The sequence below is a fragment of the Triturus cristatus genome, chromosome 8 (genome assembly GCF_964204655.1).
Source record: "Triturus cristatus chromosome 8, aTriCri1.1, whole genome shotgun sequence".
In the NCBI taxonomy this organism is placed as follows: Eukaryota; Metazoa; Chordata; class Amphibia; order Caudata; family Salamandridae; genus Triturus; species Triturus cristatus.
Genome location: NC_140591.1, coordinates 190,748,824 through 191,325,539, shown reverse-complemented (window position 1 = coordinate 191,325,539; position 576,716 = coordinate 190,748,824). Strand labels below are relative to the sequence as shown.

Sequence of the window (576,716 nt, the reverse complement as noted above, 5' to 3'; positions counted from 1 at the left end):
GACTGTAAACATTCGAATCGGTCGAAATCAGAAAGTATCGGCCGCCATTTTCTGTCTCTCGCACTGAAAAACAAAGGTTGATAACATGAAAAGGGGGCAACGAAGAGAGTTGCAGACCCCCTAGCGTTCGTCAGGGGGTTCACGAAGGACCAAAAAGTATGAAAAATAAATTTAATAATTTTTTTTAAAAAATCGCGGAGTGCGCGTACGGTAAGCTTACCGTACGCGTACGGTAAAAAAAAAAAAAAAAAAAAATAGAATTAACAATCACATTTAATATATAAATCTAAGGACCCCCAAGGGAGAAAAAAACAATTGATATTTTGTAAAAAATGGAGAGGCGTGCACGGTACGAAATGCGCAACGTGGGTGCTCGGTGCGCGAAGCGCTCCGAGTGCCCACAGCGCGCGCACGGTGCGCGAAGCGCACCGTGAGCGCAAAAATTAAAAATAAATACATAACTTAGCATTTAAAAAACCGTACAAATTCACTGAAAAAACCATAGGTTTCACACACGTTATAGTTAGGAATTAGCATTTAAAAAACCTTGCAAATTCACTTAAAAAACCATAGGTTTCACACAAGTTATAGTTAGCTGTACATTTCACTCGTAAAAAACCAATGAAATTCCACGTTATAGTTAGATCAGGTAACTATAACTTGCGCGACCGCAATGCACAATGTGTCATTTCAGATGTCATCATTGATGTCATGAGTGATGTCACTGACCATGTCATAAGTGATGTAATATGTGACGTCATCAGCAGTGCATTGCGGTTGCGCAAGTTATAGTTACCTGATCTAACTATAACGTGGAATTTCATTGGTTTTTTACGAGTGAAATGTACAGCTAACTATAACTTGTGTGAAACCTATGGTTTTTTAAGTGAATATATATATGTATATATATATATATCTGCAGCAACTCGCCTTCACTTTTCCTCTTGAAAAACAAACGAGCGCAGACCCAGCAATTTTGTGATTAATTTATTTTAGCCGTTGTCCGCCATTACGCGTTTCGGGCGATCCCGCCCTTGATCACATGATATATATGGGGACATGTGGCAAACTGTGGCTGATTTACATGAAGAAGTGGAGACAGGGGTGGAAAGGGCGACCTCTGCCTCCAGAAGATCTGCGAGCAAGACAAAGAATGATATACATATATATATATATATTCCTTGTCTATACTCGCTAATCTACTGGGGCAGAGGGGCCCTTCCCACCTCACTTCTTCATCCCCTGTGCCCTGGGGCCTGGCACCTTATCAGGGACAACACTTCCCTGGTGCTAAATATAATATTAATGCGGGGATGGCTCTGCCCCCCCCAGCAGCCCCGGGGACCACCACCTCCCTGGGACTAAAACAAATAAGGGGGGCTGTGTCTCCCCCCCCCCCCTCCTGGAGCCTTGGATGGCTCGGGGGACCACCACCCCCCAGGGCCGGCTCCAGCAATGTCCTGGGGTGCGACATTGTAGTTTGATATAGCTTGGTGGGAGCATAGCAAACAGCGCTCTGCTTTCAGCAAGTGAGAGCAGAAAATGCTCTCGCTTGCTGAATGTGAAGCATGTCTGTTATCCCTGCCCGCTGTCAAGTGAGCAGGGAAACAGACAAATTGCTTTGAGATCCAGGGAGCTGCATGTTAGCACCTCCCTGGGTCTCAAAGCAATGCCGGTTCCTGAAGGAGGCAGGGACCATAGGTGCCTTCAGGCTCTCCCTGCAGTCCCCAATGTTTAAAATGTGGGTGCCCTGGGTGTGACCAGGGCACCCACACTACAGTCTGGACCCCATGGGATGGGGTCTACGGAGCCAAAATCAGCAGGGGTGCATGACCCCCCTCTTTTAAAAAACAAATTATAATATAAAAAAAGGGGCAGGCCCAGGGGAATGCTCTGCCCCCTCCCTATAAATATACATTTGTTTTAAAAGGAAAAGGCTGGGTCCCGGGGGTGGGATCCCAGGGGCCAAAAATGGCCTAGGGAAGGAGGACCACCTTCCTTTATTTAAAAAAAAAAATACAATACACAAAAAAAATAAAGTCTGGGTCCCGGGGCCATCCCTTTGAAAAATAAAAAAACAAAAAAATCCCGCCAACTCGCCGAAGGCACAGCCGCCCTTTATCCACCATTCTGCAAAATATGCTTCCTGGTGCGCTGCTGGTTGGGGGATAAGGTCCCCTTGGCTGCTGAGTGTCCGTAGGGGCCAACAAGACCACCTGTTAACTCCAGTAAGTCCTACACAGTGAGATCGCTGCGAGGTGGTTGAAGGCCATGCTCCCTTTCTCCACCAGTCTGCAAACACACTTCTCGGTGCACTGCTGTTGTGGGAATGGGGTCCCCTTGCCTCCTGACAGCCTCACGACTTCTTCCCCCTAGCAGCAGTGCGCGAAGAGATGCATTTGCAAAGTGGTGGAGAAAGGGGGTGTGGCCTCTGACGAACTCTCAGCAATCCAGCTGTGTGGGTCTTACTGGATGTAACAGGAGGGCCTCTCACCCACCCACACAGACACTCATACATGTGCTCAGACAACCAATCACTCACCCATACAGCCACTCACGCACCCACTCATACACCCATACAACCACTTAGACACCAACTGATACAGATATTCACACAACCAGTCACTCACCCATACATTCACTGAGACACCTAATGACTCACTTATACAGTCACACCCACTGATTCACCAATACACATAGGTTACAGGGACGTTATAGTTAGGGTCAGATTTTATCCTCACAAAACCAGAGAAATTCAGCCGTTATAGTTAGCTGAGTTAACTATAGTTCCCACCCCCAATGCACTGCTTATGACCTCACATATTACATCACAAATTACATGGTCAGTGACATCACTGATGACATCTCAAATGACATCAGTGACTGTGAGTGTTTTTAATAAGTTTATGACAGTTAAATATATATACCAAGGTGTATTGGTGAATCAATGGGTGTATGAGTGACTGTACGGATGACTGAGTGGGTGTGCGACTGACTGTATTAGTGAGTGATTAGGTGTATCAGTGAATGCATGGGTGAGTGACTGGTTGTGTGAATGGGTGTACTCCCGCCGAAAAAGACAAAAAATAAAATTCTTTTTTTGGCCCTGGGGGTCCCTGTGGGACCCACTGAACAGGCTTAGTGTTCAGGGTGATTCTACCCTGCCCCCTTTTCTTTTTTTAAACATTTTTGCTTGGGACTCGGTTCAACTGAGTCACAAGATGGCTGCCAAAAATTCATGGTTTGAAGGGTTGGCAGCCAATCAGATCTCAGGCACGAGATCTGGGAGAGTTTGCATCCACCGTGGTCACAGTTGTATATCTGAGAAATCTTTACATTTCTCAGGAACTACTGAATGGATTTATACCATTTAACAAAAAAAGAGTGCTTTCTGGACCAAGAGATAAATTTCTGCCAAATTTGGTGTAATTCCGTTCAGCAGTTCGTGCTGTAGACGTGTCTAAAGTTACCTATGGAAATTAACATGGAGAAAAAGCGTTTTGGACTCCCCCCATTTTTGAGATGTCATTGACCATGTCATGAGTGATGTAATATGTCAGGTTATAAGCAGTGCATTGCGGAGGCACGAGCCATAGTTAGCTCAGCTATTTAGAACTGCTAAATTTCTCTGCCTTTGTATGAGCAAAACCTGAGCCTAACTATAATGTCTCTGTAACCTTTGTTTTTTTCAGGGAATATATATATATATATATATATTATCTACTGGCAGTCGCCAGTAGATAGTTATAGTTAGGACCGTGTTTCCATAGGAAATCCGCAACGTTCTATTTGGAATAACTTTGCCGCCGATTGACGAATCCTCGCGAATTTTTCAAAATAGGTGGGGCGCTCCGCTCCGCTCCTACCCTGAAAGTCTCGGGGGGATTCGTCAAGCGGGGGCTGAGAAAAAAGGGGGGTCCCAAAACGCGTTTTTCCCATGCAATTTTCCATAGGGACCTTTAGTCCAAGGTACAGCCCAAACGGCTGAACAGAATTTCTTGAAATTTGGCAGAGAGGTAGTCCTCAGGTGAGGGATGTGCCTTTTGGATATCTGGAGTCAATCTGTTCAGTAGTTCCTGAGAAAATTGCAGTTAAAAGTACATATATACCTATAAACGCGCACCGTGCGCGTACGGTAAGCATACCGTACGCACACGCTGCCGTGCGCGAGCGCAATTCTGATTGGTTGTTAGATGTCAGTAAACATTCGAATCGGTCGAAATCAGGAAGTGTCGGCCGCCATTTTATCTCTCGCAGTCTGAGGCAGTGAAAAACAAAGGTGGAAAACGTGAAAAGGGGGCAGGATGGACAGTTCCTGACCCCCTAGCCTTTGTCAGGGGGTCACTGAAGGACCCCAAGGGTAAAAAAAACAATATTTTTATTTTCGAAAATTCGCGGAGTGCGCGCACCGTACACGCACGGCACGCACAACGCACCGTGGGCACTTGGTGCGCGAAGCGCACCAAGCGCCCACAGAGCACGCAATGTGCGCCACGCGCAGCGTGCGCGCACGGTGAAAAACCTGAAAAAATAAATAAAATATTAATAAATACATAACTTAGCATTTAAAAAACCGTACAAATTCACTTAAAAAACCATAGGTTTCACACGTTATAGTTAGCTGGACATTTCCCTCGTAAAAAACCATTGACATTCCCCCGTTATAGTTAGCGCAGGCAACTATAACTCACGCGACCGCAATCCTCTGCTGATGACGTCAGATATTACATCACTGATTACATATGTGTCTTTCTGAAAAATAAATATTTGTAATATATGTATAGCTAAAGATTAATGGAAGAAGACATGGGTAAATAGGTGTCTAATTACAGTGATGTAATATCTGACGTCATCAGCAGAGGATTGCGGTCGCGTGAGTTATAGTTGCCTGCGCTAACTATAACGGGGGAATTTCAATGGTTTTTTACGAGGGAAATGTCCAGCTAACTATAACATGTGTGAAACCTATGGTTTTTTAAGTGAATATATATATATATATATATATATATATATATATATTACCTACTGGCAGTCGCCAGTAGGTAGTTATAGTTAGGACCGTGTTTCCATAGGAAATCTCAAAATTCTATTTTGAATAACTTTGGCGCCGGTTGACGAATCCTCGCGAAATTTTCAAAACTAATGGGGCGCTCCGCTCAGCTCCTACCCTGAAAGTTTCGGGGGGATTCGTGAAGCGGGGGCTGAGAAAAAAGGGGGGTCCCAAAACGCGTTTTCACCATGCATTTTCCCATAGGGACTTTAGTCGCAGCTACAGCCCGAACGGCTGAACAGAATTATGTGAAATTTGGCAGAGAGGTAGCCATAAGGTCCATGAAGTGCCTTTTGCAGGTTTGGTGTAAATCTGTTCAGTATTTCCTGAGAAATTAGCATTTAAATCAATATATATATCTGTACGCGCGCAGCGTGCGCGCACTGAGCAAGTACTGTGCGCGCACCTTGCCGTGCGCGAGCGCACTTCTGATTGGTTGTTAGATGTCAGTAAACATTCGAATCGGTGGAAATCAGGAAGCAGCGGCCGCCATTTTGTCTCTCACATAAAGAGGGGGTGATAAACAAAGGGGGAGAACTTGAAAAGGGGGCAGAGTGGGGAGATATTGACCCACTAGGCATTGTAAGGGGGTCACAGTAGGACCTTGTAGGGCAAAAAAAAAGATTTATATTTTGAAAAAAAATATCGCCGAGTGCGCGCACCCAGCGCGCACCCAGCGCGCACCCGAAAAAAAACTTTTTTAAAAAAATAATAAAAAATCGCATTTAAGTGTTTAGATATAAGGTGGCTCTAAAAAGAGCCCTTGTGTTTATTGTTTGTTTTTTGGTACCTACAAGTAAGTACCGATGCAGAGTCTAAAGTTCAAGAGGAAGACTCTGTTCCCTTCATCAGTGAAGTGTACACCATCTCCTCTATAAATGTCTTGCATGTTGTAACGCAAGTTTTTGTGGTATATAGATGCCATACCATAGTCTCTGAGGAAAGCAGAAATAGATTTGTTGACGTGCTTCCTTGCTTTGTCAATCTGCGGACAAAATTGGTTGGACCAGTTCCACTTTTGCCTTTGGCATATGTTAGAATATACAAAGGCAGTTTGTGGAAAAAGCGCCATCAATTGCACAAAGGTGTCCTTCATAAGCATTTCCAGACCTACCCCAGTTAAAGTGCCTAGGTCATTACCACCACAGTGCACAATAATAAGGTTAGGCTGTGGGAGCTGTACAAAGGTTTTCACCAAAGGCATTAATTGGTGCCACTTTAACCCTCTCTGACCAATCCATTTAATATCTACATTTGGCAAAGCAATGTCTCTCACCATACCTCTTTTTTCTGCAAATTTGTCACTCCAGAAGACATAGCTGTGACCTACAATCCACACTGTGAACATCTTCAAAGGAGATCTGGATGCACTCAGGAGGTGTCTTTCAGTAGAATGGCAATATGAAATGAAAGACAGTTGAAAAATTGGGGCACACATACTTTTTTATATAAAAAGAACTCATTGGCTGTTTCAAACCATTCTACACTAAAAACTAGGCTGTATGTTTAAATGTTAAAAAGCATGTTTTGTATTGGTACAGAAAAATGTGTTACCAAAGAACATTACTATGGATTGGCTGTTAGGTTTGAAAAGTCAAGCACTCTTGCTCTTTGGATATGAAACATTGTCTGCTGAACTTCTGACCTCTCTCTTCACAGCAGTGTTCAATGACCTGTTGCTATGGTAGCAGGCAGAAGTCAAGTTGGGGGAAGGGTACATTTGGAAAGGGGTTGAAGTTTTCATCCAATAGAAATGTGTGATTTCATTTGAAAAAATGTGGGAAGCACTGAGATTTGAAATTAACATGTATATGTGGGAAAAAAGAGAGGGAAACTGTGCCATTAACTGGTTCTGCTGAGAGGAGAGAGGTGTTCAGCTCAGAGATTCTGGTGTGATAAACTGCTGTGTGACTGCCACATTTCTTTCACAACTAACTAATTTTAAAGGTGAGTTATGAGTTTGAGAGGGGGTGTTTGTGTTTAATTTAGATATAAAAAAAAGAATTGTGAATATTTGTTTAAAGTTGTGATTTACATTTTCTGTTTTGGGAGATATTTAACTGTTTTGAATATGTAAAATATTATGGAGTATGTTTTCACCCTAAGTTAATGTGTACTGGTAACAATGAGGAATACTGTTTTGTGCCTACCATCAAACCATGAGTCTGTGTGCAGAGAAGAATTGTTGACAGAGATTTAATTTGTGTTGCTGTTGAAAAGTAAGACTTGCAGTTGAAAGAAAAGGACAGCTTCTTTTTAATTGTGATGGTTAGCATTTAGCAGAAATCACTTTGAAAGAAAAGAGAGGAAAATGGCAGCACATTTGAAAAAAGCATTAGTTCTGTAAGAATTGATAACCCAGGAAAGGGGCAGCCTGTGTTTTGTGCCTATCAACACAGCATGAATCTGTGTGTATATAGGAATTGTTGTCTGAGATTTAATTTGTGAAGTTGTTGTTCAGTAAGAAATGCAGTCCTAGGAAAGGGGCAGCCTGTGTTATGTGCTTAAAATGATGGCATGAGTCTGTGTGCACACTGGAATTGTGGGCAGAGATTTAATTTGTGAAGATGTTGTTCAGTAAGAAATGCAGTCCCAGGAAAGGGGCAGCCTGTGTTATGTGCCTAAAATGATGGCATGACTCTGTGTGCACACAGGAAATGTGGGCAGAGATTTAATTTATGAAGTTGTAGTTCAGTAAGAAATGCAGTCCCAGGAAAAGGGCAGCCTGTGTTATGTGCGTAAAATGATGGCATGAGTCTGTGTGCGCACAGGAATTGAGGGCAGAGACTTAATTTGTGAAGATGTTGTTCAGTAAGAATTGCAGTCCCAGGAAAGGGGCAGCCTGTTGTGTTTACACAAATTATCCCTTAGCATACATGCACTGTTACGTACATCCCTGCAGTCTTCATGCAGTTCTGGAAGTCTCTTTGCTCATCTGTCTTGCACCAGACAATACACAATCTTCAGAAACACACTCTTGGCACACACGCAGCAGCTTCTCCAACACTCTCATGTGTAGTACTCAGCTCTGTGTGCTGTTTCAGATAGCAATGTGTAATGCAAACACATTCAACGTCACCAAGGCCTCATTTAAATTGATCTAGTCTAATCACTCACCCTGTAACATATGGTCATGGTCTTAAGGAGCAGTTAGGACATGTGCTCTTTTTTGCTTCTGTAAATGATAAGGGAAATGTGTCAGGCTGTAACAGTAATTTGGTACTATTCAGGGACACTGTTTTGTTCCAAAAAACATAGCATGAGTCTGTGTGCGCACAGGAATTGTTGTCTGAGATTTAATTTGTGAAGATGTTGTTCAGTAAGAAATGCAGTCCCAGGAAAGGGGCAGCCTGTTGTGTTTACACAAATTATCCCTTAGCACACATGCAATGTTACATACATCCCTGCAGTCTTCATGCAGTTCTGGAAGTCTCTTTGCTCATCTGTCTTGCACCAGACAATAAACAGTCTTCAGAAACACACTCTTGGCACACACGCAGCTTCTCCAACACTCTCATGTGTAGTACACAGCTCTGTGTGCTGTTTCAGATAGCAATGTGTAATGCAAACACATTGAACGTCACCAAGGCCTCATTTACATTGATCTAGTCTAATCACTCACCCTGTAACACATGGTCATGGTCTTAAGGAGCTGTTAGGACATGTGCTGTTTTCTGGTTCTGTAAATGATATGGGAAATGTGTCAGGCAGTAACAGTAATTTGGTACTATTCAGGGACACTGTTTTGTTCCAAAAAACATAACATGAGTCTGTGTGCGCACTGGAATTGTGGGCAGAGTTTTAATTTGTGAAGATGTTGTTCAGTTTGTAATGCAGTCCCAGGAAAGGGGCTGCCTGTGTTATGTGCGTAAAATGATGGCATGAGTCTGTGTGCACACAGGAATTGTGGGCAGAGATTTAATTTGTGAAGATGTTGTTCAGTAAGAAATGCAGTCCCAGGAAAGGGGCAGCCTGTGTTATGTGTGTAAAATGATGGCATGAGTCTGTGTGCGCACAGGAATTGTGGGCAGAGATTTAATTTGTGAAGATGTTGTTCAGTAAGAAATGCAGTCCCAGGAAAGGGGCAGCCTGTTGTGTTTACACAAATTATCCCTTAGCAAACATGCACTGTTACATACATCCCTGCAGTCTTCATGCAGTTCTGGAAGTCTCTTTGCTCATCTGTCTTGCACCAGACAATACACAGTCTTCAGAAACACACTCTTGGCACCCACGCAGCAGCTTCTCCAACACTCTCATGTGTAGTACTCGGCTCTGTGTGCTGTTTCAGATAGCTATGTGTAATGCAAACCCATTCAACGTCACCAAGGCCTCATTTAAATTGATCTAGTCTAATCACTCACCCTGTAACACATGGTCATGGTCTTAAGGAGCTGTTAGGACATGTGCTCTTTTTTGCTTCTGTAAATAAGGGAAATGTGTCAGGCTGTAACAGTAATTTGGTACTATTCAGGGACACTGTTTTGTTCCAAAAAACATAGCATGGGTCTGTGTGTGCACAGGAATTGTGGGCAGAGATTTAGTTTGTGAAGTTGTTGTTCAGTAAGAATTGCAGTCCCAGGAAAGGGGCAGCCTGTTGTGTTTACACAAATTATCCCTTAGCACACATGCACTGTTACGTACATCCCTGCAGTCTTCATGCAGTTCTGGAAGTCTCTTTGCTCATCTGTCTTGCACCAGACAATACACAGTCTTCAGAAACACACTCTTGGCACACACGCAGCAGCTTCTCCAACACTCTCATGTGTAGTACTCAGCTCTGTGTGCTGTTTCAGATAGCAATGTGTAATGCAAATACATTCAACGTCACCAAGGCCTCATTTAAATTGATCTAGTCTAATCACTCACCCTGTAACACATGGTCATGGTCTTAAGGAGCTGTTAGGACATGTGCTGTTTTCTGCTTCTGTAAATGATAAGGGAAATGTGTCAGGCTGTAACAGTAATTTAGTACTATTCAGGGACACTGTTTTGTTCCAAAAAACATAGCATGAGTCTGTGTGCACACAGGAATTGTGGGCAGAGATTTAGTTTGTGAAGTTGTTGTTCAGTAAGAATTGCAGTCCCAGGAAAGGGGCAGCCTGTGGCAGCCTGTGCTTTGTGCCTCCCAACACAGCATGAGTCTGTGTGCATATAGGAATTGTGGCCAGAGATGTATTTTGTGTTGCAGTTGTTTTGTAAAACATGCACTTGCAGGAAAGGGACAGCTTGTTTTCTTCAAATGTGGTGGTTAGCACTCAGCAGAAATCACTTAATCGCAAATTGGAGGTAAAAGCTAAAAAATTTGAAACCAACAGAGTAGATTTCCCTTTCATAATAGCAAAGGCACATGTAGATGCCATATGTTCAAAACTGAAAATAACCCTTAGCACACATGCACTGTTACATACATCCCTGCAGTCTTCATGCAGTTCTGGAAGTCTCTTTGCTCATCTGTCTTGCACCAGACAATACACAGTCTTCAGAAACACACTCTTGGCACACACGCAGCAGCTTCTCCAACACTCTCATGTGTAGTACTCAGCTCTGTGTGCTGTTTCAGATAGCACTGTGTAATGCAAACACATTCAACGTCACCAAGGCCTCATTTTCTTTGCTCTACTCTAAACACTCACCCAGGTTGCAGATACTTATGGTATGAAGTAGCTGTTAGGAAATGTGCTCTTTTCTGCCTCTGTGATCTACAAGGAAAATGTGTAAGGCTGTAACAGCAATTATCACTTGATCTACCAGAGTAGTAAATGTGCTTTGAATTTGCAAATCAAATTCTGTTTTCTGGTTAGAAGCACAACATGAGGCTGTGTGCGCACAGGAATTCTGGCCACAGATATAATTTGTGTTGCAGTTGTTCTGTAAAACATGCACTTGCAGGAAAGGGGCAGCTTGTTTTTTTTCAACTGTGGTGGTTAGCACTGTGCACTAATTAGTAAATCACAAATGAGAGGCAAATGGTAAAACATTTGAAATTAATGAAAAGCTTAAAAAATATTTTAATGAATTATAATTACAAAAAGGATTTTTTTTTAAGTTCCTTGCAAGTATTGCTGAGCAACAGTTAAAAATAAAAAAAATGCCTTTAAGGACAAGAAAGAGGAAAGAAAAGCAACAACAAGTATATCTGGACAAAACTGGGAAAAAAAAATAGCAGGAGAAGCTGGTGATGGCAAAAAGAAAAAGTCTACTGGTAAGCAGGGCAGAGATTTCTTAAAAAAGATTTTCAAAAAACAAAAAAATGGCAAAAATAACTGTAAAACAAAGAGTTTTATGTACAAAGCAACAACACAGTCAACAGCAAAAAAAAAAAGCTAATGTACAATCAGAAGTATGTCAAAGTGATTTAACACGAAAATTAGATTTTAAAAATATTCGTCGAAAAATGTTTCATAGAAGAGTGATGTTAAATTTGCTAAAGGATGTGAAAAAATATAAGAAGAAAACAAAATTTTATAAGAAAAAGAAATTTATTGAAAGTATTGTTATGAAGGCTTTGGAAATAAAAAGAAAACTTTTTATTCTAATTTTGAATAGGATGCGTAGATTAGATAAATTAGTCAATGCAATGAAGTCACAAAGCAAAAGGAAAAGAGAAGTGAAAAAAAGTAACTTTTGTAAAGTGTTCTTGGGAGAATGGAAACACAGTTCAAGTACTGAACCATTTTTTAATGAAGAGAGTTATCTTCAAAGTAATAGTTTGTTGCATGCAGTTGACACCAATGGTAGAGCATATGAAGTTAAGGATGGTTGTGTGATGGAAAAAGAGAAAATGGTCCCAAGAAATGAGGAAGAAGTAATGGCTGCTGAGGCTATGGGGAGACGTCCAAAAGCCCCAGTGTACACTTGGAACTGTAGTAGTATTTGTACTGTGCGTCAGGAATCTATTGATAAATTACGTGACTTTCTAAGAGAATATAGTAAAAAGAGTGTAAAACAGAAGATGAAGGTGCTTCAAACACTAGATCCATGCAGAGTGAGAGAAAATACTGGTTTGCAGCGACATTCTCTGGCTTGTCTATCTAGAAAAGTGTGTAAAAGTGTTTTTCATCATTTTAGGATGCTGGCTGTTCATCATACTGAAATGAGAAAGTTTGTGAGAACATTGTATTTTGCTAAAAGTCCAGCAGTAAAGTTGAATGAGTTGAATAATGCTCTGTTCCGTGGATCTGTATCAGATGTAGTGAAGGTTACTGATGAGATTCAGTTTTGTTACTTTGGTCCAGAAGAAGAAAGTGCAGAAAAGGACACAGTAAATGAGGCAAATGAGGAACAGAATGTAGAACTCATTATTACTAAAAATTTTGAGGATGAAATGACAAAATGTACTATCACCTCTAATGAAAGACCAAATATTACTTGTATTTGTTGCCGCAGAAGTCATTATAAAATTCAAACAAGGAATGTTGATCTGTATAAAAAAAGTGAAAATGAAGATAATTATAAGTGGAAGGATTTTGCTACATATATATTTCTTGAAAATTGTTTTGAATTGGGTGAAGATCAGTGTATTTGTAAATACTGTTATAATAAGTTAGAAGAAAATAGAATGCCGACCAGAGCTGTACATAATAATTTAGAATTGGATGCTATTCCTGCCGAACTTTCTGAATTAAATACATATGAGTCTATACTCATTCAATGTGTTCCTCCGTTCCAGACCATAGTACGTATGGAGCCCAAAACTGGTATATTACCTCCTTCTGATTTACTGAGAGGTTTAAAAGGAAGAGTGGTGTATTTGCCCTTGGATTTGAAAAAAAATATGGAAACTATTGATGCAGATACTTTGGAAACTGAACCATTAGTAATTCTGGTTAATGGTGTACCTACAAAGAATAAGAAGATTTGGCAGGAGCTGGTGGATGTACGAAAAGTACAAAGAGCAAATTTGTATTTGAAAAAAAATAATAAATGGTATGAATCAATTTATATAGAAGAAGAAGAAGAAGATTTACAAGAAGACACAGAAACACCAACTGGTCAAATTGAAAAAGTGGACAAGTCAAAGGAAGAAGAAATTTATGAACATTTTAGCATACATACTCTTCATTCAAAAGAAGTTATGGGAGACACTATTGATCTGTTTCAGATGAAGAAAGCAAAAGGAACTCCCGTGAGTGTATGGGAGGAGAGCTTGGAAGCTCGATGTTTTCCCCAGCTGTTTCCTACAGGAAAAGGAGGACGATACGATGAACGTCCAGAACAGATTCCAGCTTCTGAGTATCGGACTACAAGACTATATGCAGAAGATCCAAGATTTCGTCAAAGTATTCCTTATTTGTTCCATCTTTTATTTGAAAGCGACTTGTCTGCATTATCTTATGCAGTAAATCACATTTTAAAAAGTGGAGTACATTTACAAAATGTGTCTGCTAAGGATTTTATGGAGAAAGTGCAGCACCGAGATGATCATTTGGAAACACAACTGATCAATCTGATGGCTTGTCAGCGTGGGACAAATGAATATTGGTACCGACGCCATGGTGAATTAAAATGCATGTTACGGAATTTAGGAACTCCTACATGGTTTCTAACCCTAAGCTGTGCCGAGTACGCTTGGGATGATTTACTGGATTTTCTAAGAGAGGAAAATTCAAACATTAAAAACATTGAATACAAGACAGCTGGAGAACTGTGCTCATTGGATCCAGTTAATGTTTGCAGATATTTCAATCATAGATTTGAGGCTATGATGTCCTTCATCTGTAATAAAAAAAATCCACCTCTTGGAGAAGTAGTGGATTTCTTTTGGAGAAAAGAGTACCAGGCAAGAGGTGCTCCTCATATTCATATGCTGTTGTGGATCAAGGATGCCCCAAAGTTTGGAACAGATACTGATGAAGCAGTGTTATCTTTCATTGAAGAATATGCAACATGTGCTATACCTAAAAGCACAGAAGAGAAAAAGTTAAAAGAGCAAGTTTTACATTTCCAAAGTCATCGGTGTGGAAAATACTGTCGACGGAAGTACAAGACGAAAGATAAATTCTACACAAAGTGTCGATTTGGATTTCCTAGACCTGTTCTTTCAAAAGGAAGAGTCAACAGTTTTATGTCAGCTGTGCGACATACTATAACCAGAAAATCTCCCAAAAATACCTACAACCTAAAAAGAAATGAAGAGTCAAAATTTATAAATGACTTCAACCCAGTCATTTTATCCATGTGGAATGCTAACATGGATATTCAGTATGTGGCAGACAATTCGATTGCTGTTGCTCGGTATGTGACATCTTACATCACTAAATCTGAGAAAACAGAATTGAAGGAAATGTGGGAAGAGATTTCTCACGAGAAGACTGTCAGTAAGAAGCTGTACAGTTTCAGTTTAGAGATGTTATCGCATCGAGAAATTGGATCCTACGAATGCTCAGATAGGTTATCATCTGCAAGTCTTTACTCGAAATCCAGAAGAATAATTTGGGTAAGCTTAGGCCTTGCAGGAATGAGAAATCGGGTACTGAAATCTGTTGGAGAAATTGAATATTTGGCCGAGAATGACCCAGAAAGTACAGATATTTTGAAATCAAACATGTTGGACACATATTACCCAAAGAGAAGTCATCATCTTGAGAACATGTGTCTCTATGAAGTGCTGCAGAACTACATTTATTCACGGAAAGCCACAGAAGACATCAACAATGGAAAATACAAAGTCATTGGTGAGGAAGGATGTTTGGTGAAGCAAAGAAAAGGAAGTTTGATAAATCACAGGAAGCTCAGTTGCGAAACTACTGACAAAAAGGTATTTTACTACTTGGCTCTTTTACAGCTGTTTAAACCATGGCGTTCAGAGGACGAACTACTTGGAGATTTTCAGAGCTATGAAGATTCCTTTAATGCTTGCAAAGACAGCATAGAATGCAATACTTTCATAACTTATGTCCAAATGTTAAATGAAGAAAATGAACAGGAAGCAAAAATTGCAGCTGAAGTAGCTAGAGACAGTTCTCAAGACAGCCAAAGTTCAGGAACACTTAGTCAAGATCCCCTAGGACAACCAATCATAGAAAATGAAGCTGCAGTAGCCATGACTTAAGTAGAAACGGCTATGAATCAAGCACAGGAAGATTCAATCGACTTACAAAATCTGGAACAACAACTGAATGAAGAACAAAAAGAAATTTATGAAGAAGTCATAAAAAAAATTGATCATGGATTACTACATGAAAAGAAAGAGTGCTCATGCACATCATTTGAACCAATCAGGATGTATGTGAGTGGACACGCTGGAACTGGTAAAAGTTTCTTAATAAAAGTCATCAGAAGCTATCTACAGCAAAAAACAGCTTCAAATTTGTCTTCTGTGGTAACTGCTCCAACTGGGTTAGCAGCCTATAACATAAAAGGAATTACCTTACATCGCTTGCTAATGTTACCAGTGGAGCATGAGAACAAAATAGAATACCACAAGCTAACTGGAGAAGCATGCCTCGAAGTTTCAAGAGTGTTGAAGAAGATGCAAGTTCTCATTATTGATGAGGTGAGCATGGTTTCAAATTTAATGCTTGCCTTTGTGCATTTAAGAATGCAACAAATTCTTAAGAGAGACTATGACGTGTTATTTGGAGGAAAACACGTCATAGTTTTTGGGGATCTTCTGCAGCTCACTCCAGTTAAAGGACAACCAGTGTTTAATACTGTGACACATGAAGACACGAAGAAGTCATTAGGAAGCATTGGTAATGCGAATATTTGGTCGTTCTTTGAGTACAAAGAACTCACTACCAATATGAGACAAGCAAACGACGAAGATTATGCAAGTATTCTGAAAGATATCAGAATTGGACTACTCACTGAATTTGGCAAAAAAGCATTACAGAGTCGGTTGCTACATAATTTATTTCCAAATGAAGAAATAGTTGCAGAGAAAATATACCAGAACTTGCAGAAAAAAATACTGTAATCTGCTTAATGCCAACACTACGTGAGTGCTCAATATTCAATGAGGAACTTTTGAAATTGGAAAAGGAAGAGATTAAGAAAATGGAAGCAGAGGACAAAATTCAGCATGAAAGAATTACTTTTACATTAACAGGCAAACTGAAAAATAAATTGGATTCACTAGAGAAGAACATTCCCAAAACAGCTGGATTAGAAAAAAATCTATATGTTTGCATGAATTGTCGAGTGATTTTAAGGAGAAATTTGGATGTAGAAAAAGGTTTAGTGAATGGAGCTATGGGAAGAGTTGTAGGTTTTATTAACCCCTTCGCTGCTAGGCCTTTTCCCCTCCTGTGCTAAGCCCTTTTTGGGCTATTTGAGGTAGTGCGCGCTTAGGCCCCTGTAACTTTTTGACCACATTAGGTATCCACGCCAAATTTGCGTCCTTTTCTTCCAACATCTTGGGGATTCTAAAGGTACCCAGGGTTTGTGGATTCTCCTAGAGGGTTCCCAGAAATTAGTCAAAATACAGCAATTTTTTTTTTTTTGTGTGAAAAATGTGAAAAACGGGCTGCAAATGAAAGCTTCTGGGTTTTTCTCTGCAAATGGTATCAAAAAAGGGTTTGTGGGGCTGAAATCACAATTTCTCCAGCTTTTAGGGAATGACAGAATTTTGTTAGAAAACCAACATTTTTTACACAGTTTTGGCATTTTTCTGGGACATACCCTATTTTTGCTATTTTTTGTGCTTTCAACCTCCTTCCAGTTAACGGTAGAAAAGGGTAACAAAACAATAATGGATCCTGGAAAGCTATACATTTTTGAAAAGCAGACAAAATTCTGAATTCAGCAAGGGGTCATTTGTGTAGATCCATCAAGGTTTCTTTATAGAAATTTACAGGCAAATATAGGAAAAATTAAAAATTTGTTGAAAAAAGCAGCCTTTTGAGTCAACGTTTTTACCTGTAACTTCTTCGAATTATGACATCTCTTTGAAAGCAATGTACCGTTACATCCGGTAGACCTTCCTGGTTGTGGGGACATATAGGACTTGTAGGTTCACCAAGAGCCCAACGAACCCAGAGTAGAAAAATGAGCAGCATTTTGTAATGTTTTTTTTTTTTGGTCCGGGTATATAGCAATTATTGTGGGAAAAAGTATACATGGAAAAATCGGTATGAAAGTCACCTATGTATTTCTGAAATTGGAACAAATTACAGAGTTCAGAAACAGTGCATATTTGCACATTTTCGAAATTGGGAATACTCATATTTGCATGACAATTATTGGTCATTTTTCAAAATGACTTTTTTTTTTACACAATGTCTTTCATTTGGAAGGGAGAAATGCATCGAAAATCAATAGGTAATAACAGTTGCTTTACAAATTTGAACTACCCTAAGTCTCCCGAGAAAAATGGTACCTCACTTGTGTGGGTAGGCATAGTGCCCACGACAGGAAGTGGCTCAAAACCTAAGGTGAACACACCACATTTTCACACTGAAAATTTACACTTTTTTTGCAAAGAGTCTAGCTGTAGTTTTTGAACCCTAGCCCTGCCGGCACCTAGGGAAACCTAGCAAACCTATACATTTTTGAAAACTAGACACCCAGGGGAATCCAGGATGGGGTGACTTGAGTGCGTCCCACCATGGTCTGTTACCCAGAATCCCTTGCAAACGTAAAAAATTGACAAAAAAAACACATTTTCCCCACATTTCTGTGATGGAAAGTTCTGGAATCTGCGTGGATCCACAAATTTCCACCCACCCCGCGTTCCCCAAAGTCCTACGAGAAAAATGGTACCTCACTTGTGCGGGTCGGCCTAGTGCCCGCGACAGGAAACGGCGCAAAACGCAACGTGGTTTTGCAGTGAAAAATGACCCTTTTTTTGGCAAAGTGACTAGCTGTAGATTTTGTACCCTAGCCCTGCCGGCACCTAGGGAAACCTAGCAAACCTATACATTTCTGAAAACTAGACACCCAGGGGAATCCAGGATGGGGTGACTTGACTGCCTCCCACCATGGTCTGTTACCCAGAATCCCTTGCAAACGTAAAAAATTGACAAAAAAAACACATTTTCCCCACATTTCTGTGATGGAAAGTTCTGGAACCTGCGTGGATCCACAAATTTCCACCCACCCCGCGTTCCCCAAAGTCCTAGGAGAAAAATGGTACCTCACTTGTGCGGGTCGGCCTAGTGCCCGCGACAGGAAACAGCGCAAAACGCAACGTGGTTTTGGAGTGAAAAATGACCCTTTTTTTGGCAAAGTGACTAGCTGTAGATTTTGTACCCTAGCCCTGCCGGCACCTAGGGAAACCTAGCAAACCTATACATTTCTGAAAACTAGACACCCAGGGGAATCCAGGATGGGGTGACTTGACTGCCTCCCACCATGGTCTGTTACCCAGAATCCCTTGCAAACGTAAAAAATTGACAAAAAAAACACATTTTCCCCACATTTCTGTGATGGAAAGTTCTGGAACCTGCGTGGATCCACAAATTTCCACCCACCCCGCGTTCCCCAAAGTCCTACGAGAAAAATGGTACCTCACTTGTGCGGGTCGGCCTAGTGCCCGCGACAGGAAACGGCGCAAAACGCAACGTGGTTTTGGAGTGAAAAATGACCCTTTTTTTGGCAAAGTGACTAGCTGTAGATTTTGTACCCTAGCCCTGCCGGCACCTAGGGAAACCTAGCAAACCTATACATTTTTGAAAACTAGACACCCAGGGGAATCCAGGATGGGGTGACTTGACTGCCTCCCACCATGGTCTGTTACCCAGAATCCCTTGCAAACGTAAAAAATTGACAAAAAAAACACATTTTCCCCACATTTCTGTGATGGAAAGTTCTGGAATCTGCGTGGATCCACAAATTTCCACCCACCCCGCGTTCCCCAAAGTCCTACGAGAAAAATGGTACCTCACTTGTGCGGGTCGGCCTAGTGCCCGCGACAGGAAACGGCGCAAAACGCAATGTGGTTTTGGAGTGAAAAATGACCCTTTTTTGGCAAAGTGACTAGCTGTAGATTTTGTACCCTAGCCCTGCCGGAACCTAGGGAAACCTAGCAAACCTATACATTTCTGAAAACTAGACACCCAGGGGAATCCAGGATGGGGTGACTTGACTGCCTCCCACCATGGTCTGTTACCCAGAATCCCTTGCAAACGTAAAAAATTGACAAAAAAAACACATTTTCCCCACATTTCTGTGATGGAAAGTTCTGGAATCTGCGTGGATCCACAAATTTCCACCCACCCCGCGTTCCCCAAAGTCCTACGAGAAAAATGGTACCTCACTTGTGCGGGTCGGCCTAGTGCCCGCGACAGGAAACGGCGCAAAACGCAACGTGGTTTTGCAGTGAAAAATGACCCTTTTTTTGGCAAAGTGACTAGCTGTAGATTTTGTACCCTAGCCCTGCCGGCACCTAGGGAAACCTAGCAAACCTATACATTTCTGAAGACTAGACACCCAGGGGAATCCAGGATGGGGTGACTTGACTGCCTCCCACCATGGTCTGTTACCCAGAATCCCTTGCAAACGTAAAAAATTGACAAAAAAAACACATTTTCCCCACATTTCTGTGATGGAAAGTTCTGGAATCTGCGTGGATCCACAAATTTCCACCCACCCCGCGTTCCCCAAAGTCCTACGAGAAAAATGGTACCTCACTTGTGCGGGTCGGCCTAGTGCCCGCGACAGGAAACGGCGCAAAACGCAATGTGGTTTTGGAGTGAAAAATGACCCTTTTTTTGGCAAAGTGACTAGCTGTAGATTTTGTACCCTAGCCCTGCCGGAACCTAGGGAAACCTAGCAAACCTATACATTTCTGAAAACTAGACACCCAGGGGAATCCAGGATGGGGTGACTTGACTGCCTCCCACCATGGTCTGTTACCCAGAATCCCTTGCAAACGTAAAAAATTGACAAAAAAAACACATTTTCCCCACATTTCTGTGATGGAAAGTTCTGGAATCTGCGTGGATCCACAAATTTCCACCCACCCCGCGTTCCCCAAAGTCCTACGAGAAAAATGGTACCTCACTTGTGCGGGTCGGCCTAGTGCCCGCGACAGGAAACGGCGCAAAACGCAACGTGGTTTTGCAGTGAAAAATGACCCTTTTTTTGGCAAAGTGACTAGCTGTAGATTTTGTACCCTAGCCCTGCCGGCACCTAGGGAAACCTAGCAAACCTATACATTTCTGAAAACTAGACACCCAGGGGAATCCAGGATGGGGTGACTTGACTGCCTCCCACCATGGTCTGTTACCCAGAATCCCTTGCAAACGTAAACAATTGACAAAAAAAACACATTTTCCCCACATTTCTGTGATGGAAAGTTCTGGAATCTGCGTGGATCCACAAATTTCCACCCACCCCGCATTCCCCAAAGTCCTACGAGAAAAATGGTACCTCACTTGTGCGGGTCGACCTAGTGCCCGCGACAGGAAACGGCGCAAAACGCAACGTGGTTTTGGAGTGAAAAATGACCCTTTTTTTGGCAAAGTGACTAGCTGTAGATTTTGTACCCTAGCCCTGCCGGCACCTAGGGAAACCTAGCAAACCTATACATTTTTGAAAACTAGACACCCAGGGGAATCCAGGATGGGGTGACTTGACTGCCTCCCACCATGGTCTGTTACCCAGAATCCCTTGCAAACGTAAAAAATTGAAGAAAAAAAACACATTTTCCCCACATTTCTGTGATGGAAAGTTCTGGAACCTGCGTGGATCCACAAATTTCCACGCACCCTGCGTTCCCCAAAGTCCTACGAGAAAAATGGTACCTCACTTGTGCGGGTCGGCCTAGTGCCCGCGACAGGAAACGGCGCAAAACGCAACGTGGTTTTGCAGTGAAAAATGTCCCTTTTTTTGGCAAAGTGACTAGCGGTAGATTTTGTACCCTAGCCCTGCCGGCACCTAGGGAAACCTAGCAAACCTATACATTTTTGAAAACTAGACACCCAGGGGAATCCAGGATGGGGTGACTTGACTGCCTCCCACCATGGTCTGTTACCCAGAATCCCTTGCAAACGTAAAAAATTGAAAAAAAAAACACATTTTCCCCACATTTCTGTGATGGAAAGTTCTGGAACCTGCGTGGATCCACAAATTTCCACCCACCCCGCATTCCCCAAAGTCCTACGAGAAAAATGGTACCTCACTTGTGCGGGTCGGCCTAGTGCCCGCGACAGGAAACGGCGCAAAACGCAACGTGGTTTTGCAGTGAAAAAGGACCCTTTTTTGGCAAAGTGACTAGCTGTAGATTTTGTACCCTAGCCCTGCCGGCACCTAGGGAAACCTAGCAAACCTATACATTTCTGAAAACTAGACACCCAGGGGAATCCAGGATGGGGTGACTTGACTGCCTCCCACCATGGTCTGTTACCCAGAATCCCTTGCAAACGTAAAAAATTGACAAAAAAAACACATTTTCCCCACATTTCTGTGATGGAAAGTTCTGGAATCTGCGTGGATCCACAAATTTCCACCCACCCCGCGTTCCCCAAAGTCCTACGAGAAAAATGGTACCTCACTTGTGCGGGTCGGCCTAGTGCCCGCGACAGGAAACTGCGCAAAACGCAACGTGGTTTTGCAGTGAAAAATGACCCTTTTTTTGGCAAAGTGACTAGCTGTAGATTTTGTACCCTAGCCCTGCCGGCACCTAGGGAAACCTAGCAAACCTATACATTTCTGAAAACTAGACACCCAGGGGAATCCAGGATGGGGTGACTTGACTGCCTCCCACCATGGTCTGTTACCCAGAATCCCTTGCAAACGTAAAAAATTGACAAAAAAAACACATTTTCCCCACACTTCTGTGATGGAAAGTTCTGGAACCTGCGTGGATCCACAAATTTCCACCCACCCCGCGTTCCCCAAAGTCCTACGAGAAAAATGGTACCTCACTTGTGCGGGTCGGCCTAGTGCCCGCGACAGGAAACAGCGCAAAACGCAACGTGGTTTTGGAGTGAAAAATGACCCTTTTTTTGGCAAAGTGACTAGCTGTAGATTTTGTACCCTAGCCCTGCCGGCACCTAGGGAAACCTAGCAAACCTATACATTTTTGAAAACTAGACACCCAGGGGAATCCAGGATGGGGTGACTTGACTGCCTCCCACCATGGTCTGTTACCCAGAATCCCTTGCAAACGTAAAAAATTGACAAAAAAAACACATTTTCCCCACATTTCTGTGATGGAAAGTTCTGGAATCTGCGTGGATCCACAAATTTCCACCCACCCCGCGTTCCCCAAAGTCCTACGAGAAAAATGGTACCTCACTTGTGCGGGTCGGCCTAGTGCCCGCGACAGGAAACTGCGCAAAACGCAACGTGGTTTTGCAGTGAAAAATGACCCTTTTTTTGGCAAAGTGACTAGCTGTAGATTTTGTACCCTAGCCCTGCCGGCACCTAGGGAAACCTAGCAAACCTATACATTTCTGAAAACTAGACACCCAGGGGAATCCAGGATGGGGTGACTTGACTGCCTCCCACCATGGTCTGTTACCCAGAATCCCTTGCAAACGTAAAAAATTGACAAAAAAAACACATTTTCCCCACATTTCTGTGATGGAAAGTTCTGGAATCTGCGTGGATCCACAAATTTCCACCCACCCCGCGTTCCCCAAAGTCCTACAAGAAAAATGGTACCTCACTTGTGCGGGTCGGCCTAGTGCCCGCGACAGGAAACTGCGCAAAACGCAACGTGGTTTTGCAGTGAAAAATGACCCTTTTTTTGGCAAAGTGACTAGCTGTAGATTTTGTACCCTAGCCCTGCCGGCACCTAGGGAAACCTAGCAAACCTATACATTTCTGAAAACTAGACACCCAGGGGAATCCAGGATGGGGTGACTTGACTGCCTCCCACCATGGTCTGTTACCCAGAATCCCTTGCAAACGTAAAAAATTGACAAAAAAAACACATTTTCCCACATTTCTGTGATGGAAAGTTCTGGAACCTGCGTGGATCCACAAATTTCCACCCACCCCGCGTTCCCCAAAGTCCTACGAGAAAAATGGTACCTCACTTGTGCGGGTCGGCCTAGTGCCCGCGACAGGAAACGGCGCAAAACGCAACGTGGTTTTGGAGTGAAAAATGACCCTTTTTTTGGCAAAGTGACTAGCTGTAGATTTTGTACCCTAGCCCTGCCGGCACCTAGGGAAACCTAGCAAACCTATACATTTTTGAAAACTAGACACCCAGGGGAATCCAGGATGGGGTGACTTGACTGCCTCCCACCATGGTCTGTTACCCAGAATCCCTTGCAAACGTAACAAATTGACAAAAAAAACACATTTTCCCCACATTTCTGTGATGGAAAGTTCTGGAATCTGCGTGGATCCACAAATTTCCACCCACCCCGCGTTCCCCATAGTCCTACGAGAAAAATGGTACCTCACTTGTGCGGGTCGGCCTAGTGCCCGCGACAGGAAACGGCGCAAAACGCAACGTGGTTTTGCAGTGAAAAATGTCCCTTTTTTTGGCAAAGTGACTAGCTGTAGATTTTGTACCCTAGCCCTGCCGGCACCTAGGGAAACCTAGCAAACCTATACATTTTTGAAAACTAGACACCCAGGGGAATCCAGGATGGGGTGACTTGACTGCCTCCCACCATGGTCTGTTACCCAGAATCCCTTGCAAACGTAAAACATTGAAAAAAAAAACACATTTTCCCCACATTTCTGTGATGGAAAGTTCTGGAACCTGCGTGGATCCACAAATTTCCACCCACCCCGCGTTCCCCAAAGTCCTACGAGAAAAATGGTACCTCACTTGTGCGGGTCGGCCTAGTGCCCGCCACAGGAAACGGCGCAAAACGCAACGTGGTTTTGCAGTGAAAAATGACCCTTTTTTGGCAAAGTGACTAGCTGTAGATTTTGTACCCTAGCCCTGCCGGCACCTAGGGAAACCTAGCAAACCTATACATTTCTGAAAACTAGACACCCAGGGGAATCCAGGATGGGGTGACTTGACTGCCTCCCACCATGGTCTGTTACCCAGAATCCCTTGCAAACGTAAAAAATTGACAAAAAAAACACATTTTCCCCACATTTCTGTGATGGAAAGTTCTGGAATCTGCGTGGATCCACAAATTTCCACCCACCCTGCGTTCCCCAAAGTCCTACGAGAAAAATGGTACCTCACTTGTGCGGGTCGGCCTAGTGCCCGCGACAGGAAACGGCGCAAAACGCAACGTGGTTTTGCAGCGAAAAATGACCCTTTTTTTGGCAAAGTGACTAGCTGTAGATTTTGTACCCTAGCCCTGCCGGCACCTAGGGAAACCTAGCAAACCCACGCATTTCTGAAAACTAGACACCCGGCGGCTTCCAGGGAGGTATGGCTTGCGTGGATCCCCCAACGTTTCCTTACCCAGAATCCCCTGCAAACCTCATTTTTTGCTCATAAAATCACTTTTTTCACACATTTTGGGGTGGGAAAGTAGTGGCATCACCGGGCTCACACAAATTTACCACCACCCAGCGTTCCTCCAGGTCTCCCGGTAAAAATGGTGCCTCACTTGTGTTGGAGGCCCAAGTACCCGCGGCAGGCAAGGGCCCCAAACGTAGTGAGGCGACATCAAGATGGCCTATCGCCAAACCACCTGGTTTTGCAAGGGGGGTCACTTTGGTTTTTGGCCCGGTGCGCGGCGGCCATCTAGGGAAACCTACCAAACCCAGGCATTTTTGAAAACTAGACACCCGGCGGCTTCCAGGGAGGTATGGCTTGCGTGGATCCCCCAACGTTTCCTTACCCTGAATCCCCTGCAAACCTCAATTTTTGCTCAAAAAATCACTTTTTTCACACATTTTGGCGTGGGAAAGTAGTGGCATCACCGGGCTCACACAAATTTACCACCACCCAGCGTTCCCCCAGGTCTCCCGGTAAAAATTGTGCCTCACTTGTGTGGGAGGGCCAAGTACCCGCGGCAGGCAAGGGCCTCAAACGTAGTTAGGCGACATCAAAATGGCCTATAGCCAAACCACCTGGTTTTGCAAGGGGGGTCACTTTGGTTTTTGGCCCGGTGCGCGGCGGCCATTTAGGGAAACCTACCAAACCCAGGCATTTTTGAAAACTAGACACCCGGCGGCTTCCAGGGAGGTATGGCTTGCGTGGATCCCCCAACGTTTCCTTACCCAGAATCCCCTGCAAACCTCAATTTTTGCTCAAAAAATCACTTTTTTCACACATTTTGGGGTGGGAAAGTAGTGGCATCACCGGGCTCACACAAATTTACCACCACCCAGCGTTCCCCCAGGTCTCCCGGTAAAAATGGTGCCTCACTTGTGTGGGAGGCCCAAGTACCCGCGGCAGGCAAGGGCCCCAAACGTAGTGAGGCAACATCAAAATGGCCTATCGCCAAACCACCTGGTTTTGCAAGGGGGGTCACTTTGGTTTTTGGCCCGGTGCGCGGCGGCCATCTAGGGAAACCTACCAAACCCAGGCATTTTTGAAAACTAGACACCCGGCGGCTTCCAGGGAGGTATGGCTTGCGTGGATTCCCCAACGTTTCCTTACCCAGAATCCCCTGCAAACCTCATTTTTTGCTCAAAAAATCACTTTTTTCACACATTTTGGGGTGGGAAAGTAGTGGCATCACCGGGCTCACACAAATTTACCACCACCCAGCTTTCCCCCAGGTCTCCCGGTAAAAATGGTGCCTCACTTGTGTGGGAGGCCCAAGTACCCGCGGCAGGCAAGGGCCCCAAACGTAGTGAGGCAACATCAAAATGGCCTATCGCCAAACCACCTGGTTTTGCAAGGGGGGTCACTTTGGTTTTTGGCCCGGTGCGCGGCGGCCATCTAGGGAAACCTACCAAACCCAGGCATTTTTGAAAACTAGACACCCGGCGGCTTCCAGGGAGGTATGGCTTGCGTGGATCCCCCAACGTTTCCTTACCCAGAATCCCCTGCAAACCTCATTTTTTGCTCAAAAAATCACTTTTTTCACACATTTTGGGGTGGGAAAGTAGTGGCATCACCGGGCTCACACAAATTTACCACCACCCAGCGTTCCCCCAGGTCTCCCGGTAAAAATGGTGCCTCACTTGTGTGGGAGGCCCAAGTACCCGCGGCAGGCAAGGACAACAAACGTAGTGAGGCGATGTTGCCTCACTACGTTTGTTGTCCTTGCCTGCCGCGGGTACTTGGGCCTCCCACACAAGTGAGGCACCATTTTTACCGGGAGACCTGGGGGAACGCTGGGTGGTGGTAAATTTGTGTGAGCCCGGTGATGCCACTACTTTCCCACCCCAAAATGTGTGAAAAAAAGTGATTTTTTGAGCAAAAAATGAGGTTTGCAGGGGATTCTGGGTAAGGAAACGTTGGGGGATCCACGCAAGCCATACCTCCCTGGAAGCCGCCGGGTGTCTAGTTTTCAAAAATGCCTGGGTTTGGTAGGTTTCCCTAGATGGCCGCCGCGCACCGGGCCAAAAACCAAAGTGACCCCCCTTGCAAAACCAGGTGGTTTGGCGATAGGCCATCTTGATGTCGCCTCACTACGTTTGGGGCCCTTGCCTGCCGCGGGTACTTGGGCCTCCCACACAAGTGAGGCACCATTTTTACCGGGAGACCTGGGGGAACGCTGGGTGGTGGTAAATTTGTGTGAGCCCGGTGATGCCACTACTTTCCCACCCCAAAATGTGTGAAAAAAGTGATTTTTTGAGCAAAAATTGAGGTTTGCAGGGGATTCTGGGTAAGGAAACGTTGGGGGATCCACGCAAGCCATACCTCCCTGGAAGCCGCCGGGTGTCTAGTTTTCAAAAATGCCTGGGTTTGGTAGGTATCCCTAGATGGCCGCCGCGCACCGGGCCAAAAACCAAAGTGACCCCCCTTGCAAAACCAGGTGGTTTGGCGATAGGCCATCTTGATGTCGCCTCACTACGTTTGGGGCCCTTGCCTGCCGCGGGTACTTGGGCCTCCCACACAAGTGAGGCACCATTTTTACCGGGAGACCTGGGGGAACGCTGGGTGGTGGTAAATTTGTGTGAGCCCGGTGATGCCACTACTTTCCCACCCCAAAATGTGTGAAAAAAGTGATTTTTTGAGCAAAAATTGAGGTTTGCAGGGGATTCTGGGTAAGGAAACGTTGGGGTATCCACGCAAGCCATACCTCCCTGGAAGCCGCCGGGTGTCTAGTTTTCAAAAATGCCTGGGTTTGGTAGGTTTCCCTAGATGGCCGCCGCGCACCGGGCCAAAAACCAAAGTGACCCCCCTTGCAAAACCAGGTGGTTTGGCGATAGGCCATTTTGATGTTGCCTCACTACGTTTGGGGCCCTTGCCTGCCGCGGGTACTTGGGCCTCCCACACAAGTGAGGCACCATTTTTACCGGGAGACCTGGGGGAACGCTGGGTGGTGGTAAATTTGTGTGAGCCCGGTGATGCCACTACTTTCCCACCCCAAAATGTGTGAAAAAAGTGATTTTTTGAGCAAAAAATGAGGTTTGCAGGGGATTCTGGGTAAGGAAACGTTGGGGGATCCACGCAAGCCATACCTCCCTGGAAGCCGCCGGGTGTCTAGTTTTCAAAAATGCCTGGGTTTGGTAGGTTTCCCTAGATGGCCGCCGCGCACCGGGCCAAAAACCAAAGTGACCCCCCTTGCAAAACCAGGTGGTTTGGCGATAGGCCATCTTGATGTCGCCTCACTACGTTTGGGGCCCTTGCCTGCCGCGGGTACTTGGGCCTCCCACACAAGTGAGGCACCATTTTTACCGGGAGACCTGGGGGAACGCTGGGTGGTGGTAAATTTGTGTGAGCCCGGTGATGCCACTACTTTCCCACCCCAAAATGTGTGAAAAAAGTGATTTTTTGAGCAAAAATTGAGGTTTGCAGGGGATTCTGGGTAAGGAAACGTTGGGGTATCCACGCAAGCCATACCTCCCTGGAAGCCGCCGGGTGTCTAGTTTTCAAAAATGCCTGGGTTTGGTAGGTTTCCCTAGATGGCCGCCGCGCACCGGGCCAAAAACCAAAGTGACCCCCCTTGCAAAACCAGGTGGTTTGGCGATAGGCCATCTTGATGTCGCCTCACTACGTTTGGGGCCCTTGCCTGCCGCGGGTACTTGGGCCTCCCACACAAGTGAGGCACCATTTTTACCGGGAGACCTGGGGGAACGCTGGGTGGTGGTAAATTTGTGTGAGCCCGGTGATGCCACTACTTTCCCACCCCAAAATGTGTGAAAAAAGTGATTTTTTGAGCAAAAATTGAGGTTTGCAGGGGATTCTGGGTAAGGAAACGTTGGGGGATCCACGCAAGCCATACCTCCCTGGAAGCCGCCGGGTGTCTAGTTTTCAAAAATGCCTGGGTTTGGTAGGTTTCCCTAGATGGCCGCCGCGCACCGGGCCAAAAACCAAAGTGACCCCCCTTGCAAAACCAGGTGGTTTGGCGATAGGCCATCTTGATGTCGCCTCACTACGTTTGGGGCCCTTGCCTGCCGCGGGTACTTGGGCCTCCCACACAAGTGAGGCACCATTTTTACCGGGAGACCTGGGGGAACGCTGGGTGGTGGTAAATTTGTGTGAGCCCGGTGATGCCACTACTTTCCCACCCCAAAATGTGTGAAAAAAGTGATTTTTTGAGCAAAAATTGAGGTTTGCAGGGGATTCTGGGTAAGGAAACGTTGGGGTATCCACGCAAGCCATACCTCCCTGGAAGCCGCCGGGTGTCTAGTTTTTAAAAATGCCTGGGTTTGGTAGGTTTCCCTAGATGGCCGCCGCGCACCGGGCCAAAAACCAAAGTGACCCCCCTTGCAAAACCAGGTGGTTTGGCGATAGGCCATTTTGATGTTGCCTCACTACGTTTGGGGCCCTTGCCTGCCGCGGGTACTTGGGCCTCCCACACAAGTGAGGCACCATTTTTACCGGGAGACCTGGGGGAACGCTGGGTGGTGGTAAATTTGTGTGAGCCCGGTGATGCCACTACTTTCCCACCCCAAAATGTGTGAAAAAAGTGATTTTTTGAGCAAAAAATGAGGTTTGCAGGGGATTCTGGGTAAGGAAACGTTGGGGGATCCACGCAAGCCATACCTCCCTGGAAGCCGCCGGGTGTCTAGTTTTCAAAAATGCCTGGGTTTGGTAGGTTTCCCTAGATGGCCGCCGCGCACCGGGCCAAAAACCAAAGTGACCCCCCTTGCAAAACCAGGTGGTTTGGCAATAGGCCATCTTGATGTCGCCTCACTACGTTTGGGGCCCTTGCCTGCCGCGGGTACTTGGGCCTCCCACACAAGTGAGGCACCATTTTTACCGGGAGACCTGGGGGAACGCTGGGTGGTGGTAAATTTGTGTGAGCCCGGTGATGCCACTACTTTCCCACCCCAAAATGTGTGAAAAAAGTGATTTTTTGAGCAAAAAATGAGGTTTGCAGGGGATTCTGGGTAAGGAAACGTTGGGGGATCCACGCAAGCCATACCTCCCTGGAAGCCGCCGGGTGTCTAGTTTTCAAAAATGCCTGGGTTTGGTAGGTTTCCCTAGATGGCCGCCGCGCACCGGGCCAAAAACCAAAGTGACCCCCCTTGCAAAACCAGGTGGTTTGGCGATAGGCCATCTTGATGTCGCCTCACTACGTTTGGGGCCCTTGCCTGCCGCGGGTACTTGGGCCTCCCACACAAGTGAGGCACCATTTTTACCGGGAGACCTGGGGGAACGCTGGGTGGTGGTAAATTTGTGTGAGCCCGGTGATGCCACTACTTTCCCACCCCAAAATGTGTGAAAAAAGTGATTTTTTGGGCAAAAAATGAGGATTGCAGGGGATTCTGGGTAAGGAAACGTTGGGGGATCCACGCAAGCCATACCTCCCTGGAAGCCGCCGGGTGTCTAGTTTTCAGAAATGCGTGGGTTTGAAAGGTTTCCCTAGATGGCCGCCGAGCCCTGGGCAAAAAACCAAAGTAACCCCCCTTGCAAAACCAGATTACCTATTGTTACTACAGCGTGAGAATTTAGGAATAATACTGCAAAGAAAATGTGGCAGACAATTTGAGGTTTACAGGACAATGGGGATAAAAAATATTTTTCAAATCACTAGAGAGACATCACCATGAACTCCCAAGGGTTTTCGACAATAGCTACAGTTGGTGGGTTATTCTTACATGGAAAGTGTACCTTGGCAGAGAAACAAAAGACAAAGATTCCTGCACAACCATCTATTCCTCAAACACACACACATACTGGTTGGATTTGGCACGAGGGCTATTCATGGTTCAGTGTATTAAATTTTATTAACAAGAGATTTCACAAAAATGAAATGCACTGTCAATAATTAAATTCACAAAAAACCAAACCAATGACTTGCAGCTCGTGAGCTGTAAAGCCACGTCAAGGCACCAACCACTTTACAGGCCATTCACACACCTTTCATACGTGATACAAACAAGACCATTCGCACCACCAGGTACAAAAGCAACACAGTACAAAAATCACCAAAAAGGGACAAGGTACACCCTGCTTCAGAAAGACAAATATTACTGCACAGTCATCTAACCCGCAAGCACACACACATACTGGTTGGATTTGGCACGAGGGTGAGTGATGGTTCAGTAGATAAAATTGTATTACCAAGTGATTTCACAAAACATGAAATGCACTGGTAATAATTGAAAGGGCAAGAAACTGAACCATTGACTCACAGCTCGTGAGCTGTAAAGCCACGACAAGGCACCAACCTCTTTACAGGCCATTCATACACCTTTCATACGTGTGAGACATACAAAACCATTCACACCGCCAGCCGCGGGCCCATCACATAACAAAACTCACACCAGCACACAGCGCCATTCAAGGGCCCATCACTTTCACACGCCCACAATCCAGACACAGCAACTACACAGGCTGAAGGATTGCGTGGAGTGGCACTCAGCTAGCAGTGTGTATAGTGACCAGCAGAAAGTCACTACTCACACACAGCCAGCCAAGCACCAGTCGACACACACCGCTAGCCAAACGCCAGTCCACGCACACCGCTAGCCAAGCGCCAGTCCAGGCACACCGCCATCCAATCGCCAGTCCAGGCACACCGGCAGCCAATCGCCAATCCACCTACACCGCCAGCCAAGCTCCAGTCCACGGACACCACCAGACAAGCACCATTCCACGCACACCGCCAGCCAAGCTCCAGTCCACACACACCACCAGACAAGCTCCAGTCCACGGACACCACCAGCCAAGCTCCAGTCCACGGACACCACCAGCCAAACACCAGTCCGCACACACCACCAGTCCACACACACCGCCAGCCAAGTACCAGTCCACGCACACCGCCAGCCAAGCACCATTCCACGCACACCACCAGCCAAGCACCATTCCACGCACACCGCCAGCCAAGCACCATTCCACGCACACCACCAGCCACGCACCAGTCCACGCACACCGCCAGTCCATGCACACCGCCAGTCCACGCACACCGTCAGCCAAGCACCATTCCACGCACACCACCAACCAAGTGCCAGTCCACACACACCAACAGCCAAGCGCAAGCCTACACACACCGCCATCACATTTTGGATTTTTTTAGAAAAAAATAAAAACACAAACAAATTGCAAATAGATACAAATCTTCTAACAGAAAATCAGCAACTAAATACATTGCACTAACACCAACCTTGAAACAGAATCATATTTTCCAGAGAATACAGACCAGGCAGTTCACTTTACCACTCATGAATCTTCCCAGAAGTTTTTACGCGTGTGGTACGCTCGGAAACAAGCAGAGAGACACAGTGCAGGATGAGAGGGACAATCGGGGCAGTACATACGACTCTCCTTCCGCAAACCTCTTCACCAACAGACTCTACATCTCCTACTGGGAAAATCTTTTGCGGGTGTGGGAGGAATGTGATCTGGAAAGTGGCGTTCTTTCAATCTAGCAACATCCTCCACCAGTCCAACTCTAGGAACACTTGCCTGTTCCACTACAACAAGGCTGCCTATTACAGACTCCTGAAACTTAGCAAAAGTCATCTTTGACTCAGGGCAAGAATCCTGGAACACAACAAAAGCATTAAACATTGCCAAGTGGAAAAGATGGATAGCCAACTTCTTGTACCAAATGTAAGCCTTACGAAGAGCAGTGTAAGGTTCCAACCTCTGATCTACTCTGTCAACACCACCCATGTGCCTATTATAGTCTAAAACACATACAGGTTTGCGCGCTTCAGCGACCTGACCCCAAACAGTCACAGGTGCAGTGCTTTCATCATGGATGGAAGTCAGCATGTAGACATCTCTCCTGTCTGTAAACTTCACAGCAAGAAGCTCCTGGCAACGCAACGCACTGCACTGTCCCCGCACAAGCTTTTGACAAACAAGTTCTTTCGGAAAACCTTTACGGTTACAGCGGACTGTGCCACAAGCAAAAGTGTCCACTTTGGCCAATTCCCTGAACAACCGCACACCAGTGTAGAAGTTATCTACATATAAATGGTGGCCTTTGTTAAAAAATCCTCTACCAAGTTCCCAAACAATTTTCTCAGTCACTCCAAAAGTGGACGGACAACCAGGGAGGTTAAACCTAGATTCCTTACCGGTGTACACCCTGAAATTAGAGACATATCCAGTCCTACTGTCACACAGCATATACAGCTTTATTCCATAGCGTGCCCTCTTACTAGGAATGTATTGCCTAAAAACCAAGCGGCCCTTGAACAACACCAAAGACTCATCCACTGCAATTTCTCTACCAGGGGCATAAATCTCAGAAAATCGATCAACAAAGTGATCAAGGACAGGCCTAATCTTAAAAAGACGGTCACAATCAGGGTGATCTCGTGGCAACGCTAAACCATTATCAACAAAGTGCATCATCCGAAGCAGAAGCAAATACCGGTCACGAGTCATGACTGCCGGAAAAATAGACGTTGCCATCAAGGGACTGCTAGACCAATATGAAGCCAATGATGGCTTCCTTAGCAAGCCCATCAAAAAAGTTAAACCCAAGAACTTCTTCATCTCTTCAACATTTGTGGGAGTCCACCGGGTAGCTCTAGAGTGTGGCTTAAGACTGGCACTGTTGTCCCTCAAAAACTGTTCGGCATACAAATTAGTCTGCTCAACAATCTCTGCCAAAAACACATCGTCCATAAACAACTGAAAAAAATTTACAGGCAAAAAGTTCTCAATATTCACTCTAGACCCTGGAACACCAGTAAACTCTGGAAATTCCGGCTGCACCATGCCAGGGGCAACCCAGAGGTCATCACTTTCAACGGGAAGACTTGCAGCCCCAGCCTGCAGCCCAGATGTCTCTTGCCGCACTACACCAACGGAAAGGCTTGCAGCCCCAGCCTGCAGCCCAGATGCCTCTTGCCGCACTACACCAACGGGAAGCCTTGCAGTCCCAGCCTGCAGCCCAGATGTCTCTTGCCGCACTACACCAACGGGAAGCCTTGCAGCCGCAGGCTGCAGCCCAGATGCCTCTTGCCGCACTATCGGCACATCAGTCTCCTCCTCTAACACAGGCACTTCATCCGCACTAAGAGTATCTTCATCATCCGATGACCCCATACGGAGAGAAAACTCACTGCCAGAATCGTCCCCTGCCCCCTCTCCCTCAGAAGCAGAGTCAGTCTCTGACCCAATATCAGAGGAAGACTCAAACAGCAAACCAACAACCTGCTGAGCAGTCATCCTGCGGCTAGCCATTATACCTACTAAGATAGAAGACTGCACAAACAAGTCAACAACAACCAACAATGTGCAAACCAAGTAAGTAAAGAAATGTGTACCTTATATCAATAAGATCAATGTACTCAAAAACTATACAATCCAAAATCAAAAGAGACAGCTGCACTCACCAGAAACAAACTCTGCAGTGACACAGCAAAGACCAACGATATCAAACTAGAAAGAAGAAAAAAAAACAAATTACTCACAAGACAACAAAATACACATCGAGCACCAATGCAAAAAGTTTTTGAAACTCAAAAACCAAACATACTGCTATTATTACACCATTTGCAAAAAAAAACAGGCAGAGAAATCAAACACATTTGCATTGTACAAAAAAACAGTCTCTTACCAAACTACACAAACAGCAAAACCACCAGAACCAAAACGTCAACGTGAACAGAAGAAAAGCCTTCACCTAGAACAAAAAAGTAAACAAAAAAAACATTACAATTGGAAATCACAAAAAATATAACAATAAACATTATAACATGCCATGTCACTACCCAAATGGTCAATCGGTTTGTGTGCCAGGTCAGGCAGAAAACAGCAGGAAAAAAAAGGCTATTCAGTCCCGGGGCAGGTGAGCCAAATACATATAACAAATTGCACCCTGGAAGCGAGGGGTCACTTCTATTTCTAATTGAACTAATTCCCTGGTGTCTAGTGGGCTTTTCTGCCCCCAATGGGAGCAGAAACGGCAAAAAAATAAAACCGATCTGCCCACAGAGGGGGCAGAAAAGTCTTCAAAACATTTAGGGGCCCAAGGAAGCGACCCTTGCCCAAGGGGTCGCTTCCTACAATAATATTTATATCCCTGGTGTCTAGTGGGCTTTTCTGCCCCCCCCCTAGGAGCAGAAACGGACAGAAAGACGACCAATCTGCCCCCAGGGGGGGCAGAAAAGTATTCTAAATAATTAGGCCGCAAAGGAAGCGACCCTTGCCCAAGGGGTCGCTTCCTACATAAAGAAAAAGACATCCCTGGTGTCTAGTGGGCTTTTCTGCCCCCCCTGGGGGCAGAAACGGGCAGAAAGACGACCGATCTGCCCCCAGGGGGGGCAGAAAAGTCTTCTAATCACTTTACCACCCTAGGAAGTGACCCTTGCCCAAGGGGTCGCTTCCTACATAACGAAATAGACATCCCTGGTGTCTAGTGAGCTTTTCTGCCCCCCCTGGGGGCAGAAACGGGCAGAAAGAAGACCGATCTGCCCCCAGGGGGGGCGGAAAAGTCTTCAAATTATTGGGCCCCCCAAGGAAGCGACCCTTGCCTAAGGGGTCGCTTCCTACATAGTAAAAACGACATCCCTGGTGTCTAGTGGGCTTTTCTGCCCCCCCTGGGGGCAGAAACGCGCAGAAAGCGGACCGATCTGCCCCCAGGGGGGGCAGAAAAGACTTCGCCAAATTTTTACCCCCAAGGAAGCGACCCTTGCCTAAGGGGTCGCTTCCCAAATTCGAAATAACAAATCCCTGGTGTCTAGTGGGGCATCCCTACTCCACGATCGCGACGCTGTGCGCGATCGTGGAGCAGGAATGCCCTGTATTGAGACATCGGGGGAGAGGAAATACTCTTTCCTCTCCCCCGATGCCTCAATACTACAAATTTCACCGCCGCGGCCCCCACCGGACTACAAAAACCTACCTCTGCTCCCTTGGACGCGCTGGAAGAAATGGATTCCAGCGCGTCCAACGCTTCCTGATGACCCCGGCGCGCGCTGTGCGCGCTGACGTCATCAGAAAGCGTGGGGGGGCTCGGGGGGGCTCGGGGGTGGCAGCGGAAGCTCTTCCGCTGCCACCCCCGTTAAGGGGGTGAAGATCGCTGCACAAGGGGGGGGAGCGCCAGCGCTTCCCCCGGGGGCTGTCCTCATTACGGAACGGTTCCGTCATGAGCACAGCCCAACCGATGCTCATGACGGAACCGTTCCGTCATGAGCATCGAAGTGGTTAATTATCAGAAAAAAGAAGGAATTGAATGTTTAAAAATAAAATTTGATCAGATCGAAGAAGTTAAAGACATTTGTCGTTGTTCAGTTTGTTTCATGCTTGTGAAAGACATATGTACGTAGGAAGCAGTTTCCGTTTTCTCTAGCATATGCTGTAACTATTCACAAGTCTCAAGGATTGACTGTAGATAGTGCTTTTGTAAACATTGGTTCTACTGTGTTCAAAGAAGGTATGGCATATGTTGCTTTGTCACGAGTGAAAACATTATCTGGTTTATTTATGATAGACTTTGATGACTCAAAAGTTAGTGCTGATACAAACTGTGTAAAGGAGTATAATAGATTAAGAAGAACCTATGCTCCTCATTTAGGTCAGTATCCTGTGATTGAAAAACATGTTGCTTCTCGGAAAAGGAGATTTGAAAATATCTGTAATGTGGATGAACAGAACAAAAAAAAAAAAAGGACAGTGATGTGATAGCAAGGAAAAAGAAAAAGGACAGTGTTGAAGAGGTTGTTGGTTGCCATTTTGAAAATAGCTCTGGTGTCAACTGCTATGCAAATGTAGTGCTGAATGTTGTATTTTATCTTGAAAAGTTGCTAGAACAGATAATAGTAAATCATGGAAAAAGATTGTGTTCTCTGCTGAGTCTCCTTTTTGAGAAGCTGAGTACTCCTAAAACTGAAATTGAAAGTGCTACTGATGTTAGAAATCTTTTAGATGTATGTTGTGGTTCAACACAGTTTAAAGAAAATGTCCAGCAAGATGCACAGGAATTTTTAATATATATTTTGAGTGTACTTGAAGATGAAGGAGTAGAAGTAGAAAACTTATTTGGTGTCTCTTACAAATGGGAACATTGCTGTGAAAATTGTATGAACACATGTAGTAGTCATGTTGATTCAGAAAGGTTCATATTTTTACCATTACCAGAGAGTGAATCAGTGACTTTTAGTAAATTAGTTAAAGATGCCAATCACAACATGGAATGTTCTGAATGCAAATCTGACATGTTTTCCACGTTATTTTTACAGAAATATGGTCAGTATGTAATTTTAATGATGCAACGTTGTAGAGCTGATGGTTCAAAATTGGATACTTTAATAAAGAAGTTTACAGGACAACAATTATCAATTTCTGGAAAAACTTTTGTTACAGTTGCAATAATTTTTCATGAAGGACCTACTGTAACTTCTGGACATTACACAGTTTATCTTAAATGTGAAAAAGGCTGGACACTGTGTAATGATTCCCAATTGATTTTCAAGCAACGTTTGCCTTATGATTTACCCAATTCTTATTTAATTTTTCTGAAACCTAAATTTTGAAAACTAAAAACTGCATCTGAAGAAAGCATTTTTTGTAATTTTAAAGGATTATAATTGAAGATATCACTTAAAAAGGATTTTGAGATTACTATTTGGCCTAAAGGAAAAGTAATAAAAACAATTGTGGACTCCTTTGACAGAAATTATTTTGGCATGTGTGCTTTTGCGACAAGGTTTAAAGACGGTTTGTCTAGAAAATTTTTATTCATCTAGAAAAGTACTTGTAATATATATGTAATATTTCTAACAAGGTATATTTTAGTGAGGAAAGTTTTAGGGCTTTTTTTAAACAATCTTTCAGATTGTTTTTTTTTTGCCCGCTGTTAAATGATGAATACAATTGTTTTCACTATTTTAAGTGAAAAATAAAAAATTCTGAAAACAGCAAAAAAAGGGCAAAAAATTGCTTTGTAAAATATGTAAAAACATGTAATGCTTTTTGTAATGTATGATTGAATATTAATACTTTTTTTCTTTTTTTGCAGAACTGGAAAGAAAAAAAAAAAAAAAAATTCTGTTCCCTTGCAAAATACTTTACAAAAATTTTTTTAGAATTTTTTTTATTTTTTTAAAAAAATAAGTGAAAAATATTAGTATTACTCAATCCTCCCTTTTCATGCTTCCATTTCTTCACCTTTTTGTACATACATTTTTTTTTTAATTTTTTAAAAAACCTTGGGTGCGCGCAGGGTGCGCGCACCTCAAAAAAAAAATTTGAAAAAATCCCTCAAAAATTTTTTTGGGGGGTTTAGTTTATAAGTGGCTCTTAAAAGAGCCCTTGAGTTAATGGAGGGAAACAGGAAGAGAAAAACGAAAAAAAAGAAAAAACATCTATGGCCTACTGCACTCATGGGCATCAAATTTTCTCTGAATGAGATGAAGACTGGTCTCACCCACAGAAATAAGTTTACCGCAATCAGTGCAGCGTGTGGACAACCTAGCAAAACAAGGTGGTCCAAAACGAGGTGAAGAAGAAGGCAAAGGCACCACTGCAGCTGAAGTGCTCGCCTGAGCTGCCGAAGATGTGCTCGGCTGAGCTGCTGCAGATGTCGTCGGTAGAGCAGGTGGAGGGTTTGCTCCAGAAGCTCGACGAAAAGTCACTGGATGCATTTTGTCAACATGCCTCAACATAGTGTGAATGCTAAAAGAATATTTCTTGTTAGGATTCCCACGTGACAAGACTTTTTGACAAAGTACACATGTAACTTTAGGTGCATTTACCTTCTTAAGTCCCTCTGGAAAAGTGAAAAACTGCCATATGAAGCGGTCTTTCTGCTTCCTGCTCCTCTGCCTCTCAAGAGTGTCCTGGTCACTGTCTGAAGATGGTTGCTGTTCAGCCATTGTCTCTCAACAACAGAATAGCTCCTTCTCCAAAGGAATCAGAACTAATAATGAGGGGAGTAGGTGTGGTTTGGGAAGAATCTAGAACTGAAAGTACTTCAAACCAATCAAAAGTGATAAATCATGATCACATGACTTGCCATGAGGGGTTTGGGTGTGGTGTTGAAACAATCAGAAACTGAAAGTAATGTTAACCAATAAGAAGTGTTCTTTTATTAAGCATATAACCCGAGGTGCGCGCACTGCGCAAGCTCCGAGCGCGCACCTAGTGATTACGCATGCGCGAACGCGTCGGAGCGCATGTACATACGTCATATGCGCGCACGTAACGCGTATACGTTGAACACGCGTATACGCGAACGTTATTGCGCGTAAATTAAGCGTATGCGGAAGTAAACCGCGTGGAGCGCGTACGACGCACGCACGCATGCGTACGTACATTTACGTACCGGGTGCACGCTCCCAGCGCGCACTATAACGTATGTATGCGTACGTAAATAACGTACGACGGTATTCGCAAAAACTTGCGAAAACGTACTAGGAGCGCGCTCAGAGTGCGCACCTCAAGAATTTTTTAAAAAAAAAAAAAGGTGAAAAATTCATTGCAAAAATTAAATAAACTGTTCAACTTTATCCTAATTGAAATTTTAAAAAAAGAGCAAAAACAAATAAAAGGATACAGATAATATATAAATGAATACCTAGTAATTTTATTGATATTATAAAAATAAAAAAATATTTTAAAAAATCAAAAATTAGCATTTAAAAAACCGTACAAATTCACTGAAAAAACCAAAGGTTTCACACACGTTATAGTTAGGAATTAGCATTTAAAAAACCTTGCAAATTCACTGAAAAAACCATAGGTTTCACACATGTTATAGTTAGCTGGACATTTCTCTCATACAAAACCAATGAAATTCCCCCGTTATAGTTAGTTCAGCTAACTATAACTCGCGTGCCCGCAATGCACTGCTGATGACGTCACATATTACATCACTCATGACATGGTCAGTGGCATCGCTCATGACATCACTGATGACATCTCAAATGACATCACTGATGACATCATCCTTGTGATAGAGTGGCACACCTCCTCTCACTCTAATATAACCTTTGATACACACATTCAAAAATAGAGACTAAAATTTAAAAAACAATGGACATACCAATACCAGTTACAACAACCTACTCAGTAATTCTAAGATCCACATACACATCCACTCATTTTCCAACAGTCCTATACAGTCACTCTTACATGTACTCACTCATCATATGTACTCATACACCTATACATCCTATTACACAATGCCACACATCCATAGAGTTACTCACACACATAGTCACTCATACTAATAAAGAATCAAACATACATTTACTTGCATATACAATTATACACACACCACCACACTTACTTCTACGGAAACTTACACATACATAATCTTTTTAACAATCACTTATAGAAACACATACTTATTCATACAGGAACTCTTTCAATCTCTCACTCTCACATATACTCACTTATATACACCAATAGTCACATATACTAGTTTAAAGCATATGTAGTTACTCATAGAGACACTATTCAGACAGTCATTCACTCACAAACACACCCATGCACACACTCATCCACCCATACAGTCCTGCACACATGCTGTCTTCTACACATACAAACAGTGAGTCACTCATTCATGCACCTATGCACTATGTAATACCCCCCAACGAACCATACAGACATCAGACACTTATACTGATACTCCAAAAACCAACTAATAACCTATATAGACACTCATGTAGCTACTCACCAACCCATGCAGCCACTTATACACAAAGTGAGAGACTGATACAGATATTTACATATTTCAACATTACTCACTAAGCCATGTATTCACTATGATACACTTAATCAGTCAGTTACACAATCAATTTATCAATAACAAATCATCCATTTAGACACTTATATACCTATTTATTCTTCCATCGACCTTGAGATATACATATATAAAACATATTTAATTATCAGAAATACACACATTCACTGGATGATGTCATCAGTGATGTCATCAGTGATGTCATTTGAGATGTCATCAGTGATGTCATGAGTGATGTCACTGACCATGTCATGAGTGATGTAATATGTGACGTCATCAGCAGTGCATTGCGGGCACGCGAGTTATAGTTAGCTGAACTAACTATAACGGGGGAATTTCATTGGTTTTGTATGAGAGAAATGTCCAGCTAACTATAACATGTGTGAAACCTATGGTTTTTTCAGTGAATTTGCAAGGTTTTTTAAATGCTAATTCCTAACTATAACGTGTGTGAAACCTTTGGTTTTTTCAGTGATATAGATATAGATATATAGATATATATATATGCCTACGGTATGGTTTCCGAGCAGCTTTTAAAATGAGTTGCTTTGGAGCATGATTGTATGCTGACATTGACTATACTGAAATAAATAATTTTTAACAAAACAAAAGGCACTACCCACTGAAGGGTTTGAAAACGCTACTGTTAAATGAACCACATGTACCAGCATGCCGTATAATGATAACTGCGCCCACTGGAGGGACGGAAACTATGAAAGGAGGCAATTGATGTGAGGACTTTAACAGCGTCAAACAGTGCGTGGCTTACCTTTGAGAAAGGTCACCTTGGACCGAAACGCGTCAGGACTGCCACCATTATTGTCAAATAAAAGGATTTGTCAGCCAATCGTGAGAGTGCGACTCCATTTCTCTACGTGTTGGAGAGTTGGGATGATATATATATATAGATATATATATATATATATATATATAGATCAAAAAGATTCCCCAATTCCTTTCACGGCAGAGATGGAAGAAAGCGGCACCACGATCAGGTAGGGTTTCTTCAATCCTTTATTTTCTCTTTTTCATATCCAACAGTGCAAAAAAGTGCGGAATAGACACCAACACGTTTCGGCATTTCTCGCCTTCTACTGGACCATATATATGTAATATATATATATATAGAGTTTGTATATATGGATTGGGAGCAGTGTTAAGAGAGGCACCTATATATACAATGGTGCAGAGGACAGGAGAGTATTTAAACATCTTCCACTTCAGGAGGTTTACAAGAATATTTGAGGCGGACATGCTTCTGTTGCTAAAGCTGACTGAGGATTGCATTGAGTGACAGAAAGAGTGATTGTGTGCAGTTACTATCGTTTTAATTGTAGGGCTCCGTGTGGTGCTGCTTCATCTCTGTTCCACTCGTGCCTGTTAAATTGTTTTTAAAATTGTAAGTGTTCCTATTTTTCGCCATATACATCGCCTGCCTCACTTATCCGCACTGTAAAAGAATTGTACACACGCTGCTTTAGCGTGACGACTCCCTGCTCGTCCCGGCACCGCCATCTTGGGCGTGTAAACCGGCTTTGGTGCCACTATTAGTCGCCATCTTTAGAAGGCGCTCTAGCGGTTGGGGAAGTCAGCGGTCACCTATTTAAGACGCCCAATGCAAGCGCGCAGCCTAATGACTGAGGATTGCATTGAGTGACAGAAAGAGTGATTGTGTGCAGTTACTATCGTTTTAATTGTAGGGCTCCGTGTGGTGCTGCTTCATCTCTGTTCCACTCGTGCCTGTTAAATTGTTTTTAAAATTGTAAGTGTTCCTATATTTCGCGATATACATCGCCTGCCTCACTTACCCGCACTGTAAAAGAATTGTACACACGCTGCTTTAGCGTGACGACTCCCTGCTCGTCCCGGCACCGCCATCTTGGGCGTGTAAACCGGCTTTGGTGCCACTATTAGTCGCCATCTTTAGAAGGCGCTCTAGCGGTTGGGGAAGTCAGCGGTCACCTATTTAAGACGCCCAATGCAAGCGCGCAGCCTAATGACTGAGGATTGCATTGAGTGACAGAAAGAGTGATTGTGTGCAGTTACTATCGTTTTAATTGTAGGGCTCCGTGCGGAGGCATGCCAGAGGCAAGCCCGTCTGCGCCCGTCCGCGCCCCGGTCGCCCCCAGCGCCAGCAATGCTGTTCGGCCGAACTGCCAGCCAGAACGAGTGACATACAGCAGAGCACAACTTGTACAGCTAAATCCATCAAGGGGACATAAGCCAGCAAGTGCTAGTCTTTCTTGCGGCTTAATAAATAGCCGCTCACTTGTTAAGCATTCCTCTGAAGTATTCAGCCTTCTGGAAGACATGGATTTAGACGCTCTTTTCATAACAGAAACATGGGCCACTACTGAGTCCACTGTTAGTCTGAGTGGGGCCTGTCCTAGTGGATTTAAAATCCTTCATAAGCCTCGTAGCTCGGGCAGAGGGGGAGGAGTGGGCCTGATTTTCAGGGATACCTTGGACTTCAGACCATATCAGATTGATGAGGTTGGCGGGATAGAAATTATGGGCTTTTCACTTCAATCTCCTAGTGGGAACCTACTCACGGGGATGCTCTGTTACAGGCCACCGGGCGCAGCCACACAATTCCACCTTCTAGCAGATACTATCACCAATCTAAAAATTACTCACACCAACATGGCTGTATTAGGTGATTTTAACCTCAGTGAGGACGGAGGCCTCTGCAGTCAACTGAGGGACCTCCTGTACACCTGCTCCAACTTGAACCTCCATCAACTGGTGGCTAGCCCCACCCATCAGAAGGGACACATTTTGGACCTGATCTTTGCCAATCCAGCTACAACAGAAGTATTCAATATAATGCCCCTGAATTGGACCGATCATTTTCTTATCCACCTAAGTATGGCGTTGCCTTGTCAGAAGAATCTGCCTAGTCAGCAGACCCTTTACAGGTTGGACAGAGAATGGGCCAAACTGGCAAAAGCTGACCCTCCAACTATATCTTTTGATACCAGTTCTTTTTCTCCTAATAAGTCAGTGGAGGAAAATTATAGGTCTTTCACGGAACACATAACTAAGCAATTGGACCGCACTATTCCCATAAAGCCACTAAAGAAGGCCAGCAAAAGATCAGCGCCTTGGTATAACGAGAAGCTGCATCAATTTAGACTCTCTCGCAGACAAGCGGAGAGGAAATGGAGGAGAAACTACTCTGAGGAAGATAAAGAAGAACTAAGACAAATACAACTGGAATATAAAACCCTCATTCTGAGATCCAAGGCAGATTTCTATGCCAACTCCATTACTCAGGCTCCCAATGGGTCCAAAGCTCTTTTTAAGATCGTCCGTGACCTTTTTAACCCGGAGTGTTTGAGCAATAGATTAGCCCCCTCACAAACTCTATGTAATGAAATCGCCTCCTTCTTCCAGGAGAAAATTTCTAACATTGTAAATAATCTGCAGGTCAGTATCCAGGAGGGTCTTGAGGAAATAACTAGCCCGAATGACGGAGATCTACAAGCGACCGCTGTTTTGGACAGCTTTCAGCCACTTTCCCAGGAAGCTTTTGATAATCGGACGGAAAGTGTGTCGTCTGGCTCTCCCCTAGACCCTCTCCCCCATAGAATATGGAAGCGCTATGGCCGTGACACCTTTCCTTGGTTAAGGATGATCTGCAACCAGTCCCTGACGGCGGGATCTGTCCCAGACTGCTGGAAATTAGCAGTTGTTACCCCTCTGAAAAAAAAAAACCGAATCTGGACCCTTTGGTGCCAGCTAACTTCAGGCCCATCTCTCTTTTGCCTTACCCGGTAAAAATACTTGAAAAATCTGTTAGCAAGACTCTGTCCCAGTTTCTGGAGGAGAACTTCTTGCTTGATAGGGACCAGTTCGGATTCAGTCCTGGCCACGGACCCGAAACAGCTCTTACTACCATGCTGGACCACCTTCGTTTGCGAGCCGACAACGGGAATGCCATGATTTTAGTGCTTCTCGATATGTCGGCAGCCTTTGATACGGTGAGCCACCCGGTCCTGCTGGAAAGGCTGAGGCAAATAGGAGTAAAAGGTAAAGTGCTGCAGTGGTTTCAATCCTACCTAGAAGGTAGGCAACAGGTAGTCACTATGGCACCCTTCTCCTCTTGCAGGTCCCAAGTTGCGCACGGGGTGCCGCAGGGATCTGCAATAAGCCCTATTCTTTTCAACATCTACCTGCGCCCCCTGTTTCCGTTAATTAAATCCTTCGGCGTCAGCTTGGTGAACTACGCTGACGATACACAGTTGGCCTTCTCTTTAGAAGGGGATGAAGCACTCTCCATGGACCGTTTCCATCAATGCATGCGCCAGACTTCGGAGTGGCTAAGAAGGAACTCTCTCCAGTTTAACAGCGGTAAAACTGAGGTGGTCTTCTGCTCACCATTTAGGATCCTTAAACATCTGCCCTCCGAATTCTGCCTTGCACCGGAGGAAGTACCGATTACACCGGTCAGGAAGGTTCGCAATCTTGGGGTGATTATAGACGATGACCTCCAGATGGTATCTCAGGCCAGCAAGACCGCCAATGTCTGCTTTGCCTTGTTGCGGCTGCTTCGTAGCATTCTACCTCTGCTCCCTAGGGAGTCACGAGCTACAGTGGTACGCAACACGGTATTAAGCAGGCTTGACTATTGCAATTCCCTATATCTGGGGGCCCCGCAGTATATCCTCCAAGGATTGCAGAGGATTCAGTCAGCCACAGCCAAATTAGTGCTTGATAGGCGTCGCTGTGCCTCGGCTACCGAAGCACTGCGGGATCTGCACTGGCTTCCGATGAGGGAAAGGGTCTTCTTTAAGTCCCTCTGCATGACTTTCAGAGCAGTACATGGACTGGGACCTGTCCCCTTGCAGGATAAGTTTGCACGCCACTTACCAAGCAGGCAACTTCGCTCTTCAACAGCTGGTCTACTGGTGGTTCCGAGATTCAAGCGCGCCAGGGTAGGAGGAAGAGCCTTCAGCATAGTAGCGTCTGGCATGTGGAACAAGCTCCCTGCAAACCTGAGACATTGTAAATCCCTATCTGAATTTCGCAAGGGACTTAAGACCTGGCTATATCCTATAGCCTAATCCAGGCTGGCCCCATGATCCTCCTCTGTCACCTTCTAACGCCGATCTTTAGTCATAAGCGCCAGGATGCCCGTAGGGCGACAGCCGCGCTATACAAGTTTCACATCAATCAATCAATCAATCATGTATGTTTCAATAAAAAAGAATGTAGTATTGGAAAGACACATTTTTTTCAAACAGCATAAATATTGGGACAGATAGTTGAGAGCTCAAGAGAGGCACCACATGACTTGCTGCCACATGCAACTATATGCATTTTTAGGTTGAAATGCTTTGTGATCACTTTATAGTAAAGCAAGTAAAAGAAGGTACAGGGGACGTGAGATCAGATCTGGATTCCACATTAGTGCAAGTAGTAAAGATATAGGCGCTGTGAAACCAGGTGCATCAGGGAGTGGTTATAGTGGGCAAATAGAAACACAAATGGGCTGAAGAAACAGGGACTGAACAGGCTGAGAACTAAGAAATAGGAGGTTGAGATCATTGCAGGTATGCAACAGGCGCAATGCAACCAATGAAAGGAGTACAGTAGCAGTGAAGTGGATGAGTAGCAGTTTGTAGTAGTAGACTAGTGTGATGGATCATATTGTAAGGTGTGTTTGGTTGAGATTCAATTAATCATGATGCCTTATGTTGATTTGCCCACCACACTCACTCAGTGTGCATTTTGGAAATTTGCTCACAAGGATTTGTAAAGCCACAAGGTTAGTTGTGAATGGGTTTTTGCACGGGTGTGCGGATTTAGGAATCATAAATTCCTTAATTTGGATGGAAAGTCACCTGCTATGGAATATACATGAAATGCTGACTTTGCTAGACAGTGCAGACATTTTCACTAGTATAGGTTTATTTTACAGATACTATCAGATCTCAGTGCACCAAGATTCCAAGAGTTTGACTTCATTTATGACACGGGAGGTGGCATTTCCTGTCAGGCATCTACCATTCTGATTAGCTGCAGTCTCTGCAGCGTCCCTGCATTGGATGCATATCTTGTTTAAGGGTTTGACAGGGATGGTGAAATTCCCAGGTGCACAGCAGAGAGCATCATCCACTTCTGAAGACCGTCTCAGAAGTTTTTAAGGTGAACAGGTTAACCTTTAGGATGGATTAAATGGGAGCTCAAAGTCAGTCAAGTTGACTATGTTGGACATCTATATCCAAAGAAGGGGTGCATCTAAAAGAGTGCTTAGTTAAGAATGTGTAATATATATCAAGTTCGGAAAACAATAAGCAATTAAAGCATTTTTGGGGTCTTACAGATTATTACTTGAAGTCTGTACCACACTAGCAGATAAGACTTAAGTCATGAGAGAATTGTTGAAAAAAATATGTGGTTAAATTGGAGCGTGGAATGTGAACGACCGTTTGAGATGATTAAAGAAGAGTTACTGGATCCAGTATCTTAAGTCTTGGAAGACTCACGGTCAATGTGCAATTGTGACAGATACCAACAGAGAGGGCTTGGGGTGGTTTATGTTGCATACCTGCTAAACAACAGAAACAAAGTAGTAGACAATGGCATGTTGGTGGGGTATCAATCATTTTATAATGCATTTATGAGGCATGTAATTTAATGACTGCACTGGTTTTAAGCTACTGGTAGATTTCTTTACAAGAAAGGGTAAAGGGAGGCCTCAAGAATTGCTAAATGGAAGCATATTTGTGGGAATTTCAATGTAAGGGGACATATGTACATGGTGTAAAAAATATGACAGAATATGTATTTTGTTGCCAATGGCAAGAGAATGTGAAAGTGTACAGTGGGTGCAAAGGACAAAGAAGAGTTGGAATGGTGATGGATGGTGCATTGATAAAGGAGGGGTTCAGAATATGGAGCCGGGTAAAGAACGTGCCAGTTTGGCTTGCCACCAGAAACCTAAGGAGACTAGAAAGTAAGTCTGAGGACCATGTTAGACATGACTCATAAATGACAGAGATGAGTATAATGTAGCATAACCTATGTACTTATTTCTGGTGGCCATATATGGATACAGCAGTGGGGTTAAATGTTAGTGTTAGAAATAGGGGTCTCTAGTTGGCAATGGTTTGCACCATTGTCCAAGTAGGGACCCTTTTTCCTAGTCAAGGGGATACACTTCTAAAATAACCCCTGCTCACCCCCTTGGTAGCTTGGCATGAGCAGACAGGCTTATCTCAGAGGCAGTGTGTCAAAGATTTATGCACACATACAGTAATACAGTGAAAACACTACAAATGGACACCACAACAGTTTAGAAAAATAAGTAATCTTTATCTAAACCAAAAATCCACAATACAGTTATCAAAATACGCTTCTTAGAATGTAAAAACTGTTCTGTCCATAGCAAACTATAGATATGACACTTTCAACACACAGTACTTGGGATGCGTCAAAATCAAAAGCAAGAACAGCCACAGGGAAGGTGATACGACGGTTCCTTACACGCAGGGAAGGTGATGCGTTGGTTCCTTACTCCAGGGGAGGTGAGGAGTCGGTTCCTTACTGCCATGCAGGGGAGGTGATGCGTTGGTTCCTTACAGAAGGGGAGGTGATCCGTCGGCTTCTTACAGTGCAGGGAGACGATGCGTTGGTTCTTACTGCGGCCCCAGTGTCCTTATAGACTTGGCGGCCCGGTGTGATGCGTGAGAATCGGGGATGCGTAGATTGTCGATGCAGTGGGGGTAACATCGCTGCACTGGTTTCTTCAGCTGCAGTCCCACAATGAGTTGGTTCTTGCAGCCGCACTGCAGGGCCTGAGTCAGAATCGGTGCGGTGATCTCAGACTCCATAGATCGGTGCACTCGATGCAGTGTGCAGCGATTTCTCCAGCCACGGGCAGGCAATGCGCCGGTTTTTTTCGGCAATACGTCGGAAATGGGTGCGGATGCGTCGCGCTTCTCGGCTACAGGCACTTCTTGGCAGTTCAGAACTCCCAGCAAGGAAGTTCAGGGGAGCTGGGGTGAAGTCTTTGTATCCCTGAGACTTCAAAACAGGAGGCAAGCTCTACTTCAAACCCTTGGAGATCTTCCTCAAGCAGGGGACACAACACACAGCAAAGTCCTTATCCTTTCCTTGGCTGAAACAGCCATTGCAGGCCAACCCCGGACAGCACACAGCAACGGGGCAGTACTTCTCAGTTTATCCAGCTCTTCTTCTTGGCAAAGGTTCCTCTTGAATTCCAGAAGTAATCTAAAAGTCCTGCTCTGGGGGGCGTGGCCTGCCATCGGCCAAGATGGCAGCATAGTTTGCCTGCTTCAACAGGCCCTTAATAAAGCCCATATTGTCCGGTATTGCGCCGACAGCTAGAGGTTGGAGGTGGCCGGCGCTGGTACCCCGGCAGTGTCCTGAATAGAGGGATGCGTTTCTGACCCCCAATGATGCAGCGGCCCGTGTGCGGAGAAGAAGGGCCTGTCTGAGAGCGGTAACGAGATCCGTAGAGAAAAGGAGCGGAGTCGCGTACTTTCATGGCATGCTCCCCGAGCGCGCAGCTCAGGATCTCGTACAATCAAGATCCGCTGGTGGGGCTTGCGGTGGGCGCTGGACTTCGTGCCCGTGTTGCAGCTCCCGGGGCCCGTGCAGATCGTGTGTCGTCGGCGGAGAGCTCCCTGCAGCCTGCCATCTGCTGAGGTGAGCCCACTGGCGACTACAGTGTTACGCCGGTGCAGCCTGAGGAGGAAAGGCTGGGTGTGAAGCAAACGGCGGGAGGGCCTTCCCTGGCCGGTCTGGAGGAGTGCGGAAGAGCACCGACGGGACCTTTATTTTATTGGCGCTAACGCGGGGCCAGTGATTGGTGCAAGCCAGCACTATCAGCAGGAAGTGAAGAGCGGCTCCTGCAGGGACTCAGCCGTGGTAGTGGGAGGCTGCGGCGATATACCTGTGCGGTGAGGCACCCCTGGACGCGACAAACTGAGCCTTCCCCTGCACGACCCTTTGTCGAGGTACACTTGGGAAGTGGAGTGACCTGCGGTCTAGGTGGGTCAGGAGTGAGAGGGACCTGGGGCACTATTTACGACTGCCCTGAGATTTTTCTACACTGCCTTCTACTCTGTGGGACGCGAACTGCAGGCAAGACGCTCTGGCACTCCTTGAGGCACGAAAAAGGTGGCTATAGTTCAACCGAAGTGCGCTCCTGCATTATTTCGAGGTCATCGGCTGGCCACGGTGGTGGCACGGAGTAGGCCTGACCGGTGGTGAAGTGCATCTGTGAACTCAAACAGCGTGAACCCAATCATGACTAAACCAAAGGGGGCCCCTGCTGCTGTGCAATCTAATAAACTGGACAAATATGCTGTCCCGCGCCAACTGGCGTCCGAGGATGGGGTGCTTGGCCGGAGAGGAGCCCTCCCAGGGATCAATTAGGCTGGCAATTCAATCCTTAAGTACGACCCTGGAGACAAAGATTGACAAGGTTACAATTGAAATGAACCTGATGAGAGCGGACATGCGCAAAACCTCAGAGTGGGTCACATCGACTGAGGAGAACATGGGGGAGCTCAAATATGTGACGCGAAAACTGGAAGAACGCGTACAAAAGTTGGCGCACCAACATAAGCTGATGGCCTTGAGGTTGGATAATCAGGAAGGGAGGGCCCGCTGCAATACCACCAGGGTGGTGGGAGTGCCAGAAGGGGCGTAGGGCCCCAGTATGGACCTCTTCATTGAAGACCTTATTTTGAACCATATTAAGCCTAAGAGACTGTCCACCTTGTTTACGGTGGAGAGAGCACATAGGGCTCCGATCCCTAAGCCGAAACTGCCCCCCCCCCCCGCCCCTCGGATGATCATAGTTTGAATCCTGAACTTCAGAGATCGGGACGCCATTTTGCAGTCGGCTAGAGTACGAGGCGATCTCCCCTACTAGAGCCCGACCGTACGGTTTTTCCCGGATTTCACTTCAAAAGTGCAGCAGGATAGGCGCATTTGACGGGGTGAACTGCTCTCTTAGAGAGAAGGGGATAAAATATATGATGCTCTTGCAGGCCAAGCTCAAGGTGCTCAACAACGATAAATCCTTGTTTTTTACTCCACCGGCAGAGGTTCAACAGTGGCTGGATGTGGGGCTTCCCTGAACACACAGGTGTCGTGAAGAAGTGGACTGGCGTGGGAGTCGCTACCACAATCTCGTGTCTCCAATCCAACACAGAGAGGGAGAGAGGTCAGAATCAAGATCCAAGAGCTCCTGTTCTGGAAGCCCAACGAGCAAAGCAATGTACCCTGGAAAGTAAGGGACATGGCTCTCTTCTGTGAACTGCTGCATGGTCTCTGAGGGAATTAAGGTACTGACCTAAATTTACTGATAATGTGAAGTGATAAGACTCCAGAGACAATAAGGTTCGGGACACTGCCAGATGAGACGATGTCACGTATGCTCCAGCTGTAATATACGTTGTGGGTTGGAATCGTGGACCCGGGAGAAGGCGCTTTCAGGTGGTGGTGCCAGTCAGCCCTATACTAGTTATTTGTTTAATTGGGCGACAGGCGCTCTGCTATTTGGGATGTGGGTAGTTCTAGACCGACAAGGCATGGTTGCAGGGTGGGTGGGCACTCAAGGATTTTTGTATTCTTATCTATTTTTTTTTTTTTTAACGGAGTTTTATATAGCACAAACTTGACCCAGTATCGGGTATCAGAGCGCTTTACATAGCACCAGTTGCGTTACATGAGGACACACATTCATTTTTGTAAGGCACAGGGAGATTAAGTGATTTGCCCAGAATCACAGGATGTTCAGCGTCATTGCCGAGACTTGTACAGGCTCCCCCAGATTGGAGGTCGACTGCCCTAGCCGTTAGGCCAACTCCTCTCCCCTGTTATTTCTTTGTTGGTTCTTGCTTCAGGACAGACGCTTCAACAATTGTGGCTTGAGATTTGTGTCCACGGGTCGGGTACTGCTGCGCTAAAGGGGTGGATCTATGATTGCTGGGGGGGGGGGGGGGATGTCAGAGGCTAGCTACATGGCCACACGACCTATTAGAAAGTGGACAATCGTTTCTTGGAATAATAATGGCCAGGGGGACACAATTAAACGCACTATGGTTCTTCAGTATTTGCATAGACACTCACCAGACATTGTCCTACTTAAAGAGACACGCCTCAAAGGCAATAACTATTTAGCCCTTAATAGATATGGGTATACACTACAGGCACACACTGGTTTCACGTCAGGGTCCAGGGGCACGGCCATACTGTGATACAGAGCCCATGGTGTGACCACTTGGGACATTATGTGGCCCGGTCAGGAACTTGGGAGGGACAGGTTGTGAATCTGTGCTCTGTGTATATTCCCCCACGACTGCATGAGATTACATTCCCGGACCTTAGCAAGCTCATACTGGAATTCTCACAGAGAAATTTGCTTCTGGGGGGTTGACATGAATGGTACGATGACACCGGAAGTGGATAGGGAAGTTCTCCCGCTCGTGGTACAAGGGCACGACCACTGTACACGTTTGCCGAGCACTGGGACTGGTGGACCTTTGGAGGTGCCACAACCCCAGGTCCAGACATTACACTCATATTTCTGCAGCACATGGCAGTGGAGCACGATTGGATTATATTTTAACGCACACTACATTGGCGGGTCTCTTCCAGGGAGGGTGCCACAAGGCGCAAGGGATATCAGATCACTCACCGGTTGTGATACAGCTGCATGGGCCGGATCGCGACTGGTCTCTTCCTCTGAAACGGGATCCTTTTATGTTTCGGGATCAGAAATTTCGAGAGCGCTTTGAGTAGCGCACGGAACAATACTTTGCCAAAAAGGCCGGCTCTGTAAGCTCTGCCTTATTTTCTGGGAAGCATACAAGGTGGTGGCGAGGGGCTTTGTACAGGCGGCGAGTGGTGCTCAACGCAAAGAAAAATGAGCCCAGTGTGAGGAGTTTGAGCAGGAGATATTAGCTTTTGAACATGAAGCGCTGGCCCTTAGGCGACGGCGGGCGCAAGCACACACTCAAACTCAGGGAACGATCCTTTCGAGACGCAGCTCCGGCTCACGCGATCGCCGCACAAAGGAAAGTTTATAATCTGGGCAATAAGGCCAACATACTGATCGCATGGCTGGAAAGGAGGGACAGGAGTCGCAACTGGGTTTCCGAGATTCGGTACGTAGAGGGAACACAGGGTGGTACAGGGGCGGCCCTGACAGAAATCTTTGTAAACTACTATGAAAACATTTATAATTCCCAATCCACGTGGGGAGAGTTGGACTGTATTGAATTCCTACATGACATCTCCCTACAGACTCTTGGTTCGGTGGACAGGGAAGCGCTGGATTCTGATTTTCATCTGGAAGAAGTAGATAATGCCATGCAAGACCTGCAATCAGGGAAAGCGGCGGGCCCGACTGGGCTCCCCTCAGAGTTGTTTGAAGGGCAAACCGCATGACCTCTGTAGCTCCTACAGACTTATTTCCCTTCTGAATTTTGAGGCCAAGGTTCTAGCCAAGATTATCGCAAACCGTTTGAGCCCTGTCATACAATCCCTGATCCACCCAGATCAATCTGGCTTTATGCCGCATATGAGAACCAGGCTCAATTTGAGACGCTTATATGGAGTCATGCACACGACTCAAATGCAGCCAGACATCCCGGCCGCCCTTCTCTCACTAGATGCAAGGCTGGCGTTCAACCGCATCGAATGGTCCTACCTCTTTGCTGTGCTGGAGAAGGTGGGCATTGGCCCGAATCTGCAAAAGTGGATCCAGTTGCTATACACTGCTCCGATGGCATGCGTCAGGGTCAACGGGGTCGTTTTCAGAGCTTTTACGTTACAGAGGGGGATGCGTCAGGGGTGTCCACTGTCACCGATCCTATTCGCGCTGGCGCTGGACCCACTATCAGCGTGGATCAGAAAAGACCCAGTAGTGAGGGGCATTAATATGGGGGGGGGGGGGCAGGGAAGAGCGCATGCCCTTGTTATCGGACGATATCCTTCTCGATGCGCACAGGCCCCGACAAACATTCCATAGGCTCATTCACATAAAACGGTCTTTTGGTTCCTACTCTGGGTACCGCATCAACTAGGATAAATCCTTGGTTTTCTCACTGGCGGGTGACCCTCCAGTCTTGACTTCGGCATGCTCAGAGCTGATACTGCAAGATAGGTTTAAGTACTTGGGCATCTGGATAACCAAGTCTGTGGAGGAGTTCACACAATTGAATCTGCAGGTGCAACTTAACTGATTACAGGACGATGCAGTGCACAAGAGGGGGCTCCAGATCTCCCTTATGGGCAGGGCCGCCCTCTTTAAGATGATGGCCCTCCCACGCTGACTCTACGCCGTCCAGAACACCCCTTATCGGATCCACGAAATGTTCTTTCAAGCGATCGAGTCCGAGCTCCGCAAGTTGTTATGGGGGGGTCCCAGAATTGCGCTAAAGAAGCTACAGAATGAGGTGTATGAAGGGGGGCTGGCAGTTCTGGATATTAGGAAATACTATTGGGCCGCTCACCTCATCAATGTCAACAGATGGGTCTTCTCCCCACTTGAGGAACCAGCTTATAGGGTGGACAGACAGGCCTTGGGCAATTGAAGTCATCTGGCTGAACTGTACCCCAGGGGTAGTGGTTCTGTACATCTGCCAAAACACACAAAGACGGTCATTGACATTTGGCATAAGGCAACTAAAATGACGGGGTGGGAGTCGAAACTCACAGAGCAGACTCCAGTATGGAAGGGAGATTTTTTTTTAAAGAAGTGCAACGGCTTCAAGGTTTCCAGCAGTTGAACCTTATTGGCATTGACATACTCGGGACGTCTGGAAGGGTGGCAAAATGGTGACATTTGATACCCCAAGGGAGGGCCTTCAAATGGGAGGAGGTGAATTCCTTAGATACAGACAGCTGCGTTCGCCACTTCATTGTCATTTGAAAGAAGGGACTGTGATACCAGAATATTCCCCCTGGAGGATAGACTCCTCTTAGATCCCATGATTGAGAAAGCAGTGTCTCTTACTTACAAAAAACTGCTAAACAACTCCCCGGACTGCCTGGGTTCCCTGAAGGGGGCCTGGGAATCTGATGTGGGACTTTTGGAGGATGACGACTGGGCGGAGGCCCTTCAGAGCCCCAGAGGCATCGCCATCAGAATGCGCTTTAGCCTTGTTCAACTCCACATCCTTCACAGGTCTTATGCCTCAAGAATGGTACAGGTCCATATTAATGGTTGTGGATCCGAGCTATGTGCCAGGGGGTGTGGTGAGAAGGGGTCTTTCGTCCATATATTGTGGTCCTGTCCCAGGATTCAGAAGTACTGGAGGGGCCTAACCCGCATAATGGAAGCAGTAGTGGGTGAGCAGATTCCAATGAAGTCCAGATGGTACATCCTGGGCATCACGGGAGAGATCACATGGCCACAGTGGGCCAAGCTGTGGCTAGCTTTAGCGGGGGGGGGGGTGAGAGGAAAATCGCCATTCATGGGGGGCAGTGAAGCTGCCGACAGGGGCAGCATGGCTGTGCGATTTGGACTGGTGTCATAATGCAGAGCAGGTGGTCTATCAAAGTTGTGGATGCCCTCGTAAGTGGGAGAAAATATGGGGGGCATGGACACTGTATAGAGGTCTGTGAGGAGGGCCGCGAGGTGGTTTGTATAAGCTTTCCTACGAGAGTTAAGAGAAAAATTCAATCTAGTACTGTGCACAATTGCGTAACATGTACTTGCGTGCTGCAGTATTCTGTAACTGCTGTGTCATCGACAAACTGTATATGTATGTTGGGATTTACTTTGTATCTGAAGCTTGTTCTTTTGTGTAATAAAAACAATTTTAAAAAAAAGCCTGGGTCTGGGCCCCACTTTTTATAGCACAAAATCCTTTGTTCTCTGGTGGCAGAGAAGCTCTTTGCCCTGCAAAACCAGTTCTATCCTCTCTGGTGCAGCTGCCCGGCAGGAGGTGGAATCAGCTTTGTGTAAGGCCGACCAAGACCATTCAGGTGAAAGTAAATCTCCTCCCCCTGCTCTAAATGCAGCCCAGGTGTATTCAGCCGAGAATGACTCATCCAGGAAAGGCAGGACACCTCAAATCCCCCCCCCCCCACCACTGGCAGTCTACAGTGAATGCACATCCCCAGCCACAATCACGTAAAAACCAGACAGTCAATACACAATCTAGCAGAGGCATACAGGATGGCTAAGCAAGAAAATACCTACTTTCTAAAAGTGATATTTTCTAACACAAAATGTAAAAGTCATCCTCACTAAAAGATGCATCTTTATATTCTGAGTTCAGGCATACTAAACTTTACCTTCCTATCTTGTCCCAATGGGAAGTCATATCTATAAGATGTTATAAATGAACTCCCATTCTATCCTATAGGACAGATAGCCTTTCAATAGTGAAAAACGAAATTAGCAGTATTTCACTATGAGGACATGCCACACACATCAGGGCATGTCCTAGTTTTCACATACACTGTACCCTGCCCACAGGGGTTACTTGGGCATACCTGAGGGGTGACTAACATGTAAGAAAAGGGAAGGTTAGGGCCTGGCAAGTGGGTGCACTTGCCAGGTCGACATGGCAGTACCAAACTGCGCACAGACACTGCAGTGGCAGGTATGAGTTACATTTACCAGCTGTTCATGTGGTTGGCACAATCAGTGCTGCAGGCCCACTAGCAGCATTGAGTTTACAGGACTGGGCACATACAGTGCACTGTACTAGGGACTTTAAAGTAAACCAAATAAACCAATTATGGAAACACCAATCCATGACAACAATTTACAGAGGGAGCACTTTGGCACTGAACAGCAGTGATACAGTGCCCAAAGCATCGAGACCAGCAAAAACGAAATCCAACACACAGTAAAAACACAGGAGGAAAGGGCAAAAATACAGGGTAAACCCACACCAATGATGCTAGCTCCATCAGTTAGAGATTGTGTGATGTTTGCTATAGTCACAAGTCCCAAAAGACAGTACTTCGTTATATTTCTCAGGTCCAGCATCCCTCCCAAGGATATACTAACTTGGCCCTGGACATAGCAAGCTTGTTAGCTGTTTTGTCTCATGGATTATTATTCAACAATGCTAGCAGCGGGGTTAGTTGATATGGTAGCTACACTGTTCTGGTGGAACAGCAGAGAGATTTGTTTGGAAGGGTAGGATACTCAAAGAAAATTGTTATTGTAGTTCATCTGGGTGGAGATGAAGGTTTTTTATTTTTAATCAGTAGGGGGATAAACCACATCAGAACTTCCTGGTAACACCTCCACAGTAATGATATGGTGAAAAGCTTCAAGAGGGTATTAAGGATAACACAATTGTGAATCAGGGATGAGAGAACAGAACGAAAGTGGGTATGGTGGCTGTAAAAGGTGTGAAGTTTGAGGTATGGACATGCTTGTGGGATAGGGATACATCTGATGAGGACACGTAGTGGTTGAAAGTATGCACACTCTGCTGGTGGTAAGACCAATCATAAGTGTTCATTTTCTGTTAAGGAGAATTCAAGACCTGCTTGTGTTAGATAAATGGTGTGTCATTTAATAAAACGTTTTAAAGTGCCAAGCGAAGACTCAGGAAATTTAACATCATTACCACAAACAGAAAGGAGAAGAATATATTACCCACTAAAAATCATATTTCTTGTGTTGCTGTTAAGTTTTTACGTATTTCATAAATGTTAACAAAGGCTATTAAATGGGAAACATAAGACAACTAAGTTTTATAACTTTCGCAAATCAATATTTTCCATTCTCAACAATAAACAATGTACAAGCTTCATGTAAATAAACATCTCTAGCCCTAATTTTTAAATGTAAGTATTCCTTACAATAGATAGAGTCTTGAGATGAAAGTTCGACTTTGCATTGAAACACTGAACATTGAGATGTCCTGGATACAGAAAAGAATTCTGGGATCTTTCTGGCCTTCTTCAACGGAGCTCACCGATAGGGCTGTGACCATGTTCTGCTGGTGCTCCTCATCCACCCAAGCTTCAGAAACATTTTTCACATAAAAAGGCAAGTCGAGCATGTTTTACTTGGTTTTCTCTTTCTGGTCCGAAGAATTAACTGAGGCTTGGAGCCACAGTAAGAGAGCTTAACGTGTTCAGGAATCGTGTAGTGCCACAAATCAGGTATAAGGTGGAGGTATCAATGGTTTTTTATCAGTTTCCTTGTCCAGATTGAGTATAAACATACCTATCTTGGACATGTTTGGGCAACAAAAAAAAGGCAAAGATATGAGTCGTGCCACAGGAGAAACCATCAGTTGCCCATAATCATGTTGAGATTCATCTGCCATAAAAGTAAATGGCCTATTTAAGGAGGCGTTGCCTTGTCTGAATTGACAGGGCTTGGAAACGCTTTTACAAGGACTTCAAAATCTCACGTACTTTACATCATCAGTTGCAGTTTGTTGTCTGTATTGTGTTCCTGGTCCCTAAGGAGACATCCTCAGATTCTTGAACACAGACAGCCTTGGTATAGCATTGCAAGACAAGCTGGGCGGGTGCTGGCATGTATGAATTTACAAATTCTTGATCAATGTCATGCAATATGCTTGGAGTGAACATAATGATCAGAAACGTTGTCCATGTTGCTGACCCCCACAAAAAGTGTGACAGCTAGTATTGGGGAACAGGATGCTTAGGGAGTCAGGTGAATGTCTGCTGGTACCATTTGAGCTCTGGAAGGAAACTGAAAAGGTGAGTGTCACAACTTTCGAGGCATGATTAGGCTGGTGTGTACCAATGGCCACTGACCACTAAAAGTGGTCAAATGAGACGGTGTTAGGAATGACCCAGCCACAGCCTCACGTCACCATACTGTGCTTCTTCCCAGACAGGCTGTGTCTCACAGAGCCAAGGATTTTGGACTAAAAATAAATGTTCTGTGTTGTCATTCAACCAGTTTGTCCTGAGCACTGCCTGTATGCATGTTAAGTCCACAACAATCTTCTATGGGTTACCAAGCCAGTTTCACAGGATACTGGCTTTGCTCAAACAAAATCACAGCATGCTCAACCTATTCGGTCAAGACTAGCACCTCCCCCATAGCCTCTTCCACCAGGTCAGGGCTAACAGCGTGTGAAGACTAAACAATCTGCTGCATGATGGCACATTTTCCATTTCGATTGATAAAACAAAAATATTCTTGTACAGAAGCATTTATCATTTTATTGTCTTCAGATAAGACAAAAATAAATATTTAAACAAGAGATAAAAACTTTAGAAGAGTTTAGACTGCATACTTCAGATGACGTAAATTCGTTTAGGATAGAAAAATGCATTCGTTTAAGTTACATTTAAAATACATTAGTTTAGAAAAAGTCAAAGTCTTAGTCCGTAGCAGCCTTCAAACTCTCCAGAATTTCTCTTGAACCTTGAAGAATGCTTAGATCTTCTAATCTCAATGCTTCGACCAACCCCAGCTGGTCCTCCAAACCCAACTTATCACTTTTCAAATGGGAAATCTGTAAAAGGAAAAAAATGTTACATCGAAAGGTATAAATAAAAATATAACACCGACGTGCATTGTGACTGATGTATCATATCGATGTTGCCTTATAATAGTGTTTTTTATTTCTTTCGAATCAATGAAGGTAAAGTGTGGGCCAAACAAGGTGTACATGCGGCCCTACTTCTATGTGTAAAGAAGGGCCAACATCCACGTCGATCTGTTCCTATACAAGCTGGGAAAACAGTTTCCCACAAAGAAACCTCTTTTTTCAGCTCAATGAAAGGGAAGTCTGTACTTTATATTGATGGTCAAAGGGGCACGGAAATATAAAATCCTCAACTCTGCCCATGAAATGTTCTTTTTTCAAGCTCCTAAACTTGGAGCTCAGCAGAAAAGTAGAAATCGTCCTTGAGGCACAGTACAAGATGAACTTCAATGTTAGCTGCAGAGCAGGGACTTGGATGAAATGGGGGCAGGATGTGCCCAGCCCCCATGCCACCCCAATTATTTAAATATTCAGTTCTTTCATGAGCAGCTGTGAGCATCTTGCTATATGGTCTGTGTGAAGGTTCAGCACATTATTAAGTCCTTGTAGCCACTGGACTCATTAGGGTAGGTAGGTGTCAGACCACTAAATGCTGCCAACCACAGTTTCTGACCGATGGGCATCCACTTCAAATTCAATGAAGTTGTTTTGAGTGCTGAAGGGATAATCACAGGCAGAGGCGAACTGACCTGAAGGAAAAAGAGATCTCTGAGTAACCCGGTGCCTCAGAACCAGCGATAGTGCAGAGTTGCTCACATGCCTGACATGAACTGACTGTTTCTGCCAGGCACTCACAAGTCTACAATGAAATCAATTTCCATATGGGTCAGTCGACCTCCAAAAGGTCTCAAGACCAGAGCGCTTGGCAATGCTTGTGGGTCATAGTCAAGCCAATGAGGAGTTAATGTATTGCATTGTACCGTATTATGTTGTGTTGCATTGAACTGCTCGTGTCTTCAGCAGAGGGAAAGGCATGCATGCCTAGTTAGAGCCAGAGATCACTAAACAGGCCGGCGCCTTTGAAAGACAGACAGGGCTGCGGATGGTTCACTGATGTACGTGACTAAAAAACGGAATAGTGGGAATTCAGAAGGAACAAAACTCTCATTCATGCTCGCTGTAGTTTGCCCTTTAAAAATATTAAGAGACGCCAGATGTACACAGCATAGCCAGCAATAAAATATACATTCTGACAAATATGTATACTATGTGTTACAATGTTGTTGTTTGGCAAGCATGGCACTGGCAACTTATCATGTACCTAGATGAGATTTAGATTTGAAATTGAGCCCAGTCTTTGAATGCACAACTGTCTCACTCTGTGTGAGATGGTATTTGTACTCACTTCTCAGCAATCTATGATGAAGCGCACCATGTAGTATTTAGAAATGAGGAGGAGGAGAAAGGAGTAGTGTACTATGGAGGCAAACCTCTGCAAAACAATATTATTTTCCTCTATGTCCCATGTTTTTATTTGGTGTGACACAAGTGTCAGGTTGTGGGGTGCACCTTGTGTGTCATCACACATCCTGGGAGTCTTGTGATTGCACTGTCACAAGTGCAAGGAGCATCTGAGGTTCCAGAAGTGATGTTACCAATACAGCATAAAGAGCTCCTGGGATGCAGAATAAGTGCAATAGAATTCACAAGATAAATTTGTTTTTATGTTTGTTATCTCGCTAACAGGTACCTTAGGCTGTCTACTCAACACCGGATTGCATAGAATACCACATGTGTGAGTTCTGAGAAGGGTTTCTTGTTCATCTCATTCCCCTACTTGATTTGATGGCTTTCCTCCTTATTCTTGTGTTAGCCCTACCCCCTCTTTGCTCTTGCTTTTGACTAAATGAGTTATATCCTTCACCTGTTGACATCATGGTTCTTTTGTTTGCACTTTAAACTTTCATTTCCAGTTCTGCCATCCATGGGTGTGCATGTCCTGATCCTTTCTCTCACTTGCTTCCAGGCACCATACATAGAGCACGCTTTTGTTCATTCCCTCTCTTCTCCAAATACCCAGTCTGTTTACCCCCCCCCACTGTACCTTCAAGTTGTGAACACTAAGCACTGCTGCAGCTCGGTGTCATGCTTTCCCTCGCTCTCCCTCCGCTGCCTCTCTGCAGCCGCCCTGGCTTTCGCTCCCTCCTGCTCCACCAATGTCCTGTCCTATGCTGGCTGCCACTATTGGCTTTGCCAATGCCGGGAGATTTAAAAATTGCGCTGGCACAGCCAACAGAGATGATAGGATTTCTAGAAAAATAATTCTGCTATATGTTTAAGATGGCTACCACCTTGAGTGGTGCAATGGGGCAGCAAAGTTAAAATGATAGAAGTAGTATTTTCTAAACCCTAAAGATTGCAGCCACATTGAAGAAAGATGCAGCTTAGTGGCCTTCTTGAGAGCATAAAAGGAATATGCTACTTACCAGTATGCATCTGTTCTTGGCATGTAGAGCTGCAGTTCTACACACTGGGCATAGATCGCCATCTGGTGTTGGGCCCATATGTTGCAGTTGTTTTTCTCTTGGAAAGTCTTTGGAAGTCACGAGGTATGCGACTCCTCCTTTGGATCATATTGCGCATGGGCTTCGGCTCCTTCCTCAGATTGTTTTTCGCCAGTGGGAAAATAATGGAGCTTTGTAAGAAACAGGAAAGATGCCCATGTGTGCTGTATCTAAATAAGATAAAACTGGAACAGATTAAGGTAGCCAGGGAGGCAGGTGGGCGTGTGTATATCTGCAGCTCTACATGCCAAGAACAGATGCATACTGGTAAGTAGCATATTCCGTTCTGTGCATAGATTGTGTAGCAGTACCCCCTCCTAGCGGCGACCACTAGTATCTGTTGCAGTTGTTTGAAACAGTGTTTTGAGGACAGCCTGGCCCACACTAGCCTGTTGCTCAGTTTCCCCATCTACACAATAGTGTTTAGTGAAAGTGTGCGGTGTAGACCATGTAGCTGCTTTGCAGATATCATCTAAGGGGATGTTCCCTAAAAATGCCATGGAAGCCCCTATCTTACATGTAGAGTGGGCTTTAGGGGGAACAGATAGCGTTCGTTTTGCTTTGTGGTAGCAAATCTGTATGCATTTAACAATCCACCTAGCTATCCCAGATTTGGAGATGGGGTTGCCTTTATGTGGTGGTGAGAAAGACACGAATAGTTGTTTGGTCTTGCGAAAAGGTTGTGTTCTTTCGATGTAGTAGAGTAAAGCTCTTTTGACGTCTAGGGTGTGTAGAGCTCTTTTTGCAATGGTTTGTGGCTGCAAGAAGAATAAGGGCAGTTCCACAGATTGATTGAGGTGAAAGGGAGAAATGACTTTAGGAAGGAATTTTGGATTAGTGCGGAGAACAACCTTATTATGATGCATTTGCAGAAAAGGTTCTTGAATGGTGAGTGCTTGTATCTCACTGACCCTTCTGAGGAAAGTAATGGCTACAAGGAAAGCTGTTTTCCATGTTAAAAATTGAAGCTCACATTTATGTAGAGGTTCAAATGGAGGCCCAATTAGTCTTGTGAGAACGATGTTTAGGTTCCACACCGGTGAGGGTGGAACTCTAAGGGGAATTATTCTCTTAAGGCCTTCCATGAAGGCTTTTATGGCAGGTACTCTGAAGAGTGATAAATGCTGTCTATTTTGCAGATACGCTGCTATGGCAGCAAGGTGTAGTCCAATAGACATGCAGGCTAGGTTGCTTGTTTGTAGGTGTAATAAGTAGACTATGATGTGTTTAATAGACACATCTAAGGGATTGACATTATTGTTGTGACAATAAATCACAAAACATTTCTACTTGGCTGCGTAGCAAGCTCTAGTGGTAGGTCGTCTAGCTTCTTTAATGACGTTCATACAGTCAGGGGGAAGATTAAGGTAACCAAATTCTAGGATTTCAGGAGCCAGATCGCAAGGTTGAGCTGAGCTGGGTCCGGGTGTCTGATCTCTCCATGGTTCTGGGTTAAGAGGCGTGGCGAGAGGTGTAATTTTTGGTGCGGAACTACGGAGAGTTCCAGCAATGTGGTGTACCACGGTTGTCTGGCCCAAGTTGGAGCAGCTAGGATGAGAGTTAGGGAATGTTGCTGTAGTTTGCGCACCACTAATGGAATGAGTGGGAGAGGCGGAAAAGCGTACGCAAATCTGCCTGACCAGTTCATCCATATCGCATTGCCTTTGGACAATGAGTGTGGATATCAGACAGCGAAGCTTGGGCATTTGGCGTTTTCGTGGGTGGCGAAGAGGTCTATCTGTGGTTGCCCCCACGTTTGAAAGAATGGTTGAAGAACTTGTGGATGAAGTTCCCACTTGTGGATTTGCTGAGTTTGATGGCTCAACAGATCTGCAATGGTGTTTTGGACTCCTGGGACATGTTGTGCTAGGAGAAAAATGTTCTGAGGTATGGCCCACCTCCATATGGTCTGTGCTAGCTGAGAGAGCTATAGAGAGTGTGTGCCGCCCTGTTTTTGGATGTAGTACATTGCTGTCATGTTGTCTGTGCGGACTAAGACAGCCTTGCCTGAGACGTGTGTTTGAAAGGCTTTTAGGGCTAGAAATATGGCGAGTAACTCCAGGTGGTTGATGTGGAGTAACTTTTGTTGAGGTGTCCACCTGCCCTGCATGGTGTGATGTAGTAGATGAGCTCCCCAGCCGGAGAGCGATGCGTCCGCAGTTAGAACTATTTGAGGAACCGGCTCTAGGAACGGTCGCCCTTTGGAAAGGTTTTTGGTGGTCCACCACTGCAGAGAGCGATGGGCACGACCGTCTACCAACACTAGATCTGTTAGCTGACCTTGAGCCTGGTTCCATTGGCGTGCTAGGCACTCTTGGAGAGGACGCATCTGGAGTCTTGCATGAGGTACTATGAATATGCAAGAGACAATCATCCCTATAAGCTGCATAAACACTCTGGCTGGAAGAGTGTGTTGTGGTCGAAATTGGGTGGAGAAGTGTGGCTCACTGGTTAGAGTAGGCAGACCTGGAAGCAGAGATCAACCCGGGACCAGGGTTCAATTCCCGGCTTGGCTGGGTCTTAAGTCCATAAATTGTCCATGGACTCGATAATTCTCGCTCCAGTGCATACTCGATTCATGTGTTCACACTCTGCGACTCTGGGCAATAGCTTGCTTAATCTCCACAATGGCCCCTCGCGGCGGGATGCCTGGCTTTCACCTTGTGGATGCCCTGCTGGGTTATCTCACAGGGGAATACCAGGACGGGTTCCCTAAGCAAGCGCTTAGAGACCGGTTGGTGATTTGCGCTATATAAATATCTGCACATTTACATTTACAAGAGCTTGTATGCTTGCTATCCTGGCAGGGCTGGGGTAGGCCAACGCTTTTGAGGTGTTTATGGTGGCACCAAGGTATTGTTGTACGTGGGAGGGATGCAGATGGGACTTGGCGTAGTTTACTGTGAAGCCCAGGCGGTGAAGTAGTTGGATAGTGGCGTGAGTGTGTTGCACACACTGGTTGTATGAGCTGGCTTTTATGAGCCAGTCGTCTAGATATGGGAAGACGTGGATGTGTTGTCTTCTCAGGTGTGCTGCTACTACTGCTAGGCACTTGGTAAACACTCGCAGCGCTGTGATGACTCCGAAGGGGAGTACTTTGAAATGGTAGTGGTGACCGTCCACTACGAATCTGAGAAACTTCCTGTGAGCGGTCTGAACGGGAATGTGGAAATAGGCGTCCTTGAGGTCTATGGTGGTTAGGAAGTCGTTTTGGGAGAGCAGAGGAAGCACCTGCTGGAGTGTGACCATGTGAAAGTGGTCTGAGTGTATGTATTGGTTTAGGGGTCTGAGGTCCAGAATGGGCCTGAGAGAGCCGTCTTTCTTTGGTATGAGAAAATATAGGGAGTAAACTCCCTTGTTTTGTTGGTGGGCAAGAACTGGTTCTATTGCATTTTTTTGTAGGAGGGAGATTACCTCTTGCTTTAAAAGTGACAAATGTTCCTGTGACATTAGGTGCTGTTTGGGTGGAATGGTTGGGGGGGTAGATGTTAGCTCTAGACAGTAGCCTGATTGGATTATTTTTTGCACCCATCTGTCTGAGGTGATGGTAGCCCACACAGGAAGGAAATTGTGGAGTCTGCCCCCGACTGGAGTGAAATAGTCTGGGGGAAGTGGAGGGAAGCCAATGGGTGGGGGTGGGGGTGGAGGCAGAGCGGGAGGTGTTAGTTTTGCCTCTGCCTTTGTTGTTGTTACCTCTGTAACTGACTCTTCTAAAGGAGGAACGGCAAAAGGAGCGCCCGGGAGCTTGCGACTGCAAGGCTCCCATAGATTTTGCCGTGTCTGTGTCCTTCTTCATTTTTTCGAGGGCTATATCGACATTAGGGCCAAACAGATGTTTCTCATCAAAGGGGTGGTTGAGGATGGAACTTTGAACCTCAGGTTTGAAACCTGAGATGCTTAGCCAGGCATGCCTACGCAGAAGGGTGCTGGTATTTATTGCCCTGGAGGCGGTGTCAGCTGCATCGAGGGCACAACGGATGGAAGTGTTTGTGATGGCTTTACCCTCTTGAATCAATTTGTTGGCCCTATGTTTATATTTGTCAGGGAGGTGTTGCATTATTGACTCCAGCTCATCATAATGTGCCCTGTCATATCTGGCTAGGAGCGCTTGGGTGTTGGCCGCCTGGGACACTGTCCGTTTGCCAGAGGCATCTAGGAGTTTAGACTCCTTATCTGGCGGTGGAGCCTCACCTGATGCCTGGGAATTGGCACGTTTCCTCGCATTGGAGACTACCAGGGAGTCTAGTGGTGCAGGGCCTTTAATATAGGGTGGATTTGTTGGGGGGCTTTATATTTTTTCTCAATGCGTGGGTTAATGACCCTGGGCCTAACCTGGTCTTTAAAAACCTCTGGTGCGTGCTTAATAACCCCCTTAAGCATCGGCAGAATTGAGGTGGACCTCTGTGCAGTGTCAAATGTATCTAAGAGGAAGTCCTCCTCTATGGGGTCTGTGTGGAGATCAACCCCGTGGTAGTGGGCAGCCCTATGGAGTAGCTGGTTAAAGCCCATGGTGTCCTCTGAGGCTTGGGGGGGCGGGGTGGGAGGGTCTAGAAGGGTAAAGATTGTCCTGCAGGACGTTAGGGACATCTGAGATGTTGTAGTCATCCCATGGGTCTGGAGAGCCTGTAGGAGTAGGGTCCCCTGTTGGTTGGTTGGCTGCCCCGTCCCCTGTGTCGTAGATAATGTCATCATCATCATCCTCATCTGGAGATGGTGTGGGAGAATGATGGGGTGGGGAGGAGTAGGAGGAGGAGGAGGAGGTGAAGGAATCCTCAAAGGGGAGGTGGCAAAGTCTCTTTTATGGTGGTGAAGCTGGTGCAGGCTTGTCCAGTGATCTTTTTTTTTGGTGCTAAGCGACAAATGCTCAGTCTTTGGATCCTTTACGAGAGTTTTTTGGTAAGGATCGAGTCGAAACAGTTCGTCTGTAAGGGGCAGATCCTTCGGTGCCGATGGTGTCGGAGCCGTGGGTTTTTTAGGCGTCGATTCGGCACTGGTTCTTGGTTTCGAACCTTGGGGTTTAGAAGTGTCTTTTGACTTCCTCGGTTCCGAGGTGGCTTTCGGCTTCGAGGTGTGGGAGTCGAGGCTTTTCAGCTTCTTGCTTGGCTCCGAGGATGTTATCGGTGCCGAGGAGCCGGTGTCAGTTTTCGGCGCCGAGAGCTTCGGAAAGGGGCGTTTTCTTTTTCGGTGTCCGTGCCAATGAGATTTTTTGGGCACATAGAGTAGGCTGGCTCGAGCCCTAGCTGCCTGAAGGCTCGGTGGGCTTCTTAACCGGCGAAGGCGTGACTGAAGCCTCAATGGCGTGGAGGGGGGTTTAGGGTCGGGGTCGACGTCTGTACTCACGCCCCTCTGTGCTGGAGTGATGTCCTCAACGTCGGAGTCGTCCGCTTCGGAGGCGCTGACGAGGCCTTCTGAGGTGTGCTGCTGTTCCGCAACATCGACGCCTTCTTTGAAGATGTCGTCGGGGATCGAAGTCGACGAGTGAGCCATTGTTCTCCTTGCTTGTCGGTCCCGGATCGTCTTCTTCGATCTGAAGGAGGTGCAAGCTGGACAGTCCCTTGCCTCGTGTTCTGGAGAGAGGCAGAGGTTGCACACCTCATGGAGATCGGTGTGGGGAAACTTCGACCCACATCGAGGACACTTCTTAATTGGCGTCCTTTCCATCAGCCAGGACCGAAGGCCTTCGTCGACGACCGGAATCGAAGATTTAGATTGTTGAGAGTCGCGTCAAGTGTGAAGAACGCGATCGAGACAATACCGTCGAAGGGGGAGGATTGCACGCCGAACAGGAAAACTGGAACGATTCTGAACTGGAGAGCGAAGAACACATCCGAGCCAGATGGCGGAAAAAAACTATCTAAGGATAAAGCCGAAGCCCATGCGCAATATGATCCAAAGGAGGAGTCACATACCTCGTGACTTCCAAAGACTTTCCAAGAGAAAAACAACTGCAACATCCGGGCCCAACACCAGATGGCGATCTATGCACAGTGTGTAATCTGCAGCTCATATGCCTCCAACACGTTATTTTCTATGCTTTCATGATGGCTGCCATTGTGTCACCCATCTTAGCGGTCATCTTGAAAGTAAATGAAATACACTTTCAAAATGGCTAGTGGCAACTACTGGACATGCAAGCACATGGGCACTGAATTACCCCTCTCTGTATTGTCAGTGAAAAGAGGATCTCCCATTCTCTTCCACGAAGGGAAGACTAAAGACAATAGCATCATATTTTAAATGCGACAGTGAACTTAAGCAAGAAGATGAGGGAATCATCCTTGCTTAGTCCAGAACTCAAAGTCATGTCATTGCCTCATTCATCACCCCTAAGATCTAAATCTTAGTAGGGTGCTGCAGAGCACAGCGAATGTCCACATAATGTTGGAGCCCAACAATCCAGTGTCTAGACAGCTGCAACCAAAGACAGAAAAACCAGAGCAGTGAGAGAGTCAAAGACCTTTCTTCCACCCTCTGGGTTTCAGTGGAGAGACACCAACATTCAGCTGTGCAGTAGGAACTTTACTTCAGCAAGTGGAGCCTACAGAGTGAGTGAGTCATGGCTTATCAAAATTCTGAAGATCAGTGAGCACTAATCATTAATATTTCTCGGGGCTTGAATATTCTGCTGAATTGGACCCAGACACTGCAGATAAATGTGAGGCATGTGACTGGACATGGAATTCTCACTGGCAAAGGACACGTGGTATATGGGACACCTGCAAGCGTAGGGTAAGGTGAACGGCAGAATATGTGAGGGTGACAAAGCACCCCCACATGGATTTGTATATGCCTCTGGGTTGTGGGACATGTCATGAGCCGATCTTCCGGCATCCGTCTGCAGAAGCGGGAGTGCTACTCTGTTGCCTTTTGCATACTTGCAAACACTGCTAGCAGTCCTTTCTGGAATGTGATTCTCACACTCATTAGTAGGCATATTGAAATGAGGCAGTTAGCCATAAAATAGAGACAAGTATTTACTTTTTGGCCATACGTGGGACAGGTGCAGTTGCTATAATGTTTTATATAAAATCAGCACGCTTCTTCATAGGGCAGAGGTCTTCAAACTTTAGGGCACACCTCCCTGGGGGTACGTGGCTGTATTCCCAGCGACGGCGCAATTCCCTCTGCAGACTTGCAAATGTAGATGGTCTGGAAGTGCGCTCTTGTTTATTTGTTGGTTTCCAGGCGGCCTTCATTTACAAGCAGCATTCGAACTGCATAAGAAAAGCATGGGAACTGTGAGACTAAGGTCTGTATTTGGAGTACAGCGGTGCTGGAGCCACCATACTCATGGTGGTGCTCCGACCACTGCCACCCTTGCAGGTCCACCCGCTGTATTCAGAGGGTGGCAGTCAGACTGCCGCAGCTGCCGGGATCCAGGATCCCGCGGTGGTGGCAGCGTGGAAAGGGACAGGAATATGCTGGCAGTGATGGTACGGCATGGCAGTGATGGTACGGCATGGCCGATTATATTCCAGCTTGCATATCCACTACCCACCATGCTCGCCATGAAAAGGGTGGCGGGGATGCAGGCGTTAGGGCTGAGAGCAAAGTTGTTGTGATAAGGGGGACAACACTTTGAAGAATTTTATTTTCTGAAAAGGACAGAGAGCCTGATGCAAGATTGGCATAATGGCAAAGGGGTGAAAGGTGTATTGTACTGGAGCTCAGGATTGTGAGGGGCTCATAACATCCCAGTTATGGGAAGCAGTGTTTTTGGTCATTTTCCAATGTCCCATTGTTTTTGTTCTATTGTTTTTGTCTGATGCATTTCTAGGTCTCACATTTGGTGTGGATTATGAGCTACAGAAAAAGTACCCCTGAACTGATATCATAAGCGACCTGCCCAGCCCTGACTCTCCCGACCCTCATCATAAAGTTTTGAAAGGGGCCTGTGTTACAAACCTTTTTCTTAGTGGGGATTAGACCAAAAATATTCGAAGACCTCCACCACAAGGGCAAATTGAGATCATGAAGATTTAAAGAATGGAAAGAAGCCATTCCTCGAAACAAAATAACAGGTGTTAATGGAAACACACAAAGAGGAAGAAGGACAGACGTTTTGGCTACCAGAGGACCTAAGCATATGTGAGAAGGAGAACAGCGTGCCGAAAGACACTCTTCACCAGCCCGTGACCCAATAACAGAGGTACTAGGGAGAAAGGAATCCTCCACCGCAAGACCAGAAAACATTTTAAACGAATTGAACAATAAAGTTCTGTAATGCCAAACATGAACATGCAAGGAAAAGTCAAGGTTCTAATAGGAGGAAAACAGTTGTGTACAACATGGGACTACAACTAAAAAGTCTGATAAAGGAGAAAAGGCACTTGCTGTGCTTAAATTTAACATACAGAACTGGACAGGGGATAATCAGATTCTAGTGCCAAGCAAAACAGATGAGCAGAGGGAGCTGAACCCATATATTTTGTCATCAGTGACCTCCTCCTCTTCCCAAATAACAAATGCTATGAAAGTAAAATGTTGAGAAGTAAATTTGAAGAAAAAGAAGGGAGGACGTGTTTTTATAACGTTACCTTGTATAAGGATTAAACAAAAGGGATCCTCCTTCTCAACACTCTTGTATTTTGGTATCAATAAAATACATTATACAGAGGGAGATTAAAAAGTGTCAGAGAGGCCCTGCCCCGGCATGAAGTCCAGTGAAGCAAGCACAGCACACCTCTCTCATTAGTTTCAATACTTTCCCATTCCCGATTCTAATGGCTGCAGGTAATGAGTTCTAAAAGTTGCTCCAGAAAGTCGGATGCAGAGTTCAAGTTAATGCACAAATCCATAAGCAAGAAGTAGATTTAAAATTTGCAGTGTACTTGACACAGTCATGGCATACTGTAATCCCCACGGCCCTTACCTTCTCAATGGCAGCGCAGGTCTCTTCAATCAGCTGAATGCAGATTTGTGTTGCAACCTCCAGAGCCTTTTTTTCATTTCTGTCCGAAACGCTCTCACCAATCAGGACTTTTTTCCAGCACATGCTAGAAACAAATCCAAAAAAGCACATGTAAACTCAGAACTAGAAGTTATCAGCTCAGGGCAGAAAATTCTAATCATCAAGTGAATAGGATGATGAGAAAAAGAAATCTTAGTCAAACATTCGATCTTGGTCAATTATAATTTAAAAATTTCTACAGTTGGGTATGGAGGAACATAGATAAAATACCTAAAAGAGACAAAAGTGGGTGAAGAGTGAAAGGCATATTGCACCAAGATTTAGCTCACAAGGAAGGCAACCAAGTGGGGCCACCAAAAGTCGGGTATGAAGGGGACATGTGGGAGTTGCACAAATGAATCTTGCTAGTCCTGTACGTCTGCTTACCAGAACTATAGGCTGTTAGCAACCCTTTTAATTAATCGATAAGGAAAATGCTACTTACCAGCATGCATCTGTTCTTGGCATGTAGAGCTGCAGAGTTGTACACTGTGCATAGTTCGCCATCTGGTGTTGGGCTCGCATGTTTGCACCTTGTTGTTGTCTTTGTAGTCACAAAATAGGTGACTCCTCCCTTGGACAATAGTGCGCATGGGCATCGACTCCATCCTCAGATTGTTTTTCGCCATGATGGGAAATAATGGAGTTAGTAAGAAATAAAGAGATGTCCATGTGAATGTATCTAATTAAGATAGTACTGGAACAGATACAAGTTCCGGGGAGGCGGGTGGGTGTCTACAACTCTGCAGCTCTACATGCCAAGATTAGATGCATACTGGTAAGTAGCATTTTCCGTTTGAGGCATATGAGCTGCAGATTGTACACTATGCATAGACTGTATAGCAGTGGCTTCCCTAGCAGTGGTCACCTGTATCTGTTGCAGTGGTTTGAAAAAGTGTTTTAAGAACAGCTTGGCCTACAGAAGCCTGTTGCTTAGCCTGCACGTCAACACAATAGTGTTTGGTGAAGGTGTGTGGTGTAGACCATGTTGCTGCTTTACAGATGTCATCAAAGGGAATGTTCCCTAAGAATGTCATAGAAGCCCCTAGTTTGCGTATTAAGTGCGCTCTAGAGGGAATTTTTAATGTGCCTTTTGGTAGTATATTTGAATGCATTTGACCATCCACCTAGCGATCCCAGCTTTGGAGATGGGGTTACTTTTATGAGGTGGTGAGAAGGCTACAAACAGTTGTTTTGTCTTTCTAAAGGGCTTAGTCCTGTCAATGTAATAAAGTAGGGCTCTTTTGACATCCAGTGTGTGAAGAGCTCTCTCTGCTACAGGGTCCGGGTTTTGAAAAAACACTGGTAACTCCACTGATTGGTTAAGGTGAAAAACAGAGATTACTTTGAGAAGAAATTTTGGATTTGTTCTAAGAACCACCTTGTTACGATATATTTGTAATAAAGGTTCTTGTATGGTTAAAGCCTGGATCTCACTTACTCTCCTGAGAGGGGTAATTGCGACAAGGAAAGCTACTTTCCATGTGAAGCACTGTAGTTCACATTTGTGTAGAGGTTCAAATGGGGGACCCATGAGCCTGGTAAGAGCAATGTTTAAATTCCACACTGGAGAGGGCGGCAGCCTGGGGGGAATTATCCTTTTAAGGCCCTCCATAAAGGCTTTTTATTGGAGGTACTCTAAATAATGACAAGTGTTGTCTGTTTCGTAAATAAGCGGCAAGTGCTGCTAGATGTAATCTTATGGATGAATATGCTAAATTACACCTTTGTAAGTGTATCAGATAGCAAATGATATCCTGGATTGAAGCATCCAGTGGATCAATTTTATTGTTATTGAAGTAGATGACGAATCTTTTCCACTTTGCTGCACAGCAAGCTATAGTAGTAGGGCGTCTGGCTTCTTTAATGATGTTCATACAGTCCGGCGGGAGGTTAAGGTAACCGAACTCTAGGACTTCAGGTGCCAGCTCGCTAGATTCAGTTGTTCTGGATCGGGGTGCCTTATCTCTCCATGGTTCTGCGTTAGCAACGTTGGGGAGGGACGTAGTTTTTGGTGTTGAACTACAAAAAAGTTCCAGGAGTGTTGTGAACCACGGTTGCCGTGCTCATGTGGGAGCTACTAGGATCATCTTGAGAGACTGTTGTCTGAGCTTGCGTACTACTAGGGGAATCAGTGGGAGTGGCGGACAAGCGTACGCAAATCTGCCTGACCAGTTCATCCATATCGCATTGCCCTTGGACAATGGGTGTGGAAACCTGGCGGCGAAGGTCGGGCATTTTGCATTTGCGTGTGGCGAACAAATCTATGTCTGGTTGACCCCACACTTGGAAAAATGGTTGAAGAACTTGGGGATGAAGTTCCCATTCGTGTATGGACTTAGCAGATCTGCAATCTGATTGTGAACTCCTGGAAGGTGTTCTGCTAGAAGATATATATTTTGTGGAATGGCCCATCTCCATATGCTTTGCGCCAGTTGAGAGAGCTGCAAAGAATGTGTTTTTGTATGTAATACATAGCTGTCATATTGTCCGGCCAGACTAGGACAGTCTTGTGGTGTAGATGTACTTGGAATGATTTTTATGCTAGAAATATTGCCAGTAATTCCAGGTGATTGATGTGGAGCACTCTTTGTTGAGTGGTCCACTTGCCTTGAATTGTGTGGTTTAGGAGATGGGCTCCCCAGCCGGTGAGTGATGCGTCTGCTGTTAGCACTATGTGTGGAACTGGCTCTAGGAACAGCTGCCCTTTGGAAAGGTTTCGTATGTTCAACCACTGCAGAGAGCGATGTGTGCGGCAGTCCACCAACACCAGATCTGTAAGTTGTCCTTGAGCCTGGTTCCACTGACGTGCTAGTCCTTCTTGTAAGGGGCGCATCTGAAGTCTTGCATGAGGTACGATGAAAATGCAAGAGGCCATCATTCATATGAGTTGCATGAATACCCTGGCTGGGAGGAAATGCTATGGTTGGAATTTTGTGATTAGGGTTTGTATACTGGCTATTCTGGCTGGATTGGGCTATGCCGGAGCTCTGGAGGTGTCTAATATGGACCCTAGATACTGATGTATGACGGAGGGCTGCAGATGTGATTTGGTGTAGTTTACTGTAAATACCAAGTTGTGTAGAAGCTGGATGGTTTGATGAGCATAATGAACACACTGGTTGAATGACTTGGCTTTTATGAGCCAGTCGTCGAGGTATGGAAAGACATGGATTTGTTGTCTTTTTAAGTGTGCTGCTACTACTGCAAGGCACTTTGTGAACACCCTGGGTCCGTCTACTATGAATCTTAGGTATTTCCTGTGAGCAGGTTGTATGGGAATGTGGAAGTAGACGTCCTTGAGATCTAGTGTGGCAAGGAAGTTGCCTTGTTGAAGTAGTGGGAGGACCTGTTGAAGAGTGATCATATGAAAATGATCTGACTGTATGTAGAGATTGAGAGGTCTGAGGTCGAGTATTGGCCTTAGGGTGCCGTCCTTTTTGGGGATTAGGAAGCACAGCGAGTAAACCCCTGTTCCTGGATGCTGTAGGGGAACTAGTTCTATTGCTTGCTTTTGAAGCAGTGAGAGAACCTCCTGTTTTAAGAGCGTGGGATGTTCCGTGGACATTGGACGCTGTTTGGGTGGTAAGGTGGGTGGGGTTGTTGTAAGTTGCAGGCAGTAACCATACTGGATAATTTGTCTTACCCACTTGTCTGTGGTGATGGAAGTCCAGACAGGTAAGAACTGTGATAGTCTCCCTCCGACCGGGGTGGAAAGGTCTGGAAGGAGTGGAGGGAAGTCACTGCTTATTAGTGGGGGAGGTGCTTGTGTTGTTACCTCGGCCTCTCCCTTTTATATTATTTCTCCTGTATCTGCCTCTAAAATATCCCCTGATGGGGGATGTTTGTGTGGTGTTCTTGTAGGAAGAAGAGGCAGTGTCTATTCCAATGTTTTTTTGATGCTCCTCTATAGAAGGAGCGACGAAAGGAACCACGTGTGGATGGAGACTAATGCCCCCATGGATTTAGCAGCCTCCGTGTCCTTTTTCATTTTTTCTAGAGTGGTGTCTACAGCCGGTCCAAAGAGTTGTTCTTGATTGAACTGCTGATTGAGGATAGTTGTTTGTACCTTCTGTTTGAAGCCAGAGATGCGTAGCCAGGCATGTCGTCTGAGTAACACGCTAGTGTTAATGGACCTAGAGGCGATGTCAGCTGTGTCAAGGGCACACTTGATTGATGCATTAGTTATTAATTTGCCCTCCTGAATTAAATCATTGATCATGGTCTTATATTGATCAGGTAAATGTTGCAATAGGGTTTCCAGTTGGTCATAGTGAGCCCTATCGTACCTAGCAAGTAATGCCTGAGTGTTGGCTATCCGCAAGTGATTAGCTGCTTGGGCAGCGACTCTCTTGCCAGAAGCATCTAACAACTTAGACTCTTTATCCGGAGGTGGCGCATCACCGGAGGTCTGAGAGTTGGCACGTTTCCTAGCATTAGTTACCACTAGTGAATCTAAAGGCAGTTGACCCTTGATGTAGGTGGGATCATCGGGAGTGAGTTTATTTTTTTTGTCAAATCCGGCGATTGTGAATTCTAGCCCTAACAGGGTCCTTGAATATGTCGGGGGTATGTTTAATAACACCCTTTAACATTGGCAGGGTCAGTAAAAGGGTTATTGTTGCCTCCCCCATCCCCTAAATCATCCGCACGTGTGGTAGTGGTGAGTTTGAAGGAAGTATAGGAGAATGTGGAGGAGAGACAGGCTTAGGAGGAAGAACTTGAGAAGAGGGGCATATAGGTGAAATGGCACAGTCATTTTTCTTCACAGGCACTACAGGAATGCCTGGGGTGTCCAGTTTCATCTTCTTGTGTGGAACAGTAGCCACATGTCCTGTTTTGGGGTGTATGTGGAGAGTTTTTTGTTTCGGATCGATAGGATCCGGTCGAAAAAGTTCTTCCTCTTCGGTAACCGCTTTGGGCGCCGATTTCTTCAGGTCCAAGCGAGGTTTGAATTTCTGCTCCGTGCCCTTGGGAGGTGGTTCGGGGTCCTTCGGCTTGGATGTGGAGGCAGAAATCTTTTTCGGTTCCGAATGTTTTGGTTTAGGATCCGATGCCTTTTGTTTCGGCGTCGAGGTTTTCGGTGCCAATGTATTTTTGGGAGTAGGCTGCACGCCCAGCTTCAGTGCCTGCGGAACACTGAGATGCGGTTTGCTCGGTCCCGAACTACCGGAAGGCTTGTTCCTTATCTTCGGAGCCGGGCCCGGGGACGGGGCTTCTGAAGCATGTTTTCGGTCGCGACTGGGGTCAGCAGGCGAAGTCTTGACCAGGGCCTTCTTTGTTTTAGGTGGGGTTGGGGTAGGGGCAATTGTACTCACTCGTTGACCAGGAGTGATGTGGTCGTCTGAGTCGGAGTCGTCTGCTTCGGACACGATTTCCAGGCCTTCATAATCCTCCTACGGGACATCAGGTCCTTCATCGAAGATTTCCACCGGTACCAGAGCTGCTTGCTGCGCCATGATGTGTCGTCGGGCCCGGCAATCACTGATGGTCTTTTTGGATCGAAAAGCGGCGCAGGCCTGGCTATTGTTCTCGTTGTGCTCGGGCGAGAGACACAGGTTACAGACCTTGTGGTGGTCACTGTGTGGGAATTTAGCTACACCCTGGGGGCATTTTTTAAATGGAGTCCTTTCCATGAGCTGTAGGCCCGAACGGCGTCGATAGGCCCAGCGGAACCGCTTCGACAACCGGAATCGAGTAGATGAGGTGCGCGTTGAAGTTCACGCGATCGAAAACAATACCGTCGAGTTTTAGATAGTTTGCTCGTCGAAAAGGTTTGGAGAATATGGTGCCAAACCGGAGCGCAGAAGTTACATCCGAACCCGATGGCGGAAAAAAACAATCTGAGGATGGAGTCGATGCCCATGCGCACTATCGCCCAAGGAAGGAGTCACCTATCTCGTGACTACAAAGACTCTTCCAAGACAACAACAAGGTGCGAGCATCCGAGCCCAACACCAGATGGCGATCTATGCACAGTGTACAATCTGCAGCTCACATGCCTCGAACCATTAGTTACTCTACTCTAGATACACAAACATATTAATTTGTCTCACAATTAGGAAAGGTTATTCTACAGAAAGGAGGCAAAAAAAAACACCTTGGCCAGTTCCCTCTAACTGCGTAACTTATTTCTTGTCGACAACATTGGTCTCTCATTCAACAATGCAAATGTTTTTACTTTCTATGTATCACACGGTTGGTTGTATTTGGGCATGTTAACTTCCTAATTGTTTAATATTTACGCCTTTACCTTCTTATCGTATTTGCTTCTTTGTACAGCGCTCTGATACCCTTACGGATGACCCGTATATATAAAAGTTTTCAAATAAATAAATCCACTCAGCTCTGAAGAAACATGCAAATTAGAAAAATGTGTGGATTTTCCAGAGAGCAAGACCAAAACTCTATGCTAACCCCATTCTGATTCCAAAAACGGGGAATCAGTTAATAAAACAAAGTGCGACTGTGCCGCTGCGGTATATGGATTGTCCCAGTAACTTCAGAATAAGGGGATTAGGGGGTTAGAGATCTGCATGGGTTGGAGAGGGTTCAGCGAGACCCGTGGGGATGCTGAAAGTTTTCTTACAATAGTTTTCAATCAGTCTAAAGTTTAATGATGGTTCCCAAATAAAGGCATGCTGGCCCATTGTGACTGACATGTATTGAATGTGAATTGAACAAGTCTATGAGTGTACTATTGTATTGTGTGCTTCTTTGTGCTGTCATTAAACAAAAAATAAAATGCCTTTTGACTTATTCAATGCTTGTTAAACAAAGATGCCGCTATAGCAACAGGACACGCTTATGTGACATTGTTGTGCTCATTTGTTTAAAGGTTTTTCAAACTTGCTGCATTTCAAACACTTCAGGTCAATCTGAAAAAGGAGCACCTCAAACAAGCTCCTGCACAGAAATTGTTATAAAATATATATAAAATATCTACAATAAGGCGCAACCTGTGTAAAAATGCCTGACATTCTGAAGCAATGGCACAGCATTTTGAACGTTCAACCAATCGAATAACAGATATTTCAAATGACAATCTTACTTTACTGCTGCATTATAAGTTTTCTAAAAATATATTTAAAATACCAACTCTCATCTCATTTTGTAATCTCCTATCTGGAGCGGCATCCTCTCCTCTCCTGCGCTCCCTTCATTGGTTACTGGTACGAAAGAGAATTATTTTTAAAACCTGCTGCTTAACACACATCTCCCTGACAGGGAAAGATCCCAGCTGCCTATCCTCTAAGCTCACTTTCTATCGCTCAGCCAGACTTCTTAAGATCCAGTGATAAAGCTTTGTTGACGGTCCCACAGATCAGAAGGACCCCCACAGGGGGCAGGTCTTTTTCTTACCTAGCCCCTCTGTATCTGAACAGGCTACCCCTCCATGTGCACTGAACATCTCCAATCTAGAAAACTACTTAAGACAGTGCTTTTTTAAATTCTGCAGCTTCACTTTCGCCTGTGTTAGCTCTTCACCGAAATACCCCTCCCCGGGTGACTCGTGCGTGATATATATTAGATTAACATAACATAACGCATGTACTTGCAACTCCAATAAAATAAAAGAATTAAAAAATAGTCCAAGATTAATACAACTTTATGAACAACAACATAAAACTTACAATTCTTCGGTTGCTAGGCAAAGCAACCTGAGAGCCACTAGGAACTTCCACGAAGGACCATCCAAACCAAAGGTTAGGTTGCTGAAAACCAAAACGGAAGTAAATAAAGTGAAGCTGTTAGCACAAATGTGCACAGAAAATAGTAAAAGAACAACAAACATACTGGTTTCTGTCATGAGAGTTCAGAACTGAAAATTGCAATTAGTTACTCAGAGATTTCACAATTAGCTATAAGTTTACTATATAAAAACCTTGGCATATGACTTATGTACCCAAAGCCGATGAGCTGGACGTGTAAATAAACTGAATCTGGCCTAAAATATATCTTGAACATATTTATGTTTTTGGCAAACGTCCACACAGTAAAACATACGAGAGAATGGATGGGATAAGTGAAGGGGCATTGAATGTGTGTTAACCCAAGCGAAGTGTCTCAAGAAAAGTAGTATACCCTGTGGATCAAATCACCCCCACAAGACCTCTACTCAATACTCAGCTCCATGCTGCAAAAAAGATGGCAACCAGCTGGTCGAGGTGCACAATAAAGAGGGAGTGAACCAGCCCCAGGGTGGAAGGCAGCAAAGAATGAAGAGCTGTCCCTTCCATGCATCAGAGAGCCAGAACTGTTCATCAACCTAGTGTGGTGGGGGCGTGGCCTGGATGTGCACCAAGTTGGTCGCATGTCTCTGAAGCTCCGGAGCCGCCGCTCTTATTTCACGACCCTATCGCTCAAGGCCGGGACTCATGGCAAGACCAGTGGAGTGAGAGGACTCCCGGCCCCCTGGTGACCCCTGAGGGCTGATGGCAGGCTGCTTGCATGCCTCCTTGTGCAGAAAGCTGAAAGGACAGCAACCCGATGCGGCACTTGGAAGCCCCACGGTGATGAGGGCGAGCCGGAGGACGGGGTTGCCGGCATCAACAATACCTGCGGCCGACGCGCCCCGACCCGGGGGCCTCATCACCACCAGGCTGCAGGAGACCTGAGGCACGGACCCCCAGGGCCGGCTTTAGCGATGGTGGTGCCCGGTGCGACAATCACCGTTGGCGCCCCCTCGTTCCATGACCGCCTCCTTGTATTCTCTCCCTACCACCTGCAAAAGTGCCCCTCATCTCTCCTATCATAAGATATTGCTAAACACAGCACCCCCCTGAGGTCAGAGCACCCCCCTTCACACGTCAGCGCCCAGTGCGGCCACACCAGTCGCACTACCCTAAAGCCGGCCCTGCGGACCCCTTCTGCTGCCTCCTGGCCCTGGGCCACGACAGTGAGCTCTCTATGGCGGCCTCCATTTGCCTTGCCTGGTTCCCGATGGGCTGGGCCTGAATCCTGGTGCAGCCTGTGATGCTGCGAGAAACGTGGTATGCCCCGGGTGGCTTCCTGGCACTGCGCACTGTGGTGGCATTGCGTACCGTGGGGGCCTAAATAAGTGAGCGCGGATCCTTCTGCTGATTCCGGGCACAGAGCTGTGGCCTGTGCCTGCCGCATCGAGCTCTCGGCGGGCTAGGCCTTCGTCCTGGTACAGCCTACAGCGCCCAGGCTGCTGCTGTGTCTCCCGAGCCTGCGGACGTTGGTGCACCATGCCGGCAGCAGTGGGGCCTCGGGTGTGACAAACCGATGGCTGCTGGTGCTGAGCTGCTGCTAGGGGCCTGGTTGGGGCCGCTGGTGCGGCTGTTCTTCTTGGTGCCCCCCCCCCTTCTTTTGGCAGACTGAGGCCTGAGCTGCATTGAGGACTTGAGCCCCCTTTGAAGCGCATAGGTGAAAATCGGCTGCCCCACGCTACACCTGCTGCACTGCAGAATTGTGTTAGCTGACGGTCATATCGGCAGGTAGCAGGGACATCAGCCACACAGAGCCCTGCATGGATATGTGCCCAGGTGGACCCCTTGCTTAGACACACCACTGCACTCCTCTATGATACTATCCCCAAAGCTACCATTGCACTTATTTGGTATCAACAAATAAACCCACCCCCCCCCTACCGGCTTGAAGAACCTGGACTGCCCTGCCTAAACGCAATACTGGTCTCTGTTGCACTATGGGGACGGGAGACCCGAAACAGCGGCAAATCTCATTTGAGTCCACAAGGACCCCCAGGCGCGAGGAAGATGCAGGCTCACCGAACGAGGGCCCCCAGGTACAGGCCTCAGTCTGGCGGCACTGCGGCTATTATGGGAGAGCTAAGTGCCGGCTTCAAGGCCATCGACACGCGCCTTGACACACTGGTCATCAGGCTCGATGATGTGCGAAGCCTCATAGACCAAGAGGACACCCGCCTTGAAGCGGCGGAGTTAGAGAATGCGCAGCGAGCCATGGCTAAACGACTAGAGCGTACAGAATGACGACTTAAAATTGTTGCCGCCAAAGCTGAGGATTTAGAGACGCGATCGCACGGAAACAATATCCACATAGCGGGAGTGGCGGAGACCATCAACATAGGCCCCCTGAATGAGTAGGTCTAACGTCTACTAAAAGAGCTGTTTTGGAATGATGCATTCTCATCTACATTTGCAGTCGAACGGGCTCATCAATCGCTGGACCCTTGAGCTGCTCCCTGGGCCCCTCCCCATCTGATCATCGCCCTTAACTACCATTACCAATTAACCAGATCATGCCCGAACTCCCAGCAGCGGCAATACTATTAGATGCTGAAAAAGCATTTGACTCCTTGGAGCGGTCCTTTCTTTATGCCACCCTGCGGAAACTCGGCATTCCCCAACATTTTCTGAGCCTTGTCCGCCTATTGTACACAAATTCCGTTGCCCGACTCCATATGAATGGTGGCTTCTCGGATCAACTTGAGTTGTCTCGGGGGACCAGACAGGGCTGTCCATTGTCACCACTACTTTTTATTATCGCAATTGAGCCCCTGGTTCGACACCTGCAGCATGGGTTTCGCTTCCATTGGGGCCCCGTGCTGGCGTCCTTATTTGCAGACGATGTCATACTATTCGTTCGCGATCCTGAGACTAATCTCCAGAAATTTGTGTGTTTTGGGTTTTTTTCTGGGCTTGTTATCAACTGGGCCAAATCTGAAATATTTCCACTGATGGAAGCCACGGCCCGGTTTGCTCTAGAGTGCCCTCTTCGGTGGTGCAATTACCCCTCCCCCTCCTCCCCCAAATATCTTGGAGTTTACTTGCACCAAAGTGCAGCAGAAGTGATTTGGCTTAATTAGGATCCTACAGTCGAACACTTGTCGAAGAAAAGCAACAGATGGATCAAACTTCCCCTGTCTATGGCCGGAAGGATTACCATTTTTTAAATAGTGGTTGTCCCTTGATTTCTTTACTACTTTCTTTAATATTCCCATGCCACTCAACTCTAGATTCTTTGATACATTGCATGGTATGCTCATCAGCGGATTTGGGGTCCCGGACTTTTACCAATACTTTCAGGTAACGAAAGCGCACTATGCATATTACTGGTACCATCCCGACCCTCGACAGCAATACTTGAAAGCAGAATGGGGCCAGGCCAGACCAGGCCCCACTCACTTTATGCTCTTATACCTCACGGAATATCCAGAACACCCTCTGAAATACACTCCAAACAACATTCTGGGCCTGGACAAGACTATGCCGGCTTCTTCATTTACTACCCACATATACCCCCGATAGGCAACCCATGGCTCTCCCAGACTATGGAGACTCTGACCAAAAGGACTTTGGCTCAGTGTGAGTTGCACATGTTTGGACAGCTTTTTCAGAGCGCCCAGGTGCGTATTGTCCCAGGCCTTACTGGGGCACGTGATGTGTCCTATAAGGACAGCTTTCTGGTGAACCGAATACGCACTTCGTTGATAGCTGCACTGCAAGCATCCACTGCAGAGCCGGTAAACATCCTACCACTTATTCGTTATTACCTTTGCTTCTGGTGCCCATTTAGTTTCTAGGCTTTATCATCTGGCTCTTACACTTAGACCACAGGTGGGCACAGGGGCACGAACGGCTTGGGAAAATGATCTGGGCCACCCCCTACCAGATAAAACATGGACCTACTGTTGCGAACAGACCCGGTATGTTTCCTTTAATCATCGCCATAAGATTCTACACTTCAAATATATACATAGAGAATACATTACACCCAAATTATTGTGTAACGGAGGCTCCAGACGTCTCCCATATGACATGGAACTGCACGCCAGTGCTGGCATATTGGAATGAAGTCTTCCGCTATCTAGCCAAGATGATGGAGACTGAATTGACCTCCTCCTCGTTAATGCAATTGCTGGGATATGTGAAGCCCCTCAATCCTGGCGTACGCCGCTTTTCAGCTATTGCCCTACTGCTAGCCAAACAGAAGGTTTCGAGACACTGGAACAGCTCTGTGGTCCCAGCGATTAAGGCCTGGGTGAAGGACCTAATATATTGTGACACTCCCAGTGATATATACGCCTCCATGCAACTACTTGCCTCTAGACCCAAAAATAACCGGCAACAACTCCGATCCTACCTGCTTTTACATCCTGAAGAGGTAGATTGAATGTAAATCAAGGTGTATCATAGAATGACCCCGAATATGGAAGTGGTGAAGACTCTGCCTCCTCTGAAGCATAAATGAACAGTGCTTGTATTAGTAATGATCTCAACTGTAATGAATACGACTTTGTTAATCCTATCGCCAACTAACGATGCATAATATATCCCTGTATGTTTAAGTTTGTTTTGAAATTGACATCTTTTCTTTTGTATTTCTGAAAATGCAATAAACAAAATTAAAAAAATAAATCCAACAACCTAGTGTGGCAAACCACTCTCTGTCTGTGAAGGTGGCTGTAGTGTTTGAGGATCTGGCTTTGCGCATGCAGCCACAGGTGGAGTGACTCTCAGGAGTGAAGGCCAACCCAGCTGAAAGGCCTGGGTTGCCTTCGAGGGCCTGAGCCTTGCTGTCGTTTTGGCACTTGTAAGGGAGAAAGTTGGATTCTTGTTAGCTCATCAGTGGCGCTTCTACCGTGTATGTAGCTCAGTTTCAAGGTCTTTTTACTGCTTTCTCATAAGAACGAGTGACATCTGCTCCAGCTATTATTATCAGTAGTTTCACTCTCTGTGATGAGACCTTTTCCTTTGCCTATATGAAGAACATGTAAAAAAAAGTGATGAGATTTAAAGGTTTGCTAGTATTATAATCTCAATACCTGTGCTAAATTAGCTAGTTTGTGATTACTAACTTGTTTGCTTTTTGTTAATAAACATATTCCAGACGTCGTGTAAGCTTAGATAGTGAATTTTTTATTTCACAGTTTAAAGTTAGGAGCACAGGGTCAGCTGCAAAAAGGGGAATCAGTTCGTAAATAACTTGTTGACCTTTTCTGAGTAGGCCAACACCTTATTTGAAAGAACAGCAAAACATGGAGCTCACACAGCAGCCAGCAGATAATTGACTTCTCTGAAATTCCCCACCTAAAAGAACATTCCCATTCTAACTTTCTGATAACAGCTAGTTCAAGTTACAACACATCCACTATATTTATAAAACAAGTAAACACAGAAATTAAAAATCAACACAAAGATAAAATAGAAAAAAAAAATATGATAATTTAAAAAACAAAATACTAGATGAGAAATAAGAAAACACAAACTTCAATTACTATAAAAAAGAAAATCTACATAGTAATGTAATGTAATTTTAAACGATGACACAAATCCTGAGGAGGAAAAAAAAACTACCTTACATATTCATGTAAATATTCAGGGGGACTCCGAAATCTTGGTGCTCTTTCTCCCCCACAAATGTCCAGCGTGACATCCTGCATCAGCACCACTTGTTCCCTGTTGTCTCCTCCTGTTACAACTTCTCTCGGAGCCATTCCAGATTCACTCTTTCTCCTTCCCAAAACATCATCACTCATTCACAAAAAACTACCGTGCTTCTTGTTTTCATCATCGCAGGGTCTACCAGTCTTACGATATAAAGTCATTCTTCTTCAGTTCTATTTTTCACCATTTTCTAATACAACAAAGAATTCATGCACATCTCTAAATTTGTATGGTCCCCAAAACTTCATGAGACCACCTTACACTCATCCAGATTTCACCTTCACCAAATCTCCAACTTTAATATTACTTTCCCCACACTTTCTCAGCAATAGAAACCACTCCTTCACCCTGCACTAAGGATGGCATCCAAACAGGAAATGTATTTGCTATAGCCTTTGTTTCGCTCATAAGATCAAAATGCCATCATTCCTGTGACACCATTTTTTGTGGTACAATAAGCTCAAATCAAATGCATAACTATTGTAAACAAATCTTTTCTACTATTCAAGGCGGTCTGAATGGCACCCTTCACCATATGATTGATTCTCTCAACCATCCCACTTGCCTGTGGGTTGTAAAAGGATGTGCAAGAATTTTACAAAACGCTTCATCTCTGCCGACACCAATTGTGTCCCATTGTCTGTTATAAGCCTTAAAGGAAATCGCTAGTCTTTAAAAATATCCTCCAAAGCCTTTATGGTTGTTCTGGTAGTAATCTCCTTGAGAAATGTTACTATCAACCATTTTGAATGACTATCACAGGCAGCGCAAATTTTATTTCCACACCAACACCACTTAAAGGACCAATAAAATCCATGCATGTACTGTGCCACACCTTCCCATGATCCGATATCCCACCCAAAATGGTCCGCTTCTGCGCCTTCAACCTTTTCTCTCCTTCTTTACAATCTACACATCTCTCTACATCACCAGCCAAGCCAGGCCACCAAACTTTTTCTCTCAGTCTCCTCTAGGTCAACGTCTGACCCAAATAACCTTTATGCGCCTGTTTGAACAACTTAAATTTAAGATTTTCCGAAGGAACACATTTTCCCTATCTCATCATTATATTCTAAACAACCACAGACAATTCCTCCAATATTTTCACAAATGGTTGTACAGGACGACTCACTGCACTCTCTCTCCTGCCACCTCTTGAAATCAACATCATTACCTCTTTCAAAAGAATACAATTCCCCCATTCCTCTACACCATTCTTCCTCTCGCACTGCACCTTGAGTACACTTCATCACATCATCAACACTGGCAACAGCCTCTTCCTTTCTAAACATCTGCACATGTTCTCTATCTACATCTTGCTCCTGCAAAGGTAATCACGTTCTCTATCTACATCTTGTAATCAAGACAAACAATCTGACTAAATATTGCGCCAACCCGCAATGTATTCAATGCAGTATTGATATTCTTGCAAACGAGAAGCTAACTGGGCCAATTTCTCTTACCCTTTGTCCCCACCGCAGTAAAAGTAATTTCATCAATGGTTTGTGATCGGTGCAGAGTATTATCTTGCGGCCCCAAATATAATTCCTAAAATACTCAACAGCCCAAACTGCTGCCAATGTCTCCCTCTCAATAACTGAATAATTTCTTTTAGAATGTGTTAATGATCAGGAAGCAAATGTGGCTGTTTTTTCGCCACCCTCCTGGGCTTGAGATAAAACCCAATCGAACTTGCATCCACTGTAATAATACTTTTGCATGTGACATCAACTGGAACCATGCATAGAAGACCACCTGCCTTGGGTTATTCAATCCTAACATAGGCAGGTCCACTTTCTGCCAGATTTTCACAGGGCATCCTTTGAAGCTGGGGTTTTTACCAAGGTGAATTTGGTTTATGGCCTGTGCTCTTTCTTTCATTGTGATCTGGGACGCGGTTGGGTTTCTCTGCTTGAGACAATTGTCATACCTCGATAATGCCATACACCATTTCACAACTGAGCTATATCCTGTGATTAACTATCAATTTTGGAATGCATCAAATCTTTCAAACCAATCAAATCATATTTTGATCATTTCTGTGTCTAGGAGAAAAATGTTATCCAGCCCAGAAAACCAAGTGCAAGGTCCCATAAAGAAGAAATACACCTAGTCACCCAGGTGTCTCACTTCCTCATGCATCATTAAAATAGAATGCACCCATGAATGCAGCAGGGTTGGTCGGGCTCCTTTGCTGCCACTCAACTACCTTGGTCTGCGCCCATCACATCATTAACGTCTCTGTCAAGAACACACAGCAAGCAGGCATCTGGACTATCGGGATTAGGAACTTTTGAAGGATGTCCGTTGATAGGAGGTGGATGACTAATCACTCCACAGCATTTCCTTGGACCAATCCGCACTTAACCCTCAAAGGGAAATACCATCCCTACCAACCTGTCACTTCCCCGCAGTGAGTGAAGATAATCGATGTTGCTCCAGTAACTGGCTTTTGGCTCTTGATGAAACTGCACACAACCTTACCACCGCATAATCCAATCATCCAGCCCGCCATGAGCCCCCCAAAACAAAACAGTATCTTCGAGTTACAACTATGTGGACAACACGTAAATCATCCTCAAACTAAGCAAATGCCTCCAAGATATGAATCAAGAAGTGGCACACAGCCACCTTAAGCTCAACTGCAAAACCTAGAACGTGACCAGTGGAAACTGGGCATAATTTGACCCCAGAAACATTAACCATCTCCTACCATTTCAGCAGATGAAAGAAATCTAGACATGATCATGGATTGCAGCTTTAACAAATGGTAAATCAAATAAAGCAACTTCTTCGCCACAAGAGCCCTAGGCCACATCTTCATTCATATAGGATTTCTGCATGTCATGTCTTTGTACTGTTGCATCTAGACTGCAGCTGTGGTTATACCTTGAAGCCCCACTCTACCTACTAAAAAATAATTTCACATCATTTCAGCCCCGGAAGCTTCCATTGGCTGCCTGTGGCAAAATACACGTCATTCAAAGACCTGTGCATTCCCACCAAGGTCATCCATACAGAGGAATCGACATTCAAGTATAGTGTGAGACTTAAGTATACTGCTTTTGAAAAAGCCTGGCACAAAGTGAATGGGGATTTGAGTTGCTTTTGTGATCTAAGGGGGTTAGGTGTGATTGAGAATGAGGATATCAATAAAGAAGCTTTTTCTTAGTTCCACCAAGATGGGGTACTTTTATCCTTTGTGGGGAATAAGTTCTTTTTATTGGAGATATAGGTGGAGTTGGTGAAAAACTTGGCAGTCAGAAGGTGGTAGTAGTTAGTGGTGGGGATGTTGGGGCAACAGCCTCACGGATTTGTTTGGCGGCTGTTGGGTGACTGCTTGTTTCTCTTCAGAGTGACAGAAACAGGTGTTGGAGAGACATCCTGTTGTTTCCCACATGGAACAAGACAATATAAGGGGGGTGCCACGAAAACGCCTGTTCGGGGATGTTCCTGAGTGGGAGACAAGCAGAGCACTCGCGCTCTAGCAGGAAGGGTTGGGACCTTGTCAGTGGGGGAGAGTTCTGGGGGGGTGGGGTTGGAGAGTGACGCTTGAGTATGGTACAAAAAGGACGGCAAATGGAATGAAAGGGGGAGCGTTCTCAACGTTGGGAGCTTTTGTTGGGGGTTGGGGAGGTTTTACAGTGGGAGGGGACATGTTCACTTAATGTATTAGTTAGGCAGTGGTTGTTCATTTTTTTTTATTTTTTATGTTGATGAAGTTTATCTGCATACCTGTCCTAATAAAGCGGCATTTTGCTCTCACATGGGCCTGTCCTTTCTGCACCATCTCGCTCAAAGTAGGAATGGTGGCCACCTCGCATTATGTACTTAAAACCATGCAGCGTGCACTGGAAAGCCACTGAGGAAAGGGACAACCTGCAAAAGCACCCGCTCTGGGTAGCTGGCTGAATAAAATGGAAGCTCTTGATGGGACAGAGAGAACATGCACAGGAGGCAGTGTTAGTGGTTTCAGAGATGACCTGTGCGTTTCACCCAGCACGTGACCTAGGCGGCCACCTGCGGAGCCAGGAGACGGCGCGTTCGAATCTCGGGTTGGGCACTTAGATGCAATCAGGTGATTCTGGCGAACTCTTTTAACCTTGTTGAGCATAAAATTCTATATATGTAACATGTAATGCAACTGTATGTTTCTTATGAGTGCAACATCAATATTTAAATCCTAAATTGATGTATAGTATATGTTGTCCTCTCCAAACATCCATGGTTTTGTGTACGACGTTTCACATACCCCTAGGATTTTAGAAGCCGATTCCACTAGCGTCCACAAGGTGGCAGCGTACTCCTGTGTTAAAAACAAAAAAGGCGCTAGCCATACATCCGAGAGCAGGGCTGACCTTTACTTGATTAGTTTGCACAAGTAATTCGTAGTCAAAATTACCTGTCAGGACAGTCCAGAGTTTTACAGTGAGAGCCCACAACGACAGTATAGAGTATACCGCGAGAAGTTAAAAAAGATAAAACTGCTTCTAACCAACCCGCGTTGAAGAAATAGATACTTTTTTTTTTTTTTTTTAATCTACGACCGGCTATTAAACATGCGCTGTTAAACGGATTATTTGTGCAGCGGTCACCATGCAAAACTTCACAGAGCTCATGTCCCAAATGTCGCTTTGAAAGGAAAATATATAAAATAATCACAATAAAAACATATTCACCCACTATGAAAAGCCATGCTCCTTCAACAGGGAAAGCTTTGTATGTTTCTGTTTATCTGTATTAGGGAAATGTTGAAGTAGAATATCTGCAAAATAAAAAGGGATTTTAAACAAGTGTTAAGAATTGGAGCATCACAGATAAAATATCTATAGCTTTCCACTGAATCACCAGGTGAGTATCTACCTATAAACCCCAAAAATGTATATTAAATTAAATTTTGGCAGCTCTTAGTATGACACAATATCCCACACTGGTCTTTAAGACCCATGTACCAATGCATAAAATAATCAGATGTCATAACATATATACACCTCATCTCAGCAGGCAAAGGCACAGGCGCACAACATTCACCCTAGAAAGGTGCCAATCACACAGACACTTGGCAATGAAAGACGTGGTTGCAGCAAAGACAAAATAAACACAACCGCTGTAGGCTACAGAATGTCTACTTATTGCTCCCACAAAAGCAACCAAATCATAAAGCTTCAGTAATAGGGAGCTCGATCTGGGAAAGGCAGTCATGTACTGGTGGTAAGACACCTCCCTCTGCAACCACTCAAGGGTTACCACTAGCGACAAAATTATTGCTGGCAGTAAATGCATTACCGCAGGCTTTCCCCATTCACAAAAATAAAATCGTCCAATTGCGATTGTAGATAACTAGGTGTTCTGCTGGTGGTACATTTTTACCAAATGATAATGCATGGAAGCTAGCAGTAATAGGGAATTTCAAAACCACAGACATTACTGCCCAGCAGAGTGGTAGGGATGGCAACCTGGTCAATTACCAACAACAGAGTTTCATCTGAAATAGTGTCCCCGATATTTTGCAATTCAGTGCATTATCCTGGCAGCTCCAGATTTAAGAATGAGGTTCATTCCCATCATTGCATGCACTGAGATTTCACCAGCCTAAAGCAGAGATTCCAACTGTAGTTCCATGAGGGCCAATCCAGGACAGATTTTAAGAATATGTGCATACAATGAATCTAAAGCAAAATCATTTACAAAGTGGTACTCCAGAAAGCTTGGCATGAACTCAGCCTTCCCGAACATACAAAGGGCTCAACAGCTCAAAGGATGCACTGGCAGGCAGCCACTTGTGAGTTTCACCCATCACACTGTAAAGTATCTCAGAAACCCTATGTTATTCCAAGTTTACATATTCACAGCTCTTTAAACAATCTTATCATTCTTCACTGAATCGTTCCTCACTGGATGCCTGTACATGCTACCCTTATATACACCTTCTCCATAAAACCTATTAAACAACCAGCCACTCTGACATTCAAGCGAGCAGACAACTGTTCCAATAGATTTCACGCAGATCAATGCATGCGGAGATTCATTAGTTCAACTTTTCAGAAGTGGCACGATCACTGGATTACTCCCAGAAAAAGTTAGTAAGATTAAAGCTGCTAGCCATTTGTTGCAAGCCCTTCTTCAGGACTATTCCACGTAAAGGAAATATTCAACCATGTCAAAAAACGTCATGTTCACAACTATTTAGATACATCAATGTCATCACAATAGAGCTACCTTCACACCTGTAGGGATGTAAACTGTGCTGTGTGGATTTTGAACAGCGGCAAACCCATATTCAAGTAGCAGCCGCTGGTTATCGTGCGGTCCATAGCAAATGAAGACTTGCTCATATCTTCGATAGCTTGAGCATGCTCTAATTTCATAGCATCTGCTTTCTGGATTGAAGGCAGCTTCCACCTGAAAAGAACAAAGAACTGGATGGACACATCTCTATCTGTGAAGTGACACATCAGACGAAGTCTAGTAGCATCAAGATAGCTACAGAACGATACACACAAAGGCCCCTCTGCTTGGCTTTGGCTGATGTGAAGTTAAAGCCTGTTCATTTCCTGCTTAGGGGTGAATGGAAGCTAAAGAGAAGGATCTGCAAAGATGCACAGTTATCACGCTTCTGAAACGCAATGACATTTTCTGAAGTGACAAGAAAAAAATATATAAGTGCAATAAAAATATTTTTGACATAGCAGCTCATTCCAGGTTAGCTGTAATTAAGTTTCGGCTGGATAAAACAATGAGAACATTTGACCTTCAACACAAAACAAATCAACTAATTAAAAGTAAAATTACTTGCCAAAAATCCTCGAAACTCAAACACTTATTCAAATTGTGCAAATGTCTAAACAAAAATAAGGTTACAATTTTGATGGTCAAGATGTTTATTATGGCTGTGATATAGGACCATGGGAAATGGGAGCACAATTCCCAAAAACCCTGCCAACGGGGTTACTTACGATCGAAATAATTGACTTTATATTCGGAATTCCCTAATCCTGATGTCAATAATCAGGACATGGGAACATTTCTGACATGAGGTTGCACTTGCCAGGATGATGGATATTCCACTGTCGTCACTTAAATAAACCTGTAGAAAAATCAATGTTCCCAGGGGATGGTCAGGTTGTGATGGGGCACCCACAAAATGTGGCCCTTATAGATATTCAGACACTACACGATCCCAGTCTTTAATAAACATGAATCTAGTTCAAAATTGTTGGAGTGTACGTTCAGGTGGAAAAGTGATCCAAGCCACCACATTTTTAAGCCAGTGCAGGGAATGGATCCCTCCACATGAAACAAAAGTATTTTCAAAATGGAGAAAAGGAAACCACAGTATTGTAGCTGCTTGTGACTCCTGTGCTAATCGTTGCACACAAAATTACTTCTCACACAACAAGAACAGGTCACAGTTATTGGCAATTAGCATTTATATAGCATAGAAATAAGGACACATGCCAACAGCACACTAGAAACTGAAGACGGACCGATCGACACCAGGGGCAGAGACAAAGAGAGTAACTTAGAGAACATGAAGTGGCGCATTAGGCAAGCCACACAGGCAAAGCCTGCATATGAAGCTCCTAGCAGTATAAGTACGGTCAAAGGTCATGGACTAGTCCTGTAGAATGCATGAAAAGACCTGTGGAATCTTGCTGGCAAGCGGAAGGCCCAATTGCAGGCTCTAACAGCCAGCTCAACCACCCTTAAGCACTAATCAGACAAGTCTGTGAAGACCAGAGGCTTCTGCCACACGTCACAGCTTAATGGAGATCTCTAACACAGTACCCCCTGCCATACAGTCACATACTCTGAGCACTGACATCCTAATGTAAATGCTAATGGTAAAAAGAATAAAGGACACAGTGTGTCTTGGAAAACCATCTTCCTAGGCGGCCTGTAAGGGCAATCATATAAAGGAGAACTGTAGCACAGTCTACCTTTGCTCTTTCTCTACACCTGTTAACCACCCGAATCCGTTTCAGCCATAAAATCTCAGACTGGACGACCGCCTGCAACAACGGACATAGAGAATTAACTTGAGAACATAAATAAATGATCGACACAAAAAAAGGAGCCTGTGGAGTGGATCAAAGCTGCCAGCCAAGTGCTGATAACTGCAGCTCGCTCTTCATCACGCACGGCATGGAAAACACTTCCCACACACGCTCAAAACTAATAGAACACACTTCCAGCACACACTCAAACACTGTAGTGTGCTGTTCGTGTGGATCAGCACTGTCGCATCCCAAATACACTGCAGTGCACTGTTGCAGTTCTGAATGCTAAGCTAGACTCAGAAAACGGACCCACTAGAATGTAGGCGTCTGTCGCTGGATCTGCAAATCTGGAGCCTTGGTTCCACTTGAACTTGGCTCAAGTAAAAAGTGAGCACACTGTGGGCACATGCATTTTATAAAACTATATTCCCAGCCTGTATAATGAGGACCAAGCCTTTATCAGACGGTGCATTATAAAGTGCTGTGCTGTAGATTCAGTATTCTGTGCAGGCTTGATTCACAACCTTTCATCTCAATAATACAGAAAGGGAAACGTTGCTTACCTTGTAACTATCTGTTTGTAGCTGGGAGTGCTGTAGATTCACATGCTTTGCACACTTCTGCCACCTAGTGTTAGTCGTGGATGTTGGAAGTTGTTTAACTTCAAAGTACGAATTTCAGGTTTCAGGTGGCTCATGATCCCTCCTTGAGACCCACAATACACCAGGACAAAGACACCACCTCAGACAATGATTTCCCCCATTGGCTTCACACGTACAATCATTGCCTGCAAGCGTGAAGGCGCAACAGGCTCCTTTTCTTATTAAACTAATAGGTCTGAACACTGTGCAGATCTTTCACTTTGTAAATGGTTTTCACAGACATTTATAAAACTGAAGACCTATGGTTGCTGCGCTTTCACTAATCTATAAATAATACAGGTAAGTCCACATCAACAAGTACACTGTGTTGTATAATAGGGCATTTTTGATATACTTACAAATTTATACACACTTCCTCCCTCAAAACTTAAAATCAACTATATTTAATGTAGTATTTACATGGATGGTCTGACTGTTGTGATAATTAGCTCACAAAATTGAGTCGCTGCCACAATCCTGCTATTACTTTTCACAGAAGATTCCATGCTTCCCACTTTTTAAGTCCGTGTTTTGACCGCGTAGGTATCAAACAAACTGCTTGCTAAACAATATACGTATAGTAGGCTTTGGGCTGCCCCTTTCAATCATTGGCTATTTTCAAAGTCACTTTTTGGGTCAGCCCAAAGGAGTATTCATCCATCATTTAATGCCACTGGCTGTCTAGATGTACCCTCCTACTTCCACTAAACATTTTGTATTGATTTGCATATGGGGCTCCTTTAGAACTGCAGCCCTCTCTAACCACTCTTGAATACACCACCCATGTGTCTCACTCTAATGCGCGAATCATGAACGCGTAGAACATTAAACCCAGACCAGTGCTTTGCCAGGGCTGGTCTGGCGTGGAATCCCTCTCAATCACAGAGACAGCTTTTCTAACATACACGAACGGACAGCACAATACGCCTACTTAAATGTACAAAAACCTCACCATTTCAGGCATCAGCTCCTCTCTTTGGAAGGAATTTACGAAGTCCATACAGCATAAAACTCTAAAACAATCCTTATAAAGAAATGGTCTTATATCCTACAGATCTCTTGTACTTGAGTCTGTGTCAGCAGTAAAACATTTCCCTGGTGATGGCACCTGATATTAATGCATACCACTAAATTGAATCTTGAAGATGTTCAGGACCGCTTTGTGTACTAATAGATACATGTTCTACAACAGATTATAGAGGACACTATTCCATCCAAGCATGATAGAATGATATGGTTTTCATACCCAATGTGTACCTATGGCTTGATGATAAATCTATATTACAGGGTGCAGTAGAGCACATATAAATTCACTAGATATACTTCATAATGGATAAATGAAGACACAGTCTCAGAATGTTTTTTGGATTAAAAAGAAACCTCCAATTCAACAGCAATGAAACACCTGAAGCGTTCTAATCTCTGCTAAACAAACACATAAGTAAGTAAATATATAGGGAGCACACGTTCTTACTTGAACTTTAGGGCTGTGGTTTAGCAGATCCAGGAATGGAGCTAGGGCGTACGCGTCCACTCCTCTGGTAAAGCAGTCTCTCTGTGGATGCTTCATATACACTGTCCGAGTATTGACCGTGCACCAGGCCCAACGCAGAGCTTCATAGGTTAAAATATTCTCCACACTCTCTCGAAACAAGGACTGCAGAGAGGCGAAGAAGGAGGCTGCAGAAGAGTACAGTTCTCGGAGAGAGGTTATTTGTTCCTGGGCCTTTCCCCTCAGAGGCTCAGGAAGAAGACTCACAGTAGACTCTTCCCAAAAAACAGGACAGGAGTAGGACTTTGGCAAGACATCTAGGTAAGGCTTCCACTGAGACTCATCTCCAGCGTATATTTCGACCATCAAGAACGTACACAGTGCAAGCAACGGGGATACTGGAGGCTTCCATCTGCAGCCCAAAATAAGCGACAGAGATATTAGATTAATTGAAGCAAGAACACATAAAATACTGGATTAAATAAAAAACATCTTAATGAATGAATGGGCTTAATGCACTAATGTACAGATTTTCTACTTTAAGTGAGGTTTTTGTCACTTTTTTTTACCTTATCCCATGCCTGTCTGTTATTATGCACTTTACGAAGAGCTCCAAAGAGTTCCATTCTCCTAGTAAGCGATAAGGAAAATGCTACTTACCCAGTATGCATCTGTTCTTGGCATGTAGAGCTGTAGATTCACATGTTTTGCATAAGTCTTCCATCTAGTGTTGGGTCCGGATGTTTGCACTTTGTTTTCCTTCGAAGAAGTCTTTTCCAGTCACGAGGTAGGTGACTCCTTCTTTCGGTGATAGTGCGCATGGGCATCGACTCGATTGTTAGATTGTTTTCCCGCAGAGGGTGAGAATGGAGTTAGTAAGGGTAGAATAGAGATGTCCATGTATAAGTATCTAAGTAAGATAGTACTGGAAAAGGTACAGGTGCCCCGGGAGGTGGGTGGGCGCATGTGAATCTACAGCTCTACATGCTAACAACAGATGCATAATGGGTAAGTAGCATTTTCCGTTCAAGGCAGGTGAGGCCATTTCAGGAGGGATATGGCTTACTACTTGAGACCGGACCGCCGTTTCTCAGGCGAGCTTACAACTGATTTGTTTACAGTTAGTCAGTTAGTCTCTGTCTTTACTGGCGCAGATAAGCTAATAAGATAGAATGAAATGCACCCACAGTAATACTAGTAGATTACTTCTAATCACTTATTTCCACATATTGCCTTCGCTATTTAGAAGATGGACCAGTAACAACGCCACAAACTGAAAACTAATTGGGTAGAAAAGCCTGCACCAGCATTGCCTGATCCCTGCCCCCACTGAACAGAAAATGGTGTCAATATAAGGAAACAACCTGGTCATAGAGGAGAGGAGGATAATGCTCGGCACAAGCATCTAAGCTTCCACATTTGAATTCAGTTTTGTACGGTGCAAGGTTCCCATCCAGTACCAAGACATTTCCAATTAGGATATAGGAGGACAGACTACCAGTACAGAGATGAGAAAATAAAAGTTTTTTGCAAATTGTGTCTGAACTTACTTTCTAATATAGTCACCCAAGTAACTTTCAAGTACTGCTCCAGTGGTGAGAAGGCACCTCTCAGGCAAGGCAATAATCAGCTCTCCAGCCTTTGAAAATAAAGTTGAGAATAAAAATGACATTGCTCCTCGAACCAAAGTATATAAAAAGGGCTACATTAGCACGTTAATCGCCAATATTACTATTTCATTGATGGTGCATTTATCACTATCACTCAACAGTTCCAATGTCAAACTATAACTGCCACAAGTCACAGGTTCATAAACACCTGGACACAATTGACTCAAACAAGAGCACACAATCCTTAAAAAAGGCAAACGAGATGTATATCCCGGCAGTGAAAATAAATGTGGCCCAATAACACAAGCTATTTAGAGCAAATGTACTAATAAACACACAGTCACTCTTTTTTTTTACCACAGTACAAAGGTCAAATTCGAGTTTATAACCACAGTACAGCAAACCTGACATGAGAAAAGTACTTTTAATGCCATTCACATTGTAAATTACATGTACTTTACGTGGAAAATCATTTCTCCTAATAGTTACGAGGTCTTTTCAAAGTGATTTTACTATACTGCATAAATCCAATTATTTCTGTCCTATAATGGTCTTTTGTTACAACAAGTACACATGGAATAAACATGACATGAACTGTATATGCAGATGTGCAAACTATGATATGCTATTTCTTACCAATGTTTAATGAAGTGGAGGGGCATCGTGCCTCACCCAAGACTTCACCTCTTGCGAGACATGGCCCCTCCCCACACACAACTGTCACAAATAGCATATTGCACTCTGCACTTGTGCATATATAACACGGTGGCAGTCGCCACTGTGCAGTTATAGTTAGGATCAGGTTTCCATCGCAAATTGATTCTTTGGTTTAAAAATAACTTTGGCCCCATCTGATGAATCTTCATGAAACCTCCCAAACAAAAGGTTCACCTACCTTCGCTTCTTCCTGTAATGTTTTGTAGTGATCCATCTGGCAAGGCCAGAGAAAAAGGTGTTATATGGTTCCTACAAATTTAGTAGGACTGTGTATTAGATCAACAAAACTTCACAATATAGAGAATGAGTCTACTCAGATTATCACTAAATGTTGGTTCGGCTAGCTCACAGTACTGTATCTCAACTTCTAACACTCCAAAATTACAGATGCTCTCAGCAACCTCAAACTTGACCACACTGATACCCAAGGAATTCATGGAAACCGATCTAACCCTTTCGTTTGTCACTTTTGCAAAAAAAAAAGAAGCACTGATATATTTTCAAATGTTTATTGAAAAGGTCTAAACCTTGTAAGTAAAACATGAACTGCGATTATTAGACAGATGAAACACCTCTTTGTTATAAGCATTATTAGAATGGTGAAAAATACAAATAATTCAACCATGTTAATTGTTCCTAATGTTGCTCTATCTATCGATAATACCTTTAACTCTATCAAGAGGATGATGGGAGTACCCTTCTGCCGGGCCCTGTCGGAATGATCTAACCCCATACTTTGGTGTAATGTCTCAGGAAGCCGGTCTGCGTTCATTAACGAATGCACCCCGTCTTAATGTGCAAGCGTGCACACATCTCTGCTTTCGCAGCCAACTTCCTTCTTAAGATGAATGTCGGGTTCCTTGCGGGGCTGTATCTCATTCGCAGCTCTCTACAGCATTCATGATAGCTCCGGTTCTGTAACCTAGCCAAATCAAAATTTACTAATGATACTCAGGCTCTTTATGGTTAAGTTTTGTTGACCTAATACACAGTCCTACTAAATTTGTGGGACCGTATGACAAAGGTGGAGTCCCAAGATACATTTAACCCATGCAATTTCCCATAGAAAAATTAGATACAGCCAAAACTCCTGAACGAAATCATACCAATCCGGGCAGAAAGCTAGACCTTTACTCAGAAAGTGTGCTTTGGTATAAAGCGGTTTAGTAGTTTATGAGAAACTGAGGCTAAACACATATAGATATTTAGAGGTACCTAGGCCTTGGGGTGGGGAGGGGAGGGTCCCATAGGGATTTTCTACCATGGCCTGGGCCACAATCAACAACAACAACAAAAAAAATATTAGTACCTCAGCAAAATATGAAGAAAGAAAAAAAAGGGTCAGCCCATGCCTTTTTAAATTAGGTTCCCCATGCAAGTGCTAGGGCCCAGGGGTGTGGAGGGCAGCGCATAATTAAGGGAACGGGCGGTTGACGAACTGTTTCACGGCCCCAGGCACCCTATCCCCTTGGGCCTGGATCATTGGTTTTATTTTGGAAGGGATATGCAGCCCCTTCTGCAAAAAGCCATACCCGAGCCATTTAATTTTCCCGGGGAACCCATCCCTCAGGATTCTCTGTTGTTCTCTGGCTGCAAGTGCGCAGGCAGGGAACACAAACCTAACTTCCTACCTGCGCTCTCATGAGCAGAGAACATAAGCTTGCTCCAACCAGGCAGGAGTAGAAACATAAGCTGCTCCCGCCAAGCGGGAGCAAAGCTGTGGACCCAGCTCTCATCGACACCCAGGAAGGGTGCTGGCAGGGGAGCCAGCAGGGGCAAGGAGGCCATGGACCTCCCACCCATGGTCCCCAATGCTGTAAAGTTGTGGGTGGCGCAGGAGGGACAAGGGCACCAACCTAATAACACTTTAAAAAAAAAAAAAAATAGCACAGCAAAATACAAAGAAAAACAAGGTGCAGTAGTGTGGGAGCGGCCTCCCTGAGCTGCCAGAAAAGAAAAGGAAAAAAGATAAACCTTGGCTGTGGGTGCCCTGGGTGGGACCGGAGCACACACAATAAGAAACAATACAAAAAGAACACTAGTGACAACTCACCCCTTCAATAGTGAAGTGGCGAGGCCGCTCATTTAGTATTCACTGGTCGCTCCCAGGAGCGCCCCATTACGCCACGTATGAGCTTTGTTTTTAAATATCCTAGTTGAAGTGGTGGTCCAAGGAGGGGCAGGGGCTCCATCAACTATAATTGGAGGTATTGTGGGGGCTGTAGGGAGCACATCAGCCCCCAGGAATGCTAAAGAAAAAACAAAATCACAGTACGTCCCATGGGTCACTGAATGCATGACCCCAGGAGAGATCCCTATGGTTGTCAAAGCAATCCAAGCTGGAGCTGTATGTTCTGTTGCTGGAGTGCAGGGGCTCCTTGTGGTTGGTTCTATTGCTGTATTTCGTGGCCTGATAAATGTTAAAGAAACTCTCAAACATGTGTATGGTTATCTATGTGACAATTATTATTTATTGCCATGTGTTTATTTATAAGGAATTCATTATATTATGGTTATTAATAAAATATTGTTTTGACTTTTTGACAAAGTCAATAGGTCACCTTCATATATAGTAATGTGCGGACTGATCCCCTGGTAAAGCCAATAGGTCTCTCTTTTATATTTTGTTGTTCAGATCCTATGACAAAGCCAGTAGGTCTGCCTGAATTACAATTACAGTGCTCTATCTTGTTACTCCAAGTTAAAAAAAACACTGAAATTCACTAGAAAAAAAACAAAAGGTTAAAATGACAGTTAGTTCTGGTAATACCTTACTGTACATTAAAACTTCCACTGATATTTACTGGAAAAAACCAAAGGTTTAAGTGATGTTATGGTTATATGGAAATAACAGTTACAAGATACTATTGTAAACTCAAAAAACACTGAAATTCACCAGTTATAGTTAACTGAAGTAACTATAGCTTACTGTCTGAAGCAGCATTGCCGGCTTCCAGTGTGCTCATGCTGGGGTTCAGAAGTGGGCTGTGCTGGAATTTACAGAGCCATTAATTCCAGGCTCACAGACACTTGTAACTGCGGGTGGTGGAAATCAACCAGCGTTGTCATTACAGGTGGAATTCTGTTCTAATTTCTATGACAGCTGAGGAAATGGCTCCTCATACAAGTACATTTAAGGTCCCAGATCAACTGTAACTGCAGGCCGGTGAAAAGAAATCTTCATTTATGAGGGTGCTATTTTCCATCAAGGCAGGAAGGTAACCCCAAAACAATTACTACAAAACTACAAATTGTCACATCAAATGCCTCAAAATTAGCACAATAACTTCTAGCAGCCAGCAACTACCCCATAACATAAAGTATTAGTTTCAATCAAAAAAGTTAATTGGACAAATCAATATGTCCTTTCAGAAGAAAATAGTCTTTGCTATGAAAGCAGCACTGTACTTACCCAAACAGCACTACCGCCAATTAGGAATTGAGTGTCCATCATCCACAGAGTAAAACAGTGAAACAGCACAATAACATGCATATACCAGTGACACAATTCTCCCATATCAGTAAAGTTATTATTTCCATACACTGCAACCTTCAAACGTTGCTTTGAACTCCCAGGGTAAACTGCAGAACTTGAGGTGATTGTTGGTGCTCCTTTTTTGATAAATCTTGTCAATTTACACACTACAAAACTCTAGATATTCTTATTTTTACCTACATTTAGGATTTAACCTACGAACAGCATATGGCTCGGTTAATAGAGGCCTTCTTATGGCAGATATGTTTTCACCCAGACGACTTGCCAACATCATGGAAATCTGCCCTTTTCATACTACGTTTTCCCAGCATCCATCTCCACAGAAAGTGACACTTATGGGTTCCTGCCACAACCATCATTAAAAGAGCAAGCTAGAAAACAGACATCAGACACGTTTTTCTCCACATAGCATGTCACCCAACCAACATAGCCCCAGGAAGATCCCTTGATTTGGTTTTTTGACATCACCATCATCCAATGCAAACTTTCCATCCCCTTGGACAGGACCAATCATCACACCATCCCCATCAGCTTGCTCAGCTTCCAAGCAACACACCTATGCAAAAGAGAACACGCCTTTTGATGATTCAAAGACGTATTTGACAACCTAAAGCTTGAACTCATCCTTCGACCAGCCACCTAAATGTCAACACCCTTCTGAACAACTTCAGTGGTTTTATAGAAAACTAAGTGAACCGCCACACCCAACAAAACATTATTCAGAGATCTCACTGACAACAAAAGCCCCAATCATAGACAGAAAAAGAAAATGGAAGAAAAGCAAAAGCTCCAATGCCCTCACAGTACTGAAGTCCCTCTGCACAACAAGAAGACAACTCATCCCATCAGCAAAAGCCAATTACTACACAAACACCATGAATGAAGCTGCCAACGGCAGTAAAACACTCTTCAAGACAATCAATAAATCAGTACCCTTCCTGATATTCATATCCCACACTCCACAGACAAGTACAATGTAATCTACCTTCTTCCCTCCTTACACCCATTCTGACGCACAGCATATCCCAAAGATCATCTTTCAAACCAGTCTCTGATAGCTCAAGACATCCTCAACGCCCTCAAAGCCACCTCTAATGAAGATGACTTATGAAGATGTCTTATTCTAGTCATTTATCAAACCCAAAGCTCCAGAGAAGCTTTCTCAGTCCTTCTTACCATCAGTGATGACTCCCTCACTCACAGCATCTTCCGTAAGGTTCTCAAGACGGGCCACATGCTACGACTCCTTAAGAAACCCCCTGTAGTTCATTAGGAGTTTGCCAAATATTAGTCCATCACTCACTTCTCCTTTATCAGCCAGGTCAATGAAAAATGCAGTCTACACACAACACCAAGATCACATCAACACCAACTATCTACTGCAGGACTACTAATCCAACTTCAGGTCCTGCTGTAGCATGGAGACAGCTACCTTACAAATTGTACACAAATTGTACACAACGCTCTCCTGACCACAGATGGAGATGACCCACTCCTCCTGATGTTGCTGGTCCTCAGAACCACCTTCAACCCATCCCAACTTCATAAACACCCTGAATAATACAATTAGAATTCCTGGACACATGCTTTGCTGGTTTTCTTCCTGCATGTCTAACAGACACCGGTTTGTTCACATGGATCCCAAAGCTCCTTTTCACCCGGGACATCCACAAAGGTTCAATTTTCAACTTCCATAAATAGCCATTTGGCACTGTACTCACTGGTAACTGCATCAATATTCACCAATACACTGATGACACACACTACTTGAAAGTCTTTTTCACTCCACACATCAAATGCCTCAAACACTGCCCGCACCTCATCCAGAGCTGGATGCCCAGCACCTATCTGAAGCTGAACCACAGAAAAACAGGATTTGTGCTATCTGTCCAGAAAAACAAGCAAGCCCAAGTCCAGGCCTGACTCAACAGCATGAACCTGAATGTATTCCAACATCCAACCTCAAGTCACTGAGATTCACCGTGGATACAGACCTCAACCTCCAGGAATGAAGAAAACGTAGATAGTACCCTGTCTCTACTACTGAAACGTACTGCATGAAAGTGACTTCATTAATTTTGTTCAACCCTTCATACTCTTGTATATTGATGGCAGCAATGCCCTGCTTCACAACCTCTCAGATTCCACACTGCTCGATCTGGTGACTCAGTTGACGAATGCATCCTCTCCAGGGGTTTGAGTCCGACCGTGTGGTACAAGGTTCGAATCCCAGAGGGTCCACTCAGTCTTTTATGCTTCAAGGTCAATAAAATGAGTATCACTGAGTTGGCTAACAAACACATTTTATTTCAGGGTCAAGAGACCAAAGGGTGAATGTGTGCTTTACAAATACTCATTATGTTTTGTCACACTGGGCCCCTTAAGGGTATCCTGCAAGCCACTGCATGAACCAATCAACAGTCTTTAGAAATATGATCAGATGACCCCCACCCAGATGGCGCGCGCCTGGCCCCCAATGCTGCCCGTTTAAAAATCAGTTACACCATCTACAAAGCCAACCCAACCAGTACCAAAAACTGTTTGGCGAACAAGCTCGCGATCTGCATTGGCTCTGGTCAAATATGTAGCCAGGACACCATCGGAAGTGCAAAAAGCAGAAGAAAAGCTAACAAGCTTTTTCTATCGATGCACCATCGAACTGAAATAACGCCCCTATATCAATTAGGACTGCCCCAGTCCTGCTCCAATTCAGTAACGAGCTGAAGACACGCCTCTTTAAATAACACTAGACCGCGACACAATAACAGTTTGTTTTCACTCTAAGAACTGGCCCCCTCACCAATCACCCACTGACTTTATTGCTGCTTTTGACGAAGTGCAGCACTTTGTTGCTTTTTTGGCTAGGTTTGTGCTGTACAAATACCACATAAACATGGGATGGAAACTAACAAAAGTTGGAGTTTGCTTAGCAATGAACAGAATTAACTGACCTGGAGAGATTTCGTGCTCATCAGTCCTCTTCCTGTACCTAAACGTAAGATATGCATAAAAATTAAAATATGTTATTTCACTTTTACCCAACGGAATTTTCTAACAGTATTCTTTCTCTACAAGTGAGGGGGAAAAAAAGACTACTGCAAGAAAATTTCAAAGATTTAGAAATGAGAAACGATTTGTAAATAGAAGAGAACAGCGTGTTTTCTAAATTCAGACAGTCCTATGCCAGAGGTGTGAGAAAACAAGGAGGCTCATTTAGAGAAGGGGACAAGGGGAAATCTGCAAAAGATGTGGATTTACCGATTGCCTCTCCAGAAGCAAATCAACCCAATTTTTCTGTATGGAAAATATGCAGTAAGCTTCTCGTGCTCCACTAGTGTTCTGAGGTTAGTTTTGCCAAAATGATGGTGGATCACTCACATAATCTAGAATAAATGGTGGATCACTCACATAATCTAGAATAAATGGTGGCTCACCCACATAATCTAGAATAAATGATGCACCATCATGTCCGGCGGTGTTACCTCTCTGAAAGTCTACTTCATGAAGGATTGCTGTCTCCCGAGTTGCAGCGTAACAAACTTCGCAAAAGGGAAGCGGTCTTCTTGCGGAAAAAAAAGTTTACTGTGCAGTAGGCAGCGGTGGTCCAGGGACTAATTTCAACTCGCAAATTTTAAAATAATTATAACCATTTATTTCTTTTTTTTTTAATGCAGACCTGTTTCCTTTGAAGAATAAAGGGTGCAATATACTTTTTTTCTTTATTACAATGTGATCACAGACATGGTGGTCTGCTGACTCCATCAATCACGCCCGATCCCTTTAATGGCATTTAATCGGAGTGACTCTGAAATCCCAACCTACCTCATGAATATTGATGATGTCGGAATGGAACCCACTATGATTCGAACTTTTGTGAACCGAACTATTAGTACGAAGGTTGTTTGGCAAAATACTTTTCATTTGCAAAATGTCAGTGCGCAATTTGTGACCAATTTTGTCAACGGAAATATTGCACATCAGGCCATAGGTGCCCATTTTAAAAGAGAAATCTGGCAGGGACTGCCAGGCGAATCATCAGATAAATTTTGTCCACAGACTCTAATACTTTGTTATTTCAGCAGGTACAGTTATTATCATTTCTGCAAAAGGCGTATGCGTTTTATTGTTATTTTATATGTACAGTGGAGAAATAATGTAAGACTGTTGATGGATTTTAGGAAAGGAGGACAGGGAGTCCTATCCCAACACACCAGTGTCAAAATCATGTTTATCCATAGGCATTTCTTTTAGCAAACACTCAACAGTAGTAAGTGTAGCGCCGTTACTCAACTAAACTTAACAAACTGTGCTTATAAAACACACAGATGGCGGTGACAGAAAAGTAGCAGAGAATAAGGAATGTTATCCGAGTCAAAGCAGAAACAAGGCTATGGGTATGCGCTTGGCCCATGGCACCATCAGGGCGGTGCTTATGGGAGGATTGAAGGTCTGTGAAAGGCAGTGAGTGGCCACAGGGGGCAGCAATTACTAGCTAAAGAAGGGTAGACTTACTAAAGTTTCCGTAGAATACAGTGTTGATTTCCTCTTCCTTTCTGGGTTTTAGCCTCCACACCTACCTTTGGGTACAGCCCCCTTTCCCTCCCATGTACACCCTCTAGATTAAATACACAACCCCGATTGGAGGTGAGAATTGATCATGTGACCTGACGTCAACAAGTCCAGGCCTACTCTAAAGCTTTCCAAACCCTGTGTACCTCTCCAACCACAGCATCCACCAAGGGCGTTCAAGTGAATGGCCCAAGTTTAGGGGCATCCTTCTTATTTAGACCTGTCAGATTGTAGTGCCAAGGACAGAACACTCCAGTTTCACTGCCATTCAGACTTTGTTATGTTGTTATGTTATTTCTATTTGTAGGGCTCGCACATCACCCAGGAGGGTATCTTGGCACCTATGAAACGGAGGGTGATAACTGGCCTTTCTGGGGCCTATAGGAAAAGCCACGTTTTTAGTTTCTTCCGTCATTCAATGACCGAGAAGGCAGCTCTAAAGTGGGTGGAGATCATTCCAGGCTTTGTTGGTGAGCTAGGCAAAAACTCGACCTTCGGCTCTGGTCCTGCGGATGCGCTGGATGTGGGCGAGGTGGAGGGAGGCCGAGAGGAGGTGTGTGATAGGGGTGTGGTAGAGGTTCAAGTATGATGGACTTTGGCTGCGTAGGGCTTTGTAGGTGGGCGTGAGGAGCTTGAAAAGGGACTGCTTGAAGATTGGGAGCCAGTGGAGGTCTTTGAAGTTTTTACACATGTACATGTGGAGTGGGAGTTTGAGTGCAAGTTTTGAGGCTGTGCTCTGTATAACTTGCATCCTTTTAGGGAGTTGGGCAACGATGCCAACATAGAGGCCATTGCCGTAGTCAAGCCAGTGGGAATGAGGGCTTCACTGACTGAGCTACGGGTGTCCAAAGGGAGCCATTTGAAGATTTTCCTGAGTAGTAGGAAGGTGTGAAAGCAGGTGGAGGCGACGGTGTTGACATGATTCATTATGGACAATCTGCTGTCGATCACAATACCCAGGTTATTGGCCACATTGGATGGGAGGGGAGTTGGTCCTTTCTCAGTGGGCCACCAACCCAGAGAGCAAAGTGCGCTGTTTTCGATGAAGAGGAGCACTTTTGTTTTGTTGCTATTGCGCTTGAAGCAATTCTTTTTCATCCAGTCTGCTACCAAGGGCATGTATCTGACGAGTTTGGCTTGGGAGGTGGAGGTATCTTCTGATAGGGGGCTGATGAGCTGCGTGTCATCAGCATAGGAGATGATGCTAATTCTTTGGAAGCAAATGATTCTCGTGAGGGACATTATGTAAATGTTAAAGAGAGTGGGGCTCAAGGATAAAACTTGTGGGCCGCCACAGATGCACTGGAATAGCATGGGGGCAAGGCTGGCTCTCTGGTATGTCCTGAGAAGGCGCTGATCGTAGCGCTGGGCCCAGAAATCTAGCCTCGTTGAGGTGCTGGGGGAGGAGGATGGTGTGGGAGCGATCTGGCAGGATGAGTGCTGCTGTGTCCCCTTTGTCCATGATGAGGAGGATGTCATCGGTGACAGGAATGAGTGTTGTGTCTGTGCTGTGGTTGGATCTGAATCTTAACTAGCAAGGGTCCTGGAGGTGGTTCGCATTGAGGTACTCAGTCAGCCGGTGTTGATGGGTTTCTCCAAGAATTTGGCTGGATAGGGGAGGAGGGAGATGGTCTGTAGTTGGTCAAGGTCAGGTGGTCCGCTGAAGGTTTCACGACGAGTGCATGTCAGTGGCATGTTTTGAGGAGTCTGAGAAAGTAGCGGAAAAGAGGGATGAGTTGAGAATGGGTATAAAGGCTGTGTGGATGGTTCAAATGGTGTTGGGAGATTAAGTTGTGGTGCTGGGTGGCCAGCAGGTCAGCCTGCCTTCTGGGGTGTTTTTGTGATTGGAGTGGAAGACTTTGAGGGTGGAAAGGTCCGGTTGGGGGTGAGTGGGTCTACATTGTTGCAGATGGTGTTAATTTTGATTGTGAAGTAGTGGGGCAGTTGTCTTCAGAGTTCCTAGGATGGGATGATGACCGTGGAGCAGGAGGGTGAGGACATCAGTTTCTTTACAATGGTAAAGATTTGTTTGGAGGTGTTGGAGCTGTTTTGCATTCTTTTGGAGAAAGCTAGGCACTTGGTGGTTTTGAGGCACTGGCCATAGGTCCAGAAGGCTGATGTGTAGGAGTCTGTTGGTGTTATCGTGAGAGTTGTGTCTCCGTCCTTCTAGCTGCTTGTAGTGACGCTTCAGGAGCCAGAGATCCTCAATGAACCAGCTAGCTTGCTGCTTGGATCGAGGTGTGGGAGTGGTTATCGAAGGAGTCAGGAAATCTGTGCAGGTGGTGATACACGTTTCAAAGTTTTTGATTGATCACTCTAGGTTGTCGGGTGGGTGCGAGCAACAGGGACGTGAGGTCAGAGGTCTACAAGTCCTTGGGGATTTTATTCCATTGGCATCAGACAGCTTGAGTGTAGGCGGTTCTGGGCTGGTTGGGCAGGTGCAGCCCCAAGCATGTGAGGAAGCGTCCAGTCCAAGTGAACGGAGTGGGGTTCCCTACCATAATGTTTGAGGTTACTTAATTAAAGGTGACTATTTTAGTGATGTTGATTTGGACTTTGTATCCATGTCCAGCACATTGCATGATTGATGTATATAGATTTATATTTTACATTCTGGAGGTCGCCGCTATGTTAATATTTAGGTCAGAGTTAACATTGGAAAAGCATTTTTTGTTTCTCTAATAACTTGGCACCATTTTACGAATCTTCACAGAACTTTCCCCGAAAAAAAGTTCATCCTCCTCTGCTCCTTCCTGGAATGTTTCGGGATGATCTGTCAAGCTGGGGTCAAGACAAAGAGGGGATCCCAAAACACTGAATTCCTAAGTAAATTTCCATAGGAACGTTTGAGAGGCAGCACAAAAAAATGGCTGAACAGAATTACACAACATTTTTACTTAAAGAGCATGCTTATCGTTATATGGGGCAAATCAGTTCTGCCATTTTCGAGAATTTTGTGTTTAAAGAGGTGGTCATGAAAGGGGTAAAATAGTGGTCTCTGGACTGTTGGGGTCCAAATATGCTCTAACTGGCCAATTTGAAGGGGCTAGTCAATACTGTCTGGTTGTGGCCTTTATCCACTGGAAATAACCTTCAACCTAGAGCTGCCCTCAGTGATTCTAAGTAAGATGGCTGTTCCAATTATATATTGTAGGAATATGGAGAAACGCCGTAATCGAAGGTTGTTGACCCAGAGGCATCTCTAGCACTCCTGTTAGGGAGTCATAGGGAGCATTTTGAGTTGTGGCTGAGCGATCATTCAGATACCACAAGCCTAATGAGAGCTTGTCTGAAATTTGTAAGAAGGCAATGGAGTTACTAATAGTGCCTCGCAGCGCCGTGCCTTTAGTTGCAAGAAGTGGTTTAATCTAGTATGCTCCCAAGCACAAAGCAGTTTGCTGTCAGCACTCAAACATTCCCCCAGGGACATGGAGACGATTAGGGCACTGAGAAAACACTATAATAAAACTGTGGAGACAAGGAAAGAGGAGGTCAGAATGGAGGCCTGGGAGCAACTAGCCGTTGTTTGTGCCAGGAATGATGCAACCCAGTTCTGGGAGATCGTGAAGACCCCGTTTTTCATGAATTATCCCTCCACTAAAATTGATGCAACCATAACTGAAAATGCTTGGGTGAAGCACTTTTCTACGGTCTAGGATTCCCAAAAGTTAGACAGCAACGTTCATTCTACCCTTACTGTGATCTGAGAAATAAGGGCAAAGAGTGACTAAAATCTCGCCCAAGGACATCAAGGACATTATGTCTGCTATTGAAAGGTGCCTGTGCAATAAAGCACCGGTAATAGTTGGTGTTCCCATCAATCAATTCAAAAGTAATCTGGCATTTGGGCCCCAATTTTGGTGAATCTTCTACAAAGCGCGATTAGCATTGACCCTCCGAAATCATTGTCTAAAGCAATAATTGTACCGATCTTTAAAAAAGGCGACTGGGGTGACCCCCAATGCTACCGACCAATATCCTTAATAGATTCCACAGCTAAGGTATTGGGCAGGGTACTATTAGATCAACTGGAGATTTGGGCAACTGAGGAGGGCATCTTAGTAACGGCCCAATTATGGCTTCAGACAGGGTCTTGGTACAACTGATCAGTGCCTAAACCTTCATCTATTAGTTAATAAACATGTGCTTGTCAAAGATGGAGGTCTGTTTCTAGCATTTATGGACCTCAGCGCAGCCTTCGATAATGTTGTAAGGGAAGGCTGTGGGACACGCTAGTAAAGAAGGGCGCCGAATTGGAGATTGTACATCTGCTTGCACAACTTCATGAGGATGTGGAGGCCAGTAAAAGGGGTCAGACAGGGCTGTGTTCTGGCACCCTTTCTTTTAATTTTTATATTAATGGGCTTGTGGATTATTTGGCTGAGGTTGAAGTAGATTCCCCGCAGGCAGGCTCAAATCCCTTGCCTGTGTTAATGTATACTGATGATTGTGTTTTATTGGCCAGAACAGGCCGGGGGCTCCAGAAGCTTTTAGACATGTTTGTTGTTTTTATGTCCGATCTGAGGCTCTCTACTAATAAAGGCAAATCTTATACTGTGGTCTGCAGCCGACCTCGAAGCAAGATCCCTCTTTTTGATATTAATGGCACTGCACTTCAGTGTGTACCCACTTTCACTTATCTTGGGGTTCCCTTTGATAAGGTTGGCTCCTGGAAACACCTGATGGATGTTTGGACAGTGCAACTGGAGAAATCCATAGCCTCATTGTTTAAATTTGCTACGAAATTAGAGTCAATACCACTTGAAGCTGCTATCACCATTTATAAAGCCAAATCGGTATCGGTAACTTCCTGAGGTGCAGAGGTATGGGGGTATTCTGACTGTTCTCACCTCCCGGTTACTGAGAACAGCTTTTAGCAAACGCTTCTGTCGCTTTCTAAAAGTACATTATACAGAATGAAAGGGAGGTAGAGGGTTTACAACTAGGTCCGTCCTCCTTAATTTAATGCTCAAAATGAAAACCCGAGATCACGTGTTTAAGGACCAAGTCGAAGGAAGAGACTCCCAATCGATATGATCAGAGATTGCCTTCAGGAAAGAAAAATTTCTTTGAGTCCCCTCACTCACCAGGGTTTCCCCACGGTGACATTGGGGCCATCCCCGTTCTCTATGAACTGGGGCGTGCTGCGACTTGCGGAGAGTACGTAGGAGCACTTCTAGTGGAAGACTATGTGTAGTGCACAGTGTAGTGGAGTGGGATAAAGTGATTAAAAATACCTTGCTAGTGGGCTTAAATACTTTATTATCGCTCCTATGTTGGTATATCTAAAAGGGGGTGTTACACGGAGAAAACCTAACTATAATGGGTAGAAGTTCAGTGTAAGATCAACATGTTTCGAGCCTACCCCTAGCTCTTCATCAGAACCAAACAGGGACCAGCCCTGTGTTTGCCACTCCTATTAAACCTAAATATGGAAATGAATTATTAATTCAAGAAAACGCTGCAACTAATAAAGCATGCGTGGTTTATACATACGATCACTATGTCACGTAGTGTATTTTGTTCTAAGCAGAGCTATGCTTCATGGACTCGCGGGGGCGGCGTTTCCCTGAGAAATTATTTCAAGTTAGGGAAAACCGCACCAGGACACCTATTCGTCTCCCCGCCGGACCGCATCTTGTAACTTGAAAGGACGTGGCGTCCCGCTCCAAGACCGCCAAACTAGTAATCAGGGCCTTAGCTTGGTGAGTGCATACTACATGTCTAGTGAAAGTGAACGTTATAAATGGAAATGGAAACCAATACGGAAAAAACTGTTGTGATTTTGTAACGTATACAGAAAAGTCATAAAACAGACTTGTACATGCAAAAAAAGAAAAAAAACATTTATTTCCCAGTTTTCTCATCTATTCACAAGACCTACATTCCTGTAGTAAATTGAACAGTACTGTGCATGTGAAAAGTGACTGCGACATAAGGATGCAAGGAATATCATCAAAGCTATATGTTTAATGCACTACCTGAAAAGAAAGCAGTCTGTAAATTGGGGTCTTCAAAGCCTCTGGTTTTCAGCCATTTCCTCAGTTGAATGTATTCAGGTTCATGACTGTGATTAACTGTAAAGAAGAGATTGGTAAATATACAATACAGCGTAAATGTCTTCTTTTATAATTAACAAATAAACAATTAATTCTGCATCTATTATGCAGAAAGAATGTAGAATCGCTTCTCAATACATGAGCTCAATAAAACATTCAAAGACTCCACCTCGAAGAGATAAGGCACACTGCTGTATACAATGACAGCAATTAGACAGCACAATGAACAATGACTATCTATATTGCTACTTTACAGTAGTTTATTTTGAAACCTAAGGACCCGACATTTGTACTAACGTGACAATTAAAATCAACTGAAAATATATATTTTTGTAGCCAAATAGAAGCAATACGGAGCAAACAAAAAATCTTGTCCCAAAATCTACATTATGATTATATTTTAAAGCATTATTTCCGAGCAATGTTTTCAACTGGAAACAAAGTCTGGTGAAAAACTCTGTTCCTTTCAAGATGACAGTTAATGAACCAGACCCTCTTCAGTCTCTTTAATGTAGATCTGGGAGGAACTCACGGAGTCACAAAAATACTCTGAGATTCTGCAGAATTATGATGTGATTTATAGGCCTGGGCTAAAATTTCGTTCCGTTCGCGGAAATTGCGATAATTTGACATTTTCGCGTTCTGTGGAAAGCGCGAAAATGTAATAATTTCCGCATTCCGCAGCTTTGCGATAATTTGGTTCTTGCTCGCGCTGTAAAATAATACATTCTCGTGCGCGCGCGATCGCCTTACCTGAATCTCTGCGTTCGCCGACAAGTTTTCTTGATCCGGTCGCGTTCTCCATGAGATGTTGTATTGTTTTTAGCCATTTGTGCTGTCTCGCGACAGTTCGCGCCCGCAGTGACGTCATGCGTCGCGCGATCACGTCTTTCTCCTCGTGATCATGCACCTGAAAACAAGATGGCCGCGCCCGCGAGCAACCGTATGGGTAAGTTGGCGAGCCGCAACCATGCAGAAAATCTCGCGAACATGCGGGAAAAAAACTTCCGCATCTTCGCGATATTTCCGCGTGTTTGCGATAATTTTTAACATTTTCGCGATAATTTGCGAAAGTGGATTTCGCAAATTCCACCCACCCCTAGTGATTTAGCGCCGGAGCTCGGCGCAAACAGCACCGTGCGGCACGGCAGAGGGCGCAGCTCCTTTCGTTTGATTTTGCTACAGCTTAAGTAGATTTTCCACCTGAGTGGCAGCTTTCTGACCGTCCGCATTGGAGAAATCTTGCCGGGTGCCCTCCTAGTGAACGTAAATTGTGCTGGGGACGCAAATCTCTCTCACACTCACCAACTTACTGTTTTGAGACGCGGGTGAGAAAAAACACAGCGTGGCGGTTGGCAGAATCTGGCCTGATTCAGCCAAAATTGGAGCGGAATATACCGCCCACCCCTACTTAAATGCAGAGAAATTTAACTTACTAGCAGTGACTGAGCAGCTTTAGTAACATGTTTGAAAACTTCATGATATGTTGCTTTGAGCTCTATGATTTTTAAACTTCCCAAAAATCTTTGCTCCCAAATGGTACATTTATATACAAGATCAAACCTGGGGCGTAATGGAGTTAAATATCACATTACGCACATCACATAAATGGTGTTTGCAATAATGCTGGCAAACATGTTTAACTGCCACTGGATACACTGTATTACGCAGAGGCTCGTTGCTTCAGAATCCACAAGTAAATACTATGGCGAGGCATTTAAATTCTGCCCGCAGGATTTCTGCGGGTGAAGGTGACAAAATGACTATTATAGGCCATGCTCAGTAGACTCTAGAGGCAGGGAAACAGGAACAGGCTCTGTAGTCAAGATTCCACTGGGCATTGCTAAAGCTTTTTCGCGAAACCTTAGAATTAGGAGGGACATAGCACAGCTCGTGACCAAAAGCCACACCCTGGATAGAGTCCACTGAGCTTAGCCCTCGGCTGTGTCATGTGGGTTGTGGGGACAGGAGCCAGAGGCCACATCCTGTGCCCAGAGCTTACCCAGCAGGTTTTGGGGCAGGGGGGATGGGCACATTGCATGGTAAAAAGATAAACCATTTGGCCAGAGTCTGCTGGGCATAGTCAAAGGCCCCACTAAGCACCTATAAGACCAAGGAGACAAGGCACATGACGTTGAGATCAGCTAGACGCTGTGCACATTGACAAAGGCCAACCGAGCAGGCTCCAGGGCTAGGGGTGCTCTCAGAAGACTTTGACTTTAGCTGAGTTGCACATTCAGTGGAAATGCCGCTGCCCGCGTCCCACGCAGTGGGACATCAGCAGGGCAGCTCTCTAGTGGCCGCCCGTCGCAGCCTTCCCCCTCCCCCTTCTTCTGCCTCGCGCGCGAGGCCGCGCCCAGGGAGGAGATCTCCCAATGAGTGTGTAGGTGGAGGCGGGCCGTTAGGGGGGAGAGGCTAGCCCCCCCCCTACATAGGCGTCCCTCTCGCCCAGTTCCTCCTCTGCTTCCTGCGCGCCGCTCCTGCCCGGACACGCGTATTCCTCGCCACGTCGCCGTTTTTGGGCGTCTGGGTCGTTTTGGTCGTCCTGGTCTGGCGTCGGGTTTTGCGCCCCTCCTGTTGTCCCGGTGAGTGTTGGTTTCGACCTGTCCCCGGCCCCACTGGCCTGGATGTTGCCTGGTGGTGGGGCTCGGGAGGTGGGCGGAGGGGAGCGAGACTTGTGCTGAGCGGCGGGGTGGGGTGCGGGGGGGTGCCGAGTGTGGGTGCGGGGCCGGGGCCTTTGTGGTGCAGGGCTCTTGTGCCGCTGGTCTCTTGTGCCGCGCGGGTTCCTGTGCACGTCGGTCGCACGGTTGTGCCCCTGGTCTGGCGTTGTTTTCCTTGGGGAGTGCAGGGCAGTGCCGCCTCCCGTCTTTCCCCGATGCTGTGTGACTCTGGGCCCCGGTTTTGGCGGTGTGTTCGGTTCGTCCCACTGTTTTGCCACACATTGTATTTGGCCACTGGGGGTGTGCTCTCCCGGTCTCTGGGTGGGAGCGCGCACTTCTTCCACGGAGGTGATCGGTGCAGAGCCGATCGGTCTCGGTGTCCTTCATGGCTAGGATTCGGATCAGATGTGCCATTTGTCTTTTCGGGGGCCCTGTCCGTATGGTGGGACAGAGCGCGCGGGAGGGCACAGGACGGTGGATTCCCAGTCTGGAATTTGCAGTGAGTGTGTGGGTCATTGATTGCATACGTCACTTTCCACGTGTCGGGAATTGGGAGCAGTGCAGCACAGACTGGGTTCGAGACGGGGAGGAATCAACAAGGTCAAGGAAGGGTGTGGGGTGCTGGCCTGCGGGTCCGGTGTCGTTGGGTGGCAGTTGTTGGTCCCTGGGTATCGTTGAGTGGCAGGTGTTGGTCCCTGGATGAGCTGGTGCACAGATGATGGGTCGAGGGCCACGCATGTGCCACGGGGTATGCGTGATCCTGTTCATGTGGTGTTCGAGCAATATTTGAATAGCAGTTTTCACTTCTGCCACTAGGTGATAGAGTTCCCTTAGGTTGGGAACAATAGAGAAAGACCTAAAATGTCGCGCCCCGGGTGCTGGAGATCAGTGTGCTTGGGAGATGAATGGACGAGGGGCCCTTTGCAGAGAATCAGAGTGCAGTCACTAATCTACCAGAAATTATGTTGTTTAGTAACTAATGATACATCCAAGCAAAGCTTTGTGTGGTTCGTTCCCTGTGATTTTATTTTAACCCTGCATTTCATACTGCTTGCTGATTTTAATTGGTGTCTATACCCTGGCTCTTAGTTGTTTGCTATGTCCCTTACCTCCTAATCTTTGTTTACGGGGGGATTTATCAAGGGTGTCACTTGCTCGTTTCCGGGCCCGCTCTGTGGCGGTTCAGAATCGCGCTTTATGTATGACGATCGGATCGGATGAGTCGGGGAGGGGATGTGGCGCTGCGGTTAGCCGGCCGACTTTGGGGCTGAGTGCCGGAGTCCGAGTCTTGGGGTCGCTTCCGCTTCCCGGGATTCTGGGGCGTGTCGCTTGGTCTCTCCGTGCCTGCTGGTGTAATGTAAATATGGTGCTCGTGGGAAGCGCTCCGCTGCCTTCGGGTCGAGTTCGCGCTATATGGGTTCGAGTCTCGGGAATGACGCTGAGCATCCTGTGATTCTGCAAATCACCTTATCTACCCCTGCCTAACAGGGGCTGGCATTCCCCTCATCTACATGGTAATAATTGCAATGCAATCGGTCTCCCTTTTCTCCGGAGCCGGCGGCAAATTGGCGCCTGGAGGCCCTGACGCGTGATTGTTCGGGCTTTACAGGTGTGGTTTCTTGTTTGGAAAGCCGGCAGCTAAAACAGCCCCGTGGGTTGATGCAAACATTCCCACTATCTGTGTGTGAAAACCGAAGGTCAAAGGTTCGATCCTAGTTGGTGCATTGGGTAAAAGTAGCATGGGTTACATTTTGTGCGTGTCGCCGCTACACGGGGGCGGTTTGCCTCGGTTGTTGTGCCCAGTTGTCTGCACACCGTCTCGCCGGCAGCCACGTGGCCATAAGCCATTGAGGGGGGGCTCACAGTCGGTGCTTGGGTGCTGGCCGGGCGTGCTTGAGGCCCCGGGTGCCCCCCCCCCTGCCTCTGGATTTGCATGCGGGGCTTTGAACCGCTTCGCGCAGGCGCCAGCCTCGCGGCGTGGGGGACATGGGTGCCGCCGCGACTTCGGGCGGCCGCCGCTGGCGTGCACGGGTGTCGGGCTTCTGGAACTGGTGATGGGTTCCGCCGCCGTGGGGCGCTGCTTCGTGCTGGTGCAACCGGCGGAGCTCGGGCCAGCCCCCGCCATTGCGTGAATGCTGCCATGCCCCGCCCCTCCCCCCCCCCCACCCCCGTTTGGGACCGGGCGCGATGTCATGGACGGCACTACCTGTGTGTCTGCATTGTACTATGGAAATGTGGAGGTGCGCTTGCAATGTCCGCCGGAGGACTCCTCTGAGTCTCTTGTTTGCTGAAAGACGGTTTGCACTGGTTTTTGTCGTACATACACATTTTGGTGCTTCTAGATTACACGTACTGGAATGGTTGCCTTTTGCTGCCCAACACGCAGAGGCGGGATATGTTGGTGTCTTTAATGTTGATCTAGATACTGCTTTGAAGCACCTGATGCTGCGTTTCTTTCCGCGGCAATTCCAGGCCCCACATAAATGTCAGGATAACTCGTGTGATTCGTTACCTTCCTGGAGAAAGATCAAGAATTTGTATAGTGGAGGTTTTGACTTCAGTGTAGTAGTGCAGAGGGTTAAATATGCCCGCTGCAAAGAACGTGTGCCAAGTAGATTTTCAGAGTGCGTATGATGTATAGAGGTCAGCAGGTTACTGTGTTCAAAGGAGGCACCCTTTTGTCACTTGCAATGTATATCTTACAGCCCTAATAGTCAACAGTGAGCTACGAACGCTCATCCTAGAGCTGCATACACACCACTAAGCAGACATCATTAGAACATTAATTAGTGTTGCAAAGAGGGTTAATTTGGCTGACTCGACCGAGCTTGTGCTTCTCCACTCCAAGCAGCCTTAAACTATACTGCCTGCCAGTGGGGAAGGCCATGAATCGCCTACACTTTGAGTCCTTTGGCTCAGGTCACCTTTCCTATACACTGATTCATATGCATATGATTGATTGGCTCGGCGGATTTTGTGTGAGATGCAAAGTCGCGGACACCCTACACTGGTAGGAGTGGCGCTATATAACTAATTAAATGCATCTGAGAGTGTGGTCATGGAAACGTCGTCATCAGTAACTTCTGGTATTTCATGCCCGGCGCAATTGAGTTAATTTCTCTCCAGTTCCCTGGGAAAGGTTTGGGGGGCCAGGGTGATCTATGACGAGTCTGTACTCATTACGGTTTATGGTAAGCGTTTTGAGAAACATATGGTATAGTTTTTTACTAGTTTAGCTTTTGGCCAATGGTAGTTTTCGTCAGCCAGATTCGGAATAGCTGGTATTGCAGGACACTAGAGGCGGTTGTGTGTATGTCCAAGTTGGGGAATGGCATGCTTTGCAGATTAATTGATTAAATGAATAAAGTCGCATGTTCTAGCTCGAACAGAGCAACTGTTACTAATCGCAATGACATGGGTTCCCACGCACTCGAGAGCCCCCCTTGGCATTTATTCCCTGGTATCTTTGTCCCAAAATGCAGCATTTATTAGGATTATCCGGTACTAGGGGGGAATCTCGTTGGCATTAGTTCCATGCCGGTGGGTACGAAGGGACGAAGTTGTGTCCCAAGTGGTGCAACAGGATAAGGGCAGGTATATAGGTAGATATATGTTCCCTGGCAGCAGGTGTACAAATATGTCAAGGTTCAGCCTAAATCCCAGTCTCAACCATGATGCAATGGTCAGCTTGTGGAAAGGTGTAACACAGAAATTGAGCGACCAATGTTATTATTGTAAGTTCAACGCTTGAGTCTGGAGATGCTGCTGTCTCTCATCTTTGCCTTGTTATTAAAAAACAGCTGGGGTAAGGTTTCTCTCAAATTAGTCATAGTGGCAGCTTAGCGTATATAGAAAAGTCAGCGGCCTGTGCTGTGTTGAGGCAAGTTGTGGGCTTGGGTTTGTGTATCATACATAACATCTTGAAGGTATTGTGTAGTTCCACGCTTAAGTCAAGAGATGCGGCTGCCTTTCATCTTTAGCCTTGCTATTAGGAAACAGCTGGTGTGATATTTTCTGCAACTCAGTCATAGTGGCAGCTTAGTCTATATAGGAAAGGCAGCAGCATGAGCTGTTTTGAGACAGGCGGAAGGCCTGGGTTTGTCTATCATACTTAACATCTTTGAGGTTATTCTCCCTGTTCCACAGGGAGGCCAGGGAAAGCACAGAGTGACATGGTTGACCGAGACTTAGCCTGGCTTGCCGCTTCTGCGACCTTGTGAGGTTTGTTTATGTATTGTATGAAGGTGACAGAGGCTGTCACTGTGGTTTGATAGGCGCCAGGGCCAGATGACATTTAAGTGCATTGTGTGCTGGAAACTAAGGAGCGGGTCCATTTAGTAAGCACAAGGAGCACGGGGGGGCGTTCCTAGCTCTAAAAGGAAAGTTGAGACAACCAAGTTAAGTTTCAGTGCAAGGCCACATTTGGGGGGGCAATTCCAGGCGAAAAGCATTAAGCCAGACAGCCCTGGGAATTAGGCAGGCGTACGATTAGCTAAGATTTTGTTCAAACTGAGGGAGAGCATATCGACCACAAATAATTGTGGAACCAGAAAAAGCTTTACAAAGCAATGCTGTAGATTTCCGGTAGAATGCTGTATGGATAGGCTTCAGGGATAAGGCCATGACCTTTCTGGAAGGGGCATTCTTCTTCGACCTGTGTCAAACTGGGAAAGGAAGTAAGGGGGGCTGGATAACTCTTTATTCTACCTGCGTTGGCACATCTTGCCAGGAGTGATGGTCAAAGGTTTTGCCTTCAGCCAGCCTAGGTTAACGCCCATCCACTCCAAGCTAATTGTTCATGGTGGTATTGGGCCGCATTTACACAGCCCAGTATTTGGCCCCTGGGGTTGTCAGTGTCGTGAATTACTAAATTTCACTGAACTGGAGGTGTGGCCGGGTTTTACACGAGCAGAAGTTTGGGAGTGCAAGCCTCCACCTAGGGGGTGGCTGGCTGAATCTGATGAACTACTTCAAACGGTTCACAGCACTGCACGTGGGAGAGTGTCAATGACCTGTGCATACTTCAACCAGACACCCGTGTATGGCATGCCCTCAGCTACATAGTAATAATTGAGAGAGCAGAGAGCGACCATGAGCATGACCAGAGATGTGCTGCTCTCCACAGACATTTGACAGGTTAATGGGCAAGGCTAGCGGAAAAGCCAGATGTAATGTCGTCATTTAAGGCGGACGTGACCCAGGTATTGGCAAGATAGAGACACTGTCAACTATGAAGATATGAACGAAATCATAACTGGGGCTCACAACAAATCATTTGATAAAATAAGACGTTTCATTTTCAAGCCACTATGGCGGTGCCACGAATTACCTATAGCACAGCAACACCGGTATAACAAGGACTGTAGGCAAACCTATTGACCCTTTCCAGCAGCAATAAAGTCCGAAAGCTAGCTTCTATTCAACAAGCGAGGCAATTGGATACGCTGTCCCAGTGGAGAGCAAGAAAAGATTGGGATGGACAGCGGGACTAGTATAAGACTCTATCGTCCAATTTAATGTAGCTTAATTTGCAAGTAGAAAGGCAAAAACGAGGAGATGTTGCTAAGATATGGGTCAGTTTGCAGTAAAACAATAGGATAATACCATGTGAAAGGAAGCAAATTTATATACCCGTGACGTCAGCTTGTGTTTATATACGTAGGTAAAGTGGCTGACTCACACGCTACCTTCACCCTGCTTGTTGTGCTGTAGCTGTTGGGAACACAATTACAAGCCAGGAAGGCACTTAATTTGGCCAATTGAAAAATCTTAATAGGATTGCAGGTCCATAAGTGCCTAATTCACCTATGCCTTGTTACCAATGCCATATTTCCCAGCCTGAGAAACAGATTTAGGTGTTGCTCTTCTCGCTCAGCCTTTCTTGGAGCCAGGGAGTTGGGAAACATTCACAAATTTGGGTCCCCGAGCTGAGAGATGTATTCTTCGGCAGCTCAGTCAGTCATATTGGCTTTATCCGGAGTCATGATAAAGGCGTCCGATTAGCAGTTGCGTTAAAAATGTTTTGCCCAGCCGAGAAATCATGCAATCCTCGTAGTAGCCCCAGCAACTCAGGAACCATGACGCTATCAATACATCACCTTTGTAGATAGAGTGGAAATTAAAACCTTCGTGCTAGGATATGAAGGGAATCGATGGATTGAAGAATTCAGCTATGGTTCAGTTCTGGCTCCATATGCAGGTGCTAGATCTTCCCATAATTACATTAGGATGATCTGATGTGGCATCGCTTAGAAGGTTAGGAACACCAGTCACGTCTAAGCTTACGGCAGTGGGGCCAAAAGACATCCTTTGTTCGTCTGCCCTGGGCTTCTGAGTAATGTTGCAAATTAATGCCGTCTTTTACGGGTTACAGAACAGGGCCCCTACTTTAGCCCATTATAAGCTGGCTCGCAGGGGCAGGGCACATATAACAGCAAAGGGAGGAAGGGGGGGCTCTGGCAGCGACGGTAGCCTCCCCAGAGCTGTGGCGGAGTTACAGGGCGATCTGGAGGCAGACGGGTACAGTAAGGGTACCTCTGCGACAGGCGGTACAGTAAGGGTACCCCTGTCCGGCACAGTAAGGGTGCCCGAGCCAAGGTCCACGAGCCGAAGGGGGTTCTGGGAAGACCGCGACGGCGCCCCGTTAGTCCTTCGGGCGGTTGGGGGGCCTGACCAACCGGGGGTGTGCCACAACACGCACCGCCCCTGTCAGAAGGGGCGGGAGTAGGAGACAGATCACGTGACCCAGTGGATGATCTGAAAATAAATATGTGCCGCACTGCCGGGCATCGACCCACCGTGCGTGCCGGCTCACCAGGCGGGCGGAGCAGCGAGGGGCTGCTTGCCCTGGATCGCCCGTAAGATAACCCATTTATCGTCATACTTATGTTGTATGAAATAAACCTGCAGCAGTTCTTCACCCACAATGAAATTGTCAGTGTAATCCTTGGGTGACGTCTGTGCATGCGTGTTGAATGAAGCGGATGACGGTGTGGTCACTATGCCGCTGCCCGCGTCCCACGCAGTGGGACATCAGCAGGGCAGCTCTCTAGTGGCCGCCCGTCGCAGCCTTCCCCCTCCCCCTTCTTCTGCCTCGCGCGCGAGGCCGCGCCCAAGGAGGAGATCTCCCAATGAGTGTGTAGGTGGAGGCGGGCCGTTAGGGGGGAGAGGCTAGCCTCCCCCTACATATGCGTCCCTCTCGCCCAGTTCCTCCTCTGCTTCCTGCGCGCCGCTCCTGCCCGGACACGCGTATTCCCACCCTTTCCGCTTACCCTGCGTGGCAGAGACAGCGCGTTATTGGAATGCTTTAATGTTTTTCTTTTGCGTTGCAGGCGGAGTTACAGGGCGATCTGGAGGCAGACGGGTACAGTAAGGGTACCTCTGCGACAGGCGGTACAGTAAGGGTACCCCTGTCCGGCACAGTAAGGGTGCCCGAGCCAAGGTCCACGAGCCGAAGGGGGTTCTGGGAAGACCGCGACGGCGCCCCGTTAGTCCTTCGGGCGGTTGGGGGGCCTGACCAACCGGGGGTGTGCCACAACACGCTCCGCCCCTGTCAGAAGGGGCGGGAGTAGGAGACAGATCACGTGACCCAGTGGATGATCTGAAAATAAATATGTGCCGCACTGCCGGGCATCGACCCACCGTGCGTGCCGGCTCACCAGGCGGGCGGAGCAGCGAGGGGCTGCTTGCCCTGGATCGCCCGTAAGATAACCCATTTATCGTCATACTTATGTTGTATGAAATAAACCTGCAGCAGTTCTTCACCCACAATGAAATTGTCAGTGTAATCCTTGGGTGACGTCTGTGCATGCGTGTTGAATGAAGCGGATGACGGTGTGGTCACTATGCCCAGACACGGGTCCTTTGCTCAGTGAGCGATAGAACTCCAGTTGCACCCCACTGATGAGCCCAAGTAGAGCGAAATTGGTTGGCTGACTTAACGGTAACGAATCCCCACGGTCAAGATCAAGGGGGTGAAAATGCCGGGAGTCAGTTAATGAATATCGATGCGGCTGAACGCTCTCATCCGGACCTGGCTGGTGCCACAGGGTGCATTCTGGGACCAGTAGTTGTATCTGACCGAGTGGAGGAGGCCGCTGGTGATATGCTGAAGACTGGTATTGCACAAGGGGGTGCAGCTTGTGGTAAGGCAGGGTCCAATCCAGACAATGACCTAGTAGATAAAAATGTTTCCCTGTCAGACGCATCCACGACTTCTGATGATGATGATGATATCACCAGCAGGGATTGGGCTGAGTATGAGGCCGGATCAGTCAGTCAAGGAGAGATTGATGACTGTGCAGGGGGGTATATGAATTTGGCTCCCTCGGGTGGTACAGTTCGGAAAAGTAAGACTTTAAGTAGACAATTGACCTCTATGGGCTCCGCTCTAGCCGAGAATATCTCTGACCCCCAGGTAGAGAATTTGCTCTGGGATTACTCATTTTCTGCTGCACAGCCTTCTGTCCTTGGTAACGCTGACGGACAAGGGATTCTCACCACAGGTAATCCACCCGATTCTGTGAAACCAATAACTTTAGAGATGATCTATGACACGATGTTGTCACACAGGGCTGAGACCAGGCTTGAGAACGCTAGAACACAGGGGGCTTGTCGCAAACTACAAAACGCTATTAGATGCCTAAATAAGAAAAGTGCCGAGACTGGTACCCGAGTAAGCGAGACAGAAAATCGCATATCTATCTTGGAAGATGAGTTATCGACACAGAAAGGAATGGTTGACGAACTCAAGAAACAGAAAGATGACGCCTCCTGGAAATGAGCCGAACTTGAAAATCAGATGCGGCGTAATAATTTACAAGTTTTGGGCATTCCGGAGGGGGCAGAGCAGGCTGATACGAGACAATTTATCATCCAATTATTTGGATAGGCATTTCCGGAGCTTCCTCAATGGAAGTGGGAGATTGAAATACAGAGAGCCCATAGATTTCCTCTCCACAGTAAGCAGCAAGCAACCCGTTCTGGACATGAGCCTGCCCTTCCTCGCGCTATTCTGATCTCAATTAATAACTTTCTAGCGAAAAAGCTGTTTATGATTTGGCCAGGCCGAATCAAAAGAGATTTGCTAAGGGAGTTCATTTTTTTGTTAGACCCGACTTTTGCCATGAAACAGTTGTTCGTAGATGGCAGCTTCGACAGCTGATACCTTTGTTCCAAGCTAAGGGGGGGCAGGCGTTCTTACTTAATCCTGCAAAGCTAAAGGTTGTATATATGGGTCAGAATAAGTTTTTCGTCTCTGAGATACAGGCTAAAGAATATTTAAATCAATTGGGCTCCGGGCGCTGAAAAAGCGGTGTGGTATATGTAGATATGTTGATTCGTTGATTAGTTTATGATCTATTTTCACTAAGGGGGGGGTGTACCGCGGGAAGGGTCTCACCCGCTTCCCATCGTTAGGGACCTAGGTCCTATTGCCTCAATATTGGGAGGGCATGGTGGGGGGCGGTTGGGTGGAGGGGGGGTGCTAGGAGGGTGGGCAAGGTTTGGGAAGAGGGGTGGATGAGGAAGGGGTGGGATCCGGAGGGGTATAAAAAAAAAAGGAAAAGTATGTTCCACAAATTGAGTTTGGACTTCTATTTTTTTATTGCTGTGTTAGGTCTGTTTTGTTTTTGTCGAATGTTATACATGATCGAGATTTTTCTTGAGTGGTATTTCAACTTGCGAAGTTAATGGCTAACTTGAAACTAAAAATTGGTACGTATAATGTCTGTGGCCTCAATAATATTGATAAACGGAAGAAAATGCAGGCTGAATTAAAAATCATTAATCCTGATATTTTGTGTATTCAGGAAACACACATTTCTTGGTCCCATAGGCAAAAATTAGCTGATTTAGGATATGTTTTATTGGCTGCCTCTAAACAATTGGATACGACAAGGGGAGTGGCGATATTAGCTCGACCCTCTTTAGTTAAATCAGATCGATCTTTGGTAGATATACATGGTCGTTGGGCTATTTTAGAATGCTTAGTGGGAGAGATACGGTTTACTTTATGTACCGTGTATGGATCTAATTCAGATGAGGCAAATATTTTTGACTATCTGAATGGGGAGCTCGCCTTATGGCCCTCACCACTAATATTTTGTGGAGATCTTAATATTCATTTGGAGGGTGGTTGGGCGAGCTCCTCTTTTCAGATATATAAGGGTCGTAAGCCTAGGGTTTTCCGGGCATTAAGGAATTTGGTTAGCGTCCATGGGTTGGTTGATGTTTGGAATTCCGTATGCCCGCAGGATCCTGGGCACACGTTTTACTCCTCACCTCATAATAAACTATTTCGTCTGGATTATTTTTTTACTCCTGCAGATTGGGCCTTTGCTAGTCAAATTCAAGTTTTTCCTAGATTATTGTCTGATCATGCTCCGGTTGTTATTTCTCTCTCCAACATTGCTATCACTAGACATATTAAGGCTTTTTCTTTTGACAGGAAGCTCTTGTTTGATACCCTTTTTTTGAGCCACATGAAAAAATGGATCCCAGACTTTTTTCAACTTAATCAAGGTACAGCTGAGTCTTCCGTAGTCTGGGATTCTTTTAAGGCATGTTTCAGGGGAGAGGTTCTTAGTTATGGCCTCCATGCACAAAAATTATGTAAACAGAATATGTTGCGGTTGTTTACTCTATTGAGGTATGCGGAGCTAGATCTTTCAGCCCAACTTCGGGTAGTGGCTGATCCCAAGGATAGTTTGGATAAGTTAGCTTGTTGCAAGGCGGACATTAATAGAGTATGGGCCCAAGAGATTGCGCTTAAGCATCCTCTTTATAGGAGGCAGCTACATGAGTTTGGGGAGTCATCAGGGAGATATTTAGCCCAAAGAATACGTGCAAAAAATCATTCATCAAAAATTGATTCTATTTATAATGACCAAAACACATTAGTTCACGAGCCGCAGGCTATTATGAAAGTATTCCAACATTTTTATTCGGATTTATATAGCCAGCCTGATATTGGTGATCTTCCTTTTGATCTTAGGCTACCTCCATTAGAATGGGATAAGCTCGATCCTGTAGATGCGGAGAGATTAGATACCCCATTTTCTATTGAAGAAATTGAGCAAGCACTTTTTAAACTGCTTTCTGGTAAGGCGACAGGACCAGACTCCCTCCCGACGGAGATTTACAAGGTCTTTCTTGCGGAACTCCGGGAGGAACTGCTGAATACTTTCCAGGCAGCTAAGATGGGATTCTCGCCCCGATCACGGGATCAAGCACATGTAGTCATATTCCCTAAGAAAGGAAAGCCTCCTGACCGGCCAGGATCTTATCGACCGATATCTTTGGTCAATTGCGATGGCAAACTTTTGGCCAATCGAATGGCTCCGCTGGTTGCGGGATTAGTATCTCCGCAGCAGCATGGTTTTGTACCAGGGCGGGGGACAGTTGTCCATATTAATAGGGTCATTGCACTTCTCGACGTCGCGCAGGTCGAATCCAGATTTCTGGGTCTCGTCCTGCTTGACCGGGTCTCATGGGGTTTCCTATGGGATATAATGGCACGGTCGGGATTTGGCTCTGGATTTATTCGTGCCTTGCAGGTTTTTTACCAGACTCCTACGGCAAAGATATGCGCAATGGGTATCAAATCGGAGGAGGTTCAGATTAGCAGGTGGACACATCAGGGCTGCCCCTGCTCCCCGCTTCTCTTTGCCTTTTATATTAACCCAATCATTAAAATGCTTGAACTTGACTTACAAATTCCCCCTTTTGTAGCCCAGGATATACCGTATAGTGTTCTCGCCTATGCGGATGATATAGCTGTGGTTACGTCCAATCTAAATTTTGCTTTACCCGCTATAGAACAACTAGCGATGTGTTTTGGCAGATATTCTGGATATAAGCTTAATAATACTAAGACACAATGTTTATGTACTGACCGATCTATAGCTTCCGACTCTAGGATAGTGGAGGAACTAGTGTATTTAGGTATCAAGATCAGGCCCAACTTGGATGATATAATCCTGGTTAATTGGCAGGAGATTTTGGATAAAACTAAATCTGCTTTGGATTCGTGGCAGAGTCTACATCTTACCTTGGTAGGCAGGTCTAATTTGTTAAAAATGATTATTCTACCCAGAGTTCTTTATTTTTTTCGAGCCGTTCCTCTTTTGGTCTCTAAACCTCAGATCTGCCAACTACAGTCGTTATGTGAAAAATATCTTTGGGCCCCAGGAAGGACTCGCAGAGCCTCTCGGTTGATGACGTTACCTTTTGCCCGAGGAGGGTGGGGAATCCCGGATTTTGCACTATATCAGATTTCTTGCTTGCTCCGTAATATGCGTATTTTGTTAACGGGTGAGGCAGTTGCTAATGTGGCAATAGCTCCATCGATTTATCAAATAGCGCTTGGTACATTTGCTAAAAAATGTTTAATATCTGAGATTGATGGTAGTTATTACAAACGCACTCGGTTTAAAATTATTATTTCTGCTTTCAATGTTTGGAAATCCGTCAAAAGAATGTGTAATATCCGCAAATATACAGTATATACTCCTCTTACTGCACCACATCTTTTACCTTCCATTTTTGGAGATTCAGTTATGCGATTTTGGTATTCTAAAGGGATCACAAGTCTAGGGGATTTCATTTCTAAGGAGGGTGTCTGTTTTTCTTTTGACGCACTCAGACAGAAATTTGACTTACCTAATAATCAATTTTTTAAATCTCTTCAGATTCGTGATTTTCTTAATAAGCGCACTACTCAGTTGACACCTATCGGTATTATTGATGTTGTCAGATCTCAATCACGTACAGGATTTATTTATCAGGCGCTTTTAGAAGTCAGATCTGATGATATCGATAAAATAAACGAGAAGTGGAGATGTAGGCTTTCATCCTCGTCTATAAGTATTCAAGATTCTATTAAGACTGCCCATTTGGTTTTTTATTCCGAGTCATTAAAGGCTCAACATTATAAAACTATCTGTAATTTATACCGCACTCCGGCGGTGATGATGCAATGGGGCAGTTTGTCTCAATATTCTAATTCTGGGGAATGTTTTCGTTGTGGTGCATGTAAGGCTGATATAGTACATATTTTTTTCTCCTGTCCCTCTTTGTCATCCCTTTTTAATCAAATTACAAGCTTTCTGATTTATGTTCTGGATAAACCTGTCTCATTGTCATCGAGTTTGATCCTATTAGGGATAGGGGGAGAGTTTACCCGTGGCCATCCTCTGTTTGAATTTCGTTATTTTCTTTTTATTATAGCCGCTGTAACACGATTATCAATAGCGACAGCTTGGCTTCAACCACAGGCACCGAGCTTTGATTTATGGCGCACCAAGTTATTTAATTTGTATAATCTGGAAACTAGTATGTATTTGCTTAAAAAACCTCGTAAAAGGAAATTTGGCCTTACCATTTGGCGCCCACTAAAAGTTTATTTAAAGGATTAATAACTGTGTTTTGCTTTGATTTATATGGTAAGGGGGGGAAATCTCTGTTTTGTACTGTCATGATATGTTTTTTTTGTCAACTACTTGTTATTATTGATAACGTGAATTTCTTTTTTCTTTTTGTGGAACATTAATAAAAAAATTTAAAAAAAGAAAAAGAAAAGAAGTCTCAACATAGCAATGTTTAGAAAAACTAAGCACTATTCAACTACTAACCAACCTCTTAATGTTATACATCATAAAGTGCCAATTTAAACACTCCATCCTGATAACAATTCCTACCTCCGCAAGCAAGTGAGCTTCCAACTAGTTTCCTCCTCCTCCTGATTCGACAAGTTCGACCTCTGCTTCGTATCATCTTGGAAAAGTGATCTACCGATTCTTTGCATCTACAAAGATTAGATGAATAGAACATTATGTTCTTTTCAAATATTTTGCACAATACACAATTTCAAGTCACAACTGTACTCATATAAATCAGTCAACAGTTCTTATGATTTCCTGGAATTCATGACTACAACTAACAGGTTGGTAACATGACTTCTTTCACATATATTTATATATATTTTAATTGCATCATAATGTATATAAATTGACTTTTGGACCGAGCATACAAAGCAGAACATTACTCGAGTGTCAACGTATTTCTTGTTGAGTCAACAAGTTGATCACATCTAGTCATCTAGTTTTTTTTAAAAAAAGACAACCATCTGCATTTAATCTAGATAAACCAGCAGGTTCTCAAGATGTTCATAAACAGCCTAAGATTTATAATAATAACCAATATCTTCATCGTAGATAGCCTCAAAAATCTCTGAATGGTCTGAAGATTAATTCCCTTTGCATTATAATGCTGTCATTGCAGTTTAAATACCAGGAAACGCCACTATGCAGAATGTTCAATAAATGCTGTGAAGAAATCGGACCCCTACACAGAAACCATGTAAAACAGACAACCCTAGAGTTGTCACAGAACATGTCACGAGTGATTTAATATGCAAGGTCATAAGCAGTACGTTGCGGAGGCGCAAGTTATAGTTAGCTCTGGTGAATTTCCGTGTTTTTTATTTTAGTTCATTTCATTATGGTCACTGACATATTCACCTAACTATAATGTTACTTTAACCTTTGGTTTGTTTCAGTGAATTTTTAAGGGTTTTTTCTTTTTACATAAAGTAATATTTTATTACCATACGTGGCCACAGGACCTTCTGTATTTTAAAGGGGAGTGGGGCCACCTGGCCCCCATCCTCAAGCCTTATTAGGCCCTGGGGACTCCATCCCCCAGGGACTATGTTTCATCGAAGGGGAGCGGGAACGCGTGGCCCCTCTCCTCGAGCCTTATTAGGTCCTGGGGAGCCCATTCTCCAGGGCCACTAATAAAGTTAAAGGGGAGAAGGACCGCGCGACCCCCTCGCCGAGCGTTTTCTGGCCCCGGGGACCCTATTTCCTGGAGCCGCACTATTAAAGCTGGGTGCCCAGGTGCCCACCAAGGGCACCCTCCATACACTTGTTGGGGGATGCCAGGAGAGTCCTAGAGCTCCCACGACCCAAGCCGACGCCCCGCATGGTGTGGGAGCCGGCATTTCTCCTGCCGCAGGGAGCAGCTCCTAATGCTTCTACCTCCGGGCAGGAGCAATCATTTTGATTGGTTTCCCTGCCCAAATTAGTGCAGGCCGGGAAACAGATCAAAAGTCTGCTCCCAGCCGGCAAGAGTATTTTTAAAGCTTCCGGTGGCTGGAAGCAGACTTTGGGTTTGCTTGGCAGGAGATAAAAAAATGCTGAGTGCTGGGATGTGAGGTAGTGTGTGCCCACCCTCCTTTTTGTTTGAAAAGGCTCCCTTGAGCTAATAAGCTGACGAGCTCTGGTTGATGCATCTGCACCCTGTGAATTCTACAGCGACCTGAGAAGACTTTGGGCAGCATTTCCACCACCCCCAAAAAGACTTGCTGCGCTCTACTGATGAAGGACTAAATCTTGTCTAGAGATATACAGCACTGGCTGCACCAACAAGGGTGAAAAACTAAAGACTACCACTGAAGAAAGGGTTATCATGCACTGCATTTACCACAACACATTGGGGCAAAATGAGTGCTGGGTCGTGAGGCAGTGTGTATCCACCCTCCTTTCGATTGAAAAGAACCATATTTCTTGTTGAGATACTTTTTGCAATTACACATATCTAAAAAGAGTGCAACTTATTTTACAGTCTCTCTAGGGAGAAAATGTATGAACTATGCAGTTTGCTTGGCTGTAAAAAAAGATCTACTGAATGACAACCAGCAGCCTTTACACCAAGTTCTCCCTCAAAATGCTGGTCTCTCTTGGTAAACAAAAGATTTTCAGCTACAGTTATTGGCAGAATGATTACTGCATTACAATCAGATGCATGCCGTGTATGTAGGAAGCTCTGACGCAGCTCAAAACAAACCTTAGAGTGCAGCTTAGAAGAAACTTAAGTGTAGAAGTACTCCTTTATTAAGGGACGTACAAAATACACGTAGTAGGGCAGAGTAGATAGAGTGGTACATTCACCACAAAGAGCAAATGCTGTCAATCGTAAGTGAGAACTTATGGCAAAGAAAAAAAGAGTCACTCCAGGAGCACCATGCCCCCTGGGACCGCTAATATGTGCTGCTGGACCACAGGTAATGCATGAACCGCAATACTCATGGGGCTGGAGGGCTCCCCTATAAGAAAGGCTGTACCAGTGTTCACCCACAGCACTGCCTCCTCTCCCACAGCCCAAACCATACAAGACTCATACACCTCAGTGAATGGATATTGTGTGTGCTCCTGAGCAGGTTGTCCTTGCTAGGAGGTGAAATATGTACGTCATTTAATCATTCCTATTTTTACCACCTGGGCACACTGAGCAAGAGATAGCAACGTGGACACAAGGTCATTTTGAATGAAAGATGGGATAGTGTGCTATAAATGAAATTAAGAGGTGCAGTCTTAAAGTGTGGGTGAGGGGGAGGGAAGGGGATTGTGGGAGGCGGGGGGTGAGGTTTGGAGATCCTGGAAGTCTACACCAGCATTGTAAAGCTCACTTGATCTGCACTAGTGAGGATGGAGTTTGTCTGCTGCACCATATGCTGGCTTGGCATACGCTGGCCAGCAGGGGACAGGCGAACCGGAGCTATTATTGTTGCTCGTGGGACTTGCCTGGAGGCCGCTTTTTACAGGCAACTTGTTATGTCTCGCCTGGCTATCGCATAAGCGATCGCTCAGCGAGACTTATGTAGGGGCTTCAGAAAATGCTCCCAAAGGCTTCCTAGGCGGATCGGGTGGTGGTTACGCGCACAACCACGCGCATTCCATTTGCCACCAGCTACTTCCTGCGCGTGCGCCGCCTCGCGCATTCAGAGAGATTTAGTAAGGGGCACTAGACCTTAGGAATGCGGTTTATGGCCAGTGCATGTGAGGCATTCAAGCGAGAAGCTGGCATCTGGCTTCAGACTTGAAAGCAGCAGACTGCTTTCGCCAGTGCGCGCTCGGCCTCACTTCCTGCATCCCCTCTTACAACAATTAACTTTCGTTATAACTCACACCCCATATGCACGTTCCCTCCCATCCTTCCTTTGATGTCCGCTTTTCTTGTTGTTTACAAACCACGCCGCACACTGCTGCACGCCGCACACTGCTGCACGCCGCACACTGCTGCACGCCGCACACTGCTGCACACCGCACACTACCGCACGCCTCACACTGCTACACGAAACACTGCTGCACGCCTCACACTGCTGCACGCCACACACTGCTGCACGCCACACACTGCTGCACGCCAAACACTGCTGCACGCCAAACACTGCTGCACGCCACAAACTGCTGCACGCCTCACACTGCTGCACGCCTCACACTGCTGCACGCCTCACACTGCTGCACGCCTCACACTGCTGCACACCACACAATGCTACACGAAACACTGCTGCACGCCACACACTGCTGCATGCCACACACTGCTGCACGCCACACACTGCTGCATTACTCACTGCTGCATGCTGCACGACACTGCTGCACGCAGCACACTGCTGCATGCCGCACACTGCTGCACGCGGCACACTGCTGCACGCTGCTGCACGCCACACAGTGCTGCATGCCTCACACTGCTAAACATAAATAAAAGGCATTGTAATTTTGCAATGCCAATAGCTCAAACTCTTATAAATGCGAGACCTATTGCATTGCAAATACTTGTTTTGGTGAAGGCTTAGTCCGCGCACCCCCAGATTCCCCCACCGCCTGCTCCTATATTACAGAGACAGGATCTTCTTGAGAAATTGTTGTCCAGGCAGACGCACAAACACATAGGTGCAGGTTTAGATCTGGGCATACAGCTAATGGGTCTGCCAGGGGGACGGAGTAAATTAGTTTGCCCCCAAGGTGGGGAGGCCATCCACCTAATTTATAATTGACCACCAAGCAGGCTGTCATTTATAAAGTCATTTGCTCGAACCACCGTCACTGCATTTTACTGTTTTCTACAGGAGTACGTTGAAAGGACGCAGCTCTGTAGCAAAAAGTATTCATTTTTTTTTTCCAAAAAGAAAATCCTGAAAGGGAATTTCCTTTTTTTTTTTTAAACACAAAAAAGTAATGCTCCCCTCGCTATGGGAGGCTTCTCTCCCATGGTGGGGGGGAGCACTATAATGGTTTTACTGTTCCTTACTGCTAGTTTATACTTGGCAATAAGAAAAACAGTAAAGAAAAGGACTATATGTACGCCCATCTAAATTGGGCAGACATACATATAGCCATTTCGCCGATGGCCCTTACTCCCCAGAAGTGTCGGAGAAGTTAGGCAGTATAGTTTCCGCTGTGGCCAAACTAAAGGTCCGGCCGCAAGCAAATTTGGCGGGCACACCTATATATTGGCGGGGAGGGAACTCTGTCCCTGTTACGACAGAGTACCCTCTACGCCAATGTGTATATCAGGCCCATAGTTTTAAAGTGATGTGGACTGAAAGACGAGACAAGAGTCGATTTTCAGAAAAACGCAGGTGGTAAGTGGCTTTCTTTTCACATTACTTCACCACAAAAGGCAATAAATGGATGTATAGGACAGGGGAGAGGAGCCATGAAGTGTAGGAAGGGCATATGGATAATTCGAGATTTGACAAGGTGAGGTAAAAGAGATAGACAAAAAGTTTTTATGACGACTGCTCTGGCAAATTGAAGCCAGAGGCTGGAAACTTAAAATCAACCAGAGGGCATCGCACGGCAGTGCAGAGAAAAAAAAGCCCAATTTTTTGTTTTAAATAAGCATTTACACAAACATGACTCTCAGAACTCCTTTCAGAGGGCCACAGGACATGCAGGATTTCCTTGGCCCAACCGTTTTGGTCGAGGCCCTTTAATACTGATGTCCCACGGCCCAATCTACCATGGTGTACCCCTTCTGCACTTGACACTGAGAGGTAGCTATGGACTAGCAGTCCAAGGCTCCCTCGGGTGAGGGGGGGAGGCGAGTGTGGATACAGTTTAGTGAACATGGCTCATAACTCAAAGAGCACACATCAATGTCAATAAATGAATGTTCAGTCAAACACTTTTTTTCATATTAACAAACAGTATTTTATTTCTAACTCTATGCAATCAAGGAAGCATTACAACATTCATAAGCAAAAACATAATCCCCTTGATGTCGGGGCTCTAGTGTTTCATTGCTAAATCCCTGTCCCACGTGTTTCTTGTAATGTGTTTGGGGTTATTCCCCATTCACTGATGGTCGCATTCCAGGGACTGCTCAATAGTAAGCCTTACTCAAGAGTCCACTCAGGCTCTTAGAAAGTAGTGAAAAGAGTCTTTGGTGCCATAGCACTTGTAGCAGCGAGTCCCCTGGGGTTTGGTAGGGCTGTAACAAGTCTTACCTGCTCCAGCAGAAACTAGGCATTCAGCGTGTCAGCAGGTACCCTGACCGTGGGCACCCACAATGCTCAAGTCCTGCTCGGTCGAGTCGGGCTGTATGAAGATGCGAGACAGTACCCAGCAGCTGCAGATTCTCCTACAGCAATCAGAGGTGCTCCTGGGTATTCCATTGGCTATGCAAGTTCAGCGGGGAGAGGGGGACGAGTCGGGGTGTATCCTGGCACTCCCGTTCTGGTCCCAGCAATGTGGCGATGCACACTTGGCATCCTCCTCAGTCCCCGGGACAGGTCTGTGGCAGTCTTGATGCTTTTTTCGACCAACGGCCTGTGGCTACTCAGTTTTCTAGGCGGCGGCCTGGACTTCACAGCTCACATGGTCCCAGCAGCCCCTCCTGGCTTGCTGCAGTACCTGATAATAAGGCGACGGTCTCCTCTGTACAGCCGTCTATACAACGGTGACCCCTCCTGGCTTTCGGGGTCACCAGTCTTGGCACTTGTCGGCAGCAATAACTTCCATAGCTGCGTCTCCTGGCATACGAAGGTCGATGCAATGAATCTGTACAGGTTTCACTCTCCCCGCACAGCATACAGTTCATAGCTCTCTTCATGGTGACCACCCTCTCATGGCATACGGGGTCGCTGACCTGATACTGCACACAGGCAATGACCTGCTTGGTGCAGCAGCCATCTCCTCACACCGGGAGTCCTCTCGACAGGGCTCCCCAATGGACCTCACTTTCCTCTTCCTCACAGGGCACACTGATCTTGGCAAGCAAGCAGGCATTGGTGCTCCAGGCTCCGGGGCAGGTGGTCTGGTTAACCTGCGTGATGTCCCTCACCCAGACCTAGGCCCCCATTCCTAGTCACAGGCAGAAGCCTTACAAAGCTTCCCCTCCTCACACAGAATGTCTGGCTGCTTGGCAGATAACAAATTTTAGGGGTCTCAACCTCCCCTTCTTATAGTTAATTTCCGAACACCTAATGTGATTTAGGGTATGGGTCTTTGACGTTTTACGTTGGTGTTCTGCTTCTTTTGAAGCATACACTTTTCTTCACCATTTGAATGGCTGTCTGTCACAGCAGGTCGGACTAGAAAAGCTGATAGTCCCACAACGCAGGCCATGGGAGTGACTAGAGTTCACACCCTGATTTCCTCCGCAGTGATATGTGCATCAAAAGGTTAATCCCAGGCTTCGAGCCCTACTCTTTATGATTCCGTTATCAGCCCAAACTCCTTCCTGAAAATATGTCAAAGCCCTTACCTTGTGATCTCTCAATGAATCAAAGAGCACCCTTTGAAGTGTACAGGGCAAGTCGCTCTTTCCCTTCTCCAGTGTGTCCCACCCAGCTCATAGTAATGCAGCAAGACACAAATCTGTCTGTGGGGACTAAACTCCTCATGTCTTCAACATGCAGGCCTGCCTCTCCCAAAATGGAAACCAAGGTCCCCCAGATCTTGTACCATTGTAAGCACACTCACACTCAGTGTACATAGCAGGGCTCGAAAAATTCACTCGACCGCTTGCATTTGCAAGTCAGATTAATTCAGGACAAGCTATTTTTAGGTCCTACTCGCCCTTACTGGCGAGTAGGAATACAAACTGACACTTGAACTGTGCCTCTGAAAACAGGGGAAATGTGACAAGATAGCAAGATTTAAAGGCATCTTTATTGCTCACAAAGTAAATGAGCAATAAAAATGCTTTAAAATCTTGTTAACAGGTCATGTGTACTGATCACAACAAAGTTTGGTGCCACCACAGCACTCGTGCTGTAGCCTTCCACCATGATGAGCGTAGTGCTTTGGGTGCCCCTCCCGGTCCACAAGACCGCAAACCGTGAGACATGCCTATGTCATGGCGCACACACATTTTTGCCTCTGGCAATAAAAATCAGCATTAAGGATACAGACAACAGTACAGTTGGGCCCACAGGGCAGGGGTACACGTCCATTACCACGCAGAGGTCTTTTCTATCCTAACAGAAAATGGCCACAGCTACGAGGTGAAGTGCAACCAGTCCTCTCTGAAACCTTCACCCATGTGTGACAGGTTTGCTATCACAGGTGTTGCTGGGTCAAGATCTTTCTCTTGACAATCACCTTGAAAATGTCCCACTGTGTGGCACTTAATGTAAGTCACCACCTTGAACGTGGAAGGGCTTCCTTGCCTTCCCTTTGACTGATGCTCCGTTCCGGATACGCCATTACCATTTGCATGGTTCCTAGGCACTACACGAATCCCCTGAGAATTAAGCTGACCCTCCCTCTCCAGTTTGTGCAGAGTTCTTCTCCCCCTTTGGCTTAGAACTGTGCTGCTCTAGCCCTTTGTGAGCCCTGTTAGCTAACCACTTTTCAGCTAACACTGTACGTTTTGTTGGATCCCTCTCTGTCAGATCCGACAGGCATTGACTAAGTGGATTAGAGCACTCCTCTGTGAGTCGCTCTGTCACCATCTACTGGTTAAGGGACTGAAAATCCTTGGCATCCACCCCTCTTACCCACTCATTACAATCATGCAATACACAATGAATCCAATTATTAAATGGCATACCATCCGCTCTCTTGTGCGCACGGAATCTTTGCAGCTATTGAACTGGCTTCAGCCCAAACCCCCCGATGAGAGCTTCTTTCATTCATTCATAAATCCTCTGCTCTATTCTCCCAATGACAGCTGTCGCTTAGCTGAAATTACATTTTTAAAACATAGGCGTTTACACAAACATAACCAGCATTTGATTTTGAACTAGGAACCATGTACTCAATTCTCTGGAGTTTCAAAAAAAGCATCATGAGACAGTAAGGAAAAACAAAGGTTGACACCTTTGAAGAAGACATGCAGAAACTTTAAGAAGTGAGCTTCACGGGTTACTCTTGTGAGTGTACGTACCTGGGTCTGAAGGACTCTTGTGAGTAAACTTAGTGTGAGAACAGTGGACTGGAATTGAGGATACAGGGTGATAGAGGTTGGCTGCATGCAGGGGAACATAACCTGAGTGACTATGACAAACTACTTTTGAGTGAGGGTAGTGTGAGGATAGGTTGCCTACGAGTAAGAATAGTAAACGTGTGTATTTATGAGGTACTTCCACAGAACAAACCCAGCCAAAAGGTGGCGGAGCACTGCACAGGGTCGAAGTCCAGCACAATGTAAAGAAGTGTCAGCAGAGGCAGCTTCTCTATGAGCTGTTAATGCATTATAATGCACTGTGTGGGTGAATTGCCTTTGGGTAAGGATGGCATGAGGGCAATTGAGTGGGTGCCTGACAGTAGCGTAAGTTCGACTGCAAGTGAGTGGGATGGGGATAATAGTGAGGACAGTGAGGGTGAGTGAAGTGTATTGCCTGCAATTGAGAATCATGTGAGGATGAAACGGGTAGGTTATTTGTGAGGTTGGTGTTAGAATGAGCACAAGTACTGCTTGTTAGCGAGGAAAATCTTAAATTGTTGCCTGTGAGTGAGGAGAGTACTAGTGATAGAGATCCGCTGTCTGTGAGTGAAGATTGTAAAGAAGAAGGGTCTGCAGGAAATACAAATGCAAAGAGGCACTCAATTTGGAGATAGCTTTATTCCATGTTGTCAGGTCAGAACCAATACAAGAATGCCCAACGGCATCACAATCCTAACTCCCCAAAGCTTCCATACATTTGAAAAATGCCACAAGGCAAGGAACGAAATGACACGCGGCACAGAGCGAGACAGTCACGAGCTGTGACGGGAATCACACTCGTGACGGCCACGCTCCGAGCACTCAACAAAGATGGAGGGTGAAAGAGGTGGATATGATGCATATGAGTGAAAAATAGTGAAGGGGTGAGAGGGTAGGCTTCCTCTCAGTAGGAATGGTGTGAGGGTGAGTTCAGTGTCCACCTGCGAGTAAAGATGATGTGAGGATAAGTGGGGTGGTCTTGTGACCGAGCGTAGTGTAAGCGGGATGGGTTCCCATGATAATAGTGTAAACGGTTGGGCAGGGGTGCCAGGACTGATAGGTGTGCTAACGCGGAGTGAGTCTGTGCTTGAGGCCAGTTTAGGGGTTAGAGAGAGACCTACTTCTGAAGGAGAACAGTGTGAGGGGAAGATGGGTGAGATGCCTGTTAGTGGGGCTAGTGAATGGAGATTTCTGGTTAGAGGTCTATTATTGAGAATAAAGTAAGGGTAGGCTGGACATACCTGCCTGTAGATGAGTGAAATGTAAGCATGTGCGGAATCAGCTGGCAATCAGCGAGAAGAGTGTGAAGGTATATGGTGGGACACATTTGAGCAAGTATATTATGAGGGGGACTCGCTGCAAGTTGGGGGTGGTTGGTTGTCTGTGACAGAGTAGCATCTAGGAGAATGGGGTTGATGCTGCACACTTGGATAGTGCGAGTGTAAGAAGGATGGGCTGCTGAGTTAGGGTTAGAAGGGCTGGCTGTGAGTGGCAGAAGTGTCAGGGTGAATATGGTACCTGCCCACGTAAAAGTGTGAAAGCCTCCTGCACTGCCTGTAAGAATGAGAAGAGGGATTAATCTGTGACTGGCGCTAATATGAAATGGAGTAGGTGACCCATCTACAGGAGCGGGTAGAAAAGTGAACTTTCTACGCATGAGGGTGGGCCAAGGGTGAGCGCATTGGTGCCTGTGTGATGGTATAGTGTGATCTGGGATGTAAACACAGATGGTGTGAAGGAAAGTGGATGTGCTACATGTCCCTAATGAACGAACCCTGGCTGAAGGAGTGACTTAGCCCACCCCACTTTCCTTCCAAAACCTGCTTGTCGCCTGTGGGTCCTGAACCAGGCAGGGGGACCCTTTAACAGCTGGCACCCTCTAGCTGGTAGAGCACGGCCACTCTGCTCACTCTCGCATATGGAACCCACCTGTGTACCACTGGACACATCGGAGATTCGCACACAGCATTTTTGGACCCCTTCAACTCAAATACAAAGAACACTCACACTCTATACAGTGCACACCAAGTATCCAAATAAACCCATCATTCACCAGCCCATTGCTTGGGTAAAAATAGATCAACACTGTTTTGCATTTGAGAATACAGCTTACATGCAGTTCCTCATGCAGTCCCTCAATCCAAACATCAAGTTCAAAATCTGGGTGTCCTAATCGACGATCAATTGTCTATGAAGCAGCAAGCAGGGAGAGTAGCCTCTACCTGCTTCACTATCCTTAGATGGCAAAAAAAAATTAATGGATGTTACCTTCTTCCGCCCAACGTACAGTGGTCCAGGCACTTATCACCTCAAGGCTGGACTATAGTAACATCATGTACTTGGGTGCCTCTAAGGAAGTGTTACGTAAGCTGCAGTTAGTACAGAACGCCGCAGCACGGCTGCTTTGTAAGATCCCCAAAACTGCGTCTATTTCAGGCTCAATTCGAGAACTTCATTGGCTCAGAATCGAATGCTGCATTAAGTTTAAGGCTTTGAGTCTTATGTTTAAGATAAAACCTGGTAAGGCTCCTCCCTACTTGATGACTCTTGTTCACCCTTATGTTCCTTCCCGGACACTTCGATCAGCTACTCAGGCGAAGTTTGTCATTCCTAGGATGAAACTAGTGCGTATGGGCGATCGCTCTTTTTCCCACCTGGGTCCTTCTTTATGGAACTCCCTTCCGCAGTTCTCCGTAGTGAATCTTCTTATGAGATCTTCCGGAGAGGTATAAAAACTTGCCTATTTAATATGTAGTTCTCTTTCTTTTCTTTGTGCACTTTTCAGGTGGCACCGGGAAACCCTAGGGTAGCTGTGCACCTTATAAAATTACAATAACAATAACAATGCACTCCAGAGGATTCTGATATAGATTTGAGGACAAATCGAAGAACTTTCCATTGGTAATGTTTCTGAATCTTGAAACTCTGATAATGACTGCATAAGAACATGGAGGCAAAGTGGCAGCAGGGGATTCAGCGCATGGTCTAAAGATGTTGGCACTTGAAGCAATCCTGAAAACAAATTGACGTGGTGGTGAGTTAATCTGCTGCAATCGAGGCACATGTGAGAGTCTAAGAAGGCAATGCGGTGGCTTCATTGATTGGAGCATCAAGTGGAATTAAAGTCTTGTTGGCAATGCTGATGCCAGATACAAAAAATAAGATGCGCTGGAACATTTGCAACGGTTGCAAATATTCATAATAAAAATTCCCTGGGATGTTCGGGGCCTGGCTGTGGTCGGACAAACATGGTGTCCCGGTGATGAGCTCCGGCAACAGGTCTCCCCTTCCGACCCCGTGGTGGGCTCCTGCAGATGTCCATGAGAAAAGGCAGGGAATCGCTGGCGCCATGACTCATTGGTGCTTGTGGGACGGCCCCAGAGATGCCACGGAGGCCCCCGAGCATGACACTGGTCTGCGAGGAGGAGAGAGATGGATGTGATTGATCGCGGCCTCTAGGAGGGCCACCAAGTCTTAAACTGAGGCTGACCTTGCATCAATCGTGGGCTTAGCGAGGGCCAGGCCACCCCCACGATCCTGGGTGTTGCCATGTCGATGCTAGAAGGAAAGACGATTTCTCAATGAGAATCCCTGACCACCGGGAGATTATTGGCAAGGCAATGAATATGCTGGTGGCTTGCAGGGCCGGACTGGCCGTAGCGGGCACCGGGCAATACCCCGGTGCGACGCACGGGTGGGGACCGGTTTTGGGCCCCTGGGGGCCGTTTTTGCAGCATAGCTGCAAAATCGGCCCTGTAACAAAATCGGCCGTAAACCGGCCCTGGCAAAGAGCTCGGCAGCACCCCCAACCCCCTGCGTGGTTGGGCGGCAGAGCACTTTGCCAGGGCCGGTTTTGGTTCCCAGTCCGGACCTGGTGGCTTGAGGGGTACTGGGACTCAGCCTGACTGACAGCTGTCCCGAGAGGGTTATCTAAGCCCTGGTCGCTCCAACCAGCCCAAACATTCACTCAGCGTTTCCATGGGACCTGAGGTACTGGACAGCTGTAGCTCCATCTGTGTATGCCAGGCCTTAGGTCTGCAAGCCTATGCAGTGTTGGGAAGAGCATGGGCCCCCCGATTCGACTCCCCAGAATGCAAGGCTTGCGAAGTTCAATCGTTCCACCCATGTCCCCCTACCTCCGCCCATGAACAAGAGTTAGCACAGGCAAAGAAAACTTTCTGACTGTTGGGGAGGGGGGGGGGGGCTTTGGGCACAACTTCAATGTCTAAGTGGCTAGTGGGGTGCCTTAAATCGCCAATATCAGATTCACCCTGGCCAGGATCAGCGACAGCCTCCAAGAAGAGTGAGGGCTGACACACAATTACTAAGGGAGACCTGTAGTCTTGCCTGGGAGACTATGCCAAAATCTCGAACATGGTGACTACCCAGATGCAAGCCTAGAAAGCGGACCTGGCTTGGGGCTTGGTGGACGTTACCAGGGAGGACTGTGTGGCCACCACTGAAGCAGATATTGCCGCCATGAGCCAAGAATACAAGAAACTTTCAAAACTGGAAACTGAAGGCAGAATGCTGTGGGAGAAGTGCACAGACCTGGAAGGCAGATCCAGGCGAGATAATGTCTGCATCGGGAATGTGAAGGAGAAAGAGGAGGGCGACTGTGATCCAATTCTGCAGGTCTCTGTTTCGCTTTATCCTCGAAGAGAGTGAAACTTACGAGAGCCCTATTATAAATCTAGAAAATGGGAAGGCAACCAGAGTCTCAAATTATCTTTTCAAATTCCCAAAACAAGTTACAAAGATACAAAACAGATGGTCAGAAGTCATTTAATAAACCAGTTTGTGGCACAAAGTTTAATCTCTGGGCACAGGAACTTTTCAAAATTTTTATTCATATCTTGCAATTTCTCCAAACCGTGTTACAAAACAAATAGCCCACAAACTGTTTTACTGAATGACTCGTGACCCTCAGTTTTGGATCTTTGTAACTTGTTCTCAGAATTTGAGACTCTGGTTACCTTCCTATTTTCTAGATTTGTCATTTCATCTGGTTTGAGGTTTGTTGGCAGTCAGACCTCAGGGCGGTGCAGTAGGACCACAACTGCTGATCAACTGGAGGAATCCGGAGATCCCTATTATACCAGCACACAGAGATAACACACCCAGATCCTCACCGGGTGCCAGTCCGAGAGACATTATTGGACTCCTCCCTGCTGAAAGACAGCATAATGAGAGACGCTAGGAAAGTCAACCAACTTACTTACATTGTTCAACAGATTGATCTCTTCAAGGGTATATCTCAAGCCACCCTTGACAAGCAGCGTTCGTTGGCTCAGGTGAAAGTATAATTGTGCAGGTGACAAATTTGCTTCAGATGGGCCTTCCCCTTCGCCCTGTAACTCCAGATTGATTTAAAGTTCCACACAATACACACAACGGAAGAAGCTGAGGATATCTTGGGACAAGTGCAGGAGCACCCTTAATCGCCTGCAATGGAGGACAACAATCAACAAAGGCAGACCAGGTATAAATGGGAGAAACCAAGACCGCCCTGGCGAACAACATGCAGGTGACGATGATCTTGGTGTTTTCAGCTCTTCATGAAGATACTAAAGATTCTAAGATTACTTCAGATACTTATTTTTGATCCAGCCACGCGTACCATACCTCATAGACCCAGACCAATCTCACTTTTTCACACACAGGCAAGTCGCAGCTATCAGACATGTCCTACACATTATAGAAAAATGTCACCATAGGTGCATTCTTTTGGCGATCCAGTTGCTCTACGCTGAAAAGGACTTGACAGGGTCAGCTGGCCCTTCATGGTCCAGGTCTTGGAAAGGACTGGACTTGAACCTGGAATACCGATCTGGGTGCTGGCTAGCTACCAATCTCCAACAGTGCAGCTTCTAGTTCATAGGAAACAGTCGGAAGAGATCCCTTTTGTCAAGGGACCCTCGACGGGGCTGCCCTCTCTTTCCCCTTCTATTTGCTTTGGCCATTGACACCTTGGCAGCTACTATCACATAACACAAGGACATTGGCAGCTACTATCAGGCAACAAATAGACAATGGAGGGATGGCCTTCATGGGGGACCAACACACCATCCATCTGTTCGCTGGTGATATCCTCCTCACACTGACTAACCTGATACACTCCGTTCCCCACATTATGAAGGTATTGGAATCATATGGAAGGGTGTAGGGCTTTAAGGTAAACCTCGATTAATCCAAAATGCTCAGTGTGTTCTCTTTCAGACATAAAAAGCACCCTCGCCAGCATGCTCCAGATCCGCTGTGCTCCCAAAAGTAACCTTGAATACCTGGGGTTCTACATTACACCACAGCACAGCCAGCTCTACGGCACTAATTAACTGTGACTTCTACGTCAAACCGGACCTCCATGGATGGAAGAATTTGTATATATGTCTGAGTAGTGTAGCAGCAATAAAGCAACACATTCTGCCTAGGCTTCTATACCTCTTCCAAGAGCTGCTGGTCAAACCCCCTGAAAGCGACACGAAAACACTCAAGCAATATGCCTCTTTATCTGGGGCAGAAGGTGGGTTAGGATATCAAGGAACATGCTGCAGGCTTTTAGACATTCTGGGTGGCTGGGTCTCCCATACATTCGAAAATACTATAATCTGGGTGGCTGGGTCTCCCATACATTTGAAAAATACTATCAGGCAGCTCAACGACAAGTCCTCTTCGAATGGTCCATATATAAAAGAGAATGCCACTGGATTCACATGGACGCAGCAGTACTAGGTGGTGCCCCGTGGCTCATAACATGGCTTCTCAGATAAGCTAGACCCCAAGCCTGCTATGTATCCAACATCCTTAAGATGACTGCAGAGGTCAGGTATTGCTTGATTAGAGGGCAACGCTTAACCACCTTCCCTTCCTCTTTACCCCCTTACAGGGTAATGTAGACTTTTCACCAGGACTTACACCAGGTGACTTTGCTCATTGGTGCGATGGCAACTGTAGAATGCTGCAAGACTTCTTCCAGAGTACCCTTATTAAAGATTTCATCCAATGCAAACAAGAATTTAATCTACAGGAACTCAACTGCATGAGATCTCTCCAATTACGCCCTTGGGCCCTGCACCCCATAAATCACTCAGCAGCCACCAGAGTTCTCACCCCCTGGTAGAAACTATTCATGGTTTATACTGGTCCCAAGAGATTCATATTAAATATTTATGCTATTCTCGCTGATGTAGGGATATATATGAACTGGCAATACAAAGATGGTCAAGACTACTAAGAAAACCTTTTTATACGTCACAGTGGCAGAAACTCTGGAACAATATACCCTCCCTATGTAGAAGTGTTCAAAACAGGGAGACCATGTAGAACCTCATGGCACGTCACACCTGATAAACAGATGTACGACTCCCCAGCAGGTGGTCTGTGCTGGAGGGGGTGGAAACCGGGAGGGGGCTCAATGCACCTTTGGTGGTCCTTCCTCTCCAAGATTGTAGGCCTTTTTGAAGGAAATCCTGGCCCACTTTAGGGAGGTGGTGGGATATCCGCTGAAGCCCGATTCCGCCACTAACATACTAGAACTCAGGCAGTTTGAGATTGCTGTTTTACCGACAGTCGATTGGAGACGGATTACTAATATTATTCTGGCAGCAAAGCAACTTTTGGCACTGAAATGGAAGTCTCCAACGGTGCCAACACTGCAAGGATGGGTGGGAAAGCTTTGGATGTTAATGGCAATGGAGAAACTGTCCTAGGAGCTAAGAGGTCTCCCCCATAATTTTGAGAGCCAGTAGCAAGTGCTGTTGGACTGCTTTACGGACAAGGGAATGGTGTTTAACTTACCGGATCTCTGAGATCCCTCTACCTAATGACTTAGATAATACATGTGTATTCTGAACAAATGAAGCATAAGGTATAGTGCTGTATCATTCTAGACGGCCTGAAAAATGTGAAGACAGCAATCTCCCTTTATTTTTAGGTCTCACCCAGGCAGAGCATTCACTGTCTCTTCGAGACATGCTGTATCTTCTCTGTGGGCTTCGAGCATGCCCATCAATTTCCATTCATTATTCTGTGTGCCATTCTGAAATGCTGGCTTTTCATTGGTGCATTGGTTGAATTTGTCCCTCCTTTGTGTGCTTGGTTCCCTCCCATGGCGTCTGGCCCCATTACATGTACTCATTCTCCCTGTGGATTTATGCTCATTGCAGTGCACTATTAGGCCATGCCTAGGCAGTGCTTGTGCTGTCTCTAGGTATGGATTTGAAGCTCCACCCGTTTTCCGTCAATGTTTTCAATTGGCTCCTATTACTGTCCTTTCTAAATGGTTGCTTATTTATTCTTGAATAGGCTTAGTAGTCCTTCCTTAGTACTGCCTTTTCAAATCCTTTTGTAGCCTCCCATGAGGACTGGCCCTCTTAAGTGTGTTGTTACTCGGTATGTTTTATTTACACTCTGTGAGCACTATTTTCTTAAATGATTTTCTGCTATTGCATGCACGACATGCTTTCCTGCAACGGTGCTCACTTTTGCACTCTCTGCTGACAGTCTGCTCCTCATAGCCATCATGCCCCCGGGCGCCGAGCTTTAGATTTTAGCACAGCGCCCGCTTTCATATTAACAACATGGGCACCACGCTTAAGATTTTAGCCCACTTTTTTTGTACATTAGTATTCTTTTTTTTTTACAGTACTGCGCAACGCCGCACGTAATCTTCACCAATGGCCACTGTGCGACTTGCCCAACTCTATTTGAACATCTGTATATGTTTTTTTTTTAGGCACCACAACACGCCTAATCAGCAACAATGGTGGCCATGCCTTTCTTTTTTTCAGGCCGGCTTGCACAACTTCCTTCGTTCCTTCCACCCCCACAAAACTATTATTATTATCTCTTGGGTGGCTGGCTTACAATCTCCGACCGCCCTCACAGAACAGTTCTGCCTGTAGTTTAATATGGTTTGACTCTTAAGAAAGAAGCAAGATGGCAGTGGTAGTACCAGGCTGTCAGCAACTCTGTTAAGTATGTTGTAATAATAGGTAAGGTGTGCTCAAACGAATAGACACTATGCCATCATAATAGTGAACATTAATATATGGAAAATAAGAACTTCCATATATATCCAAATATTTTACAATTCAGAGCACAACGATAATAGTGTAATTTTGATCAGTCACTATTGCAGATCCAGTTTTAATTTATAAAACGCTCCAAAAACAGCACAAATTCATCCAAAAGTCCATATATAAACAGTATTGATAGCCGGAATGTCTGTTGACACGCAGGTCGATAGATAACGCACACAGCCGACACGTGTTTCCCCATGTAGACAACTTTTTCAAGGCTTTAAATCGTTATGAACCCTGTTCGACCTTTTCAAATCGAGGATTTCGACCTCAATACCCCCTTTCGTTAGAGAGGAGTGTACGATAAGTCCAATCCCTAGAGGGCTCGTAACTTGGGTGAACCGAATATCAAAATTAGTTGCAACCTCCCGTAGAGAATCTGATGCTCACAAGTGTCTATGTCGCACCTCTTAGTTTAAAGTGAACAAAGGTTCAAGACACAGCGTGGGCGTTTGTCAGCCCATTGTCCAATAAAGGGATATTCGCATATAGTGTATGCCTGACTCTGACACAAGAGTAAGTAATGCTCTAATCCGTCGCGTCGACATTGCACAATTGCACATTTACTTCACAACATAGTTCAACTAATACTGTACGAACCATTTTATTTGACATATTCTGGTGGTAAGACACTGCTGCTTATGTAATAACCCATGTATACTTTAGAAACGAACCCGTTTCTTGTGAATGTAACTGCTAACCATGAATGTATTTCTTGAATATCTATCCTTAAATGCCCTAGCACTTCAGGGGTTATATCTCTCTGGGTTGCATGAGCTTGCTAGCCTGCAAGTCACCCAGTCGGATTGTTTGGCCTTGTGTTGGGTCACTCAGTGTCAATTTTACTGCTTGCAGTCAGTAATCGTTTGGACATCAGTTCTTTGTTGTGTAGAGCTTAAAAGGATAGGTTACATCAGGCTCCTGCTGGCTCTGACTCTGTCTGAATTCAACAGGGGATAGACGGTAAGGAGCGCTTACCTGAGTCTGCTATCTTTTCGAATGTTCCCTTCAGAGACTTGTGGTATGGACAGGAGCACCGGTCAGCATGATTTACTCCTCGTGCTATAATCGAGTGACCCGGGACAGCGCACTATGAGAAGTTCATATTATTCCAAGGTTCTTTGGGTCCTAATACAAGCAAGTAAACCTGCTTGTTTAGGAACAGAAATACAACCTTAAGGGATGCGGAGGGCCAATGCACCATCTATCATACCCAAATGCACAATATAGCTATTAACAGCCATAGTATGCATTTATTTCTTTTCATTCACTGAGTAAAGCAAAATGTACATTCCCGCCATGGTCGGGTGTTTTTGTTGTTGACTAAAGAGGGCTATGTTAATCGTGTGTATCCTCTGTTAGTAAACAAACATTATTTGTTTTGAGCTATAAACTTATTTTGAGCGTATCAGCCAACACTAATTGAAGCTGCATTATTAAATACATTTACTGTTTAAAAATACTCCAACTGAGTTTGTGTTGCCTTCTTAGTCATCCCCCTAAATCTGCGTACTTCTATTCAGCCTAGATACAAGCCTCTGGTTGTCCATGTTTTGCTCTGTTGATTTCAGGTTTGCAATCTCTTTCTATGGGAAAGTAGGTTAATCCCTAAATCTGCACCCTCATTCGCTACTAGTATGTTTCTGCAAGCTATACAACTGCCTGCACTCGCAGTCACTGTTTTCATAGGATTGGCTTAGATAGGAATGGTGCACTCAAATTCTTACCTCGTTGATTGCAGGCCAGATCTGAAACTGGCTGTGTGCTTCCTTCAGAAAAAAAACAATCAAGTGTGCCAGCCTCAACGTGCTTCAGGATTGTTAGTTCACATAACAGGCAATCAGTATCGGCTTTTAGAAGTAAATTTTATGCCTTTTGGAATAAGTTGCAGAATAAAAATGTGACCTTTTCCTGGTTTGAATTTTATATCAAAATTGGATCCCCTAAGCCAGTCTTGGTGTCATTTCTTCCATTGATACATGTTAATTGTATTTTATGCAGGATTCTGATGTATTTATATGCTTCATGGTTTAATCCTTTTCGAGTTTCTTTTACATGCTTTCATTGCCAGTTCTTGTCCTTTTTAGGCCAAGCATATCATACAACTCAAGCTGTCTGGTTATAAAACACTTATTGTGGATTTATAAAGAATTTAAAAAGGGCTTACATCCACCCCTATTGATGGCAGTTGATTCGCTTTATTGCCATTCTCATTTGCTTCTTATTAAATGGCTTTCCTTGTCCCAGCTTGTCCATCTTTTGTTTGTCCCTGGCCTGCAGCATTGCCTCTTTACTATTTCTCTGGTTGGATGGCTTCTCTCCTTCCACTGCTCACTTTTTGGAAATAACTTTTTTTCTCCTTTACTTAAACCCTATATCAGAGTGCATGTGTTTTCCGGATCTCTCCCTGGTGTGCCTTCCCCTTCACTAAATATGTGCACCTGTGCTCTGTATTGCTGTCTCTCATTTTGCAACACTCTTGTGTGGTTCTTACCCTGCCAAACTTCCTGCCTCTGCTCCATGTGCTTCTCCCGGCACCCTGTATTGCTCTCCTTCATGTTCTGCATTTCCCCTCTCCTATCCATTCTCTGTTGCTCTCCCCACCTCTCCTCCATTTTTGCAGAAGTCCACAGTGTTGCATAGTTTGCAACAGAATACACCATACATATTTTGTGGTACTGTACGTTTCAGTACACATATATGCACTGGTGGGCGTGAGTTGCATTAGCACACAATTTTTTTTATTTATTAATGGGTGATGCCTGCAGCAGTCAGTGAGCGTCACATCAACGTTATAGTACATTGTTTCCCTTTCACGCACCAAGTATCTATTCCTGAATCAGATCACAAGACCCTGTGTGTAGTGTATGTATAGTTCTTCAATCCGTAACGGCACAGCACCCAGGATAATGTAATGCATGGCTAAACACTTAAGGTCCAAAAGGCGTGACCTATTGGCTATGCCAATACTTGTTTCCCTTTCATGTGACCTAGCATGGTTTGGAGGATGTGAGGTGTGGATGGGGCATAGATGTGTGTGGGGGAGGAGGGTTCTTTCTTCTAAAATGTGGCATACCCAGAGATTCCAAGACCTGAGAAAGAGAGATGAATTTGGCTCTTTTTACGTCTTGTCTAGGCAGCACATGCGCTGTCTCTTCAAGACATGCTGTATTCAAACTATGGGTTTTAAGCTCTGTTCATCTGTTGCCCATGTATTGAATTGGCTCCTTTGACAGTCTTTTGGAAATGCTTCTTTTTCATTGGTTAATTTGTTTAGTAGTCTCTCCTTAGTACCCCCTTATCTCCTGTTGTGACCTCCCATGAGAACTGCCCCAGTTACATGTGTTCTTACTGTGTATGTTTTAATCACAGATTTTGAGCACTCTTTTGTTAATGACTTTTTCTTAGCTGGTGTTGCAGGCACAAACCCCCATCCTAATGATCAATTTCATCTTGCTTAATATCGCTGTACTCCGGTCTGTGCATAAATCCCAAAGTCACTTCGGACTTGACACAAACCAAGCCCTGCTAACCCCACTCTGGGTGACAAGAAGCTGACGAGACTCAGACATACACACTCCACAGCCAATTAGCACCTTTAGAATTCTGTTCAGCGCACTACAGTTGGCTGAGGAGTATGCGGTTATCCAATCCTAGACCACTGTGTGCGTTTTATGCTGCAAACAGCACCCAGGAGGTTTTCCTTCTTGCCCTAGGGCCCACTACACACCGGCCATTATATTGCACTGTTATTTTGGTGCACATTACTTCGGTCTGCGAAGAAAGTGATCTAAGAGCTGCAGATTAAATTAAATTGAACTACCTCTGTAGCGGGTTTTCAAAAATGTACATGTGAGGTTGGAATCTAGTAGAAGTTGCTGCATGATGGAGAGATTGGTCAGGGTGCTGTGCCCTCTCTACCTAAAGTACCTGGTATAGTTCAGTGACAGCCTCTTCAGCTTTGTTGTTAGTGCAGTGACGTGTCTTTGTGGCTGTTATAGTTGTCACCCAGTCCTACCTGCAGCAAGGCAGCATGCTCTCACTAAGTATCCGGTGCACATCAGTGACAGCAGCACATAAAACTTAAGCATAACAGTTTTTATCCTTGAGTGAATTGCAAGATGTCTGGGAATAGCAACAACTCTGTTTTTGCCTGTCTTTACATTACATACATGTGTGTCAGATAATGGTGAACTTAATAAAGAACTCCAAAGAAAGCAGCAAGGTCTGTGAATACAGCAGTTGTGCCGCACCACAGTGTACCACTTAAATACCTGTTAAATAATGCTCATTGGTTGTGCAGTACCAGCTCTTGCATCCCTTTGTATGGGCACAAACTTGGCTATGTTTATACTGAGTGTGTGTATGTACCCGTCTGACATACACACTTCTGGCCAGAAACTCGGGAGAGGGAGGTCAGCTGATGCTGACTGTGCCCCGCACTCTGCTGGCTTATGGAGATAACAAGCATTCAACTCCACATAATTCAACACACCACCACACAATTAATTGCCATGCAATTCCACAACACACAAAAGCACACCACATAATGCCACAACACATTTAAACATCTCATAATTCTACACCACACAATTCAAAATCATTCTACTACATGCCAAATAATAACAATCCATCAAATTCAACTTCACAAATTTCCACTCCGCTCATGCCCCATCATTCCACTTCACATAATACCACACCATGCAACATAATTTCATTAAACTCCACCAAACATAATTCAACTCCAGATAATTCCACTACACATAATTCAACTCCAAACTACATATTTACACTTCACAACACATAATTACACTCCACATATATCCACTCAGCTCCAGAACACACAATTACACTAAACGAAATTCTACTCAACATGCCCCATATTTCCACTCATAATTCCACACCATGCCACACAGTTCAACACCACACAATTCCATACCACACAACAAAATTACATGTCACTCCATACCACATAATTACACTCCACATAAGACTACTCCATGTCACATAGCAACACTATACACCATGGCACATAATTCCCCTCAACATAATTTAACTCACTGCAAGACAATTCCATTCCAGTTCACAAAATTCCACTTCACAACACATAATTTCACTACACACCGCATACATCCAATCCATAACAGACAATTCCACATCATGCCACATGTTCAACACCATGTCACATAATTCCATTCAATACATGCCGCTCCTAAACACACAATATACCATTACTTTTTATTGATTTTATACCGCTCTCACCCCATCTATTCACCATACCACATATTTCCAATACACAAATACACTACACACCACACAATCCCACCCCACACAATTCCACAACTAACAGTTCCAATTCAAATCACATAAGTCAGCTACAAACATCTTACATCCACTCCACTACAAACAAATAAACATAAGTTAACAAAACAATATAATTTACAACGCACGTAGCTCTAACTTTCACCAATGTGAAACCAATTGTATTGCAAATGCTTGTTAGTTTGCGTCAGTGGAACAAATGTGGCATGGGGAACACAGCTCGTGCTTGGAGTTAAATTCCAAGATACTGTTATCAACACAAAGTGGAATCAATTGTGATACTTGGGAGACCCCTATCGAAATGCGAAAGGAATTCTTTTAGGCATTTTAAGGAATAAACATGAATGAAAGGTCTGCCTGACATCAGGAATCACTGTGCCGCCCTGTCAAGCTTCCCAGGTCCATGCTCTAGACCAGAGTTTTGCTTTGAATTCTTGGACTAGTCGACTAGTTTATTCCATTATAAAACACGACTATAATCCCCAGAAATCAAAGTGTAAAAAAAAATGACTGAAGCAGCACATCACGTATGGACCTAGGAATCTTGGCAGATCGACAGCCTTTTTCTCGTACAACTGGAGCAGAAAGACACGTTGTAGAAAACTTTACGCCGAGTTTAAAGTCCCTTGTCAGATGCCTTCTTTACGTGTTTATGTGAAGGCACAATCTGATGGTAAGGAGGCTTACCTCTGTGATCGGTGTGTGCTGTAACTTCCCCTGCCTGCACCGGGAGAAGCTCTGCAGCAACACAGACAGCACAACGACGCATACCATACACAGCACCCCCTTCGAGATCCCACAAAATCCTCACAGCATGGTATGCAGGATGTTCAATTTCAAAGCACTAGTAGTATTTTTTCCATTTCCATTGCAAGGTTAGCCTTTCTTTTTTTCAACATTCTTTATTTAGAACAACTACGTGAACAGTCCCTGGACCCAGGGACATAGGTGAGCCGCCCTGACAGGGCTACCCAAAGAACCGGTTGACGGACCCCGTTGTTGATTCCTACGATCTGCACAATAATATGCTCCTCCGGTTCGGTTGTGGCGAAAGACAAAGAACTGAAATAGACGATGCAGCCAGGGCTACAACTATCTTCCCCATGTGAAGTACAATTGTCAACTTTATTTTCCTGTTGTCCCACTCTCAAAAACGTTTTCGGTTACTGATCTAAACTGTTCTTTAAAAAAACAAACATATGTTATGTTGCGATTAAAGCAGTCGGCAGATATTTTGTCTGGAATCGTGGCACTCACTATATGCAGTGCAACTGCTGTGCAGTGAGTGTTCCTCATTAAACTAAGTAAGGTGTTTATTGTGCCCTTTTCTGAAACAGAAACCATATTATGTTTTTAAGGATAATCGCCAGGTTCACATCGACCGCGACTGGGAGTTTAGTGCGTCCTTCAGATTCCTGTAAAGGGCATGTTCTTAAACACAGACCCCGTTTCGTATTATCATAAAAAAGTGTATTTGTAAAGCGCACGTGTCACCCGAGGGCAGGGATCTTCGAAATGAGGGCAGCCCCCTAGGAGCACCTCAAGTGATCAGCACTATGCCGATAACAGTGCTTTGTTTCGAGTGGAAACAAGCGGCAGTAAGCCGCTCTGTAATGCGCCATCACTGTAACATCTATTGTCATTTCTATCCTAGCTGGGAGTATGTGTGCGAAGGGACTCTAAATATTCTTCAACACCCCCATTTCTATTAATCACACTATTACGATTGAAAGATACTCCTTATCAAACATTTTGCATTTTTACCAACCTCTAGCATTATTTCTTCAACTCACTCTTAACTCTCAACTCATATGCCAAGGCGCCTGAAAGGAGTCTGTCCCCTCTCTCATCTCAAGCCCATGCCCTAGTTTCACCAAACAAGGTGACAACTGCAGGGATAGCTTCCATGTATGTCTGAGCAACAGGTTTTAAATCTAACCTTTATGCCTGTGAAGCTATAGTTGCCAAGTTTTGTAATTACTTATGTGTGACATTTCCATGGGTTCCGTGTGCTTATGTGTAGTATCCTTGATGCCTTGTTTGTGGCACTGAGTGGTGATTTCTTTCAATAGGAGGACACCAGTAGTGCTATTCCAGTGATCTCAAATTCACAAATTAATCAATGCAGTGTTAATAGTATAAAAAATGCCTTAAAATAGTGCAATTCTATTACAGGACAGGAGGCTTCGGATTACTGCTTCTCTTCCTTTACTGTTTAACTCACAGCAGCCAATGATAACGTTTTATACACAAAATATACTACATTTCCCATGATGCTCTCACATTCCATCATATCCTGTCCGACCCTATAAGAGTCACCATTTCCTTCCCCTGAGCCTCTTTCTTTGCTGCTCAAGCAGAGATAAGTGCATGACTTATTATATATATATATATATATATATATATATACATATATACAGGTTATTGCATGATCGTTGTTCCTCAAGCATGTACTTGAGAGATTGATGATTGATTGTTGTGTTGCGTTCACAACCGATTATTGGTTATTTTGTTGTCACTGTGTGTGCGCGCGCATTGGCAGCGCTTTCTGGAGTGTTTTGTCCGATCGGGCAAGTAATGAGGAGGCTCCCGCTGGGAGCATGAGTACCGCGCTGTTTACTGCAGCAATTTATGTTGCTGTTGGGACCGCGTGCTTTGCAGTAGTGAGTCAGCATCGCTCTGACGTGCGTAGCCCAATTGGGATATTTTGGGGCGTTTTTTGGGCTACGCACGTTGTATGCACCCCCTGCTCGTTCCAAGGCTCAGAAGCCTGGAAGTTTTCACGGAGCAGTTCGTTTTTGGGGGTGCCTGACCGGCTGCAATTATCAGTCAGGCCCTGGAGTGAGCACACACTCCTTATACTCATAATTATTGGCTCTTATGCCTTGCTTGGTCTGCAATAATCTAGACTACAGCAACTGCTGAGGAACTAGGTACTCTTTTACCATTAATTTGTGTGCATGTGGGTTGGCTCCCCCTGACTCCTCCAGTATTAACTTGCATTGCATTACATTAATTAGAATACAGTAAGGGTGTGCAATGGAAGAGTGGGTGAGATATGAGGAGGATGAGCCCTATCATGAGGAACAACAGGAATCTATCCTGGAGGATAATATTGTTGACACTCTGGACGCTTCCGTCCAGCAGTCCGTCAACAGGGCCATAGAGAAGCCAATCCTTAGTACTGTGCAGCAAGCCTTAGCAGCCGCTTTAAAGCTTATTACCAAAGAACTAGAAAGATTTGCGAAGCACCATGGGTTTCAAACCCCACCTGATCCTCAAACTGATGACACCACAGGCAAATCAAAGTCAGGGCCATGACCCTACACTGACGCGCTAGCAAACCTGCCCAAGGTGAATGCTCCTGATCATGGTTATTCCGCTCCCTCTAGCACCGGAGGTGAAAAAGCAAAACGCAAATAGAAAGTGCACACAGACACTGACACCACTGGTACAGACACGACTGATGAGGAGGATCCTCCAAAGAAAAGATCTTGAAAGTCAGTAGATTGGACGTCCGACATGACACCGCAAAATCCACACACCCCCTTCACTTTCAATCCGGCAGATATCGTGCATACTTGTTCGTCAGATTGGGCTCCAGCCCCGGAGGTGGCAGACTATCTGCATGATAATCTTAGTAAGGGATTCGACAAGGAAGTGCGCAACAGGCCGCGCTCCAAGTGTCCCCGGCCTGACATCCCGGAAAAGGTGGCGGAAACACCTGATATTGACGCTAGTCTCCTTACTTTCCTTAAAAAGTACGCAAAGGACCCCAAAAAAGGGATCGACCGCGCCTGGCGGGGCTGCCAGGACAAACTCTTAGATGTAGCTGGGCTTTTGGCCAAAATTCTAGAGATGGCCCTAGTAGCAAAGGAATCAGCCACACCTTTGGATCCAGACGTATTAGCAGGCTGGACGGAGAGAGCGATATACCTTTTAAGAAACACCAACTGCGCCATCTCTACTGAGAGACACAAATCTCTGTTGATGCGGATGGACTCAAATTTGACTGAACTAGCATCGGCCAAACCTGGCCCACTTGTGGAGGGTAACCTCTTGGGAGAAAGATTCGTCAAAGACATTTCTAAGTATGTGGGCACATTTACATCATTGGACAAAGCCCAATATGGAACAAAAAGGGTCTTTCAGGCGGTCTTTTTTAACAGGGCTGGGCGAGGCAGGGGACTCTCACCAGGCCGCCAACACTACCAAGGTCCCCCCAGAGGAGACTACGGACGTGGTCGAGGTGACTGGGATTCCACCAGAGGGGGAACTTTCTACCTCACGAGACAAAGATACAACAGGCGACGCTTCAACAGGGGTGGGCACCGAGTCGGGTTCCAAGTCCAAAATTCTTCAGGTAAGAGTTATCCCAATGTCTCATTTACCCTTGGGGAGTCGACCCAATTTTTCAGTCACAATTGGAGAATGTTGTCACATGATACATGGATTTTGCAGACTATTCAGGGGTTTCAACTAGAATTTTACCAAACCTCATTCCAAGACATTCAACCGAGACAACTCAGTTTTTCCAAACAAGAGTGTGCTTTTATAGATGCAGAAATGGAAGAATTGCTGCAGAAGCACGCAATTGCGTATAGCGACAACGGACCTCGCAGCTTCTGCAGCAATGTCTTCTTCATGCAGAAGAAGGGTGGTGGTCACAGGTTAGTATTAAACCTGAGAGAGTTCAACCAATTCATGACCTACAAACATTTTAAGATGGAGGGCATCCATCTTTAGGCAGATTTACTAAAGAAAGGAGATTGGGTGGTCAGGTTAGACTTGAAGGATGCCTATCTGACGATTCATATTTTCCTCCCCCCATCGTCGTTTCCTGCAACTCCGATGGCGGAACAGATGGTTGGAGTATTTGTCCCTTCCTTTCGGGCTTTCCTCAGCTCCCTGGTGCTTCGCCAAGGTAATGAAACCAGTGATTGCTCATCTACGAGAACAGGGCATCCGCATGATTGTATATCTGGACGATATACTCATTATGGCACAGACACAATCCTTAGCCCTTCAACACTTACAGATGTCCATGTCCCTTCTACAAAATTTGGGATTTGTGATCAACAAACCCTCAGACGGTGGACTTTCTGGGGTTTGTCATAAATTCTTAGACAGGTCAATTGAGCCTTCCACGCTCGAAGTTGCGGGATCTCAAGAAGAATCTCACAACGGTACTATCCCAACAGACAGTCTCCTTAAGGACAATTGCCAGAATAGTGGGGCTAATAGCGTATTCCATACAGGCGATCTTCCCAGGTCCTCTCCATTACCGGGCCCTTCAGAGACTAAACATCCAACATCTTCAGAAAGGTCTGTCTTACACAGATCTGGTTCCTCTGTCTTCGCTCAACTGTTGATAGTTGAAAAAAACAGAATAAGATGCAAGGAACAGCAATTCTTTTTCTGCAGTTGAGTGAGAGGTCGCTAACACCATGGAGTATTTCAGTAATCTCCAGAGAAGAATCATCCAAAGTGTCCTAAAAATATGAAAAAACATGAAGTCTAGACTTTTCAGCAGTAGTAAGTATATGCTATACAAAGACTAGTGGTACCTTACAAAATTTCTAATAGATTGTGGCGATTCTAGGCACATTAACGTCCAAGCAACAGAGACAAACTCCATAAGAAATGATGCTTCACAGATTAATGGCAGCAGCAGTGACGTGGATTGTTGCATGAAGGTGAGCATCTTGTAGAGGCGGTTCATATTATTTGAAGTAGTGCACCATGCTTAGAAAAACCACAACCTCAGCCATATTGCTTTACAAACACAAATGTTCTAACCACACATAGGGGCATATTTACAAGGTAAGTGGCGTAGTGAGGCATTAGCCTTCCTGGCTTAACGCTTCACTCCACCACTTCAGAAATGCAGAGCTGCACCATATTTACAAGAATATGATGTAGCCCTGCATTTCCCCCTGCGCTGGCGCTACACTTAGCAGCCTAGCGCCAATGCAGACACCCTTGCACCATCGTGCAAGGGTGTCTGCATGCATGGGAAGATTGTTAATGTACAGGAAGGTCCCCCTTTGTGACTTCTATATGTACTGCTTAATGCAGCACACATAGAAATTGCAAAACTGCATTTAAAAAAAAAAATTGTGTATGCGCAGGAAGAGGGATCTTTCTGTACATAAACAGTTATTTGCCTTTTGCTGTTTTCATGTGTGCTTCGCAACGCAGCACACATGAAAACCGCAAAAACGAGGTGAAATGAAACATTTCTTTTTGGTGCACCAGGGTAAGACCAGGTTTTCCCTGGACTCAATTCTGGCGCCGCCTCCTATTCATGCCTCCCTTGTAGATGAGGGTCAGCGTCAGAATCAATGGGTGTTGCGGTGGAACGCACACAGCAACATCCATTACCTTCCCCTTTCACGCTAAGCATAGCGTGAAAGGGGGCCTTATTTACAAGGCAGCGCTAGGCCACATTCTGTGGCGTAACACTGCCTTGTAATTCAGGCAAAGCCCCTATCGCCACAGGAGCGTCGTAAAAAGTGACGTTCCTGTGGCGATAGGGGCTTGTAAATATGCCCCATAATACAAAAGTACCACCTGGACTGCTGAACCTAAACAACTCAGCCTACCTTTGACTGATTCCATGTCTATATTTCCCTATATTAGGAATCTTCAAAACTACACAGAGCTCTATTGATTTAACTTTTTTGGAATGCACCACTCAATTTCTGGCCTTATAGTAATCTTCCATTTTGATAGAATATAAGTGCTTAATAACTGCAAACTGCCCCTCTCCACTTCAGCCTGCCTAGGAGCAGGGTGACTAATTCTTCCTGATTCTCCGTCTCTTTGCATTCAACATCTCCCCCAAGAGCATAGGATTGCTCTTGTTCCCAGAAAAATATACCAGCGATTTGTTCATGTTTTAAGATTTTGTAAAGTCCCAGACATGATACAGGACCTTACATAAAATTGCCCATATTAATTTATAACTTGGATTCTCTGTCTTTATTTACTTTAATTATCAGTCAGATATAATTAATTCAGGCAGCTCTAGAACACATTTTAAAGTGCTTTCTACTTATAATTGCTGTTTTAAGAATGTTCTGATAAGGAGAAAAAACTAGCTTTAGGTGATTTTCCTAATTTGTGTACCAGATTGGACATTAAAATACTGATCATGCCAGTAAAAACGGTCAGGTGGCGTCTCTATTAGCAAAACACCCCTGTATCAATGCTTTCCTCCTAATTGCAATAGAACCATATCCGATCTCCGCGCTCAGTTCAAAATTCTAATTGTTCGTTTTACAAACCATCAACACCTGCCTTCTATGGAACTATGACGATGCCCCATGGGCTGAAACTATAACTGTTTCTACTTCCGTGGAGCCCGAGTACCCTTGACCGCTGCCCGGTGGAGCTGTCCTATGCGGAGTCTGGCTCTGGCTCACCCCCTCAGCCGTCACCTACCCAGCCGGACATCGGACATTGTTTTGCACGGTTCTTCACGGTTTTATCTGTCTCTCTCTTCAACTGCTTTGTTTCCCCTGGAGTACCTTCCCCCTTCAGATAACTGCAACTGTAACTGATGTAACAATGTTCTGAAACAATGTCCTATCTCATGTAAAGCTCTCTGATACTGCCGGGTTTAGCCAGCGCTATATGACACTTTTCAAATAAATAAATAAACAGGAAGTGCGAGAAGAAATACAGTGGTGGTTGGACGACGTAGAAGCGTGGAACGGCAGAGCCATCTTCATTTCCCAACCACAGGTTATTATAGAGTCAGACGCCAGCCATTGGGGAGATATCTCCACAGGAGGAGGATGATCCCTTCGGAATTTAGATCTGCACATCAATTGCATGGAGTTATTAGCAGGGTTGTTTGTGATTCGGACACTCTCCCCCAAACAAGTCTAGTTTTGCATCCTTCTCAGGATGGACAATATTTCAGCAGTGAGATATATCAACAAGTTGGGAGGTACGAGGTCATCACTACTAGTGGAGATAGCGAAGGACTTTTGGCACTCTTGCCTGAGTCATCAGATCTCAGTCATTGCGGAATACATTCCGGGACAGTCGAACACTGTGGCAGAGTGGAATTCCAAATATCTCAAAAACTAAAGCGATTGGCAACTCTAACCCCAGATATTCCGTTGGTTGCAGGCAATATGGGGCCCTTGCCAGATAGATCTTTTTGCGTCCAGACTGAATCGACAATTTCAGATGTTTTTCAGCTGGAGACAGGATCCGTTAGGGAAAGCGACGGATGCCTTTTCTCAGGACTGGCCAGTGGGCCTGAATTATCCCTTTCCCCCCTTCATCTTGATTCCCAGGGTGGCAACACAGGTAGCCCGTCAACTAGCAGAGATGATATTGGTGACCCTCATGTGGAAGTCACAACCCTGGTTCCCAGTACTGTTGGAAATGAGCTTCAACTTTCCCAGGATGATTCAGTGGTCATTGACGATGCTCCTGGGCCCTCATGGAGAACTGCATCCGATGGTGATATCGGAGCAGTTATCCCTGATGACATGGAGGCTTTCCGGGAACAATGGGAAATGCCGGGATTTTCGGACAAGGCTTCTGCATTCATTAGGCAAGCCAGGGCCCCCTCCACAAGAAAATGTACTCTTCAGCCTGGAAAGGCTGGGTTTGTTGGTGTTTGGAACGACACATGGATCCCGTGGGGGCAGACCTATCCCATGTTGTAAACTTCTTGTCACACAAAGCGTCGGAGGGTTTAGCATACCGTTCAGTCAATAACTTCAGATCTGCCATTTCAGCTGGTCATACTCAGGTGGATGGCAAACCAGTGGGTATGCATCCAGTCGTTTGTAAGTTGCTAAAAGGAAACCGAGTATCTAATCCTCCTAAACCAAAACACTCCTCCTTGTGGGATGTTTCGCTAGTCCTTTCGTTATTTGACATGTGGCCGGCTAACAATCTGTTATCCAGAAAACAGTTGACAGCCAAATTAGCTATGCTGTTATGTTTATCTGCCTGCAGACGCTCCTCGGATGTGAGAGCCTTGGATCTTACAGGTAGAGTATTTAGTCCGGAAGGTGTTTACTTTAATATTACTGGCAGGACGAAAACTTTATCACATAGTTATTGAGTATCATGCTTTTCCCAGTAATGCAAAGTTATGTGTGGTTCAGTGTCTTAAAGCCTATGAAGAAAGTACTCGGTCTTTGCGACTAGAAGGCTCAACACAATTATTGATTGCTTTACAGAAACCGTTCAAACCAGTGTCAGCGGCTACGATAGCCAGGTGATTAAGGTCAATCATGCAAGAAGCTGGTATTGATACCTAGATTTTTGGGGCACATTCTGTTCGTGATGCCATGGCATCCTAAACCTTTATGTTGGGTTCAACTGTTCAAGATATTATGAGATCTGCTGACTGGTCATCAGAGTCTATGTTTAAGCAATTTTATTATAAACCGCTGGGTGATATATCTACAGTAGTTTTTGATGAGCGTTAAAAGAGCAATAATCCAAAGCCTCCGGTCCTGTAATAGAATAAAAAATTTGCCAACATTCGCGCCAAGAATTTTCAATTCTGTTAAGGACACAGGGGCGAGGATTATCCCACCCTGTTATATTTCAATGCGTGTAATGAATGCCCTCCCGATTGTATGTTATATTCTGTTTTAGCAGAAGTTACGGGTTTTTCCTATGTCTCATTTATTTCAGTTTCAGAAAAGAAGACGGAATAGATGTTCTTCTGGTTGAAGAAAATATATAACGATCCAGTTTAGGTTATGGTTCTTCCACGTTGGAGGATGACTGTAGGAGAGTAGGATCTGCAACTTATGTTGCCCCCACTTTTTTTCTGATGTTTACACTGGTTTCTGGCTATAGTCTGGCTGGGATCCTGCTAATCAGGGCCCCAGCCTCTCTGTTCTCTCTAAACAACTTGGAGTGCATATTAGATGCACTGGTGATTGGATACTGTGGTACCTTATGAGCCCCTAGTAAATGGTACCTTAGGTACCAAGGGCATAGGTGCTTCACAGGCCTACCAGGGGCTGAAGCATGTATTATGCCACCCCTGGGAAGCAGACTAAATCTGACACCACAGGCCTGCTACTGCAGCCTGGGCGAGGTAGTGTTGGCACTCCTCACTGAGATATAGGTTCACTATATCTCTACCTGCACACACATATAAACCTATCAGTCACCCCTAAGGCAGGCCCTATCAATCCTGAGGGCAGGGTGCTTGGTTTCCATGTGAGGGGGTGCCTCTGCCTGAGCAGGGCCCCTCTGCAGCTCTCAGAGTCTATTCTCTGGGGCTGTTTGTGAATGCGGTCAAACCATTTACTCTTAAGTGCATTATAACCTCGCTGTAAATGCTAACTCTGGGATGGCTGCATCAAAACATGTCGTGTTTGCTGTCAAACACTTTGGAATCATACCCCCACACCAGTAACTGGTGTGGGAGTATGATCCCACCCTTCTAGAGGGATAGACATGTACCCACTGTGGAAACACAGTAGAATCCTGAAGAGCCCTGGCATCACAAAATGGATGCCACCAGTCACAGACACTGGGCTGCCCTCCTGCTGATGACCGAAACTCGCAGTGGAGGAGGCCCAACAATAGGCATCCTGTCACAGGGAGGTGTAGTCACCTCCCAGACAGGATTTAGTCTATTGGGGCTGGGTGGGTGCACTCCTAGAGTGCTTTGAAGTCCTGCACTGGGGAAGCAGTAGGCTCCTCTGTGCATATGCCAGCTCAAACCGGTTCAGGGGCTACCTGCCCCTGCTCTGGCGCGAAACTGGACAAAGGGAAGTGGGTGTAGCCACCCACTCCCCTGACCCTCCCATAGGTGGGGTCATAGAGCTAGTCCCTCCCTTCCTTCTAGTATAAGTTAGGGAACCCTTGCCATTGCTAACTAGATATCCCTGGACGAAGCTCTGAAGAAGAATCCTGGACCTTCGACGTTCCACTACCTCTGGAAGACTGAAGAATCTCCCTTGGAGTCAAGGAGTGACTCCCCTGCTTGGCAGGCACCCAATCTTGCAATCAACGGTTTCAAACTTTCCCCGTGGATCACCTGAAATCACCCGACGACTGTGGGCATCCATCTTCCTTTCCCAGGGTCACTGCCAAGTGACTTTGAACACTGTTCACTCTGCTTTCAGGTCTTCCTTCTTCTGAATCCAGCCTTGGATTCCACGGACACTTCTCCTGTCTTCACAAGCAGCAAGTCTACCTCTGGAAGACTGAAAAATCTCCCTTGGAGTCAAGGAGTGACTCCCCTGCTTGGCAGGCACCCAATCTTGCAATCGACAGTCGCAAACTTTCCCGCTCCCGCCGGAGTTCGAAGTCCCTGCATCCTAGGAAGAGGATTTCCTGATTTCTCCAAGGCCATCGTGAGTCCCCAGCGACGCTGAGGCAAGTAGACCCCACGAGTGACGAGGAACCGCAATCCCTGGGTACCGTGTACTATTTTTGAGTGTAACCCCTTCACGACGTTCTACGAACTTGTGCATTGGACCACGTGTGGTCCAAGCCTCCAGCAGGATTTCCACCGAAGATCAGAGGCCTACCCCGTCCCGAGTGACCGTGGGCCCCTGTTGAGTGAATCCTCCCGAGGCGTCTTCGCGATCCCTTGCCGGTTGGCTTGTGGATCCCCAGAAGACTTTTCTACAAAACCAAAGGGCTCCCCTGGTTGCTCCAGGCCTGCCCAGACTTACCCTCGCTGGGTGAGTCCCACAGACCTAGCTGGTCTGCACCGCTGACTTTTTACACTTTCCACGAGACTTGCTGTTGCCAAGGCTTGTTGGCCCCAATCTGGTCGCCGACACCGCAGTAAGCTGCATACTTCGTGGGACACGCCGAATCCAGCTCCTGGTCGTCGTCGACGCCTCTAGGACCTCGTGGCTGAAGAGTCAAGACACCAGTGGATCACCTGAAATCACCCGACGACTGTGGGCATCCATCTTCCCTCTTCAAAAGACACCTATGCACCCGGCTTCCCTGGGTGAGGTAACTCCAGCACTACGGTGCTCATGTGGGTGTTGTCTCTAGAACTACTTACCCTGTAAGTGACTTGCTTGTAGACTCTCCCGAAGTATCCTAAAACTCTAAATTTCCAATCGCGACTTGCTCCATTGAAATCAATTGGGATCCGCGGCTGTGTTCTCACACTGCATGCGTCTCTCGTGGGTCCTTTACTTACCTGCCTTGGGTGGATTAGTGAGTCCCCAGTGCTTCTGAAGGCCCTAGGCCTTGTCCCTTCTCAAGTCGTTATTCTTAAGTCTCTTTTTTAGTATATGGTCTGGTACGCCCCTAGGGCCCCAGCCATATTTGTGCTTAACTTGTTGTGAAATGTTGATTTGTGCATATGGTCCTGACTTCTAATCTCATAAAGAGATTAGTAGAGTGTGTCTAGTAATAAATACATATATATTTTATATATATATATATATACCTGTGTGGTGTCCTTTCATTTAGTGGTTCAAGAGATTATAAGGTAAAACAAGCTGCTTTACATTCCTCTAAAGACTTAGCCTGAAAGCTGCTCTCCACAGCTTCCACTAGGATAGCTTTCTTTAAAAGGTTGTGTTAAACCTACTACCATAAGAGTCGAATTGTACTGGTGCAAGGTGTCCACTTTAGCTAGTGAACAGCATATACCAGGCCAACTGCTCACATTGGTGGGCAGCGTGTGGGATTACAGCTTGCCATTATTTTACCAGAAAATCTCTATTTGAATTACTAACTGAAAACCACTATAGGTACTCAAGGTACATATAAAGTCAAGCTTAGTATCAATAAGTTCTACTGAACTTAGAGCTGTGTGTCAAGGGATAGCACACCCTTTCTACAGCTCAAGCTTAGGATCAGTAGGCAACTAATTAGTGTAGGTAGTACAACACTGCACCACACTAGAATGTCCTTAAGGGTTGGAACCAGTGGGTCCACCCAGCCTCAGTATAAGGACATGACTTTCTTTGACTTGAAAGCCATGTGTGCTGCAAGGCATCTGAGGATAGGACAGAGTCCCTCCACACTTCACCTGATAAATCTGCTGACAGCAGATGCTCTTAGATTATCTCTAGGAGCTAAGGGGTCTGAATCAGGGGGTGGGTCAATTACAGTGTCTGGGTCAGATGATGAAAATCAAGATGACCTGGACTCTGAGGTTGAAGGGCCAGACCCACAAGGGTCTGAAAAGGACAGAGGAATTCTCCCTAAGAGAACTGACAGAGTGGAGGAGAGGCCTAGGTCCCTTTCTAGGGAATCTGACCACTACTATCACTCTGGCAGAGAATCTGTCCAGCAGAGGAACTCCTACCTTCCTAGAAGGGAGACATCCTCTGACAGAATGTACAAACTGCTGCAGTATGAGGAAGCAAGATTTGCCCTCAAAGCCAAGCAGTTGGCATTAGATAGAGAAGCCTTTGAGCTCCAGAGAGCTTCAAGAAGAGAGGGGTTAGAAACCCCTGGTGGCAGCAACAGTGTCCCTAGAGCCAGAGAATATATTCCTGACCATAGGAACCTGTCCAAGGTTGTTCCTCCCTACCAGTGTGGGGATGATATCCACAAATGGATAACTGCTATGGAAAGGGCCTGTAGAGTACAACAGGTCCCCCAGAAGCAGTGGGCAGCAATCTTGTGGCTCTCCTTTTCAGAAAAAAGCAGAGACAAGGTCCTCACTGTTAGAGAAGAGGATGCTAATGACTATGAAGTCCTGAAGAGTACACTGATAGATGGGTTTGGCTTAACCACTGAGCAGTACATGTGTAAGTTCAGAGACACCCAGAAAGCACAGACTCAGGACTGGACTGACTTTGTAGATTGTGCAACCAAGGCTCTGGAGGGTTGGCTGGTTGGCAGTAGGGTTACTGATTTCAAGGGATTGTATAATCTAATGATGAGAGAACAGAACCTTAATAATTGCCAGAACCAGTTCTTGCATCAGTACCTGGTAGACTCTGATCTGACCTCTTCCCAAGAATTGGAAAAGAATGCAGACAAATGGGTCAGAACCAGGGTGAGGCAGAAAACCCAGAACCAAGGGGGTGACACTAAGAAGAAGGATTCTAAGGGCTCTGAGAAAGGTGGGGATAAGTCAAAAGACCAGAAGTCCTCACAAGGGCCCCAAAAATCTGCATCTGGTGGGGATTCACAGTCCAACAAGGGAAAAGACCAAAAGAAGCCCTGGTGCAAATTCTGTAAACAGAAAGGGCACTGGACTTCTGACTGTAACAAGTCCAAAGACCAAACCACCACCACTCCTGCCCCTAAGGCAACTGTTCCCCCTAGTACAGCTACTGGTGGAGGTGGTACTCAGAATACGGGTGTAGTAGGCTCTGAAGTGGACTCTGGCATAGTCAGAGTACCCACTCAGGCATTGCTGATTTGTGATGGAGACATTGATATGTCCTTCCTAGTGAGCCCCAGTAATCTGGGCAAATACAAACAGCAGCCTGTAATAAATGGCAAACAGGCTTTGGCATTCAGGGACACAGGTGCTAGTGTCACCATGGTGACAGAGGATCTTGTGGACCCTGGGCAGATCAATCTGGGTGAAATGTACCAGGTTACCAATGCAAGCAACGTCAGGACCAACCATAGTCTGGCAGTTGTGAATTTCTCCTGGGGAGGGGTAACTGGCCTCAAGAAAGTAGTAGTCAGTGCAGACCTCCCTGTCGAATGTCTATTGGGCAATGATCTAGAGACTTCAGCCTGGTCTGAAGTAGAGTTATGGGCTCATGCTGAGATGTTGGGCATCCCTGCAGAGGTATTTGCTATGACCAGGTCACAGGCGAAAATGCATAACATTGAACCAGCTCTGGATCCTGAAATTATGGACCAGGTGCTTCCCAAGAAGAGGAGCAGTAGGGTTAAGGCAGTGCCTTCCCCTCTGTCTCAGTTCACAGATTCACCTCTTGAGGGAGGAGAAGCAGGTCCTGAAGAAGGAACTGCCCCAAAGGGACTTGAGCCCGATCAGGTTGAGTTCTTGGGGGCAGGGGGCCCTTCTAGGGAAGATCTGAGTAAGGAGCAACAGTGCTGCCCCTCTCTTGAACCCCTCAGACAGCAGACTGCTGCTGAGGCTGCTGGGAGTGCTAGTGGGTCCCATAAAGTTTATTGAGATGAGGGACTCCTATATTCTGAGGGTAGAGATCCAACCCCTGGAGCCACCAGGAGGTTGGTAATACCTCAGAAGTTTAGGGGGTTCCTCTTGACCCTAGCACATGATATCCCTTTAGCAGGTCACTTGGGCCAAAACAAGACCTGGGACAGGCTTGTTCCACATTTTCATTGGCCACATATGTCAGAGGACACCAAGGAGTTTTGTCGCTCCTGTGTCACTTGCCAAGCCAGTGGCAAGTCTGGTGGCACAACAAAGACCCCCTGATACCACTACCTGTGGTGGGGGTACCCTTTGAAATGGTAGAGATTGACATTGTTGGTCCCCTTGACCCTCTGGGCACAGATTTATCCTAGTGGTAGTGGATCATGCCGCCAGGTACCCAGAGGCAATTCCCCTGAGGACCACCACAGCCCCTATGGTGGCAAGAGCCCTCATTGGAGTTTTCTCCACAGTGGGTTTCCCAAAGGAGGTCATATCTGACAGAGGTACCAACTTCATGTCAGGATATCTAAAAGCAATGTGGAAGGAGTGTGGTGTAACTTATAAATTTACGACTCCCTATCACCCACAATGCAATGTGTTAGTTGAACGTTTCAACAAAACCCTAAAGGGAATGATTAAAGGCCTCCCAGAAAAGGTTAGGCGAAAATCGGACCTTCTTCTTCCCTGCCTTCTGTTTGCATACAGAGAGGTTCCACAGAAGGGGGTTGGCTCCAGCCCATTTGAACTTCTGTTTGGGCACCCTGTAAGAGGTCTATTATGTTTGGTGAAGGAGGGCTGGGAGTTACCTCTCAAACCCCCAAAACAGGACGTGATGGACTATGTACTTGGTCTCCGCTCCAGGATGGCCGAATACATGAAGAAGGCAACTAAAAACCTGGAGGCCAGCCAAGAATTACAAAAAACTTGGCATGACCAAAAGGCTGTGCTGACTGTGTACCAGCCAGGACAGAAAGTGTGGGTGTTGGAGCCTGTGGCCCCAGCAGCTCTCCAAGACAAGTGGAGTGGCCCCCATACCATTGTTGAGCAAAAGGGAGAAGTCACCTATCTGGTGAATCTTGGAACTCCCAGGAGCCCCCTGAGGGTGCTCCATGTCAACAGATTGAAACCATATGTTGACCGGGCTATATGTTGACCGGGCTGACATGGGCTTGCTCATGGCAACTGATGAGGAACAGGAGGAGGAGAGTGACCCTCTCCCTGACCTGCTCTCTCAGAACCCTGATGATGGGTCAGTAGATGGTGTTGCTTTGGCAAGCAGCCTCACTGACCATCAGCAAACTTAATGCAGACAAGTTCTGCAACAGTACAGACATATGTTTAGCCTGACCCCTAGTCAGAATTCCTGGTGCACCCATGAGGTGGACACTGGAGACAGTCTGCCTGTCAAGAGTAAAATCTACAGGCAACCTGACCATGTCTGGGACTGTATCAGGACTGAAGTCCAGAAAATGTTGGTGTTAGGTGTGATTGAGCCTTCAGATAGCCCTTGGGCTAGTCCAGTAGTCTTAGTATCCAAACCTCATACCCAGGGTGGTAAGAAAGAAATTAGGTTTTGTGTAGACTACAGAGGCCTCAATGCAGTCACCAGGACTGATGCCTATCCAATACCAAGGGCAGATGACCTGATTGATACTTTGGCCTCAGCCAAGTATCTTAGTACATTTGACCTAACAGCTGGCTACTGGCAGATAAGGTTAGCTGATGATGCAAAAGCCAAAACAGCATTTTCAACCCCTGGTGGGCACTACCACTTTGTGGTGATGCCCTTTGGATTGAAAAATGCACCTGCCACTTTTCAGAGGTTGGTGAACAAAGATCTGGCACGGGTGGAAACATATTGCTCAGCTTATCTTGATGATATTGCTGTCTTTAGTTCCTCCTGGCAGGATCACCTGGTCCACCTCAGAAAATATTTTGGAGGCCCTGCAGAAAGCAGGCCTCACTATCAAGGCCACTAAGTGCCAGATAGGGCAGAGTCAGGTTGTGTACCTGGGCCACCTTGTAGGTGGAGGCCAGGTTCAGCCTTTACAGAGTAAAATCCAAACCATCATGGAATGGGTTGCTCCAACCACCCAGACACAGGTGAGAGCCTTTTTGGGCCTGACTGGATACTATAGGAGGTTTGTTAAGGGATATGGATCTATAGTGACCCCCTTGAATGATCTTACCTCAAAGAAAATGCCCAAAAAGGTTCAGTGGACAGCTAACTGTCAGAAGGCATTTGAAGACCTAAAGCAGGCCATGTGCACTGCCCCCATCTTACAGAGTCCAGACTACACCAAAACGTTAATTGTCCAAACAGATGCTTCTGAGCTGGGTGTGGGAGCTGTACTGTCTCAACTGAATGATGATGGTCAAGACCAGCCATTAGCAGAAGGCTGACCCCTAGAGAGAAACGTTGGTCAGCTATAGAGAGGGAGGCCTTTACTGTGGTGTGGGCCCTGAAGAAGCTGAGGCCATACTTGTTTGGCACTCACTTCATAGTTCAGACTGACCACAAGCCCCTCCTATGGCTCAAACAGATGAAAGGTGAAAACCCGAAACTTTTAAGGTGGTCCATTTCCCTACAGGGGATGGACATACAGTGGAACATAGACCTGGCACCCAACATGCCAATGCAGATGGACTCTCAAGGTATTTCCACTTAGAACACGAAGACTCAACTGGTCAAGGTTAGTTTAGTGTCCCTGCGTTTGTGGGGGGTGTTGTGTAGGAGAGTAGGATCTGCATCTTATGTTGCCCCCACTTTGTTTCTGATGTTTACACTGGTTTCTGGCTATAGTCTGGCTGGGACCCTGCTAATCAGGTCCCCAGCCTCTCTGTTCTCTCTAAACAACTTGGAGTGCATATTAGGTGCACTAGTGATTGGATACTGTGGTACCTTATGAAGTCCTTGTATATGGTACCTTAAGTACCAAGGGCATAGGTACTTCACAGGCTTACCAGGGGCTGAAGCATGTATTATGCCACCCCTGGGAAGCAGACTAAATCTGACACCACAGGCCTGCTACTGCAGCCTGGATGAGGTAGTGTTAGCACTCCTCACTGAGATATAGGTTCACTATATCTCTACCTGCACACACATATAAACCTATCAGTCACCCCTAAGGCACGCCATATCAATCCTGAGGGCAGGGTGCTTGGTTTCCATGTGAGGGGGTGCCTCTGCCTGTGCAGGGCCCCTCTGCTGCTCTCAGAGTCTATTCTCTGGGGCTGTTTGTGAATACTGTCAAACCATACACTCTTAAGTGCATTATAACCTCGCGGTATATGCTAACTCTGGGACGGCTGCATCAAAACATGTTGTGTTTGGTTTCAAACGCTTTGGAATCATACCCCCACACCAGTAACTGGTGTGGGAGTATGATCCCACCCTTCTAGAGGGATAGACATGTACCCACTATGGAAACACGGTAGAATCCTGAAGAGCTCTGGCATCACAAAATGGATGCCACCAGTCACAGACACTGGGCTGCCCTCCTGCTGATGACCGAAACTCGCAGTGGAGGAGGCCCAACAATAGGCATCCTGTCACAGGGAGGTGTGGTCACCTCCCAGACAGGATTTAGTGTATTGGGGCAGGGTGGGTGCACTCCTAGAGTGCTTTGAAATCCTGCACTGGGGGAGCAGTAGCCTCCTCTGTGCATATGCCAGCTCAAACCGGTTCAGGGGCTACCTGCCCCTGCTCTGGCGTGAAATTGGACAAAGGGAAGTGGGTGTAGCCACCCACTCCCCTGACCCTCCCATAGGTGGGGTCATAGAGCTTGTTCCTCCCTTCCTTCTAGTATAAGTTAGGGAACCCTTGCCATTGCAAACTTGATATCCCTGGACGATGCTCTGAAGAAGAATCCTGGAGCTTCGACGTTCCACTACCTCTGGAAGACTGAAGAATCTCCCTTGGAGTCAAGGAGTGACTCCCCTGCTTGGCAGGCACCCAATCTTGCAATCAACGGTTTCAAACTTTCCCTGTGGATCACCTGAAATCACCCGACGACTGTGGGCATCCATCTTCCTTGCCCAGGGTCACTGCCAAGTGACTTTGAACACTGTTCACTCTGCTTTCAGGTCTTCCTTCTTCTGAATCCAGCCTTGGATTCCACGGACACTTCTCCTGTCTTCACAAGCAGCAAGTCTTCTTTGGCTCCCATTGAAAACGACGCCGCGACCCGACATCAAAAGACACCTATGCACCCGGCTTCCCTGGGTGAGGTAACTCCAGCACTACGGTGCTCATGTGGGTGTTGGCTCTAGAACTACTTACCCTGTAAGTGACTTGCTTGTAGACTCTCCCGAAGTATCCTAAAACTCTAAATTTCCAATCGCGACTTGCTCCATTGAAGTCAATTGGGATCCGCGGCTGTGTTCTCACACTGCATGCGTCTCCCGTGGGTCCTTTACTTACCTGCCTTGGGTGGATTAGTGAGGCCCCAGCGCTTCTAAAGGCCCTAGGCCTTGGCTCTTCTCAAGTCATTATTCTTAAGTCTAGGGCCCCAGTCATATTTGTGCTTAACTTGTTGTGAAATGTTGATTTGTGCATATGTTCCTGACTTCTAATCTCATAAAGAGATTAGTAGAGTGTGTCTAGTAATAAATACAAATATATTTTATATATATATACCTGTGTGGTGTCCTTTCATTTAGTGGTTCAAGAGATTATAAGGTAAAACAAGCTGCTTTACATTCGAATTGCAGTCGAATTATACTTGTGCAAGGTGTCCACTTTAACTAGTGAACAGCATATACCAGGCCAACTTCTCACATTTGTGGGCAGCGTGTGGGATTACAGCTTGCCATTGTTTTACCAGAAAATCTCTCTTTTAATTACTAACTGAAAACCACTATAGGTACTCAAGGTACATATAAAGTCAAGCTTAGTATCAATAAGTTCTACTGAATTTAGAGCTGTGTGTCAATGGATAGCACACCCTTTCTACAGCTCAAGCTTAGGATCAGTAGGCCACAAATTAGTGTAGGTAGTACAACACTGTACAACACTAGAATGTCCTTAAGGGTTGGAACCAGTGGGTCCACCCAGCCTCAGTATAAGGACATGACTTTCTTTGACTTGAAAGCCATGTGTACTGCAAGGCACCTGAGGATAGGACAGAGTCCCTCCACACTTCACCTGATAAATCTGCTGACAGCAGATGATCTTAGATTAGCTCTCTTTTTTAGTATATGGTCTGGTACGCCCCTAGGGCCCCAGTCATATTTGTGCTTAACTTGTTGTGAAATATTGATTTGTGCATATGTTCCTGACTTCTAATCTCATAAAGAGATTAGTAGAGTGTGTCTAGTAATAAGTACATATATATTTTATATATATACCTGTGTGGTGTCCTTTCATTTAGTGATTCAAGAGTTTATAAGGTAAAACAAGCTGCTTTACATTCCTCTAAAGACTTAGCCTGAAGGCTGCTCTCCACAGCTACCACTAGGATAGCTTTCTTTAAAAGGTTGTCTTAAACCTACTACCATAAGAGTCGAATTGTACTGGTGCAAGGTGTCCACTTTAACTAGTTAACAACATATACCAGGCCAACTTCTCACAATGACAATTTGGATTTGAATTTAATGTTAACTCGAGCAAGAAAGAGGCTCAGGGGAAGGAAATGGTGACTCTTATAGGGTCGGACAGGATATGATGGAATGTGAGAGCATTATGGGAAATGTAGTTTATTTTATGTATAAAACATTTTCATTAGCTGCTGTGTGTTAAACAGTAAAGGAAGAGAAGCAATAATCCTCGCCTCCGTGTCCTTAATAGAATTGAAAATTCTTGGCACGAATGCTAGCAAATGTTTTACTCTCGTGGGGTACTTATGCAAAGGCAGTGTAGCACCCTAATAACCAAGATATAGGCCGGGTTGGGTGTATAGTTTCTGGAGCTTGTATGTTATACCAGATATATACTTTGGCTACACCACCAGACACAAGTGGGAAAACCTGTGCCACTTTTTCAAGGGACTGACATCAGATACTGGTAGCACAGGGAAACTTTGACACACAGAGCAGGAAACCCATATATCCGTGCAAAGTATATTTGTGGTATGCAGTGTGGAAATGTGGCATTTATGAGAGCCCTGGCCAAGCTGCATTCTTGCACTCCAAGTCTTGTAGGCCTCTTGTTTATCGGTCCATCTTCTCAGTCGTGCTCCAGCACTAGGACAAGGGAATGTTCCCTACCTGATTTGGAAACGGGTTCTCTTTCTGTTCATTTTTCTGAGCTGAAGTGCTGCTCCCTGTGTAATTACAGGTAAGGGAGCTGCCCCATTTCTTGTCCGTGATCTTCCTGAAAAACCATGTAAGAGTCGTATCCAAGGCAACCACACCTATCCTCAACTCAGGTCTTTCCTTCTAGCCCCAAGCTGACTATTCGCTCTATGGTGATAGCATTTATTTTACACCACCACTCTCAGAGCACCTCCAGCAATCCACGAAGAGATGAAAGGAGCTCTAAATGAGTGATCTTCTGTTTCACTTCGACAAGCACTGAAGTATGTCAATGTAATCCGAGATGCGTAGCACTTGGCAGGGCTGGGTAGCAGGCATAACCCTAACATGCTGAGATGCAACAGTGACTTCAGCCCCGATGTTATAAGGAGAGCCCCAAATCTTATTGACCCCAGGCAAATCCAGAGAGCGTGCAAGATTTTCAAACTGCTGTACAACATGGCTAAAAGACATTGGCATAGCCAATCGCTCTCCCATAGGCGAGATCTATTGACTTTGCCAATGCTTGTTGAAACAGGGACTTGTGGGTCTGCACATTAGAATTAAGCCTGGGTGGAACTCAAGTAGTTTAACTCTGCCGAATTTGGCAGAGTTACAAAAAAACTCTGCGAGATTACACAGAATTTTGCCAACGGGCGAAAATAGGCACGTTGTGCTGCCCGTGCTGTTACTTAGCGCCAGGAGCTTGTTCCACGCTGTAAAAATCAGCACAAACTGCACCACGCAACAGGCCAGAGGGCACAGCTTCTCGAGTTGATTTTGCTGCTGCTTGAGTAGATTTTCTACTTGAGCGGCAGCTTTCTGATTGAACGATCGTGACCTCCAGTGAGTGCCCATGTTGGAGAAATGCCTGCTTAGAGACCGAATAATGCACTCGCGTTCACCAACTTACAGTTTGCAAGCTGCGTGCGATAAAAAACTCCGCCACGCGGCCGTTGGCAGAATTTGGCCAGAACTCTGCGTAATTAGCGTAATGCGGAGTGTTCAAAACTTCGCGGAGCGGAATATATCACCCACCCCTAATTAAAATATGAAATATACTATTTTCAAAAGCAGGGCCAGAAATTAATTATTTTGCAGACTATTTCAGTGTTTCAGTATTGTTCAAGCTTCACAGCAGAGAGGGGAAAACCTGCATCCGTAGCAACACTTAGCCAAGGCCAAGACTCTCCAGACATCATTCTGAACCATTATAGCACGTGAAGTGAGAGGGGTTATTTAATTAAAACATTATTTTGCACCATTTTCCGTTGACATGTAACAGAAATTTGCAAAATTGTAATGCTATATTAAATTTAAAATAAGGAGCCTGCATTTAAAAAAAAGTCATACTGTAGGAAATTCAAATACTTATTTTCATGGATCCATACACATCTAGCTGCCACATTCTCCTTTCTCCCTCACGTGCACATATCGATGCTAACCCATACCTGATTTTATACTTAGTTTTTGGTACTTGTAGTTCTGTCGTGTGTTATCCAGAGTGCATAGAAAATCATAAAGAAAGAACTTCACTAGATCAATATTTTCCTTGGGCCATACGAAGCTTTCTGCAGTAGACCAAAAGGCACAACTTCTAAAAAAAAAAATGTAAAAAAAATCTTATGGTGTGTTTATCGTACATGCAGATTGTCTTATCGGTCTGTGGGATGTGTTAGTTTAGTCAGGGCCGGACTGGGAACCGAAACCGGCCCTGGCAAACTTCTCGGCCGGCCCCAGGAGGGGAGGGGGTGTGCGGCCTAGCTGTTTACTAAGGCCGGTTTTGGCCGATTTTGTTACAGGGGGGCGATATTGCCGGCCTCCGGTAACCAAAACCGCCCCCCAGGGGCCCAAACCCATCCCCCACCCTGGTGGCCCACAGGGTAAACGCCCGGTTCCCGCTACTGCCAGTCCGGCCCTGAGGTTAGTACTTTTAATTCGTGGTCAGTAGCAACATGTAGGCCAAGCTTTATGTCTATTGCCTGTCCCATTAATTTTTGGGATTGGAAATCTGGTCATTCTTTTGAAAAACCAGCTTTGAAAGGTCTTCAACAGAACACAGGCAGATGACGTTTCATTATATAATAAAAATTGGGATTTACATCTTAGAAAGGCACATTCAAGAGCCGAAACTGGGATATGAACTCTGTTTAATTAGATGTAAAATTTTAACCAGTAGACCATGCCCTGGGCCACCGGAATTATGCGGCAGAGGAGGTCCAAATTATGTGGCACGGTTAAATTATGCGTCAAGAAAAGGCAAAGAATACAGCATAATGCAGCACATTTTCAGTTAATATTACTTTTTTATTTAGTCATTTTTACACCTGGTAACCTTATCAGGAAAAAGAGTTCACTTTATTAGTAACAAATTAACACCCAAATACATCAATAAGCAAATAGAAGATCACCAGTCAAACTTTGCGAAAAATGTTCTGGTGCCCCAGGTACCGAGACACCATATTTTTGGTAACCGTTTGAACTAGAAACAAAATTATTTTTTAGTTAAAATCTGCAGATTATGGCTTATGTGGGAATGAGACAAATCCCTAATTATGCGAAATTCGCCAAGGCCTCAGAATCGCACAATTCCAGTGACCCTGACCAGGCCCCACCGCATATTGCCTTAAACTACCACTTGTTTCTACATCAGAAAAATAAGTCACTTCCTCAATTATCAAGCAGGGATTCACAATTTAAAAATGGGTTCCATGTCTGTATAATTCATTTCATGTACTTAGGCATATGAATCATAAGTGATGTGCCTAGAATCACACAATCTAGGCGAGTGCCGCAGCTAGAATTAGAACCCAGTTTATTAGAATTCACATCTAGCATCTTAATCGTTAGGCCACAGACCACGTCTATCGCACTTTGAGATTTAGGTGCCGATTACGATCCGGTAAAAACCGGGTACGAACCGTCAGTCGGAGCGTTTTCCCCGTCCGACTCGTACCCGGTCGTAAAACTTTACAAACATGGAATTACGATTCGCACGGAAACACCATTTCCGTACGAATCGTAAAAAACACCGACCGACGAAAACATACATACGAATGTGATCCGGGAATGCTGCGACGTGACGTCGGGACGCTTTCAGGCAGCGTTTCACGACCCAGGAATTACGATTCGAACCGACAGCAGTCCGGACGGCAATATTTTCACGGCACCCAAAAAGTGCCGGAAAAGTGAAGTACGGCGCGAATCGACCAGAGTAGGTGGCCCGGTACGCACCGTACCCCCCCCAGCCCCCGTACGTACGCGCCGATCCCCCCCCCAGCCCCCGTACGTACGCGCCGACCCCCCCCAGCCCCCGTATGTACGCGCCGACCCCCCGTGTATGTACACCCGTGTACGTGTCGAACCCCCCGTGTACGTTCGAGTCGAACCCCCGTGTACGTTCGAGTCGAACCCCCCCCCCCCCGTGTACGTTCGAGGTTCGACTCGAACGTACACGGGGGGGTTCGACTCGAACGTACACGGGTGTACATACAGGGGGTTCGACTCGAACGTACACGGGGGGGTTCGACTCGAACGTACGCGGGGGGTTCGACTCGAACGTACACGGGGGGGGTTCGACTCGAACGTACACGGGGGGTTCGACTCGAACATACACGGGGGTTCGACTCGAACGTACACGGGTGTACATACAGGGGGGTTCGACTCGAACGTACACGGGGGGGTTCGACTCGAACGTACACGGGGGGTTCGACTCGAACGTACACGGGGGGGTTCGACTCGAACGTACACGGGGGGTTCGACTCGAACATACACGGGGGGGTTCGACTCGAACGTACACGGGGGGGGTTCGACTCGAACGTACACGGGGGGGTTCGACTCGAACGTACACGGGGGGGTTCGACTCGAACGTACACGGGTGTACATACACGGGGGGTCGGCGCGTACATACGGGGGCTGGGGGGGGTCGGCCCGTACGTACGGGGGCTGGGGGGGTCGGCGCGTACGTACGGGGGCTGGGGGGGGGTCGGCGCGTACGTACGGGCGCTGGGGGGGGGGGGTCGGCGCGTATGCGGGCACGTCTCCATGGTTGCTATGGGAGTTCGGTGCAGATGGTGTTTTTTCCATCCGGTTGTAACCTCGGACGCACGGGATGGATCGTGATTCCTCGGTCGGACTTCACCTTTCACATTTGTACGGTAAATCGTACGAGGACGTGTCGGACACATTTTCCGACCCGAGGACGTGTGGGGAATGATTCCCAATGCGGTTCGTATGGACTTTTTACCATGCGAATCGTGATTGCCAGTTCGTACGGCACTTGTACGATTCGTACGGTAAAAAGACCGGATACGAGTCGCACGGGGAAATTTTTTACCGGATCGTAATCGGCACCTTAATTCCTAAATTTCCATTCTGTTTTTCTATTGAGAAATTAGTAATTTGTGTCCCTTTTCGTGACACATTCCACAATCTTTGTTTCACACTGCCATTTAACTGTGTAAGAAATTGGATGATTATTTGGGGTGGGTGACTACATACCTCACGGAACAGTCACAACCATTGTCAGGGTGAGTCGTCAAAGTCACTAAATTAACCTGAGCTCAAGCCTTGGTAGCTATGGCACAGAGCATACAGGCTTAATTTAGGGCAAGGTTTAAAGTATTTATGTAGTATACCAAAACAGTAATAAAGTTAAAAAAAAGAAATCCTGAACCAAATTAGAACAATGCAGTAAAATTTAATAAATCAAAATGACGAAAAACAAAAAGGAGGAACAGGAGATCTGAATTTTTTAAACTTTTAAGTAGAAATACAGCCAAAGGCACAGCATGCCAATGATAGTCACTGGTCAAAGTAGAACGCGCCTAGGTGCAATTTGAGGCTGACCACGATGGAGGACTGTTAGGGTAGGTTTGTCCTGGTCAAAGATTTTCATTCTGATTTAGTCTTTCCAGTCCCAATCCTCCACGGAAGTACACTTCCAAAGTCCCCCTAGACCTCAAGGGAGGCACTTAGAGGCTCTCAGATAGGGCCAGCAGCAAGATGATGTCCCAGTCCAGTTGCCAGTGGTCAACTGGGTACTTCCAAGAAAAGACCTCTTGAAGATTGACTTCCTCTGTGTCTTACAGTAGCAACACAGGAAGTCAGTCAACTAACCTTTGGAGTCCACTTATTTGTACTGGCTACAAGAGGGAGCAGTTCCACTCCTTCGGGAATCCTCTCATGTCACAGACAGCAGGACCATTCATCTTCTGATCTTCCTCCGGTCTAGAAAGTGGCCTGAAGTCAGTGCCTGGAGGTGGCACATTTATACCTGACACTAGGTAGTGGGTGGAAATGACTCCTGGCATGACCTATCCCAGTGCCAACCCTACCGACTATGGGCACTTTCAACATAGCAAATGTCTTCAGCCCCACTGTACTTTGGGTCTGAGGGCTGAGAGTGTGAGTGAGTAGTGTACTATGTTAATCCTTGTATTCTGACACATTGTCACTGAAATCTAGTTTGAGGCAGCCACTGCACCCACAACAAATCCAGAGACAGAAGACTAGTAAGACAAAAGCATTATCCTTAAGCAACCAGTAGTGAATCCACAAGAATCAACTTGGAATCTTTTTCTCTCTCATTTGAAGTGTGCCCTAAGGGTTATAAGTACACCCATAGACAGAAGAATGGTAGGACAAAAGCAGAGCCCTGCAGTAACCAGGCAGTGGATCCAGAAAGATTGCCTTGGCATCCTCTTCTCTTCCCTATCAAATATGCCCCAGGTGTTCTATGTGAACACAGCAGACCTGTCAAGCAGAATTTGACACTGAAGCAGGACTTGAAACTGTACTGTCAAAAGGATGCCCACAGCCCCCTCCCTGCATATTCTGTAGATTTCAGAGGAGTCATCTCTGCACATACAGGCCAGCCTATTGTTTCCTCCTGGGAGGCATTTTTTACCTATTTAAGGTGAATTACTGGCTGGGGGAAGCTGGAAGGCCAATGCAAAGTATCCTCCAGGAACTTTAGGCAGGGAAAAGAAAACTTTCTCAAATCGACTTTTCCTTAATATTTGTTAGAAATCCAATTTCACCATTGGTTTTCTACATAGGACAGCTAGGCACACCACAGTGAAAATAGCTGTTGGGTGCTAGTCACTGTAAGGACATGTCAACATCAAATTTACAGCATGTCCTACTTTTAAATACCATGCACCCTGCCTTCTGTGCTACAAGGCCTACAAAGGGGCGACTTACTAACATTTGAAACAAAGGTTTTTATTCACGTCAAAATAGGCTTATTTTGACAGATGACAGTGCATGTTTTGCATGGTTACAGTTAGGCTACAGAAGTAGTTGATTCAGCGGTGGGCAGGACGGGAGCCTTAGGTGCATCGGCGGTGCATTTACTTTGACAAATGTTTGACTATAAGACAGCACCGAACCTCCTGACCCGCATGGTGCTTAGTAGCGTTACCCAGTAGAAATACTACTGGAAGACCAAAAAAACAGGTGAGTGCACTAGGCCTCATAGTTGCATGTAATAAGTGCGATATTTTAAAAAGCAGGGATACTTAAGAGTAGAGATTCCAGCCCTGAAGAAGGCCCCAGACCCGTTAGGACTCTAGTTGAGGGCCGAAACATGTTGGCATTCTGGAGCGGGTATAATTGAATGAATAATGTTTAAAAAAAAAAACTTTACTTTTGTATCACATTTTTTATCTAGTACCCCAGGTACCCTATGAATAAACATAAGGTTTGGGTATACCTGTAGGAATTTTTAACGTCACTCATCTGGTTCCCTGCATGGCCAGTCAACATTTTAGATAAGAACTCCCATAACATCCTTTGGTTGAGTCCGCCAAGGTAGTACCATCTTACCTGGGTGTGGAAAGACGCCTATGATGAAGCATGTCACAAGAAGTGAGTGAGGCGTCTTCTCCAATATCTTTGGATATCCCTTCACCCTAAGATAGTTCGAGGATTAATATTCAACCAAAGTGGGACCCTTTACTTTTTTCCTTCCTCTCTTTCCTTTTGTGGTCTGAATATCCATAACGGATGTACAGACACCAGCTGTTGCCTTTTGTGATGTGATTGTATCTGGGAGATTACAACTGATCTGCTTCTCTCACTCTCTCTTGTGAATAAGAAAAAAAGGCTACAGAAGTAGTCCTGACGCCATGTTTGCACTGCCACTATAGTGGATGGCACAGAAGGTACTGTGCTCCACTAGTTACATCTAACTTTCACATCTTTGAATACATTTTGTGCCATATACTAGGTACTTATGGGAAAATTAAATATACCAATTAGGAGTATGCCAATTGGACCATCTTAAAAGGGGGAGCACAGGCACTTTGCTTCTGGTTAGCAGGGATAAAGTGCACAAAGTTCTAGAGCCAGCAAAAACATAGGGTCCAGCAGAAGGAGAAAATCTGCAGTGACCACAGAGAAAAGGCAGCTTTCTTACAAAGTGTATTTTAAAGTACATCCATGACTTTCAGTGCTGGATTGTCATGTTGATCTTCAGGTCTATAATCATAGAATTGGGATGTACTGCATTGATTGTGTTTACCGGTGCCATTATGCCAGTGCACTGCATACCCCTCTGCCACACGTTTATATGTAACACATATTTTAGCACATGCATGCCCCAAGCTTTAATAGCGAAATGAAATACTCAAACATCCATCAAAAGAAGTTGAAAGAAAGCTGACCACAGTAAGGGTGCACTGTTAAGTTTCCGGACAGGAAAGGACCGAAGGGATGCTCACTTTGCTTACTGTCCATGGTACCTGCTTTTCTCAGGAGGTTTCAAATGTGAGAACTTCCTCAGGTCATTCCCTGTGCCATCACAGGATCAAAGGTCGTGTGATGCCAGTTCTGGTGATGTCGCTGCAGTCATAAATCTGGTTCCCTGACTCTCACTATCCAAACTGTTTTGAAAGGTTAATAGGTATGTTCAACGATCACTGCTCCTTTTACCAGCAGGACCTGGTAAAATGCTGAGTCGTTTTACTGTGTTTATAATGAATTCCAGGGCTGGGGGCTCTGTCTGAATATAGTCTTTCATTCACCTTCAGGTAACCCTGACCGGTTCGTTTTACTCTACAGACAGGTGCGTTATTGTCTGATCTCCTGATCACACCATACTTGTATTTCATACCACAACTGATTTACTTTAGTTACTCTTTAATGCTTTTGGCACCGTGCATATTGTCCCTATTGCTGTGAATACTGCATTTAAAAAATCTAATTTCTTGAATGTATTGTATTCCCCCACATTTAATGTATTTTGTGTGTATGTCTCTCTGTATGTTTATATGTGCTGTTTGTATAGCTCAACTCTAGCCAAATACAGCTGAGTTCTATTGATGCAAAATGGCAAATATATAGTCAGCATTGGATCTTAGAGTTAGCTGGTTTGTGATATGTTACACGTCATGATATACTGTTCTTTAAAGAGGTGCATCATTGTATTCTTTATACCCTGGATGAGATGTGACGTGTAGGTTGCCCTTTGGCCAATGTGGAGCAGGACAGTTTCACCATCCACATGTTTGAGTACATAGCCTAAACAGCAGTTCTGAAGTCAGATTCTGAGTAGGGGTTTCACCATCCTTAGTAGAGAAAGCTGCTATCAAGCTATCTTTAGTTTCTTGGCAATGTTTTCCATTATGGTAAAGTTGGTATCCATCGTGATTCCAAGTGACTTGACATTGGGTGAAAGGTGGGGTTTAAATCATCTAGGTTGATGGCATTGTACCAGGTGTGCACTATTTCTTGCTTGTTGTTTTTGGCAAATTAAAGGAATTCTGCCTTGTTGGGTAGAGTTTTATGTAGGTGCTGGACATCCAAGTCAGCAAGAGGTGCAGGCAGTGCATGAGAAGTTGGGTTTCTGGAGTGAAGGAGACTTTCAAATAGAGGTGTGTATCTTTGCAATAATGGTCAAATTGAAACTGTGATCAGTTAGCGGAGGTCCTTGGGGCTCTATGTACAGGATGAAGATGACAGGGACTGCATAAAAACATGGGGTACACTGCAAGTGATAGGGATCTTCTGGGGCCTGGAGGCTCTCATGTGAATGAACTGGTGGTGTTTCGAAAGGCAGGAGGAGAACCACTGAAGGACCTTACGAGTGAATCCCATTTGTGACTCTCTCTTTCATTGAATTGACTGTGCCTTGGTTGCAGGCTGTCACCACTGACACTCAGTTTTGGGGGCCGAGACACATTTGCATCATCAGACTTGGACCCTGAGCATAGAAAGAAGTTAAAAGAAGAAATAAGGAGGGAGAGAAAGACGGAAAAACACAAAAAGAAAGCAGGGCTGAAAAAGAATCTGAAAAACTGAGATAAAGAGATAGGAAGTCCAGGGTGGGTGAAAAAGAGGCAGCTGGAACATTTGTTAGCCCAGCAATTCTGTAGCACAGAGGAACTTCTAAAAAAGCTTTGGACGCCTCCACTTATTTTTGTTTAAAGTAAGTACTTGTTATTCTCTTTCTTTAAGTGCATTACATCCTTCAGACGATTGTTCACCACTTCCTCCTTTAGTGCATTTTGTCCCCACTTGCTTCTTTCACTAAACTGGTAAGGAAACTTGTATTATAATTGGATTTATATAGCGCTTACTATCCTTAACGAGGCATTGAAGCATTTTACTTGGAGCTTTGAATTTCTAGTTATGTACTTACTACTGTGAAAGATGCAGAAATCACCTTTTCCTTCAGCGTTCTGTGTAACCCTTGTAAATATTGAGAGATTTTGTTTTACACAGAAAAATTAAAGATTGGGGTAAGCGTAAAATGATAATTCTTATTTAGTGAGGGTTCTTTAGTTATTAGAACTCTGCAACATGGTCCTGTGGCTCTGTTCCTGAGTACAGTATATCTATACCGATAAGTCCTTTTCTAAATCTGGACAATCGAAATCTATGAGGTATTGTGTTTCTAAGCATTGTTCTGAGGATGGTGTTGCATATTAACTATGCGAGAGACCAAAACTCCATTGGTTTCTTGTGTGAAATCAGTTTTGCTTGTGTCAGCTTGCAAACAACTTTCTCATCTATGGATTTGGTCCCTGGTGACTTAACGTCTTGTAAGAGTGAATAAAAAGTACTTGTTATGTGTCATTAGGCTGTTGGATCCTGGAATTTGTGTAATCCCTAATTTTAAATTGTGATTTAGTCTGTAATATTTTTTGACTTTTGAGTAAAAAATATTTTTACCTGTATACGAATTATCTTCTTGTCACTTTGTCGCTCAGTGTTTGTAAACCTTCTGTTGGATGCAAATACACATGATCAACTGTATTCACCATCTTATGAGTCCAGTATTAAATGATCCCCTTGTGAGCCCTTTGTTATTTTGTTCATATTTATCCAAGCTCCCACGGGGCTACTGAGCTGCCCTTCTTTACTGTGACTTTCTAAAAAGTGGCATTTTCCAAATTGTGAACAAGACGCGACTGTCACAGGAAGTGACCTGTGGAAGTTCTGAGATTTGAAAAACTGACTTTACCATTAAAGATGATTTTAAATTACAATTCCTCAGACACCAAATATGACTTTCCTACCTGCTCTCGATCAAAAGTTATCACTTATTAAATGTAATAAGGTAATCCAATGTTATCTTAATAGACAGGCAGGCCTTGCAATAGTGAAAAATGAATTTAGGAATTTTTCACTACCAGGACATGTAAAACCTAAATGTGCATGTGCAATGTTTTCTACACAATGCACCATGCCTTAAGGGCTACTTAGGCCTTAGGGGTGACTTATATGTATTAAAAAGGAAGGTTTGGCCATGTCAACAGGTTTATTTTGCCAGATCGAAATGTTAGTTTAATACTGCACACTCAGGCTGCAATGGCAGGCCTGAGATGTTTAAAAAGGGTACTTAAGTGGTGGCACAATGAGTGCTGCAGGCCCACTAGTAGAATTTCATTTACAGGCATTGGGTACCTGTAATACCACTTTACTAGGGACATGCAAGTAAATTAAATGTGCCAATTAGGTGAAAGCTAATTTCACCATGTTTAAAAGAGAAAGTGCAATCACTTTTGCACTGGTTAGCAGTGGTAAAGTGTGCAGAGTCCAAAAACCAACAAAAAACAAATTCAGAAAACAGGCAGTATAAAGTCAAAATGTTTAGGGGTGACCCTGCAGAGAGGACCAAGTTCAAAACAACCCCCCAGCCAAAAGCCAGGGTAAACTAATCAATACCTCGATGGGCTTCCCTGCTTAGGTGATTGAAGTGGACAAAGGCCCTCTTATGTAGTGGCCCTTGACAGTTCTTTGTCTCTCTGAACTTAGTTGGATCCCTCTGTCTACACTCTCCTGCGCCACTGAACTGACCCCTGGGGGATCCCTCCCCTCATCTGTTGAGCCCATCTGTGCAGCCCCTGACCTTAACTTGCTCACAGATGCACCCCAGTAGGCAGACAGTACCACCATGGCCAACAAAGTGATGTGGCCCATTCTGCCCCTTGAATTAGACTTCTATCCCCAACTCAAGAAAAAGTTTGCCCATAAGGACAGAACCCAACAGAGTCCACTGACAGCTGTCGGTGTCAAGAGCCAGGACCCGGGCCATCCACTTTCATGTGGACGCTCCAAGCAGGGACCCTGTACAGTCCTCACTTCCAGCTTTGGGACTGTCAAGGGTTTCCCTAAGGGCTCCAGAGAGTTGTCTAACCTCTCATGTTTCTTAGAGTGGGGAGCAACAGTCAGGTACCCTACTTCCACTTTCCTTCCCACAAGTACAGGTGTGATAGGCTAAGTCTGGCCCCTCAACCCAGGGTCTGTATCCTGAGGCTGAACAGGTGCCTGGAAGTTGTGACTTCCATAAAGACCACCATCCCCCTCAAGTGTGACTCACTCTGCCTGTGTCATGCAGGGGTTCACCTGGTGCAGGTCTCCAGCCCACTATCTCTGTGAGGGTGAGGGAGCTCCTCCAGGTCAGAAGTGGCCTCACCAGGGTCAGTCTTGCAGTGCTCTGTTCTCAGAGCTGGCAACTCCTGATCCACTGGTCCTCCCACTGTGGACTCTCTTCACCTCCTGCCCCTCCATCTGGGCCTTTGTACTCTCCCTGCGAGAGTTGTACCCCCAGAAACCAGAGTTTTTTGGGTGCCCTGGGCGGCCAACCATCCCAGCTCATCTACTACCTGTGGTATATAATTTCCAAGAATGCAGTCAATGGGCATCTGGGGACAAACTATGACCCTCCTCGGGGCCACTTCCCCACCCCATTCTAGGGGTATCAGAGCCATGTGGTGGACAAACGCCTTCCCAAGGGCCTGACTCAATCTTAAACCCTGTCTGGAGTACAGAGTTGGGGAAATCAGTCTTTCCATTACAAAGGTCTCGCTGGCACTGATATCCCTCAGAGCACTGACCGGGATCCCATTCACTTTCCCCTGGTGAAAGTGATGACTCCCTCCTTCAGGGATCACAAGTCTACTCTGTGAGACAACTTCCCAGCTAAGGGGGATTTTGGCGAGTTCTAAAACCTGCCCCTGGTGACTACTTACCCCTATGACTGCATTTGCTTCCCCTGTAGAGTTCCTGCCAGTGTGTGGTTTCTTAAGACAGAGTCCCCCTGTTTGTGCCCTGACTGAGAACAATCAAAGCCCTGGGGTTGGAAATAGGGCATCCTGGGCCACCGCCCACCTAATCCTCCGCCCTGTTTCTCAGAAGGGGTGTGAGAACTCTTTCTCCCACTTCACTCTGGGATCTGTCTGTGTCTCCCCCGACAGTCTCCTCACTCTGCTGGGAGAAGCTGAACCACCCTTCTTGGGGTCACTCCCTGGTACTTTCATATGAACGCTGGTGCCAAACCAGAGGTCTGCCTACTTAGCAAGCTCCATGGGGCAAGTGAGCTTATTATCAACTAGGTGTTGGCGCAGCTCTGGAAAACAGTTACTGAACATGTGCTCCCTTGCAAACAAATTGTACAGCCCCTTGTAATCACGTACATCACTGCCCTTCACAAAACCATTTAGTGGCTTGCAAAAGTGATCTACAAAATCCACCCAGGACTGTCGGGCATCTTCCGTCTGACGTTAAACTTTTGCATATACTTCTGTGGGGTAAGGTAATGCTTCCTGGTGTCCTTCATGAGGGGTTACCTCATTCTGTCCCCTTTCCCTTGGGTTAACAGTGCATCCCTCCCTTCGCCACTACAGAGACTGGCCCCCAGTTCTCCTCAGGTACACTGTGCATTTCTAGGACAACCTCATAGGCCTTAAACCATTTATCTATGTCGTCCCCCACAACAAAGTTAACCACCAGATCCTTGGAGACATGGGCCCTTCTGTTTCCAGTGAACTTCTTGGCTCTGATGTCCAGCTCCCTTAGGCTCCTCTTATGAGGCATCCCCTTTTCTTCCAGCGCCAGCCTCTTTTCTTCTAGAGCCAGCTTCAACATTTTAAATTTGGCCAGCTGTAACCTGAACTCCCTTTCAGCCCTCCTGTCTGCCAATTCTTCAGGGGACAGGCTGTGGGAGGACACACGGCTCCTTGCGTCAGCAGGGGGCTCCTCTCCTGTAGATAAGTTGTCCTCCTCTGCAGCAAGTTGCAGATCTGGGTCTATGGCCAGACTCTCCACCTCCTCAAGTCCACATCCTCAGTGTTTTCATACTCTGTCTCCCCTGGGTTCGACTGCATCTTCTTGACCTCATGATAGGCACGGAGGGCTATCTGGAGGTCCATCTTTTTGGGGCCCTCTTCCCTGCAATTAGCCTCCTCTACTTACAGAGTTTCTGAAGCCAAGCCCTGCTGAGATTATCAATGTTGTTTCCAATGCATGCTACTGCTTCATTCCTCATTTCTTTTTATTCATGAAAATGATACCCCTGACCTAGTTAACATCATGCATTTACGCGGGAGTGAACCAGAACACCCCATTTTTAGCATGTCATATATTTTGACAAGTTCCCACCATTGGCAACTAGTGTGTTATGTCCAGCTCCCATCTTTGTTATGTTATTTTATGTCAATGATCATTTGTAGCTCACACCTTTAGCAGACCATTTCTTACTCTCATTTTATGCTATGCATTGCTCTTTTTTTATACTATTTCTTTTGGCATTTTGCTTTCTCTTTAGTGCTTGGAAGTCCAAATATGGCCAACAGCAAAGTAGCAGTGGTGACTGGAGCTAATAAAGGCATCGGACTGGCAATTGTGCGGGCTCTCTGCAAGCGGTTCAAAGGGGACGTGTACCTGACAGCCCGAGACCCCAAGCTGGGGGAAGCGTCTGTGAAAAAGCTTAAAGAGGAGGAGGGCTTGACATCTCATTTCCACCAGCTGGACATCACCAACCTGCAGAGTATCACCAGGCTGAGAGACTTCTTGAAGAAAGAGTTTGGTGGATTAGACATTCTTATCAATAATGCAGGAATTGCTTTCAAAGGTAAATTGTAGTTGATTAAGTCTGTACTTATTTGCTTGTCCTCTAGACCAATGATCAGAGAATGGGACTGCATTGCTTATTTTTGCTATAAACATTTCACTTCCATGTCAGTGTTAATATCATGATCTTTGTACACTAAAGGGTTTTCTCAGGACAAATGGCAACGGCCCACAGAAAACCCCTTTACCTAGCTGGTGAGCATTGGAAGCTAACTGAAAAGCCCAACGGCCAAACTGAGGTGGCAACAGCCAGCAAACCTGATGTGAAGGATGTTTAAGGGCAGTGGTTCTCGGGCGTGCTTGAATTTAGGCGTAATAATGTGGCTGCCCCTTCGAACACAACAATGCGGCGCTTTGACAAGACCCGGCTACTTGGCAGAGCAAACATACTGCTACATTGTTATTTCTTTTTTTGCAGCGTTGAGAAGCTCTGCTCCCCATCACGCTCCCTGCTATTGTTCAGAGCTGGCTCGGGGAGGACGCTCCGTATCATGAGTAGGAAGAGGGAGGCTGCATCGCAAACCTCTTCCTACTACTATGATCTCCCAATAAACACTTTCTAGACTCTTCCCTTTTCTATCCCCACATTATCCTTTTCAATCCAGCTAACAGATTCACATGTCCACCGCTCAGATTCATATTTGCCTATAATGATTCACTACTGATCCTTTTGGGTTCCGGAGTAGCGTGCTTAGGGGTAGTAAGCGCTATATAAATACAATTACAATCAATTTTCAGGAATTACGTGGAAACCTTGATTGAACAGGTTGTTGAGTCTGCCCTTAAGGAGCCACAAGCATAAAGGGCGAGAGCCAACTCTGATGATGAAAAAGTCTCTGGCCCAAAGGGAAGATATATCCAGAGTTCAGAGCTATAGGAAATATTGGAACACATAAGGGAAGTCTTAGATTTTGAGCTGACCCCGTATAAGGAGAAGGATTTTTATGCAAAATATATCACTCCACTGTCAGACAATTTGCCAATATATGATGTCATTAAAACATTAATTAAAAAAGTTTTATAAACGAGGAATTTGCTTGAAACTTTTGATCAGGACTTTTCCCTAATTCGTAACGATAACACTATCATATTCTCCTTGGCTTCTTCATCCTCACTTGCCTCAGAGGATGCCACCCTGCCTGAGATTGTTGACAGACAGGTCAAGGGCTCACTTAAGACAGCCTATGCGACTGAAGTTCTTCTAAAGGGTTTCCAGTCACTATTTGATTGTTTACAGAGCGGGTCTGATCATAACCCATTGGTGGCTAGCATGGAACTGCTCTCCCAGTTTCACTCAGACGTATCGTTCGACTCCCTGTGGTCCACTGCCACAGCTGTAGGGGCAGATGTTCAGGGAAGAAGACTCCTCTGGACAAAACCTTGAAATGTTCAACACAGGCAGTGTTCTGAGGCAGACAGAAATTTTGGTAGACCCCTTTTGGCAGGGAAATCCATGATTCTCCAGGATAATGCAGTATAAAGTTGAGACTTCATTTCATCTTCCCCTGCATCCCGACTCTTCAATTTGCAAGACTGCTACACAAATCATTCTGGCACCTAGCCTTCCCACCTTGGAAACAAAGGGATTTAGTAAAGCAATTGGGTTGTTCTAGATATGTAACACTGGAAATCCAAGCTTCAAGGAAGCCATCTACGCAAGCTTCGTACAGCAAGCATTGGCAGTCATTCAATCTTAGTGTATGGACACGGCCTCAGATCCCAAAGATTTAGATACTTTTAGGATACTGCATTTCTTGCATGAGGGTTTCCTGAAAGGATTGGCTAAAGTTACACTGTCATCCCAGTGGGCAGCGATTAAGGCATTTGAAGTCCCTTGGAAGACTTGTCAGCAATTGTTCCTCTAGCCGGTCATCTTCCTAAAAGTTTTAAGCTTAGAATACCATTAGTTATCAATCCTATTCCAACCTGAGATTTGACTGTGTTACCTATGCTCCTTTGGTTGTCTTCAAAAGTGGCATTCTTAATAGTCATTTCCTCGCAACAAGACTGGGGGAGTTAAATTATTTGATGGTATCCTATCCTTATTTGATATTTTTCCTGGACAGGGTGATTCTCAGACCAGACACCATGTTTGTACTGAAGAATAACTCACCAGTCTCAGGAGATAGTTCTCCCAGGATTTGCGTCAGACACACACTTCGTAAGCCTTTATCCCTAGATATCAGGTGGTCTCTCTTAATCTACCTCGTTCGGACAAAGCCATTTAGGTAGTCCAATGCTTGGTTTATTTCATTTAGCTCAGCCAACAATTGTAAAAAGTTTCAACTTCAGCGCTCTGTAAGGGGGTGAAATTTGTGATCATTCAGGCATATAGATCAGTAAAAGTGGAACCTCCAGAGAATATCCAGGGACTCTCTTCCAGGTCCGTTTCAACCGGTGGAGGTTTCTTGAAAGAAATCTGTAGAGCAGCCACCTGGTCGACCTCACAAATGATCGTAAAACATTACAGATCGGACCTAGCACATGCTTCAGGGAAGAATTTTTGATCAGGTGTTTTTGAATCAGAAGGTAATCGACTGTTGCAATCATTAATAATTGTATGCGGTATTTGCACAAAACAATAGTCAGTGCTCATTAGTTCACTTAGAAAGTCCTCAAATAGACAGGATCAGGATTGGGGCAAGGAGGACGGATGATAGGTAATGAAGAAATTACTTACATGTAATGTTCGTTACCTGAATCATAGTTCTTTTCATCCCAGTCCAAGTTCCACCCCTGGCCCCCCTTCCCTTTGCATGTCCTCGTGGGCTCTGTATACCTGTTATAAACAGGAAGGGAGGGAAAGAGGGACATCTTGTGCTGCTTTCAGGAAGTAGTAATAGAAAGGGGACTTTTAACCATTGGTATGGACCTGTATTGATGATAGGATGCCTCAAATAGTGAGGACTATGATTCAGGGTTGTGAAGATTACCGGTAAGTAATTTGTTCATCACTGCAGTTGTATATGACATTTGGAGCTCTGGACAGAAACACTAAAAGGACTTAAAATGATTGGAGGAGGGCAGATAAGAGCAGTCTGAATAATCTGACAGAAAGAGCAAAAGATAATGAAGAAAAGATGAGAAATAGAGGGGGTGGAAAGAGGAACTAGAAAAGTGGTGAAAGCAAACAAGAGAGAGAGAAAGAGCAAGGGAAAGTTAAGGCTGAACAAAGAAATAAAGGTCCCTGATTCGACTCAGGAAGTTGGCAGCAGGAAGGATGACGGCGAGGGTGGAGTCTGAAATTGTGATAACCAGTGATGCTGCGAGCGGAAGAGAACGTAGAATAAAAACTGTGCAAAAGCCAAGTGCGCTTACCAGAAAACATTTGTACGATAAAATTAATCTTTCATTAAGGCGAGTTCGGAGATTAGAGCTGGACAGGCTGAGGTTACAGCCTCTATAAACTCTAGATCCTAAAGATGGACCTTCCAGTGTAGACCCATAACATAATAAAGGAAATCATATATGACCACCAGAGACATGATCCCTGAAAACCTTGAGCTGTCTATCAAGCGGGTTGATCATTCGAATACTGATAATCTAGTACTACTGTCTGAAAAGCAGTCAAATCAACATCTCCAACCCAGTCTGTCGAAAGATCATGCTCACACTCTCCCCACTAAAGAAGAAACTGGATTAGCTGGACCTCTGACTGCTACAAGAGAATTATTCGAAAGCCATCCCAAGGAAAGCCCTCAACATGTTTCACCTCACGTCCATACAGTTATTTGTGTAAAGTCCCTGTCTATTATTTAGAAGTGCTCTCAGCCATATAATTCCCTGGTTACATTGCCATCACTAATTTTATAGTCTGCTGAGTCGTGTTAGTTTCCCTGCATTACCTTTCTGTGCTGCTGGGAGTTCAGTCAGAAACAGATCTTCCAGCATGTCCTCCTCAGCATCTGGTCCATGTGCCCAACCCCTCCCTTTCTGGATGGTCTTCATGCCATCGATTCCATATGGAAAGGGGAGGGGCACCCCAACTCAGCTCATTTGTTGCTACACAATGCACCTTTACAGAAGCACACAGAAGGATACGATGTACCAACTTTGGCTCCTCCCAAGGAGATTTTGCACAAATGTCGGTCAAGCAGAGCACGCAGCCCAGAGAGACAGAAAATTATTTATCTGCCTTCCTATGTGAACACGATCAAAATGTAGTTTCAAAAATAAGTCAAGTATTGTCAAAGGCAGTCGATCTGACATTTGCTGCCAGTCTTTTGGCTTTGTCAGTGCTTGTTTTGCCATGTTTCTTTTCATAAAACGTTGTGGGAGCTGCAGACCTTCTGCAACACTAACCAAAAAATAAAATTTGGAAAAAATGTAAAAAGCATTTTATAATACCTGACTCTGATGGAAACTCCATTGTGTACGTCGTGCTCCTTGTGAAAGGGCAGAATGCCATCAATCACAATGAAATTAACTAATGGCTAAATTGCGCTGACCCATTGGTCCACGCTGAAGGCAGCAGCAGGTGGAAGAAGCAGCTGGAAGTAAAATGTCAATGAGACAGCAACAGACCAATAGATGGAGAGGCCTGGCTTAAAGCCCTTATAAGTAAGTATATTATAGATAGATGGATAGATAGATAGATAGATAGATAGATAGATAGATAGATAGATAGATAGATAGATAGATAGATAGATAGATAGATAGCATTACTGACAGAGCTGCTAACTTTGGAACTGGTGAACCAGGTTCGGGTCCCGCCATCAGCTAACCGTCCTGTGATTCTGTGATTCTGGCCAAATCCGTTATTCTCCCCGCGCCTTAAAAAATAAAAAAGCGTTGTTAATAGGTTTTACCTATGTGATTAATTATAAGCTGTTTTTAGTTGTCAGTTGTAGCTTGCTGAATAGTTGTACAATATAAGTTATTGAAAGTTTGTTTAAGTGTTATGACTTGTTTAGGTACAAAAAAAGTCAATATATTGTGCTGTTACAAGTGGTATATTGGGGGTAAGTAATAGCAACATTTTCGAAAATGAAATGAAAGAGGGAAATAATAGAATTAATTGATGTAATAGCAATATTATGTGTTTAGAGGAGTTCTGACAACTTTTGGGCACGGTGCCACTGCACCTGCAGCACCATTCAAATCAGGCCCCTTAGTGCCTGCAAGATAACTGCATTTGTGACTGCCTGTTTAATAGTAAAATACAGTAATAATAGGTCTTTAGTTAAGTTATGACAACTTTTCACTGCCTGCACCATTTAAATCAAGCTCCTTTCAACTGCATGGTAACTGCAATTGTGACTGCTTGTTTAGTGGTAAAATATAGCAATATTAGGTGTTTAGAGGAGTTCTGACAACTTTTGGGCCCGGTACCTCTGCATCTGCTGCACCATTCAAATCATGACCCTGTTGTCTGCAATGTAAGTGCACCTGTGACTGCCTCTTTAGTAGTAAATTATACCAATATTAGGTGTTTAGTGGAGTGCCTAGAGAATGTTCTCCTGGTGTCACTGCACATGCTTCACCATTGAAATCATAACCCTGCTGTCCATAAGGTAACTGCACTTGTGACTGCCTGTTTAGTTTTACATTTTTGCAATAATCTTGATTTATGGGTCCCTAGAGCTTTTGGCCCCGATGCCACTGCACCTGCTGCACCATTCAAATCAAGTCCCTTTTAACTGCAAAGTAACTACAATTGTGACTGCCTGTTTATTAGTCAAATATAGCAATATTATGTGTTTAGAGGAGTCCTGACAACTTATGGGCCCAGTGCTACTGCACCTGCTGCACCATTCAAATCATGACCCTGCTGTCTGCAAGGTAACTGCTCTTCTGTCTGTTTAGTACTAAAATATAGCATAGCCCTTGTATATTAGCTTTATTTTTAACATACAATGTTTATTACAACATTTAGAATGTGATCATAATGACCAAATAGATTAGGATGAAAAAATTAATCCGGTAATGCCTACAAAGTGCAAAAAAGGTACTGAGGCATGAATAGGAGATGCCACAAATGTTCTAAGGATAAAGCATCTGCTTTACACAACTAAGCAATACAAAGCAAGCATTCCAGCCTACTGTTAGAAGCTGTCTGCCTTTTCCATGGGAAGAGATCTTATCTTGACAGTGAATGGGGCGTAAACAGTGTGAACAGCTTTAGTAGAAGTATCGTAAATGTGTTCAGCCAGAGGAAGTTAACAAAAAGAAAGTTCCTTACAAAAGCAAATTAACACAGCAATTCGGCTCTGGGAACTGATAAGAGCCCCCTTTTAAGATATATTAAATGCAAGAGATATCACAAGCACAGCAGAAGCGCTGTGCTGGCGAAACCCAAAAATGAATCTGACCTTGTGTATTGTAAATTGTTGCTCATGTAAAATGCACCTTGAGTTCAGCTATATAATACTCAAAAACATGTTACTAAAACCAAAAGGTCTGTGCTAATGCCAAACCTAAACATGGTAAGCGTGTCTGTCCGTCTGTCTGTCTCTCTCTCTATTGATTGATTGTAAGTAAAGGAAACATTTTGTGGAAGAATTAGTGCTCATGAATTATAGTAGTTAGTATTTTTTATGTACCTCAAGTTTACAGCAACTATTTACTTTTGGTTAAATTGGTTTCCAGAACCAATATAATCAATGGATGGCTCCATAATCTGTGTTCTGTGCACCATAAACAATGCAGTAAATTATTAACTGTGTAAAGCAGCCCTCTGTAAGAACTTAAACAATGTTTTCTTGTTTTCCTTATCATGACAAATCAAGAAGGTGTTGATCAGACTCCATTTCACACTCAAGCAGAAGTGACATTGAAAACCAACTTCTTTGCTACCAGGGATGTCTGCACAGCGATGTTACCTCTAATGAAGCCACATGGTAAGCACTAAGCTTCTAATATTGTACATCTATATGGATGACTGTTTCCTATTCCAAGTGCTGATGTCTGCAACAGACATGTGACACCCGACCCCCCCCCCCAGTCAGCTGTGTGCAAACTGTAGGATTGTGAGTGACTGCGGACGTGCTGTAGGACATGCACTCAACTAGATGTAACAGTGAGAGGTTGATATTGGCTGTTCAGGCACTCCACCCATGTAAACATACTAGATGGCATTGGATTGCTTGCTGGCATGTTTCATCTATCAGCTAAACCACCCTCTCCCTCTGTGTCGACAAAGAGACGCTGTGCTCCCATAAATGTAGCCAGAGGCTTGCAGACTCCTCATGTACCAACAGTGACTATTCTGAGGCTTCATTGCCCAAGTGGGAAAACGTTAATGGAATTTATCAGAAGCTGAAAAGGTTTCCAGTAATCTAATCAGAGGGGACATTCTGTCTGTTAGTTTGTTGTTTCAACTGTTCTGCAGTGATGCAAACCAAGACAAGTTCTTCAACAAGACGCAGTACTAATATCCAGCCCTTGTTGACCATTCACTAATAGTTGGTGGTGTGGGCGGATGTGGGCTCCTTGCATGATGAACTCAGTGTGGTAAATGTCACAAGACAAGAGGTCAACCATTGAAGAAACATATGATCAGCATAGTGAATATAGCAAAATATGAACAAACTGATGCATTTTTCCAGACAAGTGCTATGCTGACTCTATGGCCCTGATTCGGAGTGGCCTGTTTTTTCCGATCGGGATTGGAATCACAGGCTCAGCAGTAATTGCTGCATCCCCACAATTTCCCAAGGTGAATTTCAGCAGATCAAACCTACTGACAATTACCAGGGGAAAATATTTGGCAAATAACTCTACAAGCAGACTGTGGTGAGTAAAGCACCAAAATCCACTTGCTATTACCAATTTGGATGGGAAAAACTAGTGTTTGCAGTAATCGGCCCGATAAATACTGAGCCCTATGGCATTATTTTTTATAGTGGAATATATAACCCATCCCCCAATAGGTCACTCATATTGAGACTGAGAGTCTAAGTACGCCTTTAGTATAATAATAAGGCTGAGCTGTGCCAGAACTCAATGTCTACGTCCACCCATTACACAAGACTTATCTACTCCTGTACTTCAAACAACCTTGATGGTCTTCCCTGCCAACTTGCATTTGGGAGACTTCCATGAGCTCTGCGGTCCATGGGATGTATTTGGCCCTGCATGTCCAGACATTGGCAGAGCTGGGGAAGAGCTCATAGATGAAGCTGAATAGAAAGTTAGGCTTGGTGGGATGTGGGTGAGACTTGTAAAACTCATAAGAGGAGAGACCACAGTGAGGAGAAGAGGCACGGAATGAACAGCAAGGGTGTAATAAAAGAGGGGCATTCAGTGCAAGCTGAACATGGAACGCTCATGGTATTGAGCGTGGGGCAGATGTGGTAAGTTGGGCAGATCATGAACGATGGCAGGTTGAAAGCAAAAAGTGGAACGAGGACAGATGTTAGGGAGTCGTCGTGGTTCAGCGCAGAGAGGGCATATTCTAGTGAGGACAGAGTGAGGAGGCAAGGGCAGGTGAGCAGGGAGGCCGGGAGTGGGCACTCTGAGGAACACAGATTGGACTTGAGGAAAGACTCTATTTCCAGTTCAGAAAAACATTGTATACAGTTCAGAATTGTATCTTTTTTTTACTACAACTGAAGTCCTCTTTCAAAGGTCTTGAGTCCTTTATCCCTGGTATGTGATGACGATTTTGGAAATAAATGAATTTGAATATAAGGGATTTATATTTCAGATTTTGGTATTCAATATTTTTTTTGTTAATGAATTTCCTAAAATTAACATAAGAGTTCCTTTCTTCACACAGGGAGGGTTGTGAATGTGTCCAGCATTCTTAGTCAACACGCTTTGGCCTCTTGCAGCAAAGATCTCCAAGAGATGTTCCGCAGTGACACCATCACAGAAGACGAGCTGGTAACACTCATGGAAAAGTTTGTTGAAGATACCAAGAAAGGAATTCACAGCCAGGAGGGCTGGCCCGACTCAGCGTATGGAGTTTCCAAAATTGGAGTCACCGTCCTGTCCATGATTCAAGCCAAGAAGTTGAACGAAGAAAGGGGGGCTGATGGAATACTTCTTAACACCTGCTGTCCTGGATGGATCAGGACAGACATGGGCGGTGACAGGGCCCCAAAATCTCCCGACCAGGGAGCCGAAACACCTGTTTATTTAGCACTCTTACCCAGTGATGCAGAGGGACCCCATGGTCAATTTGTTTGTGGAAAAAAGGTGGTAAAGTGGTAGAAAACACTATTGCCTTATGAAAAGGTGAAGGGAAGTTGAAAGGAGGATCCTTATTTGTACTTCTTCTCCAAATCTCTTCCCTTCACTTAAAAACTACCATTACTGCTGTAAATGTTAATATGTCATTTTCTCTCATTTGAATTCAGTGTTACCACATGCTTTATAAGTACATTTAAATGCATGAGATCTAAAATTGCAAATGTCATGTTGCACTGAGGAAAATAGAGGGTTCCAATTGTATACAAATATATTTTCAATAAATTAATTTTGGGCATATCTTGGTAATTACCATTGCCTGACTTAACTGTTGCTATGCAATTGAACTCATTTTCAGTGTAGGGTGTATACCTTTGTTCTTTTTAACAAAAATGTCTTGAATTTATATGCTGTGAACCAGTGTTATCTATTGCAGTTTCAAATGAGCTAGGCCCAGCATTATTCATAAAGCAGATTTAATGGCTTATCTATGAAAATGGAGTTCAAGTCACCATGTCAAATATTTCATAGGTAGGTTAAGAAGCACTGGCAAAAAATAGGCCTTGGCTGTAAACAGAGATACAGCTGCTGACTGTTGAGATGCGAACTCTATTAGGAGGGAGGGGGAGGGACAGACAGAAGCAACTGGGTTGCCACACACACAGGAACGAGGTAGGAGTGAGGGAGCTCTGATATACAGACACAGGTAGGGAAAAAGAGAAAGGCTATGGACCCCCATCAAGTGCTAAAATTGAAATGATACGGAAACATGCAAAAGGAAAAAGAGTTCTCTGTCGTCAACTTTGGCAAAATACAACTGATCAAATCTGAGCACTGGGAGAACAAATTGTTCCTGAGTGAACAAAAACAAGGAAAATGGTCTTTAACCACTTCTTTGGTTTTAGTATCTGTCCCTATTACGAGGGAGAGGGCTTTAACAAGCAGCATAGCCTGAGGCAGAAGGGCTATAAGGCTATTAGAACAGTCCCCCTGACCGGACCCCCACTGGAGTTGCTCATCTAAAGTGAATCCAAGCGACTGCATTATAACTTGCCCAAACATTTTAGGAAACATTTTTCTGAGCGTCAAATGCATTGCAAATACTTGATTTACTATACCTTGTAAATTTTATATCCCCGGAACCCTCTGGTGGATCTTTTTTATTGTGGCGTCTAAATTAAAATACATAAAATACAGTCTATTTTTATAAATTGGTGTTGGTTTTTTTTGGTGGCTTGTTGATTTCTTCTTCTATTGTTTTCTTGCTGTTTAAATGCTTTACACTTGTTCCTTTGTGTACGCTTTGCTGCTTAAAGGAATAGCTACCCAGGACTGAGCTGAAGGTTTTACAAACAAAAAGAAAAGGGTCCTAAAGGGGTTGGTAATTGTATAACACAGAGACATTGCACAACCCCACTATATGATGCACCCCATTTCCTCACAAGTGGGTCATGTGGGCGTTGTGGAGAAAGAACATTGCTAATCCTGTTCTTCTGCTTACCAGTACTGTAGTCAATCCCTGTGATTAATTAATAACATTGAATACTCTAGTTACACAAATAAATTCATTTGGTCTCACACTTCGAGAAGTCAGTGAAGAAATAAAAAACTCTGCCCCAACTTGGCCAATTTCCTTTACTGCATTACCAATTCTCTCTCAACTCACCACTAAATGCTCTGTGTTTTGGATGTTATAAATGTGAAAGTAGGTACAAACAATGTAGCCCCTATGCAAATCATGGGAAAGCACATTGGAAATATGTGATTTTTCTAGAGGGTAAGCCTGAAACTGTATGTTAACCCCATTGCAGCAGGGAAAATTGAGTAAAACCACCCAGGAAAACACACATATATATATATATATATGTGTGTGTGTATATATATGTGTGTGTGTGTGTGTGTGCGTGTGTATATATATATATATATCTATATATTTATATCTATATAGTCAGAATAAGGGTATTAAAGTGCAGAGATCTGTATGGGGGTGCAGGGGTCCAGTGAGTCCAGGCAAATGTTTAATGATGGGTTCCTAATAAAGAAATGATGTCCCACCTTCCCCAGCCTGTTTCATTTATTAATACATACCAGTTAAAACCAGGGCTGAGTCACTGCTCTAAAGAAGCACACCGCATAGTCATAAACTGCCAAGATGACATCAGACGGCACCGCCTCCTCCTGCCGAGGACTGAAGTGTTGGGAGTAGTAAAATCATCCACTTCTGCTGCTCTATTCAATTTCAAAAGACTTTATTTCGGACAAAATGACCTAAAAAGTACATCACAGAGCAAACATTTTACATCTAAAATTTTATCATATAGTCAGTCATAGATAGAAGAAAAAAACAGTAATAATTATACACACATTTTCAATTTAGGAATACATTAAGTTTTGAGATATAGGATTTGGACGGGGGTTACACAATTGACTTTGAAAAGTGCATGGTGCAATAAATACATAAATTAGCTAAAAAAGAACCTCTGTATAAAAAGGAGCAAAAAGCTTTTATATATAAAACTATACATGAAACAGCAAGGAGGTTAGTGAATTTACTGTACTATCACATTTGCTACAGGGCAATTGGTACATTATTACGAGATCTCAAATAAACCCTTCTTGTGCACCACATTGAAATCAAAAAACCAGCCACCGAGTATACTATTGGAATGCTTGAGTCAGATTTCAGTATCCTGAATGCTTCAAGGCAGCGCCTACTGCCAAGATTCCTACAAATCTGAACCAACCAACGTCTCCTTGCCTTCTAGTAGCCAGAACAACTGAAAAAGGCATGGAGCTCTGTTTCCTCAGGGTGGTCACATGCCGGACACTGGATCGTTTGTTGGTCTCTCCACTTGGATGTAAAGCAGCGAAGTGGAAGCACCCCATATCTATATTGTAAATAGAACTTCCTAGCCGCTGGTGGAGTAATGAGATCTATTGCCGACTCAAAGCAAGAAAAATCTTTTATTTCTAAAAAACCACTACTACATTTCCCAATCCCAGAAAAGGTATGAAGTTGGGTCAGTTTGTATTCTTTATAACATGCCTTCAAATGACCCTTAGATATTAGCAGACAGGCTGACTCAGGTTCAAACCAGCAATCCCCTAAACCCATACTGGTTAACAGAAATTTTATATGATCAAGCCACAGGATTTTTACAGCACCCCGTGACCTCAATACCTCTAATAATTCCTCCCTATAAGATATAAGTTCGGGGGAGGTCCAAAGGCGACGCCAGTACATTATGGGCTTAAGACTCGCTACTTCAGCTATTGGTGTTATACCTGTGTCCAGACGTAGCGGGACCAACGGGGTACTGCGAGGTAATCTAAGTATTGGTTCTCCACCTGTGGTAGTTTTTTCAAATTTAGGTGGCCCCATAACTCTGCGCCATATAAAGCCCCACCTCTTGCTTGAGCCCTGTAAATTTCAATTGCTGGACTAACAATTCTTTTACTGGACTTATTAAAGACCTTCATGATGCCACCTGAAGATTGTGCTAGTTTTAGCGTGGATTTTGTGATATGTGCCCCCCATTCCATAGACTCGGTGATTGTAATGCCTAAATACACAAAGGATGACACTCTCTCAAGGGGTTTACCATTTAAAGACGGGTTAGGGCGTGTACTTTTTGGGCAATTAAATGCCATAAATTTGGTTTTCTGTAGGTTAACTTCTAAGCCTCTGTCTCTACAAAACATCTCAAATTTATCCAAAACCCTTTGTATCCCCATAGGTGATTTGGCAACCAATAGGGTATCATCGGCAAACATCATTGCCGAGATTCTACGGGAGGCTAGCTTGGGGGCATCCAGATCTTTTTCTGCAAGCAAGGCATCAATCAGGCCATTAATATAGAGGCTAAATAAAGTTGGCGCGAGCACGCACCCCTGACGAACACCACGGTTGATGGGTATGGGGGCTGTAAGATTACCGTCCTTCCCATACCTAATTTGCGCATAGTTGCATTCATGTAAGCGCTTAAAAAGTCGAATTAAATAAACTGGGACACCCATGTCAGCCAAAACCAACCATAATTTCTCCCTTGGTACTAAATCAAAAGCAGATCTCAAATCTACAAAAATTAAGAAGAGACTACCCCCCTGCAGACATACGGTCTTCCAATACAGCAGTTGTAATCTTAGTACTTGGTCCAGGGTCGACAACTTTGCCCTGAACCCGGCCTGGAGGCGGACAAAACATTCCTCTCTTCTATCCATGACTGCAGTCTAAGAAGCAAGACTCGCGCAAACATTTTTTGAGAAATATCTATTAGACTCATAGGTCTATAGTTGGTTGGGAGGAGTGGGGAGCCCTTTTTAAAAATCGGAATTATTTCCGCACCAAGCCAGTTTGGAGGAATCTTCATGCCTTGCATAATTGAATTAAAAAGCATCCAGAGATATGGAGCCCAAATAACAGGTTCACTCTTAAAGAGGTCTCCAGGTATCTTGTCCAAACCTGGAGCTTTGCCCGGAGCTATTCTTGCTAGTGCGACCTTTATTTCTTTTATGGTTATGCTCAGGCCCACATCGCCATCAGACGGGGGCATTGAATCCAAAATACCCACAGGACAAGGAACTATTGGTTCACAACCAAGAACAGATTCATCACCGGGCTCCTTAGCATATAAGGTTTCAAAGTGCCCCGCCAGGTCTGTTCGTCTAAGTTTGGCTCGACCGCGCTTCTGCTGCTCTATTCCAATGTAACCTGCGTGCTCTGCAGGGGTGCTCCTAAGGCGTAACAGAGACACTTGTGCAACCTATGCCGAGCACACTGCTGGATACCCCTATGGCCACGGTCCAGGAGAAAGCAGTGGCTCTAAGTTTCTGCCCCTGGTAGGCAACGCGGCGCATTGCTTTCCATGCCTATTTACTGCAGCTAAAGTGCGTGCTAAATTAAAAATAGAGAGAGCGTTGCTGATCCTCGCTTGTAATACCTCTTTTAAAACTGAAAGGGCACGCACTTTTAGAGTCTGTTTTTGTTCTACATTTTTCACAGCATAGGGTTGTCTAGGGGCATTAGTAAAGCTCAAAGGTCTCATAAACGTCCCAAACGTACACCTCTCTGCTGTCACTACTGCAATCGGTTTATGTATGGAGCAGGTTTAATTTTTACAGCATAAGCCAATAGGTCTCGCCTATGGGACCTTATAAGTGTTTAGTTATCCAGCACAATATCCTTGGTGCAACAACATCAACTGTTGCATGGCTAAACACTTATAATGTCCCAAAGGCGAGACCTATTGGCTATGCCAATGCTTGTTTTTATTGGGAGACCAAGGGAAATGCTGGGTGTTAGGAAATGTATGTGGGGCGGTGATCCCACACAGAAGCGTGAAGAAAACCTGATTGTTTAGCTGAATCTGAGGTTTGCAGGTGACTCCGTTGGGGGATCCATGCAAACCACACCTCCATGTACTCCCCTGGGTGTCTTGTTTTCAGCAATGTCCGGGTTTAGTAGGTTTCCATAAAAGGCTGCCGAGCCAGGGCCCATAAACGCAGGTGACCCACTTGCAAAACCAAGCCGTTTTGTGATAGATAATTTGGATGTCTCCACAATAAGTTTTGGGCCCTTACCTATTGCAGGCACTTTGCCTTCCACACAAGTGAGGTAGCATTTTTATCGGAAGACCTGGGGGAACGCTGGGTGGTAGAAAATGTGTGCCAGTTCAGTGATCCCATAACTTTCCCACATAGAAAGGTGAGGAAAATTTGCATTTGTTTGCTAAATTTGAGGTTTGCAGGGGATTCTGGGTAAGAAAACGTTGGGGGATCCATGCAAGCCACACCTCCCTGGACTCCCCCAGGTGTCCAGTTTTCAGAAATGTCTTGGTTTGGTAGGTTTCCCTAGATGGCCGCCAAGCCCGGGACCAAAAAGCAGGTGACATCCTTGCAAAACCAGGTCATTTTGTGATCGATAATTTTGATGCTTCCACAAATCGTTTTGTGCCCTTCCCTCTCGCGGGCACTTGGCCCACCCACACAAGTGAGGTCCCACTTTTATCAGGAGACCTGGGGAACCCTAGGTGGTAGGAAAATCAGTGCTGGCCTAGTGATCCCACACAGAAATGTGAGGAAACAATATTTTTTTGTCAGTTAATCACATTCACAAGGGCTTCTGGGTAAGTAAACCTTGTGGGATTCACACAAAAGATACCACATATTATTCCCTTAGTGACCAGTTTCCAAAACGTTCTGAGGCCAGAAGGTGTTCACTACTTTGCACTACATGCATTGACAGTAAAAAGCACAAAAACAAGAAAACATTATTGCACATCCATCCACTAGTCAATCACAGGCATACTGGTTCGATTTGGCACGTGGGTTAGTACAGGGTTCATTAAAAGAAATTAATTCAGCAGTGACTTTAGGAAACAAAATACACAAAAGTCATTATTAATGATTTAAACATTAGATCAAAGAACCACTGACTTACAGCTTGTGAGCTGTAAAGCCATGTCAAGGCATCAACCACTTTACAATCCATTCACATGCCTTTAATGCGACAGACACAAAAAAAAATCATACTGCCAGCTGCAGGCCTAACACAATACACTTACATTTACAAACAGCGCTATTCAAGGGCCCATCAGTCTCATACGCCGATAGAACTAACACACCAATCACACCACCAAGCACACAAACAACTGGCAAACACACCTCAAGCAAGTCAATACGCATACCGGCTACCAGCCACCAACACATCGCTAGTCCACGCACACCGCCAGTCAAGTGGCAGTCTAAACACACCGCCCGCCAAGCTACAGTCCACGTACACCACCAACCAAGCATGATACTACACACCTCCAGCAAAATGCCAGTCCACATGCACCGCCAGCTAAGCGCTAGTCCATATGCACCACCAGCCAACCGCTAGTTCACATGCACCACCAGCCAAGCGCCAGTCCACTTGGACCATTAAATGCCAGTCCACAAGCATCACCAGCCAATCGCTAGTCCACATGCGCAGCTAGCCAAGTGCCAGTCTACACACACCACCAGCTAAATGCCAGTACAAGCAGCCCATCAGCTGAACTCCAGTTCACACACACACAGAAGCGTTCCCTGGTGTCTCGTGGTTTTCTCTCCCCCTAAGGGGCAGATGGCCTACAAATATGGCTGATCTGCCCCAAGGAGGGGGGGGGGGGCAGAAAATGGCCACAATATTGCCCCCATATTGGGGAGTGCCCATGCCTAAAGGCCGCTCCCCAACATATAAATATATTGAATCCCTGGTGCCTAGTGGCATTCTGTCCCATGTGGGAGCAGATGGGTCTAAAAATAAGGCCAATCTGCCCCACGGGGCAGCAGAAAATGGCCAAAACAGTGCCCAAATAATTGGGGAGGAACAATTGCCCAAGGGGCCGCTCCCCTACTCTAGAAAATGCTGAAATCTAATCCCTGGTGCTAGTGGCTGCGTTCCTGCTGTGTGATCGCCGCCCCACCCGCGATCGCATAGCAGGAATGCACTGCAAAGAGACAACGGGAGAAAGGGAAAATTCCTTCCTTCTCCCCTGTGTCTCTTTGCCATCCCTGCTCCCTTCCAGGAGGAAAAACTCACCTTTCCTCCAACGCTGGAAGCAATGGCTTCTACTGCGTCCCCGGCCTGCTCCTATGATGTTGGTGCGTGGTGTGCGCGCCAAAGTTACCAGATCACCGAGAGGGGATTGGGGGTGACAGCGGAAACTGGTCCCCTGGTGGGGCCGTAGATGGTGTAGAGAGCCACTGGGGCTCTTCACTACAGTGTTGCCACTTACATGCATCCCCACACCCCTCGGGCGGGCTCGACCTGAGGGGATAAATAAACGGCCGGAGACCGTTCGGGGTCTTCCGGCCACGATAGTGAAAGTTACTGTCTCGTGTATTTCATTTAGCGTAGCTGAGGCCTAATCACTCCCAGGCCCCGCCGTGCTACATTGGTGATGAGGCTGGTCGCACCCCACGCGTGCCCGCTCACCTGTTCGGCTCCTGCTGAGAGTGCGCGGTGCTTACCCGCGTGTTCCTGCTCCGCTCTGCTGCCGAGTTTGATTCCTGCAGGGAGCTCGCGCAGCTCCGTCCTGGCCAGCGCCTGCCGCCTTCTGGCCCTGTGATCTCCGCGGCCGCACTGTCGAGACCGCCTCTCTACTCGTGCCCGCCCACGCGTCTCCTTGCCCAAACGTGAGCGCGTTCAGCTGGCGGCGCTCATGGAGGCTGCCTGCATCCTGGGGTAAGTGCCTGTTGCCCCGCCCACCTGGAGCGCATCCTGCGGCCATGTCCGCTCCTGCTGCCTGCCCTGTAATGAATCCACCGGCTCTTCGAGGACAAGGCCCCCTTTTCCTTGGGCTTTCCTATGTACTGCCTGCCCCACCAGGACTGAGCCTGCAGAACTAAGGACAATAGAGGGAAACAACCTCTCCCTGTGCAGCAGGCCTGCAGAATGGAACTATGGTGAGGTGAAAGCACCTGTTGGCATGCTCTTGGCCCCTGAGTCTCTGGACACACATAAGAAAAAAAAAACAAGGGGGGGGCACAACAGAAGAGTGGAGGGGAGGTCGCACACCTGGAAGGACATTAACATAAATAATAAGTGAAAGGGGCAATAGTGGACATCAGGGCACACAGACGCCTGCTACACCCTCACCTCTCTTTCACCACGGTACTGCGCCAGAGGGCACGTTGCCTCCCACACACGCACGTGTTGCCACAAGTCAGCCAGTGGCATGTGGTCACGCGCCAACACGAGCACCCAGCCACCAAGGTTGATGTCCAGGCCCCTGACTCGCGCCAGGACCCCAGCGCACAACCACCATGAGCAACCCGCCGGCAGCTGCCGCTGCTGCTCAGCAGGATGGAGCGAATAATCCACGTTGGGGTGCCAATATGCCTCTCCCAGGACACAGCCACATGGCAGTTGCACCTCTACCCCCCTTCAGTGAAGCCTCAGATCCTGCCTCTGCCATGCCGAGATGGAAAGCGTGGGTCGGACGGCTCAACCACTACTTCAAGGGGACAAGGGAAAAGGACGGCACCGTTAAACACTCACTCCTCATCTACTATGGAGGTGCGGAGATATATGACCTCTTTGAGACGCTCTCCAACATGGGCAATGACGACGACTACGACCCGGCGGTCACTGCACTTAACAGGCACTTCGACCCGCAACTCAACCCTGATTATGACAAGTTCAAGTTCAGAAGGGCGTGGCAGTTGGACTCAGAGTCAGTCGACATGTTCTAAGCACGGCTGCGCCGGCTGGCCAGCACGTGCACATTCACGGATCATAGGGAGGAGATAAGAGACCAAATCATCCTAGGATGCAGTTCTAAACTCCTGAGGAAGCTGATCCTCCGGCAACCTGGAATCTCGCTGGATGAGATCTTGGTCCTAGCTCGCTCCCATGAACTGTCGGACGTCCGAGCGCAGGAGATGGAGGCCGCTTTACACACGCCGGTCGCCGCTTCGTCTGCATCCTGACATCCGCTGATCAAAGAGGAAAAAGTTGAAGCCATCCAACAACGCCCCTCGGCGGCTCGCCAATCGCCTAGACCGCAACCGGCACCAGGGGCACCGTGTGGATATTGCGGAGAGGACCACCCCGAGACGGCTGTCTGTGGGGCAAAAGAAAAGACATGCTCCCGGTGCGGAAGGCTAAACCACTATGCCAAAGTATGCCACGGTGGGCGTTTCAGGCAAACGTCGTCAAGGTCCGGGGCATGGCACAACGCGACCGCCAGATCTCTCTTGACGAGCCGCCAACGGTCGCGGACAATCAGCCACTGGGGCGACGGCCCATGTACGAAGACGAAGATGACGAGGTGTTTGTAGTGTCGTATATTGACAGAACGGATCGTCAGCGGCGGCCACCTCCCATGTGCTCAGTCGCCGTCGAAAGGGCACAGAAGTACGAGCCCTCATCGACACCGGAGCGTCTGTCAATGTGATGGACTCAACACAATACGACTGTCACCTCGTCCCCCGCTAACACCCTCTACAGCCCGTATATACGCATTTGGAGGGACTGACCCGCTTCCTCTCCATGGGGTCATGCAAGCAAAACGGTACAAAAGGGGGTGGTGATAGACGGAGCATCAGAACCAATCAAACACTCACACCCAGTCAACAGATCTGGGTTTGATCCATCACCGTTCTTTAGCAAAAGTCATGAGCGGGAACAACTCAACGGAAACCCGGTTCTACATCACGGAGGGACGAAAAGGGACCCTGCTGAGCTGCCACACGGCAGAAGATCTAGGACTCGTATTCTTTGCGAATCAAGTCCTTGACTCGCACGCTGAAGCAATACTGCAGGAGTTCCCGGCTCTCTTTAAAGGACTAGGAAAACTCAAAGGTAAAAGGTTTAAACTACACATTGACCCCTCGGGCAGACCAGTAGCCCTCAGACATAGGAGAGTGCCATTCAACCTTCGCCCGCAGGTCGAGGAAGAACTAAAGAAACTCGAGGAACTGGATGTAATCGAAAAGGTTTCTGGCCCAACCCCCTGGGTGTCTCCGCTGGTCGTAGCACCTAAGCCCAAGCAACCCGGAGCCATCCGGCTCTGCGTCGATATGAGGCTGCCAAACACCGCCGTGAAGAGAGAACGCCATATCACGCCCACAATGGACGACATAGTGGCTGATTTGAATGGAGCCAAGTGGTTCTCCATGTTAGATCTCAAAGCTGGCTACCATCAGCTGAAACTGGAGCTGGAAAGCCGGAATATCACGACCTTTTCGACCCACATAGGACTCTGAAGATATAAACGGCTCAGTTTTGGGGTGTCGTCGGCAGCTGAAGTCTCTCAAAACGCCATCAGGGAAACACTGTCCGGGTTACAGGGAGTAATCAACCTGAGTAATGACATTTTGGTGTTTTCCAGCACCCTGGAAGACCATCACCTTCACATCCGAGCTACTCTTCAGAGACTCACAGACTGTGGCCTGACCCTGCACAAGTCCAAATGCTCATACTATCAAGAGACAGTTGACTTCTTTGGGTACATATTCACCCGGGATGGATTGCTCGTAGACCTCAAGAAGGCCGCGGCCATCCGTGCCGCCAGCACCCCGAAGAATCCAACGGAGGTGAGGAGTTTTCTCGGTATGGCCACGTACTGTGGGCGGTTCATCCCGAACCTTGCTGCCATATCAGAACCACTTCGGACCCTCATACGTCAAGATCACAAATGGGAGTGGACGGTAGCTGCCAACAAGGCGCTCAACGCCATCAAGGCAGGATTACTTGACAAGACGGTAATGGCCTACTTCCACCCTCAGCAGCGCACGGATCTAGTCGACGACGCAAGTCCGGTCGGACTAGGGGCGTTCCTCCTGCAAGAACATGGTTCGCGGATCTGGAAGCCAGTTGCCTACGCAAGTAAGGCTCTCACCGACGCAGAGACCAGGTACGCTCAAATAGAAAGGGAGGCATTGGCCATCAAGTGGGCGCGCCATCACTTCCATCTGTATCTGTGTGGGCAGGAGTTTCAGGTTGTGACCGACCACAAGCCGCTGCTACCGCTGTTCGCAGGCTCATCTCGGCTGGCGCCCACGAGGATAGAACGGTGGGCGGTGCAGCTGCAATCATACAACTTTAAAGTAATCTACCGTCCCGGCGCTCATAATCCGGCTGACTACCTGTCTCGTCATCCGGAGCTCCCAAGGGCGTCAGACCTGTCGGAAGATGCGTGTCACACAAAGACCTTTGTGAATATGGTGTCTCAAGGGGCGTGCCCGTCGGCCATGGCGCTGGAAGAAATCGGCAGGGCAACCCAGGAGGATCACACACTGTCCCGGGTAAAGGAGGCACTTGAGAACAACGGATGGACACACTTCATGGATGGAGCCCACATCCTCCGGCTGGAAGTCAGTCACGCCCGACAGCAGCTGTGGCAAATACGCCACAAACACAGTGTGGGTGAGCAAGGAGTGGTTCTGAGAGGTCACCTCATAGTGGTCCCGGAGGGTTTACAGAAGATCCTCGCGCTGGCACATGTTGGCCACCAAGGAAGGGCGAAAACGAAAGCCAGGCTGAGGGCCAAGGTCTGGGTACCGGCAATGGACTCTATGGTGGATGAAATGGTAAGGCAGTGCCATGCCTGCACGATCACTGGAGGCGATCCCGCACCGGCACCAGTGATCACAGAAAAAGAGCCGAGCACGGCCCCCTGGACTTAAATCAGTCTCGACTTTGGGAGCTTCCCGGATGGACGTCACATGCTGGTCATCGTCGACTCCTTCTCGAAGTTTCCCATAGTGGAAATAGTTGCATCAACGGCATTTCCACAAGTAAAGAGGGTCCTCGACAGAACTTTTGCAATGATGGGGCTACCGGAGGAAGTCAAGTCCGAAAATGGACCCCCATTTCAGGGCCGAGACTTTCAGGAGAACCTTGAAAACAAAGCAATACAGCACCGGAAGATCACCCCGCTATGGCCCCAAGCAAATGGGGAAGTAGAACACCTAATGCGGACTCTCAACCAAGCACTGCGCATCGCTGTGGATGGGGGAGAAGATGCCGAAACGGCTCTCGATCAATTTCTGGGAGCGTATCGACAGACCCCACACAGTACGACCAAGTGCGCGCCGGCTCATCTATTGTTCAAAAGGGCACCACGAGACAGCATCCCGTCTGACCCGACGTGGATACCCATGGAACGGGAAAACAACGCAGTCCAAACAAAGAGAGAAACAACCAATCGAAAGGCCAGCGAAGCCCGAAGGGCACAGGAACATCATTTGAGAGTAGGAGATCGAGTGGTGATTAAAGACCGACACCCCGGTTGGAAGTTCCGGACGCCCTATGAGCCGGAAGCATGGGTCGTTGTAGGCATTCAAGGGACCATGGTTACCGCTCGAAGGGGGCAGCACTCTGTCACGAGAAATGTGTCCAGCTTTAAAAAGTTGTTCGAGAGGGAGCTGGACCAAGAAGCATCTGACCATCAGGACACCCTTCTGAGTTTCTCCCCACCTGGTTCTCCCAGCATGGGGAGCCCACCATCTGAGACACCACGGCAAGGTAGCCAAGGGTCTAGTGACGCTGCCAGGTCGACTGGTCAAAGCACAGCAACTGAGTCATCCGAGAGTATCCGGTCCAGTGCTCAGGCCGGTCCTAGTTCCCGGAGCCAGAAGTATGGTCTCCGGCCAAATCCTGTGCCAAGTAAGAGACTGAAAGACTTTGGATATATGTCTCCGTGAACTGAGAGGACTTGATGGTCTAGAACCGAAAGAAAGGAGGGATTTAGAGAGCCACTCGGGCTCTTCACTACAGTGTTTCCACTTACACGCATCCCCACACCCCTCGGGCGGGCTCGACCCATGGGGATAAATAAACGGCCGGAGACCGCTCGGGGTCTTCCGGCCACGATAGTGAAAGTTACTGTCTCGTGTATTTCATTTAGCGTAGCTGAGGCCTAATCACTCCCAGGCCCCGCCGCGCTACAGATTGGTGGACCATGGAGAGAGCGCCAGCCCTTCCCCCATGGGTGGGTGCGAGGATGGAACAGTTCCTTCATCCGCACACGCCCACCGCAGCAGTTTACTTGCATCACTATTATGTTCCTGTGCAACATGTTTCACCACTCAGTATGTGAAATCACAAGACGTGAAAGCCCTTTTATGTTGCCAGATATGTTGCTCTACTTTTAATTTAGCGCCTCTGACATATTTTTTTTGCAGGAGCACTCCAATAGATACACCTCATAACTCGTATGGCAAGTTATAAACTTCTACATTTGAAAGTTCATTTTGCTATAAGGCACTGATATTTCTCTGCAGTTATTGAGTGCTTGCCAGCTTTAGATTTTTTTTATTAACTGAATGTTATTGATTTTAAAACACATATCATATTGTAACGTCAACACTAGCCACGATAAGGTAAGGAACCACACATTGCACAAACTTTCACTGCATATTTTCATACATATCAAAGCATCCCACGAAATGGCAACCATTTCCCCCAACTTTCTCATGCTTTTTGGGGCATTCTTTGGATATATATATATATATATATATATATATTTTCAAACGCAAGAGAGTTGCCCTCATGAAGATGCCACACACATCGGGGTCAAACACAAATCACCGCAGGCAGCAGTGTAGTCAGCGGGCTGCAAGCATTTCGTGGGCCATACGCGTTTCGAGCTGCATCCAGCTCTTGATCACTGGCGGCAATGAAGCAGGATTTATAGCAGTACAATGGACTATCAGTACCAGCATGCTCCTGTTGTGACGCCCATTAGGGCGGGACTCTAATTCAAATAAATGTGTAGTTCTTACGAGCCCGCTTCCTGCTTCATTGCCGCCAGTGATCAAGAGCTGGATGCAGCTCGAAACGCGTATGGCCCACGAAATGCTTGCAGCCCGCTGACTACACTGCTGCCTGCGGTGATTTGTGTTTGACCCCGATGTGTGTGGCATCTTCATGAGGGCAACTCTCTTGCGTTTGAATATATATATATATATTTATATATATATATATATATATATATATATATATATATATACACACACCGCTCTCTCCTGAGTGGCACAACCATCCATTGCCTGCTTCCAAAGAGCCACCTGGGGAGGGGAGGGGAGGGGAGGGAAGGCTGAACGCCACCACATAACAGTGTCTCTCTTTGCCATTGACACTCCAATCCCCACCAAAGTCTGATCCCCAATGGTGTCGCTGACCCTCTCCAGAACTCCCAGCATATGACCACTTGCGAGCTATCTATAGGTCTCCCAAGCACCCCAGAGAGCATATCAATGACCGTATGCCAGAACCCACTCATCACTTTACATTCCAATACCATGTGGTAGAAGTGGGCAGACCGCTCCGAACAGCGCCAGCATGCTGGCGTCACCAGCACCCCAGCTCACCAAAACTGTACTGGCATCCTGTAGGTCATGTGCAAGTAGTTGAATTGGATGATCCGAAGCTTCGAGGAAATTACCTGTACCATAGAGACCAACCGGGCGTCCCTCCAGTCAGAGTCATCCAGGAATCCCACCCATTGTTTTGATCGGACTCTAAGAGGCAGAAATTGATCCGGGAGTGAATTCTGCGGGATTTCTTAATCCGCAAAACCCCTTTCTTCATAATGGGTCCCTTAAGGACCTATGAATCCAAGGGGCTATATTCGGGGACATTCCTAAGGGAGCCTCGATGCTGCCCCAGGGTGTGGTGCCGCTGAAGGTATTTAAAGAAATTTAGACCTGTGCAGGTCAAAATCCTCCTGCAACATCTGATAGGACTTGAGATTTGCCCTCTGCCAGACATGTCCCACCATGGAAACCTCATCTTGTCCCAGCCACCGAACCCAGACAAAGAGAAGCCATGACCTAGCCATGTGCCCCCCCCATAGGGGAGTCACTAGCATGACCCTCCTGTCCCATCCAGTCCACCGTAATGCCAACCGTCAGGTCAAGAAATTCACTATAGTGGGTTCAAGGAGATGTAAGGGGATAGGATTACCATACAGCAACCCCCCCAATCTCATCCAGGTCTGGGGTCTTCCCCGAGTTCATGTGTCAGAGGGCTAGGGCGATTTTCTCCAGTGTAAGGGTACAATCCAGGTCTGCCCTATTTCTCTCAGATAATACGGACATTGAGATGTCTAACACCAGCGGGCTACCTACCTCCCTTGGAGGCCAGTATCTGGTGGCATATAGGTCAATGTAATAGGCTGCAAACATGGCTGCTACCTCAGCAGCCGTCTCCGCCACAACCCCCACCCGTTCTCAATAGAGGGAACTATCCAGGAGGCCGACTCCCACATCGTAAGCCAATAAAGGAACTTACCGGACTTGTGCCCCCACTCATGCCCCCTCGCATTGAGACCATCCAACTAGGGGGGCTCCTCAAGTGTCAGTTGCCAAAGCGATCACCTCTTCAAGGCCAGATGTTGTGGCTCAGTCATTCTTGTTAGCATAACCTTTGTGTCCCAACTCAAAGATAAAGGACTCTCTCAGGTATGATTTTGCTAATCCTCACATTGCTGCCTTACTGGCCATCCACAAAGAGCTCTGGGAATCCACGGTTCAAAGTATTGGCTAAGTTCCTAAGCAAGGAAATCCCAGAAGAACTCCTGTTGCTGTAGAACCCAGGCATTGAGTCTCCAAATTGGGTGAGGGCCAATGGGTTGCCTACCAAAGGTGAGAGTCATATGGGCACGGTCCAAAATACTTCTGGGCAGTATATGTGAAACCATGGTACAGGGGCGATCAGATGCCAGAAGGAGGATTAAATCAATGCGGGAGAGGGATTTGTGAGATGCTGAGTGGTGGAAACAGTCATTACATCGCATGCGTTACAACGCATGCAATTACAACACGGTCGTTACAACGACTGCATTGTTACATCGCAGTACATTACAACGCAAGTCGTTACATCAACTTGCTGTAGGGGTCCCGCTAACCTAAGGAAGAGTATAATTTACTATTCCAACACCTTCCCTACTGTTGCGCACACTATAATTGGAATAGTAAATTATACTATTCCTAAATCCAGCGCAACCCCTACAGCAAGTCGATGTAACGACTTGCGTTGTAATGTACTGCGATGTAACAATGCAGTCATTGTAACGACCGCGTTGTAATCGCATGTTTTGTTTGTAAACGCATGCGATGTAAGGAGCTATATTCCTGAGTGGTGGGTGTATGTTGAGGTCCTGGGGTTCCACACACCCCCAGGTGTCACAGGGACTCAGTTTTTCTGATCAGTTGTATAATCCTTTTCCTTCTCTGCCCCTGGTGGTGCCCAGCCGTAAGGAGTCCACCCCGGGAGCCATGATTTCATTGAAATCTCCTCAAATTATGTTTATCCCCTGAGGTAATCGGAGAACCTGCATCCATAGATCATCCATGGTGCGCAGTACCAAGGTAGAGACAGATATATATGCTAATAATATGGTGTATATGCCCATGTAATGTGCTTTCCACCACAACACACCATCCCAGGTGATCCAGGTGGACCTGCAAGACCAACTGTGCTACTGTTTTAGGTAGGAGCACCTCTGTTACTCTAGAAACCCAGTGTATCCGGCATGATAAATCCTGCCAAACCCATATCTAGCCTGGAAGGAACAGTTGGTGCCCAGCAGGTGAGTACCCTGTAAGAGCGAAACCGCTTTACCATGCCAGTCGGCGAAGCAGAGCACCACCCCCAGTTTAACACTATAATTAAGACTGTTGATGTTCCACGCCATCAACTTGTGCAGGGCCATCGCCTAGGGAAGAGGCATATGCGACAAGCATCAACCTTGGTGTGTGCATGCTTGGGTAGTGATGACCTAAGCCCGATGTGGGAATAGCAGGTGCAAAGTGCACCTGTGGTACACCCCATTTTAACAAACAGAATACAAAACAATCTAAACAGTAATACAGGAAACTCCACGACAATGGCTGCATCAAACAGCCCCCACATAACAACTCCTGCACCACACACTTCCCCCAGAAGCATCTGTCACCATCTCGCTGGAACCAGATCTGAAACTTAGTTAGAAGTCTGGGAGCTTGCTTCCTGCTAGGATCCGCACCAACCCATCATAATTGAAAGAGATTTTGTTGCTGACATAGTGTAACCAAGAAGAGTCAGGAAGGCCTCATGCCCGGTCTATATAGTCTCCAGACAAATCTCGGGCTGTGGATTGTCTGGGCAGCTTCTGCGTTGGTAGTCTCTGGGAGCCACAGAGCCCCGATCATGAGCCAGGATCTCCTGTCTACGAGCCAGAGTCTGCTGTTGTTCCCCAGCGACTCCTCTGTGACGTCTGGCAATGATGTCTGGAGTGTTGTACCAACCCCTCCAGGGGCCTCTCAGGCAAGCGGGTCCACTCATCCCAGTATCAGGTTCCTCATCAGGGCCCGTTGCTCTGTTGCCCACCCCAAGGCTGATTCCAGGGTCTCTAAAAAGACAGTCTTGGAGTTATGAATGACCCGGAGGTGTGCCGTAAACATCTGCATGTACCTCCAGTTCAGAGCGTGGAGTTTTGCCCTGACTTGGTTGTATGATTTCCGAGTCAACTACACCTGACAAGTGTAGCCTGGGAATAATATGTTTCTATGTGTGTCATCGGCAGTGTTCCTTGACAGATAGGCTTCCTGCAGGATGTGGTACCAATCTCTGTAATTGAGAATTTTGGCAATGATAGGGTGAGGTGGAGCTCCCGGGGGGCGGCTTGGGTGTCAGGGACCCATGGGCCAGTTTGATCTCAAAGCAGGAGGACAACAGGGAGGCACACAAAAGGCGATCCACTTTTCCAGAAAGCGCTCTCGAGAGAATCCCTTCTATGCACTCCAGGAAGCCCACAGAGTGAAGGTTACAGTGCCAGACTCTATTCACCACATCTTCGACACGCATCTCTAGGTGGTGCATAGCGCCATCCAACCTTTAGACTGTGTCCTGTAGCTTGCCCAGCATGTCTTCCACAGTGGAAACTCTTCCTTTGACTTCTGTCATCCTGTCCCCTACCTCTCGCAAATCCTTCTGCAAGAGGGACACCTCCACCCCAACCTCTGCCAATTGGGATATCTGAATCGCCAGCAGGATGGCCCCGGTGTCCTTCATTGGGGAAGGGGGCCTAGGGATAGGTGCCGTCTCTCAGGCAGTTGTTGAAGGGACCATAAACTGTTCAATTTTGGACTGGCCCTTCGTCCCTGCTGGCTTGACACAGCCCATGGCAAAGCGAGTCTGTCTAGGCTGCCCAGCAAGGGCAAGGTTGTAAATCCAGGGGTTGTTAGATACAGGTTCTCAGGGGCAGAGGGGTCCCCCACTCCACAGCCTGTTTGCACCACCCGTCCTCCAGGTGGGCAACATGAGCATCCAGAGTCTGCCTCTGATACTGGTCCACCTCCTCGTGCTCAGGATGTTCAATGCACTGCCTGGGTCCCTGGTTACTCAGATCCGGGCAGGGCCTCAGCAGTCTTGCCAGCACCACCTCTGGGGCTAAAGCAAAGGGGGAGTAATGGAAGTCCCCCAGCGCTCATAGAGGCCCTTCTCGGTCCCCTCACAGTGCCGCCAGCACTTCTATGGCAGTGCTGGTGCTCCCCAGTGGCACGCCACCACACCTTCGGGGTCCCGGACCTTTGCAAGTCATCAGTATTCCACATGGGGGATGCGACCCCATGGTAGGCAGGACAGGCATCAACTCTCTCCATCAGCGGGCCCAGTCCTGTGCCGCACCCTGTTAACGGCCCCCCACCAGTTAAGGCAATCACTTGGTGGGGAGTTGGGGCCTAGCTTCCCAATCCTTCTCAGCCACAGGGACAGATTTCAGTCTGCGGATGGGCTGCTCTAGATTCATGGCTCTCCGGGCCTCTGGTTCAGGCCCGCCGACCCGCAGCTGTTATCTTGGGCCCAGTAGACAGGGCACTCTCGCCCCTTGTCACTGCCTTGCTTTAGCCTTTGGGGCCGCAGCCTCACTACGCCAGCAACTATGCCACCCATCCCCACAGCAGTGAGGCACTGGGAGCCCCTATGGGAGCCATCAGCACCAGGACACCGCTGAATTAGGAGCAGCCAGAGTGACCACCATCTTGGACCGTCAGGCCATGCCCCCAAGCTTTACAATTTTTACAAGGAAGAAAGCCCTTCGACATAGTTTTTTCTTGATGTGAGTCATCCAATAAATGTCTGTGCACCAAATCATCATTTAATGATTTTGATTTTCTATATGTGATTCTAGGGTGTAGATTGATAGACTCCTTAAGAATATTCCGTTAATAACACATTCTACTATTTTCTTAAAGGTTTTTTTATTTTCTATGCATCATTGCTGTAGTCCAAAATAATTTGAAGAGGCTCTCTTTCCTCCAAGATAGTCTCCTTTTTTTGGTTGAAACTAATATTTTAGCTCTATCCAGGACTGGCTACGTATATCCACGGTCTAGGAATCTTTGGTCCCATACTTCTGTCCATCTTCAAAATTACTTTCCAAACTGCAGTTTCTTTTAATTCTTAAAAGCTTTCCATATGGAATGCCTTCCACTAATCTTTAAGGATGTGCACTGCTGGCATGTAGTACCCTGTTTCCAGGTGTTTCTTTTCTATTTATCTGAGTTTCCAATTTTTCATTGAAAACTTTGTTCTCCAAATTCAGAAAACTTACATTGGTTTTGTGAATAGGACCTGTGAAATTCAATTGTAAATCATTATTGTTACACCTGTGAATCAGTTTGATTGCTTCATCTTTGGAGTCCAAACAAATTATAAATAAGTCATCTATATATTAATGCTGGGTGACTACATGGGTCATAAGATCTTAATATTCCTCACTGCCGAAAATTCTCTCTTCCCACCATCCTAGGTGGAGATTTGCATAACTAGGAGCTAATTTGGTACCCATCACAGTACCGCAAATTTGTCTGAACATCTTGTTCTGAAACATAATAATTTTATTGTTTATTCACCATTGCAACATTTCCAAAATCATATAGCTACGCTTCTGATATTGAATTGGATGTCTACTAAGACAAAAATCTTGATGCTCTTAATCCTTATTTGTATCTCATAGAAGTATTCAAGGATGTCACATCCATAGTTATCATCCAATAGTCAGTTTGCCAAGGTATATTACTGGTCTTCTGTAACAAATCTGAACTATCTGTTAAGAAACAAGGTTACAATTTCACGTATGGTTGTAAAAAAGGGTCTACAAATTCAGATATTGCCTGCAGGAAACTCCCTATTGAGTCTACTATAAGTATATCATGGGAGTTACTTGTTGTTCACATTTCAAATGCTGGTATTCATCGTCATTAATGAGGCCCTGATATTTCCAATCAAGAAGTTTCTCTTGATATTTCTTTATTTGCATTTTATAATTTACTTGTTCATACGGTTCATAACATTACGGATTTTCTAGTTGGAACTTGTGATATTGATTCATTAATATACATTTCCTAAGTCATTAGCACTATAGCTCCTCCTTTGTTTGAGTGTTCAATAATTAGTTCAGGATCATCTTTCAGGCTCCGTAGTGCTTCCTGCATTTCTTTCTGAGAATCATTCGGAGGTTTATATTTTCTTCACATGACGATATAGTTAGGTGAAAATTTCAGTGACAATGCAACATTTTAAACAAAAATGACCTAAAAAATAACGTCATTTCAGATGTTGAAGTGATGTTATCAATGATGTTATAGAACAGTGATGTAATATGTGGGGTAATTAGCTGTGCATGGTGAGGGCACGAATTTTATTACCTTAGGGCACGAGTTAATGTTACTTGCGATAGCTATAACTGGTAAATCTTAGTGTTCTTTTTAGCCTAAAACATTACGTTTTCACTGACATTTTCACCTAACTATAATGTTACATTAACCTTTGTTTTTTCCCAGTAAATTTCTAGTTTTTTTTAATGTAAAGTAATATTTTATTACCATACCTAAAGACAACCCGCGCCATGCACCGCGTTTAGTCGTGTGACGCAAGTGGTTGGCCGCAAGCCAGCAACCCCATGCCATGCACGGCCTTCAACTATTCGCAGTGTGGGGTTAGTCTTGCAGGTCTTGGCTGCACTGAGGTGGACATACTGACCATCCCATAGAGTTGCAACAGCAAAATATAAAAAGTTACCCTATTATCATCTTTACCCAAAAGTCACCAATATTTTTAACCTAGTGTATATTTCAGTAATTTACGCAATGTAATGTTCAACAATAGTGATTATTTTTAACATGTTTAAGAAGTTTTAATAAAAAACATGACTGTGAGTCTTCTTTTCAACATAGTTTTTATTATTGATTTAGTGGGCTGAAAATTTTAAAAGAAAAACTCTGAGATTTAGGGGGCGAGTACGATGCAGCCTTAAAAGGTTCCGACCATTGGTAAGAGTCTTCACAACTGCATTGTAATTTGCCTGTAGGATTCCTTTCCAACTGCCTCATTACAATGGAGGCGTTTGGAAAGGAATCTGACCGGTCCTTTCAGGCTGGCTTCAGAAAAGGCTAGTAGAGCTCCTCGACAAGTCGGAATGCGGCCTGTAATCCCAAGCGCGGCTCTTTCCGCAGCCTTTCCGTGCCGGCCTTTTTTACTGACACAGAAAGGCGGTCGGAACTCGCATTTGGGGACCCCCAGCAGGGCCCCCTTGGGTGCATACCATCCAGTTAGAGGCCGAGGGGGCTGATCCCTGCACTCCATGGCAATTTTTCAATGGGAGCATGCATTCGGTCCAGTTTATGGTAAAATGTAGGAATGTTCGGTCGCATCCTAATGCGCCGGTCGGGACCTCCAACATTGTCTCAGTCGGTCCCATGGCCGAGACGATGTTGGGCGGAAGCAACTCTGGCCGACATCTAATCAGCTCCATAACGTCTAACAAGTGTCTCAGTCTTGTTTTTAACATTTTTAGCCTACAAAATGTAATCATAAAAACAACCACAAGGGCGCCTTGCACTCCAGTTGATGAGCACAGAGCTCCAGATAGGAGTGTTTTAAAATATATAGTAAGCTCTTTGGTGGTTTCTACAGCCCCCACAACATTAAAAATGCTTGGTGTTGCCACTCCCTAATTGAGGGGGGGCACCACCAAGCTTAAACAATGACTAAACCAAAAAGCCCTTCCAGCGCATTATGGGGTTCTCCTAGAAAGAGCAGTGCATATTGAATGAGCATAGCCTGATGCTCATTTATTATTCACTTTGGTGTCCCGGTGCCCACCTGGGACACCCTTTGTATTTTTAAAGTTATTAGGGCAAAGGGCATGTGGCCCCCTCCCCAAGCCTTTATGGTCCCAGGAACCCCATGACTTTCTTTGAATCAAGGGGGGGGGGGGGGCACGGCCTCTCTAGCCAAGCCACTTTGGGCCCAGGGACCCCATTCCCTGCAGCTTTTCTTATTATTTAAGGGGAGGGGGTAGCACAGTACCGACCCGAGCTGCTTGGCCCCCATCCCCGAGTGTTTATGGCTTACATTACCCTATTTCTTGGGGCCTCAGGTGAGTGCCCCGGTGCCCATTTGGGGCACCCACAAAACACTACATTGTGGGTCACGGGGGAGCCCTTGGCCTCCGCGGCCCTGCTGGCTCTCCACATGTGCCCATCCTGGGTGCTTCAGAAGCCGATTTTACTCTAGCCCACAGGAAGCAGCTGTTTTTGCTTGCTCCCTTCAGACGAGATCAATCTGAGTTTCCCTGCCCCTGCTCTTGTGGGCACCTAAACAGTGTCCCAGGGGTGGGCTCGCAAGGATACCATAGTACAGCCAGCCCTGGGAGATGGGGTCCCCGGGGCCTTTAGTCCCCTCTCCCCTATAATTATATGTCACCCTCAGGGAATGGGGTCCTCAGAGTCTTTGCAAGCTCAAAGTGGGGGAAAGCACAACCCCATCCCTTTAATGTTTAGTCAGCCCCAGGGGATGGGGCCCGCGCCCTCTCCTCTTTCACATTGTGCTGGACCCTGGGGGATTGGGCCTCGGGCAGTGATAGGCCCTGGAAGGGGTGCCCCCTCCCTTATTCTTACATTTTGGCCCCAGGAGATGGGATCCCCGGGGCCTCAATGAAGCTCAGGGAAGGGTGTCATGCTCCCCCTATACTTTGTAAAACACAGAGGGCCTTGCCTTTATTAAAGTTTTTTGTTATATGCTGCAATCCCGATTATATGCCCACTAGAGTCCCGCAGGACTTCCACAGGGTTACACAATAATTTTGTTTTGTTTGTTGTTTTGGCCCGGTGGGGGGTCCCTCTTTTCTCATAAGGTCTAGGGGCAGGGTACCACTGCCCTGCCCCCATATACAGTGTATGCCTGCCTCCAGCTCAACACAAACAAGACTGAGATCCTCTTGTTTGGAAAAGCCCAAGCAGCATGGTCTGCTGATTGGTGGCCCCCGGAATTGGGACGCCCCAGACTCCCAGAAAAATGTAGGTGTCCTTTTGGACGAGGGCTTATCCATGAATGAACATGTTAAAAGCATCTCGGGCACTTGTTTTGGCCTGATGTGCATGCTTAAAAAGGTGTTCCCCTGGATACCTCTTTCTGCCAGAAAATCCCTGATCCAAGCTCTGATAGTGAGCTGGCTGGAGTACTGTAACTTCCTAATTGTTGGTACGAATGAAGGCCTTTTTTCTAGGCTTCGGGTGGTATAGAATACAGCAGCTCGCCTTGCCCTTAATCTTCCCCCACAGTCAATATCTGAGCCTCTACTGCGCCTGCTCCACTGGCTGCCCATAAAAGAACGGGCTCTATTTAAGCTCTTATGTCTGGTCTTTAAAACCCTGCAGGTAAGGGGACCAGACTATCTGAAAAATAAATTACAGCCGTGTACTCTCACGCGGCTACTTAAATCCAGTGACCAATTATTACTGTGCTCCAAATGGATAATCAAAGCTAGACTGGGTGGTCACTCTTTCACGGCCCCCACCACTGGAATAAGCTGCCGTTCTACATTCGCTCCTGCACTAACTTCATTCAGTTCAGAAAACTTGTCAAAACCTGGCTGTTTAATCTCTAACTGGACATTGTCTTGCTATTTGTTGTTTGATACTGCGGCGCCAAGAGATCCCATTGGGGATGATACTTGCGCTTAACAAATGATAATATCACACACACACACACACGCATGCATGCACGCACGCGCGCACACACACACACACACACACACAGGAACCTGACTCCTGCAGGAGCTAATTAGCACGAGGGAAAAAAAGCCCGTTAAAGTTAGGTGAGAATTTCAGTGACAAAGTAATATTGTAAACATACAAAACCACTAAAATTCACGAGTTACAGTTATCTCAAGTAACTATATATAACTCATCAATGATTTCATTGCAACTGTTGCAGTGATATTATCAATGATGTCATAGAAGGTGTCATGAGTGATGTAGTATGTGGGGAAATCTAACTGCTGCATACTGCTGCCATCCAGGGAGGAAGATATTCTGTGTAGCTAGAGTGTTGAAGAATGAGAATGGCCAACGCTCATTGGGTGCCACTGAGAAAGACTACTAGACAGCACTGAGCTGGGAGAACCCAGAAGAAGCCGACAGCTCTACTGGAAATGCTTGAGTGTTTTCCCTCTTTTGAATCATTTAGTTGGCAATAACTCTTTGCTTTCATAACCTACGTTGGTTACTACATTAAATGTGTATGTATATTCAGAAATGTATATTGCCGTCCTACTTCGTGTATCCCAAATATGTACTTTAAATATACATTTAGCAGCCCTCTAGTGTTAGTAAAATCACCTTATGAGAGAGGCTTCAGTCCTCCTGGGACGCAGGAGAAACTGTCAGTACTACAGAGAGTTTATATGAAAAAGAAACCTACAATTACGGCAGGTATTTCTTGTGGGGGGTGTTAGAAGGGTTCTATTCTGAAGGGGTAGGGACGCCAGAGTTCTTACCCTAGTTCAGGCGTTGCTGCGGTTTCTCCCAATCCCGAATGGTAAAGGGGAGGGGGCGAGACCTGCTCAAATACCGAGGAGTTGGCCTTAATTGAAGACAATTAGGTCTTGCGTGAGGATGTGCTTTTGTGCGTCCTCGCCATTTCCTTGGTTTTTGAAGGGGAATGACCAGTGTAGAAGAAATACTCTGGTAAGTCTGTGTCAATTCGCAATGGCTGAGCAGTAACAGCATAACAATTAAAAATGAAAATATAGAGAGATATTCTTTTATGTCCTGCAATATATACCGTTTCCTTGGTTTATTGAAGGAGAATGACCAGGGTAAGAGAAATACTCTGGAAAGTCTATGTGAATTCACAGTGGCTGAGCAGAAAACAAGCATGACAATTAAAATTGGAAATAGAAGGAGGGACGTATGTAAGTAATTCTTTTATTGCTCAGTAAATTAAAACCATTGCAATCAGCTACATATAGTACGTATAAACAACCTTAAAATACAGTTTTTATAATAAGTTTGTTAAAATTTCATTAAAAAAGAAGAAGAAAACTTCTAGCGAAGGAGGGACGTGGCTTGGTCAGCCAACATGACGAACGCGGCTTGAATAATCTCTGCGCGTCCACGTTACTAATCCTTCGGAATCCTGCTCTAATCCACCTAGGTGCAGCTCATCGGACATTGGACAGACCGCTACCCCGCCCGGGGTGCCCTGTGCGGGGCTGAAGGCAGAGTGCTGACTGTGGGCCATGCTTCGGCGCCGGGGCTCCCTGGGACGCGGCGCGGGTTGGGCCCGACGCTGCCGATCTGTCGCCCAGTCCCTGGCAGGGTGCTGCCGAGACCTGTGCCGGGCAGGGTCAGGGCCCTGAAGTGAGTAGTGCGGCTAGTGCGGGGGGGCCAGTGCGTGGACAGCTGGCGGTGCTCGCTCCCTGAGTCTCCACGTGGGCTCGCTGTGGGGTGATCATCTCGGCCTCCGTCTTTGGCCCTGGTCGCTGGGGGGTCCTTCGGCTCAAGTCGGTCCTATCGCTGCAGTTGTGGGGCCTGCCTGGGTCCGGGTGCTAGCCGGTGGGGGTCCACGCCGGGCCTTTGGGGGTTGGGGACGAGTGGCGCTGCATGCTTTTCCGCAGGGCCTCCTCTCTGCTCTTCCGTGATGGGGCACGCCTGGCCCGTGTGTGCAGCGGTGCGGCTGTCCCGGCCTGCAGCAGGGCTGTCCCACATATGCCCCGGGGCGCTATCTGTGATTCCTTGCCTGATCGTGGTAGGCAGACCCGTGACATTGTTTAGGCCGCTGGTCTTGGCACTACCATGCCTGTGGTGGCTTTCCTTTTCCCCCCTGGGGGGTCAGGTGTGCTGGCCGAGGGCTACGCTGGCCCCTTGTACCTACAACTGGCTGGCTCGGACAACACTACTGGGGGCCAGGGAGTCGTGAACCACCCCAAGTGACACTGTCCTGCGCTGGGGTTTGTGGCCCCACACCGTGCCCTGACGGCCCGCAGGCCATGGAGAGCCACTGATTCCTGCCAATGTGAGTGATCGACCTGGAGGTGGGGGGATGGCCGGGGGTGCGTGGCGAGCTGGTGGTCCGGCGAGTTAGGTCCCGGTAGGGGGGCCTATTTGTCTGGCTGCTGTGAGCTGCAGAGGCGGCTGGGCTAGGCCCGGTGCGGCTTGTGGATTGGTAGTAGTTGGTTTCCGTGAGGGCTGGCTCGTGGCGCTCCCCCTGGTGGGCCCTCCCAGTGTGGTGGCCTGGTGTCGTCGTGACCCTACGTGTCGCATCGAACCCCTAGCTGTTGACTCCCGAGTTTATTGGAGTGACCAATCGGCGGCAGCGCTATGGGGAAAGACAAGCCTGGTGCCACAAGCTCGAAACAAAGCACCTTGGACCAATATACTACGGCGACGGGAGGAGGCTCCAAGCCTGGTCCCTTACCAGACAATGCGGCTCTCTTGGCAGCCATTACAGACGACAGGGAAACGCTGGACGCTAAGATTGGTGCAGTGGGTTCGGAAGTCTCATTCCTGCGCCAGGACTTGAGAAAAGCAGTGGACCGCATCACCGAAGTAGAGACACAGGTGTCCTCCATGCAGGATAATGTGATAAACCTACAGCAGCGTGGCAATAAGCTAACAGTGATCTCGCAGGAGCTGGAATCTCGGGTACAAGACGCTGAAGGCCGCGCCAGGCGTAACAACCTTTGTTTCGTGGGCTTTCCAGAGGGTTGAGAAGGTAGTTCCATGAACCGCTTCCTCACCCAGTGGCTCTAAGATCTCCTACCGGCTAATATGATATCCACGTGCCTCATGGTTGAGAGGGCCCATCGGGCACTGATGAGAAAGCCACCCCCAGGGGAAAACCCGCGGCCAGTCATTGCTAAGTTACTTGACTATGCAGACAGAGACGCGGTGTTGCAGTTCGCTTGATCGCATAAGGACAAACGCTTCTTCGACTCCAGGCCGATAATGATTTTCCAGTACTACACCCGTCTAGTGCAACAGCAAAGGCAGTCCTTCACAGCAGCAAAACGGAGACTGCGAGATCTCAATATTTCGTACATGCTGCTCTATCCCTCCAGGTTATGTGCTGTATACAACTCTAAGACTTATTTTTTCGACACGCCTGAAGCTGTCTTCGCCTGGACTGATGAGAGAACTCACCTGAAGCCTCACTTCCTGCCGCCACTGGAATCAGACTCCTCCAGTGGCTCGCAATGAAATAGACCACGCAGGACAAAATCGAAGCGGAGACATCGCTCGGGATCTGACCGTCGTTCCTCCAGCCCTGAGCGGGTATCCTGAACACTCCGAAGTCCAAACTGTGGCAATTTGGTACCTACCGACTGTCCATAATTTGCAACTGCTCCGCTTATTCTGCACCAAGTAGGCATGGACAATGCGCAATGTGGCTGACCAGACCCGGACACTTATACCCCAATGTTAATGTTCAATGGGAATGCTGGGATCCATTGGAGGGGGGACCCTGGGCTCCCAGGTTGGGGTTCTAGGGTGCCCTTCACCGCAACAGATGCTACTTGTTTTTGGCAGTATTGGGGTGGGGGGAGGAGGGATGGGGGTGTTTTCGGGGTTCAGAGTTACGCTAAGTTTAGTTTTCCTACATGCGCAGACACACAACCCATCTTTCACTAGGCCTGTCACCAATGATATACCTACAAAGTACACATGGCTACTCAGGCGACTGTCTCCCCATTGGGCGACCTGACAGTGGTAACTTGGAATGTCCGGGGGCTGCTCAACAAAATCAAACGGGTGCTATCCTCCGACAGGCTAAGCGGTACGGAGCAGACATTCTTCTCCTACATTGTGCAATAAAGCTCCCTGCCTGGCCAGGTTTGGGTATCAGTCAGTATACCATGCTGGTTTCACAAGGGGTTCCCGAGGGACCGCTTACCTCATCCACCAACGCCTTCCCTTCATCCATAGCAAACATTGGGTAGATTCCGGGGGTAGGTATGTTCTCCTGTCGGGTACACTCTATGGTGAACAAATTAACCTTGGTAGCATTTACGTGCCCCCATCTCTGGGGACCACTTTTGTCGACAACATCACTCGTTTGTGGAGTGAACTTCCGGATGGCCTAACTCTCCTGGGAGGGGACTGGAACAATATCATGTCACCGCGCGATAGAAGGCATGTATCCGGTGTGAGCCCTCCCACCGCTGCATCTAAACTATCCCTACTTGCTGGTACAATGGGGTGGTCTAACATATGGCACAAATATCACACCGCCGAGATAGGCTACACATACATGTTCATGGTTCACGGATCCAAGACACGACTGGATTATATGTTTACACCACAAAGCCATATCCACAGACTTTCCCAGGTCTCCCAGCTCCCCAGAGGGTTATCTGATCACTCCCATGGTCACGGTGAAACTTCTCCTACAATTTCAAAAGCCTCCCTTTAGGTGGCGAATGTCTCCATGGCATCTTCGAGACACCGATTACCATGAGTGTCTGGGCATGGCAATACAAGAGTATCTAGACATAAACGTCGGCTCGATCTCGTCCAACGAAACACTTTGGGAAGCCTTAAAACCCACAATCCTGGGGGCGGACATTGGTTACCGGGCAAATGAAAAACGTAAGCACTCCGCCCAGCATGCCGAGATGGAGGCCCAACATACATCTTTAGAGACACGATATATACACAATCCCAGCCCCAGCCCCACCCTTCAGCGAAATCTGTTCTTCACACAGCAACAGCTACAACAACATCTCATGATTGAGGCTAAAGAAATCTGGTTAGCATCACAACACCGAATATACCAGTGAGGGGACAATTTAAGCATAGACTGTGCTAAACTGAGCGGTCCCCAGCCACCGTCCCAATCATTTGTGGTATGGATGGTGTCTTACATACTTCTCCTGTGGAGGTTGTCGTAGAATTCGCATGCTATTTCTCCACACTATACACTCAGAAGGAACAGCTCTCAGAGGCCCTTATCGCAGAGTTCCTCCGGGTTATTCCCCCCCTGGAGACTAACGGATCAGATGAGAGACCAACTTGATGCTCCCATTGCAGTTGATGACTTAACGGCGGTATTGGCCGCGATGCGTCCGGGGCAGGCCCCCGGCCCCAATGGGTTTCCCATGGAGTTCCTCTGATCATATATGTCGGCACTAGGCCCATACCTATTAGAGACAATGTATGATGCCCTTGAACAGCAAATATTCCCCCGAGACTGGCGGCAGGCTGAGATCGTTCTCTTTTTAAAGGCTGGCCGACCACCGGAGGACCCATCCTCATACTGTCCTATTTCTGTAATTAATTTTGAATCCAAACTTTTAGGAAAAGTACTAGCTGATCACCTGCGGACCTGTATCCAGGATCTGATCCACCCAGACCAATCTGGCTTTATGCCACACCGAGCCACTCACCATAACATTCACCGGGTCCATAATTTCATGGCATTGGTCCCAGAGCTTGGCCGCCCTGCAGCCATACTCTTTGCCAATATCGATAAGGCCTTTAAATTCTATTAGCTGGGAGTATCTCTTCCAGCTTTTTGAGGCGGTTAATTTTGGCCCGCGCTTCCTGGCTTACATTCGCCTACTCTATATGGAACCAATGCTCTCAGTGCGTGCTGCTGGTCATCGCTCGCCTTTTTTTCCCCATCAGTCGTGGCACACAGCAGGGTTGTCCCCTGTCTCCACTCTTATTTGCCCTGGCGGTGGATCCCCTGGCAGTATGGGTTCGCCGGGATCCAGTGCTTCGAGGCTTTGAATGGCCGAGGTCACAACCCGACCGCATTGCGCTATATGCGGACGACGTCCTATTCTTCATGACTGATCCATGGGTTTCGGGACCACGTATCCTACAGATCCCCTGAGTCTTCGGCCAGACCACCGGGCTCCATACCAACCCTGCCAAGTCTGTGTTGTTTCCAGTATGTGGTCATCAGGGTAGAAGTACATGGGCAGCTCAGTTAACACACGTGACAGAGGGATTCCAATACCTGGGTATATTTATGTCTCCTTGTCCAAAGATCGCATGGACGCGCAATATTAATCCACTTCTTGCCGGCCTCCCGGACGAGACAACAATATGGGCATCTCTACCTTTTTCACTGTATGGGCGATCAGCGATTTTAAAAATGGTCTCTCTCCCCAGAGTGCTTTATCGGCTACAAAACTTCTTGCATCATATACCGCGCTCATGGCTCGCGCAAATAAACGCCATATATAATAAATTCCTGTGGGGTGGGGGGGCTCTTAGAGTGGCACTATAGACCTGTGCGCAATCTACCTACTGCGGTGGCATTGCTATGGCAGACATGTATTCATATCATGCGGCTTCTCACCTAGTGGTCATTAACGAATGGTGGTACAATACGCCTACAGATCCAGCGTTTGCTCTAGAACATGCAGCCATGAAGGGGGTTCACCTTCTCCGGTTATTATACAGTGCACAGAGCCTCGATTTTCTACCCCATCCTAGCAGAACAACAAATCGGCTCTGATGGTATACCGTTCGACGGATGGGGTGGCATGGGCATCTGACTCAGGCAACACCCCTGTGGCATGGTACGTACTTGCGCCAGGTGACAACATTAAAGGGGTTCCGCCAGTGGGACCTAGTCAGCATATCCACACCTGGGGATGTTCTGCAGGGCACTGCCCTAAAGTCCTTCCAACAGTTGCAGGAAGAACTCCAACTCCATAAAACCCAGTTGTACAAATACCTCCAATTGTGTCCTGCTCTCACCCTCATGCTTCTTACCTTGGACAACCTTCCAGAGTTTCGCCCTCTAGAGGGTCGCCTCCTCAGGGGCGATATGGGAGCCCACAAAATTCGACAGATGTACTAGACACTGACAACACATTCCTCTATGACCCTACACAGGACCAGAAAGGAGTGGCAAGACAATTCCCAGACCTGACCGACGCTGACTGGGCTGAGGCTATGGCTAGCCTGTTTCATTCAATTTAAATATGTCCATCGCGTTTATTATACGCGCTCCGTCTTTGGAAGATGGGGGTCATTGCATGCCCCCAGTGCTTACGTTGCGAAAAGGAGGAGGGGACGTTTTTCCACACAGTATGGAGCTGTACCACTATACAGCCCTTCTGGCGTAAAGCCTCGGCTTGTCTAAAAGAGGTGCTGTCCTGGGATCTCCCACATGACCCTAGACTGTTCCTACTCCATAGCACTGAAGACATAGGGGGAAATCGATACAAACACCTGCTCTTCCTTGCTCTCACTATTGCCAAGCGCGATACTGCTCAGCTGTGGAAGAGGACTGCCCCCCCCCGACAATAGGGAAATGGCAAAATGAATTAGACAAATGCATGGGTGCAGAGATAGTGGTCTTCCAGGCGCGGGGCTGCCCTCAGAAGCACAGAAAAATTTGGTCTAGATGGGCTACATATCGGGGTATAGACCTACCTCCCTTCCCTCTCAAACCCCTTGATGAGCAGTCTTCATCAGACGTCCCGGGCCATAACACACTGCATATTGTATTCCTCATTGTGGCGCACACAGATACTTAAACATGCTCTTAAATGTGGGTGGTGTGCAAATGTCTGCACAAAGTTCTTGTTTTTGTTGTTGTTATTCATGCAAACTGTAGCCAATGATGTTTCCAAGCTTGGTACTTAGCCATTATCCTGTCTTAAATTGGTATATGTCGGGCAACAGCCCTAGAAGTACCATAAAAAGTCAATAAAATATGTTTACAAAAATAAAGTGGAAATAGAAAGGGACAGTCTTTAATGCCATGCCATATATTTCGGATGGCCATATTATGCCGTGAAGAGGCAAGAAGGAAGGTTAGTGAAATTACTCTGAACGGGGTGAGTGATTTCGCAATTATTGTGAGCAAGTTGAGCTTGGATTTTTTAAATGTCAAAATAGTTATATCCTATGTATAGTAGGAGAAGTTTAGGTCTGATTGTTTATCCTGCCGTCTTATCACGTTCTGAGTGTGAGACTGGCGTTAGTAGGTAGCCTGGATGTGCCGTGATTTGTCAAGAAAGAAATGATGTGTGATTCCTAATTCTGGTATCAAAATTCCTGGGTGAAGAGGAATATGATGCGAATATTTATCGCATGTTTGTGAGCGGACTTGTCAGTGCCAGGTTGCTGATGGGTAGTGTTGCTTCTTCCTTTGCCACCAGCTTCTTACCAGTCCTGGAAGTGATTGTTTCATGTTTGTTCATGATGTGTCTGGTTGAGATTTATATAATTTACCAAAATATGCTGGGGGTTGGGCCTGGCGTGTTAAGGTGAATGATGCATGCTGGCTGGCTCATTGTGTGGTCTCTTGCTGTGGGTGTATCCAGGCATTCATCTGGAGTTAATGTGGAGTTTCAATGATTAAAAGAGAGGCAGGGTAAGTTATCGTTGAGGCCTTGGTCATAAGTTCTGAGGCGGTACACCCAACATTGTTCTTTTACAAAACGTTGGTGTTCTGCATCATTTCTCCCTGTGGTTCAAAGTTTCTAGAACTACCCAGTTCATGTCATTTGTGGTATGGTTAAGCGTCAGGAAATGGTTGCTCAAACTTGTGCTCGCCTTACCACATCTGATGTTGCTTCTGTGTTCTCCAATTCACAATTTTATTTTGCGACAAGTCATGCCGATGTACTTTAGGTTGCAGGGACAGGTAACTATGTCGTTTACATGTGTGGTGTTACAGTTCGTGTGTCATTTTAGGGTCCAATGAATGCTGTCAGTCAATTTCAGAGCTCTGGTTGTATTGGTGGGGCGACAGATGGAGCCTGTAATTGGCGTCATGCCCCAGGTTGTTATTACAGTACTCCTCTCTGTTCGTGTTGGTGCTGGTCTTGTGTGCACAAGGTGGTCCCGTAAGTTTGTTGGCAAACCTGGGATTTGGCCAGTCTAATGTCCCGGACATTAAAATGCGCTAGTGTTTATTGAATGCCTTCTTGAAAGCATTTGAGACTGTGCTGTGTGTAGTGACACATGTGAGGGTGTCCGTCTCTGGAGTTCTTGCTGTCATTTCTAAGACTGTGTCTTGATTTTGATGTCTTGCTCTTTTCAGACACTTTCGTTTGATGTTAGTTGGGTAGTCCCTTTCTCTTAGTTTGTTGGATAAATCAGCAATTTGTCTTAGAGTCTTTAGTGTCTCTGCAATTACAGTGTTTTCGCAAGAACTGGCGTAGGGCAAGCGCCCAAATGTGTATGATCGACTTCAGGCAGCAACTCATCAAACAAGTGTTGCCTTGGTCTTCAAGCTTCTTTCAAATTGACTTCTCTTTTGAGCCAGCCCTTCAAGATTTTAAGCCAATTCTCCAACACAATTTATTTCGAGCAATGAAGCTCTCTGTTCCGCTTTAACAAGTAAGAAGGGGTAATTTGACCTGCTTATATGATGATTTTAATTTGAACTGTCCTTTGATTTAATTTCAAACCATCTCAAGAATGTTGGTTTTTATCTTTTAGTGGATGTTTTTGTGGTCTGCCAACACTCCCAAGGCATAAATGTGGAATAGTTGGCATTCATAGCTTGGCTGCATATGTTGGGCATTGTATTTGACGGCGTCCTCTGATTCAGGGTGTTGCGCTGGCTGGAGTCTTCTTCCACGCCAGTCGCTTAGTCAGAAGCCAAGCCCAGCCTGGCGGGTCCGCGCGCGCCGTAGAGTCCGTGCTTGGAGGCATTGCTTCCCTCAGTGGAAGTGCTTGCGGTCCACACTGTCCTCAGCGTTGCTCGTCTCTTGGGGTCTCTCTTTGTCGCTCAGCCTCTCTGATCCATCACAGTTCACGTCGCCTTAGGCAGGAACAATAGAAGGGGCTTCAGAAATGGATGCTGTTCCGGAAGAGTCGCAGTTGCTTCCTCGAGGTATTGTTTTTTTTTCTCTCTCCCGAACCTGAGTTTTTGAATACAAACAATTCACTCCAGTCTTTATTATTTGGGTAATCTTGCTTTCCACATCGCCATGGTATTGCCTTCCCAATCTAGCTATAAAACCTTTTACTTCCTGTATCGCCTCCTGCCAAACTGACCTTTTCCAATTTAGGGAGCTCTGGACATATTTTCCAAGTAAAGCCACGCTGGACATTGAATCAGAGCGCCGCTCCCTGCTAGTTTCTCATTTTCATCCTCTTCAGTGCCTGCTTTTCTAGCTTGTCTCCAGTTCATATGTTTCTGTTGCCTGCCTGACCAGCCTGTCTCTGTTTTTGATCGAAAAAGTATTTTTCTGTTCTCTTTTTCCTCTGGTGAGATGGAGTTTACTCCAGTCTGCTTTTTCAGCTCTTCAAACTCTGTGGAATCAGCAATCTCGAATCAAGAGTAACTGAAAGGAGCGGGACATCCCATCTTCTGAAGTATATTCAACACTAGAGCCACGAAGACCTGCCGTTGACAATATGTTGTTACCAGGGCCGGCGCTAGGCGTGGGCAGTGTGGGCAGCTGCCCAGGGCCCCGCTCTCAACCCACGAACACAGGCAGGCATGGGCAGTGTGGGCAGCTGGCCAGGGCCCCGCTCTCAGCCCACGAACGCAGGCAGGCGTGGGCAGTGTGGGCAGCTGGCCAGGGCCCCGCTCTCAGCCCACGAACGCAGGCAGGCATGGGCAGTGTGGGCAGCTGGCCAGGGCCCCGCTCTCAGCCCACGAACACAGGCAGGCGTGGGCAGTGTGGGCAGCTGGCACGCAGGCAGGCGTGGGCAGTGTGGGCAGCTGGCCAGGGCCCCGCTCTCAGCCCATGAACGCAGGCAGGCATGGGCAGTGTGGGCAGCTGGCCAGGGCCCCGCTCTCAGCCCACGAACGCAGGGCCCCTCACCAGTGTGTCACAGCCAGGCCACGGCACACAGGTACTCTCCTGACTCCATCTCATCACAACCGTGGTATAGCGAGGCTAGACCTTGGGGACGGGGCCCTCCTATTGGTCCAGTTGCAAGGCGACACCTTTTGCAGGTTTGTCCTGCGAACAGGCCTCCTGCCCTGCTGCCCATTCAGAGGCACCATGGGATGGCCATTGTCCTGCAGCAGTTTTAAACCTTTCTCATGAAAAGCAACTTTCACACATTCAGCCCATTATGAGCTGCTAAGAGGTTGCTGAGAGGGAGGGGCTGCAACCCAGGAGGGATCTGTACAAAAAAGTTTCAGGACCAGGGTAATCTGCTGAGATGCAAACAGCCATGAATGTGTAAGGTGGATGCAAATTAGTCTGGCCTCGCACAGTGCGTTTCTGCCCAGGGCCCCCAAAATCCTAGAACCATCCCTGGTTGTTACAGTGGCCTTGTTTTGTAAGGCATGCCCCCTCATGGACCTAACTGTTGGGCTGGTCTTCCTCACTTTTTTTGGAATCTTCTTACCTCATTTTCAGAAAGGATGAAGGAAGTTATGGCTAGAAATGGGTTACCGTTGTCAGAGCTTTTTCAATTAATAGATTTAATTAATAGTAAATCACACTTGATTTAAATGTGTGTTAATGAGTATAACCTGGCTTCAGTTGACATGGCTTGGCTGTTTTGCGATGGCAGAAAGAAAATGTGCGTTTGTAAATTAAGTGAAAGAGTTTCCTACGTGCTTTTTTCTTTTCTGTATCTTTCCATTTCGGAAAATGAGGGAAATAGAAATGATTTCATGGTGCTGCTTATTTACCGAGCTGAAGTGTATTCATTTGTGCTCCTTGAAAAGGAAGCATTGTGCAGATTGTACCTGTATTTGCAAGAAATTCAGGACTCTTTACCAGAGTCTGCTCTGAGCAGTTGCACTTTCAGTTGTTATTTTTGTTGCACAAATGTCATACCATTTTCTTCATTTCCTATGTATGGCTTTTTATAGTTATGCATGAAAGTAGGTGTTCCTAAATGTTTCTGTCATAACCCTAGGGACCCTTAGTACATCAAAAGGGGTTTCACCATTCCCGTTTTGCCTGGGGAACGTTTGGACCCTGACCGCTCTGGCCTGGAGAAAACAAAAGACAAGTATCTGCCTCAACAGTGGAGACACAACTCAAGATGAGGGGTCCCTTTGATCTTAAAATAGAAATTGTCATTGTCAACATAGTGATGTTCTTTAACCCTTTCGCTGCGGCGGGAATTCCGCCGCAGCGCTGGGGGGTGCGGGGGGGCAGCGCGGTGGCGCTGTGCTCCGTCATGAGCCATGGTTGAGCTGTGCTCATGACGTAACGGTTCCGTCATGACTCCGCCCATTTGCGTTGTCCCCCCGCAAAGGCGGGGAAACAGCGCCGCATAGGCGGAGCGGCCGCCAACGGCCGTGACATGACGGAACCGTTCCGTCATGAGCACAGCTCAACCGTGGCTCATGACGGAGCGGCTCCGTCATGAGCGGGGAAGGGGTTAAACTGGGCTGCATTCCCCAGGTCCGTGCCCTCACAGCAAAGCTCCTGAGGTAAGGACAATGTTCTGGTCTTTGTCTTGGCAGGTCAGGCAACCTCCTGCATTCTCAGTGGCCATTGTGGAAAAGAGGATACAAAGAGCCGTGCCCCTACTCACACCTTGCTTAGCAATCAGTCTCAATGAGAAACAGACGCCTCAGTTGTCACTCCTGCTTAGACCACTACAGACCGAATGTGTGACGTTACAACGCCACATATTACATCGCGGTTGGTAACAACGCGGTCGTTACCACGCGTGCCTTTACAACACAAGTCGTTTCTACGACTTGCACTTGATGGTGCGCTGGACTTAGGAATAGTATAAATTACTATTCCTACTCCAGTTAGCGCAACAGCAGGGAATGTGTTGGATATAAAATCCAACACATTCCCCGTTGTTGCACGCCACCTAGCGCAAGTCGTAGAAATGACTTGCGTTGTAAAGGCACGAGTGGTAACAACACGGTTGTTGTAATAACCGCGTTGTTACCTACCTGCGGGGTAAGAACAGCGTTGTAAACGCTGTTTCCCCTACAGACCACAGGGTCTTTAGAAACTTACCTGAATTCAGCATCCTCAAAGGGGACGCATCTTCCAGTTCCCGCAGCATCACCAGCACAAGCAGCATCGCCAGCGCACGTGATCCTGCCATGAACCTGCACAAAGAAAAAGACAAGAAAAAAGATAAGCGACACTTTTTAGGTCGAGCCTAGACAGCGCATGCGCTGTCGCAAGACCTCCAGTAAATACAATATTGATGGTAATTTCTCCTCCCGCCTGCCATTGGTTAACTGTGGCATTGCTTCAGTTAGCAGGCTTATGGTTGGCTCTGGATGCCATAGGTCACTTCCGTTTTTGGAGGAAGCAGCACCGACCAACTACTGTTAAGTTACGCTACAGGGCTGTATCTTTTAATTAAAGGACTACTTCGTTATGTTTTCGCCATGACGCCTGGTTCGCGCATACGCTTAATATATGCACGGCCGCTTTCCTCGGTGGTCACCCCCCCACCATCACCCGCCCCTCGCTCCTTGTTTTAATGTCCAACTCTGTATTTACTGCGCTGACTGAAACCCCGCTGTCACGGCTAAGGATGGTTAGACGTTTTACTCTCACGCCCACGTTGTGTAATTAAGTTATTTTCCGAGATATGAAAACATTTCTCTGCTAATCATTTGAGCTCCTGACATCTGGCACGCGCGTGCCAACGGAGTTTAAGTGGGAAAATGCATTTCTTTGCATCTGAGCATTATGGGCACAGAAACCTTAACAGGTCCTAATGACAACATTGCAAGATCTGTTTTTTTCACGCAGGGGAATTCACACTGCGGTTAGCAAAAAGCAAGTTTCACCACCTCTTGTGAAATATTCTGGCGCCCAGGACGCAGCCATTAACCGTAGCTGACCCCTGTCAGCACCTAAAGTGTGAACAGGTATGTTTGCTTCTGAAAGTAGCTGGCAGCAGACGGGGACTCGTAGCACAGAGTTCAACACTCACTGCTGACATCTTCTGTTACTGTAACCTCCTGGACATGAGGTCAAGTTCTGCCAAGGGCAAACTCAACTGTCTTTCCTTAGGTGGTTGCTAAAAATAAGCGCTTAGAAACTGGATAATAGGTCTACATATTATTTACCCCCGCAGTGAACGTCAAATTGTACTTTTTTATTTAAACAACACAAAAAACGATTATTCAAATATTAGCTTCAAAAAGTTTAGGCAGACAACGTTCATTGGCCACTCTGCGTAAAACAGAATAAACGTTTTGGGAGAAAAAAAATGCCCTTTCCACAGTTTTTCAGCATGCTTAGCAAGAGTGGAGCAAACAGGGTATGCTCATACCAATTCGAAGCAGGCAAAACTCAATAGAGCTCCATTTTTGGGGATTGTGTATAAAAAGAAATTGAACGGATGTAATTTTCTCCACATTTATAATAAAAGTATGTGTCAGGCAAAATCAGTTTCTCCCGTTTCTTACTATGGAATACGCGTAAAGAATACAAGGATAGCATGCTTCGGTCAGTCGTGTCATTGTTTTTCACTACAAACACCCGTAATAAGTCTGCCCCATATAAAACAAGCATTTGCAATGCAATAGGTCTCGCTTTTGTGAGAGTTTAAGCTATTAGCATTGTAAATGACAATGCCTTTTATGTTTTAAAAACCAAAACATAAATAAAAGGCATTGTCATTTACATGTCAATAGCTCAAACTCGCGTAAATGCGAGACCTGTTGCATTGCAAATGCTTGTTTTAAAACACTCTCTCACACACAGCAAATGAACGCTTTGCAAGTGCTTGTCAGATTTCATCAGAAAAAGCAACATATTCATTTAAAAGACTAACTAAAAGACTGAGAGACTTTCTGGCGGTGAAACCAGATAAAGTGAAATGGGATGATACAATACTCGTAAACAAGAAACCTTTAAAATTGTCAAGAAACAATGTGTTTTGTCCTCTGGACAGAGTACTGTCTAGAGTAGCCGGGTTCAGACTTACATTCCCTGAATCCTATTGTGAGCATGCTCAAGAATGATTGTAATAGTCATTATGAGTAGAATAACCAACTACTGTGTCAGTTGTTTAACAGTTCGTCAACAATGGCAACAAGCATTTGCAATGCAACAGGTCTCGCAGTTACCAGAGTTTCAGCTATTGGTATTGTAAATAACAATGCCTTTTATTTATGTTTTAAAAAAAATGGCATTATTATTTGCAATGTCAATAGCTCAAACTCGCGTAAATGCTAGACCTATTGCATTGCCAATGCTTGTTTTTGTGTGTGCAACCTCTGTATTAATATATAGCTTTTCCGCAGCTCTACACCAGTCCATAGTGTGTGAACGTTCTGAATTTTTTAAATATTTCTGGTCATACCCATTTCTTGTCCATATCCCTTTTGTGCACAGTGAAGCCCCGGTTCACCAGTTATTTCTGGTATCCGTTCAAATCAGACTCCTTCCATATTCCTAGAAGTATGGTTGGTGCTGCGATTTCTATTAATTGGTCTACCTCGCTTCCCACAATCTGCCTATCTTCCATCTTTAATCTTTTATTTAGCTCTCTATTGTGATAGATTTTGTGGTCTATCTTGAGCTGTACCATTTTGGAGGTAGGTTTTATTGACCAGTCCTTAGGAAATAAAAGGACCCCTTTCCACTTGTCCTCTTATAATGCCTCCATGTTGCTCACTTGTTTACTAGAGAGGTTATTCAGCCCCCTCTGTAATGGATGTTAGAAAAATTACTTTTTTGCCCTGTTTTTCCAGTATCCTTTTCCTCAGAAGCGAGTCTTCTATATTTTCTTTGTGTGCTTCTGTTTTTGTGACCAGTGCATGCTTGAGTTGGAGATATTTGAAGGTCTGCAAATTATGCATATCACATTTGTCCTGTGTGTAAATAGAAAGTTCCCATTGGCATCCGACACCTCTTTCAGTGTGACTATCTCAATGTTTCCTCAGTGTTTGAATCCCTTAAGGGTAGCCACCTCCCCTAAACTGATACCTACCCATAAAGGTGTCTTTGAAGAGAATCTTTTTAACAGCCGATTTCCTTCTTGAGCCTGTGCCATATTTTCATTACCGAGGCGGTCAGGAAGGAAAAATGCATAGCCTATCTCGATGTTTCCTCAGTGTTTGAATCCCTTAAGGGTAGCCGCCTCCCCAAAACTGGTACCTACCCATAAAGGTGTCTTGGAAGAGAATCTTTTTAACAGCCGATTTCCTTCTTGAGCCTTTGATAGATTTTCATTACCGAGGTGGTCAGGAAGGAAAAATGCACAGCACTGCATCCCCAAAGAGCATGTGCAAGTACTCTCCATTACTCAAAGTTTATCCGCCCATGCTAAAAGAAGGTTTGTCTGGAGGGTGTTTACCCAGTTATTTCATAATATTTTTTGATATTTGGGTTTACGATTTCTCCTTTATACACAATCCTCGGCATTGTCCTTGATGCTGTTCTTGGTGTGCCACCGGCACACAGTGGCGTTTTAATCATGCAGTCAACTTTAAAAAGAAAAAAAAACACTGGAAAAATCGTATGATGTGTTTTCTAATATTTGTATGAATCTTTGAAGGACAGTAATTTTGTCCAAGGCGACCTGCCCAGCAACAATAATGGAAGTCCTCCCAGTGAGCTCAAAATATTGAGACGGCTTCCTGCGCTCCAGGGAGAGAAAGTGAAAGCACGCCATGCGCGCGCTGTGTTGAAACGCCAGCCCTGCGCGGGGACAGGAGATGTGCATGTGTATGGAGTCCTGTCCGTACGCGTGCACATCTCCTGTCCCCCTTCGGCAGAGAAACCGACGACAATAGATCTCACCAAGGTGAACAGTGCATGCGCTGCGTCGCTAGACAAGACCCAAAAAGGTGAGGAAGTGAAGAATCGACTCAACTTTCTGTTAGAGATCGAGAGTAGAACAAATCCTGGCAGCATATGAAAGCAGTCGTTTGTAGGACAGTCTCTCCCCATCCCCTTGTTATTTCTCCACGTTTCTCTTTGGCACTCTTGTTGGGTGGAGTCTTGTTGAAGCTCACTCTCAAGAACACAGTTTGGCATTTGCAGCTAAGTCTTTGCAACATCACTCCTGCCGGGTTTGTACACAAAAAGTTAGGACATCTGTTATCGCTCTATTGAGACCTGTTCTGAGGGTTTCTTATTTGATGTATCATGTTGCCTTGAAAAGCTATTGGTTCATGAGTAAAGTAACTTTATTAATACAGCCCCATGATAGATCTCTGCAGGTCGAGAGTATAGTTTGCACTTCCTGAAACCTATAAAATGTGCCCTTTTTGGGATGTGTACCAGACTTTTTGCTTACATCCACGAAGACAGACTCTGTGCTAGTCTTTCTATTGATTTATACTTAAACTTCTCCTGACTTTTGGAAAGAGCAGATTTAGGTTAGTCCTGTTGCTGAACTATGTTTTGATTACGGATATTCACTTGCCCTGGAGTTTGACCTTATTTTGATTTCTCTTACATTTACATTATTTGATTCATTATTAAAGTTGATTTGAATTTGACTAATTGATTACTTTTTGTCTTCTGCAAAGACTCTTAAATTTGAAAAAACTGATGATTGACTTTGAATTTTGTCTTGTGAAGGTTTCTTTCATTTTAGCAAATCCTTCGTCTTATGGCCCGGTTCGGCATCACAGACCTTTAATTTAATAATTAAAAGTATTGACACTGTTGAGTACTAGGGAACAGCGAAAATACTTCAGTGGGTCTGACCCTCTTCTGCATTGTAAAGTGAACTGCTTTCATTCCGTTTGGAGGCTGCTGGTTGGTTGATTTGTTGTAGGGATTAAACCAACCCTCAGGATGATAAAAATGGGTGACCACCGTTTTTAAAATGATAAACATATACTCATGCTTTAAATGATATTATATTGACAGGTTTGATGATGTAGTGAGCTTTTGCTGTAGGGTATTAGAGCCTTTTTAATTAATAATTTGCCTTCCTCATACCCCACCTCCTTTGCCTCCAGTCCATGCAATATATTTTGGTTCTGCTCTTGGCTCTGAGCAAGCGGAGAAAGCGTTTTGATCAATCAATGATTGATCTGCTCTATTTATTCTCAACCTTGTTTCCAGTTGAATCTGGCTGATGGCACTGCTGTTTAATTAAGAGTATTACTCTCTTAATTACCAGAAAGTGTTTCACTTTTTCATTTTTTTGTACGTTACACAACTGATTGAAACAAATTATTCTATCCAAATGTGTTCATTTGCGCTTAAATCCTAGGCACCGATATTTAAGGTATTAGCAGCAACAACCTAGGGTTCATTACTTATTCCAGTGGGTGTGCAGTAGGTAATGAAACTAGGCTCTTCTTTTGTCATTTCTTATGTGTGCTTCATAGCATTCTGTCCAGCTGAACGCATCCTGGGAATATAAACATGGTCCTTCTTGGTCCTGTATCACGGTTTATGGCTGCCTGCAATGAACTCTCTGACATTACACAGTTACATTACCTCCTAATGGAGCAGGTTTGTTACCTCTGTCGAACACCATGGAGCGCTTCACAGCGATTACCATGTGCACGCCATCCTTCTCTGCTGGCAACCGGAACACAGCATTGCTGCTCACCTCGAAACACCCAAATAAGTGTTAGAGGGCCTGTCACGTCTGCAAGCTGCCATTCACATTGCTATCGCTAAAGCCACTCATCACAAGGCACCCCATGAAGCCACTGGTATCTAATGCAGATGACTTCCCAAGAACCCGAGGAAGAGATATTAGTTGCTGGAGAAACCTAAATGCATTCTGAACCACCCTTTTCTCTTCTCATTGCCATCTCCAAAGACATAGTTTGTGCAAGAGGCCCCTCTCCTCGTTTCACATGTGCGGCCCACAAACAAGAGACAGGTCATATGTAGTAACATAATGTACGACCAAAGCAAACATAAGGAGATGATGGACGGAGTGCAGAAACTTTTCAGACATTCACCCCCAGTCACAGATCTGGGTTGAATCCATCATCGTTCTTTAGCTCAGTTCGCCACCCCAGTTGAAGACCCCAGGGTGTTGTGCACATGGCTGGGTCTGAACTGGGGTGGCGAAGTGAGCTAAAGAACAATGATGGATTCAACACAGATCTGTTACTGGGGGTGAGTGTCTGACAAGTTTCAGCGCTCCATCCATGATCTCTGTGTGTTTGCTTTGTTCGCCTTAAGTTGGCAGGGCATGCCCAGACGTGGGTCCCTTGCTCCCTTTGCCACTGGGTTCAAGCTAGCTGGCTGATGAGGGATGTTACCCCAAAACCAGTCCCAGGATGCTTGTGTCCGGTCCAGGGAAGACCTGGCTTGGCAGTTTGCGCTGGACTGTTCCCATGAGGAAATTGTCAAGACTGATTTGGCTGGGTCTGAACTGGGGTGGCGACGTGAGCTAAAGAACGATGATGGATTCAACCCAGATCAGTGACTGGGGGGGAGAGTGTCTGAAAAGTTTCAGCGCTCCATCCATCATCGCTGGGATGCTTCCGGGTAGCCATGCGCTCTACAAATGCCCTTCCATACCATCTCCTTGTGTTTGCATAATGCGCGACCCCCACATTGTATCTGACGATAGCTGCTTATTTCTTCTTCGCTGATGATACCACAATTTTCTATGTTCCATTTTTGCCCTTTATTAATAGGGGGGCGTGGGCTGCAGTCTAGTGACTGGCTGAGATGGCGGTACTATAGATGTTGCATTTCTAAGCGTAAACAAGCTCCTTTCTTTTGGTATTGTTTCTTTTATAGATACTCCTTTTTCCCAGATTCCTCATCAATAGCATCTTCCAGCAACAGACTCTAAAGGCACTTCATTCAGCTAGCACTAGGTGCTACCTGATAGACCTGGCATCTTTTGGCGTGGTTTCCCCAGTCTTTTTGCCTCAGACCTCCTGTTTTTGACAGTGTGCTGAATTTTGTGTTTGCTGGTGTTAGGACTCTGGGCACTTTACCACTGCTGACCAGTGCTGAAGTTCACGTGCTCCCTGCTTAAATGTAATGTTATTTGGTTTCCCCATGATTGGCATATTTGGTTTACTGGTAAGTACCTAGTACAGTGCATCGTGTGTGCCAAGGGCCTGTAACTCAAATGCTATTAGTGGGCCTGGCTGATGAGGGGTGATGCCCTGAAACCGGTCCCAGGACGCTTGTTTCTGGTCCAGGGAGAACCTGGCTTGGCAACTCGGGCTGGACTGTTCCATGAGGCACAGGGTCACGACTGATTTGCCTATGACTGGGTCTAAACTGGTGTGGCATGGTGAGCAAAAGAACAAAGGATTTAACCCAGATCTATTGACCTGGGGTGAATGTTTGATTTGCTCTGCATTCCGTCCATCATCTGTGTGACTAGTGGGCCTGCAGCACTGATTGTGACACACACGAGTAGACCTGCAAACATGCCACAGGCCTGGCACTGCAGTATATGTGTGTGCAGTTCTCTTTTATTACATGTAGGCACCCCTAAGATAGGCCCAAGGAAGGGGGAGGGCAGGGGTAGGGCAGTGTATTTAAAAGGTAGGACTTGTACTGTTGTGTTTCACATGCCTGGTAGTAAAATACTGCTACTTCAGTTTTTCTTTACAGCAAGGCCTATCTCTCCCATAGGTTAGCATTGGAGCTGCCTTGTAACTTCTTACAAGTTACAAGTGTATCTTCCAATTTGGGAGCTGATAGAAAATTGGAGTTTAGTGCTCTGGACTCACAATTTAAAAATACATCTTTTAGTGAAGTTGGTTTTTAAATTGCAGGTCTGAAAATGCCACTTTTAGAAAGTTGGCATTTTCTTACTCCAATCATTCTGTGCCTCTGGCTATCTCTGAATACACGACTGGGTCAGGATGACAGTTGGGCTGTTGGCGCATTCACTCTAGACAGTCACACAAATGGAGCAGAGGTGTGCCCTGCATATCCTGATGGCCCATCGCCTGGCTGATGGGCCTTCCTGAGCTAGAGTGGTGGGAGGAGTTGCCACTGACACCTTAATAGGGCTGTGCCTGTCCTCACACAAAGAAGTCTGCAACCCCTATACTGTGTGTGTAGACAGGGCAGGGTCTTGTGCACTACAAATACTTACCTTTGAAGTTTGCCTACATCAAAGGCTACAATGGGTGTAAGTACTGAACCTCTGACACCATATACTCAGAACACATCTAGGTTGAGAACATTCTGCCAGGAAGAAGAGCTGGGCTGCGGTTAGGAGAGACTGCCACTTTGTGGTTTGCTTTGCTGTTGTGGCCTGCTGCTTGCTGCTTTTGTCCTGGGAGTGAAAGGACTGGACTTTGCTTTCTTCATCCTGCTTCCAAGGTTCTACAAGGGCTTAAGTTGAGCTTGCCTCCTGTTAAGAAGTCTCAGGGCCATCAAAGACTTCACTCGCAATCACCTGGACTCTGCTGCTGTGAGTCGTACTCTGCCAAGCGGTGCCAAATCCAGTTCCTGGGCACTTGGAAGTGAGTTCTGGTGATACAAACTAGAAAATCCACGCATCAACTCCAAGCGTCGTTCGGTACCGGCGCAGCACAATCAAAACACGAAGCATCGCTGCTGCTTGGACCGGAGCATGATTCCTACTTGACGCAATGACCACAGCTTACAAAGCAGGCCCAGCTTTTTATCACAGCACATCCAAAGAACCACTGCTGCATAAGGCTCGAGCACTGCATCACCGAAGTCCGTGGCACACAGCCCCATCTCCAACGCAGCACCTGCTTCAACGCTGTGGAATCAACGCAGCGTGACTAAACTTTCAAACATCGTCCCTGGATGCTGATTTCTTTATTGAAAGTGCACCGTAGAAGGACTGAGGTATTGCGTCTGTAAACAACTCATCATCTCCCCTGCCTAGCAGTAAGGAAATGACGCATCATCTGCTTTTTCGACGCCTCACCTCCCTTGCGCCTCTCATCATCTTTGATTTTTGACGCATCTCAGATACTTTATCCTGATCAAGCGCAACCATTGATTTCTAAGAACTACAACTTCGTTTAATCTTTAAAAATTCATATCTTGACTTGTGTAGTTGGATTTTTGTTGTTTTGGCCTTGCATTATTCAGATACATATTGGCTATTTTTCTAAACTGGTGTGGAGTCCTTTTGTAGTGTTTTGACTGTTACTGTGTGTGTGTGTGTACAAATACCTTACGCATCGCCTCTGGGATAAGCCTGATTGCTCTTGGCCAAGCTACCACAGGGGTGAGCAAGGGTTATCTTAGGTGTGTAACTTACTTACCATGATTAGAGGGAGGGTCTCTACTGGGACAGGGTGCAAACCACTGCCAACTAGAGACTGCGGGCCCGATTCACAGAACTAACTTAAGACAAAATCCTAAACTTACTACCATTTTGGTATTCACAGAAGGCACTTACTCATTTTGGTATTCACAGAAGGCACTTACTCATTTCGGTATTCACAGAAGTTAGGAGTCCTAACTTTAGGACTCCTAAATGCCTTCTGTGAATACCGAAAGTCTTAAAATTAGGATTTTTCGCAGTTTAGTAGTAGTATAGTTAGGACTCCTAACTTTAGGACTCCTAAATGCCTTCTGTGAATACCGAAATTCTTAAAATTAGGATTTTTCTCAATTTAGTAGTCCTAAGTTTAGGACTCCTAACTTTAGGACTCCTAAATGCCTTCTGTGACTACCGAAAGCCTTAAAATTAGGATTTTTCTCAGTTTAGTAGTAGTATAGTTAGGACTCCTAACTTTAGGACTCCTAAATGCCTTCTGTGAATACCGAAAGTCTTAAAATAAGGATTTTTCTCAATTTAGTAGTCCTAAGTCTAAACTTAGGACTACTAAATTGAGACAAATCCTAATTTTAAGACTTTCGGTATTCACAGAAAGCATTTAGGAGTCCTAAAGTTAGGAGTCCTAACTATACTACTACTAAACTGCGAAAAATCCTAATTTTAAGAATTTCGGTAGTCACAGAAGGCATTTAGGAGTCCTAAAGTTAGGAGTCCTAAACTTAGGACTACTAAATTGAGAAAAATCCTAATTTTAAGAATTTCGGTATTCACAGAAGGCATTTAGGAGTCCTAAAGTTAGGAGTCCTAACTATACTACTACTAAACTGCGAAAAATCCTAATTTTAAGACTTTCGGTATTCACAGAAGGCATTTAGGAGTCCTAAAGTTAGGACTCCTAACTTCTGTGAATACCGAAATGAGTAAGTGCCTTCTGTGAATACCAAAATGAGTAAGTGCCTTCTGTGAATACCAAAATGGTAGTAAGTTTAGGATTTTGTCTTAAGTTAGTTCTGTGAATCGGGCCCTGCATTTCTAACACTACCACTGGCTAAAGCGGGTGGCTGCAGTTCCTGAGATAAAGTAGTTGTGGGTGCTGCAGTGGCAATTATATATTTTTTTTATGTAATCATCCAAACGACGGGCGGCGTACCCGACCCAACCCCATGGATCGGACCGCTGTGGCCGCTAGATCCCAGACAATGCCACTGTACAGCTCTGCTGCTAAGCCCTGAAAATTCATGCCTGTTGGCTTTTGTTTGCCGCAGGCGTCGTTGTGGCCATGAGGCGGCAGGGCTAGTACCAAATTGCAACCGCTTACCTCTCAAAGTGAGTCAGTGGAGTGAGGTATCTGTCACTCTTCTAATCAAAATATGGTTTAAATTAATAGTTAGCGCACAGTTATCTTCACCTGTGTGCCCTGCCTTTGCTACAGCTGAACTCTTAGTCTGCCTGGTGATCACTGAATAGTGCCGATATCGGTAACCCTCCCCCAAAGTGTAGTAAGGTACTTAGTACACACTGCAATAAATAATCACACAACACAAAATTTGTTGGAAAATAGTTTGCTGCAGATTTATTTCATACATGAAGTATGCCAACGTGGTGGTTTAACACACGGGCGTTCCAAGGGCAGGCAGCGCTGAGTAACCTGAGCTGCCCTCCCACCTAATAAGCCAAACACCACTGTGGCCAACCCAATCGGTGCTACCATATATTTCCCACCTTAAATATCGTGGACCACCAGCCCGTAACGTTACTGACGCCTTTTTATAGGAAGAGCGTTGCAAGGCAAGACCCTGGATGCTCAGGCTTACAGCACCTGAAGGAAGAGCGGGGAGCCGATGTTTCCATCCAGGGTCCTGCCGTAAAGACTCCTGGGGTTTGGCATAGAGCACCCTTGCTGAGCTCATCGAGAGGGTTTCCCTTAGTACCGATCAGTCCAGGATCGCCCTGTAACTCCCCCAACGCCCTTGATGTGGCACGGCAGGCTCCATAACCTCCTGTAACCTGCAGTTACCAGTCCTTCTAACCGGGCCAAGTCCCTATCCAATTCTGGCAGGTGTACCCCATCCCTGTTGGAGTACCCTGTGGTGTTCGCACTCATGAAACCACACACTATTTAGCCAAGCCCTTCTTATTTTACTTGATTCTGAATTGGATTTGATCCAATCCCTTCTGCTTGGTGAGCTTGCACATGGCTTTATATACCCTTCTGTCGGAATGTTTGATAGCCGCCCCAGACCTGACTTCAAGCCATACCCTGTGCGGATAATCTCGCCAAACTTACATTAGGGAGCACCATATCTCGCAGTGCCCATGAATTGTTGGTTTCACCCAAGGCCCCCAGTGAGGTAAGGTCATAGCCACCCAGATGAATTTCTAAACTATGGGGTGGGGGCCAGCCCCATGCCAGTTTCTGCTGAAGCTATGTGATGTAACTGTGAAGATGCATGCCGGGGGAAACCAGCCCTGCTTTCCGGTGGCAGAAGGAAGCCTCAAAGTGTCATAAGTATGTGTGTTAAAAAATTATCGCTCGTGGTCCACACCATTCAGTTATCTTCACCCACTTACTACCATTTGCTGCTTCATCGGCGGGCCCCTAGGGACCAGTTGGGAACTACTGTTCTCTTCTTTAACCCCAGTTCTGTGTGATATCCCTATGGTGCCCTGTGGGCAAGTTGTGCTTTTCTGATGGGGGTTGATTATGCCCTGAATTTACGCCACACTGCCCAGGCCCCGAATATGGGGTCCACTGGTAACCGCATGCAACCAGCATACTACCAAAGTGAAATGCTAACTTGTGGGGTGGGGACCCACCCCTGTTGTTTAATGCCACCCCTGTTGTTTTCTGCTGCATTTTGGTGATCGCCTCCAAGGCCATGAGTATATTTGTTAATACACCATTGTTTGTGGTCAGCACAATTCAATTATCTTTACCAGCTTACCTCCATTTAATGAGAGTACAGTGGCACACACTTAACTGGCCACTAAGTATGCACCTCACACAGTTTTATTGATGCAACTGTATTGGACCAATATTGTGTCATAATCCAGTTCAAGTGGATATTCGTCTTTTGTGCGTCACCAACTAAATCCCTTACTTTGTTTAACCATATTAAAATCTTGCGGTATCGATACACTTTATTTTCATTCTCTGACTGCACCATGAAAGAAGTTTGTAAGCACCAGTCACAGTGTTAAAATTATTTGAAATTTAAATCGGGATTTCTCTGGTGGCATGTCCTCCCATTCGACCTCTATATTTAACGTGCAGTACTCGTGCCCAGTCAAATACAGAGTTCAAATGCTTCTTTAATTAGCTCTGACTCACCGCATCCTTCAATTGATCCTATTCTGAGGATGGGAGCGGTGCCTCCTTGTAGGAGGCTGGCTTAGTATACGGTGCTGCACTAATCCAGACAAACCTTATGGGGATTTTAGTGGTCTTAGACAACCTTAGACAGCTCTCTAAGTGGTAGCTGTGGAGAGCAGCCTTCAGACTTAGTCCAGAAGGAGTGTAAAGTAGCTTGTTTTACCAGAACGTAATCTTATTGGTACAGAGTAAGTGAAAAAGAACCACAGTGTTTTTATAAAAATATGTATTTATTATAAGACACTCACTAACACATACCGATATCTCCTACCCGGAGATATACACAACGCACACAATACTTTGCAAATAAATACAAGTAAGTAGCACAATATACACAGTGGTCACCGGGAGGGGGGGGGACCATATACTAAAATAGTGGGATGCGAACTACGACTCAAGTCAAGACTATACCCAGAAGATCTAGCAGTGCTGGGGACCCTAGAAACCACCCAAGGTAAGTAACCAGGAACCCCAAGGAGGCCGTGTGCAGAGTGGGAACACAACTGCATGCTCCGTTCAAGTCAGTCGGTAAGTCGCAGTTGCAATTTTAAAGAAGTACCCTTCCCAGTGAACACTGAAGAAACCTTGTGGAAGACAGAAGATTGGAGAGCCACTCCACCCGTGGATACCCTAGGAACCAGGATACCTACGCCAGGGAAGGTGCACAGGGGTTCAATTCCTGTGGTCCAGCCGAGGGATACTGGCCTCAAACTCGGTGAGAAGGCAGTGCCGGCCTTGAGGGAGTTGTGTTGCTGTGTTGCTGAACCTTTCGGAGTCCGTGGGAGCCCAGGATCAGCCGATCGGTCAGCTGCGTTGCGGCACCTGCAGATTCAGGGAAATGACTCCTTCACTTCAAGTGAGATTCCTTCAGCGAGGGTATGCACATTAAGGACAGCACTCTTCATATCAGGAACCCTTAAATTAGGAGAGCACTGACCCGGTAGGATATATATCACCAGCCTTTCTACATTACACCTACTCGTGCCCAACTGTGCCAACGAAAGTGGTGTATACCCATGTTGTTTCCTTTTAAATAATTTAGATACTCTGCTTGGCTTGCCTCAGTCATTAATAGGGTTATTAGACCATGATTAATTGATTGTTGTGGCTTGACTTATCACGTTCTGTTACGAACCCCAATCGTACAACTCAGGAGAGCCTTCTTGAAGGTCAAAGTGCTGGGAGGTGTGCTGATTTCTCTTTTCCGATTGACATTGTGCCAGTCAGAACACCAGACCCAGGGTTCCTGTTATAGGAGATTGATTGCCTCATCTCCGATAGCAATCCCAGTGTAATCTGTTAATGGTAATGTAACCATCCTACCAGCTGCACTGGGGGCAAGCACCACTCCCTGCTACAGGTGCCACTGACTAGTCAGCCATGAAGGCCCCTGCAGTACTCCTAGACAGCAAATCATGCCCACTGTTCCCTCTTGTGTCACACATCAGCATGGCAATTTAGTCCCATCTGCCCCCAATTGTGGGTCATCTCACACTACCTGCTAACCAGCTGTGACCATGGTTGTTGAATCAATGATTTAGACGTAGTTTGGTTTGTTTATACCAAGAATTAAATGCGCCCCACCAGAATTCAAGACCTGCCTAGTTCTTGGGATACCTACTACTAACCCTGTACTTATTGGTACATGACATTTTATTCAACATACACTGCATAGAAATCCCCATATAACCTGCTCGTGCCAGTGGCCATTCTGCTGAAAGCCCAGTGGACCTGGGAATGGGGAATGCTATTTAACTCTCCTGTCCTAGGCACTCAGGAAGCATACTCACTGCTACAGGTGCCATGGGGCTTGAACATCCACTGGGTGCATCTGCCACAGCTATTCATAAGACGACCCTGCCACCACTGCTGGGACTTGAACCCTACCTTACAGGTGCCTGTGACACCCAATGCTAAAGACATCGCCTCTGAGCTACAGCTTCAGGTCACTGCCCTTAACATGGGTATTCCATTCTGGCTCAATTAAAGCACTTGCATGTGCCTCAAGGAAGGCCGCTGTAACAATTTGTCCTATCGCATTTTGGTGATTATTTCAAGCAGTTGCCCTGACTCTAGAGAGACATCTAGTAAAGTTTGGACACCTGGAGCCTTATTGTACACATCCTGCAGTGACTTCTGACTCGAGAGAGGCATTCGGTAATGGCCTCAGGCCCTGCAGCTATGTGAAATACCAAACGCACTGGCTCTGTCCATCTTTGTTGATGTTGTTGAGCCAGTACTTAGAGCAGAAGGCCCCAGGTACGCCTGCTTTGCATGCTCTGCTTCAAAGCCATACGTACCCTGCTCGAGTGCCACTACGGGCCCCAGAATGCAACCTGTTGTTCGCATAAAGACTGGCTATCGGTTGTACCTGGGACCTTTTGTCTCTTAGGACTATGTGTTGCTTCTTGTGCTTTAACTTTGTGAGCTTGGCCTGCGCCGTTGCTTTTCCGTTTTGACTTGCTTGATGCCCTCTGAGGGAGGCCAGCAATGCCCTTACCAGGATGTGCTTTTGTGTGTGTGGTGGGGCAATGATGTGTTCGCTGCAGATGCTGTTTAAACTCCAGTTTTTCAATTTACAACAAAAACATGTTTTAGCTAGTGCTTCAGACCGAGCTTAGTTATCTCAGCGCTGTGACTGGCAGATAAACCTATCTGTGTGCGTTGGTGTCCGGAACCAGGAAAGGTGGCCAATCAGAGGAGCTGGTGGCAGCCTACAAGTACTGTGAATGGCTGTGCTAATCATGATGTGCATGTGTGCGCACGGTCGCCTGAAGGATATCTTGGCGCTGAATATCGATGTTTCTTAATACCAAACTCAATGGTATTCATTTTATCGACCCCCGAAGGATGAAAGGCTGAGTAGACCTGTCATTATGTGAACCTTTGACCCTGAGGCTGACTACAAGCCCCCCACAGTGGATGCCTTAGCCCGCTAAGCCACTAGAGCCATATCTGTGTTCCGTACCGAGAGCTAATGCTTGTCGCATTTCTAAAGCATGGTATGGCAACACATGCAGCACTACATTACAAAAAATAATAATTATCCGGACAAGTGTGAAATGCATGTAAATTGCAGTCACTGTATGCTGTGTGAGGCTAATCTCGGGATGGCGTGGAGTGCTCAATTCTTTGTTTAGGTCTCGCCTGAGCCAGCGCGAGAGCTTTTGTAAAAGGGGGATTTGGAAGTGCAAACCAGTGCTTTCAGGCCGCCAACTACAGTGCATGTGCGCCGGGCGCGCGCACCATTTGGCAGCCTGCGTGATCATTTCGCGGCCGCTTTGATGTTCTCAGTGAGCTGCGCGGCCACTGAGAACATCAAAGCGGCCGCGAAAGTGCACACCATTTGCCACCCCCTCCCTTATCCCACTTCCATGCTAACACTTATTTATTTTATTTCGCGGCCGCGCGGCGGTGTCTCTCGGGTCTGGCGGTGATCTCAGTGCTCTCCCGTAATCCCAGTGTTCGCCGGTGATCTCAGGCAGTTCTCTGGTGATCTCAGCAGAGGGGCTGGCAGTGAAACGGGGATATATTGGTCCACGGGGCCTTCTGATTAAGCTTGCCCGCATTGGCCCCTCCTCCCTCAGCAGACAGACAGCAAAAAACGACCTACAGATAGTGCTCGTGTGTTTGGGCGCGCGGGAGCGGTGGTGTGGGATTTCACTGACAGACTCTCTTTTCCACTACGATTCTTATGTTGTTACTAAATAGAAATGTAATGTTTTCGTTCTTCCTTACACCCCTATGTCCCTAGTGTACTTCTCATGTCTTTGCGCCTACTGCCTTCCCTATGAGCATTAAATCAAATGGCGCTGCTAATGTGCTGAGGTGTGACTTTCTCCCCCCAACCAAGCCTATCTTGCACTAGTCCACCAATGACATCTGACAGACGCTTGACTATGCGAGCAAAGATGTCAACATACGTCCTCTGAGACCGGCTGCTTCACCCCGTTGGGTTCTCCAGAAGCATCAGGCTGTCCCACAAGTGACTGACTCCGTCCCAGCCTTATCTGCCCATGTCACTGACTCTGCCCCAATATTACCGGCTCCTTCAGAAGCCTCAAACTGTCTCATGAGAGACCGACTCTGTCCCAGCCCCACCGGCCCTTTAGAAACAAACTCTTGCCCAAGTCACTGACTCTGCCCAATATTACCAGCTCATTTTGAAGCACCTAGCTGTCTCACGAGTGACCGACTCTGTCTCAGCCCTTCAGAAACACACTGCCCAGCACTTTAGCGCTGCTCTCGTGAGAGCTTTTGTAAAAGGGGGATTTGGAAGTGCAAACCAGTGCTTTCAGGCCGCCAACTACAGTGCATGTGCGCCGGGCGCGCGCACCATTTGGCAGCCTGCGTGATCATTTCGCGGCCGCTTTGATGTTCTCAGTGAACCGCGCGGCCACTAAGAACATCAAAGCGGCCGCGAAAGTGCACACCATTTGCCACCCCCTCCCTTATCTCACTTCCATGCTAACACTTATTTATTTTATTTCGCAGCCGCGCGGCAGTGTCTCTCGGGTCTGGCGGTGATCTCAGCGCTCTCCCGTAATCCCAGCGCTCGCCGGTGATCTCAGGCAGTTCTCTGGTGATATCAGCAGAGGGGCTGACAGTGAAACGGGGATATATTGGTCCACAGGGCCTTCTGATTAAGCTTGCCCGCATCGGCCCCTCCGCCTTCAGCAGACAGACAGCAATAAACGACCTACAGATAGTGCTCGTGTGTTTGGGCGCGCGGGAGCGGTGGTGTGGGATTTCACTGACAGACTCTCTTTTCAACTACGATTCTTATGTTGTTACTAAATAGAAATGTAATGTTTTCGTTCTTCCTTACACCCCTATGTCCCTAGTGTACTTCTCATGTCTTTGCGCCTACTTGCCTTCCCTATGAGCATTAAATCAAATGGCGCTGTTAATGTGCTGAGGTGTGACTTTCTCCCCCCAACCAAGCCTATCTTGCACTAGTCCACCAATGACATCTGACAGACGCTTGACTATGCGAGCAAAGATGTCAACATACGTCCTCTGAGACCGGCTGCTTCACCCCGTTGGGTTCTCCAGAAGCATCAGGCTGTCCCACAAGTGACTGACTCCGTCCCAGCCTTATCTGCCCATGTCACTGACTCTGTCCCAATATTACCGGCTCCTTCAGAAGCCTCAAACTGTCTCATGAGAGACCGACTCTGTCCCAGCCCCACCGGACCTTTAGAAACAAACTCTTGCCCAAGTGACTGACTCTGCCCAATATTAACGGCTCATTTTGAAGCACCTAGCTGTCTCATGAGTGACCGACTCTGTCTCAGCCCTTCAGAAACACACTGCCCAGCGCCTTAGCGCTGCTCTCGCGAGAGCTTTTGTAAAAGGGGGATTTGGAAGTGCAAACCAGTGCTTTCAGGCCGCCAACTACAGTGCATGTGCGCCGGGCGCGCGCACCATTTGGCAGCCTGCGTGATCATTTCGCGCCCGCTTTGATGTTCTCAGTGAGCCGCGCGGCCACTGAGAACATCAAAGCGGCCGCGAAAGTGCACACCATTTGCCACCCCCTTCCTTATCCCACTTCCATGCTAACACTTATCTATTTTATTTCGCGGCCGCGCGGCGGTGTCTCTCGGGTCTGGCGGTGATCTCAGCGCTCTCCCGTAATCCCAGCGCTCGCCAGTGATCTCAGGCAGTTCTCTGGTGATCTCAGCAGAGGGGCTGGCAGTGAAACGGGGATATATTGGTCCACGGGGCCTTCTGATTAAGCTTGCCCGCATCGGCCCCTCCGCCCTCAGCAGACAGACAGCAATAAACGACCTACAGATAGTGCTCGTGTGTTTGGGCGCGCGGGAGCGGTGGTGTGGGATTTCACTGACAGACTCTCTTTTCCACTACGATTCTTATGTTGTTACTAAATAGAAATGTAATGTTTTCGTTCTTCCTTACACCCCTATGTCCCTAATGTACTTCTCATGTCTTTGCGCCTACTGCCTTCCCTATGAGCATTAAATCAAATGGCGCTGTTAATGTGCTGAGGTGTGACTTTCTCCCCCCAACCGAGCCTATCTTGCACTAGTCCACCAATGACATCTGACAGACGCTTGACTATGCGAGCAAAGATGTCAACATACGTCCTCTGAGACCGGCTGCTTCACCCCGTTGGGTTCTCCAGAAGCATCAGGCTGTCCCACAAGTTACTGACTCCGTCCCAGCCTTATCTGCCCATGTCACTGACTCTGCCCCAATATTACCGGCTCCTTCAGAAGCCTCACACTGTCTCATGAGAGACCGACTCTGTCCCAGCCCCACCGGCCCTTTAGAAACAAACTCTTGCCCAAGTCACTGACTCTGCCCAATATTACCAGCTCATTTTGAAGCACCTAGCTGTCTCACGAGTGACCGACTCTGTCTCAGCCCTTCAGAAACACACTGTTTCCTAACGACCCTGTCTCAATATTACTGGCCCTTCAGAAGCACCAAACTGCCCCTCAAATGACGACTCTGTCCCAGCTCTTGTCCTTCTTACGGTGCACACATGAAGAGTTATTGCGTCGCAACAAATAATACGGCGGGAGTGGGCAGTAAAGGCAATGATTCCCAGTCGTTTTCGTTTGGTTTTATTGAAGAATAGTTTTGGACTTCCAGAGGAAAAAAAATCAAACTATAAAGAAAGCATGGCAAAAGAGTGGCTTTACTTCTCTAGCGCTTGGGGCTGAACAACTCGCCTCTATGCACTATGAGCAGACATACTCGGGTCGGTCCTTGTGTTTCTTGGGCTTAGTGTGGACAGTGGCCCCTTCTGTCTTGAAGTGCAGCTACAACAGACTGTGCACATACAATGCGCTCACTTCTCACCTGAAGGCAGTACGACCGAGACAAGGATGGAACGATCCCTTCTGGGAGCCTCTGCGAGAATATTCATCCGACCAATCGCTGCACACGTCCTCTCGCAACATTCACTTCCATAGGATGACCGCCTGTGGGGCGGTAACAGCGCGAACCCCTATCACCGAGGCCCAAGAGTGTAAACTAAGTAACGATCCATAACCTGCGGTTCTCCTGACAGTGCTGCACCCGTGCCACAGGCCCCCAAGATGCGAGTACGTGTGCATTACCTCAAACCTCCCTCACTGAGAGCAAGTGGCAACACTAGCTGCGCCCACAAGCCAAAATAAATCAGGGTCCTAGGCTCGCCCATGAAAGCACCGTTGACAAGAAAACATGAGGGGGGTGATTGGAGAAAACCCAAAGCGAAAAGCGTCAAAACCAGAGAATCTTTAAACAGTCAGCGATCCTTACTCAAGGCTTCTCAGAGATAGAAACTGGCGGAGCCTGGGCCGCGAACATCACAGTACCCGATCAGCCTGAGACATAAACCGGCGAAGGATGCCACACACCGTAACCCATGTGTAGACCCGCTGCCAAACACTTCAGCGAGGCGCCAGGAGCCACCCAAACCTGCAAATTATCCGCAAACACTTGTCACTCGAGCTGAGCCACCATGCCATGTAAACCTTTTAATCAACAGCCCACCCACGTACAACCGTTGCCACCTTCTCTTCACCATGTCTGTACTGTGGAACAACGTTTACGCTGGAAACAAACACAAACATGGTGGGTTATCTTACGGGCGATCCGATACCAGGGCAGGCCAACCCCCAGCAGCCTGCCCGTCTGATAAGCCTAAATTACACCATGGCAGTCGCCGATTGGTGCATACCAAATCTTGGGAGGGGCCACCCCTCCCATCCGTGGACCACCAATCCACGTGCTTACTCACGCCCCCCCCCCCCCCGAAAGAGGTGGGCGGAGCGTATGCTGGCAGCCCCCGGTTGCTCAGACCCACAACCGCCCGTAGGACTAACGGGGCACCGTAGTTCTTCCAGGGGACAACTCTAGACATCCCTGGGTATCCTGGCTTAGCACCACGCTGTGCTGCTGCATGAAGTACCCCTTGGTATCTTCAGACTCTGGATCGCCCTGTAACTCCTCCTGCAACACAAAATAACATGTTAGAAAGCCTAACCCCCCTCTTTGTACCTCCATCTGCTGGGTAAGCGGAGGGGCGGGCAAGGCGAGACGAGAGGGACAAGAGGGCGAGGAAGGGGCGGGGACAGCCTAAATACCCCTGCCCCCTCTCCCTCCGCCGGAAGTATCCATTCGCCGGACGTCTGAGCCCAGGGACTAGACCGGCTGCCCATAGTGCCTTCATGCGGCACTAAGGTGGCCGCCCTGTTAGGGGGGCTGCTGTGCAACCCCCCGGGGCAGCCTTGCATAGTGCCAATATCGGCAACTGTTGTCACATAACACATAGTAAATACATAAATAAACCACACAACACTTTTTGTAAGTGGAGAAATATTGCTGCAGGTTTATTAGCATAACCAATATGCAAACATGGTGGGTTATCTTACCGGCGATCCGATCCCAGGGTAGGCCAACCCCTAGCAGCCTGCCCGTCTGATAAGCCTAAATTACACCATGGCAGTCGCCGATTGGTGCATACCAAATCTTGTGAGGGGCCACCCCTCCCATCCATGGACCACCAGTCCACGTGCTTACTCACGCCCCCCCCCGAAAGAGGTGGGCGGAGCGTATGCTGGCAGCCCCCGGTTGCTCAGACCCACAACCGCCCGTAGGACTAACGGGGTGCCGTAGTTCTTCCAGGGGACAACTCTAGACATCCCTGGGTATCCTGGCTTAGCACCACGCTGTGCTGCTGCATGAAGTACCCCTTGGTATCTGCAGACTCTGGATCGCCCTGTAACTCCTCCACAGCCTTGGGAGTGGCCACCGTCACTACCAGGGCCCCCCACCAAGGTAGCCTTATTTCCTTACAACCTGCTGCAGCCCAAGCTTCCCCTAGGTCCAGTAGGAAAGGATCCATGCCTAAACTAGAGAGGTGCACCCCATCTCCCTCCAGGCACCCTGTGGACTCGGCGTGTATAAGACCATGCCTGATGAAGCCAAAACCTCTTATTGCCGGGCTTCTCCCAGGTCCAGTCAAAACAAGTCTTAACCAATACAGGACCGGAGGCCAGCATGCCCCCTCAGGACAGGTGCCCCCATACATTCTAAACTCCCCATGGATTTATGACTGAATTGGCCCACCTAAAACTAGGTGATGGTCCAATGATACCTTTGCCTGGCTGAAGAACAAAACCTATGCCAAGCCACTCCTGCTAGGACGTGCCAATGCGAGTGTAGTTAAGAGTTGACAAGCCCGCTCTACTTCCTCTTTCCTCAGTTATCTGAGTCTAGCACTAGTCGGAGTATGACCATCACCTTCCGGCAGTCACCACCCTATGTGAAGCCTTGCCCTCCCAAACTTCTGCTAGCATACCAGGGAGCAGACAGGACAGCGTGACCCAGGGGGAAACCAAAGCATAAATACCTCTCTATGTTGAATACTGGGAATGCCAATAGTTCTCCTGCTACTTTGTAGCCCAAATATGTTTCCCAGGAGTTTGCCCCCAATCATATGGACCAAATCGCCCCTGTTGGAAGGCCAATTCCACAACCTGCATAGCTGCCAGCCAGTGCTGGGGGGCGGGTGAAGTTACCCGGTACCGATACTCACATCAATGGTACCTGTTTCGTCGAACTCAAGGACGGGCTACTAAGGGCCTTATGGAGGTAAATTACATTTACCGATTCTTAAATACCGAATTTTACCGATTCGGTATTTATGAATCGGTAAATGTAATGTAGGTAAAAAAATACCGATTCGGTAAGTGTTGGTATTTTAGAATCGGTATTTACCGATTCGGTAATGGTAACCTGTATCTCATTGATTCCTATGGGCCAGGAGGCCCATAGGAATCAATGGGAAGCCAGTTACCATTACCGAATCGGTAAATACCGAATCGGTAATGGGGGGAGCTCAATCAAGGGTGGCAGGGTGTCACATTGACACCCTGTTGCACCCCTGATTCCTGCATGTGTGCACATGTGGCACACATACATGCCCTGAGGGCATGGTGTCTGCCACATTGCACACATCTAAGGGCCACAAAATGCATTTACTGAGTCATTCGTCATTTACCACCAAATTTCAGTTGGTGGTAAATAACGAATCCCCACACCCACCACACACTCCCCCTACATCTCATTTCTGTATTCGGTATTTACCGAATCGGTAAAATTACCGATTCGGTAATTTTACCGATTCGGTAAATTACCGAATACAGAAATGATCCCCCTACATATCAATAGCCTAAATACCGGTCGGTAATGGTATAATTACCGAAAATCGGCCGTTACCGACCGGTATTGGGCTACCTACATATGGCCCTAAGTGAGCAACCAGGCTCCGCCCTAATATCCAGAGGTCAAACCCAAGCCCCTCTAAGTTCTGCTGCTTCACCTGCCTGTTAAACGAATCCCAGGGCAGACCACCGGCCTACAACCCATGTTTGGCCATGCCTGAGCTAAAACACCTCTGAACAGCATGACAACAGGCAAACCACCAGCATTGCATTCTGAATGTTCCTGACACTGCCAAGAAACATGCGCATAACTAAAGCAACTGGCACCATGCCATAAAAGTATCAATTCAGCCTTCTATGAATGCAAATTGTGCTCTTGTGGCGATCCGTATTAGTGCTACCTCCAAACCAGCAACCCTAACCAGGCAACCCGCACCCTCTTGGTACTGGTACACTCCAGCCCCAGCTGCCCTAGAGTGCCTGGTCGTGTGTAGCCACAACCTTACGTTTTATCACTGACGTTATATCGGGGTATGATGACACTCATCTAACTCTACTGCTGGGTGCCCGTTGCACCATCGCAAGTATGTCTTTGCCTACTCAGTGTCTGGCTGCAAAGTTGGATGACATTGGCAGCCCAGTCCCGGGCGAAAATAGCAGCTTTACAGTTTCTGGTGCTATAGACAGTACCCGTAGCCTGATGGAACAGAATGCAATTCCCTTGCTCCTGTTGAGCACGAACCCACAACCAATTGCTCACCATGGTTCAATACCTTCCTGCTGCTAATCATTTCCTAGCAGAATGTTGACAAATCTATGTTCTGCAATGGCACTACTTCGCAGCCTGCACCATTCTGCCAGTGCCGAAAAGACCTTCCTCATGCTGCCTGGCCTAATCAATATTGCCCTGTTCTAGAAGCGCCCGCTTCAGCCCTAGAGCAAACAATTCGCCAGTAACCACAAACTGGCCCTGATGCGAGGCAAACCATGCCAAGGCACACAGGTGAGTGTAATAACTAATAGCAGGTCTAACAGCGTCAACCGTCATCCTCAGCTTACAATAGGAGTGATGGAGTAAGGGTATCCAGTGAGAATAAAGATGACAGCTTCCCATCTGACCAACCGTGGCGGGAACCACTCCTGTATATTCTAGTACAAATGGTCCCAGTTCACCTGTCACTGCCTGATGTACGTCACCTAGGTACATGGTCCCCTTGCATGGCGGTATGCCATTGAGACCTACATCCAGTCCCCGATAAGTACCACTATCTGCCTACGCTACAGTCTAGCCTGGCGTTCCTTCCTGCCCAGATATACCATGCGATGATTGCTCTCCTCCGTCACTTGACCCGACCACACCTAGAAGAACAAACACGCGAGAGGAAGCGGCCTGTGCCCTGCCCCAAGACTTTACGAAATCCTCCTACCGAATGATGTGGGAGCTCGCCACCAACCTCTGTCCAAGCCTGCCAACCCCACAAGTATTTGGACCCCTATTGCTCCAAGAATTAGAGGGGGAGGAGGTGCAGTCCTGTCTGGAGATGTGTGGAATGGAGGACATGCGTCCTAGAGTACCTATTGTTTGGGTGCAAATATCAGTACCACGAGTACCTGATGTGTTTAATACTAATAACAGTAGTAACAACTCAAATCAGCACAGGGCTAGTTGCCCCCCCCGTCTTACAACCGTGTGTGACAAACAGGGAGATTAAAGGAAGGCTAACCCCAGTCAGACACAGAAAGACCCACCACGTGGCTGTGCCCAAAACCACCATCCCGCATGGCAGGGAAAGTTGTTTACTCGAAGCATCCTGTAACATGAAAGACTCATGCATGTAGACAAGATGTATTGATGGAAGGATCGTGATGTGGCCAATATTGCAGTCACTGCACCCCATGTGGGTTGACCCATACCCCGCCCATCCTGCTTACTTGCTGAGTCCTATCCCAGGTAACCTTACCTGCTGACCCACAGTGACCCTTGGTGCTGAACAAACTATGCCCTGGTTTGCTTAATATCCCCTGGAGTTGCTAGCCTCCCACCGGAAGAGTGTGGAAATGGGCCTGCCTGTATCTAGGAGGTATTTGAGGATGTATGTAATTTGCCCTCCTTGGGATACCCTGCCCTTACCTACACATGCATTAGATTCGTGAGCTGAAATACAGCAAGGAGCATGCCCAAGTAACTTGCCCTTGTTATGAGACCTGGGCAGGAGAGGACCTGCGACATACCCCACTATGGTTGACCTACGCAGATCCCAGCTGTGCCCACACACAAGGGAGATCAAGTGATTTGCCCAGAATCACAGGATGTTTTAGCGTCATTACCGAGATTCCAAACCAGTTCCTCAAGTCTGAGGCCAAGCGCCCTAGCCGACAGGCTAACTCCTCTCCCCAGCTCTCCATCTTGGCAGCCCGATCTGTACTCCTGCGACGCTGCACATACTACAAAGCTAATCGTGCTGGCTTGACCATGCATCTTTGTTGCATAAGATAAATGAGTCATAATTGTGGCAAGCAGGCATATCATTTGGAAAATGCCTCGGTTCAGGCATGGTGAGGCCGGGTCACCAAACACTACTAGCCAAACTTACTAACGTTTTACACTCCAAAGCCTTTTCAGAGTCAAATATTCGTGAGTCAAAATGCACATGGGCTACCTCAGGGCCCCGTGCCCATCCCGAAAAAGGATGTGCATTACCAACAGTGAGAGCCGCGGTCATTACTGGTGAGCCCAGGCAAAGTCAGGCAGATCATTGCTTCCCCAGGACTATTTAAAACCTTTGCTGAGATACATCGTGCGTTAAGGTCATCCGCAATGCATAGCCCCCAGAATACGTATGTTGGGCCAGTGGCGATGAACGACTTACACAAAAGGCTGGTAAAGCAGTGAACACTGAAAGAGGTTTCACTTGGCCACACAAAGAACTCACACAATAGATCAGCCTGCCTGCCCAATGCAGGCAATAGGTACTGAGCCTGACAATTAAATGATGCATAGGTGCAGTGAGTTGCACGACCCCCCGGGGTGCACCACGAGGATCTTACGCCCCATTCACCATTCCCAGAGCTGTGTCCCAATTCTCTCCAAGAACGACTGCTGCTTAGAGGCTACCCGAGAAGACTGATACGTCAGTCACTCAAACGGGCGAAATATTACAACAGAGATGCCCTCATTAATAATGAACCAAAAGAGAAAACAGACAAATTAGTATGCGTGGTAGACCATTCAAATATCAATCATAAAATCAAACAGGTTTTGGACAAAAACTGGAAAATCTTGAACATCAACGATGACACCACCATACACAAACCCATAGTAGCCTTCCGGAGAAATGCTAATCTCAAAGACAAACTGGTCCATAGTAGGTTTCAACTACACAATAAGACAAGACAAACCACCCTGGATGGGAAACCCCTACCAGCAGGCAACCACCGATGCGGCAATTGCCACGCATGTGAACATGCCATAGTTTCACAAACCTGGACATATGGCGAAAAATCAGGAAGACTACAACAGATGACCAACTGTAGGAGCTCAAATGTCATCTATTTGATACTATGCCCATGTGGGCTGGGTTACATAGGGGAAACATCCAGAGAGTTTCGGCTGAGGCTCTCAGAACACAAATCAGCAATAAGAACAAAAAAGATACAAGCGCCCTTGGTTAAACATTACCTTGATTGTAACCATAAGGAAACAGAAATAACATGGACCATCTTGGAAAAGGTTAAGATTATACCAGGAAAGGATCCAGCAAAAAACAGAAAACAGCGCGAAACATTCTGGACCTTTCATTTGGACACTGTACGCAAAGGCCTGAACGAGGAGATATTGTGGTTAGTTACAGAATAATTCTGATACCGCCCATAACACTCAGTTCTCCATAATTTGTCTGCGAATTTGTACTTTGGCACCAGCAATACAAAAATTACAACACTGTGAGGACTTGCCTTCCAATACATTTGTTCGGTAACCACACCAAGATGGCTCTCACACTAGTTCCAGGTTAATGGCATACCGCACTGTGAGATCTGCCTTCTTGCTTAGATCTCTTTAAACCATTCCAAGATGGCACTTACAATAGTCTCCGGCCACTGATCTTTTTGGTCACGTATGTAATGTAGTAGTAGTTTCACTATTATATCGGGGATCAGTACAACTGTCCCGTCTTCCCTGACCAGAATCCGCCTGGTCAGTCCCTCCCAGTCAGCTCTGGTACAAATAAACAAACGGCTTGTACAAGTATATGTTTCTCTGACCACGCCTTTTACCAAGCCGTAAAATACATATCTGTATTTACAGATTTTGAATATATCAGTCCTGGCATCCACCTAGTCCAAATACCAAACACCACTTACCCTCATTAGCTTATAAACACCATTCAAAGATGGCGCTGATTTAGACAATCGGGCGATCTCCACTATACGTACGTGCACGCCACTCTAATCTCACGTAGTAACACGTGATCATTAGCGTTACCAAATAAACACACGGCTCTCATCGCATTAGTGATTTGTACACTCGGTGATGAAGAACACGGAAAGCAACGCCAGTTGGGAGGTAAGAACAAGATTAGGCCCTACACCTTAACCATTAGAAGCAAACAGAAAATATCGTAGAGTTTCGTTTCAGACACTTTGGTTCAGCTTATTCTCCGTGATCTTCCAGCGTGTATATTACAACAGGAGATGGCTGACTTTAAATTATTTTCAAGTGTAATAACTTACCAGTTTGCATATAACTGACTAGGAAGCAGGAGCATTACCGACACCAACAGTTTATTTTCAATGAGAGTCACGCTGTTTGCGTGTTTTAATATACAATTGCAGCAGGTCCTCATTATATTTAACTAAAGTATACGATATGGCCACATGCCTCCTATATATTGCTGTTACACACTAATGTGTCCCCTAGACTTGCATATAGCGCGCGCCATGCTCATCTTCAATACTAGTAAATATACCTAGAACTATCCTTATGCCTAGTAGACATGTCAATATCAGCAACACGGTACTAGATGACGACTAGCTAATGTATACCCAGTTTTAGCTTTTTCAAAAATAACATCGTCAACCAATCGACTAGATTGTGTTAATGACGCGTTGGCTCTCCCTGCCATTTAGATTGAATAACGGACATCCATGATATCAACTCTGCATGGAGACAGCTTTTACGTACAGCACTGAAGTTCACTGCATCGAAACAAATTTAGGTAAGCAGCACTGAGTATTCCACTCCAAATCCCTGGCTGCCGAACTTTGTTGGCTAGCATGCCTGAGACACAAATACCTGTAATTTTCATTTCTAGATGGAATTGGAATAAACGACCAGATGTGGTGTTGTTAATCGATCTGGCTGTATTCTTGAACGGGCGACATGTATAAATGAGCCATGGCCCCACGTACCAAGATAAACACCATATAGCCATTAAGGGTGAGATAACCACACATATGTGTTCCGTTACAGTACAGCCATGAAGTCTAGCATAGAACCGGCGAGCATAATGCTATCATCTTTTAATCTTTTAGACCTTGTAAATACCACAGTCCCCGTCAGAGCAGTAGAAGCCCAGAACAGATGTCGGGATAACAGACGCAATTCCGATCAATACATGTAGGAGAATAGCACGTAAATGCCCTCTCTCAGATTTCTCTATCTCTGCTACTTAGCTATTGGTGTTTCTAAATCTCTCTATGACACGAAAATCTTTTTGTATTGAGCGGCACTATTGGGTAACTCATAACTTGGGCACTATCCCTTTCTTTTTTGTCTTAAACTACTGTTTGAAACGACACAGTGATGTTTTATAAAACTTTTTCTAGCTCTAACTAAGCAAGAGCATTTAACTACCTAGTTGCTGGATTTTTTTTGTAATCCAAATCCCCCCCAGTTACTCTCATAAATTTCTTTCTCTGCAGAGAGAACCCCATTCTTTTACTACGCAGAATTTCTGTGAGTTCTGGAAGAAATGTTTTGGTCCTGAAGAAGGAGACACAGTCAGTCTCCGAAACGTACGTCGACCGACCAGACACAACAACCACACTCTGAAGAGATCCTCAGAAGAATCAGATTTAAAAACCTTACGACCTCAGAATTTGAGGGCATCGTAATAAGTGCTAAAATCTTATGGATAGAGATTAATTTTGCCTGTAGCATTATCCAAGTAGGATCTCAATTCAGGGAGGGTTTGTTGGTTTTTAATGAAAAGTGATTGGCGGAGAATGTTTGGTAGTATGTAGGAGTGAATGAGAAGTGAGAATGTGCATGTGATGTTTTTCTTATAATCCCTTTTCCTTTTTTTGTGGGGTCTCTAAACAAAAACTCTTGTTTCTATACAAGTATGCCATCTAATCTTTGAGGAAACAAAGTGTATGTTTTACATGTGAATTGTGAATATATCGTTATGTATATTTTTGTCTCTAATTTTATATATAAAAAAGTAAATAAAATGATACATAAAGAAATTAAAATGGTTTTTGAGTAACTGTGATAACGTGGGGGCTTGTGTAATATATGAGAGATTAACTCCCACAGGAAAAAGATAGGTCAGATAAGAGGTCTTTCTCTATTCATTTGTCGTTTTCCCCTCCTCTTAGGCCTAAAAGTACTCAGGGGTAACCTTCCACTCATTTGCATTTAAGGTCATCCGCAATGCATAGCCCCCAGAATACGTATGTTGGGCCAGTGGCGATGAACGACTTACACAAAAGGCTGGTAAAGCAGTGAACACTGAAAGAGGTTTCACTTGGCCACACAAAGAACTCACACAATAGATCAGCCTGCCTGCCCAATGCAGGCAATAGGTACTGAGCCTGACAATTAAATGATGCATAGGTGCAGTGAGTTGCACGACCCCCCGGGGTGCACCACGAGGATCTTACGCCCCATTCACCATTCCCAGAGCTGTGTCCCCCGTCCCCCCTGGGAAGCTCGGAAAGATTCCATATACCCTAGACATCCTCCTCTCCTGCTACATGCCTACGACCCCGCCTCAACGCACCCAGATACACATTGACACTTGATCCGTGTTTGAGAAAGGGCAGGTCCAGTCCCAGGGTCCCACCCGTAAGCAGAGAGGTAAGTGCCAGCTCAAGCACACCGCCGTACCGAATGGAGAGAACGTAACCCAAGGACACTAAAGTACCGGAGTGGGAAGTGCCAAACCACAACTCGCCTACCCAGGAAAAAAGGAGGGGGTGGGGGCCTGTGGAAACGCCGGACCACACCCTAAGGCAGCACCGAGGGAGCCGCGAACCAGCTTCCATCGGGCGATATACCCCTCTGGTCCCATTGCGCCGATGACCAACACATCCTGCGCGTATACCCTCCCCAAAGCAGACAGTTCTCAATGCTGTATATGTCACAGGGGATGATAAAGGAACAGCTCCCATGTTGGCACATAGCCACGGCACCGCCAGGCCATAAAAGGACACCCAGCATTAAGCAAAGGCAAATCTTAAGTGAAGACCGTAAGCGCCTGATGAGAGAAAGCCGTCATGGATTAATATACAGTTTCCGACAACAGCTGCGGCGAGACAGAAGGCCCTCCCTGACACACCCGTCTCCAACTTTGATCTAGTAAGAACCAAGCTCGCTACCCCCGCACATTTCTGCCAGCACAGAAAGTCACCGAAAATACAATACTGCCGCCAAACACCTATGGTGTCAAACAGAACTTATTTTACGATATTTTGGAGACACAGGTGGCTGCTGTAGAGATCTAGCTGTGTCAGTCCAGGCTAGGGCTATCAACTAACCGGCTGGCACAGGGGGGATGCTCATACTGAAAATATGTGTGAGGAATTTCTTGTTACGGACCCCAAATATCAGAAAATAGGTAACGCGCATGCTGCAGATTTCGAATGACAATGCCAGATCACTGACGTCCACACTATGTAAAACAGCTTATCTTGTTAAAAAGTATCTAGTGAGCTGGCGATTACCCTAATATGTCTGCAACACACCCTCATGCTAGACTATTTGGTACCATTTATATTTTTCAGTTTATGGTAGTGCTGCACGACCAGAAAGTATCGAGTGTTTGCGCGCTTTACCTGCGCACCAAATAACGCTACACCAAGGACACACTCATTTCTTTTTTAGGCACGGGGAGATTAAGTGATTTGCCCAGAATCACTGCATATTGAGAAGGCGCTGAGACTTCGGGCCTGGTTCTCTCCAGCATATCGTAATGGGCCATGCACTAGCTAGTTGTGCATGGAAAGCATAAGTTTCAGTAGGTAAATGTTTGAACTCTGTTGTTTTCCACCCGATAAACAAGATTCATTGGGTATCCCTAGAAAATTATTATTAGTTGCCGTAAATAATTTGGTTTGTATCCTGCGCTATGCTGGTTATGATTAATGTAATTCAGCACGCCCCTAAAATTCCATTAAAAACCCACCATCAATTTCCATATCTTTCATAAATACAAACTGCGAAAGTAATCACTCTTGAAGCCAGGGATTCACAGCTGAAGAGGATAAGGAGTCTTCTAGGCTCGTACCTAGCAGGCTGCTGTGGCGCACACTGCATGTATGCAGGTCCTTCTCATGCCTCCCGAGTAGGCACAATGTGCAGAAACACAGCTGAGTGACTAGCAAGGCACTGGCTCAGAACCTACTTTGTTTTGGCTCACCCATGGCGAAAATGTGTTCATGTTTCAGTACTGAACCCAAGATCCCACTCTATGACTATCTGCGTATCTCGATACCGGATCAGCTGGACTTCAAACGGAAGCCCGACGAACCACAAACTTGCGCACCACGCAGGCTCCACACGTTCACGCTGAAAAACACCCCCACTCACTCAGCGAGGTCGAAGACATCCTCTGTAATATGCCACACCACCGTCAGCGCGGGGAAATATTTGCGTTGCCTAATTCCAAACCCAAATAAGCATGTGCTGCTCTGATTACGCCACCGCGTCAAACTTCCAAGTTATTGTTCCCACGCGACGTGCTCCACACGCGACGTGCTCCACCATTAATACTCCCAACCGTCACTGCAACGGACCCGCAGGCAACACCACCATCCGATTCCACATACTATTCCCTGCTTCCCGAGCGCTCAAATCCGCAACTTTTGCCGTCAGGCCACAAAATCTGAAATGAACCCAGATCCCCCGGACGGTACAATGGTCCGACAACCGTAGCCACCGGGGCGGCACGGCCCCAACTCCGCGTTTCGTAATGCGGCACAACCCACGCTGCCAACACACTGCCCCCCCCTTCACAAAGGCAGAGGCCTTGATATGCCCAGAATCACAGGCGACGAGCCGACAACGAGACTTGAACATGATTCGCCGCTTCAAAGTAGGCAGTTTCGGCCATCGTGTACCTTTCTCTCCCCTCCGACCATAAACATTCAGTTGCCCTTATACAAGTCCCGGGTGCCGCAACACCAAGAAGTCTGGACCAGGGTCCCAACAAATAATTGACCCAAGCCAGGCGAAGGTCCCACCCCTCACCTCCACCACGGATTCTCTCACTAGCCCCCTTCAACTGTGAATTAGTATACAGCGCCACTCCTACCAGTGTAGGGCGTCCGAACACTCCGCATCGCACACAAATTGCGCAGAGCCAATCAATCATATGCGTGTGAATCAGTGTATCGGAAATGCTACCAAAGCCCAAAAGACTCAAAGTGTAGGAGTCTCATGTCATCCCCACTGGTAGGCAGTATAGTTTAAGGTGCTTGGGGTGAAGAATCACAAGTTCAGAGTCGATTTCTAGCCAAATTAACCCTTTTTGCAACATTAATCAATGTTCTAATAATGTATGCTTTGCGGTGTGTATGCAGTTCTAGATGAACGTTTGTAGCTCACTGTAGAATATCAGGACTCCAAGTTATAAATTGCAAGTAACAAAAGGATGCCTCTTTTGAATACAGTAACCCGCTGACCTACTTACATCATACGCACTCTGTAATCTACTTGGCACACGTTCTTTGCAGCAGGCATATTAACCCTCTGCCCGAACTTCACCGAAGTCAAAACCTCAACTATACAAAATCCTGCTCGCTCTCCAGGAAGATAATGAATCACACGAGTTATCTTGACATTTATGTGAGGCCTGATAATTGCCAGGGAAAGAAACGCAGCATCCGCCGCTCCACAAAGACTCTGGCTCTCAACAACCCCCAACACTCACCGGGAGAAACGAGATCACGAGACAACCCGCCGCAAGACCCAGAAGAGCGAACGGCGTCAAGGCGAGACGAGAGGGACAAGAGGGCGAGGAAGGGGCGGGGACAGCCTAAATACCCCTGCCCCCTCCCCCTCCGCCGGAAGTATCCATTCGCCGGACGTCTTCCCTGGCTGAGCCCAGGGACTAGACCGGCTGCCCCCAGTGCCTACATGCGGCACTAAGGCGGCCGCCCTGTTAGGAGGGCTGCTGCGCAACCCCCCGGGGCAGCCTTGCATATAGTCAAACCATGCTCCAATAATGGCTACAACATTTCACAAAATATGGGACGAAATCCTGCCAAGGCCACTCTGCCTCAGTTGGCCAATGCAAATCAAGGCCCCATGAATGCTCCAAACCTAGGCCTGCGCGGTGAACTTCGCTCTGTTCGCGAAGTTTTCTGCACTCCGCGGAGCTCGCGGAGTGCAGAAAACTCCGCTTTGCGATGTGCAGTGGATTGTTTTCCCCGCTCGCAATCACGAAGAACGGTAACGATAATTTCTACCCGAGCAGCAGGTATACCAGCATAAACTGCAGTTCGCACTGCACTCTGTCACTCGCGGAACTTCGCAGTTTTTCTGTAACTTCGCGGAGTTCCACGTATCAAAACTCCGCCCAGGCTCCCCAAACCCCGCACTCTCACAGAGCATGTGTTGTCCTACCAAATAACCATCCCACACCTGAAACCGGCTCCAGTACCATACTGCACCACAAAGTACAATCGTCATCTCCACAATGGGGCACAGCAGCACCATGCATTGGGGCTGCAGATGCCCTGGTCCAGCAGGACCCACCTCGGCTGCATCATGGGGGGGGCGCAACCAGAAATCTAACAAACCATCAGGAGACCTTTCTTCTTTGTGCCAAGTTTGCTCCTGAATCCCCATAGCTTATCCTGGAGGGAAGCCTCAGCCCAGAGGTGGTCACAGCAGAACATCCTGACAGGCCTGGGAGATTGTATAATCCTCCTGACCGCCACTATCTCAAATAGTTTGCCCCTTCCCAATATTGCACGGCATAAAGTACCCTCAGCAAACGCACCAGCCAAAGCCACACCGCCCCTGACCCGGCCTCTCTAGCCCGCCTTGTAGAACACTCGAACAAGCACCGTCTAATAAAACCTCATTGAGGTTGCAGTGGGTTGCAAATAAAATGTGTTAACACCGAATAAAGCAAATTTAATAGGTCACCAAATGGGTAAGTTTGTGCGTAGAATACTGTAAGACCAATAATACTTTGCTAAGCAGAAATAATGTCAGGCGTCATAAGATAGTCCGGCAGTTCATTAGCAGTAATATTGGCAATGTGTATTACGACAATCAGCCTCTTTGATAACAGTTGCCCCTACACGTATCAATGATGACAAAGTACAGCTTCTCACTCTGGCCCCAGTACTGCCACTCTTTTGGTCAGTACGGGCCCCAATCTGAGCTGAAGCGAAGGCTCAAGTCGCCAGAAGAAATGAGAGGCCGAGAGAGTGTCCCTCCGAGCCCGCACCCCGCCCAGGTAGTGAACCACAGTACTTGGGGGTGCGACCCCACTCTCCTCTCCTTCTTCAGCGAACTGGGCATTCCATGTAGAACTTTCTCAATGGGCCTCAGCGCCTCGGCCTGGCAGCTCAGCTCCTCCGGGGCTGCCAGTCCGGCCCGCGACTGTTAGCAAGGTCTCAGGCGGCCGCAGGACACACGTACTCCACGCCCCAGAGATTACGTTACTCCGGGTGCACGTTCACCACAGCACCCTCCGGGTCTCCTCTGGCACGAAGCCACACACACAACGCTGATGGGACTCAGAGTGCACGTTCACCAGGCACTCCTTCCTGCGGTCTCAGTTGGCACCAAAACACGCACACCGCGCTGCAGAGACTCACTTTCTTCCGGTGCACACGATGAGCAGCTAATCACCTCCACAGTCCTAGGTTGCACCAAAGCACGCACACTGCTTCACTGAAACTTACTCCAACTCCGGTGCCCCGATATCCAGGTGCTCTTCACCAACGCCTTCGGCCGCACCCCAACACGCTCACGGTATCCGAGCCTCACTTCTCCTCCAGTGCACTCGATGGCCAGGCGCTCTTCACCAGCGCCTCCGGTGCACCCCGCACGTCCAGGACTCACTCCACTTCTGATGCAAATATTGACCAGGCGCTCCTCACCATCGCCACCTGTGCACCACGACACGCACCCAGCGCGTCCGAGACTCGCTTCACCTTCAATGCACACGTTGACCAGGCGCTCTTCACCAACACCTCGTGTGCACCACGACACGCACCCTCCGTGTCCAAGCCTCACTTCACCTCCGATGCACACGCTGACCAGGCGCTCTTCACCAATGCCTGCGGTGCACCACGACACGCACCCTGCGCGTCCGAGACTCGTTTCACCTTCGATGCACATATTGACCAGGCGCTCTTCACCAATGCCTCATGTGCACCACGACACGCACCCAGCGCGTCCGGGTCTCACTTCTTCTCCGTGTGTCCAAGATCACAGGGCACACCTTCCGAGGGTCTCAAGCTGCCACAACACGCGCCCAACGCGTCACTTGAAACATCTCCGTAAACTTTTATTTTCCTGTGTTTCCAAACAGAGAGCCAGCTCACCTCGGGCCCTTGGGGTAACAAGACACAGCACAAAGCACAGTCTTCTTCAAGCAGGGGGACCCAGCGCACAAAGCACAGTTCCTTGGTTAAAACAGCAAACTACAGACCAGCCCCAGATCACGAAGCAAGGGTCGGTCCTTCCCAGCAGTCTCGTCAGTTGTTCCTTCCTTAGCAGATGTTCCTCTTGACCACGAAATGGGTTCAAGCCTTTTCAGTCTCAATCCATTTCTATTCCAACGTTCAGGGGTCTCAGCTCTCATAGTTATACCCCTAAATGTCTTTGAAGTTCGTTGTGCTCAGGGGTCCCTGACCCCTGCCTAAATCAGTTCTGGTTGTCTCCCTCCCAGTGTCACCTTTCTCCCTTTGATACTGGGGGTCTGGATCCTTAATCACTCAGCAGGAGATGGGTCAAATGTTTTATAGCAGCAACCCAGGCCTCTTCCCCTCCGGGGGCTTCTCTGCCTACTCTCCAAATGCAGGTCAGCCTGGTGCCATCTCAACCCCTCCCTGGGTCAAGACCTCCCGCAGCTTCTCTCACCTCTCAGATCCAGACAGTCAGTCCACATTCAGCAGAGACACAGAAATGTCTAAAGCACAAAACTCAGCCACTTTCTAAAAGAGTGGTTTCTGAACACACAGTGACAAAACCACTTTCACAGAAAGATATTTTATGACACCGTGAGTTCATACATACTAAACTTCACCTCTCCATTTTAAACCTATGGAAAACTAGGCTAACAAACACAATACCCAGCCTCTCCCAGTCTGTCCTATGGGCAGGATGGCCTTTCACCAGTGAAAACAAAATGGAGTGTTTTTCATTGTCCGGACATAGCACACACCTCAGTATATGTCCTGCCTTTTACTTACACTGCACCCTGCCCAGGGGTTATCCGGAACCTACCACAGGGGTGCCCACTGTGTACGCAAAAGGGAAAGCAAGGCCTGACAAGTGGTTGCACTTGTCAGGACAATATGCTAACTTAGCAAACTGCGCGCAGGTCCTACACTGCAGGCCTGAGTTCCCATCTCCGCGCACCTTTGCATTACTAGCCCTGGCACACACAGTGCACATCACTAGGGACTTTACTAATAAGGCAAACATACCAATCATGGCCAACCAATTACCATTACACTTTACATAGGGAACACTTGTACTTTGACAATGATCAGCAGTGGCAAAGTACCCAAAGCATCTAAATTGGCAACTCTATGTCAGGAAAACGGTCTAGGGGGAAAGCAAACATTTTAGGGAACTTTAACCAAAAAGGCCAAGTCCTACACCTTGCATTTCTGAAATGGCGGAGTGAGGCGTTCAGCCATGACGGCTAATGCCTCACTCCGCAACTTCTTTGTAAGTTCCTTAGTCACATTTTAACTCGTTACCACAGCGTGCAGCCTGGCTGGCTGTGACCTATGCATCATGTGCCTCAGCCTGAGGCTTCAACGTTGAGTCAGCGAGTCAGCTGTTTGGACCGCGTCCCGTGTGGGACAGAGAGGCCTGCAGTGCACATTTGCTCTGCATCTGACTGATTGACTGGGAGAAGCCAGAGGGGCCCAATGGGCAAAGGATGGCAATTCAGGATTTGTTCATTGTTTTCCTGCCAGCCCATCAGGTGCTGGGGCACACCTGTACGTTCACATTATGTACAGTAGTATCGCTGATGATCCTGGGGTTTTTGATTGGCTTTCTAATGAGCTAGTGCACTGGCCCAAGCTCTTAGGAATTTAGTTTGCGACCTTGGGCTTATTGATGTATGGTCTAGCTTGAAACCTACCGAGCATGGGTATACCTATTTTTCTGCTCCACATTAGTCTCATGCTCGTTTAGATTACTTGTTTGTATTCTCTTCTTTTATTCAGGATGCTTATATTGAGCTTCACCCTCGGATTTTGTCTGATCATAATCCACTAATCCTAGAGATTTGGTGGGGGGGGGAGAGTTTACAAAGAGAGTCTCTGTTTGGAGCTTTGAAAGAGCTTTGCTGCATAATGAGGATTATCATAAATATATGAAGGGGTGGATCTCAGAAGTTTTTGGCACTGAGCCAATAGAAATGGTTTGGGATACACTCATAGCATGTATCTGGGGCGAAACTCTTCAGTTTTCCTTGAAGCAGGGGAAAAATGAAAAATGCCTATTACAGGAATAACAAAATAATTTGGCTACGGCAGAAGAGAAACTCATAACTGACGTTCAACATGGGAGTGAAATGGATGCAGCCCAAATGGAGGTGGTGACCACCAAAGCAACAATTGGGGAGATTTTCTCTAAGAAAACAGCATCCAAACTGGTTGATCACAGGGAGAAAGTTTATGAATGCAGCGAAAAAATAGGACATCACCTGGCAATGAGAACAAGGCAGCAAACCTCAAACAATGAGATATGGGCGATTAGGGATCCATCAGATGGGGTGGTAACAGAGACTGACAGGATAAGGATATCTTTTCAGAAATACTACCAGGCTTTATATATAGAGAACACAGATAGAGATGCCCATTCTATGCAGAAGGTTATGTATGAGTATCTTGATTCAATTTTGTTGACTCAATTAACTGGGGAGGAACAAGAGCCACTTGTAGGGCCCCTCTCTTGGGAGGAGATTCTTCTTGCTATGACCGGTCTACCAGAGTGGAAGGCCGCCGGCACTGATCTTATACCCACCAAATTCTACAAAATATTCTCGGGTCAACTCTAGGAACTTATAAAAACCCTTTTTGAGCAAACCTTTAAAGGTGCAGCCCCCCTAACTCCTGCTCGCTTGCCAAAATCATTGTATTCCCTAAAAAGAATTCAGGAGCTTGGCTCGTATCGCCCGATTACCCTAATCAATGGGGATTCAAAATGGTACCTAAAAATTCTAGCATCATGCTTGTCACAAGTGATTGGCAAATTGGTTTTTAAATGGCAGCATGGGTTGATTCCCGGGCGAGACCCTATAGCCTTAATTCTGCTTGATGCCAAGAAGGTTTTTGATAGGGTCTCCTGGCTCTATCTTTGGGCTGTTTTGCAGAGAATTGGGGATAGACTCGGGCTTCACACGGGCTGCACAGGCATTATATGTTAAACCCACTATTTTATTTGTCCCATTAAACTCGTTAAACAGAGACTCATGAGCAAGGCGCACAAAGGACGATATCCAGAACAGGTGGTATGACGTGCGCAGGAGGGTCAAGAAACGCATCGAGAAAAATCACGCCTTGAGTCAGTGCACCGGCGGTGGCCCTCCTGCCAAACCAGTCTACTTAAGGACCTGGGAGGAGAAGGTGCGGGACATCCTACCACCAGAGAGCGTCCATGGTCTAACAGACATACCAGAGCCTGGTGAGTACACAAACAACATACCCAATATTGTGTGGCAAGGGGACAGTGAAACCATGCACCGCAAGCAAAGCCACAGTAACCAATAGATAATCATCCCAATATGTGTATTCTAGTCAGACAAACACAATACCTGCCACCTCATAATGACTTGGAACTGTGTCATGACATGTACATGTACCAACCTACAAATAGAGCAAGGCAGTGGCACAAAGCCAAATAAACACTGCCAGACAGTTTGCCACCACAAACACACTACCACACAGTGCAGCTGACTGACAGGAAGGAATAGTGGGGATGCAGGTGAAGTGAGTGTATCCAAAAGCATGATGGGGTTTGTAGTCACAGATAATGCTCCCCATCTAAATTGGCTCATCAAGACCTCTCTGAACCATGCCCACATCACAGGGAGTGGAAAATGACTGGCAAGATGGCTGACACAGGGTCCTGCTGTGGGAAGCACAAGGCCCTGGTAGGCATTGTGTGCAAATCAGAAGCAGGACACCACTGACTGACATCCTGAAAGACAACTTGCACTCCCACCAATGGAAGCACGTTTCATGGTGGGATGTCTGGACGGGTGGGAAGGAGGACTGACAGCTCTGACCGTACTTACCAGCATGTGGAGACGCACACACTCTCCTCAACACAAACTCCACACAACTCACCGGGTAGAATGCATTGACCCACACCTCAGTGAAATATCAGCAAAAGCAGACCCCGCATTGGGGTCTGCTGTGTGAAGCACAGGGGCTCTCTTTGGACTTGTAGACAAACAAACACCAGGACTTCACAGTCAGCCATCTTGCCATTGCTGTCACACTCCCTCACAGGGAAGCAGAGTCAAAAGGAAGGAAGTATGGGCATGCTGGGAAGGGGGGTGTAGCCAAGAGCATGATGGGAGTTGCAGTCACAGACAATCCCCACCCACCCACATGGCCCATCAAGCTCACACTGAACCATGCTCGCCTCACAGGGAGTGGGAATGGACTGACAAGATTTCTGACACTGGGCTCTGTTGTGGGGAGTACAAGGCCCTGCTGGGAACTGGGCAACAACAAACTCCAAGACTTCACAGTCAGCCATCTTGCCATTGCTGTCACACCCCTCACAGGGAAGCAGGGTCAAGAGGGAGGAAGTATGGGCATGCTGGGAAGGGGGGTGTAGCCAAGAGCATGATGGGAGTTGCAGTCAAAGACAATCCCCACCCACCCACATGGCCCATCAAGCTCACACTGACACATGCTCGCCCCACAGGGAGTGGGAAGGGACTGTCAAGATGTCTGACACTGGGCCTGAGAAATGATGTGGCTGACAATCACACATATGCACTGACCAAACAAAACCCGGTCACACTCACAGCCATTGCAACCATATGTTTTAAATCAATGCCTGGGGATGCAGTTTCCAGGGGTACCCCTGGCCGGGCAGAGGAGGTGTGTCTTGTAGATGACAAATGTGGAGAGCCATATATATGGTACATTGTACAAAACACACAGGAATTCACATATACATCATTGACAGGGGACATCTGACAGTGAATTTGATGGACACACCAATATAGCCGACACCATAGCATGGTCACATTCACACACTGTGTTGTTGTGAGCTGTGTTCCACCCCTACATCGTGCTGAAACATAGGCATCCTTCACACAACACACCACTCACAGACTTAGATACTGTAGACACAAGGTCAAACATGGACAGCATTGGAGGAGACATGCTACTCATAGCAGCCAAACTGCAACACACAAACCACCGTCCCTCACTCTCATGAACATTGAAAAGCCAGAGTGCTACCTTGCCCAGTCCATGTCAACATGTGGAACATTGACAAGTCAAATCACATATGCACGTACAAAACTCAGCACCAGACTCATTAACGATGGTGACATCATCATTTGTATGAAATGAGATGGGAACTAGGAACACTGGAAGAAAACACTTACTCCAAAGAGATCGCAGGCATACCGGACTATGACCATGTCGTACCAATACACCAATGTGGCACACAAAGACTAGCAAACTCTGCTACCAATCATGCCCCAATTGTACAACATATCCCCAGTGGAATAGCACGTATGTCCTTGTTAAAGCTCACATGTGTACAGAGATGATACACCTGTGCCAGCAATGTGATGGCCCTTGAGTAGCAATGGTCATGTACAGACAAATCTATTCATGAGCTGGGCATGCACTTCGATATGCACATTGAAATGTTTCTTTATGGCTGGGCAATGTGCTACAACAATATCAATCTCTGTCTGTGACAAGCCGGAAAAAAGCAGTGTACAGGCAGGCATCCATTCGTACAGTAGAATATGTCATGTTTGTGAACCATTGATACCTGTAGAAACATAACTTACATTGTGTATCTCTTCCAAACACAGGTGGTGCTGGGGACTCAGCACCAAATGAAGAGGATTCCCAGTCCCAGACTCTGGTGGACACTGAGCTCTCTGGTTTGACTCTGTCTCTGTCCTCTTCGGATGACGACGACCAACCTGGCCCCTCCGGTGTGAGTTATCATGCAGCACCAGCAGCATCAACATCTGCACCCTCTGTACACATGCCTCCAGCATCTGGAAACCGACAGGGCACCCCCGCCAACATGGACAGACCAAGGCCACTGAACACCCACAGCACAGGGACACAGGACCCCCCGGAAGCTACAGCAAACACCACCAGCAACACCACCCAAGGGGTCCCAGTGTCACTTGTGCGGCACGCCGCTGTTCCTGCCCGTGTGGATAGGGGTGCTGGGAGGGGTGGGAGGCAGAGGGCGCGCCTTGCAGAGGGGTCTGGACTGCATGATGACCCCCAACTGGCACGCATCATAGATGCGTACCAGGATAGCACCGGAGGATTTGGCCAGGTAGTGGGGATCCTCAAGGACATACAACAGGAGCAGGCCGCCCACCATGCGCGCACGGAGGCAAAGTGGGATGCCCTTACTGCGGTGAATCGGGACATACTCCAATGCCTCCGCCAGATCAGCGCAAATCTGTCGACACCTCCCAGTGTGGCCACAACATCTGTTGCAACACCATCTGCCAGTGCCACGGGGAGGGAGGAGGACTCTGGCGGAAAGTCTCCTGCACTGCAGAGGCCTGCACCTGAGGATCCCCCCATCCCTCCCCCCCCCCCCCCCCAGAAGAAGAGGGGTCATCCGAAGAAGGACATGTGAGAGGCTGATGTCCCAGCACATCCCCAGGGCCTCTAAACCTGTTCTGGACAATGTTCTTTGTGCGCAACCCGTTCACCTTGTTCAATCGCACACAACTCCCCCACATGACATGGAGGGTTCATGTTGGTCCAATGTAGCAGATGACTGTGGACTTTACTCTGGACATTTCATCTACCAGCACTTCCAATGCTAATGTGAACTTTGGATTCAAAAAATCACCATCCTGTGCACTTTCCTCACACATGTCTGAAAATAAACTCACCAGTACACCATACTTGCCTCTGTTGTGATTCCAACTTGTCATGTGTTATGGAGATGTCGATCTGCTAAGCTACACAGTGCATGCCAACAATGTGACCAACGTTAGGTGAGTCATGGTGATGTGACACATGTGAAGGAGACACACCACTATGGCAACAAAACACATACTCACCATGGCCATGTTACTCATTCCACACAATGATGTTGACCTGATACACATAGGTATGCACAGACACAACACCTATCCACAATCAGTGGTAACAAGTCCACAGGTGAGGTAAACAAATGTCACTCAGATGTGGGAAGACAGACAACGCACCTAACAAAGCATAGCACAGGTTCATTACACATCAGCAACGTGTTTATTCTAAAATAGTTGCAAGGCAATTGTACGTTACGGTGGACACCCGGTCACAGAGTGTCTGAGAATTGAAGTCCAAGAGTGTGTGGCACATCACTTGATGGCAATTGACTACTCCCACACTGGTGTTGGATTCTGGGTGTTGGAGGTCAGTGTTGACCAAACAACAGGCAAATTACCCTGGGAAGGACAGACACAAGACACAGTCAAAAGCACAGCAGAACAGGAGAGAAATGCAATACACATGCACAAAAAATGTCACAATAAACCTACACAGAAACAAGTTAGCAGTACTATCCTATTGTGGAGTACACACCACCTGAATGGACACATCACTGCACGCATCCAGTCAAGTGCCACACAGACACACTCAGACAGCAACAGAGCAGCCACAACACATTCCAGGCTAACTCCATACATTGACATAACAACCCTGGAAACTCACATTCAGGTGAAGAAGTTGTTGATGAGCTGTGAGCGGACATCACCCTCATCCTCATCATCACTGGCATCGTGGCCCAGGCCGGAATCCTCCACAGGTGGCGAAGGTTGGTCGTCGTCATCCTGGATGAGAGGCACCTTCTTCCGCACTGCCATGTTGTGTAGCATGCAGCATACAAGGATAATTTTGCACACCTTTGCAGGCTCATATGGGAGGGCCCCTCTGGTCTTGTCCAGGTAGCGAAAGCGACTTTTCAGGAGGCCAAATGTCCGCTCAATCACCCTCCTGCTCCGACCATGTGCCTCATTGTAGCGCATCTCGGCTGGTGTCACAGGGTTCCTGAGGGGTGTCAGCAACCACGGCATGTTGGGGTATCCAGAGTCACCTACACACAAAAATATTAACAACTAGCTGAGTTTTGTGAAAGTGCGGAATACAACATTGCCAAACACACACAATGGTAAACAGTCAGCACACACCGACAAGCCAGGCACGCTGATCTGGCATGTGTGACATCAGCGTTGCAATGCGACTACTCCTCATTATGTAGGCATCGTGCGCAGAGCCAGGGAACCGTGCACACACATGTGTGATACACATGTCTGCAAGACATACCACCAGAGCATTGATCGAGTGGAAATGTTTCCTGTTACGGTATGCCTGCTCATGTGCCTGTGGTGGTATCAGGGCCACATGTGTACCATCAATAGATCCGATGACGTTCGGCATCCTCCCCAGTGTATAAAAGGCATCCCATATTTCAGGGAGTTCAGCTGGGCTAGGGAACTTGATGTACAGGTCAAGGAAATGCAACATCCCCTCCAAGACATCGCGTAGCACACGACTAAATATAGTTTGTGACATCCCACCTGCTGCAGCCACAGTGTACTGGAAGGTACCAGTAGCAAAGAAGTGCAGGGCTACCATCACCTTCACCTCTGGGGTCAGTGCTGTAGGGTATGTCCGGCCAGGTAGCAGATGTGGCGCCAACTGCTCCACCAACTCCTCAATCAGTTGCCTGGTGAAGTGGTACCGTCGGATGCAATCGCATTCCTGCATGGTTTGAAGGTCTGGGAACGGTCGATGGACAGCTCGTGCCCTGCAGAACAGAGATGAACAAAGGAAGATTGTCGGTTCATCCACCCATGTGGCCATGACCAGGCTCAATATCACATGATGCATCATGACATTACACAATGTACGGAGGTGTGTGCTGTTGGGCATGGACACATATGTCACCTACATGACCATCACCTCACATCTCAATTCCACATGTCCACATAAGTCCCATGTAGTGCAATGGCCAATCATTGGGCTGTGTCACCCGACCTATGTACTGCTGTGACGTTACAAACACACACCACAGTAACAAGTGAGGCCTGATGTCTCCCAGGAATCACAGATCTTTGTCATGTAGATACCCGGGGTCCCTGTATTGCCACATCGACACTGTCATGGACATGGCGTATCACGTACACACCACAAGGCAAGCGTGAATGCCACAGGTAGTGGCCACTGTTGTCCCTGCAGGCCCCCCGTGTACGTCTCTTAGACACACACACACACCATCAAGATTGCTGCATATACCACATGGATGTGGAGACTGTCTCCCATTGGGCACATTTGATCATCCACATCTGAGACACAACATGCACACAGACTGTGGGTGCACATCTGAATTGTGGCTACAGGTCTCACTGTGACGTACATGCCATTACCCCAGGACTCTGGGTGTATGTAACATGTCCTAAACATATCCAACCTGCAACTGTGTCCGTGACTCATGCCCATTACTGTACAGTTGCACATCACAGTGGTAATGTGCACAACACACAAAGGATTATGCCCCCATGAACACGTGCACAGACTGGTGGTGGCTGAACAAAAGTGCCACACAACAAACCAAATGTTGCCCCCCCAACACACAGGGAATGCAGCCTTACATGCCATGGGACACTGTGTGGCCAATGCTGTAGTGTGGTAGGTGTGCACATGAGTCCCTGGCAAGTAATTGTGTGTTGAAGCCGTCAAATAGTCACACCAATGAGGTCCAACGCGGGTGACAATGCGTACGCATTGCACGGTTCATGACCGAGCCAGGCGTACACTTTGCCATTGACTGCAATGAGGTCCGACGCGGGTGACAATGCGTACGCACTTCACGGTTCATGACCGAGCCGTGCGTACGCTTTGCCATTGACTGCAATAAGGTCCTTCGCGGGTGACTATCATGCATGCTCATCGGGCAGGCATGGTCCGAGACAGGCGTACGCCTTGGCCATTGAATCGTATGGAGACGGGTGCATGTGTATTTTCAAACTTCGAGTTGTACAGTCAGTTGACCGAGCCGGGCGCACCCATTGGCTCTGGACTGTCATGGAGACGGATGCGGATTCAAAACTTGTACGAGTTGTGCGCTGGAAATTCAGTTGGATGCCTACCACAATGTTGCAATTCCTAGGTTTTTAGGAAGGTGAAGATTTGAACGATGCGGAAGACGTGTACGAGTCTTACATTTCCATGGATTGGCCAGATTCATAGAATGCAACCGTGTTGGACCTATCACTGGGGACACATAGCACAGAGACTGCCTTTGCAGCACAGATATATGGCTGGCTGGCCCCCAGGGAGCTCACTTGCCTGCACTACATGCTACTGGACCACATCCCTGCTACCACTGCTGCTGTCTCTGCATCCTCTGGCTCCTGCTATGGCACGTACTCTGGAGAGTGCCCCAGCCTTCACTGAAGAGGAGAACCAGGCCCTGCTGGACGGGCTCCTTCCACAGTACAGCAAGCTGTATGGGAAACCAGGGGAGCAGGTGAGTGTGCAGTTCACTGCCTTCCTAATTATGCATGTTGTCTGACTAGCAGTACTAGCAGTGTGTACACCAGTGGCAAGCATTCTCACTGAGTACTTTCATCCCCCAAAGTGTGTAGGTACATGTAATGAACAGGTGTTCTGCTGCTAAAGTGCATTTGTGCTTGCTTAAACTTCCCAGGCATTGGTAACATGTCAGACATGCAGGTTATTTACCCTTTTCCATGGTTGCACTACCTGTGTAACTCATTTCCCTTTGTGATGATGACATGTATATCCAAATGTGTGCAGCACAAATATGGGGCATGTGTGTTAATGTACTTTTAACTTTGTCATCTTCACAGGTTGATGCCCACCAGAAGCAGGAGATATGGCAGACCATCGCCTGGGCAGTTCGTTTGGTGGGGGTCTACAAGCGCCGGATCCGCAACTGCCAGAAGAGGTGGCAGGACCTTCGGGGCTGGACCCGGAGGGTCGCAAGAGTCCAGCTGAAGCTGTCACCTCCTTGCAGGAGGGGCGGACACCGGACCCTGACCCCCCACATGCTCCGGATACTGGCAGTGTTCTTCCCGGACCTGGATAGGCAGCTGAAGGCCAGAAAGCAGCAAGGAGGGGGTAAGTCCACGCCTAATCTGTGTACTATGTCTGACATGCTAATTGCAGTCTTTTGGCCTGGTCACACTTCAACATTACATAGGTCTTGTAGTCCAATATTCATGTCCCTCAATTGTGTGATGCACCCTCCTCATCTGTTCCACAGATGTGGCCCCTAAAGTCTGTTGCTTGTGTCACTAGGGCACTGTGTCCCTGCAGTCAGCTATGCTTCAGCTTCCGGACAGCATCTGTTCCCGTGACTCTGTTGTCTGTTTCATGGGTGGGTCAATTGTTTACCCAATGCCTGGGATCTGACATGTGATCTGTGTGTGCCCTTGATATGTGTTCCAATTGCTGGTCTGATTCGCCACATGTGGCTGGGGTATTTCAAACAAAACCATGCAGCAGGGGACTCCAATTTGTGGGTCTCAGGAGTATGTATATAAAGTATGTCACACTTGCTTACCCACCTGACTACTGTCCAGGGCCAAACACTGTTTCACGTAGACCTGGGCAGTCATGCCTACTCAAGGGCATTTACAAACACTCTGTTATCCCACTCCTGTGTATCAACTTACAGGTTGTGCTTAGTGACATGTGCCTTCAGGTGTCATTATGGTGTGGTTTCCTGTTACATACAACTGGGGTGTCCATGATTTTGAGGGTCAACAGGACATCTGAGATGTGACTGTGAGAGACAAGACCTGTGTGACAAATAGGTGTGTGATCATCTGACAGCGCACAATGGGGTATGCAACTGTGTACTTCAGGCAGCTGGGTTACATGCACAGCAGGCTGTGATGTGCTAATGTACAGGGAGTTGTGTTCGCAGAGACTGATATGTCTGATTTGCATGATGTGGGGTCTTCTGGATCCTGAATATGTTGTTTGCAGGGGATGGGCAAGTGCACTTGTCATCTGCAGAGTTTGCTTTACCCCTGAGCTATGATTGTGACACAGTGCATACTGTTGTTGTCTGGATGCCCCGCCCCTGTGACAGGAGACAGTGCTGACTGACTTTCCAGGCATGCCAGTGCCATGGCATGTAACTTTCTATGAGTGATCCTGCATTGTGTTCAAGTGTGCACCATGCACCCCAGTGTGGCATTGACTATCAGGAAATGAGAACATCATAGTGTGTGTTGCTGGCATGCATCACAAGCATGTGAAATGAGTCTCTGCCCACCCCTTCATCCAGACACCTGTACTGAGTCAGTGGCAAGAGATGTGCTGTGTGTATAGTGACATACTCCTACATGTTCACTTGCATGTCCAACAAATGGGTGGGTGGTGCATGTTGGCACATTGGGATATTAGCATCCAACATGCAACAGACATATGGGTGCAAGTCAAGGAGGGATATATGTGCCATGGTTGATGGTGAGTATGACAATTGGCTTATTCTAAACAGTGTTGGCACTTTGAGCAGTGTTAAGCTTATGATGCCAGACCTTGCCCTGTGATGTACTCACTGTGGTGTCTGCAGTCAGTGCAGGTGACTGATGTTGTTCTCTTTCTTCCTATTTGTATCCAGATACATCCACGGCCACAGGAGGGGACAGCTTCACGGACCAGGAGGAGCCACAGAGCATGACAGGGACAGAAGGAGAGGAGTCGGGGGGACCCAGTGACACGGAGGGCGAGTGGAGCCATACCGACGAGTCCTCAGCACCATCCACCCCAGCTGAGAGCCACAGCAGCTCGGAGGATGACTCCCTTGTTGAGGCGGGTGTCAGCAGCCACCAAACCCCAGCTACTGAGGCTGTCCCCGCCACCGCCCCACCACCACCATCACCACCCTCCCATCGGCTCCCATCCCAGAGGTCCGTGGAGGTTCCCGTGTTCGGGAGCATGTCTCCTTTGTGCCAGGCACCGCACCACCTGCCCCTGTGTCCCCCGCTGCCCTGAGTGAGGAGTCTGTGGACTTACTTAGACAGATCCATGTAGGGCAGACATCGATGCTGAGTGTCCTCCATGCACACACCAGTCTGTTTACGCAACTGGTGTCGTTCATGGAGGGCATTTTATCGGGCATGTCTGCCCTACATAGGACTAATCAGTCCGTGGCCTCCTCCCTGACGGCAGCAGTGTCCCTCCTCCAACAGTCCCGCACCCCTCCTACCCCTGCACCACCCACAATTCCTAGCAGCCTACCTGTCCCAAGCACACACACACCTGCACATTCTCACAAAGCCACAGACACGGGCAGCACACAAACACCCAAACCAAGGGCTAGACGTGCACACAAGCAAGCGCAGGGGACTGATACCACACTCACAGGGGATGGTTTGCAGACACACACACAGTCATCCACAACCACTCCGCAGTCCTCCAAAACCTCTCCCTCCCAGCCCCCTTCCCTTGCCTCACCTGCAACCCCATCTCCACAGAAGCTCTTCCTCTGTGACCTTGGCCTCTTCCCCACCAACCCAGCAGATCCAGACTACAAGGGGAAGAGGAAGTCTCCACACACAGAGGGGAGTGCCCCTCACACCCGGACACCCTCCCCCAGGCGCAGTCAGACTGAGGCCCCCACCCACAAGTCCCCCCGGAGCCGGAAGAGCAAGACCCCACCCCCGCAACGCAGCTCCAAGATGAAGTGTCCGTCCTCCATCCCCCAGGCTACCACGCCAGAGGTTCCACCGCCACACCCTGTCCCGGGTTCCCCCACCCACAGATACACCATCCCCAAAATACTGAGGCCCTCCCCCTCTACCACTTGCTCCTCCACACCCGGTCAGACGGTTAGTGCCACTGATGTGGGGACCGTGTCCCCCCCTTTGTCCTGCCGACCTCACCTGCACCCCATTCCGCTCACATGGATTTAGGCACTGCAGTGGAGTCCACGACCACCCCGTCTGACTTGGGCACTGCAGTGGGGACCCAATCCACTCCATCTGACCTGCCCGCTGAAGTTGTGCCGGCACCCACCCCATCTGACTTGTGCCCCACAGTAGCGACTGCACCCACCACTTCAGTCAGCTCCACTACAGTTGCAAGTGACTCTCTTGCATCCACCATCCCTTCACTGCCTCCTTCTGCTGCGCCCTGATCCTGTCCCTGCGGTGCCTGGCCTTCCCCCATGTATGCCCCTCCGAGGGGATGTCCCCTGTCCTTACCAGTGCAGACAAGCAATGTGTGACAGTTGTCACTCAAGTTCACTCTTTGTCATTTGATAATGGACTGGCCATTGGCCTTTTGTTTGAACGGACGTTTACATTTTCATAGGCTGAATAAAGCTTTTTTCTTTATCCTTGTGAACTTGATTTAGCTGTACATTAGGTTGATGGTGTTTAGCATGCCCTTGCACCTGTAATGCTTGGTTTCCAATGTTGAATACTGAGGTGTTGATGTGAGGTACTCCATGTGGTCCATGAGATATGTATCCTATTCTGGTCGGTATCCATGTCATCCTTTGCAGCTAACTGGGTGTGTCATGATCAACAATTTGTGGACATCTCTGGGAACATTTCATTTGCATGGTCACATCTGTGGCTTGCACCCATGCACATATGATGTGCTTCCCATTGTCTAATTTGTTTATTTCCCTGACTTTGGGCGCATCACCACTAGACCTACAGGTGTGGGCATCATTGGTATAGGAGCAACTGGGTCCTCTGTGCAACTTGCTGTACATATGTGTTGAGTATGTGCAGATGACTTAGGGGAGACTCACGTACCCAGGCTGTTGTGACTAGAGCCTTCATTGTGTGGTAACTGATGGCTGACTGACCAAGTGTTCTGCTGACATGAGTGAGACGTGCTGTGACTGTTTGGCACAGCTGGGCTTCCACAGGAGTTGGGTCCCCTCAAATAAGTGTGTTGTTCCGTGACATAGTCTGGGCCCATGGTGTGTGTTGTGTGAGCATGTGTGTGTGTGTCCACATCCCTTTTCATACACAGGCAGTGTTCCCTTGATATGTTCCTGTTGTTTATGCTTGCTAGGTGGTACTGTGTTCATCCCACAACTTTGCCATGGGCTAACAGATGTGTGGGTGCATGACACACTACTGTTAATTGGTGTTTCGTCACTGGGATTTGTCTGAGTGGTGATGATGTTGTCAGACGCAGATGGGACACAGTCAGGGGTCCCCAAGGCACTTGTTTGTTCGCAATATCATGTAGTTGTCCCTAGGTGATACCTTTCAGTGATTGAGACATGTGTATGTGTGTGTGACTGCTCCCACTTGTCCGGTTCAAGGCTGCAATGTTTGCAGGTGTCAGCATGTGTGCCTTGTGGTTCACCTTGGCTTCTGCATTGTCCTGGGACTGTGGCAGGTATTCTGAAGGTTACGTGAGCTTTGACATCATGGCCAGGTACCGCATACTGTGCAGTATGTCTGTCATTCACCAGGGTTGTAAACTGTCCTTGTGTGATGAGTCTGTGCACCTTAGTTCCTCCCAACATTGCTGTGTTTGTCATGGGTGCATGTGCAATGTCACCTGTCCATGTGGGCTTCACAGATGCACATTGTTGCAGTTCAGGGTGGGTGGTGTTGAGGGTGGACTGATGTAAATGTTTGCATGGATGGGCCCCTAGCTCCCGTTTGTCCATGGATGACGGGCCATGCTGAGTGATTTGTGTTTGTGTAGATGTGATGTATGTTTGTGGCACAGGACACATGTCTGGTTTTCACAGTTTGTACGACATCTACCTTTGTCATCACAGTGGAGGTGTCATGCATGCTTGTGTCACCCCAATGTCTGGTCCCTGGGGGTAGTGCTGTTGTGTGTCAGTCTCTTGCTGTATTAGTTGCTGTTCATTCCAGCTTGTGTCACATGTGTCTTTTGTGCTCCCTCTCATCTCACAATGCCTGATTGCCCACTAAGGGGGTCCCAATGATGGTTTACTTTTGTATGGCACTGTGTCCACATCTGTGTCACTGTGGTTCAGCCCCCCCCTCGTGTTGTGTAGTTGCCTGGGGATACTGAGACACACACACACATGTTGTGTCAGAAGTGCAGTGTGAGGTTGCCTGTTTGTGTTTGTGCATCTGCATCAGTGCATTGGTATTGCTGTTGTGGGCCATTGTCTGAATGCTGTTTTTGTGATTAACCCTGCTGTCCCTGTGAGTCATATCACATCATTCTGCACATTCATCCTGGTTGTTAGGTGCCATTGCTGGCATGGAATGGGAGTTTGTGACCTGACACCTTCAGTCTACACAGGTTGTTTTGATTAGTGTGTCTATTTTCCAGATGTGTGTATGCTTTGTGATGGTCACTTCTGCTTTTGTGTCATTGTATACTGTATGCATTGTCAGCCCTCATGTGTGGTGCTTGTCTGAACATGGCCGAGAGCATGTTTTCTTTTCACAGCACTGTTAGCATCACCACATCTCTGTGGGTATGGGACACAACCACTAGTTTGCCCCAAAAGTGTTTCATGTGTTGGGACTGGGAATCATACATGCTATTTGGCATTTGCAGCTTTGACCATGATGACACTTACCTTTTGGTCACTGTGATGAGGGGGGGTTAGACCCCATCACCACAATGCTCGACATTTGCTGCAGTTTGGGACCCCCACACTTAACTTTTGTTCTACACAGTGAGGCGGTGTTATTTTTACATTGACACAGTGCTATTGTGATGCTTGCCTTGTGTAGGCCACACTCATTTTTTGGTCACACATGTGCTGTTAGTTACATTGTATGTTCGAAGTTATAATCACTGTTGTGGGCATTTGTCACAAACTACACACTGTTGTCATGATGTTAGGGGGGATGTATTTTTCTGACATACCTAATGTTGGAGTATGATGGATGTGTAGCGCATCACCCATCCTATGGGTGGGGGTGGCAGTAGTGCTGGGCAACAGGTCCCCTATCGGTGGGGCTGGCAGAGGTAATGGGCAACAGGTCCCCTATGGGTGGGGGTAGCAGTAGTGCTGGGCAACAGGTTCCCTATGAGTGGGGGTGGCATGGGTGATGGGCAACATAAGCCCTATGAGTGGGGATGGCAGTAGTGCTGGGCAACAGGTCCCCTATGAGTGGGGGTGGCAGGGGTGATGGGCAACATAAGCCCTATGAGTGGGGGTGGCAGTAGTGCTGGGCAACAGGTCCCCTATGAGTGGGGGTGGCAGGGGTGATGGGCAACATAAACCCTATGAGTAGGGGATGGCAGGGGTGATGAGCAACAGGTCCCCTATGAGTTGGGGTGGCAGGAGTGATGGGCAACATAAGCCCTATGAGTGGGGGTGGCAGTAGTGCTGGCCAACAGGTCCCCTATGAGTGGGGGTGGCAGGGGTGATGCACAACAGGTCCCCTATGAGTTGGGGTGGCAGGGGTGATGGGCAACATAAGCCCTATGAGTGGGGGTGGCCGTAGTGCTGGGCAACAGGTCCCCTATGAGTGGGGAAGGCAGGGGTGATGGGCAACATAAGCCCGATGAGTAGGGGTGGCAGGGGTGATGGGCAACAGGTTCCCTGTGGGTGGGGGTGGCTGTAGTGCTGGGCAACTGGTCCCCTATGAGTGGAGGTGGCAGGGGTGATGGGCAACATAAGCCCTATGAGTGGGGGTGGCAGTAGTGCTGGGCAACAGGTCCCCTATGAGTGGGGGGTGGCAGTAGTGCTGGGCAACAGGTCTCCTATGAGTGGGGGTGGCAGGGGTGATGGGCAACATAAGCCCTATGAGTGGGGGTGGCAGGGGTGATGGGCAACAGGTCCCCTATGGGTGGGGGTGGCAGTAGTGCTGGGCAACAGGTCCCCTATGAGTAGGGGTGGCAGGGGTGATGGGCAACAGGTCCCCTATGGGTGGGGATGGCAGGGGTGATGGGCAACAGGTCCCCTATGGGTGGGGGTGGCAGGGATGATGGGCAACAGGTCCCCTATGAGTGGGGGTGTCAGGGGTGATGGGCAACAGGTCCCCTATGGGTGGGGATGGCAGGGGTGATGGGCAACAGGTCCCCTATGGGTGGGGGTGGCAGGGGTGATGGGCAACATAAGCCCTATGGGTGGGGGTGTTAGTGGTGCTGGCCATACAACCCCTATGGTGGGCTGTTGTTAGTGGCCAGGATGTGGATCCCCTGCGTGTGTATGCCATTTTGCGGGTACGTGTCGTTTGTTTGTGTGGTAGGTCTCTGACTTACCGTCTGCGCCGTGTGCGTCTGTTCCTGATCCGGTCATAGATGTAGAGTACTGGTATGACCTGCGCGATGGGATTCATGATGTGTTTGTCTCGTACATGCTGCTTGTTGCTCCGTCTTGTACCCGTTGCAAGCTGGTCCGTCTCGTAGCCGTGGATTGAGTTGTGGCGTGAATCGTAGCTGATATGCTTCTTTTCCGGATGCTGTTACGTGCCGTACGTGGTGACCCATACGGTGCGTAGGAAGTACGCATCGTACTTGTCAGGGCAGAAACTGCTATGGATACTGCTGTCGGGCGACTTGGTTCGGCGTTAGGAGTTACGGCTCGGACGGAGAATGGAGCTTGAATCACGGCCTACGTGTCGGTCGGGTTTTTGGCAGTTATGCGCATTGTACTTCATCAACAGGACGGACCGGCTACGGGTACGTGTCGGTCACAAGGTAAGGCTACGAACAGCTCTCTGAGAGCTGTCTGACCCGGAATTGACCCCTAAGTGTATGTATTCTTTATGTAAGACGTTATGCTGATATACATTTTTGTTGCTCCAGCAGGAGGTCATTGAAGATCGAGATACTACTGCAACTCATCATATTATGTTTTTATAACTATTTCCCCTGAAGAAGGGTTATTTAACCCAAAATGCATAGGGACTGTTTAGGTTGTTTTGATTATGTGTTTGATCTCAACTATGTTGCAAATCTTGTGAATGCTAACAAAAATTGCAATGGTTATGAAAAAAGAAATCAAAAGAAATTATGATACAGCAAAATTAATCAAACTGTTGATTTCAATTTAAACATGTGTAAATGTGGTTATTAATTTAGTTAAAAGAGTGAACATACATGCATGCTTTTTACAGAAGCCCTAGGGACGCTAGGCTGTGCACTGTGAACAGGAATGGAGGTTCTCCGGATCCTATTCTTTATTTATATGTTAAACCCACTGCCAGTGTACTGATAAATGGGGAAATGACGGAACAATTTAAGATCTCATGGGGGACTTGGCAGGGTTGCTCCTGTTCCCCTTTGCTATTCACGCTGTACATTGATCCTTTTATCAGGAGACTAGAAAATAATTTAAGTAAATGGCCAATATTTATGCAAGGTTATAATACAAAAATTATGGCCTACGCTGGTGACATTGCGTTAGTTACCCCAAGCCCAGAGATCTCATTCAAGGTGGTTGAAGCAGAGACTCAAAAGTTTGGGGATGTGTCGGGGTACTCCCTAAATAAAGATAAAAAGTAAATTATCATCAATGAGAAAATATCTTGGGTGTATCCCAGAGTGGTGAAAAACGCAGGGTACCTTGGTTTAAATATAAGAGCCAACATCGATGCGATTGTTGATGGAAATCTCTCTCCTCTGGCCGATAAGACCAGGAAATTGCTCTTCAGGTTAAATAATGTACACTTCCCCTTTGTAGGTAGATGTAATGTCATTAAAATTATATTCTTCCCAAAATTACAAAAGGGTGAGATTTAAGACCCTTATGGGGGCTTATAAGGTCTTTACTTCAGTTTGTAGATTACTGGGCATTGGTAGATTAAACTTTTATACTCCTCTGAGAAATAATGAGAATTTTGGGGATCGTTATATGGTAAGTTGGATTAAAGCCGTAATAAATAAACTCGGGCGTTTTTTTCTTTGTCAGATATTATTTCATTCAGGGACCTTAAAATTAAGTTCGATCTTAGTCATAAGGAATTTTTTTAATATCTCCAAATTAGGACTTTTATACAGTGCAAGGGGGCTGGGCCCGCTGGCTTCGCTAAATGCGAACTCAGTGAAAAATTGAATGATACTAAACCTCCCCGAATTGGCACAATTTACAATTGCTTTAACAGCCAGATGAAAGATGATCTGGCAAAAATCAGGTATAACCGCTGCAGCTTTTTTTCAAGCCTTTTCTATTGGACAATCCATTCTCTTATCCGCAAATCTTCGGGCTCAGTTCTATAAGACGGGCTTCTTATTATACTTTACTCTGTATGGGATCGCCAAATGGGGGGATGGTATAGGCACTCGATGCCCACGATTTTCTTTTTATGGAGCAGACAAAGTTCATATATTTGCTACCTGTGGTGCCCTCTCGTCGGTGGTAGTGGAAATCTCTAGCTATCTTAGAGACAAACTGTCCTAGAATATATCTCTAACCCCTTCTGTGATATTGTGGGGGTTACAAGACACTTTGGGACGAAATGAGGGCGGGTCTTTGATTTTTATTGCCATGGTTATCTTCAGGCTGTGCATTGTCTCAGCCTGGGTGGATGCTAACCCTCCTTTTCAGCAATGGCTGGCCCAGTTGCTATCGGTACACAATCTGGAAAAAGCGAATTACGTGAAGAAGGGAGCTCAAGCCAGGAAAAAGGGATTGAGGATTTGGGGCTGCTTGACCTATTGGGTTAATCACTCGGCCAGTTAATTTTTAAAGTAAAAGGGGAAAAGAGAAGGGGAAAAAGGGGAAAGAAAATAGGGGGAAAAAGGGGGCACTAGATTGGACCTCCTATTATTATGCACTTGTCACTTTCAGATATATGTAAGGTGGTCTGCTAAAGTAAAGGCATGCCCCACCTAGTGAAGTAGTCCAAATATATTCAAAAATTGTTTATGAACGTAAGAAATTGTGATTTTTAAGCACTTTTTTTTGATTGACGGAATGTGTACTGTGTTGCTGTGTGAGGGGCCGGGGGTTATGGGTGGGTGGGTTTGTTATGTTGGTGTTTTTTATAAGTGTGTTTGTATATTTATAAAATGACAATAAAAATATATATACATTTTGTAAATTACTCAGTTTGCAAAACTACTTCGCACAGTGAAAAAACATACCTGTCGAAGGTCCTGCCACCTCTTAATCAACTGCATCCTCTATTGTGGGTTGGAAAGTGCAGCAGTTAGCAAGGGTACAAAATCTCAACCAACCGATAGTAGCTCAGTCGGATGCTCTCCACTTAAATATGAAAGTTGCAAGTGAAACCTCAGGCAAGTTGCCATCTTGAAGTCAGGCACGTTATTGGGACAAAAGTAGTTGCATCTTGAAAGAACGGCTAGGCACAGCGCTGTGGCGCAATGGTCTTGAATGCCCGGTGTGACAGCCTAAATCAGAGATTCCGATAGTAGATCCAGGAGGAATCTATGACAGATTTTTTAATATGTGCATACAACAAAGCTAAAGGAAAATCATTTAGCCAAGATAAAAATTGGATTGAGAACATAAAATAACATTATCAACACAATAAAAGGAACTTGCGTAGTTAATGAAATCCGACTGTAAATTTCGAAAATGCACCTCTATCTCTCACACTTCCTGAACGCCATTTCCCAATCGCTGCATCCCATATGACAACCGCAGCTCGCTCGTCATCACGCACGACATGGAAACACTTACTATGCAGCCTGAATGCAAACAGAACTCACTTCCAACCACGTGTCCAAACAGCCCCTCTTTGACATTCAAGCTCTCATGGCTGGTTGTGGTCCGCAGCAAAAGAAGACTTGCTCATATCTTCGATAGCTTGAGCATGCTCTAATTTCATAGTAACTGCATTCTGGATTGAAGCCAGCTTCCACCTAGAAGTGACATTGAATCAGATGGAAACATATCTTTATCTGTGAAGAAACAGCAGAACTTTAAATGATGATGTCTGGTAGCATAAAGATAAATTCAGTATGAAACACACAATGGTCCTTATGTTTGGGCTTGGCTGATGTGAAAAACTATGTGAAGGACCATGAATTTCCAGCTTCGGCCTAAATGGAAGCAGAAGAACAAAAGCTGCAAAAATACATATTTGTCACTCTTATGGAATGCAGCGACACATTTTTTTCTGAATTTCTAAGGAAAGAAACTTAAGTGCAATAAAATATAATTGACAAAGCAACTCATTCCAGGATACCTGTTATTACGTTTCGGTTGGGTAAATCAATGATTAAATTTGGCCTTTAACATGAAACAAATCAACTAACAAAAGAACAGCTATTTCCCAAAAATCCTCTGAACTGGAACGCATATTCAAAATTGTCTGTGTGAATGTCTACACAAAACTAATATTATAATTTTGATGGACCCTCTGACCATGATGTATGGCCATGGGAACTGGGGCCACAATTCCCAAAACCCATGCCAATGGAAAGTGTCATCTGCAATCGAATTTATTATTCAGGATTCCCTAATCCTGATTTCAATAATCGGGATTTGGGATATTTTTTGACAGGAAGTTCACCTTGTGACAGTGGAAAAATCCAATGGGTGGATGGATCTTTCACTGTCGTAAGTCCAGTAAATATGTAGAAAAGTCGATGCTCCTAGGGGATGGTCATGATGAGGTGGGGACTCCCACAAAATGGGACTCTTATAGATATTCAGTACCATTCTAAATGCATGATTCTATGTCAGGACCGGAGGCTCCGATTATGCTTTTCTCTCTTCGCTTTATTCTTAGACAAATCTTTCAGCAGCCAGAAAAGCAATAACATTGTTTTAATTTTCCCAAAAGGATAAAGAAAAACCAACAATATGAATAACAAAGCAGAAAAACAAGAGCAGGACTACAAATCCCAAATTGCCCACGGGGCAATGTCCAGGTAGTCCATCAACAGTGTCCATGTTCACCATAAATGTCCTCCATCTTGGTTGTCCTTCCTCTTTCTTCGCTGCTACACAGCCAGCTAAGTGCCTTTTATTGTTTCTTGTTTGTTCCACCCGAGCGCGTATCTACTTGCGATCGCGCTCGGGCCTCAACCTGTTTCTCTGATCCTTTGATCTTTGTTTGTATGGTTTGTTGTGGCTTATTGGTGATTTTCTCCTTATAGATTCCCGTTTCAGCCGCACGAGCGCTCCTTATGCGGCCGCTGCCACACTTGTTCAGGGTTTTATACCTCCCTAGGGGCGCTCTGTCGTCTCGTTGCTTTCGCGGCGCGTTTTCCTCAGAGGAGGAGTCGTGCAGCGAGAGCAACGAACTCCGAGCCTTGTCCCCGTTCCCGCCTACCTGAACGCCCTCTTGTAGGGTCTGTATCACCCACATTACTCTTTCCTTTGAACGCCCCGGCGGGGTTCCGTATTGCGGTTTTACCGCGTTCTGCGCCTGCGGGCAAATTTTCATTCAGCACACATGTGCGGCGTGCTAGGAGGCGGTGAAGGGCCCGGTCAGCTTGCTGAGGGCTACGCGCACACGGGGCTGGTGCTGGCCTGGATTGTAGTTCTTTGACCTGCGCATACAAAACCTTTGCAGCCTTATAGTCTACCCATACTTACCTGGTTCACAGGGCTTTACTCCTCAGTCTCTGCTTCTGCAACGCTGGTTTGTCCTCACGGGGGTGGGGATGGAGCAGGATGGTGTATATGTGGAGGAGGAGGTGGAGTACCTACCTTCTGATGATGCTTTCTTTGAAGCAGTAGATTCCTCAAATTACCGTTGTGTTAATGAGGTTGTGGGTCCCATGGAGGAGCGCCTTTTGGCGAAGATTATGCAGGAGTGCGCCAAGTTGGCGCAGGCTCGTTTCGAGACCCTGATTCCGGTCCCGAGTGGTACCCCCGCCTCAGGCGGGACCTCCGCCCCCTAAGAAGAGTTCTCCTGAGGGTGTCACGGGGAGCGCGCAAGGTGTGGACAGGGATGCTTTTGAGCGCCTGCGTAACGCATTTTTGGCTAAAACGGTTCCCCCCTCCTGCCCCAGCTTCCGCCTCAGAACCCGACCCACTCCCTACGCCGGATTCTCAGAATATGGATGGGGATACGCCGGGGGAGTCAGACGACAATACAGGGTCTTCGCGTTCTTGGCTTCCGGCTGCTTCTTCCACCTCTCTGCCGCAGGATAGCTCGGGCATGCTGGACCCCGATGAGATTATTCATCCTCAGTCAGCGGCCTGGGTCCCTGGGGACAAGGTGGCTAAGTTTGTGGCCAGCCGTCTCCGCAAGTCCTTGGAGAAGGAAGCAAGGGGTTGTCTGAGGTCTGAGTGCCCGCACCCCTCTTTGGAGGGGAAGGTGGCTTGCACGCCGGAGCTTGACTCCAAGATGGCCACTTTCTTGGCCAAGTACATTAAGGATCCACGCAAAGAGATTGACAGGTCTTGGCGCTCCTGCCAAGACAAGCTGTTAGACGCTGTGGGGCCGATGACCAAGATATTAGACATGGCGGATGAGGCCAAAGTGTCAGGTGCTACCATATCTCCAGAAATTCTTTCCAACTGGGCACAGCGCGCGATAATATTCTTGGGCAATGCTAAATGTGCTCTGTCGACGGAGCGCCGTCGCTCTTTGTTGATCAAATTGGACCCTAAGTTTGGGGACATGGCCTCTTCTGAAGCAGGGGCGGTGGCGCAAGGGGGTCTTTTCGGGGATCCCTTTGTGAAAGAATTGGACAAGTTTGTGGCCACATTTACTTCGCTGGACAAGGCCTAGTCCAGCATAAAGAGGGTTTTTCCGTCCCGGGTCTCTCAAAGGGCCGGTCGTGGCAGGGGCTGCGCGACCGGACGTGGGACGCAACCCATTCCCAATAGGGGACAAGGCTCCGGAAGAAGATCGTAAGGCGGTAACGCCAGTTACTCTGAATTCTACCCCACCAGAGGACAACGGTTCCGCGGCCGTGGAAACTTTAAGAACAACGCCGGTGACGGAGGTTCAAGTGGTAAGTGTATTGCCAGCGGCGCGCATCCGTTTTGGGGGTCGTTTAGCGAGCCTCCAGCAGGTTTGGGCAAATCTCACAACGGATGCTTGGGTCTTGCAGACCGTACGGAGGTTTCATATAGAGTTTTACGATACCCCACGCCAACTGGTCCGTCCACACCCCATTTCTTTTTCCGTCGGGGATGCGCAGATGGTCGACGAGGAGGTCTCCGAGTTGCTTCGCAAAGGAGTCATTTGTCGTGTGGCTTTGCACCCCCACGGATTTCTGAGCCACCTTTTATTGGTCGACAAGGTTGATGGAGAGCGGCGTCCGGTCATCAACCTCAAAGAGTTCAATGGATGGTTGTTGTACCGGCACTTCATGATGGAGGGGATCCACCTCTTACGAGATGTACTTTTCCCATCCGACTGGATGGTACGGTTGGATCTCAAGGACGCGTATTTGGTGATTCCCATCCATCCTCCGTAATCGGCGGTTTCTGCAATTTTACTGGAAGAGTCAAGTTTACGAATTCACTGCCCTTCCGTTCGGTCTTTCCTCGGCACCCTGGTGCTTCACAAAGGTACTCCATCCGGTCATGGAGTTCCTCCGGGCACAGGGTATCATGATGATTGTGTACCTGGACGATATTCTGATTATTGTCTGAGCAGTTGCATCAAGCGGTGGCGCTTTTACAGGCCCTCGGGTTCGTCGTCAACAAAGTCAAGTCCGTCTTGAGCCCGGTCCAAAGTGTGGTTTTTCTCGGGTTCGTCGTGGATTCGGTCAAGGCATCCTTAAGCCTTCCATCCCGGAAGGTGGCCAAGATTCGGCACGAACAGCGGCAGACCATCTCCAAGACTCACACCTCGCTCCGCCAGATTGCCCGGATGGTGAGGCTTCTGTCCTCGTCCATCCAGGCAATCTTCCCAGGTCCCTTGCATTATCGGGCTATGCAATGCTTGAAGGCGTATCACCTCTGGAAAGGGTTGTCTTACGACCAGTCGGTGCCCCTTACCTCGGAGGTCAAAGACGAAATGGCGTGGTGGCTCACTCACATGGAGGCATGGAACGGTCGTGCGATTTTCGGGTCGGTTCCGGACCTAGTCATCAAATCCGAAACCAGCAGGCTGGGCTGGGGCGCCTGTTGCGGGGACTTTTCCACAGACGGCGCTTGGTCATCAGAAGAACAGGAGTTGCACATAAATTGTTTGGAACTCCTGGCGGGGTCCTTCGCGGTTCGGTGCTGGACCAGGGACCGCGTGCAGTCATGTGTCCTCTTAAAAATGGATAATGTGTCCGCGGTCCGATATGTCAATCACTTGGGGGGTCCCCGGTCCCGCGTTTTAGCGAACCAGGCGAAAGATTACTGGACCCACTGCCTGGCTCATCATATTTCGGTGACGGCAGAGTATCTGCCGGGTCAGGCCAACCAGGTGGCGGATTGGCATTCGAGGAATCTGGTCGTTTCCAGTCAGTGGAAATTGGATCCTCAAGTATTCCGGTGGCTGGCGGACCTTTGGGGCCCTTTCACGCTGGACCTCTTTGCATCCTGGTTGGACCATCAGCTTCCCCGCTTCGTCAGCTGGAGGCCGGACCCGCTCGCGGTGGCCACGGATGCGTTCCTACAAGACTGGAGTGTGGAGAAGGGTTACGCTTTCCCGCCCTTCTCGATGATAGTACGGTCGGCGGCCCAGATCTGCCGCCAGAATGCGGAGCTGGTGATGGTAACACCGTTTTGGAGGTCTCAAGTTTGGTTTCCGGTTCTTCTGGAACTTTCTTGGGATTTTCCAATCCTACTCCCCCTGTTTCTTCGGCTCCTTCTGAATCAAAACGGGAAACAGCATCATCTCATCAACGAGGGTTCTCTCCGCCTTGTGGCATGGGGGCCTTCCGGCAGCGTTGGTCGCTCCCGGGACTTTCGGAATCAGCTGAGGAACTCTTGTCCAAGGCCTGGGCTAACAGTACCTCGAAGCCATATCGCTCCGCCTGGACGAAGTGGATGCGTTGGTGTCTTCGACAGGGTCTGGATCCCATGGTCGCAGGAGTCGTTCCCATGTTGAACTTTCTTGCTAAATTGGCGACGGTCTGGTTTTTCGTATCGCTCAATCAATACCATTTGTTCTGCGATTTCAGCAGCCCATTGTCCAGTGGAGGGGGCACCCCTGGGGGAACACCCTTTCGTGTGTAAACTTATGCGGGGCATTCGTCTCTCTTTGACCCCGGAACCACATTATTCCGCCTTGTGGGACGTTAACTTGGATCTAAATTTATTTTTCTCCTGGCAGGCGAATAGGTATCTATCTTTAAAGGAGCTTTCAGCCAAGTTGGCTATGTTGCTGTGCTTAATCTCTTGCCGCAGAGTGTCGGATGTACGCGCTTTAGATATTTCGGTGCGGGTTTTTCCCCCGGAAGGGGTGACGTTTCTGGTGAGTCGCAGGACCAAGACGCTTACGCGGTCGATCACTTATCCTGCTTTTTTGGATGTTCCAAAATTGTGTGTCGTACATTGCCTTAAGGCCTATGAAGACCTTACTCAAGAATTTCGCCTTCCGGGCGAACGGCAGCTGCTTATTGCGTTACGAAGACCACATAGAGCAGTCTCTTCCCCCACTATTGCCCGGTGGGTGCGTTGGGTCATGCAGGAAGCGGGTATTGATACACAACAGTTTGGTGCTCATTCAGCCAGAGGTGCAATGGCCTCTAAAGCTTTTTCTTTGGGAGCTCGCCTGATGCGAGCTGCGGACTGGTCCTCGGATTCCACTTTCAAGAAGTTTTACTTCAAGCCGGTTTTGGACGTCGCTCATTTAGTGGTGAGTAAGCTTTGAACTAGCATAATCGGAGCCTCCGGTCCTGACATAGAATCGAAATTTGCCTAGCATTGTAACAGTAAGTTTTAATTCTATTAAGGACCACGAAGGCGAGGATTATCCCACCGGTGCACGTTTAGTGTGAACCCACCTGTATCTGCGTAAGTAGCGAATTTTCTTGTTACTGCTCGTTTTTCACATGTCTGAGATTTATTGATCAGTTCTGGCTTGAAATGTGGTTGCGCTGGATTGTTCTTGCACGAGGTGCTGGTTCGGGATGAACCTTACACTGTCTTTGTCTCTTGTAGGGAATGATGGCGCAAAACAAGGCCAATAAAGATGTTGAGTGACTCGCGCGAAGAAAGAGGAAGGACAACCAAGATGGAGGACTTATATGGTGAACATGGACACTGTTGATGGACTACCTGGACATTGCCCCGTGGGCCTATGGGATTTGTAGTCCTGCTCATGTTTTTCTGCTTTGTTATTCATATTGTTGGGTTTTCTTTATCCTTTTGGGAAAATTAAAACGATGTTATTGCTTTTCTGGCTGCTGAAAGATTTGTCTAAGAATAAAGCGAAGAGAGAAAAGCATAATCCTCGCCTCCGTGTCCTTAATAGAATTAAAACTTACCGTTACAATGCTAGGCAAATTTAGATTTATACTCTTTAATAGATATATTTTATGGCCTTATTTATGAGAAATGATGCATCGCTGCGTGAAAACAGCGATGCGTCACTCCTCGCGACATGATGGATGCGCCATATCTACTGTATGACATATCTGTTGGCGTAAAACTGACAGAAGCGTGATGCGACTCCAGGAATGCAGGGGAGGCTATGAATATAGTACTGCGTCACCCTTACACCTGCTATGAAGCAGACGTAAGGATTTGACGCAATGGCGTCATAGAAGTGGTGCACTGAAATCTTATAGATTTCAATGCGCCACTTCTACGAGACTTGGATGCAGGAGAATGCCCACCCTACATACATTACACCTGATGCAGGTATAATGTAGCACAGGGGTTTACAAAGTGACACATCTGCCTAGATGTGTCACTTTGAAAATAGGGCGCAACATGGTGCATTTTTTACGCTGCTGGTGCATCACAAAAAGTGACGCACCGGTGGCGCAAAAGTGTCGCAAGATCTCATTAATGAGCTCCTTAGTTACTAAAGTGTTAGAGTAAAAGTGTGCATTTAGGTGGAAAAGTGATCTCAACCACCAAATGTTCAAGGAAGTATAGGGAATGGATCTCTCCACAAGAAAAAATATTTTCAAATTAGAGAAAAGAAAACCACAGTATTGTAGCTGCTTAGGACTCCTGCGCTAAAGATTACACACTATCTTACTTCTCACACAGCAAGAACAGGTCGCAGTTATTGGCAATTAGCATTTATAGCATAGAAATAAGGATGCATGGTGACAGCACACTAGAAACTTAGGGCGGGCAGAGGGACACCAGGTGCAGAGACAAAGAGTAATTTCAGAGAACAGGAAGTGGCCCAATTGGCAAGCCACCCGGGGCAGGCCTGCACATGAAGACATGTTTCTGTTGATATTACTCCTAGCAGCATAAGTACAGTCAAGAGCTGTTGGCTTTACCTGTATAATGTATGGAAGGACCTGTGGAGTTTTTCTGGCAGGTGGAGGGCCCAGATACAGGCTATAACAGCCAGCACAACCACCATTAAGCATTACTCAGTCAGGCATATGAAGACAAGAGGCACCTGCCACACATTACTGCTTACTGGAGAACCCTAACACTGTACACCCTGCCATACAGTCACATACTCTGAGCACCAGCATCCTAATGTAAATGGCAAAATGGATGAATATTACACAGTGTGTCTTGGCAAATCATCTTACTGGACATCTCATAACGCTAATTATATAAAGGCAACCACCACTCCGCCATGCGTTGCGTCCCTCAGCTTGATTGTCATCTCTCATGACATGGAAACACTTCCCACACAGGCTCAAAGAAAACAGAGCACACTTCCATCCACACGCCTAAACACTGTAGTGTGCAGTCTGGGTGGATAAGTGCTTCAGCTTCCTGAATACAATGCAGTACACTGCTGCAGTTTTTAATTCTAAGCTAGGTCAGAAAATGGACCCACTAGAATGTAGGTGTCTGTCACTGGATCTGCAAAACATTGTCCAAGCCTTGGTTCCAGTTGAACGTGGCCAAGTAAAAAGTGAGCACACTATGGGGAAATGCATGTGTAAATTATACGTCCAGCCTGCGTAATAGGTACCAACCCTTTCTAAGGTGTTGCATTATATAGTTCTATAGGTGTAGGTTCAGTATTTGGGGCAGCTTTGCTTCACAACCATTTATTCTCAGTAATAGAGAAGGGAACATGTTATTTACCTTGTAGTTTGGAGTGCTGTGAATGTTTTACTTCGGTTTGAGCTGACTCGTGATGCAGTGGCGGCTTTCCCATTAGGGCTCCAGGGCTACGGCTCCCCTGCCACGTTATACCAAGAGTGAATAATCATTTTTCATTCACCCTTGGTATAAAAAGAAAATGCCGTCTAGCAGCAGCCTCTGACAGCTCTGTTAGACTAAGGTGCCAATTACGATCCTGGAAAAACCAGGTACGAACCGTCGGACGGAGCATATTCTCCGTCCGACGTGTACCCGGTCGGAACAATATACAAACATGGAAGTACGATTCGCACGGAAATACCATTTCCGTACGAATCGTACAAAACACCGACCGTCGAAAATATACGCACAAATGTGATCCGGGAAAGCACCGACGTGACGTCGGGACGCACACAGCCTGCCTTACACGCACCAGGAAGTACGATTCGCACCGACGTCATCCCGCACGGAGAATATTTTCCGGCAGCCAAAAACTTCCGGGAAATCAGGACGACGCGAACAAGGAGTACCGGCACGCGACGGACAGACATGGACCCGAACCTATGTGTCATCCCAGCCCTCATAGCAGTCGACCTCCTCTACAGGTTCCGACGCAGACGCCGCAGAAGGTCAGAACAACAAAGGGAGGGGGGAAGGGGGGGGGCAGGAGTAGGGGCAGGCCACAAAATCCCCACCCAAGTCACACAGCACACATGCCCTGGACATACCTGACCCCCAGGCCCTGGTCACCACGAGGGGGTGTGGGCGTGTCCAGCAAAGCCAGCGCCCGCCACAACGGAATTGGTTGACAACGCGAACCAGTAACACAACAATACAGGTACGTCCCGTACCCACGCCTTAAGAGCGTGGGTACGAGTCGTACCACGCCCACACCTACGTCACCCCAACAATGGCGGGACGGCTCGTACCCACGTGGCAAAGGCCTGGGTACGGCCCGCACAAGCATTCCACAGACCGTACCCCCACCCGCGTATGCATGGAGCGTACCCCCCACCCCAACAGTGTACGTACGGACTGTACCCCCACCCCCGTATGTATGGAGTGTACCCCCCACCCCAACAGTGTACGTACGGACCGTACCACCCCCGTATGTATGGAGCGTACCCCCCACCCCAACAGTGTACGTACGGACTGTACCCCCACCCCCGTATGTATGGAGCGTACCCTCCACCCCAACAGTGTATGTACGGACCGTACCACCCCCGTATGTATGGAGCGTACCCCCACCACAACAGTGTACGTACGGACTGTACCCCCACCCCCGCATGTACGGAGCGTACCCCCCACCCCAACAGTGTACGTACAGACCGTACCACCCCCGTATGTATGGAGCGTACCCCCCACCCCAACAGTGTATGTACGGACTGTACCACCACCCCCGTATGTATGGAGCGTACCCCCCTCCCCAACAGTGTACGTACGGACCGTACCCCCACCCCCGTATGTATGGAGCATACCCCCACCACAACAGCGTATGTACGGACCGTACCACCCCCCGGATGTATGGAGCGTACCCCCCACCCCAACAGTGTACGTACGGACTGTACCCCCACCCCCGTATGTATGGAGTGTACCCCCCACCCCAACAGTGTACGTACGGACCGTACCACCCCCGTATGTATGGAGCGTACCCCCCACCCCAACAGTGTACGTACGGACTGTACCCCCACCCCCATATGTATGGAGCGTACCCTCCACCCCAACAGTGTATGTACGGACCGTACCACCCCCGTATGTATGGAGCGTACCCCCACCACAACAGTGTACGTACGGACTGTACCCCCACCCCCGCATGTACGGAGCGTACCCCCCACCCCAACAGTGTACGTACGGACCGTACCACCCCCGTATGTATGGAGCGTACCCCCCACCCCAACAGTGTATGTACGGACTGTACCCCCACCCCCGTATGTATGGAGCGTACCCCCCTCCCCAACAGTGTACGTACGGACCGTACCCCCACCCCCGTATGTATGGAGCATACCCCCACCACAACAGCGTATGTACGGACCGTACCACCCCCCGGATGTATGGAGCGTACCCCCCACCCCAACAGTGTACGTACGGACTGTACCCCACCCCCATATGTATGGAGCGTACCCCCCACCCCAACAGTGTACGTACGGACTGTACCACCCCCGTATGTATGGAGCGTACCCCCCAACCCAACAGTGTACGTACGGACCGTACCCCCACTCCCATATGTATGGAGCGTACCCCTACCACAACAGCGTATGTACGGACCGTACCACCCCCGGATGTATGGAGCGTACCCCCCACCCCAACAGTGTACGTACGGACCGTACCCCCACCCCCGTATGTATGGAGCGTACCCCCACCACAACAGCGTATGTACGGACCGTACCCCCACCCCCGTATGTATGGAGCGTACCCCCACCACAACAGCATATGTACGGACCGTACCCCCACCCCCGTATGTATGGAGTGTACCCCCACCACAACAGCGTATGTACGGACCGTACCCCCACCCCCGTATGTATGGAGCGTACCCCAACCACAACAGCGTATGTACGGACCGTACCCCCACCCCCGTATGTATGGAGCGTACCCCCACCCCAACAGTGTACGTACGGACTGTACCCCCCCCCGCATGTATGGAGCATACCCCCCACCCCAACAGTGTACGTACGGACAGTACCCCCACCCCCGTATGTATGGAGCGTGCCCCCACCACAACAGCGTATGTACGGACCGTACCCCCACCCCCGTATGTATGGAGCGTACCCCCACCACAACAGCGTATGTACGAACCGTACCACCCCCCGGATGTATGGAGCGTACCCCCACCCCAACAGTGTATGTACGGACCGTACCCCCCCCTTATGTATGGAGCGTACCCCCCACTCCAACAGAGTACGTACGGACCGTACCCCCACCCGCAAATGCATGTAGCGAACCCACACCCGTGTATGTTCAAAGCATACATATCCTGATATAGGAGGGTTGGGTGCAGAGTCCTCCCAGCAGTGCCCAGACGCAGGAGGGGTGGGTGCAGAGTCCTCCCAGCAGTGCCCAGACACAGGAGGGGTGTGTGCAGAGTCCTCCCAGCAGTGCCCAGACACAGGAGGGGTGTGTGTAGAGTCCTCCCAGCAGTGCCCAGACACAGGAGGGGTGTGTGCAGAGTCCTCCCAGCAGTGCCCAGACGCAGGAGGGGTGGGTGCCTATCACACCCAGCAGTGCCCAGACACAGGAGGGGTGGGTGCCTAACACTCCCAGCAGTGCCCAGACATAAGAGGGGTGTGTGCAGAGTCCTCCCAGCAGTGCCCAGACGCAGGAGGGTTGTGTGCCTAACACTCCCAGCAGTGCCCAGACACAGGAGGGGTGGGTGCAGAGTCCTCCCAGCAGTGCCCAGACACAGGAGGGGTGTGTGCAGAGTCCTCCCAGCAGTGCCCAGAGACAGGAGGGGTGTGTGCCTATCACTCCCAGCAGTGCCCAGACGCAGGAGGGGTGTGTGCAGAGTCCTCCCAGCAGTGCCCAGACACAGGAGGGGTGTGTGCAGAGTCCTCCCAGCAGTACCCAGACGCAGGAGGGGTGTGTGCAGAGTCCTCCCAGCAGTGCCCAGACACAGGAGGGGTGTGTGCAGAGTCCTCCCAGCAGTGCCCAGACACTGGAGGGGTGTGTGCAGAGTCCTCCCAGCAGTGCCCAGACGCAGGAGGGGTGTGTGCAGAGTCCTCCCAGCAGTGCCCAGACGCAGGAGGGGTGTGTGCAGAGTCTTCCCAGCAGTGCCCAGACACAGGAGGGGTGTGTGCAGAGTCCTCCCAGCAGTGCCCAGACACAGGAGGGGTGTGTGCAGAGTCCTCCCAGCAGTGCCCAGACACAGGAGGGGTGTGTGCAGAGTCCTCCCAGCAGTGACCAGACGCAGGAGGGGTGGGTGCCTAACACTCCCAGCAGTGCCCCTGGAAAGAAAAGGGTGGAGTACCCACAGATCCAATGCCCACAAATGTCAGTCAGGTGCACAAAGATCCTGCAGTACATGTACCACATGTGTGCGAGGCTGGGAGTATACACATGCATAGCGCCGAAAAGAAAACATGTCCACATGAAGTCATGTCAACAGTCTACATACACAAGTACAGTGACCACCAAGGACGCCACGAATGATGCAGGTGGAGACATCGCTCAGCATGCATGGCCAAAGTCTAACGAGTCCGTCACACACCCAGCCAATGTAGACACAGCTCAGCACCACATATTGGAATGACCCTGCAGGGAAGATGTCAGGTTACACAGAGGAAGGAACACACCTTGGGACGATGTCACCATGCAGTAACTGCTTACATGAACAAAGTTATGTAGCCAACAGCTTGTGATGGCACACAGATACCAGGGTCCACCCTATGACCAGCACAAGACTACAATTCCCACACACCCAACACATCATCACCACCCAAAATAATGGAGCAGGTCCACCAACAGCAATACCAGATAAACAGTAGTGTACTAAGGAAAAATAAATTTCTTTATTCAGCATCCAAAAATCTGTTTGTCCCTTGAAAGTTCAAAATGTTCAATGCCCATAGGGCAATCCAAAGTTCAAATCCAGGTGAGGGACACAGTGGGACGCGTGTCCCCTAGCTTGCCTGCACAGTCAGACTCCTTTGTCTTCCAGAGGGGGGGGCATCATGTGGGGGGGAAGGACCAGGCACCGCAGGGACATGAGGGCGAAGGGTAGGCGTCGTGGGTGCAGGGATGGAGGACTCCACCACAGGGGGTGGGGCAGTGCCAAAGGCGGAGGACAGGATGGCACTGCACACCTTAGCAAGGTCCTCCAGCGACTCCCCTGCACCCGAAGGAACCACAGGCCCCAAGGAGGGGGGGGGGTCGGAGGGATGGGTCGCAGCGCCACTGGGGGAGGGTGTGGACAGGGGGGGGGACTCAACTCCCCTGCCGGTGTCCTGCCTCCACCGCTTGCGGGGTGGTGCCACACTGGGGCTGATGGACAGACTGGCCAGGACGGACCCTGTATCGGACTTTTGGCCAGGAGAGCTGAGGGGAGGGGATTTGGAGGGAGTGGATTTTGTGGAATGCGGACTCCCTCTCTGGCTGCGTGTCGTACGCTTGCCCCCCGACCCAGTGGGTGTGTCTACTTCACCCTGTGTGTGCGTGCCAGGAGGTGTGCGTTTGACCTTCCCTGCTGGTGTGGTGCCTGTGTCTGTTGTGGTGGGTGCATGCTGACGTCTGGGTGTACGTGGGACAGGCATGGGAGTGGGAAGTGTGGATGGGTCAGGGGTAGGGGGTTGGACGAAGCGCTGCAGGAGACCCACTGCTGCAGTCAGTGTCGAGTCAATGGACCTCAGCAAGTTGCGTTGGTCAGCCTGCGATGAGAAAATGCCCTCCAAGTATGCCTCCATGTTGTTCAGCACTTGGCTGTGGCCATGGAGGACATTAAGCATCGCAGCCTGACCAACCTGCAACTGCCGCTGGATGTCCACAGACTCGGCATTGGCGGCAGCAGTGGAGACAGGGGCAGGGGGTGTGGTGCCTGGCAGGAAGGAGACATGTGGTGACCGGGCACGCTGGGAAGGGACACAAGCAAGTGGGAGGCGGCTGATGGCAATGGAGGGGGTGAGGAGAGATGTTGTGCCGCTGTCAGCTGGTGGTGCAGCCTCCGCCCACTCGGAGAGCTCAGCCTCGGACCCGTCAGCTTCATAATCTGTGGTGGCACTGGACAGGTCCTCTGCCTCACTCCCCTCCGCCTCAGTTCCACTCGATGTGCCAGCCAAGATGTCACCGCTGGCACTGGTGCTCGGTCCCTCCGCTCGGTCTGTGCTGATGTCTCCCTCCGTGTCCCCCGACGATGCTGTGGGCAAGGTGAAGAGACAGGAATTAATCATAGGTTACAGTGCATAGCCTGAAAAGAAAGATGAGTAATATCTACAATACAAGGTACATATGTAGGCCCTGCAACACACAGTTAGTTGACCCACCATGCCACTGAAAAACTATGGAGAGCATGACACAATTGCAAATGACATGAAATAGATATTGACAGAGGAGCCAGGATCTGGAGACAATCCAGCACTGCATCTGCACCACACAGCGTTGCCGAAAATAGGGATGAGCAGGGACCAAATCCATGAACTTGTGGCACATGCTGCATAGGTAATACTGAAAACATGCCCACCATGACTGGCTCACTGCACCTTGAGTGTATGTCCAGACAAACATCACACACTGGCCAGACCTAGCAAGGAGATTTCAGGTTTTGACATGTAGGCCTTGCCCGCACCAACCACCCCCTACATGAGACAATTTGTTGAGACACAGGAAGCACTTACATCTCTTAGTCTGGGTGAAATACACATGGGCTGGAAAAAATCAAGATTGGACACAATACCCAAGGTGCGCCTGTCCAAATAATCATGTACAAATGGGCATCATCAGATGATTGTAACAAGACACACAGGCACTGGCCACCGTGAGTATGAACAAGGAAAATCAGGTCAGGCTGTACAGTGGACACTTGCACTACATTTTACGTCAATATACATAGTGCCAGGGGACAATGGCACAGAGCACATCCTATGCTGTAGACACTGAGAGTGTCCACATTTAGTGATGACACACATGACACCTAGGAAAATATGCCCCAGGGGACAGTAGTGGCCACACAACTCCATGGTCCTGAATGGGAATGACTGCAACACACGCCATCATCCCTGCACTATGCGTATCGCACACTCATGCACATCATGTCACAGGCCACAACATAGGACATGCGTGCTGTAAGGCAGTACACTTGAGAGACTAACTCCCATGTCTGGACTCAGCATCAGTGCCAACTGACATGGAACCCACAAGTACTGAACTGGACAGGGCACAGGCAAGGTTCCAAAACCTGTTACACACCACCCCCACACATGATGCTACAGGCATTGGTCACGTGGATAAACTGCCAGCCTAGATAACCTTGTGAAGGAGTGACTACACACAGACCAGGGAACACATTGCAAGGAGGGGAAGGGAGGCAGGAGAGCACCGCTATACTGTGGGTAACAGGATCTGCACAGCACATTTAAACCCTGGCAGTGTATCCATGCAACTGCGCACTTACAAATGCTGGTGACACACAACAAACACACATGTACCTACCTCCTTCCTGCTGCTGCTTCTCCTGTAAGCGCCTGTCCAAGTCTGGAAAGACCACCGCCAGCACACGCTTGTGGATGTGGGTCAGACGGCGGCGCCCACGGTTCTTATGGGTCTCAGGTGAGTCCCCCAGCAGGACCCGTGCGATCCTCAGCGTCCAGCACCGGATATCCTGCCAGCGTTTTCTCACCTGGGCCAGGCGACCATCCGTCCTCCTCACGGCACTGACGACGTTCATCCAGATCTGCTTCTTGGCAGAGGCGCCTACCTGTGAGGATGAACAAGTGACACAACATCAATACACCTGGCACATGTCACAGAGACACCTATTAGAACAATTTTGCTGGTTACAACAAGGCATAGTATGCAGCCAACGCATTGCACCTTTGTCATAGGGACATTATCCACTGGGGAAGGGCAAAAGCAGTACGTGCCATTGAAAGTACACAGGTGGAATGAGGGCAACGACACAATCAATGATCCAGGCTCACACTGTGCATCACAAGCTACACCAGGATTATGTGCAGCACCTCAAAGCAGTCACATGCCACAGGCCACTGACGCTACCTCAGCAGAGTACACAGACACACACAGGCACAGGACATTCACCTGCCATTGGCAACTGCAGCTACAAACCTCACTCTGCACATGTGCCACTAGACTGGGTGGGGTAACAGGTGTGGGGATGGCTCATCACGGCAGACACACATCACTGTTCCGTGCACACATCAGATGGCCAGGGTATACCCATCCCTCATGCAGTTGGGGTGCTACCCTCCACATATGCACCCACCCACATGACAGGGGACTCACACACACACCAATGTCCAGGGTACGAACACATCATGTGGACACTCTCAGCACAGCTGCAAGACACAAACACACATCTGTGGGTACAGTCACCTGTCACACTGGGGTGAACACAGAATCACATGAGGACTGTAGAAACAACATTCCAAGGAGGATTAGAGAGGCAGAATGTGGCATGCACCATGCAGTGATTGTCACTGTGAACACAATGCAAGTGAGGACAGCAGACATGCACCACAGCATGTTCTGGCTGGGAGACATCAGGCATTCCCCCCCCTGGGACCCACTCTACAGTACAATGCATGTGTGTCACACCTGGACACAATGCCAGAAGTGACAGTCACATAAAAGGGACACAGTCTGTGCTAGTGCACTCAGCACTCACCTGATACCCTGGCCGGCCATACAGCAAGGGGTACTGTGGGAGGATGACATCCAGCAATGCCAGATTCTCCTCCAGGGTGAAAGGCTGGGCCCTCTCCACAGACCTTGTCATGGTGCCAGGGAATCACGAGCAGCAGCAGTGTAGTAGAATCCAAATATGTGCAGGCAAGTGCTCTCTCATGGGACCTGGGTGCCTTTTATCAGCCTTGCTGGCCTGTTGCATGCACAGGAGTACAGAGTGATTGGTCACTCACATTTGCATCCTATGTTTCCTCCAATCCCTGTAAACCTAGCACAGTCAGTGGGTTTTGTTTTTTTCTTCTTGCGCATGATGTCAACTCCACAACCACTTTGCAACAAAGTAGATTCATTCAAACCGACTTTTGCTGTGCACCTGCTGGAAAAAAATTCATACTTTAAACTTGGTCTCCATGACATCCAGCATGCATGTAGACCTTTATACTTGTCCCTCATGTGTCCCCTATGTAATTTGGAGATTCACACACAGGTACGGTGCGTTCCGGGGCCCTAGGGCACCCCAAATGCATAGCAACGGCCCGTACAGGTGTGTGTACGGTCCGTATCACTATGGGTAGGCATACGCGAGCACACCCATAGTGATAGTGAGCGTACAGGCGTGTGTACGGTCCGTATCACTAAGGGTACGCATACGCGAGCACACCCATAGTGATAGTGAGCGTACAGGCGTGTGTACGGTCCGTATCACTATGGGTACGCATACGCGAGCACACCCATAGTGATAGTGAGCGTACAGGTGTGTGTACGGTCCGTATCACTATGGGTACGCATACGCGAGCACACCCATAGTGATACGGACCGTACACACGCCTGTACGCTCACTATCACTATGGGTGTGCTCGCGTATGCGTACCCATAGTGATACGGACTGTACACACACCTGTACGCTCACTATCACCATGGGTGTGCTCGCGTATGCGTACCCATAGTGATACGGACCGTACACACGCCTGTACGCTCACTATCACCATGGGTGTGCTCGCGTATGCATACCCATAGTGATACGGACCGTACACACGCCTGTACGCTCACTATCACTATGGGTGTGCTCGCGTATGCGTACCCATAGTGATACGGACCGTACACATGCGCGTACGCTCACTATCACTATGGGTAGGCCTACGGCAGCACTCCCATAGTGATGGGGAACGTACACACGCCCTCAGGGCAAATGTACGGTGCCTTACACACATAACAGTGGTGACAGGCAGCACACAGAAAGGAATAGAGCTGACATACTTGTCCATGGATGGACATCAAGGCATTCATTGTTTGGCCAGTACTACATGTGTGGGGCACAGGTGTGAAAGGCTGTGAGGTGGCACATTACTCCTGAGTTGTGAAGGCAATAGACGTATGATGAGAAGTGTACAGATGTTATGTGTGACGGTGCTATATGTGCCAGACATGCCCTTCACTCCTTTGACATGTGTGCATGTCGTACAGCACACTTGAGATGAGCGTCACTGGCGTGGCACAGTCAACAACACACGCAAGTGTCCCCTGATGCCCGCTACAGGGGTTACCACACCAGACATGTCACTACCCACGGTGCACGATGTGACTATGTCATGTATGTGTGGTGTGTTCACATTAGCTTGATGTTGGTGTTCCCTCAAAAGCATCTGCTGTTGCTGCAACCAACATGTGTCTGTGTGTAGATGGACATGGCACACTGTTATGCACACCAGGCCACATGTGGTATCAGATGTAAGGTGTGTATGTATGCATGAGACACGGAATAGCGTAACAATGACCTGTCTGCATCCTCTCAATGTATGTGTGGTCAGTCATGACATGTACACCTTCATGGCAAGGTGTGTGGGCTGTCCTAGTGTAATGTCATGTGACCTGTGGCTCTAGTGTTCCGCTACCTGTCTCTGCAATCAACATCCTACTTCTGCTGATATGTTGATGTATGTCACTCCTGTATTGCGTCTGGCTGTTCACTTACACTGGGACACAGCTAGTCCCATGCCATGGGATGTGGAGGTTCACAATCTCCGTGTGTAGCTGGGTCTTGGTAGGAGTGTCACCTGGAAGCCATACGTGTCCAGGGCATGTAGCACATACCTGACTCCCTATGTAGCATATGTGTATAGACAGATTAACATGTGCTCAGTACATATAAATTGTTGTTGTAGTGCACGCACTCTTCCTTGTCACTTCCAAATTACTTCAGAGCGCCGCCTCTTCCCCGACCTATTCCAGACTTGGCTGACATGCGGGAGAATGACTGTATACGCTGCTACCGCTTCCCCCAACCATTGATTGAGGAGTTGACGGCAAGGCTGGCACCACACCTGCAACCGCTGCACAGGTATCCTACGGCACTGACACCCAAGCTGAAGGTAATGGCAGCCCTACATTTTCTTGCCACGGGTACCTTTCAATATACCATAGCTCATGTTGGTGGCATGTCCCAGAGCATGTTCAGCCGTGTGCTGCATGATTTTTTAGAGGCCATGTTGCTTCACCTCGATGAGTTCATCCATTTCCCAACTCCTGAACTGTTGACTGGTGTCAAGCGTGGATTCTATACCCTGGGAGGGATGCCCCATGTCATTGGGTCCATAGATGGGACACATGTGGCTTTGGTACCACCACAGGCACAGGAGGTAGCATACAGGAATCGCAAGCACTACCACTCCATCAATGCCCTTGTGGTGTGTCTGTCCAACATGGTGATTTCACATGTCTGTGCTCGTTTTCCAGAATCAGCACACGATGCCTACATCATGAGGCGTAGCAGGGTGCCTGAAATGATGACGCAGCTGCGTAACGAACGAGCATGTGTTGTTGGTGGGTACACTCTGTCTGTCCTGTATTTTGCGTAGACTTCCAGCCCGACCGCTTCCCCTGTCCTACTTATGTCCATGTGGTTTCCATGTAGGGGACGCTGGCTATCCCAACATGCCATGGCTGATCACACCTCTCCGCAACCCCATCACGCCGGCCCAGCTCCGCTACAACACCGCCCATGGCCGGACAAGGCGAGTGATAGAGAGGACATTTGGCCTCCTGAAGAGCCGATTCAGGTGCCTACACAAGACCGGCGGCGCACTCCCATATGCCCCGGCGAAGGTCTGCAAAATCTTCATGGTCTGCTGCATTCTGCACAACATGGCAGTTGAGAAAGCTGTGCCACTCATCCTGGATCAAGATGATCAGGACCATCCACCCGTGGAGGACGAAGGGCTTGGCAATGGGGCTAGTGATGTGGAGGATGTGGTTCCGCAAGAGGACATCCGGAGTCGCCTCATACGCAACTTCTTTGCTTAGTGGTGAGTACCAGTGTCTGAGTGTGCACGCATTGGTCCCCGTGTGGCATGTGTTGCGATGTGTGTGTCCATCTGCATGTATGCCACGTGAGTCAGAGGTGTGTGTGGATGTGTCACTCGAGTGATGGTGCCAGTGATGAGTGTATTTCCACAGTCATAATTGTGACCTAGCATGTTGTCATCCTTACATGTCTCGAGTACATGCACATGCAAGTGGATGTGCTTTTTGTGGCTGACTTCTTGTGTGTCTCTCATCCCCAGGTACTTGCGCATGCCGTCTGCTGGTTGCATTGTTGTGGCACTGCTATTCCGCATGGACACGTCATCGTGTGCTGACTCAGCGTTACACGCACGGACAAGTTTGGAAGTCTCCTTAGGGTAAGGGATGCATCAGGGGTGTATTGGGTGTGGCAGTTGTTCACGATGAGTGCACACTGCCCCTGTCGATGTTTGGTTCCTCTGCAGACATGTCGCATCACCATGGGACACATGACATGTAGGTGGATACACCTGAATAGATGGTCAGACTTGTTGACAGTCATCTGTAATGGGATAGTGAATTGTGATGATGGCATCAATGTGTGTAACACTGCCCTCGGACACATACGGTTTGTATTGGCTTGACATGGCGTGGGACTTCCACATCAGAGGATCTATGTTGTATGGCAGCCTCTACGTGAGCAGCAGGGGGTGCTTAGCTGTTACCCGACACTTGTGTGCCCGTTCCATGGATATCACGCATTTGTGGTGCAGAAGGGGGGTGCCAGTGTTGGACCCACATGTTAATCCACATGACCTGTGTATGTGTACTCCGAGTTGCCTCTGCATTGAGGAATACATGACTAATAAAGAGGTCCCTATGCCTCCAAGGTGCCTCTTCTCAGTCAATGCTGGTGTGTTGCCACGGTGCATATGGCATGTCTGGCATGGTTTTCAGTGATAGTGGCTATGTGTCTATGTGTAGAGTAGCAAGATGCAAGCTGTTTGTGTGGGATTGGACTGTGTATTGTGCATGATGTCCATGACTGTGTGGGTATTGTGACATGTGCCATCCCCATGCATCCAACGTTGGCCAGGCCACCATTCTCTCCATCCACCTGACTCAGTCTTGCAGGACATGGTTTTGCCACCTGTCTAGACTTACCTGGATGCCCCCCAGGACACTCCACATGATCCCTGACCTCTGCGCATGACTGTTGCTGTACTCAATATGTCTGTCGGCACGGTTGTGCGGCCACCCCCTCAGCTGGTTGGGCCCATCACGGGTGTGTATGGTTCTCCATGTCTGTCTTGCCTAATACATTGTGACCCATGTGTGTCCTGTGCCAGACTCAGGCCCCAGGGTGTGGATGGTTGAAGTCATATGAGAACTCAGGCATGCTTAGACTTTACAAGACACATGTAAGTTAATAATGCAAAATGTAGGCATCATCTCTTAATCGTGTAAGTTTTTATTTGTGTTGGGGTGCGTGTTGGGGGGGGTAGGGGTATGACAAGAGGGGCTTTCCGGGTTTGTGGAATCCAAAGTTCACTGGGGGAGTTGGTGTCCTTGCCATTGAAAATCGTCAGAGTCCATGTCACAGTCTTTGTCCACATTGGTCAGACAGTGACCAGCAAGTCCATGTGGCAGAGAATGTAATTTGCTTATGTGCTGCTGTTGGTCCCGTGGGCCAGGTGCCAGGCCAGGTGTCCTGGGAGATGGTGCTGTAGCGCCGACCCTCACGGTCTTTTCCGTGGACGACCCGCCCTCCTGCGGGAACCCTCAGAAGCAGGCCGTGACGATGTTTGGGATGCTCCGTCGGATGTATCCTCCTCCTCCTGATCCCTCCCTGTGGGTGGTGATGTTCTTCGCCTGGTGGCACAGGGAGGGTTGCCCATGTTGTCGGCTATCCGACGGAGTGAACGGTCAATTCCCGTGAGCACCGTCACGAGCTCAGCCTGTCTGTCCTCCATCCGCCCTTGGTGTCGCAGTAGACAGGCATGTTGCTCCGCATGTTGCTGGGCCTGCTGGGTCTTGATCTCCTCGAGGGTCCCCTTCATCTCATTGAGGGTGGACACAACCTGGCTCATGCCCGTGGTGTCCTGCCGGTATGTGTCCAGGATGTTTCGGACATGTGAATATATCGGTTCCGCAGCCAACTGGTCAGGCTCGCGCCTCCGCCGTCCTCCACTCCCACCACCCCTGCCCACTTGCGCCTGGCCTGCCCTTGTGGGCACATCGGGTCTCCGGGACCCCTGAGGGGTGGCATTTGCGTTGTCGCCTGCCTCCTCCTGGGTGCCCGGTACACCGTGTCCCTCCTGATCAGCCTGGCTGCGTTGTGGTGGTGGGGCAGGGATCCTGGGTGTCTCCTGGGATGTGGCAGGAGTGGGGGTGGTGGTTGGCCCAGTTGTACCTGACGCAGGTGCTGCAGGTGGTTGGACACCAGAGGGGCCAGGTTGGTCGGGGTCGTCCACAGAGTGGTGAGAGTCGTCACTGCCGGTGGGATCGTCATCCCGCAGAGCCGGGTCCTGTGAGTCTTCCCCCCCAGTGTTGAGGGGTGATCCACAACGTTGACCTGTGTGTGTGAGAGACAATGTTATTATTGTTCCATGCAACATCCATGTTTCATTAGTTTCAAAGTTTGCACATTTTCTCTGGGTATTTGGATATGTCTTGCATTCCACTCACAGTGCACTTTTGCATGGGTATGTCCCTTGTCCACAGCTTTTGAGACTTTACCTATGTGTGACACAGTCTTACTTGCTGCGTCAATTGTGACTGCAGTCAGCAGTGGAGTGAGCAGGTGTGGCGAGCCATACATTGGCGCCTTCCGTGTTGCACTGTACGTGGGCACATGGAGTTGTTCCACACACTTATATAATGCAGGTAGCTGGCGTTGTGCTCGTGCACAGGTTGAGACATGGCCCAGTGTTTTGCCATGGAGAAGAGAGGGGGATTCAGGCACTGGCCACCCTTGTCTACATGCACGCAGTCCACCTGCTGACGAGCAGACATTCCCACACCACCCAAGGCTGGATTGGTCTCCCTGTGTATCCCTTTCTCACTCCCTCTCTGTCCCACTCTCCCTCCCTCCCTGTGTCAGCCTCCTCCCTCTGTCCGTCTCCCTGTGTCTTCCTCCCTCTCTCTCTCTCCCCCTCTCCCTCCCTCTGTGTGTCACCCTCTGTCACCTCAGCCCAGCTTCCTAGGCACACACTTTTTGAAGATCTTTGAATGGCCCTTGGCTTGTTCATGTGAGTGTGTTTGTGATCTCCAGGCACCCATTGGGTGTAGTGTCTGTGTCTGCGCTGCTGCTGTGGTGGTGTGTGCTGCCACTCTTTCACAGTGTTGGCTGTTCATTGGCTGCTGTCATGTGCAAAAAGGTGCCTTCAACCCCATGTCTTAATGCAAGGCGTCCACCATTTGCAGGCAAGTCTTTCCTGTGTGGGGACACACTGTTTGTCTGGGTGTGACCTAGGCCATATGGGCAGAGGGCATTGTTGTCTGTTTCTGAGTTGCACTATGTGATTTTTGAGGCCCACACTCCTGCCATCCGGGTTACCGTGTCTTGTGTTGGTGTTTTCTGTGGCCTGTGACTTGGGATTGTCTAGCTGGGTGCATGGGGCATGGTGGCGCTAGTGGCATGTGCGTGTTTATGGAGTGTGGTTGAGTCATGCGATAGCTTTGGGGTGGTTGCGTGCATGATTGTGAGTTTGGTTGTGGATGACGTTCCCCCCATGTGAGGTGAGTTGTTTGTGTACTCACCAGGCTCTCGGAGTCCTTCTACTCCGTCCACTGCCACCACCGGCAGTATGGCCATCACCCTCTCCTCCCAGGGATGGTATTGTATGCGTCTGCGGGGCGGCCCTCCTCCAGTGATGTTGGCCTGGGTGTGGTCCTCGGTCATTTTGGCTCGGACCCTCCTCCGCAGATCGTACCACCTGGCTTGGCATTCATGCCTGGTCCTTCTGGTGGCCACAACAGCATTCACAGCATCGACAATCCTCTGCCACATGGCTGTTTTTTCGGATATGCTGGTCTGTCTGACCAATGTTCCAAAGAGGTGTGGCTCGACTCTGAGGATTTCATCGACAAGGACCTCCAACTCTCGGCTAGTGAACTTTGGATTCTTGTTAGTGGGCATGGTGAGGGGTGTGGGTGTGGATGGTTGTGGGGGGTGTGGGTGTGGATGGTTGTGGGGGCTGTGGGTGTGGATGGTTGTGGGTGTGTGGGTGTGGTTGTGCAGGTGTTTGTGAAGGTGGTTGTGTGAAGGTGTGCAGGTGTAAGGTGTAGTGGAGGTTGTTGTATGGTGCAGTAGTTTCTCTGTGTGGTCTGGCAGCAGTGGGTCTGTTGCAAAGGATCATGGTTTGTGTGTGTTGGGCCTTTTTATTGGTCCATTGGTGGGTGTGGCTGTGTTTGAACTTTGGGTGGGTGGGTTATAAGGTGTGGTTGTGTTTTGGGCCTCTGTTTGGGAGTTTGGCAGTTGCAGGTCAGTGAATGTGTTGTATTTGTGCTTGTTGGACATGTTTTGTGGCTTTGTGCGATTCGAATGGAGTCTTCTTGTGTATTTTTGCTTTGTCCTGGTTGTGTACGTGTGTTTTTAGCATGTGTACGGTGTGTACATCGGCCATTTTATTGTACAGTGCTGTCCTTGTCTCTGGCTTGGTACGACTCGTACATGCGCGATGTTGGGTGTAGGTGCTGGTGTTGGGGCCTGGGGTGCGCTCCGTACTTAGACTGTTGGGGTCGGGGTACGCTCAATCCATGCGCGGGTGAAGGTACGGTCTGTACGTACACTGTTGTGGTGGGGGTACGCTCCATACATACGGGGGTGGTACGGTCCGTACATACACTGTTGGGGTGGGGGTACGCTCCATACATACGCGGGTGGGGGTACGGTCCGTACATTCACTGTTGGGGTGGGGGTACGCTCCATACATACGCGGGTACGGTCCGTACATACACTGTTGGGGTGGGGGTACGCTCCATACATACACGGTGGGGGTACGGTCCGTACATACACTGTTGGGGTGGGGGTACGCTCCATACATACGCGGGTGGGGGTACGGTCCGTACATACACTGGTGTACATGCACGGGTGGGGTACGGTCCGTACATTCACTGTTGGGGTGGGGGTACGCTCCATACATACGCGGGTGGGGGTATGGTCCATACATACACTGGTGTACATGCGCGGGTGGGGGTACGGTCCGTACATTCACTGTTGGGGTGGGGGTACGCTCCATACATACGCGGGTGGGGGTACGGTCCGTACATACACTGGTGTACATGCACGGGTGGGGGTACGGTCCGTACATTTACTGTTGGGGTGGGGGTACGCTCCATCCATACGCGGGTGGGGGTACGGTCCGTACATACACTGTTGGGGTGGGGGTTCGCTCCATACATACGCGGGTGGGGGTACGGTCTGTACATACACTGTTGGGGTGGGGGTACGCTCCATACACACACGGGTGGGGGTACGGGCCGTACGTACACGGGTGTATATACGCGGGTGGGGGTACGGTCCGTACGTACGGGGGTGTACATGCACGGGTGGGGGTTCGGCACGTACATACGAGGGCTGGGGGGTGGTTGTGCACGTACATACGGGGGCTGGGGGGGTTGTTCGGCACGTATGCGGGCACATGTCTCCATGGTTGCAATGGGAGTTCGGTGCGGACGGTGTTTTATCCATATGGTTGTAACATCGGACGCACGGGATGGATCGTACTTGCGCGGTCGGACTTCACTTTTCACATTTGTATGGTAAATCGTCCGGGGATGTGTCGGACACATTTTCCGACCCGAGGACGTGTGGGGAAATATTCCCAGTGCGATTCGTATGGACTTTTTCCCATGCGAATCGTACTTGGCAGTTTGTACGGCACTTGTACGATTCGTACGGTAAAAAGCCCGGATACGAGTCGTACGGGGAAATATTTTCCAGGATCGTAATCAGCACCAAATAAATGTCTGATGTCTGGCACAGGCGCACGAAGGCACCGGAACCAACTACGAGAGATTACCCAGATCATCACCAGCCCTGGCCTCGGGCCCCTGGCGCGCCACCGTTCCCCCCAGTCTATGACGTGGTAAAGCGTCACAGAGGAAGTTGGCCGCTGTAGGCTTAAGCCCTGCACTGCCTGTGGCTACATGTCAATCAGCCAGTCACCCCACCCTTTCCCGACTCATCACACAGTTGGGAATGAGCAGAGGCTTAGAATTCAAATCTGCGACTGCACAGGCTTGAGGTTTCAGTTTCAAGTGTCCAAAGCTGAAAGAAGCAGCATGAAAGAGGACCTGGACAGACAGTAAGGTTAGTAACAAGCATTGCTATAGCCAATAGGTCTCGCCTTTTGGCCCCTATAAGTGTTTAGCTATTCAGCACATTAGATTTCTTTCAGTTATTCACGGCACCTCTATGAAGTACAATCCAGGATTCCCAGTTCCCTCCTTGGCACTAATATCAGCATTCCAAAATGCACATGACTAGTCTTGGGCATGTACACAGACCATTAGAGTTAAGCTTTGCCCGAAACTCTATTTTCCCAAAATAGTAAAATAGCTGCATGGTTGAGATAAAAAAACGATAATCAGCGTGACACGCTGTTCGAAGCCAAAAGGGTTTACTTCAGGCAAAACTGCACAATCTTCTAAAACAAGTAATCCAACTGAAATCATAGAAATGTCACACAGAAGCAGTCTGAAAACTTGCCAGCTATTGATTGATCCCTCACCAGTCTAATGTGAGGCATATCTCTGCACACTACATGTGTTTCCATGCAGCTTAGTAAAAGGGGGGCACCAACAGGCGCCTATTGACTGATTGTAACAAGCAGGGAGCTACTAGCATGCATGCCCACTCCTGCTGATGGCGCATACGCTGTTTCAGAAGGTTGGACTTGGTAGCCTGCAGATTACAGAAGGACCTCTGCATCAAAGGCATGAACCCCAAGGATACAATGCTATCACGTGCAGGGTGTACACTATGCTCTGCAGCAAGCATTTTAACCCCAACCCTGATGACTGTGTTTTGATGAAATCTAGAAAAAAACGTATTACACCAAAATCTATGGAGCAACTGCATTAGCCAACAGAGTTGCACTACCGGTATTGTACCATGAGTCTTAAAGATTGCCCAGCAGTCTTTCCAGCAGATTCTTTATCCACTATAAGTTATCAAACAACAGTAATTGTTTATATGTAAAACTCACTAGCCTTGATGAGGCGGTAAAGCGCTTTTCGGCGAGTGGCACGCTACTCTGAAACCCAAAAGGATTAGTGGTGGATTAGTTTAGGGAAATAGGAATTAATTTGAGTGGTGGACATGTGAGTCTGTTAGCTGCATTGGATAGGGAAATGAAGGGATAGAAGAGGGAGGAGTCCAGAAAGTGTCATTTGCGACTCATAGTTGTGAGATGAGGTTTTGGGTGAGTTAAAGGAGAGATGGAGGAGGGAAGAGTCTCTAGAAAGGGATTAAGGAGATCTTAGTAGTAAAGTGGGTTTGTGATGAGTCAAAAGGAGGGATAGATGAGGAGAGAATTAAAAAAGGTTTGTTTCGGAGAATATAGTAAAATGAGGTTTGAGTTGAGCCAGGAGGGATAGAGAAGGGGAGAGTCTAGAAAGGGCTTTTCTGGAGCTCATAGTAGTAGAATGAGGTTTGGGATAAGTCAGAGAGTGGAGGTAGAGGATATATCGAGAGGTATAGGGTGAAACAGAGTAGTGTAGTGATGAGAGAGTGAATTGGTTTTGGTTTGTCCCCCCCTACAGTAGGAGTTGAGTAATGAATATATAGATACACATCTACATAGAAAGGGTATACATGTATAAGGAAGATAAAATATTTAGATTTATAGTTGTATTGTATAAACTCAAACTTTCAAGTGTTGCTGTACTTGAAGCTAATTTATTTCTGCATATTTAATAACTCACATTTATTGTTTATATATACCCATGTATTTATAGTAGCAACCCTGGACTAGTCCAGTTAAACCCATAACAAATCCCCTTCAATAAATGCCAAGGGGCCGCAATTCAGCCAGGCAGTTCGCCCTGACTGAAAGCCGGAGTTGCGCGGATGTTTTGGAAATCCGCATAGCACGCCTTATTGCACAGGGTGCATTGGAAGATCAATTGGGATTCTTCCAAGGTTTTAACTGTCAAAAAACAGCATTAATAAAGACACGAGGACAAAAAATATACTAGATCCATGCAATACAGGAATAGGGAAACAAGAGTTTCAACCGCGAGTCCTTTGGCGAGCAAGTCAAAACGATGCCATTAACTGTGTGCTGAGTTGTGGTTTTGCACCATGGTGCTTGGGGGAGAGATACTACAGTTTGTATGGTTTTTAAATTGCATTTTTCCTGATGAAGGTGAGGTGAACCAAACTTCCACCGAAAAGCTGAGCCAACACTATTTGAATTTTTATGAAGATTGTATAAAACTATGTTTATAATTTTTTATATTTAATTCATGACAAAAGAACATTGGAGAGCATGGTGATTCATTTTGGCTTGTAACGGTTAAGTTGTACAACGAGTTAGGAAATATAAAACCCATCGCTGGGTTCTGAAATCAAAAATGTAAGATACTGGCACTTAGCATCATCATACAGGTTGGCCTAAGTTCTCAAAAGCATCAATGCAGCAGGTCAAACCAAATCGAAAAGAGAGATAAAGTCACACATGTGTGGTAATACTCCATTCTTCTGTGGTGGCCAATACATGACAACAAACAGCTGCCAAGATATTTTTAGTAGTATGTGTATCACAAAACTCCAATTTATTAGATTGAAATGGCTGAATGCTTTCCAAATGGCTCACACTTTGACAATTACTATTCCCAGCAGTTTCAAAAGTGGGAGAATGGCAATTTGATGTAATACGGCAAAGATCTTTGGGCTCAGGCTGTTTCAGAAGGGCAACAAAGTAGACCTTGCTCGAGTCAAAGAAACATGCCAAATGAAGAATAATGAGTAGTGCAAAATATTTTGAAAATACTTTCTCCCCCCATCATGAAGCTAGACAGAATGTAGGTTTTGGGGAACTGAGAAAAAACATTCAAGTGTCCCAAAGACTGTAAGCTTTTGAGTCAGGATTCCCAGTACTATTTTGTGATGTCAGTCAGTCAAAAATCTTTATTCGGCTTAATGACAGCCATGAAAGAACAAATAAAACATTATTTTAACAATAATACGCATATTAAGATTTTAACCAATTTGAATGATACCCAAGAGTTTATTTTCTGACAACATTACGAAGTGGAACTGCAGCGGACATAACCTTATAGACCATAAGACAGGTGAATTCATTATTTAAAAGAAGTAGATGACATAGTGCAGGTTGACAATTACTAATATTTAAAAATCTTAATAATGGTTTTAAAAAGTACGTCTGGGGTTAAGATACAATTTACAAAAAAACATAAAGTGCAAGGTGCTTTGTGCAGAAATTGAATTACATGGACACAGTTCTAATTTGGCATCACAATATGCATCACGTGGGTACGATACCAGTAAATGAGCAATACCCATTTTGTGATGTGAAATTTAAAAAAAGCAACACATATGCTAATGCCAAATATTCTACTTTATCCTTTTTCCATTTACCATGTATATTTCAGAGCTCAGTTGAATACGTGGTTATTTCTTCTCACACTAGCAGGGTATAACTTTTCATCACAGCCACAGTGTTGCATTCCTAGTTTGGCCTCCTTGGTATCTGGCATTCCATTAGCTTCACTCCCTTATTAATTGTATAGCCTTTTATAATGAAATTATTGCCATTCCGAAGCACTGTAAATCCTGAGTGTTGTATTTAAGTAAGCTAATTGTAATCAAATGATCAACCTCACAAGCGAGAAAGGCTGAGTTGGCCTTATCAATATTCAGGCTCTTAACTAACAGGCCAGCAGCAAACGTTCAAATCACTGAGCCATCTACACTGCTGGGAATGAGCTTGGCCTGCAGTTTGAAGAGGACATCAAGGTCATAATGTTTGTAGAATACATATATTTCATCGCCCTCCGAGATCAACAAGTGCTTTCAGAGCAACATGGTATGGGAGAGTACATTCATTGAGTGAGACAATCCAAACATTTAGGGCCAGATGTACGACCCGATTTTGCATGCGCATTGCGACAGAACTGCCATAGGGAAGCTCTTTTGGAGAAGGTAGAAAGACCAGAGAACAAGAACGCCATATGCGTTACTACATTTAATACAGCCTCTACGCAGATTAAACGCATTATTCGGAAAAACTGGCGTATACTAAACTTCAATGGCCTTCATCTTGACAAAACATTATTCTCATTCAGAAGAAGCCCTAATATCAGGGATCACCTGGTCCACACGAGACCCCGCCTTACACCTCAGGCGGAACAGCGAGGTCCTTGGGAACTTCCTCCTGTCACAGAGCACACCAGATGTGGCTCGTGTGACGTTTGCGTACTCACTACTAACACCAAGATTGTAGACATGGGATTGAATTACCCCTGGGAACAATGCACGCGTACTAATTGCCATTCTGTGAATGTGATATACATCATCAAATGCCACTGCGGATTGACCTATGTTGAAATGACATCAAGCAAAGTGAAAGTGAGAATAAGGGAGCATAGGAGCAACATCTGCTGTGTAAAGACAACTACACGCCTCACAACACACTATGCTGAGATGGGACACATGGTGGAGGATCTATACTGGACAGTATTAGATAAACCCTACATCTCACCCAACATTAGGGATCCCAGCTGCACCTTGTTCATACGCAAACAGAAATGGGTCTATAGGCTACGTAGCCATGAAATAGGACTCAATGACGACATCCCATGTACAAGCCTGGGTAGGCCATGATGCAGGGATAAAACATTTGCTTACAGGTACTAGCACCAGAGGTGCTGAGAAATTAAGGTGGCGCTGTTTGTAGTGAGTCCGGATGACTTCCTATGCAGTGGCTTGACTGCAGTTACCAAGCAATGCACGGAATTAGGCATATTAATAGCCATACCTGTTACAAATTGCACATTTTCCCCTATTTGCACTGACAAAATCAGAAAAAGTGCATTGCACCCATTCTGGAAAAAGCGCACCGCCGTCTGTACCGATCAGCCTGGGTCACTTAGCATTTTAGTGGTCCGGAGTGCTTACACGCTCGGGTGTAATGACGACATACGGTGATGCCCTACATCACGCGTACACGTGCCTGGTTAAGTAGCACACATGATGGGAAGTCAGCCAGCATAAACGGGCCGGTGTGACTTGGAGACTGGTACCTGCACTGCACCAGGAGGGACCACATAGTGGTGGCGCACCACTCTTGATGACGTAAGGAGGGGGACGGGGGCTCTTGCAAACAGGCATTCTGAGAGTGGCAGCAGGTTGTGCATGGGATACTTTTTATGGGCCGGTTGGCATATCCGATGGCTGGGAGGAAACAACATCTGCTACCCCGCACCTATGTTAGGATTGCTATCAGAGAGGATGTGTGCGGTGTATGGGAGAATGAGCATTTGCCCAATACCTACGTTGCCTATCTAACTACAATTACCCTAACTAGTGTGTGACTACAGGGGGTTGCCCTCTTCCCTCGTGCCAGTTCTAGCGATTTACACAGTGGAACTCAGTAAGATGCACTGAGTGGTGTTGTATGACACCTAAGCGCATATGATTCTAGGTTTTGGCATGATTACTGTTGTGGGCATGATTTCCTATAAGAGATTACAAGTAGGTGTGTTCATACCTGGTATAACATAGGCACATGGTGCTTGCATTTTTTATTTGATATACGTGGGGCGCCATGTCGTGTAGTTCCTATAGTACCCATGCTGGACCTGCACGTTTGGATAACAAACTGTAGGATTGGTGACAGACTGAAACTGTGCACCCCCACCGAGAATGTTAGCCTGTTTGCATTAGCTAGCTCACAGTGCCACTAGTGTCTCCTCTTAGTTTCTGGCAACCTTAGAACATGACAATCCTTATCCCTCAGAATCGTGGAAACACTGTACTACTTTTCACTCAGTCACTCGTGCTCACTTAGTTTTTCTCAGAGATACATGGAATGAGCAGTCTGGGCGTTTCAATAAGGATTTATTGAACAGTTATTATTCTTGTGTAGAATGTATGAGCTGCAACAACCATTACACAGTAGCAGAGATATCTGATTAGCAGTACAGTGAATCTAAAAGGATAGTACAGTTCTACCATCTTGCAATAAGTATGAATAAATACATGAATATAAAATGCAGGATAAAAGTGCATGTACTCCTACGATGCCTATCTAGATGTATCTGAGTGTACCTAGCATGTGAGTAGGTATAAAGCCAAGAATCCCTCTAGGTTTTAGTCGAACCCATTACCTAAAGTGTGAGAATGTGGGAGCCCGTCCTGGTCTCGAGTTGGACACCCTGCAAGGGATGTGTCAGACCACTGTCAGCTTGAGCGTCTGCATGCAGGAGCCTCAGCGTCTCTGTTAAGTATGTCGGCCTGGAAGTCTCGGTTCCCTCTAGCTAACAGTAGCAAGATGTGCTGTATTTATACAGAAAGTATCTAGGGCTCATTTGTCCCTTGTTTTAGCCATTGTTGGATTTGAGGATGACGTATGGGATGAACCTTGTACGTAGATATGGTAGGGTAGGTGCTGTAGCCCCTGCCTGGTTTCCAAGAACCCTTATGAATATTCATTCAAAGTGTGTGAGTAATTGATGAAGTTATAGGACACTATTGTTTAGGAGAAACCCTCCTTCTGCACCCAGGACTAGAACTAGGTAAAGGTTCAATCCTAAAGGCTCGTTGCTGTGTAGTATAAGAGAGATAATGTAGGTGACGGTGTATGATTTTTCCCAGACCTATATTAGGGTACCTATATGAAGCATAACACCCACTCCTCTTCCGAACAGTCAATAATGATAAAAATGCTACCGAACTAATCTCTATACCAGATAGTAGCACATAAAAATTATCAGTTAGCTTTGTACAAAAACAATGTAAAAGGGGGAAAAAAGTTTTTACTACGAAAATTAGTTGTTTTGAATTGTCACTTAAGACACAGTCCTAATTGAGTTCATTTATATAAGTCGAATTTCTGTAAGCGTCAAAAGGCCATACTTTTCAGCGAAAAGTGTCAATTTTAGGAAATGTTCCAAATTTTTGTTGAGTTCTGAAACCAAAAGGAAAAATCTGAATTCTTTCCCAGCACACGATGAGACATTTATAGATTAAGTTCCTGGCTGGGAACGGTCCTTGTAACACCTCGCAAAGTACGTCAATGGAGCACAGATGATATTCAGCACTACCAATAGCTGGTGTAGAGGCAGCCGGTGCTGTAGTCGATACCTGGGTGGTGGTGGAGCTGATGCTCAACCCAGTTGTAAAAGGCACCTGCGGATTCACGAGGAATGGGAATGCATATGAGAATACGCTGGGGACATTGCCGAGCATGGGCCCTCAGGGGTTCCAGTCTGGTATTCAAGTCCGCAGGCGTGCCTGTTGCAAGTGTCAGACAGAGGTCCAACATGCATTCTTCACTGCAAAACAGGCATCGAAGAACAGGTAAGATGCAGTTCATCCAGACTGGTCTAAACAATATGAACCAAGAGGCGCTCAGTTTCCATAGGCGAGGTGTACCAGATGTTGCACCATGCGTTCACGGTACTTGCGCTCCAGGAATGCTTTTGCCATCTCGTTGGTGATTGGGCCATCCATTGCGGAGCAGAAAAATGACAATCAGGATACCTGCGATAGAAAGCAGGATCAGCGGAAGACCTCCAAAAACTCTTCCCACGAAGGAGTGTATAAAATTTGGAATAACTCTGAGGATTGTCTGAAAGGTGCTTAGAAAGCCTTACCCTATGGTCTTAAATAGGTGTACAATACCACTCGTATCAGACATATTAAAGATACGACCCACCATTCCTGCAAAATGAATGGGGCAGTTTGTACGTATAAGCACCTGTTTCTCAGTCCAGGTCATTGCGATTTGAAGACCAAAAGTCTCCCGAGCGGAGGTTAAGGGTACAGTTTGCTGTAAAAGCATGGATTTCAGTCTGCTCGAAGTATCAAACAGTATAAAGGAAACATTCAACAAAGGCCATAACAGCGCCTCCCTGACTGTACTTGTAAGGGGAAACAATACTTGCATACAGCAAGTAACCCTGGAGTTCAGTGAACCAGATAGGCAATGCCCGGGAGCATCCCCCAGCAACTTTGATCGTTCAGCATCAAGTAACTCCCATTTGAGAGCAGCTCGAATACCGGTGTAATCACAGCTGCTGGAGTGCCTTTCATGTGGCAGGACAAGTTTGCTATTGAACCATTGCATGCTCCATGCAGGGAAATATCCTGGCACATAAGAGAACCGCTTAAAGCGCTCTTGCAGTTTGTACCGCTTAGAAACACTTCTCGATCCCCACTCCGCCATTGAAATCAGTATGGTAACTCCCAAGATTCCTTAATGTATTCCTTACCCATCTTTTCATAATCGCCCTGCCTCTGCTCAAGGCTATATTGAAACTGAAAAGTAGTGACCGGCAGAGTTATGTGTCCATGGATAAGCCACTCCGTAGACATAGATTCCGCTACTGTAAATGGTAGTCTGTCCAGTTTTTCAATACACAGCATTGTATATTTTGCTCCCCTTTGTGCCATTTCCATTTGTTTATATTCAGAAAACACAGATGAACTGTTTATATAACACCAAGGCACATAGCCTGCACGTAAAGATTGTAGCGTCCAGCTTAACAACATAATAGAATGTAACTGAGATTGCCCGTGTTGAAATATGGCTAAATCCTGTTCCAGTTTGTTTATCGCAGAAGATACAATGTTGCCTAAAGAATGTATCCTGGAGGACAAAGTTGTTAACCCATTGTATACCACTGGTAGAGATTTCTCTAAGTTAATATGGTCTATTTTGCGTATCCTCTCTGCGGCCTCTTGTTGAGATATTTTCCAGATTTCATTATAGGCAGCATAAATGCCAGCATATATGAAGCGTTTCTGACGGTGTTTCCTGGAACCTTGTAAAAAATCCCTAAGATCCATGTCTTGTGAGAGTAAGGCTAAGTGTTGTTTCACTTCTGTGAGTGTTGAGGTTTCTAGCCAATCAAGGTACAACTTCCCAACACTATATGTTGTCACTACCCCTAGATGTTCTCTTTGTACATAGCGTGGATCTGGCCTATGGCTACTGTACCCTTTGGTAATACCCAAGAATCTTTTCTGACATCTGTTTCTGTCTAAGGGCCAATCCAACCATTCTTTCCAATTAGGGTCTAAACTCTTGTACTGTAAAATGTCATCTATTGTTGCCCCTTCATGTGAAGTCGAATATTGCCACCCTCCCATCTGTGATTGTGTGTGGGAAATCGAGGTGTGTTCAGGTCCTTGTTCTTGGCTAGTCTAAGACAGGATGTCTGTTGCACAGTCAGGGCTCGAAAAATTCACTCGACCGCTCGCATTTGCGAGTCAGATTAATTCAGGATGAGCTATTTTTAGGTCCTACTCGCCCTTACTGGCGAGTAGGAATACAAACTGACACTTGACCTCTGCCTCTGAAAACAGGGGAAATGTGACAAGATAGCAAGATTTAAAGGCATCTTTATTGCTCACAAATTATATGAGCAATAAAAATGCTTTTAAATCTTGTTAACTTGTCACATTTGCTCAGCTTTCAGATTAGAGGTCAAGTGCATTTCAGTTGGGTCGAGGAGATTTTGTAGGTTACTTGCCCTGCAGGTCTAGTGCATTTTTTAATGATTTTTCGAGCCCTGACGGTTTCATTTAGAAATATCATCTACTGTGGAATGAGGCATGCTCTAAATAGCACTTCTGTTCCCTGGACTTGCCAATCCCTAGAGCCCGACTGATTTTAAGTGTATTGTGTCCTTCCATAGGTCAAAACCCTCTTCATACAATTGGGCAATAAAGGAAGTAGAATATATCTGTATGGTGTTCGTTTACATAATTTTTATTGCCCACGTCGGTGTAACCTTATAATAATATGAGGTCGGGTCAGTAGTGTTAAACCCTGAAAATACGAACATTTCTGTTCAAATGTTTGCAAACTACTTTTGAGTGGTGTAGGGCAATGTTCCCACTGATGGTACTCTAAACATTTCTGGGTGAAATGAATTTGTGCAGAAAATGATGACCATAATGTTTGTAACAGTACAAAGTGTCATAGTCTGAATTACCTTCTATCATTTCAGTGTTCGGAAATGCAGCAGTTTTTCTAAATCAGACAACGTTATGAACAGTTTCAGAGTCCCAATCATCAGAAAATGTACTGGAGGTAATGATATCACTCAATGAAAGTTTAAATACATGAGAAATGTTTAAATGTTCAGTAGGTTCGGTATAGGAACTGCTGTAATGTTCACTGATGACAAGTCTTTTTGTTCACGATGTGAAGACTGATGTGTTTTCAGAATCAAATTAACTTTTTGGGCTGTAGAGCTTTGTTGAAGGTATCGTCCATTAATAAGCATGCTAAAGGTTATAACTAAGCCTAGCCAGAAAAGAAAAAAACTAGTATCCCAGTAATTACCCAGAGTTATAACCAAGGCGATACCAGCATGGGCGTCCGCAGAAATGTTTCCGGGGGGGGCAAAATTTTAACTTCATCACCATCCTCCTACATGATTGAGCACAAGTATTAAATACATTTTTTAATAATCTAATAGGACAAAGAGCTTAAATAAACAAAGAAACCCATAGGGGGGAAGAGAAAAATCTTGTGAGGTGCCACAGCAGACGACCTGGCAACTACAATGAAACAGAGGGAAAAACTAAAAATGGCCGGAAAAAAACAAAAAAATTCTAAATCAGGTTGATGTGGTTCTAGAGAGATCCACATCCTCAAACCTTTCAATGATGATACAGTGGACATTTGTGTAAAATTCAAGAGCTAGTAGGATCAGCCTCGCTAAGCCACATCGTATCAAACAATATTAATGAAGCAACTCATTAAGTACCAAAGCCATGACTGGTTCCATCGATCTACTTGGACAGAAACTCACAGAGGAGTGTCCAGAGCATTGGATTCTTCAAGATGGTTGGGAAGTTGTTCAGACATTATTTGCTTTGTCTATTTTTCCCAAAGTGGGTAACAGCACGATGAGATCAGAGTTATAAACATTTGGAACATCCAAACCATCTTTTGAAGGCAGAGGGCTAACGACACTGGCTTTCCAAACTTTGGGGACAAGTCCAGCTGTGAACAATGCATTGGTGAATATTGGCAATTTCCTAGACACTGGCAGTAGAAGTTCCTTGTAATATTCTGACACAGCACGAGTCATTGGGAAAGCCAGGTTTCAACATGGACAGAAAAATGCCTACCTCCTCTTTAGAGTCTGTGGAAAAGCAAGAGAGGGAGATCTCAGTGCAGAAGTAAAGGCCGGGTGCAGGAAAACAAACAAGGAAAGCAGGGGACTGATAAATGGGTAGGTTTTAGGTGTACTCTGCAAGTCATTGAACATGGAAGTGGCAGGGCTACATGCGCTCCAATGCACACCTCTTTAGAAAAGGCAGAGACCAAAAGGCAAACAATAAGGATGGACAGAATAGAGTTCATGGGTTTGTTGAGATGGAGTTCTGAGCGACTTGGGAGTTACATTCAGCTAGGAGTAGGGGGGCAAGAAAATAGAGGACGAGCTTGATACTGTATTTTACGTTATTCTTGGGCCTTGCCCATTCTAGGGAAGAAACCGTGTTTTGAGGTCACTTAATAAAAAGGTGATGTGGTGAGAGCAAAAAAGTACTGTGGATGGAGCAGGGGAGGAGGGGGTGTTATGAGGTAGCCCCAGCTCTTTCTGGTGTTGCAAAGCAAGGACACAGATGCCCAGGGCTAACAGATACATTTAGGAGAAAAGTAATCTGCTAAAGAGGCAGGGCCGGAAGCAATAAATCATATCAAGTAAGACTTGCTGGGGATTGATGAGGGATGATGAAAAGGTGGAGATGGACGAATACAGTTGCTTCTAGTTTTAACAAAAAGGGGTGGGGTAGCCAGTCAAGTGAACATTCTACCTCTTAATTTGTCTTGAGGGTCCGGGTCAGACATAATCCCTGGAATCACTGAGATATGGCAGTGCTGGCCTGACACCGGTAAGTTTGAGAAAAGGACTAACAGATCAGTGTGAAGAAAGTGTCTGGTAGGCCTAAGAGGAGACCAATATGCCAATGCAAAGTGGACAGGGTCTAGAACCCAAAGAACTAGGTAAAGTGGTGTGGTGAGAGAGATAGCTGAGAGTCACATACAGGCTAGGTTATTGCATAGTAGAAGGTAATGGTATGATGTATTAGTTTTTGCTGTTGACCATTCTATTAATTCATAAACTAAAGGGGTGGGGAATTATTTTTAGTTTTTTCTTGTCTCAATAATAACACAAACTTTATTCAACTTTAAAGTTTGTCTGGACTGATTTCATTGCTCCTTTTCGTCCTTCAATGACAAGCCAATTAGTTTGATCCCAAAGAGATACTTCTCCAGGTGCTAACCCAAGAGAAGTGGCTTCAAATATGCACACCCTATGTTGACGCCATTGCATACACACATATACGTAGTCTCCACACCCATTCCTGCCTAAACAGCTGCACTTCACACCGACAAGGCCCCTATCGAGCTGCAGGTTACATTTTGTTCAAAATAGTGACACCTCACACAGATCCCAACAGAAGCATAGCACTTTGCAAACACTTCTTCAAAAGAACTGCATCTCTCAAATACACCAAGGAAGACTTCTTCCTTTCTGAGACACTGCCTGTTGGTGCTACATATGTAAGGCGACAAGATGCCTGCAACTTACGGGGAGAATGACTTTTCCAGACCTAGGCTTTGCTTTTACATTATTAGCTAGTGTGTTTGACCAATTGGTTGAACTAAAATTAACCTAGACTACAGCTCCCAGAATGCACTGGTATGGCAAATCAAAACTGGAAAAGTTGTGCCCTGGTGAGAGTCATCTGGTCACCCTATACATATGACTGACCCTGCCCCGAAAAATGTATATTTGCAGACAGTGCCCAACCACCACAACGTTACCAAAGCTCTGCATTTCACGCAAACAAAGACCCACATAAAGGGTGAGCCTCACACCAATACTTCTTTCTTCCAAACAACATTAATATCGACCCCCGGTAAAATAACAATGCCTCAACATGGAGTACTTAATACCAGCACAGTACTCCCAGAGACATAGCCAACACAAGTGGGTTTAGCTGCAACTCCCCGAAGAGGCGCTCCTCAGAAATAACCCCCAAAGCACACACAGAAAAGAGCGAAACGTTAGGGTATGTGGTGGATGTGTTGTGCTGCTAATATTATGACTGAAGTGTAGGCCAGGTAAAATATAGATGTAGGGTTCAGCCCCAAAAGTTCAAGAAGGGCTGAGACACACAACCACTTGCAGTGAAATGGCAGCAAAACACGCAATATTGCAACAGATTATAGCCGGGCCAAACGATGTGGCCCGTTCAGAAACTATTAGATGGAGAGTATGTAAGCTGAAGCAGGCCCCACTTGAACGGACAGGATTTTTAAAAATAACCTTTATATTTGTCTGCATGTGAGGTATGGTGTCTGATAACAAAAAACTAGTTAAAAAAAGCTGTACTGCTCAAGTACTTTTAACTTCTGACAGGCAGCTGAAAGTTTGACCACCATATCTCAGCCCTTACTGGTCTTAGCCGGCTCCATTCGAATATCAAAATTAAAGGTTTGGGGTTCCCTTGAAGGGTTGCCACCTCCCCCGCACTGCAGGGGATACAGAGGCCTTCAGCGTTCATTACACCCCTTCACCAAAGACCTCACTCTCAGAGTCCCTCACTATCAACCTCCAATGGTGCCCCTCATCTGCATATAGACTCTATCTTCTGTGTATTTCATTTCTTTTACAGTGCTAATCAGCCCAATGTAGGGTGTTGAGCACTTTAGCTCACACACATTGTTCAGAGAGAATGACTCATATATGTATGTAAATCAATGTATAGGAAATGTTAATTATGACAATGGAGGCTGCAAGGTGTAGGAGTCACATGTCATCCATACTGGTAGGTACTATTTGCAGGGCCACTGGAATTATGCAGCAGGGGAGGGCCAAATTATGCTGCAGGCTTGACTAAATTATTTGGCAAGAAAAGGGAAATTCTGCAGCTGCAAATTTTGTGATAGTAAAACTACATTATTTTCTCATGTTTGCACTTTTTAATACTTTCTGGGCATAGTTTGGACCTCATTGGTACCCGTATAACACCCAAATATAGCAATATGCATAAGAAAGGTGACCAGTCAACCTTTCCAAAGGGCCTTTGCAACCATTCACGTCGTCATGTTTTAAAATCTCACACAGAAGATAGGCATCCCCTGTACAATCAACATTTTGGGTAGAGAACAATAAAAACATAACTCAAAACATTTTGCGCATCACTTTAGCTACATGTTTTTTGTTGGGTAAAGTCGGGGGGAAAAATATGCGCTGGTGTCTAGCCTTTTGGCTTTGTCAATGCATGTTATTTTCTTGTGATTTTTGTACAACTAGATTGTTGGTAAAGTTCGTGGTCCGTTGAAAATATATATTAAAAAATATTGGCATTTATCTTCGAGTACAAACAGTTTTCTTTGTTCTTTCTTGTACGTTGGTGGTCATGTGCAGAGAGTATTGTTCAGACCAAATTGAAACCCTGGATTTAATACCTAGTTGCAGTGTTTGAGGATCTAATTTCCGTTTGCTTTTTTTTTAACTGTTTAAACTTAAATTTTGCTAAAATATTAAACATGACTTCTGAACCGAGTTTCCCAGCCTCATGCAGTTTTGCACTAGACTACTGCAATGCAATATGTGAGAACATGTTCATGTATATGTAAATGTTCTCACATATTGCATTGCAGTAGTCTAGTTGTGCAAAACTGCATGAGGCTGGGAAACTCGGTTCAGAAGTCATGTTTAATATTTACAAATAAAAAATAAATACGAGCTAAACAGTTAAGGCAAAAAAAAGCAAACGGATCTAATAGTAATAGTAGATTTTTCTTAATCAGATGTGCGTGGTATTATCTACTGGCTCCAAGCGAGTCACTCGCCTTCAAGGAATGTTAAAGGCAGACGGCCCATTGTCATTCTTTATGTAATGATCAGCAGCAGACAGAATGACAATGGGCCAGTCCACAGTCTGCTGGAGGTCGGGGAGGGGCTGCTCACTCTCTAGAGTTCAAAGAGAAGTGCGAGATGCCCCAAGTGAGAAAACGTTTAAACTCCTGGGGCCTCTCGCAGGGGAACAGCACAGCCTGCTGTAATCGTGATAATTACGGACCAAAGACCCTAGGTGGAGGGAGGTAGGTGGCTGCCTGCTCAGAACACATGGGCGTCCGCTACTGCAACATGCGCTGCCTGAGTGACAATACCACATTGTCACTGGGCCAGCACCAGACGGCCCGGCGATCCAGGGGGGGGCAAGCGCCTCCCCTTGCCCCCTCCTGCGGACGCCCATGGATACCAGGTAAATCTTTTTGAGAAAGTTCATAAAGTTTTTAACCTGCTGCTTGCGGGATTTTTGGGCTGGCGTCGTTTCTGGTTGATTTGGATCCAAGGAAATCATATCAAAGTTTATGAAGTAGCCAGAAGCAGTTCGATCAATTGGAAGAATTGCATCGGGATTTGTTGAAATCGTGTTTTGCTCTTGTCGAGGCATGTTGATGTAGACATCAGTATTTGGTCTAATTGCAACCTGGTTGTTGTTATGAGTTTGAGTTTGATTTTGAAGTCGAACTTCGGGTTCAAGAAGAACGAGTTCCATAGCATTGTTGCATAGTCCTTCATTCCGCACAGGAGGCTCTTCAAACGTGATAAGTCTTTCTGTTTGAACTTCTTGGATTGTAGCGTGAGGAGGGCGTCTGCTACTGTGGAGTCCACAAGGCCTACTGTTTAGTATCACCCAAATAGTGTGGTTTGATTAAGTCGATTGAGACAAATCTTTTCTCCTTTTTTCCAGCAAGAGGCGGCAAAAGTACAGTTCTTGTTCCTTGAACGGCTAGGACAGGTACAGCTTTTCTGTATGATGGTTCAAATTCTTTCTTGTCCGCTATTTTCTCTCTGACCAGATCCCCAACTTTTTGGGTCCAGGCAGGTCTTGCCGTGACTGCCTTTTATTTCCCCAGTGGCGGTCTGTTGTAAGTGGAAGATGCTTTATTGTGTCCTGGATTCATTTAGATCCTGTAAAACAGCCAAACAATCATGGATCTCAAATGGTTTCTCATCCACCACTGCGCCTTCACAATCAAGATCAGGTACCCACATTCTCGTCCCGAATAGGACCTCATATGGAGTGACACCCCCTAGAGAATTCTTGGCTGGTTATTGAGTGCTCGCTGTACCCCATATAAGTGATTCACCCAGCTACCGCCCTTGCCTAATACCCTAGCTGTTAAAGATTGCTTTAGGTCCCGGTTTTTCCTCTCCACAACCGAATTTCCCTCAGGATGGTACGGAGAGGAGTACCGCAATGCTACACCCATACTTTCCATGGCCTCTTTGTAAGCCCGAGAGCTAAACGCCGGGCCACGGTCAGAATGTAATGTGCCAACTGCGTATGTCCCTATAAAGACTCACAAATCTTTGATAACAATTCAAGCATCAGCCGAGCGCTGAGGCCAAACCCATAGGAATCTAGAGCATGAATCCACTGCAACCATGATATACTTGTAAGCCCCATCATATTGTAAGGGACCGCAGTGATCCAAATATACACAAGCTAGTCGCTTGTCTGATTTTACCAATGGTGTCTGTGCCGGGCGTGTTATGGTGGACCCCTTCATCTTCGGGCAGATGGCACATTTCAAGACAGTCTTTAGTTTGTTTTGATAGCCCTGGCCACCAATAGCGCTGTTTCAATAAAAAATTGTCGCTGTAATGCCTGTTTGCGCAGAGCCCAAACCCTCGTGTGCTGCAACAATCAAACCTTGTCTAAGACCCATATTTGGTATTACTCTATCCCAACCTCCAGGCATCTGAGCATATGGAATGTTGTTTGCATCTAACTTGTAGGAGTAGTTGAGTGGAAATTTCTTTGGTACTGCAGAGCTGCCTTTGCGCGAAGCAATAACAGCCACCATAATCTCACCGTCTATTCTCATTTTTGAACAAGTGATTGCAGCTTTGGAAGCCCTGAGTACAGCCCTCTTCACGGATTCATCAGCCAATGAATTCCTTTCAACGTGAACGCCATCACGTTGATGACTCAGTGTGTGTATCACGTGAGCCTGTGGTAGTTCGTTTTTCAACTTAACTACCTGTTCCCATGGGGGTCAGGATCCTGTGCTGGGGCCCATCGGCCCAGCCCACATCCTTGTTGGAAGAAATGAGGGCAGGTTTTAGAGCCTTAGATGGGCGCTTTGACACCCTAGACAAACAGCTTGATAGCCTAGGTGCCAAGATTCAGGTGCATGATAGACGTCTGGATGTGGCAGCGGCTAGGATCTCCGACATCGAGGACGGCACTGCTCAATCCCTTAAACGACTGGAACGAGTAGAGCGTATTCTTAAAGATGTGGCCATTAAAACTAGGACCTTGAAGCGCGCAGCCGGCGTGATAATATTCGCATTTTAGGGGTTCCGGAATCAGCAAACACTGGGCGCATGGACCTCTTCGTGGAGACCGTCCTCTCTGACATGTTTGGTAAGGAATCATTCACCCCCAGCTTTGTAGTGGAACAGGCACATCGCACGTTGGTTCCCAGAGCCAGCACTGGCCTCCCTCCTAGGCCCATCATCGCTCGGATCATGAATTATCGTGACCGTGACACTGCCCTACGCCTCGCAAGGAAACGCAGGGACACCACTTGGCAGGGTTCCAAGTTGTAGCTTTTCCCTGATTTCACCATCATAGTGCAGGACGCCCGCCGAAAATACAATGGATTCAAAGTCACCCTTCGAAACGTGGGCCTTAAATACGGCATGCTTTATCCTGCGAGATTCCGAGTGGACAACAGACGGTCCCGCATTTTCAACACACCCACAGAGCCACAGGATTTCTGCCATTCATACAAATAGAACAACAGCCAAACGATGTCGGACAGTGGGGGGGTCCTCTCCTCCTTGCAGTGGCTCAAGCGTTGAACTGTTTTCACATAACGGCACTGGCGAATGAAGTATGTCTATGTTTTCATGCATAAGGATGCATCGCGATTTCTAGGGATAATTTAATATGTTGACAGGTCTTCTTTTTTCAGTAGTTGGTATTCTGACATGGCATTCCTACCCCTCATGGTGTACACCATAGATATGTTGTTATCAAATATGGCGCATCACTTTATTCATATCTTGTATCCAACTTGGAAGTTTTCTTGATATCGTAGTTTGTTGTATGCAGGCATTTTGTCCTCACTATAAGGGATGTGAGGCTGGGTTTTAGGTTTCATACAAAATTGTACCTGTGTACTTACTGCAATGCACACTGTGCTATTTGCCTTTTTGTTATGGTTCATTGATATTGACATATCCACCAAGTACATTAGATGGCCAAGTTAGGCAATGTAAGCCGCCCAGCTGGTTTGTCCTTGCTCTCCTGGAACATTAGGGGTCTCAATAACACCCGGAAACGTAAGCATGTAGTGCATTATCTCCAATGTTACAATGTTGACACCACCTTTTTACAGGAGACGAATCTACCCAAGTCAGATTCCACTCAGATTGCTCTTTGTTGGGGGCGACATAGATACTTCTTCAATTTTAGCAACTATGCCAAGGGCACGGCAATCCTGATCCATAAGCGGGTGCCCTTTCGCTTACACACTTTCGTTAGTGATGGTAGCTGGAAAACATGGGCCACACCATTACATTAATATGTGTTTATGCCCCGTATGTTGACTGTCCCGACTTTTCATTCATTGTACGCCCAGCTTTCCAATCTGGCTGCTGGCATCCTTATAGTTGGTGGGGACTTTAACCTACTCCTCAACCCTGCTCTGGAAAGCACCTCTACTTCCCCAGACACTAAACCGCGGGCACGTCGCGCCCTATTGGATCTTTGTGACACTTTTTCCCTTATTGAAATATGGCGCCAGCGCAACCCCTCCACGACTATCTACACGCACTACTCGGGTCAATACAGTACATGGACACGGATTGATTATTGTCTCCTATCCTCAGGCTCTTGCTCCAGGTATCACTCCATAACTACCCTCCCCAGAACATATTCTGACCATTCCCCCGTGCTCCTTCATCTTAAGATCCCCAGAACAGAGGGCTATGAGCGACAGTGGCGTTTCCCGGACCGGGCACTTAACGATGATTTAGTTTACACTGAGGTTCGGGAGGCCATTATAGTAAGGGTGGGCGGAATTTGCGAAATTGACTTTCGCAAATTATCGCGAAATTGCACAAAATCTCCGGGAGCATGCAAAACTTTTGCGAAGATGCGGAGATTGCTTTTCCCGCCCGTTCGCGAGGTGTTTTTGCGTGCTCGCGGGGAAATATATCTCCAACTTGCCCATGCGGTCGCTAATGGGCGCGGCCATCTTGCTCGCGATGCTTATTTCCTGTTCATGATCGCAATGACGTTTTCGCGATCGCAAACTCTCGCGGGATAGCGTGACCGGGTACCAACAATCCAACATCTTGTGGCGCGTGCGGATAGGAAAACTCGTCGGCGAACGCAGGGACCCGGTAAGTCGCGACCGCGCGCGCGAGAATGCATTTTTAAAGCGCGAACAAGAAAAATACTTCTGTTTCGCGGTAGGTTGATTAAGTTTTGACATTTTCGCGCTCTCCGCGGAACATGTCAAAATATCGCAATTTCCGCGAGTGGAACGAAATTTACCGCCCAGGCCTACATTATAGACTATTTTTACATAAACACGGGCTCGGTGGACACTTGGGCAGTTCTGGTGGAGGCTTTTAAAGCCTACATCAGAGGGGTCTACATTTCCAAACACGCCGGCATGCTCAAAGACCTGCGGAAAACTCTCACTCGCTTAGAGCAGGAACTTACTGCATTCGACGGGGATGCCGTCATCTGCTCAGACCCAGACACAACGAAGCGTCGGCTTGCTCTCCTTGCAGAATATAGAGACACAGCTGACACGCGAGATACTCTTTCACTGCAAATATCAAACAGCCCGCGATACGGAGAGGGCGAAAGGCACAGTCACACACTTGCGCAGATGCTTCGGCCCTCTTATAGTAAAGCATACATCACGAACCTGCAATCCCCCGACGGACATATGCTCACAGACTCCACTGAGATCCAAGATGGTTTTTTAGACTTTTATACCACTCAATACACTGCCAGGGCAGCAAAAGATTCCAAAGTTCAGGAAGATTATTTGTCCGAGATCACATTGGTATATTTAGAAAAAGATATGCAAGATTTTCTGTCCGAGCCCTTCTTAGTAGAGGAGATTACTACCGCCATTGAGGTCCTTGAGGGTTCTACAGCACCGGGCCTTGACGGCTTCACCGGGGAGTTTTATAAATCCTACAAGAATCTGTTGGTGCCTCAACTGCTTGAGGTTTATGCAGAGGTCCTTGAGAAGGGGATACTTCCTCCCACACTTAGGGAGGCGGTCATCATATTGTTGCCTAAACCGGGCAAAGATCCCACACTGTGCGGCTCATATCAGTCATTATCTTTACTCAATCTGGATTATAAGATATTGGCCAAAATGCTTGCCCTGCGTTTGTCGCAATTAATGGAATTTATTATATCTCCCGTTCAGTCGGGATTTGTCCCTCATAGATCTACTTCCCTAAATCTCAGGACTTTGTTTGCTATCCTTCATAGAATTAACCCCGGGGCCCTGGCTGCAGCGATACTGTTGGACGCGGAGAAGGCGTTTGACTCACTGGAGTGGCATTTTTTTTGTATCCATCATGAGGTGGATGGGAATGCCCAGGGAATTTGTGGCAACCACAGAACTGCTCTACAGTGGCCCTACTGCTAGAATACGCTTAAATGGTTTGTTGTCCCGCTCTATTTCCTTGTCCCGGGGCAGCAGGCAAGGCTGTCCCTTATCGCTCCTATTGTTCATCCTGGCCATGGACCCCTTGGTCCGACACTTTCAAGAAAAGCACTTGCACAGGGGTCTACAATTCATCACGGGCTCCCTGCTAATGTCTCTGTATGCGGACGATGTTATCCTCTATGTGAGGGAAACCCAGATTAATCTTGAACCCTTGATCAGAGAGACGATTAGATTTGGTTTATACTCTGGCCTCAATATCAATTGGAAAAAATGAGTTGTATTCCCCCTAACCTCTAGTACAGTTCGATGGGACTGTGACTTCCCACTTGAATGGTGCTCTGATTCTACCAGGTACTTGGGCATACACATTCATTTAGATTCCGCTCAGATTATGCGTATTAACTATGGCCAAACTGTAGTTGCCCTCGAAACACAAGTTGAGAAATGGCTGCGACTCCCATTATCTATTGTGGGTCGGGTTGTTTTGATTAAAATGATAGTACTACCCACATTTTTATATCTCTTCAATAATATCTCCATCCCCCTTCCAAACAGTTTTTTTTTACGCTGCGCACAATATTCATCTGACTGACTTGGGGTGGCAGGTGATGACCCTACCTTATAACAGGGGGGGTTTGGTGTTACTGACCTTAAACTTTATTACCTGGTGGCCCAATGCAGTTACGCTTACGCTTGGTTTCATCCTGATGCCAGAATGCCAAATCTTCACACGAGGCGGATTTTGTTTTACCAGGCGCCTTGTCAACCGTGCTTCCCAAGGGTACCACCTGCTGGGCTTGGGACAAATTACGACGAGCCATGTGGTTCCAATAATATACTCTCCTTCCCTTCCGATTCCCAATGCCCATTGCCTGCCAGTCATGAATAAAAGACTTGTGCAAAAGACTCTCACCTCGTTCAGTGTCCTTAAATTTGGTCACCTCTTCCCAGACGGACATGCCTTTTCTATGACCAAAGGGGACCGATTCCTAGATGCTACCTTTATGGACCATTTTATTATTGGGCCGTGTACGTTCCACTCTCCGTGCCACATTTCCCAGCTATCATATTGAACCTGACTCATTTGTCCCTCTTTCTACAATTCTAGAGAGCCCGGGGGGAGAACACCTTATCTCCAGACTGTATAAAGCTTGCTCAGCAGTAATCCCAATCAATGATGACAAAATCGGTAAGGATTGGGAGGAGGATCTGGGTCAACCCAGTTTGGATGAACAGTGGGACAAATGCTGCGTAGTGACAAAGGATATATCTTTAAACATCAGTCACACTACATGCTTACGTTTCCGGGTGTTATTGAGACCTCTAATGTTCCAGGAGAGCAAGGACAAATGTCCAAATGGAGGGGGACAAGCCCAGGAAAGTTAAAGGTCTGTTTTGGGAAACTCTGTCATCTGGTTATGACATCCTATTAGCAGAACAAGATTGGCCGCCAGCATTTGTTATGGAGTGCCCTAGGGGAGAAAATGTAATTTTTCCAGCATTTTCCGACCTCGTTCCCATACATCTTAAACATGCATATGCACGTGAGTGGGCAGTAGCCCTAGCTCCAGCATTATACAAAAATCATGCCGGATGGGATGAGAATTCAACCCACCACGTGATCCCGTTAAAAGTTTCACCAAATGCACAGAGGCAATATCCAATAAAGCAAGAAGCTAAAAAACAGGTCAGCGAGATTTTAGATCAACTTGAATATCAAGGGGTTATTGAAACATGTACCTCACCGATGAACAATCCTTTGTTTCCTGTCATGAAAACTGACAATACATATCATCTAGTTTTAGATTACAGACATTTGAACACATGCACAAAGAAATTTGCTGTCCAAAATGCACACAGTGCCGCATTAATGAATAACATTGTGCGGAGAAAATACAAGACTACACTTGACATCTCAAATGGATTTTTCTGCCAAAATATAGCGCCTGAAAGCGGGTATTTCTCCGCAATCTCGGCGTTAGGGTCCCAGCGACAATTTTGTTGTCTCCCCCAGGGGTATAAGAACAGCACGGGGTTATTTTTAGCAAGAGTAACTGAATTACTCCAAAATTTTTATAAGGAAGCATTGAATGATTCTCTATATGATGGACGATGACTTAAAGAGGCACTTGACCAGGTTGAGCACCATAATTATGGGATTTGCCTCTGAGGGCTACAAATGTAACTGTAAAAAATCAAAAATTGCACTCCTCTGTGTCCTATTTTTAGGATATGAGCTCTCAAGTGAAGGGAAAAGCCTGGCAGCTAACTTTTTAGAAAAGTGTGCGCTGCTCCAACCTCCAAAAACTGTAAACAATTTACAATCAATACTGGGATTCCTGAATTTCAGCAGAACATACATTTTGGATTACGCAGAAAGAGTAAAACCTTTCTACGACACAATAAAAACTTACTTTTCAGTGAGACATTGGACACAGGAACACTCAAACATCCTATGTTCACTACAAGAAGACATGATCGCTTCCAAACACTTACAGACACGCGTAAACGTACGCAACTTAGTGATCCGTGTAATAGCGGGTCAATACGGGTACACTTACTTAACCTTCAATGCAGGCGAAGCAGTACCAATCCCATACAAATCACACCTGTACACAAAGGCAGAAATGCGTTTCACTTCAACAGAAAAAATCCTGACAGCAGTTCCTATTCTGTACGTTAAAGGTTGGGACAAGGTTGATTTCGAAATATTCAGTCCTACTGAACTTTTAAAAATGTCTCATGTATTTAAAATTTCATTAAGTGATATCATTACCTCCAGTACATTTTCTGATGATTGGGACTCTGAAACTGTTAATAACATGTTGTCTGATTAAGAAGAAATTGCTGCATTTCCGAACACTGAAATGTTAGATGGTAATTCAGACTATGACACTTTGTACTGTTACCAACATTATGGTCATCATTTTCTGCACAAATATATTTCACCCAGAAATGTTTTTGAGTACCATCAGTGGGAACATTGCCCTACACCACCCAAAAGTAGTTCAAAAACATTTGCACAGAAATGTTCGTATTTTTAGGGTTTAACACCACTGACCCGACCTCATATTATTATAAGGTTACACCGACATCGCCACAAAAAATTATGTTAACGAACACCAAACAGATATATTCTGCTTCCTTTATTGCCCAATTGTCTGAACAGGGTTTTGACCCATGGAAGGACACAATAGACTTAAAATCAGTCTGGGGTTCTAGGGACTGGCAAGTCCAGGAAACAGAAGCGCTATTTAGAGCATGCCTCATTCCACAGTAGATGATATTTCTAAATAAGACTGTGCAACAGACATCCTGTCTTGGACTAGCCAAGAACAAGGACCTGAACACACCTCGATTTCCAACACCATCACAGATGGATGGGTGGCAAAATTTGACTTCACAAGAAGGGGCAACAATGGATGACATTTTACAGTACAATAGATCAGACCCTAATTGGAAAGAATGGTTGGCTTGGCCCTTAGACACAAACAGATGTCAGAAAAGATTCTTGGGTATTACCGAAGGGTACAGTATCCATAGGCCAGATCCACGCTATGTACAAAGTGAACATCCAGGGGTAGTAACATGATATAGTGATGAAAGCCGGTAGAGACACGGATTCCAGCAGAAACATGTCAACCATTATGCAGAACGGAGGGGTGATGGGTGCCTAATACACGCACCTCAGCACCATCCAAGGGTATGAATTACCTTTTTAATCCTGACATGCTAGTCCAGGAATAAAACTAATATTAGGATATCCCTTAGTTAGTTTTAGACTTATTATCTGCACCTTCTTTTCTTGGATAGTTCTATCCTTTTCTGTTTTGTTTGTATTGTCTCCCCCCACCCTATTGCTCCACCTCAAGTGTTGGTCTGCGCTGAGGCGTCGCAGCAGCCCCATGATGAAGCATGTCACACTCCGTTGTGGGTGAGGGCAGTTTTTACAAAGTATTGTACTTTGTCATACCTATATTTTAGATTTACACTGAATAAAAGTTGGGACTACAGTAACCTTACTTCTTTCTGTGTGTTGATCAGGCAGATGCCAGCCTGCGAGTCACACTGTGATTGGTTGGAATTGTTGCAGCTGTAATAGCTGCCCTGATATATGAAGAATTCAGTGATTCTGGTGCCTTTAAAAAATAAATAAAATAAAAGGCATTCTTGAATGTTCGGAACTTCGAGCACATGTTGGTCTCATTAGCAACACAGTGGGTGCATGAGGGCTCAGAGAAATGAGTGGGAGGGGCTTGCAGATTTTGTAAAAATATACTTTTTACGTACCAAGAATTTGCTGCTTCCGTTTGCTCAGTTCAATACAATGACTACTTATGTTTCTGAGCTGCCAAGTTTCCAGACAACTTTTGCATAACAGTTCTATCTTTTAGTGTGCGTGGTCAACTGTACCACCTCAAAGGAACCAGGCAGAAATGAAAGTGTGTGTGTGTAGAAAAAGTTAGGTGCATGGCTGAAACATGAAGCACAGAAGCCGCAATGACCAGCTGTGGGGCGCCATGCTGCTTGTTGTAAATAAAAAGAAAGTTCCCAAGACCCATAATACAAACACAGAAGTGGAAGAGGACAAATCCTGCGGGCATACTTCATGGAGGTTAACCAATTGCGCGAAAGTGGGTCCAACATGGAACATTCAGCACTTAGAATCAACGTTTTTTAAAGGACACTAGGATAAGCCAATCAAAAGCTGTGGGAGGGGTCGAAGCCCACAGAGTAAATACAGCATGTCTCAAAGACAGCACTGCCTAGGAGAAAACACAATCGGGCGACGTCGTAGTATGGAACATTGTAGGCTTATGGGAGCTGTCACAGTGAGTCATTTGAAGCAGGCTCAGAATTTTAACATTGCAAAAAATGTCATTTTCGAGCCCAGCCCCATCTGAGGCAGAACTACACAAGGCACAAGTATTTATAAAATGTACACTGCAAAACAGTGTAACAAAAATCAAAATGAAGAGCCGTGCACTTTGCACAGACTACATATTCTCCAATTGTATCCCTGCCTTCTCTTTATTTCTGATTTGGTTCTGTCCAGTGCCAAAAGAATAAATCAGCAGCCAGCCACAGGCCATAGGTAAGTGTGCAGACACTACATTATGAATTAACACAATATTTTAAATTCTAAACGAGCAAGTGCTCAACATCACAGTTCTGAAAAAAAGTGTTCAGGGAGAGTAAAATGCACAATAAAATAATCGGTTTAATTTTACGCCGAATAGCTGCTAAAAGCAAACCCTCAGTAATAACTATCCTTTTTCATTTCCATTGAAATCCCCGCAGTCTCATATCATGATGTCAGGTTCTAGAGGTACAGTGTGCCTCGTGCACGCCTTTACTCCTGGAATAATCTGAATGCATTTGGAATTTTAATGAAGCACCACCAGAACAAATGTGAACGGAACTGCGTCTCCCCAGCAGGAGTCACGGGCAGGTCAAAATAGACTTAACGGGGCAGATTTACGAGCCCCTTGCAACACTTTTACGCCACCGCTGCGTCACTTTTGTGGTGCAGCGGCGGCGTAAACCATGCGCCACGTTGTGACTTATTTACAACGTGACACATCTAGGCAGATGCGTCACGTTGTAAAGCCCTGCGCCACATGAAACCTGCGGCAGGTTTTATGTGGCCGTTCTGTCGCAGGGTGGGCGTTCCCTCGCAGGAAAGCTCCGTAAAACTGACGCAGTGAAATCTACAAGATTTCACTGAGTCAGTTTTACGATGCTGCTGCGTCAAATCCTTACGACTGCTTGAAGCAGGCATAAGGAGTGACGCACCACGTGAAGTATGGGCGGCCCCTGTGCATTGCAGGAGTTGCGACTCCAGCAATGTGCCGCCCGTACGCCACAAGATGCGTCACGCACCTTCCCCTCCTTGCACCATGGTGCGCCGCATTGTAAATGCGACGCATCCGTGGTGGCGCAAGGGGGGGATTACGTGACGCATCTGTTCTGGGCCATCCCCGCTGATTTGCAGAGATGCGCCAGAAGTTGTAAATCTGCCCCAACAAGTGCATCGCTTTCTCAAGCAAAGTGTAAATTCAACTTGCCGCCTTGCCGGGTTTGACAGTTTTCTAAAACACTTCCCTCATATACTTACTTCTGCTGAAGGTAATTAGGTTGAAGATGTTGACTTACCCATCAATCGAGTTCTTAACATTATTTTAGATTGTATCATACAAGGTCCCGACTTCATGTAAGAAAATTATATATTATTTACCTCACAAAATTATAGCAGGAGGAAGAGGCAGACTTCTACTCATTAGCTGAAGTACAAACAGGAGCAAATAAAAGCGTCGGCCTCGTTACGCCACAGAGGGACTCACTTTTTCCGGTAGACTGAAAAAAATTGATGTAGAAAGTGTGTCTCGTCGAATGTTTTTTTCACCCCAGAACAGTGTACAATAATAAGGTATTGTGTTTTATCGGCCCCTATGTATTTACATACTTGATAAAGCATGCAACTCCACATTCACTTAAGAGTGCTGGGACATCCCCTAAAGATTTGGAGCAAAATCTTACGGGTATTTACTATACTGCGTACAACTATTTGAAATGTGAACCCAGTACGCCTCTCTCCCAGGACCTCATTTATGAAAAGTGACGCATCGCTGCATGAAAACAGCGATGCGTCACTTTTCATTGCGCCTTCCTTGCGACATGCTGGTTGCCTCATATGACGCATCATGTCGCAAGGAGCTACAGATACGTCAGTATTTCTGATGTATCTGTAGGCTCAAAAATGACGCATTGCTTGAATATGTGTCACAGAAGTGACCCATCTCCAGCAATGGGTCATTTCACATGGGCAAGTCAACATTTCAAATGTGCCTGCATCAGTCTTACACCTGCTGTGAGGCTGGCGTAAGATATTGACACATTCGCGTCGTAGAAGTGACGCAGTGAAATCTCATAGATTTCACTGCGTCACTTCTACGAGGCTTACATGCGGCAGAACACTCACCCTGCATACATTATACCTGGCGCAGGTATAATGTGGCGCAGGGGTTTAAAAAGTGACATATCTACCTAGATGCGTCACTTTGTAAATATGACGCAACATGGCGCATTTTTACACTGCTGGTGTGTCACAAAAAGTGACACTCCGGCGGTGCAAAAGTGACCTTTTCAGTCTTTCAGTCATAGGCTACTGTGACACCAGTTTAAGGGGCCACCTTCACCAAAGTGGTTTAGCTTTTGCACTTAGACTCGGGTTCATGGCCTTACTGGTTCTCCAGAGCCAGATGGCCTCTCAAACCTGGTGTAGCATCTTGTGTGAAAGGTGAATTTTCCCCAGTACAGTTATTGCAGCTAAACTGATTGAAACTCTTAGAATTGGCAGTCCCCAGCTCAGGCTTTTCCTTTGAAAGACCACCTAAAATGTTTCAAGTTTGTACTACAACTTGATAGCACATCTGTTTAAAAACAGAAAGTTGAAACATGCACATTTCAAAGAGACCGAAAGCGTGGGTAATGTCCTTGATTGCTTAATTTGGGTAGTGGGGGGGATGTGGCGCATAACTTGTATGCATTGACAGTGTCACAGTATTCAAATGCGATCCCTCCCCCACCCTCAGAGTTTGAAAACCAGTAGAGGGGCCCTTAGTGCTCTATCTGGAGGGTGTCCGCTTGTGAAACTTGACTTAGAGGAAACTGACAAGTAAGAAAACGCATTCCAGCGACAGCCATATGCATCCTGAAACTGGGGGCGTTGGTGTAGTGTGACTGGAAGCCCTCTGCTGCATGCTGTGACCCTGACCACGTGCCATGCGAAAGGCGCTACACCCTCCAGCCAGGGTTTCCCCTCCAGAGTGGGGAGGTTACTCTCAGCATAGGAAACAGTACTTTCTCCCTTTTACTTGTGAGGCCCCCCAGAACCATGACCCAGCACCCTCCCTAAAAGCAAGAGGGCCTTAACCTTTGCACAGCTTTCTAACATTTAAATGTATACATTTCAAAAAGAACTTTTTGCACCAGAAACACTGCGCAGCAAAAAGCCGGTGCTTAAGATCACAGGCTGCGTCCTGGTTACTAAGCCAGTGGGCTGGAATGAATGGGACAGCGATGGCTGCGTTACATAAACTTACATAAATAACACCATGACGTTGCGTTTTATATAGCGCTTACTACATCACCGTGGCCAATATAACCCGTCATCTCTGAAAAGCAGGCAAAGCTAGCTATAAAATATTGAATATTAATACATCAGCATTTGTTAACTCTACAATTTTCTTGAGACCAGTGTGCACCTGTAAACAGGAGTCTCTTTAACCAACAATACCTCAACAAGACAAGCAGCATATAACTAAAAGGACCACGGAAGAAGACGCTGACCTGTGCAATGCCACCATGTACATGGGGCCCCACTTTTCACCCATACCCAGTCGCGGCCGGCATGACGAGCGGGTGGGTGGGGGGGTTCGTGAGGGGAGGGTGAAGCGGCCCGGGGAGGTCATGAAACTAAAAAAATCTTACCATCCCCGGGTCACGCGCCACCGCTGTGTTTCAGCTAGGCAGCCTCCCTCCCCTCCCCTCCCCTAAGCCAATCACAAAGCTGCAATGGCAGCATTGTGATTGGTGCCGACGGTGCCCAGCCGGGTCTCTGTAGGGAGGGCTGGGAGGCCATTTTCTTTATGTAGGCTGCTGCATGCTGCCTACATAGAGAAAACGAGAGAGTGCACATGACTGGTTTGTTCATCCTCAGAGAGCAGACCAAACAGTCAGGGCCCGCAGCATTGGGCAAACCACTCCCCCCTGCCCTCGAGCAGGACCGCCCACCTGCCCGCCCCCAACAAGGCACTTCTGCTTTTTCGCAGTGCGAGAAGCAGAAACATAAAATGGTAGTTTTAGCATTTTATGTTTCTGGTTCTCGCACTGCGAGAAAGCAGTGAGGCAACGCCCCGATGCCCCAATGGAGGAACCGCCACTGCTTGGTCGGTTGGACTCTTCCGATCCGATTCGGTCGGAAACCATTCCCAAACCCATTCGGTTGGGAAGCTTTTCAAACCGCATCAGAATCGGGCCCTAACTGGGAATGAGTGAGTCAGAGTGAGACTGAGAAACGGAGTGAAACTAAGTGAGACTGCGTCAGAGTGAGATTGAGTCAATCGGAATGTCTTAGAATGAGTGGGATTGAGTGAAAGTAACTGAGAATGAGTGATACTGAGTGCGTTAGAGTGAAAATTAGTGAGACTGCATGAATCAGTGAAACAGAGTAAGTAAAAGTGACTGCAAGTGCAAATGAGAGTAAATGATTAAGACTGAGTGAGAAGAAGTGAGAGGTAAAGACTGAATGTGAGCAATCCCCCCCCCCCCCGAACCCACCAAGTGAGTCACTCTTGCTCACCGGAATCCAAGCCAAGGATTGCGCCCAACGCTTTTAATGGTCACTAGTCGCCACTGTTGTGATCCCTCCCCGAGATCCTCAATGCACCAGGACAAGGACACCAACTCAGATAGTTTTTTCCACCATTGGTTTCAGGTGCAAAACTATTTCCTGTAGGTATAAGGCACTACAGAATACTTTTCTTGCTAAACTAATATGTCTTAGTAATGTGCATCTTTTTAAATTTGCACAGGGTTTTCACAGGCATTTATAAAACTTCAGACCAGTGGTTGCTGCATTTTAGATGGTCCAGAATTACGTTTCCTTAATGACAGCACAGGTAAGTCCACATCAGTGACTATTCCTGGTTGTATAATATGGTATTGGTGGTACATTTTCAACTTTACAGATATGCTGGCATTTCACACATCTCTTCTCCCAAAACTTAAAATCAGCAATATTTCATGTATTATCTGCATCGACAGTCTGATTGTTGGGACAGCTTACAAAGGAGAGCCACTGCAACAGTCAGGCAAGTAGCTGTGAGTGACCACATACATTTCCACATTTTTAGGTTGAGCATCAGCGAGCCTGCAATGTCTGCAACGCCTATTGTATTCACTATAGGCAGTGTAATCCCACCAGTACTACCATAGGTTGACTCCTGTGTCCCTCTTCTTTGCTGGCTCCTCATTGATTGGCACTGCGGACACATCACTTCCGTTTTTCAGTCAGGAGCACCGGCCGACTACAGTTTCTTTACACTGTAGGTGCTTATCTGTTCCATTGGGGATTACTTCTTTTGTGTCCTGCTCATGTTACGATGTGAACTCCTGTTCCAAATACCATGCTCATTTATTTGATCATCAAGACGCCCGTTATGTTAAACCTGGATTTTAAAATACAGAGTAAAGCTCTGGCCACCAGATTAATGCCCTACATGCAGAGACTTGTTCATGAGGATCAGAATGGGTTTATCCCGACCAGGTCAACCTCTAATAACTTGCAGAGGTTATACAAGGTGTTGTTTCACGCAGACATGGAGATGTTTCCTAATGCTGTGGTCGTCGCTGTAGACCTGGAAAAGGCCTTTGATTCCCTGCGATAGGATTTCCTACTTGGAGTGATGGGGTCCATGGGTGTAGGGAAGGAGTGGCTGAAATGGGTGAGTTTGCTCTACTCAAACCCCACTGCAAGGGTGCGTACGAGCGGGCTAGTGTCTGAGTCCTACCCAATTTATATAGGAACGAGGCAGGGGTGCCCATTGTCTCTGCTGCTCTTCGCTTTGGCTATGGAGCCATTGGCGGAGCATTTCGGGCAAATGGGAGAGAGGTATGGAATCACCCCAGACGGCTCGGTCCATATGATCTTGTTACACACTGATGATAACCTACTCTACATCAGAGATGGTGGGAGGGATATACACAAGGCGTTTCAACTCTCGGGACTCAACACCAACAATCGTAAGACTCAGATGTTTCCGGTGAGTTCCACACTAACCAGACCCTTGGGCCTACCAGAGAGACTTACCTGGATGCTAACCTCCATAACATGACTGGTATACAGATATTCCATGGCCAAGTAGACTTACCGGAGGGTAACCTGGGGAGGGAGTTTCGAGCCTTAAAAACAAATGTTACAACAAACAAATGATGGACGGAATGCTGACGATGCAGACATTCTCCCCCAGTCAAGAGATCTGGGTTAAATCCATAGTTCTTTTGCCCACTACGCCACCCCAGTTTAGACATGGCCATATGCAAATCAGTCTTGACCCTGTGCCTCATGGGAACAGTCCAGCCCGAACTGCCAAGCCATGTCTTCCCTGGACCAGAACTGGAATGGCATGGTGAGCAAAAAAACGATGGATTTAGGCCCAGATCTCTGTACTGGGGTGAATGTATGACATTGTTCTGCATTCTGTCCATCAATTGTTGTTTTTGCATTTGTCACCCCGAGTGGGAAGGGTATGCTCAGACGTGAGTCCCTTGCTCTCCATGCCACTGGAATCAAGCTATCCTGGCTGATGAGGGCTGAAAGCCCGAAACCGGTCCTAGGATGCTTGTTTCCAGTCCAGGGAGGACCTGGCTTGGCAGTTCGGGCTGGACTGTTCCCATGGGGCACAGGGTCAAGACTGATTTGCATATGGCTGGGTTCAAACTGGAATGGCATGGTGAGCAAAAAAACGATGGATTTAGGCCCAGATCTCTGTACTGGGGTGAATGTATGACATTGTTCTGCATTCTGTCCATCAATTGTTGTTTTTGCATTTGTCACCCCGAGTGGGAAGGGTATGCTCAGACGTGAGTCCCTTGCTCTCCATGCCACTGGAATCAAGCTATCCTGGCTGATGAGGGCTGAAAGCCCGAAACCGGTCCTAGGATGCTTGTTTCCAGTCCAGGGAGGACCTGGCTTGGCAGTTCGGGCTGGACTGTTCCCATGGGGCACAGGGTCAAGACTGATTTGCATATGGCTGGGTTCAAACTGGAATGGCATGGTGAGCAAAAAAACGATGGATTTAGGCCCAGATCTCTGTACTGGGGTGAATGTATGACATTGTTCTGCATTCTGTCCATCAATTGTTGTTTTTGCATTTGTCACCCCGAGTGGGAAGGGTATGCTCAGACGTGAGTCCCTTGCTCTCCATGCCACTGGAATCAAGCTATCCTGGCTGATGAGGGCTGAAAGCCCGAAACCGGTCCTAGGATGCTTGTTTCCAGTCCAGGGAGGACCTGGCTTGGCAGTTCGGGCTGGACTGTTCCCATGGGGCACAGGGTCAAGACTGATTTGCATATGGCTGGGTTCAAACTGGAATGGCATGGTGAGCAAAAAAACGATGGATTTAGGCCCAGATCTCTGTACTGGGGTGAATGTATGACATTGTTCTGCATTCTGTCCATCAATTGTTGTTTTTGCATTTGTCACCCCGAGTGGGAAGGGTATGCTCAGACGTGAGTCCCTTGCTCTCCATGCCACTGGAATCAAGCTATCCTGGCTGATGAGGGCTGAAAGCCCGAAACCGGTCCTAGGATGCTTGTTTCCAGTCCAGGGAGGACCTGGCTTGGCAGTTCGGGCTGGACTGTTCCCATGGGGCACAGGGTCAAGACTGATTTGCATATGGCTGGGATCAAACTGGAATGGCATGGTGAGCAAAAAAACGATGGATTTAGGCCCAGATCTCTGTACTGGGGTGAATGTATGACATTGTTCTGCATTCTGTCCATCAATTGTTGTTTTTGCATTAAAAACAAATGTGGCATTTTGTCGGACGCTCAAAGCCTTGCGTTTCCTCCTGCGCTGGCGCTACACTTAGCAGTGTAGCGCCAATGCAGGCACACTTGCACCATAGTGTAAGGGTGTCTGCATGCAGGGGAAAGATTGTTTATGTACAGGAAGGTCCACCTTCCTGTACATAAACAATCTTTAAATGCCATTTTGTGACTTCTATGTGTGCTGCTTAATGCAGCACACATGGAAGTCACAAAATGGCATTTTGTTTTAAGATTACAAATCCAAGGCATTTAGCTTTTTCCTTTGTGTGCTGCTCAAGGCAGTACACATGGAAAAAGCAACAAGCATTGGCATAGTCAATAGGTCTTGCCTTTGGGGCGTTATAAGTGTTTAGACAGAGCTATTGGCTTTGTTAACGTTTTTAATATGTGTTGTAGAGCATTGTGAATGTTGTGCAGCATGTTGAAAATGTATAAGTTTTAATAAAAAAAGTGTTATAACTATTCCTGTCACCTTATATCTAACCGAAAAAATATTATATACAACTGAAGTATTGTACTAAAAACCAAATTTAATACAAAAAATGTGTTCTTGTTTATTTGTTTATGCAATGCTGTCAATTTTTCCTTGCTTTTTGTAATTAATTTTTGTTATAGTTTTTATTGTTAGGTGTGGGATATAAACAACGGGAGGATGGATGTTGTGAATTAGTATTTTAATTAGATAGGAGTAGCGGAGAGTTATTTGTGGAGAATTAATAGATGTCAAATTTTTATGCCAAACTGAAGTGGTGTGGAGTGATGCTGAGGTGGTTGTGAGGAGTGGCGGAGGTGGTGCTCAGGTGATCCGGAATGATATTGAGGTGATGCTGAAGTGGTGGTGCGCTGGTTCTGAGGTGATGCTTATGTGATGCTGAATGATTCATAGGTGGTACTGAGTGATGTTGTGGTGATGAGGTGAAGCTCGCACCACAGCTATGCACTTGGGTGAAAGGAGGCACACACCACAAATCTGCACTGTGTAATGTTGTGAAAGGGAGCACGCGCCACTACTGTGCAGTGGGGTGAAAGGAAGCACTCGCCACAGCTGTCTACTGTGCAATGGGGGAAAGGAAGCACGCACCAAAGCTGTGCAGAGATGTCAAAGGTAGCACGCACCACAGCTACGCAGAGATGTGAAAGGAAGCACGCACCATGGTGATGAAAAAACGCGAATTATAAAAGGTGCGGTCCATTTTTAAGCTGTGTACTGTGCAGTGGGGGGAAAGGAAGCACACACCACAGCTGTGCACTGTGCAGAGATGTCAAAGGTAGCACACACCACAGCTGCGCAGAGATTTGAAAGGAAGAACGCAACACGGTGATGAAAAAACGCAAATAATAAAAGGTGCGGTCCATTTTTAAGCTGTGCACTGTGCAATGGAGGACAGGAAGCCCACACTACAGCTGTGCACTGGGCAGAGATGTCAAAGGTAGCACGCACCACAGTTGTGCAGAGGTGTGAAAAGAAGCGCGCACCACGGTGCTGAAAAAAATTCTAAAAGGTACGGTCAATTTTTAAGCTGTGTACTGTGCAGTGGGGTGAAAAGAAGCACACCACAGCTGTGCAATGTGCAATAAGGTGAAAGGAAGCATACAACATAGCTGTGCACTGGGGTGAAAGGAGGCACACACCACATATCTGCACTGTGCAGTATTATGAAGGGAAGCACTCACCACAGATGTGTACTGTGCAATGGGGGAAAGGAAGCACGCACCACAGCTGTGCATTGGGCAAAGATGTCAAAGGTAGCATGCACCAAATCTGTGCAGAGATGTGTAAGGAAGCCCGCATCACGGTGATGAAGAAACGCGAATGTTAAAAGGTGCGGTCCATTTTGAAGTTGTGTACTGTGAAATGGGGAAAGGAAGCCTGCACCACAGCTGTGTACTGTGCAGAGATGTCAAAGGTGGCACGCACCACAGATGCGCAGAGGTGTGAAAGGAAGCACGCACCATGGTGCTGAAAAAACGCAAATGTTAAAAGGTGCGGTCAATTGTTAAGCTGTGTACGGTGCAATGGGGGGAAAGGAAGCACGCAGCACAGCTGTGCACTGTGCAAAGATGTGAAAGGTAGCATGCACCACAGCTGCACAGAGGCATTATTTAGCAGCCGGTGCCAGCAAGCACGCACAAAAAGCAAGTGCTAATAATTAAGTGCCCTTGTGCGCAGCGGCAGACACCAGCTCAAATTAAGCCCCCAGCAAGGGCCTGCGTTACGCCCCTGGCTCGAGCGAGTCCAAAAAGCAATGAGGGGAAATGAAGCACGCACCACAGCTGCGCACTGTGCAGGGATGTCAAAGGTAGCACGCACCACAGCTGCGCACAGGTGTAAAAGGAAGCACGCACCACGATGCTGAAACAACACGAATGTTAAAAGGTGAAGTCAGTTTTGAAGCTGTATACTGTGCAATGGTGGAAAGGAAGCATGCACCATAGCTGTGCACTGTAGCGACATGTCAAAGGTAGCGTGCACCACAGCTGCGCAGAGGCATTATTTAGCAACTGGTGCCAGCAAGCAAGCATGCACCACAGCTGTGCACTGTGCAGAAATGTGAAAGGTACCATGCACCACAGCAGCTCAAAGGCATTATTTAGCAGCCGGTGCCAGCAAGCATGCACAAAAAGCAAGTGCTAATAATTAAGTGCCCATGTGTGCACCGGCAGACACCGGCTCAAATTAAGCCCCCAGCAAGGGCTTGCGTTACGCCCCTGGATCGAGCGAGCACCAAAAGCAATGTGGGGAAAGGAAACATGCACCACAGCTGTGCACTATGCAGAGTTGTCAAAGGTAGCACACACCACAGCTGCGCAGAGGTGTGAAAGGAAGCGCGCACCACGGTGATGAAAAAACGCTAATGTTAAAAGGTGCAGTCAATTTTTAAGATCGTACAGAAAAAGAGGTGACTATTGAGGCCAACTACAGAGTACAGTACATTTCTTGACAATAACATATCAATACAAAGATAACGGTGCAGGAAGAGAGTGCTGACATAGATGAAATGCGAATGCTGGAAAAAGAAGAAGACACACTCTTGTGGCGGTGGGGTCTGTCCCTTGGCCGAGGTGGAGGGGACGTGCCTTGTTAGTATCTTATTGTCATGAATGCGAGTGCTGGAAAAGAAGCGCGCACACTTGTGGCGGTGCGGTCTCTCACTTGGCCGGGGTGGAGGAGATGCGCCTTGTAAGGAAAGCTGCAAGGTCTTGAAATGAAACATGATCCACAACAGATGGTACGCTGTGTGCCGCTGCTCGCTCCCGACAGCTAAACGCTGTGGGAGTAAACATTTTCAGAAAAGGTGGGACATGCACCCGCCTTTGGCCTATTGTGTGCTTTCATTTTGAAAGCCACACGCAAAGGCCTATAGCATATGTGGAAAATCGAACACCACACGCACAAGTTTGCAGAAAGTCTGAAGTGATTCCAAGAGGCCTTCTCCTAGATCAGTGCATGCGCGCTGCGCTATGCTCGACATGAAAACGAGGAGAAAGAATACATTTTTCCTAGTTTCGCCAACTTAAGAACAAGGTTTTCCCTGGCCTTAATTTTGACGCTGTCTCCTAATTACGCTGCCCTTGTAAATAGGGGGCAGCATCAAAATCAATGGGTGTTGCAGTGGAAAGCCAACCACAATACCCACTGCCCACCCCTTTATTTTATTTTTATTTAATGAGTTTTTTTATAGCGCTGGCTAGACCCATAGGTATCAGAGCGCTTTACATTAGGTTACACCCACAGCGACTTTGCAAGTTACGAGTTTAAATAAGTAACAAAATGATAACATATGGAAACGCCAAGAGTACAGTCAAAGAACAAGAACGTAAAAGACAGTAGCACGGAAATTAACAGGGGAGGTGGGAAAGTCAAAAAGGGGGGAGAGAAGGTAGAGGGGGACAAAAGTAGAGTAATGAGAGAGGGTGGGGGATACGAGGGGATGGACAAAAGGCAAATCAAAAAGAGGGAGAAACGTTTGAGGATTGTCAAGGGGGAATGAGGGAAAAGGGGTAAAGGACGAAAGTTCGACAAGATGGCGGGACTGGGACCCGGAGAAAACAGCAGAGAACAGCAACAAAATGGCGGGCAGGGCAAAAGATAAAAAGTCATGAAGTCCATGAAAGGGACACAGGGTGCATGAATTAAAGTGCAAAAAAAGAAGTCAAGGGGTGGTGGGTACGTAGATTAAAGACAAAAGTCGGGGAGGAAGGGAGAGGAGACGTGTAGGCTTGGGTCCACTGGGGCAACGTTGTAGACAATCAGCCGGTCGTGGCTCCTGCGCCCCCATACCTGGGAAAAGTTCACTCGGGTCTCCGGAGTCGGTGACGAGGCGGAGCATATCCAGGTAGATAGCCCGCATAGGGAGGCAGCGAGGCGGCAGTGAGGACTGGCAGGCAGCCGATGGTGGCAAAGCTGAACCAAGGCTGGCCCCACTTTCAACAGCGGTGAGTCGGTCCGAGGCAGTAGGCAGAAAAAGAGAACAGCAGCTGCAGCGGGACGAGGAATGTCTTTCTCCGATGTCCAGCTGGGTAGGAGACGGTCACGGGAGAACCCAGGCCGGACTCCCCAATAGCCGAACCAGGTGGCTCCACTGGGCATCAGCCAAGATGTCTCGCAGTCCAGTGAAGAGGGGAGATCACGCCTTAGAGCAGTCTAACACCATCCGGAGCCTTCTGGAGGAGCCAGAGCTGCACTGAAGCTGGATAGTCGACAAGAGGACGGTAAGCTCTGAGTGCGGTGGAAGAGTCGGAACGAGAGGCATCAGCGGTGCGGAAATCCATGCCCCGATGTCCGGCTGGGTAGGAGACAGCCTCGGGGAAAACCCGGGCCAGACTCCCCAATAGCCGATCCAATCGGCTCTACCGGGCATCGGCTAAGTCTTCTCTGTGTCCGCTGTCCGGGTACAGGAGGAAAAAGCGTAAAAAGGGGTTAATAAGGGGTTAAAGGTCCGGCACGGCAAACACAGACCGGGAGCTCCGGCCGGAGCTTCTCATCGGACGGCCAACTTGTTTCCTTCTCATAAGCATAGCGTAAAAAGTGGCCTTATTTACAAGGCAGTGTTAAGCCATGTTAAGTGGCTTAACGCTGCTTTGTAAATAAAGGAATGCCCTTATCGCCACCACAACGTCGTAAAAAGTGACGCTGGGGTGGCGATGGGGGCTTATGCCCCTATGATTAAACTATGAGTTTCGCTATAAAAAAATGAAACATTTGCCTGAAAGGTGCTATAGAGAGATGAGGTGCATTGTTGGTGAGTGGTAGTGAGGGAATTAATGGAGAAGGAGGAAATGGGGGAGGGGTGCCAAAAAAGACTTGCACCGACCAGTGCTAGGGCCAGCCCTGGCTGGGAGTGTTAGCCCCCCTACTCCTTGAAGTTCGGGTCTAGTTGCGCCCCTGTACACAATTATGGGCATGTCGTGCCCATCAAGGTTTTCATCTTAATTACAAAAGTACACATTTACATACACTGCAATCCAGCCTTTCTGGGCCCCTTGATAGTGACAGCTCTGTTTTTGCCCTGAATAATTTCTAAACAGATTCTTGTAAATTCGTTTTTTTTTCATTTCTTTTTAATGTGTTAGGTGTGACAGAGTCTATTACTATTTGCAGAGAATTTTTTGTTTCATGCAACGACCATCAAAAAGTTTATTTTAGATCAAAACGGGTCTTCACATATAAGTAATTGGAGGATAGCACAGATATTATTCACTGTAAAATTAGTGGGCTGCTGCTGTGTTACAACAGTGAAAACACACATCACTATCTGAATATTAGATGTAAATACTTCTAGAATTTGTGCATCGTTAGTAGCCTGGCTAAAGAGGGTATGGCAGAGCTGAAAGTGAATCATGAACTCAAAGCTGTTCTGAACGTGGGCCCCCAAAATAGATTTGACCCAGGGCCCCCAAAATCCTTAACATGTCCCTGTCACCACAAAGTCTCAGACAACATTTCTCTGAGGTAAAATAGGCAACATCATTAATTTTTTCTTAGGTCTATTTTTTTTAAACATAAGCCCGACATGTGTCCAAAGCTCCCACTGCTTCAGGCAAACAACTTATCGTACCACTAAGGAATTCTCAATGAGGTGTTTGTTCAGCGCCCTCTCTGTGGACTTTCACCTTTGTCTTCGAATCCATAACTGGTTGGTGGGCAATTATCCCATTATAATGCTGCGTAAAACCTTTGTTAATGATTTCCAGACGAGAATTGTTCCTCATGTACCAGCTCTGAGCTAGGGAGTGCTCGAAAAATCTGATAACACTGTCTCCCTTACAGACACTCAAATGTTTAGATGGGTACACATTCTTCCACACATAAACAGATCCTAGTGCGAGTGCGCGCATACACACAGCTATCACTTGCAGCCTTGAAAACGCTACAGAAGTTACAGAGATTCAAAGCGTCATACACACATTATTGCACTTAGCATGATTCCACTTTGAAAATTGATTTGGGCTGAAAAAGCATACTTAAAATTCAAATTTCTGGCATTGTTAGGCTTTGTTTACATAAGAATGCTAACTCTTCATAGCTACCTGGATGTGTAGGACGACGGATGTCTGTAAAATCGAAGCGGAGAGGATGTGGTTTTATAGTCAGAGCTGCTGACTTTGTACCTGGGGATTCAGGTTTGAATCCTGGCCTTGGCCCGACATCCTGTGATCTTGGACGAAATAATGGAATTTATCCTTTCGTCATGTAATAAATCTGACCCGTTGTAATGTAACTGGTGCTCATTTAAAGTGTTCCAGTGCCCAGGAGCTGAGTTTGCACAATGTAAAACTGTGAAAATATAATATTTTTAAAGTAATTATTGGCACTCATTTTTCCCAATATATCAAGGTGGTGTCTTAACCAATGGAGTCTTAGCATTGGCATAGGAAAGATTTACATTTTGAAAACAAATTTTAAAAAAAGGTACAGTGTGGCAGTACGGAGATTTTCCAGGAGCCCTCCTTGTTCCTTTCCAAGAGCCATTCAGCAGCACAAGTTGTATGAACCCTTTGTGGTGCAGTAGAATACGTTATTTTTCCCAGTGTATTTTAGCCCAGGCCATCCGTCTGTAATACTGTAATATCGTAAAGGCCAGGGCTCTACAAAAATTATGCATCCGTACTTAAACACAGTGCCTGCCAGTGGGTCCTAAAGTTGTTCCAAATGCATGCTCATCCAATCCTGAGCTTCTCTGCCGAGTGCACATTACTTTAGTCACACGTGCCAATTGTGATTATGTGCAAAAGTGCAAGAAAGGAACTCCACAGGTGTTGAAATATTAATATGGCACAAGTAAAAGAAACTCTGTGCTTACAGAAGAGTGGGTGTGTTGTGTATGGGGGGATATTGAGGTGAAGGAGCTGCAAGGAAGTACATGCAAGATCACTTGAATGAATGGGGCCCTGCCAGAAATCAACTTTTTAACTTGGAAATCATGGCTATCTTACCAACCATCAGGACTTCAAACAAATAACTTGTATATGATGGCATATTTTATTCGCCCTTAAGATAAGGCAGCAGGTAACTTATGGTCATGTCATTCACTCTCTTGCCCATCACTATGATTCTGATCTCTGGGGAGCTTTCACGGTGTCTCATGCAAAAAATACTGAAAACATGCAAGTAATATTTCTTAAATATTTTCTCTTCATTGCAAGGGAAAAAGCTACTTGATCGCTACTCTGAGGACTCCTATTCAAGTAGCAGGAACATCTGAGAAAGTAAAAAAGAAGGTACGCCTCTGCTTTTGAGTGATGGGTGAAGGGGCAGTGCTGAAGTTTGCCCTCACTAACCTTTGAACAAGTAACTTGCAGAGCCTCATTGGTGGTATACAGCATATACATACTGCAGCAATTTTGGGAGCACCTACTTAAAGCCTGGATGAACTGGAATTACTATTTATCCACTTACCACAAAAATTATTCTTTTATCCACATTTATTTTATTTAAAACATAAGAAGATTTTTTAAAAGATGTTTTTTTTAAACTACAAAGTTAAAAACCTGCTGTAACTCAGGCAGCTGTAAAATTGCAGCCATGTACTATTCATTAACATGCAGCTTTGAATTTTGTATCTTAGGCTAAGCAAACATTTGACATGGATCGTTTTCTGCTCCCAAAAGATGGTAGAGTGCTCAAGCAAAAGGCTGAAACAGAAACTGATGGAGAGAGAAAAGCTGCAAAAACAAGGAAATACGATTCCTCCTATTTGGACTTTGGTTTCACCTGCATTGTTGTTAGTGGAGAAAGTAGACCTCAATGTGTGGTTTGCTTAGTGATCTTAGCTAACAACAGCTTCAAGCCAACCAAACTAAGGCGTCACTTTGAAACAAAACATGGGTCTCTAGCAGGAAAAAGCAGAGATTTTTTTGCCAGGAAGTTCCAAGAGATAACTCAGCAGAAAGAAGCGATAAAACATGTGGCAAGTACTCCTGCAAATGCATTAAAAGCATCATACCAAGTAGCATACCAAATTGCAAAAAACAAAAGGCCCTTTATAGATGGAAAAAAAGTGATTGTCCCAGCATTGCTCGACGTAGCTAGGACAATGCTTGGTGAAAAAGCAGCAGAGAAGTTCAAAAGTATACCCATCTCAGACACAACAGTTTGCCGCCACATCTCTGTCATGTCAGAAGATATCAAGGGACAGCCCCTAGCCCAGTTGAAATCAAGTTTGTTTGCTTTGCAGTTGGATGAAGCAACTGATGTATCAAACAATGCCCATTTAATTGATTTTGTTCGATACTGCTATGAAACGCTATAATTAGAAGATGGTTTATCTTACAAGCCAATCAAGGGGCGAGCAACAGGATCCAATTTGTTTGCCATTATCAATGACTTCCTGAATACCCATGGCTTAAAATGGGAATACTGTGTTGGAATCTGCACAGATGGTGCTCCTTCAATGTGTGGTGCTGGGCTGGCCTAAAAGCTAACGTACTTAAAGTGGCTCCACATATTCTGTGGACCCACTGTATGATACACCTGGAAGCCCTTGCTGTTCGAAACATGGACAGCGAACTTGATATATATACTTGAAATATTTATAGTATTTTTACTATAAAAATAGTAAATTTTATAAAGACCCACCCCACAAGAGCTCATCTATTTTCAATTGTATGTGCAGAAATGGGAGTTGAGTATGATGGCTTGCTGTTTCATACAGAAGTGCGGTAGTTATACTGGGGGAAAGTGGTGTCTCGCATTTTTTAATTGAGGAACAAAGTACAGCAGTTTCTTCTGTGTTTGGACCCCTGCAAAGCAGAACAACTATGCAAACCCCGCTGACTTGTGCTTCTAGCATACCTTGCTGCCATTTGTGATAAATTAAATTCCCTGAATCTGTCTCTGCAAGGAGCTGACATCACTTTGATTACCATGAATAAAAGAATAACTGCATTCAAGAAGAAACCTGAATTATGGAGAAGACTAGTTGAAGATGGCCTGTTTGAGATTCCTAGGATCAAGCTTGTAAGAATGGGCGGTCGCTCCTTCTCCTATCTTGGCCCACGTCTGTGTAACTCTCTCCCTCTTTCGATGCGTAAGGAATCTTTGTATTTAAACCTTCGCAAACAGCTAAAAACCTGGCTGTTTAATCAATAACCTGTTTAATCTGTTATGTTTTCTTCTTAGAGTCTCCTTCTAGCTCTGCGCTGGGAAACCCTTTTTGGGTAGCTGTGCGCACTACAAAAATAAATTAACATAACATAACATTTATGTTGGTTGTGTTATTATGAATCTATGTCATGTGTAAAACAAAACATCCTAGTAAAAACAATTTGCGCACATTTTATCTTGAAAATTTGTGTTTTGAGCTGTGTAATAAGCCTCTGTCATTTAACCACACCCACTCAAAAACCTGCAGTTAACTAAACACTCTTATTGTGTTGAACATTATTTGCAGTATATGGCCCGGGATATGTGGATGGCGGTTGATTGTGTAGTGTACCAAATTCCAGAAATTCTGGTGGGGGGCCAACATTTAAAAAAATTCAGCTGGAGGGCTCAACCTACAAAAGTTTGAAGACCTCTGGTGTAGAGGCTGACCGAGGACCGTGTGGTGGCACTGGCTGACCCCAGTGATGCGTATCAGAGAATTTGTGAAGGAATTCACTTATTGATCCATTTGAGGCAGGTGTTTTAGCTATAGATGTTCTCCTTTGGCATCTCCCTTTCACCCCCAGATCGACCGTCTCATGTGTATGAGATGTGAAGAAGGTTCAGGGCAATGGTGGGGTAGGTGGTGAGGGGGGTAAATCTCCCTGGGCTTTTTTCCCAGACAGGCTTTTCCTTTTGGGCATTTTAGCTTGTAGCTTGTGGGCTTTTAATTATATGGGACTGCTGTCCTCAGCTTTTTCTTGGGGGGGGGGGGCTAAGAGTTCTTAACATGGCTATTTGACTACAGAACTGGATGTGGCATGGTATTGATGATGTCAGTTTGACCCCTTCTTCCCAGACGCTGCTTGCTGATTACTAACACAGCCAATGCATGATGTCTTCTCGCATCGCCGCATTCTGTAGCACCCATTGCCCGCCATCTCCTCACTTCACCTCTATTGCTGTTATCTCCTTGTGTCTCCTCCTTGCAGCCCGCTAGTATCCCGGATGGTGAGAGGGCAATAGGGAGGGATATCGAGGTGGGGAGAATTAGGGTAGGATCAGGCACCTAAGATGTGATGGGATTCTCCAGGTGAGGAGGGTTATTTCTTTATTTCCTATTGTGCTCCTTATTTTCTCCAAGGTCCAGTCATTCAGTCAACTCACAATGTTTGGGTGGGAGACACAAGGTGGGGGGGCATGGGGCTGAGCAGGAGTTTACCATGTCTCCCACAAGCCGCACCTAGGCCTAGCTGGGCCCCCATTGCAAGGTCCGGAGCTCACACTTGCAGTGGTTGAGTACAACCACCAGCTCCGCTCCCACGCACACTGCCATTTGCTCCCTGCCTTCCCCACACCTCTCTTCTTCAGGGAGTAGTGACTGGGACTGAGATGCTCCAGTCGATCCTCTTTCCTTCTGGCGCAGGCCGCCCAGGGTGGATGCCCCATGGGCCCGCAGGCCTGATGCCCCGCCACCCCACGAGGGTGGTGTAAGAAATGTGCGGGGCAGTGGAGGTGAACAATGACAAGCAGATGAGCAGCCAGTTTGGAACTGGCCCCAGATCATGGGCTGTGGCCCGACTCGGCACGCTGAGGGCATAGCTTCTGGACCAGGCGAGGCGTCAGAAAGTAGGTAAAAAAGCAGAATCCTGATCCGCAGGAGTGACAGCGTGGCACCACGAGGCTCTTTCCCTGCGTCTCTGTCATAGAATGCCTTGCAGCTGCATCAGTAACGTTTGCTAACTTCATAGAATTATGTTTTTAGCTATTTGCTTTCAAACTACCCAGGAAATCTTGCTTCCAATTGGTACATTTATATATAAGATCAAATCTGGGGAGTGATTGATTTAAATATCACTTTATGCAGATTACATAAATGGTGATACCAATAATGCTGGCAAACATGCTTAATTGCCACTGGATACACTGTTACAATACAGTGCTGTCAGCAGGATTTGTGGCAGGTGACGGTGGCAATATGTCTCTATTAAGGCCATACTCAGTAGACTCTGGAGACAGGGAAACAATTCCCTTCAACGTGAACGCCATCACGTTGATGACTCAGCCAGTGTATCACGTGAGTGTTTTGTAGTCCGTTTGGCAACTGAACTACTTGTTCCCAAAGCGTTTTATACTTTTGCATCTTTGAAACCATTTTGAAGCCAATTCTGTAAATATTCATTGTATGATTGAACACAATAAAAAGAATCGCACACTATGAGTGTGGGGAATTCGCGATCCGTATTTTCAAGTGCCATTTTAAATGCTTGTAGTTCAGCTCGCTGAGCCGTACAATCTCCTAGAGATTGTGTTTTTGTGACCATTGGTCTAAATTTGCCATCAAGCATACGACCTTTAACGATCGCGCATGCTGCACTATAAGCTTGCTTACTCCCCGTTGCAGGTTGTGCAGATCCGTCAGTATAAATTATAAATTCGTACTGGTCAAGGAAATTCGTGTTTGTATTGCAGGAATGCTTGTGTTTTTAAATAAGGATCAAAAACATATTCAACATCAGTTGCAGCAAGAGAATTAACCCATTGTATCCATCTTGGATGTAAAGCTTTTGCATTCGGAATACTCGCTTTTGTAACTTCCTCTAAGGCTGGTACAGGGGTTACGATCATAATGCGTTTCCCCTGTGCTAGAGCTCTTTCTTTTGCTACAGCGGTTTGAACTGCTGTCAGAATTTTTTCTGTCAATGTAAATTTCATTTCTGCTTGCGTATACAAATGTGATTTGTATGCAATTGGTACTTTTTCACCTTCGTTAAAAGTTAAGTAGGGGAATCCGCATTGACCCGGAATGATTCAGATCACTAAGTTGCGTACGTTTACGCGTGTTTGTAAGTGTTTTGTTGCTAACATGTAAGCTTGAAGTGAACGCAGGATATCTGTGTGTTCCTGTGTCCAATGTGTGATTTTAAAATCAGGTTTGATTAATTCGTAGAGAGGTTTAACCCTTTCTACGTAGTTTAGAATGTATGTTCTTCCAAAATTTAGGAAACCTAGAATCGTCTAAGTTTTTCATTGTCTTTGGAGGTTGGAGCAGCGCACACTTTTCTAAAAAGTTGGCTGCCAGGCTTTTGCCTTCACTTGATAGTTCATATCCTAGGAAAAGGACGTTGAGATGGGCAATTCTTGATTTTTTTAATTGAATTTATAGCCCTCAGAGGTTCTGAAATTTGTCGTTTCTCGATTGTACCCAGACTCCATCTTGTGTTTTCCGCCATCTTAGGTTGCCCTCACTCAGGCAGCTGGTAAACGAGATGTTTTTGTCATTTCTGCCCTTGCGTGTCAGGTAGCTTTTCGTCCCGTGTTTATTAACTAGTATCAGGGTCTGGCCGAATACACTAATTCATGTCTGAGCCGGATAATCCCCGCCCAAACTATCTGTTAGCTCACACCATTCTTTCCTCCCGCTTATCTTATCTACTGCCCTTCGCTACACATCTCATGCATTCTCTGGTCTCACGACTGTCCTTCTAGAACATACAACCATGTTTTTCCTTCGTTGTAAACTGTATCATGTGGATTCTCTTTGCAATTTGCTTAAAGGGGCCAGCAACAAACATCACCTGGAACCCGAGTCAGTTTTTTAGCTTAAACCATTGTTGGTAACATTTGTCGATGTCTCAAATTCTATATGTGTTTGGGTTATCCATTGTATCCATTGTATTTCACTGTATAAAAGCTTGTGCGCCACGGAGGTCAGCAGCAGTCTCTTGTGAACCCATCCCTGTGTGACTTCACGGACAACTGTACTAGCTGCAGCTAATAAAACTCGATTTTTTACGCCAGACGGAGTGTCCAGTGTCTCTGTATTGCAAGGCAGGAGAACTAGAGGATTTCAGGCGTACTCTGCGCCGCTTGGCCCTTAAAGGTCAGGTTCCTCAAATGGCGACCACGAAGGGACGGCTTCAGTGGTAGTGGTGCAGCCAGAGGATCGTGAGGGGCCCCGCAAGGAAAATCCGGAGGAGGCGCCCCACGTGATTGACCCCTGTATGTCAGAAGTGGACCGAAGGATTTTGCGGCGTGGTTTCTCCTTTCAGACGGCTGCTGCGACTGCTGCCCTGACTGCCGTCCTGCCTTGGCCCCGGTTTTTGTGACGATTTGGTGGAGCGAGACGATAGACGGACCTCCGGTTGGCGTAAGAAGATACTTAGTTAAGTATTTGATTGGTGGGTCGCTCCCACAAATTTAGTTTTTTGGGTCTTTGAGTTTCCTTTTTGTATTTCAATTGTTGCAATAATTGAAGCCAAGGGGTGAGTACGTTTGTGCTGTTTTGTTAAGAATTGACACACACCCTTTTTTTTTAAGTTTGTAGAATAGTCCAGAGAAATAACGATGCCTGGTCTAAGTAAGTTTCGTCGATTGTGTTGCTTAGGTTGTACTAGGGACTCCCAGCTCGAGGACTCTTGTCCGATTCCTCCGGTTGGAACTCCCACTTATGAGCTCCATTCAAAACATGGTATTGGTCCCATTACTTTTAACAAAACATGGGTCCGATATACCAGAAGAGATGGTGTTTTGCAGTGGCCACAAAATGGCAGTTTTGAGCCCAATATATTAGACAATTTAGAAACCACTTTGTTTAGAAGAAAAGCCCGGCCGGCAATGTTTGACTCGTTCCGCCTTTGGCGAAAGGAAGCCAATCAGAAAGAAATGAAACAAGCAAGAAGAGATCAAAAAGATAAAAATATGTCGATTTTACAGGCTGCCCAGCAGTTAAGAGATAACGAAGTAGACTTTGCTAGGGAGGTATCAGAAAGACAACATCGCATGGCAGTAGATAGATGCTATCCGGTGTTGACTACTTCCCCTTCAGAGAAGAGTAAAGATATAGAGGAAGACCCTTTAATGTCTTGTTTGTTGAATTCTCCTCCACCCTCTGTGCAAACTCCTAATGCACCTCCTATGGCTCAGCCAGCAGCTGCTCAGCGACCGGCTCAGCCAAATAATACTTCCCTTCCTCCTCAGCCTTTGTTTTCTCCTCCTCCTGTTATCCCATCTCCTTTAAATTCCTCTCTATCCCCTGTTCTGGTGAGAAACTCTCCAGGTACACCTAGGAGACTCACAAATGCTGTCACAAGTTTCTTTTCTCCCTTAATTGGAGCCCTGAATCTTTCTCCGTCTTTTTCTAGACGACAATCTCGTTGTCAGCTTCCTCTTACGGAAGAAAAAGCAGTATTAGGTTCCCTCGCCCGTAAATGGATTGAGAAAGGTCCAATATATAGTGCACGGGATATTTTGAGCACCTTTTGTCAATGGACAGAGCCCATTCAAAGATATGTTTTTGACGTAATGTGCGATACTCTCATTAAGGGTTGGGACGATATGGGATTAGACACGGCTCCTATGGAACTGATGAAGCTCCAAGCTGATTTTGATAAAGGTTTTAGAGTAGGAGCGGACGTTGAGAAAGCGGTGATTATGCTGATTGAATTTAGGACTTCATTTCTCTCTCTAAAACTCCCCGAAACTGATCTTATTGACAAAACTAAACACTATCCAATGCGTGAAATTCCCCCAGTATGGAGAGAGGCGGTAGGTGGTGCTCAGCCGGTGGCTGCTCATTTCCAGCGTATATGGGTACATGAACCTTGGAAAAGAGCCGAAGTTTTAGCCCTTAAACAAACACTTCCAGACCCACGTAAAAATCCTGCTGGCTATTATAAGGAGCTATCCCAGACAGTTGAGGCTTGCGTTATGAATTTAGCTGACATTGATATGTTATTTGGGAATGTTGTCCCACAAGCAATATGGGCGAAAATTCGTAGGGAAGATCATGCTGCCGAACTAGGTGGTGTTTGGGCAGCTATTAGAGCTGCTGACACAGCACAAGTTGGCGGCGCAAAGCCTGACGATCTGATTACAGCACTTCCTGGTAGAATCATTGATTTAATGAAGACTCTTATGCCTGCAGTACGAGTAAATTGGGATAAGTTAACCGCCTGCAAGCAAAAGAAAGACGAGAGCATCTCCGATTTCTTCACTCGTTTTGAGGAGACCTTTCTGGATCATAGTGGTCAGGATATGAGCACGGAAGGTGGACAACGCTTATTTGTGGACAAGTTCGTATTTAACTTGCTTCCCGAATTATCGAATAAATTAAAAAGTTCCGAGAGTGCATGGGCTGTTTCTTCTACTGCTAAAATATTGGCTACAGCACAATATTATGAAAACAGGGACAAGGAAGAGAAAGATAAGCAGGAGAAGAAAAATAAAGGTTTAAAAACGAAGGTTCTTTTACAGCAGGCTTATCCTCCACGTCCTGCTCAGCACCAGTCTTCTCAGCCCCCACAGTTTCAGAAAGTGTTTCAGAAGCCCGAACATTATGTACCCCGATCTATGCTAGGTCCAAACCAATGTGCTTACTGTAAGGAAGAGGGACACTTTAAGAGTAATTGTCCAGTTTTGCTCCAACGTAATAATGGAGTGTTTGTCCCACGAGGCCGTGGTAATTTCCAGTCAGTCTCCAGGGGTAGAGGTAGAGGTACGTCCCTCCAAGAGAAGCGTTCCTTTCCCTCTCCTAACGCTGTGAATTCTTTTGACCAACAGAGAGTCCAGTCTACACAATATTATAGTGACTATTATGTTGAAGATGGCGACGAAAGTTTCCAAAATGAATAGGCCAGCCATGGACAAAGTAAGGGAGTAGTATCAATTCCAGTAGATCAGAATGGTCCTTATGTCACTGTCAATGCAATGGGTATTTCAGAGCCATTTCTTTTAGATACTGGTGCAATGAGAAGTTCTATTATTCATTCTAAACTCCCTGGGGCACCTTTGTCTGGCTTAATAAACACGTCTGTAGGATTTTCCGGCGCCCCAGTTCGTAACCCAGTCTCTTGCCCTTTACCTGTTTCGATTGGTCCATATGACCTGGAAGCATCACTTATCCTTACAACTAGTTGTGGTGAGAATCTATTGGGTTTGGATCTGTTGAAAAAGTTACATACCACGCTACACTGCTCCCCTTCTGGTGTGTATCTTACACTAGGTAAGAAACTAACATCGTCAATGCATTTGTCTAGAGATAAGTTTCCACCTGAATTACTATCTTTTCCTGAAAGTCTTTGGGCTACGGGTCCGAATGATGTGGGTCGTCTTGCGATTCCACCATATGTTGTCACTCTCAAGCCTAATGTTAAACTGCCACGTATAGCTCAGTATAAGATTTCCAATGAAGGTGAAAAAGCATTATTGGCTATTGTTCAAGATTTGGTCCAGAAGGGTGTGGTGGAAGAAACGAGAGGAAATGTGTGTAACAGCCCTTTTCTTCCGATTCTTAAGCGAACTGATCCTTCTTAACCACCAGTCTATAGATTTGTGATTGATCTTCGAGAGGTAAACAAAATTGTTTCACCACAGTTCCCTGTTGTCCCAGACATTACAGCCTTACTGACGATGATACCAGCTTCAGCAGCTTGGTTCACCGTGATTGACTTAAAGAACGCTTTCTTCAGCATTCCTATTGCTAAAGAGAGCAGAGATATTTTTGGATTTTGTTTAGGAGGCCGAAGCTTCCGATTCAAGAGAGCACCACAAGGCTATCGTGAAGGTCCATCCATTTATAGTCAAGCTCTTAAATCACAGCTTGATACATTCCCTTTGCCTCCAGGAGCCACTCTTATTCAGTATGTGGATGATTTGTTTATCGCGCTGATTCAAAGGATGTGTGTAAAGATGTGACTGTGGCATTGTTGCGGCATTTGTCTGATCTCAATCATAAGGTATCACCTTCTAAATTACAGTACGTGTGCCAAGAAGTTACATACTTAGGTCATCTCTTATCAAAGGAGGGAAGGCGACTAACCCCCGAACGCATTGAAGCAATTACGCACATGTCGGTACCATCGATGCAGAGAGAAGTACGTGCTTTCTTGGGCATTACTTCCTACTGCAGACAATGGATACCTAATTTCTCTTTATTGGCCAAACCTTTATTAGCACTTACACAGAAAGACACGCCCCATCCACTCCCATGGACTGATGAATGTCAGAAGAGTTTTTCTGACTTATGATCAGCCCTGTGTTCTGCTCCTGTGTTAGGTACCCCTGATTACAGTAAATGTTTCACGCTCTATGTCCATGAGAGAGAAGGTTGTGCATCGTCAGTTTTGACACAACAATTTGGAGACAAACAGAGGCCATGTGCCTACTTTTCTGCTACGTTAGACCCGGTAGCTAAAGCGTTACCTAGTTGTCTCAGAGCTACGGCGGCGACAGCAATCTCTATTCGTCAATCAGCTGGAATAGTATTGGACCACACTCTCACTGTCATGGTACCACATGCTGTGGACACTTTATTGAATAGAACTAAAATACAACACCTCACGAGTGCTCGGTTGTCTGGTTACGAGTTGACTCTCTTGGCAAACCACATACGTATAAAGCGATGTAACACCTTGAATCCAGCTACTTTGTTACCACTCCCAGATGAAAGAGATCCTCAGGATCATCATGATTGTTTTCTTCGCACAGAAGAAGAAACAAAAGGAAGAATAGATTTAAAGGATACTGCGCTCGAGGATCCGAATGGAACCTTGTGGGTTGACGGTTCCTGGTTCAAATTACCCAATGGCAAGACTACCTCAGCTTATGCAGTCACCACATTACATACAGTAGTGGAGACAGCATGTATCAGATACAATTCAGCCCAGGCTGCAGAATTGATAGCCTTGACTAGAGCATGTGTGCTGTTGAAAGGGAAAAGATTGAATGTTTACACAGACAGCCAATATGCCTTTGGCGTGGCACACAGTTTTGGTCGTTTATGGAAGGAAAGAGGATTCTTTACTTCCCATGGAACGAAGATTCAGCATGGCCAGTTGGTCGCCGATCTTCTTGACTCTCTCACATTACCTACCCAAATTGCCATCATCAAGTGTAGTGCACATAAAAGAGTCACAGATGACATTGGTCGCGGGAATGCTTTCGCAGACGAGGTAGCGAAAAACACAGCTAGGGACATCACAAGTCACATGTATGTTGCAGGCCCTGCAAATCAGATCCCAGAAGGAGGAATGTGTGAGGACACAATTGAGAGCATAAGAACGATTCAGGAAGAGGCTACAGAGAAAGAATTGAGTAAGTGGAAAGAAAGTACGGGAATGTTGGATTCGAATGGATGTTGGACAGAATTGTCAGAGCATCAACGATGGATGTTGCCAGATGCATATGTATTACCTGTAGTGACTATGGCTCATGGACCAGCTCACATTAGTGCTAAAGGCATATGCAAACTCCTGGCTCCAGTTTGGCAAAATGAAGGAATTCCGAAATGTGCAGACAATGTGGTAAAACATTGCATTATATGCTTAATGCATAACCCAGGGAAGGGTACTCCAACTCCTGCAGGCCATTTCTCTCCCCCTACGTACCCCTTTGAAGTATACAGATTGATTATATACACATGGATCGATGCAACAATCTCAAGTATGTTCTGGTGGTAGTATGTGCATTCTCTAGATGGATAGAGGCTTACCCCTTAAAAGATAACACAGCTGTATCAACTGCTAAAGTATTACTGAAGGAGTTTTTTCCTAGATTCGGTTTGCCGCGAATTGTCTGGAGTGACAATGGAAGTGAATTTGTAGGCAAAATCCTGCAGAAAGTATGTACGGGTCTTGGTATTAGACAAAAATTCCATGTGGCAAACCATCCACAGTCAGCGGGTTTGGTAGAGTGCTACAATGGCACTCTCAAACTGAAATTGGCAAAGATTCAGGCCAGCACAGGTCTTGCCTGGCCTGACGCTTTACCATTAGCCTTACTATCCACCAGAACTACTGTACACTCTCGTATGGAACTTAGTCCATATGAAGTGATATTCGGACGCCCCGCCAATATTTGAGGAGTTCCTCGTCCTAGGAAGTACTCAGACATACCGTACTCTATGCTTATTGATTACCTTCATGACTTGACTGCTAAATTAAGTGTTCTTCGTCAACAGGTTCAAAGTGCTCTGCCAGAGGCCTCAACAGACCCAGGTCACTCTATCAAACTGGGAGACTGGGTCTGCACCAGGAACTTTCAACGAAAGAAAAATCTTGATCCTCGCTGGTCACCTCCTCGCCAGGTTCTACTGGCTACGCGGACAGCAGTAAGGATAGAAGGCAAGAAAAACTGGGTCCACGCCGTGCATTGCAAAAAGGTACCCTTGTCCTTGCCTTTTGACCAGTGGGTCCGCGGGGGCATAGGTGAGTCTGAAGGAGACAAGACTCCCCGGTTCGTACCATTTAGTAACGCACGGCTGGAAGACACTCAGACTGAGGAGGAAAGTGATGACACTCTTCAAAGAACCATTCCATTACATCTGCAAGTGAACACTACCAATCTGGAAATAATCTTCCAGGACCAAACGATTCCAACAAAGAAACGATACAACCTGAGGACCAGGCCTGAAGCAAAGACTTGAACATTTGTTACTTTTGCCACCAATGAACTATTTTTTCCTTTTTTGATAGTATTTGTGCCATCTGTCCCCATCGCAGGGTCTCGGTAGGAGTCTTGGACTGAACCTGGTTTATGGTCAAGATCCGCTAGGTTCAGGATTATCAAATAGCCAAGTGATTGAGGAAAATTGCCGCGAGCGACAAATTTTTCTAGCCAGGATGGATGGTACATCACGTCAGGTAGATAGGAGACAGAATATGCAAACCAAATATTGTAAATCATTACGTAGTCGTTATGGCGTAACCTTGTGTGTGTTGCTGATTCTATGTGTTTTACTAGCATGTATAGGTTGGATTGTCCATGTGTTACAACTGAAAACTGTTCCTTTATCTACTTCTGTACCTTCTCGTCCCACTAAAATTCAACACAAGATAAGTGCCCTCTCCTCACATGAACAAATAAGAAGAATGGAGTCTCAAAATAATTCGTTTATCCAGCTGTTACACCAACACCAGTTAGTTGTCAACATATCTGACTGTTGGGTATGTGGACTCATGCCTCACACTGCCCATAAAGGGATGCCCTATCTAGTATTGCCTTTCTCATATGACGGTTCAGCATGGGCTTACCTGACCATGTTTTCGGCTGCCTACCACAACAGACTTCGATATCCGATAGGTACATTTGAGAAAGGAATGGATTTTAGCCACGGTACTTTGATAAAGGGTATAGTGGCCATGGCTAAAATCCTAGGGAAGAGTAAGATTCCTTTGGATGAAAAGAAAGCCTACGAAGGTTGGAATGTAACTCATTACATTTCCAGTCTTAATAACAAGACCAAACAAGAGAAGTCTTCCCCAGCATGGACTGTACCCCGCCAAGGTAACTTTTGCCTCCGAATCAATAGCAAGGAGAATGACACTCAACAAAACTGTTCCCAGATATATGTATTCACGTCTCAAAATAACCCTCCATTGATCCCATCACAAGGAACCTATTTTGTCTGCTATGACAATGCATATACATGGCTCCCCTCTGACTTTTCGGGAACATGTTACATAGCATTCTTGCTTCCCCCAACGTATACTGCACCCTCAGACCATCACAGACACAGATATGGTAGAGGCGTGTTTGATGCCAAAGACACAGCTGGCCAGGAGGGAGGAGATTTCTTCAAAGGATTCATTCCCTTCTGGGGACCAATGATTAACAGCGGAAACATTAGGCGATAAGTTCGCGTGGTTGAGACAACCATCGATGTTACTGCAGGTGCCTTAAGTAACATCACTGCAGAGCTCCGAGCGGACCGTCTCATGACGTTACAAAATAGAATTGCGCTAGATGTGATCCTAGCAGACCGAGGAGGAGTCTGTAAATTAATTGGATCAAGCTGCTGTATATACATTCCTGATGACGCCCCGACTGTATATCAGGCCATCTCAAAATTACATACGATCTCCACATCGATCCATCAGGTCGAAGGAGATTGGTCCCTCATGGGATGGTTATGGGGATTGTTATCTACCTGGGGATGGAAGATACTAACGTTCCTTGGAGCAATTCTGGCCATCATATTCTCTTGTTGCTTGTGCATACACTGTGGTCCTGCTATCTGTGGTCTGTTCGCTACCTTATGTGTATCAAAGCCTGTAACCCAACAAACAGAGAATACTGAGATGATGGTCCAGCAACAGTTAAACGACCTTATGGCAATTGATATCGACTCCGACTCAGACTAATATGAGCCCAGTCATTGTGTTATTGCCTGAGTAATGGCAAAAGGAGGGTCTGAGGTTCTGAAATTTGTCGTTTCTCGATTGTACCCAGACTCCATCTTGTGTTTTCCGCCATCTTAGGTTGCCCTCACTCAGGCAGCTGGTAAACGAGATGTTTTTGTCATTTCTGCCCTTGCGTGTCAGGTAGCTTTTCGTCCCGTGTTTATTAACTAGTGTCAGGGTCTGGCCGAATACACTAATTCATGTCTGAGCCGGATAATCCCCGCCCAAACTATCTGTTAGCTCACACCATTCTTTCCTCCGGCATATATTATCTACTGCCCTTCGCTACACATCTCATGCATTCTCTGGTCTCACGACTGTCCTTCTAGAACATACAACCATGTTTTTCTTTCGTTGTAAACTGTATCATGTGGATTCTCTTTGCAATTTGCTTAAAGGGGCCAGCAACAAACATCACCTGGAACCCGAGTCAGTTTTTTAGCTTAAACCATTGTTGGTAACATTTGTCGATGTCTCAAATTCTATATGTGTTTGGGTTATCCATTGTATCCATTGTATTTCACTGTATAAAAGCTTGTGCGCCACGGAGGTCAGCAGCAGTCTCTTGTGAACCCATCCCTGTGTGACTTCACGGACAACTGTACTAGCTGCAGCTAATAAAACTCGATCTTTTACACCAGACGGAGTGTCCAGTGTCTCTGTATTGCAAGGCAGGAGAACTAGAGGATTTCAGGCGTACTCTGCGCCGCTTGGCCCTTAAAGGTCAGGTTCCTCACCTCGAAGGTGAAGCCCAGTATAATGGTATTCACCCTGTTCAAGTGCCTGTTCAGGTCATCATCTGTCAGATAGATATCATCGACATACGACAATGCCTCGTCATCATAAATTTGTAGTAACTCTGTTACTCTTGCTGAGAATAACCCTGGATTATTCTTGAATCCCTGAGGGAGATGACAGAATTGACGCTGGGTCCCCATTATTGAGAAAGCTGTCAAATACCTACTTTCAGGTGCTATGTTTTGACAAAAGAAACTGTTAGAAATATATAATGTGGTTTTATATTTTTTACGCACAATGTTATTCATTAATGCTGTACTATGTGCATTTTGTACTGCAAATGTTTTACAACAAGAGTTTAGGTGTCTGTAATCCAAAACTTGACGGTATGTATTGTCTGGTTTGGAATCAGGAAACAAAGGATTGTTCATTGATGAGGTGCATGTTTCAATCACTCCTTGGTATTCAAGTTGATCTAAGATCTCCCTTACCTGTTTTTTAGCTTCTTGCTTAATTGGATACTGCCTTTGTGCAGTTGGTTGATTTTTTAACTGGATCTTATGATGAGGTGAGTCCTCATCCCATCCTAAATGATTTTTGTATAATGCTGGGGCTTGAGCCACTGCCCATTTCCTGGCATATGTATATTTTAAAATGTATTGGAACATTGTTGGAGAAGGCTGGCCTAATGATGTCTTCGCCATGTGGGAACTCTCGGACATATTCTGGTGGCCAGTCCTGTTCTGCTAGAAGTATATCATAATCCCTTGAAAGATGATCCCAAAAGAGTGCTTTTACTTTTCTTGGTATATCTCCCTCCATCCGGAGTGTTATTTCATATAACCTATGTGGAGAGCTAACCCTGGTGTCTACAGTCTCAACTTGAATGTCCTCATTCAAGTCCACTGTTTCCAGAAGTCCCTTCAGGTTCTGGCGAGCTATTTATACTTCTTCTGCACTGTCCAACATTGTCTGAGCCCATTCTCCGTTCTTGAGTTGTGGTCTCAGAATCCTCGGCATGTCTGATCTTCAGACCTGCTACTTTCTTCTTGGAGAATTGAGGTTTTGGTTTGTTTTTCTGAACGTGTTGATCGTCTTTGGATTTCACGCGTTCTTCTTTTTGATCTGACTGTCCTCTTCTTTCGGTTGTCTGTGATGATATCTGAAAGGTACAAGAGGAACGTGTATCAGTATCTTGATACCTGTCAGGTTTTCTCAAATTATCTCTATTCCTGAGGTTATACCTCCTTTCAGAGGGCTCCTTTTGAGGAGACCTACCTCGGGGTTGAGAATCTTTCTCTTTTGAATGTTGTTTGTTATTTTCCTACTTCTTTTCAGAAGAGGTAGGATTGTTTTTAGTAAAGGCCTTTTCAGGACTTTCAGACAGTTGTGGTTTAACTGGTTTCCCTCCCAAACTGTCTCGGTCTAATTCTTCATAGTATTTTTCAATTATTCTGGCTGGTTCTTGTGGTTGTTCTGTTACATCAAATTCCCTTAATTTCTGGCGGATTGCCACTGATGCTGCTTCTTCTTTAATATTAGATAATATTATTGTTGAGACCTGGTCGAAATTTTTCAGTAACTTAATACCTAAATTCAGAGCAGGCTCTGCCCTGAATTCGTTTTGAATTTGTTTCAGGACATCAGGTATTACCGCCATAGAAGGAACACCATGTGTTTTAGTGTAGATAGCAGCAAAGACTGTGCCCCAAGTGGTGCAGTCTTCCAGATGTGGTGGTATCCCCATTGGTAAACAGATTGTTATAATCCTATGTTTCTCATAAGGGCTGGTATTAGGAAATACCGCTTCGATTTTTTTTTTTTTTTTTTTTTAAACCGTTTATTACAGAATCCCAAAAATATACAAAGATGGGCCTACAACCTTCAGGCCGGCCGCTAGCAAACAGAAGGAGCATATAATACAGACAGTAGAACGCACGCTGCGGCAGAAGGGAAATCACAGGAGTTGAAAGAGGCGTTGGCAGCCACACCATCCGGACCCCACACAACGGTTTCATTTTTATATAAATAACAACAAAAAACAAGTCCACAAGGCAACCCACAATCGGAAACAACAGCATGTGCTCCCCTAGGGGGGGGACCCCACCGATCCATAGGAATATCGAGGGGGGAATAGGTCAGGACGGGGACTAAGTAGACTCATTGCCCAGAACCGGGAAGACAAACAGGCTAAGGAGACGGGGCCGGTGACGGATCAGGCAGTAGCGGCGGGGTACAGATTCCCCCACGGTAGGCGTTCCAGGGGCCCCATACCTTCACCCATGTCCCAGGCTTACCTCTCGCAACATACACCACCTTTTCCCTAAACATACACCAATCCATGTTGTCCTTCCACGCCAAGACAGTCGGCGACCTCTGGGAACCCCACAATTGCGCAATGTCACGTTTGGCCACCATATATCCCAGAGTCGCCCACCACGTCTGCGGCACTGAGTAGTCGGTTGGCTCCCACACATTCAAAAGACATCTCCTCACCTCAGGCAGCAGCGGCACATGCGTAACCACCTGCAAAACCTCATGCACACCACGCCAGAATCGCACCACCTCCGGGCATTCCCACAAAATATGGAGAAAGGTCCCCAAAGAACCACACCCACGCTTACACAACCCGTCCACAGCATAGCCCATACGCATCAGCCTCGGCCCCGTAACATAGACCCTATGGAGTATCTTGAGCTGGACGAAGCGAAGGCGGGCCGGTATGGCCACCTCTTTCGGGGAGGCCACCGCAGACACCCAGTCCTCGTCATCCAGCTCCAATCCATCAGCCCCCCACGCCTCACGAAGGCCAGTCAGCAGTCCCGAACGGTCATTGATGAGCTTTTTGTAAATTAATGAAATCGTGCCGTCCGGGACATGCCCATCTAGCACTCTATCCTCCAGAGGGGAGTACTCCGGGATGGAGGCAACGTCCGGAAATACGGAGCACAACGCATGACGGATCTGCATATATCGAAAGTACTCCCTGTCCTGCAGCTGAAATTCTGTCTGCAGCACGTCGAACATTTTGAATCCCCCCCTCGTCCAGAGATCGCCCACCCTGCTGATGCCTATCATGTCCCACTTCTCAAAGCCCTTCGAGGTCCACAGGGAGCCCAGCCGCTCAGATGCGTATAGTGGCGTCGCCCGGGTCAAGCGATCCTTCCACCCCATCGCCACGTTAGCCGTGTGCCACACCCGTACCATGACCCGCGTGGGGCCCGTCAGCCGCGCGTCATGCGAGCTAGAATAAAGCGCCCGATTATAGTCACCACCCGGCAGTAACATTTTATCCATCTCAAAGGCCGGTTTTAGGGCGGGCCCGTAAAGGCCGTGATTGATCGCAGCCAGCTGGGAGGCCCAGTAATATCGCTTGATATCTGGGAGGGCAACCCCCCCGTCGTACCACGGGAGCGTCAGCTTCGCCAGGGCGATACGCGGCCTACCCTCCCAGGTCAGTCGGCGCTGCAAACTCTCCACCTCGCGAAAGTAGCGCGCCGGGACAACGTCCATTGTATTCTGCAAAGCGTACAGGAAACGCGGCAGCGACATCATCTTAAACAATGCCGCCCGGCTGAGCGGCGAGAGCGGCAAGCGCCTCCAACGCGCGACGTCCTCCTTCAGGCGCTGGAGGGGGGGAAGCAAGTTCTGTTTATATCGGGCCTCCACGTCCAGGGTAATGAAGACACCCAGGTACCTAAATCCCCGCGGGGCGATCTGGATAGGACAACCCCGCGGAAGGATAGGATCCTCCCCAGAGAGGACATACACACACGATTTAGCCCAGTTGATGACAAGGCCGGAGTTGAGGCCAAATGAGTGCAGTACATCAACCAGTACTATCAGTGATTTACGTGGGGAAGCCAGGTACAGAAGAATATCATCAGCGTAAAGAGATACGCGGTCCTCATACTCGGGGGTCCATCGGAGACCACGAATAGAAGGATGCCACCGCAGCCACTCCGCCAGGGGCTCCAAGGCAAGCGCGAAGAGGAGCGGTGATAATGGGCAGCCCTGCCGCGTGCCCCTGCCCAGCACAAACGGAGCCGACACTCTACCGTTCACAACCACCTGCGCCAGCGGACCAGTGTACAACAATTTCACCCAACCGATGAATCCCGGGCCAAACCCAAACTTCGCCAGTGTCGCCCAAATATATGGCCACTCAAGTGTGTCAAACGCCATAGTGGCGTCCAGGGATGCCAAAATGGCCGGCTCCCGTATAAACGGGACACGCGCGAGCACCCCATGCAAGCGCCGCAGGTTAAGCGCAGTGTTGCGATGAGGGATAAAGCCGGACTGATCCTGGTGAATCAAATCGCACACCACGCCAACCAGCCGATTAGCCAACACCTTGGCGAGAATTTTGGGCTCCGCATTCAGCAGCGAAATAGGCCGGTAGGACGTGACCCGGTCCCGCGGCCTCCCCTCTTTATGAATAACCACGATAGTAGCCAGACGCTGGTCTAGCGGGAGGGAACCCGCCGAACGGGCCGCGAGGAACATCGCACGGAGATGTGGCGCCAGCGTATCCGGTCGCAGCTTGTACAATTCGATGGGAAGACCATTAGGACCCATGGCCATTGCCGGAAGCGACCGAGCGTATGGCGAGGGCAATTTCCTCAGAGGTTGGGGCGGCGTCCAACGACACTCTGTCCTCCTCCGAAAGGGAAGGCAGCGCGATATCCCTAAGCAGGGCATGGGAATCCTCTTCCGAGCGGGAGGACACCGGGGAATACACCCCACGGAAATATTCTGCGAAGCAATCGACAATTTCTTCCGGTTCAGTGACACACACACCATCCAGTTTCTCAATCGACGGGACAACTCGACTCGCTCTCTCCTTTTTATCCAGCCACGCAATCAATTTCCCAGCCTTATCACCCACATCATACAGTCTCCCCTGTTGCTCTCTACTGAGGCCCCTGGCCGCCTCCGTGACGAGGGCCTTATAGGCCGCCTGCTTGAGTCGGAGAACATGTAATTTGTCATCCGTCACCCCACATTCGAGGTCACCCTCCAACTCAGTTATTTCAATTTCGACACGGGTCACCTCCTCCCGCTCGCGCCTCCGGGAATGGGAAATAAGGGACAGGGCATCCCCCCGAATCACCGTCTTAAATGCCTCCCATAGCGAGACCGCCGATGACACAGACCCCACATTATCGTCAAAATATCGCTTAAGGGACTTAACCAACTCTGCGCGAATGGTGGGATCACGCAGGTACCAGGGATTAATCGGGACCACCCTACCCTCTCCCCTCGGGAGAATATCGAAGTGCAACAAGAGCGGGGAGTGGTCTGAAATACCCCGCGCCAAATGGCACACCTCCCCGATCCTCCCCGCATGCGCCGCCGGCACCAGGACATAGTCTAGCCTTGAGAGACTGCCATGGGCCCCGGAATGAAAGGTGTATTGTTTCTGCGTAGGATGTTTCAAAGCCAACAATCCACCAGCCCCAAGGTATCCAAGAGGCCAGACAACCACGCTTGGGCACGGGGGAGATCCCTAGGGGGGTGACGGTCCTCAGTTCCGGAAACCACAGCGTTAAAATCCCCCCCAACCACTAGAATCCCCTCCGGAAGGCCAAGGAGGAGGCGCCCCAAATCCGCAAAGGTGGTCGTCTGCAACCCTGGCGGGACATAAACAGAAACAAAAATAATCACTCTGCCCTCCATTCTACCCACCAGAACCGTGTAACGTCCCCTGTCATCATGGAGCACCTCATCAACTTCCAACGGGAGCGAGGTCTTGGCCATGATGCCCACACCCCTTGAACCAGACGTGAAGCCCGAATGGGCCAGAAGGCGGTAGCCCCGTCGGTTCATAGCACGAAAGGAGTTGCCAATGAGGTGCGTCTCCTGCAGAAAAACGATGTCAGGTGAAATTCGTTTCAGGAACTGCAGGACCACACCTCGTTTTATCCTGTCCCCCAGTCCATTAACGTTCCAGGACAAAAGACTCAGTCCCCTACCCCCCATCATAAACGAAAGCAATCACTCGTCCCCCCGAGAGCACTTTAGGAATAGCACGACGATACTTTTGCCTTGTGGTACAAATGAACAACACCCCACCCCAACCCAACCGCCCCAACAAAACTCCCCCCTCCCTGCACCCCTGCATGAGCCCAGACAGCCCCCCCAACTTGCAGTGTGCCTGTCGCCCCTATATAATTGAAACTAGGTAAACCCCCTAGAGGAGGAAAGAGTACCCCTTCGAGACCCCGCACCACCTACAAAGGAGGGAGAACGAGTACAAAAAACGAGAGACCCTAAGCTTGGCCGAAAGTGGCAGCATCTTCGTCCAGAGTGAGTCCCAGTATCAGCACCTCAGTCCCGGTCCAGTGGGCCGTCTCCTCCCGCAGCCCCCCCCCCGCCATTCCGATCCCGACCCCCAGACAAAGTGTCCAGCCAGTCCCCGGCCGTTTCAGGACGGTCAAAAAAATGAGTGCGACCATCCACCTCCACCCGCAGCCTGGCCGGGAAAAGCATGGCGTATTTTAAGTTCATGTCCCGAAGCCGCCGCTTGACGCCCAGGAAGCTCAGTCTCTGCTTCTGGACCGCTTGGGTGAAGTAAGGATAAAAGTTCACCTCCATGTTCTCCAGCTTAATCGGCCCTTGCAGTCTGGAGGCTTGCAGAATCGCATCTCTGTCCCGAAAATTAAAAATACGGGCAATAAGAGGCCGCGGAGGGGCTCCGACCTTCGGCCCTCCCCCGGGAACTCTATGAGCCCTCTCCACGGCAAAGAATTTACTCAGTCCCCGAGGCTGGAGATGGGTAGTGATCAGGTCCTCCACAAAGAGATCTGCCGCCGACTCCTCCCATCCCACAGGCACTCCGATGATGCGGATATTATTCCTCCGGGCCCGGCTCTCGGAATCCTCCAGGCGCCGATCCATGAGCGCACTCGCCTGACGAAGCCGGTGCACCTCCGTTGGAAGGGCCGCCACCTCAGTCGTGAGGCCCGACGCGGTGTGGGCCAAAGAATCGACCCGGTCGTTAGTCTTCGAGAGATCAGCTCTCACCAGGTTGACATCAACGAGGACCGCGCCGATTTTATGCGCTAAAGTGTCAAACCGCTGGCCCACCGAGGCCTTCATCTCAGCAATGGCGCCCATGACGTCTTGCAGAGTCAGATCTGTGGGCAAATCCGGGGCATCCGGGGGGCACTCAGAGGACTTGTGCGGTCCACCGGGAGATCCCTTCGGGAGGGTGTAGCGGTCCATGATGTTGGCCTGATGTGCGGCGCCACGCCGGGTCGACTTGGCCTTCAACCGATCTCCATCTTGTTTCGTGGCCATCGTCGCGGGTCTCAAACCCTCGCCAGCCACGCAGTAAAAGGCAAGCAATCAAGGCCACGAGCTCCGGGGGGCCACCCCAGGACGGCGGAGCGGGCCACAGCAGGCAGGCAGGCAGGGTCTCCCAGCGAGGCCACCCCAACACAAAGAGCGCCGCGATCCCACCTGCAAAGACGGCAAGGGGGCGCGAAAGTGAAAGTGAAAGTGCGGGGTACGTGACTCGCCAGGCCCAGCCCGCCGTTGTTGTTCACTTTGCCACCGGGTCGCCCCCAAACGCGAATCCGGGGTCAGGAGAGAAGTAGGCCGCAAACTTCAATCGGTGCTCACTCCGGCACCCGAGGTCCGATTCGAAGACGGGAAACGGGTACCACCTCAGCTCAGGCTCACCGACACAGTCCCCTCAACCGATGCAGGATGAAGACAGGATAAACGTAGGAGGTTGCGGAGGTCCTCGGGAGCCTCGCACCTACGCGGCCATCTTGGTTGCGCGCTAGGCTCCTCCTCCACCGCTTCGATTTTAGTAATTGTTTGAGCTATCCAGAACGGAATTTGTTCACGTTTTGTGGGCATTTTCCCCATGACTGCATATAAAGTCTGTGGTGTGATTTTTAGCGCATTCCCTTGGTGAGAGGTTTGTCTTGGAATGGCTATTGTTGGTTGGACTGTGAAAGTATGCATGACATATTGAACCAATTGTCTACATATTTTGATTAACTCCTTGAGTTGAGCAAGTAATTCTACGTCTGACATTTCTTCAATGTCCGGATGAGGTGTGTAGCCGGCTAAAATCGGCCATGTTGCTCCTGGTCTACCTAGTAGACCGAGCCTAGTAATGTGATTGTAATGTTTTAGGGTGCCTTTAAACCAGAGATCATGCTCCTGGTATGTGAGTGGAATTTCAATACCCTCGAAAGGAATATATTCCTCAGGTGGTTCATCTTCTTTGTAGAAGTGAAACATTTTAGTTACTGGATTTGATTCTGGGAATACTATCCATGAATAGAATACCTCTGTCTGGTGACATTCATGTGCCACTATCACAAAAACTGCTCTACCACCTCTTGGTGTTAGGCCATGTTTTATGAGTTTTAGAGTGATGGCTCTCCTTAAATTTGGAGCGATGATTTTCGCATTTTCATCGGTTTCATTAAAACCTGTATAATCAAAAGCTGCTGCGATTTTGTCGGATACAGCTCCACCGGTTCCGGTGTTATTATCCTTGTTTAGGGACCTTTGTTTAATGAAAATTGCAGGGCAAGTTTCAAGGGAACAAATATAAGGTGCACAATATTTTGGAACACTGTATCCTTCAACGTTGAACAAACCAAACAGCTAATACATAGGATTTTTGTCCTACTCAGCTATGGCGGATATTATCCCTGCCCACTCCAGACGTCTTATGGAGTATTTATGAGTAGGGGTCTCTGAGAAAAGCACGACTGAGTTACTTCAGTATCTAGCGTTAAATTAGTGCCTTACCAAACCGCTGGGTGCCATGTAGTGTAGTTCCTATATTCCTGATAGGCTCTGCACATTGGAATAATATACACTACGGTTTTGACATATGACTGAGGTCAGTATGTCTCTATTGAGTACATTAAACTTAATTACTTGTGTTTGCCAGCTAAGTCAGAGGTCACTAGAAACTTCTTGAATAAACAGGAAAGGAATTAGTTTCTGACAACCGCATAAACATGGCAACTTTGTTTCCCTTAGAATCGGAGCAATCTCAGAACCGTGGAAACAATAGATAAGAGTTTCATTCAGTCAATCATGCATGCTTCGTTTCTACAGAGTTACACAGAAATGGATAGACGGGCATTTCAATAAAAAGGGTTTATTGAACAGTCTTCTTTATCGTGCAAGAGATATGAACTGCTACAATCGTAAGACAGAATGCGAAGTATAATACGTACAGCGTTAGCAGTAAGATAAAATAATACTGCAATAGCATGGTTTATAGCTATGACAGATCTTTATAAAAATATACACATAAATAACACAGGCTAAAATATCAATACCCATCTGATGCTTGTAGCTAGTTCAACCCCAATGTACCTAACCTAAGTGTAGTACGAGGTAAGAAGTAGGTGCTGTTTGTCTAGAGTCTAGTTTAGCTATAGTTGCCAAGATTTGCCAAAAGTCCCTCTAGGTTCTAGTCCGCTCCATACCTTAGAATGAGTGAGGTTGGAATCTCTTTCCGAGTCTCGATCGCTCCTTTCAGGTAGTGGCCTCTGGGCTGTGGAACAATCTACCCATCGAGTTGCGCCGTGAAAATGATCTTTTGCACTTCCATCATAAACTAAAAACGTTGCTGTTTTCATAATCGGTGGTCTTGGTCTGACTGCTGAGGGTTTTTGGCACTGGGCCCCCCTGTTAGCGCCAGGAGACTCCTGGGAGTAGCCGTGCGCTCTACAAATACCCAGTAATATTAACATTAACATCTCTAACACCCCGCAAGGGGAGTCAGAAACACTGGAGCTGGATTCTCTGCGATGAGGACGACAGCGTCTGGTCAGTGCGTCAGGCGGGGACTTGACTTCCTTCCAAACTTGCCGTGGCGAGCCGCGTCGTGCAAGTAGGCAGCCGAACCGTGGTTTGCCATGGTAAGTGAAGGTATATTTATACCTTGAAGGTGTTTAGGAATGCCAGTATTGACGTAAAAGTCAGGCAGAAGAACGTCATGAATGAACCCCTAAGGAATAGATGTTCATGCATAATAAATGAGTTCTTGGAGAAATCAATATCCAAGCAAGGGGAAGTCCTAAAGGCTTAAGAGTCTGGTTTTCCAAGAACTCGTGACGTAGATGAACGGATGTAGGTGGCCATGCCTGTATTTGGTTAGCATGGATAATGCCTAAATAAGGGTAGGATTTCTATGCCTAAATATGGGCAACGCAAATTGTGCCTATACATAAAGGACATAAATCGGGAAACCTATATACGGTATCTAAATTGACACACATCAGTATGTGGGTGTAAAAGCCAAGAATCCCTCTACGATAAAGTCAACCCCATTACCTGAAGTGAGAGACTGTGGGACCCCGTCTTGGTCTCAAGATGGACACCCTGCAAGGTATCTCAGACCACTGCGAGCTGGAGTGTCTGGGTGAAGAAACCTTAGTGTCTTGCGGCATTGTGTCTGCATGGAAGTCCTTTTCTCTTCTGACTACCTCAGCAAGATATGGTGTTTATATACCCAAAGCAGTACCCCCTGGGGATATGCCTTGCTGTGTCATGTTAGACCACGATGATGAAAGGAATGACCCTTATACACTCTGATTCCAAGAATCCTCATGCATAATGAATGAGTTTTAAGCTTTTCGGAGAAAACCCCATGTCCTCCTTGGACATTACCGTAACTAGGTAAATGGTCAGTACTAAGAACCGTTATGTAATATAATCGTTGGGGAGAATATAGGTGAAAGGTTAGATGACTACCTGAGCCTATATTGGGGTACCTATATGGAACGGAGAATGACCTTTACAACGCGGTCGTTACACCACGGTATGTTTACATAGCGGTCATTACAAAGCAAGTCATAACAACGACTTGCGCTGGATGGCGCTCTAAACTAAGGAATAGTATGATTACCTTTCCTACTGTTACGTAGGCTGAAGTTGGAATAGTAAATTATACTATTGCTAAGTCCAGTGCCCTCCAGTGCAAGCCATTGTAACAAACGCGATGTAAAATACTGCATTGTGAATGTATGCGATGTAACATCATACATTTATATGGAACATAACACTAGAGGCACTCACATGTTTTAAAACCATGTGATGACCTTTGACTACTATCATTTTAATTGACTTTTGGTGTTTTACTTAACTTTAGCTTGAATGTACGTCCTGCATATGCCTTTTTCTTTGCTTGCAGTTTTAAAGTGCGAGTTGTCACAGAGTTGAACAGCCTTGCCAGGAACATAATGTGTGGGATAAGCATTTGAAAGCACGAGAGGGAGGGAGAGAGTGATGTGGAATGTACTTTTTGGTCTTGAAGTGCAGTGTTATGAGCAGTGGTGCTCAAATATGCATTATGTTGTACATTGAGACATGAAGTATGTGATGCTATAGGCAGTGGTGCACAAATATGCATTGTGATGTACATTGGGAAGTATTATGAAGTTACTACTATTGGCTTTGGCATGCCCTCATATCATTTTGAATTCTGACTCTGTCTTGCTTGAGCTTTTTGCGTGCACAGGCAGGCCCCCAGATTACTCAAGTAGTTTGGGTTAATCCCGTTCAAGGTTGCTTTGTTTTTGGAGAAGAGATTGTTGAATGTACAGCCGGAGACTTTCGTAAGCTTTGTTAAGATAAAAGCTGGAACATGTGAGAATGCAGAGGGAACGTGGGAACTCCTTTTGCCTTTGGGATGCTTGCATGGAAAATGGCCAATTCCCGTAAATTCCTTGGCACAGAGGGAAGGCCTCACGGAACCTTCTAGTGTGTTTTGAAATTATAAAGCTGAAGCTTGTTGACTTAGAGACCGGGATTGTTCAAGCCTGCACAGTGGACGCATTGTCAGTGCAAACATCTGGTGGCCGAGTCTCCGGACTTCGATTAATCCCCCAGTCTAGAGTGGGTCAGGATGAAGATTGCACCAGGTGAAGTGTTTGATTGTTGCCATTGTGATGCGTTGGTTTTAGTGCGCATATTCAGTTTACAGTGGCTATAACAGTCATTGTGATGCGTGACTGTTAGTACGCACCTTCAGTTTCCAGTGACTATGATCATCTGAAGTGTTTTCTTTGAGTATTAACTTTGTGATGTGTGAGTGAGTCTGAGTGCACATCCAAGTTAATCATCTGATGTATTTAGTGTATATATCTTTCTGATTTCTTGCAGGACGTCCAGTATTATCTGCTGCTTGTGTTTATTATTATCTATGCATTTAACTGTTGCATTTGCCATGCGTGTTATCATTGCTTGCATATAAATATATATATATATATATATATATATATTCACTGAAAAAACCATAGGTTTCACACATGTTATAGTTAGCGGAAATTTTACTGATAAAAAACCAGTGAAATTCCCCCGTTATAGTTAGTGCAGGCAACTATAACTCACGCGACCGCAATCCTCTGCTGATGCTAATACTGTATTTAGACACTTATTTGCCCATGTCTTCTTCCATACATTTTTAGCTATACATATATTACAAATATTTTTTTTTCATAAAGACACATATGTCATCAGCAGAAGATTGCGGTCGCGTGAGTTATAGTTGCCTGCACTAACTATAACGGGGGAATTTCACTGGTTTTTTATCAGTAAAATTTCCGCTAACTATAACATGTGTGAAACCTATGGTTTTTTCAGTGAATTTGCAAGGTTTTTTAAATGCTAATTCCTAACTATAACGTGTGTGAAACCTATGGTTTTTTCAGTGAATTTGTACGGTTTTTTAAATGCTAAGTTACTTTACGCCATTCGTGGCGTGCGCGCCCACTTAACGCCACCAAAAGCACAGGGGGTGGGGTCAATGTGGATAGTGGTTTTTTATTTCGATTTTATATTTTTATTATAATTTAATGCAATTTTTTTTATTTCATTTTTTGTAAGCCTTTTTTTAATAATTTATGTACTATATCCTGCATTATCGAAAGGTTTTTTTTAATGCATTTTTTTCCGTGCGCGTACGGTAAGCTGACGCTACGCGCTTGTAAAATACGCGTACGGTAAGCTGACGCTACGCGCTCTGGACGTAATTAGTGCAGCGCGCCTACGTGATACGTGCGTGCCGTACGCGTATACCCGGAAGCAACGTCGCGGTTACGCAGGGGCGTGTAATGCGCATGCGCGATACGTGATACGTGCGTGCCGTACGCGTACACCCGGAAGCAACGTCGCGGTTACGCAGGGGCGTGTAATGCGCATGCGCGAAAGTGACGTAAGCGCTGCGTAAGCGCACCGTAAGCGTCACGTGCGCGCACGGTAGGCCATGTGACTTACAAAGAACACTTTTTATTGGTTGAAATTACTTTCACTTCCAGAAACTTCCCACACCACACCCATTCCCCTCTTTACTGCTTGAAAGAACACTTTTCATTGGTTGATACTACTTTCAGTTCCAGATTCTTCCCACACCACACCCATTCCCCTCATTTCTGCTTGTGATTCTCTAGGAGCAGGAGCTGGATTGACATTGGGATACAATGGCAGAACAGCAGGGCTCTTCTGAGAGTGAGGCCAGCAGCACCACCATGATCCAGAGAAGGAGGAAACAAAAGACTTCTTTTGTATGGGAGTATTTCACTTTTCCAGAGGGGGAGAAAAAGGTCAATGCTCCAAAGGTCACTTGCATACTTTGTGATCGTGTTTTATCAAGAGGAAATCCAAGTAGGAAATATTCCTTTGGAAATCACTCTATGATGAGACACCTTCAGGACAAACACCCAAGGACCTTTGCTCGACATACTGGAGAAAACTCTTCAGTAAGTCACCAGAGCCCAGCCTCAGATGCTCAGCCGAGTACATCATCGGCAGCTCAGCTGAGCCCTTCCTCTGTTGTTGGAGCATCACCTTCTTCTTTTCCTTTGGACATCAACCCTCGATTTGCGAGTGTTGAAATGAGGTGTACAAAATGTGGTGGTCTTATTGTTTTTGGGGAGGTCAGTCTTCCCCTTATTAACAATAAGATAGACCAGCATGTTTGTAGACGCTCATAATACTCCCATTCTTTCTTTCCTCCATCCCTGTATGAACCCAACGGCTCTTATAAGAGCCAACCTTACCTCACAATTTTTTTTATTTTTTTTTAAGCTTCCCTTTTCGCCAAAATTTTTTTTCCGTGCGCGCACGGTACGCGTAATTCCGCAGGTCGCCGTGCGCGTACGCTACGCGCATACGGCGATTTTTCGAAATTTTTTTTTTTTTTTTATTTTTGCCCTTGAGGGTCCTTCTGGGACCCCCTGACCAAGGCTAGGGGGTCAGGAACTGTCGAGCCTGCCCCCTTTTCACATTATCCACCTTTTTTATTCACCCCCCTGACAGTTCGAGAGAGAAAATGGTGGCCGCCGCTTCCTGGTTTCGACCGATTCGAATGTTTACTAAGATCTAACAGCCAATCAGAATCGCGCTCGCGCACGCCACCGTACGCGTACGGTAAGCTTACGGTAAGCGCACGGTAAGCGCACCGTAAGCTTCCACAGATATATATATTGATTTAAAGGCTATTTTCTCAGGATCTACTGAACAGATTTACACCAAACCTACAAAAGGCACTTCCTTGACCTGAGGACTACCTCTCTGCCAAATTTCTAGTAATTCTGTTCAGCCGTTCGGGCTGTAGCTCGTTCTAAAGGTCCTATGGAAAAATGCATGGGAAAAACGTGTTTTGGGACCCCCCTTTTATCTCAGCCCCCGCTTGACGAATCCCCCCGAGACTTTCAGGGTAGGAGCGGAGCGTAGCGCCCCACCTATTTTGAGAAATTCGCGAGGATTCGTCGACCGGCGCCAAAGTTATTCAAAATAGAATGTTGAGGTTTTCCTATGGAAAAGGGGTCCTAACTATAACTACCTACTGGCGACCGCCAGTAGGTAATATATATATATATATATATATATATATATATATATATATATATATATATATATATATATAGATAGATAGATAGATAGATAGATAGATAGATAGATAGATAGATAGATAGATAGATAGATAGATAGATAGATAGATAGATAGATAGATAGATAGAGATAGATATATATATATGCAACAATCCTATTCCGCTGGGCACAGAAAAAAGCTCGAACACCCTTGCACGGTGCAAAAAAGTTTTAATGGCTCCAAAACACAACGTGTTTCAGCTTTCTCCATGATCACGCTTTCAGCAAGTGATTCTCTTTACAGCCATTTTAAACAGTGTAAATGAAAATAGAAAGAAGACTGTTTTTCAAAGTATATACACCATTACATTTCATAGCGGCCATCTTAGCATGATAAAATACTGGTCAAAAAATACCATTGTGCAATGTAACGCAAATAATTGGAAATCTACATAAATAATATGTACAATGATCTTAGTTATGCAATCATTACGCCATGGATCAGCGGATGATTATAATGCTAAAAGTATATACACCAATACATTTCATGGTGGCCATCTTAACGTGATAAAATACTGGTCAAAAAATACCATTGTGCAATATAATGCAAATAATTGGAAGTACACATAAATAATATGTGCAATGAAATTATGCATTAATTAACGACATAGATCAGCAGATAATAATAATGCTTCACTAATACCGATTGCTAAATATGTAAGTATAGGTAGTTATGTTTCAAGTCTATCAGAAGCATAACCACAAATTAAACCTGTAAATTTGATACCATCAGAGGTTGATCACAATAGATATGATTACCACATTTAAACATACTGCCTCAGTGGGCGCACTAGTCTTATCAAGTTCATTACACACTCCTATTGACCATATTCTCTGTGGTTTACATCAAAGATCCTGCCCAAGTGGGCAAAATTATGAAAATCAAACTGATTGATTGTTGATCATGTTGCCAATTGATTGGCTGCCAGGAACTCAAAGAAAAACATTACTCATTCCTAAAAATAAAGTGAAAAATGAATTTAAAATCTGAATTTGTCTAAAAATAGGAAACGGTACTAGACAGTATAACAATAAAGTCACACAATATACTTAATTCTGCAAATGACCAGTCAATTCTTCACTCGAGTTTAAACCAATCAGCATCATGGTTTCAAAATCAATAATATATTTTGACTTAAGTTTGCGTAGCGAGAGTTCTCGATTTCCACCCCTCACTTTGTTGAACACTGCATCAAATACCACCATTCTAAGCTGTTTTTCATCCTGAAAATTGTGGTCATGAAAATGACGAGCTACCGGGTATTGCCTGTTATTGTGCCGTATAGCTCGAACGTATTCCAACACTCTTTTTTTGGCACAATGTATAGCGCTACCTGTACACAACTTATTTCATGGGCACATAAGAGCATATATGAAGTAAATAGTGTTGCAGGTCAGTGGTTTTTTATCTCAAATTCTCTTTTGGAGCTAGCTAGTAGGAGTTTGGTGCAATCAGTACTGTTACTACAGGCTTTGCAATTTCTACAACACCGAAAATCTGGGCGACCAACACCTACTTGTTTGGTATCACTAGTAACCAAATTTCTACTCAATTCATCACACAGTGAGCGACTGTTTTTGAAAGTTATCTGGGGATAGTTCGTCAGACTTTTTTTCAAACTATCAACTGTTAGAAGAACATGCTGATGTTTACTGAGTATCTGACGTACCTCATGGGCCTGGCCTGAGAACGTGGTTATGAACCTCAAAGTATCAGACTCAGTATTACGTCTCACTGGATGTAATAACTAATTTCTTGTAACCTCATCTACTCTTGTACTTGCTTGTCGATATGATGTTATAACTGTACCCCCTCTCTTTGAAGCGTTGACACATAATCTCTTTTTCAACTTTATATTTTGCTTCACTACTGCTATTGCGTTTGGCTCGCAATAACTCTCCATAGGGGATGCTGTATATCAAATTGCGAGGATGGGAGCTAGACGCACACAGTATGCTATTCCCTGTGGTTTGTTTACGGAACAGTTTAGTTTGTAATGTTGGTCTTCTACTTCCACGTGCACATCCAAGAACTCGATGGAGGTTTTACTGATATGTTCAGTAAAGACAAGGTTAAGCTTTTTAACAAACTTGCTAACTGATTCTTCATCTCCAACCCAAATGAAAAAAAATTCAATAAATCGCAACCACAGGACAACATTGCTCTCAAATTCTTGCAGCTGTGAGGCCACCAGCCCATGAATAAATTCGCATAACTGGGGGCGAAGCAGGTGCCCATGGCTGTACCCTGTGACTGCCTGTAGATGACATCATCAAAAATAAAAAAATTGTTAGTAGGACAAAACTCGATCATACTCACAATCATTTTGGAATGGGAAAACCGAGAGATAGACCTTGTCTTAAGGAAATGTCTGAAAGCCTGCAATCCTAGCTGATGTTCAATACTTATATATAAACTACTCATGTCTAAGGTAACTAACGTGTACTGATCTTCCCAGTATATACCGTCAAGGTCTCAGATAGTGGTCAATGAATCTGGAAGTATTTTCCAACAGTGATCCCATAGACGAGACTATAGGTCTCCCCGGGGGGTTGGAGTGGTCTTTGTGGAGCTTTGGCAACAAATAGAGAATTGGAAGCTTTGGATTTGGGCATTTAAGATATATGTTATGTTATGTTATAGTTTTGGTAGGGCGCAAACAGCTGCCCCAGCGAAGAGGCGTCCCGGCGCTAAAGAACCACAGACCCTAACCTGAGAGTGAAAGGAATGGGGGTAAAGGTGGCCTAGAGAGAGGGGAACAGGTGAGTCTTAATGGCCTTTCGGAAGGTGGACAGGCTTTCCAAGGAGAGGATGTTTAACGGCAGAGCATTCCAAAGCTTGGTTCCCAAGACCCTGAAAGAGCGGCCGCCAATGCAGCAGAGTTTTGTGTGGGATACGCTCAGTAGGCACTGGTTTGAGGAGCGCAAGTTGCGCCGAGGAACATAAGGAGTAAGGAGAGGTCTTAACAGTTTTGGGCTTCCGAGTTTAAGAATTTTGAAGGTCATAATGAGGGTTTTGAACTGGATTCTGGAGTCGATGGGTAGCCAGTGCACTTTACGAATAGTGGCTCTGGCCGAGCATCTGCGGGGAAGGCCGACTAAGGCTCTTGCCGCAGAGTTCTGCACGCGTTGCAGTCGTGCTATCTCTCCTTTGTTGGCGCCAAGGAGAAGAACATTGGCGTAGTCCAAGCGGGAGAGGATTGTGGCTTGGATAATAAGTTGACGGATCTTAGCGTCAAAAAAGCCAAGTATGGGGCTGAGACTCCTCAGCAGGCCAACACAAGTGGCAGCCACTTTTTTGGTGTGGGTCTGATAGCTAAGTGAGGAGTCCATCCAGACTCCTAGATTTTTGACCAGAGATTTGGGAGGTGGAATGGTGCCTAGTGACGAGGGCCACCAGTGCTCATTCCAGTGGCTGGTGTTTTTACCGAGGAGCAGCACCTCCGTCTTGCCCGCATTAAGCTACAGGCAGTTGTCCGTCATCCATTGGGCTACTGCAGCAAGACCATCCCTGAATCTTGAGGCCGGAGTGGAAGGGCCTTCCGAGAGAGTGATGGCCAGCTGTGTGTCGTCAGCATATGACACCAGCGTAAGGTCCCACTCTTTAGCCACTCCTGCAAGTGGCTGTACGTACAGATTAAAAAGGGATGGACTCAGTGCAGAGCCCTGCGGAACTCCCTGTCCAATGGGATGGGGCTTAGATAAAAATGGGGGGGCTGACACCTGAAAGGATCTGTCCTTAAAGAAGGAACCGAACCATTTCAGGGCAAGACCGGAGACCCCTACTGTCTCCAGACGATTGAGGAGGATGTTGTGGGATACCGTGTCAAAGGCTGCGCTGATGGCAAGAAGAATCAGCGCAGCACTCTGACCGGCATCGAGAATCGTCCGGAGATATTCAGTCGTAGCCAGGAGAGCAGACTCCGTGCTGTGGCCCGGTCTGAACCCGTTTTGGGATTGGTCCAGGATGTTGTTTTGGTCCATATGTTGGGACAGGACGTTGTTTGCATGGGCCTCTGCAAGTTTGGACAGCCATGGGAGCAGTGAGATGGGTCGGAAATTTTCCGGTTTGGATGGGTCTAGGGTGGGTTTCTTGATGATAGGTGAAACCCATGCTTGCTTCCAGGCTGTCGGGACACTAGCTGAGGAGAAGGAGAGATTCAGTGTGGAGGCCAGAGAAGGCAGAAAGAAATCGAGTGATTCCATAAATTGGGTAGGCCTCATGGGGTCTGCAGGGGAGCCCGATTTAACCTTCCTACATAGTTTGATGAGGTCATCATAAGAGATTTCTGGGATGGGTGACATGATGGTGCCATTGGTAGTGGGATTGGTGGGGTTGGTCGGATTGGGGGAGTGCTGAGGGAAAGATCTGTATATTCTTTGTACTTTCTCTACAAAGAACGTAGCGAGGTCCTCACATTGCTGCACAGAGGAGATGCTGGGAGAAGGAGATCTGCTGCTCTGCAGTTCTTGTACCAGTTTGAAGACAATTTTGGCAGGGTTAGAGCTCGAGTTGATTTCTTCTGCGTAGAAGGCGGCGCGTGCGGCGCAGATGGCTTTGTGGTAAAGTTTTTGTTTAGATAGGTAGTTGATTTTGTCCCCATTCTTGTATTCCCTTCTCCAGAGACGCTCGGCTTTTTTGCAGTCTTTACGCATGGATTTAAGGGTGTCGTTGTACCATGGGTTGGAGGGTGAACTACGCCCTTTAGTCCATTTGGCTGGGATGAGAGCATCTAGTCCTCTAGTAATCCAGTCGTGGAAGGCGTCATAGGTCATATTAATGTCCTGGTTAGCCTCATGATGGAATTCTCCGAGGGTGACGTGTAGGTCACTGGTGGAGAGTTTATGCCATGGTCTCTTTAGAAGGCGGGTTGGTTCGGTTTTGTACGATGCTTTATTGACTAGCATGGTCAATTTAATAAGATAGTGGTCTGTCCATCCCGTCGGTTTGGGCACCTCTGTCTTAACCTCCTGGATGTTTGTAAAAACCGGATCTAGGATATGCCCAGCCGAGTGCGTGGGGGCTTGAATTAGAGAGTTGAGCTGTAAGGCAGCAAAGTCGGCCAGAAGGTTTTTGATAGTAGGGTCATTAGACAGATCGAAATGGAGATTGAGGTCGCCTAGTATGGTGAAGTTGGCAGACTTCGTCACTAAGGAGTTTGCTACCTCAAGGAGAGCTTCGATAAATTTGGAAGCAGGTCCGGGTGGGCGATAGATGTAGAGGCCTGACAGGGCAAAGTGAGGGCTGGTTGTTATTTTGAAACGGGCACTTTCGCAACCCAGAATTTCTTCCTTGGTGAATGAGCAAGAGAATTGCTTTTTGTAGATGACAGCGATGCCTCCACCTCTCGCGTCTCTATTTAGAGTCATCATTAGATAATTGTCTGGTGGCGTGAGGTTAGGTATGGTAGACATGCCATCGCATAACCAGGTTTCACATAGGAAGAGGATGTCAGGGTTCTCATCGAGTATGAGGGTGTTAACCTCAAGGTGATGTTTAGTGAGAGACCTGACATTAGGTTGGAAAATAGTGAGGGGCGTAAGTTTAGACGAGCCTCGCTTCTGCCGAGGAAGGCGGGGGCTGGGTGTAGTAAAGTAGCAAGACTTACATTGAAGGCACGTGTGACCAAGAATGCCTGTTGTGTCCACACAGCTCCGTCCAGGTTTCAAGGCGATGAGGAGTTCTCTGTCATAATGAAGGGGTTCCCGCGGAGTTCGATCAGGGGGACTGGCGAGAGGCGATGTCTTGGCGATGACGGGCGTAGACGGGCTTGCCTTAGGTGCGCCTTCGGCGCGCAAACGGCGCGCCCGCTGCGCCCGTCCGCTGCGCGGACGGTGAATGCACATGTTATCAAGGGGATGAGGAGGGCGGGGGGCGTGGCCTCAAAGTGGGCGTGGCTCGCCGGCAATGGCGGCAGGAATTGTTTGTTGTTCTCGAGTCCGCAGCAGCGCTAAATCCGCTGCGCGGTGAGTATTAGGATCAAGCTGTAGAGTCCTGAAAGGTGCCAGGAAATGAAGTAAGTGGTTTAAAAATACAACAAATTTAGTGACACACAAGTTTTAATAATACAGGTCGCGCTCCTGGCTTCCGCCTCAGGAGAGTAAGTGGATCTGGTGCGGACGCTCGTAGTCAGCGTCTTTATACAGACGGGGCGGGGGCGTGCCCTCAAAGTGGGTGTGGCCTCGCGGCTCGCCGGCAATGGCGGCAGGAATTGTTTGTTGTTCTCGAGTCCGCAGCAGCGCTAAATCCGCTGCGCGGTGAGTTTTAGGATCAAGCTGTAGAGTCCTGAAAGGTGCCAGGAAATGAAGTAAGTGGTTTAAAAATACAACAAATTTAGTGACACACAAGTTTTAATTATACAGGTCGCGCTCCCGGCTTCCGCCTCAGGAGAGTAAGTGGATATAGTTATATTCTTCCCACTCCAATAGTCCTCTTTCTCTCCATTCCACCAACATTTAACCAAATCTCATGTTAGATTTCAAAATTTCGTTCTTATTAGAAATACCATAGCGGTTCACATCATTCATTTGCCTAAAGCTTTCTGCTAGATATTTATCCCTATCCTAGACCACAAGATTACCGCCCTTATCCAACTGACGGATGATGATGGACCTGTCAGATCTTAAAATCTCTAATGCTTGTATCTGGTCACATCTGAGATTTTTCTTGTAAAGGGGAGTTTGTTTATGCCTGATTCTTTTTAAGTCTCTAAGATCACCTCTCTCAAACACCTCTATAGCATCACATTGGATATTAGGTAGAAACACTGATTTAGGTTTAAATTTACTACCTGCGTTGATATCTAATTCCAGATCAAAGTCCAGTAGATTCAAAGGTGTATTGTCAAATGTGGTTGCATCATTATCCAAAGCCGCCATACTGTGCACGATTTCAATATCACCAATGTTCAGTTTGCTCAATGATTGCGCACCCATCCCATCAACATGCCTACATTGTTGTGAGTCAAACCATTTTTTCAATTTCAATTTCCTGGAAAAATAAAACAAATCTATTCTTGTAGGTACAAAATTCAGATTATTTGAAGGACAAAATGACAAACCTAAAGCCAGGAGTTTTGTCTCTTCAGTTGTGAGGATGCGTTGGGAAAGGTTGACAAGAGTCATGGTTGAACTTTCCTGCCCCTTGTTTCCATTCCCATGGGTGTTTTTGCTTTGGTTTTTGCTACTCTTTTTTGCCTGTTTGTTCCGCGCATTTTTCCTCTGCCTCCGCGCCCTCTGCCTCTCTGAGCATTTTGCTCCTGAAGGTGATCTGTCCTCCCCTGGTTCATCATTTGAAATTTTCGTAAAAAATTGCTACCCTTTTTCTGATGAACTCAGCTGCTTGCTTGATTTAATGCTGACACTGATGCATCTGATAGGCTGCCGTCTATATGTATGTATATATGTGTATATATATATGTGCATACATATATGTGTGTGTATATATATATATATATGCGTGTGTGTGTATATATATATATATATATATATACCACTGGTAAGTGTATGTGTGTGTGTGTGTGTGTATATATATATATATATATTCACAGAAAAAAACACAGGTTTCAGGGACCTTATAGTTAGGCTGACATTTCACTTGTAAAAAGGCAGAGAAATTCAGCTGTCATAGTTAGCTGAGCTAACTATAACTCGCGCCCCCGCAATGCACTGCTGATGGCATCACATATTACATCACCCATGACATGGTCAGTGACATTACTGATGACATCTCAAATTACATCACTGCTGACATCATCCAGTGACTGTGAGTGTTTCTACAAAGTTTAAGAATGTTTTATATATATATATATATATATATATATATATATATATATATATATATATATATATATTTTACCTACTGGCGGTTGCCAGTAGGTAGTTATAGTTAGGACCACGTTTCCATAGGAAATCCGCAACATTCTATTTTGAATAACTTTGGCGCCGGTCGACGAATCCTCGCGAATTTTTCAAAATAGGTGGGGCGCTACGCTCCGCTCCTACCCTGAAAGTCTTGGGGGGATTCGTCAAGCGGGGGCTGAGATAAAAGGGGGGTCCCAAAACGCGTTTTTCCCATGCATTTTTCCATAGGACCTTTAGACAGGGCTACAGCCCGAACGGCTGAACAGAATTACTAGAAATTTGGCAGAGAGGTAGTCCTCAGGTCAAGGAAGTGCCTTTTGTAGGTTTGGTGTAAATCTGTTCAGTAGATTCTGAGAAAATAGCCTTTAAATCAATATATATATCTGAGCCAGCTTACGGTGCGCTTACGGTACGCTTACCGTACGCGTACGGTGGCGTGCGCGAGCGCGATTCTGATTGGCTCTTAGATCTTAGTAAACATTCGAATCGGCCGAAACCAGGAAGCGGCGGCCGCCATTTTCTCTCTCGCACTGAGAGTGATGTTTAAAATATAAAGCACAAAAACATGTAAAGGGGCTGTTTAGACAGCTCCCACACACATAGCCATGTTGAGGGAGTCCCCAAAGATCCCCCAAGGCCAAAAACGGAATTTTTATTTTTTCGCTAATTTCGCCGATTACGCTTACCGTACGCGTACGGTAAAAAATTATTAAAAAAAAAAAATTATCCACACTCTCCCCACCCCGTGTGCAATTGACGCCCGCAGGGCACCAATTGTGCATGGCTTTTTCTTGATGAGATAAACTAAAATATTAAAAAACAAAATAATAAAAAAAAAAATGATCCACACTCTCTCCAACCCGTGTGCTAATGGTGCCCGAAGGGCACCATTTGTGCATGGCTTATTAAAAGTACGAAAAATTAAAATATTACCTTTCAAAACGAAGTGCATCATATGTCCTCCATGTGCGCACGGTGCACGAAGCGCATCGTGCGTACATGGCCCATCTAGCGTAACGTGGGCACGCGGTGCGCATAGCGCACCGCGTGCCCACCGTGCGTGCACGGCACTAACTGCGTAAAGTGGGCGCGCGGTGCGCGAAGCACGGAATGAACTGCGTTAAGTGGGCGCGCACGCCACGAATGGCGTAAAGTAACTTAGCATTTAAAAAACCGTACAAATTCACTGAAAAAACCATAGGTTTCACACACGTTATAGTTAGGAATTAGCATTTAAAAAACCTTGCAAATTCACTGAAAAAACCATAGGTTTCACACATGTTATAGTTAGCGGAAATTTTACTGATAAAAAAACCAATGAAATTCCCCCGTTATAGTTAGTGCAGGCAACTATAACTCACGCGACCGCAATCTTCTGCTGATGACATATGTGTCTTTATGAAAAAAAATATTTGTAATATATGTATAGCTAAAAATGTATGGAAGAAGACATGGGCAAATAAGTGTCTAAATACAGTATTAGCATCAGCAGAGGATTGCGGTCGCGTGAGTTATAGTTGCCTGCACTAACTATAACGGGGGAATTTCATTGGTTTTTTATCAGTAAAATTTCCGCTAACTATAACATGTGTGAAACCTATGGTTTTTTCAGTGAATATATATATATATATATATATATATATATATATATATATATATATATATTACCTACTGGCGGTCGCCAGTAGGTAGTTATAGTTAGGACCCCTTTTCCATAGGAAATCCGCAGCATTCTATTTTGAATAACTTTGGCGCCGGTCGATGAATCCTCGCGAATTTCTCAAAATAGGTGGGGCGCTACGCTCCGCTCCTACCCTGAAAGTCTCGGGGGGATCCGTCAAGCGGGGGCTGAGATAAAAGGGGGGTCCCAAAACGCGTTTTTCCCATGCATTTTTCCATAGGACCTTTAGAACGAGCTACACCCCGAACGGCTGAACAGAATTACTCGAAATTTGGCAGAGAGGTAGTCCCTAGGTCAAGGAAGTGCCTTTTGTAGGTTTGGTGTAAATCTGTTCAGTAGATTCTGAGAAAATAGCCTTTAAATCAATATATATATATCTGAGCCCGCTTACGGTACGCTTACCGTACACTTACCGTAAGCGTACGGTGGCGTGCGCGAGCGCGATTCTGATTGGCTCTTATATCTTAGTAAACATTCGAATCGGCCGAAACCAGGAAGCGGCGGCCGCCATTTTGTGTATTTCACTCTGAAAAAAAAGAGTGAAAACAAGAAAAGGGGGCAATGAGGAGAGTTACAGACCCCCTAACATTTGTAAGGGGGTCAAAGAAGGACAGAAAAGTACAAAAAAAACATTTATTGATTTTTAAAAAAATCACGGGGTACGCGTACGGTAAGCTTACGGTAAGCGTACGGTAAAAAAAATAAAAAAAAATAAATGAAAAGCAGATTTAAGAGTTTAGATATTAGGGAGCTCTAAAAAGAGCTGTTGTGTTTATGAAGTCATTTTTTTAGTGGTACCTACAAGTAAGTACCGATGCAGAGTCTAAGGTTCAAAAGGAAGACTCTGTTCCCTTCATCATTGAAGTGCACACCATCTCCTCTATAAATGTCTTGCATGTCATAACGCAAGTTGTTGTGGTAAATGGCACCCATACCATAGTCACGGAGGAAAGCAGAAACAGGTTTGTTGACGTGCTTTCTTGCTTTGTCAATCTGTGGACAGAAATGATTGGACCAGTTCCATTTTTGCCTTTGGCATATGTTGGAAAACACAAAGGCAGTTTTAGGGAAAAGTGAAAACAGTTGTGCAAAGGTGTCCTTCATAAGCATTTCCAGACCTACCCCAGTCAAAGTGCCTAGGTCATTGCCACCACAGTGCACTATTATGAGGTCAGGGTGTTGGATTTGCATGAAGGATTTCACCAATGGCATCAATTGGTGCCACTTTAACCCTCTCTGACCAATCCATTTAATGTCTACATTTGGCAAAGCAAGGTCTCTCACCATATCTGTTTTCTCTGCAAACTTTTCACTCCAGAAGACATAGCTGTGCCCTACAATCCACACTGTGAACATCTTCAAAGGAGATCTGGATGCACTCAGGAGGTGTCTTTCAGTAGAATGGCAATATGAAAAGAAAGACAGTTTGGAAATGGAGGCATACATATTTTTTTCAAAACAAAAAGAACTGATTGGCTGTTTCATACCATTCTAGAATAAAAACTAGGCTGTATGTGTAAATTAATAGAAGCATGTTTTGTATTGGTACAAAAAAATGTGTAACCAAAGAACAGTACTCTGGATTTGCTGTTAGGTTTGAAAAGTCAAGCACTCTTGCTCTGTGGAATTGAAACATTGTTTGGCGAACTTCTGACCTAACTCAACACAGCAGTGTTCCATGAGCTGTTGCTATGGTAGCAGGCAGAAGTCAAGTTGGGGGAAGGGTACTAGGCAGAAGTCAAGTTGGGGGAAGGGTACTTTTGGAAAAGGGTTGGTTTTCAACCAATAGAAATGTGTGATTACATTTGAAAAAAAGGGGGAAGCACTGAGATTTGAAACTTACATGTATATGTGTGGAAAAATAGAGGGAAAGTTTGCCATTATCTGGTTCTGCTGAGAGGAGAGAGGTGAACACAACAGAGATCCTGGCTCTGATAATCTGCTGTTTGAGTGTCACATTTCTTTCACAACTAACTAATTTTAAAGGTGAGTTTACAGTTTGAGAGGGGATGTATGTGGTAACTTAAGAAATGAATAATATAAATGGAAATTGTTTTTGTTGTAGTTGCGTTTATCATTTTCTGTTTTGGGAGAAATTTAAATGTGAGGAACATGTAAAATAATATGGAGTATGTTTTCACAATAAATTAAGGTGTACTGGAAAAAAAAAGAATAGTTTAAGGGTTTGAGGTTGGACTCAGTAATGCAAATACATTCAGCATCACTAAGGCTGGTTGCCCTTGCTGGAGTGTAGGCAGTCACCGAGAATACACATGGTGGTGGTCTGAAAAAACAGTTTGGACATGTGCATTTAAAAAAATCAAAAAAAGTGGTTTCATAATGTGTCAGTCTGTAAAAGTGATTTTCACTTGCCCCGAAAAAAAAAGAGCAGTAAGTGTGCTTTCAAATTGGCAAAGAAATTTCGTTTTGGGACTAATGTGAAAACATGACTCTGTGTGCAGAGAGGAATTATAGGCAGAGATTTATTGCGTATTGCTCTGGTGATTTCACAGTTGCATTAGATGGAAAGGGGGAGCGAATTTTTGGGGGAAGAAGCAGACTCTTAGCACACACCCATGTGCTTGCCATGTATAATCATGCACAGTATTTACAAGCGAGTGGGGTTTTCAGGTTTCAGTCTGTAATGCAAATACATTCAGCATCACTAAGGCTGGTTGCCCTTGCTGGAGTGTAGGCAGTCACCGAGAATACACATGGTGGTGGTCTGAAAAAACAGTTTGGACATGTGCATTTAAATAAATCAAAAAAAGTGGTTTCATAATGTGTCAGTCTGTAAAAGTGATTTTCACTTGCCCCGAAAAAAAAAAGAGCAGTAAGTGTGCTTTCAAATTGGCAAAGAAATTTCGTTTTGTGACTAATGTGAAAACATGACTCTGTGTGCAGAGAGGATTTATAGGCAGAGATTTATTGCGTATTGCTCTGGTGATTTCACAGTTGCATTAGATGGAAAGGGGGAGCCATTTGTTGGTGCAGAAGCAGACTCTTAGCACACACCCATGTGCTTGCCATGTATAATCATGCACAGTATTTACAAGCGAGTGGGGTTTTCAGGTTTCAGTCTGTAATGCAAATACATTCAGCATCACTAAGGCTGGTTGCCCTTGCTGGAGTGTAGGCAGTCACCGAGAATACACATGGTGGTGGTCCGAAAAAACAGTTTGGACATGTGCATTTAAATAAATCAAAAAAAGTGGTTTCATAATGTGTCAGTCTGTAAAAGTGATTTTCACTTGCCCCGAAAAAAAAAGAGCAGTAAGTGTGCTTTCAAATTGGCAAAGAAATTTCGTTTTGGGACTAATGTGAAAACATGACTCTGTGTGCAGAGAGGAATTATAGGCAGAGATTTATTGCGTATTGCTCTGGTGATTTCACAGTTGCATTAGATGGAAAGGGGGAGCGAATTTTTGGGGGAAGAAGCAGACTCTTAGCACACACCCATGTGCTTGCCATGTATAATCATGCACAGTATTTACAAGCGAGTGGGGTTTTCAGGTTTCAGTCTGTAATGCAAATACATTCAGCATCACTAAGGCTGGTTGCCCTTGCTGGAGTGTAGGCAGTCACCGAGAATACACATGGTGGTGGTCTGAAAAAACAGTTTGGACATGTGCATTTAAATAAATCAAAAAAAGTGGTTTCATAATGTGTCAGTCTGTAAAAGTGATTTTCACTTGCCCCGAAAAAAAAAGAGCAGTAAGTGTGCTTTCAAATTGGCAAAGAAATTTCGTTTTGTGACTAATGTGAAAACATGACTCTGTGTGCAGAGAGGATTTATAGGCAGAGATTTATTGCGTATTGCTCTGGTGATTTCACAGTTGCATTAGATGGAAAGGGGGAGCCATTTTTTGGTGCAGAAGCAGACTCTTAGCACACACCCATGTGCTTGCCATGTATAATCATGCACAGTATTTACAAGCGAGTGGGGTTTTCAGGTTTCAGTCTGTAATGCAAATACATTCAGCATCACTAAGGCTGGTTGCCCTTGCTGGAGTGTAGGCAGTCACCGAGAATACACATGGTGGTGGTCTGAAAAAACAGTTTGGACATGTGCATTTAAATAAATCAAAAAAAGTGGTTTCATAATGTGTCAGTCTGTAAAAGTGATTTTCACTTGCCCCGAAAAAAAAAAGAGCAGTAAGTGTGCTTTCAAATTGGCAAAGAAATTTCGTTTTGTGACTAATGTGAAAACATGACTCTGTGTGCAGAGAGGATTTATAGGCAGAGATTTATTGCGTATTGCTCTGGTGATTTCACAGTTGCATTAGATGGAAAGGGGGAGCCATTTGTTGGTGCAGAAGCAGACTCTTAGCACACACCCATGTGCTTGCCATGTATAATCATGCACAGTATTTACAAGCGAGTGGGGTTTTCAGGTTTCAGTCTGTAATGCAAATACATTCAGCATCACTAAGGCTGGTTGCCCTTGCTGGAGTGTAGGCAGTCACCGAGAATACACATGGTGGTGGTCCGAAAAAACAGTTTGGACATGTGCATTTAAATAAATCAAAAAAAGTGGTTTCATAATGTGTCAGTCTGTAAAAGTGATTTTCACTTGCCCCGAAAAAAAAAGAGCAGTAAGTGTGCTTTCAAATTGGCAAAGAAATTTCGTTTTGGGACTAATGTGAAAACATGACTCTGTGTGCAGAGAGGAATTATAGGCAGAGATTTATTGCGTATTGCTCTGGTGATTTCACAGTTGCATTAGATGGAAAGGGGGAGCGAATTTTTGGGGGAAGAAGCAGACTCTTAGCACACACCCATGTGCTTGCCATGTATAATCATGCACAGTATTTACAAGCGAGTGGGGTTTTCAGGTTTCAGTCTGTAATGCAAATACATTCAGCATCACTAAGGCTGGTTGCCCTTGCTGGAGTGTAGGCAGTCACCGAGAATACACATGGTGGTGGTCTGAAAAAACAGTTTGGACATGTGCATTTAAATAAATCAAAAAAAGTGGTTTCATAATGTGTCAGTCTGTAAAAGTGATTTTCACTTGCCCCGAAAAAAAAAAGAGCAGTAAGTGTGCTTTCAAATTGGCAAAGAAATTTCGTTTTGTGACTAATGTGAAAACATGACTCTGTGTGCAGAGAGGATTTATAGGCAGAGATTTATTGCGTATTGCTCTGGTGATTTCACAGTTGCATTAGATGGAAAGGGGGAGCCATTTTTTGGTGCAGAAGCAGACTCTTAGCACACACCCATGTGCTTGCCATGTATAATCATGCACAGTATTTACAAGCGAGTGGGGTTTTCAGGTTTCAGTCTGTAATGCAAATACATTCAGCATCACTAAGGCTGGTTGCCCTTGCTGGAGTGTAGGCAGTCACCGAGAATACACATGGTGGTGGTCTGAAAAAACAGTTTGGACATGTGCATTTAAATAAATCAAAAAAAGTGGTTTCATAATGTGTCAGTCTGTAAAAGTGATTTTCACTTGCCCCGAAAAAAAAAAGAGCAGTAAGTGTGCTTTCAAATTGGCAAAGAAATTTCGTTTTGGGACTAATGTGAAAACATGACTCTGTGTGCAGAGAGGAATTATAGGCAGAGATTTATTGCGTATTGCTCTGGTGATTTCACAGTTGCATTAGATGGAAAGGGGGAGCGAATTTTTGGGGGAAGAGGCAGACTCTTAGCACACACCCATGTGCTTGCCATGTATAATCATGCACAGTATTTACAAGCGAGTGGGGTTTTCAGGTTTCAGTCTGTAATGCAAATACATTCAGCATCACTAAGGCTGGTTGCCCTTGCTGGAGTGTAGGCAGTCACCGAGAATACACATGGTGGTGGTCTGAAAAAACAGTTTGGACATGTGCATTTAAATAAATCAAAAAAAGTGGTTTCATAATGTGTCAGTCTGTAAAAGTGATTTTCACTTGCCCCGAAAAAAAAAGAGCAGTAAGTGTGCTTTCAAATTGGCAAAGAAATTTCGTTTTGGGACTAATGTGAAAACATGACTCTGTGTGCAGAGAGGAATTATAGGCAGAGATTTATTGCGTATTGCTCTGGTGATTTCACAGTTGCATTAGATGGAAAGGGGGAGCGAATTTTTGGGGGAAGAGGCAGACTCTTAGCACACACCCATGTGCTTGCCATGTATAATCATGCACAGTATTTACAAGCGAGTGGGGTTTTCAGGTTTCAGTCTGTAATGCAAATACATTCAGCATCACTAAGGCTGGTTGCCCTTGCTGGAGTGTAGGCAGTCACCGAGAATACACATGGTGGTGGTCTGAAAAAACAGTTTGGACATGTGCATTTAAATAAATCAAAAAAAGTGGTTTCATAATGTGTCAGTCTGTAAAAGTGATTTTCACTTGCCCCGGAAAAAAAAAGAGCAGTAAGTGTGCTTTCAAATTGGCAAAGAAATTTCGTTTTGGGACTAATGTGAAAACATGACTCTGTGTGCAGAGAGGAATTATAGGCAGAGATTTATTGCGTATTGCTCTGGTGATTTCACAGTTGCATTAGATGGAAAGGGGGAGCGAATTTTTGGGGGAAGAGGCAGACTCTTAGCACACACCCATGTGCTTGCCATGTATAATCATGCACAGTATTTACAAGCGAGTGGGGTTTTCAGGTTTCAGTCTGTAATGCAAATACATTCAGCATCACTAAGGCTGGTTGCCCTTGCTGGAGTGTAGGCAGTCACCGAGAATACACATGGTGGTGGTCTGAAAAAACAGTTTGGACATGTGCATTTAAATAAATCAAAAAAAGTGGTTTCATAATGTGTCAGTCTGTAAAAGTGATTTTCACTTGCCCCGAAAAAAAAAGAGCAGTAAGTGTGCTTTCAAATTGGCAAAGAAATTTCGTTTTGGGACTAATGTGAAAACATGACTCTGTGTGCAGAGAGGAATTATAGGCAGAGATTTATTGCGTATTGCTCTGGTGATTTCACAGTTGCATTAGATGGAAAGGGGGAGCGAATTTTTGGGGGAAGAGGCAGACTCTTAGCACACACCCATGTGCTTGCCATGTATAATCATGCACAGTATTTACAAGCGAGTGGGGTTTTCAGGTTTCAGTCTGTAATGCAAATACATTCAGCATCACTAAGGCTGGTTGCCCTTGCTGGAGTGTAGGCAGTCACCGAGAATACACATGGTGGTGGTCTGAAAAAACAGTTTGGACATGTGCATTTAAATAAATCAAAAAAAGTGGTTTCATAATGTGTCAGTCTGTAAAAGTGATTTTCACTTGCCCCGAAAAAAAAAGAGCAGTAAGTGTGCTTTCAAATTGGCAAAGAAATTTCGTTTTGGGACTAATGTGAAAACATGACTCTGTGTGCAGAGAGGAATTATAGGCAGAGATTTATTGCGTATTGCTCTGGTGATTTCACAGTTGCATTAGATGGAAAGGGGGAGCGAATTTTTGGGGGAAGAAGCAGACTCTTAGCACACACCCATGTGCTTGCCATGTATAATCATGCACAGTATTTACAAGCGAGTGGGGTTTTCAGGTTTCAGTCTGTAATGCAAATACATTCAGCATCACTAAGGCTGGTTGCCCTTGCTGGAGTGTGGTATTTTAAAGAAATAAGTATTGGTATTAGATGATATTTTTTTAGAATATTATGCATTTCTATAATGTTAAGTTTAAGTAAAAAAAGAATCAGGGCTTTTTTAATACAATCTTTGTGATTGTTATTTTTTTTTGCCCGCTGTAAAATGATGAATGCAATTGCTTTCACAATTTATAGTGAAATGCAATATATTCTGAAAACAGCAAAAATAAGGCAAAAATATTTTTGGGAAAAAAATGTAAATATGTGTACTGTATTATAAAATGTTATAAAAATATTAATACTTTTTTCTTTTTTTCCAGATAGATATAGACAAATTTCGAAAACTAGAACCATTTTTAAAACTATTTTTTTTAAAAACAAATGAATAAATATTTTTTTGAGTGAGTATGGTAAGTCAATAATAATAATTGTAGTCTCTCAAGGACCTTGTAATGTGATAATTGATTTTTAGTGTTTTTTTTAAAAAATAAAAAAAAAGTACGCGCACCGTACGCGTACGGTAAAAAAAAAAAAAAAAAGTTTTTAAAAACATATGTAAAAAAAAGATGAAAGATAAGGTTGGCTCTTAAAAGAACCGTTGTGTTCATGCAGGGACAGAGGAAAGGAAGCATGGGAAAATTATTCAAAGCGACAAATGTGCTGATCTATTTTGTTGTTCACTAGGGAAACACTGGTCTCCCTATAGCAAATTAGATCTTGACAAAATGTGCATCGAATATCAACCTTCCGAAATCGAGGGTTGATTTCCAGAGGGCCAGCAAAAGGAGATTCTCCCCCCACAGATGAAGGGCTCACCTGACCTGCAGAAGAAGGAGTCAGCCCTGCAGATGATGGTCCAGGCTGAGCTGCTGTGGATGTACTGGCTTGTCTTTCTGAAGAGTTACCTCCAAAAAGATGACCATGTGTCCTTCTGTGTACATCCTGGAGGTGTCTCTTCATGGTGTGATTCCCAAAGGAATACTTCCTGTTAGGATTACCTCTAGAAAGTACACGCTTACACAGCTTACAAGTCACTAAGGGTGCATTTACCTTTTGCTGGCCTTCAGGAAAAGTAAAATAATCCCATACATAAGAGGGCTTTTGTTTCCTCGATCTCTGCCTCAAGACAGTGCTGCTAGTGCTAGCCTCACTCTCAGAAGAGCTCTGCTGTTCTGCCATCGTATCCCAAAGACAAACCAGCTCCTTCTCCCAAGGGATCACAAGCAGAAATGAGGGGAATGGGTGTGGTGTAGGAGATTTCTAGAACTGAAAGTAGTTTCAACCAATCAAAAGTTGTGTTTCATGATCACATGACCTACCGTACGCTTACGGTACGCTTACGGCAAAAGTGCGCATGCGCGTAAAAAAGACACGCGCTTGCGCGCATGCGCATAACAGTCACTACCCGACACTTCCGCGTAACGTGCGCGTGTAGCGTACACGCGTACGCGTCCCACGCGGAGTACGCGCGGCTACGCAAATTGCGTAACTATACGCAAGCAGCGTAGGAAAATTACGGACGTTGCGTAAACCGTACGCTTACCGTGAGCTTACGGTACGCGTACTAAAAAAATAAAAAAAAAAATAGAAAAAAAGTACTGCAAATAATTTTTACATGTTTATTTTAAAAAATATATTAAAAAAAACATATTAAAGAATTTAAAAAATTAAATCATAGTCTTTATAAAAGGTAAGAAAATTAAAATAAAAATATGTTAGAAAAAATAGAAGAAAAAAAAAAAATTAGCATTTAAAAAACCTTGCAAATTCACTGAAAAAACCATGGGTTTCACACACGTTATAGTTAGGAATTAGCATTTAAAAAACCTTAGAAATTCAGTGAAAAAACCATAGGTTTCACACACGTTATAGTTAGGAATTAGCATTTAAAAAACCTTAGAAATTCAGTGAAAAAACCATAGGTTTCACACATGTTATAGTTAGCTGGACATTTTACTCGTAAAAAACCAATGAAATTCCCCCATTATAGTTAGTTCAGCTAACTATAACTCGCGCGCCCGCAATGCACTGCTGATGACGTCACATATTACATCACTCATGACATGGTCAGTGACATCACTCATGACATCACTGATGACATCTCAAATGACATCACTGATGACATCACTGATGACATCATCCTTGTGATAGAGTGGCAGACCTCCTCTTCCCCTAATATAACCTTTGACACACACATTCAAAAATAGAGACTAAAATTTACAAAACAATGGACATACCAATAACAGTTACAACAACCTCTTCAGTAATTCTAAGATCCACATACACATCCACTCATTCACCAACAGTCCAATACAGTCACTCATACATGTACTCACTTATCATATGTACTCATACACCTATACATCCTGTTACACAATGCCACTCATCCATAGAGCAACTCACACACATAGTCACTCATGCTAATAAAGAATCAAACATACATTTACTTGCATATACAGTTATACACACACCACCACACTTACTTCCACGGAAACTTACACATACTTAGTCTTTTAAACAATCACTTATAGAAACACATACTTATTCATACAGGAACTCTTTCAATCTCTCACTCTCACATATACTCACATATATACACCAATAGTCACATATACTAGTTTTAAACATATGTAGTTACTCATAAAGACACTATTGAGACAGTCATTCACTCACTAACACACCCATACACACACTCATCCACCCATGCAGTCCTGCACACATGCTCTGTTCAACACATACAAACAGTGAGTCACTCATTCATGCACCTATGCACTACGTAATACCCCCCACCGAACCATGCAGACACTCAGACTGATACTCAAAAAACCAACTAATAACCTATATAGACACTCATGTAGCTACTCACCAACCCATGCAGCCACTTATACACAAAGTGAGAGACTGATACAGATATTTACATATTAAAACATTACTCACTAAGCCATGTATTCACTATGATACACTTAATCAGTCAGTTACACAATCAATTTTTCAAAAACAAATCATCCATTTAGACACTTATATACCCATTTATTCTTCCATCGACCTTGAGATATACATATATAAAACATATTTAATTTTCAGAAAAACCCACATTCACTGGATGATGTCATCAGTGATGTCATTTGAGATGTCATCAGTGATGTCATGAGTGATGTCACTGACCATGTCATGAGTGATGTAATATGTGACGTCATCAGCAGTGCATTGCGGGCGCGCGAGTCATAGTTAGCTGAACTAACTATAATGGGGGAATTTCATTGGTTTTTTACGAGTAAAATGTCCAGCTAACTATAACATGTGTGAAACCTATGGTTTTTTCACTGAATATATATATCCATAGAACCCCTCCTGAAACAAAAGGGTACTGACTACAATTCCCACAGTTCACTTTGGAAAGATGCTGCGCGGAGAACCTGTGATGGAATCCTCGTCTCTATGGACTGGTGCTGTGTGGGACTCGACGTGATGTGCAAAAATAAAGGGTGTCCGGTCAGGTAAGTGTCCTTATGGCTTCCTTGAGTCCCCGCATAACATTTCAGCCCCAAAAGCAAGCGTCAGTCGGGCCAAGAGATGGAAATCAGTAAAGCCAACTCCTCGTCAATGACGATCTGCACCTGGCAGCAGCCTTTACATTGCTTGCTTTGTGAGGTGGGCCGGAGCTCATCCAATAACTTGGCGAAAAGAACAGCTGCAGATGCAGATTCCAGTAAAGCTCCAGCCTGCTTGTGAAACGAGGCCCCTTAACACGCCTCTGGATGGCGTGAAAATATCACCAGAACCCCTCCTGAAACAAAAGGGAAGAAGCCCACGGGGAAATTCATCTTGAAAGCACTTTATTGGACCTCTTGCTGGGCATAATGCATTTCGGATGTAAATAGCCTTCCTCAGATGCCGCTAGAGTCCGGACACTGGCACAACAACGTTTAAATTAGTCCCCTTGCACTCCGATTGGTGCAAACACGGTTCTCCCAGGTCACATGATCGCCCATCAATTTGCAGCCTGGTACTGACTACAATTCCCACAGTTCACTTTGGAAAGATGCTGCGCGGAGAACCTGTGATGGAATCCTCGTCTCTATGGACTGGTGCTGTGTGGGACTCGACGTGATGTGCGAAATTAAAGGGTGTCCGGTCAGGTAAGTGTCCTTATGGCTTCCTTGAGTCCCCGCATAACATTTCAGCCCCAAAAGCAAGCGTCAGTCGGGCCAAGAGATGGAAATCAGTAAAGCCAACTCCTCGTCAATGACGATCTGCACCTGGCAGCAGCCTTTACATTGCTTGCTTTGTGAGGTGGGCCGGAGCTCATCCAATAACTTGGCGAAAAGAACAGCTGCAGATGCAGATTCCAGTAAAGCTCCACCCTGCTTGTATATATATATATATGCCAAGGTGTATTCGATGAATGAGTGAGTGTATGAGTGTCTGTATGGATGATTTAGTGGGTGCGTGGCTGACTGTATCAGTGAGGGATTAAACATGTCTTAGTGAATTTATGGGTGAGTGACTAATCTGTGTAAATGTGTGTATCAGTCTGTCAGTTGGTGTGTAAGTGGCTCCATGGATTGGTGAGTAGGTATATGAGTGTCTATATGGGTTGTTGATTAGTTGTCTGAGTAGCTGTATGGGTGCCAGCAAGGATGTATGAGGGTGTGAATCCCTGGGTGTATGGGTTCCTGAGTGCGTCTGTGAGTGATGGTATGGTTGAGTGAGTGTGCGTATGGCTGTGTCAGTGAGTGTATGGATGTCTCAGTGGTATATGGGTGATTAATTGCATATGTGAAAGGCAGTATATGTGAGTGTTGGAGTATATAAGTGACTGTGTGAGTGAGTGAGTGAGTATAAGAGTGGCTCTATGGGTGAGTGTGTGCTTGTGTCAGTGATTGTAGAAGTGTTACTATCTGTATGAATAAGTGAGGTGGTATGTGTATAACTGTAAAGTTGTGAGTAAATGGCAGTGTGATTGATTATTTGGGTGACTGACTAGGTATGTGAGTAATTCTATGGGTGAGTGGCGGTGTGTGAGTGTCTGGGTGCATGAGTGCATATATCAGTGGCTGTATTGATGAGTGACTGTGTGCATGAGTAACTGTTATTGGTGTGCCGGTTTCAAAAATGTTAGTCTGTATTTTAGAGTGGGTGTGTGAAAGGTTATATTAGGGTGTGAGGAGGTGCATCAGATATTAAGTGGATGATGTCATCAGTGTTGTCATTTGAGACGTCATCAGTGATGTCATCAGTGATGTCACTGACCATGTCATGAGTGATATAATATGTGACATCATCAGCAGTGCATTGCGGGGGCGTGAGTTATAATTAGTTCAGCTAACTATAAAGGCTGAATTTCTCTGCTTTTGTATGAGTGAAATGTCAGCCTAACTATAACATCCCTGAAACCTGTGTTTTTTTCAGTGAATTTCTAAGGTTTTTTAAATGTTAATTACTAACTATAACCGCCCTGAAACCTGTGTTTTTTTTGTGAATTTCTAAGGTATTTTTGAATGCTAATTTCTAACTATGCCGACATAGGTACAGCATGTACAGAAAGAGGAAGAAAGATGCAGAAAGAAGCAAGAGAAGTGCAGAAAGAGGGAAGAGAGGTGCATAAAAAGGAGGAAAGATGTAGAAAGAAGCAAGAAAATGCAGAAAGAGGCAACAGAAGTCCTGAAAGAGGATGAAAGGTGGAGAAAAAAGCAAGAGAAGTGCAGAAAGAAACAACAAAGATGTAAAAAGAAGCCTTCTTTGACTACCTTTCCAGAGACTCCTACAAAGTAGCCTACCCCTAATCCTTTTCCCAAGATCTCTTAAACCTCACTTTTCTCTTGAAGGTTCACTATTCAGCGACTGCTCAGAATGTTAGGCCTACCAAATATAAAACAGCAATCCTAACCATATCACTGTTGTAAGTCTGACCAAGTTTGTGAAGCTATGCATGCGTGAGTCTTTGCTTTTACCTAGTGACATGTTACATAAACATAAACCTACAAATACTTGAATACCTGTGTTTCAAACAGCATACTCTGTAAATATGTGTACAAAAAGTTGTATGTATTTATTTCTGCTCATAATAGAAGGCACATGGGTATTCAATAGTATATTTGTGGGGCTCTATGACACCTATATACATGTTTGCCTGTACAATCGAATGACAGAGCAGAACTAAGAAGATTTGACCACCTATAAGAGAAGCTAACTATAAGAGAAGCTACCTGTTTTTTAACCTACCATCTTCAGATGCATAACACATGTGAAAATACATGTACAAGTAGACATATACCTCAGTCACAAGAGCACTCAGACCTTCAAACTTGACAGCTTGCACTTCCCATTTGGCTATAGAAACAGGTGAGAGAAGTACAGAAAGAAGCAGGGGAGGTGCAGAAAGAGTAGGAAATGTGCAGAAAGAGGCAAGAGAAGTACAGAAAGAGGCAAGAGAAGTACAGAAAGAGGCAAGAGAAGTAAAGAGAGAGGCGAGAGAAGTGCAGATAGAGGCAATAGAGGAACAGAAAGAGGTAAGAGAGGTGCAGAAAGAGGGAAGTGAGGTACAAAAAGTGACAAGAGAAGAGCAGAAAGGCAAGAGAAGAAAAGAAAGAGGCAAGAGAGGTACCGAAAGAAGGAACAGCGGTGCAGACAGAGGCAAGAGAGGTACAGAAAGAGGGAAGAGGGGTGCGAAAAGAGGCAAGAGGGCTGCAGACATTTGCTAGAGAGGTGCAGAAAGATGCAGGAGCAGTGCAGAAAGAACCAATAGAGGTGCAGATAAAAGGCAGGAGGGGTGCAGAAAGAGGCAAGAGAAGTGTAGAAAGAGGCAAGAGAAGTTCAGAAAGAGGCAAGTGAGTTGCAGAATCAGGCAGGCATTTGCAAGAGAGGTACAGAAAAACGCAGGAGCAGCACTGAGGGAACCAACAGTGGTGCAGAAAGAGGCAAGAGGGGTGCAGAAAGAGGCAAGAGAAGTGTAAAAAGAGGGAAGAGGAGTACAGACAGAGGCCAGAGGGGTGCAGCAATTTGCAATAGGGGTACAGAAAGAAGCAAGAGCAGTGCAGAAAGGACCAACTAAGGTGCAGAAAGAAGCAAAAGGGGTGCAAAAAGAGGCAAGAGAAGTACAGAAAGAAGCAACAGATGTGCAGAAGGAGCCAAGAGAACTGCAGAAAGAGGAAAGATGGATGCAGAAACAGGCAACAGATGTGCAGAAAGAGGGAAGAGGGGTTTAGGAACAAGCAAGAGAGGTGCAGAAAGAGGGAACAGGGGTGCAGAAAGTAGCAAGAGAGGTACAGAAAGAGGTTGCAGGGGTGCAGACAGAGGCAAGAGAGGTGCAAAAAGAGGGAAGAGGAGTACAGAAAGAGGCAAGAGGGGTGTAGAAATTTGCCATAGAGGTACAGAAAGAAGCCAGAGCAGTGCAAAAAGAACCAACTGAGGTGGAAAAAGAAGCAAAGGGGGTTCTAAAAGAGGCAAGAGAAGTACAGAAAGAAGCATCAGAGGTGCAAAAGGAGCCAAGAGAACTGCAGAAAGAGGGAAACAGGCAAGAGATGTGTAAAAAGAGGGAAGAGGGGTGTACAAACAGGCAAGAGAGGTGCAGAAAGAGGGAACAGAGGTGCAGAATGTGGCAAGAGAGGTGCAGAAAGGCAAGAGAGGTACAGAAAGAGGCAAGAGGGTGTAGAAAGAGGCAAGTGAGGTATAAACACAGGGAAGAGAACTGCAGAAAGGAAATAGGGGTTCAGAAAGAGGTAAGAGGTGCAGAAACAGGCAAGAGGGGTACAGAAACAGAGAACAGGGGTACAGAAAGAGGAAAGAGAAGTGCAGAAAGAAGGAACACATTTGCGGAAGAGGCAAGAGAAGTGCTGAAAGAAGCAACAGAATTGGAGAAAGACGCAAGAGAAGTGCAGAAAGAAGCAACAGAGGTGCAGAAAGAGGCAACAGAAGTACAGAAAGAGGCAAGACAGGTACAGAAAGAGACAAGAGAAGTGCAGAAAGAGACGAGAGAGGTGCAGAAAGAAGGAAGACAAGTGCAGAAAGGGGCAACAGGGGTGTAGAAAAAAGCAAGAGAAGTGCAGAAAGGCAAGTGAGGTGCAGAAAGATGCAAAAGAAGTACAGAAAGAGGCAAGAGAACTGCAGAAAGAGGCAAATCAGGTACAGACAAAGTGCAGAGGGGTGCAGAAGTGGCAAGAGAAATGCAGAAAGAAGCAACAGAAGTGTTAAAAGAAGCAAGAGAAGTGCAGAGAGGCAAGTGAGGTACAGAAAGCGGCAGGAGACATGCAGAACCAGGCAAGAGAAGTGCAGAAAGAGGCAAGAGAGGGGCAGAAAGAATCAAGAGAAGTGTAGAAAGAAGCTACAGAGGTGCAGAAAGAGACAAGAGGGTTGCAGAAAGATGCAAGAGGAGTGCAGAAAGAAGCAACAGAGGTGTAGAAAGAAGAAAGAGAAGTGCAGCGAGGCAAGTGAGGTGCAGGAAGAGGCAAGAGAGGTGCCGACCAGGCAAGAAAAGTGCAGAAAGAGGCAAGAGAAGTGCTGAAAGAAGCAAGAGAAGTGTAAAAAGAAGCAGGAGAAGTGCAGAAAGGCAAGTGAGGTACAGAAATAGGCAAGAGAGGTGCACAAAGAGGCAAGAGAACTGCCGAAAGAGGCAAGACAGGTACAGAAAGACAGCTGAGGGGTGCAGAAGAGGCAGGAGAAATGCAGAAAGAAGCAACAGAAGTGCAGAAAGATGCAAGAGAGGTGCAGAAAGAGGCAAAAGAGGTGCAGAAAAAGGGAAGGGTACAGAAGAAGCAAGAGAGGTGAAGAAAGGAGCAAGAAAAGTGCAGAAAGACATAAGAGAGGCACAGAAAGAGGAAGGAGAAGTGCAGAAAGAGGCAAGATAGGTGCAGAAAGAGGCAGGAGAGGTGCAAAAAGTGGGAATGGGCTGCAGAAAGAAGCAAGAGAAGTGCAGAAAGAACCAACAGAGGTGCAGAAAGAGGCAAGAGCGGTGCAAAAGAGGAAAGAGAAGTGCAGAAAGAAGCAAGAGAGGTGCAGAAAGAGGGAAGACCAGTGTAGAAAGAGGCAAGATGAATGCAGAGAGAAGCAAGAGCGGTGCTGAAAGAAGCAAGAGAAGTGCATAAAGAAGCAATGGAGGTATAGAAAGAGGCACAAGAAGTGCAGAAAGAGACAAGAGCGGTGCAGAAAGAGGCAAGAGAGGTGCAGAAAGAGGCAAGAGAGGTACAGTAAGAAGCAAGAGAAGTGCATAAAGAAGCAACAGGGGTGCATAAAGAGGCTAGAGGGGTGCAGAAAGAGGCAAGAAAGTTGCAGAAACCGGCAAAAGAGATACAGAAAGAGGCAAGAGCAGTGCAGACAGAGGCAAGAGAGGTGCAGAAAGAACGAAGAGGGGTGCAGAAAGAGGCAAGAGAGGTACAGAAAGAGGCAATAGAGGTGCAGGATGAGGGAAGAGGGAAGAGGGGTGCTGAAAGGAGCAACAGGTGTAGAAAGAAGCAAGAAAAGTGCAGAGAGGCAAGTGAGGTACAGACAGATACAAGAGAGGTACAGAAAGAGGCAAGAGAATTGCAGAAAGAGGCAAGAGAGGTGCAGAAAGAGGGAAGAGGGGTGCAGAAAAAAGGAAATATTATTCTTGCAGCCGAGTCTTGGCAAATGCCAGGATCGAGATTCCTTTATCTAATCCCCCTCATCCCGAGAACAGAAAGATCATATTTAATTAGGCAAATTTCACACTATTAATGTTTGTTAGCTAGGTTCATGATATAACTGCACTAGAGGGAACATTCGGTGATCTGTGCCGGCTTGTCAGCAAGGGTGGGGGGCGGGGAGTTAATAAAAATATATATTACTGACTGGATCTTGTTCCAGGAGGATTGACTCATAATTAAAATAGCAGGATAGGAAACGATTTTATAGTAGGATAACAACTGTTAAAATAGTTCCCAAGGAGTTGGGATTATTATTGCGAAACAAGACTCTGTTATGTTAAGAGTGTATCGGATCTGTGTCATCATCATGTATATATGTGTAATCCTGCTGTGCAGAAAAGGTATTCCGTAAACATCTTTTTCATGCACTGGAGAAAATGAATAAAATATGTTTAAAAAAAGAAGGTTGCAGAAAGAGGCAAGAGAAATGCAGAAAGAAGCAACAGAGGTGCAGAAAAAGGGAAGAAGGGTGCAGAAAGAAGCACGAGAGGTGCAGCAAGAGAAGTGCAGAAAGAAGACAAAGAGGTGCAGAAAGAGGCAAGAGACAGAAAGGCAAGAGAGGTGCAGAAAGAGGGAAGGGGGCTGCAGAAAGAGGGAAGAGCGGTACGGTAAGAGGCAAGAGGGGTGTACAAAGAAGCAAGAGAGGTGGAGAAAGAAGGAAGAGAAGTGCAGAAAGAGGGAAGAGAGGTACAGAAAAAGGCAAGAGAGCTGCAGAAAAAGGGAAGAAATATGCAGAAAAAAGCAAAAGAGGTGCAGAAAGAAGCAAGAGAAGGGAAGAAAGAAGCAAGAGATGTGTCAGAAAGAGGCAAGAGGAGTGCAGAAAGAGGCAAGAGGAGTGCAGAAAGAGGCGAGAGGTGCAGAAAGAGGCAACAGGGGTGCAGAAAGAAGCAAGGGAGGTACAGAAAGAAGCAAGAGAAGTATAGAAAGAAGCAACAGAGGTGAAGAAAAAAGCAAGAGAAGTGCAGAGAGGGAAGTGAGGTGCAGAAAGGGGGAATAGGGGTGCACAAAGAGGCAAGAGAGGTGCTAAAAGAAACAACAGAGGTGTAGAAATAAGCAAGAGAAGAACAGAGAGGCAAGTGAGCTACAGAAAGAGGCAAGAGTGGTGCAGAAAGAGGCAAGAGAGGTACAGAAACAGACAAGAGAAGTACTGAAAGAAGCAACAGAGGTGTAGAAAGAAGGAAGATAAGTGCAGAGAGACAAGTGAGGTGCAGAAAGAGGCAAGAGAGGTGCAGAAAAAGGCAAGAGAACTGTAGAAAGAGGCAAGAAAGGTACAGAAAGAGGGAAGAGGGGTGCAGAAAGAGACAAGAGAGGTGCAGAAAAAGGGAAGAAGGGTGCCGAAAGAGGCAGGAGAAGTGTTGAAAGAGGCAAGAGAAGTACAGAAAAAAGCAAAATAACTGTAAAAAGAAGCAAGAGAGGTGCAGAAAGAGCCTAGATAACTACAGAAAAAGGCAAGAGAGGTGCAGAAAGAGGCATGAGAGGAGCACAAAGAAGGAAGAAGGGTGTAGAAAGGAGCAAGCGAGATGAAGAAAGAAGCAAGAGAAGTGCAGAAAGAAGCAACAGAGGTGCAGAAAGAGGCAAGAGGGGTGCATAAACAGGCAGGAGAAGTGCCGAAAGAGTGAACAGGTGTGCAGAAAGACGCAAGAGAGGTGCAGAAAGAGGCAAGTGAGGTGAAGAAAGAAGCAAAAGGTTGCAGAAAGAGGCAAGAGAGGTGCTGAAAGAAGCAACAACAGTGTAGAAAGAAGCAAGACAAGTGCAGAAAGACGCAAGAGAGGTTCAGAAAGAGGCAAGACATGTGCAGAAAGAGGCAATTGAGGTGCAGAAACAGGCAAGACGAGTGCAGAAAGAGGCAAGAGAACTGCAGAAAGAAGCAACAGAGGTGCAGAAGGACGTTTCAATGTCTGATAATTAATGTCCACGCATGAGTTCCTTTAAGTAATAAATCTTTATGAACACAACCAGCCAAATCTTTATGAACACAACCAGCCAATACGGGTTTTGTCACATTTGGGAAGTATCCCGTGACTTCTTCAGGGCGCTTCGCCAGTGATAATTCCAAACCGGCAGAGCTGGTGGCAGGGAATAATTGAAAACATAATTCAGGGTAACAAGTTGATCAAGAAAGGCCAATCCGGAATAAAGGAGACCTACGGAGTGGTCCACTTCAGGTACAGAGGTGAACCAGTGCCTGTCACCGTCCTGAAGCACACCTGGGGCAGAAACTATTACGGTGAACTCAACGTACTCTGTTCTTGACTGACGCTCTGTTTGGGATCACCACCGCCCTGGCGATCTGTCCACAGAAGCGGTTTTCTCAGGCAGGCTCCGCTTCAATACACCGTAGGTCTCCGTTATTCCGGATTGGCTTTTCCTGATCAACTCGACATTAATTATCAGACATTGAGAAAATATATGTGACTTTTTGTGACAACAAGCAATTTACCTAGCTTAGAGGTGCAGACGGAGGCAAGAGAACTACAGAAAGAGGCAAGAGAGTTGCAGAAACAGGCAAGAGAGGTGCAGAAGGGGGGAAGAGAGGTGCAGAAAGAAGCAAGAGAGGTGCAGAAAGAAGCAAGAGAGGTGCAGAAAGAGGCAAAAGGGGTGCAGAAAGAAGCAAGAGAGCTGACGAAAGAAGCAAGGGAAGTGCAAAAAGAAGCAAGCAAGATTCAGAAAGAGGCAAGAGAAGTGGAAAAAGAGGCAAGAGAGGTGCAGAAAGAGGCAAGAGAGGTGCAGAAAGGTAAGAGGGTGCAGAAAGAGGCAAGAGAACGGCAGAAAGAAGCAACAGAGGTACAGAAAGAGGCAAGAGAGGTGCAGACAGAAGCAAGAGATGTGCAGAAAGAAGCAATAGAGGTGAAGAAAGAAGGGAGGTGCAGAAACCGGAAGAGATGTGCAGAAAGAGGCAAGAAAAGTACATAGAAAGGTGCAGAAAGAAGCAAGAGAAATGCAGAAAGACGCAAGAGGCGCAGAAAGAAGCAAGAGTGGTTTGCACACCATTAGTACCAATTTAACACTCACATGTAGCAATAAGTAACAGGTGACCATTCCAGCTTTGCAAAGGGCCTTCCACCACATTCTAAAACTTGGTGCTGCAATTTCGGTAACATTTGAGCCGTTTAAGCTAGAAACAAGATTTTTTTGTTCAAATCTACATAATATGCAGCAGATGATTTATTGTTATGCAAAAATTGTTGCAGCCGAACAGTTGCATAATTCCAGTGGCCCTGCTCATACCTCTGACTAGGTCCAGCAGTGCTCCTCCATGGTTCATTCTTTTTTTGTCTCATTGAGTTTATAGTTTAGCTTCTACGGAAACGAGGAAGACTAAACCTGAGGTTACCACTCCACAACACAGACTACAATCCCACATAATTACTCTCCATATCACATAATCCCGCTCTACATAATTCCTAAACACTAAATACCACATACTTTCTATCCACATAATTTCACTGCACAACATACCACAAAATTCCACTACACACAACGTAAATCCACTCCACTCTAAAAAACATCAGTAAAAAACGTTTACATTTACAACACCAATAGCTCTAATGGTTCTAACTCTTGCAATAGCGAGACCTATTACATTGTAAATGCAGAGTGGTGGATAAAGGGGGCTGGGCCTCTGACCAGTGCTCAGGAATTCCGCTGTATAGGACTTATAGGAGGTACCAGGAGAGCTTCTTGGCCCCCAAAGTCCCTCAGGAGTAAAGTGGACTTCATCCCCCAACCAGTAGTTTGCCAGGAGGCCTATTTGCAGAGTGGTGGAGAAAGGGTTGCTTGGCCTCCGAAGACCTCTTAGCAATCAGAGGAGGGGTATTTGGCCCCCATGAACATCCTTGGGGGCCAACTAACCCTCCTATTACCTCCAGTAAGTCTCATACAGTGGGATTGGTAAATTCTCAGAGCAGGCCACGCCCCCTTTGCCCACTACTCTGCAAACGCGCTCCCTGGCGAGCTTTGGATGGGGATTAAAGTCCCCTTCGCTTGCGGGGGTCGTTAGGGGCCAACTAGCCTACCTGTTACCTCCAGTAAGCCCCCCCACAGTGGGATTGCTGAGAGGTGGACACAGGCCACGCCCCCTTTCTCCACCACTCTGCAAATATGCCTCCTGGTGCGCTCTTGGTTGGGGGATGAAGTCCCCTTGCCTCCTGAGGTTCCCTGGGGCCAAACTAGCCCCCCTGTTACCTCTAGTAAACCCAACACAGCTGGATTGCTGAGAGTTGTCAGAGGCCACGCCCCCTTTTTACACCACTCTGCAACGCGCCTACTGGCGCACTGCTGCTTGGGGGATGAAGTCCACTTTGTCCTGAGCTCCTCCGAACACAAGGGGACTTCATCGCCCCACCAGCACTGCACCAAGAGGCGCATTTGCAGAGTGGGAAAAGTAAGAAAGGGCGTGGCCTGCACCACCTCTCAGCAATCTCACTGTGTGAGGCTTACTGGAGGTACCTGGCAGGCTATTTGGCCCCAAAGGACCCTTGGTAGCACCGGGCATTCCATCCCCGAACCCAGAGCGAGCCAGGAGGCGCTTTTGCAGAGTAGTTCAGGGAGGAGACGGGGCCTCTGGTGAGTCGACGGCTTCTTTTCTTCCTTGTTTTAGGAAGGGGGGCTGTGTGGCCCCCCTTCCCTTAATACTTTTTGGGCACTGGGGACCCCATCCCCCAGGGCCTGACCCACTTTGTTTCAGAAAATTTAAAAAGAAAACAGAAAGGTGGCCCCCTCCCAAGGCCAATTTCGGCAATAGGGACCCCATCCCTTTTTTTTTTTAAAGGCAGGGGGTCCGTGCAGCCCCTCTCACCAGGCTGATGTCGCCCACTGGGACCCCATCCCTCTGTGCATGGCCACTGTATTTTTTCCAAACTAAATTTAAAAGAAGGGGGCATCCCTCCTGAAGCCATTTTCGGCCCCTGGGTCCCCACCGCCGGGGCTTTGCCTCTATTTTAGAAAAAAAAAATTCAGGGAGGGGGGCCATGTGGCCTCCTTCCCGGGCCATTTTCGGCCCCGGGGACCCCATCCCCCGCGGCCTGGCCTCATGTTGGGCACAGCGGGGGGAGGTCCAATAACCCCGCGGTCCCTGTCGGCTCCCTGCCTCTTATGGGAACTGGCATTGCTTTTGGACAAAGGGAGCTGCAAACATGCAGCTCACTTTGCCCAAAAGCAATACTGCTTCGCTTCATGGAAGCGAGAGCAGTGAATTGAAGCAGAGTTTGCTATGGCAAGGTGGGAGCCCTGCTCCTGCCCTACCATAATAAACTGCAATGTCCCTGGGGTGGGCACTCCTGGACATTGCAGGAGCCGGCCCTGGGGGCTGGCAGTCCCCAGGGCCATCTGGGGCTCCTGGAGGGAGGCTGCGCCGCCCCCTCCTATCAAGTTTAAAGGCCCGGGTAGGTGGTGGTCCCTGGGGCCCGGAGTCCACTCTGGGCCCCCCTATGTTAAATAAAAAAGGCCCTGGGGAGATGGAGGTATCTGGGGCAGTGTGGAGGGGCTGGAGCCCCCCACACCATATTAATTTACAAAAAGCCCCGGGGAGGTGGCAGTCCCCAGGGCCAGGGGTCCACTATGTACCCCTGTATTTTAATTACTAAATGCCCTGGGGAGGTGGTGGTCCCCGGGCCAGTGTGGGGGGGCAGAAGCCCCCCACACTTAATTTTATTAACTGAAGCCCTGGTGAGGTGGCAGTCCCCGGGGCTGTGGGGAGGCTCGCATGGCACTCCGTAAATCATTAACATAGCCCCGGGGAGGTGGCGGTCCCCGGATCCGTGGGGGACCCCTGCAACATAATTAAGGATTGCCCCCGGGGCCTGGTCCCCCCCCCAGGGGCTTAAAAAACTAAGCGCGTAGACCACGCTTAATTTTTATTAAACTTCTCAGCCGGATTTGCGGACCTTACGCGAATCTGGCTGAAAATTATTTTTAAAAACTGCTTTTTTTGGCTAGGGGGTCAGGGTGTTCCTACCCTGCCCCCTTTTCTTGTTTTTTTAAATGTTTTTTCTCCTTTTTTTCTTGTGACTCGGTTGAACCGAGTCACAAGATGGCTGCCAACACTTCCTGGTTTAAAGTGTTAGCAGCCAATCAGAGTAAAGCACTCGCTGGGGAGGGTTTGCGGATCCACTGCGAACACCAGATATCAATATTTGTTTTATTCTGAATTTCTCAGGATTTACGCCATTTAAAAAAAAGGTCGCTTTCTGAACCAAGAGTTACCTTTTTCCCAAATTTGGTGTAATCCCGTATATGTATATATATACTCTCCATGGATCCCCATCATTCCAGGAAACACTCGGACACCCAAATTGCTGCAATTAATTTAATGGCGGGGTAAAAAACGACGCGATTCGGCTTTACGCCTTGATCATGCTCGCAAATATACAAATTCGCCATGATTAAATACACCTCATTGTCCTCATTGAAGGACGGACTCACCACACAAGTGCCTATACATAATAGCAATTGTCGCAGCCATTTTTAAATGTTAAAAATATCATTGATTATATCATATATATTGGCCAAGTTCCGTTGGATATAAATTGATGAACCACATTTTATCCATGCATAAATATATACAAATAAATATAGATAATCCGCTTGCTTGCCGCCATCCTCAACAATATCAATGACGGTCAAAGAACGCCAAATAATATATTTCAAAATCTTATAGACTAATATAAGTCTATTGCATCGTTCTCCATAACCGCACTTCTTTCTATTTGCTAGAAGTACATGTTTAGCATGATGTAAACCTGACGCCCCACCCCTCCGGGTGTGCTAGCTGGCGCGTTATTTAGCAAGCACCAGTGACATAAGTTCTTATTCATCACCGATGATTAATAAAGGTCTAGTATTAAAATATTCCTGCATAAACCAATACTGCCCAAGTGGGCTTCATGATACAGCAATATAATATATACAATATATTCCAAACCTCTGTCCCAGTGGGCAAGCTTAATAACCACAATTCAGTTTTTTTTAAATCAACATTAATGGAGAACAGAACAATTAGTCCCAATGAACATAGGCGTCCATGTATAGTCCATGTGGTAATTTCCATCAATCCAACGTTTCTTCTTAGATTACAAATTAACTGTTGCAAATAGAAGTGCCACAACCTGTAAAAAATGATTACAATTATTGATGAAACAAACTGTTATACAGACAAAAATTTCTTATATAAACTCAATCGTGCCAAACTCTCCAAATCAATAATATACTGTGATTCCAGTTTTTTCAAGGACAACTCTCTATTACCACCTCTCACACCCAGATTTACATTGTCGATTACCACCATACGAACCAATGTGTCGTCCTGCATGTGGCTCTCATGAAAATGGCGAGCTATGGGGTACTGTCTGTTATTATTTCTTATGGCATGAAGATGTTCTAATACCCGCTTTTTTGCTTGGTGTTTGGTGCTGTCCACGTACCATCTGTTATATGGGCACATCAAGACATATACACAGTGAGTTGTGTTGCATGAATTATTGTGTTGCAAGAATTATTAGCCCATTTGGGCATGTCTGCTATATGTTTATTGCCAACTGGAGTTTTGACTTTAAATTTGTCTATACTACTCGCCCACTTGGGCGTTATGTAGGTATATTTTTTCTGTGAATTTGAGTTAATTCACTATTTTTGGCATCATTGATGAATTTTGTAAATATTTTTACATTAGGAATCATTAATTAGAAATGTTGCTTCTCCAGTAAACAGTTTCATTGGTACTATGGTAATTGCTATTATGCATTACAATTGAACCAGGTATAGTGCTAAGATGGCCACCACCTTTTCCCTTTTTACTTATGAACTATTCACCATTGGTGTTATGAGTAGTCTGTCTTCTATGTTGTAAGCACTAGTTTAAATGTAGATGTCACACAATTTTGCTCCAAGCGTGACCAAGGCGAAAGCTGAAACGCGTTGCCTTTTTGCAGTCAATATATCTACATTCCTGCATTCTTCCAAGGTGTCTGTGCGTTACTTTTTGAATTGAACAATGTGGTGCAACATATTTGGGGTTGCCGGTTACCCCTGCACGGACCGCCCTGCCAGACAGCCTTTATCTTTACCGGGATCTGTGTTTAAAATATGAAGTAAGGCTGACCCCGTCAAGCTCTGCTGCCGTGTCATCTGTGAATCCTGTTTTATTTAAGGATTCGTGTGATCAACTGACAACCGCGATTCAAGACTGCTACGCGGTGAGTGATTCCGGCATATTGAAATTTCTAATATTAGCTGAGAGACGCAGCTGTTTCCTAGCTCGGGCTGGATAATCTGCTTGTGCTCAGTGGCGGTACTCGTTGTCGGCTGACGCAATCTCTGCCTCAGCGCGAGCGAAGTAATTCCGGTCTGGGTTTTTGTTTACCGTGTTGTCTGCCCAGCGAGCTTTAACGGGAAGGGAGCTGATGTTACATTGAGACCGACGGGATTCATTTTCGGCATTGGAAGACTGTAGTGGGTTTGAACCAGAATGGCTGCAGCTTTGGAAGCAAAGCGTAAAGTAACAGCAAATAAACGTTTCTTTGCACAAATAAATCAAAGTGGTGATCGGACCAGCCCAGTTATGACCATTACAGAGGAAATCAAGGTACAGCAACTGTATATACAATTGGAGAAGTTATACAAAAAAGAACTCTCTAAGTGGTGGGAGGCTGAGTCCCTGCAAAGGTACATTGATGTGGCCCGTGTACCCAGAGGGTTACGCATTTTCACAGTTCCAACTTATGAGGACCCTGACCCGGAGATGTTGGAAGAGTGGTCCAACAACTCTGCTGCATGCTCCACCACTATGATGCACATTCTGGTCAAATTTGCTTTGAAAGATCGTAGCAAATTACTGGCAGAGATTGATGTTGTATTCACTGAATTGGAAAAATTGGTTGCTAAGGATACACTGGATGCCTTTATGAAAAACTTGTTACAACGGATGGATAAATTAGAGGAAGAAATTATGGCCAAAAAACAACGTAAATTTCTAAGAGATTACAAGGATTATCAATCTGCCCGTACTCTAACTTTCCATAAAAAATACGATCACTTATTTGATAAAGATGGAAGTGTATCTATGCAGCCTATAACAGTACCAGCTAATGTGGATATCAGCGAGAGTGATGTATCTGACGGGAGTTTATCAGATGCATCAACATCAGCAGTTAACACCATGGTCAGGTTCATCCTAAGAAATCGAATAATTTTTTGGCTCAGTTCCAAATGATGAACCAGGGATGGACAGAACAGTACCAAGAGCAGAGTGGTCAGAGAGGCAGAGGGCGAGGCGGCGGAGGAAAAATAAGAGGAATAAGCAGGCCAAACAGAGGAGCAAGAAAAGAAGCGGTAACCCCATGGGAATGATGACAAGGGGCAAAAAAACTCAATCATGACTGTCATCAATCTTTCTAAGCGGATTCTGTCCGAGGGAGAAACAGAACTTCTCGGCCTAGGTTTGTCCTTTTGCCCCACTACTAACTTTAACTTTGTACAAACACGGATAGATCTATTTTATTTCTCACGTAAATTAAAACTAAAGAAATGGTTTGACACTAAGTATAACAAAGCTGAGCTGGTATTGGAAGGTGTACCTTTGAGTAAACTTAACATTGATGATATTGAAGTTTTACATGCCATGTCATCTATGTCTGATCAAGAAATGGGTGATGATAATGTGATTTCGAACTTACAAGATTTTGATATTGATTTTAATGTTAATCCGGGCAGTTGCTTCAAACCCAAATCGTTTTTTTTACCGAATATTGATTGTGATGCAATTGAGGTATTTGAAAGGGGTGTCCTTAGTGATTTGAAGAAAATAAGGTACAACAAAACTCCTGCTTTTAAGAAAAACCTGAGATGGGATCAGATAACAGCATTAGAAAACTTAAAATCAGATAATACTATTGTGATTCGCTTGTCCGATAAGGGCGGTAATGTTGTTGTTTTAGATAAATCCGTATATCTGAATGAAGGAAACAGACAGTTGGCAGATCAAATTTGTTACTCCATCTCTGATAGGAGTGCAATAGCACAGTCTAATTTGAAATATGGTGAGCTTTTAGTTGAATGGAGAGAGAGGGGACTATTGGAGTGGGAGGAATTTAACTATCTTACTTGTCTTCACCCCAGGATCCCAATTTTGTTTCTACTCCCCAAACTACACAAGGTCCTGGTCAATCCTCCTGGCAGGCCTAGAGTTTCATCTATGGGGTCTTTGTTAGAAAATACGTCCCGGTTTATTGACCATTACTTACGGCCTTTTGTGGTTGGATTGCCAGCTTATTAAGAGATACAACACATTTTTTAACATGGGAGATTGATTACACCTTGGTCACTCTCGATGTTGGTACTCTTTATACCAGTATACAACATCAGCTAGGTTTAAAGGCCATCAGACATTTTCTCAAGACTCATTCTATTTCGCTATTTCATCATTCAGAAATGATTCTTGATATGATTGAATATTGTTTAACAAACAATTTTTTTCTGTTCGATGATGTCATCTATCGGCAGTCACAGGGCACAGCCATGGGCACCTGCTTCGCCCCCAGCTATGCTAATTTAGTCATGGGCTGGTGGGAGGAGCTGGTGGCCTCACAGCTGGCGGAATTTTCTAACCATGTCCTGTGGCTGCGATACATAGATGACATCTTTTAATCTGGAATGGTGATATTGATTCTGCCAGTGCCTTTGTCAGGAAACTCAATGAGAATGTGTACAACTTGGTTTTACAGAACATATTAGTAGGACCAGTGTTGAGTTTCTGGATGTTGTAGTGGAAATAAAAGATCAAACCATACATACCCAACTATTTCACAAAAAAACAGCTGGAAACAGCATTTTAAGCGCTTCTAGTTCACATCCACGCGTAATAGCTCACCATAGTATCCCTTATGGTGAGCTATTACGCGCTAAGCGTAACTGTAGTATTGAAAGCAGCTATTTAAGGGAAAAGGAAACTATGATGCAACGCTTCAGAGAGAGAGGTTATAATCAAAGAACTATAAAAGAAGCATGTAAGAGAGTTGATGAGGTTACGCGTAATCAGTTACTGCACCCAGTAAAACGACAAACTGAGTCTGATATTTTTTTGTGTTTCATTACCATGTACTCAGGACAAGCGCAGGATGTGCGTCAAAGTTTTAAAAAACATTGGAATGTACTGTTAACTGATAGTAATTTGCAGAAACATCTGAATAATTGTCCACAAATTACTTTCAAGAGGAATAGATCACTAAGAGATGAGCTAAGCCCTAACTTGGTGACCAATACCATCAAACCCAGGAATAGTAGTCGTTCTGGCTTCCACTACTGCAAAAACTGTAAAGCTTACAAAAACAGAATTGACTGTACTGTATTGCATATTTCCAGCATTAATAAGGATTTTTTTTATTAAGAAAGTCCTTACTTGCAACACAATGTTCTGTGTTTATGCACTTGTTTGTGCTAAGAAAAGAGTGCTTGAACATATCAGAGCAATAAGACACAATAACAGGCAATATCCTGTTGCTCGACATTTCTTTGATCAGCATTTTCAGAATGAAAGTCTGCTGAGAATGGTGGTTATTGATGCTGTATATGATAATGCGCGTGGAGGTAACAAATTACTTCTTTTGCGGCAATTGGAGTCCAGATTGATTTTGAAACTGTGTCTCCGAGGGGGTTGAACTCAAGTGAGAAACTGTCTGTACACCTGCATAATTAACGTTTCTATCTGCAATGAAATTTGTAAATTTTTCTGTTGTAAATCTTTTCTGCTTTTTTTATACTAAATTGTAATTAATTCTTTTTTTTAGGTATTGGTACCTACTTTTTGAACGGGCTACTGATCGACCAAATATTCCATCTTTGTACAAACTGTATCACTGAATTATTAGCCCATTTGGGCATGTCTGCTATATGTTTATTGCCAGCTGGAGTTTTGACTTTAATTTTGTCTATACTACACGCCCACTTGGGCGATATGTAGGTATATTTTTTCTGTGAATTTGAGTTAATTCTCTATTTTTGGCATCATTGATGAATTTTGTAAATATTTTTACATTAGGAATCATTAATTAGCAATGTTGCTTCTCCAGTAAACAGTTTCATTGGTACTATGGTAATTGCTATTATGCATTACAATTGAACCAGGTATAGTGCTAAGATGGCCACCACCTTTTCGCTTTTTACTTATGAACTATTCAGCATTGGTGTTATGAGTAGTCTGTCTTCTATGTTGTAAGCACTAGTTTAAATGTAGATGTCACACAATTTTGCTCCAAGCGTGACCAAGGCGAAAGCTGAAACGCGTTGCGTTTTTGCAGTCAATAAATCTACATTCCTGCATTCTTCCAAGGTGTCCGTGCGTTACTTTTCGAATAGAACAGTGTGGTGCAACATATTTGGGGTTGCCGGTTACCCCTGCACGGACCGCCTTGCCAGACAGCCTTTATCTTTACCGGGATCTGTGATATATATATATTATATATATTATCTACTGGCGGTCGCCAGTAGATAGTTATAGTTAGGACCGTGTTTCCATAGGAAATCCGCAACATTCTATTTGGAATAACTTTGGCGCCGGTTGACGAATCCTCGCGAAATTTTCAAAATAGGTGGGGCGCTCCGCTCCGCTCCTACCCTGAAAGTCTCGGGGGGATTCGTCAAGCGGGGGCTGAGATAAAAGGGGGTCCCAAAACGCGTTTTCCCCATGCAATTTTCCATAGGGACCTTTAGTTCAAGGTACAGGCCCAACGGCTGAACACAATTACTTGAAATTTGGCAGAGAGGTAGTCCTCAGCTCAGGGATGTGCCTTTTGCATATATGGAGTCAATCTGTTCAGTAGTTCCTGAGAAAATTGCAGTTAAAAGCACATACATGTCTATAGCCGCGCACCGTGCGCGCACCGTGCGAGCACCGTGCGTGCACCGTGCGAGCACCCTAACGTGCGCGAGCGTAATTCTGATTGGTGGTTGCATGTTAGTCAACGTTCGAATCGGTCGAAATCAGGAAGTGTCGGCTGCCATTTTGTTTGTTTTCAGTGCAAGAGTGAAAAAGGAAGGTGGCGAACGTGAAAAGGGGGCAGGGTAGAGAGTTCCTGACCCCCTAGCCTTTGTCAGGGGGTCCCTGAAGGACCCCGAAGGCAGAAAAAAACATTTTTTTTTTTTTTTTTTAAATCGCGGGGGTGCGCGCACCGTGCGCGCACGGTGACAAACCAAAAAAAATGTTAAAAATTTTTTTTATACGTAGTTTATTGTAAAATAAATATATAAAAAAAATAATAATACATACATAACTTAGCATTTAAAACACCGTACAAATTCACTGAAAAAACCATAGGTTTCACACACGTTATAGTTAGGAATTAGCATTTAAAAAACCTTGCAAATTCACTTAAAAAACCATAGGTTTCACACATGTTATAGTTAGGTGGATATTTCACTCGTAAAAAACCAATGAAATTCCCCCGTTATAGTTAGATCGGATAACTATAACTCACGCGGCCGCCACTCTATCACAAGGATGATGTCATCAGTGATGTCATGAGTGATGCCACTGACCATGTCATGAGTGATGTAATATGTGATGTCATCAGCAGTGGATTGCGGTCGCGCGAGTTATAGTTATCTGATCTAACTATAACGGGGGAATTTCATTGGTTTTTTACGAGTGAAATATCCACCTAACTATAACATGTGTGAAACCTATGGTTTTTTAAGTGAATTATATATATATATACATACATTTGAATGTTGTTCATTTGACATTTGGGAAAGCCTTTCTGTTAGAGAGCATTGCATAAATAAAACCCCAGGCCTTATTCTGAAAACAGTCTTTGATGTGCTCCATTTTATAAAGTGAAATCCCTTTCTAGGGAGTTTGTGTTATGTTTATTGCTTCGTCGTGTTTGAGCCACCGTGTGGGAGAGTGGTATTCTGTATTATCTGACTATGTGTGAAGCAAGACAGTTGGCCGCCCCTGTATTTACACAAATAACAATTTAAATACCACTATTTTGGTTTATTTATTTTATAGCGCTTTAGCACTACTCATTCCAATGCAGGGTGTCGGAGTGATTTACATCACACGTACTGATTGTACAATGACAATAAATCATATGTGTGTACATCAAAATAAAGGGCGTGTACATACGACAGTGAGGGTTACAAGGTGTAGGAACCACATGCCCTTCATACCTAACTGCTTTATTAAAAGGATAACAATTTATGAACTGCAAGTAACAAATGTATCTACATGTTAAAAGCAGTAACCTCTAGTGCTACTGGGTATTTCATTTTGCCCCTTCATGGCAAGAGAGGAGCCTCAAAATAGCCTCGCTGGGGATCATTTCGCATTGCTCTTACCTTCAGTTCAGTGTTTCTTTCATTAGCACTACTAGACTACCGATGTATGATATTGACTTTGTCCTACAGACTAGTGTTGATGTACTGTGCTGTTGATATTGGATCTTGTATGTGAATCTATGTGACTTTCCAAGAATGTATATATTCATCCTGGTTGATTCTCGTTGTTTGTCATAATTTCAATAAACAGATTTGAAATAAATGCAGTAACCCACTTACCCATTAACATAAGATAAAAACCTGTAATCTGCGTGTTACATAATGTGCTTTGCAGGAGACATAATAAACCCTCTATTCTATACTACTTTGATTTAAAACTAGGACTAGGCAAAACACAGAGCTCTCTAGCAAGTATGTTATCCTCCAGAGTTATCTTGCCATTATTATTATTCCCTGAGATATAGCTGGCATACAAAAATCTCTGCAGCAGGTGCCTGAACCCCATAAGATATTTTATAATACTGACATTGCAATCAATTAAGCAGAACAGATTTACTGCCACGTTTCAACTTGTTGCCGATTTCAGTGTGGCAAGGTTTTAAAAAAAAAATTATATGTTGAGGCCCAGATTTTGAGTCGGGGTTGTATCAATATTTTGGCTAAACCCCAATGCAATATCTAATTTGTGAAATATTGTAATGCACTCAAATATACTCATGATAGACCTGCTAAACATATGTGAGGTTTTAAGATCTGAGGTCACTTCCTGTGAGGTCATGGGTTGTGATGCTGCTTCCTGTGATGCCACATGAGAGGTTGCGATTTGCTGTCACTTCCTGTGATTTCACACGCGGTGATGTCATACGTGGTGATGTCACACCCAGATCTTTTTTTAGGATTAGAGCCCTGGTGCTACCCATCCCCAGTGAACACCCTGCTGAGGGCTTGACCCAGCCCACCGTCTCCATTGTGTACCAGCTTGTGTCTTGTACTTGGGGGACCTGGACTTGGAACGGGGACCCTCTCACAGCTGGCACCTTTTAGAGGATTGAGCCAGACCAGGTGGCCGCTCTGCTTACTGTCGCGTATGGCACCCACCTGTGCACCATTAGACACATCAGAAATTTGAACACAGCATTTTTCCACACCTTCAGCTCAAATACAACGGACAGTCCCACTCTGTGCAATGCACACCAAGTATCCAATAGACTGGTCATTCACCAGCCAATTGCCAATGTAGGAATAGATTAACACTGTTTTGCACCTGAGAATACCACTAACAACCACTCCAGACGATTGTGATACTGATTTGAGGACAGATCGAAGAACTCCGCATGGGTAATGTTTCTGAGTCTTGAACCTCTGATAATGACTGCACACAGGCGTGGAGACAAAGTGGCATCAGGGAATCGGGTACATGGTCTAAAGATGGTGGCCCTTGAGGCCACCAAGAATGTGGAGGGATAGTTTGCTGCAGTGGATACACATGTGCAGTGGCGGTTCCTCCACTAGGAGGGAAGAGTGTAGCCCACTGCTTTCTCACAGTGCGAGAAGCAGAAATATAAAATGGTAATACCTTTAAGGTATTACCATTTTATGTTTGGTTGCGGGTGGGTGGGTAGGTGGGGCTGCTCTGCAAGCAGCCAGGGCAGCGGAGGAGTGGTGTGCCCACTCCTGAGGGTGCAATTACTATTTGGTGGCCACCTGGGGCCGCCCACACCAGTCATGTGCATTCTGATCTTCTCCATGCAGGCAGCCTGCATGGAGAACGTGGCCTTCCCATAAGCCCCTGGCTGGGCGGCGGCCTCACCAATCACAATGCTGCTTACAGCATTGTGATTGGCTATGGGGAGGGAGCCTGGCTGCCTGATTCCTGTTCCTGTCAGAGGCTGGAGAGAAGGAGCAGGAGCCAAGAAGACGGAGGACCTGGCTGGCGGAATGGTAAGTCTATTTTTTTTAATTAAATTAACCTCCCCGCTAGACTCACCCCCCCCCTCTGCATGCAACTTACCCGCATGACTCACACCCCCTCGCCCCCACCAAAACCAGTGTGCCATGCTGGCCGCGACTGCACACGTTGCCCTCTAAGAAGGCGATGTGGTCAGGGTGGATTCATTGATTGCAGCCCAGAGTGGAATGAAAGACTTGCTGGCAATGTTGTTGCTAGATATAAAAAATAGAGGCGCTAGAAAACGTGCAACTGTCTGTAAACATTCATACTAAAATTCCCACTGATTACAAGAAAAGGAGGTGCTTTTTTTTTCTTAACTTTGTTCCTCTTTCTAGCTGATTTTAGTTAGATGCAGCATGGAGAACAAGGTTTGGCCTTTGAGTTCCATCCCAAATACCGTTATCAGCACTGAAAGTGGAACCTATTGTGACACTTGTGAAACTCTTATCATGAAACAGGTGAAAGAAAAAACCTGCATGGTAGTTTAACGAATAAACAATAAAAAGTCTGCCTAACCTCATGTATCAATGTGCAGCCCTGTCAAGCTTCCCAGGTCCATGAATGATGTGCTGCTCCAGTACAGAGTTTTTCTTTGCATTGTTAGTCTTGTAGACTAGTTTATTCCATTATAATGCAGGACTGCAATTTCCAGAATTCAAAGTAAACAAGCATTTGCAATGCAGTAGGTCTCGCATTTGAGAGATTTTGAGCTATTGGCAGTGTACATGACAGTGCCTTTTATTTAAATATTTTGAAAACCTGCAAGCAATGACTAAAAGTACGAAGTGCACATGAATAAAAGGCATTGTCATTTACTATGCCAATACGTCAAAGTTTCAAAAATACAAGACCTATTGCATTGCAAATGCTTGTTGTTACATTGCTCGTGGGCACTCAGTGAATTCTGTTGTCCCCCTCCCAAGCCTGTGTGAGCCAGACTGGAGTTAATGTTCAAGCCCCATGCTCCAGAACTGACTGCCAGGTGTGCTTCGGCCTTTAAAAATATCCTTTAAATTACTGTCTCAGGATAATGTACTCCTCTCGGGGCACACACAGATATACACACCGAAGCGAAAAAACCCTTGGCGCACACATGAACACACATGAAGAAACCCAGAGAGAAACGCTAACACACAGAGAAACACACATCTAGACAAATGTATGTTTACACAAATACACGCATATATACATATGCGCAATAGTTTACACACAACCATTCGCGCACACACATTAAATTACAGTTGTGTGTGTGTGCAACAATAGGGTATCAGCAACAGTGTGGAGGGGGCTGTGGATGGGCAAGCAACAAGGGGGGAGGGAGCAAGCAGCGACAAGAGGGAGGTGGTGGGAGGGATAGGAGCAAGCAACCACGTAATGCAATTGGGGTAGGTGGAGGCCATGGAGAGAGTCATGGCTCTGTGCCAGTCTGCCCACCCTTCTGAGAAAACAAAAGTAAACCTTGAATGTCCCAGGGAGGTTGCAAAACAATCCCCATTGTCTTTATTTGTAAATAAAAATGAGTTGGACGAGCTGCGCACAAGACGCGCAGCCGCCATAATTTAATGTTTAAAAAAACGAGTTGGGCAAGCTGCGCGGCCATTCCCATGAGTGGTGCAAGGCCCCATTGTGAAATTGAAAACGCACTTACAAAAGAAAACAGGGAGGTACTAAGGAGGGACTAATAAGCCTATTAACAAATAAAAAGCCAACATTTAGGACGAACAGTCACAGCAGCCAATTGAAAAGATGGGCAGAGAGTGGGCGGAGCTTCAAGTCCATACCTGAATACAGCATGCCTCGCAGAGAAGCGCATGGCCTGCCCAGGCTAGACCTAAAAACCTGGACTTGACCAAACTTGGCAGACCAACAGCAGAGGAGTTCTCGTACCCCGGAGCAGGAAAACAAATTGCTGCAAAAATGAAGCAGAGTTTAATCTCCTATTCAAATGCTACTGAGACTTACCTGTGTGATGGTACTTACTCGGTATGCTCCTCTGGGACAAGCTTTGCAGCAACACAGACAGCAGAAGAACTCATAACAGTCATGGCTCTCTTCTAGGTCACCCAAAATCCATGCAGCATGGCATGCAGGAAGTTCAGGTTGTTGTCTTTTTTTGCAGATTTATATAGCGCGAACTCGACCCGAAGGGATTGGAGCGCTTTACCTGAGCACCAGTTACGTTACACATTCATTTAAAAAAACATTTTTTTGGTAGGCGCAGGGAGATATTGGGGCATATCAGCAACAACCGGTGATAATTATCGCTAAGCGCACTTAGCGCTAGGATAATTATCGCCGGCTAACGTGGATTTTTATCGCTGAGATAGCGTGCTATTAGCAACACTTATCTCAAAAGCGATAAAAATCCTAGCGCTAACTGCCTAACGTGAGATTATCGCTTGGAACCCAGCGATAATCTCACGAAGTGTGGCTTGTTGAAAGGGCCTCACATACTTAGCCATGATATCCACCTTCCATAGGATATCATGGCTAAGTCAGTCCTGAAGCAGGTGTAAGGAAAGTAGCGATAACAGGGGTTATCGCTAATTTTGTTGCCGCTATGCTTCATAGCGTGGGTTTTGATGAGTGGAGAAATGTCGCTTAGCGACATTTCTCCACTCATTTCAGGTCAGGAACGCCCGCTTTGCATCTCATTAGAGATGCAAAGCTGGGCGTTAGGAATTAGTGCGCTAATGCAAGGTTTCACGCGTTAGCGTGACCTTGTTAATTAGGCGATAAAATTATTGCCGCTTTTCGGCCGAAAACGGCCGCAAAAGCGGCAAAAATTTTCTATCGCCGCCTTGTAGATACGCCCCTAAGTGATTTGCCCAGAATCATTGCATGTGGAGCCAACCCAGAGGCTCGAACCTTAGTTTCCCAGCTCCAAAGTCGGCAGTCTAGCCGTGAGACCACATCCTTTCCCCTAGTTTTTGAGCACTCTGCAAAAAACAGACGTAGTATTCCCTTTCCATGGTACGGTTAGCCCAGCTTTTTTTTTTTTTTTAAATATCCAGACAAGATTTTAAAATAAATTACAGGTTCTTCAAAATGCATCCGCTCGTTCGCTGCTCGCTATACCAAAACATCCAAAACATCAGTCTGTAGCTCATGTCTTGCCATTGCTGCAGTGGCTTCCAGTAAAAAGACGAATTGAATTCAAGTCTCTTTCCATTGCCTATAAGGCATTGCATGGTCTAGATCCCGATTATTTTAAACATACATTTCTTTAGTATGTCCCCCACCAGACATCTGCGATCCTCTTCGGCTTTTAATGTCTGGGAAGTTTTGTAGCTGAAACAGCCAGACTCTGGAGTTCTCTTCCACTGGCTCTCAAGAAAAAGACTTATCCTCCTCCATTCTGTAATGTTGGGCCCTAGGCCCTCATGCTCGGTGACAGGACGGACACAGACACATAGTTGGGGATAGTGGGAATGGCCACGAGCACGTGCGCTCGGCCCTTTTATTGTCCGCGTCACCTGACACAGTGGCGTCGGTGGTGGGTGGGTGTACAGTGTGATACATTAGGTTGGAACACTAGAACGTGTCCATGCTAGGACACTACATCCCTCCCAATTTTTAATGGCAAAAACCCAAAGTCAAAGTTCAACCTGTGGGAGAAAGAAAACCCATACATATGTAAGACAGTGACCAAAACTTCGGTAGAGTCTCTTACGCCTCCGCTGCTTGGGGTCACAGACGATGTTCTTCTTGTCGCAGAGACCACCAGTTCACTGTGGCACCAGCCATGGGTGCTCGATGGATCCAGTCTGTTGACGACTCTGCCTTGAAGTTGTACTCACAGTCTTTTCTTCATTTTACTTCCATGGCGACAAACGCAGTTGAAGTTCTTGTGGTTCACCGCTAGCTGTTGCCGTTCATCTTTCCGTCCTGTCCTCTTCTTCATCTGTGGCGTGTATTCTGTTTTGGCAAAAGACTGATTGGTTGCAAGACACCCCTCTCACCATGATGCCTCTCTCGCAGGTGTTCCCCTCCCACGGGATATCCCTGAGGCCCTCTTCATCAGATCTGTCCTGGGTTGGGTGTCCTGTATCGTGTTACTCCCATGCCGATAAGAGCGGATGCGGAGGAGACGACCAGTCTCACCTTAGATTCCGCAGTCAGACCTGGAGGGTAGCTGTTGGCTCCTGTCTTTGCGCGCGAGGTCTTCATCCTCCTGGGACCTTTGCTGAAGGGCGGCTGATGACCATCTCTCATCGCGGGGATGCTCTCTCTCACTGGCATCCCTGAGGCCTTTGCCCCTGAGTCACCACGGCTGGTGTTGTCCAGTGTCCGCGTGACCCCAAAGGTGGATGTTCCGAACGGTCCGGCCTGCTCACCTCTGCAGATCCCAGGTGTGCTGAAAGCATCGTCAAGCAGATGGTGTTCTCTCCGTGCCACTGGTGTTCTGAGGACTTGCTCTCCATGTTCTGGCACTTGTCGCCTTCCTTATCTTTGGGGTGTGAGTAGTCTTGCCACACTCCTCTCTCTTTCCTCGATTCTTTTCTCCGTGAGGGTGTCGAGTCACTCTGACTTCTTCTCCTTCTTCTTGCAGTGGCAACCGTGCCACTCAGATCTCTTTCTTTCCCCTTTTTCCTTTTGGTGGCAGACGTGCCACTCCGATGTCATCTTCCTTATTTTCTTGTAGTGGCAAACATGCCACTCCGATATCTTCTTTCTTCTTTTCTTGTAGTGGCGAACATGCCACTCTGATATCTTCTTTCTTCTTTTCTTGTAGTGGCGAACGTGCCACTCTGATATCTTCATCTCTTCGCTTCACGACCTACTCTGGACCATTTCTGTTCTCCACTTAGTCTGGCCAGGCTTCTCCATGCAGCGCGCGCACTCTGCACGTGTTCCCCCTGGTCTTGTCCTCGTCCGAGGGCACTCTCTCCATCTTCCTCAGCATTCCGAGTTAGGGTCGTGACCATCTCTTCGTCTTCTCCTTTTCACCAGTTACTTTGGTTGTTGAAGTTCGTGGGGCCATACTCTTGGTCCTCTTCGTTCTTCTTGAGCTTCTTGGACCACTTGACGGTCCGCGCTGCCGATCACTGGCAGGATACCTTCGGTCTTCCGTCAGACCTTTGTTTCGTAGATTCACTGACCCGTGCGTCGGTCACCTCCTTGTGCAACCCCTGGCGGGTTGGCTTTGTGGTGCGACCATTTGGCTGGTCGTAGATTCACTGACCTGTGCGTCGGTCATCTCCTTTTGCAACCCCTGGCGGGTTGGCTTTGTGGTGCGACCATGTGGCTGGTCGGCTTGGCCTTTGTGGTGCGACCATTTGGCTGGTCGGCTTCACGAGGTGCATCACGTCGTGTGACTACCTGTGTTCACGAGGTGTGCCACGTCGTGTGACTACCTGGGTTTGCTGAATTGTCAAGCGCTGGTGCATGCTTCTCTTCGTACCGTCGCGGTACATCTTCAGTGTTGAGTTGCTCCTTGCGCCGTGTGGTTTCTTGGTGTGGTGGCTTCTTGGCGCCACTGGGTGTTCCTCTGCATCCTTGCCCGTCAGTGTCGGATACTTGCTGCGCCCATCCTCTTCTGTGGGTTCCTCTCCTGTAGGCGCTGCTGTGTACCATCCGCGTCCGGGGTACATCTGCGCTGAGTCCGTTCGCTCTCTCGAGGGTTCGCTCCACATCCACCCGAGCGCGGTGGGGTGGATGTGGCTTGACCCTTCTACTTCCTCCTTGTCTTGCTGCAGGCTTGTTTATTTTCCCCTTTTCTGCAGTACCACCAGTGGCCACTAGATGGCAGTGTTGCTTTACCCTTCACTCAGCAGCAACCTTCTTTGCTGCTAGACTTTCCTTCCGTGTCTTCTTTTTTTTTTTTGTTTGTTTCTCCAGGCTTCACTCGTGAGTAGGAGAGCTGGAGGCACAGCAGGAGCAGAACGCTGGGAGCAGGACCGGGGCCAGCCAGCAGGTAAGTCTTTGCATTCATTTATTTAGAGGCAGGGGGCAACAGGCATTGCTATTAAGCTACACAGAGGACAAGGCATCACTCGTGTGTGCGCGAGTTGGGTGAGAGGTGCTCCTCCATCACGCTGGGTTTCCCAGCACAGTCAGGACATTTTCCATGCCGCCGGGGGTCCTGCGAGGTGGGGGCATGTTCCGGATGGCCGGCGGCGGGCATTCTTTACTTTTGCGATCGCCCTTCCTGCCCGCGGAAGCTTCCTGCAGACTTCGCGCGGCAGGGAGGGGGAGGGTTTGCCAGCATGTCAGTCCCTAGTAGTACCTTTATTTTCTTTCACTTATTGGCGGCGCTGGCCGCCTGCGGTCGCGTACCGCTGCCACTGCGGGTGGGCTCCGCTGTCACTTTCTGTTCGTCCCGCCCCCGCAGCAGGTCTCCTAGCTTCACGGACCGCGCGGAGGGGGCTGCTGGTGCCGCTTCACTCGGGTGTGTTGCTGCAGGTACTTCACTCGGGTGAGCTCCGCTTTTACTGTTCCGTTAGGTCCGCCCCCTTCCCGCAGCCGGTCTCCTCACCTCACGGGCCGCGCGGGAAGGGGGTGCTGATACCTCGCTCTTCTCGCCACGGACCGGGAGCTTCCATTCTTCTCGCTCACCGGGAGGACGGGACGGGGTGGGCACCCGTAGTCCTCCGATCACCGGGTCGCGGGCCTCTTGCGGGGGTCGCAGCCGATGCGTGTGGGCTCCACTCGGCTTGCCTTCCTTCAGGGCACCTCCGGGCACAGCGGCAGGGTCGACGGGCCGGGGTGGGCACCCGACCTCCTCCTGCAGGGTCACGGCGCCGTGGCCGATTCGGGTGGGCTCCGATCGGTCCGCTCTTCTCCACCTCCACTGGGAATCACAGCGGCAGGCTCCCGGTCACTACGGGACATGCTGCGGGCTCCGCCTCGCCCTGCAGGCTTCTCGGCGCGTTGCGCCTTCATGCAGAGGGGGGTGTCCTCACTGGGGGCAGTCCTCTCTCCCTCTTTGTTTTTTTTTCCTTCGTTGCGCAGATCGGGGGCTGCACACGCGGGGTAGAGTACCCGCCTCGTCGCCAGTGTAATGTTGGGCCCTAGGCCCTCATGCTAGGTAAAGGACTGACACAGGACACATGGCTAGTGTAGTGGGAATGGCCACGAGCACGTGCGCTCGGCCCTTTTATTGTCCGCGTCACCTGACACAGTGACGTCGGTGGTGGGTGGGTGTACAGTGTGATACATTAGGTTGGAACACTAGAACGTGTCCATGCTAGGACATTACACATTCCAGAAATGCAAAAAAATCTGGCTGTTCAAAAAGTAAGGCATTCGACCACCTCTCTTTCTCTTCCCTCAGAATCAGAGCTCGGGCGCATAGAGACCTCCGAGTAGTAGTGCCCGGTACAAATTTAATTTTCATTTAATATTTTCATTTAAACAATCTTTAGTAAGAACAAATAAATGGACAGTCACTGGGCCCCTTAGGTGAGCCGCCTCGAGAGTGCTACCAGGAGAACAGGTTGAGTCACACAGTGTTTACTATTAACATATGAAAATTATTATTCCAGAGCTGCCGACTTTGGAACCAGGGTCGAATATCGGCGTTGGCTCAACAACATGCTGTGATTCCGGGCAAATCTCCCTGTGCTTCAAAAACAGAAACATAACTGAATGTGACCTTGTGTAATGTAACTTGTGCTCATGCAAAGCGATCCAGTCCCTTCCGGCGTTAAACTAACGCATTTCAGTGTGGCGGTCCGCATCACCGCACTGAAATGCAAAGTTACGCATTATAGCGCCTCAGCTGTCACTGACTGGACGCTGGAGTGGCAGTACATGCTGCTCTGGGCAGGCTTGGGGGCTGTCTTAGCTGCTACAAATGTGACAACGTAATACCCTTTATTCACCCACACCAGCTTGGCATTATTGGATCCATTCACTGACTTCACGAGGAGTCGGTGCCCCATGGCTACTGCTACTGCTACTGCTAAGACTGTCAGCCAGATCAGAAACAATGACGTGTTTTGTCACGCACACTTTAATAGCTGGGAGGGGACTGAAGACAGTTTTTGGCAAACGCAGCTCAGACCGCTGGATCCAGTCCCTGGACCTGAGTATGAGGTAGAACATGCAGGATTGATATTTAACACATTAAATTGTAAATTTCACCTTTTCATGGCTCTTTTGAGGCAGGTTTGATCTGCCAAAATCTATCAGGTGAAAACTGCTAGGATTTGAGAATTAACACTTAATACGCAACTTTTAATTCCCATCCTAATACAAACAAAATTTTGCACAGGGATCGAAAATTAGCCCTGAACTTGTAAGGCGGGCTGTAGTATTTCTGCGTTATTGAAAATGTGTTTACAACCTCCAAGGGCTACTTTGACTTATAATCTATATTCAAATATGGGATTCTGTATGTTCATGGATTCATTCCACATCTTGTGCAGCCAGTATAACACAAACATTACTTTTTCTTCACAGAACTAAAACAGTTTCTGACGCCACATCTATTACATAAATCCAACAAGATGTTTAGTGAACATTGATGGTCATGCGTTTGTGTTAAACAAGATTTATTATGTTTGATTTATAACTGACCATTAGTATATCAGTTTTGGTTCCAGGTTTGGACTTTAATCAATGGGATTATGAAACCAGCGCTTCTCTTTCATTCTAAAATATTGTTATGGGTGTCTTGGTCGCAGATTGAAAGACACTTCCAATGAAGAGTAAAATAGTAGATTTACTCTTAGCAATTGCATTCCAACATATTACAACAAATTTGAAGGAGATTGGAAGGAAACCAAAAAAGCATTCCAATAAAGCGTAGTGGAATGGTATATGCTCTAACATTTGGGTCGATTTGTCGTTTTTTTTTCTCCGAATTTGTATTTTCCAAATGTGGCAACCCTTTACTGCATATTTATTCAAAAATAGATCAGGAAAGGTGTTGACTTCAATGGTTAATTGAATTTAATTATATGATTTGGGGGCATATTATCTAAAAACGGCATTAAAATTATCGCCGCTTTCGCGGCAGAAAACTAAAGCAGTGATAATGGGCTTGATAATATGCCCTTGAGAATTCCCATAGAAGCCCATGTTTTGGTGTCAACATGGGCTTCTATTGGAATTCTCTGCAGCATATTATCAAGCCCATTATCGCCGCATTAGCGGCAGTTTTCTGCCGCCAAAGCGGCGACAATTTTAACGCTGTGCTTGATAATATGCCCCTTGGTTGGTTATTTTATTGACAGGGTGTGTTGTTGTATATGTATTGTTGCACTTCTCAATACTCTTGAATTTTGTTTATTTATATATTTATTGACAGTTAGAGTTTTTCTGTGTTCCCTTTTTTGTTTTCCTTTTCCTATAGACTGGAATAAAATGTTAAAATGCTACTGATATTTCAGGCACTACATTATCTTCATTATAGGTTTAGTCTAACGTTGGGATATATAAATTGAATGTACTTATTTAACTGTATAGATGCGATTTTAGTTAAGAATTCAGATAATATTCATTGTCATGACTCAGTATGTTGCAAAAATAACTTAAAATAAATCATTTTAGACTAAAAGAAGAAGCAACCTTCTCCTTGGGGTAAAGCTTAAGAACTAAGCACAATGAAGTATCACACAAAGTGGTAACCAGTAACTGTTGTCAAGAGGCTGATATTAACAGTGGCCAACATTATACCAGCATGTCAATTCCTATGAATGGGCAAATAACTATAAAGCCATCAGTAATCCTGCACCTCTCTATTGCGTAAAGTTATTACCCTGATGGGGGATTTCTGCTGATTTTGAATGACCCTGTGCCTGCACATAGGGCCTTAATTAAATAGAAACAAACCTCAAATATAGAGAATAAACTTTGTTCAAAAAGGTAGACAAGAAGCAGAAATCCTTCAAAATCTAACATTTGGAGGATGAGCCCTGTTTAATATCCAATACTAAAAAAATGTTCTCACATATTAAGTTTCTCACATTTTAGCACAACATTTTTCTACCATATTTAGTATGTCTACTACCTCAACAAAATTGCAGCCTGTTTGGTATTTTCTCTCTGCCAGCTTTTTCCTGTCTGTTCTGCATCTATTTCTCAAGTCATTTCATCCAGTTATTTGTGGCTCCTGCTCCTCCACCCATGTGGTTCCTGATGCCATACATTACTCCTAAGTGGAGTGAGGATGATGGGCAGAGAGCAGCTTCTGCATAACCAGAGTGGCTTCACCAGAGATGTCCTAACAGGAGTGGGCTGACAGCCTGCGTGTAGGTGTGTGCAGCATAGAGATTCCCCAGAGAAGAGTCTCTTATAACCACAATATAATTAGGTACCTTTGTGTAGTGATTTTCCAATCCAGGAGCAGGATCCTACATTTGATTTCCTTCAATACTGGAATGACATTTAGGAGCACAGCATGCTCTATAAACCTAGCATCATACTCCCCAAATATTGCTTACCCACTCACATGTTCCAACTCTCCTTTATTGTGGGAATAGACTCTTTGGGTGCCCTTTGCAGTCTCTTATGGGAAACACAGTAGAGAGAAAAAACGTCATTACTCCCACTAGACTTACAATGGTCTATCCTAAAATAACCCTTAAGGGGCTACAGTGTCTACGCGAGGAAAGCTGACTATCACCTGCCCTCTGATTCCCCTTATTCCTGGCTCCCTAGGGCTCCTTTGTTCACGTGCATCTGTCTTCCTGCCCTATGGGCTCACCCCTATCTAGGTGAAATGATGCAGTCCTGCAGGAGAGTTGTTGGAAATGTTTGGTTTATTATGGCAACTGTCTTAATGTTTGGACTACCTATCGGTTCAACCCTGTCACATCTGAGCTTTCCCTTGGCAAACTGCCAAGACAGGTAACATTGCTCACTCCTGAAGCTAATGGGAATGGACTGCCTGGGGCATTACTAGTCCACATGGTTGCTGGCACTGGCGACCTGCTTGTCTGAACCGCTTACTATTCTGCGCTTGTCTGTTCCAACTGTCTAGATTGTCCTCAACGCCTGTTCCATCATCAGGAACCTATCTCAAGCCAGCGTCTTTCCCAGGGGCGCACTTCCTAGCACGCTCAGCTGCTACCCAGGGGTAACCGCATCCTCCAGCACTTGCTTTCCAATAGTAGCTACTACTTCATTCATTTCTATTCATCAAATTGATACCACTAACCTAGTTACGTCATGTGCTCACTCAGGAGAGAACCGGAAAACCACATTTTTAGCAGATCTTCTCCTTTGATAAGCTCCTAGCATTGGCAAAAATTGTTTTTATTTGTAGCCCCCAACTCTAGAAGGCCTTTTCTTACTCCCATTTGTTGGCACGCATTGCTGTTTTCTGATGCCATATCTTTTGGTGTTTTCCACTCTCTTTAGTGCTTGGAAGTCCAAATATGGCCAACAGCAAAGTAGCAGTGGTGACTGGAGCTAATAAAGGCATCGGACTGGCAATTGTGCGGGCTCTCTGCAAGCGGTTCAAAGGGGACGTGTACCTGACAGCCCGAGACCCCAAGCTGGGTGAAGCGTCTGTGAAAAAGCTTAAAGAGGAGGAGGGCCTGACATCTCATTTCCACCAGCTGGACATCACCAACCTGCAGAGTATCACCAGGCTGAGAGACTTCTTGAAGAAAGAGTTTGGTGGATTAGACATTCTGATCAATAATGCAGGAATTTCTTTCAGAGGTAAATTGCAGTTGATTAAGTCTGTACTTGTTTGCGTGTCCTCTAATGTAGACCAATGATCAGATATTGCAGAGAATAGGAATACATTGCATATTTGTGCTATAAACATTAGACTTCCATGTCAGTGTTAACACTGATCTGCAAAAGGAAGAAGCATGGGGAAAATGTTGGTGTGTGCCCATGTCACCTAAGGTCTATGCTGTCATGGCGTGATGCCCAAATTCACAAATATGAGAGCACACCATCATCATGGCCAGGGTGCCCCTCATAGTGGTGTGGCCACATTTTATTTGCCAGCTGATCCAGACCTGTGGACAGTTGGAGATCTTGGGAGCAAAATCAGGGTTTCAGCAAATTACAAGCTGGCATTCCTCCTCCAGCCCTCCATGCATAACTCTATTTGTATTGCCTCCCCCATGAGCATGGGCATGCTGACATCTGATGACTGAGGCTCAATGTCACACATCCACATACCTCATCAGAGTAGAACTGACAGTCACTGCCCTTGAGGGGCCCTTTCTGTCAATGGTTAGATTTAAATTTTGAACTCTAACTAATGCATAAGAATGCAACTCGGTACTCCAGTGCTCATGTAACACATGAGATGTGTAGTATAGGTGTGAGATGCAAAAAGGGGACACTTTTGTCTCCTGTGTCAGCCTTCTCTAGCAGTACAACCATAGGGTAATAGAAGGTGCACATTCCAACACACCTCAGACAGCTAGTGATGTGCTGGAAGATGCACCTGCCATGCCCACGGCATGTGCAATGAGTGCAAAATCTTAAGGGAGCAACACGTGTGTACGTAAAATAATTTTCACCGTGCACGTACTCACTAGGTTTTGTAATCTGGCCTCAATTGTGATCTTGGGACGGAAACATGATTCTTTGATTCCCTCGCTTTAGTTGTAAACACTGGAAACGCCATGACTTGTCTAAAGTTCGATACAAACAAAAAAGAGTCAGAGAATTTTGCCAAAGTGAGCTCTCATTGAAAGTGGCAAGATACTGTGTATACTGTGACCATTCCTACTGGTATTCCAAAATACCTGCATTTGTGTTGATCTTCTGCAACTATTTATGTTACAGACAAAGAACTAAGAGTGATAATGCTCCAGTTCAACCCTTAAAGGACTTTCTTCACATTCATAGTCACTGATTTACGTTTGGCATATAAAAACGCGGACTAGAAATGATACAAGCATTGGCAAAGCCGGTTGTTTTCGCTTTTTTTTTTTTTAAAGAAAATGGGCTGAAAACAAGTCATTGGGTGAGGATGCATTTTACAGTAAAGAAATTAACTCATAATAAACAGGCATTTCCCCATGCTGCTCAGCGTAATTTGCTGAACAGCTTCTGAAACACTTTCTTAAGTACACTACACATTAAGCACACCCTTGTAAAGAATTGCATGCCATATCTTATTTACCGTTTTGGTCTTGCAGGCTGCTTGTGTGGGTACATAGAAGACTCTGGGATACACCAACAAGCTTTTGCTTGCTTAGGAGAGCAGGATAGGGTTTGGAGTGAGACCCAGATAGAGCCAGCCAGTGGGCTCTCATGTAGTTGTGAGATGGGGTGGTAATGAAAAAGCACAGGGACACTGGTCTTGCTGTCAAGAAAAATATACATATATACTTTGCAGGGTTTGTATGAGTTTGTATGAGTGGCCAGGAAAACTCTTGTTGCTCTTATGACTCCAGAAAAAGATCAAAATATATATTATTTTACCATTTTATTTGCCTTTAAATATTTCAGGATGTTTCATTCTCCACACACACAAATCCATATGGGAAGCGAGCCACTGGAAGAGGAGGGTGTCCAGAAGCGAAGCGCAAGGAGAGGTGTTGTAGAGCTTACATATAGCCTCCATTTTAGATTATCGTTTTGACTTTGTATCTTGTTCTAGCGGTGGTTTGCACATGTTTTTCCTAATGAGAGAAAGTGCCATACACACACTTATTTCTAATAGACAATGTCAACCTGTAGTCTGCACATTTAGTTCCAGGGTCACAACATTTTGAATACTATGTCTTGTTTTATTTTTGCTCTCACCAGATTAATTAAAGACGTTGTTCTGCACCTCTTGCACAGTGTGATAAGCTTGCCATTTTATTATTTAAACAGCGTGCATGCTGAAGTCGGCGAGAGGTTCACTTCTGAGATGCAGTTCCCCTCTACCCTGCCTTGCTAATGAGAAGGAAGACAGCTGTGTGAGAGGAGTGTATAGGCTTGCACAATCAGACAGGAGTAAATTTGTTAATGCACTATGGCTGACTTCCTGACATATAGTACAAAGGTATGGGGTTAGGCCATTCCAATAGTCCTGGTAGAGGGATACTCCCAAAATGCTCTCTTCAGCATAGAGGGACTAGTAGTAGATAGGCTTAGTCTTAGTAATATTATTAAAAATTAACATGATTGAATTGTTTGTGTTTTTTACCATTCTAATAAGGTTTATAGCAATTGCTTATCGCAGTTCATGTTTCATTAACAAGGATTAGAGCTTTTCAATAACCATTTGAAAATGCTTTTCATTGTGAACATCTTGGGCATGTAAAAGTAACAAATAAAAGAGTTAGATCTGTTTCTGAGAATTCCTTGGGAATTTGAGTGGTCATGTTCAACTTTACTAAAAATATCTATAACGCTGTAAGGTTAAGGGTTTGGATGTGGTACTGTGAGCTAGCCAACTAAACCAACATTCACTGATTATATAAGAAGACCCAGTCTCTGTATTATAAAGTTTTGTTAATCCAAATAAACAGTCCTACTAGATTTGTTAGAACCGTATAACCTGGCGCCACCAACATTTACGGTCTGGTGCCTATTTAATGGGTCTCCTGAGTAGTTTTCTCGAGCGTGCCCAAGGATGCTTTATTCTCTTTATTCGGAGACATCCATGGTGATAAGGGTTTATCCTCCTTCAGCATAATAGCAAGCACCTATTTATGTCTATAGGTTAGTCAAGCTTGATTGTTTAAAGGGATTGTCCCCTACAGTGTTTTCCTTTCTTTAAATTCCATTCTTTAAAAATGATGCAACCACTAATTATCCCTGTTAAGTGCAGACAAGCAGTAACTGCTCACTTAACTAGACATGGGCTCTCCAATGACGGTGCAGAAGTTACCTTCGTGATTAAGACTCACTAAGCATATAAATGTGAAGTTTTTAATTCCTGGATCGATTTTTCTGCAGTCGATGCCATTTTACGCACATTTCACACATACATTGAGGCTGCAGTTCCAGCTGCATAGAGACCTTATGAATATTTAGAAATACCACTGACTTACCAGGAACATCATAATTGGTCCCAAGGCTCCCTCCCTCATACAGTTCAAAATGTTTGACTGGGTCCCCTCAGTAATGAAGGGGCAACCTGGTTAGTCTTAGCCTTATCCTAAAGCACAGGCATTAACCGAGCGTGATACACTTGCTCTCTTAAACCATTTGACTGGACTGTATCGACATCTGATGCAGTATATTATGTGTACAATAACTACTGCCCCAGCAAGGGCTCCTCAAGTTGTTCAGGCTCAGTTAGCTGTGCCTTCAATTAGTCCTATCACTAGATACCCCAAGATAAATTTAGAATTCTTACTTTGTGTCTACCACTTGGGATGGTTCCCCCAGTGGAGCAGTGTAATACATGGGGTATTATACTTGCTGCGATCTACACTATTACCCTGGTACTCCTTCAATGACTGTTTCACCTGAAGTCCTTAAACAGATTCAGGCTGAAAATGGAGCCGCCCCTGCCCTGGACTTCGAGATGAAACTCGTTGGCAACTTTGACACAGTTTCCTCAATTATTTTAAGTAATATTAAAGGGGACGCAGCTTCTTTGGCCATATGTCAATGGCTTGCTGTAGTTTTCACAGCAGATCAGGAATGCTAGCTCCATAAAAAAAGTTCTGAGACCTATACAGCTATAGGTCATAATAGTTTGGGAACCAGGCCTAATAAGCCACAATTTAAAGGCACATCTGATGGCAAAAATTCTAAGAAGACACCTGAGTCTTATAAAAAAGCACTGGGATAAAGACAAAGCTAAAGCTAAAACATGGACTGGACCTTTGCAACCGTAGCCTTTCGAAAAACGTTATAATTTACCAAACCGTGATACACTTAAACAGCCTGATAGGTATCAGTATTTTGATACATGCCCTTCTCGTTCCTTTTAGGACTCTACAGACAATCTAATAGAAAGGGACGAGGTGACTTCAGACAGGAGGAGTGTGTGAAACTGAAAACGGACTCACATCACACTTCTGATGTCATCATGAAAAAGGAAGAGAAACTTCCAGAACAAAAAGCACAATTTAAAAAGAAGAAAGTGGCCGTAATCGCGACTTAATATGCCACAAATATTCAGAACTCTTCTTCGGAACAAGACGTGGGCTAGAACTCTGCATGACAGCACAGCAGAGGTCACAATAGTTCAACAGACTCTTCAAGAGTTTCTGGTAGTGAGACTGACTAATGAATATATCCACCAGATCATGGGTTAAGCCCTCCTGACAGGCTATATGATTTGGACATACAAATTGAGGGTGACATACCGCGTACTAATAAAGTAATATTGTGGTAGAACTTAACTAATTAATACGACATCCTCTTGGCTGAGATTGATTGGCCACCGGAGTTTCTTAGAAAAGCTCCATAAGGGGAGGAGGTGATACCACCTTCCTTTTCCATTCTTATTCCTGAGGAAGTTAAAGCAGCATATGCTACAACATAGGCCCTTGCACAAGCTTCAGCATTATATTGCGATCAGGCGGGTTGAGATAAAGACTCACCTTATCATGTTATACCTAAAAGGTCCAGCCTGCAGGTGCAAGCACAATATCTTATTAAAAACAAGGCCAAATGCCCTGTTAGGGAGATTCAACCACAGTTAGAATATCAAGGTATGATTGCCTGGTGTCTGCCCTATGAATAATCCATTATTTCCTGTGCTTAAGCCAGATCATTCATATCTGATAGTCTTAGACTATAGGCAGTTAAACAGTCACATGCACTGTACAAAATTCACTCAGCACAGGCTTAATAAACAACACTGTTCGTCAGTGGAGGCTGGCATGTGAGGAGGGTGGTGACGCGGGGACAAAATGAAAAAAGAAAAAAATAATAACTCCACTTACCTTCTTCCTGGTGCAACGCCTTCCTCCTCGCTTGGGTCTTCTCTCCATGCAGGCAGGCTCCAGGAAACTGCAGTAACTAATCCTGGTGGTGCTCTCATGCTGCACGAGAGCAGTGTCAGGATTGGAGGAAGCGGCCTCTCTCCCAGCTCCCGAGGGCACTAGAGCCCTATGCTGCCTCTAACAGACACTGCGCATGTCTGGCTGGCCGTCGCAGATGGCCAGCCAAAAACACATGCATACTTTAAACCTAAGTGCCCTGCCTACCACTGCTTTCTGCTGCGGCCTGACTAGCAGCAGCAGAAAACAGAAAGCCCCGCCCCTCTTCCTGACGCTCGGCTTTGAAAAATAAAATGGTAATAAATGGACTTTATTACTATTTTATTTTTCTATCTTTGGGGGCATTGTTTTAGTGGGGTGACGCTCCTCTGCCTTAACAGAGGAGCCACCCCTGCTGTTCGTAAAAAATACAAAACTATATTGGACATTTCCAATGGCTTTTTCTGTCAAAATATAGCTCCTGAAAGCCGCCATTTGTCTGCATTCACAGCACTGTGACCCCGGGGGAGTTTATGCAGGCTCCCACAAGGGTGGACGAACAGCCTAGGTCTGTTTGCTGCCTGAATAACATCAATTGTATAAGAAATTACCTCGGAAGCGTTGTCCTATGTTGTTGATATTTACCTCACAGATGATGATATAAAAATACATTTGGCCAGAGTGGATAGCATTATTTGGGGATTTGCAGACCATGGCTATAAATTCAATTTTCCAAAATCTACAATTGCCTTTCAAAGTATCCTGTTTTTAGAAAATGAATTATCAAATGAAAACAAAAGGCCTGGCTCCACATTTCTTAGAGAAATGTGATGTCTTGCAAACACCAAATACGTTGAAAAAGCTTCAATTGCTTTTAGGATTTAAAAATGTTGGTAGAATATACATACCAGATTATGCACAATGGGTGAAACCGTTGTACGACTTAATTTGTCCACATTTTTCTAATACACAATGGACTACTGAACATCCTACTATACTAATAAACAGACATGCTTGAATCGAAATGCTTACATACTTGTGTTAATACTACTAACTTAATGATCCTCATAATTGGGGGTTCTAGTGGTTACACATATGTTTTATTCAATGAAGGAGAAACAGTGCCAATTGCTTTGAAATTGCACTCATATTTCAGTGCAGAAATGCGTTTTGCATCACCAGATATTGTTTTGACTGGAGTTTAAACAGCTGTCTGAAGAAAAGTTTATTGGCTCAGAGGAAACGCATAATTGTGGTTTCCACTGTCCCAACTGTCCCCAAGGGCAGTGCTCCTAATGTGAAAGCCTTACATCCAAGATGGAGCCAGTGGTCCACTTCCTTGACAGCTACTGATGTAGATTTTGTCTTTTGACCCTACTTTGCAAACACAGTAATACCTCCAGTATGAACAAGAATACCTCGCGTCTAGTGAAATTTTGCCTCTAGATCACTATGCCGTCATAATCTACACTGATGATTCAGAACAAGTACTCAGCTGCATGTGCTGCACTTGAAGGTGTCATGAAAGATGGTGTATTTCAGGCCCAAAAACATATACAGAAACCTTAGGTGACTGTACCGCTCAGCAGGCTGAATTGAAAGCTTTGGTTGTGGGTTTGCAGAATACAGATTCAGAACTCCCCGCAAATACAGTATGTGATTCCTATTACTGCGTCCAGGCCTTTAATGATAATTTATCTTATTGGTGTTTGAATGGATTTGTTGATTCTAAAGGAAAGGCTGCAAAGCACAACGTTTGTGCGGAAATGTGGTGGCACTAAAGGATGCTCTGCTACATGGTCATGTAATTAATACATTGAGTCAACAACGTGTTAGCTGATGAAGCTGCCCAGGAGGCTGTTCATACTGTTTTTGTAGCTGCACTTACTCATTCACATATAAGAATGGAAGATGACATAATGGCTGTGGTCACTGCTTTGACTAGTAATGAGCCCTTGCCTAAAGGCTATTCAGCAAAATGCTCCTATCTATTGAGTCCTCAAAATATACCCATGCCCGCATTCCCAAGGTGGGTGATCGAGTGATACCAACAGGGACCACAGGATAGAGATAATATTAGCTTCTCATGCTCATGAGGGAATAACGTCTTCCCATGCTGGTGTCACAGCCACAGTCTCTTTACTATTGAAATGATACTGGTGGCAGGGTCTTTGTAAATAGACTAAACATTTTGTCCTTAGTTGCGACATCTGTCAACAAATTAAAAGTTCCACCATTGGGGGGAGGAGCCTAGCGCGCAACCAAGATGGCCGCGTAGGCTTACGGCTCTCGAGGGCCTCCGCAACCTCCCACGTCTATCCTGACTAAATCCTGGTTAATTTGACGGGCTTTTGCTGATGAATTTGCGCTGAGGTGCCACCCGTTTTCCAAATTCAGATCGGACGCCGGGAACCCGAATGATTGCCCTCCGAAGTTTGCGGCCTGCTATTGCCTTGGTCCCGATCTCGAGTTGGTGAGGTGCCCGGGTACGAAGTGAACAACAGCGGCATGCTGGGCTTGACTTGCCACGTACCCCGCACTTTCACTTTCGTTTTCAAGTTTGTTTTCTGAGACCGGCTGAGGGACCTTGGTGTTTCAGAGGAGCGCGGATGGCGGAGTGTCTGGCCTGATTTTCGGACTATACATGGGCTTCCTGTCTGCGACTGCTGTGTTCTATTGAATTAGCTACCTGGTCCCTGTCCCTGGTGCTGGCGGGTGCCAACCTTGGTGGCCTCCGGAAGATGGCAGCGAGACTAGATGGAGACAAGTCGAAACCCAAGTCAACCCGGAGGGGACCCTATACTCATGTCAACAACATGGATCGTTATGCGCTGACAAAGGGATCCCCTAGTGGCTCGCATAAATCGCCTGAGAGGTCTAAAGAGGTCTCGGGCCCATCATCAGAATTGACCCTGCAGGACGTCATGGGCGCCATTGAGGAGATGAAGGCTGCTGTGGGTCAGCGGTTTGATACCCTGGCTCATAAATTGGACGCGGTCCTGATCTATGTGAATTTGGTCAGGGCAGACCTGTCCAAAACCAACGAGCGGGTCGACTCCTTGACTCAAGCGGCGTCGAGCCTAACTGTGGATGTGGCCGCCCTGCAGACGGAGGTGCATAGGTTGCGGCTAGCCAGTAACCTGACGGATCGTCAACATGAGGACTCCGAAAGCAGGGCTATACGGAACAATGTTCGTATCATTGGAGTGCCGGAAAGATCGGAGGAATCTGCTGCTGATCTTTTTGTGGAGGATCTGGTGATCAATCGTCTCGCGCCCAAGGGATTGAGCAAGTTCTTTGCGGTGGAGCGGGCCCACAGGATTCCGGGTGGTGCGCCCAAAGTGGGTGCTCCCCCGCGGCCTATAATCGCCCGACTCTTTAACTTTCGGGATAGGGATGCTATCCTTCAGGCGTCGAGGGTGGCCGGGCCGCTGAAGTTTGAGAACTCTATGTCAGCTTTTACCCGGACTTCACGCAAGCGGTCCAAAAACAACGGCTGGGATTTTTGGGCGTCAAACGGCGCTTGAGGGACATGGAGCTGAAATACGCAATGTTATTCCCGGCTAAGCTGCGGGTTGAGTTCCGGGGTCGCTCACACTTCTTCGACCGGCCGGAGGCGGTTGGAGACTGGTTGGATGCCCTGCCTCGGGGACAGGATCGAGACACTCGGATGGCGGAGAGCGGAGAGGATCTGGTGGAGCAGGGCTAAAACTTGGTCCCTGGTGATGGACTGGACTGGTGACGTTTGGTACCTTGGCTCAACTGGACACTAGTTTGACACAATATGCCCTTCAAATGCCTGGAGGTTGTGGGGAGCTTATTGGGGCCCTTTCCTCCTTCTGGGGTTCTTTTTGAGGTATATGTTAGGGCGACAGGCACACTGCGAGTTGGGGGGCTGTTCGGGCTCAAGCAGGGGTGCAGGGAGGGGGGAGTTGTAATTTTGGGATTGTGGGGGAGGGGGGTTGTTGGGGACTGTTTGTTTGTTTCGCAAGGCAATGTGAAGTTCTCTGCTGACTTGTCCGGGTTGTGCTTTCCGGAATGTGGGTATCATGCACGGGAGTGGGGTGGGGGGTAGGGGATTGAGAATCCTTTCGTGGAATGTGAATGGATTGGGGGACAGGATCAAGCGCGGGGTGGTGCTGCAGTTTTTTAAACGGATTTCGCCCGACATTGTTTTCCTGCAGGAGACACATTTGATTGGGAACTCCTTCCATGCCCTAAATAGGAGGGGCTATCGCCTCGCCGCTCACTCTGGTTTCACTTCTGGCTCTAGGGGAGTGGGCATTTTGGTTAGGGCCTCTCTCCCATTGGAGGTGGACGAGGTGTTTCACGATGATAGGGGGCGCTATGTGGCACTGGTGGGGAGATGGGAGGGTAGGACTGTTTCGCTCGTTGCTGTTTATGTGCCTCCGGGGTTACAGACGGCTACATTCGCTGATTTGGGGCGTCTGGTCCTGGGACTCCCTGGGGGGGTTCTGGTTTTGGGGGGTGACTTTAATGCTGTTGTCTCCGGGTTGGAGGACCGTTGCCCCCCCCAGGGATCTCCCTAGGGCTCAGGCCTGGGTGGGTGGCTTTTTGGATACTTTGGGACTTGTAGATTGCTGGAGATTGATGCACCCGGGACAGGCGCAATACACCTTTCACTCGGGGGCCCATGGGAGTCTCTCGAGACTTGATTACATGCTTATGCCGGCGATCCAAGCTGGGATGATTGGGGAGGTGCGTCATTTAGCCCGAGGTATCTCTGACCATTCCCCCATATGGTTGCAACTGAAGGTTGTCCCTGGGGCAGAGGGGAGAGTAGCACCCATTAACCCCTGGTATCTACGTAACCCTAAGATCCGCGCGGAACTGGTCAAGTCCACTGATCACTACTTTAATGATAATGTGGGGTCGGTGTCGTCGGCCGTCTCCCTATGGGAGGCTTATAAAGTGGTGGTCAGGGGGCAGGCCTTGTCCCTTATCTCCCATGCTAAGAGGTGCGCGAGAGCAGAGGTGGTTCGCCTGGAAACTGAAATAGCTGAAATGGAGGAGGACTTGGAGCGGGGAGTTACTGATGAGAAATTGCACGTTCTCAGCCTCAAACAATCGGATTATAGAGCGCTAGTCACGGAAGCCGCTAAAGGGATGAGTAGAGAGCAGCAAGGACGACTGTATGATGTGGGGGATAAGGCCGGAAAGTTGATTGCCTGGTTGGATAAGAAGGAGAGAGCGAGCAGGGTGGTGCCCGTGGTGGAGAGAATGGACGGAGTGCGTGTGACTGACCCTGTGGAGATCGTTGACTGCTTCGCGGATCACTTCCGCGGGGTATACTCTCCGGTTTCTGTGCGTTCGGAGGAGAATTCTCATCTGTTGCTTAGAGACATTGCATTGCCAACCCTATCGGAGGCTGATGCAATATTGATGGAGACGAAGTTGTCGTCAGATGAGATCGCTCTGGCCATTCGCTCGATCACATCTGGTAAGGCTGTGGGTCCTAATGGTCTTCCCATTGAACTGTATAAGTTGCGTCCCGATAAGATAGCGCCGTATCTTCGGGACATGTTTTTCGCGGCACGTGCGGCGGGTTTCCTTCCCCCTGACCAACGTCTCGCCACCATAGTTGTGATACACAAAGAGGGGAAGCCGCGAGATCGCTGCGCCTCCTATAGGGCTATTTCGCTGTTGAACGCAGAACCCAAAATCCTGGCTAAGGTATTGGCTAATCGGCTGGTTCGGGTCGTGGGTGACCTGATTCATCAGGATCAGTCCGGTTTTATACCCCATCGGAATACTGCCCTGAATTTGAGGCGGTTGCACGGCGTGCTTGCTAGAGCGGAGTTAGAGACATCTTTAGATGCCACTATGGCGTTCGACACTTTGGAGTGGCCTTATATTTGGGCCGTGTTGGCGAAATTCGGGTTCGGCCCTGAGTTCATTGGTTGGGTAAAATTATTGTATGCTGACCCATTGGCTCAGGTTGTGGTGAATGGTAGGGTGTCTGCTCCCTTCGCACTGGGGAGAGGTACGCGGCAGGGTTGTCCGTTATCACCCCTTCTTTTTGCACTTTCTTTGGAGCCTCTCGCCGCTTGGTTGCGTTGGGAGCCGTCGCTTCGGGGTATTAGATGGACGCCGGAGTTTGAGGACCGTGTCTCCCTTTACGCGGATGACATCCTTCTGTACCTTACCTCTCCCCGACAGTCGCTAATTGTATTGGTGGATGTATTGAATTCCTTTGGTCGCAACTCTGGCCTGGTTATTAACTGGGCCAAGTCATGTGTTTACGTCCTCTCGGGCGAGGCCCCCCTCCTACCGCGGGATTGTCCTATCCAGATTGCTACACTGGGGTTCAAATATTTGGGAATCTTTATCTCTCTGGATCCCGCGGTCCGCTATGAGCGAAACCTTCTCCCTCCCCTCCAGCGATTGAAGGCCGGCGTCGCAAGGTGGCGACGACTTCCGCTCTCGCCGCTCGGACGGGCGGCATTGTTTAAAATGATGTCGCTACCTCGCTTCTTGTACGCTTTGCAAAACACTCTAGATGTCGTGCCAGCCCGTTATTTTCGTGAGGTGGAGGGTGTTCAGCGCCAACTGTTTTGGGACGGGCGGCCGCGGATCGCTCTCGCCAAGTTGACGCTCCCTTGGTACGATGGGGGGGTCGCCCTCCCCGATATTAAAAGATACTATTGGGCGTCTCAATTGGCGGCGGTGAACCACGGGATATATGGTCCTGCCTTAAACCCGGCCTTCGAGATGGATAAATTACTGCTTCCGGGCGGAGATTATAACAGGGCGCTGTATTCGGTGACCCCGGATGCGCGGTTGACGGGACCCACGCGGGTCGCGGTACGTGTGTGGCATGCGGCGAGTGCTGCGATGGGGTGGAGGGATCGCTTGACTCGGGCGACGCCGTTGTATGCCTCCGGGCGGCTGGGTTGTTTGTGGAAAACGAAAGGCTTTGAGAAATGGGATATGATTGGTATATGTAAGGTGGGGGATCTTTGGGCAAAGGGGTCTTTCAAAACGTTTGAAATGCTTAAAACCGAATACAAATTAAATGATAGAGAGTACTTCCGGTATGCACAACACATGCGCTGTGTTCCGTCTTCCCGGACGCTGCTGCTATCCCCGAATATTCCCCGCTGGAGGATAGAGTGTTGGATGGCTATGTGCCTGACAGCACTATCTCTCTGATCTACAAAAAACTTATTAATGATCGCACGGACTTGCTGATCCGTCTCCGGGAGGCATGGACGGGCGACGGCTTGGAACTGGACGATGAGGACTGGGTATCGGCGGTGGCCTCCCGAAAGAGGTGGCGATCCCGGCCCGCTTACGATTTGTACAGCTGAAGATCCTCCATTGAGTGTATGTCACGGGGCCCGGTTTGCTACGTATGGGTTACTCGAGGGATGAAATGTGTAAGCGTGGATGTGGCCTGTCGGGCACCTTTCTTCATATCCTATGGGAATGTTCGGAGGTTGTGCGATTTTGGAACGGTATCCACGCCGTAATGGAGGAGGTCACGCATGTCGCTCTGTCGCCAGAGGCTAGGAGGTGTTTGTTGAATGTCTGGGAACCGAATGACTATAATGTGGCACAGACGCAGTGGGTGACTCTGGGGTATATGGTGGCTAAGCGTAACATAGCACAGCTGTGGGGTTCCCCGAGGCCGCCCACGATCGCGGTATGGAAGGAGAATATGGACTGGTGTATGTTTAGGGAAAAGACGGTGTATGTGGCGAGAGGCAAGCCTGGGAAGTGGACGAAGGTATGGGGTCCATGGAATTCCTATCGTGGACATATCTGCACCCCGCCTCTGCCGTTAGAGGTCGATATTGCTTTGTCCCCCTAGCCACGCATTCTGCGGGATTGTGTGAAGTGTGTTCTATGTTTTGTCTTCCCGTTGCCCCCCGCTGCCACTTCCTGTCAAGAACTGCTTTGGATACTATACGTTGTCCCCCGCCTTGGGAAGCGCACGCTGCTATTTCGGACTCTCATTGCCTTGAGTGTGTTTTGCATTTAATAGAAAATGAAACTGTTTTTTCCGATTGCTCTTGGCCTATGACCGCGGCCGGTTTCATGTGCTCCCGAACTGCCGGGAGCTTTGCTTCTGGTTCATTTGAATGTGTGGCGTTGCATTGCGGGCCCTTGGGCTCTGTAGCGGCCGGCCTTGGTGGTTGTAGGCCCTTGTATGTATTTTATTGTGTAATAAAGGTTTCTAATAAAAATAAAAAAAATAAAAAAATAAAAAGTTCCACCATTGCAAGCCCACCGCCAACACCTCTATTTGTTTCCAATAAGCCATTATAATGTGTCTATTAGATCATTGCAGACCACTCTATTTAGATGGTACCTTTGAATATATCTTAGTGGCTTGCTGATTCTTGTTCTCCATTTACATTGGTATGGTCACAGCGATCACCTGATGCTCAAACTGTTATTAAAGATTTGCTAATCATTATTGGTACTTATGCAGTAGTAGCATTCCACTCGGACCAGGTACCGGCTTTCGCCTCTAAGACTTACTGAGATACTATGGGCACACCGGTATTGCTGTGCATTATTCTGCTCTTCATCATTCTGAGGGAAATTCAATACTGTTCAATGTGATTGCAGAGTTGTGTGTGTACGCATTTCTTAAGTAGTTTGTCTAAAGTCATGATATTAAAAATTGGTTGGAAGTTGTTTGGATCAGAAAAGTCCGCATTTGGCTTCATTGGAATGGAGGTGACTTGTCCTATCTTGAGTCAATCAGTAATCATACCCTGCATGAGAGATCATGGACAATCTTAGAACAGAGTGTGAGAATGGAAGATCTAAGCTCTTTGCAGAACGTGGCGAGCAGAGAATCACTGAAAGGATTTGAAGGTTTTAATGAAGTTATAATTTTGAGTAGCTCGGCATCATCTGATAGTATAAAGGTATTCCATGACGCATTGAGTGGACTGGGTCTGATAATGCGCATTTGGTGAGGTAAGTTGCAGTTCTAGTTCAATCTTTCTTGTCTTTTCAATGATGTGTGAATAGAACTCCTCACCGCTAGGGAGTGAGTCCTTGAGTGCAGTGTGTTGGTTAGTTGGGTGTTTAGCTTGTTGTTTGATGCTTTCGAACTGTTTTTGGGTCTGTTTTTGGCATTGTCAAGCTGTGACCTAAAGTGATCAGCTTTGGCGCTACGGATATGTTCGTTATACGCACTTCTTGTCATCCTCATCTGCTTGAGGTTTGTTATGGAAGGAGCGTTTCTCGATGATCTCTCCGCCAGCCTTAGTTTGAGTCAGTCATCGTTAAGGGAGCAATTGAACCAGGGTTTGGAATTTTTGCTGGGAATCCTTCTGAGTTGCTTTGGAGCAAATGAGTCGAATATAACTCTCATGGAGTGGATGCAATGTTCAGAAAGGTCATCCAGATTTGTCATGTTGGGGGGCGGAGGAAGTAGTTTATTACTAATGTAGGTTAGATCATTTGTGTTGATTTTTCTCAGATCTCGAGAACATTGTTTGGTCTAACGAGGTTGTCCTTGTCTGATCAGCACCCTTTCCAAGATGAGAAAATGAGGATTCGCGTCGAAGGTGGGTCATGCAACTATAGCAATATGTTTCCAAGATGTGATGAAGCTGAGGTGTGAGGGCCTGCGCCGTTGAGGATCCCGTCCACAGGGCTTGCTATGCAAAGTCCATCATCTAGGATGCGGTGTGCAGTCGAGGTGATGCCTCAGTTTCGAAGAGTTGTGAGGCTACGATGCAGAGTCCGTCTTCGAGACTGCCGTTGACGAGGTATGCGAGGGCCTAAACTGAGGATGCATTGCTCAGTGGTGGTTACAATGGACTGTGGCGGTGATACAGGTCTTTGTGAGGGGCCCAATCTACGCAGCAGCGGAGATGTGTTGGTTCTGCTTGGGTTTGTGCCATGCAACAGGGGAGATGTGACAGTTTCACTGGATCCACAGAGGCTGGCGAGCACCTTAAGCCCACTTCCAAGGTTCCAGGGCTGGTGTGGAACCACTTGGCATGGTAGCAGCCGCAGTCCGTGCAGGTAACAGTGGTGGGGCAGTGAGGCCGGGTAAGGGGGTTTTCGTAGGACGATGCAGGGGGAAAATTGAATAAACAATACATTTTCCCTCTGCATTCTCCCTCAAAATCCCCCTTTACCCGGCCCACCACTGTTACCTGCACGGACCGCAGCTGCAGAGTAGGCTCACATATGGCAGAGTCCAGGTACAGATGCAAGGCTGTTGGAATCTTGTTATGTGCCTAAGGCTTTAGATCAGGAGGCCAGCCAACTAGCTCTTAGAGTCACTCTGGGCTCTGGGTTCAAAGAAGCAGGTCCAGTCATTCTCACCCATGCAAGAGGGCAGCAGGCCAGCAAAGCAGCAGCAGTTTTATCAGAGCAGCAGTCCAACAGAGTGGAAGCATTTGTTGCACCACAGCAGTCCTACTTCCTGGCAGAGCATCCACAGGTCCAGAAGTGTACTGAAGTGGCGGTGTCTGACGTCCAGCATTTATACCTAGTTGCCCCTTTGAAGTGTGGAGAAACTTCTAGAGGCATGCCTTTGAAGTGCACAGGTGCCCTTCCCTCATGACCCTGGCTCCAGACTAACTACAGGGGGTTGGCAGTCCTTTGTGTGGAGACAGAACACAGCCTATTCAAGTGTAAGTGGGGTTGGGATCAGTGCCTCCCTCACATCATGTCTGTGATGGTCTATCCATTCACACCTAAGCCACCTATTGTGTGTGGCTGTCTAGGAAGAGTACACAAAGCCCAACTGTCACCCACACCCAGTCATGCGACCCGAAGACAGGGTGCAGGCACCAATTGGTTATTACAAGAAAATGCCAACTTTAGCAGCCTCAAAATGAACAAAAATAAATTACGATAATGGGGGGACTGCTTTTTGGAAAATGATGACTGGCTCAACAGTACAATTTATTGTTTTATGCAAATCATCTCTCACCAATGTATTGTGTGCTTTGTAATATTTGTAATATTCTGTTGTACAATTACGATTTATATGTTTGTTAATGTGGGAACAATCAAGTCTTTCCCTTGCACTGATATAAAAGATAAATGACTTTTATCAAAAAGAGATAATGATGAGTAAATAAATACTACAGACCAAAGAAATCAGCGTATGGTCTAAGGCTGTTTATGTAGAGAACAGCGGTGAATGTGACGGCTAGATAAATTGCTTTTCTAATTTTGATAGGTCTGATCTGGTTGTCTGTTACAGGGCCAAACCCCCTCATTCAGAAAACTTTCTAGAAGTGGCATTTTTAGAATTGCAATTTAAAACCGACTTCAACATAAATTAGGATTTTAAATAAGGATACCAAACATGATCTACTCATCTATTCTTATTTGGAAAGTACACTTATAAAATGTAATAAGGCAACTCCAATGTTATCCTATGGGAAAGTTAGACCTTGCAGTAGTGAAAAACGAATTTAAGAATATTTCAAAACCAGGACATGTAAAACTTAAAAGTACAAGTCCAGATATGTTGGAAGCCGACATCATTGTACTACCCAAACCAGGTAAAGACGCCACCCAGTGCGCCGCTTATAGGCCTATTTCCCTACTTAATCTGGATCTTAAAATATTACCTGGCATCATCGAGCCGGACCAATCTGGTTTCAGACCCAACAAGCAATGCAGTGATAATACTAAACGCCTTATGCACCCAATAGACAAAGCTCATTACCAGGGGATGGATGCCATGCTCCTGTCTATAGACACTGAGAAGGCGTTTGACAGGGTGGACTGGGTTTTTTGGGCTAAAACGATGGCCCACTTCGGAATCGGGGATCGCTTTAGGGCATGGGTTGCCAGCTGTTATGATAAACCCAGAGCGACGATCCGTGTCAATGGCATAGGCTCCAGGCCCTTCGACATCAGGAGAGGCACTCAGCAGGGGAGTCCGCTTTCGCCCCTCCTCTTTGCGCTAAATGTAGAACCTTTGGTGCAGAGGATCCGAGATAATCCTGACATTACCGGCATCGCCTTTGAGGGGGGGACATCATACCCTTAGCTTATACGTAGATGATATCCTGGCTGCGCTGGACAAACCTAAAAAGTCAGTGCCGGCCTTCTTGAGGGAGCTGGAGACTTTTGGGAGGGTATCTGGGTTTAAAATGAACAGAGGAAAGTCAATGCTCCTCTCTTTGGGCAGTAACACACACGCAGTCAGCGATGCATTTTCGGAATACGGTGATCTACATCTCCAGGCCTCAATCCCGTACTTGGGGATAGTCCTAACCCCATCCACCGAGCGGACAGTTACTCTGAATTACATGAATATCACCTCCCAGATACAGGGTGACCTAAGGAGATGGCAGAAGCAACCCCTATCATTGCTTTGTCGTATCGCTGCGGTGAAGATGTCTATATTACCCAAACTTCTTTATATCTTTCAGACCATCCCGGTGATTCCGCCCCTGGGCACCATACAAAAGCTACAAGAAGCAGTGCAGCCTTTCATATGGGCAGGGAAATGGCCGCGTATGCGCAGAGACCTCTCCTACCGACCTTCGGATGAGGGAGGCCTGGGGATCCCAAACCTACTGCACTACTTTAAGGCAGCGCAATTGCGATACCTGGTAGAGTGGAGCTCTTTCAAGACAGGGCGATGGCGCAAACATCGCTTTGGAAGCTACCCTTCCTAAAGCGCCCTGATAAGCCGGCCTACCTCCAGAAGTCCCCCATAACTCGTACAGTGTTGCGAATGTGGGACACAGTAGCGGTTCGGAGGGGGCTCACCACTTTTCCTTCGCCACTTACCCCTTTATTCGATAACCCTGATTTTACTCCAGGATTAGAGAGGAGGGCATTTCAGCAGTGGTGGTCATCCCCATGTAGATCAGCAGGCCATCTGTTCGATCTTGAGGGCTTCATTCAGCTCATCGATTTATCACGGTATCACAGCATCACAGCTCCGCAACGGTATCAATATTTTCAAATTCGGTATTGGTTGACTCTGCCCGAAATACGCCCTCTAGTCGGCAGAAAGATGACCACTTTTGAAAAATGGCTCCTTACTAGAGAGTCGGATCGAAAGCTGATCACTGACTTGTACAAGATGATCTGCCCGCTGGTCACTTCACACCCCTCGGCCGGTCAGAAGCGCTGGGAACGAGAGCTGGGGAGAAGCCTCTCAATAAAGGAATGGCAGGCTATATATTATAGGGCCAACCACACTGGCAGGAACACTGCCAGCAAGGAAACCGCGGTGAAGGTTGTTACTTACTGGTATCTGACTCCGGTTAGGTTAAATAAGGGCAACCCTAGCCGTAGTCCAACTTGCTGGAGGGGATGTGATGAGGAGGGCACCTTGACCCATTTACTATGGGAATGTAGTGAAGTGACGGGTTACTGGACAGCAGTCCTTAATGACATTGACAAACACTTTGAAACCGAAATCCCCTGTTTCCCCGCCTATACACTTCTAGGGCTACCCAACGCACTCACATTTACTTTGTAGTATCTCAGGGGCGACAGATGGGTCTGGCCATGGGAGCGGCTGTCCAGCACATCATATCGCTCTGGGGAACACGAACTCGACCTACCCACACGGGCTGGCTGCATAGATTATGGTACACAGTGGGAATGGAACGCATACAAGCAACTCTCATGCAGTCTATGGCATTCTTCCACACGGTCTGGCAACCTATCCTATCACTACTATCAAGGGAATTTAATGAAGTCACCTGCCCAAAGTATCTCCGTCTGTTGCGTCTTACCGATACACTGACCTCCAGAGACACTCCTGGACATTAGACAAAGGGTGGTGCTCCCGTGTGAGGGCTTCAATAGGTATGATATGGCACAACGGTTGGGGTGGGGGGGATTCCAGAGGGGGGTTGTTGTTGGTCTTTCTTGACGTTTTGGGGGCGGGGGGATGAGCGAATAAGCAGTGGGAACCTCGACCCTGCTTACAGCCATGGACACTCAAGACTTCAACGAATTATTGCTACAATTAGCAGTTGTGAGGGGGTTGGGAGGGTGCCCGGGGTTCATCCGCACTGTACCTGCAGAGGCAAAGACGAGCCTTGTAATGTATCTGCTTTTACGCCAAAACTTAATAAAACAAAGTTAAACCTAAAAGTTAAACTTTTTTAATACAGTGCACCCTGCCCTTTGGGCTGTTCAGGGCATACCCTAGAGGTGATTTACATGTATTAAAACAAAGGTTTGGGCCTGGCAAAAGGCTTACTTTGCCAGGCTGAAATAGCAGTTTGAACTCCACACACAGGCCTGCAATGGTAGGCCTGAGACATGTTTAAAGGGATACTTAAGTAGGTGGCGCAATCCGTGCTGCAGGCCCACTACCAGCATTTAATTTACATGCCTTGGGAACATATAGTGCTACTCTACTAGAGACTTATGAGTAAACTAAATATGCCAATTGGGTATAAGCCAATGTCACCATGTTCAGAGCAACAAACACTTTAGCACTGGTTAGCAGTGGTAAACTGCAGAGTCCTAAAGCCAACAAAACAAATTGAGCAAAAAGTCAGAGGAAGAAGGCATAAAGTTTGGAAGTGACCTTACAAAAAGGGCCAGGGCCACCAATACGCAAACTAAATATGCAAGTTAGGAGTATGCCACTTTCATCATGTTGAAAGAGTAGCATAGGCACTTTACCCCTGGTTACCAGATATAAAGTGCAGCAGCCCTCAAAAACGGTCCAGGTAAAAATCTGGAGGTACACCACACAAAAGATGGTAATTTCCAAACAACAATAGAAATCCAAGAACTACCTACTAAAAAACACATCCTTCACTGGATAGATTCTGGAAATAGTGTGGGCCTGTGTGCAAGCATTTGGAGAAATGTCTACGCATGCCAACACCCGCGTGAACCACTTACAGTCCATGTTTTGTGAAAGGCATTTTGGGCACAGAGATGAAGTGGAACTAGTTACAATTCTACTTAGAGGTACGAGAAATTAGACAGATTGACTGTAAGTGAAGGAAACCTTTGGTGGAACAATTAGTGATTATGAATTAGAACAGTTTTTGTTTTTTCATGTGCCTTTAGTTTTAAGCAACTATTTACTTGTGGTGAAGATGGGTTTGCAGAAGTAACAATCACTTGATGGCTCATTATCGTTGGTCTGTGCACCATAGAAAATGCAGCAAAATATTAGTTTCCTGTTGGGACTTAAACTATTTTTTTCTTTTTTTCATGGCCATGGCAAATCGGAAAGGCGATGATCCAACTCCGTTTCACACTCGAGCTGAAATGACTTTGAAGACCAACTTCTTTGCTACCAGGAATGTTTGCACAGAGTTGTTACCACTCATGAAGCCACATGGTAAGCGCTAAGCTTCTAATATTGTACATCTGTACAGACAACTGTTTCCTATTCCATGCGTTGAAGTTTTTTTAACATACATGTGACACCCGACTTCCCCCCCCAGTCAGCTCTGTGTGCTAAACCACCCTCTCTCACTCTGTCGATGAAGAGACTGCTGTACTTGGAAGAGGATGTGGCATAACGGTCAAAGCTGCAGACTTTGGAACTTGGGAACCAGGTTCAAATCTCAGCGTCGGCTCAACATACTGTGATTCTGGGCAAATCACTTAATTTCCCCGTGCCTACTAAAGAAAAAGAATGTATCCTTGTGTAACGTAACTGGTGCTCATGTAAAGCGCTCCGTTACCATCGGGTTGAGTTCGCGCTATATAAAACTGCACCAGCAAATATGTAGTCAGAGGCTTGCAGGCTTCTCATGTACTAACAATGACTGTTCTGAGGCCTCATTGCCCAAGTGGGGAACATTTGAAAGGAATTTGTCAGAAGTTTGAAAGAAGTCTAATCAGAGAGAACATTCCATCTGTTCGTTTGTTGTTTCCTAGAGTTCTGCAGAGATGCAAACCTAGACAAGGGCCTCAACATGACACAGTACTAATAACCAGCCCTTGTTGACCATTCAGGAATAGTTGGTGGTGTGGGTGGCTGTGGGCTCCTTGCATGATGAACTCAGCGTGGTACATGTCACATGATAAGAGGTCAACCACTGAAGAAACGCGTGATCAGCAAAGCGGATGTAACAAAAGATGACCAAACGGACGCATTGTTCCAGACAAGTTGTATGCTGACTCTATGGCCCTGATTATGAGTGGCCTGTTTTTTCTCAAGTTCAGCAGTATTACAGCACCCCCTACAGTTTTCCCAAGGTGAATTTCAGCAGGTCAAATCTGCTGAAAATGATCAGGGAAAAATCTTGTAAATAACGCTACATGCAGATCGTTGTGAAGAAATCACCAAAATCCAAATGCTATATGACCCATTTGGACATGAAAAACCAGAGACTGCAGTTATCAGCCCAACAAATACTGAGCCCTGTGGGATCGTCTTTCATCGTGCCCAGTAGATGTCTCCTCCCCCAAAAGGCCACTCAAAATGAGGGTCTTAGAACGCTGTTGGTAAAATGATAAGGCTCAGCTGTGCCAGAACTCAAAGTCTACCATGACCCAGTATGCAAGATTAATCTACTCCTGTACTTCATACAACCTTGATGGTCTTCCCTGCCAACTTCCATTTAGTAGAATTCTATGAACTGGATGGTCCATCGGATGCACTACTTAATTTGAGGTGGTTGTTTCCAGGGCTCGGCATCAGCACTTATGACAGTCTGCCACATGGTGTGGTGGCGATGTCCATCTGATTTCTAAATGAGCGCCTCAGCAGCCGTTTATTAATTCAATATACATTAAAAAGGGCTAATACCTGCCACCCAAACCATCCTTATAGTGTTGGGGCACCTGGAATTGTCTGAATTGTCACATTTGTAGAAGTGTGATGGTTTGTAGTTGTGTTGGTACTCTCATATGCAATTCTTCAATCAAACAAGGCTTAGCACTAGGGAGGGATATGACTTTTATTATTGCTTTAGGACCTGCACAGCTCATGGAAATTGTTATTTCTCTTCGGCTACTGGTATTATATCCAGAAAAATGTAGTCATAATCCCCTCAAATGTTGAAAACAAACTAAATAACAACCCACCCTTATCCAACACCTTCCCAGAAAGTAAAGAATACTCAAGCGGCCATCTTAGAGTGTCTACAGGATTCTGTAGCCCTTCCATGGCGGCCATTATAGAGTGTCTAGACACTCTATAATGGCCGCCATGGAAGGGCTACAGATCCAATGTGTTGTGAGCTTGTCTGTGTCAAACTTGAGCCACTGCGGACTATATACGCTGAGATTATCTTTGTCCTGTTTCCATTGAATCCTGTAGACACTCTAAGATGGCCGCCATGGAGGGGCTACAGATCCTAAGTATTGTGAGCTTGTTCCACGAGATGTGGGTTGGTCATGGAGGGGCGGGGCTCTAACCCGAAAATATGAGTAGCCGCCGCACACCGGAAAAGTGAAGCGGGGGTGAGATACGGCCCTTCCAGATAGCGGTTGCGGTGAGAGAAGTGTGTCAGCGGTTGAGTGCTTCTAGTGATGCTCTGTGTAATGTCGACCTTGCACATGATTGGGGGTGAAGCAATAAAAAAAGTCATATCCCTCCCTAGTGCTAAGCCTTGTTTGATTGAATGATTATTGAGTGGAGGGCGGCTTGGCATATACCCTCTGTAGCTCCTACTTGTGATGAGGACTCTCATATGCAACTCTGGCCGGGGCAACGGGTGGTGCAAGCTGCAGTAGCCTTCTGATGAGGACCCTGGCACTTATTTTTATTTATTTTTTACAAATTAAGCACCTATTTATTCGGCCATGCATGACCAGACAGTTGCATAGCTGAGGAAGCCAAGATGAGAAAGAGCACATAGAGGAAACTGAAAAAGAAAGTTAGGCTTGCGGAGACATTTGAGACTTGTAGAACACATAAGAGGAGAGACCAAAGTGAGGAGGCACAGACTGAACAGCAGTGTGTAATAAGTGAGGGGCTTTTATTAGAAGCTCAACATGGAACACTCATAGTAGTTGTAGTGTTGTCAGACTATGTGCACTAAGACCCTTGCGGTTCTGGGCGGATTCATTAAGGAATTACGTAACTTACTGGGAAGTGTTAAGGTGTGGTTATTAATGATTATGACGTACTTAGAATGCAGTGTGTGATTGTATACTGAGGAATAAAGACGTACACTCCAGAGCTCCATGTGTGGCTTATTCCTTTGCATGCTCAATAGGCTGGGGAGGACGCTACAACTGACGACAAGAGTGAGAACTGTGCCCCGAAGAAACAAGACTGCTCTCCCTGAGAATTTGCAATGCTACAGCGAAATGCTCGTGCATGCCACATGCACTCATGTCGATAAGAAGCAGTTTGACGTTGGCATGTATATAGTCGAAGCCCCGCTCCAGCCCATGTCGAATGATTTGAAGGCCCTGCTGAGGAGGGCATTGAAAAAGCTCACCAGAAAACCCATGGTTATGCCAAAAGAAGAGATATTGCGCCACATCATAACACAGGGCAATCATCACTACAAAGCAAAACACTAAATGCAGTGATAACCAGGTATGAAAGTGCAAGCGTACTTATCAGTAAGAGTGAGGGAAGTGGCACTCGACCTCAAATCGGGTGTGACAACCAGGCCCAATTTAGCTGCCGATGCATGCACAGCAGCAAGTAGCATCCAGTGCACTGAAAAGCCTTTGAAATTGTGAAATGTTTCAATGGCTGCAGAAGGGAGTGTGTACTATGGTGCAACCCCATTCCTGAAATCTCCACTGCCATTTGACAGTACCAAAAAGTAGAATATTACCAAACAAACAACTGCCAATACTGATGCTCTTTCATACATCCCTATTATACCACCAACCAAACGACCTAAACACTTTGGTTGGAAAAAATTTAAATTTTATTTTTCTTTCTCAAATATTTTTTACTTTCTTATTTGTTATCTTTGTTTTGAAAAACTATACTTTATTTTGCAAATTTTTTTTGCCAATACAAATGAAATACGTTTACACTCATACACTGAACACACAACAACACTTAACACAACAAAACACATAAATGTGATCCAAATACATGACAAATCTCAATATAATTTATCAATGTTATATACAGTTCTTGTTCTATACGAGTTCCAACATTCAAAATAAACAATGCCTCTGATACTTTTTGATTACACATTTAGCATTTTTGTTCTGTAATTCAGAGGCTAAATCCAAAAGGTGGACCAACTTAGCTCACTTAATTTTCTAATCAAAGTACACCTAGTCGTTAGTGAGTATTACGTGGTATGTCCATCTAGTGGGCACCTATTTGGTTAGAAAAAAAAAAAACTGTCGACACGTTTCGAACACTTTAGGACATGAATGTCAGGTTCTCCTCAGGACGTGGAACTTCAAGCTACAACAAAAAAAAAAACATTCTACTGTCAGAAACATTCACACATTTAAATTCATACTTCTTATACTCAGAAAATCAAAACATCATTCTTATCCCTTGACCTCAATTTTCTTTTAAACGGACGTAAATCTCCTAAATCACCAGCCGGGGATCTGAGTTTGTCGAAAGCAACCTTCAGAAAAAGAAACATGACGGAAGCTGTGTTATTATCTGCAAGCTTTGTCTGTATGTAACTAGTTGGTTCCAATACTGTTTAGACTTACTTCTCAAACTTGAAGAAAATGTGCCTACCTGCATTCAGTTGTATGTCTTTTTGAGGCTGTATTCAGGAAGTTCTGTTGGAAAAATTAAAACAATGGTGTGCATCTGTGTACTGTTTGTAACAGTATTTGAGTGCACATGTAGCTGAACTACTCTTCTTCAGAAAATCGTTTCGAAAAAGAAAACCCATAATTTCAAGCTTGGAATGCCCCGCACTAATCTCACTTTATGCTATCCCAATATGCATTGTTGTAAAAAACGTTTCTGTTGTAAGCCTCTTGCGACAAAACTGAACGGTCATACAAGTCCGGGTTCTTAATACTCAGGATGATACAATGGCCCTGTCAATCTAATGGAAATGTCCTCCCCGCTTTAGCACACCCCGTAATCATTGCGTGTTATATAAACTCCTGCCACTATTCTTCGAAATTGCATCTACAAGTGTCCTAATGCAGTGGCTTTAGTACTTACTGGTTCGGATCTTCTTGTAGTCTTTGGTGGACCGAGTGAATCGAGAAAATAGACACCAGAGGGTTCCAGAAGCATTCTCGCCATGCCACAAGGCCAAAAAGCAACATTAGTTACAACAAGTATAAACCAGACAAAGTCGATGGTCGTCAAGTCATCAAGTTCATGCAACAAAGGCTAGTCAACGTCATTGGTATGGCTACTTGCATTGAAGAACAAAAGACAAAGGCGAACCACCACATGAAACAACAGGATTGTAATATAATGTAATGTAATGTAATGTAACCAGTGCTTGTAAAGCACACTGTGACCCAACGGGTATCCTGGCGCTGTGAGCCTTTGATAAGTGAAAGATTTGCATTACGCTCTAGGAAAGAGCCAGGTCTAAATTTTCCTTCTAAACGGCAGTAGATCTTTCATCTGTCGCAATTCCGTAGGTAGGCTGTTCCAAAGCCTTGCTGCAGCGACACTGAAGGCTCGCCCCCCCAGTCTAACTCCTCTGATCGAGGGTACCTTCACCCAGTTAGCCGAAAAAGACCGGAGACAGCGAGTAGGAGTATACCAGCTAAATTTGTTCTGCAGCGGTAATGGCCCCAATCCATGCAGTGCCTTAAACACGACACAAAGGGATTTAAAATGAATCCTCTGCAAGACTGGGAGCCAGTGAAGTTTCGCAAGGGCCTGGGAGGCGGAGGACTGGCGAGGTCTCATCAAGGACAACTTTGCCGCTGCATTCTGGATTCTCTGTAGTCTCCCAATTAAATATTTTGGGGTCTCCAGCAACAGCGCGTTGCAGTAATCCAGTCGGCTCATAATGACACTCCTTACTACCAGTGCACAAGTCTGAATAAGAAGCATGGGAAGAATTTTCCTAAAGGCCCGAATAAGGGAGAAGCAACTCCCAACGGCCTTGTTAACTTGTGTTTGCAAGGTCACTTTATCATTAAAACAAATTCCCAAATTGTGAACCGTCTTAGATGGTACCAAAGGAGGATCAGCAGGAATGGGCCAAAAGTCCGCTGGGAGAGAATGTGGCACTCTCCCACACCCAATACATAAAATCTCTGTTTTAGCTGCATTACATTGCAGAGAATTGTTTCTCAGCCAGTTTACCACATCCAGCATACAAGCATGGAAATTATGTAGAGTGGTTGACTGATGACCCTCCAGTGAAAGGATGAGCTGGGTGTCATCAGCAAAGTTCACCAGGCCTATATCATAAGATTTAATGATGTCCACCAGGGGACGCATATAAGCGTTGAATAATATAGGGCTGATCGCGGAACCCCATAGTGTATCTTGGTGAACTTTGAGCGGAAGGGTGGGAGAGCCACTGCCTGACATCTGTCAGACAGGTAAGAATGGAGCCACTTCTGCGCCAGACCCACAATCCCCTCTCCTTCCAGCCATTTTAGGAGCACCTTATGATCGACTGTGTCGAATGCAGCAGAGAGGTCTAACAGGATCAGTATGGCAGAGTGACCCCTGTCTGCACGCATCCGAAGATCATCCAACACAGCCAATAGGGCTGTCTTCGTCCCGTGTGCTGGGCGGAAGCCAAATTGCATGTCCTCCAGTATATCATTTGCCTCCAGAAACTGGTCGCTCAATGATCTTCACCGGGTATGGAAGGAGAGATTTAGGCCTGTAGTTTTTGAGACATGCAGGGTCAAGTGAGGGTTTTTTCAGTAAAGGGGATACAACTGCTTGTTTCCAGCAGGAAGGAACCATCCCGCTACACAGGGATTGGCTACACAGCTGTCTTAACAAAGGGAATAGTTCAGCGCCTAGTGCTTTCCAAACACTATGGGGAAGAGGGTCCAGGGGTGAACCAGAGGAAACACCCAATGCTACTTTAATAAAAATCTTCCACCGAAGTTATATCGAAGTGATCAAGAAGGGGCCTCTGACCCAATGTTTTGCTCACCCCGGTCCATGCTTCCTTCACATACTGTGGGGGACCACAAGCCCCAACATCAATGCTATCCCCTTCTAACCCTTTGATAATTTTACAGATCTTGTCTTCAAAAAAGACGGCCAGGCTATCACACAGTTCCTGCGTCGGTAAGATCTTGTTTTTTGTACAGGTGGGGCTGGCGATATCATTCATGATTTTAAACACACTCTTAGTGCTATTAGGTGCTTTCAGGATTACATCTGCAAAATATTCAGCCTTAGCAGAGGCAATATTTTTCTTATAGATGAGGATATCCTTCTTCCAGGCAACCTTATCTGTATCGAGATACCACTTCCTCCACCACCGTTCTGCCTGTCTGCAACCAAGTTTTAATTTTTGCAGTTCTGCATTATACCACGGGACAGAGGGTTTGCCTACTTTTTTTGACCAATTTTTGGGGAGCAACCCGGTCGTGTTGATCATTGATGTGTAGACAGAGGGTAGCATAATTATCCTCCACTTGTTTACCAGGGTCAAAAGATCCATCAAGCAGGAATACTGGGGAGATGCTGGCTTTTCTCAAAAGGCCTTTCCAGTCCCTACTTAGAAAACTCCTTTTCCCCCTCAGAATAGGGCCAAACTGTTTGGTTTTGAACACCTCAAATTTAATCAGATGGTGGTCAGACCATCCGACCAGCAAAATATTCCCCACTTCCATCAAATCTTCCCCTGCAAAGATTAGATCCAGTACATGCCCCCCGTATGTGTAGGCTCTGTTATCCATTGTAGAAGATGCAGATCCCTACACAATTGTAGAAGATTATCATGCCCAGAGTCCAGGATTCATTTGGACATTGCCGTGAGATTACAATAAAGATCAGCGGTTGCCCCATAACCTTTATCATAGACAATGGTGTGTCGATTAACTACATGCCGTTTGAAACGTTCAACAGCCTACCTCCTGTGCCACGCTTTAAACCACCAAACATGAAACTATACACATGGGCTGCTTCTAAACCATTGCAGAGTCAAGCATCATTTTTGGCGACAATGAGACTTCAAATCATATCATTGCAAGTGCCAATTCATGTTCTTCAAGATGCATACTACTAGTTTTGCCACTGCTTTTGACATGGACTGATGTCTCTCAATTACAACCTCCACACTCAATCTAAAGTTGTGAGTTAGTTTCCGTCTTTATTTCATGGCCTAGGCAGGCTCAAGAAAATGAAAGTACAACTTCAGATCAATGAGGACATTTGCCCTGTTGCCCAGCGGCACAGCAGAGTCGCTTTCCACTTACAAAGTAAGTCACGAAGAAAAAGGGGGATCGAAGTACAAATGCCCGCACCAGTCTTAAACGTCTCAATACATTTTTAGCAGCAACCAAGGTGCAAAAGAGCCTGGGACACAATCCCCTATGTCCCAAAACTAGGGAAACCAGGAGGAAATCAACTGGTTACACTAGGTACATGCAACAAGAGGTAGCCCTGCACACTTGTAAGTATTAGATTCTCAACAACCCACAAAAAATTACAGTTATAGTGTGATTGTATGCTTATATAAATAAGTAACGTTATTCAGTTAGAGTTGGTTTTTCATCTTTATTCATTATGTAACCGCCAACGCGTTTCGTCCAAACATGGACTTCTTCAGGGCTCAACAATAATTTTTTATCTCTATTGTTGGATGTTCATGGTCAACATATTTAGCACAATCTGTTTGTGAGCGAGATTATCCGGACATCGTCCATCTTATGTTTCCATTAGGGCAGTTGGTAATTCCTCAAGAATAATTTTTTATCTCTATTGTTGGATGTTCATGGTCAACATATTTAGCACAATCTGTTTGTGAGCGAGATTATCCGGACATCGTCCATTTTATGTTTCCATTAGGGCAGTTGGTAAGTCGGTCACAGTATTCTTCCGTCCTCACACGCCCGTCCGATTCGGTTTGTGAGTCGATGTCCGCATAATCTCGCTCACAAACAGATTGTGCTAAATATGTTGACCATGAACATCCGACAATAGAGATAAAAAATTATTGTTGAGGACTTACCAACTGCCCTAATGGAAACATAAGATGGACGATGTCCGGATAATCTCGCTCACAAACAGATTGTGCTAAATATGTTGACCATGAACATCCGACAATAGAGATAAAAAATTATTGTTGAGCCCTGAAGAAGTCCATGTTTGGACGAAACGCGTTGGCTGTTACATAATGAATAAAGATGAAAAACCAACTCTAACTGAATAACGTTACTTCTTTATATAAGCATACAATCACACTATAACTGTACTTTTTTGTGGGTTGTTGAGAATCTAATACTTACAAGTGTGCAGGGCTACCTCTTGTCGCTTTCCACTTACAAGAAGCTGTTGAGAAAGAACTAGAAACGCTGTTGCAGCATGACATCATTGAGCGCTCTACTGGTCCTACGCTATGGGTCTCGCCCACAGTGATGGTGCCAAAAAAGGGCAGTGGAGGTGAAGTGTGAATCTGTGTTGATATGTGCCAGACCAACTAAGCAATTGAGAGAGAAAGACATCCTGGTCCACACAGAGCAGACTGAACCGTGCCAAAGCCTTCTCCCGCCTTGACCTGAACAAGGGATACCATCAACTCGAGTTGGAAGAAAACTGCAGGTACATCACTACTGTTTTTGACTCATGTTGGTTTGTTCTAATACAAAAGGTTGAGTTTTGGAGTGTTGTCAGCTGCAGAAATATTTCAGGATATTATGCGTCGAATAATTCAATCTGTCACACACGCTTTTAACTACTGTGATGAAATACTAATATTTGGGAAAACAAAAAAGGAGCATGTGAAAGCTCTTATGCAAGTGTGTCAGTTACTTGCTGATGCAGGTCTCCCTCTAAATGCAGCAAAGTGTGAGTTTCATAAGACCTCCTCAAATTCTTGGGACATTTTCTCTGATGGGGGAATGACTCCGGAAACAGATAAAGTGTAAACACTGTCAGCTACCTGTCCCCTACAAGATGTTACCATGCTGCAATCCTTTTTTAGGAATGGCCAGTTATTACTCAAGGTATATTTATGACTTTGCTAGTGTGAGTGCCCCATTGAAAAACTTGACAAAAGGAGATGTCCCTTTCCAGTGGTCTGCTGAATATAATCAAAGCTTCAATAGAATAAAACATTTTAAATACAACTGAGATGGCCTATTTTACTGAGATCACAGTCTATGTGAGGCCATTCTATGTGAGACCATTATGCTGAGCAAGGAATGCTGAGCATTCCATGCTCAGCATAATGGTCATCCGAATGCTCAGAGAAACATTGTGGCCTATGCCAGTTGAAGCCTGTCTGACACAGAATGTGCCTATTAACAGCCGGAGAAAGAGAGTTAGGGTGTAGTGTGGAACTGCAAACATTTTCATGTGTTTCTATATGGAAAACTTTTCACTATCATTACAGCTCACCAAGCACTACTCTCTATTTTTGGAAACCCGAAAGCCAAGATGGCCCCTCACATTAGGAGGTGGGGATTGTGACTACGAGAGTATGACTATGCAATTGTACACTAGTCTGGTAAAGATAATAATCCTGCTTATTATTTTTCATGAGTACGATTACAGAGGCACAGTTTGACATCCAAAACCACTGAGGAGTACATTAACTTCATTGTGAAGTCCAGCACATCAGCAGCCCTATTCATTGAACAGATCATTGCTGCTACTAATGCTGATAAGAGACACAATTTCAACTCAGTCGTGGAAGAAGCATGCTCGACCTTTTGCTGATGAAGTTGGATTTCAAAAATTCAAGAATGTACAGGATGAACTGTCAGTTACCAAGGAAGGTGTTGTATTGAGAGGCTCATGAATCATCATACCTGAGAGCCTAAGACAAAGTCATTGAGCTGGCCCATGAAGGACATTGTGGCATTTTAGCCACCAAAAGAGCCCTAAGAGACCTAGGGCCTCATGTAGGAAGCCAAATACCGGTCGGTAACGGCCGAAATTCGGTAAATATCCCGTTACCGACTGGTATTTAGGCATTTGCTATGTAGGGGGCTGATTTCTGGATTCGGTATTTACCGAATCGGAAATTAAGAAATCGGTAAAATACCGATTCGGTAAATACCGAATCCAGAAATCAGATGTAGGGAGCACTCTAAAGAGTGAAACTTAGTATTAGAAATTCGTTATTTACCACCAAATACAGGTTGGTGATAAATAACGAATACCTTGCAAAAAGCAATATTTTGCAGATTTAAGAGTGCCATGTGGCAGACATACATGCCCTTAGGGAATGTATGTGCGCCACATGTGCACACATGCAAGATTCAGGGGTGCAACAGGGTGTCAATGTGACACCCTGCCACCCTTGAATATGCTCCCCCCATTACCGAATCGGTATTTACCGAATCGGTAATGAGGCATACCTTCCCATTGATTCCTATGGGCCTCCAGGCCCATAGGAATCAATGGGAAGGTATGCCTCATTACCGAATCGGTAAATACCGGTTCATAATTACCGAATTTTACCGATTCGGTAAACTTTACCGAATCATTACCTACATCACATTTACCGATTCATAAATACCGAATCGGTAAAATTCGGTATTTATGAATCGGTAAATGTGAGGCTACCTACATATGGCCCCTAGTGTGGTTCCAGCACCCAGATGAACGAGTGGAGAGGGAACTAAATGAGTGCCAACCTTTGCAACTGCCTTTCTCCCAAGGTGACACAGCACCCATTGACAATGTCTGACCTTCCCGCACATGCGTGGGAAAGAAATGCAGTTGATTTCTTTGGACCTTTAGAAAATGGACATCATCTCATTGTAGTTGTTGATGAGTATTCCTGTTTTCATTTAGTAGAGAAGTTATCATCAACTACCCATGACACGGTAATTGAGCAAGCATCAAAAGAGCACACCTCTGTGGCCCCAGGATAATGGTGTTGTGGAACGATCCATGGGTACCCACAAAATTGAAGATGCATCAATGGAGGGAATTATGTTAACCAAGTCCTGTGTCAAGCCCTTTGTGCCTATCATTCAACTCCTCACTCCACAACTGGTGAAAGTCCTTCCACCTTGCTATTTGGGAAAGCCATCAGAACTAAATTGCCCAAGTGCACAGTAGACCGATCCTTGAATACTGATAAAGTTCATGTCATAGACACTTCTCGGAAGTGGCAGATACAAAATATGCTGATCATCTTCGACGAGCTCAGGAAACACCCTTCAATGAAGGTGACTGAGTCCTGGTCAGGCAGAAACAAAAGTTGAAAACAGACACCCTTTTTGATGTCGATCATTTGAGGGTTGTGATGTGCAAAGGACATATGATGACGACGCATCGTCCTGCAAAAGCCCATCACACGGGACTCGTCACACTCTAAGCACCTACCTCAATGTTTGTCAGCTCCTGCAATCATGAATGAGGTGACCTAAACTTATAGTCCAGATCAAGTATCAGAACCTGTGCCATCGGTACACAGAGTGCATCTCTACCATCTCATACTGCTCAATCTGGCCGACTACTGCAAGCCCCTCGACGCGTTATTGAAGAAATATGATGACTATTGTTTGTACTTTTTATTTAACAAAGGGGGGATGTAGTGTTGTCAGACATTGTGCACTAGGACCCTTGCGGTTCTGGGCAGACACAACAAGGAATTACGTAACTTGCTGGGAGGTGCTAAGGTGTGATTATTCATGGTTATGACATAATAGAAATGCAGTGTGTGATTGTATGCTGAAGAATAAAGACGTACACTTCAGAGCTCCGAGTGTGGTGTATTCCTTTGCATGCTCCCAAGGTCTAAGGAGGGTGCTACAGTAGTGAGCGAGGGGGCAGATGTGGTAAGGTGTGCAGATCACGTATGATTCATCTAAACATTGGAAAGAAGAGGCCAGATATATTAGTGCGCATAGAGTTGACTTGGTTCAGTGGCAAGAGGGCATATTTTAGTAATTGCAGAGTGAGGAGGCAGAGGGAGCTCCAGTATCACCGACCAAGGAGGTAGAGAGTGGGCAATCTGTAGAACACAGACTGTACATGAGGGAAGAATCAATTTCCAGTTTAGAAAACAGTTGTTTATAGTACAGAATAGCATTTTTTCACTGTAACCCAAGTCCACTTTCTTTACGGACTTTATCTCTGTATTTAACAATAATTTAATAGAATATAAAGGATTTATATTTTAAGTTATTGTATTACATATTTTTGTTGTTGATAAATTTCCTAAATAAACATAAGAGTTCCTTTGTTCACACAGGGAGGGTTGTGAATGTGTCCAGCATTGTTAGTCAACAGGCTTTAGCCGCTTGCAGCAAAGATCTCCAAGAGAAGTTTTGCAGTGACACCATCACAGAAGACGAGCTGGTAACACTCATGGAAAAGTTTGTTAAGGACGCAAAAAAAGGAATTCACAACCAGGAGGGCTGGCCCGACGCAGCGTATGGAGTTTCCAAAATTGGGGTCAACATCCTGTCCATGATTCTAGCCAGGAAGTTGAACAAAGAAAGAGGAGCGGATGAAATTCGTCTTTATGCCTGCTGCCCTGGATGGACACAGACAGACATGGGGGGTGATATGGCTCAAAAAACTCCAGACGAAGGAGCTGAAACTCCTGTTTATTTAGCACTCATACCCAGTGATGTTGAGGAACGACATGGTCAATTTGTTAGTGAACAAAAGGTGTTGCATTTTGAACAGCTTGAGAAGGAGGATCCTTATTTAACTCCTTCACCAAATATTTTTACGTCACTTAACAACTAAATTGCAGTTGTAAATGTTAATACATAATTTTCTTTAATTTGTAAGCTATGTTTACCACTTGCTTTGTGTAATATTAAGCACATTTAAATTAATGATACCTAAAATTGGTAAAGCCGTGTTGTACTAGAGGAATTGTAGGGTTCGATATATACACAAAAATATTTTCATTACATGAATTTTGGTCATAGCTTGTAAATTACCATTGCCTGAGACAACTGTTGCTAATATGTTATTGGACTCATATTCAGTGTAGATTGAATATCCTTGTAGTTAGCTCTTATTAAACAAAAGTAATGGCTTGAATGTATATGCTGTGCACCCGTTTCCCATGCTATAATGTTAAATTGGCTAGGGCCAGCATTATTCTTAAAGCAGATTTCATGGCGCATTTGATAAAAATGACATTTAAATCGCCATGAAAAACATTTCATAGTTAGGCTAACAAGTATTGGCAAAGCCAATAGGCCTTGCTGTACATAGAGATAAGTCTGTTGAGATGTGAACTCTAGTAGGAGAAAGAGGGAGGGACAGGCAGAAGCAACTAGGAGGCCACACAGGCAGAAGAAGGAGGTGCTGCGGGGATGCCTGGAAATGCAGATACAGACAGAGAAAAAGAGAAAGGTAATGCGCTCCCATCAAGCACTAAAAGTTAAAGGTGCACAAACATGCCAAAAAGAAAAAGGGGTCCTTGGCACCAGCCGTGGAAGGATACAACTCATCCAATCAGCACTGTGAGACTGGTGGGATAAAAGCAGGAATAAGGAGGGAAGAAAACTGGGGTTAACAACAAAGGCATCCGCTCATGAGCAAGAAGCTGACCCAAAGCCTTCTCTGCTCCATATATACAATGTATTGTAAACAGTACATCTGTCAACAGATAGCTACAAATGTCAGTAGCAGAGACTACAAATGATACAAATCTGCAGAAACACCTTCAAACTCTCAGAGATCGTAGACGCCTGCCCGAAATGTAATGCCCCGCATGCGGACTTTGCCCATATGACGTGGACGTGTCCCAAGTTGGAGGTTTATTGCACATCGATTTTCAGTGAGATATCTAAGATGGTTGAAATGGACATAGCACCATCACCTCTCCTTGCCCTATTGGGGTATGTCCATGACCTCTCCAAGTCCCGGCGTAGTTTTGTAGCAATAGCGCTTCTACTAGCCAAACGCGAGGTGGCCCTTAAGTGGGCGGGTAAAGCTAGCCCAACACTCCACACATGGTTGCACAGCATGACATACTGCAACACCACCAGTGATACATATGCTCAATTGAAGCCGCCCGCCTCTAGACCGGTGGACATTTGGCAACCCTTGTTAGCATACCTACAGCGTTCGCAGGAGCCCAACGATACGCCTCCACAGACATCATAGGTACTGTAGGGCCAGAGGACATAATTAGTGCTGCATCCTGATTCTAACTATGTTGTACAGTACCACTGCACATAATGGTAATCACTGCATGTTCATGCCAATTGCTGTGAGGTCGAAACCAGCAGTGTAGATGTGGCTGCATACCATGGGTTATTTGTTAGACATGTACTAGCCACTGGGGATATTCCTATTGATTGATATGTGTTCCTTGTGCTACCACAGATTAGGTAAGTTATGATCCTGACCGACTGCTTCTTTTTTTTATTTGTTTTTTCTTTTGTATGTGGTTTCTTTGGAAAATGCAAATGAACAAATTATTTTTTTTAAAACTTTCAGAGATCGTGTAGGCAAATGGTTCTACCAATGTACTCTCTCCTTGTTAGTATTATTTTTGTAATGGTCTTTTACCACTTGTTTGTTTTTAGTATGTTTAATGCATAACATCTTGCTATCAACATTAAACTTTTTATCTTACCTTGGGAAAGCCCTTGATGCTTCCTAGTCTTGACTTGGCATTACTCTAGGGACCAAACATCTGTCTTTCAGAGAAGACAGTGCTCTATCTCTGTGGAATTATTTACGAAAAATAATGACTTAAACCTAAAAAATAAAACGTGCACACCCTGCAGTAGCCATGTAAAAAAAATAGTCAAGTCCAATACAAAAATAAAAAACATTAAAGAACAATACGTCACAGACACAATTCGCTGTAAAGTCTTGTGAAGCTTCGGGGGGAAAAGCACAAGGTATAAATATTACAAAATGCAGCAGTGGGGCACTGCAACCAGCACTGAAACCTCCGCAAATTATGGTCAGTAAGTGAACTTATCATGTGCTACAATAGACAGCACTCCTGCTGCAAAGTGCAATCATGGACAAAGTCCAATAGATAGCATGCCTGCTGCAAAGAAGCTCAATCACAGCCAAAGTCCAGTAGACAGCACTCCTGCTGCCACTCCTGCTGCAAAGAAACACAATTCTGGACAAAGTCCAATAGACAGCACTCCTGCTGCACAGAATTGCAATCATGGACAAAGTCCAATAGATAGCATGCCTGCTGCAAAGAAGCTCAATCACAGCCAAAGTCCAGTAGACAGCACTCCTGCTGCCACTCCTGCTGCAAAGAAACACAATTCTTGACAAAGTCCAATAGACCGCACTCCTGCTGCAAAGAAGTGCAATCAAGGACAAAGTCCAATAGACAGCACTCCTGCTGCAAAGAAGCGCAATCATGGACAAAGTCCAATAGACAGCACTCCTGCTGGAAAGCTCAATAGAAAGCACTCCTGCTGCAAAGAAGGGCAATCACGGACAAAGTCCGATAGACCGCACTCCTGCTGCAAAGAAGTGCAATCATGGACAAAGTCCAATAGACAGCACTCCTGCTGCAAAGCTCAATAGAAAGCACTCCTGCTGCAAAGAAGTACAATCACAGACAACGTCCAGTAGACAGCATTCCTGCTGCCACTCCTGCTGCAAAGAAACACAACCATGGACATAGTCCAATAGACAGCACTCCTGCTGCCACTGCTGCTGCAAAGAAGCGCAATCACTGACAAAGTCCAATAGACAACACTCCTGCTGCAAAGAAGTGCAAGCATGGACAAAGTCCAATAGACAGCACTCCAGCTGCAAAGCTCAATAGAAAGCACTCCTGCTGCAAAGAAGTGCAATCACAGACAAAGTCCAGTAGACAGCATTCCTGCTGCCACTCCTGCTGCAAAGAAACACAACCATGGACATAGTCCAATAGACAGCACTCCTGCTGCCACTGCTGCTGCAAAGAAGCGCAATCACTGACAAAGTCCAATAGACAACACTCCTGCTGCAAAGAAGTGCAAGCATGGACAAAGTCCAATAAACAGTACTCCTGCTGCAAAGAAGCGCAATCATGGACCTGTCATAGTAATTTACCTCTAAACCCTCTTTCTGTCTTTAATTGTATTTAGAAGTTTGTATATTTTTAAGCAGCATGTAAAAATATGTCTGTGTTTTTCCACATTGCAAACATACATCTTTATAGCTAACATAAAAATGCATATTTCTTTTAAATATTATGCCTTGTCTCTGAAACTGTCTTCCAAGAAAAATTAGAGCACTTATTGTGTTTCCTAAATTAATTTGCATGTCCCGGGATTCATCATTAAAAATGTTTTAACTACTGCAGAACGCAAGTAACAAAGTAAGTAATTCATTATTTTTCGAATAATTAAAAACATTACATGTATAAAAACTGTACGTTGCAGTTACATGTAAAAGAAAACAACAGTTAATACGACCGGGCCATTATTAACAAGGCTTTTAAAAAAGTGCAGTCAATAATATTTCATGGATAGGGTCGCGGCGCCCTCTAAGCCAAGTTTAAAGAAAAAATTAAAACAAGGCAAAAGTTAGTTCATATAGTTTTAACACCTTCAAGCAAGAAAAGTGGCCAGTGCTGGTTGCAGTGCCCCACTGCTGCATTTTGTAATAGTTATACCTTGTGCTTTTCCTCCCGAAGCTTCACAAGACTTTAGAGCGAATTGTGTCTTTGATGTATTGTTCTTTAATGTTTTTTATTTTTGTATTGGACTTGACTATTTCTTTTACATAGCTACTGCAAGGTGTCCACGTTTTATTTTTTAGGTTTAAGTCATTATTTTTCGTAAATAATTCCACAGAGATAGAGCACTGTCTTCTCTGACAGACAGATGTTTAACACCTTCAAGCAAGAAAAGTGGCCACTCAAACTTTGGGCCACAGTGTCCCTTTACCTGCTTCATTAATGATAACTACTGCTTTGCAAAGCGGCCGGTCTCCTCTGCTATTTTTTTAAACACATGGGCCTAAACTTGCCCCATCCCCCTGACTGTTATATCTCTGAGCCCCAATGTAAATTGTCTCCTCTGCTTCAATATTACTCTACCTTGGGCATTTGTTACGAGTCCCAAAGCAACACTGGCACGGCAAGGGTGCACTAGCTCCTAATGTAAGCAAGGAAGAAGCGTAAAACAGCCATAATTGGGGTTTAGTTGTCTCCACACACCCCCCTGGGCCTCTGAAACAATTCTACCTCATCTGCTCACTCCATTGCCCATCACTCTTATGCCTGAGTCCCAGAGTAGGCTGTCTGTCCCTTTGTGTGATACAAACATAGAAAAAACCCACATCTCCTCCCCCTTTCTTGGGCCCCGATTCCTGCACAATGGGGCTTGCTAGTAAGACAGACATAATTAGGGGGAAGTGACCCCCCTCATAACTTTTGCCCCAGTGCCACTGCACCTGCTGCAACAAAGGTAGGCATGGCCCTTTCTTTATAAAAAAACATATCTCATGCTACTTCCCTCAGAGCATCTCTGTCCTTGTCCTTTTGTAGATGAAAATATTAGCCCTCCGATTGTACCTCCTCCAATGAGCCATGTCTTTGATGCTATCCATGGATCGCGCTCTTTTCTTCTTTCTCCTCTGCTTTTACTCTGAGGTTCCAGGGGCTTGGAGGGTCAGGTTTCTGCTTCTGAATGCAACCCTGCTGGCTTTCCTGCTACCCTTCAACTCACATGTCGAAGTGGGCAGAATCCGTGGGAGCTGATATGGCCATGCTTTTTTAATTTTACAAAAACATTTCCCACACTTTTTATAATAAAAAAACAAACCATCCCTGAATGGCTAAAGAGGACCATGAAGTGCCTCTGGTTATAAGTGAAATGGCAGAGGATGGAAGTCTCATGTGCTATAAATCCAAGAAAGGAACAGAGAGCTAAAGAAGAAATGGTCCTTTTTACCAGGGAGGGGCTGCCTGGGAGACAATATAGGCTTTACTTGATGAAATTAATTGACGTTTCATGATAACACAGTGTAGAAATCAGGAGACTCCAGGTAAAAATTTTAATAAACTTTTAATGTAGACAGTACAGTACAAATACTGTCAGCAAGACCAGTACAGTTCATAAACTAACTGCTGTTCCATTAAAGAACTTAAAACAAGGCATAATCATCATCAACCTTCTTGCTAGATTTCTTTATCCACCATGGATATAGGTTAGAGACAGGATCCCTTCCTTTCAACAGTCTAAAAGGACTCACCTTAGTAACAGAGTGAGGGGTAATGCGGTACAACCAAAGCCTCTTCCTCAAAACATCCTTCCAATCTCCTCCTGATTTACATGCCAACACCGACACCATCCTTAAGCACCCTGTTGAATCGTTCAACCTGACCATTTTCTCTCGGTTCATAAAGTGATGTTGTGACTTGTTTGACACCACATTTTTGGAGGAAATCTTGCATCTCATTTGATGTGAGTTGTACCCATTGTCGGTTACCAACATTTCTTGACAACCTTCACGGGAAAAAATCTCTTTAAAAAAAGGCAATCACAACCTGAGAGGTAGCCTTTCCCACAAACTTTACTTCTGGCCATTTTGAGTGATAGTCCACATACACCATAGCAAATCTTGCCTCACCTGGTAAACATTTGTTGGGACCTGAGATGTCAAACACCACCTTTTGCCAAGGAGAACAAGGCAAAGACACAGGCTTAAGGGGAGCAGAGAACACTCTAAGCATTTTGTCACTTTTGACATCCAGCGTACTCCCTCACTGTTCTGTCAACCACTTTGTCCAGGCCTGGCCACCAAAAGTTGCCCCTGATGAGACGTTTCATGGAAGAAATTCCCAAATGCCCCTCATGGGCCAATTGTAAAATGTTATCTTGCATCACGCCTCCTCCTTTAAACAACAACCCTCCCTCCATCTCAATCTCATTAGAGACTTTAATGTAAGGACCCACTTCTGAAGTGGTGAGTCTTTCCTTGGGCCAGCCTTCTCTCAAGTATTTCGTTATTAACTGACACACCACATCACTGCTCATCTTCTTCTTCCACTGTTGCTCAGACACACCCAAAAATTATGTTGAAATGAAATCCCTTATTGTTGCTACCATTTCACAACCATCCACAAGGTATGCATTCTCAGTATCAGCACATGGTAATCTCGACAAACAATCAGCAGTGACATTGCTATTACCAGGTACATATTCAACTTTAAAGTTATACTCTTGTAACCTAGAGGTAAGTCTTGCAAAGCGTGCAGTAGAATTCCACCTCCCCCCCCCCGCCCCCCCCCCAGGAGATAAAATCCCTACCAGGGGTTTGTGGTCAGTCCTCAACAAGAATCTATTTCCCCACACGTAATTTCGAAAGTGTTCTAAAGCCCAAATACAGGCCAAGAGCTCTTTTTCAATAACAGCATATCTCCTTTCAGTGTCAGAGAGAGCCATGGACGCAAATGCCACAAATCACTCTTCCTTACCACTCCTCTGACTCAACACACTACCAATTCCATACAAACTCGCATCCACAGTAATGACACACATTTTGTCCACACAAAAGGACTTGAGCGTTGGAGCACATGCAATACCTCTCTTAATCTGTTGGAACGTTGTTTCTTGTTTTTCCGAAGCATTTCTGGTCAATTCTCTAAGAGGTTCCATTTTGGTTGCAAAAGTTTGCATACATTTGCTATAATATTCACAGAGTCCTGCAAATGACAAAGATTTTTCCTTATTGTCCGGCGCAGTTGCCTTGATTATAGCATCTGCTAAGGATTTCTTTGGCACCACCCCATCTCCAGAGAGTGTGTGTCCAAGATATTCCACAGAATCACAAAAGAATTTGCACTTCCCTGTCATGAGTGTCAAACCATACTTCTCCAATCTCTCACACACAACTTTAACCTGTTCAAGATGTTCTTCATTATTCCTTAAAAGACAAGTATATCATCTTGGAAGGACTTCACAAATTTGTCCACATCTTTGAAAATATGATACATTACCCTTTGGAACACGGATCCCGCCGAGGCCAACCCAAATGGCATCTGTTTACATTGGAATAGACCTTGTGGTATTATGAATGCACTGAACTTCTTTGAATTCTCCATTACATCTATTTGATGATATGCTGAATGGAGACTCAAAGTCGAAAACACACAGGCTCCTTCAAACATACATACAACTTAACTGATGTTAGGTAAGGGATGACAATCAACCACTAAACTGGAGTTCAATGCCCTTAAGTCCGCTCAAAGTCAAAGACTTTTATCTGGTTTCCGAGTTAAAACAATGGGAGAAACCCATTCCGAGGACTCTACCTCCTCGACGATACCCTCTTGCACCATACCTTCCAACATATTCTTCAATTCTTCTCTCACAACAATAGGCAGACCTCTTAGCTTTTGTCTCACTGGAACCGCTCCTTCTTTCACTTTTATTTTGTGACTGAAACCCCCTCATTTTCCTAATTTCTCTGACAAAACAGTAGGAAATTATTTAGTCAAGTCTTTTCCATCAGCACCTTCCGCAATGGCTAACACCGGTTCTTTACTACTGGGATTTAAAATAATACCCAATTTGGCCTGATCACGCCAACCCAAAACATTCACTCCCTTAATACCTACATATGATTTAACATGAGCTCTCCTATTCTTAAATACAATCTCTAACTCCTTATAGCCTAAAATGTCTATCCTCGAGCCATCAAAACTCTCAGCAATTATATCAGACTCTTTGAGAGTATCTAAATTTAACGAATCATTAAAACACTGATGGCAATACTCTTATGTAATGATGGTCCATGGCGATCCAGAGTCCGCCATTAATTCAAGTTCCATGTTTAGTATGCTTACCCGACATTTGGGGGAAGCTATTACAGTTTGTTCTTCAGCTTTATCAGAAAAACCCTGAATAGACACAACTATACCCTTCTTCACTTCACCTTGTGTATCATCATATGCATCCTCACCCACACAAGCTACTTTTCCCTTATAAGTACTGCCATTATTATTCCTTTTTCCATCCTTACACCTCCTAGAGAAATGTCGACTGCACCCACATTTACTGCATTTCTTCCCAATCAACGGACAACGTGGAGAAGATGCAATTGGTCCAGGGTTACCACACATGAACCAATGAAATGTCTTCAGCCCAACGCTATACTCCGGTGTGCTCTTAAATGTATTCTTAGAAGTCCCAGGTGTGACACTGCTCACATCTCCTGAAGCCTTAGTATTTTTGTCTAAGGATTTCATCCATTTCTTCGATTATTCAAGTGCTTTAGCTGTACTAATGGCAGCCTGCAAATTAGGATCACCCATTATCCACAATTGCTCTTGTACATTTTTGCTTTTGACGTCTACTATGATCTGGTCCCAAATCATTTCATCAGAGATCGGCCCTAAGTTGCAGTCTGTGGACAAGGCACATAAAGCAGTAAAGAACTCCTCAAAGCTTTCACCATCTTCCTGTGCTCTAGTATAAAATTTAAATCTGTTGAGTGCGACACTAGTTGTGGGCTCCAACCTCAACATAGCATCATCAAAAACATTGCGATCACCATCCCCTTGAGTTTGTGGTAATGTCCTGTAAAAACTTGCCCTTCCGATGCTAAACAATGCAACAGGATGTTCTTTTATCTTTCTGCTGACGTCCTTTCCGTCTAATCTATGGAATGGGGGGGTTCCCCTTTATTCTGCAAGAATTTACTTGTAAGTTCAAATTGCATATTGACAAATAAAGTGACTAAAGAAAGATACAGGCAATGATGAGAAGAACCACGATATGTGGAATATACCTAAAGGCGCACCAAATTTCTAAGATATTAAAAATAAAATTGTGGGGGGAGGAGCCTAGCGCGCATCCAAGATGGTCGCGTGAGCACAGGGCTCCCCGGACCCTCTCTGCTCCTCGGAATCTATCCTGAGAATATCCTGACGTGGCTTATGGAATCTGGGAGATAAAGACCAGCTGAGCATATATCTCTTTTCAAAACTCAAATCGGACCTGGGAATCCTGAGTTGTCGCCGTCGGAACTTTTGGGACCCACCCGACGGAGGTGACCGGGGTGAAGGTGACCCGAGGGGCCGGGCTGCAATTGAACAACAGCGGCTTCAGCGCGGTGCCAGTTGCCGATCCACCACTTTCGGTTTCGGTTTTGCACTTCAGGAGACCGGCAGGGGGGTGCGCTCGGGGTGGCGAGGTGCTTCCTGGGCCTCTGAATGAGGTTTTCTTTCACCTGCTACTAGAGTGCCTATCGCCTCGGACCCCCTCTGCCGACATTTTGTGGTCTTCTTGTTGGTACCCTTACACCTCTTGATTGGGTGTCCCCTTGAGTGACCGTGTTCACATGGGGGGCAAAGGGGGTCCCGAGGGCCGCAAGACCAAGGCTTCCCTCCGCGGGGGAGCAGTCCAGAGCAATAACATGGACCGATACACCCAGGGCAGGGGGCCCTCTGGCGCTGCTGGCCCCCCCTCGGATACTGCGGAGGGAGGCGCGACCGTCTCTACGGAACTATCCCTGCAGGACATTATGGGCGCCATTGAGGGCATTAGGGAAACCATCGCGACGCAATATGAGGCCCTGGCCCGTAAGATTGACACTGTCGCGATTGATGTCACCCTGATCCGGGCCGACCTCTCCAAAACTAACGAGAGGGTCCAGGCTCTCGACACACGGACCTCCACCCTCGGTGCGGAGGTGTCGGATCTGCGGGCCGCGCTTGGAGACATCAGGGTGGTCAACGATCATATGGCCCGGCGGCTTGAGGACTTCGAGGGACGGGCCCGACGCAACAACATCCGCGTCATAGGTGTACCGGAGTCCTCTGACGGCCGCCCGGTTGACCTCGTGGTCGAGGAACTTATCCTGAAACAGTTGTCCCCGGCTGGCCTAAGTAAGTTCTTTGCCGTGGAGCGGGCCCATCGAGTTCCGGGCGGTCGGCCACGGCCGGGGGCCCCCCCGAGGCCTATCGTGGCCAAACTGTTCTACTACAGGGACCGCGACGCTATTCTGCAGGCCTCACGGACCCACGGCCCGGTTCGTCATGAGAACTCGACCATCAATTTTTATCCGGACTTCACGCAACTGGTCCAGAAACAACGGATGGGATTCCAAGGGGTGAAGCGTCGTCTCCGCGAGCTGGGCCTAAAGTATTCGATGCTCTACCCTGCAAAACTCCGAGTGGAACATGGGGATCGGACAGCCTTTTTTGACTCTCCCGTGGCTGCAAGTGACTGGCTGGACTCTCTGCCGGACGGAGGTGGCCGTCCCGGACCCTCTGCGGGCACCGCGGGTGACGGGTCCCCTTTAGAATGACTTTTGGTCCTTGATTTTGCCGTTTTGCACTGTACAGTCGGGTCTTATTTCACTTGCATATTGTGTTTAACCAGGACCAGTGAGGGGGGCGGGCGGGGACGGGTCCCTTACCTCCTCTGGGGTCTTTTCGTAGAATGGGGTTAGAGGGGCGACAGGCACACTGCAAGTTGGGGGGGTTTTTTGGCCCGCAGGGGTGCAGGGTGGGGGGAGTTGGTCCTGGGGTGGGGTTGGGGGGGAGGTGGGGTTGTTTTGCTGTGTGTTTTTTGTTTACAGGGCGAGGTACTGATTTTTGTCCACATTTGGGAACTGTGCTGCAGGCTGGGGGACCCTTGATCTATTGGGGGGGATGGGGGGGGGACGGGTTGAGGCTTATGTCATGGAACGTCAATGGGTTGGGGGACCGTATCAAGCGGGGTGTAGTACTGCAATATTTGCGTCGTTTGACTCCTGATGTGGTGTTTCTCCAGGAGACGCATCTGGTTGGTAATGTTTGTCATGCAATGAACAGGGGGGGATACCGCCTCGTGGCCCATTCTGGCTTCACAACTGGTTCCAGGGGGGTGGGCATTCTCCTGCGAACCTCACTTCCGGTGGAGATCACTAAGATAGTTTCGGATGACAGAGGGCGCTATGTGTGCTTGATTGGGAGGTGGGAGGGGCAGCCCCTTGCCCTGGTTTCAGTTTACGTCCCCCCGGGCCTCCAGAACTCCACCTTCACTGACTTGGGTCGAATGCTGCTTGACCTTCCGGACGGCCTCCTGCTCATGGGCGGGGACTTTAATTCTGTGGTTTCGGGTGAACTGGATCGTCACCCACCAAGGACCCTCCCCGCTGCCCAGGCATGGCTGGGTGGGATGCTGGATACCTTCGGCCTGGTGGATAGTTGGAGATTAATGCATCCGACCCAATGTCAATTCACCTTTCACTCGGGGGCGCATGGGAGTCTCTCTAGGTTAGACTACTTCCTTATGCCCGCGGCGCAGACTGGTCGGATTCGTGAGGTCAGGCACCTGGCGCGGGGTATCTCCGACCATTCTCCGCTGTGGCTTCTTTTCGACACCGGGCCGCGGTCTGCAGGGCGGATCGCTCCCATTAACCCATGGTACCTGCGAGACCCTACGACTCGTGACAGCCTGGTCAAGGCTATGGACCAATACTTCCTGGATAACGAGGGGTCGGTGTCGTCTGCAATGTCCCTGTGGGAAGCCTTTAAAACCGTGATCCGCGGACACGCCCTTTCCCAGATAGTGGTGGCTAAGAGGGTCAAGAGTGAGGCAGTGGTAAGGCTGGAGACTGACATAGTGGGGCTGGAGTCGGCCTTGGAGGCGAATGTCACTCCGGACGGGCTCCATGCCCTCAGCCTGAAACAGTTTGAGTATAGGTCCCTGGTCACTGACGCGGCCAAAACTATGTATAGGGAGCAGCAGGGTCGACTGTACGATGCCGGGGACAAGGCGGGAAAGTTGATCGCGTGGCTGGACAGGAAGGAGAGAGTGAATCGTGTGGTCCCGGAGTTGCGTGCTGCGGATGGTGTGTGTGTGACGGAGCCTGACGAGATTGTGGAATGTTTTGCCGACCACCTCCGGGCTGTGTACTCCCCAGTGACTGACAGGGATGAGGACGACTCTCGCCTTCTTTTGAGGGATATCGCCTTGCCCGGCCTGTCCGTTGAAGACCGTGAGCGGCTGGACGCCCCCTTGTCGGCGGATGAAATAGCGACCGCGATCCGCTCCCTTCGCTCGGGCAAGGCTATGGGTCCCAACGGTCTGCCCATTGAGCTATATAAATTGCGCCCTGACAAGCTTGCGCCCTTCCTCAGTCGCATGTTCCGTGAGTCTCTGGCGGCGGGTTCCCTCCCGGCCGACCAGCGTTTGGCCACGATAGTCGTTATCCCCAAGGAGGACAAGCCGCGAGACCGCTGTACTTCTTACCGGCCTATTTCACTGCTAAACGCGGAGCCTAAGGTCCTGGCGAAAGTCCTTGCTAATCGTCTGTTGAGCGTCGTGTGCGATCTTATTCATCCGGACCAATGCGGATTCATCCCGCATCGTAACACCGCTCTTAACTTGCGGCGTCTTCACGGCGCCCTTGCCAGGGCGGAGCTCCTCTCCGAACCGGCCGTGCTGGTTTCTTTGGATGCCACGATGGCTTTTGACACCATCGAGTGGCCATTCCTCTGGGCTGTCTTGGCTAAGTTTGGCTTTGGGGAAGGATTTATTGGCTGGGTGAAGCTTCTTTACACGGGACCCATGGCTCAGGTGGTGGTGAATGGGCGGGTCTCTCGGCCCTTTGCCCTCGGCAGGGGCACGAGGCAGGGATGCCCTTTGTCCCCTTTGCTCTTTGCTCTCGCCCTGGAGCCACTCGCGGCTTGGCTCCGCTGGGAGCCCTCGCTTAGAGGGATCCGGTGGGCCCCGGGCTTTGAGGATCGGGTTTCGCTGTATGCGGACGATATTCTCCTATATCTCACCTCACCGCGGCAGTCGCTCAACGTCCTCTTTGACGTTTTGACTTCCTTTGGGAATAATTCGGGCCTCACGATCAATTGGTCTAAATCCTGCGTCTATCCGATCTCCGGTGGTCCTCCTCTCCTGCCGCCTCGGCTTCCGATCCAGGTATCCCTGAGCGGCTTTAAGTACCTGGGGATATACGTTTCGCTGGACCCGGTGGCTCGCTATGAGCAGAATCTCCTGCGTCCGCTTCGGCGATTGCGGGAGGACACGGCCCGGTGGTGCAGGCTGCCCCTGTCCCCGCTGGGTCGGGCCGCGCTGTTCAAAATGATGTCCCTTCCCAGGTTCCTCTATGCACTCCAGAATTCCTTCGACGTCATCCCAGTGGCCTACTTTCGGGAGGTGGAGAGCCTGCAGAGGAGATTGGTGTGGGACGGGCGGGCGCGTATTGCTCTTGCTAAGCTTACTCTCCCCTGGTACGACGGGGGCATCGCGCTTCCCGACATTCGCAGGTATTATTGGGCCGCGCAGCTTTCGGCCATCAACCATGCCACGTATGCGCCTGGCCTGAATCCGGCGTATGAGATGGACAAGTTCCTGCTTCCCGGCGGGGACTATAACAGGGCGCTTTACTCCCGCTCGGCTGGCCGGACCCTTACGGGTCCTACTAAGATTGCGGTGCGGACCTGGAGGGCTGCCACTGCGGCCACGGGCTGGAGTGAGCGACTGACATGTGCTACTCCTTTGTTTGCCTCCGATCGCCTGGGGAGCCTCTGGACTACGAAGGGGTTTGACCAGTGGGATACGATTGGTATCAGCAAAGTGGGAGACCTGTGGCATAAGGGCGCGGTTAAGACTTTCGCGGCTCTTCAGGCCGAATATGAGCTTACGGACAGGGAGTTCTTCCGCTATGCCCAAGTTCGACACGCCCTGCTCTCAGTCTTTGGAGAGGGGACCAAGATCCCGGTTTCTTCGCCCCTCGAGGACCGCATACTTGACGGACATGTCCCTGACAGTACTATTTCTTTAATTTATAAGAAACTGATTAATCATCGGGCTGACCTCTTGGTGCGCCTTCGGGAGGCTTGGACGGGGGATGGGGTGGAATTGGACGACGAGGACTGGCAGTCTGCACTGTCGTCCCCCAAGGAGGTCGCCATTCCGGCCCGTCTCCGGTTGGTACAGCTTAAGATTCTTCACCGGGTGTATGTGACGGGTCCTCGCTTAGTCTCGATGGGATACTCCGATGATGGGCTCTGTAAGCGGGGTTGTGGGCTCAGCGCCACCTTTCTCCATATCCTGTGGGAGTGCCGCGAGGTGGCGGACTACTGGCGCCGGGTACATACGGTTATGGGACAGGTCACTGGGGTTGTGCTGCTGCCGGAGGTGCGTCGCTGTGTCCTGAATGTGTGGGAGCCCAATGATTATAGCGCAGCTCAGACTCGGTGGGCGGCCCTGGGGAACATGATTGCCAAGAGAGATATAGCGCAGCTTTGGGGTGCCCAGCGGCCGCCCACCGTGTCAGTATGGAAGGAGAATATGGACTGGTGTATGTTCAGGGAGAAGACTGTGTATGTTGCCCGTGGTAAGCCGGGGGCATGGGGCAGAATCTGGGGGCAATGGAATGCATATCGCGGGGGTATCTGTACGCCCCCCCTGGTGGACACCGATATCGCCATGTCCCCCTGACCCTTGACGGTTCCGGGCACCTTTTGGAATGACTACATATGGACGTTCGTTTCCCTTGGCCCCCCCCCCCCGTCCCCAGCCTCCCGGTACTCCTTCCTTTCGCGTGCTGCTTAATGGTCTGAACTGGAGTTCCCCGGAGGAAGCCTGACCTGCACTGTTTGTCTTTATGCCTCGCCTTTTGTTTTTCTTTTAGTTTTTTGTGTTTGTTGGACTTAAGTCTCCTGTTCCTTTAGAACTATCCGGAGTCACTACGGGGCCGAGCCCCGGGAACCGACTGCAGCTTTGACAAATGTATATTTTATTCTGTACTTAGCGGCCGGCCCTGGGGGTTGTAGGCCCGTGCATGTAATCGAATTATTGTTCAATAAAAACTTTAAAAAAAAAATAAAAAAAATTGTGGAAATGGTGTTAAAATATCCTTAAAGGAGAAGAGGACTCTTATGCTGAATGCTAAATGCTGAAAATCCTTAATGTGTGAACAAAGAACCTTCTAGAAATGCAAGTGACTTACTGTCCCAGTACTAGAAATGCGATGTGATGTCCATAACAAGTCAACAGATGAGCTTGATGCACCAGCCATACAGAGACAACAGACAAGTGCGATGCGCCAGCGGCAAAGGTGAACTCCGTTATGATATCCAGGTAACGGGCGTAAGGACGTACAGAAATGGCGTGGATACGCAGCTTCACTGTGGTATCCAAATAACCTGCTTAGGGACACACAGACACTGACGCAAATCCACAACACGCACTGCAGGGTTTCCAAAGAGAAACAGCATCATGGGAGATTGGTCACGAGCACATGATGACTACGTAACACTGAAGACGAATGGTAAATTCCCCAAAATGATAAAAATATATAAGTCTTCCTTTGATGGTCATACAAATATCGGAATTTCAACACACTGTTCACAAGGTTGGATATTACCATCTCTGGCAGTAGGCAAAACCCACCAGTAAACAGCGTAGGTTCATGGAGGGGGACACTGCACCTGTACTGTCTGTACGATGTAGCAAGGGTCTCCTCTGCTCGTCGCCACTTTTAGAAATCAATGGCCTTCAGGTAAAAAAAAAAATAACTTTTAATGTAGAAAGCACAGTACAAATACTGTCTGCAACAGCAGTACAGTTCATAAGCTAACTGCTGTTCCATAAAAGAACTACTTAGAAGCAAGGCATAAGACACAGCAGTAAATGATAGACATAAAAGAACAATTCAACACACAGATTTAATCTTATTGCGCTTTCAGCAGGTGTTATACGTACGGTCTCATGTCTACACAGGGCATAGAGGACACACCAGCAATCTCGGCGGGACACACTGAAGGCCAGATGGGAGGAAGACCTTGACACCACTATTAGCCAGAATAAATGGGACAAGATATTAGAGCAAACTCCAGAAGTCTCCTGGAATGTGCGCTTTAAAATTATTACATATTGCACAGGGCATATTTGACACCACAGCGCAGAGGTAGATACTTCTAACATGCCAGAAGCAGCATGCCCCAGATGTGGCGCTGTGAAGGCCCATATTTTACACATGTTCTGGGCTTGCCCCGAGCTATGCTCCTTCTGGGAGGGAATGATAGGGACTCTTAAGGAGTGCGTTGGGAAGGAGATCCCACAAACCCCAGGGCACTGCCTGTTGAGTTGATTTCCCCAGTCCGCAAGGACTAAGATCACAGGGAGGTTTTAAAACCTAGCGTGTATCATTGCAAAATAGGAGATAACTAGGAGCTGGAAGGCAGCGGGTGGCCTGCAACTTGCAGTATGGAAGAGTAGCTGATCAAATGGGTGAGCTGCGAGGTAAGGATACTTTTGAGGGAGGCACAGAGGGGCATAGGGAACATGGACAGAGCTCGAGCCAGGGGTATGCTAGTAGATGACCTGGTCAACCCGGAGCCGGACTCCCCTGTAGACTCCCCAAGAGGATTTGTAATTTCCACAGCAGATGGCTCATTCCTGGATACCGCCCTTTATGACACACGAAATACGAAGACGTGGCCCATGGCGCGGAGGAGGCCCTATGGCCTCATCCCCGCTGTTAGGATGTCTTTCCTATTCCTTTTCTGATATGCCAACTGGGTTGTCATTTGGGAGGTGATGTACTGACCCGTGGGGGGAGGGAGAGGGGAATATTTGTTTTACTGCTATTTTTGATTCATGGAAACAGATTTGGTTGAGGTATCAAATGCTGTATTCAGGCATGCCAACAATGCTGAATGTATTATTTGCAGCTAAAAACCCAATAAAAACTGTTTTAAACAAACACATATGTAATCTTTTTTAAAGGTGACATAAGGGTGTTGAGTTCCAGAAAGTGTCCTTTTACTTGCACGTGATGACATCTGATTACCTATTACTAAAATATATGCTTTGAAAGCAATTGTTTTATTTTAAACTAAGGACCCTATTCATAAAGGGTCTCTGCAGTCATGACAAAAGTCCCGCAGTTGTGGCAGGGGTCCCACCCTTGTGGTTGGGCCCCTGTACTGAAGTTTCCCATTACGGAGGTCCCACCACTAGTGGGGAGCATGTCCCACCACTAGTGGGGAGCACGTCCCACCACTAGTGGGGAGCACCTGCCACGAGTGCGGGGCCCTTGCCATAACTCCGGGGCCTCTGTCATGAGTGCAGAGGCCCTTTGTGAATCGGCCTCACAATCATTTTGTGGCAGCATATCTTATACTTTTAAAAATATTTTTAAATATTTACTTACATATTCACAGTGCCTTCTGTTACAAGCGGGGACCTTGTAACAATATAAATACTTAAGCCCCTGTTCCCCACTGTGCCATGATTCAACTGCTGCTTGTAAATAAAGGCAGCCAGCCTGGAAAAGCACCAAATAAGGCATCCTCATTTACAAGTGCAGAGGCCTTTGCCCCTCCTGTGAATACAGCCACGGACCCCTTTCGGGGACACGCCCCTCAGTTTGAAGACCTCAGTTCCAGACGATGGCATCACAGGTCCAGAATCACAGGGCTGGAAGGCTAACTCAAGCAACTGGCAGTGGTTAGACAAATTGCAAGAATTCCTCTAATCACCTTTTGTGTGTTTAATGTACCTCCCTAACAAGCAAGAGTATACCCAGGCATAAGTCCCATGCTCACTGTGCAACTGGAACCAGGCTGCACCTGACTGATGAGCTCCAATCAGGGAGAAGCCAGTCTCGGGTTGCCAGTGCTCTGGTTCAGGAAGAATCTGCCTTGCAGTTCGGGCTAGACTGTTTCTGCTAGAGCAGAGTCAAGATTGAATTGTTTATGGCTGGGGCCAAACTGAGGTGGCATGGTGTGCAAAATAATGATGGACTGGGATGTGGCCCGGGTACTTATTAGTGGGTGAGATTAGTTCAAGCATTCGATCCATCACTTTTTTTATACTTCAGTGTGATGCACTTAGTGTGATGGGTATTCCCAGACTTGGGTCCGGTATACACTGAACCGAGCTGCACACAATTAATGAGCCCCAATCAGGGCGAAACTGGTCTAGGGTTGCTTGTGATCTGGTTCAGGGAGGACCTAGACCTGCAGTTTGGGCTGAACTGTTCCTATTGGAGCAGAGTCAAGACTGATTTGCATAGAGCTAGGTTCAAATTGAGGAGACCTGGTGGGCAAAATAACAATGTACTGGGATGCAGTCCAGAGTAATTACCAGTGGCTGAGATTAATTTAGAAAAAAACACAGGAGTATGACCCATAAACCAAGATGAGATCAGGGTAAGTATACAACAAAAAACAACAATATCTCAATTGGTATCATTAGGGGAGTCAGTTCAATCAGTATGTAAAATACATTACGAAGAAGGGAGACTTGCAACAATTTGTTCAACTGTGCTCACGGCATCATATATTTAGGAGCAAAGATAAAAACGATACAGTTGTGACAGCACTGTAGGCATAGAATGCATAGGCAGCCCAATTTGGACTTGGTGCACAAATGTGCTCATGACATATAAGTTGCGACGCAAGTGACAAAGTGAAAACATCGAAAGGCGCATGGTGACAAAAATTTGAACATATATGCAAGAGACTGTGTGGTCCAGCACACAATAATTTACAATGATGGCGTGAGGAATGATTGAGCAATTTACTTCGAACCACAAAGAGTTGTGGCGCCGGCAGATGCGCTGAGGAGTCGACAACGTTTTGATCCTATTGAATCAGGATCATCTTCAGGACGGAGCTGCTGTGAAAGTGGTGCTGTAAAGGGAGGGAAGGGAGAAGTGCCAGGGTGTGGACGGGAATGTCTGGAAAGTGCGCAGGGGAGGGCGGCATGCGCGGTCAAGGCCTACCTGAGGGTTAGGATAGTGGAGGTGGCCTGGAAGAAAGGTGGGCCGGTTCAGGGAAGGCCCAGCGGGAACCTTCCTGGGATAGGTGGGCTGGAGGCTGGAAGAGGGGACTAGCGGCAGCGGTTAGGCAAAGGTGGCGCAAGGCGGCAAGGCTGGCGTGGGCCGAGGTTGAGACAAAGGGGGTCAATACCTGAGTAGGACACGGTCCCGTGTCCGCACTGGTATGCTGGAGTCAATCCGGCATGGGTGGCTGGCCAGAGAAGTCCGGGCGAGTGGGTCTGCGTAGGAAGGGGCAATCAATGAGACTAATAGAGGCTGTCTCGTGGAACAACTCGGAGGGCAGGGGGAGGGGGAACTGTCTTACCTTGGGTTCGGGCAAAGGATTGTGTGAGGATGGGCTATTGGAATGTTACGACACCGTGTATGGGAAGGCGGCGCGGAAGGTAGCGAGGCCCGGCAAGTCTGGAGCCTCTAGGTCATTTAAACAGCGTGGTACCAGTTCAAATAATCTGGGGAGAAAGTCAAAATAAGGAAGATGTCAGGATCGGAAGCTGGGCCCCGGGGGGAGTGCGTGCGGGTACTCGGCGTGTAAGAAAGGCTTACCGGTAATGGAGGAGTGAATCCGTTGGCGGGGGAGAGTTGGCGCGTTAGTCAGCCGGTAACCGCCACAATCGTGTCCGGTTATGGTGAGAGCGCCGCACTGGCCGTAGATATAGAGAACCTCGAGTTCACAGGACCCGGCATGCAAAGCGGTCATGTGATCAGGGAGCCGAGGGCGTATCAACCGAGGTGCTGCCGGTGTGACGCTGTAGCTGCATGTAGGCGGGACATGGGCGGGGGAGGGAGGGGAAGTGGATGTCAAATCTCGGAGTCCGTTATGACAGGAAACCCGGATTTGGAATTCATAGTGTGTGAAATCTAGAATGAGCATTGCAGATGTACGAAGCATACAATAAATTGCACAAAAAAGGTGAAATGGGAAACATGAATCCATAAATACAAATGCAAGGTGGGATGAAAATATACCAAAGCATACAGATACAAGTATGTGCAATTATGGGAGTAAGGTGGCTGTCGGCCTACAAGTGAGGGTAACAAGAGTGCCAACCGTTATACACGCAATCAGAGGGAAACATGAATTTTGGAAGAGGGGGAACCACATGCGTCAATCCAAATCGATGTAAAGGGAAACACAATCAAGGCGAGCAGTGGGTTACAGCCAATTCCGATGCATATGATTACAGTTAAAGGGAAAGGAAAACAACCATTAAAGATGGGCACAACATGAGCATAGAGAATTACAATAGGATAGTGCTGTTCCATTCATCAATAGTGTTGAGACCCAGATTGACGGAATTACAAATGGTGATCCATTTGCATTCACTTTTGTTCAGCAGGGCTCTGATATTGCCGCCTCTAAGGGGTAGGTTGGTCAATCACTTGCCAAGTGATGTCTGTTTCACAATGTTTTTTCTCAATGTAGTGGGCAACCAGGGGGGCAGTCAAAACTTTACAGTGTATCCTGCTTTTGAGTTGGATTATTCTCTGTTTGTCCATCTGTGTGGTTTGGCCAATATATACGAGGTCGCAGGGGCAACGGATGGCATAAATGACAATCTGTGACCTGCAGTTGGTGAATGTACTGAGTTTGTAAGTCTTATTGATTGTTTTGAACTCTTTTGTGTTGCATGTGAGGTCACATACTACACATGCCTGGCATTTATAATGTCCAATCACTGGGGGTAAACCCCAGGTGGCCGTGATGGTGTTCTATCAGGTTGGATTGGTGGCCCAGGTGATTGCATGTACTAGGTGAGAGGATCGATAATCCCCTCGTTGGTACGAAAAGAGGGGAGGTTCACTGAAAACCTCATGTGTACGTAGAAGTGACCAGTTCCGTTTAATGATCTTGCTCACTTGGTTGCTGCAAGGGCTAAACTTGGAGACAAACGGTATGCGAGTCATAGTTTGCTTAGGTTGGGGGGGAGAGGAGATTGAACATATGGCAGTACCAGGCTCTCTTGCGGGCTCGGGAAACCAGGCATTTGGGGTATCCTCTGTCCAGTAACTTTTGGATGAGGATATCGGATTCACGAAAGTAATCTTTCCACCATTTGCAATTCCTGCGGAAACGCAGAAATTGCCCATCAGGAAGGTCGTCTCGGAGGCCTCGAGGATGGTAGCTCGAGTACTGGAGTAAGGTGTTTCTGTCAGTGGGTTTGCGATACAGGCAGGTGCCTATTTTACCGTTCTCAGCGTGTATGGTCAGGTCCAAAAATGGAAGGTCATTGGGTTTGGAATCGCAAGTGAATTTGAGGTGGGGTTGTGAATGATTAAGCCATTGGCTAACCGGTAATGGAGGAGTGAATCAGTTGGCGGGGGAGTGTTAGTGCGTTAGTCAGCAGGTAACCACCACGATCGTGTCCGGTTATGGCGAGAGCGCCGCACTGGCCGTAGATATAGAGAACCTGGAGTTCACGGGACCAAGCATGCAAAGCGGTCAGGTGATCAGGGAGCCGGGGGCATATCAACTGAGGTGCTGCCGGTGTGATGCTGTAGCTGCGTGTGGGCGAGACATGGGCGGGGAGTTCGGTCGGGGAGAATGACAAAGTTCAGGGCGAAGTGATTGCGTGTATAACTGATGGCACTCTTGTTACCCTCACTTCTAGGCCGACAGCCACCTTCTTCCCACAATTGCCCATACTTGTATCTGTATGCTTTGGTATATTAGCATCCCACCTTGCATTTGTATTTATGGATTCATGTTTCCCATTTCACCTTTTTTATGCCATTTGTTGTATGCTTCGTACATCTGCAATGCTCATTCTAGATTTCACACACTACGAATTCCAAACCCGGGTTTCCCGTCATACCGGACTCCAAGGTTTGACATCCACTTCCCCTCCCTCCCCCCGCCCATGTCCCGCCCACACGCAGCTAAAGAGTCATACCGGCAGCACCTCGGTTGACACGCCCCCGGCTCCCTGATCACATGACCGCCTTGCATGCCGGGTCCCGTGAACTCCAGGTACTCTATATCTACGGCCAGTGCCTCGCTCTCGCCATAACCGGACACGATTGTGGCGGTTACCGGCTGACTAACGCCACAAAACTCTGCGCCAACGGATTTACTCCTCCATTACCGGTAAGCCTTTCTCACACGCCGAGTACCCGCACGCACTCCCCCCGGGGCCCAGCTTCCGATCCTGACATCTTCCTTATTTTGACTTTCTCCCCAGATTATTTGAACCGGTTCGCCCGCTGTTTAAATGACCTAGAGGCTCCAGACTTCCCGGGTCTCGCTACCTTCTGTGCCGCCTTCACATACACAGCGTCCTAACATTCCAATAGCCCATCCTCACACACTCCTTTGCCCGAACCCAAGGTAAGACAGCTCCCCCCCCCTCCCCTCCGAGTTGTTCCACGAGACGGCCTCTATTAGTCTCATTGTTTGCCCCTTCCTAAACAGACCCACTCGCCCGGATTTCTCTGCCCAGCCACCCATGCCGGATTGACTCCAGCATACCAGTGCGGACACGGGACAGTGTCCTACTCAGGTATTGACCCCCTCTGTCTCAACTTCAGCCCAGGCCAGCCTTGCAGCCTTGCGCCACCTTTGCCTAACCGCTGCCGCTAATCCCCTCTTCCAGCCTCCAGCCCACCAACCCCCGGAAGGTTCCGGCTGGGCCTTCCCTGAACCGGCCCACCTCTCTTCCAGGCCACCTCCACTATCCTAACCCTCAGGTAAACCGTGACCGCGCATGCTGCCCTCCCCTGCGCACACTTTCCAGACATCCCCGTACACACCCCGACACTTCTCCCTTCCCTCCCTGTACAGCACCACTTTCACAACAGCCCCGTCCTGAAGATGATCCTGATTCAATAGGATCGAAAAGTCGTCGACTCCCCAGCGGAACTGATGGCGCCACAACTCAGTGTGGTTCAAGTTAAATTGCTCAATTGTTCCTCACGCCATCATTGTAAATTATTTCGTGCTGGACCACACAGTCTCTTGTATATATTTTCACATTTTTGTCACCGTGCGCCTTTAGCTATTTTCACTTTGTCACTTACGTCGCCACTTATATGTGTCACGAGCACATTTGTGCACCAAGTCCAAATTGGGCTGCCTATGCATTCTATGCCTACAGTGCTGTTACAACTGTATCGTTTTTATCTTTGCTCCTAAATATATGATGCCATGAGCACAGTTGAAAAAATTGTTGCGAGTCTCCCTTCTTCCTTCCTCGTAATGTATTTTACATACTGATTGAATTGACTCCCCTAATGATACCAATTGAGATATAGTTGTTTTTTGTTGAGATTAATTCAAGCATTCCACCTATCACTTTGTTGTATACTTCAGTGCACCTTCCTCAGTGCACTGGGTATGCCCATATGTGGGTCCCATGATTACTGTGCCACTGGAATCAAGCTGCACTTAACTGATAAGCCCCAATTAGCCAGTCAGGGTGAAACTGGTCTTTGGTTGCTTGTTTTGCGGTTCAGAGAGGACTTGGCCCTGCAGTTCTGGCTCTACTGTTCCTATTGTAGCAGGGTCATTACTTATTTGCATTTGGCTGATCTAAATAAGGTCGCCTGCTTTGGAAAATAACAATGAACTGGGATACAGCCCGAGTAATTACCAGTGGCTAAGATTAATTCAAGCATTCCATCCATCACTTTTTTTTATACCACAGTGCGACCCCTTCGGTTCGATGGGTATGGCCAGATGTGAGTCCCATGCAGACTGTGCCACTTCGAACCAAGCTGCATCCAACTGAAGCGCCCCGATCAGCGCAAAAACATGTCTTGGGTTGCTTGTGTTTCGGTTAAGGGAGGACCTGGACTCCAGTTTGTGTTGGACTGTTCCTATTGAAGCAGGATCGAGACTGATTTGCATATGGCTGGTTCCAAACTGAGATGGCCTGGCATTCGAAACAACGATGCACTGGGATGCAGCTGAGTAATTACCAATGTCTGAGATTAATTCAAACATTCCATCCATCATTTGTTTGAATAATGCAGCATAAATATTAAACATCAGTGCTTGTATGCCAGTAAAAAAAGTAAACCTCTTATATCTTGTGAAAGGATCAATAATAATAATCAAACTATGTCACCCGAATTCCTATGTCAGAGAATATGACAATCAAATATCCTGCATGCCCATCAGATCGAGTGAATGAAAGAACTGTGCATTCACGCCATGTGCTTGCAATTCAAATCGAAGAAGATATTTATACGATTATGAGAATTTCTAAGTAAATACCCACGTTGTATCAGTTCACTTTACACACAGAACAAGCACTGCAGTCTCTGCACACCTCTACTAGTTACTGGGCCACAGAATCCCCGAGTGTAGGTCCCTCTAAACAGAACACACGGTTCTTCCATACTTTGTCACTTTATACATGTCATGAGAGGTCTGCCAAGTACTGGGATGAAACATACCTGAAAATGAGGCACTAGGCCAGACAATGTCTGCTCTCAGTTACTGGCACATAAAATCCCTGTGCATCAGATACTGGGCACGAAATCGCCTGCTTTACATCTACTGAGCCGTATGATGCCTGCCCAGGAGTTACTAGGGCACCTCACACCTGCCTATACCTGCTGTGCATGAGTCACTACGCCACAATCGTGAGTGGGTCAGGCTATGCCTCCCTTTAGTCACTGTTGTGCTTTCCATCGATTACTTGGGTATGTTCTATCTGCCATAAGTCAGTGATTCACATGATTCAAGACCATATTGGTGGCAGTGCGTAATTTGAGCCGGTGGTTTCAGTGCTCGGCACCAACACTAAATTGTCAGCACCGGCTCTAGTGACAGTCCACCACATGGTGGTGCTGTCTGAGATGAGCTCCACAAACATTTTTATCAAGTCAAATCGCATTGAAAATTAGTAATACTAGCCTCTCATGCCATTGTTATAGCTTTGCTGGCTGAAATAGTCTGAATTGTCACACCTGTAGGAGTGCAACGGTTAGTTGTTATGTTGGTACTGCCATCGCTGGTGGGGCAGTGTGTGGTGCAGTCTGCAAGGGCCATCCAAGATGGGCCCTAGCATTTAATATTTTACAAATTAAGCACTGGTTGGCAGACAGGATGTTTTGGTATACTTTACTAGGACACTATATGATATCTTATTTCTCTCTGCATCTGTGTTTATTCACTCTGAATCCTTCCAAGGGCCCTTGCATGACATTTACCCTCTCTCTTTCTCTCGTGCCCTCCGTTCACCCTTCTTCTGCCTCCTAACACACCACTCCCTAACTCTAGCATGGCTTATCTCTGTTGCCCGACGACCTTCAACTTCTCAAGATTTTTCCACACCATGATCCACAGTGTTGTATTAACCTTATTTGCCCCCAACATTTCCTGGGACCTCTGGGGCTTTCTAGCTAACCTATGGGATGCACTGTACTGTTTCCTGATGGCCTATCTTACACCTTGTTCCATTGCCTTTTCCTCCCAGTGATGTCATTGATTGGGCTCCCTGTCATGGCTGTGGTTTGTTCGCTCTCATAGCTTCGGAGGGTGGTTTTTGGGTGTGACATCAGTCACCTGACAAATTATTGCCCACTGAAAACCCCTTCCAGGAGGCGAGTTGTCCCCCCCCCCCCCTTCCCCTGCTTCAAAACTGCTTTCATATCAACCCTCAATATCACACCACTGACAACGTGCTTGGTGCCTTGAAAGGTCGCAGTTTGTTCAACATAACATGTTTATACATTTGCAAAATCATGGTCATACCAATTGCTCTTTATAATCATTTATGTCGCTGTGTGGACCCAGCCTCCTCTTCCAGGGGAGGGAGGGGCCCCCTGTCCGGGCATCTAATTCACAGGGTTTAGGCTTCAACTTGCTACCGACTTGGAGGGTGTCCGTCAGGACCTGCTCGGGCTGAAAGTGCCGTCCCGCTTGCCCTGGACCCTTTCATGGGCCCTCCCTGCTCCTAGGGGTCCCTGCCGTCTGGCATCCCAAGGACCTTGGTTGAACATCTACTCTATCCTTCCTGAGGCTTAGTCCTTGCATTTCGCTCCCTCGGTACCCCTGCCGTGAGGCATCCCAAGGGACCTGCGGGAACATGAACATCTACTCTTTCTATGGTGGTACACCGTCCTTGGCTTCCTCAGTGCCCCTGCCGTGAGGCATTCCAAGGACACTGTGTGAGCCTTCCATCTACCTTTCATTAATTTTTATCTTTTTCTAGCTCTCTTGTGTTCTTTCGGCCATGCTACCTATGGTTTCCCGATTGGAGGGAGCTCTCCCCTGCCCGGCCTCCCCTTCGCCCTTACTTGAAACCAATCTGTTCCAGTACCCCAACAATGTTCAGTAGGAACATGTCAATCCCTACCCCAGTGAGGTGTACCCCGTCCTCCAAGTGATAACCCGGGGACCTTAAGTGTATGAAGCCGTGTCTAACAAAACCCCATCCGATAGCCCTACAAATCTTTGCCATGGTGATATTAAGTTTCCGTCTGGATTTCTCCACCGTCCCCAAGTCCATGGCCCCACGGCATGCCTTCCACACTATTATTCCTAAACAAATACCTCGGCTGGGCGTATCATTCGAGACAGGCTGTGAGGCCTTTCTGCATCTTTTCTATGAGGACCCTCCTCCCCAAGGCTGCCAAGTCATTGCCTGATAAGTGGACCGCCACCGCATCCGGTCTTCCACCTTGCCCCATTGCCTCCCGTACTGCGGGGAGCAGTTGATACCATTTCATTCCTGAACGCCCCAACCAGGCTGCGTTGTTTCCTCTGCGAGGCGGGGTTTGTGCTTCTATTGGGCCTGATGCCCCTATTTATCCCCCCTTCGCCCTAGTCAGCTCACCCCCGGATTGGGGGTGTGCCAGAGCTTTCCCTGGGGTGACCAATCCTGGTCACCCACTTTCTAACAGGCTATGTAAATCTGGCAGGGAGGGGCTTCCCGCCCCCGGACGGCGTCTGTCCCAAGCCCCTATTGGGTCCGGCTTCACCTTCCCTGGCCCGGGTTACTTCGTAGTTGGGTCTGGGGGTCCCGAGTCATATCTGCCATGTCTGTGCTGGCTTTCCTCCTAATCTTTCATATTCAAATGTATACTTTCCCTCATTTGACTTGGAGAAGAGTGTTATTGTTTTTGAATTGGGAACTCTTAGATGCAGAGTAGCTGATTTACATGGCAGAAGTGTATCTGCACCTTAGACGTACTCCTGAGAATGGGTGCAGACTTGAAAACTGGGCCAGTCTAGGTTTCATGTTTCCAGGCATACTGCTATAAACGTCAGGTGGCATTTTGGTCACTATTTCTGAAATGCATACTGTACACACAGGACATTTATTAATTGGGAAAGGCCATCTTTGAAAGGGGGAATTATTTTTTCCATTGAGAAATCCAATGCAGTAAAAACCCCGGGAAATGGTGGCGTTTTCCATTTCTCTTCACACCCTGAAAGGTAATTTACTACAGCACTTTGCTGAAGCAAACCTCTGACAAAGTGTAAAAAGGTCTAGAAGTGGTTTGTGAATGCTCACCAATTCAGAAGTTGATGGTCGGTCACTAACTCTGAAGGCAAATCATGGTTGATTCACCCACCCACTCCACCCTCCTTGTATGGAATGTTCAAAGTTGTGACGCTACGTGTTCTTTCGTGGATACTTGGCACGCATAAATGGAGTCATTTCCGGCTGTAACTTTACTTTGCGAATGGGGCCCACAATGTCAATGTATTATAGTATGAAGAAGAGGAATGTATTTATCAATAGACCTCTTTTTATTGTTTTTGAGTGGGGTGGGTGGCAGGGTGGAGTGTGACATAGAACAGCAGAATAAAAGAGCACAGCAACCAGGGCCAGGCTGGGAACTCAAAGCAGCCCTGGCAGTTTTGCTGGACCAGCCCCTGGAAGGTTTAGGGGGGCACAAGTGTGAAGCACTGCTGTTTTTGTTACTGGGGGTCTAAGTTGCAGCACCATTGCTAAACCAGCCCCCAGTAACAAAACCAGCCCCCACCGCTGCAAAACTGTCCCTCATCCTTTCCGCCTCCTGGGGAAATGCCCAATGCCCGGTACGGCCAGTCCGGCCCTGCCAGCAACCCTTCTGGGGCCATATTACATAAAGTTACCTGTGAGGTGGCAGGCATGTGTGCCTACTTTCTGTGCCCCCATGGCACTTTAATGTTACAGATGGGGGCACAATCGCTTGCATGGCCCCTTCTGTATCACAAATCGTGCTAGCAATAAATGCAAGCTGGCCAATTTTAAATGGCAATTCCTTCCTTTGCTTCGTTCTGCACCTGTACCCTGTTGTGGACGCGGGCAGAGGCAAAAAGGTTGTCAACTGCACTGTGAAAGATGGAGCAGCTATCTCAAACCGCGTTTCACTAGTGCACTGCATGAGTGTGCCGCTGCCCTGTGGGCAGTAGAGGGCCTTGTTCCTGTTTGCACCTGGCACACCTAGTTCATGGTGCGCAGTGGCGCAGAAGGGCAAGTAAAATACAGTCCCTGGTATTTTTATGCTTTCTATTGCAGAGCTAGACTGCGATAAAAGCATCCCTTGAACACTTTTTAATCACAGTTCTTATTGCAGTGAGTGAGTTCAGTAAAAGCATCCTGTCCTCTCGTGGAAGGTTTGGGTCATCCCACCAACAAAATCTGAAACTAATTTGGGGCGTAGCAAATCATTTGGCAGCAGAATTTCCCCAAAATATTTATTGGAGACAAAGCCATATGCACAGTTAAAAAACACAGTCAGAAAGCTGCTCCCACAGGACAGGCTTCCGATCTCTCCGGGGTGCACCCTTCCACCCCTCCACTCTGCCGTCCACTGCTTTTTTAGTTGAGAAATTTGAGATTTAGACCCTCTGAATATCGCTCACTAAGATACGCCCCTGCATGTCATCCATTGGTTTTATTGTCATATTTGGTTGACTCTTTTGTTTTCATGTATCTGATTTATTTTCTGGCAGCATATTAATTCTTACATAAAGCTTATGCAACCTATTTTTATTCATATGCAAGTTTCCACTTCTTATGTAAAGTACTCCAGAGCCTTCGGGTAATGCCTTTATAAAATTGCATAAACAAGTACATTCCTCCTCTTTCCCTGCCTCCCCCAAACTCTTCATTTCACTCCATCATTCCTTTTCTCTTTCACACATATGGCACACTCCATTTCACTGTCAATCTGTTCTTGTTTTCTCTCCTTAATACCTACTCTTTGCACTCTAAACTTTCCCTCCCATCACAGGTATGTTCTTTTGCTCTTCCATACTGTCAGAAGTGGCCCATCTATAAGGGATAAGAAGTGTCGCCCCCCTGCTGTCAGCCCGCAAAGGTGGAAAATAAAATGCTAATAAATTGAATATATTATTATTTCATTTGTCCCTTTCCCCAGCTTGAGTCGTGTTTGGGGGCGGTGCTACTGCTGCTGACTAGTTTAGAGCGTGCATGTCATTTAGGCTGGCTGCCTTGCAATGGCCAGTCTGAGATTCGCACTTTAACCCGTTCCGTGCTCATGACGGAACCACTCCGTCATAAGCCACGGGTGCCGTGTGCTCATGACGGAGTGGTTCCGTCATGCTGCGGCCGTTGCCGGCCGCTCCGCCCACGCGGCGCTAATTCCCCGCCTGTGCGGGCGATTAGCGCCGTGGGCGGAGTCATGACGGAACCACTCCGTCATGAGCACAGCTCAACCGTGACTCATGACGGAGTGGTTCCGTCATGAGCACGGCGCCACCACAGTGCCCCCAAACCCCCCCCCCCCCCAGCGCCGCGGCAGAATTCCCGCCGCGGCGAAGGGGTTAAACCTCTCCAACATGAGCTGTCTTAGACAGCTGGATGGAGAGCCGGCACAGGCCCCCAGTGCCTGCAGGAGCGCCGAGGCAGTCCGTTTCAGCCAAGTCTTGTGTTGCTCTCGTGCACCTGAACATTATCAGCAGGATGAGAGCAACCTCTGGATTGGTGTGGAGAATTGCTGCAGACCAGGGTCGACTGTCTGAAGGTGTACGAGGACCGGAGGAGCCAAGCTAGCACATGGGTGAGTACATTTTTATTTTTGGCCCTGACCTCGTTTTCGTCATGTGCATCTATCGGGGTCCAGCTCAGAGAAGCCTAGATTATTTTGACCAAATATAACCTTGGAATAAAGGCGTTGTGTTCTGCAATCATCATGATATCTGGAATTAAGGTGGCCAGCTTCTTTTGTTTACATGACGAAAGAATAAAGCAAATGTCAGCTCTGCCGCTGGTGCTGAAACCAATGGCCGCTACCACAAATACACACAGGCCCCACGCTGGCATGGCATGTTTTCTATTTTCTGGACTCATCACCAGTGGCGGCTGCTACGGAACAGAAGTGGTGAGCAACGGGGGGGAGAATAATAGAAAAGATGACTTACCTGATGGCGGCCTCTGATGGCTTGGCCCTTGGCTCACCTGGTGGGGATCTTGAATCACAGGTACTGACCCACGGCGATGGCCAGCAGGGCCAGGACAGGGCTCTGGGCGGGATGAGGCAGGTTCAGGTCACCATGAGGCAGCTGTAGAAGCCTTTCTGAAGGCTGAAGCTGATGATGATGGCCAGAGAGATGACCAGGGCTCCCACGGCTACATACACCAGCGACACAATAAAGCAAAATGTGGTGTCACGAAGGGCCTGGTTCACTGTCACTGCCCAGATAACCAGCACATTGCCTAGTATGGACACAGCGGCAATGAGCACCTCGGTGGCGATGTAGATGTTCTGGGATACGGATCCCCTGCAGCATGCTGCCCCAAACCAGAGGGAACTTCAGGCGGTACTACCAGCCAGTGCAGGTGAGCAGGATCAGGGCACACAGGAGGGCAGCTGAGAAAGCCTCAGGGGGCGAGAGTGTAGCTGAGGAGGGCCTCCGGGCACCGGGAGAGAGAAACTCAGAAAAGCTTCAGGGTACATCAAGTGCTGCTAGAAAGACTTCAGGGTGCAGTGAAAAATTTGCTGAGTGGCTTCAGGGCACATGGCAGGGGGAGAGTGCAGCTCAGAAGGGCTTCAGGGTGGATAACATTTTCTTCTGTTCCTGTCGACTCCCGGCAGCACACATGCTTTCAGATTCCTTTAAGCCAATCAAGATGCTGCTCTCATGCTAGTAATAGTATTACCAGAATGAGAGAAGTGCCATGATTGGTCTGAGCGGCCTGGTTTGCGGCTCAGACAGTGCCTGGGACTGTTCTTCACCTGGCTGTGCAAACCCACCTGGGTTGGAGAAATGCTAAGTGCGCACGTCAGTTTAGCCGTCCTAAAACAGGTGGCTAAACTGACAGGCGCACTTACGATGCCCGCCACTCCTCCTCCCTGCTCCGTCACGCTAGCCCTGCCCTAGACTGGCTCAGTACTGACAAATAAAATGATAATAACATTGTGTTACCATCCTTTTATTTTTCCTTTTTGCACTGCTCAGAGAGCCGCCGCTGCTCATCACCACACTTGTGTGGCAGAGACTCGATGATGAGCCAAACGCAGGTGAACGCTGGGGGTTTTCCAATATTGTTATTAGCTAAGAAGAGTCACAAGTGGATTGAGAATGCTTCAGATAGTTTTGGAGCAATCCGGATGAAGGACTCACTTTTAAAAGACATGATATCCAAATAGGAAAAAGTGGACAATTCCCCTATATTGCCTTGAAAAAGTCTAGGATTAGACAAAACACGTATCGGCAAAATCGTGTGCTGGGATTTAAAAAAAAAAAACAATAAAAAGAGAATGAAAACCAACAGATGATTTCTTTGAACTACCTTCATTTTCTGTATACCTGATGTCCCATTAGATTGTCGTCATGAATTTTTTAACAGAATTACATTAGAACTCGTATTTCTACAATCACATATCCAATACTGTTTTTGGATTGTTATACATTATAAGTGGTGTGCTGCAACAGCTTTGTTCTTTGGTACATTTGCATGCTTGTTAGTCTCTAACTTGCTAATAACACCTCTGGGTAGTAGGTCTTTTAAGCTACCATAGCACCCCGGCTAGGCTATATCGTTTGACTTATTCACACTTATTTGGTTATTTGCAAATACAGATTACAGATTGATTGTGCGGTCTCTTCCCTCTCAGGGACCACTACTACCTACCTTCTCTTTTTTCTAAGGAAAAAATGGAGATTCTGGGTTTCCTTTTTCACATTCGATATTAATACATGTTTCAAGCCAGCCACAGAGTATATGGGGAGCAAAGGTTAGGCAATTTAAGGACTTGAACTCTGGGGCTACCTATTCATTTTGTGTGAAGTACACTATTGCAAGTTCTAGAATGAATAGACACTTGCATGGCTCAGTTTTCCTTGTCAGTCACCCGAGCCTTGATTTTCACGAAAGCCTCTCATGTCTTTTGGTCGACTGTAGGCTCAAGAGATGCTGTATAGAATCAGACACTGCTTAGAATACACATCTGGTACCTTTCTCCTCTCTTTTGCTCTGCCCAATTAGAGGCAGTGCAGCTCCGGATCAAGTTAGAGGGCCTCCTTCTAGAGGTCGAGGGCTTTCCAAGGTTCCAGGACTTCATTTTGCTCTTCCTGGTATTTGCAGGCCAATCACCTCTATCCATTTCCTGCTGAACATCTTCCTGGTGGTGGTGTCTCCTCACTGCTGTCCACCTCTGACCAGGGTGAGTTTGGGAACCTCACTGAGGACGAGCTTGTCCTCATCAGCATCCCCTGGGAGCCTGATGGCCTAGGACCTCACATATAAGAAATGGGAGGGTGTCACAGAGATTATTTGCAGTGATATTATTGAGCTACTGCTGTTTACAATTCTGAAAACACACGTCACTATCCATGAAAATTTGACGTAAACACATTTAGAATTTACACAAGTGTGCCTGTGCACTGTCATTGACCTGGCCAAAGAGGGCATGAAGGAGTTGAAATTGGATCATAAATTCAAAACTGTCCCGAATAGGGGTCTCCAATACATTTGACCCAGGGCCCTAAAAATCCTTAAGATGTCCCTGCTGTATATGGGGCCTAGTCTCTTATGATACATGAAGCAATATTAACATGAAAGAACGTTATTTTTGATACAGAACATATACTCCTGAACTTGAGTATTTTAGGGTGGACTCGTGTGATAAAGAAAAAGGAGGCTTGATTAAATAAAATATTTTCCTAGGATCACACATTTTGGTCAAGTGGGGAAGACAGAGTTGGTCCCAGGGTTTCTCCCTTTACATTGTGCAGTTCAGACCTTGGGAATTGTATGGCTGCCTCGCTCATGCTGTGAAAGTTTGAAAGAACTTTTACGCCACACCACTTTCAAAAATCACCAGCTGCCACTGATGGCTGCTATTTTAATGTCCCAGCCAGTACAAAAATTAAGAAAATCCGAGAAGGTAACATAGAAAGCCAGAGGATGCCCACAAAAATAGGACAACATTTGGGGACCATGGAGAACATACAGGGAATACTGAGAGGGGGGCAGGGATGATAAGGGAAAGTTAGAGTAAGCAAGTAACCTCAAGCCTTAGCAACACTTTGGAATAGAGGACGGACATCAACATGTAAATTTAGAACTAATGGATCGAAGTATGTGTACTATTCTGTATCATGCGTATGAAACGATGCCTTGAGCGATTGCTAAATAAATAAAAAGGTTTTTTTAAAAATTGGCAAATCCCCAAAGCTAGTATTTTCCCCCATTATCATTACAACATACTTAAACATCAAATATACGAAGGCACTTTAAAAATGTTCTCAAGCTGCTGATATAGGGTTTTTAATCACTTTTTGTATAATAACATTGACACAGCAAGAAAAAATTAAATTAACATGTCATTGAAATGAAAACATTATGTCTGGCGAATTAGGCTTAAGCTAATATTAGTCAATTAGTCAAACTCAGACCGCCAACTCTGCTTGCAGCCATCTTTCAGCACACATCATTGTTTTCCTTTCTGTATTATTCTGCACACAAGCAATTCAAATACAAGAAAGTTTGTTAACACAGCTTTGAGATGGAATATCCCTTTCTCAGGTACAGACTGATGTTTCTTTCTTTAGGGTTTTAGAGCACACTGCTTTACTGAGAACAATTGTTTTGAAGATCTTACCTATTGGGACCACAGTGTGATTCTCATGAGACCTTGTCCCTGTATGACATTTAATGATATTTGTATTACCTACTGAGGTGCCCAAAGAGCGCCTACAATGGGACCTGCATTGTGTGAAATGGTGGGATAGTGCTGACAAATGTGACTTTAGAGAGTGGATCGTTCTTTCTCTAAAGATTGGTTACATTTGTGTGATTGTAGCATAATTGTATCATTGTATGGATTTTATTGCATTATAAAAGAAGCTCGTTCTAGAGGGTGTGGCGCTCACTCTCCTTTGACTGTGATGAGGCGGCTCCCCGTCATCGGTCTGACCTCTAATTTGTAACTTTGATTTATTTCCTTAGAGCTGAACTGTATTTGGTTCAGGTTAAACATTTCTTGACTTATTGACTGGTTTTAACCATTTGTTTTGCTTTCTGTAATGACTTTGGGCTTGATTGTAAGTTTAGGTGCTGTTTGTCACACCTGACAAATATCGATACCACCGGTATGTTATTCATCGTGTACGATAAATAACACCTATTACGACATATTGGAAAATAACATTCAGATTTGAATGTATGACGTTACAACGCATACATTTACAACGCATGCCTTTACAACGCAGTTTTTACATCGCAACATACTTTACAACGTATTCTTTTACATCACATGCCATTACATCGCATTTTTAGAAACCACCTTTACAACGCATTCCATTACATCGCATAATACCTTTACAACGCATACCATTACAACGCATACCATTACATCGCATTTAAGGTAAGTGTTGGATGGTGTAGGAGTAATAATTACTATTCTAACTCACGCGCACGGTGCATGGAGCCGGGAGTTCAGGGCTCACAGCTCGAAATCGGGTTTGAGCTTCAGAAGGGCAAGTCACCAGAGCTGCTCGCTCGCTCAATGCTCCCCCGCCCCTCCCTGCTCGTTTTCTTCCTTTTTGCACTACCTGTGTCAGGCCGCCGAGTTGAGCAGCGCTGTGCGGCTTAGTGCAGTTTCCGCTGCCCCATGGCTCCAGTACCACCACCCCCCGCCGCCCCTCACTGGTGCATGAGAAGAAGAAGAAGCAGAGGGTGCGAGGAGGTGGCAAGCATCGGCGGCGGCGGCTGACAACACCAACCGCGGCGCCCAGTGAGGGACGCCCGTCAACAGCACCAGCATCGTTGGGACCGGAGGGGGCCAGGACTAATCACCCCAGGGTGCATCGCGCTCCTGCCACAGCGCACACCCAGCGTCATTGGCAGCGCCAAGAGGCGCCTCGTTAAACTCCAAAGCGGGATCCCGCAGCGTGGGACGCCCGTCAGCAGCATCGTTGGGACCGGAGGGGGCCAGGACTAACCGCCCCAGGGTGCATCGCGCTCCTGCCACAGCGCACACCCAGCGTCATTGGCAGCTTGACCCATGGGCCGCAGTGGTGAACATTGAACATTGATCTCCCACCAAGGATTTATGCCAGGTCACAAAATAAGTGAGTTTGTGACTGTGAGGTTAATGTACAGTTTCTGAGAGGTATAGGTGTTACATGATCTGTTAAGTGATCTAACCAGACTGTTTTCGTTCATTGAACTTTTGGTCGTCACTGACTATTAATTGACCTTCTCCCTTCATTGGCTGCCATGACTTGTTGATTATTAGATTACAGTCTCATTCCATTGGTTTTTGCATTTAGTGGAAATACTTTTTTAACAACTTGGCTTGCTCTCTGCTAGGGAAAGTATGTCTAAGAGGAAGAAACCTATGAAAGGCTCTAGAGGGGGAGCAGCGGTGAATACCTTAGATTCATTTTTGTCCAGAGCTGCTAATGTTCTGTCCAATGAAATTGCCTTAACGGAGCGTAGACTCTCGCTGGAACTGATTAGTCGGCCCTCAAGCCTGTTACCATCTAACACCTCACCTCACACTGCGCAAATTGAGCCTGTGACATCACCATTGGCTGACACCCTTTTGATTGATGAGGTTGAAGGCTGAGGGCCCCTCTTTATTTGAGCCACCAGTAAAAAAGAAAAGAGATGGAGGCAGGAAAATAGCGCCCCAGTCGTAAAAGCAAACTGTGTTATCTATTGAAGATCAAATTAATGTGGGTTTGGGACAAATTGTCAATAGCCTCTCTTTAAAAGTTGAAGAACTTATAAAAATCACAACTTAGCCCTATTTTTGTCAGACTGGATAAACTAGAATCACTTCTTCTTCAGGCAAATGAACGTCTTACCACTAGTTCCCCGGTCTGTATGGGTTTAGTACGTAGTGTGCAAATTTGCCCGTTAGTGGCTAAGGAGAATGACTGCAACAGTCAATCACAAAATATGGGGATGATAACTAACAATAGTAATCCAAGGGTACACACGGTGTCACATCAGTTGTCAAGAGATAGTATGCAGAACTCAGGCTGTATAGGCCTACAAGGAAATACCGGTCCTCCCGAGAATGGCATAGCCCAAGGAATTGCCCCAGACCCAGCCCCAGCCCCAGCTCTACGTAATTCTCTTGGGGCTGCGCCTGAGGAGATAGGACAGGCGCATGGAAACAAACCCAGTGGGCAGAGATCGGTTAAACTCAATAGCCCGGTGAGTCTGAGATCTGATGTTTTACACCTGCCCCCTGAGTCAGCCCCGCTCGTGACTGTCCTAGTAGGAGTTCCACCCCTACAGGAGAATACTAAAGAGACAACAATGGACCTAATACACAAGGTAACACACTGGTTGGGGAAAACACAATTACATGGTCGATCCTTTGCCCCACACATCATTATGGCCAGAAGAGTGGGTTGGGTAGGGAAAATCACAAGGAAAGACAGGAGTGGGGATTGCATTGTGGTTAATGTAACCCACCCTGCACATGCAAGAGCCATGTTACAAGGACAGATGAGAGCCGCTGCGTCCCCGGTAATACAGGTTTTCCCACTCTTCTTTTTCTACCCAGAGGGACCACTACACCCCAGGTTGGAGGGCAACAGATACATTCAGCACCAAGGGAGGGCATCGCAAACACAAGTAGTGAGCTCCGCTAGGAACACATTAATTCCCCTCACAAATAGATTTGCACCATTAAGGGACCTGGATAGTGTGGATTGACAGCCAATCCCTTCAGTGGCTCCAGTTGGTATAAGTCACCCAGAAAGAGCACAATTGTTTAGTCCATCCAAATCACCATGTGACAAAGTAACAGATCCTTTATGACATGGAATATCGCTGGCTTGAAGGCAAAAAAAGATGATGAACAGTGGTCAGCGGTAATAAAGGCGGCCCATATCATTGGACTCCAAGAAACCTGGGGCACCTCTGACTCTTTTGTAATGGATGATTTTGCCCCTTTCTTCAAATCCACATCCCCCTCGATTGCAGGAAGAGCGAAGGATGGTTTGCTGACCCTAATTTCGCTTAAACTATCTTGTACCATAAAGGGTCTTCCTAGCCCATCTCCACATCTTTAAGCAGTAGAACTGACTTTTCCAAGTGGGGTAACTCTGGTGAGCATACATTTTTACAACTCATTTTGTAGGGATTTCGAGAGTGAACATTTGACTGGACTTGACGTCTTTTTAGAGGGACTCGCCCAGGAGAGATATACTCCCTATGAATTAGCTATAATGGGGGATTTTAATATGCACTGATGTAAATTAAATTGTCCGTTAGATGGGGAGACTTATGAAGTTTTACCACCTGTGTTCCATTTTGAACACTCCATCCAAGATACCCGGCTGGACAGCTTACTAGCAAATAATAATTTGTACTGTCTAGAGCCTGGGGAGGAAGCAGAGGTGATACCTTCTTTTTTTGGTAGAGGATGCAGTTTCACTATAGATTATGTTGTAATTTCAGCCCCCTTATATTAACATATGTGGGTGGTCAGGGTGCTTCAAACTGGTTTTAGCTACCATAATCTGTGGAAACTAAAGGTTTTCTGGTCTTTCGGGGAGCGGAGCCAAAAACCTTGGCAAATGGGGACTTTCGGCCTACGGCCCAGAATCGGAAAATAAGATGGGAGAAAATTATTCCAGAGCTCTTTTTTAGCTGAGTTATACACTGAGGGCAAAGAGGCAATTGAGCACTGCCTAAATGTACACAGTGAGCCAATAGAAGTACTAGAGGCTTATGATAAACTAAATAAGCTGATTGGTAAAAAGTTAACTAGCAAAAAGATCAAGAGAGGAACTAATGAGGCAAAGTGGTTTAATGCTGATTGTTCCAAAGCCCATAAAGCCCTTATGGTTGCTATACAAAGCGCACCTATAGATCCTGAACTGATTAAAACCCGTAGAAAAGCATATGATTCAGCTTTAAAATCAGGGGAGGCTGCTTTAAAGGAGCAGGCATGGGACGACCTAACACAGGCGAGCGTACAAGCTGACAGAGCAAAAGTTTGGAAAGTGGTAAACAGCTCCTTTTTAGCCACTTTGAACAAATATATTCCGAGGTTGTTACTGAACACACAGGCCCTTCCTGGGTACTGAGTGCCTTACCACTCGATTTAACTCAGGATATAAAAGAGGTTCAGAAAGCGATTGAGGGTATGTCCGACAGGAAAGCTCCCGGTCCCGATGGGATACCTGTGGACCTCTATAAGTCAGACCCGGGTGCATGGGCGAAAATTTTAACCGGAGTGTTCAATGAGGTCATAAGGGTAGGTCAACCACACTCATGGTCAACGGCGGTGATATTGCCAATTTTTAAAAAAGGGGCTAGAGAAGACCCAGGATGTTACCGTCCAATTTCTTTGTTGGACTCTGCAGCAAAAATAATGGGTAAAGTAATTTTACATAGCCTAGCAACCTGGTTGGAAGAAAAGGAAGTGCTGTCAGAATTACAATTCGGTTTGCGCAAAGGCAGGGGTACATTCGAACAATGTGTGAACCTACTCATGATTGCCAGTAAACATACCCTTGCCAAAAAAGGACGTATGTCATTGGCTTTTATGGACCTAACGTCCGCTTTCGATAGGGTAAACAGGTCCAAGCTATGGTATTTGTTAATAGAAATAGGGATGGACATGAATTTAGTAAATTTCTTGCACTGGTCCCACCTTAATCTAACTACCTCTGTAAGGTATAATGAGGATGGCTCCTTATCTAATGCTTGGAAGGTGAAAAGAGGAGTAATGGCAGGGGTGCATTCTTGCCCCGGTTTTATTTACATTGTATATAAATAACTTGGGAGCAGTGCTGTCTAACTCTTGTCTAGACATTCCTAGAGTAGGTTCTAAATCAACCCCAGCACTTTTATATGCAGATGACGCAGTTTTAATTGCCAGGACCCCAATAGCATTGAAATCTTTAGTTAATACTTTTATTGATTTGATGGTAGCTCTTGATCTTGCGGTCCATTTTAATAAATCTCACATAATGTCAATTGGTTACTCAAAAAGGGGAAATAAATCCCTTCCTTTTAAAGGAGGAGTGCTAACCAATGTGCCCACATATCCATATTTGGGTGTATTATTTGATGACAGGGGCACTTGGGTAGCACAGCGTGCTCTAAAGAAAAATACCCTGGCAAGAGCAGCTGGAGCCTCTCTGGATTTCGCCAGAAAACTAGGGAGCACACCCATACAACCACTGCTAAAAATATACAACGAGAAATGTGTCGCTATGACAGTGTACGGTAGTGTGGTTTGGGGTTACAAGGATTGTAATGAACTTCAAGTGGTAGAAAATAAACATTTACGAAAACTCCTAGCTGCTCCCTCTAACATTCCAGCTTTTATTAGGAACTAAAGCAGGGCTACTTGACAGATAACATTGCTGTAGCACCCCTGATATGGTGGCTAAAAATTTGGTCCAGAGAAAAGCCAAATCTAAACCAGACTATTTTAGAGGAGACAGTTGGATAGAGAAGCAAATGAACTTATGAAACCTACATGTAGACATTTTATGATTTTATGTTCCCTGGCGCATCCCTGCAAATCAGCATGGATGCGCCCGGGAAGATGCGTCACGCACGTTTGCCCTTGCGCCACCGCAGATGCGCCGCATTTACAATGCGGTGCATCGTGGCGCAAGGACAAGCAGATACGTGACGCATCTGCCGGCGTAAGGTTGGCACAGTGCTGAAGTTGCGTCGCAAGCGCGACGCAACTCCAGCACTGTTTCAACCTACCCTATCCCTAACATGGTGCGTCAAGCCTTACGCCTGCTTCAAGCAGGCGCAGGGTTTTGACGCATCAGCGTTGGGAAAGTGACTCAGTGAAATCTTATAGATTTCACTGAGTCACTTTTCAGGGGCGTTCCTGCGACAGAACGCCCCCCCTGAGTAGAAACGCGCACATGAAACCTAACGCAGGTTTCATGTGGCACAGGGCTTTACACCGTGACGCATCTCCATAGATGCGTCACAATGTAAATCGGGCGCAACATGGCGCAGGGTTTACGCCACCGCTGCGCCACAAAAGTGACGCAACGGCGGCGTAAAAGTGGCGCAAGTCTGATATAAATCTGCCCCAAGGTATTTTAACTCAACCATTTTGGTCTTTTGTCAATAATCTGCATCATCGCTTTCTTTTATCTAGATTTAGATTTAATTGTATTCACTGGCTCCTAACTGTACCCAAAGGTTTTTCAAAGTTAGGCTCCTTGCAACCATGTGCATGTGAAAATTTTTCTGAACAAGACCTATTGCAATGTATGTTCTTTTGTGGTTTTTATACCGAGCTGCGAGTTAAATACATCCTACCACTTTTAAGAGATTGCCAATTTGCACAAGTTAGGCCAGCATTGATCTACCTACAAATGCTTTCTTCCCCATCTGTTTGTTACGGGGTCGCACGTTTCTTATCAGGGGCAATTTGAAAAAGAAATAATATGTTGGGTTAACAACTATGACCCAGGTCGTTATAACATGTCTTACTCTGAATTTATTTTAACCAAGTGTATTTTTAATCTAAAACGCACTTGTTTTTATATAAAATGTACTTTTATGGCCAGAACGTGGCTGAATAAAGTTTTAATTGATTGATGAAAACTCCATTGAGTGCAACAGTTGGGTAAGTGTTGTATAGTGTAGGGGTCATAATTACTATTCTAACTCCTGTGAGTGCAACAGTAGGGTAAGTGTCGGATAGTGTAAGGGTACTATGCGTTGTAATGGTATGCGTTGTAATGACTTGCAATGTAATGCCTGCGTTGTAGTGACATGTGTTGTAATGACATGCATTGTAGTGACATGCGATGTTATGTTTTCGTTATGTTATTATGACTTGTGTAGAGCAGGTATACCATTAGGTGTCTTGGCACTTCCAGTTCTCAATACTGTGTTTCAGACCACTATTCCTAAAAGAGCCATGTCTTTAGTTGCTTTCTGAACTCAAGGAGAGAGGGAATTTTCCTAAGATGTAGTGGGAGGGAGTTCCATTCCTTTGTGGTATTGTAGCTAAAACTCCCCACCCCAGTTCATTTTTTTGATTCTGACAGTAGGCATCAGATTAGTATTGGCCGATCATAGAGGTCTGTTGGGGGAATACCATCTGAAAAGGTCCCATAAACATTTTGAACCTTCTTTGTGGAGAGCCTTGTGAGCGATACAAAGTGCCTTGAATTTTACCCGCTGACCAACTGGCAGCCAATGCAGGTCCTGAATCCCTGTTCTAACAGACTGATGTTTGGGGATATCCAGAATGAGTCTTGCAGCGGCATTTTGTACCGTTTGCAACTTTCTGAGAAGAGTGGATTGAATATTGATGTATAGGCTATTACAATAGTCACGTTTTGATAAGACTAGAGAGGTCACAACCGTCTTTCTGGATTTTATGGGGATAAAAGGAAGTATTTTTCTTAAGGTTTTAATCATAAAATATGCGGAAGACACCACCTTGGATACCTGGGGCTTCAGGCTCAATTTGTCGTCTATATTAACTCCAAGGTTCTTGGCTTTGCCTACAGGTGTAGGAGGGGGGCCGAGATTTTCTGGCCACCACTCTGGGGACCAAGGTGGAAAGAGATTACCAAACATGATCACTTCCGTTTTGCTTGAATTCAATTTCAAGCAATGATTGCTCATCCAGTTACTTAACTTAATCATTCAATCGTGAAGTTTTAGAGAATGATTGATATCCTTATCCACTGTCGAGATTACCAAACTGGGTATCATCGGCGTATGAGGTAGGGAACAAATTAAAACTTCTGATCAGTGGTGCCAATTCAGCTACATAAATGTTAAAGAGCGTAGGGCTCAACGAGGAGCCCTGAGGGACCCCGCACAGCAGTGTAAAAGGTGCCGGCTTGAATTTGCCTAGGTGGACTGTTTGAGTTTTTTCTGATAAAAATGATGTCAATAGGGAGAGGGCTTCTCCTCCTATCCCTATTGTTTTTAATCGCTGGACCAGAAGAGCATGATCTACAGTATCAAATGCTGTGGTTAGTCCAGCAGTATAAGAACTGCTGACCCACCGCCATCTAGAGAGGACCGAATTTCTTCCGTGGTTTTTATGAAAGCCGTTTCCGTACTATGATTGGTTCTGAAACCGAACTGGCTATGATCTAAAACCTGTACAAAAGGGGGTGGTGATGGACGGAGCATCAGAACCAATCAAACACTCACACCCAGTCAACAGATCTGGGTTTGATCCATCACCATTCTTTAGCCCACTCTGCCACCCCAGTTCAGACATGGCCATATGCAAATCAGTCTGACCCTGTGCCTCATGGGAACAGTCCAGCCCGAACTGCCAAGCCATGCCTTCCCTGGACCAGAAACAAGCTTCCTAGGACCGGTTTCTGGCATTTCAGCCGTCTTCAGCCAGGCTTGCTTGAATCCAGTGGCAAAGTGAGCAAGGGACTCACGTCTGAGCATACCCTGCCAACTTATGGCGAACAAAGCAGTACAAAAGGGGGTGGTGATGGACGGAGCATCAGAACCAATCAAACACTCACACCCAGTCAACAGATCTGGGTTTGATCCATCACCATTCTTGTTGACTGGGTGTGAGTGTTTGATTGGTTCTGATGCTCCGTCCATCACCACCCCCTTTTGTACCGCTTTGTTCGCCATAAGTTGGCAGGGTATGCTCAGACGTGAGTCCCTTGCTCACTTTGCCACTGGATTCAAGCAAGCCTGGCTGAAGACGGCTGAAATGCCAGAAACCGGTCCTAGGAAGCTTGTTTCCGGTCCAGGGAAGGCATGGCTTGGCAGTTCGGGCTGGACTGTTCCCATGAGGCACAGGGTCAGACTGATTTGCATATGGCCATGTCTGAACTGGGGTGGCAGAGTGGGCTAAAGAACGGTGATGGATCAAACCCGGATCTGTTGACTGGGTGTGAGTGTTTGATTGGTTCTGATGCTCCGTCCATCACCACCCCCTTTTGTACCGCTATGATCTAAAACCTGACTGTCCGCGATAAAGGTCGAAAGTTCTGCATTTATAGTTTTCTCTATTATCTGTGCAGGCAATGGAATTCTTGCGATAGGTCGATAGTTGGCTGGGTCAGTCGAATACAAATTAGCTTTTTTTAGAGGAGGCAAGATACAAGCCTGTTTCCACACAGTGGGAAAAGATCCTTGTGACATCATCTTTCTAAACAGCTTGGACAAATAAGGTCCCATGAATTGGCAGATGCTATGTAAAATTCTAGTTGGGCAAGGATCTTCTGGTGATCCTGATTTGGTCGTAGGAATAAGTTTAGCTATTTGAGTTGCCGATGTAGGAGTAAACTTAAGAAAAGACGGTTTAGCAATGTCTTCTTGCTCTATAGAATTAATGTGTGACTTAGAATGGGCAAATTGGTTAAAGATTTGATCCACCTTAGATTTAAAAGTGTGAGCAAGTGCATCACAAAACCCTTGACTATGATTGGCAGAATCCTCTTTCATACCTGAGATCAGATGTTTTACAGTCTGAAAGAGTTATTTACTGAAATTACCAACTTTTTCTATTTGGGATGTGTAGTAGTGGCTTTTCTTGGAAATCAACTTTCTTTTAAAGTCTGAAAGCATGTCTTTTTACTTGTCTTTTTCTGGTGCTTTATGTAATGGCTGCGTTGTAAAGGTAGTGCGATGTAATGACTGCGTTTTAAAGGTTGTTTCCCTTCAGATTTTGGTGTTTGACACTCTAAAATTCACCTAATACAGTAAATACCGTATTTTATTCCCCCCTTTAAGTTTTGGCAGGTTTGACCTGCCGAAATTTAACAAAGTTGAGTTATTTAACTCATCTGATGATTATCGGATGTGTTTAATTCCTACCAACTCATAATTCTGACCTGTGATTAAACAGGCGTTCACGCACGGGTCACAGTACACCTGAAAACACATCATCACCGCCTCAGAATCTTTTAATAAACCTTCATGGTTTTTATTTTAAACTCGTCAGTCTTCATTGTAAGGCCTAATGAACTTTACCTTAATTTCCGAATTGTTATTGAATATTAAATCCAAATGTTAGACAAGTCCAGCTGAGGAGCAACAAAATCCTTCGGGGATTAACACTGGTGCCGGGCCTTTAGAAACGCTTGAAAATGTACTCATTACAAAACATGCGAGCAAGATCTTGTAGCAGAGGATAGTAAGAGTCTGGACTTGGTAGGTTTAAGACTGGCTCTTGATGCTACAGCTAATTAGATCCAGTAACTAAATTGCCTTGCTTCATCCTGCACTTCAGAATTCCAGTGGTCCTGTGAGGATTAATGGCAGTAATCCGGTGTTCCTGAAGGTGATCCGTGAATGAAGGAGAAGTGACTGCCCGGTGAAAGCTGAATTGTGGGATTTGTAATTTGTATTTCCGGTGTCATGAAAATGTATGCAGGTTGCGAGCATTTTGGTTATGCAGCTTTGAATTGTGGAGTTGTAAGAGTTTGGGTTATCACAATTTTGATGATTTTTAAGTTGTGCCCACTACATGGGTTCAAGAGGGTTATGTGTGTGTAATGATATTTTAGGTCTTCATTTTATGTTTAGTGAATGCGCTTATTGGGATGCATGTGTTAACTGCTTAAAATTGTGATTTTGACACTTTTTTGCCTTATTATTGAATTGCGTTTTTGCACTGTCTGAGTTTTGTCTAAGAGGGCTTTGAGTCATTCATGAATTTTTTTGTTTTCATTCATGTCTATCAGTTGCACTTATTTCGATGGATTTATTTATTTAAAGTCTATGGTTTGGTTATCAGATTTTGTTGTAAATCCAAGACCTTGAGATATAAACCTTTTATTGGAACTTGTCTGCTAAAATTGAGATGCATGTTGTGATGCGCCATATCCACACCATGATACAGATTTACTAATGGTCTATTGTCAATTCATGTTAATTCAGACTGATGACTCTATATTCTTTGGTGTGTAGGAGTGAACACACTGATCAAGAGTAGGTTACTGCTGGCTGAGAACCTGCTTTCCTTGTTTGTGTGATTTTTAGGTCGAGCCTATAGCGGCAGCGCGCATGCGCTACTTGCCAGTGGCGTAGCTAGGGGGGGTGGTGGGGGCGGTCCGCCCCAGGCGGCACTATTTTGGGGGCGGTGGCGGACGGCGGTTGCATGACCCTGGTGGCACACGGCAGCAGCCTTTTTTTGTCACACACTGACATACACGTCACTGACCTAGCCAGCACCCACCCTACGCGCACGACTGTGAGTTTGTCGCTGAGGAACCCTGTCTGCACACGTGACATGCAATAACTGCCAGCAAGCGCACTGGCTGCAGTGCACGCACGCACCACCTAGCATAGTGGTGGTGGTGCGGTGCGCGGCATAACCTTGTTATGTGGTTCCCAGGGCCGTCAATCATGTAGCGCGCAAAAGCGCTACGAATAACGGCCCTGGGCATCATGTTTTGGACAGCCCCTGCGCAGTGCTGTTACAATGCAGCAGTAACGCGAGCCACCACCCCACGCTGACGTGACGGACCTGGCAAGACTGGAGAGGTTACGTTACACCACGCTACCTATCACCTGAGAGAAGGGGAATTTCGGCCACCAATAAGACGGGCTGAGGCACAAAGAAGCCGGAGTCTCTCAGGTCCCACGTGGACACACTGTTGGTTGGGCAGGAGCCGTGTCCGGTGGTCCCAGGCTGTAGCAGGATGTTCAATTTCCTGTCCGCCAACTGGGCCCCAAGCACCCAGGAAATTACTCGCTATTCTGCTGCATGGCCAGGCCGAGAAAAGGAGGAAGCCGGTGTTCGAGAACCGATCACCTCCTCCTGAACTCGCCATGGGCTGTTGCTGTGCCCTGCCCAGGCAGAGCCTAACTTGTGCCCCGGACTCACCACTAACAGGATGAGTCTCATAGGGAGCAGGTGGCACAGGCTGAGGCAGTGCAGCACTGCTCGCTCTGAAGAACAGACAGGAAATCAATCTCCAGGGTCCCACAGCAGCTCCTCTCGGTACGTCATTCTATCAAGAGACTAAGTAAGTCACATTTTAATATAATTTACTCCTGCCTTTTAATATATTTGTTACGAGAATGGGGAGGGGGCCCCATCACAGCACAGCGCCGTGCAAATGGCACACTAAAGTTGTCTGTGGTGAAAATACAGAGCCATCTAAGCTGGGAGTTTTGTCTAATTAAACTAGCAGTTGTTTTGCTGATTTATTAGTTCAAAGGGTTTAATATCTTTGCTAGCCAGTACGAAGCCGCAGATTTTATTTTCGCAACACTAAGAGACTTGCTAAGTGAAAGTCACATATAAATCGGGTGATTAATGTTCCCACTGGAGAGAGGCCAAGGAAAGTGGGAAAACCCACTGAGTACCTCGCACTGTTCACTTCGCGGGACAAAAACCCTGGATGTATTTAGTCAAAATACAGGTTTCAAACAGATATTCCATTAATTGTGAACAAATAGTCTGTTGTTAACTAACAGTCAATTTAAACCTTAAATGTAAAACAAGACCAAAGCTATTTCATTGTCACATTTATATTGTTGGTTTCACAATATATTGAACAATAAATGAAAACATCTTGTGTTAATTACACAGTTTTCCATTAGGGAAAAAATACAAATCAATCAAATTGTTTTTATCTTCATTGATGTTGGAGCCCAATGCATTTCGGGATTTGAAGTATCCCTTCGTCAGGGGCAATCTAAAATGTAAACAGAAAACAGAAGTGTATCTCTAAACAAAAATGGTCAGTTTCTTAATACAAGTCTATCTGATGGTACATGGGTAGGAATACAGTTACTTAGACATTACGTGCAGTGTGCTTGTGGTGTTAATAGGTAAGTATACTAGATGAATTAGTAGTGTATGCGAAATAAATCGTCTATTAAAAGTTTAAAGTAGAAGAAACCAGAGGTTGTGGTGGACCTGTCAATTAATAGCCAATGTGCACCGTTCGTATTGGAGTAAGGTGGGCAAGTGCAGTGGATAATGCTGTGATGTTCTGCGAATCGTATATGTGTCGAAGACCCTAATGTGGGTCTAATACAATATATGGGGGCAGTGACCAAAAGAGAATGATAACAAACCAGTGGTGATCCCTAAGAAATGTGGTTGGTGTTATTAAACCGATGAAAAAATGAGAAAGAAACGTATGAACCTCAGTGCTGCCATGATGTGAAATCGTGGAACGGGACGTGATAGAGAAACATATCTAATTGTAGGCTCACCTATTGTATCCATAATGCCGGATTATGTAGGTGAAGATAATCAAGTGGTCAGCCGATAATTGACTGGAGCGCTAGTTCTTAAAATTCTATAAAGGAAAGCAATAATATAACGTGATAGAGTCCTACTGGATGGTGTGACCCATATTCACCCACGTGAACGAATGAAGGGAGACTGGTACCTGTGGTCTCAGCGAGACTGACAGAAAGTAGGTGGTTCGTGATGAACTGGTCGGCTGGACACAGCCACGTTGTTAAAGTTTTGTCAGTAGACAACCTTTGCAGGCAGTGCTCGACAATTCTGAAAAAATGACCAAAGTTTAGTGAAACGCATGCTCACGGTACCTTTGGCAGTCTCTCAAATGGGCTCCGGAGTAAACAATGCGTACCTGAGACGATGAAGGTTAGCGGGATGTGTACGACAGGAAACTGATGGTGGCGAAGTGCCGGCGTTTGTCGCGAGGAGACGCGGAGTGACGTGACCGGATAACGGGGCGTGTTATAGTAGTGCATCCATGAAAGTAGAAATAGGACTGAGGGAGGGAAATGCAATACCGAACGTAAATGTCAATAAAGTTTTTCAATGAAGAAAAATTTAACGAGAAAGGGGACGTGGTGAATAGAAAACGCTTCAAGGTCAGAAGATCTGAAAATTGTTGTGTCTGTAATATGTGCAAAACATAAATGTGTGCGTGTGTTGTATTTAGAAACAAACACGAAGTGCAAAACAATGAGATTCTGATAATCCATTCAATGAGTACAAGCATATAAAACATCACTAGTATAAACCATGACTATGTAATGTTCTTGCTTGACATGTAAAGATAAACAATGAGCATTGGCAAAAACAAATGTACATTCGACAGATATAACCAATGGAAAAAATGGTGGTAGTCTCTGTTTAGAAAGTCTTGAAGGGGGACCAAGCTACTAAAGATAACAGCTCATATCGATATGGTCATTAAGACCATTTGGGAACAAGGTGTTTAGGGATTTGATCCAATAGATCTCCCTTTGGAGAAGTTTTTGAGTAATGTCTACTCCTGGCTTGGGTGTCACGGGTTCGATAATCTGGAATCTGAGTTGCGAGATGGTGTGTTTAGTTTCATGCCAATGAGTAGATAATGGTGAAGTGGTACTGTGGTTCCTGATCTTGCTTTTATGTTCGGTGATTCTTACTTTAATTTTCATCATCATCATCATCATAAGCTTTTATTCGATATGCAAGATATCTTATAAGCACAATAAAATACAGTCATTACAGTGTACAAAAAGAAGCATTGCTACAAGAAGCCAGTATAAAATTCATTAAAAAGATAAAAGGACATAAAATGCCCGTTACTAAATTAGCTAAAAAGGAATTAAACAGCTACTGACAATCTCTTACAACGAATAAGCCAAAACTGCTTTAAAAAGTTTGCTGTTCCACACACTATAGGGGGGAAGTGTCCGTGGTTAGGATACGCAAGGCTACTCGGTGGCTACGTGTGCCCATATTTCGACAAAGAGGTTTCAACCAAAAACTCCTAGGCCTTGCATAATCCGGACATTCAAAAAGGACATGCGCAATGGACTCAACCCTACTCGTGCAACATGCACAGTTGGGAGAAGTACGGGCCGCTGATGTCCAATTCGATACCACAGCACCTAGGGGGAGGGATCCAACTCTAAATTTAAAATAAAGGGCTCGGTCAAAGGGGAGGGTGATCAGATCCAGGTAGGGTTCAAAAGCCACAATGTCTTTGATTTGTAAAAAGGCGACAGTGGACTTGCAGTGGTTAGAGTTTGTAATTAGACGCTCCGCAGTCCATTTCCAGTAAAGCGCCTTGACAACTTCTTTTGGAGGGGCTGAACGTGATGACCAATGGTCTCCTAGTCCGATCTTCTCCAGAAGCTTTTTAGTTTCTCTTAACCATCTTATCTTAGCCCAACCCCCCAGACTCATTATTTCCCCCAGAGCATCCGCATAGGATTTTAGTTCTTCACCCCTCCAGATTCGTGTCCATAGCAGGAGCGGGCGAAGCTGGGCCTGATCTTTGATGTTTTTACAGCCCGTGTCCAACCACACTGGTACAGATGGTGTGCTCAGTGGAATGGAGATAATGGATTTCAATAGCTTGCTCTCCGCTGTCTCTAGGGCGTCCAATCGGCAGTGGCCCCACAGTTCTGCCCCATACAAGGCTGATGACACTACTTTGGCCTTGTAGATGTCAATTACTGGGGTAAGTGATCTCCTAGGTGAGGCCCTGAACTCCCTCATGAGAGCTCCTCCTACTCTCCTATAGTTGAGGACCATTTTGTCAATATGATTTGCCCAAGACATCCTATCCGTAATCCGAATACCGAGGTAATCGAATTCGGCTACTTTCTCTAAGGGAATCGAATTAAGTGTAGGTGGACGGCCCAGTTTCTTAGGAGGATTTAGGACTAGATATTTTGTTTTGTCCACATTTATTATTAAGCCTTTTGCAGCACAGAACTCCTGGAATCGCGTTAGCAATTTCTGGAGGCCTTGTGGGGTCTCCGAGATCAGGAGCGTGTCATCCGCAAAAAGCAGGGTGGGGATACGTACTCCTCCAAGACAGGGGGCGTCGGCTGGTTCTTGTTGAAGATGTTTTACCACCCCATTCACATATAGTGAAAATAGGGTGGGTGCCAAGACACAACCCTGTCTTACGCCCCTGGACCTGGTATCTTCTCAGTGAGCTCTCCATTTTTACCCCAACTGACCTGTGCAAAGGTATGGGCATGAAGGCTAATGAGTAGGGACAAGATGTAAGGGGGTAATCCCAACTCATAAAGCACCCTCCAAAGCTCTTCCCGGGGGACTAGGTCAAAGGCAGTCTTCAGGTCTATAAAGGCCAAATAAAGACTACCCTTGCCTAGTTCCACCACCTTCCACCCCAGTAGTGCCAGCCTAAACACCTGCTCTATTGTCCCCATACCAGCCCGGAAACCTGCCTGAAAGTCTGATAGGATTTTATTCTCCTCCACCCAATGGAGAATCCTTCCAAGGATAGCTTTACCAGCTATCTTTTGGGTGGAGTCTATCAGACTTATAGGGCGATAGTTCCCCGGTGTTTCCCTGCACCCTTTTTTATAAATCGGGACCACCACCGCCCCTTTCCAGGATTCTGGCACTGCCCCTCCCATCATGATATCGTTTAGGAGAGCTGCTATGACCCTTGCCCATTCCGCTGGGTATGCCCTCATAAGGTCCCCCGGAAGGCCGTTGGGGCCCGCTGCCTTGCGAGGCGCTACCCACCCTATAACCCCCTCAATCTCTAAGGGAGTGAAGAGATCATAGGCATGAGGTTCAATTGCTCGTGTAAGGTCCATCCCCACGTTCAATTCCCCATCTGGGGGGAGGTATAGGGTCCCAAAGTGTTTTACCCAACTTTGAGGCGGGATGTTGCAGGGTCTCACAGATGCATCGGGTTTATTCCGTGTGCTTATGAGATTCCAAAAGGCCCTTGAATCCCTGATTTTACTAGCCTGGAGCAGGTCTTCCCAGAATTTGTCTTCCCATTCCCTCCTGGCAAATTTAAGGGACTTATTATAGGCCTTCCTTGCTTCCTGTATCACACTACGGGACTTGAGTTTAACCGCCTCAACTAACTTGGCCTTGTAAACCCTACATGTTTGGGTATACCATCCATCGACTGGTTTTTTAGATTCTTTGTTACCCGACTTGTTAGGGTATAAGGTAAACACGTTAGTTAAGGCTTCAACCAGGGAGACAAAAAGCCCACTCGCTCTACCCACCCCTTCTAAGGAGGTTCCGAGGGTTGTTACTGCATGGTTTAAATGGGATTGAATTTCCCCTACCTTTGCCTCGGATAGAACCAATTTCGCCCATTTTATTCGTCTACCACAAGGGGAGACTTCAGACTCATCCGGGGGTGCGGCTACCGGGTTAATATTGTCATTCCTTAAGGGGCGCCACCACTGGTCCATACTTAAGGAGAGTGAATTGTGGTCACTTTCAGTCGTGGGGACCACCTGCATGTCCCTTACATAAGACCATAAGTATACATCTATTAGGAAATAATCTAGCCTAGAGGTGTGTCCTGGTCTATTGTACGTGTGGGCACCCCCCCTATCCGAGGATGTCCTCCCATTAGCTGCCCTTAAGTTGAATTCGAGGCTCAGGGAGTATATCTGGAGCGCCACTTCTGTCCACCTTCTAATCGGTGGGATTTCCAATACCGGGATCCCCAACCTGGTATCCTCCTCGTCTTGGTCGAGGGAAACGTCCGAGCCCAAGGGCTCGAACGTACAGTTCATATCACCTGCAACCAATGTACGAGTCTTATATGGGGTATTATTTAGCAAAGTCTCGAGGAGAGATATTACAGGAGACTTTCTCCCGCCCTTGGTTCCCCGGGCATAAACATTATAAACATTTAAGACAATTCTTCCCCTTTGATCTATTAGGGTGATGTTTTGTATGTCAGGGGAACCTGTGGGAAACTCCACTACTCTGCAGTCTAAAAAAGCCGCGACCCAGATGAGAAGGCCGCCCGAAGGTCGCCCTCTCCCTGTTTCCGAGACTTGCGCAGGGGAGGAATAGGAAGAAAAACCCACCCTGTGGACCGGCACCAAGCTCCATGTCTCTTGGAAAAGGCACAGGGAGTGCTCATCAACCCAAGCAGCAAAATCCGGTAGAGCCAGTTTTCTTGCAATCCCTGCGACATTCCAGCTGAAAACCTTGAAGACTAGGTCCGTCACAGCTGAAGTGTCGCTGGGCGCCAGAATGCCCCTGTCTATGGATCCTCTCGGAGGTATCTGAGGGGAACAGGGATCTTGTGGGGTGGCTATAGGGTCTCCTATCCCACTTGCAGGGTTTGATTGGGTGGGTGATACTCCTGCTGGCTCTACTCTTCTCCCAATTTCCAGTCAGTAAGGCCCTGGTGCCCACAATTGGTTCTCCCTAGTACCCCCCGAAACCCCAGCCCAGTTTTGGCCAAAAACAGGGGAACTTAAGCTTCCTCCTGTTGGGCTAACAATTTGCCTGGGGTAAAAATAAGAAAGATCTACCACTTTAACCCCCGGAGCCCCCATACTTTTAATAGGAGTGCAAATCGATGGTACTACTCTTGGGTCTTGGAAATTTATAATTATGCAATCCCCCTCCTGCGTTTTTTTCCCCTGCCCTACCCAACCCACTCTGCGGACACTTAGAATAATACCATCCACACCCAACGGAATTGGCTTGTTTGCCTTCAGCCAGTGGATACACTTATTCTTGAGTGATTGGTGATTTTCCAACTGGCCTTCCTTTAAAGGGGGCACATTAACCATGACAGCAACAAAAGGTTGACAGTCTGGTGGGAGGTTTACTGGGGGGATCCGTCGTACTAAATTACTGGGGGCCAGTGAGGGGATAGATGGGGCAGTAGGTTGGGATACAGACCTAGGGGCATTCCCTGTCGCTAACCCGTTGGATTTGCTGCGTGCCCCTGGTTTTTGGGAGTCTTCAGTTTTGCCACTAGCTATCTGTGGCTGCTTTTGTGGAAGAGGCTTAGGTTTATTTTTGTCAGGCTCTAAGTATGTTGATGGACCCTTGTGTTTTGGCCCTACTTTGGGGCGGGGAGGAGATTTAAGAGCTGGAATTAGTGGGCTATTAGAGACAACTTTATTTAGACATATTGGGGGCTTAGGGACTCTCTGAGATGGTGGTTCATTCCCCTTTGTGCCCAAGTCCTTATTTTCAGTCACTCTGGTTATTTGTTTAAATGTTGTTTTGAGTGAGTGAAACCCGTCAAGGGTTGATTGCTCTAATTTATCTATCCTCTCCCCTAGACCCTTGACTTGAGTTAGTAACGGTTTCAAGAGGCTGTATACCTTCTCAAAGATATTTTCAACTGTTACTGAGTCAGAGAGCTTTGATACCTTGGCAGTGTTGGCATCTGGGTGTAGCCCCTTGGGAGAGATCAGAACACCCACTTCTATGTCAATTTCATTCACTATAGGCATACCCCTTATGGTTCTCGTACCAGATCCGGAAGGCTTTCTTACTCTTTGGTAAAGAGCGGCCTGCCTCACTAGCCAACCTTTTTTACGTTTTCGTGGCTTTTTGCTTAGGGGCCTATTCTCCTGCCTAGTATCGGGAGTTTGGGTGTTAGGGGAAGCCCTCACTGACTCCCCTTCTGGTATAACTATGGTGGGAGTGAGCGATTTTGGAGGCTCAGGATCACTGATGGCTTCGCTTGGGGAATTAGGTGATAATGGCGTGGACAGCTTGCTAAGACCACCGTCTTCCACTGTAACTATAGGGAGAAGAGCGTCCAGATTTTCCAGCCTAACCATATTTTGCTCTATACCAGCCAACTGAGGGGGGTCTGTAAAAGCACCAGGCACACTAGGTGGGGAAACAGTTTGAACCCGGACACCGGCCGGTGTAAGCGACTGAGCGGCGACCCCCAAGGATGAGCGTCTTGAGGGGAGGTAAACCTCAGATAAACGCCGCTCAGACATAGCAATCTCCTTTTCAATCACCGCCGCCACCCTGGTGATAAAACGGTCCATAGTTCCTATGACAGGGCTCGCGGCATTTGGCCCCCTTTCGCCTTCGCTCCTAAGAAGCTTTCCAGAGCGAGTAGACATGGTTTCAGCCCAGGTGCACTTTATAGCGCCTCCAGGCGCGAGAGTACAGGGGGCGGCTTCCTCTTCCGCCGCAGGGGATGCTGGGGGATGTAATCTCCTCGTCCTCACAGCGGCCGCGATAGAATGGCGGCAGCGGGAGGGAGACAGTCACCAAGCTCAAGAAGTTATGCCCAGGTCACAAAGGTGAGGTAGCAGGTCTCCAGCATACGAAGGGATTAAGGCGCCCCTTCTTTGAAGTTGTTGACCTCCGTGGGAAGTAAGGTATCTGACCTTACAAATTACAAGTTTTTGGCCTCGGTGGACTACAGCCAACTACTTGCTGCATCGGGGAACTCCACCTCCTTTGCGAGTGGGCACGACCAGATCGAGGTCACTCCTGTGGTGTGGTTTTTAAGGGGCTGAAGCTGCTCCACTCATTCGACCTGCATGTCCCATAGGAAGGTGCAGATGATGCTTGTTGATAGAAAAGCTGAGAAGGGAGACTGGATAGAGGCCTGAAGGGAGAAGGCTGGGGAGGTGCGGGGTGTGGAGGGGGGGCCTTCCACTCAACCCCGCTCGACCCCACTCTGTCCTGCTCGACTTGACTCCGCTCCTCAAAACTCCCAAGAGCACGTCAGTTTCCACAACTCCGCGTTGATAATAGAGCCACACGCTGTTTACAGCTCACGACTCACAGCTCACAACTCACTCGTAGCTCACCCCCGCCTCGCCTTGCCTCACCTCCAGCCACGTTCGCTCTCACTGCGGCTCTCACTGCGGCATCTGCGGCTTGATGATGACTTTGACGGCTTGGTGATTTACTGATTGGTGCCTGGAGCTTTACCCGCCGGCTCATACACTGCCCGCCGCTTGCACCCGCGCCTTGCCTTGGGCCGTTTCTCCTCCCCTGCAGCGGCTCTCGACGGTTCAGTGCGGCGGCACGGCTCACACGCTACCTGCAGCCTCCCGCGCCTCGCCTGCCCTGGGCATTTTCCTCTCGCCACAATATCTCCCAGCGGCTCTCGAAGCGGCACGGCGGCTCGGCGGTTCTGCTCCGGGTGCTCCGCTCCGGCCTCCGGATGCTACGAAAAGGTCACTCGCTGACCCGGAAACACCGTGTAAGCACTGTTACTGTCTCTCAGCTGCAGAGATTGTGGTTGTGAAGGAACATCACAAGTTCCATGACTGTTCTTCAGATTCATTGGAAGATGATTAATTTTCCTTTCTGTTTTTCCAACATATGCTTTCCCGCACGGGCATTTAATGCAATAGATAACGTTAGTGGTGTTGCAATCGCTTGTGTGATTAAGTTTCGTTGATTTGCCAGAGGTGGGATGAGTCAAGGTATTGCCACAAATAACATTGTTACAGTGAATGCAATTGTTGCATTTGATAGTGCCTTTGAATTCATGCATGGGGACTGTGTGCGTCGGTGTAGATAGAAGTGACTTAAGGTTCTTGCCTCTTGTATATGCAAACAAGGGTTTGTTTGAGAAAATATTGTTGAAATCTTCTTCTGTGGATAACATTTCCCATCTGTTGTTAATAATGTCTCGTATGGATTTAGATGCAGTGGAGAATTTAGATACAAAGACAGTGCGATCTTGTATTGGTTTAGTTGTGGATTGTAATAACTTAGACCTATCAATTTCTTGGGCACGTGTCAAACAATCTTGTAGTATGTTGTCTGGGTATCCCCGTTCTTTAAATCGTTGAACAAATTCCTGTTCTTTAATTTGGCTGTTATCTGGGTTAGAACAGATGCATCTGACTCTGAGAAGTTGTGAGTACGGTAAATTCCTTATCAAACTTTTGGGATGATAACTGGTAAAAGCTAATGTGCTATTGCGGTCTGTTGGTTTTTGGAAAACTGAAGTTTCAAAGGTTTGATTGTCCGATGATTTAGAAATCAGAACGTCCCAGAAGTGTATTTGGTTTTGTTGAATACTGTGGGTAAATTGGATCCTTGGATTAACTGTGTTGAGTGTGGATATCATATTTTCAAAAGTTGTAGTCGTATGGAGAGAGGTCATACTGTTCTCTACTGATAGTTTTCACTCTCACCATACAGTTAATATGCCTGCTATAAAGAAAGTCTACCAGCATATTATAGAACTGTATTGTATGTGGATAGTTCAGTGGGTTGCTGCTTTTGTCACAGAGTTCCCTTTGTTACTTGTGGTTCCGCCTCACCTGAAGCTGCGGTTGGGGCGGAGGGTGCTGATTATTTAGAAATTAACAAATAGCTTTAAAAGCACCTGCTGCAGAGTGTGACTTTCATGTTGCACAAATGAGTGTGTTTTCTGATATTTGTCTGTTTCCATGGACTTCATTGTGTGATTTTGGTTGCAGGAAAGTGTCACCTCACAAATTTAGTCACTGAATGTCTCTCATAAATTCACAGAATCTATGAAAATGTCAAACATAAGCAATCTGAAACATTAGCAGCTGTGCTTTAATGGGTGTAATTTCTGATATTTATATGTTTTCATTGCTTGATTTGCTTGCGAGAAAGTGTCACTCATAGTCGTTGAAATGTCACTCATAATTATACTGAAATTATGAAAATGTCACACTTAGCAATCTTAAACCTTGTCTGCTATGTTAAATCCAGAGCGGGCCCCTCCGTGTACTGTGCAAGGGGGCCCCCTCAACTTTCGTTACACCACTGCTCTCCGTGCCAATGATGACTATGCCTTCCATGTCGGGATGTGGCCACATTAATTATGGAACTGAAAGGCAGGTTGGGAGCATCATATCAGAGCCGGGCCAAACAGCAGGAAAAGAAAAGGGCCTGCTCCGCACACCACACAAGTTAGATACATCGGGCAGCTACTGCTGCGAGGCCTAAGAACCAGTGCTCACTATAAGAGATAGTAGCATGAGGAGGCAGCGGCGCCTGAACACAAAGGCATGGCGAAGCACAGACAATCTTTATGAAGAGCGGACAAGCACCAGTCCCCCCCGAAGACAGAGGCCCAAGAAGGGGAAAAGGGCTACTGTGGATAATTAACCAGGTGATTATACATGATGTGAGAAATATTTGTGCCCAATATCTGACCGTGAGGAGAGTGGTAATTATATTTGGAGCAGGCCGCTGAGGTGATTGCTAGTGACGGGGGAGGAGGAAGTTGTACAGTACAGCTGTTCAGGGGCCCTCAGTCATTTTAATGGAAACTGTTTGTCACATGTATTTAAACTGCATGCTTTAAAGGTTTCATTTACCTTTTTTTTATTACAGATATACACTAACATTTGCAATGCCAATAGCTCTAAATCAAACAATTGCGAGACCTATTGCATTTGCAATCATAAATCAAAACGTTTGACCACTGGCATATTACACAACTTAGCATAACAAATGTAATTGACTAAAAAGTAATTACAGACATGTTGGTCTGCTGACCCCAGCAGGCCACCATCCCTGTAATTTTCTCCAGTAGTACTGTGTCGCAATTTGTGACCTCGTCATAAATCAAGGGGGAATGGATCACTTGTAACCAAAAGTGGCGGTTCGTAAATCTGAATTTGAAAATATTAACACCTAGATAGGTGTTAATGAGAACCCTCAATAGCGTATTTTTTTAGTGGTATGGGCGGTTCTTGGCGGTTTATCTTGATTCTCCGCCTTATAGATACGCATCAGCATTATCATTGGGTCTCTTTTGTCATGCTGCCTCCACCTGGAGGGAACCACTGCTTCTTGGTAGTGATCAGTAATAATTGTGCAAATAGTGATAATAGTGAGGTTAAAAGTGTCGTACCCACACTACCTTGAAGAAATGACGATTTATTCTGGTGGGCGTGTGGGGAGACTGTTAAAAAGAGAGGTGGTGCTGCAGGTTAGATTATGTAACCAAAGCACTGTAGGTGTCCATATCAAAAGGTCGACATGTTTCTGCCCATTCAGTGCCCCAGGAGGGGGTCGTGGGGCATTCTTCAGGACCTATTAGTGTGAGCTGTTGTTGTACAGTTCAAGCAATTGAAAAAAATGCTGTCTTCAAGCAATGTGATAGACAGCTACGTCTCAGAAATACTGTTACCTGTGGAGAAATAAAAATGAAACCTAAGAGACAATCAATGAAAAAAAAAAAACCCAATTCTAGGGTGGCAGTGGGCTAAAAATAGACTTGTGAGTTAAAACAATAGACAAGCACAAAATGGCAATTCTTATTGATACTGTCAAGCAACTTATATAATGGCAAATCTCTGATATACTGTGGGATTGTAGTAGCCAAGGAAAGATATATCTTAGTGGGCGGTACGATTGGCCGATCACGTTTCTATGATATGTTTCCCTTGGTTTATCGAGTCATTGGAACGAATATAAATGTATTGTGAAAGTTGCGAGATGGTCTCGGTAGATACGACAGATAAATAGGACAATCGTTACAGTCATTCTGCTGCCTGTATGTTTTGAGTTGAACAATCATAATACAAGCAGACCCCAACGTTAGATAGACAGAGGCAGATTACCTTGAGACGCATCCGAGTTGCGGTTTTGCCGTGGCAGCGTCACTATCTTGCCTGTGCAGGTAAAGAACGGGGAAGACAGGGAGGGGAGGTGGGGCAGAGGAAAGAGGGACGAGGGAGGAGGAGGGAGGTGGGGGGATAGGGTATTACAGATACCGTTAGTTTGTTGAGCTTCGTAGCGGTTTTGTTGACCACCGACGGGATGAGCCTTCCGTACCTCAGTTTCGGGCAGAGCACGACTTGTGCTGACGCTGGCGGGCAGGGCTCGTGGAGAACGAGATCCCGTGTGTTGCCGGTTTTTAGCTCCGTGTATGAAAAGAGACTGAAAAAAGACTTGCGCTTTGTTCATGAAAAGGGGGGGATGAATTATTAAAAATTATAAACAAAGGGGGGTATAGCCACTCGATACACTTAGCATGGAACTGGTGTGTTTTTAAATGGTTTAAGAACGTTTAAAAATCAAAGAGGTCATTGCATGTATATAGTTCAGAACTGGGAGCTTTATGAATGGAACAGGATGGCACTTTTCAGCGTGTTTGGTGCTATGTAACATAAGGCCAAATTGGTCATGCCTTATTTGAAATTGAGCCAAGGTATATTATTGTTCAGGCCTTTCGTGTCTGTGCTGAGGCGGTGGACCCACCTCTGTTCTCTTTCGAAGAGAATTTTCTCGGCATTGTTCTTGCACCCTACTAGTGTTTCTATTATGATCCAATTAAGATCGCCCACTGAGTGTTTTTGTTCAATATAGTGACGGCTCATTTTGGTGGTTTCACGTCTGCACTTAACATTGCTTCTGTGTTCACAATTTTCATAAGGTAGGTCAGATTCTGACCCACAACGATTTGGATTTTTAAGAGTAAACCTATTGCACTTCTTAAAAATCTTAACTGTTCGCAATATGCAGCCAGTACTTTGTGACCAGATTTTTGTGCCTATGGCTCATCGTTTTCTTAATGCATGTAATCCTAATATCTCTGTTTTGAACCCAACAGTGTGCTTTAAAGGCACCTGATCCTTGCAACTTTTAATGATGTACACTCATGCTTGTATCAACTTTGATTCACTGATTGACTTCTGCATATATCAATATATTTTAGATTTTAAAGGACTACTCCCTTCTGTTATTTGTGTGCATACAGTTACTGGCTGTAACTTTCTGAACACAAAACCACCTGCATTGCAGAGGACACTTGTAGTCTGATGTTGGGGCTATGTGAGTCTACTGTCATGTATGCCTAAAGGAGCTCTCAATTGTTCTTACACCTGGTTTTGTTAGGATTCTATGTTTCACTGTTAGGTTTAACCCTATTTGTGATCCCTCTGAATCTTTAAACAAGCTATTTGGTGTTTAAGGGGTTATAAAATGTGCGTTACATCCTTTATCCCCTATGGATGATCAAGTAAAGCTATGAAGTTACCATCAGTTTTTAAAAATCTCACAAAGATTATTTCTTGCTTATTTGTCGGCCACATTTAAAATGTCATTCTTTCCTTCAGTAACTTAATTTGTGAGAGGAACCTAAGCCATTCCAGGCTTCGGCTGGTTTGCTTTTGAGTTGCACTCTAAAAATCTCTATCAGGAAAACTGGCACTCCCTAAGAAGCTTTATTTATTATGTATGGTTAAATTCATCGGATCTCCAAGAAAAAACTCAGAACTGAAAGGGGTAAAGAAGCATGGGGTCCCAGATACAGAATTAATTACCATAGGTATCAAGCTAGCCTTGGTTTAGGAGACAGCCTTCTATGCTGCTGAGCACCGAACAGCAGGCAATAAAGAAACTAAAGTTTGCTTCAGGTCGAAATTTGCGATTGCTGTCTTTGGTGTTGTTGGCAAGTGATAGGAACAATTTCATCTTAGAACATTCCTGAGAATGAAACCATTACTCTTCTTACTTGTGTTATCAAATGCATGTTAATAGGTATCTTTTCTCCTTATTTTGATCTTCCATAGCCACCACCTTATAAGTGAAATTTCTGGTCTAGTATGTGTGTAGGCTCATCACAAAAGATCAGCATGTACAAGCATGTGTTCTATGTTAATGCAAGTCACGTTTTACATGCATGGCTCTAGAGTAGCCTTAGTGACTCAGAATGCAGGGTGCAAAAGAAAGGAAAGGAAACCAGCTGCCTTTACAAAGGTTTCTTACTTCCTCTCACCAAAGGCCACCAAGAACCGCTCATGCTTTCTCAGTGTGACATTGGATGTTAGGGCCACTTACACACAAAGGCGGGACCTTAAAACTTTAAAGTGACATTTGATTCCTGGACATGTTCCTCTTACAGCTTTGCAATGGTTTGCAACAAGACAAGGTTTTGACTGTCCTTGGACACTGACTACAAGTGAACTGCTGTGAGGTCAAGCCTGACCCAGGCCGAAGACAATGGCTCTACAGCGAGCAACTCCGGCATCAATAATCTCCCAAGAACAAAAAGCCAACAGCAAACTGTGGGAAATCAGGTCAGCAAGCTGGACAGGGGACGCAGTTTGCATGAAAGTGTCCAGTCATATTTGTGAGCCATCACCGAGAGAGTCGCAGCCACGATTGCGAATAAACACAGCACAGATCTGAAATTATGTTGGTTAGCAAGCATCTGACAGTCATACAACACAATCATGAACTTTTTAAAGTCCTGAGGAGTGCTCAAAAGCAGAAACAAATTGCGATGAGTTATTAATAGCCTCAATTTTGGAAGGTGTAATAACATCTATTCAGACCAACACATTGCCACTGCATATAGGACTCTGGTCATGTTTTTGGTTAAATATGCTGGAGGTTGCAAACAAGTCAACCTTGATACTTCTGTACTTATATATTATTATTGCAAAAAGAACAATTGATGGACAGAATGCCGAACAATGTCATACATTCACCTCAGTACAGAGATCTGGGCCTAAAGCCTTCATTTTTTTGCTCCCTATGCCATTCCAGTTTGAACCCAGCCATATGCAAATCAGTCTTGATTTGCATATGACCAAGTCTAAACTGGGTTTGCATGGTGAGCAAAAGAATGACGGATTTAACCCTGATCTCTTGACTGGGGGTGAATGTTTTGATTTGTTCTGCATTCCGTCCATCAATTGTATGTCTTTGTACTGCCGGTGTATTCAACTGTGTAGCCTTGGCCTGTGTCATGTATGTGCATGTTACTTGCATGATCGAGGTAACTATTAGCAGCGATATCACGTGTCTCTAGGACCTCTTTCAAGTGCTCGCCGTTCTTTTTACCCAGCATCCCCCCACTCCCGCTACCTGCCATGGGCGGCAATCTGAGGGATAGCCCCGGGCGCCAGAAGCTCTAGCTACGCCCCTGCTACTTGCTTTGCGAGGCATGCAGTAATTGAGTATGGAGTGGAAGCTCCGCCCACTCCCCCGCCCATGTTTTTAATTGGTTTGTGTTTTTGTCCTTCGTAAATGCTGCCGTCTAATTGATTATGAGGCTTGTTAGTCCCTCCTTATTATGGCATGTCATCATTTGTACACCCCCCATGGCCTATACTTCGAGTGTTACACAGTACGTACGTGTTATTTAGACTGTGAGCACTACTTTATCTGTGCCTTCTTGCCCCATTCTCCCCCTCCCCTCCGCCCGCACTCCCGTTGTCCGTGCTCCCCCCTCCCGTTGTCAGTGATGCAATGCAATCGGTCTCGCGTAAATGTGATTCCTATTACATTGCAAATGCTTGTCATCCTAAACCCCATGTATGTGTGAGCGAGTGGATTCTCTGTGTGTGCGCGCGTACGCCGGTGTGTCACTGGGGCTGCAGGAGTGGACGGATGGCAGATTTCACGCACGCCAGGCAGCCCGGAAACTTTTACTTCTCCGTTGCCTCCTCCTCCTCCGCCGCCGCCGGGTTGCAGGGAGGGCTGTGCCCCAGACATGGGTGACCAGGGGAAGGCGCGGAAGAAAGCCTTCTGTCTGGCGAGGATGAAGCCGCTGAAGGAGCTGAGCACCAACAACAACGGGTCCTTTGTCATCCACTGTCACATCAGCAAGGAGATCAAGCACATTTGCAGCAACTGCAGCCGCTGAGAGGAGGCCCGGGCGGTGAGCGCTGTGGGCTGCGTGCGGATTTATGATGCGCCATGCTGGGTTGTGTTTATCTGCCTGGCGTGTGTGTGTGTGTGTGTAAGTGTGTTTCTGTGTATCTGTACGTGTGCGACGTGTCTGTGAATGTGTTTCGGATCTGTGGGTATGAAAGTCAGTGTGTGCCTGTTTAGTTCACGAGTATTTGTACTTTGTGTACATGGAGCACATGTATGTGTGCGGCATGCCCGTGTACATGTTTGAAGTCTGTGGGTATATGTGTGTGCTTGTGAGTCAGTAAGTACTTGTGCAGTGTGTGTGTGCTCGTGCATGTGTGCTGTGTGCAGGGGCAGTTATGTGTGGCGATCCATCCGTACTTATACACAAATTTCTAAAAAGGGTGACCGTGAATCTATGTTTAGCCACAGAAAACTGCCTTTTCAAGACTCAGTTGCAACGATGAAGTTTCATCGTCTCAAACCTTCACGAATTATAATGCTTTTTCTATATAAAAAATCTGGCCATATCAATAAATACATTAGTGCTTTAATGTCACTGCTTGTGTGTCAGGGGATCTGGCAAGGACAAGGGAAGAGGCTGGGCGAAGTGATGAGCACAGTGGAAACAAATCTGCCCAAGGTCACGCACAGAGTCAGAGGAGAAAAGGAACTTGATGGGGTGCTCTGCACAGGGAGCAGAGAGGTCAGAGCTCAGATGGAACAGACCCTCAAGAGGAACTTCAGCATTTAGAATAACTAAACTCAGGGTCCCACCTTTAGCCCCTCATAACTCTGTATTCAGGATTTATTAATTTTCTAGTATTAGTAACGCGGGGAGTTACCAGGAACTACTCTTGGCCACCTACCAGTAAGCTTCATTTTGAACCTCTACTTCAGTCCCTCTGAAATCCCTGACATATAAGGTATTTTTCTAAGTGGCTCTCTCCTCCGGATGTAGGTTGGGAAAAATTGATGTCTTATTGTTGACTGAGCAGCAGGTCACCAGGACATTACCACCAGGAACCGTGGGAGAACCACAGACTTTGCTGGGTGGCAGTCTAACTACTAGGTTGGAAGTATTATTAAATACACCTATTATATCCGGTGACTCCTTTTATTCGAGCTTGGGAGCACTTTTAGTGGTGACCTTGTATTCCACCCTTGCACCAGGACTATAGTTCTGCCCAGAAACCCTGCATACATATGCTTTGTCCAATTTGTAAACCTTTTAGAGTTTGCTCCAGTCAACAACAGGAGACGTTGACACTTTAGAAGATTCTAAAATCAACCGTAACCCTGCATCATAGGATCACAGAGGCCATATAACCTTGCTGCATCACCGGCAATAAGAGTTTTGCTTTAGGCCCAGGTCACATTTCTAAACACGCTCACATAGTGATATATTTCTAGTCACAGAGAGTTTCTTATTATCAAACTCAACTTTTCGGTGTCAAAGTTCGCCTCCGCACTTTATTTACTCTTCCCATTGGTGTATAATTTTACTTTAAATTAAGCCACCAAACTCCTCCATGGTGTAGAATTGTTGAGGGGGTGCATCTGACTATTACACAGTGATACATTTATAGCCACGGAGACCTACGCTGCAGTAATGTGTGATAATGTGCTGCATCCCTAAATACCCAAAGGCGAGACCGATTGCATTGCAAATGATTGTTTTAGAAGAGTTTTGAATTTCTCTTCCTTTCAGGTAAAGCAGACAATAATTGTCAATTGTTCAATCTTTTTAAAGTGTGTCAAACTCTGCATAGTTGCACTGTGGTTTGCTTGTTGATTGTGGGTGCCACGAAGAGACGTGCTGTGATTGGTTAATCTTTGTACTGAGCACTCTGCAATTGGCTGTTTGTGTTGTGAGTTGCGATGCAGTTGGTTGATTACATAGTTTACTATCACCGGAGGATTAGCACGTGATTGAATAGAACAACTGTAATACAGGAAATTGGGAATTAAACCCCATTCCAGACCTGCTCAGTTTGTGAAACTGAATGCATGGGTGAGTTCTGCACAATAGAAAAAATGGCTCAAAATGAAAAACCAGTTTACACACTCTGTTAGTAATTGCTTGTATACAAGATGGGATTTGAAACAACAAGCTGGCCGCAAACGTGTGATCAAAGGTGAAGGATTTTATGTTGCCATCATGAGAGAGGATGAGGAAACAACAGATAAGAAAGAGAGTCAGGTGAAAGATCAGCAAAGAGAGGGAAAGACATATGATCAGATGCGGATGCAGAATGGGGAATCCTAGATTATTTACTAAATTCAAGACAACCTCCATATAATGTTGTACCTCCCCTCCTCCGACCAGGAGTCGGATGGTAAGACTATGAGCTAGTGCAATTGAGGGTGCAAGAGTATATATACACTGCATCAAGTGCACCAGAAGTAGAAGTACTTACTGTTGTGTCAGGTGCATCTACTGATGTAACTGTCACACCTACTGTTGACTTATTTCTGACAGTACCAGAGTTTGTTTGGAGACACCTTGAGTCTGTTCTCTGCAAAATATTTCAATAATGCATATAGTGTTCTTGAGTCCAGTTTATTCAATTTGGATAAATCGTTTAAAACTGACAGGGATAATACAGCCAGTTTGGTTTTGACAACAATCCAAACTTCCAACAAACTCAAAGAACTCCAACATGAACCGCATGAGAATGAGAATGGGGCTGGAAATGTGCCTTTTAATGGGCACACCGGTGCAGGGTCACCCTTCTCTGTCCACGGGTCCGTAGACCAACAAAATAGATATCGGCACTGAAGTTGGAATCAAAATAACAAATTTATTAATCACTCATGAGTGGGACTACATCCATACGACACCCTCAAGTGTTGCAGGAGGTAGTACATTGAATACACAGACCAAGGGGCTTTTATACCCAATTGTTGCAAAGTAAGCATATAGATACAAATAGAAGGTACAAGCTTCCACAGGAATAGTTATCGCCAGACATGGACAGATGGGTGATCACTTAGTCAGCAAAGTACGAGGGGGGAACAGAACTGTTTAAAACAGCAATAAATGGTTGACAGTTATATCTTTAACCAGGTGCATTTTAGCAGCTACAGGTCTTTTCCCAGCACATACATTGCTTTGGATTGGGACAGAAGGAGTTAACTAAAGTTGATGACACAAGCAGAATAGAAGGGCAAGCAACAGTGAAGACGGGAGAATTAAAAAGCTAACAAAATGGATGCCACAATCAAGATGGCTTCAGCTTATGCTAACGGAAATTATTTCAGATTTCCACAGGGTAAGAGCGTGTAGCACCAAAAATGCAAGTGCGGCATGAGGTTCAAATTATGGCAGGTCGGTGTTACCGGATTCTCTGTTACTCGCAGCTGTCCGACACTTTCATGGCCCTACCCACATTGGCAGGAATTGGATGGTTCCCACCTACCAGATACATTGATTTAATTCCTTCTTTTGCTCCATGGTTGAGAGTCTATGTTAGAAATGCATTACATGCCAGAAGTTAAATCCTGACAAGAGGTAAGTCATGACCATGAGTCACAGAGAAACGTCTGATGGTCCATATAGTCGCCTCCAGTTAGATTTAATTGAGAAGGCCGTCGGTAATGGGCTAAGGTATATTTCAGTGGTAGTCTTTCTTTTTACCATATGATTCGAGTCACATCCAACAAGGAGGTGCAATAGCCTCCCTGTCAGCGGCGGCTCCTCCATTATGGCGGTGGAGCGTCGCCCCTCCTGCTGCGAGTGCAGAAGGCACTCACATTAATAAAATGGTAATAAATACCATTTTATTATTGTTTTCAAGGCTCACGCTGTTGCAGCTCGATGGCAGGTGGCGGGGCTGATCAGTGCGAATGCACTAGAAATGTAGCCCCCTGCCAGTGCGCAGGTCAGATTGGCTGGCTGCCTACAGCCGACCAATCTGACCCTGCACACTTCAGAGCCTACAATCCCAAGGCTGAGAAACAACCAAGGGATTGCAGTCGCAGGCCCCCAGCTTCAAAATGAGTGCTGGGCTAGCCTGCTCCAGCCAATCCTGAAGCTGCGCTGCAGCTCCAGGATTGGCTGCTTTTGCATTGTCCTAGGGTGGAAGTCCTTCCCTTTCCGCGTCCTCCCCTTACTGACCGAGCCAGCCGAGGAGAGCGCCCGTAGGAAGGAGACTGCATACTGAGCCTGCTGCAGCAAGAACACGTAAATGAGGCAGGCAACAGGTAAGTTCTTTGTATTTTATTGTGTTGTCTGTTTGCCCTCTACCTCCCCATCGCCTCCCACCCCGCCACTCTGCCACCATACCAGCCGCTACTGCTCCCTGTAGCCAAACCATTACTTAGAGAGTTGATCCCAAGGTTTGGAATGACAATTTTTTAGAATAGGACCGCAGTAGCCATTTCAAGAATGAGTTAATGAAGTTACTCGTTATAGACCAGAAGCATCAGGAGTTGTTGTGAAAGTTAATGGTACATTGAAATTCAGGATTGCAAAAGTGAGCGCCTCCACCTCACTCAGTTGACCGGAAGCACTCCCATTTGTCTTGATGAGTCTCCAAAGTACACCTAACAAAAGGACAAGACTCTCCCTCCCATGACGTTTTGATGGGGAGGGCCATGAGAATCCCTTCTGTCCCTGTACATGCAAACATCACAAATGACTTTGATCATGAGTATTGCAAAGGACTGGCTGATCTGGTGTGTTCTGTCTCTTGTCTGGTCAACTCGGCAACACCACAATCTCAACAAAGGAGACTGGATTCTGATGAGAAGGCATGCTCGCCAGACCTGTTTGGACTCTCGCTTGATCGGACTGCATCAGGTGATCCTTGTGACCAACAATGCTGTGAAATGTGCCGGTTTGCCACAATGGATTCATGCATCGCGCACAAAGAGGGTGAAGCGAGCTGATGAAGAAGTGGTGATGACAGGCAGTGATTCACTGAGTTAAACCCCTTCTCAATTTGACATCTCAGAAGAAGAAATACAAGCTGAGCCTCTACAAAATGAATGTCAGTCGGCCCCATCTGATCAAGCCTTAGAGCTACAGGGGCAGGATCAAGGATACTCAAGAGTTTCAAATTCAAATGAAACAGAAACTAAACATTTGTATCTCTAGAACCGCTGGCAGGTCTCGGTCTGCTGTCAGAGATGAAGACAACCAATTAGAAAATAGTTCTCAACCTATGGCTAATGAAAGTCAGGTTCCCAGCATTGGATAAAAATGGTTCTAAAGATGGAAGTGTGCCCTGTGAATCAGAACCAGTCATAAGCACTTCAAGTGGAAAAGGGTTTCACGAGGAAGAGTCACCAAGAAGTGCAGGGTAAAGAAAGAGAATATTGAAAAAAGTGAAATGACCTGATTCAATTAAAGAACAAGCAGAGTAGGTAAAGCAATATGACGATAGTAGGCAGCTAAAGGTCACAAGATAAAGGGGATTAAGAGTCCCTAATAGAAAATATGCATCTCCTAAATGGTTCTATCTAGCTGGTATCCATCAATCAGAAAAGTCAGATGAAAAAAACATTGTTTTGACAAACTGTCAATTAATCTTTGAAGAACCTCCCTGAACATGAACTGGTTAACAGTTGAGACAACCATTCCTGAATAATTTTGTGGAGAACTACTGAAATAAGAGTCAACTGAGATCTTGAATTGTGGCCTGTTTTGTTTTGTACGTTAGGTACCCAGTCAGAGATTTAGGGTTTACTTTTAGGTGTCCTGTCGAAGATTGTAGGTACCTTGAACATAGACTTAAGAACTCAATGACATCTGAATTTTTGAAAAAACTAAAGGTTTATCTTTTGTACCATAAAATTAGTAGTTAGATGTTTTTGGTTGTTTTATTTTAGAAATGTTTTTATAAAAGAAACATAGCAGACAACAGAAAAGATTGTTGCAAATTCTTACAATTAGTTTTGATGATTTTTGTTAATAATACTCATGGTATGCTTATTACATGAGCATGCCTCACCTAAAAAAAAAAATCACCGCACTTTAGACGATGAAAGAAGAAAATAATATAATAATATAATATAAAATAACTTATGTATGTATGTGATTATTATATTTACACCTTTTTGCCTGTCTCTGCTGCTGAAGGAGTGACTTATCACTACCTTTCTCTCGCTTAACACCTTGCAGTATGTTTAAACATCTGTTCTATCAACAGGATTTTCCCAATATTAGTTTTCCAATCACCTGAAAACCAGGGCCAATGTGGAAGTGAATAGAGTTCACCAATCCCCCCTCTGGTTTAACCTCAACACACGAAGACCCAAGGGTGTTGGCGATCGACCTCCAGGGTAAGGGGAGTTTGGTTTGGAAGAGACAGGATTGAAGGCTTGGGTATGTGGAAACCTCTGATCCCTCTGGAGAATGGAGACACTCAATATTTGCTAGTCTGACCTCTTGTCTGTTAGACTTTTCCTCTTGAAACACAGTGCGGTGCAAGCATCAAACGATAGCTACTCATACAAATTCATCACTAAGCACCCCCATACTGAGTTTGTTCCCACTCGCTGAATGTCTTACCAATGAGGCGGTACCAATCCGGGTGTGGATTTTTTTATTGAATCAATTTTTTTTTTTTTAAACATGTTTTTATTGCAGCATTATAAACAAAACATCCATTAGGGCAACCAGTACCCGCGTATAATTACAAATCACACCCCTCGTTATAGCAATGCACACAGCCGTTTAGCCCACATCCCGAGGGCCGGGCGGCATGTTAAGACAGTGATTCATGTGATCATAACGATCTCCTCATAGCAAAGCCCGGTCCATGTCCTATTATAGCCTCTGCATTTATTCCTATCAGATTCTCTCCCCAAATCCAACTACCGCCTGTCTGAAGCAACCCCTCGACGCGGTTGATACTAGTATTGTCCGTGTCCGCAGCCTCCATCCCCATCTGCGCCCACCCCTGTGAGCAGTGCCTAAGGCTTGCCACTCATCACCTACTAGGTGCCCAAGGAGAGCTGCCCATGCGCCCCGTTCCCCGGCGGTCAGCAATCAGGGGTCCTTCCTGCCGTCTCTCGTCGTAACACTACAACCATACCCCAATAACTCCCCCCCACCCACCCCACCCCCCCGACTGCTGCTGATGTGGGCCCTACCAGTGGATCCTAACACTAATGCGTGCTAGTCATCGGGGTTTGCATATAGTCTCCCCAGCCTCAAGGAACTCCGCTCTCCGAACGTTCGCGCTCCGCACGCTCCAGCCGTTGGTCCTGCAGAGCTTGTACGATCATCTCCCAAGCCCTTACCCACTCCAACCCCTTCTCGTTATCCGCCTTGGTGGCCTGCTGCCTTCTAAGCACACTCTCGCATCTAGACCATTTCAGCAGCTCGGATATCCATCGCCCGACTGATGGGCCCTCCCGGGATTTCCAGTGCCATGTAATTTCTAAGTCAATGAATTTGCTCGTCACTTTCGTCTTTGCCGTGTGAGGGAACCAAAGCAGTAAACATGCCGCCATGTCAAACTCCACCTCCCGGTCAGTTACTGCATTCAAAAGCTCCCCCACCTCAGCCCAGTACGTCCCAAGCTTCGGGCACCCCCACAGTAGGTGGCCTAGTTCGGCCCCCAGAGCTAAGCATCTCGGGCAAGCCGCATCCCGCACCTTACATTTTTTTTTTTATTGAATCAAGAGAGGGGTTGTGTATCACGATCTTTGGCTTTGTCTTTCCCTATTGGATCATAGGGATGTGAAGAGCTAAACTTGGGGCTAGGTATGAATACAGTCTTCAGTTTATACCACCCTGGCCTTGGTCCAGTAAACTTAGTTGCTAGCACCAAAGTTCTTTGTCTTTCCCACACAAGCAAATATTTCTTCTTAATGTGCTTCAAGAAAGAGGTTCAGTACACTGACCTTGTTGATTTTTGGGCCTGGTCGTGAAGAGTCCAGTAGGTTCTAAGATCTGCACTTTTCATTGGTATGCATAAAAGGGAGTTTCTGTCAGGGAGAAGAAAAACATGAAGAATCCAAGAAGACAGTATTAGCTGGAGAGGTGTTGCTGCTAAGCCAAGGCTGGTAAGTGTCCTCTGCAACCCGGGCTGAAGAGCTTCCACCCAGGTAGGTGAGAAGTGAAGCAGAGGCTTCCAGAGACTGGGGTGGTATTTATACTACCGTGGCCACAATGGCCGCCAAATCTTGAGAAAGCTCCAAATCTGGAGAGAATTCAGGTCAGGCGATATTTCCTTTTGTTAGCGGGTGAGGATAGAGAGGCAACCTTAAAAGGAGATTAAGTGCAAATACACACGTATGCCCAGGAAAAAGGAGAGGACTTGGGAGGGAAGGGACAAGGGATCAACGGCATCTCCATGAATGGTAAGTGAAGGGATGGGCCAAGGGGCCAATTACATCTTTATGAATTGGAAGTACAGGGAAGGTCCAGGGGTCATGTCAGGAGCCAAGCAGATGGACAGGCTGAAGGGCAGAGGGGTCCATTATGTCTGCAGATGATGATCAGGGGAAATGCAGCTGGAGTTGCAGAAAGCACAGACTGCACCAGTCGTGACACTTTAAATATATCTTTCAAATGATGTTTCTCTAGAAAATGTACCATTTGTTAGAGCCTAATATTATTATGGAAGACAAAATCTGGGGACTATTCTAGATACATTACGCAAATTAATCGATTTTCATACCGATGAAATAGAGATGTGGAGTTTGTGGAAGAGCTCAATGAAAGGTGAGGTTCAGTGGGAAGTTGGAAAAGAAGAAGTAGGTTGAACCGGAGAGGGAAGAAGAGAAAGCTGAAAATGAAAAACTGCATCCAAGACTCGGTCTTAATCAAGCAAAGAAATGGCAAATATTCATTGTACACGAAAAGAAACACAATGAAACAGCAGGGATAAGGGATTGGAGTGACTGTAAAGAAGGTTATGTGGAAAATAATAGGATTGTGACTGGATGAGAGTCCATTATTAAGGGGATTTCTTATCTGTGTGGATGTACAGCCTATTTTAAACTCCCAATAACTACGTAGGCAGGTGCTACTTAGGTTTAGTTTTTCCAACATCTATCATGTGAATGCATTTAGTGAGAAGAATGATACAATTGTGATGAGGGAAAGATGCAGTCCTGGTTAGGTTGTGGAAGATACATTTAGTGCTATGATTCCTTCTGGTGGTGTTGCTTTGAATGATGTGCATGTTAAAAAATGTCTACATTAGTGGACTGATTAACTACTAAGAAATCAGATACCTTTAATTTAATAACCATTGATAAGGAGCTAATGGCTATGCGAGCTATGTTATGTAAAACCGGCTAGCTTTAGCTATATTACTGGCGAAGGAAGGTTGAGCCTGCCACATGTTGCATGTACAGCAATGTTGCACATATGTGCCCAATAACAGTAATATGATTAAATGTTATATTTTAAACACCACTAACATCACACATGAGATGAAAGTTCCTAAAAAAAAGCAGGTGCCTGGGAGAGAGTTAGCTCAGTATTCAGTGAGATTGGGAAAAGGTTCTCAATGATTAGTGGGTGGTTTGGTAATTTATGAGAGGGCATTATTAGTGCTATACTAATCCCCATATTAATTGTATTAATTTGCATAATGAGTGTTAGATTCCTTTCATCTAAGAGAGGGCTAAATTGTCGGAGCACAAAGAACCTGTCAACAACAAGCGGAAGAAAGAGAAAACAGAAAACTATAAACTAGAGAACATCTGATATAAAGTATATGACAAGATGACAGTTGAAAGAAGCCAGACACAAGTAGTTCGAATCAGAAAAGTCTGTATTTCATAGAGACATCGGGGCATATTAACAAGGTGGCGCTATAAAATTATCGCCACTTTTGCGGCCGTTTTTGGCCGAAAAGCAGCGATAATTTTATCGCCTTATCAGGAAAGACATGCTATCACGTGTTTTGCTGACTTAGCGCCCGTTTCCAGCACGCCTAACTTTGCATTGCTAATGAGATGCAAAGTAGGCGTGACTGTGAAACCAACCAGGGAAAATGTCGCAACGGCAGATTCGCGATATTAACAAGGAAGGGTAGCGATTATTTAAATCGCGTCAAGTATGCCTTAATGCAGGAATTTAACGTCTGTTAAATTCCTGACTAAGGCATACTTAACATGGGGGGTGGATTCTGTGGCTAGGACCACAGGCCCTATCATCTAGGATATCGCCATTTTCCACCATGGAAAACGGTGCTATCCACACTATCTCTGGAATTTTTATCGCCTCGGCGATGCGCTTTGTTGATAACGCGCTAACCGGGTGATAAATTCCAGAGATAGCCGGCGATAAATATGCAAGCGTTAAGCGCGCTTTGCGATATTTATCGCCGGCCCTTGTTAATATGCCCCTTAGCCGGTGAAGGGTATTGTGATAATTTCAAAAATCATCAGAAGGTTGGGATGTTATAGAGCGTTTTATAATGTTATGTATAATAACTGTAAAGAAATTCCACTTTTTGCATGACCAGTTCCAACATTTTGGACTGACTGCTGGTTGTTGACTTAGAAAGTGCACTGAGGCCTCCTAACCAGACCTCCCTGCTGGTGCTCTGACCCATAAAAGTGTATGTGTAGTTGGTTTATACCCAATTGACTTATATTAACTTACTTATAGGTTTTTAGTATATAGTACCAGAGGTGTCCTCTCATGGGCTGCAGCACTTATTGTGCCACCCTGAGTGTGACAAAGTAAAACATGTCTCCCAGCCTGCAACTGTAGACTAGTAGAGAAATGTTAAACTGCTAACTCAACTTTGCCATTTAAACTAATGACAAAGTACAGCCCTCCCTTTTTAATATAGTGTCACCCCTACAGCAGGCTTATCGAGTCCTAAGACAGGGTGCTGCATATTAAAAAGCAGGACTTGTATTTTTATATGTCCTAACTATAAAAAAACAAATAGTTGTTTTTACGGTGGGAAGGCTAGTTGCCCCATTGGCAAGTACAGGGTTATACACAGACAACTCAGCTGTGCTAACTTATGAATGGGACTACTAAAGTTTGTACTTCAAGGCATCAAAATACTTGTTACATTAAATCTGACTTGATGCCCAAATCGAATTTCATATAACTTTTAAGTAAATGCAACTTTTATCTATTCGCAGATGCTGATCACAAGAATGCCTTCTGCCTCCTGGGAAGAGGTGTGAACGACTCCCAGGAAAGGAAAAAATAAAGCCCAGCCACTGGAAGATGTGTCACCTCTCCACAGCAGGAAGCCAAATAGGGTGTGAGCCTAAAAGGCGAGTTCAAAGGGGAAGCCGCTTTGAAGGGCAAATGGTGGATACACACGAGGGGGGTTGCTAATTTTTTCTGGTAGACTGGTTGGTGTCGGGGACAGATAGGGGAAAACAGTTGCTGTAAGTCAACAGACTTTTTGCAGGTTTACTCCCACTTTTTACCCCCATTTGAGCTACTAGGTACTAGTATTATAGCTCTGACATGCCCTGAGCCCTGCTAAACATGATTCAGTGCATGTGGTCTGACTCTTAAAATGGTGAACGTTTAATTGACTTATCCCCAATTGGCATAGCCTAACTTACTTGTAAGTTCCTAGTATATGGCACCAAGGCTACCCAGGGCCAGGGAGTTAAGAGTATTCCCCATGGACTGCAACACTTGTTGTACCTACATGAGTGGGAAAAAGTAAAACCTGTCTCCCAGTCTGCCACTGCATACTGGAAGGGCAGTTTTAGACTGCTAACTCAACTTGGCAAAGCCAAAACCTCGCTTTTTTAAAATATGTAAGCCATCCCTTAAGTAGGCCTAACAAGCCCTAAGGCAGGGTGCTGTGTGTTAGAAAGTGCAGCATGCACTTTCACATGATCCAACAGTAAAAACTCTAAATTGTTTTTACTGTGGAAAGGCTAGTTGGCCCATTGGCAAGTACAGAGTAACAGGCTGACACCTCAGTCCTGCTAACTTATGAATGAAACTACTAAAGTTGGTAACGTATGGTATCGAAAGAGTCAGTGCATTAAATCTGCTTTAATGGTTAAATCGAATTTAATGTCATTGGTGGGCAAAGTGCAACTGTAGAAGTTGTCACTTTATTTTGCCCAAGGTTTCCAGCCCCTGTTTACTGTTGTACTAGGGGTCTGTCCTCCTGGGGCAATGTGCTAACGATTCACTTTTCAAGTTCGTCGAATCAGATGACCTTTCCTGATCCAACCGGAGGATATTAGACGCCTGAATAGGTGTCTTCTTGACATTGAGGGTCCCTAACTTCAAGGACCGACAGAGAGAAATACGGAGAAGACTGAATATGTAATATTTAGAGTCTTCCGGGGAGAAAGACTGCAGGAAAGGTTGGTTAAACAAACCGGAAATTAAGGAATTGTGTAGCCGAATTTTAAACCTTTTTTGGACGCGCTGGGGTAACGCTCAGTGGCTGCATTACAGACAGCTCTATTTTTGACTATGTGTCATTTGTGTACCGACTAGAAAAGCCCTTGAGGGATTGATGCCCCCCCTCTCACAAGAATAGAACTCTCTTGTCTAGAGGTTTTGGACTATTACATGTACAGTTTTTGCCCTGAAGAAGTCCTGTGGTATTGGAACGAAACGCGTGGGCTGTGTTTTGGACATTTCATGTTTCTCTGTACAATGATTTGCGAACATACAAACAAAAAGAAGAATGAATAAGGACACCAATAGCTTTGGTCTTTATGAAACAATTGTTTTGTCTCATGTGATAACAAGATATTCCTATTTATGAATGCAGGATATTAATGTCTTAAGTCTGTGGGACTCTAGTAGAAACATCATTGGTCACTGTGCTCCTCTACTTCTGGAAATGTATAATTTTGCTAATTTCGGGTATTTGTAACGGTTGACCCGAAGAGTGAGCACTTCTCAAGTACTTGGTCAGACAGAGTGCGGCGGTCATCGGCCATAACCGTTCTTTCTGTTGCTTTGCAAAGTACAGAGTTACAGGCTGACACCTCAGTCCTGCTAACTTCTGAATGGACCTACTAAAGTTGGTACTGTATGGTATCGAAAGAAACAGTGCATTAAATCTGCTTTAATGGTTACATCGAATTTAATGTCATTAGTGGGCAAAGTGCAACTTTAAATGTTGCCACTTTATTTTGCCCAAGGTTTCCAGCCCCTGTTTACTGTTGTACTTGGGGTCTGTCCTCCTGGGGCAATGTGCTAACGATTCCCAGGAAAGGAATAAATAGAGGCCTGCCACTGGAGGAGGTGTTACCTTCCCTAGGCAGGAAGCCACACGGGTGTTAGCCCAAAAGGTGAGTTTCAAAGGCAAAGCCACCTTTGAAGGGTAAATGGGGTACACTTGGGAGAAGGGCTGCTCTATTATTTAGATAGACGGGTGTGTAGCCCCATTGGTAGCCACATCTCTGGGTTGGGCTAGGAAGCTCTGGATGCTGAGAAAGAGGGTTCTGCCATCTTGAAAGTGTGCAGAATGGTGCATCCTGGGATAGCCAGATGCCATACTCCCCAGGAAGTGGTCATCAGGAGGGAGGGAACATGAGGGTCCATTGGCTACCAACCACATTCTACCCTGAGGGCATTTTCTGTACATAAATAGGGCACCACTGACACCCAGAAATCAGATCACAAATAGACTGGAATGAGGACTAAAGAAGAACTTCCCTGCTTCACCATAGAACCAGCAAAGAGAGGCTACACTGGTGTGGACTTCACCTGCTGAACCTAGAAGCTCGTAAAGGAAAGGTACAGTGCCTGCTGTGTCCTGCTCAAGGAGAAGCTGTTTCCAGAACCCAGTCGAAGCAAAGAGTCAAGTTGGTAGCCCAATGCCTTCAACCTGCCGCCAACTGCCGCTGTGCAGCACAAGGGACCAGGACCCAATGCACAAAGTTGCACCCGAGTTTGCTATGACGCAGAATGTCATCTAAGTGCAGCTGGGACCCCCAGAGGACAAGTTATCGATCCAGGAAGGATTGACCTGTGCCTACAATGCTGGTTGACCGGTAGTCCAATTGCAACTGGGCTTCTGTCAGCACCAAGACTACTTCGAAGGACTTCGACCCTGTGACCAGGACCGCCTCACCCCTTCGTGGACCGAGGAGTAGTTGCAGCAAGACCACAATAAACCACACCGCATTCACAGCACCTTTTGACATCTTCAGCATACTTCATCTGTTCCATCAGGACAATTTCCATAGGAAAGCCCTGCAAATTATAAAAATGTCTGAAACTGATTGAAGACTGCTTCTTCTGTTGAGGTATCTGTTTCTGAGGACCTTTCTGGGCCCCTGAGGACCTTTCTGGGCGTTGGTCACCTAAAGTGACTCTAAGTGACCGCAGTAGAGCTACCCTAAACCTTTTGATCAAAACATTTCTAAGTGTCAAATTAGTTCAGTTTGGCAGTTCCTGCTCGCGGTTGAGTGACATAATCTGATTTACTGTACCTTGTAAATTCTAAACCTCTGGTTCACTGCAGTGCATTTTTTTTGTTGTGGTGTCTAAAAATACATAAATATACATGGCCTGATTCACAAAGGGCCTCCGCACTCGTGGCCGAGGCCCCACAGTCATGGGGAAGGCTCCACACTCTGGCGGAATCTCCACAATGAGAATCATTGCAGAGATTTCACCCCGAGTGTGGAGACTCGCCCCACAACTGCAGGGCCTCCGTCACGAGTGTGGAGACCTTTTATGAATCAGGCCCAGAGTCTATTTTCTAGATTGATTTCGGATTTCTTTGGTGTCATGTCACTCTCCAATTGTTTTGATGCTGTTTCCATGATTTACACTTGTTTCTTTGTGTACGCCTTGCTGCTCAGAGCCACAGCTACTCAGGGCTCAGCTGAATTGTTTGACAAACAAAGCCTAAAGCTCCTAAATGGGCTGCAAAGTGTATTACACAGTGAGGTCGCACATCCAAACCTTATAATACACCAAATTTCCTCATAGTTTCCAAACCGGTTTTGCCGTGGGCGTGTAGCTCTCAGCTAGCCACATCTCTAGAATGGGCTACCAAGCTCCACACACAGAAAGAGGCATTCAGACATCTTGGAAGTGAGCAGAATGGTGCACTCTAGGATAGCTAGAAGTCACACACTGCAGGAGGTTGTTATCAGGCGGGAGGGGACCTGATTGCAGATTGGCTAGTAACCACTGCATCCCTCGAGGGCACTCTCTGAGAAAAAATATGGCACCTCTGGTGCCCAGATCTCAGTTAACATCTGGACTGGAGAAAGGACCAAAGAAGGACTGCCATGCTGTTCCTTGGATATGGCAAGAGAGGCTGCAACAACAAGAGGACTGCACCTGCTGATACTTGATCTAGCACAGAGAGGGCTGTACCTTTAGTGCCTGGCTTGAGGAAACGTCTCTCCAGGAGCTAGACAGAAGAAGCGAACTTCAAGAGTCAGTTCCTGTTACAGCTTCAGGGCCACAAAAGCTGAAGAAACCTGCCTTGTCTAGTCAGTAGCCACAATCGTTTGATCGCCTCTGACCGCTAACGTGTAGCTGAGGAGACCGAGTCCTGATGCTCAAAAGTTGCACCTGAGTCTGCGAGACCCAGAAGAGTTTTTGGGCTGCAGTTTGGTTGCTCAAAGAGGCCACTAGCCTTCAACAAGGTAATTTGCTAATTTTGGTTGTTATCTCATTGTTTTGGTACTTCTAAATGCTCTAAGCTTTTTCGGTTGTTTAAACCTGGCTGCTCGAAGCCTCAGGTATGCATGGTTGATCTAAAGTTTTATGAATAAGCCTGACTGGACCCGTGACAAAACTGTGAGTGCATTACACAGTAAGTCCTCACACCCACACCATACAGTACATCACCTTCCTCACATAGGTTCCTAGTGTTGGGATCCAGAACTTGTGTTTAGCTGTACTAGGCAATTAACAACTTGAGAACAGGCAAAAATCGGACATTTAAGAATGAGTTTTTAAATGCTTGCCAAGCTCTGATTATGTAAGGAGCAGTTTTTTTTAGAGTTTACCAACTTTTACAAACGTTGGAAAATGCTTGGTAAAAATTTGTGAGAGTACAAATAGTTAAGAAAATATGGAGATCGACTTGGCCACCCTGTCCACGTTGAGAATAAATGACCTGAGGGTGCTTTGCAAGAACAGGAAAATCCCTGCCAAAAAGAGGACCTGGAAAAGGATCTGAGGGCTGGTGAGGAAGCCAGGAGAGCCAAATCACAATCCTGAAAGTAAATTAACCCCTGACAGTGGGGATGAGGATGATGTCAGAAAAATCATCAAGAAAGAGGATGAGGGGGACACCAACATCATAGACCCTGCTGACCGTTCAAAGCGCCCTCCACATCTAGCAGCGAGAAGAGTTCTACTTCAAAAACCTTGAGATCCAGATAAATCTCCTAGACTCAAGGAGAGGAGATTGGCCTTGGAGGGGGAGAGAAGGCCCTAGAGGAAAGGAGAGTCCAGCTAGGTATCAAGCCCAAAGAGCATGGTGGCAGTAACAACAAGGTTATTACAAGGGTTGGCTGTGATCCCAGGTTGCCAAAGGGTATTGTTCCTAAATATGTTGAGGGAGATGACATTCATAAGTTGCTGGTATCCTATTAGGGGGCTCTTAGGATGAGAAAGGTGGGTGCCTAACACTGATGGTCCTCACTGTTGGAACTAGTTCCAGTGGTGGGGAGGAACAGGCTCTTAACTCTTGACCACAAAGCAGGTCATCGTTTAGATACCATCTTCTAAAATGTAAAACATCTAGATACTGACCCCCAGCTGTCACTGCTTTGGTTGGACATTCTCACAGTACCTATTTCCATCCAGACTCCCCAAGCCCCCTCCATAGTGGGGAACAGATCTCAGGCTAGGACCGGACACTGGTTGAGTTTGGACATCTAGGCTCTCAATGTCCATCTAAAGAACAGGATGCTGACCCTAGCACAAGTGGCTGATATCAATCAACCTATGATTGACGAGTGGATGCAGGACTTGCTGGGCACTGTCCTGCCAGTCAAACTTAGGCGTGCAACCAGATTTCACACCCCCGCCCCTTTGTTCACTGAGGATCTATGGGCAGAAAAAAATAAATGCAGGGGCCAGGACAGGCCCTGAAGGCTTTTCTATGATGAGGAAAAAATGCTCAAATATAAAATATCATTAAAAAAATATCATGATCTCTATAGAGTCACTTGGGCCACCTTCTACTCACACAAAATCTCTACAGCCCCAAACTGTCCCAAAACTCTTTTCAAAGTAGTTAAGGAACTCTCCTACCCAAGCAATGTATCTCCATTGCTGGCATTGTCCCAATTACAATGCAAGGAGCTGGTGTACTTTTTTGTCAAAAAGGTGGGTGACATCGTGCACTCCTTGACAGCTGGTCTGATGGAAGCATCCCCGGTGACCAACAGCATACTTTGCACCAGACTAGGGACATCTCCTACCACCGAGGACTCCTACACCTCGTTCGATGCATAGGTCCACCAGAAATTAAACTCATGGGCCATGCTGGACTTACCCCTTTTTCTGTCCCTACTCCAATCAATACAATTGGGTTCTCCAAGAGATCCCTTCCCTTCTGCCAAGCTTAGAATCTTAGACCCGGCCTCAGTCTGCTGCTGGTGGGCCTTCTCAATTCCTCTTTATAGGAGGGTCATATTCCACAGGCATGGAAGCATGCCATGGCCCTGCCACTCATGAAGAAACCAAATCTGGACCCCACTAATTGATCAAATTATAGACCGAGGGGCAGATTTACAACAAATTAACGCAGCACGGTGCAGCAAGTCATTTTACTGCGCCATGCTGCGTTAGTTTGGAAAGCACAGAGATGCAACATATTTACAAGAATATGTCGCATCTCTGTGTTTCCCCTGCGCTGGTGCACAAACTGCAGCCATGCACCAGCGCAGGCACCCTTGCACCATGGTGCAAGGATGCCTGCGTCGTGGGGAGATTGTTTTTGTGCAGGAAGGAACACCTTCCTGCACAAAAACAATCACAAGAGGCTTTTTCCTCTTTCAATGCGTGCTGTAGAATGCAGCACGCATTGAAAGAGGAAAAAACTAGGAGAAATGAAAACATTTCTCCTCGTTGCGCCTCACTACGCCACCTCTATGGTGGCGTAGCATTCACACGCATCTCCAGATTTACGATTTCTCGTAAATCTGGAGATGTGTCTTGTTCCATGGGTGTTGTGTGGGAACACCCACAGCAACACCCATGGAACGCCCCTTACACGCACAGTGCTGCGTGTGAAGGGGCCATATTTACGAGGAGAGGAAAAGTCACGCAGGGTGGCTTTTTCTCTCCTTGTAAATATGGAGGAGCCCCCTGCGCCACCAGTACGTCACGAAAAGTGACGTAGTGGTGGCGCAGGGGGCTTGTAAATCTGCCCCCAATTTCCATGCTTTCCATCTTATCTAAAATGTTGGAGAAACACGTTAACAAACAAATCTCTACCTTTGTGAAGTCCCAATATTTCTTACTCTCTTCCCAGTCTGTTTTTAGAGCAGGACAAAGTCCAGAATCTTCCCTTTCTAGGAGTCACGGAACATCTTAGGCGGCTCCTGGTTAAGGGCGAGACTGCCGTGCTGATTTTGCTCTATCTCAGCATGGGCTTCGATACTGAGTCAAATGCCACTCTGATAGAGGGATTGATAAACCTGGGCCCCCAAAAGACCGCCTGTCCTGGATGACTTCTTTTTAGGTTTTCTCGACCAGTGCCTCTTCCTCTGGAGTTCCTCAAGGACCAGACCTAAGTCTGATGGTATTGAAAAACTATGTTCGTTCACTTGTGGACTTAGTGGAGAGCTGTGGCCTCGCTTTATTCTCATACACAGGTGACACAGAAATCATCTCCTCTCTGTCATCTGCCCAGGACCACAACTCAGAGTCTTTAAAGTCCTGCCTGGGTTTGATCTCAACGTGGATGAACAGCAAACTCAAACTCAATGGCGAAAACACTGAGGTACTGGTGATTGGAAGGAACCTTTAGTTGTGGGTACCACAGTACAAGCCAGAACCCTTGGGTGCAGTTCCAGAGCCTGCCACCATGGTGAATAACCTCAGCTTCTGGCTAGACGAGAAGCTGTTCATGAAGCCTCAGGTGGCTTAGGTTACCGTAACCTGTTTAGGTGTCCTGAAATGGCTGAGTAAAGTCATTTGGCTGCTTCCATTTTCAGCCCAAAGGACAGACATCCAGGCCTTAATTATTTCGCACCTGGACTACGGCAACATCCTTTACCTAGGGGCTGATAAGGCCTCCATCAGACGTTTGCAACAAGTTCAGAACTTAGCTGCCAGGCTTCTCTACTGACTCCCAAAATGTGCTTCAGCGTCAGCCCTTCTCCAGGAGCTTCACTGGCTCGCGGTGAAGAAGCGAATTCAATTTGAAGCTTTGGGTTGCATGCACAAGGCTAAGTCAGGGACCCGCGGTGCCTTCAGGAACTGGTGAGACCCTACCAGCCTTCCCGTTAGCTGCGCTCAAGTGACTTGTTCCTGTGCACTGTCCCCAGAGTCAAACTGTCACGTATGGGAGGCCAGTCCTTTTCTTACCATGACCCCTAGCTCTGGAAGGACCTTCCGGAACCTCTGAGAAGCTGCACCTTAATGACCATCTTTCAAAAACAGCCAAAGACTTGGATGCTCTGATTTTGTGGTGTCCTGCAAGACCGTGACCTGTAGCTAAAGCGCCAGGAAATCCTGTGTGAATAGCTGTGCGCTATCTAAGATTTCAATAATAATAATAAAATGAGGTAGCTAAGTCCTTTCACACATGGAGGCACTTATTGAGCTCTTTGGTCTCACACCTGAAGAGTACAGAGAGTGGTTCAGGAACACACACAAGGGGACAGCATAGGCATGGGTGGACTTTGTGGATGCGTCTGTAAAGTCTCTGGAAGGCTAGATCAGGGGTAACAGAGTGAACACTTATGAAGGGCTCTACAATTTAATAGTCAAAGAGCACATACTCACTAACTGTTCCTCAGACAATTTACACCAGCACCTAGTAGATTCCAAGCTATCAACTCCTAGAGAGCTGGGTAAGATCGCTGATGAATGTGTACACACTAGGCTGCCAAAGACATCCCATGGATGTGATCCTAAGAAAGTGGGACAGGCCCCCCTTCAGGGGAAAGATGTGGGCAAGGATAAAAAGTAAAAGACCCATAGAGAACACCAAAAAGATGCCCAAGGTGGTAGCCCAGAGTCACATATCATTCCAAAGGGTGGGGTCACCTGGTAAAGAATTATGACCCTTCAAAGGCTGTGGTATTCTATGACTGTAAGCAGCCAGGGCACAAGAGGGAAGATGTTGTATGCACACCAAGTAGTCCCCCACTGATGGCCATCGCAAAGGCATAGTCAAGCCTTTTAAGGTCTTATTGAATCCTTCCACAACACTATTTCCTTGGGGGCAGTAGGGGGTGATGAGCTTGTAGATCACACCATACTCATTCCACATTACTTTCAGATAGGCTTGCATACAGTTAGTATTCCTATCTGAAATAACCTCCTTAGGGAACCTTGGAAGGAGTAGGTCTCTCTTCCACCCTAACAGACCAACAGCACAATGATTGTCATCGCTTGTTGCAACAGTTTGATGGGCTGTTTGCATTGACCCAGGTCTGACAGTTTGGTGTACCCATGATGTGGACCCAGGTGACTGCTTGCCTGTGAAAAGTAAAATTTACAGGTTGTCGGATCTGTTTAAAGCTAGTATCAAAGCTGAGGTTGTTAAGATGCTAGTGTTGGGAGGTAATAGAGCCCTCTACTAATCCTTAGCTAGCCCAGTGGTGCTTATACCCAAACCAAACCCCAAAGGAAGGAAACCTGTGATGAGGTTCTGTGTGGACTAAAGAGGCCTAAATGCAGTCCCCAAGACTTATGCCCCCACCCCTGATACCAGAGCTGATGAGCTCATTGACAAGCTAGGGGCTGCCAAATACCTAAGCACATTTGACCTGACTTCAGGTTACTGGCAAATAGCCTTCACACAAGAAGCCAAGGAGAGGTCTGCCTTTTCAATACCTGAAGACCACTTTCAGTTTAGAGTGATGCCCTCTTGTTTGAAAAAATGCCGCCAACACCTTCAAGAGGTTGGCGAACAGAGTTCTTTTTAGGGTTGAAACGTTTCAGTGCAGCAAATCTCGATGATATTGCTGTGTTTAGTTCCCCCCGCGGGACATCACCTTGTCTACCTCAAGGAAGTGCTTCGGGCCCTGCAACAGGCAGCTATCAAGGCAAGCAGGTGGCAGACAGGGCAAAGTTCAGTTATGTACTTGGATCACCAAGTAGGTGGAGGTCAGGGACATCCCCTCTAACCCACAATTCATTCAATTCTGGCCTGGGAGGCTTTTAGTACCCAAATGTCATAGCTTTTCTTGGCCTGACTGGGTAGTATAGAAGATTTGTTAAAGGCTATGATACGATAGTGGCACCACTGACCAAACTTAATTCTATGAATCAACCCAGAAAAGTTATCTGAACTGAGCAGTGTCAAAACACCTGTGACACACTCAAAGAAGCTTTGTGCTCAGCACCTTTCCTAAAGGCACCAGACTTCAGTCTATTGTCCAGACAGATGATTATGAACATGGGTTTGGGGCAGTGTAGTCATAGATAAATTAAGAGGGCCGGGATCAACCAGTTTCCTGTATCTGTGACTGTACGAAAGTGCCCGTTTTTGCATGGTTACCCCCTAACTTTTTGCCAGATACCTAATGCCAACTTGACTGAGTGTGTGCTGGGATCCTGCTAACTAGGCCCAGCACCAGTGATGGCTCCTTCGATAAGGCGGCAGGAGCGTCGCCCCACTACTTTTCAGTAGTGTAAAAAAAAAATGATAATAACTCAATGTTATCATTTTATTTTTTCTTGTTGTGGGAGTGGCAGCTTTGTAAGGCGGGGCAGGGCACAGCGGACCTGCTGACAGAGCAGGGGAGGGGAGGTGTGGTTTTCACTCCCTAAGTACGCATGAATGTTAGGCTAGCCATTTCGGGAATTTCAAGCACACTTAGCATGTTCTCCACCCAGGCTACATTACAGCCTGGGTGGAGAAAATGACCAGGCCCCTAGTCCCCATCTGAGCGCCTAACCAGAGCACTCAGACCAATCACAACGCTGAATTGAAGCTTTGTGATTGGCTCAGGGGAGCCTGGGTGCTTCCTGGGTGCTTCCTGTTCCGGTTGGAGGTAGGAGTGGAGAGACTTGACGTGACGAGTTGGACGTGGCAAGGAGGACGCAGCGAGGAGATAAGTTTAATTTAATGTTTTATTTACCCCCTTCCCCACTGCCTCCCTGCCCCGCCACCCCCGCCTCTCTGCCTCACCACCCCCGATCCATGCCGGCCGCTACTGCCCAGCACCTGTGTTCTTTCCCAAAACTCTACCTTTGTTACGCACAATGGACACACCTTTGGGCCATATGTAAGTCTCTTGTAAAAAAATACTCCTGGTACCAAGTGCTTTGAGACCAGAGAGGGCCTCGGAGGGCTGAAGTATGTATTGTGCAACCCTCATAGGGCCCTCACCTTAACACCCACACACTGCCATTGTAGGCTAAGTGTTTTGATGCAGACCAAATTGAAGAATCAACATGGCACACATCCCTGTGTGCCACATCCCCCAACACCGACGGCAGAGGGAGCAGAGTGGCTCATATGGCCACATCGTACCTCTATGAAAGTGTGACTACAGGGTGATTTTCCCACTCTATCCCTGGGTTTGGACTACAATTAATGAAACTCGGGTACGCCTTTTGAAGCATATCTACTAAGGGCAAGTATGGTCATATATTCTCCCTACCGTACAGTGATTGACTAGTAGGGACTGTAGCAAATTATAAGGGCTCTGTATTCTGAGAAAGGCCTTTGACATGATAAACATGTCGGTACAGCAGACAGGGTAATGGAGTCATTGGTTCTCAAATATACCCGTTTAGTGTGTGTTTTTAATCCTGCCAAGTGGGACCCATAATAAACTACAGGCGAGTACCCACTAAGACAGGTTTAACTTAATTTATTTTCTGCACTTGTGATCCCTAGTTTGAAATAATCTTGTTTCAATACAATATCTCTCCACCCTGAACATTGGCTTGCGCCAGGGTGTTAGCGGCCCTATGATGAAGCATGCTACTATCTAGTGAGTGAGGGCACATTTATAAACCCATAGGGTTTTCCCAAAGTGGGTATCTTAGTTGTTTATCAACTTGGGTTGCTCTGGCCAGGAACTAAGTGGGCCAATCTCTTTTTTTCTGCTTTTCTTTCTCCCCCTCTATGCTAGTCTGATTTAGTCTATGTATGTGTTCTTCTCGTTTTGTGAGTAATATGTCCCCCAACATGCCTGGGGCATAGGTAAGTCACCCCTCTAGCAGGCCTTACAGCCCTAAAGGCGGGGCACACCATACTCAAGGTGAGGGCGTAGCTGCATGAGCAATATGCCCCTGCAGTGTCTGTGCCTTTCGCAGTGGAGCCATTTTGAGTACATAGGCTGGGAGTTTGTCAGCATGTACTCCACAGATCCATGATGGCTTTACTGAAGTCTAAGAAGTTTGGTATCAAACTTCCCAGCACATTAAACCCACACTGGTGTCAGTGTAGGATTAAATGTAAAATGCACTCAAAGGGCATCTTAGAGATGCCCCCTGAAAAACTGCCAACTCTGGTGTGGTTCCTGACTGGCTCCCAGCGATCCGACACTACCAGACAGGTTTCTGGACCCCTGGATAGAGAGCCTTCCACTCTCTGGGTCCGGTAGAAAAGCACATCCTGGGCAGAGGTGTCATGCCTCCTCCTCCAGGATGGGCAGGGTACCCAAAGAGGGAGCTTCAAAGGCCTTTTGCCTTTGTTAGGTACCCCCAGTCTTTTGCTGCTATCAGCAACTGGCTCCCACCGGTTCTGACCCCCACTTTGGGAATTGAACCGGAAAAAAAACCTAGCTTGGAAGGGAGGTGTATTCACCTTTGCCAACCCCACTCCTCAGGTGGGGGAGGTAAGGTGAAGCCCAATTCTAAGTCCCTGTCATCTCAAAGATGGTGGGACCCATCCAATTAGTAAGAGGCCTGTGCCCCCCTCCCACTGGAGGGTGACAACCTGCACCCTGTAACACCCCTAAATCTAGTATTTAGGGGCACCTCTCAACCTTGTCTCTTCAGATTCGACCAGACAACATCAAGGACCGAAGAGCTGTGCTGCAGTAGAAGAGGATGACAACAACTGCTTTGGCCCCAGCCCTACCGGCCTGTCTCCAGCTTAGGAATCCCTGCAAGCTGAAACCGACTGCAAAAGTAATTTGAATATTCCTAAAAAACCTGTGCACACTGTACTTTGAAAAGAAAAATCGTATGAAAAATATAACTTACCTGCTACTAAGTAAATCTTGTTTCTAGAAATAAAAATAAAGAAATAACTTTTTATGAAAACAATTGGTCTGGATTCAGTCTTTCAGTGTGTGGCATCGTTTCTTGTTTCGACTGCAAAAGTAATTTGAATGTTCCTACAAAACCGGTGCACACTGTATTTTGAAAAGAAATATTGTATGAAAAATATAACTTAGCTGCTACTAAGTAAATCTTGGTTCTAGAAATAAAAATAACAAAATTGGTCTGGATTCACTCTTTGAGTGTGTAGCATCATTTCTTGCCTGTGTGTGTACAACAAATGCTTAACACTACGCTCTGATAAGCCTGATGGCTCAACCACACTAGCAAAAGAGAGTAAGGTATTATCTACTTTAGCCTCTGCTATACCTTTGGAGATCCACTGGACTCTCTGCACACTATTGATTACTGTGGTGTCATATATACAGAACCAGCATTCTACAGTAACTCCTCCTGTTGGAGTGCCATTGAGAGGGAAGCCTATGTTGCGGTTCAATCGCCGGCAAAGCTGAGACTCTACCTGTTTGGGACTCACTTCCAAGTTCAAATTGACGACGGACCTCTCAGGTGTATTATGCGGAGGACAGGAGAGAACCCCAAATTGCTGAGATAGTCCATTTACCTAGAGGGTATGGACTTTACAGTAGAACACAGACCTGGGACTGACCATGCCAATGCAAACAGCCTTTCCAGGTTCTTCCACTTAGATAATGACAACTACCAGGGTATAGGTTAGTTGCTCATCGCCTTTCATCTAAAGGGAGGGGCATGTAAGGAATGCCTCTTTATGCCTGCTCACCCCAACAGTTTGGACTGACACTGCTGGCTTTTCGACTCTGAGAGTACACTGAGGCCTGCTAACCAGACTTCACTGCCAGTGCTCTGACCCCTAAACGTGTATGTTTAATTGGCTTCCACCTAGTGCTTCATTTGTGGGGAAAAAAAGAGTGCCAGGGTCAAAATCTCTGCCCAGAAGCACGTGGCCGGTGCAATTAAACACAAGCATGCCAAGTACCAAGCTTGGTAGTCTTAAATTCAAATCATGCCTCTTTATTTGACTACCAGACACTCCCTGCCCTTTATCTCACTCTTGCAGGTTCTTGCTTTCTCCCTTTGTGAAATGTTTTTCCTTTTTTTCTTCCTCTCTCTTTCCAGTTTGTGTGTTTTTTCTCCCTTGCTATCAGAAAATGTCTGATGCGGAAAAATAAGTGCCGGTCCTCAAAAATAAGTGCTGATGGCCCCCAGTGGCTCAAATTAAGCTTATACCCAATTGGCTTAAGTTAACTTGCTTATAAGTCCCTAGTATATGGTTCATGGGGTACCCAGGGCCTATAAAGTTAATGTGTTCCTCAGGTGCTGCAGCACTTATTGTGTCACTCAGAGTGTGACAAAGTAAAACATGTCTCCTAGCCTGCCACTACAGACTGGTAGAGCAGTTTTAAACTGCTAACTCAAGTTTTCCATTTAAACTTATGACAAATTCCAAATCTCCATTTTTAGGATGTGCATACACAGCGCTTGCGCTGAAGGCGATCTGTTGTATATACTTTGTGGGGTCTGACTCCTCCCACACTTAGGATTGGCTTTAGTGTTTGTCCTTTTAAAAATCATGGCCTGCAAATGGCTGACTTTGGGTGCATGTCCCACCTTTTCTGGACAATTCACTTCTTATGGAGCGAACAGTGACGCACACGCTCTTTGCGTACGCCCCCCACCTTCTTTTTGTTTTGCAGTGCATCAGCTTTCTCCCCATTGCTGTCATGCCTCCTGGCACCGCGCTAAAATTTCAGCATTAACAACATCGGCGCCATGCTTAATATTTTAGCAGGCGCCCACTTGACTTGCTGACTTTGCCAATGCTTGTTTTTATTTTTGTAGTGTTTCTTCAATTGCTGGTTCTTTTCTCGTTTGTGAGCTGGTTGTGAGAAGCTGGCCTAGTATATGATGTACACTTATTTAAGTGGACACCTTGCACCAGTCCAGACAACCCTTATATTGATTTAAGAGTTCTTAGACAACCTTAGAAAGCTCTCTAAGTGGTAGCTGAGGAGATCAGCCTTCAGGCTTAGTCCAGAAGGAGTGTAAAGCAGCTTGTTTTACCAGAATGCAATCTTATAGTATAGATTAAATGCAAAATAACCACACAAGGTATTTATAGGCATATGTATTTATTATATAATACTCTCTAACACATGCAAATATCTCCTACCCGGAGATATACACAATGCACACAATACTTTCCAAAGAAACACAGTAAATAGCATGTAATACACAGTGGACCCCAAGGGGGGGACCAAACCATATACTAAGAAAGTGGTATAAGAACCACGACTCAGGTCAAAACAGTGTTGAGAAGACGGAGAAGTGCTGGGGACCCAAGGAAGCACCCAAGGCAATTTAGTCCTTCGCCTGTTTTTAGACCATTCTGTCCTTCAGTCTCGTAAGTCCTTTGTCTGTCTTTTTTCTGTTATTTTGTGCCTCTGTTTATTTTGCCTGCTTTTACTTTTGCTTGTGTTTGTGCCCTTGTTTGTGTCCTCCTTGCCCGTTTTCGCTGCCCTTTATCCCCGCCGCTGCTGCCATCGCAGCCCCTCCCGTCTGCCAGTTCCCGCTCCCGCCTCCCAGCTGCGCTTCCCTCCCCCCAGCTGTGCTTCCCTCCCCCTTCCCTATTTAATAGCGGACGTTGCTCAGGTGTCTGAGCAAGACCTCTGACCTCCTGGTCAAAGACCTGCTCTCTCCCCCAGCAGCTCCACTGTTGTACCGCTGCCCTGTATAGGTAGATGTTCAAGGCCCTCCTCCACTAGCAGGCTCTTGCCTGCACCTCAGCCCTGGTTGTCCAGTGGGAGATCCTTGTCCTTCTGCTGGTCCGCAGTTATGTCTTGAATTTCTGTCTTTTTCTGTCTTTTTTCTGTTATTCTTTGCCTCTGTGTATGTTGCCTGTTTTTTATTTTTGCCTGTGTTTGTGCCCTTGCTTATGTCCTCCGTGCCTGTTTTGCCGCCCTTTTTTATACTGCTGGTGCCCCCGCGGCCCCTTCCCCCTGCCGGTTCCCGCCTCCCAGCTGTGCTTCCCTTCCTCCTTACCTATTTATTGGCGTCCGCAAGCAGCAGGCACGTCTCCAGTGCGCCAAAGGCAAGCACATTTGCGCTTGTTCGGGACCAGCGCCAGGGACCCTGGTTCACCGACCACCCACTGCTGCCGCCCTCCTCGCACTCAACCCCAGAAGGAACACCAACTGCCAGCTGTCTATGCCGAACACCACCCATGGCCACTTCTCCTGCCGACACTGTGACAGCACCCCCGAAGCCCTAAGATGCATCCTCCTCAACATGCGCTCCCTGCAAAGACACACAGTAGAGATCTTGGACCTCCTTGACACCCTCTCGCCAGACGTCACCTTCTTCATGGAAACATGGACCAACTCCACCTACGCCCCCGACATCGCCACCACCATCCCCGACGGATACAAGATCCAGAGGAAGGACCGCCCCAACCACCAAAGAGGAGGACTCGCCATCGCACACAAGAGCTCACTCTGACTCACCACCTCCAGCACGAGCGACTCCCGTCCACGACCTAACACCTCTATTTCCAGATCCAGACCAGCCCCAGAATGACCTTACGAGGCACCCTCACCTACAGACCTCCCGGACCTCGAACCGCGTTCCCCACTACCATCGCCGACCTCATCACACCCCACGCCATCGCCTCCATGGACTACATAGTCATCGGAGACCGCCACTTCCACCTCGACATTAGCGACCCCAACTCCGCCACCCTCCTGGACAACCTACCCAACCTCGGACTGCAACAACTCGCCATTGCCCCTACCCACAAGGCAGGACACACCGTCTTCGCAGGAGGAAACAACGTCCACTTCAGCCACACCACCCAACCCATCTGGACGGATCACTACTGCGTTCACGTCCACGTCAAAAAACCTACCGCTGCCAAACCGGCACACCACCCCTGACAAAGGAACTGGAGCAAGGTCACAGAGGAGCTCCTCAACTCCACCCTCAACCGCAAAGCCACCCCCTCACCAAGACCGACACCAACTCCGCAGCCATAGAACTGCATAGATGGATCACCAACTGCGCAGATGAGCTCGCCCCTCTCCGCAACCCTGACAGACAGGGAGCCAGGAAGGCCTCCTGGTTCACCACCGTCCTCCAAGAAGCCAGACGCACCTGCAGACGTCTCGAGAAGAATTGGAGAAACAGCAAAACTTCGGAAGACCACTCCACATACAAGAACGCCATGACAGAATACCACCATCTCATCAGATCCACCAAGAGGACCTTCATCCGTAACACAATCCACGCCAACACCAGCAACTCCAAGGAACTCTTCAACATCATCCAGGAATTCACTAAGCCGCCCAGTGAAGCCACGGATGTCACACCCTCCCAGAACCTCTGCAACAAACTTGGCTCTTACTTCCACCTGAAAATTAGATCCCTCTGCTACAACTTCAACAAACAGACACAGGACATCGAACCCACTCTGCACCTCAGCAACGAAAATCAGCCTACCATCTCCTCCTGGACCCCAGTGACCACCAAAAACACCGCATTGACCATAAAAGGCATTCACTCAGGAGCCCCCATGGACCCCTGCCCTCTGCACATCTTCCACAGAGCTGCTGCCGCCATTGCATCAGAGCTACGACGTACCATCAATGCCTCCTTCGAAGCCGGCACATTTCCCGACGACTGGAAATGCGCAGAAGTCAAGTCCCTCCTCATAAAGCCCTCAGCAGATCCAACGGACCTCAAGAACTACCGACCCATCTCTCTCCTCCACTTTGCGGCCAAAGTCACCGAAAAGATCGTCAACATCCAACTAACGGAATTCAAAGAAGAGAACTCCATCCTTGACCCTTTGCAATCTGGAGACCGCCATACTCGCCGCTACAGACAACTTCTGCACGCTCCTCGACACACTGTGGCCCTGAACCTGCTTGACCTCACCGCAGCCTTCGACACCTTCTCCCACCGCACTCTCACTGCCAGACTCCATGACGCCGGCATGCAGGAGACCGCCCTCGACTGGCTCCGCTCCTTCCTCACTGGCAGAACCCAAAGAATCAGACTTCCTCCCTTTCTCTCCAAACCAGCAGAGATCTGCTGCGGAGCACCCCAAGGATCATCACTCAGCCCCATGCTCTTCAACATCTACATGGCCCCCTTCGCCGCAATCATCAGGTAGCATGCACTTAGCATAGTATCCTACGCCGACGACATCCAGTTCATCCTCTCCCTCACTAAGGACCCCCTCACCACCAGACTCAGCTTCCAGGAAGGAATAAAGGAAGTCGCAACCTGGATGAGCAGCAGCTGCCTGAAGCTCAACTCGGAGAAGACAGAAGTCCTTGTCCTCGGACCCTCCCCTTCTTCATGGGACAACACCTGGTGGCCCACTGCCCTCGACAGCCCTCCCACCCCCAAGGACCACGCCCGGAACCTCGGCATCATACTCGACTCCTCCCTTTCCATGACCCGAAAGATCAACGCCGTCGCCTCCACCTGCTTCAACACCCTCTGCATCCTTCCCAAGACCTTCAAATGGATCCCCCCCGAATCGAGGAAGGCCATCTACCACACACTTATAACCAGCAGATTGGACTATGGAAACGACCTCTACACCGGGATCAACAAATCTCTGCTCTGAAAGCTCCAGACCATACAGAACACCGCAGCCAGACTCGTCCTCTGCGTCCCCCGATGCAAACACATTACCCCACACCTGCGAGAACTGCACCGGCTCCCCGTCTAGAAAAGAGTGACTTTCTGGATACTCACACATGCATACAAATGCCTCCACAACATCGGACCCCAATATCTCAATGAAAGAATCGCCTTCCACGTACCCAAGAGGAACCTCAGATCCGCCGACCTCGCCCTCACTGAAACCCCACGCATCCTCAGAGCCAGAACAGGTGGAAGAGCCTTCTCCTATGTCGCCGCAAAGACCTGGAACAAGCTCCTGATTAACATCAGACACTACCCCACTCTGTCAATCTTCAGGAAGAGCCTCAAGACCTGGCGCTTCGACTGTCTGGAGCTGCTCCCACCCCCCAGCGCCTTGAGACCCTCACGGGTGAGTAGCGTGCTTCACAATTCCCTGATTGACTGATTGATTGAATGACTACGAACCCCGCAGAGAGCGTGTGCAGAGTGAGAACACAATCGCGTTCTCCGTACAAGTCTACGTGTAAGTCGTGGTTGGATTTTTAAAGATTAAGTACCCTTCCCACTGGACCCTGAAGAAACCCCATGGAAGACAGAAGGTTCAAGAGCCACCCCACCCGTGGATACCCTAGTACCCACGCTACCTACACCAGGGAAGCCGGGTGCATAGGTGTGAAGTGGTGTCGAAAACTGCTGTTGTTTCCAATTGAGGACTTCAGGAAAGTGCCGCTGCTGGAAGAGGAGAAAGTGTATTTGTAATCCGTAGGTGGATTCTAGATGAGAAGTACCTGCAAGCAGAGTGGACAGAGTCTATGTCACTCATGAGTGACCAGGAGACTTGCAAGATGAATGCCTCCGATGTCGGGTGTTGCAGGAGAGTTGACGAGGACCTTGACTCTGCAGCCGTGAGAACCAGGCGACGCTAAGGAAGTCCAGGAGCCGTACACCAGCTGTCCCATGTCGGATGTCAATTGCAGAGAGGTCGGTCTCCAGCAGGAGCACCAACAAGCCTTGGCAAATGCAACCCATGCAGAAGTTGAAGAATGTGCAATATCTGGATCTGCAAGGTCCAGGGGACTCACGACAAGCAGGGGAGTCAGGGCAGACCCCGAGCAATCAGGGGAGCCCAAGAGAAGCAAAGCTGACCCTCAAATGGACCCACAGGCCGGAGGTACTGGATTCGTCAGAGGACCTCAAGCAGTTCACCAAAAGATGCAGGCCACGATGCACACGATGCACACGATGCACACGATGCACACGATGCACAAGATGCTGTGTGGCTGAAGATTCTAGTCACAGGAGATACTCACGGTTGGGGCTACTTGGAGCCCAAAGATCTTCTTGGAAGAAAGTCAACAAGCCTTTGCAACTGCAAGTTGGTGAGGTGCACAGGGGTTTGGTTATTGCAACCCACACGAGGAAGACTGGTCTCAAACTTGGTGAGAGGGCAGACCTTGGGAGCTGGGGAAAACCACCACCTATGTTGCAGAGTGACTCCTTCACTACAAGGGAGATTCCTTCAGGTGTCTTTGATGCCCACAGGCCTTGGAAGGTTCCTGTATGGTGCACATGCACAGACGATGCAGCAGACTGTAAGGGAGACAAAGTCGAGCCCAAACGAAGTCCAGCAAAGTCCAGAGTGCCCAGACGGTAGAAGAAGAAGTGGTGTCTGATCTGAATCTTATCCCATGACGAATCTAGGGACCCACCCATAGGTAAGTCCTTAAGTACCCTTAGGAAAGGGTTGGGATGATTCAGGGGACCCTCCCAGGGGAGTGTCTGGGCAGTGGGGAGGTTACTCCCATGTCCTCTGTCCAGTTTTGTGCCAGAGCGGGGGCCAACAGCTCCCAGGACTGGTTTAAACTGGACTATGCATGGGGACACCAAATGTGCCCCTCATGCAGACTGAGTGGCGCTGGCAAGCGCACCCACCCTGCCCCATTACACTCAATCCTGTCTGGGAGGTGGTCACACTTCCCTGTGACAGGAGGCCTATTGTTCTGCCTTCCCCTGCTCGTGCTTGGCTCAGCAGCAGGAGGGCAGAATCGTGTTTCTGGTCGGCAGCAACTATTTTGTGCTGTCCGGGTCTGGAAGACTGGTACAGGGGACATGGAGGGCCTAACGGAGGGCTCTTTCAGTACTTGTAATCATACCTCCCACACCTTAAGGTGTGGGGGTATGATTCCAACATGTTTTATACCAAACATGATAGGATTTGTTACAGCCAGTTTTGAGATGGTCATCGCGTAATTACGCGGTGCCCCTCAATATGGTATATAGCTGCTTCACTGACAACCCGGGAGAATGGACTCCGTAGGCTGTAGGGGTGTCCTGCTCATGCAGGGGCACCCTCTCACTTAGAACCAAGCCCCCTGCCTTCAGGATTGCAACGGCCTGCTATAGGGGTAACTTAAGGTTTTAAGTGCAATGACACTAGAGATAGGAAACCTATATCTTTAGTAAGTGGTGCTACCTCCAGATGAGGGCGTCACCTTGCCTTCGTTCTCGTCGCATCCGGGGATTTCCTGGTTTTCCACCTCGAAATGACAGAAAGGGAACTTTGCTGGTTAGAAGCTAAAAGTGAAGACCTGTGGAGACAAAGGCAGAATGAGGCTCTGCTTTGTGCTAAGTTCAGTGGCCATGGTTTCATAGCTGTACCCGAAGACAGTCTAAGTGCAAACGCACCCCGATTCCATGACTCTTGCTTGTGCTAGATGTGCAGGGGGGCCTTGTGCTGTCCGTAATATTTATTAGTGGTATATTAGACCCGCCTAGGGCAATCAATAGCACGGCATGTGGATGAGTGTCTCTGCAACTGCTAGATGGTGCTGCAGGCTTGTGCTACGCTTGGCAGGATTGTACAGATTATAAAAGTACATGTACAATTTGCTGTTCCCGGCCACTAAGTCCCGGGAGGATTTGACTCGCTCTGTGGAGTACGGGACTGGTATAAAAAGCTGTGTCCGAGACTGCAGGGAACAGATTAATGTCAGGAGCGTACGCCCTTCCAAAACGCGTTGACTCCTGCTTGTTTAGACAAATCATAAATTAAGCTCAGGTGACTGATATCACAGACTACCTGTTTTTAGACATACCAGGTCGTTTAGTTTAATGGGACCAACACGCCTGAAAACAAATCATGAGCACAACAGCAGGGGGAGTACAGGAGGGATACAGCTGCAAAACACATGCACTGATTGCACATGATTGCATGAGAGTATCCGGTTCCGGTTCACGACGCACAGCAGCTGAGCAACGGTACGGAGCAGTGCGGTGCACGGTGCACTGGGGTGCTGGGCGAGAAAAGAGGACTGTGGATCGAGACCATCTACAGTCTACTCTGCACTGCGAAGACAACCACCGGACCTGCAGCTGTAGCAAAACAGGCAGCAATCAGGCGGCACCGGGCGGCTCAACGGTAAAACGGCGGAGCTCCACCCGAAGTGCTACCTGAAAGCACTATTTGAGGAGGTGAGGGGGGGAGTAGGCGGCAGGGAGCCCCGTAGAGGGAGCAGGCATCGGTACAACAGCAGTTTGGAACCAGCAGCTGAAAAAACAAGCAAATGCCAGGCGGGAGTGCAAAAGCATGCAATGCGCACTAGCCATTTACGGCGCCAGATGCAGAACCTCAACAAGCGGTCTGCACTTTTCAAGCACTCGTGCTTGTGGCAGCATCCACCTTGCGGGAGCAAGCAGCGGCGCGGCCACGTTAATTACAAACATATGGCCCATGCGCACCGCTGCTCGCTCCCGCAAGGTGGATGCCACCACAAGCACGAGTGCTGGAAAAGTGAAGACCGATTGCTAAAGACCCTCTCCTAGGGCAGCGCATGCGCGCTGCCTAGGCAAGACCTAAAAAGGACTAGTAGAGGTCAGTAAAATACCAGAATTGCTTTCTGCTGAGGGCCTTTCTTTTTTAAATTTTTCTGGCAAGTGCCTCTATTTAACTTACTTGAGAGAAAACAACCAGAAGAGGTCAGTAAAATACCAGAATCACTTTAGCATTCGCTGGATTCCAGTCCATAGAAATTGTCTTCCAAGAGCACCCATAGACAATAATATTTTTTTAATAATCTTGTATTTTCAGTGATATGACCACCGAAAAACTGAGATTTGGACCATACCATTTCCCGCTGAAAGGCAATATTTCTCTCCATGTGTTCCCATACCTGGTGTGTCACGCAGTTTGGTGCTTACTTTCCAACAGTGGATGTTTCAGCACCCAGGTTAATGTGCTGCATAGCTAAATACATATAAGGTCCCAAAGGCGAGACCCATTGCATTGCAAATGCTTGTTTTTAAAGGGGTTGTAGTTATTTTTAACGGCTGTGGTTACTTCGTACTTTTTTAAATGCTATTATAATGATGTTTCGTAGGTTGCTTCTATCGTTTCTAATAGCCCCAATAACATACTTCCTGTGATGTATTTTTATGGTGATTTATATTTTGGATGTTATGTTTAGCTTTGACTCTTTTGGGAAAGTTTAGGGTTTGCATTTGTTGGAGGCATTCGATATTTTTGGGGGGAAGCTGTTTTTTGTAGCTGTATGATGCATTTACTAGGCAGGTTGGGTGCAGTTGCGTTTCTTGCGGGCGTTGGATTGTTTTAACTTGCAATATTTTTTGTTCGGGTTCATTTGTGTATTTTTGGGGGGCTGCATATGTTGCTGCTAAATGGGGAATGGTTCTTTTATGATGTTTGTAGTGAGAAGCGCCATCCAATTAAAGTCAGGAAGTTACTCCTGAACTTAATTGGATGGCGCTCTTCACTATAAAAAATGTACATCTGTCCTTTTGCTGTAGAAGTTCTGCGGGCTGAGAGTATTGGTGGTCATCTCCCCAGCCAGTATTTGTCAAGGTGGAACAGCCTGGAATCTTCGTTTTGACACTCTTCATCCCATCGTCCCCACCCCTGTATTGTAATCCTGGGAGTGAGCCTTATTCGGACGAGCTGTTGTTCCCTTTCGGTTCGGCCGAAGTTTCACACTGAGTGAAAAGAGCCTTGAGTAGATTATAAGTTTCACTTCTTCTGGTCCATTAGAATTTCCAAAATAACAGAAATTGTATAACAATATGTAATGTTCATATATCCAATTAGTGTCTCGCGCACGGTTGTGCGGGATCTATGTTTACGTAATTTATGGGAATATTCTCAAGAACGCGTGAAAACTACCGCAAAAGTAGCGTAACGCAACTCTTCACATCGCGGTCTATCGCGGGAAAACAACACCGTGTTAACGTGGTATTCCCAACACGGCGGTACCATGCAATAGATCCATCACAATGCGACAAATGAACATGTTAAAATCATGCGATGCCGCAAATATCCCCAAAAAATAACGTGAAAAAAGTGGCGATGACGCAAATCGCAATACAAACATCAGCGAAAACCAACCACAAGCCTGCCATCCCCACGCGACATGCGGAAAAATGCACTACAAAAGCAACAAAAAAAAACACACCAAAACCAAATTAAACTGCGTAGCACCATACATGCACCCGGACCGAGTGCAGAGGAGAACCCGAACCCCACAAGCCCCACGGAGGACCAGCCAGGAACCCCGTGCACGGGAACGGGCAAGGAGAAGAGGAAGAGGTAGACAGGGTTCAGTCCGCAGGAAGACTGGATCATCGTCACAGAGGTGATCAAACACCACCAACAACTGTCACCTCCACTGCCGCATTGGCAACACAAACAGAAATATGGCAGTCCATCTTCACCAACGTGAATGCAGTTGAGTGTCGAGGAGGTCAATGGAGGAGGTCAAGAGGCGCTGGCATGAAGTGCACAGCCAAACCTAGGAGAAACTCGCTGCCAACAGGAAGGCAGCAAAGGAGACTGGAGGTGGGACTCCTGCGCCACAGGAGGAGCTGGATGAGCTGGAGCAAATGGTGGCCGCAGTCATTAGTGCAGAGACGGTGCAAGGAGTCGGGGGTCTGGACACAGCTCAACATGACCTGACCCAACAGCAACAGGGTGAGTAAAGACGAGGGACTGGGGGGACGGAGGGAGATGGGCACAATGGTACACATGCACAATCATGCGCAGCACCCTGCACACACACAATGAGTGTGGAACATGTCCCTGACACCCTTGGCACACTGCAGTACACATAGAAACACCAAGTAGGACCCCGTCCACAATGTGCACAAATGGGCCCCCCTCCATATCTCCAATGCCACAACCTACCCATGCACATGTACTGAATCCAGAAAAGCAGTGGTTCCATGAGCCACATGGACAATGCAAGTGACACTGAATGACTGATATCATGGCTGCACTCACAATACATGACATGGTGCACGAGACGACCCTGAGGTGGCTGAGTGTAGACCACATCCGTGAAGGAGCAGGCCACACTCTGACACATCCACGTGCACCTACAACCCATGACGTCAAAAAAGCATCTGCAGACATACAATGCTCAAGAGTACCAAATATGTCCAAGAGTACCAAATATGTCCAAGAGCACAAATGTCCCAAGTCGCAAACATCACACCACCCAAAAAAGCACACAAGTCAAAGGCACACCGAACCAAACGGATAAGGGGACTTCAAATCAGACCTGCAGGGCAGACTCGCCAACAATCCAGCACACACACATAGCAATCACAGCACATCAACAATGACGACAATGTGGTATAAAGTGCAACACGTACACCACAGGAAAGAGGACACAACTGGTGCCGCTCGTGCGTAGAAACTGGCCAATCACATCTGGCAATGCATGACACAGTGACATGAGAATGTACGAACATAGCCTCACATCCGTCATGTAGTCGAAATGTCCACTGTCTGCCATCAAATAGCCAGCTCCTCCAAAACAGTCACAATGTACATTGCCATTCAGTCTGTATGTAAACATATACAATGCGTCAACATACATGGCACACACTGTTATCCTGCATCTCCCCGTTACATTGCAGAGGGACAGTCAACACCTCCTGCTGAGCAAACCACACATCTCTACAGTGATGATGAAGAGGACACCCTGCACATTTGCCCAGACACCCTCCAGTGGCTCATGGACAGCATCTGCACCCCATCCCCAGGAGCAGGGCAGCCCAGCTGCATCGCGGTGACCCCACCCCTTGCACAGACCACACAGCAGGAAGCACACACCACCATGGCTGGCCCACAGGACCCCCACGACCAACACATGGAATTCCAATGTCGTGTGTTAGCGTGCCAGGTGGAGTTGGCAGATCAGCTGCGGGTGGGTTTCGAGCTCGTGGCGGCCAAACTTGATGCCATATGTGGGTGTCTGAGTCCCATCAGGGACCACATACAATCCCGAACGGACACCCCCTGTCCGCACCATGCTCACCGACAATTCTTGGCTAACCCCGCTGGGGCCATTACTAGGATACAAGAACCGTCGAGTCAGACAGGCTCCAGCGATGACAGCATGGGGTTGGCACAGATGCGGAGGACACTGGAGACCATGGAGCGTATGCAGTCTGGAAGGATGGCTGCCACGGCTAAACACCAGCGAGATGTAGCTGGGATCTACCAGGCCTTGCAGATCCTCATCTTTCCATTGTTGCCACAGAGCCTGTAGCAGATGAGTGGTGCAGGAACCTCGACACACACATCTCCGCCCCCGATGTGTCATTGGCACACATTGATGCAGCCCTATCACCTTCGCACCCTGTTTCAGTGGCCCACAGTGATGCAGCCATAACACCATCACACACACCTGACACACCGAACACAGAAGACGTCCCAGAGGAGTAAGATGTGGAGGGTAATGACTGTGTGAGGTAGGAGGTAGTGGCATCCGTAACCGCCACATGGCCTGTCCCTGCCTGGTTAAGACCTATACATCATGCCCTGGAACAAAACCTCCCACTGTTCCCCAGAACACTCTGCGACATTCACCTGGACCCCGACATGAACTTCCATATCTGCTCCTGTACCAATCACACAGAAATCCGGGGGTGGACTGAACTCCTCCGCTCCCGATTTACTATGCATTCCTCCAAGGACTCTGGTTGGCCCACCACTGGGCAACCATGTCATGTGGGCTTGTACTGGCCATGTACCCCTCCGGCTCCGAGACTCACCAGAATGTGAATAAAACATTCCAAATCACATGGATGTGTCATGTCTATGTTCACTCACGTGTACAAGTATGGATGAACGTAGGGACGTTGATTGCGCTGAAAGGTACACCCTGGTAGATGGCATCAATGCGCATGTTTGAGCCTGACCCACAAGGCCAATTGTATGAATGTGAATGTGTGAACTAACTGTGGCCTCATTGCACATGAACAACAATCTCGCATCCCCCAATGTAGCCCCATGTCCATGCATCATATTGAGCTGTGTGTGTAAATGTCAGAATAGGTAGCCCGCCTGAGGTAATCTCCCCCATCGCATGTGGCTACAGAACATCTGTGAGAAGTTGGCCTGGTATATGATGCTCACTAGTTAAAGTGATCACCTTGTACCATGCCAAGCAACCCTTATGGTGTGGTTGTAAGTCAACCTTTTCGGACTAGCTGCCCTAGTGGTAGCGTAGGCTAAGCAGTCTTTGAGGCTAAACTCGTGAAGCGTGTTAAGCCAGCTGTTTTACCAAATGCAACCCCCTTTTATACCAATGAAAGGACACCACACAGATATATATTCAAAATATATATGTATTTATTTCTCAAAGTAACCCCTAGTCTCTTTATGAGCACAGGAGCACAAATCGTCAAACAAGTTTACAGTAGAATACACAGAAGTTGCACTTTATATGGATAGGCCCTGGTGGCCGCTCAAACCATATACTAAAATAGTGGTATAAGTACCACGAACAGAAAAGGGAAAAGGCCTAGGGCCTCTAGAATCGCTGGGCCTACAAGGAGCTAACTTCAGTTAGTGACCAGGAGGTCCACGGGGTGCGTGTGCAGAGCAAATAGTCACACGCGTGCTCCCATAGGTTTTCAATGGGTGCGTAAAAAGTACAAAGTTACTGCAAAAAGGATCTTCCGGATGGACTATGAACTCAAGATTGGAAACACAGACACTAGAGATGATTCTCTACACTTGGGCACCGGAGTGCCAGCTTTACCTCACCCACGGGAAGCGGGTGCATAGGCCTCGAAGTGCGTCGGGTTTCTTCTATCTGTTCAGTGGAGCCTGTGGACAAAGATGCTGCAGGCGGTCGGTCCGGGAGAGATGCGGTGGATCCAAGAGTGGATCGGAGTTGTAGAAGACCTGTAAGCAGAGGGGACAGTGTTCACAGTCACTAGCCAGTGACCGGCGTGGCACCAGGTGGGTACCAGGCAATGTCGGGTGCAAACAGGAAGAAAGGTGTAGCTTGTCTCTGCAGCCACTTGGTCCCTGGAGGTCGACGACGTCCAGGAGTCGGTTCACGAGCTGTCCCACGCAGGCTCTCGCTGTCGGCGGTGTCGGCGACTTGATCAAAGCAAACAAGCCTTGGCAAAAGCAATTGTTGTGATAAGCTGATGGTTCTGACCAGCAAGGTCAGAGGGACCGCTCCTTTGGAGGGGAGCAAGGGCCAGTCTGGAGCAACCAGACCAGCGGTGTAGTTCTTGAAGTTCGTCGCCAAGATGGCTACTAGTCAGCGGGCCAGCAACCGGTTAGGCGCGTCGAGTGGCAAAATGGCAAAATGCAGAAGGGCCCCACGCAGATCGTGGAGATGCTGGAGGGCTCACCTTTGGTGCAGATGCTGCTCGAGGGTTGGGCTTTTCAGATCCCAAAGCACAACTTGGAGGGAGCCTCGGTTTTTGCACTTGCAGCTTGTCGTGGTCGTTTCAAGATGGCTGGCTCCACGTGTCTCGTTGCCTCCACGGGTCTCCTCTTTTCAGGGACTGTGGATCGGGCGGTGAGAGGTCTGGAGGTCCAGGTCTTGTCAGTCTCTGGGCTCGGGCTCCGGCGGGAGGCGGCAGCAAAGCAGACGTTGATTCACTGGATGGTGCATGCGTTAGCAAGGTGGTCACTCCCTGACCA

General features: G+C 46.3%; 3 protein-coding genes across 12 annotated transcripts; 2 read left to right on the top strand and 1 right to left on the bottom strand.

Moving 5' to 3' along the window:
* Window positions 1–56,589: 56,589 nt before the first annotated feature.
* SETD4 (SET domain containing 4) lies at window positions 56,590–150,158 on the bottom strand. Of its 2 annotated transcripts, XM_085621308.1 has the most exons (12): window positions 149,968–150,158; window positions 126,364–126,470; window positions 109,929–110,024; window positions 102,330–102,367; window positions 95,106–95,194; window positions 93,538–93,967; window positions 89,650–89,824; window positions 88,106–88,187; window positions 77,666–77,746; window positions 69,954–70,077; window positions 61,004–61,172; window positions 58,226–58,544 (listed from the first exon to the last, which is right to left on the bottom strand). In XM_085621308.1, the coding sequence occupies exons 2-11, from the start codon at window positions 126,437–126,439 to the stop codon at window positions 61,041–61,043; spliced, it is 1,323 nt and encodes a 440-aa protein (XP_085477434.1). In that variant the 5' UTR covers window positions 126,440–126,470; window positions 149,968–150,158; the 3' UTR covers window positions 58,226–58,544; window positions 61,004–61,040. The 2 variants fall into 2 exon arrangements, with proteins under 2 accessions (XP_085477433.1, XP_085477434.1); XM_085621307.1 differs by lacking the exon at window positions 61,004–61,172 and having other exon boundaries at window positions 56,590–58,544.
* Window positions 150,159–150,181: 23 nt separating this feature from the next.
* LOC146801814 (carbonyl reductase [NADPH] 1-like) lies at window positions 150,182–195,285 on the top strand. 5 transcript variants are annotated; one of them, XM_085621311.1, is made up of 4 exons: window positions 150,182–150,228; window positions 184,638–184,943; window positions 191,671–191,781; window positions 193,662–195,285. In XM_085621311.1, the coding sequence occupies exons 2-4, from the start codon at window positions 184,655–184,657 to the stop codon at window positions 194,096–194,098; spliced, it is 837 nt and encodes a 278-aa protein (XP_085477437.1). In that variant the 5' UTR covers window positions 150,182–150,228; window positions 184,638–184,654; the 3' UTR covers window positions 194,099–195,285. The 5 variants fall into 5 exon arrangements, with proteins under 5 accessions (XP_085477437.1, XP_085477438.1, XP_085477439.1 ...); XM_085621312.1 differs by having other exon boundaries at window positions 150,189–150,390; XM_085621313.1 differs by having other exon boundaries at window positions 150,209–150,390; window positions 191,674–191,781.
* A 33,278-nt stretch (window positions 195,286–228,563) lies between these two features.
* Window positions 228,564–476,041, top strand: LOC146801813 (carbonyl reductase [NADPH] 1-like). Of its 5 annotated transcripts, none has more exons than XM_085621303.1 (4): window positions 228,564–228,686; window positions 440,026–440,331; window positions 460,696–460,803; window positions 473,690–476,041. In XM_085621303.1, the coding sequence occupies exons 1-4, from the start codon at window positions 228,647–228,649 to the stop codon at window positions 474,190–474,192; spliced, it is 957 nt and encodes a 318-aa protein (XP_085477429.1). In that variant the 5' UTR covers window positions 228,564–228,646; the 3' UTR covers window positions 474,193–476,041. The 5 variants fall into 5 exon arrangements, with proteins under 5 accessions (XP_085477429.1, XP_085477430.1, XP_085477431.1 ...); XM_085621304.1 differs by lacking the exon at window positions 228,564–228,686 and adding an exon at window positions 382,687–382,749; XM_085621305.1 differs by lacking the exon at window positions 228,564–228,686 and adding an exon at window positions 420,352–420,685.
* The last annotated feature ends 100,675 nt before the right edge of the window (window positions 476,042–576,716 follow it).

Bases quoted from the DNA above. Each gene is read 5' to 3' on its own strand.
- SETD4 (XM_085621307.1), bottom strand. From the start codon at position 126,439: ATGATACGAAGCAGAGGTCGAACTTGTCGAATCAGGAGGAGGAGGAAA. The intron at 93,968-95,105 runs GTAAGTTCAGAC...TTTGGGCTGCAG, and splicing joins TTGGGTGACTATATTAGAAA to ATGGAAGCCTCCAGTATCCC. The intron at 70,078-77,665 runs GTAAGTTTTATG...ATTTGTTTCTAG, and splicing joins TGCCTAGCAACCGAAGAATT to CATGTGCTGGAAAAAAGTCC.
- LOC146801814 (XM_085621309.1), top strand. From the start codon at position 150,355: ATGCAGCCAGGGCTACAACTATCTTCCCCAT. The intron at 150,386-184,637 runs GTGAAGTACAAT...CTTTCTCTTTAG, and splicing joins GCTACAACTATCTTCCCCAT to TGCTTGGAAGTCCAAATATG. The intron at 184,944-191,670 runs GTAAATTGTAGT...TGACAAATCAAG, and splicing joins TGCAGGAATTGCTTTCAAAG to AAGGTGTTGATCAGACTCCA.
- LOC146801813 (XM_085621302.1), top strand. From the start codon at position 421,864: ATGACTGTCATCAATCTTTCTAAGCGGATTCTGTCCGAGGGAGAAACA. The intron at 440,332-460,695 runs GTAAATTGCAGT...CAAATCGGAAAG, and splicing joins TGCAGGAATTTCTTTCAGAG to GCGATGATCCAACTCCGTTT. The intron at 460,804-473,689 runs GTAAGCGCTAAG...TTGTTCACACAG, and splicing joins ACCACTCATGAAGCCACATG to GGAGGGTTGTGAATGTGTCC.